The sequence below is a fragment of the Salmo salar genome, chromosome 11 (genome assembly GCF_965601325.2).
Source record: "Salmo salar chromosome 11, fSalSal1, whole genome shotgun sequence".
Classification (NCBI taxonomy): Eukaryota; Metazoa; Chordata; class Actinopteri; order Salmoniformes; family Salmonidae; genus Salmo; species Salmo salar.
In genome coordinates, this window is record NC_138301.1 from 101,839,079 (window position 1) to 102,415,240 (window position 576,162).

At 43.2% G+C, this 576,162-nt stretch overlaps 12 protein-coding genes, 1 long non-coding RNA gene and 2 pseudogenes across 24 annotated transcripts; 7 read left to right on the top strand and 8 right to left on the bottom strand.

Moving 5' to 3' along the window:
• Window positions 1–24,919: 24,919 nt before the first annotated feature.
• On the bottom strand, window positions 24,920–28,045 carry LOC106563359 (phospholipase A2, minor isoenzyme). Of its 2 annotated transcripts, none has more exons than XM_014128862.3 (4): window positions 27,891–28,045; window positions 26,508–26,661; window positions 26,126–26,259; window positions 24,920–25,990 (listed from the first exon to the last, which is right to left on the bottom strand). In XM_014128862.3, exons 1-4 carry the CDS (start codon window positions 27,937–27,939, stop codon window positions 25,872–25,874), a joined length of 456 nt encoding a protein of 151 aa, XP_013984337.2. In that variant the 5' UTR covers window positions 27,940–28,045; the 3' UTR covers window positions 24,920–25,871. The 2 variants fall into 2 exon arrangements, with proteins under 2 accessions (XP_013984337.2, XP_013984338.2); XM_014128863.3 differs by lacking the exon at window positions 27,891–28,045 and adding an exon at window positions 26,768–27,008.
• Window positions 28,046–93,575: 65,530 nt separating this feature from the next.
• On the top strand, window positions 93,576–111,728 carry LOC106563217 (PHD finger protein 24). Of its 2 annotated transcripts, XM_014128573.3 has the most exons (9): window positions 93,576–94,136; window positions 98,579–99,021; window positions 102,639–102,824; window positions 105,566–105,644; window positions 107,638–107,840; window positions 108,002–108,168; window positions 109,186–109,218; window positions 110,039–110,116; window positions 110,244–111,728. In XM_014128573.3, the coding sequence occupies exons 2-9, from the start codon at window positions 98,581–98,583 to the stop codon at window positions 110,338–110,340; spliced, it is 1,284 nt and encodes a 427-aa protein (XP_013984048.1). In that variant the 5' UTR covers window positions 93,576–94,136; window positions 98,579–98,580; the 3' UTR covers window positions 110,341–111,728. The 2 variants fall into 2 exon arrangements, with proteins under 2 accessions (XP_013984048.1, XP_013984049.1); XM_014128574.3 differs by lacking the exon at window positions 109,186–109,218 and having other exon boundaries at window positions 93,578–94,136.
• A 9,047-nt stretch (window positions 111,729–120,775) lies between these two features.
• LOC106563335 (GPI ethanolamine phosphate transferase 3, catalytic subunit-like) lies at window positions 120,776–128,652 on the bottom strand (annotated as a pseudogene).
• A 15,848-nt stretch (window positions 128,653–144,500) lies between these two features.
• LOC106563216 (stomatin-like protein 2, mitochondrial) lies at window positions 144,501–152,569 on the top strand. The gene is made up of 10 exons (XM_014128572.3): window positions 144,501–144,689; window positions 147,751–147,903; window positions 148,053–148,152; window positions 148,248–148,306; window positions 148,403–148,504; window positions 148,587–148,721; window positions 149,414–149,558; window positions 151,695–151,774; window positions 151,878–152,006; window positions 152,150–152,569. The coding sequence occupies exons 1-10, from the start codon at window positions 144,648–144,650 to the stop codon at window positions 152,267–152,269; spliced, it is 1,065 nt and encodes a 354-aa protein (XP_013984047.1). The 5' UTR covers window positions 144,501–144,647; the 3' UTR covers window positions 152,270–152,569.
• A 3,151-nt stretch (window positions 152,570–155,720) lies between these two features.
• LOC106563215 (protein unc-13 homolog B) lies at window positions 155,721–281,723 on the top strand. Of its 4 annotated transcripts, none has more exons than XM_045690006.2 (38): window positions 155,721–155,946; window positions 175,536–175,565; window positions 198,810–198,909; window positions 205,200–205,317; window positions 205,550–205,673; window positions 207,642–207,715; window positions 208,258–208,303; window positions 211,798–212,011; window positions 224,590–224,898; window positions 225,006–225,096; window positions 238,546–238,592; window positions 238,717–238,795; window positions 239,892–239,966; window positions 240,096–240,315; window positions 240,803–241,030; window positions 241,190–241,331; window positions 241,893–242,062; window positions 249,530–249,645; window positions 249,786–249,949; window positions 250,633–250,783; window positions 250,984–251,052; window positions 251,161–251,250; window positions 252,943–253,080; window positions 254,528–254,658; window positions 254,760–254,845; window positions 259,451–259,577; window positions 259,663–259,759; window positions 260,719–260,862; window positions 264,865–264,942; window positions 265,036–265,113; window positions 271,560–271,648; window positions 271,829–271,975; window positions 272,149–272,272; window positions 277,391–277,522; window positions 277,709–277,856; window positions 278,496–278,588; window positions 278,699–278,858; window positions 278,982–281,723. In XM_045690006.2, the coding sequence occupies exons 1-38, from the start codon at window positions 155,925–155,927 to the stop codon at window positions 279,265–279,267; spliced, it is 4,737 nt and encodes a 1,578-aa protein (XP_045545962.1). In that variant the 5' UTR covers window positions 155,721–155,924; the 3' UTR covers window positions 279,268–281,723. The 4 variants fall into 4 exon arrangements, with proteins under 4 accessions (XP_045545962.1, XP_082814323.1, XP_082814322.1 ...); XM_082958197.1 differs by lacking the exon at window positions 155,721–155,946 and adding an exon at window positions 166,160–166,191; XM_082958196.1 differs by lacking the exon at window positions 155,721–155,946 and adding an exon at window positions 175,280–175,452.
• Window positions 281,724–284,256: 2,533 nt separating this feature from the next.
• On the top strand, window positions 284,257–305,880 carry LOC106563214 (phospholipid-transporting ATPase ID). 2 transcript variants are annotated; one of them, XM_082958199.1, is made up of 28 exons: window positions 284,257–284,459; window positions 290,678–290,759; window positions 290,962–291,020; window positions 291,136–291,249; window positions 292,485–292,583; window positions 292,699–292,760; window positions 292,958–293,030; window positions 293,264–293,334; window positions 293,464–293,546; window positions 293,655–293,813; window positions 293,907–293,995; window positions 294,069–294,262; window positions 294,440–294,648; window positions 295,170–295,213; window positions 295,348–295,513; window positions 295,681–295,869; window positions 296,056–296,171; window positions 296,334–296,498; window positions 296,610–296,721; window positions 296,811–296,916; window positions 297,009–297,159; window positions 297,435–297,618; window positions 297,846–298,069; window positions 298,263–298,346; window positions 299,600–299,845; window positions 303,043–303,181; window positions 303,350–303,480; window positions 303,580–305,880. In XM_082958199.1, the coding sequence occupies exons 2-28, from the start codon at window positions 290,705–290,707 to the stop codon at window positions 303,841–303,843; spliced, it is 3,588 nt and encodes a 1,195-aa protein (XP_082814325.1). In that variant the 5' UTR covers window positions 284,257–284,459; window positions 290,678–290,704; the 3' UTR covers window positions 303,844–305,880. The 2 variants fall into 2 exon arrangements, with proteins under 2 accessions (XP_082814325.1, XP_013984039.1); XM_014128564.3 differs by having other exon boundaries at window positions 284,259–284,665.
• Window positions 305,881–306,034: 154 nt separating this feature from the next.
• LOC106563212 (AP-4 complex accessory subunit RUSC2) lies at window positions 306,035–315,589 on the top strand. Of its 2 annotated transcripts, none has more exons than XM_014128559.3 (10): window positions 306,035–306,178; window positions 308,212–309,552; window positions 309,693–309,993; window positions 310,120–311,127; window positions 312,550–312,626; window positions 312,799–312,973; window positions 313,109–313,214; window positions 313,335–313,381; window positions 313,494–314,211; window positions 314,298–315,589. In XM_014128559.3, exons 2-10 carry the CDS (start codon window positions 308,272–308,274, stop codon window positions 314,395–314,397), a joined length of 3,813 nt encoding a protein of 1,270 aa, XP_013984034.1. In that variant the 5' UTR covers window positions 306,035–306,178; window positions 308,212–308,271; the 3' UTR covers window positions 314,398–315,589. The 2 variants fall into 2 exon arrangements, with proteins under 2 accessions (XP_013984034.1, XP_013984037.1); XM_014128562.3 differs by having other exon boundaries at window positions 309,696–309,993.
• On the bottom strand, window positions 314,800–318,413 carry LOC106563213 (ciliary microtubule inner protein 2B). Its single transcript, XM_014128563.3, has 6 exons — window positions 318,091–318,413; window positions 317,286–317,509; window positions 317,040–317,188; window positions 316,355–316,487; window positions 316,012–316,224; window positions 314,800–315,859 (listed from the first exon to the last, which is right to left on the bottom strand). Exons 1-6 carry the CDS (start codon window positions 318,162–318,164, stop codon window positions 315,735–315,737), a joined length of 918 nt encoding a protein of 305 aa, XP_013984038.1. The 5' UTR covers window positions 318,165–318,413; the 3' UTR covers window positions 314,800–315,734.
• Window positions 318,414–324,960: 6,547 nt separating this feature from the next.
• Window positions 324,961–337,550, bottom strand: LOC106563211 (RING finger protein 208). Its single transcript, XM_014128557.3, has 2 exons — window positions 336,518–337,550; window positions 324,961–330,206 (listed from the first exon to the last, which is right to left on the bottom strand). The coding sequence occupies exon 2, from the start codon at window positions 329,083–329,085 to the stop codon at window positions 328,267–328,269; it is 819 nt and encodes a 272-aa protein (XP_013984032.1). The 5' UTR covers window positions 329,086–330,206; window positions 336,518–337,550; the 3' UTR covers window positions 324,961–328,266.
• A 14,641-nt stretch (window positions 337,551–352,191) lies between these two features.
• On the bottom strand, window positions 352,192–383,822 carry LOC106563210 (sodium/glucose cotransporter 1). Of its 2 annotated transcripts, XM_014128555.3 has the most exons (14): window positions 383,569–383,822; window positions 372,647–372,718; window positions 372,018–372,122; window positions 371,656–371,715; window positions 371,451–371,555; window positions 371,175–371,280; window positions 369,350–369,430; window positions 368,938–369,149; window positions 364,462–364,705; window positions 363,839–363,989; window positions 363,530–363,698; window positions 363,053–363,268; window positions 362,808–362,913; window positions 352,192–353,368 (listed from the first exon to the last, which is right to left on the bottom strand). In XM_014128555.3, the coding sequence occupies exons 1-14, from the start codon at window positions 383,698–383,700 to the stop codon at window positions 353,154–353,156; spliced, it is 1,974 nt and encodes a 657-aa protein (XP_013984030.1). In that variant the 5' UTR covers window positions 383,701–383,822; the 3' UTR covers window positions 352,192–353,153. The 2 variants fall into 2 exon arrangements, with proteins under 2 accessions (XP_013984030.1, XP_013984031.1); XM_014128556.3 differs by lacking the exon at window positions 372,647–372,718.
• Window positions 383,823–391,178: 7,356 nt separating this feature from the next.
• Window positions 391,179–394,427, bottom strand: LOC106563208 (14-3-3 protein eta). The gene is made up of 2 exons (XM_014128554.3): window positions 393,996–394,427; window positions 391,179–392,682 (listed from the first exon to the last, which is right to left on the bottom strand). The coding sequence occupies exons 1-2, from the start codon at window positions 394,080–394,082 to the stop codon at window positions 392,029–392,031; spliced, it is 741 nt and encodes a 246-aa protein (XP_013984029.1). The 5' UTR covers window positions 394,083–394,427; the 3' UTR covers window positions 391,179–392,028.
• A 20,190-nt stretch (window positions 394,428–414,617) lies between these two features.
• LOC145859218 (uncharacterized) lies at window positions 414,618–425,162 on the top strand. The gene is made up of 4 exons (XR_014379451.1): window positions 414,618–414,853; window positions 424,086–424,164; window positions 424,342–424,455; window positions 424,775–425,162. It is a non-coding gene; the product is annotated as an uncharacterized LOC145859218 (long non-coding RNA).
• LOC123725104 (ras-related protein Rab-36-like) lies at window positions 419,040–420,696 on the bottom strand (annotated as a pseudogene).
• Window positions 425,163–429,750: 4,588 nt separating the features above from the next.
• On the bottom strand, window positions 429,751–484,972 carry LOC106563207 (guanine nucleotide-binding protein G(z) subunit alpha). 3 transcript variants are annotated; one of them, XM_045690010.2, is made up of 4 exons: window positions 484,715–484,972; window positions 471,012–471,173; window positions 442,385–443,825; window positions 429,751–431,745 (listed from the first exon to the last, which is right to left on the bottom strand). In XM_045690010.2, the coding sequence occupies exons 3-4, from the start codon at window positions 443,105–443,107 to the stop codon at window positions 431,401–431,403; spliced, it is 1,068 nt and encodes a 355-aa protein (XP_045545966.1). In that variant the 5' UTR covers window positions 443,108–443,825; window positions 471,012–471,173; window positions 484,715–484,972; the 3' UTR covers window positions 429,751–431,400. The 3 variants fall into 3 exon arrangements, with proteins under 3 accessions (XP_045545966.1, XP_013984028.1, XP_013984027.1); XM_014128553.3 differs by lacking the exon at window positions 471,012–471,173 and having other exon boundaries at window positions 442,385–443,819; XM_014128552.3 differs by lacking the exon at window positions 471,012–471,173.
• Window positions 484,973–519,043: 34,071 nt separating this feature from the next.
• On the top strand, window positions 519,044–568,352 carry LOC106563206 (signal peptide peptidase-like 3). Of its 2 annotated transcripts, none has more exons than XM_014128551.3 (11): window positions 519,044–519,545; window positions 542,047–542,124; window positions 542,362–542,453; window positions 542,702–542,821; window positions 543,136–543,214; window positions 543,796–543,908; window positions 546,095–546,201; window positions 548,116–548,279; window positions 550,053–550,240; window positions 562,857–562,966; window positions 565,772–568,352. In XM_014128551.3, the coding sequence occupies exons 1-11, from the start codon at window positions 519,520–519,522 to the stop codon at window positions 565,841–565,843; spliced, it is 1,149 nt and encodes a 382-aa protein (XP_013984026.2). In that variant the 5' UTR covers window positions 519,044–519,519; the 3' UTR covers window positions 565,844–568,352. The 2 variants fall into 2 exon arrangements, with proteins under 2 accessions (XP_013984026.2, XP_013984025.2); XM_014128550.3 differs by having other exon boundaries at window positions 519,046–519,545; window positions 542,362–542,471.
• Window positions 568,353–576,162: the final 7,810 nt, after the last annotated feature.

Here is a 576,162-nt window from a genome sequence, read left to right on the forward strand (position 1 = left end):
AATGTAAAATGTAGATACCTCTGATGCAGAGGATAAGTTCATTAGAGTTAACTGCACCTCAAATTGCAGCCCCAAAAAATTATTCACAGAGTAACAGACACATCTCAACATCAACTGTTCAGAGGAGACTGTGTGAATCAGGCCTTCAAGGTCTAATTGCTGCAAAGAAACCACTACTGAAGGCCAGCATCAAGGAGTCGCCTCTTCACTGTTGATGTTGAGACTGGTGCTTTGCGGGTACTATTTAATGAAGTTGCCAGTTGAGGACTTGTGGGGCGACTGCTTCTCAATCTAGACACTCTAATATACTTGTCCTCTTGCTCAGTTGTGCACCGGGGCCTCCCACTCCTCTTTCTATTCTGGTTAGAGCCAGTTTGCACTGTTCTGTGAAGGGTGTAATACACAGCGCTGTACGAGATCTTCAGTTTGTTGGCAATTTCTCGCATGGAATAGTCTTCATTTCTCAGAACAAGAGTAGACTGATGAGTTTCAGAAGAAAGTTCTTTGTTTCTGGCTATTTTGAGCCTGTAATCGAACCCACAAATGCTGATGCTCCAGATACTCAACTTGTCTAAAGAAGGCCAGTTTTATTGCTTCTTTAATCAGAACAACAGTTTTCAGCTGTGCTTACATAATTGCGAAAGGGTTTTCTGATGATCAATTAGCCTTATAAAAAGATTTTAAAAAGTAAAAAATGTACAACAGACTTGCTTATAAGGAAGAGCACTCAACATGCTTGGCACTGACATAAATGACTGATGATTGAAATTGATAATAAGAAGATTATGAGAACTGTTTAGTTAGACTTCAGTGCAGCCTTTGATATCATTGATCAAAACAGTTTGCAGAAAAAAATGTAGGTGTTATGGCTTAACATCCTCTGCCTTATTGTCTAAGGGCCATACACACCACAAAAAAAAAAAACACAAAGACGCAGACCCACACATACACAATGACAAATTGAGATTATGTGTGCTACTGATTGAACTCAGCCAGCAGCTCCTGAAGAGGAAGATCACCATGGTTGGCACAGTTAGAAAGAACAAGCCGGAGCTCCTTCCTGCACTCCTCGCAACAAGGGGGAGAGAGGCCTTCTCATCAAAGTTTGCCTTCACCCCCACCACCACTCTAGTTTCTTACCTCCCAAAGAGGAACAAGAATGTGGTCCTCCTGAGCACACTGCACAAAACGGCTGAGATCAGTGATCGTGAGGACAAGAAGCCAGCCATCATCCTGGACTACAACCACAACAAAGGAGGTGTGGACAACCTGAACAAGGTGATTGGAACTTACAGCTGCAGGAGGATGACTGCCCGCTGCCCGCTGGACCCTGGTCATCTTTCATCACATCAATGATATGTCCTCATACAATGCCTTTGTGATATTGAACAAGATCAAGCCTACCTGGATGCCTGATAAGCGGAACAAGAGGAGGGTGTTCCTGGAGTAGCTGGGAAAGGCACTTGTAACCCCACACATTCAAAGCAGTGAGCGCCTCCCCCGCACAGCAGCCTCTGCAGTGCTTGTGAAAGCTGTTCAGGGGGCTGAATCTAGTCCTGATCCAACTGAAGCTGCAACTGAGGCAGGCAAGAGAAGGAGATGCCAAATATGCCCCCCAAAGAAGGACTGTAAAACAAATACTATGTGCTGCACATGTGAAAAATACATCTGCAATGTCCATGCACACACACTTGCATACTGTCCTATATGTTCTAATTAGAGTTGATTGATTTATGTTTTTCACGTTTTTGTGTTGTATCTATTATCTTATTTTATTCTTATTTATTGTTGTTGTTTATAGACCTTGTGGGTGGGGGCAATGGTTAAAAAATGGGAGAAGACTAGTATTTTGTAGTTGAATTCCTCATTGTACAGTATATAAGAATATATCACTATGTTGCCAAAATAGTTCAAGACTGTTATTGTTTCCCTTCAATAAAATGTATTTCTGCTACTTTCTTAGGCTATACAAGTGCTATTTCTTGCACAAAAAAAATGTATGTTTACATCTATGCAGTACCTTTAGCAATAATAATAATACAAAACCTCTACTTTAGTAAAGAAAACAATTAAGGCAGGTGTGTTGTAATAAAAATGAGTGTTGTCCACAATTTTTCTGCATTGTGAAGAGGGAAAACCCAGATATTCACAAAGTTTGTAATGAATGACAGGTTGTTTCTTCATGCAAAATAGATTTGGGGTTTATTTGAGGGGTTTAGTGAAGGCGGGTGAGTTTTTCAATGGGTAACTAGCAATAGGCTGGTGCTAAATATCTCAAAAACTAAAAGCATTATTTTTGGGCAAATCACTCGTTCAACCCTAAACCTCATCTGGATCTATTATTGACTAATGTGGCCATTGAGCAAGTTGAACAGACTAAACTGCTGGGTGGTACCCTAGATAGCAAACTATCATGGTCAAAACAAATGGTTGCTAATATGGGAAGAGGTTTGTCTCTGTTAAAGTGTTGCTCTGCTTTCTTGATTTCTCATTCAACCAGACAGCTCCTACAGGCTCTAGTTTTGTCATACCTGGACTACTGTCCAGTTTTGTGGTCAGGTGCGACAAAGAAGGACATAGGCAAATAGCAGTTGGTCCTAAACAGAGCAGCCCGTATTGCACTTAGATGTACATGGAGGGTGAATGTCTATGACATGCATGTCAATCTCTTCTGGCTCAAAGTTGATTGACTGCATGACTATTGGTTTTTGTGTTAGGTGTTGATGTGTTGAAGGTACCGAACTGTCTGTTCAAGCTGTTGGCACATGGTACAGACGCTCATCAGTATCACACAAGACATGCAAACAGAGGTCTCTTCACAGTCCCCAGGTCTAGAACAGAGGCTGGGAAACACATAGTATTAAATAGAGCCATGAGTACATGGAACTCTGCCACCCCAGATCACTAAAGCGAGCAATAAAAACAGATTAGAAAAACTTACAAAATAACAACTTATAGCACGACGGGGACTGTGAAGAGACACACAGACATTTTTATGCATTTTGTATTGTACACTACATGACCAAAAGTATGTGGACATCTGCTTGTCGAACATCTCATTCCAAAATCATGGGCATCAATATGGAGTTGATTCCCCCTTTGCTGCTATAATGGCCTCCAATCTTCTGCGAAGGCTTTCCACTAGATGTTGGAACATTGCTGCATGGACTTGCTTCCATTCAGCCACAAGAGCATTAGTGAGGTTGGGCACTGATGTTGGGCGATTAGCCCTGGTTCGCAGTCTGCGTTCCAATTCATCCCAAAGGTGTTCAATAGGGTTGAGGTCAGGGCTCTGTGCAGGCCAATCAATTTATTCCACTCCGATCTCGACAAGCCATTTTTGTATGGACCTCGCTTTGTGCACGGGAGCATTGACATGCTGAAACAGGAAAGGGCTTCACCAAACTGTTGCCATAAAGTTCGAAGCACAGAATCATCTATAATGTATGTTGTAACTTTAATGGGTTACAGAGTTAATGTTTAAGTTAATTAATTGAGCTGTATCTAAAGATATTTTCTTTACAGTTATTTACATATGTAATTGTATTAGAATTTGTGTGTTGGAGATTGAGAGAACCAAATACATATTTTGTTGTATTGGTTAGTATTGGAGTACGCTTTTGACTGCAAGTTCCAGAATGCCTTGCGACAGGTAGAAAGAGAGAACACGCCAGTTATGTACAAGTGACAAGTGATTATCCTGACTTTTGCTAGCAACTTTCTTTTATTGTTTCGTAGAATCTAAAGTTGTTAAATGTAACGTGAACAAGTAGTATTACTAAAAGAAGCTTTCATTTCAAACCCGACGTCCTGAGTCATTACTTTGAAGATAGTTATTCTATACTGTATGCTGTAGCGATAAGATTTCCCTTCACTGGAAGTAAGGGGCCTAGGTCGAACCATGAAAACAGCCCCAAACCATTATTCCTCCTCCACCAAACTTTACAGTTGGCACTATGCATTCGGGCAGGTGACGTTAACCGGACTGCCAGATGGTGAAGCATGATTCATCAGTCCAGAGAAAACATTTCCATTGCTCCAGAGTCCAATGGCGGCAAGCTTTCACCACTCCATCCGATGCTTGGCATTGTGCACGTTGTTCTTAGGCTTGTGTGTAGATGCTTGGCCATGGAAACCCATTTCATGAAGCTCCCGATGAACAGGTATTGTGCTAACGTTGCTTCCAGATGCAGTTTGGAACTCGGTTGTGAGTGTTGCAGAGGACAGACGTTTTTTACGCACTGTGCGCTTCAGCACTCTGTGGTCCTGTTCTGTGAGCTTGTGTGGCCTATCACTTTGAGGCAGAGCTCTAGTTGCTCCTGGACGTTTCCACTTCACAATAACAGCACTTACAGTTGACAGGGGCAGCTCTAGCAGGGCAGAAATTTGACAAACTGACTTGTTGGAAAGGTGGCATCCTGTGACAGTGCCACGTTGAAAGTCACTGAGCTCTTCGGTAAGGCCATTCTACTGCCAATGTTTCTCTATGGAGCTTTCATGGCTATGTACTCCATTTGATACACCTGTCAGCAGCAGGTGTGGCTGAAATAGCCAAATCAACTCATTTGAAGGGGTGTCCACGTACTTTTCTATATATAGTGTACTTTGCATTGTATTATGTATGTGATACGTGGTTGGGATATGACTGGCTATGCTAAGTTGAATGCCCTAGTTGTGGGTTGCTCTGGATGGGAGCTTCTGCTGAATAGCAAAATTTTAATGTCAGTGTAGTGCTATGTATGTACAGTATATTTATGTATATTATGTATTTTATTTGTTGTGTTATTTCCTGTTTGGACCCCAGGAAGTGTAACATATCATACTTTTTAACTGTACCGGATTAACATTTAGTATGTTACTTTTAGACTGATATCAAGCTGGATCAACATAAAGGCTACTATAGGCTACTACAGTAAGAGAAGTATAAGGCTGTTGTTTAAACTGGTGGATAGCCCTGCACCCGCAAGACTAGGGGTCACATTGCCCTTAATTAAAACAAGGTAAACAGAAATAAATGGATATTGTATGCAAAGATGAATCAAGGTAATACTTCACATTTGCTAGCTAACAAGCAAGCCTATCCATGGGTGTAAGCAACTAGCTGCGCTTTTATCATTTTTTCCTTATTTTTTGGTCATTTCGTTTTTGTCATTTTGTTTTTTTGGGCTCATTTTGTCATTGGCTGGCTAGTAATGCCACAAAATCCTTTTTAAAAACGGTTCATGTAATTTCGAATATTCAAAATCCTGAATTCACACTTGTTTAGTTTAGCTGTTCATCTAATAGTTGATAATGATATTATGTAAATTAATTCTAGCTAGCAAGCATAACACACAAACGCACAAGTAAGCAAACACAATTGGACACATCTAATCATCTTACCTATTTTGACATTGTGAATGTTCCCTTTTCATGTATTGCTTTTGGCACCCGTTCGTACATCTTTATTTGTCCTTCTCTGTGGCACATTTTGCAAGTTTCTAGATCATATAGTACCAACCATTACTTTGAAATGCAACTCCTGGCAAAATCCAATATCACCGCCAGCTGATATATAAGAGCTGTGTCCCAAATGGCAGCCTATTCCCTAGTGCACCCTATCCATTTTACACAGCAAAGGTTTTACGCTGAGATATTTTGTATTTCCTCATTTTATGGTAGCTGCTGCTTAAGTCAACGGTTCCCAGGTAAGGTCATTTGACATGGAGCCCAGTCTACTGTCTCTGCTCCAACATATTTTCATTGTATTTGTTATGCTGGGTTTTAACAGGATGAAGGTGCTGCTAACTGTGAGTCATTCCAGAATCTATATCATTCATGTATGAGACGGGAGGCAACCAATGAATCTTGGCGTTGAGATTCAGATGAGAGTGTAACGCAATGTGAAAAACATAATGGATATACATTTTTATGAAAAACAAACACACAGCAAAGAAACATCTTCCATTGACCTTGATTGGGATTATGAATGTTCCATTCAAAACTGTGAATAGCATCCTTCACCACATACACACATACATTCACACTTCATCGATACGTGATAATTTAGTATAGGGCTCACAGAAATCAATGATTTTCAATTGTAAAACCGCCTTGTAATCAATTGCCTTTGCCGGTTAAATTGAATCAATGGGGATTACTCGATTTGGCTCAAGAGATACATTCTGTTATGGGAGAATACTAATTTACTGGAAGGATCATGTGGGCTCATCAGGGCCAATGTCACATTCCCTTTATTCAGGCCCTCCTAATTTCTCTATTGATCGCTGACTCTGCCAGTACCTGCACTTCCATTTTTCTCATGAGTCATATTCATGCCGGGGTTAATATTGGTACCTTTCCGTTTTCACTTCTCTTTAATAACAAACCAAGTTTTTTTTATTGCTGTGGTGTTTATTAAAAGCAGCACACTTAACAGTGTGATCAATCAAATTAGAAAACATCTTTATCGTGTAAATAGTGAATTTGTTTGTATTCCTCAATAATCTTCCCCTTATCTCTGATTTACAGTACATCGCAAGTGCCCAGGTAATTGAAGGCTTAACATCAGTTCCAGACTTTCAGAGATCAAATCAAAACAAATGTTATTGGTCACATACACATGGTTAGACACATGTTGTCGTTTAAAGACTCACACCAGCTATTTGTTTTACTTTTCCTGTTGAAAAACAATATTCCACGTATAAATACAGTAATGTACACACACACTTAAGGGTAAAAACACATATACTGTATGTTTTGAGCAAAATAGTGGTTTTTAGACACAAGTGCAAACTTCATGGAGTACACAATTCAAGGAGTTGGTCTGATGGTGCCCTCTGATGTCATCAGCTTCCCCCTTGCTTGAGGAACAATAGAGTAATAGAAAAACAAAATGGAAGTCCACCCCTTCCACACATGTGCCATGTCAGAGGACACCTGGACCGCCTTTTGTTACCTAAATCAGGTGATAAATTAGCTGAAAGAAGAGACTGGAGTAGGACTTTATTAAGGACATGCTCTTTGATCAGCAGTTAACAACATGTATTTTCTTTGTTCTTACTGACATGAACTGTGTGATGAATCTTGCACCTCCGATATCATGTCTGGTATCACCTGCCACTGTCCATCTAGACACACTATATACAGTATCATACCACGACATGAGTGCATAAGTGCCCTTTGATATTTTAAGTAGAAATTGTGCACAAATATTAAATAAAAAAGAATGTTACATTAAATTAAGTGATCTTTTGTACAGACCAATTGAACATTTTTAAAATCTGCATTTTGACATGTCCTGCTGTGGTTTCTATGGAGATTTTAACCACAACATTTCTCACTTTCCACCATCATTGTAAGATCCTAGTTATGTCGTTACTTTGACAAAGAACACTATTTATTTCATGTTATTAGTGATTCATTTTAATAACCTCTTGAGATGGGAAGTTAAGCTGAACGTGTTTTTTATGACAGCATGTTAAAATTAAGTTTTTTACCAAGTTACGCTACTCGAAAGGTACCTAATTAGTGGAATGACCCATACCACTTCTCTATTGAAGGTTGATATCTCAGAGACCAAATACTGTTTCAGACATTAGTGAGATAATTCATGCCCCCAGTTCAACTTTGTGTGACTCGTTTCATGGAGGTTGAAGGTGAATGGTTCAGCTGTCTCCTCTAAAAGTGGGGTAGCCAATCTTTCAAGGCACTCTAGTTAATCTACTGTCTGTGTCTATTGAATATAATGAACCAGCAATGCTTTGTTCTGGGAAGAGTTTCTTTGATCGGGGTGAAATTTATAGTTAATCAGTGACAACATGGGTGTGGGCAACAGAAACAATGGAGCAGTTCCTCAACAAACACACTGAAAAATCATTGCTGTGGCAGATTACATTACATTTCCAGTCATTCCAAGTAAAAGGATTACAAATAATCCTTTGTTTTTATGTGTTCCCTGTGTGCAGTTTTAGTGTCTGACTGTAAGCACTGCAGTCCCTGCCACGGGCATAGGGCGGAACAAGGCGATCATGTTATTAGTGATTCATTAGTCCCTCAGTTTAATGTCAACCCTGTTACGTGAACTGAACTCTCATTTTAATATGGTGAAACTATTCCTTAAAAAAAAAATCAAAAGAGACTGAACATATAATAGTCAATCATAGTGTAAAAGCATGTGAGCTGGATCTAGTCTTTTTAGAAATTTTCTGGAACTTTGTGGTGGAAAACTGTGGGTTGAGCATAATACTTCAACCCTGTTACAAGACCTTTGAAAGTTTCTTCAAGTGCAGTCGCAAAAACCATCACGTACTATGATGAAATTGGCTCTCATGAGGACTGCCACAGGAAAGTTAGAGCCAGAGTTACCTCTGCTGCAGAGAGTAAGTTCATTAGAGTTAACTGCACCTCAGATTGCAGCCCAAATAAATGCTTCACAGAGTTCAAGTAACAGACACATCTCAACATCAACTGTTCAGAGGAGACCGCGAGATTCAGACCATGGTCAAATTGCTGCAAAGAAACCACTACTAAAGGACACCAATAAGAAGGAGAGACTTGCTTGGGCCAAAAAACATGAGCAATGGACAGTAGACTGGTGGAAATCTGTCCTTTGATCTGATTAATCCAAATTTGAGATTTTTGGTTCCAACCATCGTATCAAAAATATATCATTTTTGTATTTTTGGGGGGGAACTCAGTCAGGGTCTCAACTTAGTGTTGCGAGTTAGAGTAGTAGAATAGACAAGGTGCAATTTCGAAATGTGGTTGCCATGAACAGATTTTGTCTTTTTATGTCACTGATAGTCACTCATTTAGCCCATGTCAACAAAACATTTTTAGATTGGTAAGTTAGTCTCTCGGTCAGCTATCTAAACTTAGAAATCATGGTCGAATTACCATCTGGGGGACCCCCATTGATTTTGCTAGACAGTCTCAATCAGATATCATATTAAAAACAGCAAACATTTCACACCACCCTATGGTAGAATTTGTAGAATTTAATGGAATTAGCTGTAAAACAGCTCATTTTTCTCTCGGCCCCCTTGGCAAAGTGAGTAGAATTGCATGAAATGAGTTATAAAATTGCCAAATCTTCTGTCCACCCCACGGTAAAATGTGTAGAATTGCAGAAAAATTGCTTTTAAACTGCATAATTTTCTCTATGCCCCATGACAAAATGTGTAGATTTGCACTCAATGAACTCTAAAATGTACACATGTTCTCTCCGCTGTCAAGAGGGGGGCCGCTAAACTGTTTTGCTCGCAATGTGTGTGGGGTATCGATCTGAGTACGCAGATCCACAGCCGCTCATGATGAGTTGCAATTGTTTGTGTCCCCCACCCCTATTACATTTTAGCCAGTGAGCAGACGCTCTTATCCAGAACAACTTACAGTAGTGACTGCATAAATGTTGATACTTTTTTAATTCAATACTGGTCCCCAGTTGGAATCAAACCCACAACCCTGGCATTGCAAGCACCATGGTCTACCAACTGAGCCACACGGGACCCTATCAAAGTTGCCCATCTCTGGTCTAGCTGGTCAAGCTATTCTGACTAGCATGGTCTAACTGGAAAAACCAATGCACATCCTTATTATATTTCCCAGCATGCTCTATTGTTGTTTGATTTTTAAGAATTGTTTGTTTCAATATCTGTGTTTTTGCATCTACATTGATTGATTCATTAATCTTATGGTACACAATATAAATAACATACATTTTTCTAAACTGATCCAATCTGTTAGTTGGATTTATTGCATCTGTTAATGAAATGGTCCACTCACACAGACAATGTGGTTAAGAAGGCGCAACAGCACCTCTTCAACCTCAGAAGGTTAAAGACATTTAGCTTGTCACCCAAAACCCTGACAAACTTTTACAGATGCACAATCGAGAGCATCCTCTCGGGCTGTATCACAGCCTGGTACGGCAACTGCACCTCCCTCAATCGCAAGGCTCTACAGAGGGTTGTGCGGTCTGCATAACGCATCACCGGGGGCAAACTACCTGCCCTCCATGACACCTACAGTCATGGCCAAAACTTTTGAGAATGACACAAATATTAATTTCCACGAAGTTTGTTGCTTCAGTGTCTTTAGATATTTTTGTCAGATGTTACTATGGAATACTGAAGTATAATTACAAGCATTTCATAAGTGTCAAAGGCTTTTATTGACAGTTACATGAAGTTGATGCAAAGAGTCAATATTTGCAGTGTTGACCCTTCTTTTTCAAGACCTCTGCAATCCGTCATGGCATGCTGTCAATTAACTTCTGGGCCACATCCTGACTGATGGCAGCCCATTCTTGCATAATCAATGCTTGGAGTTTGTCAGAATTTGTGGGGTTTTGTTTGTCCACCTGCCTCTTGAGGATTGACCACAAGTTCCCAATGGGATTAAGGTCTGGGGAGTTTCCTGGCCATGGACCCAAAATATCGATGTTTTGTTCCCCGAGCCCTTTTGCCTTATGGCAAAGTGCTCCATCATTCTGGAAAATGCATCGTTCGTCACCAAACTGTTCCTGGATGGTTGGGAGAAGTTGGAGGATGTGTTGGTACCATTCTTTATTCATGGCTGAATACTTAGGCAAAATTGTGAGTGAGCCCACTCCCTTGGCTGAGAAGAAACCCCACACATGAATGGTCTCAGGATGCTTTACTGTTGGCATGACACAGGACTGATGGTAGTGCTCACCTTGTCTTCTCCGAACAAGCTTTTTTCCAGATGCCCCAAACAATCGGAAAGGGGATTTATCAGAGAAAATGACTTTACCCCAGTCCTCAGCAGTCCAATCCCTGTACCTTTTGCAGAATATCAGTCTGTCCCTGATGTTTTTCCTGGAGAGAAGTGGCTACTTTGCTGCCCTTCTTGACACCAGGCCATCCTCCAAAGGTCTAAATAACGGCACTTTAATAATGTTTACATATCTTACATTACTCATATCACATGTACTGTATATACTGTATTTTATACCATCTATTGCACCTTGCCTATGACGCTCAGCCATCGCTCATCCATATAATTCCATGTACACATTCTCATTCACCCCTTTAGATTTGTCTGTATTAGGTAGTTGTTGGGGAATTGTTAGATTACTTGTTAGTTATTACTGCACTGTCGGAACTAGTATCACAAGCATTTCGCTACACTGACATTAACATCTGCTAACCATGTGTATGTGACAAATAACATTTGATATGATTTGATTTGATTTGGTTGTTCCAGTTTAGATGTTTTAGGTGTCATTTATTTATCTTTCTAACCCTGGAAGTAATTCTGAAAGCAATGTGTAGGTGAATAAAAGTTCCAATTGTTGGATATCCCAACTCTGGCTGGATTCCAATAGGAATTAACATTAATTTGCAAGCCAGGCCAGCATAATATGAATTGCATTCACCAGCATACCAGTATCACCAGCAAACCAGCAAGTGTCCAAAGCACAATGAATGCTTGTCACCAGCAAAACCCACTCTGGTCACCAGCAGGGTGACTATTAAATGCAAATATTTCTAGGGCTTCTATCTGTCTGTCTGTTAACAGATGTAACATGTTACACACATGGGCATTGGTCCGGTGATTTAAGCTCTCCTTTTTTGAAAGGTAACGTTTGTGATGGGATTTGTCTCTTGTGTGTACACTACATGACAGTTTACAGATATCCCATATGCAGTCATGATATTCAACGCTGATGCTCCAGTGCCATCAAGTGAAGCTACATGAAATTACACTGAAATAAAACTTGTGTTAAGTCCTCTCATGTGTAGAGACTACTTTATGTACATAATATTCTCCATAATAGGACTTCATGAGACCCATAATGCAACATCACATAATAGTGTAACAGAAAGTGAAAAGCATAATGGATACCATAAAAAAAAAAAAAAAACAACAACAAAGAAGCACCTTGATTGGGATTAAGAATGTTCCATTCAAAACTGCAAACAACATCCCTCCCCAAATTCATGCTCACAAACTGTCACGTCCTGGCCAGTATAGGGTTAATTGTTTTGGTAGTTTGGTCAGGACGTGGCAGAGGGTATTTGTTTTATGTGGTTCGGGGTGGTGTGTTTGTGTAAAGGGTGTTTGATTTAGTATTTCCGGGTTTTTGGTTGATGGTCTGTGTTTGTATTCTATGGTTAGTCTAGTGTGTGTGTTTCTATGTTTGGTTAATTGGGGTTGGGACTCTCAGTTGAAGGCAGGTGTTGTCTATCTGCCTTTGATTGAGAGTCCCATATATTAGGGTGTGTTTGTGTGTGTGATTTGTGGGTGATTGTTCTGTGTTGAGCTTTGCCTTGCCAGACTGTTTGTTAGTTGTTCGTTTTTTCGGTTTTGTTATTTTGTATGTTCATTTTTGAAGATAATTAAAAATCAAGATGAGCATTCACGTACCTGCTGCGTTTTGGTCCATTTCTACCAACAACAACCGTGACACAAACACATTCACACTTCGTCGATAAGTGGTAATTTAGTATATGGGCTCACAGAAATCAATGCCTTGTAATCAATTGCATTTGCCGGTTAAAATGAATCAATGGGGATTACTTGACTAAAATGTGGAACATCGCTTTGGCTCAAGAGATACATTCTCTTATGGGAGAATACTAATGTACTGGAAGGATCATGTGTGCTCATCAGGGCCAATGTCACATTCCCTTTATTCAGGCCCTCCTAATTTCTCTATTGATCGCTGACTCTGCCAGTACCTGCACTCCCATTTTTCTCATGAGTCATATTCATGCCGGGGTTAATATTGGTACCTTTCCGTTTTCACTTCTCTAATAAAAAATACAAGTTTTTTTATTGCTGTGGTGTTTATTAAAAGCAGCACACTTAGAAATGGAATAAATCACATTAGCAAAGATTTGTATCCTGTAAACAGGGAATTTGTTTGCATTCCCCTTATCTCTGATTTACAGTAAATCGCAGGTGCCCAGATAAATGAAGCCTAAACATCAGTTCCAGACTTTCAGAGATGGTAGTTTAAAGATGCACTCCAGCTTTTTGTTTGACTTTTCCTATTGAAAAACAATACCCCACGTATAAATACATTAATGTATATACACACACTTAAGGGTAAAGAAACATGTTTTTTAGACACAAATGCAAACATCATATAGTAGGCCATTCAATGAGTTGGTCTGATGGTGCCTTTTGCTTGAGGAACAATAGAGGAGCATCTATCCACACTTGTGCCACGTCAGAGGACACCTGGACCACCTATTGAGCAGTGCCTTTTAAGTAAATCAGGTGATAAAAGAGCTGAAAAAAAAGGCTAGAGTAGGACTTTAATAAGGACATGTTCTTTGATCAGCAGTTATCAACATGTATTTTCTTTGTTCTTACTGACATAAAATGTGTGACGGATCTGGCACCTCTGGTATATATGGGGCGGCAGGTGGCCTAGTGGTTAGAGTGTTGGGCCAGTAACTGAAAGGTTGCTAGATCAAGCTGACAAGGTAAAAATATGTTTTTCTGCCCCTGAACAAGGCAGTTAACCCACTGTTCCTAGACCGTCATTGTAAATAAGAATTTGTTCTTAACTGACTTGCCTAATTAAATAAACGATACATTTAAAAAATTCTGGTGTCACCTGCCACTGTCTTTCTTAATGCACTGTATGTCACTTCTCTATTGAAGGTTGAGATATCAGAGAGCAAAAAGATACTTAAGTATCAAAAGTAAAAGTATAAATAATTTCAAATTGATTATATTAAGCTAACCAGATGGCACAATTTTTTATTTTTTATTTAAGGATAGCCTGGGGCACACTACAACAAGCAGACATCATTTCCAAATGAAGCATTTGTGTTTAGTGAGTCCGCCAGATCAGAGGCAGTAGGCATTTATGGAGATAAAAGTACATGATTTATTTAGGAATGTAGTGAAGTAAAAGTAAAAGTTGTCCAAAATATAAATAGTAAAGTAAAGTACAGATACACAAAACAATTACTTAAGTACTACTTTAAAGTATTTTTTACTTAAGTACTTTACACCACTGGTGTCATGCAGGATGGTATCACCTGCCACTGTCCTTCTTAATGCACTATATGTCACATCTCTTTTGAAGGTTGAGAAATCAGAGAACAGATACTGTATCAGCATTTAGTGAATATTGTGGGGGTTTTCTCTTTTCAATCTTTCAAGGCCCTATAGTTAATCTACTGTCTGTGTCTATTGAATATAATGATCCTGCATTGCTTTGTTCTGGGAAAAGTCTCTTTGATCAGGGTGAAATGTACAGTTAGTCGGTACATGGAAAAACAAAAAATCAATGACCACTTCTGATATTCAGAGACAGACTCAACTATCTTGGGAGATATTAGCTATCCATCTTCAGTGAATCACATTTGGGAGAGAGAAAATGTAATCTGAACGCAACCAATCAACTTCCTCAAATACCTTCCCCAGACACACCCAATAGCCCTGTAAGAAACCTTTAAGCTCTAAATTAGCATCATGTATTACATACAGGCATTACTAGTTTTTAACTGTCATAAATAACTCCATCTTTATCCTAGGAGACACCCTGGAAGTATATATATTAATAGGCATCATTCATGCAAACACTTGTTTTAAGTGTATCATGTTTGAATGGGAAGGCCATTTTAACACTGTGGGATTAGTTAAAAAATGTTTTATTAATAACCAGCTGCAAGCAAGCTGGTACATCCTTGTCTGAACCTGAATGCAGGGTTTGATCTCTGACAATGTATTCCTAATGACAATGTGCTGTTGAATAATATTGTGGTTTTGTATCTTTGCCAAATGTATAATCCTGTGTTGTGTAAAACAGCTCATCCTGACTCATTTATTTAGGGCTTACCCATGTAGCAGAGGAGGCTGGTGGGAGGAGCTATAGGAAGACGGGTTCATTGTAATGGCTGAAATGGAATAATGGAGCAGAGTCAAACATGTGGTTTCCATATGTTTGATGCATTTGGCAATGTTACACTTATTCCATTCTAGCATTACACATGCCTTTCCTCCTATAGTTCTTCCCACCAGCCTCCTCTGCTAAACGGGTAAGCCCTAAAACTATTTTATTTAACTAGGCAAGTCAGTTAAAGAACAAATTCTTATTTACTATGATGGCCTACCCCTGCCAAACCCTAACCCCACTGGGCCAATTTTGCACCACCCTATGGAACTCCCAATCAGCGACGGTTGTGATACAGCCTGGAATTGAACCAGGGTCTGTAGTGACGCCTACAGCACTGCAATACAGTGCCTTAGACCGCTGCGCCACTCAGGAGACATGTTGGAAACAAATCAAATCAAATCAAATGTATTTATATAGCCCTTCTTACATCAGCTGATATCTCAAAGTGCTGTACAGAAACCCAGCCTAAAATCCCAAACAGCAAGCAATGCAGGTGTAGAAGCACGGTGGATAGAAAGGCCAAAACCTAGGAAGAAACCTAGAGAGGAACCAGACTATGAGGGGTGGCTAGTCCTCTTCTGGCTGTGCCGGTTGGAGATTATAACAGAACATGTTCAAATGTTCATAAATGACCAGCATGGTCAAATAATAATAATCACAGTGGTTGTCGAGGGTGCAACAGGTCAGCACCTCAGAAGTACATGTCAGTTGGCTTTTCATAGCCGATCATTGAGAGTATCTCTCCCGCTCCGTTCACGTCCGGTGAACAGGTCAGGGTTTCATAGCCGCAGGCAGAACTGTTGAAACTGGAGCAGCAGCACAGCCAGGTGGACTGTGGACAGCAAGGAGTCATCAAGGTAGTCCTGAGGCATGGTCCTAGGGCTCAGGTCCCCCGAGAGAGAGAGAGAGAGAGAAAGAAAGAAAGAAAGAAAGAAAGAAAGAAAGAAAGAAAGAAAGAAAGAAAGAAAGAAAGAAAGAAAGAAAGAAAGAAAGAAAGAAAGAAAGAAAGAATTAGAGAGAGCATACTTCAATTAACACAGGACACTGGAGAAATACTACAGATATAACAGACTGACCCTAGCCCCCTAACACATAAACTACTGCAGCATAAATACTGGAGGCTGAGACAGGAGGGGTCAGGAGACACTGTGGCCCCATCCGATGATACCCCTGGACAGGGCCAAACAGGCAGGATATAACCCCACCCACTTTGCCAAAGCACAGCCCACACACCACTAGAGGGATATCTTCAACCACCAACTTACCATCCTGAGACAAGGCAGAGTATAGCCCACAAAGATCTCCGCCACGGCACAACCCAAGGGGGGGCGCCAACCCAGACAGGAAGACCACGTCAGTGACTTAACCCACTCAAGTGACGCACCCCTCCTAGGGACGGCATGGAAGAACACCAGTAAGCCAGTGACTCGGCCCCTGTAATAGGGTTAGACGCAGAGAATCCCAGTGGAGAGAGGGGAACCGGCTAGGCAGAGACAGCAAGGGCGGTTCGTTGCTCCAGTGCCTTTCTGTTCACCTTCACACTCCTGGGCCAGACTACACTCCATCATAGGACTTACTGAAGAGATGAGTCTTCAATAAAGACTTAAAGTTTGAGACCGAGTCTGCGTCTCTCACATGGGTAGGCAGACCATTCCATAAATATGGAGCTCTATAGGAGAAAGCCCTGCCTCCAGCTGTTTGCTTTGAAATTCTAGGGACAATTAGGAGGCCTGCATCTTGTGACCGTAGCGTACGTGTAGGTATGTACGGCAGGACCAAATCGGAAAGATAGGTAGGAGCAAGCCCATGTAATGCTTTGTAGGTTAGCAGTAAAACCTTGAAATCAGCCCTTGCCTTAAAAGGAAGCCAGTGTAGAGAGGCTAGAACTGGAGTAATATGATCAAATTTTTGGGTTATAGTCAGGATTCTAGCAGCCGTGTTTAGCACTAACTGAAGTTGGCGAGGTCGGGGTTGAGACCTGAGCCAACTCCCCGTGCTTACCGTGGGGAGCGAGTGACCGAGCAAGCACCGTATTATGCGGTGAGGCGCACTGTGTCGCCGGTGCGCACTAACAGCCCGGTGCGCTCGGTGCAAGCTCCTCACAGTTGCCGTGCTAGAGTTGGCCGTCAGCCAGGAAGAACTGCGCCGGCTCTGCGTGTCTGTAGCTATAAATAGTGATTGAATAGGCTGCATAGCTTTCATGACTAGAAGCTCAAAAGACGAAAACGTCGTTTTTGTTTTTGTAAATTGAAATTTGCTATCGTAAATGTTAGCAACACCTCCGCCTTTGCGGAATGCGTGGGGGATATGGTCACTAGAAACCCCTTAACCAGAGCCATGTAGTCTCATGAGCTGGACTGATCTCCTAGACTAGGTCAACAGGTGGGTCAGTCCCTCTACCTCTGTCTTGGTGATATGCTTGCAAGTGACAACATTGGTGTTGGCAACAGAAACAATGTAGTACAGTACTACCTAAACAAAAACACTGAATAAACATTGCTGTGGTAGATTTAATTAATTTACAGGCATTCCAAGTGAGAGGATTAGGAATAATCCTTAGTTTTTATGTGTTCCCTGTGTGCAGTTTTACTGTCTGATTGTAAGCACTGCAGTCCCTGCCACGGGCCTGGGCAGAACAAGACGATGGCTGCATCATCATTATATGGACTGCAGTTTTTGCTGGCTAGATAACATATAACAAAAGTTATATAGAAACAAAGGAAGGTGAAAACTAAACAAACATTTGCCTCACTTTATCTCTGTCAATGGGGCACCACACACTTACATTTCATGCATAACATATGTAACCTATATATGTCTTCATGTAGTAGCCCAGGGTCGGACTGGGACCAGAAACTGTTCCTGGCATTTCTTACACACTGTAATTTTTAACCCCTTTTCCTCCCCAATTTCATTCTTGTCTCATCACTGCAACTGCCCAATGGGCTCAGGAGAGGTGAAGGTCGAGTCATGTGTCCTCCGAAAAATGACCAACCAAACCACGGTTCTTAACACCCGCTCGCTTAATCCGGAAGCCAGCTGCACCTAATACTGTTCAACTGATGACCGAAGTCAGCCTGCAGGCGCACGGCCCACCACAAGGAGTTGCTAGAGCGTGATGAACCAAGTAGAGACACCCCCCCCCCCCGGCCAAACCCTTCCATAACCCAGACAACGCTGGGCCAACTGTGCGCCACTCTATGGGACTCCCGGTCACGGCCGGTAAAGACACAGCCTGGGATCAAACACACAGCCTGGGATCAAATCCCTGGCTGTAGTGACGCCGCAACACTGCAAGGCCGTAACTTAGACCACCTTACCACTCGGGAGGCCACACCTGTCTGTTTTTTTTTTCTTGAGGCCACCACACCGGCCCATTTTTCCCCTTGAGGCCCCATTATTAATCAGATAATGTTTATGTTGTGCTAAAAACCCAAGTTAGACAAGCCCACTGGGCTTAACCTGTTGGGGCTAGGGGGCAGTATTTGCACGGCCGGATAAAAAACGTACCCGATTTAATCTGGTTACTACTCCTGTCCAGTAACTAGAATATGCATATAATTATTGGCTTTGGATAGAAAACACCCTAAAGTTTCTAAAACTGTTTGAATGGTGTCTGTGAGTATAACAGAACTCATTTGGCAGGCCAAAACCTGAGAAGATTCTTTACAGGAAGTGGCCTGTCTGACCATTTCTTGCCCTCCTTGATCATCTCTAACAAATACAGGGGATCTCTGGCATGACGTGACACTTCCTACGGCTCCCATGGGCTCTCAGAAGGCGGGAAAAAGCTGAACGATGTAATTCCATCCCCAGGCTGAAACACATTAGCGCGTTTGGCAAGTGCTCTATCAGAGGGCCATTAGACTGAGGCTCGTGCATGAGGGGATAGCATGCTTTTACTTTCACTCTCTTTGTAATAAAAAACGATTTCCCGGTCGGAATATTATCGCTTTTTTACGAGAAAAATTGCATAAAAATTGATTTTAAACAGCGGTTGACATGCTTCGAAGTACGGTAATGGAATATTTACAATTTTTTTGTCACGAAATGCGCCGTGCTCGTAACCCTTATTTACCCTTTCGGATAGTGTCTTGAACGCACGAACAAAACGCCGCTATTTGGATATAACAATGGATTATTTGGGACCAAACCAACATTTGTTATTGAAGTAGAAGTCCTGGGAGTGCATTCTGACGAAGACAGCAAAGGTAATAACATTTTTCTTATAGTAAATCTGACTTTGGTGAATGCTAAACTTGCTGGGTGTCTAAATAGCTAGCCCTGTGATGCCGGGCTATCTACTTAGAATATTGCAAAATGTGCTTTCACCGAAAAGCTATTTTAAAATCGGACATATCAAGTGCATAGAGGAGTTCTGTATCTATAATTCTTAAAATAATTGTTATGTTTTTTGTGAACGTTTATCGTGAGTAATTTAGTAAATTCACCGGCAGTGTTCGGTGGGAATGCTAGTCACATGCTAGTCACATGCTAATGTAAAAAGCTGGTTTTTGATATAAATATGAACTTGATTGAACAAAACATGCATGTATTGTATAACATAATGTCCTAGGGTTGTCATCTGATGAAGATCATCAAAGGTTAGTGCTGCATTTAGCTGTGGTTTGGGTTTATGTGACATTATATGCTAGCTTGAAAAATGGGTGTCTGATTATTTCTGGCTGGGTACTCTGCTGACATAATCTAATGTTTTGCTTTCGTTGTAAAGCCTTTTTGAAATCGGACAGTGTGGTTAGAAAAAGGAGAGTCTTGTCTTTAAAATGGTGTAAAATAGTCATGTGTTTGAAAAATTGAAGTTTTTGCATTTTTGAGGTATTTGAATATAGCGCCACGGGATTACACTGGCTGTTGAGTAGCCCATAGAGGTTAAAATGGCAAGGCCAAAATGCCAGATGACCAGTCCGCCCCTGTAGCTTAAACATGCCATTAGCAGCAGTAGTTTCGACTACTATTATTATGCAAAATAACATTGGACCATCATCTAAGCCTATTTTTTTTGCCAGTCATGCAATAAATCCTTATCTATGCCTACTGATATAAAGTTATAAAGGTAAAACACACATCATATCTCTCTGTATTGTTATTAATAAAATGTAAACCTAGGCTATGTTGGAAGAAGGTGCATTGCGCTTAGCAGGCAACAATGTTGATGATAAATTTACAATAACAGTATTGAGTAGCCTAATGTCTGGAAATGTCTTGCCTGTTGATCACGTCTTGCCTATTGATCAGTCACAGTGACTGCTCTGATTGGCCAGGGTGGAGACAGGCGAAACAGTTCACGCGAAGAATCAAAAGCTGAGGGCAAGAGTAGTACCTTTATTAAATAGCGCGTCAATTTCTCGATAGAGAAATAATTAGTGTGGAGCGTCGAAAGGGGTGATACATTTAGAATGGAAACAAGTGGGCGTTGATTTTTCCGACACTTTCTCAGAGTGTTCCTCTTTTCTTATGTTTTGCAGATGGACTTCATCGAATTTGGAGTGAATTTTCCGCAAGTATTCTATTTGCCTGAAAACTTTATTTTCACAAATTACCTCCGCATGATTTTGCATTGGTTGTTCACTGCTAAAATGATCAGCTGATGCACGCTTTCAATTGCAACCTTGTTCGATGGCACTGGCCACATGTCACTCTGACCCTGGGTCATAAAGCTGAATTCCGTGGAAATTCACAGGCTTTTTGTGGTGCCTCACGGGTCATTTTGCACGACTGACCACACCTGTCTCGAAATGTTTTTGTCAGTCATTCCTCATGTTTCAACTTAACTCGTTTTATCTTTAGCTTCGTTGATTTTCCTTTATTTTGGTTGAGGTCTTCACAAAAAGTTACATTTTAGAATCAATTGTGTCTTGACGCGCAAGGGCAACTTGTATTTGTGGGTTTTTAATTATTTTGGGTCCATGCTAGAACATCCTGACCTTTCCACAACTTTCAGCTTGATAAATTATTTCATGGATTTATGAGACGTGGCTTAAGGGTATTCCATAGCATCTGCATTCGAGAACTTGTGGTCTTGCTAGAAGTTAGAATCGGTAGACTGCTCTGAATGTAGAACTGCTGTTTGCATTGTCTAACAGTGAACATGAAACTAGTCTTTAGATGCTATACCCCTTTTCCGCAAAATCTAATATGGATAGCAGTCTTGTTCTGTCTTAGCTGACACGTTTCCTTATTAATTACATAAATAATTTGGGCTCCCGAGTGACGCAGTGGTCTAAGGCATTCCATCTCAGTGCTAGAGGCATCACTACAGACCCTGGTTTGATTCCAGGCTGTTTCACAACCGGCTGTGTTTGGGAGTCCCATAGGGCGGCGCACAATTGGCCCTGTGTCGTTAGGGTCTGGGTAGGTCGTCATTGTAAATAAGAATTTGTTCTTAACTGACTTGCCTAGTTAAATATATATTTATTTTTTAAAAGAGTGGTTAAAAATGGTCCATCCCCTCAAGCATTTTAAATTCTCATCTAAGTCTAACCTTATCCTCGTCAACATTGTTCCCTTTAGAGCGCTTCAAGCATTTAGAGACCACTCCATACCACAGCAGTCAGCCATGCCAGTGGACCTTGCCATGCAACTGTGTCTGAGCTAGAGTCCTCCCCTCTGTCACCTACTGGGTGTGTCTCCTCTGAAGGCCCTGAGACCTGCCCTTCTGACAAGAGATTTCCAGACTCCCAGGGCAAGCCTCCGCACTGCACCGCCCTTCTCTTCATCCTTTTCCTCCTCACCAAAGTGGTCTCGGAGCTGTGTCCACAGGAACTGTGCCATCCCAAAGAAGAAACGTGTGGTGTTTGCTGATACTAAGGGTCTGTGTCAGCGTGAACGAGCGCTCCTTGAGTGGCACCGTGCGTGTGTGCAATGTTGGCTTTGAGAAGTCTGTGCACGTGCGGGTAACCTTTGACTCATGGCGGAGCCATCGTGACATCGCCTGCTCCTACCTGCACCGGCACTACAGCGATTTTAGGACTGATGTGTTTGCATTTGACGTCCCCCTCCCCCAGAATCTGGATCCCAGCGAGTGTCTTGAGTTCTGTGTGTCCTTCCGGCTAGGCAGCGGGGACACACCTTGTTGGGACAACAACAAGGGACAGAACTATAGGGTGTGTGTGACACCTGACGAGTCAGGCTACAGCCAAGCCCAGGCCCTGTTACGGAACCATATCACCCCCTTCCTCCTCCAGTGTCCCCCTAACGGCCAAGGAGCGGAGGAACCAGCCTGAAGAGCCCCATGTACCCTGATTTCTAACACCGCTCAGAGGCCTTTATCAGCCAGAGTGGGAGGCGACTGGAGAACTCTGTCCCTTTCTGGTAGAGGGAAATGGCCCTAATCTGGTCAGGAAATGAGACAACTTTGCCAATCTGATTCTGGCTGCCTGAACTTGGCAATGGAGCTGGACAAACTCTTGCCAAGAATACGTGCAATGTTTAAACCTGTTTTAAATTTTAATAGAGGAAGTGCATCACTAAATGTAATTGACTCAACTGAAATGGAATTGAACCCGTCTGATGGTAGAAGTTTGAAAGACAACCATGTTTGCCTTTGTCGCGGCCCTTAATTCTACTGCTCAACTGGGCCCCAACTAAAATGTGAAATAGATTTGCACTACTAGTGTACTTTTCATAGAATACAGCCCTGTGCTACCCTCAACATATTCCAGATCACTCGGGGGAGTTTCCTAAATACCAAGCACCAAGATCATAATTTTATCTTATTTATTGGTTCTTAGAACTAAGGCTGCGTTTAGAGGCAGCCCAATTGTGAAATTGTTTCACTAATTGGTCTTCGGAATGATCACGTCAGATATTTCACATCCAGAAATTTTAATTTGACCAATCAGATCAGGTCAGAAAAAGATTGGATGTGAAAAGTTCTGACGTGATTGGTCAAAAGACCAATTAGTAGAAAAAAGAGAATTGGGCTGCCTGTTTAAATGCAGCCTATGACGCTTCTTAAACTCTTCACAGAGTTAGTTTCCAGGTGTTTATTAGTACTGATTGCACACAAAGGCCCTCTCAAGAAGACTGCCATGCAGACTTCAACTTCAGCCACCATAACTCGCCTTTTAACAAATGAATGTGTGCCTTGAGTTATTAAACATTCAAAAATAATATTGTCTTCACTCTCATTATTCTGAAACTGCATGGCTAGCAACTGACAAATCATACCACCACCTACTGTATATAGTTATCACAAGCCCTCTAACGTGACTAGTTGGTATACAAAGGGGAAAACTAATTTAAGGCTAATTCATGTCAAATTTGTGTGGAATCATTAACCTTCTGACTGACTCTACCATTAATGGAATAGTCTTTTTTGTGGTAAGTAGTGAGAAAACTAAGCAAATGTTTTGTGCTATATGCACCAAGTCTTGAACCAACAGGACCCTGACCAGATTCTACCCACAAGCCATAAGACTGCTAAACAGTTAGTCTGGGTAGCTATTTGGTTAACCATTTAACTATTTGCATTGACTCTTTGTGCACAAACTTTTTTGACTCATCACATATGCTGCTGCTACTAATTACGATCTGCTACTTTATTCCTAGTTATATGCACATACAGTATCTACCTCAATTACCTCGTAGCCCTGCACATCAACTCGGCACTGACACTAAACATTGCAGGTGTACCCCTTGTATATAGTCATGTTATTGTTACTCACTGGGTATCTTTTATTAAGTTTTTTACTTTTCTATTATTTCTCTATTTTCTTTCTCTCTGCATTATTGGGAAGTGCCTGTAAGTAAGTACTTCACTGCTAGTCAAAATCAAATTGTATTGGTCACATACACATATTTAGCGGATGTTATTGCAGGTGTAGTGAAATGCTTGTGTTCCTAGCTCCAACTTATTGTTTATGAAGCATGTGACTTAAAATTTGATTTGACTGATTTGATTTTATAGATATGCCGTTTGTTAACGTTTCTGATTCTAAGGGCTTGTTCTTCTGCTCAAAATGGTACGCAGCATCATCTGGATGTGTGTGCAACAAAAGTTCAACATTCACCTTCTTCTACCATTTATGTCAAGTCGTCTACGCATACAATTTGATGCATACGTTCGATTAATCCAACGTATGAACCACACAGAATGCACAGCCTCTGCAATGCAATGCTGCAAGGAAAACACAGCGTTCCATTGTAAATTAATGTACTCGTGTACCAAAACGCAATGACGCTGTAGGTGTGATCGAGGCGTAAGGCTCAGATTTCCCTGGGTGTCTTCCTATCAGCTACATCATGCATTCCTAACAGCCTGTGTCAGTAGAGGATGTTCTGGGTGGAGGAGTGATACACACACACTGACATGCCTCCCTGACTGGCACGCCCACCTGTCTTCTTGACAGTACTGATGTAATGCTCTAGACTCTAGAGCCTCAAGCAACATGAACATCAACTCACTTGGGCGGTAGGCACAGCAATCGTTTGGTAACCATGGCAGCATCAGAGCCTGTGTTTACATGCAAGGTTGGAGGTCACCGTGTTGGGAATAAGGAGTGATGTGGTGACAAAGTGTCAGTCTGCCTTTCACTTGACCTCTCGCTCTAACTCACACCCTTTCACTCTATAGCTATAATGTCCTGGGACTGACGCTTTGGTGAATAGTTCCAGGTAGTTGAATGAAGTCAGCCTATTGTGTGTCTCTGTACACTGTTCTCACATTGTATGGTCATCTTGAAAGGTAATGCCATGTGTCATGACCCCTCCCCCCAAAATGTAATCATGAAAGTTCTCAGTTTCCTTTTATCTGGAAATATGACTCAAAAGCCAGCATGGCATGTGTTACTATTGTCAGTTCTGGCAGACATGTTCAGAAATGAGTTCCAATCCCACAATAAAACAGCATGTCCTGTTCAAAAGCACCGAAACACCATATATTACCCAAAAATTATGCCGACTTAAAATGTCTGTACTTGTGTAAAGCTCTTCCAGTGAAGTGCTAGTCGTGGGCTGTTAAGGGCAGGCAAGTGATTTGAAGCCAACTCAGTTGTGTCACGGCTGTCGAAAGGATCGGACGAAAGTGCAGCGTGGTTGTAGTTCCACATTTTATTACATCCGTGAAACTTTGCAAAACATAAATAACTGAATTTACAAAACAACAATCCGTGACGCAGAGAGAAACAAACACGACTCAAAAATATAATCACCCACAAAACCCAGGAAGAAAAGACCCTACTTAAATATGATCTCCAGAGGTAACTAGGACCAGCTGCCTCCAATTGGAGATCAACCCCCCCAAAAAAACATAGAAATAGAAAAACACAAAACACCCCGTCACGCCCTGACCTACTCTACCATAGAAAATCACATCTTACTATGGTCAGGACGTGTAGAGCAAGGTTTCCCAAACTCGGTCCTGGAGCCCCCTCTTGATGCACGTTTTAGTTGTTGCCCTAGCACTACACAGCGGATTCAAATAACCAACTTATCATCAAGCTTTGATTATTTGAATCAGGTGTGTAGTGCTAGGGCAAAAAACAAATTGTGCACCCAGGTTGGGCCCCAGGACCAAGTTTGGAAAACCCTGCTGTAGAGAACAATATTTGGGTCCTTTTTGAATTATAATCTCCTTGCCTCCCTCTTTCTTAACTTCTGAATCTCTCTCTATCTAAATAGAGAGAGATTCAGTGACACTGTTGTGAGTTTCTCAATCTGTTTATTCAGTTTCATCTGTTACTCAGTTTATCTTCCACACTGTCTAAAAGATAAATAAATCCCAGAGTAAAACTGGAGGTGATTCATAGAATGACTGGCATGTAGGTCACAACCAGATATAGGAAACGACAGACAGTGAACACCAACAGGTGACAACCAGATAGATTAAACTCAAAATGCATTGCATGAGTCACGACTTGAAAATATGTGGTGGTTTTAGCAGGGGAAAGCAATTCAACAAGTCATACATTGCACTGAAGGAGCTATCTGAACGATGTTGTGTGGTGATTCTGGGTCTATACAGAAAAAGCAGGTTCCTCTGTGGACCTTAATGGCAACTGCTACTGGGAAGGTGCTCGTGCTCAGGGTTCCAGGGGCTCCTGGCGAAACAGTCCGCAGCCTTCCTGTCACACTCGCAGATGAACATCTCACAGGCGTCATTGTTGCCTGAGGTTGTGAGAGAAAGAACAATAAGGAGGGTATAGTAAGAGAATAAAATGGAAAGAGCAAGGTAAAGTGTACTGTGGGCAGCACTGTATGTAACGTAGTATAAAGCTAATCATTGTGGTGTATGCTACTCACTCTTGCAAGTGACCTTTCTGAGGTTCTCGTCACAGTCGTAGGCATAGGATTCAGTGTAAGGGTTGTCAATGATGGGCCAACATTCATCATGCTGCATGGCATCAGAGTAGCACAGGTCATGGACCTCACAGCACCTGTAGGATGACACCATAGAACACACCAACTCTGAGACAAACTCATACTTACACATTCACACTGGCAAAACTTTGGCCAGAACTTTGGTGGCGGCAGCAATAAGCAACAAAGAACCCAAACTTTCAAGCAAAACATGAATTGATGTCAAGTCAACAGAGATTCATTAGTGGTCGGGATAGTGTGTAGACTGTAGTGGTTTCAGCCCTATTGACATATAACCCTTGTCCCTTGACCCTTAACCCCTGACCTTTCCAGTTCGTCCACAGGGGTACCAGAGCCTCCCTTGCCACAGTAGCAGCCGTAGTCCGCATAGTCAAAGATGGGCCAGCTATCAGGCACAGTGCAGAGGATCATGTTTCTGAACTGCCACAGGGCCCTGTAGTTAAGGTTAGTTGTCTGGGCTGTAAGAAAAGTTTGAGTTTATTGATTTCTTGCTCACATAAAACTGAAGAAATACAGAATTTACACAGGCTAATAAAAAAATTGCTAGAAAAAGACAACACTCACTTAAATACATAAATGGCATGCATAGAATACAACACACTTAAAACATTACTGGGAAAATAAGCAAAGATGGAAATGCTAAAATGTGATTGTTCAAGATTAATATAAAGACTGAGCCAGATCAGATGAGTACGCTAATCCTGCGTTTAGACGAGGGACACAAAAACGTTCAGTCAGCATTGCGGGATAAGAATGCAAGAAAGCAAGCCAGCACGACAGCACAGATAGAACAATGAGACAGATATTTCACCGGATGTACAAATGTGAAGCAACTACTTGGCGTTTCCACTCACTACCAAATATGGTAGTGAGAGGAAGCCCAGTGGCCGGCAGTGGGAGAAGCTGGATTTTGGCAGACATTCTGCAAATTTTCTTATTGATGAATAATTTGATCTCAATATAGTTTTCTGTTCCCAAAACTAAAATATTTTACGAACAGAGTGGACTAAGTTTTGTAGACTTTACCCTTGCCAAAGTTTTTTTTTGAAATTGCGTTGTTTAGAGGAATACCAAGGTGAATTTTAGTTATTGCACACGCGACTTCAGAGTAGGCGTTCTCTAACAGAAATATGCAAATGTATACTAGAACGCGCCAATAGGATCTTGCTAGCTCGTGCATGGCTCTGCCCACCTCCTTGCTTGTTCCGCCCACTATGACTATTTGTTCCCATTTGAAATGATAGGCTGTGGTTTGTCTTGGTTTGTTATAAAAAATCTTTGACGACAATATGCGTTGCTATGGTGATTTCAGTAAACAAACAGTGCAAATCAACATCTGATAGAATATATCTTTGCCGTATCGTTGTTTTCTAAGTCTGGCGGCAAATCCTGTATACCGTAGCGGCTGACAACATTCCCCTCCATTTTGTCATTTAAAACAATTACATCCTGTTTGCCGTTTACCTCGTTCCATGTAAACTCAGCATAATATTAGTCAAATCTGTGTATGTAAATATACGTACAAATCTGTTAACAATTGATCCCTTTTCAGTTTACGACATATTCACAAATATTGGATTATGCTAACGAGTATGATGATGGAGACCTATCATGACAAAATGCAATTGAAACTATTGCAGGTAAATTTGCCCGATTTATAATTAGACTGTATACAGCTGTGACTCACCAACAGAGAGGCGCAAAGCAACAATGAATACTGCTTGGAGGGAGTTCATGTTGCTAGCCAACGACAAGTGAATTCATAGACCTAAACCTCTGCATTGAGGTCTATTTATACTACCTGTAACTCAGTGACCTTGAGGCTCTTTCCCAGACAAACCTGGGGTCTCCCATATCTGCATGCTGCGCAGGTACAGAATAAATCGGAGCACTTAACATATGTGGCAACATATACAGGGGCACATGGAAAGTCCCACTTTCTGGTGCTCTGGTGTATTGGATTTCATGTACATTAAATAAAGTTGGTGTTCCATTACATGTAATTATCTTATGTCATTAATGTCTGTTATGACTACTCATAGTAAAATGTGCATTCTGAAATTGTGTTGACATTGAGACAGATTAGTGCACAAATATGACTTTCTTGGAGCACATTATACAGTACGCATTCCCAGAAAATGTGCAGTGTTTGATATTCCATATAGTTGTGTATACAGTATAGTGACAATAGCAAATATGTGCTTCCATGTGTGTGTGCACGATGCTCAGCATATGGAAAACCATACATTTTATTAAGGTCACAGAATTGTGTATATGCAAAATAATTGGCAAAAACACATGACCAAAAGTATGTAGACACCTGCTTGTCCAACATCTCATTCATAAATCATTAATATGGAGTTGGTCCCCCCTTTTCTGCTATAACAGCCTCCACTCTTGTGGGAAGACTTTCCACTAGAAGTTGGAACATTGCTGCAGGGACTTGCTTCCATTCAGCCACAAGAGCATTAGTGAGGTCGGGCACTGATGTTGGGCTATTAGACCTGGCTCACAGATCGCGCTTGTGCTCTGGGGCTTTGTCATGCTGAAACAGGAAAGGTCATTCCCTAAATTTTTGCCACAAAGTTGAAAACAGCCCCAGACCATTATTCCTCCTCCACCAAACTTTACAGTTGGGACTATGCATTGGGGCAGGTAGCGTTCTCCTGGTACCCGTCAAACCCAGATTCGTCCGTCCAACTGCCAGATGGTGAAGCAGGGCAGAAATTTCACAAACTGACTTGTAGGACAACATTTGTAAATAAGAATTTGTTCTCTATTTAACTAGGCAAGTCAGTTAAGGTTAAATAACCCAAAAAATAATTTCAATATTTGTTTTCTTCTCAAAAAGATAGAGGTCAAAATAGTTGGCACACCTGTTTTCAATACCTTTCAATAGTTATTGCGAGGATAACGGCACAGAGCCTTTTTGTAATATGTTTTATGAGATTGGAGAACACATTGGGAAAGGGAAAGGAGATACCTAGTCAGTTGTCCAACTGAATGTACTCTACCGTACAAAAGTTTGGGGTCACTTAGAAATGTCCTAGTTTTTGAAAGAAAATCGAATTTGTTGTCCATTAAAATGACATCAAATTGATCAGAAATACAGCGTAGACATTGTTAATGTTGTAAATGACTATTGTAGCTGGAAACGGCTGATTTTAAATGGAATATCTACAGTGAGGGAAAAAAGTATTTGATCCCCTGCTGATTTTGTACGTTTGCCCACTGACAAAGAAATTATCAGTCTATAATTTTAATGGTAGGTTTATTTGAACAGTGAGAGACAGAATAATAAAAAAATATTTAAAAAACGCATGTCAAAAATGTTATAAATTGATTTGCATTTTAATAAGGAAAATAAGTATTTGACCACCTCTCAATCAGAAAGATTTCTGGCTCCCAGGTGTCTTCTATACAGGTAACGAGCTGAGATTAGAAGCACACTCTTAAAAGGGAGTGCTCCTAATCTCAGCTTGTTACCTGTATAAAAGACACCTGTCCACAGAAGCAATCAATCAATCAGATTCCAAACTCTCCACCATGGCCAAGACCAAAGAGCTCTCCAAGGATGTCAGGGACAAGATTGTAGACCTAAACGGCTGGAATGGGCTACAAGACCATCGCCAAGCAGCTTGGTGAGAAGGCAACAACAGTTGGTGCGATTATTAGCAAATGGAAGAAACACAAAAGAACTGTCAATCTCCCTCGGCCTGGGGCTCCATGCAAGATCTCACCTCGTGGAGTTGCAATGATCATGAGAACAGTGAGGAATCAGCCCAGAACTACACGGGAGGATCTTGTCAATGATCTCAAGGCAGCTGGGACCATAGTCACCAAGAAAACAATTGGTAACACACAACGCCGTGAAGGACTGAAATCCTGCAGAGCCCACAAGGTCCCCCTGCTCAAGAAAGCACATATACATGCCTGTCTGAAGTTTGCCAATGAACATCTGAATGATTCAGAGGCCAACTGGGTGAAAGTGTTGTGGTCAGATGAGACCAAAATGGAGCTCTTTGGCATCAACTCAAAGTGTTTGGAGGAGGAGGAATGATGCGTATGACCCCAAGAACACCATCCCCATTGTCAAACATGGAGGTGGAAACATTATGCTTTGGGGGTGTTTTTCTGCTAAGGGGACAGGACAACTTAACCGCATCAAAGGGACGATGGACGGGGCCATGTACCGACAAATCTTGGGTGAGAACCTCCTTCCCTCAGCCAGGGCATTGAAAATGGGTCGTGGATGGGTATTCCAGCATGACAATGACCCAAAACACACGGCCAAGGCAACAAAGGAGTGGCTCAAAATGAAGGACATTAAGGTCCTGGAGTGGCCTAGCTATTCTCCAGACCTTAATCCCATAGAAAATCTGTGGAGGGAGCTGAAGGTTCGAGTTGCCAAATGTCAGCCTCGAAACCTTCATGACTTGGATAAGATCTGCAAAGAGGAGTGGGACAAAATCCCTCCCGAGATGTGTGCAAACCTGGTGGCCAACTACAAGAAACGTCTGACCTCTGATTGCCAACAAGGGTTTTGCCACAAAGTACTAAGTCATGTTTTGCAGAGGGGTCAAATACTTTTTTCCCTCATTAAAATGCAAATCACTTTATAACATTTTTGACGTGTTGTTCTGGATTTTTTGTTGTTGTTATTCTGTCTCTCACTGTTCAAATAAACTTACCATTAAAATTATAGACTGATCATTTCTTTGTCAGTGGGCATGTCTTCACTATTAATCTAAAATGTAGAATAGTAAAAATAAAGAAAACCCCTTGAATGAGTAGGTGTGTCCAAACTTTTGACTGGTACTGTATATACAGGTACAACGGTGTAGGCTGTGCTGTGTGAAGCAGTGGTGTCTGTGGTGGGAAGGCAGAGGCTGAGAAGCCACAGGCCTCTGGTCAGACAGGCTTATACAGCCACAGGCCTCTAGCCAGATAGGCTTATAGAGCATAGAGCCACACGCCTCTGGTCAGACAGGCTTATACAGCCACAGGCCTCTTATCAGATAGGCTTATACAGCCACAGGCCTCTGGCCAGATAGGCTTATACATCAGGGTGGTGACATACTTCTTCTTGTAGCGATGAGTCGCACTAAGCACCATCACACCATCCTGAGAGGAGAAAGAGAGAAAAACTCCATTAGCACATACTTGACATTTCCCTTTACCTCTCCAAAAGCAACTCTTCTGGGATTCATTCTGTTCCATCTTGCAGACTTTGAATCAATCTACTAATGCTTCATGGCTTTTATTTAATCTTTCTGATCTCTCTCTGGTCTTACCTTAATGGACAGGGAGTAGAGGTGATTGAGCATGACATGGTTGGGTTCTGGAAGCAATGCAGGATCACACTGATGAGGGAAAGCGAAAACATCTTACTCCAGTGCATGCACATTACTGTCAATGACATGAACAGCTCTGTCATGTCTTCATCATTGATATTCCTATGAGGGTTTGGATTCAGTTGTTGTCATCTTGTACTCAGAGATTCCTGTGTGCTTGTTTAGGATGACCTGTAGCAGGTGAGGTGGCAGAATGGGCAGAGACTTAAACTTATCTTCCTGCTTGGGAATGTAGGGTCCTGCTGGTACGGTCCGGGAGGGGAGCTGGACAGGTCTAACTCACAAACAGATGGTAAATACAATGCGAGATTGAACACCAAGATTTGTGTAGTTAATATTTTGCTATTACCAGTTACCATCTAACTTTCTAGCATCATGGAGACATTTTCCAATACAGTAGCATAACTTGGTTACACTCATTAGTGTTAAGCAGAGCCTGTATTTAGAGAGTTTTGGCCAACTCTTAGAATGTTGTTCTAATTCTAGACATTCAGTTACATAGCATGAAATATTAATGGGGTGCTAACATGGCTGCCATAGAATGTTAGATGCATCATTAACGCAGAAAGCAGTCGTGGGTGACCCAGGACCGACGTCATCACCAACCGGAATGCCAGTACTCCCCGATGCTTCATGTGTTGGCTGCTGCATTCTATCACGGGACGACGCTGGAGAGGCGAAGCAGGTACGGGGAGTCAAACATTTAATAGGGAACGGACATAGAACGAGACAGGAACAGCATCAGCAAACGGGTAACAAAGACATAACAATCAATGCAGCAGCGGGGAACAGAGCTGGGGAACTGGGGCATTATGGACATAGAAATGTGGGCACACATGACATCCAAAGACTACACATAACGTTAGCTAGCTAGCTACAGTGCCGTGAAAAAGTATTTGCCCCTTTCTGATTTTCTCTATATTTGCCTGTTTTTCACACTGAATGTTATCAGATATTCAACCAAAACCTAATATTAGATAAAGGAAACCTAAGTAAACAACACATGGATACGCATTTCATTTATTTAATTAGCAAAGTTATAAAATACCCAATACCCCAGTGTAAAAAAGTAATAACACTCAATAACTGGTTGTGCCACCTTTAGCTGCAATGACTGCAACTAAACGCTTTCTTGTAGTTGTTGATCATTCTCTCATATCGCTGTGAAGGAATTTTGGCCCACTCTTCCATGCAGAACTGCTTTACCTCAGAGACATTTGTGGGTCTTCGCACATGAACTGCTCGTTTCAGGTACTGCTACATCTCAATTGGGTTTAGGTCTGGACTTTGACTAGGCCATTCCAAAAAGTTTATATTTGCTGCTTTTCAGCCATTCTGATGTAAAATTTATTGTGTGTTTTGGATCACTCTCTTGCTGCATGGTTGCCTATAAATGGTCAGTGAAACGCCCCTAATTAATATTCATCCATACTGACTGCATGACGGCAAATCCCAACAGAAAGGCTAAAAAACGAAATTTCACCCAGTGTGAAATGGAAGTTCTTGTAGGGGAGGTTGATGCAAGAAAAAATATATTGTTTGGTGGACACAGTGTGGGCATTACAAATGCCAAAAAGGCGTTAGAGTGGCAGCATGTAGCGGACGCTGTGAATGCTGCTGGCTCAGAAGGTCAGACCCTCTCAGAAATAAAAAAGAAGTGGAGGCTTCTCCAGCCCCCGTGTCCTCACAGATGCAGTCCTGCAAACGCAGAGACACCATCAACGCTATTAACGAGGTTTCCAAGGAGTTGCAGTGGGAAAGGCACAGCTTGGTTTCTGCGGGTGCTTCTCTGTAAAGCTGGGCCCACTACAGCACAGAGATCCAAGAGAACAGCTCTTGGTAATCGGAACCGGCTCATAAGCCACTCATCATCGGACAGAAAATCTGTCTGTTCTCTGAAAATCCGCTCTCTCTGAATTCTTCCATTCGCCAAATCTTCCAACAGTGCCAAAGCAGCCATTGTGTGTCATTACTCATTGTAATTGCATGCCTTTTTATACCCACCCATTTGATTGTCAAAGCTACCCAATTGCGTAACACCTTCGGGTGTGGTAATTACCTTGATTGTAATTGACAATGACAGGGCCATTATCACATCGACAGTTCTGTGCAACGAACATATGATAACAATATATGAAACTGTGCACTCGTATTTGTACATGTCGGTAGGGGTGAAGTGACTATGCATAGATAATAAACAGCGAGTAGCAGCAGTGTACAAAACAAATTCAGGAGGTTGGGGGCATTAGCTATTCAATGTAATAGTCCGGTGGCCATTTGATGAATTGTTCAGCAGTCTTATGGCTTGGGGGTAGAAGCTGTTAGCCTCTATGGGCTAGGTGGGACGCTAGCGTCCCCCCCGTGGTGCACTCCATCAACAGCAGGTGCATTTCAAGAGTGGCAAATTTGAAACCAAATAAATGTCAAAATTCAAATTTTTCAAACATACAACTATCTTACACCCTTTTAAAGATAAACATCTCCTTAATCTAACCACGTTGTCCGATTTCAAAAAGGTTTTACGGCGAAAGCATAAAGTTAGATTATGTTAGGAGAGTACATTGACAATAGCTGTGTGTAATGTTTTGTCAATTCAAAGACAGGGTCACCAAAACCATAAAACCAGCTAAAATGATGCACTAACCTTTTACAATCTCCATCAGATGACACTCCTAGGACATTATGTTAGACAATGCATGCATTTTTAGTTCTATCAAGTTCATATTTATATCCAAAAACAGCGTTTTACTATGGCATTGATGTTGAGGAAATCGTTTCCCTCCAATAACCGGCAGTCAAGTCAGCACCACAAATTAAATAATTAAAATTAGAAAACATTGGTAAAATATTATATTGTCATTTAAAGAATTATAGATTTACATCTCTTGAACGCAATCAACTTGCCAGATTTAAAAATAACCTTACTGGGAAATCACACTTTGCAATAATCTGAGCACTGCGCCCAGAAAAATATGCTTTGCTATACAGACAAACGGCCATGTTGGAGAGATCTAAAATACTATGTAAATAATCCATTACCTTTGATTCTCTTCATCAGATGTCACTTCCCGAAATCCCAGGTCCATAACGAATGTAGTTTTGTTCAAAAAAGCTCATCATTTATATCCAAAAAGATCCGTGTTGTTAGCACATGATCTAAGCCAGCCGGACTTCTCGTCATGAACGAGGGGAAAAAATATATTTACGTTTGTTCAAACATGTCAAACGTTGTATAGCATAAATCATTAGTGCCTTTTTTAACCAGAACATGAATAATATTCAAGGTGGACGAATGCATTCTCTTTTATAACGTATTGGAACGAGGGTACCCAACATGAACTCGCGCGCCAGAGTCTAATCGGCCATCACCGTTCCATGGCTCTTGTTCGGTCAGATCTCACAGTAAAAGACTCAAAACACTTTGTAAAGGCTGGTGACATCTAGTGGAAGCAATAGGAAGTGCCAAAACATTAATCAACCCCTGTGTGTTTCAATGGCATAGGCTTAAAGGTAATTCAACACATCAGGTATCCACTTCCTGTCAGAAAATGTCTCAGGGTTTTGCCTGCCAAATGAGTTCTGTTATACTCACAGACACCATTCAAACAGTTTTAGAAACTTTAGGGTGTTTTCTATCCATATATAATAAGTATATGCATATTCTAGTTACTGGGTAGGATTAGTAACCAGATTAAATCGGGTACGTTTTTTTATCCAGCCGTGAAAATACTGCCCCCTAGCCCCAACAGGTTAAGGAGCCTTTTGGTCCTAGACTTGGTGCTCCAGTACCGCTTGCCGTGCGGTAGCAGAGAAAACAATCTATGACTTAGGTGACTGGACTCTCTGACAATTTTATGGGCTTTCCTCTTACACCGCCTATTATATAGGTCCTGGATTGCAGGAAGCTTGGCCCCAGTGATGTACTGGGCCATACGCACTACCCTCTGTTACGCCTTATGGTCAGATGCCGAGTAGTTGCCATACCAGGCGCTGATGCAACCGGTCAGGATGCTCTCAATGGTGCAGCTGTAGAACCTTTTTAAGGATCTGGGGACCCATACCAAATCTTTTCAGTCTCCTGAGGGGGAAAAGGTTTTGTTGTGCCCCCATCACGACTGTCTTGGTGTGTTTGAACCATGATAGATTGTTGGTGATGTGGACACCAAGGAACTCTCGACCCACTCCACTACAGCTCTGTTGATGTTAATGGACGACTGTTCAGCCCGCCTTTTCCTGTAGTTCACTATCAGCTCCTTTGTCTTGCTCACATTGAGGGAGAGGTTGTTGTCCTGGCACCACACTGCCAGTTCTATGACCTCCTCCCTATAGGCTGTCTCATCGTTGTCGGTGATCAGGCCTACCACTGTTGTGTCATCAGCAAACTTAATGGTATTGGAGTTGTGTTTGGCTAGGCAGTCGTGGGTGAACAGGGATTACAGGAGGGGACTAAGTACACACCCCCGAGGGGCCCCAGTGTTGAGGATCAGCGTGGCAGACGTGTTGTTGCCTACCCTTACCACCTGATGGCGACCCATCAGGAAGTCCAGGATCCAGTTGCAGAGGGAGGTGTTTAGTCCCAGGGTCCTTAGCTAAGTGATGAGCTTTGTCGGCACATGGTGTTTAACGCTGAGCTGTAGTCAATGAACAGCATTCTCACATAGGTGTTCCTTTTGACCAGGTGGGAAAGGGCATTGTGTAGTGCGATTGAGATTGCGTCGTCTGTGGATCTGTTGGGGCGGTATGCAAATTGGAGTGGGTCTAGGGTATCCGGGAGGATGCTGTTGTTGTGAGCCTTGACCAGCCTTTCACAGCACTTCATGGCTACCGACGTGAGTGCTACGGGGCGGTAATCATTTAGGCAGGTTACCTTCGCTTCCTTGGGCACAGGGACTATGATGGTTTACTTGAAACATGTAGGTATTAAAGACAGTCAGAGAGAGGTTGAAAATGTCAGTGAAGACACTTACTAGTTAGTCCGCGCATGCTTTGAGTACACGTCCTGATAATCCATCTGGCCCCGTGGCTTTGAGAATGTTGACCTGTTTAAAGGTCTTGCTCACATCAGCTTCCGAGAGCGTTATCACTCAGTCATCCAGAATAGCTGGTGCTCTCGTGCATGCTTCAGTGTTGCTTGCCTCGAAGCGAGCATAAAAGACATTTAGCTCGTCTGGTGGGGTCGCGTCACTGGTAAGCTTGCATCTGGGTTTCCCTTTGTAGTACGTAATAGTTTTCAAGCCCTGCAACATCCGGCAGTAGGATTCAATCTTAATCCTGTATTGACGCTTTGCTTGTTTGATGGTTCGTCTGAGGGCATAGCGGGATTTCTTATATTTGTCCAGACTTGTGTCTCGCTCCTTGAAAGCGGCAGCTTTAGCCTTTAGCTTGATTCGAATGTTGCCTGTAATCCACGGCTTCTGGTTGGGATATGTACGTACGGTCACTGTGGGGATGACGTCGTCGATGCACTAATTGATGAAGCCGATGACTGAGGTGGTATACTCCTCAATGCCATTGGATGAATCCCGGAATATATTACAGTCTGTTCTAGCAAAACAGTCCTGTAGCGCAGCATCCGCGCCATCTGACCACTTCCGTATTGAGCGAGTCACTGATACTTCCTGCTTTAGTTTTTGCTTGTAAGCAGGAAGCAGGAGGATATAATTATGGTCGGATTTGCCAAATGGATGGCGGTGTAGCGCTTTGTATGCATTTCTGCTTGGACATGCTGGTAAAAATGGGGTAAAACTGATTTAAGTTTTCCGCTTCTGGGTGAGCATTTTCTTGTTTGCTTATGGCCTTATAGAGTTGGTTGAGTGCGCTCTTAGTGCCAGCATCAGTCTGTAGTGGTAGATGGCTACTAATAATATAGATGAGAGCACTAAATAAACTTCAGTTAGTGCTAAATACGGCTGCTAGAATCCTGACTAGAACCAAAAAATGTGATCATATTACTCCAGTGCTAGCCTCCCTACACTGGCTTCCTGTTAAGGCAAGGGCTGATTTCAAGGTTTTACTGCTAACCTACAAAGCATTACATGGGCTTGCTCCTACCTATCTTTCCGATTTGGTCCTGCCGTACATACCTACACGTACGCTACGGTCACAAGACGCGGGCCTCCTAATTGTTCCTAGAATTTCTAAGCAAACAGCTGGAGGCAGGGCTTTCTCCTATAGAGCTCCATTTTTAAGGAATAGTCTGCCTACCCATGTGAGAGACGCAGACTCAGTCTCAACCTTTAAGTCTTTACTGAAGACACATCTCTTCAGTAGGTCCTATGATTAACCTGTTATGGATAGGGGGCAGTATTTTCACGGCCGGATAAAAAACGTACCCAATTTAATCTGTTTATTACTCCTGCCCAGAAACTAGAATATGCATATAATTGTTTGATTTGGATAGGAAACACCCTAAAGTTTCTAAAACTGTTTGAATGGTGTCTGTGAGTATAACAGAACTCATATGGCAGGCCAAAACCTGAGAAGATTCCAAACAGGAAGTGCCCTCTCTGACCATTTCTTGGCCTTCTTTAGCCTCTTTATTGAAAACAGAGGATCTCTGCTGTAACGTGACACTTTCTAAGGCTCCCATAGGCTCTCAGAGGGCGCCAGAACGTTGAATGATGACTTTGCAGTCCATGGCTGAAAAACAGTAGCGCATTTGGATAGTGGTCGATCTGAGAACAATGAGACGGGCGCGCGCGTGCACGTGAAGAGTCCATTTTACATTTTCAGTCTTTGAACGAAAACAACGACTCCCGGTCGGAATATTATCGCTATTTTACGCGAAAAATCGCATAAAAATTTATTTTAAACAGCGTTTGACATGCTTCGAAGTACGGTAATGGAATATTTTGAATTTTTTTGTCACGATACGCGCGGGCGCGTCACCCTTCGTTACCCTTCGTTACCCTTCGGATAGTGTCTTGAACACACGAACAAAACGCCGCTATTTGGATATAACTATGGATTATTTGGAACCAAACCAAAATTTGTTGTTGAAGTAGAAGTCCTGGGAGTGCATTCTGACGAAGAACAGCAAAGGTAATCCAATTTTCCTTATAGTTAATCTGAGTTTGGTGAGTACCAAACTTGGTGGGTGTCAAAATAGCTAGCCTGTGATGGCCGGGCTATCTACTCAGAATATTGCAAAATGTGCTTTCACCCAAAAGCTATTTTAAAATCGGACACCGCGATTGCATAAAGGAGTTCTGTATCTATAATTCTTAAAATAATTGTTATGTTTTTTGTGAACGTTTATCGTGAGTAATTTAGTAAATTCACCGGAAGTGTTCGGTGGGAATGCTAATGTAAAAAGCTGTTTTTTTATATAAATATGAACTTGATTGAACAAAACATGCATGTATTGTATAACATAATGTCCTAGGAGTGTCATCTGATGAAGATCATCAAAGGTTAGTGCTGCATTTAGCTGTGGTTTTGGTTTTTGTGACATTATATGCTAGCTTGAAAAATGGGTGTCTGATTATTTCTGGCTGGGTACTCTCCTGACATAATCTAATGTTTTGCTTTTTGAAATCGGACAGTGTGGTTAGATAAAGGAGAGTCTTGTCTTTAAAATGGTGTAAAATAGTCATATGTTTGAAAAATTGAAGTTTTCAGATTTTCGAGGAGTTTGTATTTCGCGCCACACCCTATCATTGGATATTGGAGCGGTGTTCCGCTAGCGGAATGTCTAGATGTAAGAAGTTAAGTGTAGTCTGGCCCAGGGGTGTGAAGGTGAACGGAAAGGCTGGAGCAACGAACCGCCCTTGCTGTCTCTGCCTGGCCGGTTTCCCCTCTCTCCACTGGGATTCTCTGCCTCAACCCCTATTACGGCTGGGTCACTGGCTGAGTCACTGGCTTACTGGTGTTCTTCCATGCCGTCCCTGGGAGGGGTGCGTCACTTGAGTGGGTTGAGTCACTGACGTGGTCTTCCTGTCTGGGTTGGCGCCCCCCCTTGGGCTGTGCCGTGGCGGAGATCTTTGTGGGCTATACTCGGCCTTGTCCCGGGATGGTATGTTGGTGGTTGGAGATATCCCTCCAGTGGTGTGGAGGCTGTGCTTTGGCAAAGTGGGTGGGGTTATATCCTACCTGTTTGGCCCTGTCCGGGGGTTTCATCGGATGGGGCCACAGTGTCTCCTGACCCCTCCTGTCGCAGCCTCCAGTATTTATGCTGCAGTAGTTTATGTGTCGGGGGGCTAGGGTCAGTCTGGAGTATTTCTCTTGTCTTTTCCGGTGTCCTGTGTGAATTTAAATATGCTCTCTCTAATTCTCTCTTTCTCTCTCTCTTTCTTTCTTCCTTTCTTTCTCTCTCTCGGAGGACCTGAGCCCTAGGACCATGCCTCAGGACTACCTGGCTTGATGAATGGTGTCTGTGAGTATAACAGAACTCATATGGCAGGCCAAAACCTGAGAAGATTCCAAACAGGAAGTGCCCTCTCTGACCATTTCTTGGCCTTCTTTAGCCTCTTTATTGAAAACAGAGGATCTCTGCTGTAACGTGACACTTTCTAAGGCTCCCATAGGCTCTCAGAGGGCGCCAGAACGTTGAATGATGACTTTGCAGTCCATGGCTGAAAAACAGTAGCGCATTTGGATAGTGGTCGATCTGAGAACAATGAGACGGGCGCGCGCGTGCACGTGAAGAGTCCATTTTACATTTTCAGTCTTTGAACGAAAACAACGACTCCCGGTCGGAATATTATCGCTATTTTACGCGAAAAATCGCATAAAAATTTATTTTAAACAGCGTTTGACATGCTTCGAAGTACGGTAATGGAATATTTTGAATTTTTTTGTCACGATACGCGCGGGCGCGTCACCCTTCGTTACCCTTCGTTACCCTTCGGATAGTGTCTTGAACACACGAACAAAACGCCGCTATTTGGATATAACTATGGATTATTTGGAACCAAACCAAAATTTGTTGTTGAAGTAGAAGTCCTGGGAGTGCATTCTGACGAAGAACAGCAAAGGTAATCCAATTTTCCTTATAGTTAATCTGAGTTTGGTGAGTACCAAACTTGGTGGGTGTCAAAATAGCTAGCCTGTGATGGCCGGGCTATCTACTCAGAATATTGCAAAATGTGCTTTCACCCAAAAGCTATTTTAAAATCGGACACCGCGATTGCATAAAGGAGTTCTGTATCTATAATTCTTAAAATAATTGTTATGTTTTTTGTGAACGTTTATCGTGAGTAATTTAGTAAATTCACCGGAAGTGTTCGGTGGGAATGCTAATGTAAAAAGCTGTTTTTTTATATAAATATGAACTTGATTGAACAAAACATGCATGTATTGTATAACATAATGTCCTAGGAGTGTCATCTGATGAAGATCATCAAAGGTTAGTGCTGCATTTAGCTGTGGTTTTGGTTTTTGTGACATTATATGCTAGCTTGAAAAATGGGTGTCTGATTATTTCTGGCTGGGTACTCTCCTGACATAATCTAATGTTTTGCTTTTTGAAATCGGACAGTGTGGTTAGATAAAGGAGAGTCTTGTCTTTAAAATGGTGTAAAATAGTCATATGTTTGAAAAATTGAAGTTTTCAGATTTTCGAGGAGTTTGTATTTCGCGCCACACCCTATCATTGGATATTGGAGCGGTATTCCGCTAGCGGAATGTCTAGATGTAAGAAGTTAAGTGTAGTCTGGCCCAGGGGTGTGAAGGTGAACGGAAAGGCTGGAGCAACGAACCGCCCTTGCTGTCTCTGCCTGGCCGGTTTCCCCTCTCTCCACTGGGATTCTCTGCCTCAACCCCTATTACGGCTGGGTCACTGGCTGAGTCACTGGCTTACTGGTGTTCTTCCATGCCGTCCCTGGGAGGGGTGCGTCACTTGAGTGGGTTGAGTCACTGACGTGGTCTTCCTGTCTGGGTTGGCGCCCCCCCTTGGGCTGTGCCGTGGCGGAGATCTTTGTGGGCTATACTCGGCCTTGTCCCGGGATGGTATGTTGGTGGTTGGAGATATCCCTCCAGTGGTGTGGAGGCTGTGCTTTGGCAAAGTGGGTGGGGTTATATCCTACCTGTTTGGCCCTGTCCGGGGGTTTCATCGGATGGGGCCACAGTGTCTCCTGACCCCTCCTGTCGCAGCCTCCAGTATTTATGCTGCAGTAGTTTATGTGTCGGGGGGCTAGGGTCAGTCTGGAGTATTTCTCTTGTCTTTTCCGGTGTCCTGTGTGAATTTAAATATGCTCTCTCTAATTCTCTCTTTCTCTCTCTCTTTCTTTCTTCCTTTCTTTCTCTCTCTCGGAGGACCTGAGCCCTAGGACCATGCCTCAGGACTACCTGGCTTGATGACTCCTTGCTGTCCCCAGTTCACCTGGCTGTGCTGCTGCTACAGTTCCAACTGTTCTGCCTGCAGCTATGGAACCCTGACCTGTTCACCGGACGTGCTACCTGTCCCAGACCTGCTGTCCCAGACCTGCTGGAACCCTGTCCTATTCACCGGACGTGCTACCTGTCCCAGACCTGCTGTTTTCAACTCTCTAGAGACAGCAGGAGCGGTAGAGATACTCTCAAAGATCGGCTATGAAAAAGCCAACTGACACTTACTCTTGTGTTACTGACTTGTTGCACCCTCGACAACTACTATGATTATTATTATTTGACCATGCTGGTCATTTATGAACATTTGAACATCTAGGCCATGTGCTGTTATAACCTCCACCCGGCACAGCCAGAAGAGGACTGGCCACCCCTCATAGCCTGGTTCCTCTCTAGGTTCTTCCTAGGTTTTGGCCTTTCTAGGGAGTTTTTCCTAGCCACCGTGCTTCTACACCTGCATTGCTATTTGGGGTTTTAGGCTGGATTTCTGTACAGCACTTTGAGATATCAGCTGATGTAAGAAGGGCTATATAAATAAATTTGATTTGATTTGATGAGAACTCTTGGTAGGTAGTGTGGTCTACAGCTTATCATAAGGTACTCTACCTCAGCAATACCTCGAGATTTCTTTAATATTAGACATCGCGCACCAGCTGTTATTCACAAAAAGACACACACCCCCACCCCTCGTCTTACCAGACGCAGCTTCTCTGTTCTGCGGGTGCATTGAAAATCCCTCCAGGTCTATATTGTCTGTGTCGTCGTTCAGCCACGACTCGGTGAAAAATAAGATATTACAGTTCTTAATGTCACTTTTGGTAGGCTAATCGTAAGTCATTCATTTTATTTTCCAATGATTGCATGTTAGCAAGTAGAATTGATGGCAATGGGAGTTTCAAAAGGCAGCCTGATCTGTGTCCTCTTTTCTTCACGCAACTGACATGGACCTGGGCCTGTTCCCGGGAGAGCAGTATCTCTTTCTTGTCGGACTCGTTAAAGGAAAAAGCTTCTTCCAGTCCGTGGTGAGTGATCACAGTTCTGATGTCCAGAAGTTATTTTCAGTCATAAGAGACAGCAGCAGCAACATTATGTACAAAATAAGTTTAAAAAAAAAAACAATTACAAACAAAGCAAAAGAAATGAACGGAAGGCCATCCTCTTTGGTGCCATTTTAATATTTGAGGGGGTTCTTTTGCAAAAACAAATATCTGTTTGTATTTATTATCCTAAATCATGTTTTGTGTGTTTTTTTGTGTGCCTTCCAGGGAACTCTTAATAATATATAATACGTGACAGGTAATATTTAGATTTATTTTACACAATGGTATCAATTTCAAAGCGTTTCTCGAGTTTCATCCTTCTGCCTTCAGAGTCGCAGTTCCTCATTTCTCCAGTTTATGCGCGTACGTATGGGTCAAAGTGTCCTTAGAGGACCGCACATTCTCCCGTCAAGTTACTTTTTTATAAATCCCAAAGTTTGTTTAGAAAGTGGCTTATGCCTTCTTTTGTGCTTACGCAACGTTTATAAATGAGGCCCCTGGTCTTCCAGGTCATTTCAATTAAAAATTAAAAAACGAAGTGACTACGGCACTAAAGGACCAAGGTTGCCTACCCCTGCAGTAGGTAGGGCTAGAGTGAGTGACGCTACCACCTCCCTCTACGGCTATACAATTATCTGGTTAACGTTGACAATAAGCACATCAACTAAGAAACACAGTTTGTATTGTAGCAACCCGCACAGACAGTTGTGTGTTATGAGTTATGCTGTTTGTTGTGTTGTACTTAGCAGTAACCAGTGTTCGCGGGGTCCGACACGCCAGTCAACCTGCTATCTGCCAACCACAGGAATGCCTGGAATGTTCCGGTGCCGAGCATCTTTGTGGTTGGTGGAGCGGCGTGGGGGGGTGGAGCACCGCATGCTTAGCCATTGTTGTCTCTCTTTACGTGTGGTCTTAACAAGAGATGGGTCATCGTTGTTTGATATGATTTTCCTTGGTTGGTTTATTTGGCGTGGGCTACGGCCAAACAGTAGCCTGTGTTGAGTTTGGTTAATAAACCGGGAATTCGTAAACGCAATCCTCTGTCTGGACATTTGTCCATTTATCATCTAGCCAGGCCATTACAGTATACTCCCACCAAAATCATACCTTTAGAATTGATGTTAGCTTACACCATTAAATTGCTTGTTTCTTTTATTTAACCATTTTCCAACATTCTGTTGTTCACAAAACAATCTTCGCGTAATTCCCGAGTGCCCCGACTTCTTTCTTCCTTGACTTTCAGGGTGTGCAGTGTCACTTTCTTACCAGAAGGTGGTAGTGTCGACCTGTAATGGGCCATCGGTCTCTGAAATATCTAGATTTCTAAGACGATAATTTAGTTAGACTATCCCAGCTAAATGCTGATATAGACATTATTTCAAACATAGTCACATAACAATGTCCCTATGCTTGTGTTTTTTATGCATGTCCTTTAAATCACCTTTAGAGTGAGGATGACAGGCAGTCAGACAAACAAGAATTGTCACTTATCATCCTGTTGCTTTTAAACTTCTGATATTGTTTTTCCAACATCCTACAGCTCTCAGCAGCTGTGAATTATCACACAGCCTCCGCACTCTCTCCGCTAGCCGTCCCACCCTGAGTGACTGGCTCTAGCTGCACTGTCTGGTGTCTCCCTGTCTTCAGTCTGTCTGGGTATCAGGAGAGCTGTAGGGGAGACTGCAGATCATTCTGTGCTTGTTTCATCCTCTCCTTCTCTACATATCCAGTGTCCCTCCATAATACACAAACGGATATACACACTCATCCACGCACAGACATAGACACTCTCGTATAGGTCAGGTTTAGTTGGAAACACTCATCCACACACAAAAAGATTCTCTCATATGCACATCGACATCCTCCCACACAGAAAGATGCACACCCTCCAGTATTACTTGCACAGGGAGTGTGTTTCCTTCCTGTGTCACATAATGAGCCCCTGGGATGCTGGGTTGTGATGCACCAGGGATGCTGTGTTGTGATGGACACTAGGAGGCTAATTTTCACCAAACTATCTAAAAACAGAGCAATTAAACAAGACACCTTCATATGGAATGTGGTGACATCCATGATAATAGGTTTACCCATATATACTGAACAAAAACATAAATGCAACATGTAATGTGTTGGTTTCATGTTTCATGAGCTGAAATAAAACATCCCAGAAATGTTCCATACGTACAAAAAGCTTCAAATTTTGTCCACAAATATGTTTATCCCTGTTAGTGAGCATTTCTTCTTCGCCAAGATAATCCATTCACCTGAAAGGTGTGGCATATCAGGAAGCTGATTAAATAGCATGATCATTATACAGGTGCACCTTGTGCTGGGGACAAAAGGCCACTCAAAAATGTATAATTTTGACACCAAACACAATGCCACAGATGTCTCAGGTTTTGAGGGAGTGTACAATTGACATGCTGACTGCAGGAATGTCCTCCAGAGCTGTTAACAGAGAATTGAATGTTCATTTCTCTACCATATGTCATTTTAGAGAATTTGCCAGCACATCCAACTGGCCTCAAAACCGCAGACCACTTGTAGCCACGCCAGCCCAGGACCCCTACATCTGGCATCTTCACCTACGGGATCGTCTGAGACTGCCACCTGGACAGCTGATGAAACTGAGGAGTCTTTCTGTCTGTAATAAAGCCCTTTTGTGGGAAAAAACTCCTTATGATTGGCTGAGCCTGGCGCCCAAGTGGGTGGGCCTGGTACCCAAGTGGGTGGGCCATGGCGGGCCATGGCTGCGCCAACTAATTAATTTATTTCAATTGACTGATTTCATTATACAGTTGAAGTTGGAAGTTTACATACACTTAGGTTGAAGTCATTAAAACTCGTTTTTCAACCACTCCACACATTTCTTGTTAAAAAACTATAGCTTAAGTCAGTTAGGACATATACTTTGTGCGTGACACAAGTAATTTTTCCAACAATTGTTTACAGACAGATTATTTCACTTATAATTCACTGTATCACAATTCCAGTGGGTCAGAAGTTTACATACACTAAGTTGACTGTGCCTTTAAACAGCTTGGAAAACTCCAGAAAATTATGTCATGGCTTTAGAAGCTTCTGATAGGCTAATTGACATCATTTGAGTCAATTGGAGGTGTACCTGTGGATGTATTTCAAGGCCAACCTTCAAACTCAGTGCCTCTTTGCTTGACATCATGCGAAAATCAAAAGAAATCAGCCAAGACCTCAGAAAAAAATGGTAGGCCTCCACAAGTCTGGTTCATCCTTGGGAGCAATTTCCAAACGCCTGAAGGTATCACGTTCATCTGTACAAACAATAGTAAGCAAGTATAAACACCAGGGGACCACGCAGCCGTCATACCGCTCAGGAAGGAGACGCGTTCTGTCTCCTAGAGATGAACGTACTTTGGTGCGAAAAGTGCAAATCAATCCCAGAACCACAGCAAAGGACCTTGTGAATATGCTGGAGGAAACCGGTACAAAATTATCTATATCCACAGTAAAACGAGTCCTATGTCAGCATAACCTGAAAGGCCGTTCAGCAAGGAAGAAGCCACTGCTCCAAAACCGCCATAAAAAAAGCCAGACTACAGTTTGCAACTGCATATGGGGACAAAGATCGTACTTTTTAGAGAAATGTCCTCTGGTCTGATGAAACAAAAATAAAACTGTTTGACCATAATGACCATTGTTATGTTTGGAGGAAAAAGGGGGAGGCTTGCAAGCCCGAAGAACATCATCCCAACCGTGAAGCACGGGGGTGGCAGCATCATGTTGTGGCGGTGCTTTGCTGCAGGAGGGACTGGTGCACTTCACAAAATAGATGGCATCATGAGGTAGTAAAATTATGTGGATATATTGAAGCAACATCTCAAGACATCAGTCAGGAAGTTAAAGCTTGGTCGCACATGGGTCTTCCAAATGAACAATGACCTCAAGCATACTTCCAAAGTTGTGGAAAAATGGCTTAAGGACAACAAAGTCAAGGTATTGGAGTGGCCATCACAAAGCCCTGACCTCAATCCTGTACAAAATGTGTGGGCAGAACTGAAAAGGTGTGTGCGAGCAAGGAGGCCTACAAACCTGACTCAGTTACACCAGCTCTGTCAGGAGGAATGGGCCAAAATTCACCCAACTTATAGTGGAAAGCTTGTGGAAGGCTACCTGAAATGTTTGACCCAAGTTAAACAATTTAAAGGCAATGCTACCAAATACTAATTGAGTGTATGTGAACTTCTGACCCACTGGGAATGTGATGAAAGAAATAAAAGCTGAAATAAATCATTCTCTCTACTATTATTCTGACATTTCACATTCTTAAAATAAAGTGGTGATCCTAACTGACCTAAGACAGGGAATTGTTACTAGGATTAAATGTCAGGAATTGTGAAAAATTGAGTTTAAATGCATTTGGCCAAGGTGTATGTAAACTTCCGACTTCAACTGTATCTCTCCATCGACAGTGAGAATGATTTACAGATATTTCCGCCAGGTGTAACTGCAGAGAAAGTACCCTTCAACTCCATGGAAAAGCACTGGCAGAGCCTACTTTATCTTTGTTTGTTTTAAAGGTGAGAGTTGAGGGGTGTGCTGAGCTGAAGCATGGTTTACGGGAAATGGGTGTGTGACTTGAGGGGAGTGAAAGTGAAAGGAGTTGTGCGGTGAGGATATAAAGCTGTGCCTGGACCACAGTAGCCCATTTATCTGCAGATCCTTGTTTAAAATATAAGACATAGACAGAGAACAACTAAGACAGGATGTCCTTACAGTTGGCTGCACTTCTTCTGTTGACATCAGTCCTCTGGAGCCATGCAGCAGGTGAGATCCTCTCTTCCACTGCAGAGCTACTGTTATTAACTACTTTTACTCCAAGTTGTTATCATAGTAACTACTATAATAACGTCTTGGTTACATGATGCTGTGTCTTGATCACTAGTTGTTATTATTATCTGTGGAACTGAATACGCTCTTCGTCTTCTTAAGAGAATGTTGAAATGTAATTTTAGTAGAATGCCATACACAGAGAGAATACACAAAGATACACAGAGGGGATAGTCTAACCTGTGTTTGTGTGTGTGTGTGTGTGTGTGTGTCTGCAGCAAACACAGATGAAGCAATGGACTGCTGCTTGACAACAACCGATGCCAAGCTTCCCCGCAGAGTGGTGAAGTCATTCAGTATCCAGACAGTCAGTGGAGGATGTCGGATACATGCCACTGTGTAAGCAACATTAATCATTCCACACACTTGTACAATAGGTTGCCAAATGTAACACATCACCCTAACCACAAGTTAATATTTTCTGGCTGTGTGTGACTGCATTGTTGGAACTATGTCTGATCTAAGTCACTTCTGCCAACAGGTTTGTCACGAGGAAGAATCTTAGACTGTGTGCTCCTCCTGCCAAAAATAACAACTGGGTGACCAAACTCATCAAGCAACTGAAGAGGAAATCGCAGAATGGAAAGGCCAGAAAAGGGAAAAATGGTGGGATTCTATCTTAAAGTGTGATGCAATCCACATTAAGCAATTCTATTAATTATAGAAGCATAAAAGGTTTCATGGTCCCCACCCATTTTCTTCCATCAACGGTGAAGTTCCACCCGTGTCTGTATTAAACTGTTTCTCCGTGTGCATTATTTCTCCTCAGGCAAGAACAGTAGACACTGAAAGACTGTGGGTGATCCCTGAACATGGAGCTCCAGAACACGTTGTGCAAGAAGATTTTCCAGGCTGATACCTGAAACAATAATCAGCAGTTGGACACATTTTGTCAATGGCATTTTAAAGTTAGTTCTCATTGTAGGGTGGATGCACTGTGATACTGTTGAATCGATTGAATTCTCCCAGTTGCCATTTTTCTTTTTGACCAACACTGTTTCATGTGTACTTCATGTACTGCAGAGAAAACACTGCATATTTTCTAACCTTTCTCACAGTCACTTTAAGTCACTATAAGCTGGATTTTGTATTGTATAGATACATTTTATGTAAATAAAGTGTTTTTTTAAAGAAATATTGTGTTTTTCATCTCAGTATTGATGATGTATAAATGTTGTCCAGTTAAAGACTTGTCCATGGTTTTTACATTGTACAACATTATTGGGAGTAGTTAGTAGTTAGTAGTTCAATTTCCAAGTTATTCACATCCATTCATAAAACACAATGAGGAACTCCAGCCAGTTGTCTCTGGTGTCAGTAGAGCAGGTTCTAACATCATCAAGGGATAGGTACAGGGAAACATCTGAGTTATAGTCTGTGTTAAACATTGTATGAACCTACATACCTACATACTTAGGGCTGAGCCGGTGCAAGAAATATTTTCTCTGCCATGAACAACTCTCTTGGCACTTTACAAATAAGGCATTAACACACTTAAAGACAGATTTACACGTTATTCCTTATTCTTATAAAAATGATTCAATAGTTATGCTCTATGGACCTTCTATGTTTAATTTCCTCAAACAAAGAAAGGGCGCAGTCACTTGGTCTGGTCCAAGGTGTGGCCTAGCATAACTCTCTCCAATGATAACAGAATGTCAGCTAGAAGAATGGAGCACTGGGACATCAGCTGCATGTCTCCCTGTAACTCCATCTAATAGCTCATGAGAGTGTGACCTCTATATTCACGGCAGCCCGATGTGGGTGTAGTTTCATCAGGCTACTCCTCTAAATCCCAGCTTCACACCCAGACCTGTCAGTCTAAAATACCTCTATACGTGGGGACAGACTGACTCCTCTGTTCAGCCAGGGAGGCGGCAGAACCTGGGCTGTATTCCTATTCCTGTGAAGTTGCAATCCACTATCCATATCATGTGTTTCCAAGAACGCTATTCTTTCTAACTCATGACTTATGATAAATAGCTCAAATGGGATGTACACTGAAAGTAATTTATACAGACATTAGATGAGGGCAGTTCACTTCAGTGGCAGATTGTCTCCATTACCTGATACAGGGTCAATTTGGTTGATTTGAGCAGAATCCTCAGTAATGAGAAGGTGAAAGTGAAAGTGCGTCATCTGCTGGTGATTTATGAAGCTGAGCTAATAATGAGCTTTATAATATTGAGCTTTTTCCCCCCTTTAGCTCCACAGGAAATTTGTACCTGCTGTGTGGATGGCAAAAGGGTAATGGAATACGATTACAAAGCCATTTTGCTGCTTAAAAACAACATTTAGTGCTGGAGATACTTTGAATATGACCTTAGAGATTCACATGTATCATTTTCTGTGGATTTAATTATTATCAGTAGACTTCTAATTGTAATGTTATATCACAGAAAAGAGCAGCACACATAGGCTCACACCATACAGACTCTGGAACAGTGGAAACGCGTTCTCTGGAGGGATGAATCACGCTTCACCATCTGGGAGTCTGGCGGACAAACCTGGGTTTGGCGGATGCCAGGAGAACGCTAGCTGCCCGAATACATAGTGCCAACTGTAAAGTTTGGTGGAGTAGGAATAATGGTCTGGAGCTGATATAAGACTCCAGCATCAGTGATTTTTGCAGTTCGTACCAGTCATTGGCAGCAGAGAACTGGAAAGAAACGCAGCCAAAGGAGGAGTTGGCTTTGGGGGTGACCAGTGAAATATACCTGCTGGAGCGCATGCTATGGTGTTACTGGGTGGGTGTTACTATGGTGACCAGTAAGCTGAGATAAGGCGGGGCTTTACCTAGCAAAGACTTATAGATGACCTGGAGCCAGTGGGTTTGGCGACGAATATGAAGCGAGGGCTTCAGAGCTGTCTATTCTTGGCAGCATGAGTGAAGGATGCCTTGTTGCGAAATAGGAAGCCGATTCTAGATTTAATTTTGGATTGGAGATGCTTAATGTGAGTCTGGAAGGAGAGTTTACAGTCTAACCAGACACCTAGGTATTTGTAGTTGTCCACATATTCTAAGTCAGAACCGTCCAGAGTAGTGATGCTAGACGGGCTGGCGGGTGCGGGCAGCGATCAGTTGAAGAGCATGCATTTAGTTTTGCTTGCATTTAAGAGCAGTTGGAGGCCACAGAAGGAGTGTTGTATGGCATTGAAGCTCATCTGGAGGTTTGTTAACACAGTGTCCAAAGAAGAGCCAGAAGTATACAGAATGACATGTTCGAGGAGGAGGTGTCCACATACTTTTGGTCATGTAGTGTATCTTTGAACAACAGTTATGTGAACAGTGATAAGGACTTAATGATTTTATTTCAATGAACTGATTTCCTTATATGAACTGTAACTCTTAGAATTGTAAAATCTTAGAATTGTTACATTGTGTGTTTATATTTCTATTCAGTGCAAATATATAAAGCATCCTAAGTATTTAATATTTTTTTGTGGTCCACATAAAGGATTGCTGTATATCGTGAGTTATTCTTTTTCTTTTTCCTATTGCCATCACTTTTTTCCACGTTAATTTTATATCCTGAGATGTTTGAGTATTCTGAAAATATTTGTAGCAAAGGGGGCATTGAGTTTTCATTATTGGTCAGGTATATCAGGAGTTTATCTGCAGATAAGTTTAGTTTATATTCATGTTTACCAACACGGATACCCATTACGTATGGGTCCCACTAATTCTTACTGCAAGTGGTTCAATTTCCAGCGCAAACAGGAGGGGAGAGACGGGACATCCCTGACTTGTGCCCGTTTCTAAAGCAATTTCATCAGATAATGTATTATTTGTGTATATTTTTTTCTGCAGGACATTTATACCATATTTTTATTAAATGTATTATTTCAGCTGGAAAGTTGAAGCTTTCAAAGTTTTGAAAAGAAAAGGAAAATCTATATCTTGTTTTTTTGCATATTGTATTAAACTAAACCATGTTCTTGTATTTGTTTGTGTCTATTTAAAACATTTTTTTTGGTGTTACAGCCTGAATTTAAAATGTATTAAAATTATTATTTTTTTGTCACTGGCCTTCGCACAATACCCCATAATGTCAAATTATTTTGACAAATTAATTAAAATGAAAGCTGAAATGTCTTGAGTCAATAAGTATTCAACCCCTTTGTTATGGTAAGCCTAAATTCAAATTCGCTTAACAAGTCACATAAGTTGCATGGACTAACTCTGTGTGCAATAATAGTGTTTAACATGATTTTTGATTGACTACCTCATCTCTGTACCCCACACATACAAATTATAACTGGTTTAGCATGTATTAGTCAAATCAAATCAAATGTTATTGGTCACATACACATGGTTGGTAGATGTTATTGTGAGTGTAGCAAAATGCTTGTGCTTCTAGTTCCGAAGGTGCAGCAATATCTAACATGTAATCGAACAATTCCACAACAACTACCTAATACACAAATCTAAGTAAAGGAATGGAGTAAGAATATATATATGTACGAGAAATGACAGAGTGACATAGGTATAATGCAATAGATGGTATAACATACAGTACATACATATGAGATCAGTAATGCCAGATAACTAAACATTAGTAAAGTTGCATTATTAAAGTGACTAGTGATCCATTGATTAATGTGGGCAATGATTTCAAGTCTGTATGTTGGCAGCAGCCTCTCTGTGTTAGTGATGGCTGTTTAACAGTCTGATGGCCTTGAGATAGAAGCTGTTTTTCAGTCTCTTGGTCCCAGCTTTGATGCACCTGTACTGACCTCGACTTCTGGATGGTAGCGGGGTGAACAGGCTCGGGTGGTTGTTGTCCTTGATGATCTTTTAGGCCTTCCTGTGACATCGGGTGCTGTAGGTGTCCTGGAGGGCAGGTAGTTTGCCCCCGGTGATGCATTGTGCAGACCGCCCTCTGGAGAGCCTTGCGGTTATAGGCGGTGCAGTTGCCGTACCAGGCGGTGATACAGCCTGACAGGATGCTCTCAGTTGTGCATCTGTAAAAGTCTGTGAGGGTTTTAGGTGACAAGCCAAAATTCTTCAGCCTCCTGAAGTTTATTGAGAGCTGTGAGATATTTGCCAGGTTTATTTACAATTAAGTAGTATGCTTTATTTTAGTTTAACTTGTAGTTGTTGGCTCTCTTCAAAGATAAAAATGGAAATTCCTGCTTAATGAGGACATTTTATTTTCTTCTTTAGCTTGCAAATATTTTTTATGGCCTATTTCTATGGGAGTGATATCTTTTTCTTAATTTAAATTTCTATTTCAGATTAAACTCAGAGTATGAGATTCTAGAGGGTTTGCCTATGCATTTGCAGGACAGAACGGCAGTGTCTGGTAACCTCAAGGGGGGTGGTGTGTGTCTCTGTAACAACAACTGGTGCGCAATCTTTATTATTAAGGAAGCTTCGAGGTTTCTGCTTGCCTGAGTTAGAATACCCAATGATAAGCTGTAGACCATACTATTTACCAAGAGAGTACACATCTATTTTTTTCAGAGCTGTCTATTTACCACCACAAACCGATGCTGGCACTAAGACCGCACTCAACAAGCTATCTAGGGCCATAAGCAAACAAGAAAATCCTCATCCAGAGGCAGCACTCCTAGTGGCCAATGATTTTAATGCAGGAAAACTGAAATCTGTTTTACCTCATTTCTACCAGCATGTCACCTGTGCAACTAGAGGCGAAAAAACTCTAGATTACCTTTACTCTACACAGAGACACACACCAAGCTCTCCTTCGCCCTCCATTTGGCAAATCTGACCATAATTATATCCTCTTGATTCCTGCTTACAAGCAAAAACTCAAACAAGAGGTACCAGTGGCGCGCTCAATAGGGAAGTGGTCCAATGAAGCAGATGCTAAGCTACAGGACTGTTTCGCTAGCACAGACTGGAATACGTTCCAGAGTTTATCACATCAATCACTGGCTTTATTAATAAGTGCATTGACGATGTCGTCCACGCAGTAACCGTAGTAACTGTATGTACACATGCCAACCAAATAGCATGGATTATAGGCAACATCCGCACTGAGCTAAAGGCTAGAACTGCCTTTACAAGGAGGGACACACACACACACATATCCCAGAATCCTTCACTGTCTGAAGACCACAATGCACTGATAAGAGACAAATCTGGTCTGGAACCAACTTCAGCCTTTCCTTCGCCAACATTGAGGATATCTCGGGATTGGGGAATGCTTTTCATTCATTATGAAATTTAAACAAAGTTTTCTCATCTATGTTTGGAAAGCACTTTTTGCTTTAGCCTGTATACATTTTTCAGGAGCAGAACAGGAAATGGTTGTCTCTTGCCGCTCTATTTTCTTTCCCTTCTGTTCAGTCCCTTTCATAGTCACTCAGTGTCACCATGTATTGCACCCTGTGCCCTGTGTCAGGTCCTCCCTGTTGTCCATCCCACTGGTAAATACCACACCCTGCAATCATACACCTATCAGCAGCCTCTTACTCTGCCTCTCACCCAGGAAACAATGTTCTCCACTCTGTTGATCTCTGTTTGTCTCTCATTCTCTCTCTCTGTCTCTTGGGGTTGGGTGCTTAGAATAGCAAATTGTTTTTCCACCAACCATTTTATTTGTTTGCCTTCTTTTTGAAGGCCTCACTCAGAGTGCACAGATGTCAGTCCAACAAATAGTTTTGATTTACATTTAGTTGAGTTGTCAACTAATGTGAATTCAACATGAAATCAACATAAAATATTGTTGGATTTAGGTTAAAAGTTCTTTGAAAAGAATACGAAATGCCTTTACGTTGATGACTTTTTGCAAATCCAATGAGTTTTACACATTGATTCAAAGTAATCACATACATTTTTGGGGTTGAAATGATGCGGAAACAACTTCAACCAGTTTTTGCCCAGTGGGCAATGTCAACTTGAGGGTTAAACTAATGCATTATAATGTTCACATACAGGTTTTGTCTTCCTTGATCATTAATTTTAAGAGTTTGTAATACTTTATATGCATGTACAGTACCAGTCAACAGTTTGGACACACCTACTCATTCCAGGGTTTTTCTTCATTTTCTTGGTATTTTATTTATAGATTTTCAGATATGAGAACAGAAAAACAGTACAACCCCAACCCCTCCCTCCCTCTACACCTCCCTCCCATCCCTCCACCCCTCCCTCCAATCCACCCACCCACCAAGGCATCATACAAGGATAACAATGAAAAACAAATTAAATGTGACAGAAATAGAAACAGTAATAGAAACAAAAACAATGGAAAAAGTTCAAGAAAATTAAAATTGGTATCATACCGTAATTTCCGGACTATAAGACTGAATTTAATTTTGTATTTTTATTTTGAACGTAAATAAGCCGCACATGTCTATAAGCCGCAGGTGCCTACCGGTACATTGAAACAAATGAACTTTACACAGGCTTTAACAAAACACGGCTTGTAACAAAAAAAAATAGGCTTTAACGAAACACGGCTTGTAACAAAAATAAATAGGCTTTAACGAAACACGGCTTGTAACAAAAATAAATAGAATTTAACGAAACACGGCTTGTAACAAAACATAAATAGGCTTTAACGAAACACAGCTTGTAACAAAAAATAAAAAATTAGCTGTAAGCTTTAGTTGTCTTTTTGCACTAAGTCAATTCCTCACGCTGCATTAATCCGTTCGGCAATTTCATTGGTCTAATGAAAGCTTCATGCCGCCAAAAAACTGAGCACGTCACAGAATGTGTTTTTTTGGGAGAAAAGAAAATTGAAAGCGGGAAAAATCCATATATTAGCCGCGTCATTGTTTAAGCCGCGAGGTTCAAATCCTGGGAAAAAAGTTGCGGCTTATAGTCTGGAATTTACGGTAATTATAGTTGAACTTATCAGCACAATGTATGGCCACTAGAACAGACATGACTGCTTACCAAAATATGCAAGTTACACTAAGACAGGCTCTCCACGTATTGTATTAATGGGGACCAGGTTAAGTCAAACTTTTGTCGGGAGCCATGCACAGCGTACCTAACCTTCTCCAGAGGCAGAGATGACATCACCTCCTTAACCCACTGCATAAAGGAGGGTGGCTTTGCAGACTTCCAGTGAAAGAGGACAAGGCGGCGAGCTAGCAGCGAGGCAAATGCTATCGCAGTTGCCTGATACATGGTAGCACTCTGGTCTAGGGAAAGTACCCCAAAAATGGCAGTCAACGGGTTGGGGCTAACAGTTATATTACGCATATGTGAGAATGCCTCAAAAATGGGGTCCCAGAAGCCACTCAAAGATTGGCATGACCAAAACATGTGTCCTACAGTCGCTGGACTCTGGTGGCATCTCAAACACTTGGGTTCAACATTTGGATATTTTTACTATTTTCTACATTGTAGAATAATAGTGAAGACATCAAAACTATGAAATAACACAAAACTATGAAATAATACAATCATGTAGTAACCAAAAAAAGTGCTAAACAAATCAAGGCAAAGGGTGGCTTCTTTGAAGAATCTCAAATATAAAATATATTTGGATTTGTTTAACAGTTTTTTTGCTTACTACATGATTCCATATGTGTTATTTCATAGTTTAGATGTTTTCACTATTATTCTACAATGTAGAAAATAGTAAAAATAAAGAAAAACCCTTGAATGAGTAGGTGTGTCCAAACTTTTGACTGGGATTGTATATATCGACATTTTTTATCTACAACATTTATATTTGTATAGAATACACCTAAAATAGAATAGAAGAGACATTTGAATTTCATTACATTTCACTGAATTAAATTGTATTTCCTTTGATTCAAATTCAATTTGCAATTCTGTATTCTGTTTACTACTTGAATTGGAAGAATTGAATTGGAATTATGAGGCATTCTCAATTCCATTCTGAAATGAGTCCAACCCTGCCTCTCTCTCTCTCTCTCTCTCTCTCTCTCTCTCTCTCTCTCTCTCTCTGTCTCTCTCTCTCTGGGCTCCCCCTTAGCAGTACACTCACGTGGGCCATTCACAGATTTGCTCCCGCCCTTCTCAACCCATTGCCACTTTGAGGCTGAGACAGTGGGAGTGAGTGAGGTGCTGTGATAATATCTCCTTTCTTTCTTTCAGTTTCCCAGAGAGCTCTGACAGTGCACTGAAAGAGGATGGGGGGGGGGGGGGGGGGGTGCATGTGTGTGTGCATGTGTGTGTGCATGTGTGTGTGTTGGAGAGAGTGAGGGACATTTAGGGGATGGGTTAGGGGTACTGAATGGGTTGAAGGAACAACACATTAGGCTGATGGAGGAACCAGTGGGCTAGTCTTTACACCCCCTCCCCTCCAACCTCTGCTCACTAATGCACTATCTACCCAGAGCATGCTGGGTAATCCCTGGGTCTGCCTGGGAGACACTATGGGAGGCTTTTATGAGTGTGTTACAATAGCAGACTTGTTTGAAGAAGCTACAGTGTACAGTGTAGTTCTTGATTTTAAACTTGAGAAATGGTGTTGGAAGAATATTTTAATCGAGTTCTGAACCCTGACCTAGTGCTTGTTTGATGTATAGAATAGTGTGAGGCATCACGTTTGATGTAGACAGCCAAAGACCTTTTCATCCTTTCAGGACCTGTCTGTCAGGACTGGAGGTATCAGGTAACCTGGGGTCAATGTTTTCACTAGTTTCAGTCCATCACATCTCTGACTGATCCAGCTATGGGCTTTCCAAGATGTTCTCAAAAGCCTTCAGTATAGTTCTATCGGGGATCAAATCAAATAACATTTTATTTGTCACATGCACCGAATACAACAGGTGTCGTCCTTACTGTGAAATGCTTACTTAAAAGCCCTTAACCAACAATGCAGTTCAAGAAATAGAGTTAAGAAAATATTAGCTAAATAAGCTAAAGTAAAAAATGAAATAAAAAGTAACACAATAAGATTACATAACAATAACGAGGTTATATACAGTGCGTACCGGTACAAATTAGCAGCAGTGTAAAAACAAGGGGGGGGTGGTTCAATGTAAATAGTCTGAGTGTCCAATTGATTAATTGTTCAGTGGTCTTATGGCTTGGGGGTAGAAGCTAACAGCTTTTTGGACCTAGACTTGGACCTAGACTTGGCGCTCCGGTACCGCTAGCAGAGAAAACAGTCTATGACTTGGGTGACTGGAGTCTTTGACCATTTTTTGGGCCTTCCTCTGACACCGCCTAGTATATATTGTAGGTCCTGGATGGCAGGAAGCTTGGCCCCAGTGATGTATTGAGCCGTACGCACTACCCTCAGTAGCGGCTTATGGTCAGATGCCGAGCAGTTGCCATACCAAGCGGTGATGCAACCGGTCAGGATGCTCTCGATGGTGCAGCTGTAGTACTTTTTGAGAATCTGGGGACCAGTGCCAAATCTTTTCAGTCTACTGAGGGGGAAAATGTGTTGCGTGCCCTCTTTACGACTGACTTGGTGTGTTTGGACCATGACAGTTTGTTGGTGATGTGGACTTCAAGGAACTTGAAACTCTCGACCCGCTACACTACAGCCCCTTTGATGTTAATGGGGGCCTGTTCAGCCCTCCTTTTCCTGTAGTCTATGATTATCTCCTTTGTCTTGCTCACATTGAGGGAGAGGTTGTTGTCCTGGCACCACCGCCAGGTCTCTGACCTCCTCCCTATAGGCTGTCTCATCGTTTTCAGTGATCAAGCTTACCATTGTTGTGTCGTCAGCAAACTTAATGATGGTGTTGGAGTCGTGCTTGGCCACACAGTCGTGGGTGAACAGGGAGTACAGGAGGGGACTAAGCACGCACCTCTGAGGGGCCCCGGTGTTGAGGATCAGCATGGCAGATGTGTTGTTGCCTACCCTTACAACCTGAGGGTGGCCAGTCAAGAAGCCCAGGATCCAGTTGCAGAGGGAGGTGTTTAGTCCCAGGGTCATTAGCTCAGTGATGAGCTTTGTGGGCACTATGATGTTGAACGCTGAGCTGTAGTCATTGACCAGCATTCTCACATAGGTGTTCCTTTTGTCCAGGTGGGAAAGGGCAGTGTGGAGTGTAATTGAGATTGCGTCATCTGTGGATCTGTTGGGGAGGTATGCAAATTGGAGTGGGTCTAGGGTTTCCGGGATGATGGTGTTGATGTGAGCCATGACCAGCCTTTCACAGCGCTTCATGGCTACTGACGTGAGTGCTACCGCGCGGTAGTCATTTAGGCAGGTTACCTTCACATTCTTGGGCACCAGGACTGTGGTGTTCTGCTTGAAACATGTAGATAAAGTGAGAACTAAACCTCTCAGACAGACAGCAGCAACCATTTCTGCTGATCTCTGATTCATTTATCAGAGGCAGGGTGAGACTGAGAGGACATTGAAGCCTTCCACTTAACAAAGGCACCAAGTCAGACAGAGAGCATCATGGGAATTCACATTCTGTATGAGAGCAGGGGTAACAGCTGTGGGGTTATGGGAGATGTAATCAGAGGAGAATTATTTATATGTTGCTGGCTGTAGCAATAGGCTATGGGCTAAACCCACACAGAGGCAGAATTACTTCAAGATCATTCTATCTCAAGGCCATCAGACTGTTAAACAGCCATCACTAACATTGAGTGGCTGCTGCCAACATACTGACTCAACTCCAGCCACTTTAATAATGGAAAAATTGATGTAATAAATGTATCACTAGCCACTTTAAACAATGCCACTTCATATAATGTTTACATACCCTACATCACTCATCTCATATGTATATACTGTACTCTATACCATCCACTGCATCTTACCTATGCCGTTCTATACCATCACTCATTCATATTTTTTTTTATGTATGTATTCTTATTAATTCCTTTACACTTGTGTGTATGAGGTAATTGTTGTGAAATTGTTAGGTTAGATTACTCGTTAGATATTACTGCATTGTCGGAACTAGAAGCACAAGCATTTCGCTACACTCGCATTAACATCTGCTAACCATGTGTATGTGATAAATAAAATTTGATTTGATTTGATTTGAAGGTGAACTGGTCATTCTTTTTTAGTTTGAAACATAACAAAAAGTTTTCTGCAGTTTGACATGATATCTTTGATATGATATCTCTATCTTTCAACAGGTTCAACATGATCTGAGGGTTCTTATCAGATGCAATGTTTTAGACCTACCCTGAAAGCCCAGTTTGATCTGGTTCTGGGAAGAAAACTGATATATTTGTCACAGCCTGAAAACTTACTCAGAGTGCAGCTGAGTCTCTCATCTCCACACTATCTCATTTCCCATCCTTCACCCCGTGTACAGTACATACATACATATGAGAATAGCTTTTTGTGGTAGAGGACATGGAAGCAAGCCTTCAAACCAATTCGGTATCCTGTTACATCTCCTATTTATATCTAAAATCATTGGACAGTGGGAGGGAAGTGGATAACATCGACATTGACAGAAGGAAACAGGATGAGGATGCTGAGTCAATAATTACCATAACTACCCATCACTATTGATGAGAGGAAAGGGTAGGCATTTTATACGGCTGTTTGAGAGAGGAAGGGGGAAAGCAAAGGAAGAGACAAACTAAATCACCAAAATAGGCCTCAATCCCAGATGTGGACCATTGTGGAGTTTTCCTTTATTTGCCTTCCAAATGCACTTCTCTTCACCAACTGGCATTCTAACAGTTATCTGCTTTTCAGCAGATGAGATTAAAGGCTCTATTGCAAATATACAGAGGTCCTTCTGTAATAAACTTTAAGTGCATCACACCACAGAGTCAAGGGTTGCGTGATCATGGATTGCAGAAATCTCTGTGTCTTATTGTTGCATACTAAATTAAATAAGCATGTCCAGGTCGGCGAGTGGCTACTCAGACAGTCCTTTATCCTCTAGTAAGTGCTCCTAAGAAGCCCTGTAAGTGGAATGTGCATGGCTGATCATAGCCCTGGAGGTCTTCAGGGGACCATAATCATAATAAATCCCATTCAGGATCATCACTCGTTACGGGATTGGGTCATGGAAGCCTGCCTGATTCCCAGAGGCTGTCTATCACGGCGATGTCGTTATGTTACTGCAGCTCCTGGCAATGCAGAGGGAGGATGTTCTTAAGGACAACAGGGTGAAAGCCTCTTCACCCTCTGCCACTCACTTCCTGACAACGAAATCTATTGTGTTGGAAAATGTATAACGGTGAGAAGAAAAAATGCTTTCCCCAATACTTAAAGAGGGACAGCGTTTTTGCTGTACAGCAGTGTGTTTTGGTCGATCTATTTTCCTTTGAAACATGTGCCCAGTCTGCTGTCTGAACTGCTTTTTGGTCCAGTGAGATGGCACATTAGAATTCTACATCTGACGTTACTTGGGGGGGTCCAGTAATAAAACCCTGAGGCAGAAACAAGAGGTGACTACCCCATGAAACTGGTTGAGAGAATGCCAAGAGTGTACAAAGCTGTCATCAAGGCAAAGGGTGGCTACTTTGAAGAATCTCAAATATAACATATATTTTGATTTGTTTAACACTTTTTTGGTTACTACATGATTCCAAATGTGTTATTTCATAGTTTTGATGTGATCACTATTATTCTACAATGTAGACAATAGTAAAAATAAAGAAGAATCCCTGAATGAGTAGGTGTGTCCAAACTTTTGACTGGTACTCTATCTATCTATCTATCTATCTATCTATCTATCTATCTATCTATCTATCTATCTATCTATCTATCTATCTATCTATCTATCTATATATATATATATATATATATATATATATATATATATATATATATATATATACACACACACACACACACACACACAGTAGTCGTAATAAATAATCAATTTTAATCTCAGATTGAAGGAATGTGTCACGTCCTGACCAGTATAAGGGGTTGTTGGTTATTGTAGTTTGGTCAGGATGTGGCAGGGGGTATTTGTTTTATGTGGTTCGGGGTTTATTAGGATATGTATTTATGTAAGAGAGGTGTTTGTTTTATGTGTTCCGGGGTTTTTGGGTAATGTTCTTGTTTTGTGTTTCTATGGTTTTCTATGTTGTGTATTTCTTTGTTGGCCTGGTATGGCTCTCAATCAGGAACAGCTGTACATCGTTGTTTCTGATTGGGAGTCATACTTAGGTAGCCCTTTTTTCACCTGTGGTTTGTGGGAAGTTGTTGTTGCATAGCTGTGTGTGTGTAGCCTGCAATACTGTTCATTCGATCGTTGTCTTGTCTTGTCTTGTCTTGTCTTGTTTTGTTTCGTTACGTGTTCAATAAAAGTTAAGATGAGCACTCAACCTGCTGCGCCTTGGTCCATTACGTACGACGACCGTTACAGAATGGGCCACAGGATTTTAATATTAAATACAAAAGCATACTGAATTTCAACTTTACATGCTTTATTGCTATTTTAGCCATTTGGATTTTAATTTATTAGGGATCCCCATTAGTTCCTGACAAGGCAGCAGCTACTGTTCCTGGGGTCCAAACACATTAAGACATTTATATTACACATAAAACAAAAATTGAAACACTACAGTACATCATATAACACAGTCACACGACCACATATCCATCCTTTCGAGAAGCCATCATAATTGTATGCAAAATACCCATCTCAGATAAATATAACCCAAATGAAAATGACAGTAATCAGTGTGTTACGAGTCAATTTCACATTAGATATAAGCATAGGAAATATACTATCAGAAGGGAATATCCGACATATCCACCCATATGTCCACATATCCAGCTTTCTTATTCAACAACACACAAACACCTAGAAGTTGTTCAACTCTTAGGCCTATCTTGTTGCTGTCATTTCAGTCTAGTTGCTCGAGCTGCAAAAAGCTGTCCTATCTGCTTCCAAACAACTGTCCTGTTCATCTTTTCAAACACATTTGAAAATCTGCAAGAAAAGAGCATGGACAAGGTTAAACGGTTCAGATTTGATAGTTGCTAATGCAGGCAGAAAAAAAGACCTGCAAAGTATGAGGCAAGAGCAGATGAAGCAGATGATCCAGCCATCTGTATATTGAAAAGTGTAAAATACTTTAAACATAAAAACATTAGAATCAAACAAAATCCATGGGATGTGGAGTCTTTTGTCTTGGATTAAAGTTTATACAGTAGGTATGGCTTTTCTTGTTGCTATGCTCTTCTTGTCCAATTAGGTGCACAGCCTCACCATGAGGCCATATAGCCAGCCAGGCAGCCTTATTCATATAGTCAGCCTCTTGACCTCTCTTCTCTCTTTGTCGCACCCTTTCTTTTTACACTGTATCCATGCCGACAACAGGATGAGTTCAACCAACAACAAACAAGGCATCCATAACAGTGCATCTTCGATAAGTGGCAGTCCATTTCCTTCCACATTAGGATGAAGCCAAAGGGAAACACTTTTCCGCCTCTCATCGCGAACAACAGCATGCCCATCTTTCATCTGGCCCAGCGACACAATCAATTATGCATTCAAGCTGATCCTGTCTTTCTGACTAAATTTCATTAGAGCATCATTGCTGGAGCGATGAGACGACGCCTGCATTTTGGGTGTGATGGACATATGACTTTATCTTGCGTCTCCCCCGCGTCCATTATCAATTCAGTTTCAAGTTTTAATGTCACATGCACAAATACAGTGAAATGCCTTTCTTGCTAGCTCTAACCCCAACAATGCAGTAATCAATAACAGTGTAATACCACAAATAAGGTAGAACAAAAACGCACAAGAAATAAAAAATTCAAATAAGAAGAACAGAGAAAGTAAGTAAGCATACTATATACAGGGTGAGTCAGTTCCAGTACCATATTTACAATGTGCAGGGATACTGGAGTGATAGAGGTAGATATGTATAGGGGTAAGGTGACTAGGCAATGGCATCAGGATATATAATAAACAGAGTAGCAGCAGCGTATATGATGATTGCATATGAGTGGGTGTGTGTGTGTGTGTGTGTGTGTGTGTGTGTGTAGAGTCAGTATAAATGTACTATATGTGTGTGAGAGCAAATTATAGAGTGAGTGTTTATGTGTTGGAGTGTCAGTGTGTGTGAACGTGCAGGGTCCTGTGAGTGTGCATAGAGACAGTGCCATTTTGTGTCAACTCAGATAATCCATGCAGTCAATTTGTTAGCTATTTAGTTAGCTATTTAGCAGTCTTATGGCTTGTGGATAGAAGCATTTCAGGAGCCTGTTGGTGTCAGACTTGATGCACCAATCTCAGGAACCACTGCTGGGTTCATTGGTGCTGAATCTGATGAAAACAAACTTGAGTGCAGTGAATCGATGAGATCATGTTGCCATTGCACATCTATCCTTTTCTGTGTTTTTGCGAGGTGTCATGGTGCCATGGAGAGAGTCACTTTTTACTTACTCATTCAGCTGGTGATTTGGGGAGACAGGCGTACAGTAATTTGTGAGGACGTGCGGAAGAGGGTAATTAGATCAGTGAGATAGTGGATATTCCCCTGCAGCTCTCTGTTTTCAAGCATTACCTCCAAATTACGTCACATATTGCCTTATGTAACAGTCATTTTTTGACCACTTATTAAAGTAGGCCTATCTTGTGTTATGTTGATTTTTAAACATTATAGTCATTACTTTTTCATGTTCATTTGGTAGGATATATATATATATATATATATATATATATATATATATATATATATATATATATATATATATATATATGGGCATATATATATATATATATATGGGCATATATATATATATATATATATATAGTTCTCATTTATTCTGGTTAATAGGGTACAGTGTCAGGTCTCTCTACGAGAGGTGGGTGTAGAAGTCAGGCGCAGGAGAGGAGTAAATACGAAGAAGGCGGATTTATTAACAGTTCATAAAAACTTACAGGCACAGACTAAATGGCAGTCCACAAAATCATCTAGAACATAGTCTAGGAAAAAACACCTGTAAAAATTAACAAAATAGGTAGGCGAGATTAAATACCCCAACTAATCAACCTAAACTAGACACAGGTGAACAATCAAAACAGACATGACCAAACGAAAAAGAAAAAGGATCGGTGGCAACTAGTAGACCGGCGACGACGACCGCCGAGCGCCGCCCGAACAGGGAGAGGTGACAGTACCCCCCCCCCCCCCACGCGCGGCTCCCGCAGCGTGTCCTGAAGCCGGCCTCGAGGACGACCCGGAGGGCGAGGCGCAGGGCAATCCGGATGGAGGTCGTGGAACTCACTCAGCAAGGATGGGTCAAAGATGTCCCCCCTCAGTACCCAGCACCTCTCCTCCGGACCATACCCCTCCCAATCCACGAGGTACTGCAGGCCCCCCACCCGACGCCTAGAGTCCAGGATGGACCGTACTGTGTACGCCGGGGCCCCCTCGATGTCCAGGGGGGACCTCCCGCACCTCAGCATCCTGCAGTGGACCAGCTACCACCGGCCTGAGGAGAGATGAAACGAGGGGTTAATACGATAGTAAGGGGGAGCCTTAACTTATAACATACCTCGTTTATTCTCCTCAGGACTTTAAATGGCCCTACAAACAGCGGTGGCAGTCAGCGCTCACCTTCTGCCGCCCACAAGTCCGTTTAAGGCATTCCTGGACAGCTCTCCAGGTCTCCTTTGAGCGCTGCACCCATTCTTCCACCGCAGGAGCCTCGGTCTGGCTCTGCTGCCATGGTACCAGGACCAGCTGATAACCCAACACACACTGAAACGGTGACATGTTCATGGAGGAGTGGCGGAGTGAATTCTGAGCCATCTCGGCCCATGGGACGAACCTCGCCCACTCTCCTGGCCGGTCCTGGCAATATGACCGCAAAAACCTGCCTACATCCTGATTAACTCTCTCCACCTGCCCATTACTCTCAGGGTGAAAACCCGAGGTCAGGCTGATCGAAACCCCAGACGCTCCATAAACGCCCTCCACACCCGGGACGTGAACTGGGGGCCCCGATCAGAAACTATGTCCTCAGGCACCCCGTAGTGCCGGAAGACGTGTGTAAACAGGGCCACTGCGGTCTGTAGGGCCGTAGGAAGACTGAGCAAAGGGAGGAGACGGCAGGACTTAGAAAACCGATCCACAACGACCAGGATTGTAGTGTTCCCCTGTGATGGAGGAAGATCGGTGAGAAAATCCACCGACAGGTGGGACCAAGGCCGCTGTGGAACGGGAAGGGGCTGTGACTTTCCTCTAGGCAGGTGTCTAGGAGCCTTACACTGGGCGCACACCGAACAGGAGGAGACATAAACCCTCATGTCCCTTGCCAACGTGGGCCACCAGTACTTCCCTCTAAGACCCCGCACCGTCCTATCAATAGCCGGATGACCATAGGAGGGTAGCGTGTGAGGCCACCTGATCAATCTATCACGAACACCAAGCGGGACGTACCTCCGACCAGCTGGACACTCTGGTGGAGGGGGATCTGACCGTGACGCCCGCTCAATGTCCGCGTCCACCTCCCATACCACCGGTGCCACCAGACAAGAAGCCGGAAGTATGGGGGCGGGATCAATGGACCCCTCCTCGGTATCATAGAGACGGGACAGTGCGTCAGCCTTAGCGTTTTGGGTGAAAAACATCGCCCACCTTGGCTGATGGGGATTCAGTCTACTCGCCGCCCGGATGTACTCCAGATTATGGTGGTCAGTCCAGATGAGAAAAGAGTGTTGCGCTCCCTCAAGCCAATGTCTCCACACCTTCAGGGCTTTTACCACAGCCAACAACTCACGGTCCCCCACATCATAGTTTCTCTGCGCCGGACTGAGCTTCCTTGAAAAGAAAGCGCAGGGGCGAAGTTTGGGGGCCGTGCCCGAGTGCTGTGAGAGCACGGCTCCAACCCCAGCCTCAGACGCGTCCACCTCCACTATGAATGGTAAAGAGGGGTCCGGAAGCGCCAAGACGGAAGCATCGGTAAAAAGAGCCTTCAGACGACCAAAAGCTCTGTCCTCCTCCGCCGACCACCTCAAACGCACCGGCCCCCCCTTCAGCAGTGAGGTAATGGGAGCAGCCACCTGCCCAAAACCTCGAATAAACCTCCGGTAGTAATTGGCAAACCTTAAAAACCGCTGCACCTCCTTTACCGTGGTCGGAGTCGGGCAATTACGCAGGGCCGCAATGAGGTCACACTCCACCACCACCCCAGATGTGGAAATGCGATACCCCAGAAAGGAGGCGGCTTGTTTGGAGAACACACATTTCTCGGCCTTGATGTATAGGTCATGCTCCACCAGTCGCCCAAGTACCTTGCGCACCAGAGACACATGCGCGCGTGTGTAGCGGAATCAATCAGAATGTCATCGATGTAGACCACCACACCCTGCCCGTGCAGGTCCCTGAGAATCTCGTCTACAAAGGATTGGAAAATGGCTGGAGCATTCTTCAACCCATACGGCATGACGAGGTACTCATAATGGCCAGATGTGGTACTAAACATGGTCTTCCACTCATCTCCCTCTCGAATACGCACCAAGTTATACAGCGCTCCTGAGATCCAGTTTTGTGAAGAAGCGTGCTCCGTGAAATGACTCCACCGCCGTGGCGAATCGCATCTCTGCATGTCTGGCAGACATATCAGTGTGGATGACGGATCACCACCTCAAGCTGAACCTCGGCAAGACGGAGCTGCTCTTCCTCCCGGGGAAGGACTGCTCGTTCCATGATCTTGCCATCACGGTTGACAACTCCATTGTGTCCTCCTCCCAGAGTGCTAAGAGCCTTGGCGTGACCCTGGACAACACCCTGTCGTTTCCCCGCTAACATCAAGGCGATCCTGTAGGTTCATGCTCTACAACAGTCGCAGAGTACGACCCTGCCTCACACAGGAAGCGGCGCAGGTCCTAATCCAGGCACTTGTCATCTACCGTCTGGATTACTGCAACTCGCTGTTGGCGGGGCTCCCTGCCTGTGCCATTAAACCCCTACAACTCATCCAGAACGCCGCAGCCCGTCTGGTGTTCAACCTTCCCAAGTTCTCTCACGTCACCTCGCTCCTCTGCACAATCCACTGGCTTCCAGTTGAAGCTCGCATCTGCTACAAGACCATGGTGCTTGCCTACGGAGCTGTGAGGGGAACGGCACCTCTGTACCTTCAGGCTCTGATCAGTCCCTACACCCAAAGAAGGGCACTGCGTTCATCCACCTCTGGCCTGCTCGCCTCCCTACCTCTGCGGAAGCACAGTTCCCGCTCAGCCCGGTCAAAACTGTTCGCTGCTCTGGCACCCCAATGGTGGAACAAGCTCCCTCACGACGCCAGGACAGCGGAGTCAATCACCACCTTTCGGAGACACCTGAAACCCCACCTCTTTAAGGAATACCTAGGATAGGATTAAGTAATCCTTCTAACCCCCCCCACCCCCCCCCCCCCCAAAAAAAAAGATATAGATGTACTATTGTAAAGTGGTTGCTTCACTGGATATCATAAGGTGAATGCACCAATTTGTAAGTCGCTCTGGATAAGAGCGTCTGCTAAATGACGTAAATGTAAATGTAAAAGGTAGGTAGCGGGTAACTGAATCCCACTGTGATGGAATTTAGACCTCGATAGTCAATGCACGGATGCAGACCTCCCTCCTTCTTCTTCACAAAAAAGAAACTCGAGGAGACGGGTGACGTGGATGGCTGAATGTATCCCTGTCTCAGAGATTCAGTGACATATGTCTCCATAGCCACTGTCTCCTCCTGTGACAAAGGATACACGTGACTCCTAGGAAGTGCAGCGTTAACCTGTTGGGTCTAGGGGGCAGCATTTGCACGTCTGGATAAAAAAAATGTACCCGATTTAATCTGGTTACTAATCCTACCCAGTAACTAGAATATGCATATACTTATTATATATGGATAGAAAACACTCTAAAGTTTCCAAAACTGTTTGAATGGTGTCTGTGAGTATAACAGAACTCATTTGGCAGGCAAAACCCTGAGACATTTTCTGACAGGAAGTGGATACCTGATGTGTTGTATTGAGTTTAAACCTATCCCATTGAAAAACACAGGGGTTTAGGAATATTTTGGCACTTCCTATTGCTTCCACTAGATGTCACCAGCCTTTACAAAGTGTTTTGAGTCTTCTGGAGGGAGATCTGACCGAACAAGAGCCATGGAACGGTGATGTCCCATTAGACACCTGGCGCGCTACTTCATGTTGGGTACCCTCGTTCCAATACGTTATAAAAGGCTATGCATTCGTCCACCTTGAATATTATTCATGTTCTGGTTAAAAAAGGCCCTAATGATTTATGCTATACAACGTTTGACATGTTTGAACGAACGGAAATATATTTTTTCCCCTCGTTCATGACGAGAAGTCCGGCTGGCTTACATCATGTGCTAACGAGACGGAGATTTTTGGACATAAATGATGAGCTTTTTTGAACAAAACTACATTCGTTATGGACCTGTGATACCTGGAAGTGACATCTGATGAAGAGAATCAAAGGTAATGGATTATTTACATAGTATTTTCGATTTTAGATCTCCCCAACATGACGTCTAGTCTGTATCGCAACGCGTATTTTTCTGGGCACAGTGCTCAGATTATTGCAAAGTGTGATTTCCCAGTAAGGTTATTTTTAAATCTGGCAAGTTGATTGCGTTCAAAAGATGTAAATCTATAATTCTTTAAATGACAATATAATATTTTACCAATGTTTTCTAATTTTAATTATTTAATTTGTGACGCTGACTTGACTGCCGGTTATTGGAGGGAAACGATTTCCTCAACATCAATGCCATAGTAAAACGCTGTTTTTGTATATAAATATGAACTTGATAGAACTAAAAATGCATGCATTGTCTAACATAATGTCCTAGGAGTGTCATCTGATGGAGATTGTAAAAGGTTAGTGTATCATTTTAGCTGGTTTTATGGTTTTGGTGACCCTGTCTTTGACTTGACAAAACATTACACACAACTCTTGTAAATGTACTGTCCTAACATACTCTAAATTTATGCTTTCGCCGTAAAACCTTTTTGAAATCGTAAAACGTGGTTAGATTAAGGAGATGTTTATCTTTCAAATGGTGTAACATAGTTGTATTTTTGAAAAATTTGAATTTTGACATTTATTTGGATTCAAATTTGCCGCTCTTGAAATGCACCTGCTGTTGATGGAGTGCACCACGGGTGGCACGCTAGCGTCCCACCTAGCCCCAAGAGGTTAACCTGGAGGTTTATCGCACAATCCCCTCATTGATGAGGTGGTAATTGGGTCGCCCTCCTTTTACAGAAAGCGATAGCCAAATCGGCATATTCGGGGGGAATGCGCACGGTGGAGACTTGGTCTGGACTCTCCACCGTCGTCGCACCGATGGAAACACCTAAACACCTACCTGAGCACTCCTCTGACCACCCCTCAAGAGCTCCCTGTCTCCACAAAATGTTGGGATTGTGATCAGCCAGCCAGGGAATCCCCAGCACCACCGGAAACGCAGGAGAGTCAATGAGGAAGAGACTAATCCGCTCCTCATGCCCCCCTCGCGTCACCATGTCCAGTGGAACCGTGGCCTCCCTGACCAGCCCTGACCCAAGTGGTTGACAATCTAGGGCGTGCACGGGGAAGGATTGGTCCAACTGAACCAAGGGAATCCCTAACCTACTAGCGAACCCGCGATCAATAAAGCTCCCGCTGCGCCTGAATCTACTAGCGCCTTATGCTGGGAGTGAGGGGAAAACTCAGGAAAAGAAACCAACACATACATATGGCCAACAGGGAACTCTGGGTGAGTCTGGTGCGGACTCACCTGAGGTGTACAAGCAGTGCTCTGCCTGCCCTCTCGACTCCCAGACGGGCTCCTCCAGCACCGGTCAGCAGTGTGTCCTCTCCGACCACAACTGGTGCAGGAGGAGGCTCCTACTCCAGTCAACCTAGCGGCAGCACTCCCCAACTCCATGGGTGTCGGAGCAGGTGGGCTGGGAGGGGGAATAAACAGGACCCGATCAGAACGCTCACGGGCAGCCAGCAAGTTGTCCAGTCTGATGGACATGTCTATTAGTTGATCCAAAGTGAGGGTGGTGTCCCGACAAGCTAGCTCCCTGCGGCCGTCCTCATGTAGGCTGCACCTATAATGGTCTATCAGGGCCCTGTCATTCCACCCCGCGCCGGCGGCCAGGGTCCGGAAATCCAGCGCAAAATCCTGTGCGCTCCTCGTCTCCTGCCTCAAATGAAACAGACGTTCACCCGCGTGAACTCTGGGTAATTGTCCCTCGCCGAGTCTGGGCCATCCCAGACTGCGTTGGCCCACTCCAGGGATTTCCCCGAAAGGCAGGAGACGATGGCGTTGACACTCTCCTCTCCCGAGGGAGTCGGTTGAACGGTCGCCAGGTAAAGCTCCAACTGGAGCAGGAACCCCTTGCACCCGGCAGCCGTCCCATCGTACTCCCTCGGGAGCGCGAGTCGAATCCCGCTGGGGCTGGACGCCGTTGGAGAGGGTGGTGATGCAGGCTGAAGAGTGGCTGAAGACGGGGTAGGGAGACTGCTCCTCTCCCATCTCTCTATTCTCGCCAACACTTGATCCATAGCCCTTCCCAGACGGTGGAGAACGGCTGTATGCTGAAGGACACGCTCCTCCATGGACGGGGAGGGCGCGTCCGCTCCTGCTGACTCCATATCTTTCGGTGCGGGTTTCTGTCAGGTCTCTCTACGAGAGGTGGGTGTAGAAGTCAGGCGCAGGTGAGGAGTAAATACAAAGAAGGCGGATTTATTAACAGTTCATAAAAACTTACAGGCACAGACTAAATGGCAGTCCACAAAATCATCTAGAACATAGTCTAGGAAAAAACACCTGTAAAAATGAACAAAATATACGCCACCCAAAACCAAAGACAGGAAAACACAATCAAACCCGCACGAAACAAAATGGGTGGGCGAGATTAAATACCCCAACTAATTAACCTAAACTAGACACAGGTGAACAATCAAAACAGACATGACCAAACGAAAAGGAAAAAGGATCGGTGGCAACTAGTAGACCGGCGACGACGACCGCCGAGCGCCGCCCGAACAGGGAGAGTAGCCAACTTCGGTGGAAGTCGTGACACACAGTAACAGGGCACAGTTGTTGTTTTATGGTTGCGATGGCAATTTAACAATACCAAGACTATGCCGACGTGTTCATCAGAGAGGAAGTCCTAAGAAGGTTCTAAGAAATCTGGTTGAGCGTTCTGTAGGTTTTACAAATCCTGGATGAGCTGGCAAATATGGAAATGAGCAGGGCCTGTTTTCCTAAAAGCCTCTTATGGCTAAGTTCCTCGTTAGAACCATAGAATATTGTTCTAACAATGAACTTAGCCTTAAGATGCTTTTGGGAAACCGGGCCCAGACTAAGTGTAAGGACCGATGCCAGAGACGAGAAGCAAGTACGGGGAGTCAACATTTAAGACAGGCACAGCGCCAGCACACAGGCAAAACAACGACATTTGACAATCACTGCAGCAGCGGGGAACAGAGATGGGGAACTGACAAATATATGGCAGGTAATAAGCAGGTGATTGAGTCCAGGTGAGTCCAGTAATATGCTGATGCGCGTGACGGGGAAAGGCAGGAATGTGCAATGCTGTGGAGCCTGGTTCCCTCGAGCGGCAGGGGGGAAGAGCGGGAGCAGGCGTGACACCAAGACCAGGTAAAAGGTCAGGCATTTAGTTTATTTTACATACAAGGTAGAGCTGGTGTTCACTCCATGGAGTTCCTTCCTCTGTGCGGCCACACCCAAATCCTTATCAGTGGAAGAGTGAGAATTGGAGTTGATTATCATGATTAGTAATGCCTGGCCCTTCCAATATGACAGTTGGAGTGTTCGGAGAGTGGAACAGCAGCTATATGAAAGATAAGACTTGGACACGGGCATACGTAGCTCAACAGGACGTGACTTTAGTCCAGGACATGCAATCAGGTCACGTGACAGACAGGAATTTATAGACACAGGCCAGGCATTACTAATCAATGATAATCAACTCCAATTCTCAATCCTACATCAGCAAATGAAAGGAGCCCAGTAATCAGACAGCCTTCAATTGGTTGCAAAAGCATGCAATGGAAAGCAGTCACGTGTTACATGACCTAACACCCAACACTGGCAAGTTTGAATGCTCTGTGCATCACAACATCAGGTTCTGGTTATACCTATTTCCTTTACAGGAAGTAGTGCTATAAAATATTAAACCACAGAAAAGCGGCTTATTGGATTTTTGCCACGGTAAGATGGGATCCCTCTCTCTCCTTACTCTATAGCTAATGCACTTTCAATTAATTACTGTCCAACTTTTAAAGCATCACCGCTTTTATGAAGGTAATCGTCAGTGAAGTGCCCACACAGTAAATCAAAGAGATATCAGTAAAATACAATTAACTTCCAACCGGAAAAAGAACAGACATGTTGAGCAGAATTGTATTTAGATATGCTCAAGAGGAATAAATGAGTTTCTGTAATGCATGCTGTCGTGTCTCTGACTGATTCAATTATATGACATGCTATTTTATCAAATCGATTACCTAACGTTTAATTGATTACATGATTGAACTAAACCATGCAACAATTAAACCATTAATGACCTGGGGCACCACGGAAGCATTCATTTATATAGAGCGGTTATCTCACGAATCCACTCTCTTAAAGATCTGAAGATCTTTTATATCAATAGCAGTCAATTATTAATCTCCACCTCGATCGCCATCTCATTTTGATTGTTGTAATTACTTGGTTATCTGCACGAACCCTAGCTAATAAGTTGAATCAGCAATACACAAATTGGCTTAATTATTTCTTTACTAAATACCTAAATCATCACACAGCATTACATATACACAGGATTGATCATACATCAATTACTAATCATGTCATGAAAAGCCCCTAGTGGGCTAACCCGATATGACGGCTGGTTACAAAAGGAAGGGGGTTGGGTTTGAATGAAAGAGCGAGAAGACTAAGGAACAAAGGTATTGAATCTCTATCGGACCTTGAGAAGCTATGCTACAGTAAATACAGAATCTCATGCATTCTAATAACCGCCCATTCGGAAGAGGAAAATGCAAGATATATATATATATACTCTGAGATGCACTTCGATAGATGTGTCGAAGATAGAAGACTGGTTTACCCAGCAGAGATCGCCATTCTTTGAATAATCTTTCTGGTTGTAGTGTTGTAGAGCAGATACATTAAAGTACCCTGTCATTATTAGGAGATTGTCTGTCCTTTCCTAGGCCACGTACGTTTACAGCTGCAGCTGATAACTCGACATCACTTCTTCTTTAGTGAATAATCGTTTGAAGTTCATACCAAGTTGCCATAATCAGCTTGCGCTGTATTCTGGCTGGTCTAGTCGAAATTCATTCTTCCAGTGTGGTGATGGTCACCTCCATGTTAAAATTCACCATTTTAAACATATGGACACCAGTCCTCACGTCGTTGGGAACTAAATGCTCATTTTGTTAGGTTGTAGTTGAAATTAACCCTTTTAAACATATGTACACCAGTCCTCACGTCTTTGGGAACTAAATGCTAATTTCGTTAGGTTGTAGTTGAAATTAGCCCTTTTAAACGTATGGACACCAGTCCTCACGTCGTTGGGAACTAAATGCTCATTTTGTTAGGTTGTAGTTGAAATTAACCCTTTTAAACATATGGACACCAGTCCTCACGTCGTTGGGAACTAAATGCTAATTTCGTTAGGTTGTAGTTGAAATTAGCCCTTTTAAACGTATGGACACCAGTCCTCACGTCGTTGGGAACTAAATGCTCATTTTGTTAGGTTGTAGTTGAAATTAACCCTTTTAAACATATGGACAGTCCTCACGTCGTTGGGAACTAAATGCTAATTTCGTTAGGTTGTAGTTGAAATTAGCCCTTTTAAACGTATGGACACCAGTCCTCACGTCGTCGGAAACTAAGGTTGACTTCCGTCAACGGGCTTTTGTACTGGAGGCGAGAAGGGCATGTTTCATAGTTCTCAACCAATGTCTGTTCACTTGGGCGTGGCCACTGAGTGGGCCTACGTTTTACTATGAAACAATTATCTTATTTAGGAGGCTAAAATTACATTTAATCTTTTCACAAATAGTTTCATATTTAAACATTTAAATTGCACAACAATTCCATGTGAATCTGATAACTAGAATGTGTAGACTTTCCAAGATTGAATTTATGTCGTCCTATCATCAGATATAATGTCCCAGACTCCAACTGATCTGACATCATATTCTTTAAGTACCAACAGACACTTTCAACTTGTTGAGAAAGGGAAATATTGTTCCATTCCCCAAACTTTTGATGTTACTATACTTTCTCTACGTTAACAAAGGGCTTTCCAAGAGTCCATTCTGTAGATTGGAGAGAAAAGAGGGAAAGGTATTTATGGGGGGTCATAAACCTCACCCAACAGGGCAACATCATGACAATGCTGTTCTTACCACTTACTCTTTTGAGGTAAAATGAGGCAGTCTTGCCCTCCCGAGTCCAGTCTCTCTCATGGAAGCAGGTCTCAGATGGTAACTTTTCAAATTAAATAGTTCATCAACTAAGAGGCCAGCAGCAGCAGTCAAATTAGGTTATCAAAGGTGGCCATTCTTGGCTCATCTCTTCATCTCCACTTCTATCAGTAGAGATCTTCTCATGTTGAGAGATAGACAAAGCCTTTGTCAGACTGCTGTCAGACACTGTTTTCAGCTGGGTGTATAAATAACATTTAAACGTATCTATTTTTGACAGTAACCCTGTTTTTATTATTACTGCTTGAGGCAACAATTTTCTTAATGTAACTGAATACTTAAAATAAATTCATTAGATCATGGTAGAAGAATCCATTCTAATTCAATTTGCACTATTTCATAGATGATTGGGTTGCATTTAATCCTTATCAAGACTATATTAAGATATGTGTTCCAGCTGTGCATTTCTTCTCAGCAATTACTGTAATTACTCTATGCTTAAAAAATACATCTATAGACCTACTTATGAAAGTAGAAAGTTTTCAGTCAACTTTTTGTCTTAAGTCTGTAAACTCAATGAACAAGACAGACTATTTTTCTGCGTTCAATCAAATCAAATCACACTTTATTTGTCACATGCGCTGAATATATGTGTAGACCTTACCGTGAAATGCTTACCTATAAGCCCTTAACCAACAATGCAGTTCAAGAAAGAGTTAAGAAAATATTTACCAAATAAAATAAAATAAAAATAATAAAAAGTAACACAATAAAATAACCATAACGAGGCTATATACAGGTTGTACCGGTACCGAGTCAATGTGCGGGGGTACAGGTTAGTCGAGGTCATTTGTACATGTGGGTATGGGTGAAGTGAATATGCATACTGTAGATAATAAGCCGGCGAGTAGCAGCAGTGTAAAAAACAAATGGAGGAGGGGGGGTGTCAATGTAAATAGTCCGGTGGCCATTTGATTAATTGTTCAGCAGTCTTATGGCTTGGGGGTAGAAGCCTTTAGGTCCTAGACTTGGCGCCCCAGTATAGCTTGCAGTGCGGAAGCAGAAAAAACAGTCTATGACTTGGGTAACTGGAGTCTTTGACAATTTGTTGGACTTTCCTCTGACACCGCCTAGTATATCAGTCCTGGATGGCAGGAAACTTGGCCCCAGTGATGTACTGAGTCGTATGCACTACCCTCTGTAGCACTTTACGGTCAGATGTCGAGCAGTTACCATACCAGGTGGTAACTTTTTGAGGATCTGGGGACCCATGCCAAATCTTTTCAGTCTCCTGAGGGGTAAAAGGCGTTGTCGTGCCCTCTTCATGACTTTCTTGGTGTGTTTGGACCATGATAGTTCGCTGAAACTCTCGACCCGCTCCACTACAGCCCTGTCGATGTTAATGGGGGCCTGTTCGGCCCACCTTTCCTGTAGTCCACGATCAGCTCCTTTGTCTTGCTCACATTGAGAGAGAGGTTATTGTCCTGGCACCACACTGCCAGGTCTCTGACCTCCTCCCTATAGGCTCTCATCATTGTCGGTGATCACTGTTGTGTCATCAGCAAACTTAATGATAGTGTTGGAGTCGTGTTTTGCCACACAGTCGTGGGTGAACAGGGACTACAGGAGGGGACTAAGCACACACCCCTGAGGAGGATCAGCGTGGGAGATGTGTTGTTGCCTACCATTACCACCTGGGACGGCCCGTTGGGAAGTCCACGATCCAGTTGCAGAGGGAGGTGCTTAGTCCCAGGGTCCTTAGCTTAGCGATGACCTTTGTGGGCACTATGGTGTTGAACGCTGAGCTGTAGTCAATGAACAGCATTCTCACATACCGTATGTCTTCCTTTTGTCCAGGTGGGAAAGGGCAGTGTGGAGTGCAATTGAGATTGCATCATCTGTGGATCTGTTGGTGTGGTATTCAAATTGGAGTGGGTCTAGGGTATCCGGGAGGATGCTGTTGTTGTGAGCCTTGACCAGCCTTTCACAGCACTTCATGGCTACCGACGTGAGTGCTACGGGGCGGTAATCATTTAGGCAGGTTACCTTCGCTTCCTTGGGCACAGGGACTACGGTGGTCTGCTTGAAACATGTAGGTATTACAGACTCGGTCAGGGAGAGTTTGAAAATGTCAGTGAAGACACTTGCCAGTTGGTCCGTGCATGCCTTGAGTACACGTCCTGGTAATCCGTCTGGCCCCACGGCTTTGTGAATGTTGACCTGTTTAAAGGTCTTACTCACATCGGCTACCGAGATCTTAATCACACAGTCATCCAGAACAGCTGGTGCTCTCATGCATGCTTCAATGTTGCTTGCCTCAAAGCAAGCATAAAAGTCATTTAGCTCGTCTGGTAGGCTTGCATCACTGGGCAGCTTGCGGCTGGTTTTCCCTTTGTAGTCAGTAATAGTTTTCAAGCCCTGCCACATCTAACGAGCGTTAGAGCTGGTCTAGTAGGATTCAATCTTAATCCTGTATTGACGCTATGCTTGTTTGATGGTTCATCTGAGGGCAAAGCAGGATTTGTTATAAGAGTCCGGATTAGTGTCCCACTCCTTGAAAGTGGCAGCTTTAGCCTTTAGCTCGATGTGGATGTTGCCTTTTGGGATATGGGATATTGGGATATGTATGTACGGTCACTGTGGGGATGACGTCGTCAATGCACTTATTGATGAAGCCGATGACTGAGGTGGTATACTCCTCAATGCCATTTGATGAATCCCGGAACAACTATAGTGATGATGCGTTTCTATCATTCTCTCATCATTCATACACAGAAATCAATATAAATTCTTCAAATCACTACTGGTGGTCTGTAGATTAAGGAGGCAGCATTTCCAGGATGAAGCATTACTGTACACAGTTTGATCATCTGTTAGATATTATTGTAAGCTGCTAATTGCATTTCTTCAGATGGTTCTTCATTTACATTGTGTCAGAGAGGAAGCATTAACTTGATTAACATTGTACAAACACCACCCACCCGCCCATCATCCCCTTGCTTCCTCTCTCTCTCCATTTTAGGTGGAGATGTGGCAGATACTCTGCCAAATGCCCCATTTCTGAAGACCGTATGGACCATTGGTGCTTCTGTACCACATTTATGCATATTTGATATCCATCAACAGAATGTAAAGTTATGACAGTGTTTAAATGGAAAATAACTAATTGATTGCTTCAATAAAATGTCTCCTAACATTAACCCCCCCAGCATTTAGGAAATTACACAGTTAATGAAACCAGGGGAATCATTACATTTCACTCTGTTCTCTTTTTCCACCCATATTCTTGGCATGTAGGTACAGTACATGCATTTTCTTTCCCACTTGGCAAGCTACACATCCTAGGGTCCAGGCTTCGAAATTATGCTTGGTCTATTTTCTTCTTCCAGAGATAAATGACATAAATCTCTTGCTGTGCTCACCAGAGTTATAGCCTGTCCTCTGCACTTCAGCCGTGCCATAAATAGGCAGAAACCTGTGACACATAATTAAATTCACTGCTCAAGCTGTCAGCGGTTCTGCCTGGCCCTCCTCTCCCTGGTACTAATGGATGTTTGTGTCCATAATGACTGTGTGGCAGGTCCACACTGTTGGCTCAGCTTACTATACTATGATGCACCATCACCGAGCCTTGTTAATGTATAAACTGTCAAATGCAACGGTCCAAACCTTAAGATTGAAATGGTCCTACCCAAGGAGACAAGCACCATTCCGCAGGGTTTCTTCCATCGTATGTGAACTATTGACTTGGTGATGGAGTCAAACAGATAAAGCTATGGAATCCTCATGTACTCCTCTCTTCCTTCAGAGGCCACAAAGCATTGTTATCAACTTCTTGGGCAGGAGTCACCATCGATAGATTCCTTCTAGCTAACTCAACCAGTCAATGTGTAATTTAACTAAGGCCACTGGCTCATTATTTGTTCAGTACATTAGTGTTGGTATCAATGATGTACATATATAAACTCTGGATTGCTGATGCTATGTATAGACCAATGAGAGGCTTTGAAGCCACTGTTTGGCCATATTGGCACTCCCCAGAAGAGGCAGTCCTCCATTGGAATGAATGGAATTCTACAGTATTTCAATTATATGTTTCAAGGATAAAATGACATGTTTTTAAGTATTTGTTATTGTATTGGGGACAATAAAATAAACTTTCAATACATTATACTTTAAGGAATATATTTTTTTCATGTTTATGTTTAGCTCACATAATATAATTTGACATTATGCATTAAGTTGTACAGTACACTGAGTATACAAAACATTAAGAAAACCTGCTCTTTCCATGACATAGACTGACCAGGTGAATCCAGGTGAAAGCTATGATCCCTTATTGATGTCACTTGTTAAATCCACTTCAAATCAGTGTATATGAAGGGGAGGAGACAGGTTAAAGTAGGATTTTTAATCCTTGAGACAATTGAGACATGGATTGTGTATGTGTGCCATTCAGAGGGTGAATGGGCAAGACAAATGATTCATGTGCCTTTGAATGGGGTATGATAGTAGGTGCCATGCGCACCGGTTTGTGTCAAGAACAGTTTCCCATGTGTATCAAGAATGGTCCACCACCCAAAGGACATCCAGACAACCATTTTTTAATATATCTTTTTTTTTATTCAAGTTTTACAAAATGTACATCAATGTAAGTATTAAGATTTGACCAAATCCCAACCACCCTCCCTCCATACAACACATCCACCCAACCCCCCCAGTCCCTTCCCTACCTCTCCGCCCTACCTCAGTCCACCCACCTCGATTCCCTCCCTCCAACCACCCACCCCAACCCCCTTCCAACCACCCACCCTGATCACCCCATATAGCCAACCCATCCCATACCCTCCCTCAATTTGGTCCTAGAAAAAAAAAATCTACAGAAATAAATACATGATCAGTAAACCTTAGACAAACTTGCTTGGACTGGATAGCATTATATTGATGACTGTATCTATTATATAATGACTACTGGTAATGTCTACTGGGAAACCTTAAAGCATATCATCAGAGGGGAGCCTCTGCAAGCCTTTAAAATATGATATAAATGTTTGCCATTTTCTAACAAATGTATCTTTGGAACCCCTAAGAGAATACTTAATTTTCTCATGCTTTAGGAAGAACATTACATCGTTGAGCCATTGAGAAGTAGAGGGGGGGCTGAGCAGACATCCACTTGAGAAGAATTCTACATCGAGCTAAGAACAATGTAAAAGCAACAATATCTGCATGTTTGGGGTTCAAGGAGAACAAGTCTTCTGGAATACCAAAAACAGCTATCAAGGGACAACACTGCAGGTTAATTTCAAGCACCTCAGATAAAGTTTTAAAAATAGAATTCCAGTAATTTTATAGTTTAGAGCATTGAATGAACATGTGACTAAGGTCACATGGTGAGACATAACAGCTATCACACTCATCATTTACATTTGGATATATGTCAGACAATCTGGATTTGGAAAAATGCACCCTCTGTAAAACCTTAAATTGTATGAGACCAAGACGAGCACAAGATGTAGTGGCGCGTACTCTATCAATCGCCTCATCCCACCACTCCTGTGTAAATTCAACACCTATTTCCATTTCCCAAACAGATTTAATTTTGTTGGTGAAGTATTTGTCCAATGACAAAATACATAGATCAGAGAAATTACTGCTTTTTGTTGAGGTAATAGAGTCAATATGCCATCCCAGGGTTGGCAAGGGGGTGGAGCAGGGAAGCCAAAAAATTGGGAGGAGACACAATGCCTAATTTGAAGGTAACAGAAAAAGTTAGATGGAGGCAAAGAGTATTTAGAGGCCAGGTTGGGAAAACCAGAAAAAATTATATTTACATATAAGTCTTGGAAGGACTTAATACCTTTCCTTGTCCAGTAAGAGAAAGCATTATCTATTAGAGAAGCAGAGAATAAGTGATTCTTATCAATAGGATCCATAGTAGATGCAGCGGAGAATTTAAAATGTTGTTGAAACTGGTACCAAATCTTAAGTGTTGAAAGCACTACAGGATTGCGAGTATAGCGAGAGGGGGGTGTTGGGAGAGAAGAGCAGAGTAAAGCAGGAAGAGAAGAAGAAATACAAGAATGTGCCTCTAGGTGGCACTATGGGGTATCTGGAGCACGTAACCACAATGGCAAGTTCTAAAGTTGGCTGCCCAGTAACAGTATAAAAACTTGGGTAGTGCCAGCCCTCGTCTAAACTTGCATCTCTGAAGTAAAGATCTACTGACTCTGGATACCTTTCCTCACCAGATAAATGTGGTAACAGCCTGATTGATTGTCTTTAAAAAAACACTTTGGTAAAAACAATGGGATAGATTGAAATAGATAAAAGAATTTGGGTAAACTGTTCATTTTACAGCATTAATCCTTCCTATAAGTGATAGTGGTAAGCTACCCCATTTCTGAAAATCAGTTTTAATTTGCGCAAGAAGGGGAGCAAAGTCTGCAGAAAAAAAGAGCATGTAATGAACGAGTTACGTTCATTCCAAGGTATTTGAAACCAGAGCGGCTAAGCTGAAAGGGCAAGTCTGTCTGCTGGAGCTGTAGCACTGCTGGACTGATTGGGAAGCACTCACTTTTCTGGAGATTCAGCTTGTAACCAGAGAAGGAGCCAACGTTCTCCAGAATAGAAAGGATAGAAGGTAAACAGGTTACAAGGTTATTTACATAGAGTAACCAATCATCTGCATATCATGATTACCTATGTTCAACTCCTTCCTGTGTTACACCTTGGAAAGAGGAGGATGCCCGTAAAGCTACTGAAAGGGGCTCAATGGCGATGGCAAATAATAAAGGGGACAGTGGGCAGCCTTGGTGTGTCCCACATTCCAGGGCAAAATAATCAGAACAGGTGACATTGGTACAGACACTGGCCTGGGGAGATGTATACAAGAGACAGATCCATGAGCTAAATTTGTCCCCAAACCACATTTTTTAAGAACAGCAAATAGGTACTCCCACTCAATTCTGTCAAATGCCTTCTCTGCGTCTAGGGAGATTACCATCTCAGGGGAGTTGGAGAATTGTTTAGAATAAATAATGTTAAACAGCATCCAAATGTTAAAAAATGAATATCTGTCCTTTATAAAGCCGGTTTGTTCCTGTGATATGAGTCTTGGTAAAACTACTTCCAGACGCCTCGCTATCACCTTTGACAGCACCTTTACATCCACATTAAGGAGGCTTAGGGGCTTAAATGAACAACAGGATTTGGGGTCTTTCCCCTGCTTAAGGAGAAGTGCTATTGAAGCCTGTGTTAGGGTAGGTGGCAATGGGTCATGACCAAATGATTCATTATACATAGATAAAACTTAAGGGGCTAACTTGGCATAGAATTTCTTAAAGAACTCATTTGGAAACCCATCAGGACCTGGAGCCTTGATGCTCTGCATTGACTAGATAGACTGAATAACTTCTTCAAGGCTGAGAGGAGAATCAAGGTCATCTTCAGTTTCAGCCTCAACTGTGGGAGTCTCCAGTTCACCCAAAAATGCAGTCCTATCAGCAGTATCTGATGGAAATTCAGATGTATACAGGGAGGAATAGGAACATTTGAAGGTGTCATTGATCCCAGTAGGGTCAGAAATTAAGCTATGAGAGGAATCTTTGTTTGGGGAATCAGACGGGCAGCAGCACTACATTTTAATTGCTGTGCGAGCAGACAACTTGCCCTGTCGCCATGTTCATAGTAGGTACCACGTGAATGCAATAGTAACCATCCTACATCTGTAGTGGACAAGAGATTGAATTCAGATTGTAAGTTCAAGTGTTGCATATATAGCTCTGGAGATGGCGTCAGGGCATACTGATGGTCTAAGTCAAGGATGGCTTTAGTGAGTTCTTCTAGTTTAGCTTTCCGAGTTTTGTTTAAATGAGAAGAATAAGAAATAATTTATCCTCTAAGATAGGCCTTAAATTATTCCCATAAGAGAGAATGAGAGGTTGAGCTTGTCTGATTTGAAAACATTAAATTATCAATAGAAGTGGAGATAACGTTACAGAAGTCTGCATCAGACAGGAGAAGAGAATTGAATCTCCAGAGAGGAGTACAAGTTTGTCCTGATAGGACAATATCGAGGGCTAAAGGTCCATGGTCAGAAATTACAATGGGTAAATATTCAGAAGAGGTGACATTTGGAAGTAACTTATGATCAATAAAGAAAGAGTCAATATGAGAAAAAGAAGGGTGTACATGTGAAAAGAAAGAATACTCTCTTGCCTGGGGATTCTGAAATCTCCAGGGATCTGTACACCTATTCTGAACCATAAAATCTGAGAAGGACTTTGACATAGCAGAAGGAGACATAATTATGGGGTTGGAGTGGTCTAAAGCCGGGCTAATAACATAAATCAGGTCCCTGCCAAATATCAAAAGATGGGTGTTCAGAGAAGGGATTAACCCCAGCAACCCATTGGCAAATTCAACATCATCAAAATTGGGAGCATATACATTGACCAATACTACAGGTGTGTGCCAAATGGTGCCAGTTATGATTAAATATTTCCCATTACTGTCTGAAATAACATTATTAGTAGAGAAAAGTATTATTTTACTAACCAAAACCCTCTGGCTTTGGAGTTAAAGTCTGAATGAAAAACCTGACTAAACCTGGAGTTTTGTAGCCTTTTATGTGTAAATGGGTCTCTTGTAAAAATACCACATCTGCTTTTAGCTTCTTCAAATGAGAGAAGACTCTAGTCCTCTTGACAGGATTGTTCATTGTCTTAGTGTTCCAAGATAACAACTTTATAGCATTAGGCCTACCTATGGTACTATTATTAGCGTTGTTAGCCATCTAAAATATTGAAACGAAAAAGGTGTGAAACAGACCAAGCATTTGCAAAGATAACAGAGAAAACTGCTGGAAAAAGCAAAGCAAATTAACAAAAAATAAAAACATAGGACCGAAAAAGGTCACTCACCCTCCCCTCCCCTCCCACGTAAAACCCAAAGTCTCCTTCCCCAGTGAATGGAGACAGCAGGTTGAAATGTGCGCAGATTCGTTGCATATAAACAGAAAATCTTCCTATCCTGCGGAGAGGCTCCACAGCACCAGTCGTGAAATACATTTGAAAAGGAATTCACAAAACGGTAAAGTAGGTCAACAGATAACCAAAACAAACATCCCATGACAGTGTAACGGAACTGTCCTGGCTCAGGGAGTCTTCAATCAGTGCAACACGTACAACGTGTCTTAAGGATGGCCAAATAAGTGTCCCACAGTATTTTACCCTGTTACAAAAAAGAATAGGGGCTGAGTGTCTGTACATGTACGAATGATCAATAGGGCGTAATAAAGTGGTGAAAAGTCCTTCAGTAAGTATCTAGATGAAAAGAAAGAAACAGAGGAAAGCTCTGCAAAAGCCTGGAATTGTAGCCATGCATTATTACCCTAGCCATCTAGCCAAATAAAAAGGACCTTCCAAATGTGTAGCTTAAATGACAACCTCACAAGACAGTATTAGTCATTTTTATCAGAGTTCAATAACGTTAGTGTTTCTGCCGAGTAGAAAAGGAATGGCAACAGGGAGAGAAAAAAATGCCCTGCCGTAAAAGTTAAACAAACCTTCGACTTAAAAGGCTAGGCCATGCATGCTACCTGGCAAAAGAGTAGGTCATAGATCCAAGATACGGCTCAGAAGTGACTGTCTGTCGCACCAAGGCTAGGCGTTCTCGTGGGAGTCGAATTGTAGCTTTCCCCCGGCATGTTCAATGTGCAGACGAGCAGGGAAGCGGAGTGAGAATTTCACTTTCTTCTCATGAAGTTTGTGTTTCACATCGAGGAATTTAGCTATTTTCTTGGCGACATTCGAGCTGAGGTCAGGAAAGTGTAGCTGGTCTCTGCCCTGCCTCTGGAGGATGCGCTCCTTGTCACGGTAGTAGTGAAAACGGACTATAAACACTCTAGGCTTGGAGTTGCTGTCTCCGCCCGCTGGGGAGGGGCCTATGTGGTGGGCTCTATCCAGCTTCGGGGGTGATGGAACGATGGCCGGACCCAGCACATCCGTAAATAATTCTGACATGAACTTAACTGAGTCCCGTCCTTCACGTTTCTCTGGTATACCAACAACACGAAGAATGCAATGGCGAGAACGGGATTCCAGGTCATCGGTCTTGTCAATCAACTTTTGGTTTTCGGCGCTCAGACGGGCGACCGTTTTCTCAAGTGCTACTATGCGGTCACTGTAGTCACACAGGTCGTGTTCAAAGCCGTCAATTCGGCAGCCTTGTTCATCCGCAGCGGCTCGGACACCATCCAGGACGGCGGAGAAGTGGGCTAGAGCAGCATCGATGGCAGTTTTTGAGCTGAGTGGCAATGGTGGCTGTAATTTCTGAGACCAGAACCGTACGGAGGTTCTGAAAATCTGTGGGGAGTGTGACCGCATGAGGCTCTGTAACAGTTGGACTGTATTCGGCGCCATTACCATTCACGCTTGCCATCACGGTTGAAACTTTAGTTACAGGTCTTCTGCTCCTCAGGTTGTGCGACATTTGAATCAATAAGGTAACTTACGAACTCATCAATCAAATATGATATGTGAGAAAGTGGAAGGCAAAGTATAAATTTGGCAAAATTAACTAATGCGTAGGAGCCTCGTCCATGAGCTTCTTCTCCATTCACATGCTAAACCGGAACTCTGACATCCAGCCAACTTAACATAACTGTGGGAAACACTGGCGTCAACATGGGCCAGCATCCCTGTGGAAGGTGTTCCTAATGTTTGGTATAATCAGTGTAAGTAATAGAATAAATGTGGCAAAACAAATGTAGACGTTAATAAACGCATTTATATAGCTCCCAAAATATTTTTACAATGGTGGGTGAGTGCCAAAATGGAGGTGCGGTGGCTTAAAAACAGCACCCCCTGTCAGTGATCTAGTGTATATGTATAAATTATTTATTGGTATCTATGCGTTGTGTATGATAACTGGTCTTAACCCTGACCCTATCAAATCTACAAGAAGCAACATCTCTCATCTTATCAGTCAAGTTACAGTATGTTGCATGACTTTGAATGTTAAGCCACAGACTAATTTACCAATACTAAGATTCCTAGGCTCTGACCAGTGGAGAATGCTTGTTTTAGTGGGTAACCTATACAGTGCATTCGGAAAATATTCAAACTTGTCACGTCCTGACCAGTATAAGGGGTTATTGGTTATTGTAGTTTGGTCAGGACATGGCAGGGGGTATTTGTTTTATGTGGTTCGGGGTTTAATGGGATATGTATTTATGTAAGAGGGGTGTTTGATTTATGTGTTCCGGGGTTTTTGGGTAATGTTCTTGTTTTGTATTTCTATGGTTTTCTATGTTGTGTATTTCTTTGTTTGGCCTGGTATGGCTCTCAATCAGGAACAGCTGTACATCGTTGTTGCTGATTGAGAGTCATACTTAGGTAGCCCTGTTTCACCTGTCCCTTTGTGGGAGGTTGTTGTTGTACTGCTGTGTGTTAGCCTGCAACACTGTTCGTTCGATCGTTTTCTTGTTTTGTTTGTTACGTGTTCTAATAAAGTTAAGATGAGCACTTAACCTGCTGTGCCTTGGTCCATGACGTACGACAACCGTTACAGAACCTCCCACCAAGGGACAGGTGAAACAGGGCTACCTAAGTATGACTCTCAATCAGCAACAACGATGTACAGCTGTTCCTGATTGAGAGCCATACCAGGCCAAACAAAGAAATACACAACATAGAAAACCATAGAAATACAAAACAAGAACATTACCCAAAAACCCCGGAACACATAAATCAAACAACCATTTTACATAAATACATATCCCATTAAACCCCGAACCACATAAAACAAATACCCCCTGCCACGTCCTGACCAAACTACAATAACCAATAACCCCTTATACTGGTCAGGATGTGGCAAAACTCTTTAACTTTTTCCACATTTTGTTACGTTACAGCCTTATTCTAAATGTATTAAATAAAACACTCCCTCATCAATCTACACACAATACCCCATAATAACAAAGCAAAAACAGGTTTTTAGAAATGTTTACAAATGAATACAAAATAAAAACTGAAATACCTTATTTACATACGTTTTCAGACCCTTTCTTATGAGACTCGAAATTGAGCTCAGGTGCATCCTGTTTCCATTGATCATCCTTGAGATGTTTCTACAACTTGATTGGAGTCCACCTGTGGTAAATTCAATTGATTGGATATGATTTGGTAAGGCATACACCTGTCTATACAAGGTCCCACAGTTGACAGTGCATGTCAAAGCAAAAACCAAGCCATGAGGTCGAAGGAATTGCCCGTAGAGCTCAGAGACAGGATTGTGTCGAGGCACAGATCTGGGGAAGGGTGCCAAAAAATGCCTGCAGCATTGAAGGTCCACAAGAACATAGTGGCCTCCATCATTCTTAAATGGAAGAAGTTTGGAACCACCAAGACTCTTCCTAGAGCTGGCCGCCTGGCCAAACTGAGCAATCGGGGGAGAAGGGCCTTGGTCAGAGAGGGGACCCAGAACCCGATGGTCACGCTGACAGAGCTCCAGAGTTCCTTCCAGAAGGACAACCATCTCTGCAGCACTCCACCAATCAGGCTTTTATGGTAGAGTGGCCAGACGAAAGCCACTCCTCAGTAAAAGGCACATGACAGCCCGCTTGGAGTTTGCCAAAAGGCACTTAAAGGACTCTCAGACCATGAGAAACAATATTCTCTAGTCTGATGAAACCAAGACTGAACTCTTTAGCCTGAATGCCAAGCGTCACATCTGGAGGAAACCTGGCACCGCTCAACACCTGGCCAATACCATCCCTACGGTGAAGCATGGCGGTGGCAGCATCATGCTGTTGGGATGTTTTTCAGCAGCAGGGACTAGGAGACTAGTCAGGATTGAGGGAAGATGAACGGAGCAAAGTACGGAGAGATACGGGCAGCAGGTAGCCTAGTGGTTAGAGTGCTGGACTTGTAACCAAATGGTTGCAAGATCGAATCCCTGAGCTGACAAGGTCAACATCTGTCGTTCTGACCCTGAACAAGGCAATTAACCCACTGTTCCTAGTTAAATAAAGGTAAAAAAAAAATGTTCAATACTTTATGAAAACCTGCTCCAGAGCACTCAGGACCTCCGACTGGGGCAAAGGTTCACCTTCCAACAAATAAAATAAAACGTTATTCGTCACATGCGCCAGTGAAATGCTTACTCACAAGCCCTTAGCCAACATTGCAATTTTAAGAAAAATAAGTGTTAAGTAAAAAAAATCCTAAGTAAAAAATAGAAAATAAAAGTTACAAATAATTAAACAGCAGCAATAAAATAACAATAGGACAGGACAATGACCCTAAGCACACAGCCAAGACAACGCAGGAGTGGCTTCAGGATAAGTCTCTGAATGTTCTTGAGTGTCCCAGCCAGAGCCCGGACTTGAATTCAATCTAACATCTCTGGAGAGACCTGAAAATAGCTGTGCAGCGACACTCCCCATCTAACCTGACAGAGGTTGAGAGGATCTGCAGAGAAAAAATGGATCAACTCCCAAAATACAGGTGTGCCAAGCTTGTAGCGTCAAAGCCAAGAAGACTCAAGGCTATAATCACTGCTAAAGGGGCTTCAACAAACTACTGAGTAAAGGGTCTGAATACTTATGTAAATGCGATATTTCTGGGGTTTTTATATTTATACATTTGCAACAATTTCTAATAACCTGTATTTGCTTTGTCATCATGGGGTATTTGTGTAGATTGATGAGAAGAAAAAAAACGATTTAATCCACTTTAGAATAAGGCTGTAACGTAACAAAATTTGGAAAAAGTGAAAGGGTCTGAATACTTTCCAGATGCACTGTATGTGTGCTTACAGCAATGTAGTGATGTTCTGTAATGGAGATTGACACCTGAATGAAGGAGACCATTGACTGCAGTAGTCTATCACGTTTCAGCATTAGGACCCTAGTCCAGTTACCATTACATTCTATTATGTCCGGTGTAAAAATAATGAGGATGTAATATGGGCTGCTTCCCAAGGCAGAGACCATGTTTGACACTTTTGAACAATTCACAAATTGTAGCAATTCTAAATCAGTAAGGGGAGCCTTTCAGTTGCTAGGCAACAGTCTTGGCATCATTGTCCCTCACAATATTTGTACAACCCACACCTATTCAAGATATGTTTAGGGGATGGATGTGCAGCCATATAATTGGGAATTGGAATACTAGAATGGACATGAACCTTCTTATGATGGTATAAAGGTCAGTCATTTTAGTCAGGGGGTTGGTGAACCATGGTTTGCCAGTGCTGTGTTAAAATACTGTGTAAAATAAATCTTTACTGTATGTTTGTTAGGTAGCTAGCAAGCCAGTGTAACAGTGTAGGTTCCGTCCCTCTCTTCACCCCAACCCGGGCTCGAACCAGGGACCCTTGCACACATTGACAACAGTCACCCACGAAGCATCGTTACCCATCGCGCCACAAAAGCCGCGGCCCTTGCAATGCAAGGGGAAACCCTACTTCAAGTCTCAGAGCGAGTGACGTCACTGATTGAAATGCTATTAGCGCGCACCACCGCTAACTAACTAGCCATTTCACATCGGTTACACCAGTTTTAGAGGAGTGACTCCATACATTTTTATAATTAACTGCCAACATGCCAATATTCCATTCAAACAATGTTGTCAATCCACAGCTATACACTGGCTGAAATCAGTTGATGATAGGACTAAAACAAGTTGTAAATGCAACAAGTATTGATATTGTATCATATAATAGCACTCTCAGCTTGTTTTACATTTATGGTATATTTTAGAGGTTATTTATACAGGAAATGTGTATAAAACCCTTATAAACTGTATTTATCATTATATGACAATATTTTAGGTTGACAATAATTCTACTACACAATTTCTGGTATATCACATACCTTACTTTAATTTTCCTGTATAATTAAAATGTGGATTATGCCTCTTACTGCCATTCATTCCAATTAGATGGGTTTGGATTTTTCCCTGACCAATATGGCTGTCATTTTCACCCCATTCTGGAACATTGAGGGTCTATAACATAGCCCGCAAGTAATTGAATAGGATCTCTATGTGCACACCTGTTTACTTAAAGGGAAAATCCACTCAAAAACTATATTTTTTTATTAGTCCACTGTTGATACAGTCCCAAAATGTTTTGCATGTCAGCAGTCAAGTTTTCAAGATATTGGACTTTTTGCATCATCATTTTGCATCATCACTTTGCTTCTTGAAAGTCCAATATCTTGAAAACTTGACTACTGACATGCAAAACATTTTGGGACTGTATCAACAGTGGACTAATAAAAAAATATCGTTTTTGAGTGGATTTTCCCTTTATGTTTATAAATGAAACCCCATCTAACAATGAGGGACAGTTTAACATTTAGCCTACTCCATTCTAAACTGGGTCATCTCATAGAGAATGAGAGACATTCCAGGGTCAATCATGCGTAGGTCAAGGATGCTACAAATTCTGGGTGAGATTATTTTTGGAGGGACGTTAACCCATAGAGTTCTATCTCTTTGTGTAAACCCCTGCTCTACCTGAATATTCTATTGTAGCTATTTAAAGATTTTTAAAAATTGAAGAGAGCTCCTCCTCAGCAGCACTAGGCTGTAAATCTCTCTGTACAGTGAAGCATTACACTTAAAGTCTTTATAAAGTATTACACTGTACATCATCATGTTACATGATTGAATCATGTAAGGCTAAATGAGATCATGCTGGGCTGTCAAACCTAAATAAATTCTACCCTCACTGTTCAGTCTATTAGTGAGTTTTGATAGGCCACTGATGGGAGCTGCATTGAATACCAATAAACTGTAAAGTAATTTTTTCCATATTCTCTGAAAAAACAACAGTTTTTATCAATATTTAAATAATCCGGCAGAGTAAACATTTGGCCTCTAAACATTCCAGAGAATTTTATGACAGGTACTGTGTTTGGCAGTGTGACCGGAATTGAATAAGAATACACTGTGTGAAACTTTTCTGAATGATGAAACAAAGAAAAAATACCTCGGCTCACCTGATAGATAACGTTCTCTCATCTGTCATGGGCGTGACTAAATAGAAAATACAGATACAGTAAGACTGCTCTTGGAATGAGGAGAGACTGTGGGCATATCAGTTACTGTAATTCAACAGCCTAGCTTGAACAAAAAAGGGGATACTAAATGATCAACTGAGGGACAGTGTAATTTGCCTGGCTACCCAGACTCCTTGCTCTGTTCAAACTCTATGCCACACCCACAGACGTTGTTTTTTTCTCCACAAGGTCTGTAACGGATGACAGAGCTACGGAAGAATTTAGTGTGAGGCGTCAGGCTACAGTGTAATATGTCCGACTGTCTTTGCGCTCTAGTTCTTTGCTATTTATTACATGGTATACTACAGAAGAAAAGCCTTGAATTACTTCATATCCTCAAGCAGCTCTCAACCTTTTTCTTCTCACATTTCCATTTGGTTAATCTGTAGACTAAGACAGCCTGTATTTATCCCCTAGACTATTTTCTGGTTGTTTGATATGAAAGATATTTTGGACTAGGCTTTATATATTGATGTGTTTTGAGAGAGAGAGAGAGAGAGAGAGAGAGAGAGAGAGAGAGAGAGAGAGAGAGAGAGAGAGAGAGAGAGAGAGAGAGAGAGAGAGAGAGAGAGAGAGAGAGAGAGAGAGAGAGAGAGAGAGAGAGAGAGAGAGAGAGAGAGAGAGAGAGAGAGAGAGAGAGAGAGAGAGAGAGAGAGAGAGAGAGAGAGAGAGAGAGAGAGAGAGAGAGAGAGAGAGAGAGAGAGAGAGAGAGAGAGAGAGAGAGAGAGAGAGAGAGAGAGAGAGAGAGAGAGAGAGAGAGAGAGAGAGAGAGAGAGAGAGAGAGAGAGAGAGAGAGAGAGAGAGAGAGAGAGAGAGAGAGAGAGAGAGAGAGAGAGAGAGAGAGAGAGAGAGTTTCATGTCAAAGCACAGAATGCCTGCTGATGTGCTTTTCATTCTGTTGGTTTGAATCCTGAGCAGTCAGTCATTCAGGAAATGTAATCTACAGTGGGACAATGACACGGTCACAAGGATCACAGAAGGCAAGGACACTGAAAAAATTAAAGGTCTTTTAAAGGTTCATACTTTAGTTGAGGGTCTGTATAAGATAAAAGGGAAGCACACACACACACACACACACACACACACACACACACACACACACACACACACACACACACACACACACACACACACACACACACACACACACACACACACACACACACAAACACAAAGAGAGAGAGAGAGAGATCTATCCTGGCTTGACCATAAGGCACTGCAACCATTACCATTCACATGGAGGGTATGGGTGCCAAGGGAAGCGGAGAGGATATTGTGACACGCCCTGCCTCTTGGTAGAAAAGTCAATGTAAAGTCACTGTAAAGGATTTTGATTTCTCACCCGTCCTCAAACCTAGCTCGACCTGTTCAGTTTATCTTCATTAAGACCACATTCATGTGAGACCAATAGAATAATTGATGAACTTTCAAACTCCTCCGCTGTCTCTCCTCTGCAAGATGATGAGTCATTTTATTTTGACCTCAAAGTGCACAGGCATGAATATTACAGATAGTCTAAGACAGTGAATTGAGCATCAATGCATAACGTTTACTGTGTAATAAGACCTAATCTGGAACTCGGATATGCAGAAAACAACATTGTTATTGTTATAAGCAGAACTTCAACATTGCACAATTTTTGTGTCCCACCTTCAAGAGAACTCTACCTTTTGATATTTTAGAAAGTGTGTTTACTATTTTACTGGTGGAGAGTCTGTAACAACAATGGAAACAGGTAAGGAATTCAAAATACAAGAAATATATATATCTTATTCATGACAAATCCTGAGATGGACGGAAGGGACAAAGAGACACTGGGGGGTTAGCTGAGGGGTCAAGTTTTGTGTGTTACACAAAGTGGAGTATTCCTCCCTTTTCCTGCCTCTGTCTGGAGAGGGCCAGCCCCCAGAGACCTATGGGTCACTATGCATTCACCTCTACATCAATAATGTATGGCTCTGCCTACATTTAACCCACCATGCACTGGAACAACACACCGGGAGGTGCTAGAGACTATATCCCCCTCTATAGTACAGAGTACAGATTAAACATATTGAAAAAGATAGAGAGGGCAATGTTTGTAAAGTCAATGTTTAAAAAGTCAATGTTTGTCAAGTTAAGCAGGAAAAATCAAATTAGATATGATGATATGGCATACTCCCATTTATTCTTCAATCGCCTCTCTCACCTCTCAGTTTAAATGTGCATGGCTGTAATTTAATATATCAAAGTATCATTTTCAATGCATTTGGAAGATGCCTGAACTTAAATTTTACTATAGGCTCCCATTAGATCTCTATATCGCATCATGATCATGAGATGATGATATTGATTCATGAGAGGTTTGAGTGGGGCTGTAAAAGCCTCAACACTCCCATATATGACGTTTCAACCTTTCTGGGAGGTTATTGGTTATTAGTGTATTCTGGCACAAGCGGATTTTTTTATCTGGTCCCCGGCCAATCAAGAAGGTAACATTTTAGATTGAGTAGCCTGCAAGTTATCTAGTTCCTCAATACTTTCAATTGACTGACTATCAAGGCTCGTTGTTAGTGTGGGTCCGAATAGTGAATAGCATTGCTTCATGGTTCAACTTCTGTCTCGCTGTAACGGTGCTGTGCATACGGCTGCATTTTCGAGAGTTGCCCTGTAGCTCTCCACACGCGCAAGTGACAAGAAAGAGATTTCAGCACTGGAGCTGTCCACGCAATCTTTTTGACGGACTCGTATCACTCTTATCACCTGTGCTATAGGTTATTTAGATCACATTTGCACTATAGATTTGTAAGTGAGGCTATTTGAGTGAGTGTCACGCATACATAAAATACCATTCAATGCATTGTGGTAAAGAAACACGAGTAAGCTAAACCCGCACATCGCCTACTTTTCATTCAATCGAAGCCTTGAAATGCTGTGTAGCCGTGCGTGAGGCACAAGAAAAAAGGAATTCTCAAGTCACGGTGGAGAGTTGTCCGATTTTATCTCAGGTAAATCCCGTTTATTTATATTTTCAATATGACAGATACTAACAGCAAAATTGTTCCATAACACAACGTTTCACAGTTGCATTTCCAATGACTTTTTGATTGATGCATCAAGGATGACAAGGCTCGAATCGAATCTGGGGTTATTGCAGCAGCTATAGAATTTTTCTTTATCAGACAATGATTGATGGCTGTGTTTTAAAATGAACATTCATAGGCGGGATTTAGTGATCTAGTGTCATGAAGTTCCTCGCATCTCTTTATGTGCTACCAGGGTGAAACACACATTTGCGGGTGTGTAATGTAGGCTTGGCATCAGACCGTTTTGCAGCGATCAAGGTCAGCTCTCAGACGGGTGCGGATCCTAGCCACACATGATTATGTCATGCATTATAACCTCTCGTTGGGTGGTTCAACCTACCTTTGGTTCAGTACTACTACAGCCTCTGTGTCCCATTCTGGGCTAATCCTTGGGTAAACACAGGCCCTGTGCCTGGGGAGTCCTAGTGCCCTGGACTGAGTCCAGCTCCACAGCCTGTGACAGATCACCTGCCTTTCGCACAGTGCTCATTGTCAGCTTCTCTCAGCCTCAGTGTATTGGCTTTCGCACAGTGCCCATTGTCAGCTTCTCTCAGCCTCAGTGTATTGGCTTTCGCACAGTGCCCATTGTCAGCTTCTCTCAGCCTCAGTGTATTGGCTGGCACTGGCACAGCCTCTCAGTTTGCCTGGCAGCCTTTGAATGCCAACATGGGGACTCCTCTCTAAGGATGCATTTAGAGTTAAATTCCTCCATTTCCAGGCGCTTCTGTGTTCTCGGTGTACCAGAGATATGGAATCCCAGCAGGTCAGGGAGATTTTGTCTCAAGCATTTTTGTGTATGTTTACCAGTGTGTGTGTGTGTGTGTGTGTGTGTGTGTGTGTGTGTGTGTGTGTGTGTGTGTGTGTGTGTGTGTGTGTGTGTGTTTGTGTGTGTGTGTGGTTATTTTGTGTGTGTGTGTGTGTGTGTGTGTGTGGTTGTTTTGTTTGTGTGTGGGTGGTTTTGTGTGTGTGTGTGTGGTTGTTTTGTGTGTGCTTGTATTTGTGTTTACAATTCTGCTCACTGGTGAAGGCCTGGCCTGGGTGAACTCGTTAGTGTAATTAGTTCCAGGTCTTTGCTCTGCGGGTCCATGGATGAGATCCTTGGCTAAATGGGATTCATTCCCATGAACAGGAATGCTATGTGGCGCCCCCATTCAATTAATCTCCCCCCACAATCTCGGCATGAAAAGGAGGACTGGTTGGGATTCTAATCTGCACATACCGAGAATGGACCTGTGAAAAAAAACATGTCACTACTGTCACATGGACAACCAACTCTGTAGTCAGACCCAGCACCTTAACCCCTACTGTCAAACTGGGTTCATTACAGAAACTACAGCTGTTCTTTATAATAATAAACTGTCTGTTGGGAAAAGCCTGTACAAATAGTCTAGATTAAACAGATTCTCTTAAATCCCCCCGTTTGCATAATGCAGGATAAAAGATTGCTATTGTAGGAGCTTAACGTGGATGACATTCTACAGTGACACCTGTGCAGACGAGGTGTCTGACGGAATACTAATGGACAACCAAGGTGTCCTAATCAGCCCCTAATACACTGTTTTACAAGGCTCACAGGAGCCAACCCATTCTAATTCCAACCCAAGATTAATGTCCTGTTTTGCATACGCTCTGCCTTTGCCAAAACGTCGTCTCTGCGGGACAAAAATAGATTCTCTATTACACCCAAGGACTTCAAGTATTTTGGGGGGTATTATGCATGAGACGTACAAAATAAATGTCAAATCAAATTGACTGGCTTTCATCAGTGCACAGTGTTGTGTTGGTGAATTATGGTACTGTTTATTGTATCACTTCCCTTCAGTGGGCTCTGAGCAGGGCTGGCAATGACAGACATGGTTTCGTTCTGATAAATCATGTTTGACCAGTGGAGTGTAGACAGCCTACAAAAGGGATTACTGGGAGCGAGAGCTAGATCAGAGGGATTTAAAGAGCACCATGGCGCCATCTTCCTCCAAAAGTATCAATATTTCATTACACCAAGACAGTGCTGTGAGCTCCAGCCATCCTGTTCACCATCATTGGGTGCTCTGCTTCATAGAGCAAACCCAGATGTCTTTGTTAAAGCTGACAAGCTAATAAAACTGATTCAAATGTTTCTATAGGCAACACAAATACATTCAGACTGTATCATTCTATGTTAAAGTGCTCTTCTTTAGCTTGTGCAAATTCTATTTGCTGTAGCTCTGCCAAAAACACTGCACCATCATTATTCCTGCTGTGTTACACTATGTACATAGTTCACCATAGGCTTTACGAGTCTTGTTATATGCAACAATATGAAAGATACAAGTGCTCATAAAAGTGCCTAGAATTCCGCCCATACAGTATCTTGAGACCTAGTGGGAGAATATCCAGACTGTTGCGGTGGAGCTTGTTCAGAATGGGATTGCGTCAAGTCCTGCCATGCATCAAGTCCTGTCCCAAGGAGTGGCCATGTTTTCCTCCCCATCTACTTCTTATTTTTATCCAGGGGCATTTAAATCATTCAGAGTGGTCCAACCTTCTGTGCAGAGCAGCACAGGCAGCTGCTCTTGTAGGAAGCTAGTGAACACACAGCCCGAGGGAACCACAGCACTCCTCCTCATTTCTATGGATTTAGCCTGCGTTGTAGTATGTGGGCCAAAAGATGGTTGTTTTCCACCCTCCAGACATTTTAAGTCTTTAGTCCCGTTTGTAAATAAATACAGTTTTCACATCTATGAATTCTCACATTCTGAGTGTCTCCTGAGGTAAGATTAGTGTAAGACACTCTTACGAAAACACCAGTCAAGTGTGAGGGGAAGTATAATGTTCAAATGTTTTGCATTTTTGACAGTTTCATGGCAAAAGCTTTGGGTTAGAAGACCTGCTAGATAACCAGTGGCAGATTTCTAAATTCCCTTTATTACATCAGTGTACAAAGCACTGACCCAGGTGTGTCAGCTTTGACAGAAGAACAATAAATAAGGCCCTCGTTTAAAATTCACAAGTTAACCTCAAAACGGTGAGGTCTCCTACACTGCTCAGTCTCTCTGTGAGCAGCGGGAGCTCCATCTTCATGGGAGGATGTTACGTAATGAAAGGTGGATAATGTCTTATGTCTATCAGGGGGTGCCAGGCCCTTTTAGTAAGGATGGGTGTGTGTTTGTGCCAGGTCTGGTCAGCCAGGGATGGCCTCTAGTGGAGCTTGACTGTGGCCTTCCTGTGGTACTCCTCGGATGCCTTGTTAGACAGTCTATCATCGAGCCTCATTACTGTGTCTGTCTGTCTGATGTGTCACCCGTCCCCTGTCACCTCAACACTCTGGAGGAGGATGGACACATCACTGGCTGAGATTAATTCCAGCAGCATAATCATCTCCTCCTGGCACTCAAAAGACTTTGATGAGCTTGTGTTCACACTATGTCCCCCTGCTCCCTGTCTGTCAGTCTGACTGTCCACCCGTCCATCTGTCTGCTGCTAGTTACAGGAGGTCCACAGAAATAGGCTGTACCAGTAAAGAGAGTAAAGGCCGATGGGTGTTTGGGAAGAGTGTCCTATCCTCCAAATCCTGTCATTGAGCAAGATTCAATAATATACCAAGAAGGCCACGCACAGAAGCCTCAAAACTGTAGTCATATTAGAGCTAACTGAGAAAGAGAGGAAAGGACAGAGGCAGGGAAGCACTCTGATGGTACTCTAGATGAATGGGATTGGATTTCACACAACCACTTATCTGGAGCGTGGCTGGATGAGATTGCATTTCAGATCGCGACACGTGTCCTCTAAGTACCGTGTAATCAACTTGAATCCCCAACAGCCCCCTTTTCAATAACGGAATTCATGGTCTCGAATGAGCCGAGTGGAATAAGCGAAAGTAGTTCTTTGTTTGTTACAGGAGCCACTGAAGATTACTGTGTTTTGTTTTACTCTTCCCATTCATTTTATTTGTTGATTTATGTTTAATGCTCCTATCTAAAGTAGTTTCATGTGATTGATGAGCATTAATGGCGGCAATCCAGGACCAGGAATGGCTGAGCTCAGTCTGGTGATAGATCATGATCCCACTAGGCACAGACGTCAATTCAACGTCTAGTACATGTTGAAATGACATGGAAACAACATTGGTTCAACCAGTGTGTGCCCAGTGGGATGTGTAACTGTACCTGAGAATGGAACCATTATGCACACGCACACACACAAAGTTGGTCAACATATCACTTTAATCTTAACTCTTGATAAAATGGCAAGTCCAAGTAGCCATATCTCTCAAACAAAATGTATGCCATACACACAGTAACGACTACCCATCTCTTTCTCTCTCTCTCTCTCTCTCTCTCTCTCTCTCTCTCCCTCTCTCCCTCTCTCCCTCCCTTTCTACGTAGTCATGGGAGTGCTCATGTCTAAGAAGCATCAGGTGGAGAAGGTGCAGAAATGCACCTCGGTCGTCTCTGCCTTTCAGCAAGGGGTAAAGGAACGCGCCCCATCCACAACAAACCAGGGGGAAGGATCTAAAGAGGAAAGAGAGGGGCCGACGGAAGCCTCGCCACCACCTAACCTGGAGGAGAAGGAGGAGGCAGAGCACAGAGAGGCAGACAGCAAAGCAGGGCCCTCAGGGACCTCCCAGCAGGCTGCAACTCCGGCCCCCACCAGGGACGAGTGTAAGGTCAACCAGGAGGCCTGGAATAGGTTACGGGACGGGAAGGGGGTGGAGCCTGAGGATCTGGACAAGACCGGCCATCAGCTCACCCCACCTGCCTTTGTACGTCCCAAGAGAGATGCCAACGTTGACCAGCCTATGGAGGTAGCACTGGGACAGAGAGAGCAGGTAGGATAGTGTGGGATACATTACAATAAAGGGTTTACTTTGTTCTTTAAACCCCTGAATTTTTAAGATATGTGTGAGAAGGAATTACCATGGCAACAGCAGACTTATCTCCGTGAAATCCAGTTGAGTTAGGATGTTTAGACTGAAAAGAGACCTAAATATCTGTTAAGTATGCTGAGTCTTTAGCATTTCCCCCCATAGGTGAGATAATGTGTGTTTGAAAAAAGATGTATGCTTTTGTCACACCAGCTATTTTCCCTCTACTCTACGGTAGAGCCTTTGTGTTGGCGTCTAAGTGCTCTTCATAGAGAGAATGCTGTTGTGTGGGCAGGTGCTCAGGCTGTCTCAGTGAGGAGGCCTTGGCCTCTGCCTCACATCCCAGGGTCACCATGACTAATAGGGGTCCTGAAGTGGTCAGAGACGGGGGAGCGGTTCAGGACTGAACCAGATGACCAATTAGCCGCTTGTGGCTATTAGGAAGAGCAGACTTTTATAATAGGACTCTCAAGAGAGGATTGGGATTGTTTTTATGCTTTAAATCACTCTAATGGTGCTCACCAGAAACAAAAAGTAGAACAGAGAGTGGACTATTTTCAGTAATGAGGAATAATATGTTACAGCTGCAGGGACAGACTAGAGAGGAGCAGACAAAACATTAAGATTAAGACGTTACTGAAACGGATAGCCATACTGTAGCAGCAACAGAATATTGTTATTTGTATTTGTATTTATCAAGGATCCCCATTTGCTGTTGCCAAGGCAGCAGCTACTCTTCCTGAGTTCCAAACACATTAAGGCCCTTACATTACATATTAAACAAAAAATAAAACAGTACATCATATAACATTATTACACCACTACATATCTACAATACAAAATGTATAATACCACCTTACAACAATATTACAATGTGCGTGTGTGTAGAGTGTGTGTGCTAGCGCTTGTGTGCGTATGCGTGTGTCTGTACCTTTGTGTGTCTCTTCACAGTCCATGCTGTTCCATAAGTTATATTTTTATCTACTGATTGCATCAGTTACCTGATGTGGAATAGAGTTCCATGTAGTCATGGCTCTATGTAGTACTGTGCGCCTCCCATAGTCTGTTCTGGACTTGGGGACTGTGAAGAGACCTCTGGTGGCATGTCTTGTGGGGTATGCATGGGTGTCCGATCTGTGTGTTAGTAGTTTAAACAGACACCTCGGTGCATTCAGCATGTCAACACTTCTTACAAAAACAAGTAGTGATGAAGTCAATCTCTCCTTGTAACGGCTGTCGTAGTAATGAAACCAAGGTGCAGCGGAGGATGTGTGTTCATCTTGAAATTTAATTGAAAAAGAGAACACTACAAAAATAAACAAAAGATGACAACAAAACAGTCCTGTCAGGAAATACTCTAAACAGAAAACAATCACCCACAAACCCCAAAGAAAAAACAGGCGGCCTATGTATGACTCCCAATCAGCAACAACGAACTACAGCTGTTCCTGATTGGGAGCCACACACGGCCAACCAAAGAAACAAACCAACATAGAAAAATAAACATAGAACGCCCACCCATGTAACACTCTGGCCTAACCAAAATAGATAACAAAAAAAACCTCTCTATGGCCAGGGCGTTACACTCCTCCACTTTGAGCCAATAGAGATTGACATGCATATCATTAATCTTGTCTCTCCTTGTACATTTAAGTGCCAGCCGTGCTGCCCTATTCTGAGCCAAATGCAATTTTCCTAAGTCCCTCTTTGTGGCACCTGACCACACAACTGAACAGTAGTCCAGGTGCAACAAAACTAGGACCTGTAGGACCTGCCTTGTTGATAATGGACTTCTCCCCATCTTAGTTACTCTTGTATCAATATGTTTTGACCAATATATATGCTTGACAGTTTACAATCCAGCGTTACTCCAAGCAGTTTAGTCACCTCAACATGCTCAATTTCCACATTGTTCATTACAAGATTTAGTTGAGGTTTAGGGTTTAGTGAACGATTTGTCCCAAATACAATGCTTTTAGTTTTTGAAATATTTAGGGCTATCTTAATCCTTGCCACACATCCTGAAACTAACTGCAGCTCTTTGTTAAGTGTTGCAGCCTTTCAGTCGCTGTAGTTATTAAGATTAACATAACACTTGTTACAAAAGATAATAGATAATAGATATCAGCCCTAAATTAAATTGTTCATGTTTGGAGCTGTAGGATACTTCACATAAGAGAGGAAAATTAGCAGTGCTGTGTTTTTCGTAGATTAGTCATCAAGGAAGTACTCAAAGTCTTAGTGGAACCAGATATAATGATGATATTGGCAGGCAATTTCAGCCTCCTTCATGATTGGGTAAAATCAATAGAGAAACTTCTCCTTTCCTATCAGGCTCTCTACAGATAACTGTAGTTATAATCCTCACACAGGATGACTCACACATAATGATACCAGACAAGATAGCTAGAAACTATTGTTGAGTTACATCTGTTTCATAATGTGATGAGAGTATAGACCTCTATGTCTCTAGGAATAGGTTTGAGTATTGAGTATGGGGGAGGTATGATTCCTTCTGGCTATAGTCACCTGTAAGCGACCAGGTTTGACAAGGTCAGTCCAGAAGACTGTGACGATAGTAACGTTTTTCATCCTGAGGTCAAAGCAGTATTAGAGGTAAGAGACTGACTGACTGCGCTATGGTATAAGTTCGCACTATAATAATTTTGACTGTGTAGACAGTCAAACGTCTTCTGCCTGTGAATGGAGTCCTGAGGGATGGCCCTGAAATCACCTGAAAGAGAGACACTAAACTGATGACTCTAAAATTATACTTAAGTTACTATGAAATAAAACAGTGCTCTCTAAGCTTTGATTCTAAACTTGAATCAAATGTGTTGGAGTGTATGGCGGAATTGACACAACATTCTTTGCATTCGCTGTTTGATCAATCCAATAATCTGTCTAGACTGTAACATTCAGGAGAGAACAGCTAGCCTTCAACATGGTGACGTGATTCAAAGCTGGTCTTTCTGACAGTCTTTGTGAGAGAGAGGTGTGTCACGGGATTATTTCTATATTTAAACCCTAATGGAGAAGCTTAATGGAGTAGGTATGAAAGTTTGATTATGAAAATATGTTAAATGGATGCTTTGGGATTTGGGCAATGAAACCCTTTATCTACTTTCCCAGAGTTAGATGAACTTGTGGATACCATTTGTATGTCTCTGTGTCCAATATGAAGGAAGTTAGAGGTAGTTTCGCGAGCCAATGCTAACTAGCTTTAGCGCAGTGACTGGAAGTCTATGGAAGTCTTATCTGCTAGCATGCTAGAGCTAGTTAGCAACTTTCTTCACACTGCACTCAGAGACATAAAAATGGTATTCACGAGTTCATCTTTCTCTGGTGAAGTAGATATTAATTTACCGTTATAGGGTCAAGATCCTCTTTTCAGCCCCTACTGCTTAGTCATTTGGATAAGTCAGTGACTTCATATGATTCTCAGACATATACAGTAGATGGATCTTTCAGCTAGTGGATTTGGAACACAACTGACAGGTCTCCTACGTAGGATTCAACCCCCACCTCATGCATTAGGAGTATGGTCTTTAACCCAATGACCTGATTTGCCTTTTCCCCAGCCGGTGAACGATGAGATGTGTGAGGTGTGTGAGGTGTGGACGGCCGACGACCTGTTTCCCTGCAGGACCTGCACACGGGTCTTCCATGATGGCTGTCTGAGTGAAATGGGCTACCTGCGCACCGAACTCCTGCAGGAGATGAGGGAGACAGCTCACACCGCGACAGGCTGGAGCTGCTACTACTGCGTCAGTCACTCAGTCAATAATCACCTCCTATTGGCTATTCACAAAGACCAACTACACTCCACAAAGACTGCTATTTCACCTTTGTATGATGCATACCCACTATTGTTACTATAACAGACACAACTATAAACAATACACACTTTATGAACCTGAACACACCTTGCACCCACACACACATCTATATATAAGTGTATTCTCTTATGATACTTCCAGCCAAATCCTCTTTCCCAAGTGTATGTTTATAAAAAGCCAGTAATACATCATTTGGAGGCAATGTTGAAAGTGTGCCAAGATTCTTAATCTCATAATAAATTAAATAGCTTGTCTTCAACATGAAGGACACTCCACTAATCTTTGGAGAAGCAATGTGCAATATGGTAAAATTAAAGTACAGACGGCATAAGAGTGCATTTCCTAAAGTGCTCTTCAGACTAAAGTAGAGGGCTTATCTTACAGATGTAGGATATTAATTTGATCCGTCTGTTGCAGGAGAATTTACTTGTAGTGTATTTGAGAATTAAAAAAGCCTTCTGAAGTTTGTAATTTCCACTTTGAAATTTCAGACTTGATTTTCCCTTATGCAAAATGTAATAAAATCCTACAAAAAAATGTCCAATAATTATAATCCACATAATAATGAACATTTCCTGTTGCTGACGGATTATTTTCCTGCTGTAGCGAACTGGCTCAAATTAGGATCCTACCTCTGTATTTTTGCGGACTGTGAGTGTTGAAGCTGATTGAGAGACTTTCATGAGTACAAAAGAGGCAATTTTTAGACAGTTTGAGAAGGGACATTGATAGGGCTTGTTCCTCGCTGGCCCAATTGACTTGTTCCTCGCTGGCCCACAATCAGTATGGGTGTGAGGGAGAAAGTGAAGAGAAGCGTGATAGTGGAAGAAGATGAAAGTGACAGTGAGAAAAATACACCTTTTCGTCTATGAAGAGTTGAGCTCTAAGAACTGTCATCGAAGCTTCAGAAACAAACACTATTTATTTTATCGCCTGGGAAAGTCATCCAAATGTCTAGCTATGTCCCCTTTGAAATGTAATTTCACAGCTTTGGTGTTGTGTCATTCTCACATCTCCTCTCATCCACAGTCATGGGGCTTGGGGATTTGCCTGGGGTGGTGAGAGCTGGTGCTGCCGTCACCACTGACTAGACTTTTCCACTATCGAGGGGACCAAAAAGTCACCCTCGTGTCCCTATTATTTTATTGTTGTTGCAACATAATAATTAACTGCTTTTAATCATTTATAATCATTTATAACTCCCCCTAGTGCTCAGGATAGAGTAACCTATTGTATTTCAACTTGTTTGGATTGTGGATGAACAAATACATTAAAAAAAACTTTAAGCATTACTCGGGAGATTAAAATATAAATCGGAAACATCTAGTGCGCGTCATCCAATTGATTTCTATTGTTGACACTTATGATTAGTTATGCTCTCTGAGGATTTCAAATGGGATTTTTTTTCACCATGAACTGATCTTGAGCAATAGTTTAATAACAAACCTGCCAGAGAATACACAAACACAAACCAAGAAAGTGGGTTGAGGTGTTTAACTAGACACCCAGTTCTACACATCCCACTACGTACATATACAGAAAAGCTTTCTCTCTTTTAAACATGAAGTCAGCAGTTTCCCCGTGCTGAGGAGATTGAGCACTGTGGATATCGAGTGAGAGAGAGTGACTACGGTACACAGCTGATCAATGCACTCACATTTATGGGATTATTTGTAGACCCGTATTGAACGCAATGTCTTTACGCAAATCCTGGAAAAGTACAAATGTCACCCAGCAGGCCATTTTCAGCAGCCCCCAGATTTGATTCACCACTCCTGCACCCCCTCCTCTTCTGGTGTGCTCCTGTTCTGACACCCCAGCACCACAGTTCCAAATCAGTGGCACGTAGGAAGAGTTTATTTTATGATATCTGGCAGGCAGAGTTTGGACTCTTTAGCATACATGTGATGAATAAACAATTTAAGGGATACACCTGTCTTTCCTGGAAATATTGTTTATTTGATTCCTTAAAGGGGTTAGCAAGAATGCAAAGAGCACACACAAAGCCCTAGTTTTGGACTCATATCCTGTTTTGAGCTCCATATTAGTGTATAAAATCTTTAATCAAAATACATTTTCGAAGGTGATGCTACTGGAAATCAAACGGTCTGATTTCCATAACCCTGGGCTATCCAGAGATTTCACATATCATGACCAATTATCCACCCCAATTATTACCGTCTGTCATTCTCATCCTCCAACTCCATCCTCTCAACCTGCTCATCAGAGATAGACAGCGTAGAGAGACTTAGCATCCCCCACACACCTGCTGCAGATAATTCACTTAATAGAAGGTTTAATGTGTGTTCGACCTGAACTGCACCCTCGCCAAGGAGGGTAGTAAAATGGCTGCTAGGCTTACATTTTCCTATTACCATGGTCGTTTATTCCAAACCATCTAGTACACGCTTGACACACTTGTCTATAAAAATAGCTTCTGAGAAACTGCATAATAAGCACACCAAGGCATTCTGGATCATTTCTGACGCACGCTGAACTGAATTTAGACACACAGCACATGAATCAATTAGGGTATGCTCCATTATTGCACATATGAGGGCAGCGGGGCACACTTTGTGCTGCCCCGCTTTGTACTTAATTAGCTTCAGACCTGAGTTTGTATCAGATCTCTCCCGATTAACAGTGACCTTCGCCCCTTTCTCCCATAGGACAACGTGAACCTGCTCCTGACTGAAGAGGAGATGTACAGCCTGATGGAAACCTTCAAGCAGTGCAAGATCATCCCTGGTCAGTCATAATGTCATGGTGCTTCTGCTGCACCTCTAGAAAACAATACACAGCCAACAGATCTACATTATCTGGTACAAGTAGGCTTTATTGGGTATAGCAATGTAGACAGTGGTTAATAGATCAATACCCCCAGTACATTGTGTATACAGGTTGTTCTCATTCACTTCAACCATCTCTGAGCCAACCCTCTAAGCACATAAGCAAAAGGTTGCTGAGAACAGAATGGTGCCAAAAGCTCTCTGTTTTTGTAATGCACAGTGTCGTGTCTCTGACTGATTAAATTATATGACAGGCTATTTTATCAAATCGATTACCAAATGTTTGATTGATTACGTAATTGAATTAAACTATGCAACAATTAACTCGTTAATAACCAGGGGCACCACGGAAGAGTGTTTATAGAGCAGCTGTCTTCCCGATAAACTCTTAAAGATCTGAAGATCTTTTATATCAATAGCAGTTAATTATTAATCATCACCTTATTCAGTCTCATCTGAACGTCGTAAAATTCTTGTTTATCGGCACGAACCCTGGCTAACAAGTTGAATCAGCAATACAAAAATTGGCTTCATTATTTATTTACTAAATACCTAAATAATCACATAGAATTACATATACACAGGATAGATCATACATCGATTGCTAATCATGTCATAAAAGAAAAAGTCCCTAGCGGACGAAACCGATATGACAACTGGTTACACAAAGAAAGGGGGTTGGGTTTGAATGAAAGAGCGGGAAGACTGAGGGACAAAGGGGATTGGGTCTCTATCAGACCTTGAGAAGCTATGCTACCATAAATACAGAATCTTATGCTTTCTAATTACCACCCTTTCGGAAAAGGAAAATGCATGATTATATTTACTCTGAGCTGCGCTTCGTTAGATGGGTTGAAGATGGAAGACTGGTTTGCCCAGCAGAGATCGCCATTGTCGCTTGAAGAATCTTTCTGGTCATAGTGTTGTAGAGAGGAGATTATCTGTCTTTTCCTAGGCCACGTACATTTACAGCTGCAGCTGATAACTCAATGTCTAGGATGTATCACTTCTTTAGTAAATAAGAGTTTAAAGTTCATACCAAATTACCATCATCAGCTTGCGCTGTATTCTGACTGGTCTAGTAGAAATTCATCCTTCCAGCGTGGTGATCATCACATCCACGTGATGTAAATTTTGTTATGTAGAGTGGATATTCAACCATTCGCAACCCCAGCTCACACTGGGGTTTTCTTAGTCTGACGTGAATTGTGTCACGGCGGCTTTTATACTGGAGAAGAGAAGGGTGTGTTTCATCCCTCTCCAACCAATGTCTGTTCACTTGGGCGTGGCCACTGAGTGAGCATAGTTTACTTATGAAAACAATTCTCTCATTTAGAAGGCTTAAATTTAATTTAATCTTTTCACAAATAGTTTAATATTTAAACATTTAAATTGCACAACAATTCCATGTGAATCTGATAACTAGAATGTGTAGACTTTCCAATATAGAATTTATGTTGTCCTGTCATCAGTAATAATGTCCCAGACAACAACTGATCTGACAGCATATTCTTTAAGTACCACTGGTTCGATTACAGAAATATTGTTCCATTCCCCAACTTGTTGATGTTACCATACTCTCTCTATGTTAACAAAGGCCTTTCCAAGAGTCCATTCTGTAGAGTGGAGAGAAAAGGGGGAAGGGTATTTATGGGGGGGGGGGTCATAAACCTCACCCAACAGGGCAACATCATGACAACAGGTTCATTGTAACTAATCAATATGTCTCTGTAACTACTCGTTACTGTAGGTATTTGTTAGCAATTGTCTGTTACAGGTTTCTGTAAAACTGCACACACTGTTTCAGCCTGGTTTCCATCTCAATGTGTGATATAAATGACAGGAGTTCTCGCCTTTGTGAAATTAATAATAATCATAAACTAATTGCATCTGGATCAATGCTTGTGGAGATTAATTTGTGGGTGTTGTGATGAACTGCTCTTGCTGTGTAGAGTCGTGCCTGGTGTCAGATGAGCTGCTGCAGTACCGCCACTTTGTGTCGAAGCAACTGTTTGAGAAGGACCTCTCTGATGAGCAGGAGGAGGAGGTGTTGGCCCAGTTCGCTGCCCTGGACCCGGAGAAGAGGGGCCAGATCGAGTGGTCTGACTTCCTATACCACGAGTCCCTGGGAGTGCTCAAGAAGTTCCGCACAGAGGTACCAGAACCCATCAGAACCCACTAAACCTGTGGCATTCAAGTGTGGTGTGTTACACATTGACACAGATGTGCATATAGACACATACAAACGCATACACACACTCCAACGCACACACACACACACACAAACTCTCATCCACTGGATGCCTTTGTTCCCAGAACTCCTTGGTGCGGCTGTTGAGTGCTAAGGAGCGGGACCATGTGCGGTCAGTGTTCATGGGTTTGGACCTGGATAAAGACGGTGTGGTGACGGGAGCAGAGACCCGCTGGGCCCAGCAGTCCTGGTTTCAGAAGCTCAGCAAGGAGTCCCAGTCCTGCAATGTGAGGTGAGCACAACGCTGTTGAGTCCATAACCATCCATCCACAGGATATGAGGTTGAGAAGTTAATTAAATATCTGTCACAGACTCACAGTCAGGTGCTTCTACTCAAGGGGAAAATAGAACTCAATCAGTACAAGGTAATGTGAAAAATTCCTCAAGCCTCTTTAATCCACTTCATACCCTAGAACTAATAACACTTAACAAAGAGATGTTTAATTTAACGTGGCGTGAGATGCAGAAACGTCATTGACTGTGCCTGAGAGGTGAGAACTAAAGCTTACTACTGGGGTTTCATCAGTTTCATTTCCCCTGTTGCAGCCGATGAATGAACATTTCTGCTTTGCATGCAGGTGCACGGTTAGAGAAAATAAATCATTGAAATAGAGTGTTTGATGACAATTCTGATGGAGAAAGTCATGCATACGCCGAACTGTCATGATTCTTGCCCTGGAGGCAGAACTGAGTGTTTGGTATTAGTTTAAGGTTAGGGTTAGGCATTAGGTTTAGCAGTGTGGTTAATGTTAGGGTTAAGGTTAAAATCAGATTTGTAAGACTTTGTGGCTGTGCTAGCTAGTGACCACTCTGCAGAGCTGCCTCCAGAACAAGATTCATGACAATAAATGCCAACCTGCACAAAGTTGATTCTAATTCATTAAACAGTGAGCCCTCCTTGAGTAGAATATATATGTTTATCATTGGTGTCAGACCCAGATCTTGGAGTCCCATTGACTCCATTAGTTATTGGCTGCTCTGAGCTGAATGGAACAATTGACTTTAGCTAGGTTTATTTCTATCACTCACCTCTCTTCATCTCACCGCTTCTCATCTGAGTGTGGATAATTGCACTGTCTGTGATTGGAGACTTTCTCTCGGGTACTGATTCATTCACAATCATTCACTAATTGAGTCAGTGTGTGTGTGTGCGTGTGACTGTGTGAATGGACTACCCTGTACTGACCTCCTTCATTGTTATATGTCATACCATTCCATCCGCCTTATCACCTTATGTCCCATCCTTCAGACTCATTGGATTGTGTTCTCCTGTGAATTGTGGGTAAGTGACAAAGCACTGCATGGGTTATCAGTATTTTTTCTTCTCTTTAGCGTCTCCAAGCCCTCAATCCACAAGTAATCTCACACGACCTATTCCTTTTTGACATTCCACCCATAATTTCACTCACCCTCTCACCAAGGCCAGGATAAAGTCCATCTGAGGAATACTGGAATCATAGAGCAAACACTACAGGTGGGATCTATAAAAGCCCAAGAACAATTGAGATGTCTATCTTATACACAAAGAGCCCTTCATATGATGATTCCCTGTTGGTTTGAGCTGTGGATAAGAAATATCCAGTCCTCTCATTAGAGGGATCAAAAGGCAAACTTTTGTTCTCCTGTGAGAAGCTCTAGCAGGCTTCCCTCGTCAGCTTTAAGAGGACACAGGGGGCCAAGTGGATGTGAAAGGGTCTGGTCCCTACGCCAAGGACCGAGCATGCATTCTAATTCCCCTCTTAGGTCAGACAAGACAACAACATGCTCTGTCTGCTGTGTTTTACAGCTTTTACATAGAGATTACTCACAGTGTATAATATATACATAATATTAAGCCAGAGAGTGCAACAAGACTGAGGATGTAGCAGAAAGTGTTCAAGTATTCATCTTTCATAGAAGAGGTTTACATGCAGAGCAAACCGTGAGCCTGTCTCTTCCTCTATCTTTAATAATTCATGAGTTGGGCTGTGGCCTGGAAGAAAGCCATTTGGTCTCAATAACCCACTGAGATATTTTCAATGTGCTTTTGCATTAGATATCTACCTGACCTCTTTACAGATGAAACAAATTGCTTGTGTGTGTGTGTGCTTTTCCTGCTGCAGTATTAGCCATGTTGGCCCCATTTCTGACAGCAGCCCAGCCAGCTCCAGCAGTGAGAGAAGCACTCAGAAAGATGACAGGTATGTAATAAATATAATTATGTGTTTGCAGGCCTGTATGCGTGCTTAAGTGTGTGTGTGTCTGTCCTTAGTTGACCTCAGTTTAGAGGATATGGCTCCCTAACCTCCTCTCTGTTCCCATCACCAGACCAGTGAGCTGGGATGACTTCCTGAGGGAGAGTGCCATCTACATCCTGGCTGCCCGGCCCAACAGCTCGGCAATGCATATCCGCCTGCCCCTATAGCCCCAGCGACCTCACCCTGTCTGGGCCGGGCCCCACCATAGAGAGAAGGCCACCCCTGGAAGTCCCAGTGGAGGACAGGTGGAGAGCCGATACCATGGCACTGTAGGGGAATACTGTACCACTCAGAGACTGGACAGGACAGAATAAACCATCAACAGATCTCCTGCTTCACACCATAGATCAATGACCAACTGACAGCACCAGTCAACGATCCACTGACAACAATCAATGACCTACAAGTACTTACTGAGGGTAAAATGATAAACAACCTGACAATACAAGCTGACAACCCACTGGTTATAGATACTCCTGAAACACAGGATAAAAAGCAACAGCCCATTTTCAACACAAGCCAACAATTCTCTGATGTTTTGAAGACTCAGGGTATCCTGGGAGGCACACTTTCCCCTAAACGATAACTACTATATACAGTCAATTTGTCTTGCTACAGTCTTACAAACCTCTGTATGATCAATTCAATTGGATTAGAATCACAATGATAGGCTGTCTTATGCTATCACATATCCTGCTATTGGGTAAAGCATCATATTTGGATCAGCTTCTGTATTGTATCACTGTTTTGTATCACTTGGCATCATACTTCTTGATCATAAAATAGTATCTGTCATTTAGGGAGATTTTGAAGCACCTTCAAATCTTGGTTAATGAGTGTATAGGACTGACCGTGCAACTGCTCCAGATCAGCACATGTACCAAACAGGAATAACAGCTATCCGCATACATAATATTATATATTAAGACATGCCATACATACAAGTATAATGACATATTATTATGTATTAAAAAGCTGTATTTATTCCTGTACCCTCTAAGCTATTTTCTGTTTTTCCACTCACTTGTTCAAGATCCATTTATTTTTGATGATTATGATATTGTAATGGACCCAGTATCTGGCCTGTACATTCAGCCATAAGTACATTTTCTCTTGTAATGTAGTAGTCCAACCACTGCATATGTATGCTATGACAAAGTAGAATTATCTGCTGCTGCTGCCATTCCAATCTTTTATTTGAACACTGTCATTTAGATTTGTACGGCTTTGAGGATTATTTATTGAAATTTAAATCATGCATTGGAAAGGAACATCTTCTTAGGATGAAGGATGAAGCCCACGCATTAGGCCTTCATGATACTTGCATAAGCATTGCTTCAGACCTGGCTTTATGAAGTGACATTACAGTTTGTGTTAATTAGGGGAACATGTTGATACATTTTCCAAGGTGCTGCAGTATGTCATGCTTATGTAATGAGGGTCCCCTTGTCTGGAATCCTGGCCTGAAGTAGGTCATTAGTTGAATCCTAAGAGGGTAAAGGCTTTGGAATATGTGACAGTGCTGAAATAAATGAATGGCATTAACCCTCCTAAATCACTCTCTGTACTACGTATTTCTATGCTAAGTGTCCAATTCCCAAGGAACAAAAATAATGGCTTTAGATAAATAATTCATTTTAACACACCATCAAAACCATTATCTGACCATTTCCCTAAAGCAGCAAAATATGAAAAAGTTGTTGAGAGTTTTTAGTGTCTTTACTAGGTGACATCTGCTCTATCAAGATAAATAAAACAGTTCAAAACAGTAAATAAATAAACGCTAATAGCGCTGTAGGTAGTAGTGACTAACCAACCCTAAGCAGCTAACTGGACAAATAAAGGAGCGTGCCCAGGGAGTGTTAAGGGCAGAGTAGAGTGGAGAGGCTCAATGAAAACCCTCCAAGTTTCTCCAATACACACAGACACAGTATTTAATAGCAGATTACATTAACCCTTAAATAACATTTGATTTGATTTGATGCTGGCTCCAGTGAGCGTAAAAGGCACAGAGTAAAGCACATTCTTCCGGGCTGGCTGGTTTTGAAAGGAGCCCTACCTTGTGGAGGGAGTAAAATATTAACAGCGTGTGGCTACTGCCACGAACACCACTGAGCACTATCCCTGAGGGTTTGTCAATATTGTTCTTCTTAGAAATAAAAGATTGGATACTGTAGCCATCTCTAAATTGAGATTCAAGCTTGGAGAAAGAGAGGGAGGGAGCATCCTTCTTAGATGATGATATTCTAGTCCCATGTTAACTGGCAACTCTGTAAACAGTAACAGGTAGGGCTACATCAACACAAAACGGAGCTCTGTAGCTCCTCAACCAATGTGTAATCAAAGTTGCATTTGATTTAACCTTATAACATTTTGCTCACAGCAATGCTATTATTTACCACAGCAATAATCCACTTAGAGTAACATCAGGTTCAGGGCCCATTAAAGCCAGAGTGTGTCTATGCAGAGCCCCTTGTGTGACTGAATGAAGCTCAGTGTAAAGGTTAGCCAGCGTCCCACTAAGCTCAGGGGGAGGATTGCTGACTGACCCAGCTTCTAGAGGTGTGCTGTGCTGTGTTATTGACAGACGGCACCACATGGATGCTGGACAATCACCACCATCCTGTTCCCAGTGGTAAACAGGAGCAGTGCAGTCATCACCAGAGCAGGAGGGGGGAGAGAACAGCCGGGCCTGGCCATCTGTCTGTCCGCCCTAATGGAGCCACGCCGAAAGGTCAAGGCATCAGTTACGTCACCATGTTCATCAGCAGACTTACCAAGAAGACCCACCCTGGGAGTTCTACCGAGACAACAAGAGGTGGTTTGTGTGTGTGTGATTGTTATTCAGTTCTATACTCTCCCATAAACCTGTAGTGACAGCATGCTCTGTACATTTACACAGTTCCCAAGCTAACCACTTTCCTACAAATCGCCCATAACTAAAACATCCCACACATACCGCCCATCTCCCCAAACCATCCATTTTAACACCCGCCCACACAAACACAACACTACACCTCCCACCTCACTCAGCTTCCTTCCAGTCAGTCTACTGAATTTGATGTGAGCCCAATAAAGTCGTCTGGCTCCAGGGCACCTGGTTACGTTTTTAAGAGCTCATTTTATGAAATATTGAAGTGCTCCTCTGAAAGCCATACATGTGGGTGGTGGGGTGTTAAAAAAACACCACCACCACCCACATTTCCCCAATACACACACACAGATGCAGTATATAATATCCTCTTATGGATCCCTTAAGCGTGAATCCCGCTCGAATCCCATTAGCGGGATTGATTTGACAACATCCAGCGAAATTGTAGCGTGCCAAATTCAAACTACAGAAATATCAATATTCAACCTTCACAAAAATATAAGTGTAATACATCAAAATAAAGCTTAACTTCTTGCTAATCCAGCCGCTGTGTCAGATTTCAAAAAGGCTTTACGGCAAAAGCAAACCATTAGATTATCTGAGGACAGCGCCCCGCATACAAACACATGAAAATCGTTTATTCAACCAGGCAGGTGTGACACAAAAGTCAGAAATAGCCATATAATAAATGCCTTACCTTTGAAGATCTTCTATTTGTAATCTCAAATGTCTCAGTGACACCATGAATGGTCGTTTTGTTCGATAAATTCCTTCTTTATATCCCCAAAATGTCAATTTATTTGGCGCGTTTGATTCAGAAATACACAGGTTACAACATGACTACAAAGTATCTAATAAGTTACCTGTAAACTTGGTCCAAACATTTCAAACAACGTTTAATCCAACCTCAGGTATGCTAAAATGTAAATAAACAATCAAATTTAAGACGGAATAAACTGTTTCTAATACCGGATAAAAACATCGTGAAGCGCGCTCCAGTTCACACGCAACAAAAGACTAAAGCCCTTCAGAGTGACACCTACAAAGAACAGCCCTACTTCTTCATTTCTCAAAAAAAACATTGAACAATTTCTAAAGACTGTTGACATCTAGTGGAAGCCATAGGAACTGCAATCTATCTGGGCCCTAATAAATCAGGTCTCCCATAGAAAACCATTGGAAAACACAGTGACCTCAAAACAAAAAAATTCCCTGGATGGATTGTGCTTGGGGTTTCGTCTGCCAAATCAGTTCCGTTATACTCACAGACATTATTCTAACAGTTGTAGAAACTTCAGAGTGTTTTCTATCCAAATCTACTAATTATATGCATATCCTAGCTTCTGGGCCTGAGTAGCAGGCTGTTTACTTTGGGCACGCTTTTCATCCAGACGTGAAAATACTGCCCCCTATCCCAGAGAGGTTTTAAGGACGGATTACATTAACCCTTAACAACAAAACAGGCACTCAAGCACATACAAACACACACACACACTTTAATGAAATCGTCAATGGCACCGACAGACATGGGCGCCTCGCTTCGAGTCCTTAGGAAACTATGCAATATTTTTTTTTTTTTATGTATTATTTCTTACATTGTTACCCCAGGAAATCTTAAGTCTTATTATATACAGCCGGGAAAAAGTATTGGATATAAGAGAGATGTCAACTTACCAACATTACGACCAGGAATACGACTTTCCCGAAGAGGATCCTCTGTTTGGACCACCACCCAGGACAATGGATCTAATCCCAGAAGCCGACTCAAAACAATGGCACCGCAGAAGGTGCAGACGAAGCGGCCTCATGGTCAGGCTCCGTAGACATGCACATTGCCCACCGCTCACGAGTATACTACTCCAGGCTCTTGACAACAAGGTAGATGAAATTCAAGTAAGGGTTGCCTTCCAGAGAGACATCAGAGATTGCAACATTCTCTGTTTCAGGGAAACATGGCTCTCTCGGGATACGTTGTTGGAATAGGTTCAGCCACCGGGCTTCTCCATGCATCGCGCCGACAGAGATAAACACCTCTCTAGGAAGAGGAAGGGTGGGGGTGTATGCCTCATGATTAACGACTCATGGTGTAATCAAAACAACATACAGGAAAACAAGTCCTTCTGGTCACCCAACCTCGAATTCTTACCAAATTAAATGCCGGCCATATTACCTCCCAAGAGAATTCTTGTCAGTTATCGTCATAGCTGTGTACAGTGCATTCCCTGAAGCAGACACCACAACAGACATCAAGGAACTTCACTGGATTCTATGTAAACTGGAAACCATATATCCTGAGGCTGCATTTATTGTAGCTGGGGATTTTAACAAAGCAAATTTGAGAACAAGGCTATCAGCATATTGATTACAGTACTCACGGGGGTAATACACTCGATCACTGCTACTCTAACTCCCGCGATGCATACAAAGCCCTACCTCACCCTCCCTTCGGGAAATCCGACCACGAAGCCATCTTGCTCCTACTGTTTTATAGGCAGAAAATCAAACAGGATGTACCAGTGACTAGAACCATTCAAAGCTGGGTTGATCAATCAGAATCCACGCTTCAAGATAGTTTTGATCACGCGGACTGGGATATGTTCCGGTCAGCCTCAGAGAACAACATCGATCTATAAGCTGACTCGGTGAGTGAGTTTATAAGGAAGTGCATTGGAGATGTTGTACCCACTGTGACTATTAAAACTTACCCTAATCAGAAACCGTGGATGGATGGCGGCATTCACGCAAAACTGAATGCGCAAACCACCGCATTTAACCACGGAAAGAGGTCTGGGAATATGGCTGAATTTAAACAGTGTATTCCCTCTGCAAGGCAATCAAACAAGCGAAATGCCAGTACAGGGACAAAGTGGAGTCACAATTCAACGGCTCAGACACGAGACATATGTGTCAGGGTCTACAGGAAATCACGGACTACAAAAAGAAAACCAGCCACGTCACGGACACCGACATCGCCTGCTTTGAGGATAATACAGTGCCACTGTCACGGCCCCCCGCTAACAAGGACTGTGCCCCACCCCCCCTTCTCCGTGGCCGACACGAGTGAAACATTTAAACGTGTTAACCCTCGCAAGGCTGCTGGCCCAGGCGGCATCCCTTGAAGGGTCCTAACAGCATGCACTGACCAGCTGGCTGGTGTGTTTACGGACATATTCAATTGCTCCCTATCCCAGTCTGCTGTCCCCACATGATTCAAGATGGCCACCATTGTTCCTGTACCCAAGAAAGAACGAAATGACTACCGCCTCGTAGCACTCCCTTCTGTCATCATGAAGTGCTTTGAGAGACTAGTCAAGGATCATATCACCTCCACCTTACCTGCCACCCTAGACCCACTTCAGTTTGAATACCGCCCCAACAGGTCCACAGACGATGCAATCACCATCACACTGCCCTATTCCATCTGGACAAGAGGAATACCTACAGTTGAAGTCAGAAGTTTACATACACCTTAGCCAAATATATTTAAACTCAGTTTCTCACAATTCCTGACATTTAATCAGAGTAAAAATTCCCTGTCTTAGGTCAGTTAGGATCACCACTTAATTTTAATAATGTGAAATGTCAGAATAATAGTAGAGAGAATGAATTATTTCAGCTTTTATTTCTATCATCACATTCCGTGTGGGTCAGAGTTTCAGATACACTCAATTAGTACTTGGTTGCATTGCCTTTAAATTGTTTAACTTGGGTCAAACTTTTCAGGTAGCCTTCCACAAGCTTCTCACAATAAGTTGGGTGAATTTTGGCCCATTCCTCCTGACAGAGCTGGTCTAACTGAGTCAGGTTTGTAGGCCTCCTTGCTCGCACATGCCTTTTCAGTTCTGCCCACAAATTTTCTATGGGATTGAGGTCAGGGCTTTGTGATGGCCACTCCAATACCTTGACTTTGTTGTCCTTAAGCCATTTTTCCACAACTTTGGAAGTATGCTTGAGGTCATTGCCCATTTGTGATCAAGCTTTAACTTCCTGACTGATGTCTTGAGATGTTGCTTCAATATATCCACATAATTTTCTTTCCTGATGATGCCATCTAGTTGTGAAGTGCACCAGTCCCTCCTGCAGCAAAACACCCCCACAACATGATGCTGCCACCCCCGTGCTTCACGGTTGGGATGGTGTTCTTCGGCTTGCAAGCCTCCCCCTTTTTCCTCCAAACATAACGATGGTCAATATGGCCAAACAGTTCTATTTTTGTTTCATCAGACCAGAGGACATTTCTACATGTGCAGTTGCAAACTGTAGTCTGGCTTTTTTATGGCGGTTTTGGAGCAGTGGCTTCTTCCTTGCTGAGCGGCCTTTCAGGTTATGTTGATAAAGGACTCGTTTTACTGTGTATATATATACTTTTGTACCTGTTTCCTCCAGCATCTTCACAAGGTCCTTTGCTGTTTTTCTGGGATTGATTTGCACTTTTCGCACCAAAGTACGTTCATCTCTAGGAGACAGAACGCGTCTCCTTCCTGAGCGGTATGATGGCAGCGTGTTCCCATGGTATTTACACTTGCGCTCTATTGTTTGTACAGATGAACGTGGTACCTTCAGGCATTTGGAAATTGCTCTAAAGGATGAACCAGACCTGTGGAGGTCTACAATTGTTTCTCTGAGGTCTTGGCTGATTTCTTTTGATTTTCCTATGATGTCAAGCAAAGAGGCACTGAGTTTGAAGGTAAGCCTTGAAATACATCCACAGGTACACCTCCAATTGACTCAAATGATGTCAATTAGCCTATCAGAAGCTTCTAAAGCCATGACATCATTTTCTGGAATTTTCCAAGCTGTTTAAAGGCACAGTCAACTTCGTGTATGTAAACTTCTGACCCACTGGAATTGTGATACAGTGAATTATAAGTGAAATAATCTGTCTGTAAACAATTGTTGGAAAAATGACTTGTGTCATGCACAAAGTAGATGTCCTAACTGACTTGCCAAAACTATAGTTTGTTAACAAGAAATTTGTGGAGTGGTTGAAAAATGAGTTTAAATGACTCCAACCTAAGTGTATGTAAACTTCCAACTTCAACTGTACCTCATCTATGATTACTGATATCCCAGAATTAGGATGGCCACATTCCTGTGTGTGTGTGTGTGTGTGTGTGTGTGTGTGTGTGTGTGTGTGTGTGTGTGTGTGTGTGTGTGTGTGTGTGTGTGTGTGTGTGTGTGTGTGTGTGTGTGTGTGTGTGTGTCTGTGTGCATCTGGATGTGTGTGTGTTTGTGTATATGGAAGAGGGGGGCTGTTACTGTCAGTCAGTGCTCTTTCTTTTATGTATGTGTTTATTACTGTGTGACAGACAGAACACACGTCTGAGGTACACTATACAGTATATACAAAAGAATATGGACACCCCTTCAAATGAGTGGATTTAGCTATTTGAGCACACCGCCATGCAATCTCCATAGACAAACATTGGCAGTAGAATGGCCTTACTGAAGAGCTCAGTGACTTTCAAAATAAGATGTCACCTTCCCAACAAGTCAGTTCGTCAAATTTCTGCCTTGCTAGAGCTGCCCCGATCAACTGTAAGTGCTGTTATTGTGAAGTGGATACGTGTAGGAGCAACAACGTCTCAGCCGCAAAATAGTAGGTCACACAAGTGCACAGAACAGGACCGGCGGGTGCTGAGTTCCAACCTGCCTTTGGAAGCAACGTCAGCACAAGAACTGTTCGTTGGAAGCTTTATGAAATGGGTTTCCATGTCCAAGTAGCTGCACACAAACCTAAGATCACCATGCACAATGCCAAGCGTCGGCTGGAGTGGTGAAAAGCTCGCCGCCATTGGACTCTGGAGCAGCGGAAACACGTTCTCTGGAGTGATGAATCACGCTTCACCATCTGCCAGTCCGATGGATGATCTTGGTTTGGTGGATGCCAGGAGAATGCTACCTGCTCCAATACATAGTGCCAACTGTAAAGTTTGGTGAAGGAGGAATAATGGTCGGCGGATGTTTTCATGTTTAGGGCCAGGCCCCTTAGTTCCATTGAAGGGAATTCTTAATGCTGCAGTATACAATGACATTCCTGACGATACTGTGCTTCCAACTTTGTGGCAACAGTTTGGGGAAGGCCCTTTCCTGTTTCAGCATGACAATGCCCCCGTGTACAAAGCGAGGGCCATACGGAAATGGTTCGTTGAGATCGGTGTGGAAGAACTTGACTGGCCTGGACAGAGCCCTAACCTCAACCCCATCGAGCAGCTTTGGGATGAATTGGAACGCCGACTGCAAGCCAGGCCTAATCCCCCAACATCATTGCCCAACCTCACTAATGCTCTTGTGGCTGAATGGAAACAAGTCCCCGCAGCAATGTTCCAACATCTAGTGGAAATCCTTCCTAGAAGTGTAGAGGCTGTTATAGCAGCAAAGGGGGGAACAACTCCATATTAATGCCCATGATTTTGGAATGAGATGTTGGACGAGCAGGTGTCCACATCATTTTGGTAACGTAGTGTACCTCTATGTTGTGTCTTTCACCCATACCCTGTAATCACATCATCATGAAAGAACATCTCAAATGCACTGTAGCATGAACTATACAGGTAACTGCCAAAATAAAGAAAACACCAACATAAAGTGTCTTAAAAGGGCGTTGGGCCACCACGAGCCAAAACAGCTTCAATGCACCTTGGCATAGATTCTACAGGTGTCTGGAACTCTATTGGACGGATTCTTCTGTGAGAAATTCCATAATTTGCTGTTTTGTTGATGGTGGTAGAATCTCCCATAAGTGTTCACTTGGGTTGAGATCTGTTAACTGAGGCGGTTATAGCATGGTTTACATTGTTTTCATGCTCATCAAACCATTTAGTGACCAATCAAGCTCTGTGGATGCGGGCATTGTCATCCTATGGAGGCATAGCCACAGTAGTCAAAATAATGGCCTACCCAGCATTTTTATACATGACTCTAAGCATGATGGGATGTTAGTTGCTGAATTAACTCAGGAACCACACCTGTGTGGAAGCACCTGCTTTCAATACACTTTGTATCCCTCATTTACTCAAGTGTTTCCATTATTTTGGCAGTTACCTGTCCATTCGAGTGGATGTTCAACTAACCTAACCCTGTGTCAGGTCTAGGCTGAAACTCAACAGTGGAATACAAACCTTTTCCTTCTGCAATGTGATCCAAGGTGGGTTTATGAAGCCTGATGAGGCATGAAGTGAGAGACGAAGGCTTAGTGTTTACTTTGGTCCTGCATCAAGACAAATCTGTCTCCCTTCCAGCTCATTTTGCTATTAATGGGGTCTCTATGATGGATCCTGTTACGAATCCCTTTTGGCCCTGCAGTCTAGGGGGGATGGATACGAGACCCGTAACATAAATCATACAAATTATAATAGTGACAAGTAACAGTGAGAACAAAAACCACAGACAACTGAAATCTACCGTCAAACACTCAGGGTTTATTTTAAACACACGATAAAGGGGTGTGAGAAAAGGGGCTGAGCTGGACCCAAGCAAAGAAACAATAATACAAAACACCCCTAAGCTAGACTAGCCTACTTCAAGAACAGCTAGCTAACTAACCAAAAATACAGTGGGTGGTCCGCCCAGTTCTAACTAGGGTACTTAGACAAAGTATTCCTACGGGTAATGTATGCCCATGGGCGACTTGTCTTGGTACCCCCTTTTCCCACCAAACAAACAAACAACAAAACAAAACTCACAGGATAACCGGACAAATGTGACATGTAGTTGCAAAACAAAAGAGATCAATACAGAGCGATAGAGCTGGGGACACAGAGATAGATTTAGAGAATGAACACAAAGATTGATCTGGGGAGAAAACAACGGACTGGGTTTTTAAACCAAGGGAAAGGGGATGTGATTGGTTGAGGGAAAAGGAACAGGTGTCTTCTGATTGGTGACTGACTGGGGAGTGATGATTGTCACCTGTGAGGAGGAGAAGGAGAGAAAAGAAATACACATACAGGATACACACTCAGGATACCTGTATCCGTAACAGATCCAAAACGCAGTGATTACAGCAGCTCCTTTAACAATGTGTTTTATCAAAGGGGTACACAATATGGCAGATAAATACAAAGTACTTGTTAATACATCTCCTCAGTTGGTTCGAAAATCTTTGCACTCAAAATAGTTGCATGGCTTATAACGACTGGCACAGCCATTTCCCCATTTTGTTATCTCAAACTTAACTAACCCCATCACATTTCTGATGAACTTGCCTGTTCAAACTTGTATCCTGTAATATTTGTTCAGATGGGTTACAAGGAATTATCTATCACTGTGACAGCTCTTTAAAAAGTGACATGGTACATAATCACCCCATTGTCTGTCAACTCTCACCCGTTTCTCATAACTCTATTCAACGCCTGCCAGGTCTCTGCTGGCATTGTTGTTGTGTAAATATATTCCGGGAAATAGAGCTCCTGCCACTGTATTGGCATGAGAGGTACAGGATATGCAGGTAAGTAAGGCTTTGCACAGTAGATGGCAGCCATCCAGTGGAGGTAAGGGGACTGTCAGTCAGTGCTTTGTTCTGTTGCAACAGTGACGTGCATAACCAACGGCTTTGGAGTTACCAAGACTGGATGACGATGCCAAATGGAGGATGACAGTGCCAATGTCTGATCTCATGTTCTCCTGTTTCACAGGACATGCATGTTTAATACCTTAACCAGTAACAAACCCATGTCAAACTCTAATAGACCTTGGTGGTTATCAGTAATAGGTGCTCACCCCATGTCAGACCTATGTTTAAGCAGGCCCGCTGATCAGGCCCTACACCCAAACAAGGGCACTCCGTTCATCCACCTCTGGCCTGCTCGCCTCCCTACCTCTGAGGAAGCACAGTTCCCGCTCAGCCCAGTCAAAACTGTTCGCTGCTCTGGCACCCCAATGGTGGAACAAGCTCCCTCACGACGCCAGGACAGCGGAGTCAATCACCACCTTCCGGAGACACCTGAAACCCCACCTCTTCAAGGAATACCTGGGATAGGATAAAGTAATCCTTCTAACCCCCCCCCCTTAAAAGATTTAGATGCACTATTGTAAAGTGGTTGTTCCACTGGATATTATAAGGTGAATGCACCAATTTGTAAGTCGCTCTGGATAAGAGCGTCTGCTAAATGACTTAAATGTAAATGTAAATGATGCTGTGCTCAGTGTATTGTCATACACACGTGTCACTGTCCTTACAGAGTAATGTAGTTGTCCAATCAATAAACAATTAGCCAGTACTAACAGGGCATGTTTTTGGCCAGCAGTTCAAGCAGAAAATTCCTGTAATAGTTTCAAGAATCCTTGGTTTTTGGGAAGTCATCTCGCCAGTATCCCTGCCAGATACCGTAAGAACAACAATGGCACGCTATGTACACCTCATTTCACAAGAAAGCAATGCCATACGAAAACAATCCTAGCTTCTGAAATGAGCTTTACAAAAAGCATTATTGTTTAACAATGTACTGTATATGGCACTTGTCTTGCACAACTATTCCTTTATACTCTGACAGTGTTAGTCATGTGATTTCTAGTTATTAGCTTTGTGTTCAAGGAAAGGCTGTGGTAGTAGCACCGTATATTTGTACATGATTATGAGGTTAATCTTCTACTGGGTGATAATGAAGAGTCAGGGAGTCGAGGAAAGCCCGAGTTCACTCTGCAACAATCAGAGATAAGGCTGTTTGATCGGAGGGGAGTGTCGCCCTGACTAGTGGTCAATAGCTACAATTCCCAGAATTCCCCAGGCAGATAGTGGAGGTTTCCCACTTTCTCAGAGCCATGGAAGCTGCTGATCTAACCTTGAATCAACAAAACATATCAATACCTGCCTCACAGCCTCAACCAAGCTGTGAAAATGGGCTGCACATGGACTCTTGTCTTTGGGTGGGGAGTGCAGGTGGCCCCTTCCATAGAATTGACACAGGAGACTGCCCAATTATTATAATTGTTTAATGTTAAGTGTAACTGTTATTTTTCAGCTTCACTTTGTTTAAAAAAATGATAACTGGACAGTGTTTCATGTGTTAGTCAGCAACACATTTCAAGCAGAGCTATTCTGTTCAGGAGTTGTGTGACTGCAGGGATAGTATAGTACCTTGACATGTTACATGCATCAGCCTGACTGACTTCGGGATTCTGGGAATTAGCCGCCTCTGTAGAACAGACAGAAAACCAACTAACACTTCATAAATGTACAAAATATTTTATTTTCACACTAAGATCAATTTACTTCATTGGTTATATTAAACAAAAGGTTATATAAAAAATGATTTTTGACAAACAAAATCTGTGCCAACTGAACCTATTTTCACTCATCAATACTAATAACAAGGCGAGCCAATATCACTCATATATATATATATATATATATATATATATATATATATATATATATATATATATATATATATATATATATACAGTTGAAGTCGGAAGTTTACATACACTTAAGTTGGAGTCATTAAAACTCATTTTTCAACGACTCCACAAATTTCTTGTTAACAAAATATAGTTTTGGCAAGTCGGTTAGGACATCTACTTTGTGCATGACACAAGTCATTTTTCCAACAATTGTTTACAGACAGATTATTTCACTTATAATTCACTGTATCACAATTCCAGTGGGTCAGAAGTTTACATACACAAAGTTGACTGTGCCTTTAAACAGTTTGAAAATTCCAGAAAATGATGTCATGGCTTTAGAAGTTTCTGATAGGCTAATTGACATCATTTGAGTCAATTGGTGGTGTACCTGTGGATGTATTTCAAGGCCTACCTTCAAACTCTGTGCCCCTTTGCTTGACATCATGGGGAAATCAAATGAAATCAGCCAAGACCTCAGAAAAATCATTTTAGACCTTCACAAGTCTGGTTCATTCTTGGGAGCAATTTACAAACGCCTGAAAGTACCACGTTCATCTGTACAAACAATAGAGCGCAAGTGTAAACACCACGGGACCAAGCAGTCGTCATACCGCTCAGGAAGGAGACGCGTTCTGTCTCCAAGAGATGAACGTACTTTGGTGCGAAAAGTGCAAATCAATCCCAGAACAGCAAAGATCCTTGTGAAGATGCTGGAGGAAACGGGTACAAAAGTATCTATATCTACAGTAAAACGAGTCCTATATCGACATAACCTGAAAGGCCACTCAGTAAGGAAGATGCCACTGCTCCAAAACCGCCATAAAAAAAGCTTGACTACGGTTTGCAACTGGACATGGGGACAAAGATTGTACTTTTTGGAGAAATGTCCTCTGGTCTGATGAAACAAATATAGAACTGTTTGGCCATAATGACCATCATTATGTTCAGAGGAAAAAGGGGGAGGCTTGCAAGCCGAAGAACACCATCCCAACCGTGAAGGACAGGGGTGGCAGCATCATGTTGTGGGGGTGTTTTGCTGCAGGAGGGACTGGTGCAATTCACAAACTAGATGGCATCATGAGGGAGGAAAATTATGTGGATATATTGAAGCAACATCTCAAGACATCAGTCAGGAAGTTAAAGATTGGTCACAAATGGGTCTTCCAAATGGACAATGACCCCAAGCATACTTCCAAAGTTGTGGCAAAATGGCTTAAGGAAAACAAAGTCAAGGTATTGGAGTGGCCATCACAAAGCCCTGACCTCAATCCTATAGAAAATATGTGGGCAGAACTGAAAAAGTGTGTGTGAGCCTGGAGGCCTACAAACCTGACTCAGTTACACCAGTTCTGTCTGGAGGAATGAGCCAAAATTCACCCAACTTATTGTGGGAAGCTTGTGGAAGGTTACCCGTAATGTTTGACCCAAGTTAAACAATTTAAAGGCAATGCTACCAAATACTAATTGAGTGTATGTAAACTTCTGACCCACTGGGAATGTGATGAAAGAAATAAAAGCTGAAATAAATCATTCTCTCTACTATTATTCTGACATTTCACATTTTTAAAATAAAGTGGTGATCCTAACTGACCTAAAACAGGTCATGTTTACTAGGATTAAATGTCAGGAATTGTGAAAAACTGAGTTTAAATGTATTTGGCTAAACTTCCGACTTCAACTGTATATAGTACCCACTACCTGCCACCATGAGAAGTCGACATAAATCATTCACTTGAGCAAGGCAGCTCTATTGCATAGGGGTAATTCAACCTTAGCTCAGCTTTCATTTTCATGCATTTTAGACTATAGCTGAGAAATGTAGCATGTCTTTGTCCGGTAACCTAGAGCACACTCTCTACCACAGAGAAATAAATAAACATTCAATGCTTATGTCCTGAATCATTATTATTTAAAATGTTTTCATCCAACACATCACACAAGGCATTCATTAAAGTTGGACACCTGTCCCAGGGAAAAGGTGTATTACTGGCCCATGTAAGACTACTGTATATCTGTGATTAGAAAACATTGTTATGAATTAAACTATTTATTAGAGATGAATTAAGAAAGTTACTGCTGTTGCAGTAAAACATTGCCGTATTATCGTTGGTGCTGCGCATCGATTGTTTAATAAAACTAAACATAATTATAGAAACAAGATAAGAATTGATAATTTCCTTCAGCAGACACTTGAGATGACAGATCATAACGTACGTTGCAGGGACAGATTCAATCATTGCTTTTGCACATTATCCACCCATTTCCTTTTGACACGTCTCACCTAACTGAGTATGTGCAAGAGAGTGCATTGTGGGTCTCATAGGTCCCTTTCCCATCCACTCTGCAAACATCCTCGACATCTGTTCTCCCGATAGGCACTACATTGGCGAGTAATGGTTGGACCTGTCAGATGTATTACAGATGTTGTTCAATAGTTTTAGAGTTCATCATTTTGAGGATGTAGTCACCCAAACATCTCATGTTCTCCAGATCCTTATGGCTGATCTTTATGGCTGTCCTTATGCACACTTCTCCAGATCACCTATGTCCATCCTCGTGTCCCCCCTTGCCTCACCCCTAGAACCAGATAGGAATGTACAGTGTAGGGAACCTTAGAGTGAGCCCTGGTTAGTTGCAACAGCGCAGGAGCATGAGCAGCGGCCCACTGTCCACTCTCATCACGAGGGTCACCCCCACCAGAACAAACACACTGCTCTGGGAACCCTTAGGCCTCGAACATCAACCTGCAAATGTAGACATTTTTAGAGAAGAAATAATGCTTAATAAAATGGCAGAGAAGACGTGATGATTAATAACATGGTATAGAATACACATGACTCATTTTGAGAGCATGATCTATCACAGAGAGCAGGAAGGAAGGAAGGACAATAAAAACATATACTGTTGTTCATGTGAAATGGCACTTGAGTGCAAAAATCTTCCACAACATTAGATGTCTCCTGAGGATACCAGTTGCACAGACTGATGCAAAGATCTGAGAAGAGGGGAGAGGAGGTCCTGAGTCAATCGCAGGGGTGTGTCTGTTTGTTTATCTGTGCCCCATTAATGAATAGGTAGCGTGTTGCAAGCTGTAGAAGGCCAGAGCTGAACTGCTGGGGACTCTCCCTCAGTCTCATCTCCATGATAGCATTGTCCTCGCCTTCCTCCCCACTGCCTTCTCTTCCTCCTCATCCCCCGCGCACCTCACACACCAGCGGCCAGAGGCGCAAACATACAGACGCGTCAGCAAAAACTGAGCTTCATATTCATGATCAATATCTGTCTGTGATTTATTTAGAATTCAATCTACACTTAACCAGCATGGCTACCACAGCATTCTGCAGCGATAAGCCATGCCATCTGGTTTGTGCTTAGTGCGACTATCATTTGTTTTTCAACAGGACAATGACCCAACACACCTCCTGGCTTTGTTAGGGGCTATTTGACCAAGAAGGAGGGTGATGGAGTGCTGCATCAGATGATGTGGCCTCCACAATCCCCCGACCTCAACCCAAATGAGATGGTGTGGGATGAGTCGGACCACAGAGTGAAGGAAAAGCAGCCAACAAGGGCTCAGCATATGTGGGAACTCCTTCGAGAATGCCAGGAGTGTGCAAACTGTCATCAAGGCAAAGGGTGGCTATTTGAAAAATCTCAAATATAAAATATATTTGGCCTGCCTCCACAGCAGGCCAGTCGTCCCCCCTAAGGAACCCTGTCTGGTTCCTCCAGAGAGCAGTGCATGCGCTGGTAGAGCGGGGAAGATGAGGTGGTGCAGCTCTGCCTGGGGGCTGATGCCCGTGCTGGCCCTGTAGCGGGGTGGGGGATCGATCCAGATCCTTGGACAGGGGCTGGTACCCTGGTCTTGATGAATACGGTGAGGGGGGTCCAGCCAGAGCAGGGCTAGCCCTAGGCCCAGCAGAGAGAAGGCAGCCCTGAGGAGGGCCCGCTGGCCCAGGCTGATCAGCTCAGCCAGGTTCCTAAAGCTGTCCTCCGGGGTTTCAGCCATAGCCCACTGAAGCCCAAAACAGACAGACAGCAGGGGCAGGATCCAGCGGGCCGTGAACACCGTACCACCAGGACTGTTCAGGTTGCTGTTGCGCCACAGCAGGTACTGTAGATCCAGGAGCCCAGAGACAGGATGTAGATCAGGTTCTTCAGACAGCTGTCCTGCACCCGTGACAGGCGGGAGAGGAACTGGAAGGGATGGCAGGAGCCCTACTCCTCATGACAGCCATGGAAGGAGTGGGAGAGAGAGCCTAAAAACATGTCCCCCAGGCAGGCCAGGGAAGTGCTGCTCTCCCTCCTCACAACTGAGGGGGACAGGACCGGGGAGGGCAGCAGCCCGGCAAGTATCAGGGTTCATGGACAGGGGGTAGTAAGAGGCCGTCCCAGGTGAGATGGAAGGGGACATAGAGGCTCAGGAAGAAAAGCAGAAAGGTGACCACACAGCCCTCTGCTATTACATAGCTGTCAGAGAGCAGGGAGGCACAGTACAGGAGGAGCACCAGGAGGGGAGGGGTTAATAAGAAGCGAGGCAGGGTCAGTCAGTCACTCCTTGGGGCCACCTCTCCACCCTCAGCCGCTGCAGTCTTGCTGGCCCAGTCAGGCTCTCCAAAGCACCAGTACCTCAGAGGAGAGGGCTACAGCCGCCAGGCACCAGGACCCCTCAGCATAGCCTTGTGTAAACAGCTGACCTGCAGCTATACACCCCCCTACCCCAGTGGCTACCACTCTCCCTCACCAGCACAGAGGACATCATACCACGCAGGTACATGCCAGGAAAGCTATGCCGGCGGCAATCTTGGCTGGGTTGAAGCATGCCCATTTGGCTCGGCAGGTGTCCCAAACAGAGGTCAGGTACAGCTGCAGGGAGGTCACTAGCTCTGAGGTGGGAGAGCGGCCATCATTGACAGTGGTGAGGTACTCAGAGGAGGCGGCGGGAGAAGTCTGCATGCAGCTGAGAGACAGACACTTTGGATGTCTTTGGCTATTCATGGTTCAAATATGTGCAGCGACGTGCAGTAAACTGTAATATTCAATATACAGCACATTAATGTATCTGACATGATTACAGCTCTGTGATTACCTGTTTGGCATTGATCCACAGCGCCTCCGCCTGGCTGAGACCTGCTGGTGCACCCCCTGTCTGGCTGTCTGCAGGGAACCGAGGCAGCAGGACCTGCCCACACTGCTGTAGGGGATGGGTATGCCCAGGAGCAGGGCAAGGGTAGGCACCAGATCTGTCTGGGGCACCACCTCAGGATCACTCTACAGGGAGATAGAGACAAGACAAAAGTCATTTAACGTGGAATAATCAATGCCAGACATTACATTTTGTCAGCTGGCTATTGTCATGCAAAAGACTGCTGGTCTCAAGGTAATTGACAGGTAGACTAATTAACAAACACATTTAGCATCTCCAGGCCTCCATGCATACAAGCCGCTGATGTGTGCCTTTGGAACATTTACATTTGGAAAAGTATAATACATCTATTTAATATACACCATCACAATAAATTCATTATTTATTTTAAGAAAATGTATTTCAGAAGAACAGAATATGAGTTAGCCAAATGTACTGTATGTTATCTGGCTATGCAACCTGCCATAAGGCTGTAGAGTTGGTTATTTATTAGACAAGATATGCTTAAGTCCCATGCAATTATTTTATATTATAATTGAACTTCGCTGAATAAAATACAAAGGATATTTTTCCCATTCCGGAGCAAGAGTGTGTGCATATGAAGTGGCTGTGTAAAAGTGATCATTTGAAACAGGTACTACAGTGGCAAGAAAAAGTATGTGAACCCTTTGGAATTACCTGGATTTCTGCATAAATTGGTCATAGATGAAGATCAGATCATATTTTAAGTCACAACAATAGATAGTCTGCTTAAACTAATAACACACAAACAATTATACGTTTTCATGTCTTTATTGAACATACCATGTAAACATTCACAGTGCAGGGTGGGAAAAGTATGTGAACCCTTGGATTTAATAACTGCTTGACTCGCCTTTGGCAGCAATAACCTCAACCAAACGTTTTCTGTAGTTGCGGATCAGACCTGCACAACGTTCAGGAGGAATTTTGGACCATTCCTCTTTACGAAACTGTTTCAGTTCAGCAATATTCTTGGGATGTCTGGTGTGTACTGCTCTCGAGGTCATGCCACAGCATCTCAAATCAGGTTGAGGTTGGTTTGCTGTTGAGCTTCAATTGGCGGACAGATAGCCTAACATTCTCCTGCAAAATGTCTTGATAAACTTGGGAATTCATGAGGCAGCCCCAAACTATGATGCTCCCTCCACCATACTTTACAGTTGGAACGAGGTTTTGATGTTGGTGTGCTGTGCCTTTTTTTCTCCACACAGTGTTGTGTTCCTTCCAAACAGCACAACTTTAGTTTCCTCTGTCCACAGAAAATTTTGCCAGTAGCGCTTTGGAACATCCAGGAGCACTTTTGCAAACTTCAGACGTGCAGCAATGGGTTTTTTTGGACAGCAGTGGCTCCTTCCATGGTGTCCTCCCATGAACACCATTCTTGATTAGTGTTTTACGTATTGTAGACTAGTCAACAGAGATGTTAGCATGTTCCAGAGATTTCAGTAAGTCTTTAGCTGACACTAGGATTCTTCTTAACCTCATTGAGCATTCTGCGCTGTGCTCTTGCAGTCATCTTTGCAGGACGGCCACTCCTAGGGAGAGTAGCAACAGTGCTGAACTTTCTCCATTTATAGACCATTTGTCTTACCGTGGAATGATGAAAATCAAGGCTTTTAGAGATACTTTTGTAACCCTTTCTAGCTTTATGCAAATCAACCGTTCTATACTTAGGTCTTCTGAGATCTCTTTTGTTCGAGGCGTGGTTCACATCAGGCAATGCTTCTCGTGAATAGCAAACTCATATTTAGTGAGATTTTTTATAGGGCAAGGCAGCTCTAACCAACATCTCTAATCTCATCTCATTGATTCGACTCCAGGTTAGCCAACTCCAATTAGCCTTCGGGTTCACATACTTTTTCCAACCTACACTGTGAATGTTTAAATGATGTATTCAATATAGACAGGAAAAATACAATAATATGTGTGTTATTAGTTTAAGCACCCTATGTTTGTCTATTGTTGTGACTTAGATGAAGATCATATCAAATTTGATGATCAATTTATGCAGAAATCCAGGTAATTCCAAAGGGTTCACAAACTTTTTAACAAGCTACCTCACGACGCCAGGACAGCGGAGTCAATCACCACCTTCCGGAGACACCTGAAACCCCACCTCTTTAAGGAATACCTAGGGTAGGATAAAGTAATCCTTGTAAAGTGGTTGTTCCACTGGATATCATAAGATGAATGCACCAATTTGTAAGTCGCTCTGGATAAGAGCGTCTGCTAAATGACTTAAATGTAAATGTTTTTCTTGCCACTGTATATGCTAGATTGAGTTATTTAACAACTTTAGTTGTGAAAGACACAAATTTTAGAAATTAAAATATAAATGGTCTGCATGATGTGACTATATGCTAATGATGATTTTAGAAAGTCATAAAAAAAAGAAAAGAGCTCTCTCTCTACCTTACCTCAGGCTGCACACACTGTTCTCTCATCAAGTGATCATATTTTCACCCATCAGACTATTCTCATTTTAATCCTGTCTTTACTAATTTCTAAAATTAGCAAAGGTGTAAAGTACTTAAGCCAAAAAACTTTAAAGTACTAGTTAAGTTGTTTTGGGGGTATCTGTACTTTACTATTTATATTTTGGACAACTTTTACTTCACTACATTCCTAAAGAAAATGTACTTTTTACTCCATACATTTTCCCTGACACCCAAAAGTACTCGTTACATTTTGACAGGAAAATGGTCCAATTCACACACTTATCAAGAGAACATCCCTGGTCATCCCTACTGCCTCTGATCTGGCGGACTCACTAAACACAAATGCTTAGTTTCTAAATTATGTCTGAGTGTTAGAGTGTGCCCCTGGATGTCCGTCAATAAAAAAAAAATACCAATTGTTCAGTCTGGTTTGCTTAATAAGGACTTTGAAATGGTTTATACTTTTACTTTTGATACTTAAGTATATTTAAAACTGTCACGTCCTGGCCAGTATAAGGTTAATTGTTTTTGTAGTTTGGTCAGGACGTGGCAGAGGGTATTTGTTTTATGTGGTTCGGGGTGGTGTGTTTGTGTAAAGGGTGTTTGATTTAGTATTTCCGGGTTTTTGGTTGATGGTCTATGTGTTTGTATTCTATGGTTAGTCTGGTGTGTGTGTTTCTATGTTTGGTTAATTGGGGCTGGGACTCTCAGTTGAAGGCAGGTGTTGTCTATCTGCCTTTGATTGAGAGTCCCATATATTAGGGTGTGTTTGTGTGTGTGATTTGTTGGTGATTGTTCTGTGTTGAGCTTGGCCTTGCCAGACTGTTTGTTAGTTGTTCGTTTTTCGGTTTTGTTATTTTGTATGTTCATTTTTTGAAGATAATTAAAAATCAAGATGAGCATTCACGTACCTGCTGCGTTTTGGTCCTCATTCACCGACGACAACCGTGACAGAATCACCCACCAACTATGGACCAAGCAGCAGAAGAAGGAGCAGAGGGACTTCGAGTTGGACTGGCGGGAGAAGTGGACCTGGGAGGAAGTTCTGGACGGGGCCGGACCTTGGCACCAGGCTGAGGATTATCGCCGCCCGCAGTGGGAAATTGAGGCAGCCAAGGCAGAGAGGCGGAGGTACGAGGCCAAGTACGCGCTGAGGGAGAAGCACGAGAGGCACCCCCAATAATTTTTTTGGGTGGGGGGCACACGGGTAGTTTGGCTAGGCGTAAGAAGAGCCGGAAGCCAGCTACCCGTGGTTATATGGAGGAGCGTATGGGGTGGAGAGCGCTATGTTGCGCTGAGGAGCGCACTATCTCACCCATACGCACGCACAGTCCGGTGCGCGTTATTCCAGCCCCTCGCAGGTGCCGTGCTAGAGCGGGCATCCAGCCTGGTAGGAGGATGCCTGCGCATCTGGTCGCCGGTACGCCTCCGAGGACCAGGCTACCCAACTCCCGCTCTACGCACGGCTACCATCAGGCCCCTGCACAGCCAAGTCTGCCCTGTACGAGCACCCCGCTCGTACAGGGCTACTAGTTCCATCCAGCCAAGGCGGGTTGTGCAGGAGGTAAGCTCTAGACCGACTGTGCGCCTCCATAGCCCTGGGTTTCCAGCTCCTGTCTCTCGTGCGGACCCGGAAGTGCGTCAACCCAGTCCGACTCGTCCTGTTCCCGCTCCCCGCACTAGCCTGGAGGTGCGTGTTCATAATCTGGTAAGTCCAGTACCAGCACCACGCACCAGGCTACAAGTGCGTCAACCCAGCCACGCCAGTCAACAGTCATCAGAGCTGCCCGCCAGTCAACAGTCGTCATCAGAGCTGCCCGCCAGTCAACAGTCGTCATCAGAGCTGCCCGCCAGTCAACAGTCGTCATCAGAGCTGCCCGCCAGTCAACAGTCGTCATCAGAGCTGCCCGCCAGTCAACAGTCGTCATCAGAGCTGCCCGCCAGTCAACAGTCGTCATCAGAGCTGCCCGCCAGTCAACAGTCGTCATCAGAGCTGCCCGCCAGTCAACAGTCGTCATCAGAGCTGCCCGCCAGTCAACAGTCGTCATCAGAGCTGCCCGCCAGTCAACAGTCGTCATCAGAGCTGCCCGCCAGTCAACAGTCGTCATCAGAGCTGCCCGCCAGTCAACAGTCGTCATCAGAGCTGCCCGCCAGTCAACAGTCGTCATCAGAGCTGCCCGCCAGTCAACAGTCGTCATCAGAGCTGCCCGCCAGTCAACAGTCGTCAGAGCTGCCAGACTGCGCTGAACTGCCGGAGTGGCCAGACTGCGCTGAACTGCCGCGAGTGGCCAGACTGCGCTGAACTGCCGCGAGTGGCCAGACTGCGCTGAACTGCCGCGAGTGGCCAGACTGCCCTGAACTGCCGCGAGTGGCCAGACTGCCCTGAACTGCCGCGAGTGGCCAGACTGCCCAGAACTGCCGCGAGTGGCCAGACTGCCCAGAACTGCCGCGAGTGGCCAGACTGCCCAGAACTGCCGCGAGTGGCCAGACTGCCCAGAACTGCCGCGAGTGGCCAGACTGCCCAGAACTGCCGCGAGTGGCCAGACTGCCCAGAACTGCCGCGAGTGGCCAGACTGCCCAGAACTGCCGCGAGTGGCCAGACTGCCCAGAACTGCCGCGAGTGGCCAGACTGCCCAGAACTGCCGCGAGTGGCCAGACTGCCCTGAACTGCCGCGAGTGGCCAGACTGCCCTGAACTGCCGCGAGTGGCCAGACTGCCCAGAACTGCCGCGAGTGGCCAGACTGCCCAGAACTGCCGCGAGTGGCCAGACTGCCCAGAACTGCCGCGAGTGGCCAGACTGCCCAGAACTGCCGCGAGTGGCCAGACTGCCCAGAACTGCCGCGAGTGGCCAGACTGCCCAGAACTGCCGCGAGTGGCCAGACTGCCCAGAACTGCTGCGAGTGGCCAGACTGCCCAGAACTGCCGCGAGTGGCCAGACTGCCCAGAACTGTCCCGAGTGGCCAGACTGGCCAGACTGTCCCGAGTGGCCAGACTGGCCAGACTGTCCCGAGTGGCCAGACTGTCCCGAGTGGCCAGACTGCCCCGAGTGGCCAGACTGTCCCGACAGCCTGGAACGGCCTGAGCCGGAGCCACCTCCAGAAATAGGTGGGTTGGGGAGGGGGGGTGTAGCACAGTGCCGTCGTTGACGGCAGCCACCCTCCCTTCCCTCCCTTTAGAAAAGGGGAATTTTTTTGGGTGTTGCTTGGGGTTATTTTTTGTTAAGGTGCTTCTGGGGTAGCACCTTTAAGGGGGGGGTTGGTACTGTCACGTCCTGGCCAGTATAAGGTTAATTGTTTTTGTAGTTTGGTCAGGACGTGGCAGAGGGTATTTGTTTTATGTGGTTCGGGGTGGTGTGTTTGTGTAAAGGGTGTTTGATTTAGTATTTCCGGGTTTTTGGTTGATGGTCTATGTGTTTGTATTCTATGGTTAGTCTGGTGTGTGTGTTTCTATGTTTGGTTAATTGGGGCTGGGACTCTCAGTTGAAGGCAGGTGTTGTCTATCTGCCTTTGATTGAGAGTCCCATATATTAGGGTGTGTTTGTGTGTGTGATTTGTTGGTGATTGTTCTGTGTTGAGCTTGGCCTTGCCAGACTGTTTGTTAGTTGTTCGTTTTTCGGTTTTGTTATTTTGTATGTTCATTTTTTGAAGATAATTAAAAATCAAGATGAGCATTCACGTACCTGCTGCGTTTTGGTCCTCATTCACCGACGACAACCGTGACAGAATCACCCACCAACTATGGACCAAGCAGCAGAAGAAGGAGCAGAGGGACTTCGAGTTGGACTGGCGGGAGAAGTGGACCTGGGAGGAAGTTCTGGACGGGGCCGGACCTTGGCACCAGGCTGAGGATTATCGCCGCCCGCAGTGGGAAATTGAGGCAGCCAAGGCAGAGAGGCGGAGGTACGAGGCCAAGTACGCGCTGAGGGAGAAGCACGAGAGGCACCCCCAATAATTTTTTTGGGTGGGGGGCACACGGGTAGTTTGGCTAGGCGTAAGAAGAGCCGGAAGCCAGCTACCCGTGGTTATATGGAGGAGCGTATGGGGTGGAGAGCGCTATGTTGCGCTGAGGAGCGCACTATCTCACCCATACGCACGCACAGTCCGGTGCGCGTTATTCCAGCCCCTCGCAGGTGCCGTGCTAGAGCGGGCATCCAGCCTGGTAGGAGGATGCCTGCGCATCTGGTCGCCGGTACGCCTCCGAGGACTAGTAGCCCTGTACGAGCACCCCGCTCGTACAGGGCTACTAGTTCCATCCAGCCAAGGCGGGTTGTGCAGGAGGTAAGCTCTAGACCGACTGTGCGCCTCCATAGCCCTGGGTTTCCAGCTCCTGTCTCTCGTGCGGACCCGGAAGTGCGTCAACCCAGTCCGACTCGTCCTGTTCCCGCTCCCCGCACTAGCCTGGAGGTGCGTGTTCATAATCTGGTAAGTCCAGTACCAGCACCACGCACCAGGCTACAAGTGCGTCAACCCAGCCACGCCAGTCAACAGTCATCAGAGCTGCCCGCCAGTCAACAGTCGTCATCAGAGCTGCCCGCCAGTCAACAGTCGTCATCAGAGCTGCCCGCCAGTCAACAGTCGTCATCAGAGCTGCCCGCCAGTCAACAGTCGTCATCAGAGCTGCCCGCCAGTCAACAGTCGTCATCAGAGCTGCCCGCCAGTCAACAGTCGTCATCAGAGCTGCCCGCCAGTCAACAGTCGTCATCAGAGCTGCCCGCCAGTCAACAGTCGTCATCAGAGCTGCCCGCCAGTCAACAGTCGTCATCAGAGCTGCCCGCCAGTCAACAGTCGTCATCAGAGCTGCCCGCCAGTCAACAGTCGTCAGAGCTGCCAGACTGCGCTGAACTGCCGGAGTGGCCAGACTGCGCTGAACTGCCGCGAGTGGCCAGACTGCGCTGAACTGCCGCGAGTGGCCAGACTGCGCTGAACTGCCGCGAGTGGCCAGACTGCCCTGAACTGCCACGAGTGGCCAGACTGCCCTGAACTGCCGCGAGTGGCCAGACTGCCCTGAACTGCCGCGAGTGGCCAGACTGCCCTGAACTGCCGCGAGTGGCCAGACTGCCCTGAACTGCCGCGAGTGGCCAGACTGCCCTGAACTGCCGCGAGTGGCCAGACTGCCCAGAACTGCCGCGAGTGGCCAGACTGCCCAGAACTGCCGCGAGTGGCCAGACTGCCCAGAACTGCCGCGAGTGGCCAGACTGCCCAGAACTGCCGCGAGTGGCCAGACTGCCCAGAACTGCCGCGAGTGGCCAGACTGCCCAGAACTGCCGCGAGTGGCCAGACTGCCCAGAACTGCCGCGAGTGGCCAGACTGCCCAGAACTGCCGCGAGTGGCCAGACTGCCCAGAACTGCCGCGAGTGGCCAGACTGCCCAGAACTGCCGCGAGTGGCCAGACTGCCCTGAACTGCCGCGAGTGGCCAGACTGCCCTGAACTGCCGCGAGTGGCCAGACTGCCCAGAACTGCCGCGAGTGGCCAGACTGCCCAGAACTGCCGCGAGTGGCCAGACTGCCCAGAACTGCCGCGAGTGGCCAGACTGCCCAGAACTGCCGCGAGTGGCCAGACTGCCCAGAACTGCCGCGAGTGGCCAGACTGCCCAGAACTGCCGCGAGTGGCCAGACTGCCCAGAACTGCCGCGAGTGGCCAGACTGCCCAGAACTGCCGCGAGTGGCCAGACTGCCCAGAACTGTCCCGAGTGGCCAGACTGGCCAGACTGTCCCGAGTGGCCAGACTGGCCAGACTGTCCCGAGTGGCCAGACTGTCCCGAGTGGCCAGACTGTCCCGAGTGGCCAGACTGCCCCGAGTGGCCAGACTGTCCCGACAGCCTGGAACGGCCTGAGCCGGAGCCACCTCCAGAAATAGGTGGGTTGGGGAGGGGGGGTGTAGCACAGTGCCGTCGTTGACGGCAGCCACCCTCCCTTCCCTCCCTTTAGAAAAGGGGAATTTTTTTGGGTGTTGCTTGGGGTTATTTTTTGTTAAGGTGCTTCTGGGGTAGCACCTTTAAGGGGGGGGGTGGTACTGTCACGTCCTGGCCAGTATAAGGTTAATTGTTTTTGTAGTTTGGTCAGGACGTGGCAGAGGGTATTTGTTTTATGTGGTTCGGGGTGGTGTGTTTGTGTAAAGGGTGTTTGATTTAGTATTTCCGGGTTTTTGGTTGATGGTCTATGTGTTTGTATTCTATGGTTAGTCTGGTGTGTGTGTTTCTATGTTTGGTTAATTGGGGCTGGGACTCTCAGTTGAAGGCAGGTGTTGTCTATCTGCCTTTGATTGAGAGTCCCATATATTAGGGTGTGTTTGTGTGTGTGATTTGTGGGTGATTGTTCTGTGTTGAGCTTTGCTTTGCCAGACTGTTTGTTAGTTGTTCGTTTTTCGGTTTTGTTATTTTGTATGTTAATTTTTTGAAGATAATTAAAAATCAAGATGAGCATTCACGTACCTGCTGCGTTTTGGTCCTCATTCACCGACGACAACCGTGACAAAAACCAAATACTTTTAGACTTTTACTCAAGTAGTATATTTAAAAGGTATATTTAAGGTATATTTACTTTTACTCAAGTATGACAATTTAGCACTTTTTCCACCACTTTATTTTTTTTTTGGGGGGGGGATCTAGAATGATCCATTATCAAATGGGCAAGTAAAGGGGCAAGACAAAAAATACATGTCATCCGTATGCACTGGAATAGCAAATGGAGGTCACTTTCCCGCCACTATACGTTGTTCACTCATGTTGTGTAAGGGTACTCAACGACAGGTGATATTCTGCCTAAACTCTGTATGCCATGGGCTCTCCAACACTGTTCCTGCAACTACCCAGTGCTTAATTTGGGAAGCGAAGTGAAATCTGTTCAAGAACATCGATAGTAATATGTTTTCACAAAGAAACATATTTAATTAAACTGCTGACAGACCCTTTCTCTGCACAGTGGAAAAAGGAATGAAGGTGATGGAAACTCACAGTGGGAGATATTCTGTAGCTAAAGGTAATGTGTGAGCCTATCATTTAAAATTCCCTATTACTCGACTGTTCAAAATCAATTACTAATGCACTATAAATGTAGGCTAAATTTGAATGTGTTAAATTCAGGTATTTTTTTATTTAGGGCTTGGGCTTATAAACTCAGCAAAAAAAGAAACGTCCTCTCACTGTCAACTGCGTTTATTTTCAGCAAAATTAACATGTGTAAATATTTGTATGAACAAAGCAAGATTCAACAACTGAGACATAAACTGAACAAGTTCCACAGACATGTGATTAACAGAAATGGAATAATGTGTCCCTGAACAAAGGGAGGTCAAAATCAAAAGTAACAGTCAGTATCTGGTGTGGCCACCAGCTGCATTAAGTACTGCAGTGCATCTCCTCCTCATGGACTGCATCAGATTTGCCAGTTCTTGCTGTGATATGTTACCCCACTCTTCCACCAAGGGACCTGCAAGTTCCCGGTTGTGACACCACCCCAGACCATGACGGACCCTCCACCTCTAAACCGATCCCACTCCATAGTACAGGCTCAGTGTAACACTCATTCCTTCGATGATAAACACGAATCCGACCATCACCCCTGGTGAGAAAACCGCTACTCGTCAGTGAAGAGCACTTTTTGCCAGTCCTGCCTGGTCCAGCGACGATGGGTTTGTGCCCATAGGCGACGTTGTTGCCGGTGATGTCTGGTGAGGACCTGCCTTACATCAGGCCTACAAGCCCTCAGTCCAGCCTCTCTCAGCCTATTGCGGACAGTCTGAGCACTGATGGAGGGATTGTGCGTTCCTGGTGTAACTCGGGCAGTTGTTGTTGCCATCCTGTACCTGTTCCGCAGGTGTGATGTTTGGATGTACCGATCCTGTGCAGGTGTTGTTACACGTGGTCTGTCACTGCGAGGACAATCAGCTGTCCATCCTGTCTCCCTGTAGCGCTGTCTTAGGCGTCTCACAGTACGGACATTGCAATTTATTGCCCTGGTCACATCTGCAGTCCTCATGCCTCCTTGTAGCATGCCTAAGGCACGTTCATGCAGATGAGCAGGGACCCGGAGCATCTATCTTTAGGTGTTTTTCAGAGTCAGTAGAAAGGCCTCTTTAGTGTCCTAAGTTTTCATAACTGTGACCTTAATTGCCTACCGTCTGTAAGCTGTTAAGTGTCTAAACGACCGTTCCACAGGTGCATGTTCATTAATTGTTTATGGTTCATTGAACAAGAATGGGAAACAGTGTTTAAACCCTTTACAATGAAGATCTGTGAAGTTATTTGGATTTTTAAAAATGATCATTGAAAGACAGGGTCCTGAAAAAGGGACGTTTCTTTTTTTGGTGAGTTTTATATTAGGCCTATGCATAAGCGCTAAACAAATCTAAATCAAATCAAATTTTATTTGTCACATACACATGGTTAGCAGATGTTAATGCATGTGTAGCGAAATGCTTGTGCTTCTAGTTCCGACAATGCAGTAATATCCAATGAGTAATCTAACCTAACAATTTCACAACAACTACCTTATACACACACAAGTGTAAAGGAATGAATAAGAATATGTACATAAAAATATATGAATGAGTGATGGTATAGAACGGCATAGGCAAGATGCAGTGGATGGTATAGAGTACAGTATATACATATGAGATGAGTAATGTAGGATATGTAAACATATAAAAGTGGCATTGTTTAAAGTGGCTAGTGATACATTACATCAAGATGGCAAGATGCAGTAGATGGTGTAGAGTACAGTATATACATGAGATGAGTAATGTAGGGTATGTAAACATTATATGGAGTGGCATTGTTTAAAGTGGCTAGTAACATTTATTACATCCAATTTGTCCATTATTAAAGTGGCTGGAGTTGAGTCAGTATGTTGGCAGCAGCCACTCAATGTTAGTGATGGCTGTTTAACAGTCTGATGGCCTTGAGATTGAAAAACAGCTTCTGTCTCTCGGTCCCTGCTTTGATGCACCTGTACTGACCTCGCCTTCTGGATGATAGCGGGGTGAACAGGCAGTGGCTCGGGTGGTTGTTGTCCTTGATGATCTTTTTGGCCTTCCTGTGACATTGGGTGCTGTAGATGTCCTGGAGGGCAGGTAGTTTGCCCCCGGTGATGCGTTGTGCAGACCTCACTACCCTCTGGATAGCCTTACGGTTATGGGCGGAGGAGTTGCCATACCAGGCGGTGATACAGCCCGACAGGATGTTCTCGATTGTGCATCTGTAAAAGTTTGTGAGTGTTGTTGGTGACAGGCCGAATTTCTTCAGCCTCCTGAGGTTGAAGAGGCGCTGCTGCGCCTTCTTCACCACGCTGTCTGTGTGGTTGGACCATTTCAGTTTGTCCGTGATGTGTACGCCGAAGAACTTACAACTTTCTACCCTCTCCACTACTGTCCCGTCGATGTGGATGGGGGGGTGCTCCCTCTGCTGTTTCCTGAAGTCCACGATCATCTCCTTTGTTTTGTTGACGTTGAGTGTGAGGTTATTTTCCTGACACCACACTCCGAGGGCCCTCACCTCCTCCCTGTAGGCCGTCTCGTCGTTGTTGTTGAAATGAAATGTATTCACTACTGTAATTCGCTCTGGATAAGAGCGTCTGCTAAATGACTAAAATGTAAAATGTAAATGTTTGATGTGATTTCCATTGCATTTGCATTGATGCCAGAGTGGTTCGAGGGACAATAGAGCCCTGAGTACCAGGCCATTAGGACCTGATGGTCATTAGCGGGTTGAGTACTACCAATGCATGTCCAGGGTGCATCAGATCTATCTAATTTTGTTTGTTACATGTGCCTAATACAACAGGTGTAGACCTTACTGTGAAATGCTTACTTATAAGCCCTTAACCAACAATGCAGTTCAAGAAATATAGTTGAGAAAATATTTACTAAATAAACTAAAGTAAAAAATGAAATAAAAATGAAACAAAATAACGAGGCTATATATAACGAGTCAATGTGCGGGGCTACAGGTTAGTCAAGGTAATTGTACATGTAGGTAGGGGTAAAGTGACAATGTATAGATAATAAACTGCGAGTAGCAGCAGCGTTCAAAATGAAGGGGGGGGGGTGTCAATGTAAATAGTCCGGGTGGCCATTTGACTAATTGTTCAGCAGTCTTATGGCCTGGGGGGGTAGCTGTTAAGGAGCCTCTTGGACCTAGACTTGGCACTTCGGTACCGCTTGCCGTCCGGTAGCTGAGAGAACAGTCTATGACTTGGGTGACTGTGGTCTTTGACAATTTTTTGAGCCTTCCACTGACACCGCCTAGTATATAGGTCCTGGATGGCAGGAAGCTTGGCCCCAGTGATGTATTGGGCCATACGCACTAACCTCTGTAGCACCTTACGGTCGGATGCCGAGCAGTTGCCATATCAGGCGTTGATGCAACCAGTCAGGATGCTCTCGATGTTGCAGCTGTAAAACTTTTTAAAGATCTAGGGACCCATGTTTTAACTTTAATGGGTTACAGAGTTAATGTTCATTCATTGAGCTGTATCTTTACAGATATTTAAATATGTAATTGTATTAGAATTTGTGTGATGGAGATTGAGAGAATACATACATATTTTTGTAGTATTGGCTAGTATTGGATTACACTATTGACTGCAAGTTCCAGAATGCCTTGCGACAGGTAGAAAGAGAGAACACGCCAGTTATGTACAAGTGACAAGTGATTATCATGACTTTCGCTAGCAACTTTCTTTTGTTGTTTTGTAGAATCTAAAGTTGTTAAATGTAACGTGAACAAGTGGTATTAGTAAAATAAGCTTTCATTTCAAACCCGACATCCTGAGTCATTACTTTGAAGATAGTTATTCTATAACCCATGCCAAATATTTTCAGTCTCCTGAGGGGGAAAAGGTTTTGTCATGCCCTCTTCACAACTGTCTTGGTGTGTTTGCACCATGATAGTTCATTGGTGATGTGGACACCAAGGAACTTGAAACTCTCAACCCGCTCCACTACAGCCCCATCACTGTTAATGGGCACTCTTTTTCCATATAGTCTACGATCAGGTCCTTTGTACACACTGCCAGGTCTCTGACCTCCTCCCTATAGGCTGTCTCATCGTTGTCAGTGATCAGGCTGTTGTGTCGTCAGCACACTTAATGATGGTGTTGGAGTCGTGCTTGGCCACGCAGTCGTGGGTGAACAGGGAGAACAGGAGGGGACTAAACACACACCCCTGAGGGGCCCCAGTGTTGAGGATCGACGTGGCAGATGTGTTGTTGCCTACCTTTACCCCCTGGAGGCAGTCCGTCAGAAAGTCCAGGATCCAGTAGCAGAGGGAGGTGTTTAGTCCCAGGGTCCTTAGCTTAGTGAAGAGCTTTATGGGCACTATGGTGTTGAACACTGAACTGTAGTCAATGACCAGCATTCTCACATAGGTGTTCCTTTTTCCCCCCTTTGTTTTTACACTGCTGCTACTCGCTGTTTATTATCTATGCATAGTCACTTTACAAACCAACTCAACTAACCTGTACCCCTGCACATTGACTCGGTACCGGTAGCCCCTGTATATAGCCTCATTATTGTTATGTAATTTTCTTGTGTTACTTTTTGATTTTATTTAAATTTACTTTTTCTCACCTTAGTTTATGTAGTAAATATTTTCTTAACTCTTTCTTGAACTTCATTGTTGGTTATTGGCTTGTAAGTAAGCATTTCACAGTAAGATTGTATTCGGCACATGTGACAAATAACATTTTTTAAATTGTATTATAATAATTTTTGTCCATCCATCACCCCCCATTCAGAAAATAGAACTTTCATAGTCATGGCACACTTTGTCTAAGAGCTATTGAAGATTGAACGATGGAAAATATATTAATTAGGGTGACCATATTTTAGTTTTCAAAAAAGAGGACATGTCCGAGAAAAAGAGGACGTATGGTCACCCTAGTATCAGCTGTCTCAGTTGGAGTGTTTTTAACTTCGACTAATTTACTTTGCACGCCACCATTCTTCCAATCAAAATACTGAATAAGCAGAGGGAATATTTTCACAGCACCGTGATTGCTCCCATCAGTAGAAACACCACAGTAAGGTATGTCTTCTAGTGCTTTCTGAGCTATGTCGACAGAATGTGGTGCTATCACAGCGTTAACAATTGCTTCGGTCTTAGTACGAGCGCTTGAAAATGTTCGCGCAGTCTCGGAATCAGGGAAAGCCTTTTTTAACAAGGCAGACGTGCAGTCCATTGATCTGTAGCTATTGTGATGCTTCTTGTTGTGGAATGCAAAAACTCACTCGCAGCAGTAACAGCATCTTCTGTTTTACCTGCTCTCACAAAATAGTCAGTTAATTTACCTGACGAACTCTCTCCTTTAGCTGCAATTTTGTGTTTTGCGGAGCTTATGTGGGCTTCTAGGTCGCTAGCACCTTTATTTGACACTGACACATACGTGCCAGCTTTGCAGGTCATGCATTCTGCTTCACACGGATCCCGACCAAGACAAAAACATGGGAATTTTCTCTGTAAATCATCTGTGAATTTACATTTGCGTTTGGGCAATTTTACAGCTGTTCTGGAGCCATGTGCCACTGTTGACAAGCAAGCTGCTGCTCTGTCTCTTGGCTGTTGCCATGGTGAGGGTAATGATTGAGATGCAGTTTGACCAATGTTTGTGTAGGCCTACATGACCCACCAATGGTGACGTGTGAGAATGTGGGACCTAAAGAGAAAGGTCAAAGCAATGCAAAACCCCAAAAACGCACACAATGAATGGCGACTGAAGAAAGCATAAACCTAATCCCGGACATTTTGGGCGATTTAGAAATCCCGGCCGGACGCATTTTTTTTGGTCCAAAAAGAGGACATGTCTGGGAAAAAGAGGACGTATGGTCACCCTATATTAATATTTTCAACAACAAAAGAAGCAGGTGATTTTCCTCTATCCACCCCTGATTCAGAATATAACATCTTCATAGTCATGACATGCTTGGTTCAATAGATGTTAAAGTGAGAAAACCGAATATCCAATATAAACACATTTTACCTCGGTCATCAGCTTTTGTTTCGATGTAACTTAGAGCACAGCACAATGTAAAAACTCTTGACTGCATCGGTGCTACCATAACTACTGCTCATCATTTGCAAGTGTTAGCGTTCCGTTTTTTCTTCTCTCTGCCAGGGCCAGCCAGCAACGAGACAGGTGCCTCCGGTACACACAATCCGATAATACTCCCCCTCTTATTTTCATTGGGACTCCAGCTATTGATTACATTGCCACGCGGAAGCGCATGTCGCCACACGGTCAGGTTTCGCTGTAACCCCCACATCCGATCCTTGTCGGCATGCGCACTGCAACCAATCTTTATATAAATCAATGACTACAACATATGGAAAGTGGGGGAAATTTGGACTCAGGTTGTTGTCAAGGCCTACACAACCATGCTTAAAGACATCAGAAAGTGTTGAACTTATTAAACATTCACAATGTATATGTTTTAAAGTTATAATAATGTATTTTTTTGCAGTAAATTACGCATCACCTGGACAGATAATCGCCAGAGTTCCGTTTCCCTTATCAACAAGGGACGTGTTTAACCAGTGCACCACTTCAATGGTGTAACTTTCGTTTCCTGGGTCGGCCGAGTGTCACACAAGAGAGGATATTCATTTTTATTTTAAACTAAACCACATACATATCAGCCAACAATTACATTAAGAAAATGCTCCAAACATTGTGCCGGACCGGTGGTGCCGTTTTAAAGGTAAAATGCAGGGTATTTCAATGCAGTTAGTTAGCATCTAGCCCGATATTAGACCAAAGGAGCCACTACATGTTCTGATTAAAGGACAAATTGGCTCTGGAATCCAAAACAGCCAAATACTCTATTTAAATACGAATCGATTCTCAATTGCAGTACGGTTCTAGAAACATCAATCCATCTACTTTCATATATCAAAATCATTTCAGAAATTCAAAATACACACTTGCTGTGCACCAGAGGAGGTAGCGGAGGACCATCCACATCAGTGAATTTCATACAAATATTTAAACGTTTAAAAATGTATCCTTTTTAGATACAACTATACAAAATCTATTCACATGTCACCAAATAATTGATTAATAGACAATGTTTTGCAATGAAGGTCTACAGTAGCCTTAACATAGTTGTAAATGAGAACTTGTTCTCAACTAGTTTACCTGGTTAAATGAAGGTCAAATGAAAAAAAAGTATAAAAAAAACAGCCCTCTGTAGGGTAGCACCATGGTGTAGCCGGAGGACAGCTAGCTTCCGTACGTTGACTTCAATACAAAACTGAGGCTCGTGGTTCTCACCCCCTTCGATTGACTTACACAGTAATTATGACAACTTCCAGAGGATGTCCTCCAGAGCTCTTGCAGCATGAACTGACATGTTGTCCACCCTATCAAAGGATCAGAGAATGAATATAGTACTGAAAGCATAAACTACACCTAGCTAGCACTGCCGTGCATAAAATGTGTTGAGCAGTTGACTCAGAGAGATAGACAACAATTTTGAACCAATTATTTTCTTCAAAAATGAAAGAGAGAAAGCTATATTTCATTTAAAAAAGCAAATGCAGCAATCGAGTTTAGCTTACTCAAACACCCAGCTCAAATAGAGGGATGCTATGTTAGCTAGCTGGCTATGACTATCCAACAGTGGATCACTTCTAAGTCAAGGTAAGCTTTTGGTTTTACTAATTTATTGCCACCAGGGCCAACTGGTGAAACTGCTAAACTGCTTACTGACTGTACTGCATGATTGTAGTGGGTTTACTAACACCTTAGTTCTAGTAGCTATGTTGACTATGACGTTACTTTATCTTATATGGTGACAAGGATGTAGCCTGTGTGTAGCGGTTATGATATGAAGGTTTGGCTTGGAAAGGTTTTTTCACCTGGTCACAGACAGCTGATGTGTTGTGCATTGAAGTCCACAAGGGAAGGGAAAAGGTTCAGAGGAGGAGAGTGTGTAGATGCAAGATGGAATGCAACGAGCTGTTTGTATATGGCTTGGAAAGTTAACTGTTTTTGTGTGATTAGGGGAGTATTTATTCAGCTGATTCTGTTGAATAACGTTTCTTAAACAGAAGCAAACGGAATGAAACAGGGATAAACATACCTGCATTTGTCCAATAGAAACTTGTTTACAACTGTTGTACTAATGATTACACCTTAGATCAGCTAGATGCAGGCAAGAGTGTGCAAGGCAGTATTGAATGTGTCACTGTCTGTCACCTCAAATCTTTCTCTCGACCTGTGTACACCTACATTGTGTCACTTCCGTTCATAGGCTAGGTTGTAGCAACCTCATCGTGGGTATAGGGAAAATGTGAGTATCATGTAGTAGCCTAAACCTATCTATGTTACATTGAACTGGGTGACTGGAATATGAATGACAGTCATGCTGTAATAGAAATAAGTCAATGCTCATGAAAAAGAAATTGCCTTCCCTCAACATAAACTAAAAAAATTGTCCTCAAAAGGCACCGACCGTCACTGCTGTACACTGTTTTAACTGGTTTTAACACAGTTGCAGCCAACAGTATTTTAGCAGCGACAACACGTTTGTGTCGTCCATCTTTAGTTTACACACAGGTGGTCAATCCGACGTCTGTATTGGCCTACAGCGTTTACGGTGACACAGCCTCTGCAGAAGTCTGGGCATTCATACTGCTTCACGGAGCAGTGCAGAGCTGTTGAGCAGAGCTGTTGTCAAGGATGTGAGTGTGTGTTTATATAGCACCTCCACCTACCGTCAACCAATCGGGTCACTGCGGAGCTATATGGAGCCCGCCACATTGTTACAAAATTTGGGAGGCGCTTCGCGATGGGGTAAGGAGCTCAATTTGGCCTCAGCATTATTCTGGAAGCTTCACAATTGCGTCACACCTTCCACACGGAACCTCCAACCACATTTTCGTATTAAGCATAAATTGGCTTTTAGTGGAAAAAGGATCAAAGCAGATAGTTAACCAATAGCTATCCGAACTACCTATATAGCAGTTTTATGGCTTGGTGGTAGAAACTGTTCAGGGTCCTGTTGGTTCCAGACTTGGTGCATCGGTACCATTTTCTGTGATATACTGGGCCATATGACCTACCCTCTGTAGCGCCTTGTGGTGGCTGTCAAGCATTTGCCATACCAAGCGGGGATGCAGCCAGTCAAAATGCTCTCAATGATGCAGCTCTCGTATTTTTTTTGAGGATCTGAGGGAACATGCAAAATCTTTTCAGCCTCCTGAGGGGGAAGAAGCATTGTCGTGGCCTCTTCATGACTGTGTTAGTGTGTGTGAACCATGATAATTCCTTAGTGATGTGGGCAACGATGAACTTGAAGCTCTCGACCTGCTGCACTACAGCCCAGTCGATGTGGATGGGGGCGTGCTCAGCCCTCCGTTTCATGAATTAATAGAGCTGACGTTATTCCTTATTCAACATGTCAGAGAGGCATGTTTGTTCTACATAGCATATTTGTATCTGAATGTTCCAAAACGTTGCGTCCTGAACGCGCCCTGGGTATTCAACTCATATCCATCATGTTTAGCTAGCATTGAAACCAGAAAGAGTACGAGTAGATACCATAGCCAGCTAGCTAGAAACTACCGGTGAATAACAAGCAAGGAATGAATAATTATTTAGATATCTAATTTCTATCATGTTTAGGGTCATAGCTAATCACTGAAGTTTCAAGCTCCATCATTATGTAGCTTTTCAAGTTCCAACTCTCATGGAGTAACCTTCTGATCATGATGCAACAATGTGTCACTCTGATGGTGTTTGTTATTGTTTCCCTCCAGCATTCCCAGAGGACAGTGCCAGTGTTGTGGGCGACACAAGCCCAGCAGCGATGGGTATCCAGTCTACCCATGAACACTGTGGTTCTGTTTGTACCACAACAAGAATCCTGGGTTGTGGAAAGGATGGGCCGCTTCCATCGCATCTTGGAGCCGGTAACTTATCCATTGATTTGCAATTAGCCAGTGATCTACACCCTTAATTATATTGTCACAGTATATCACAGTATAAATCCTGAATATATATATATATATATCAAATTGATCCTTTTTATGCATCTTGTCCTCTTTTGTATATTCTGTAGGGCTTGAATTTCCTTATCCCAATCCTGGACAAAATTCGTTATGTTCAAAGTCTTAAAGAGATTGTTATTGATGTCCCAGAGCAGTCTGCGGTCTCTTTAGGTGAGTGACATCACTGTTTGTCACTGTCATTTTCACTGCAAGGTGATCAGTTGGTCCTCAGCCCTGGATTAACTGATGTCTGATTACATCCACAGATAATGTGACACTACAGATAGATGGAGTCCTCTATCTTAGGATATTGGATCCTTTTAAGGTAGGTTGGTGAAAACCATGATGTCTTGATGTTATTGTTCATTGAAAGTTTTTTCTTTGTTTTTAGATGTTGATAACAAAATGTACTTCCTTCCAGGCCAGCTATGGAGTTGAGGACCCAGAGTATGCTGTCACCCAACTTGCTCAGACCACCATGCGCTCAGAGTTAGGAAAACTGACCCTGGACAAAGTATTCAGGGTGAGACTCAAAATTGTGTTTCAGAGTGAATTTGTATTTATTTACCTCATTACCTTATTGTTTTATATCTTTCTTTCTTCAGGAAAGAGAGACCCTAAATACCAACATAGTCCACTCCATAAACCAGGCATCAGATGATTGGGGAATCCGTTGCCTTCGTTATGAAATCAAGGATATACATGTTCCACCTCGGGTCAAAGAGTCCATGCAGATGCAGGTGAGAGGGGCTGGCCCTGCTGCCAACAAACTGGGAGACATCTTCAACCTTAAACTATCGCTGAACATGAGCTTATCTTAGCCTATCAGTTTTGTATGTGTACAGATGTACTCTCTTAATTTGATCACTCTGTTGCAGAAAATGCAAACTTGTAGTGTATTTTGAAGTCCTACTCGAGTCTCCTTTTCAGCTCATTTATCACATCTCAATAGGTGGTCCAGGTAAATCATGACACAGCACAATGGGGGCTTTTGTTTTTTAGACAACTGCAAACTTCAAGAAGTACGGCATACAAGGAGTTGGTCAGATAGGGATTCATGATGTCATCGGCCTCCCCGTTTCTTGAGTAACAATAGAGGAGCAATATAGAACACTATTTTGCTCAAAACCTATTTTATTACTATTTTAGTGTGTGTACTTTACTGTATTTATGCTTGGGATATCGCTTTTCATCAGCACATTTGTTTTTTTTTTTTTAATTGCTGAAGGACAACTTAATTTTAAACTTTCAAATTTCAGACTTGATTTGCCCTAACGAAAAAAGATCTACCCCCACAAAAATGTCCATTAATTATAATCCACATAATAATTCACATTTCCTGTTGCTACAGGATTATTTTCCTGCTGTGAGAAACTGGTCAAATTAAAATAGAACATCTGTACACTCTTTCTGACTGCCTTTCATTGTGTAGGTGGAGGCAGAGCGTAAGAAGAGAGCCACTGTGCTGGAGTCGGAAGGGCACAAGGAAGCAGCCATCAATGTTGCTGAGGGTCGCAAGCAAGCTCAGATCCTGGCCTCGGAAGGACAGAAAGCTGAACAGATCAACAATGCAGCTGGTAGGTCGATGTGCATTCAGAAAGTATTCAGACCACTTGACTTTTTCCACATTTTGATACGTTACAGCCTTATTATAAAATAGATTATATAAAAAAATGTCAATCTATACACTGTTAGGTTCCAAATAAACAGAGTAAAAAAACTCATGGACACTTAGTAAAGCTCAAACCAAGTTTATTCACCCACTGTGTCATACAGCTGCATATGACAAACATATTCACATTCACCAATACATCTCTGTTGCTATCCAGAACCTTAGGGATATCTGTTCTTCCTCTGACCTGACCTCGGCCCCAAATTCCTTACTCCTCCCCATAGGATCCCTGATGTCCAACAGTAACATATTCTGACAGAATGTAAGCGTTCTACATTCCCCTCTCTCTCTGTGATTTTATTTTTTTAATTTTTTTTTCAATTTTAGTAGTCAGAACCCATCAACACAATTTCCCATAATGACGAAGCGAAAACAGGTTTGTAGACATTTTTGAAAATGTATAACAAATAAAAAACAGAAACCTTATTTACTTAAGTATTCAGACCCTTTGCTATGAGACTCGATATTGAGCTCAGGGTCATCCTGTTTCCACTGATCATACTTGAGATGTTTCTACAACTTGATTGGAGTCCACCTGTGGTAAATTCAATTGATTGGACATGATTTGGAAAGGCACATACCTGTCTATATAAGGTCCCACAGTTGACAAAAAACCAAGCCATGAGGTTGAAGGAATTGTCTGTAGAGTTCCTAGACAGAATTGTGTCAAAGCACAGATCTGGGGAAGGGTACCAAAAACTATTTGCAGCATAGAAGGTCCCCAAGAACGCAGGGGCCTCCATTCTTAAATGGAAGAAGTTTTGAACCACCAACACTCTTCCTAGAGCCCGGCGGACTGGCCAAACTGAGCAATTGGGGGGGGAAAGGGCCTTGGTCAGGGAGGTGACCAAGAACCCAATGGTCACTCTGACAGAGCTCCAGAGTTCCTAGGTGGAGATGGGAGTACCTTCCAGAAGGACAACCATCTCAGCAGCACTCCACCAATCAGGCCTTTATGGTAGAGTGGCCACTCCTCGGTAAAAGGCACATGACAGCCCGCTTGGAGTTTTCAAAAAGGCACATAAAGGACTCTGACCATGAGAAACAAGATTCTCTGGTCTGATGAAACCAAGATTGAACTCTTTGGCCTGAATGCCAAGCGTCACATCTGGAGGAAACCTGGCATCATCCCTACGTTGAAGCATGGTAGTGGCAGCATCATGCTGTGGGGATGTTTTTCAGCGGCAGGGACTGGGAGACTAGTCAGGATCGAGGGAAAGCTGAACAGAGCAAAGTACAGAGAGAGCCTTGATGAAAAACTGCTCCAGAGTGCTCAAGACCTCAGACTGGGGCGAAGGTTCACCTTCCAATAGAACAACGACCCTAAGCACACAGCCAAGACAACACAGGAGTGGCTTCCTTGAGTGGCCCAGCCAGAGCCCGGACTTGAACCCGATCGAACATCTCTGGAGAGACCTGAAAAGAGCTGTGCAGTGACTCTCCCCTTCCAACCTGACAGAGCTTGAGAAGATCTGCAGAGAAGAATGGGAGAAACTCTCAAAATACAGGTGTGCCAAGCTTGTAGCGTCATACTCAAGAAGAGTCGAGTCTGTAATTGCTGCCAAAGGTGCTTCAACAAAGTACTGAGTTAAGGTTCTGAATACTTATGTAAATGTGATATTTCATAATTTTTTTTATACATTTGCAAAGATTTCTAAAAAACTTTTTTCTCTGTCATTATGGGGTATTTAATCAATTTTAGAATAAGGCTGTAATGTAACAAATGTGGAAAAAGTCAAGGGGTCTGAATTCTTTCCGAATGCACTGTATCTATGTGACTTAAGGCCTTTGTTAACTACTGATGATGGTGTGGAAGTTGGACCATTGTTCTGTTGTAAAGATGGACAACTAAGCCCTGTCTGAGAACGGCTTCTCTTTCGCTTCATCAAACTTAGTTGAATGCATTGACTAAGTCACTCTGGGTAAATGACAAATGTTTCTGTAATGTGAGGAAGCTTGATGTACAAGTACACCCCCTGGACAGGACTCTAGTCTCTGTCACCATTTCTGATGAAGGACTCTTATCTTTATCTTCACCTAGGTGAGGCCAATGCTGTCTTAGCCAAAGCAGAGGCCAAGGCTAAGGCTATCCGGCTGTTGTCAGATGCTCTAGCTGAGCAGGTAAAGTAGCTGTGATGGCTTCATCGTGTGCATGTAAGTGTGTACATGTTGATGTATTGTGTCTAAATGGCACTTGACCCAACTGTCATTGTGTTTTGGACAGAATGGAAACGCGGCAGCCTCCCTCAGTGTGGCTGAGCAGTACGTCTCAGCTTTCTCCAAGCTGGCCAAAGAGTCCAACACCATCCTGCTGCCCTCCAACTCTGGTGACATCAGTGGCATGGTCACACAGGTCTGTCTCCGTTTCTTAAGCTATTTCATTATATGTGATTGCACAGGCCATCTTCCCTGTCCCTCCCTTTCAACACACCCCTGTCTGTCGCTCTTCTTCCTATTTCAGAACAGTAACAGTCTCTATTTTTCCCTTCTCTTTAGGCTATGGCTATTTATGGCAGCCTGGCCAAGCAGAGCTCAAAAAAGATAGAACGTGTGACCCCAGTGACCCCAGAGTGGGTGATGGAGAAGAGTGAGGACGCTGCACCACCAGCCCAGTAGTGAATGATGTCAAGACCACTCAGAGTCAGGCACAGAACCAGAAGCCGTGCCAGACAACCACGAGTGCCTGTTACACACCTCTAATATCTGGCCCAAAGGACACGCTGCAGGACATAGAAACAGAAGGACAGGATAAGAATGTAAAAACTTTGGGAATGCTTAACAGCCTGCAAACATCAACCCATTTGAGACGATACATGTCACTTACACATTGTTTTATTTTGAATGAGTGGTATTGTACACAGTACGTACACACGTTCCAATTGCAAATCCACGAGCTGTCGTATTGATACTCTTCTCTTGCATCAACAGATCAAAGGACTGCAATGGTAGGTATGATAGTAAACTGCTAGACTGGTTTAGGGCGTTCTGAATTAGCTCCTTCATGCTCCCGGGTAATAGGATATGATCTATTTTAAGTGATGTACTGTTGCAATGATTATCTCCTGTCTTCTTCATGTCCAATTATTTGTCCTTCATATGTTTTCATTTCATAGTGTCATGAATGTTTTAGTTCATGTAAGTGAGAGCTTGTGCCCTGACATTAAGATCCTCCCTGGTTCAGAGCAAGCAGAGAAGGGATCAAAGGTCAGATTTGAATATATAGTACCAGTCAAAAGTTTTGACACACCTACTCATTCATGGGTTTTTCTTTATTTTCTACATTGTAGATTAGTAGTGAAGACATCAAAACTATGAAATAACACATATGGAATCATGTAATAACCAAAAAAGTTTCAAAAATTACCTCAGATCAAAATACATTATGGAAGTGCAATGTTTTATTTCACATCAATACCAGATCGAAAGGGTCATCTGTGAATGAGGAAGGTTTGACATAACATAGGAAATGTGTGTATATATATACAATGACAATACACTATCCTAACCAAAATACTTCCATGTACAATTTTATGATGATGCTGTCACTATTAAAGGATTTGTGACTGGCTTTAGGGAAGATTGTAACATCTCATTATAATAAATCTTGGGGAAATTATCGGTTTGAATGATTTGGAAGTGTACACAGCAGGGATTTCATATCTTTCTTTTTCCATATTGTTCATTATAGTAAATATGCATACAAAAGTCAGTCACTGAAAATTAAAATGATCTCAGTAAAAAAAAAAATCCTTTATCATGATTTCCACCACAGTATGCATGTTACACATAGAAGCCTCAGGGAGGAGCTGTTGAGTTAGGGATATTTTGTCGACTAGTACCAGCCAGGCCACTTACAGATTTTCTAAACCATTTCTGGTGCTAATAAATATATTAGGGACTAGTCCAGAATGCTGGGTATGGGTTCATGTCCTAGGCAGTGTTCGAGAGCATCGTGGGTAAATGGTGACTGACTGATCTACAAATGAGTAGTTATTTATGATGTAAGGTGATTTATAGATCAGTCAGGCGCCAGTTGCCTGCGATGTCAAACTAGCCCCCACTCTTGCTGTTCTGCCACAGCTGCTACAATATCACCAATTATATGAACCACCCCAACCAAAGCTGTAGGTGATCCTAATGGTTGCATTAGGTATAATGACATCATTCAGACTCAACAATGAAAAGGTGTTGGCCACCTAGGGATGTAAAGTATGTATTTTAATGTAAGGGTATAATATACTGAACAGAAATATAAATGCAACATGTAAAGTGTTGGTCCCATGTTTCATGAGCTGAAATGAAAGATCCCAGAAATGTTCCATACACAAAAAGCTTATTTGTCTCAAATGTTGTCTCAAATTACATTCCCATTAGTGAGCATTTCTCCTTTGCCATGATAATCCTTCCACCTGACAGGTATGGCATATCAAGTAGCTGATTAAACAGCATGATCATTATACAGGTGCACCTTGTGCTGGGGACAATAAAAGGCCACTCTAAAATGTGCGGTTTTGTCACACAACACAATGCCACATATCTCAAGTTTTGAGGGAGCGCGCAATTAGCATGCTGACTGCAGGAATGTCCACCAGAGCTGTTGCCAGATAATTTCATGTTCATTTCTCTAGCATAAACTGCCTCCAATGTCGTTTTATAGAATTTGGCAGTATGTCCAACTGGCCTCACAACCGCAGACCACGTATAAACACGCCAGCACAGAGCCTCCAAATCCGGCTTCTTCATCTGTGGGATCGTCAGACCAGCCACCCGGACAGCTGTCTGTAATAAAGCCCTTTTGTGGGGAAAAACTCATTCTGATTAACTGGGCCTGGCTCCCCAGTGAAATCCATAGATTAGGGCCTAATGAAATTATTTCAATTGACTGATTTCCTTATATTAATTGTAACTTAGTGAAATTGTTGCATTTCTATTTTTGTTCAGTATACAATAGTTCATAATTTCCATGTCAATGGACAATAAAGGTCTAACAGAATGTATCAGTGATATTGTAGAATTTACTCGTGACATAATCAAAATTACTCCAATCCTTAGTAGTTTATAGCTATTTCATTATTCTTTCAGCATGGGTTGTTGTCTATCATATGCTTGCTCGACACATTTCACTGAATAACAGAAATGGTGCTGATTCTATCCATTTATATCTATGTAGAAAATCAAATGTCTTGAAAAAATCAAGCATAAATTACTTTTTTCAACTACCAGTACTATTTCAAATCAAATGTTATTTATCACATGTGCCGAGTACACCAGATGTAGACCTTACAGTGAATTGCTTACTTACAAGCCCTTAACCAACAATGTAGTTTTAAGCAAAATACCAAAAATAAATAAATAAAAGTAACAAATAATTAAAGACCAGCAGTAAAATAACAATAACGAGAATATATACAGGGCGTACCAGTACAGAGTCAATGTGTGGAGGCATCAGTTAGACTCTAAGGCTGCATTTACACAGGCAGCCCAATTCTGAAAAATATCTGATGTGAAAGATCTGATGTGATTAATCAAAAGACCAACAAGTCAAAAAAAATATCAGAATTGTGCTGCTTGTGTAGACAAAAATAGTAATGCTATTGATTGAATTTGCAATGGAATTACATTTTTCTGTGATAGGTTATTCATATATGTTTTAATATAGGTCTACATGCAAAAGCTTTCTGTCATGGCAACATGTTGTAATTCCAAGGAAACAATTCTAAAACGTTTCAAGGGATCTGAATCTGATTGTAAATGCTGGTAACCAAAGAAGACCAACTGGCAATGTAGCGGACAAAAAAAACTCCAGGTTTTGAGCAAGGCACTTAATCCTAATTGCTCTCTAGATAAAAAAATTACAAACCAAAAAAACTACAGCGCAGGACACTATCTAGGAGTCTGCGTCACCACCTGTTCCCTAAACTGTGGTTTTCAGTCTCTCTTCATCGATTGGTCAGAACCTTCTGTATGGTCCGCCCTTTTCAGAGATTATGCTCCCTCAATGGATGGGCTAGATGTCATTACAGAGTATTTCGGCACCGCCCTCTTATCGTGGGGCTGTCAGGTTAGTCTAATGAATTTTTTCATGGCGTGCCTTTGGCAGGGGCTATTGCTCACTGCCGAACATTTTATGTTTCCATTTCCAGCATCTCAAGCCCACCTCTAACTCTGGAAATTCTGCGAAGAATTTAAAAAGTGATGTGAGGCGTTGTTTGTAATGTTACCGTGCCGAGCGCATTTTTGAACTAGAGGAATTGTCAAAGAAACTCTTGCCATGTCTCTACTTTGTGTAAGAGGTGAGTTATTACATTTTTCTTTAATACATTTTCATTGATGTTGACTTCATAGAGCAAAAGCAAGCAATTGTCTCACGTAAAGTAGAGTGTGATTCCCAGCAAACATTATATGTAACGGTTTTGACAGCAGGATGGACCAAACTGAACGAATTTAACTTTTGCGACCGTGATTGTTCACGTTTTTTTCCCTTGTTTGAAGCCGAATTATTTCCGTTTTTGTCTCCCTTATACAGATAGGGAGGAGAAACTCATGAAACTCAGATATTATAATAAAATAGAATATTTGGATTTGCAGACTGCATGACTACATTACGTAATTATTCACTAGCTGTTTCTCAGTGTTTTCTTCTGTCAGCTATGACTCAACATTTGTCAGTTTTACAAATTACTACATTGGAATATGTAGTAAAAAGCAGTTTAACTAGATAAGTATTTTTACCAGATGTAATAGTGTAATTTGATATCAAAGTATATTTCTAACTTGTTTGATTTTAATATCATGTAAACCAATGCCACCTAAATGAGATGTGTGATTCTAGATACTAGACAGCCTTTTATCTTTAGATTGTGGATGTCTTAGATCACCATGTCCATTTCCTATAAATATCTAATTTACTAGACACTAGACTTGTTTGGCAGTGTCTCTGTTTAACATCCTAAACTGTCTTAAAGTAACTGTCCATTGAAAATCTAACTTTTCTCATCATATTCTGTTAACTCATACCCAAATAATGTTGTTGACTCATCCTGTACCTGTATTTGTGTCCAAAGCATAAATTGGAGGAAAATAAACATCAAAATCCTCACCTCAAACTTGTATCTCAAAAAGATGTTTCAGAAATGCTTGCTATTGCCTCATAGAGGATGATGTCATCCTTTTGAGGAGGATGAGCTTGAATATTTTTAATGACCAGTATACGCCCACACAATTCTGTTATTGGGGTACGCCCACCCCATTTCAACATAGAAAAGCTGCTTTTTAACATAATACGTTTAGAAGGAAAACTATTTCACTCATATTGTAATTAATTATAGGTCATATTTCATAGAAATCTGGAAACACTGGACACTTTAACCTGTTGGGGACAGACGTTCCGCTAGCGGTGAAAGCACATTTTGCAATATTCTGAGTACATAGCCCGGCCATCACGGCTAGCTAATTTGACACCCACCAAGTTTGGCCCTCACCAAACTCAGATTTACTGTAAGAAAAATTGGATTACCTTTGCTGTTCTTCGTCAGAATGCACTCCCAGGACTTCTACTTCAACAACAAATGTTGTTTTGGTTCGAAATAATCCATAGTTATATCCAAATAGCTCCGTTTTGTTCATGCGTTCAAGTCACTATCCAAAGGGTGACGCGCCGGCGCATTTCGTGACAAAGAATTTCAAAATATTCCATTACCGTACTTTGAAGCATGTCAAACGCTGTTTAAAATACATTTTTATGCTATTTTTCTTGTAAAATAGCGATAATATTCCAACCGGGCGACGTTGTATTCGTTCAAACACTGAAAGAAAAAAATGGAGTCGTCTCGTGCACGCGCGCTCCAGTGTCATTGTTCTCAGCAGGACCACTCACAAAAACTCCTGCTGTTTTTCGCCCAGAGACTGGAGAGCTCTCATTCCACTTTCTGGCGCCTTCTGAGAGCCAATGAAAGCCTTAGAAAATGTCACGTTACAGCAGAGATGCTGTTTTTTGATAGATGCCCTAGAAGGAGAACAAATTGTCAGACAGGGATCTTCCTGTATAGAATCTTCTCAGGTTTTGGCCTGCCATATGAGTTCTGTTATACTCACAGACACCATTCAAACAGTTTTTGAAACTGTAGAGTGTTTTCCATCCAAATCTACTAATTATATGCATATTCTAGTTTCCGGGCAGGAGTAGTAACCAGATTAAATCGGGTACGTTTTTTATCCGGCCGTGAAAATACTGCCCCCTATCCCAAACAGGTTTTAAGATAGTATAGTCCTATTACATATCAGGTAAAACACGTTATAATTTTTTTAATAATGTCTGGAGTCAAATAAGTGTCAGCCTAGATAAAACCCAAAACATTTTCTTGTAGACGTGTAGTATTAAGTCATAATTCATTTAAGGTTGACTGGCGTTTTTGTCAGGGCTAAACTGGCTGCCCATTTATAAATTTCAAGTTTTAATGTCACGTGCACAAGTACAATAAAATGTATTTCTTGCAAGCTCTAAACCCAACAATGCAGTAATCAATATCAATGCTTACTAAAAACATAAGGTAGAACAAAAGCACATGAAGAAAACATTTTTTTGTTTTTAAAGAAGAAGAGAAGATTTTGTACAGTGTGTTGTTCGATTCCCTTTCTGGGGGTGCTTGATACTGGCCCTATTTATGCTTTCACAGTGACTCCTTGTTCAATTGATGATTTCAATTACAGGCACTGAAATGATGCACAAAATACCATCAAGGAATAGAGGCAAAAAATACTATGTTTTTATTTCACCTTTATTTAACCAGGTAAGCTAGTTGAGAACAAGTTCTCATTTACAACTGCGACCTGGCCAAGATGAAGCAAAGCAGTGTGATAAAAACAACAACACAGAGTTACACATGGAATAAACAAGTGTACAGTCAATAACACAATAGAAAACAAGTCTAAATACAGTGTGTGCAAATGGCGTGAGGAGGTAGGCAATAAATAGGCCATAGTAGAGAAGTAATTACAATTTAGCAGATTAACACTCGAGTGATAAATGAGCAGATGATGATGTGCAAGTAGAGATACTGGTGTGCAAAAGAGCAGAAAGGTAAATAAAAACAATACGGGGATGAGGTAGGTAGATTGGGTGGGCTATTTACAGATGGACTATGTACAGCTGCTGGGATCGGTTAGCTGCTCAGATAGCTGACGTTTAAAGTTAGTGAGGGAAATATAAGTCTCCAGCTTCAGCGATGTTTGCAATTCGTTCCAGTCACTGGCAGCATAGAACTGGAAGGAAAGGCGGCCAAAGGAGGTGTTGGCTTTGGGGATGACCAGTGAGATATACCTGCTGGAGCGCATGCTACGGGTAGGTGTTGTTATCGTAACCAGTGAGCTGAGATTAGGCGGAGCTTTACCTAGCATAGACTTATAGATGACCTGGAGCCAGAAGGTCTGGCGACGAATATGTAGCGAGGGACAGCCGACTAAAGCATACAGGTCGCAGTGGTGGGTGGTATAAGGGGCTTTGATAACAAAACGAATGGCACTGTGATAGACTGCATCCAGTAGAGTATTGGAAGCTATTTTGTCGAGGATCAGTAGGATAGTCAGTTTTACTTGGGTAAGTTTGGCGGCTTGAGTGAAGGAGGCTTTATTGTGAAATAGAAAGCCAATTCTAGATTTGATTTTGGATTGGAGATGTTTAATATGTGTCTGGAAGGAGAGTTTACAGTCTAACCAGACACCTAGGTATTTGTAGTTGTCCACATAATCGTCCAGGGTAGTGATGCTAGTCGGGCGGGCGGGTGCGGGCAGCGATCGGTTGAAAAGCATGCATTTGGTTTTACTAGTGTTTTAAGAGCAGTTGGAGGCCACGGAAGGAGTGTTGTATGGCATTGAAGCTCATTTGGAGGTTAGTTAACACAGTGTCCAAAGAAGGGCCAGATGTGTACAGAATGGTGTTGTCTGCGTAGAGGTGGATCGGGGAATCAACCGCAGCAAGAGCGACATCATTGATATATACAGAGAAAAGAGTCGGCCCAAAAATTGAACCCTGTGGTACCCCCATAGAGACTGCCAGAGGTCCGGACAACAGGCCCTCTGATTTGACACACTGAACTCTGTCTGCGAAGTAGTTGGTGAACCAGGCGAGGCATTCATTTGAGAAACCAAGGCTATTGAGTCTGCCGATAAGAACACGGGGATTGGCAGAGTCGAAAGCCTTGGCCAGGTCGATGAAGACGGCTGCACAGTACTGTCTTTTATCGATGGCGGTTATGATATCGTTTAGTACCTTGAGCGTGGCTGAGGTGCACCCGTGACCAGCTCGGAAACCGGATTGCACAGCGGAGTAGGTACAGTGGGATTCGAAATGGTCAGTGATCGGTTTATTAACTTGGCTTTCGAAGACTTTAGAGAGGCAGGGCAGGATGGATATAGGTCTATAACAGTTTGGGTCTAGAGTGTCACCCCCTTTGAAGAGGGGGATGACCGCGGTAGCTTTCCAATCTTTAGGGATCTCGGACGTTACGAAAGAGAGGTTGAACAGACTGGTAATAGGGGTTGCAACAACGGCGGCTGATAATTCTACAAAGAGAGGGTCCAGATTGTCTAGCCCAGCTGATTTGTAGGGGTCCAGGTTTTGCAGCTCTTTCAGAACATCTGCTATCTGGATTTGGGTGAAGCAGAAGCTGGGAAGGCTCGGGCAAGTAGCTGCGGGGGGTGCGGAGCTGTTGGCCGGGGTTGGGGTAGCCAGGAGGAAAGCATGGCCAGCCGTAGAGTTGCTTGACTGAGTTCTCTGAACTTCAATTATTTCTAATGTTTAGAAAAGCGTGACTTTTGAGCTTTTTCCTGTTATTCTCCCTGCTTTTCCGTTTGGGGGAAAATACAAACATTTAAAATAATACCTGTATGTATTTATTTATGAAATAGAAAAATAATTACTAGCATCTGATTAGTTTTATTTGCTCCCCCTGTCGTCAATACCTATGGCTCATATTCAACACCCACGGCTCTGTGGCTGGTACGGTCACTCTTTCTCACACTGAGAGAATATAAAACAGGCAGGTGTTGAGTGTCAAGTCTAGTCCTTCAGGCCTATCTCCATCAAGACTAATAATGTTCAGAACATTTTTTTGTCCATTTCATGCAAGTGTACATAGCAGACATGCCAGTGTCAACCACGCTCTGAGGTATTATTTTCATATCTCTTCAATCATTATATTTTGGCAGGTACATTATGGCACAGATGTGTGATTGTGACCAGTAGGCACAGCAGTTGGCAGAGGTACTTATTATAGGAGCTTGTGTGTCTTGTCACCTAGGTCTGTCTGTGATCACAGGTCTAACCAACTACAAATTCAGTTGTCAGGCTCATCACACCATGCAAGTGAGTTTTCAGTTTACCTAAATCAGTCAGCGGCTTTTGTCACATCCAGACTTGGTGAGGTAACAAAACAGTAGAAATGGCATCTGTCCATGGGCTAACCTTAATTCTCCTCGTCCAGAACAATCTTGTTTGACACCTCTTATAGCCAAGTCTCTATCTGGTCCTGTCACAGGCCAGAAGAGATGAGGGCGTGTGGCAGTGAATGGGTCATAAGGAGTCTGGATGGGTGGACACAGCATGTCCAGAGACAGGTAGCCTAAAGAACACTCAAAATTAGCATGTTTGTTCAATCTACTGTGGTTTCCTCAAACACATTCTTCCTTGAAAATTTATGACATCCATTTATTGATTAGTGTTGGGAAAATGAAAACCGGAGCTTCTGTAGTTTAGGCTAGCAACCATAATAGTGTAATGAAAGGGGAAACCTAGTCAGTTGCACAACTAAATGCATTCAACCGAAATGTGTGTTCCGCATTTAACCCAATCAGAGAGGTGCAGGGGGCTGCCTTAATAGACGTCCATGTCATCGGCACCCGGGGAGCAGGTGCTGAAGGGTAGAATGGCAGATTTTTAAACCTTGCCGGTTTACAGATTTTAAATGCTAGGCTACCTGCCACTCCATTGAGTCCCCACTAAACCGGCTGGTCGGCCTGTATGTGATTGGTTGCTGTGACTCACCCATTCCCCCGTACAGCAGCGCCATGGTTTTTGGTTTATTTATTTCCTTTAGAAAGGCCCCTCTCCATGGTGATGTCTACACAACAGATAAGTGGTCTCCCCTCCAAGTGCCCACATGTGACAGGGACAGTCATGAGACCCCTGCTGCGTGTGAAACAGGATTGGGTGGACAAGGCACAGTAACTGAGACCCCTGCTGCGTGTGGAGCGTGGCTAGGTGGACAGTACACATGGACCATTATAATAATATTCTCCAGAAAACCTAGGGATTGTAATGTGTGGATACTGGATAGACATCCTGATTTGGTAGATTATTTTTGCAGACAGTGTTTAGCAGTACCACCAAGCCTTTTCAAATGCTAAGTGTGCCATTGACGTGGACTGGGATTTAGTCTGGCTCCTTTGAAAAAACAGTGATGTGTGTCTCTTAGTGCTATAGAAAAACAGTGTTCATGACAGTCTTCATGAAATGAAAGCAAACAATGTCAAGAAATGGGCCATGTTGACTCTGGAACAGATTCAGCTGCGTCAATAATCTGATATATAGATAGCTTGAGGTGTATGGACTAGGCCTTTAAATCATGAAGATCGTGTGAGAGGGGAATGACATGGGAAAGATGTCATGTTGAGAGGGAGAAACAAGAACAAGTCCAATAGAACAGACAGAGATTGTGAGTAGAGTAGCAAAATAGTGAGAGCTGAGAGATTGCAAGAGTTATCCTATGGACATCTGTTTCTCTCTCTCGCCTGCTCGCCCACCCGCCCATAGCCTCCACTTCATCAGCTCAGTGCAATGTGTAAATACAGAACAATACCAGCCACAGCAGGAGCCTTTGACCTCACTTCCTGAATTTATCTTCCTGCTTCCTGTCTCCCTGGGCCCGCCTGACAACGCTCTCTAGCCACAGCACTCCAGGCATGCAGGGCCAGAGTCAGGAGTTTCTGTCCCATCCACCATGTGTGTTCACATGATGTGCCTCCTCTGACCCCAACTTAAAGATTTATTTTTTTACTTTTACTGTTTTACTTTTATCCCACTTATAAATACAGTAAAGAACACAGTACTAAAGGGTAAGAAAACTATACAACTGCAAACTTCAAGGAGATGGTCTGATGGGAATCTGGGATGTCATCGTCCTCCCCCTTGCTTGAGGGACAATAGATGAGCACACTTGTGCTATGTCATGACTTACCTGGACCACCTATTGAGATGTGCCTTTTGTTAAGTAAACCAGGTGTTATCAAATCAAATGTATTGGTCACATACGCGTGTTTAACAGATGTTATTGCGGGTGTAGTGAAATGCTTATGCTTCTAGCTCCGACAGTGCAGTAATATCTAACAATGAGGTGAAAAGGAGACTGGAGTGCCAATTTAAGGGTTACCAGTACTAATTCTCTGAGTTAAGTAACAGTCTCAAGCCAGTCAATATTAAAATGCGTCTCGTGCTGGGCTGCTGGCAGCTCCCAAACATAAGTTAAAGTTTGAGTGGATGTAATAAACAATATAGTTGGTATGTAGTATTGTTAGTGGAACTGCTGTTACCTTTTTTCTATCCCATAATTTATTTGCTCTGCTGTGTTTTTAATCTACTAAAACTAATACTCCCTGGCTTAAATTATTTTAACTTTTACTGCTTAGTGTTATTTTGTTGTTGCCAATATCAAATATTTCACTCTTGTCAGCTTATTTAGTAAAGAAACCGATATGGCTAGACATCAGCTGAGCACACCGTAGAGCAGATTAGAAAACAGTATGTTGATGGGGTAACTGCCCCTGGCCAAACACTGATGGCTTCACACAGCCGCTTCCACAAAGATGGAGGGCTGAGCAGATAAGCATCAGTTTCCATCATAATGGCCCCTCGCTTTATGGCTCTCTGCTCTGTTTTCCTCTGCTTACTAGGCATCAGCTTGATTGGGATATCATGCAATCGTGCCAACTCACAGGCTAGAGTCACAGTCTGGTGGCCTAGAAGAGCCTCTCTGGAAACACTTACAATACCAGTCAAAAGTTTGGACACACTTTCTCATTCAAGGGTTTTTCTTTATTTTTACTATTTTCTACATTGTAGAATAATAGTGAAGACATCCAAACTATGAAATAACACATATGGAATCATGTAGTAATCAAAATATACTTTAGATTCTTCAAAGTAGCCACGCTTTGCCTTGATGACAGCTTTGGACACTCTTGGCAGAAATGTTCCATACGCACACAAAGCTTATTTCTGGTGCTGAGAGTATTTCTCTCTGTAACACAGCCCTTTTGTGGGGAAAAACTAATTCTGATTGGCTGGGCCTTGCTCCCCAGTGGGTGGGCCTTGCTCCCCAGTGGGTGGGCCTTGCTGCCCACTGGGTGGACAACATGTCAGTTCATGCTGCAATAGCTCTGATAAGTTGGAGGATGTCCTCCGGAAGCCTTCATAATTACTGTGTAAATTTATTGAGGGGGTGAGCACCTAGGTTTTGTGTTGAAGTCAATGTACCAAGAGGAGGACGGAAGCCAGCTTTCCTCCGGCTACACCATGGTGCTACCTTACAGAGTGCTGTTGAGGTTACTGTAGACCTTCATTGGAAAACAGTGTGTTTTAATTAATTATTTGGTGACGTGAATATATTTAGTATAGTTTTATCTAAAAAGGATAACTTTTTCAATGTTTTACCATTTTTATTTTTATGAAATTCACTGAGGATGGTCCTTCCCTTCCTCCTCTGAGGAGCCTTGACTGCTACATACGTACGCACACAAACCTAACACACACCCATACCGACACAACACAAGCACACACCCATACCCTCGCACTCTGTTCTTTATTTTACGCTTATCTCTCCTGATACCTAGTCACTTTACCTTGCCTTCATGTACATATCTACCTCAAATACCTTATACCCCTTCACATTAATCTTGTACTGGTACCCCCTGTATATAGCAGTGTTTCATTGTATAAAACTACTTACCAAGTCCAATTTCTTTGACTCTTGGAACTTAGGTCATAGCTCAGCGTCTCCCAGGTTGGGAACCCCTTGTGTAGAGAATGGAAGATGGCAGGTGCATCTTGTATTTAGAAATAATTCCTCTCTCTCTCTCTCTCTCTCTCTCTCGCTCTCTTCTCTTTTGTCTCTTAGCCAATAGCAACTTAATCTCACCACCAGCAACGTGGCAAACTAAGATGGGTAAATAAATAGAGCCACACTCACTTGGGCTGCGTGTTATTCTAGCTGTGTACAGAGAGCGGGGGGGGGGGGGGGGGGGGGGGGGGGGGGGGGGGGGGGGGGGAGAGAGCTGCACGTGCTGATATTAAAATCATGTAATGTCAGCTTCTGTCACTCACCGCCACCCAATCCTGTTCATCTGCCATCCCGGCCCAGTCGTTTATTTGGCTGTACATAAGGCCGGAGCAGCATTCGCAATGAATCCCCTCTAATCCATCTTTCAATCCCATAACTCTTATTATATAGATAAAAGAAATGTCTGAAGTCTGCCATGTCTAAAAATACACGAGTGCACTAGAGGTTGTTTTTCTGCTCTTGTTTTCCACATTGTAGATAAAAGGAGAATGTATCGTTATAGAAAGCATTTATTTTTTTATTTTTATATCTGGTAGGCTAACCTTCATTTCATAGCCAATTGTTGTATGTTACAATCTGCTTTGTGATACCTTTGTTTAATCCTACCTTCAACTGATGACTACCTTTTCACCATTGACTTGTACTTCACATACTTTACACTGGAATGATGGGTAGCGGTTATGTACGAATGTGCTCCATATTACAGTCTATCAGTGTTTTGTCTTGGCAAAGAATGGAATCCATGGATCCAGTGCCAGAGAGCATATTATATGTATATATTTTTTTAACTAAGCCGGTTAAGAACAAATTCTTATTTACAATGACGGCCAAACCCTCCCCTAACCCGGACGACGCTGGGCCAATTGTGCGCCGCCCTATGGGTAAGCATATAGCTTATCTGGGTGGGCTGGGTCGGTATGGAAGTGGGTTGTGTATTAAGGGATTTGACTCTCAAAGGTTACAGCACATTGGTCAATATGAAAGTGTGGTCTGTCACAGACTAGTGTTGAATTGTTTTGAAACATCTGAACATTTCCATCAAAAACCTGATAACCACGTGAGATGTTTTTCAACTCCTTTTTATGATGTTTAATGGTGTATTGAAACATTGTTTCTTAAATTTAGACTAGAGGTCGACCGATTTAATCGGAATGGCCGATTTAATTAGGGCCGATTTCATTACCATAACAATTGGTAATCTGTATTTTTTTTTTTTTACACCTTTATTTAACTAGGCAAGTCAGATTAAGAACACATTCTTAGTTACAATGACGGCCTAGAAACGGGGGTTAACTGCCTTGTTCAGGGGGGGATTCGTTTTTGCAACCTTCGGTTACCAGTCCAACGCTCTAACCACCTGCCTTACATTGCACTCCACAAGGATTAACAGGCTGACTACCTGTTACGCGAGGGCAGCAAGAAGCAAAGGTAAGTTGCTAGCTAGCATTAGACTTATAAAAAGCTATCAATCTTAACATAATCACTAGTTAACTACACATGGTTGATGATATTACTAGTTTATCTAACGTGTCCTGCGCTGCATATAATCGATGCGGTGCCTGTTAATTTTCATTGAATCAAAGCCTACTTCAACAAAGGGGTGTTGACTTAACAAGCGCATCTGTAAAAAAAGTACTGTCGTTGCACCAATGTACCTAACCATAAATATCAATGCCTAACAGGAATATTTAGACTTAGCCACCCGTTAGTTAAAATACGGAACGTTTCCGTATTTCACTGAAAGGAAAAACGTTTTGTTTTCGAGATGATAGTTTCCAGATTCGACCATATTAATGACCCAAGGCTCATATTTCTGTGTGTTTATTATAATTAAGTCTATGATTTGATAGAGCAGTCTGACTGCGCGGTGGTAGGCAGCAGCAGGCTCATAAAAGCATTCATTCAAACAGCCCTTCGCTGTGCTTCAAGCATTGCGCTGTTTATGACTTCAACCTGGGTGGGTATAATTTGTGGAACGTTCCAACAGGAATCTATTCCAAAAACTTCGTAAATAACAAGGTTTCCAAAAAACAACGCATACAAAGTTGTATAGCAGCAGAATAAGATACCGGGTAGGGAGTGGTCTATTTCATTGCGTTTTTCACTCATCACGTTTATTCTGAAAAATATCTGTCCTCACATGTCTGTTTGCCTATGGACAAACATTAAGAATAAGCTACGTGGTGTGTTGATGCCTATTCGGCAGCTAGTTAGCTAGGTTTGTATGCGTTGCTACTTTGTATGCGTTGTTGGTTGGCAACCTTTTACTTTACGTTTTTTGGAACAGATTCCTGTTGGAACGTTCCACCCCTTCAAGCCTATCAACTCCCAAGATTAGGCTGGTGTAAACGATGTGAAATGGCTAGCTACTTAGCGGGTGCACGCTAATAGCGTTTCAAACGTCACTCGCTCTGAGACTAGTAGTTGTTTCCCTTCCTCTGCATGGGTAACGCTGCTTCGAGGGTGGCTGTTGTCGATGTGTTCCTGGTTTGAGCCCAGGTAGGAGCGAGGAGAGGGACGGAAGCTATACTGTTACACTGGCAATACTAAAGTGCCTATAAGAACATCCAATAGTCAAAGGTATATGAAATACAAATCGTATAGAGAAATATTCCTATAATAACTACAACCTAAAACGTCTTACCTGGGAATATTGAAGACTCATGTTAAAAGGAACCACTAGCTTTCATATGTTCTGAGCAAGGCACTTAAACGTTAGCTTTCTTACATGGCACATAATGCACTTTTACTTTCTTCTCCAACACTTTGTTTTGCATTATTTAAACCAAATTGAACATGTTTCATTCTTTATTTGAGGCTAAATTGATTTTATTGATGTATTATATTAAGTTAACAAGTGTTCATTCAGTATTGTTGTAATTGTCATTATTACAAAAAAATAATAATAATAATCGGCCGATTAATCTGTATTGGCTTTTTTGGGTCCTACAATTATCGGTATCGGCGTTGAAAAATCATAATCGGTTGACCTCTAGTTTTAGACACATTAATGTTTTTGGCCATGCCCTTCTCAATCAGAAGAACTAATAATACATTTTTATTTATGAGAAACCTGGATAAGATGCCTGGGCTATGCTGATCAGACGGGATACTGAGGCATGTAAATCTTTTATCCCCTTTACTGCTGTTTTTCGCGGTCTGGGCTGGCTTAGTTTTGCATATCATGGATGTTGTGTGAAGATTTAATCTGTTTGTCAAACAAATCACTTCAAAAAGTACCTATGCAGTTCGATCCACCGTAATTCCATAATTTATTTAGCTGATACTTTGTACTGGACTGTACAGTGAGGGGAAAAATGTATTTGATCCCCTGCTGACTTTGTACGTTTGCCCACTGACAAAGAAATGATAAGTCTAATTTTAATGGTAGCTTTATTTGAACAGTGAGAGACAGAATAACAACAACAAAAAATCATCCAGAAATACGCATGTCAAAAATGTTATAAAATGATCTGCATTTTAATGAGGGAAATAAGTATTTGACCACCCTCTCAATCAGAAAGATTTCTGGCTCCCAGGTGTCTTTTATACAGGTAACGAGCTGAGATTAGGAGCACACTCTTAAACGGAGTGCTCCTAATCTCAGTTTGTTACCTGTATAAAAGACACCTGTCCACAGAAGCAATCAATCAATCAGATTCTAAACTCTCCACCATGGCCAAGACCAAAGAGCTCTCCAAGGATGTCAGGGACAAGATTGTAGACATACACAAGGCTGGAATGGGCTACAAGACCATTGCCAAGCAGCTTGGTGAGAAGGTGACAACAGTTGGTGCGATTATTCGGAAATGGAAGAAACACAAAAGAACTGTCAATCTCCCTCGGCCTGGGGCTCCATGCAAGATCTCACCTCGTGGAGTTGCAATGATCATGAGAACGGTGAGGAATCAGCCCAGAACTACACGGGAGGATCTTGTCAATGATCTCAAGGCAGCTGGGACCATAGTCACCAAGAAAACAATTGGTAACACACTACGCCATGAAGAACTGAAATCCTGCAACGCCTGCAAGGTCCCCCTGCTCAAGAAAGCACATATACATGCACGTCTGAAGTTTGCCAATGAACATCTGAATGACTCAGAGAACAACTGGTGAAAGTGTTGTGGTCAGATGAGACCAAAATGGAGCTCTTTGGCATCAACTCAACTCGCCGTGTTTGGAGGAGGAGGAATGATGCCTATGACTCCAAGAACACCATCCTCACCGTCAAACATGGAGGTGGGAAAATTATGCTTTGGGGGTGTTTTTCTGCTAAGGGGACAGGACAACTTCACCGCATCAAAGGGACAATGGACGGGGCCATGTACCGTCAAATCTTGGGTGAGAACCTCCTTCCCTCAGCCAGGGCATTGAAAATGGGTCGTGGATGGGTATTCCAGCATGACAATGACCCAAAACACACGGCCAAGGCAATAAAGGAGTGGCTCAAGAAGAAGCACATTAAGGTCCTGGAGTGGCCTAGACCTTAATCCCATAGAAAATCTGTGGAGGGAGCTGAAGGTTCGAGTTGCCAAACGTCAGCCTCGAAACCTTCATGACTTGGGTAAGATCTGCAAAGAGGAGTGGGACAAAATCCCTCCTGAGATGTGTGCAATCCTGGTGGCCAACTACAAGAAACGTCTGACCTCTGTTATTGCCAACAAGGGTTTTGCCACCAAGTACTAAGTCATGTTTTGCAGAGGGGTCAAATACTTATTTCCCTCATTAAAATGCAAATCATTTTATAACATTTTTGACATGCGTTTTTCTGGATATTTTTGTTGTTATTCTGTCTCTCACTGTTGAAATATTCCTACCATTAAAATTATAGACTGATCATTTCTTTGTAAGTGGGCAAACGTACAAAATCAGCAGGGGATCAAATACTTTTTTCCCTCACTGTATAGTCTACTGGCTACTTTTACCCTGAATTTAAACAAGTTTCTGCTTATAATTTTGGACATTTGGTAGGCCATTTGTCAACTATAGTTAGATACAGTTCATTCGGAAAGTATTCGTACCCCTTGACTTTTTCCACATTTTGCTAAATTATAACTTATTCTAAAATGGATAAAGTAATTTTACCCCCTCATCAATCTACACACACTATCCCATAATGACAAAGCAAAAACAGGTTTTTGTAAATGTTTGCTAATTTTTTAAAAACCAAAAACTTAAATCAAATTTCATAGGCATTTGTATTCAAACCCTTTACTCAGTACTTTGTTGAAACCCCTTTGGCAGCGATTACATCCTCGAGTCTTCTTGGTTATGACGCTACAAACTCAACACACCTGTATTGGGGAGTTTCTCCCATTTCTTTTCTGCAGATCCTCTCAAGGTCTGTCAGGTTGGATGGGGAGCATCGCTGCACAGCTATTTTCAGGTCTCCAGAGATGTTCAATCGGGGTCAAGTCCGGGCTCTGGCTGGGCCAATCAAGGACATTGAGACTTGTCCCGAAACGCAGGAGTGGCTATCTTGGCTGTGTGCTTAGGGTCGTTGTCCTGTTGGAAGGTGAACAATGACCCAAGCCCAGCTCAGTTAATCCCTACCATTGTGTCGCTGAGTCATCGTAAGGATTTAGCAAATGTACATTATACAAGGGGCATTGGTAGACACAATATAAGTAACCTGATGTGTGTCGCTCTAACTGCCCTGAATGCCACTGCTGACCCTACAGCTATTGTATGCAGCTATCATGTGCCTATGAACCAGATTTATGCTGTTAGCACTGAGGCGGTGTGCCCGAGTAGGAAGTCCACTGTGTGCAGCTCACCCTGCACTAACAAAGAACATGAGAATATCTACTTCTGCTAAGCTTCCCAGGAAAGCAATGAAAACAAGCAAGCATCCCAGAAAAGTGCTCAAAATAGCCCACGTTAACATATGTAGCTTATTAAGAAACTAGGTTTATGAAAATGAATAACTTGCTGGTAACAGATTGTCAGAATATGAATATCTCTAAAACTCACTTACAGAGTACCTTTTGATTCAGTGGTAGCAATACAAGGTTATAACATTTACAGAAAAGACAGAAATACCAGTGGTGGAGGTGTTGCTGTTTTTATATTCAGAACCATAATCCTGTAAAGATTAGAGGATCTCATGTTAAATACTGTTGAAGTAATATGGCTACAGGTTCATCTGCCTCACCTAAAGCCCAATCTTGTGGGAAGCTGCTATAGACCACCAGGTGTTAACAGTCAGTATCTGGATAACGTGTGAAATGATCCCGTGTGGCTCAGTTGGTAGAGCATGTTTGCAACGCCAGGGTTGTGGGTTCGATTCCCATGGGGACCAGTACGGAGAAAAAAAAGAAAAATGTATGCATTCAGTACTGTAAGTCGCTCTGGATAAGAGCGTCTGCTAAATGACTAAAATGTAAATGCTTGATAATGTATGTGATATCAACAGGGATGTATATTTACTGGGTGATATAAATATTGACTGGTTTTCATCAAGCTTCCCACTCAAGAAAAAGCTTCAAATTGTAACCAGTGCCTGCAACCTGGTTCAGGTTATCAGTCAACCTACCAGGGTAGTTACAAACTGAACAGGAATGAAATCATCAACATGTATTGATCACATTTTTACTGATGCTGCAGAAATTGCTTGAAAGTAGTATCCAGATCCATCGGAGGTAGTGATCACAATATAGTAGACATATCTAGGAAAACCAAAGTTCCAAAGGCCAGGCCTAACACATAAAATAAGTTTTGGAGTGATTCCTATGTTGTTGATGTAAAGAATATTTGTTGGTCGGTGGTGTGTAATGAGGAGCAAACAAACATTGCACTTGACACTTTAATGAAATTGCTTATCCCAGTTACTAATAAGCATGCACCCATTTAAGAAAATGACTGTAAAAACTGTTGAATCCTGTGGGTTGACGAGGATTTGAAAAATTGTATGGTTGAGAGGGATGATGCAAAAGGAATGGCAAATAACTCTGGCTGCACAGCCAATTGGCAAACGTACTGCAAATTGAGGAATCATGTGACTAAACTGAATAAAAATAAGAAACTACACAAACAAAGATGAATGATAGTAAATAGCTTTGGAGCACCTTCAATGACATTATTGGAAAAAAGGTAAACTCAACCCATTTTTTTGAATCCGATGGCTCATTCATCACAAAACCGACTGATATTGCAAACTACTTTAATGATTTTTTAAAATTGGCAAGATTAGCAAACTTAGGCATGACATGCCAGCTACAAACACTGTCACTACACATCCAATTATTTCTGACCAAGTTATAAAAGACAATTGTCATTTTGAATTCCATAAAGTCAGTGTGGAAGAGGTTAGAAAATTGTCTATCAACAATGACAAGCCACCGGGGTCTAACAACTTGTATAGAAAATTACTGAGGATAATAGTGGACGTTATTGTCACTCTTATTTGCTATATCTTCAATTTAAACCTACTAGAAAGTGTGTTCCCTCAGGCCTGGAGGGAAAAGTCATTCCGCTACCTAAGAATAGTAAAGCCCCATTTACTGGCTCAAATAGCTGACCAATCAGCCTGTTACCAACCCTTAGAAATGTTTTGGAAAAAATTGTTTGCCCAGATACAATGCTATTTTACAGTAAACAAATTGACACAGACGTTCAGCACGCTTCTAGGGAAGGACATTCAACAAGCACAGCACTTACACAAATGACTGATTGGCTGAGAGAAATTGATGATAAAAAGATTGGGAGCTTTTTTGTTGGACTTCAGTGCGGCTTTTTACATTATCGATCATAGTCTGCTGCTGTAAAAACCTGTGTGATGGCTTTACACCTCCTGCTATATTGTAGGTAAAGCGTTAACTGTCTAACAGAACACAGAGGGTGTTCTTTAATGGAAGCCTCTCCAACATAATCCAGGTAGAATCAGGAATTCCCCAGGGCAGCTGTCTAGGCCCCTTACTTTTTTCAGTCTTTACTAATGATATTGAGTAAAGCCATTGTGTATGTATGCGGATGACTCAACACTATACACGTCATCTACTACATCAACTGAACTGACTGCAACACTTAACAAAGAGCTGCAGTACTTTTCAGAATGGGTGGCAAGGAATAAGTTAGTCCTAAATATTTCAAAAACTAAAAGCATTGTGTTTTGGACAAATCATTCACTAAACCCTAAACCTCAACTAAATATTGTAATAAATAATGTGGAAATTGAGCAAGTTGAGGTAACAAAACTGCTTGGTGTAACCCTTGATTTGTAAACTGTCATGGTCAAAATATGATACAACAGAAGCTAAGATGGGGAGAAGTCTGTCCATAATAAAGTGTTGATCTACCTTAACATCACTATCAACAAGACAGGTCCTACAGGCTCTAGTTTTGTCGCACCTGGGCTACTCTTCAGTTGTGTGGTCAGGTGCCACAGAGGGAAAATTGCAATTGGCTCAGAACAGGGAAACACGACTGGCCCTTGGATGTACACAGAGTGCAAACAGGTCCCTTCACAGTCCCCAAGTCCAGAACAGACTATGGGAGGCACACAGTGCTACATAGAGCCATGACTACATGGAACTCTATTCCACATCAGGAAACGGATGCAAGCAGTAGAATCAGATTTAAAAAACAGATAAAAATACACCTTATGGAACAGTGGGGACTGTGAAGCAATATCAACATAGATGGATTTTGTGTTGTAGATATGTGGAGAGGGGCCTGAGGGCACACACTTGGTGTGTTGTGAAATCTGTTATACAATAATTTTTTTAAACGTACAATATATTTGTAACTACCTTTGTCGGAACTTAGGAAGATCCCGATTTGGCAGCAGCTGATGGGGATCCATAGCAAATACAAACCTTCGCCCCAGTCTGAGATCCTGAGGTTTTCATCAAGGATCTCTCTGTACTTTGCTGTAGGTTTCCTCCAGATGTGATGCTTGGCATTCAGGCCAAAGAGTTCAATCTTGGTTTCATCAGACCAGAGAATCTTGTTTTTCATGGTCTAAGAGTCATTTAGGCACCTTTTGGCAAACTCCAAGCGGGCTGTCATGTACCTTTTACTGAGGAGTGGCTTCCGTCTGGCCACTCCACCAATAAAAGCCATACTTGCCTAGTTAAATAAATAAAAATAAAGAAAGACCTGATTGGTAGAGTGCTGCAGAGATTGTTGTCCTTCTGGAAGGTTCTCCCATTTCCACAGAGGAACTCTGGAGCTCTGTCAGAGTGACCATCGGGTTCTTGGTCACCTCCCTGACCAAGGCCCTTCTCCCCCTATTGCCCAGTTTAGCCGGGCGGCCGGCCAGTTCTAGGAAGAGTGTTGGTTACAAACTTTTTCCATTTAAGAATGATGGAGGCCACTGTGTTCTTGGCGACCTTCAATGCTGCAGACATGTTTTGGTACCCTTCCCCAGATCTGTGCCTCGACTCAATCCTGTCTCGTTGCTCTAAGGACAATTCCATCAACCTCATGGCTTGGTTTTTCCTCTGACATGCACTGTCAACTGTGGGACCTTTATATAGACAGGTGTGTGCCTTTCCAAAACATGTCCAATCAATTTAATTTATGACAGATGGACTTCTATCAAGTTGGAAACCGGATGCACCTGAGCTCAATTTCGAGTCTCATAGAAAAGGGAGTGAATACTTTATGTAAATAAGGGATTTTTGTTTTTTATTTTTAATAAATGTTCATACATTTCTTAACCTGTTTTTGCTTTTTCATTATGGGCCATTGTGTGTAGATTGATTAGGGAAATTATTTATTTAATCAATTTTAGAATGAGGCTGTAACGTAACAATGTGGATAAAATCAAGGGGTCTGAATACTTTCCGAATGCGCTGTACATGCAGCTTTTCTTCTGTCATAACTTCTGAATGAAAGTTTTAGAATGAATGTTTATGAATAGACTACAGTTTGTCTTGGGTGCATATTTTATGCAAGAAGACAGTATTACAACCACGTGTCAAAGATGACACATTACACGCACACTTGTATCATTTTACTGCAAGAAATGCGTAATTCCGCAGGAGTTAATATTATGCTACATATGAGAGGTTATAGGCCTACAGTCAGTGTACTGACTTCAGTTACTATTCCATTTAACCCATATGAACTTCAATTAGGAGTATTCGGTGTATTCATGGATACAGGGCTATTCGTGAGCGGGATTTAGAAGTTGCATGTGAACAGCTTATTCTGTATCAGACCTTATCTGGAATACTGTGTGCATGTAAACGTGGTGGATTCTATCCCCCATGCCACTTTTTTTTGTTAGTATTTGGTGCTTCTCAAAAATGTGAGAGGCTGGTGTTTTCTGCTGCTAGGTTGAGAGAATATTGTGATGCTGATGCTCACTCAGACACGTCTGGCCACGTCTAACACATTCCTACTCTATGCTTCATCAACATGTGCCCCATCTGTCGGTCTGCGTATCAATGAATCTGTTGGACCTCACCGACAAATGTCATGTGCCCTTGTTTTTCTGTCGTTGTGGTTGATAACACGTTGCTGATTGGTGTCCATGTGACTTCTTTCTGGTCCGTGATTCACTGATCCGGTTACACTCTCAGCATGACGGATATCCTGGGTCTGACTGTGACCTTTTAGGGGGACACCGAAGCGACATGAAGTGAACACCCGATCACATTAATTGTACACAATGTAGGGCTAGCCTACAGCAATCAGCCTTATCAGAGTCCGTGTGATATCCTTGAAGTAAATAATGAGCAGGTATAACGACTTGCTGTCTCGGTTTTATTAAAAACAGTTTTATGTCTTTTGTTTCTAACAGTTGTTTTCTCTTTCTATTTCAGTAAAGAAAGCCAAACTCCAAGGATCTCCAGGTAAGTCCTTAAACTACCTCTTTATTTAGGAGTTATGTCCTCGAATGCTGACCCAAACTAGGACTGTGTGTTAACCTTAAAAAGCCTTCATAGCAGCAAGTCACTTGCACATATTTCTCTTGTAGGTCAATCAGTCAGGGCAGGGGTTGGTTGATTTTGTATTAGCGTAATCCCATGGGGGTTTCTGTCCCTGCTTCCTGCCTAGCTCTAGCCCATGTGCTGCAGGTGAGCTGCTCAGCAGTAGTCATGCATGGGTAAAATCACTGGGGAAGCTAACAGCATATTACAACCTATGTGTTTTGATAATTGCATTGTTTGCTCTATAACCTGTTAGTTCATATGCCTTGACACTGGTATATAAGCCTAAGGCTGAGACAATAAGAAGTGGCAGAATAAATTCAACCACACCTTTCTTTCATCACAAAGCCGGAGAGCAACAAATGTCTGAAGTCCACAAAGCATATTGCATGTAACAAACAGTTACATAACCTACAGCATGGGCATGCAAGTTCATGTTTCTGACATTTTCAGGACCACTAAACAACTATTGATTTAGAACCACAGAGATTTACTGCAAGTCTCAAACAAACAGGAGCTGCCCCCACTATTCCAGCACCATTTCAACTTCATCAAATCACCTCTGCTTAATCTAATACAGTGACAACTAAAAGATACCAAAAACAATTTAGTCCTAAATATGATTTGGCTGTCCATGGTTAATATTTTCTCTCTCTCTCTCTCTCTCTGTGTGTGTGTGTGTGTGTGTGTGTGTGTGTGTGTGTGTGTGTGTGTGTAATCACATTTGGAAAAGAGGCCTAGGTCTCAATGTCTTCCCTGTCAAAATAAAAGTTAAATAAAAAAATAAAATGTAAATGCTAGTTAACTAGCTAGCCACCGGAGGACAACACAGGGAGATGCAATTTTTTTCTTCTTCTGTCAATGACATTTTGCACTTGATGATGTGATTGGTGTGATGCTTCTCTTGACACTTTTTTTTAGGGTGCACCTGAACCATTCATATATGAGCTCACTCAGTTTAGCTCAATGCTGATTTGAATATTATTTTAATACTTTTTTATCAGGGTAGGTCAAATGCCCGCTGGCTTCCCTTGCATTCAATGCTACGGGCGGCAAAAATGTCAAACTTTTTGACCAGACCGCATCAGATAGATCTGTCGATAGATAGATGGGCTACACACAGAGACAAAGGGGTGCTGTTTCGTTTGCTCGGATCCTTTCTCCAGTGAGGAGAAATTGCAAATTGAAATACAATTTGTAAACAGAGAGACAATACATTTTTTTCTTGGCCAATATTTTGTTGAAGCCTAGTTTCCCTTGGCATCCCTGAATACACGCCACTACTGCTCAGATCAGTGCTGGCAAAATCCAAATCCCCACGCCCTCCACTTAGGTAAATACCTATACTGTTTGCTCTCACTCCTATTGCATAAGCCCCATGACTGTGTTATTGTGATAGACATTGTGATACAAAATAAAACAGAGTAAATGTCTATTATATATTCCATGTACACTGCTATTGTTTGGGTGTTAATTCATTCGGGACTAATAAACCTATTAGTTGATTGAGTAAATGCATTCCTCACTTACAGAGTAACTCTTTGATTGACTTTACATTCATAATTTTGGATTGGTAAATTCTAATTTAAATTTGCACACATGCTTTTGTGTTCCACCTTTACATCCATGCTTTTACTTGACTCAATTAGTTAATACGAGAACGCTAGTTGTTTAGAATTAGCTCATTGTCTCTAGTCTCTTAATAGTTGCATGACAGTGCAAGATAGACACATGTACAATAGCCTTACCCTGGTGATGCAACGGTTAGTGACCTGGCAAGAGCCATCAGAGACGCACAGGCCGTATTGCATTTGGATACACAAGATTACGGAGTCCGATTTGATGAATTTTGATTATTATTCAACAATTTTAACCCAACTACAGCTAAATATTTTGACTTTGGATAGATTAATTTGCAGTGGAAAAACTGACTGGTCGGGCTTGACATGAATTGGCCCAGAATACAAATATACGCATACATTTGATTGTTAGTGCTACTTGCAAATACTTACCTACCACTTACATTATACACTTTTCTTAAAACACAACTACCCAGGTGTGTCCTGTGACAGAGGAATATGTCTTCTATGCCATACAACATTAATGAGAGGTCCAAATTGTAAATGTCAGCCTTCCAACCATCCGTGTTTTTCTGACTAATTTATTGGAAAACTGATGATGTGTCAATAATGAATGAAGACACTTGACTAAGGCATGTGTGATGAGTTGGAGCGACAGACCGAGGGGTTCCGTCGTTCGTATGACTCAGTAACCTGGACAGATCTTCTGTCTACTTTCAGAGTGTGGGTACCGATCAAAGTCTGCTATCATTTCATGATCAAAGTTGGACAGCTGCTGTTTGATGGTCGGTCCACACGACAATCCAAGCGTGCTCTCTGTGTGTGTGCATGTGTGCGTGTGTGTTATGACAGAGGCTGGTCGTTTCTTTCTGGTAAGATGCTATCAGTCCTTTGTGCAAGGTGGAAGAGCCCTTTCAGAGAGAGACCACAATCACTAAGTGGCTCTGATCTAATCCAGGCCTCCTCCTCCTCTTTGAACTTGTATTCATGAAAAGCAGCAAGTGTGGTCCAAGACGAGGCATGGGGCATCTAATTAGTAAGGGGGAGATGGGGAGTGTCTCCAGATCATGGTCGTAATGTCTGTATTGCTGACTGGCCTCCTGATACTCTAATTAGACCTGTTTCTTCTCAACCCAGAGCTCTAGGCCTGGCTGTTTACCTGATGTCCCCGCTGGAGACCTATACTGAGTGTACAAAACATTAAGAACACCTTCCTAATATTGCATGTCTCACCCTTGTGCCCTTGAGGCATGGACTCTTCAAGGTGTCAAAAGCATTGCACAGGGACACTGGCCCATGTTTACTCCAATGCTTCCCACAGTTGTGTCAAGTTGGCTGGATGTCCTTTGGGTGGTGGACCATTCTTGATACACACAACCCTGCAGCGTTACAGTTCTTGACACACTCAAACTGGTGCTCCTGGCACCTACTACCACGTTCAAAGATACTTAAATATTTTGTCTTGCCCATTCACCCTCTGAACGGCACACATACACAATCAATTTCACAATTGTCACAAGGCTTAAAAATCATTCATTGACCTGTCTCGTCCCCTTCGTCTACACTAATTGAAAGTGTAGATGAGTGACATAAATAAGGGATCATAGCTTTCACCTGGATTCACCTGGTCAGTCTGTCATGGAAAGAGCAGGTGTTCCTAATGTTTTGTAGACACGAAAGTGCTGTTTGAATGAATGCTTACGAGCCTGCTGGTGCCTGCCATCGCTCAGACTGCTCTATCAAATCATAGACTTAATTATAACACACAGAAATACGAGCCTTTGGTCATTAAAATGGTCGAATCCGGAAACTATCATTTCGAAAACAAAACATTTATTCTTTCAGTGAAATACGGAACCGTTCCGTATTTGATCTAATGGATGGCATCCCTAAGTCTAAATATTGCTGTTACATTGTACAACCTTCAATGTTATGTCATAATTAATTACGGCCTTTGTTAGGAATAAATGGACTTCACACAGTTCGCAATGAGCCAGGCGGCCCAAACTGCTACATATACCCTGACTGATTGCACGGAACGCAAGAGAAGTGACACAATTTCCCCAGTTATAAGAAATTCATGTTAGCAGGCAATATTAACTAAATATGCAGGTTTAAAAATATATACCTGTGTATTGATTTTAAAGAAAGGCATTGATGTTTATGGTTAGGTACATTGGTGTAACGACAGTGCTTTTTTCGCAAATGTGCTTGTTAAAACATCACCCGTTTGTCGAAGTAGGCTGTGATTCAATGAGAAATTAACAGGCACCGCATCGATTATATGCAATGCAGGACACGCTAGATAAACTAGTAATATCATCAACCATGTGTAGTTAACCAGTGATTATGTTAAGATTGATTGTTGTTATGAGAAGTTTAATGCTAGCTAGCAACTTACCTTGGCTTCTTGCTCCCCTCGCGTAACAGGAAGTCAGCCTGCCATGTAGGCTCCTTGTGGAGTGCAATGTAAGGCAGGTGGTTAGAGCGTTGGACTAGTAACCGGAAGGTTGCAAAAACGAATCCCCGAGCTGACAAGGTAAAAATCTGTCGTTCTGCCCCTGAACAAGGCAGTTAACCCACCGTTCCTAGGCCGTCATTGAAAATAAGAATGTGTTCTTACCTGACTTGCCTAGTTAAATAAAGGTGTATAAAAAAATCGGCAAATCGGTGTCTAAAAATACCGATTACCGATTTGTTAACTTGAAATCGGCCCTAATTAATCGGCCATTCTGATTAATTGGTCGACCTCTAATTGCCATACCAGGCAGTGATGCAACCAGTCAGGATGCTCTCGATATTGCAGCTGTAGAACCTTTTGAGGATCTCAGGACCCATGCCAAATCTTTTTAGTTTCCTGAGGGGAATAGGCTTTGTCGTGCCCTCTTCACGACTGTCTTGGTGTGTTTGGACCATTCTAGTTTGTTGGTGATGTGGACACCAAGGAACTTGAAGCTCTCAACCAGCTCCACTACAGCCTCGTCGATGAGAATGGGGGCGTGCTTGGTCCTCCTTTTCCTGTTGTCCACAATCATCTCCTTAGTCTTGGTTACGTTGAGGGACAGGTTGTTACTCTGGCACCACCCGGCCAGGTTTGACCTCCTCCCTATAGGCTGTCTCGTTGTTGTCGGTGATCAGGCCTACCACTGTTGTGTCATCAGCAAACTTAATGATGGTGTTGGAGTCTGGCCATGCAGTTGTAGGTGAACAGGGAGTACAGCAGGGGACTGAGCACGCACCCCTGGGGGGCTCCAGTGTTGAGGATCAGTGTGGCAGATGTGTTGCTACTTACCCTCACCACCTGGGGGCGGCCCGTCAGGAAGTCCAGGATCCTTAGCTTAGTGATAAGTTTTGAGGGTACAATGGTGTTGAACGCTGAGCTGTAGTCAATGAATAGCGTTCTCACATAATTGTTCCTTTTGTCCAGGTGGGAAAGGGCAGTGTGGAGTGCAATAGAGATTGCATCATTTGTGGATCTGTTTGGGTGGTATGCAAATTGGAGTGGGTCTAGGGTTTCTGGGATAATGGTGTTGATGTGAGCCATTAACAGCCTTTCAAAGCACTTCATGGCTATGGACGTGAGTGCTACGGGTCTGTAGTCATTTAGGTAGGTTGCCTTTGTATTCTTGGGCACAGGGACTATGGTGGTCTGCTTGAAACATGTCAGTATTACAGACTCAATCAGGGACATGTTGAAAATGTCAGTGAAGGCACCTGCCGTTGGTCAGCACATGCCCAGAGCGCACGTCCTGGTAATCTGTCTGGCCCCGCAGCCTTGTGTATGTTGACCTGTTTAAAGGTCTTACTCACGTCGGCTATGGAGAGCGTGATCACACAGTCGTCCCGAACAGCTGATGCTCTCATGCATGCCTCAGTGTTGCTTGCCTCGAAGCGAGCATAGAAGTGATTTAGCTCATCTGGTAGGCTCGTGTCACTGGGCACCTTGCGGCTGTGCTTCCCTTTGTAGTCTGTAATAGTTTGCAAGCCCTGCCACATAAGACGAGCGTCGGAGCCGGTGTCGTATGATTCAATCTTAGCCCTGTATTGACGCTTTGCCTGTTTTATGATTCGTCGCAGGGCATAGCAGGATTTCTTGTAAGCTTCCGGGTTAGAGTCCCGCACCTTGAAAGCGGCAGCTCTACCCTTTAGCTCAGTGCGAATGTTGCCTGTAATCCATGGCTTCTGGTTGGGGTATGTACGTACAGTCACTGTGGGGATGACGTCCTCGATGCACTTAATGATAAAGCCAGTGACTGATGTGGTGTACTCCTCAATGCCATCGGAAGAATCCCGGAACACGTTCCAGTCTGTCATAGCAATACAGTCCTGTAGTTTAGCACCTGCTTCATCTGACGACTTTTTTTATAGACTTAGTCACTGGTCTTTCCTGCTTTAATTTTTGCTTGTAAGCAGGAATCAGGAGGATAGAGTTGTGGTCGGATTTACCAAATGGAGGGCGAGGGAGAGCTTTGTACACGTCTGTGTGTTGAGTACAGGTGATCTGGATTTTTTTTTCCCTCTGGTTGCACATTTAACATGTTGATAGAAATTTGGTAGAACTGATTTAAGTTTCCCTGCATTAGTCTCCTCCCACTAGGAGCGGCGCCTCTGGGTGAGTGGTTTCCTGTTTGCTTATTTCCTTATACAGCTGACTGAGTGCGGTCTTAGTGCCAGCATCTGTCTGTGGTGGTTAATAAACAGCCACGAAAAGTATAGCTGAAAACTCTCTAGGCAAGTAGTGTGGCCTGCAATTTATCACAATATACTCTACTTCAGGCGAGCAAAATCTAGAGACTTCCTCAGATTTTGTGCATCAGCTTTTTTTTTTTTTTTTACAAATATGCACAGACCGCCCCCCACCTCATCTTACCGTAGTGTGCTGTTCTATCTTGCCGGTGCAGCGTATATCCCGCTAGCTGAATTTCCATGTCGTCATTCAGCCACGATTCCGTGAAACATAGGATATTAGTTTTTGATGTCCCGTTGGTAGGATATTCGTGATCGTACCTCGTCTAATTTATTGTCCAATGATTGCACGTCGGCGAGTAATATTGACGGTAACGGCAGCTTTCCCACTCATCTTCTGCGGGTCCTCACGAGGCATCCCGCTCTGTGTCCCCTGTACCTGTGTTTCTTCCTTTTGCAAATAACGGGGAAGTTGCCCCTTTCGAGTGTTTGGAGAATGTCCTGTGCCTCCTGCTTGTTGAAGAAAAAAATCTATTCCGAGGTGAGTGATCGCTGTCCTGATATCCAGAAGCTCTTTTTTTGCCGTATGATATGGTTGCAGAAACATTATGTACAAAATAAGTTACAAATAACGCAAAAAAAACCACACAATATAGCACAATTGGTTGGGCGCCCGTAAAACTGCTGCCATTTCTTCCGGCGCCATTTTAAAGATGGTTGCCATTTGTTGTTCACCTATTGAAATTGAACTTCAGTTCGTGAAAATAAATAGCTAGTCAGCAACTTAACCCTGTTGCCCAAAGCTAACATTAAAAGCAGCCAGCTAGCTTCATCTGGCTAGTGAGGCTCGACTGCACCGGGTTATGTGTTGTGAAGCTAGCCACAATAAGGATTAGGCACAATAGTGGAATTTGCGGTTTGTCTTCAAAATAAAAGTCTGTCATTGACAGTAATACAAATGGTAGAATTATGCCGTACTTCTATTTTGAAGGCTAACTTGCAAGTCTGCTATTGTGGCTAATCCTTATTGGGGCTAGCTTCACATCGATCGGTCCGACCACCATTAATCAAATAAGAACTGTCGTATAAATTAGGGTTGTTTTTGATGATGACACCTAGCAGTTTAGTTAGCTAACTATAGCTACTGAAACAGATGTCGTGTTATTTGACACGTCAAATATTGGTATTTGACGTGTAACTTTTTTTTGACACGCAAAGACCCAAATGGTGTTCCATGGAAATCCTGGTTGAGAATGAAACGACTGAACAAATGAACAACGAAACAGCACAGCAAGTAAGTGAAAGAATGTTTTGAATATATTTTACTGGTAATGGGGACATGCGTAAATGCCAACAAAATAACTTTTTGGTGTGTGACCTTTATTTAACTAGGCAAGTCGGGTAAGAACACATTTGTTATTTAACCTCTTACATCTAGACGTTCCGCTAGCGGAACACCTGCTCCAATATCCAATGATGGGCGTGGCGCGAAATACAAACTCCTCTAAAATCCGAAAACTTCAATTTTTCAAACATATGACTATTTTACAGCATTTTAAAGACAAGACTCTCGTTAATCTAACCACACTGTCCGATTTCAAAAAGGCTTCACAGCGAAAGCAAAACATTACATTATGTCAGCAGAGTACCCAGCCAGAAATAATCAGACACCCATTTTTCAAGCTAGCATATAATGTCACAAAAAACAAAACCACAGCTAAATGCAGCACTAACCTTTGATGATCTTCATCAGATGACAACCCTAGGAGATTATGTTATACAATGCATGCATGTTTTGTTCAATCAAGTTCATAATTATATCAAAAACCAGCTTTTTTACATTAGCATGTGACGTTCAGAACTAGCATACCCCCCGCAAACATCCGGTGAATTTACTAAATTACTCACGATAAACGTTCACAAAAAACATAATTATTTTAAGAATTATAGATACAGAACTCCTCTATGCACTCGATGTCCGATTTTAAAATAACTTTTCGGTGAAAGCACATTTTGCAATATTCTCAGTAGATAGCCCAGCCATCACGGCTAGCCATTTAGACACTGACCAAGTTTAGCCCTGACCAAACTCCGATTTACTATTACAAAAGTTTGATTACCTTTGTTGTCTTCGTCAGAATGCACTCCCAGGACTGCTACTTCAATAACAAATGTTGGTTTGGTCCAAAATAATCCATCGTTATATCCAAATAGCGGCGTTTTGTTCGTGCGTTCTAGACACTATCCGAAGTGTAAATGAGGGTCACGAGCATGGCGCAATTCGTGACAAAAGATTTCTAAATATTCCATTACCGTACTTCGAAGCATGTCAACCGCTGTTTAAAATCAATTTTTATGCCATTTTTCTCGTAAAAAAGCGATAATATTCCGACCGGGAATCTGCGTTTAGGTAAACGGAGGAAAGAAAACAAAGCATTCGGTCGACGCGGGCATGCGCCTGAGTCTCACAGTACTGTAACCAGCCACTACCCAAACGCGCTACTTTTTTTCAGCCAGAGCCTGCAAAGCCACGATTCAGCTTTTTGCCACCTTCTGAGAGCCCATGGGAGACGTAGGAAGTGTCACGTTACAGCAGAGATCCCGTGGCAAGAGATGGCAAAGAAGGCCAAGAAATGGTCAGACAGGGTACTTCCTGTACAGAATCTTCTCAGGTTTTGGCCTGCCAAATGAGTTCTGTTATACTCACAGACACCATTCAAACAGTTTTAGAAACTTTGGAGTGTTTTCTATCCAAAGCTAATAATTATATGCATATTCTAGTTTCTGGGCAGGAGTAATAATCAGATTAAATCGGGTACGTTTTTTATCCGGCTGTGAAAATACTGCCCCCTGTCCATAACAGGTTATAATGACGTCGTCACACTATGGGACTCCCAATCACGGCCGGATGTGATACAGCCTGGATTCAAACCAGGGACTGTAGTGACGCCTCTTGCACTGAGATGCAGTGCCTTAGACCGCTACGTCCATGGTGTGTGTTAACTATTTAACTGTACTAGAATGCTTAAAAGACCGCTAAAATTGTAAATATCGGTATTGTTTTCTTTAAAGTACATTCTCATTGTGTACCAGCTCTGATGACTGAACTGAAGTTTTGTTGAGTTTGTGTCCATGGCAAAATAAATGTTTGTTTGCCACTGTGGAGACAGGTGGAGAGGCATTGGGAAGTCAAGTGACCAACTGGTGACCATGTATCTTTTCCCAGGTAGATAGTCCTACTGCCCTATATAAAGTGTGTGTGTGTGTGCGCACGTATATAGAAAGCAGAGCACGCTTTCCACTTTCATCCAGTATTATTTTAGCTAACGGGAAAAGGACAAGCAAAAACTCTTTACAGAAATGTTGTAGCAGCCTACACCTGAACATTAGCGATCTGTCCAATTTGGTCAGGGGAAACGAAGCGGTAACGTTATATATTTATAGCCCAAGCCAATTTATTTGTGTTAAGAGAATGTGATCAAATTTGGTTTATATTCTAACTTCGATATGTAGGCTAACTAGGCCTTTTTTAATACAAAATGATTGACTGGAATTAATCAAATCAAAAAATAGTGATGACAAGACTAGACTGTGTTAATGCACCTGTAACTTTTTAATTACAGATGTAGCCTATATAGGCCTACATGATGCAACCACTGCTCAACCCTGTTAGTCCTATGTCTCATCACAGTTGTCTCTGTCTAAAACAGAATCCCCCTGTAAGTCAAAACATTAACATTCCTATTATTGGGTTGCACTGGGGCTGTAGCGGTTAAATTTCGTCAGCCGGTGATTGTCAAGCAAATAATTGTCAGTCTCACGGTAAATGACCATTAAATTAATATAAACACATTTAGTATCTCCTGGCTTCCACACATAATCTACAAGCCATTTTTTTAAAGTCTAATAAATCCATGTAATATAGCCTACCCCTTCACAATAAATCCATTATTTAGACCGGTCTAAAGAAGCATGATATTAAGAAAATGTAGTCTGTTTCAGGAAAAAAAGAATAGTATACTCTGAGTTGTCCTGACGTGGCTATGCCAAATGGCTGTGGGTTACACTAGTTAATTTAGCAGACAAGATTTGCTCATAATTGTGTGGCATTATTTTTTTAAATTATTTTGTATGAAGAATACAATTGAACAAAGCTGAAAAAAATTGAAATATTTTCTCCAAACGATTTGAGGGAATGCTCACATGCGGCGATTCAGTGTTAACCGGTTAACAAAGAAATATGTACTCCTATATGCTTAATTTATAGTTCTTAATGCAACTTTAGTTCTACAAACTTTAGCTACATGTTTTGATTTTTAATACACTGTAAGGCGGCATGATGATTTGAAAAAAGTTGCTTGAAAGGCATGAGCTCTGCTTTGTTTTTTGCACAGGCTGTACACACTACATCTGTCACTAATTCACAATTTGACAAGCACTTGATAATGCCTCAAATATCACGGCAGCATCCTCTTTGTGGCTGTAATGCACCCTAAAAAAAATTCAGGCCTTTTGCGGGCTGGAGTGCTGCATTGTTCCCTTCTCCCTGAGTGTGCTGCGCAATCCGAACCACCTCTCACTCACATGGCTCTCAGTCAGGTGATAGGGTCTTTCTAACAGGCTACAAGTGAAGACGGACACATCGGGGACGCCACTGTGTGCATATTGAAGAACTGTCCACATTTACTTTTCGTCAGCCAACAAGATGAGTAGGCCTAACGAACAGCAAAAGCTCTAGCCTATGTCAATCTATCCCTCATAGTACAACAGTCGACCTATTCTGTGCAAGAAATAAATATTCCAAACATAGTCTGGGACAGTTGTGGGATGCGATTGATCCCAAGTTAATACAACGACTAGCGTCAACTTTTTATGCAATGTGGCTGACGCAACAGATCAGAATGTTTTGCTTAAGATGTTAAACTATTAGGCTATTTCTTCACATAAGTGCAGCAATGCGCACGTGGTAGTAGGCTATAAGCGCAAATGTTCCTTTAGCGGAAGTGACCGCAAATGCAATTATGCATGTAATGCTTTTATTATAAAGGTGCATTTTTTATGGTGAAAATGATCTTGCCCAAACTGGAAACTCACACGATGCTAATGTATGCCAGATAGGCTCTACACCCCTTGTTAAGCGGATTAATGTGCTTAATTTTAATTAGTTATTTGGCCTTTTACGTTGTGATACGAACCTTATTAAAACATATAGGCCAATGGACTACGCTACATGAGGTGTGCAACTATGATTAGAAAAGTCACAAAAAAAGGCATTGTTATGCTGGGCATAATTCACATGTGATAGCCTATCATTTGTGAATTATATATTAATATTGTCACCCATCAGACTATTTCTTGATTTAATCTTGTCTTTACATATACTAAATACAGTGGGGGGGGGAAAGTATTTCATCCCCTGCTGATTTTGTACGTTTGCCCACTTAAAGAAATGATCAGTCTATAATTTTAATGGTAGGTTTATTTGAACAGTGAGAGACAGAATAACAACAAAAATATCCAGAAAAACGCATGTTAAAATGATTTGCATTTTAATGAGGGAAATAAGTATTTGACCCCTCTGCAAAACATGACTTAGTACTTGGTGGCAAAACCCTTGTTGGTAATCAGAGGTCAGACGTTTCTTGAAGTTGGCCACCAGGTTTGCACACATCTCAGGAGGGATTTTGTCCCACTCTTCTTTGCAGATCTTCTCCAAGTTATTATGGTTTCGAGGCTGACGTTTGGCAACTCGAACCTTCAGCTCCATCCACAGATTTTCTATGGGATGCCCATCCACGACCCATTTTTTTAATGCCCTGGCTGAGGGAAGGAGGTTCTCACCCAAGATTTGACGGTACATGGCCCCGTCCATCGTCCCTTTGATGCGGTGAAGTTGTCCTGTCCCCTTAGCAGAAAAACACCCCCAAAGCATAATGTTTCCACCTCCATGTTTGACGGTGGAGATGGTGTTCTTGGGGTCATAGGCAGCATTCCTCCTCCTCCAAACACGGCGAGTTGAGTTGATGCCAAAGAGCTCCATTTTGGTCTCATCTGACCACAACACTTCCACCAGTTCTCTGAGTCATTCAGATGTTCATTGGCAAACGTCAGACGAGCATGTATATGTATTCTTGAGAAGGGGGACCTTGCGGGCGCTGCAGGATTTCAGTCCTTCACGGCGTAGTGTGTTACCAATTGTTCTCTTGGTGACTATGGTCCCAGCTGCCTTGAGATCATTGACAAGATCCTCCCGTGTAGTTCTGGGCTGATTCCTCACCGTTCTCATGATCATTGCAACTCCACAAGGTGAGATCTTGCATGGAGCCCCAGGCCGAGGGATATTGACAGTTCTTTTGTGTTTCTTCCATCTGCGAATAATCGCACCAAATGTTGTCACCTTCTCACCAAGCTGCTTGGCGACGGTCTTGTAGCCCATTCCAGCCTTGTGTAGGTCTACAATCTTCTCCCTGACATCCTTGGAGAGCTCTTTGGTCTTGGCCATGGTGGAGAGTTTGGAATCTGATTGATTGATTGCTTCTGTGGACAGGTGTCTTTTTTTTACAGGTAACAAGCTGCGGTTAGGAGCACTCCCTTTAAGAGTGTGCTCCTAATCTCAGCTCGTTACCTGTATAAAAGACACCTGGGAGCCAGAAATCTTTCTGATTGAGAGGGGGTCAAATACTTATTTCCCTCATTAAAATGCAGATCAATTTATAACATTTTTTACATGCGTTCTTCTGGATTTTTTTTGTTGTTATTCTGTCTCTCGCTGTTCAAATAAACCTACCATTAAAATTATAGACTGATAATTTCTTTGTCAATGGGCAAATGTACAAAATCAGCAGGGGATCAAATACTTTTTTCCCCCGCTGTAATATACAGTACCAGTCAAAAGTTTGGACACACCTACTCATTCAAGGGTTTTTCTTCACTGTTCTACAATGTGGAAAAATAAAGATATCAAAACTATGAAATAACACACAGAATCCTGTGTTTACCAAAAATGTGTTAAACAATTCAAAATATATTTTAGATTCTTCAAAGAAGCCACCCTTTGCCTTGATGACAGCTTTGCACACTCTTGGCATTCTCTCAACCAACTTCACCTGGAATGATTTTCCAACAGTCTTGAAGGAGTTCCCACATATGCTGAGCACTTGTTGGCTTATTTTCCTTCACTCTGCAGTCCAACTCAACCCAAATCATCTCAATTGGGATGAGGTCGGGTGATTGTGGAGGCCAGGTCATCTGATGTAGCACTCCATCACTCTCCTTGGTCAAATAGCCCTTACAAAGACTGGAGGTGGGTTGGGTCATTGTCCTGTTGAAAAACAGATGATAGTCCCACTAAGTGCAAACCAGCTGGGATGGCGTATTGCTGCAGAATGCTGTGGTAGCCATGCTGGTTAAGTGTGCCTTGAATTCAGAATAAATCACTGACAGTGTCACAAGCAAAGCAAATACCTCCTCGATGCTTCACGTTGGGAACCACACATGCGGAGATCATCTGTTCACCTACTCAGCGTCTCACAAAGATACGGCGGTTGGAACCAAAATCTCAAATTTGGCCTCATTTCCACTGGTCTAATGTCCATTGCTCATGTTTCTTGGTGTCACGTAGAGTAGGCCAGAAGGCTAAACTGGAAAACCTAACCTCTATCAAAATAAAAATATGGCGGAGCCGCAAAAGTTCTTCTGTGCAAGGGTGTTTATTTACATAGTGATTCCAGAACAAAAACAACAAACGTGTACCTTATGGGACAGCTAAAAACAATGCTGCCCCATCCACAGCTCAATCCAAAATGCCTCTCCATGAACTGAAAGTGAGGGTCCTTTTGTAGGGGTTGCCCCTCTCAGAACAATTAACCTGTTAGGGCTAGGGGGCAGTATTGACACGGCCGGATAAAAAACGTACCTGATTTAATCTGGTTACTACTCCTGCCCAGTAACTAGAATATGCATATAATTATTGGCTTTGGATAGAAAACACCCTAACGTTTCTAAAACTGTTTGAATGGTGTCTGTGAGTATAACAGAACTCATTTGGCAGGCCAAAACCTGAGAAGATTCCATGCAGGAAGTGGCCTGTCTGACAAGTTGTGTTTCATCTTGGCTCTTTTTATTGAAGACTGAGGATCTTTGCTGTAACGTGACACTTCCTACGGCTCCCATAGGCTCTCAGAGCCCGGGAAAAAGCTGAACGATATCGAGGCAGCCTCTGGCTGAAACACTTTATCTCGTTTGGCAAGTGGCCGATCAGAGTACTATGGGCTTAGGCGCGTGCCCGAGTCGACCCCATGCTTTATTTTCTTTAGGCCTGTTTACCTAAATGCAGATTCCCGGTCGGAATATTATCGCTTTTTTATGAGAAAAATGGCATAAAAATTGATTTTAAACAGCGGTTGACATGCTTCGAAGTACGGTAATGGAATATTTAGAATTTTTTTGTCACTAATTGCGCCATGCTCGTCACCCTTATTTACCCTTTCGGATAGTGTCTTGAACGCACAAACAAAACGCCGCTATTTGGCTATAACGATGGATTATTTGGGACCAAACCAACATTTGTTATTGAAGTAGAAGTCCTGGGAGTGCATTCTGACGAAGACAGCAGAGGTAATAACATTTTTCTTATAGTAAATCTGACTTTGGTGAGTGCTAAACTTGCTGGGTGTCTAAATAGCTAGCCCTGTGATGCCGGGCTGTCTACTGAGAATATTGCAAAATGTGCTTTCACCGAAAAGCTATTTTAAAATCGGACATATCGAGTGCATAGAGGAGTTCTGTATCTATAATTCTTAAAATAATTTATGCTTTTTGTGAACGTTTATCGTGAGTAATTTAGTAAATTCACCGGCAGTGTTCAGTGGGAATGCTAGTCACATGCTAGTCACATGCTAATGTAAAAAGCTGGTTTTTGATATAAATAGGAACTTGATTGAACAAAACATGCATGTATTGTATAACATAATGTCCTAGGGTTGTCATCTGATGAAGATCATCAAAGGTTAGTGCTACATTTAGCTGTGGTTTGGGTTTATTGACATTATATGCTAGCTTGAAAAATTGTTGTCTATTTCTGGCTGGGTACTCTGCTGACATAATCTAATGTTTTGCTTTCGTTGTAAAGCCTTTTTGAAATCGGACAGTGTGGTTAGATTAACGAGAGTCTTGTCTTTAAAATGGTGTAAAATAGTCATATGTTTGAGAAATTGAAGTAATAGCATTTCTAAGGTATTTGAATAACGCGCCACAAGATTCCACTGGCTGTTACGTAGGTGGGACGATTTGGTGCCACCTACCCTAGAGAGGTTAACACTAATTAAATAAGCAATTACCTATTCAAACCTACATTTTCCATTCAACTAAACATACTAAAGTATATACATTGCAACATGTTTATGAAATAATATCCCAATATAACATTTACCAAATCATATCACTACTGACATGGTGTCTTTAAATATGCCCATTTACATTAACGAGCCATTCGGGATAGGCACTATAAAATCAGCCCGATGTCCTTATCAGCATACCCGGAAGCTCCAGAGATGGAGAGAGAGGAGCAGAACCAAACAAACAACGCGCTCATCCATAACATCGATAAGTATAATAAATATTGCTTATATTAAATATGAACACTTGTCTCTTTATTTCTTTATACTATAACCGGTTACTGACATAAGTCTGAAATGTATGTACTAAGAGAAGTTAACTTGTGTGTCGACCCACATTGATAAAGGAGGAGTGATGAATGTGTGCGTGCGTTAAAGTACCAAATGCTGCCCGCGGCCAGTGACTGACTTCTACATCACATTACCTTCATCCTCTCCTGAAGCGACCAGGTTCGGGAGCCTTGATAGGTAGTCCGCCGTGATGTTTTCTTTTCCTGCCTTGTGATGGACACAGAACCTGAAGGGCTGGAGCTCCAGATACCACCTGGTGACATGAGAATTCCAGTCCTTCATGGTCTGGATCCAGGTCAGTGCTCTGTGGTCTGTGTGCAGGTCAAATTCCCTCCCAAGAAGGTAGTAACGGAGGCTATCTATGGCCCACTTTATAGCCCGGCACTCCTTCTCGATTGTCGAATACCTGGTTTCCCTGGGCAACAGCTTCCGACTCGGGTACAGTACGGGAAGCTCTTCTCCTGGCTCCCCTTGGGCCAGTACAGCTTCAATTCCCACAGCCGAAGCGTCCACCTGCACGACAAACCTTTTCTGAAAATCAGGGGTCTGGAGAACAGGGAATGAGCACAGTTGTTTTTTCAGCATCATGAAGGCTTCCTCACACTCCTCAGTCCACTTCACATGGTTGCTGGCCACCTTTTTGAAGTGACGTTGGTCAGAGGGACAGCGATGGTCGAGAACTATGGAATGAATCTCCGGTACCACCCTGCCAGGCCTAGGAAGGACTTCACCTGTCTTGGTTCTGGGTTGAGGGCTGTTCCTGATGGACTCCACTTTGTCCACCTGAAGCCGAACTTCACCCTTACGCACCTGGTAACCCAGGTACTTTGTCTCCTGTTTCACCCACTCACACTTCAGGAGGTTAAGCGTGAGTCCTGCATCATGGATCTTCCCTAGGACTCTGCTAAGATGCTGTATGTGCACCTCCCAGGAGTGGCTGTGCAGTAATCGTCACAGTCCTGGAGGACCTTGTCCATCAGCCTCTGGAAAGTCTCAGGGGCCCCAATCGGCATGAACAGGCCCATCGGCATCTGGAAAGCAGTGTAGGCCTTGGATTCTTTGTCCAGGGACACTTGCCAGTACCCTTTGCAGAGATCCAATGTGGTGATGTAATGAGCTCTACCTATTCTCTCCAGTAAGTCGTCAATGCGGGGCATGGGGTAGGCATCAAACTGGGAGATGGCATTCACCTTATGGAAGTCCATGCTGACGCGCAAAGAGCCATCCTTCTTTGGGACAATGACAATAGGGCTGCTCCATTCACTTAATGATGGCTGGACAATATCCATCTCTATCATAGTGTGGACCTCTTCCTTGAGGGCTACCACCAGCCTCTCAGGCACACGGTAAGTATGCTGGCGGACAGGGTTCAGGCCAGGCTTCAAATGGATGACGTGTTCCAGGACTTTGGTTCTTCCTGGCCTCTGACCGAAGAGGGCCGTATACTTGCCAAACAGCTGCTTCAGCTCATCTCACTTGTCTTCTTCTAGGTGAGCCAGTATGACTTCTGCTCATTCTTTCCATGCCTCTGTGACCCCATCCGACTCGTCCTCTTCTTCTACTCTGCGGACCAGAAAGGACTTTCTCTTCCCAGGCCTTGAGGAGGTTCACATGGTAGGTTTGCTTCTTCTTACCCTTGTCCGGGTGCAGCACCTCATAGGTCACCGGGCCCATCTTCCTCCCGATTAGGTACGGCCACTGCGCAATAAGCTTGCTGGTAGACGAGGGAAGGAGGAACAGGACTTTCTGTCCTGACTCAAACTCTCTGTGGCGAGCGTGCTGGTCATACCCTCTCTTCTGGACCTTCTGGGCTTGCTGAAGGTTTGCCCTAGCTTCCTCTCGGTACCGCTCCAGCCTGTCTCGCATCTGGAAGACGTACTGGACAATCCCCTGTCTTGAGGTGGCTACTGGGGAACCTTCCCAGCCCTTCTTCAGCAGGTCCAGTGGTCCCTGCACTGGCCACCCATAGAGGAGCTTGAATGGCGAGAAACCTGTCGATGCCTGAGGCACCTCCCTGTAAGCAGAAAGGGTAACCACTTATCCCAGTATTTACCAGTGTTGGCCACAAACTTCCTCAGCATGTTCTTGAGTGTTTGATTGAACCTCTCTACGAGCCCATCTGTTTGGGGATGGTAGGGGGTGGTCCCCAAGCCTTTACTGCCCAGCTGTCGGTGGAGTTGAACCATCAGTCGCGAGGTGAAGTTTGTCCCTTGGTCCGTCAGGATTTCTTCTGGGATTCCTACACGAGAGAAGAGCTGAACAAGAGCACTGATTATTTTTGGAGTGGTTATGGAACGGTGTGGGAAGGCTTCTGGGAACCGGGTGGCATAGTCACAGATCACCAATATATACTTGTAACCTACGCTACTCTTCTCCAAGGGTCCAACAATGTCCATTGCAATTCTCTTGAATGGGGTAGATAACTGGCAGTGAACATAGAAGAGCCTGGTCAGACCTATGGACAGCGCTGGTTTTCTGGCACGTGGCGCATGTTTTGCAGTATGTTTGTACATCAGTATACATGGAGGGCCAAAAGAAATGGCAGCCTAGACTGAGATAGGTCTTATGTTGCCCTAGATGACCTGCCCATGGAACTGTATGTGCAAGGTTGAGAACAAGTGGTCTACAGGTAGCAGGAAGTTGGTGGTGCCATCTATCTGCCTCTGACCCAAGGTAGAGCATGTGGTTGTCTACCGTGTAAATCCCCCCACAGGAGGATTGACTGTCCCCAGCGAAGGCCTTGTCAAATAAACCTTTCAAGGTTGCGTCAGACTTCTGCAGTGTAGCAAAAGTTTGTGGAACATCCCATTGCACCTCTAACCCAGACACATCAGCAACAGGTATAGGGGCTCCCACATACTTCTGCAGACGCCGCTGGCGGCGTGACTTTCTGGGCCCTTTGGTTCCCCCCTCGCACAGACTATCACAGAAGTCAGGCAGAGGTTGTAAACCAGCTATGGCCTGGGCACGAGTGACAACTGAGCATGACACATTAATGCACGTAAAGGGGGCCCACCACGACCTGCAGCACCCGCTCCAAGGAGTCTCAGAGACAAGGGACATCAGAGACGCCAGAGATGGAGGTAACTCTGGGAGGTATGTGTCTCTGAGGAGGGAGGTAAGGGATCATGCAGTTTGCTCTGATGGGAGGGGTCTGACCTGTTTTTACTGCCGACAGCAGGGGCACAAAGCTTCCGCTACGTAAATCCAAGCTCTCAGGTTCCTGTTATGTGCCCAGAGAGGGGGATGGTGTTCAGAATAGACAGACTGGGGAAGGGTCAGGCTTGGTACCTGTAAAAGTGAATGGTAAAAGTCTTACTGCAATGATTGACACTGGCAGTTCCCTGTCGTTGATCAGAAAAGGTAATGTACCTGTTAATGACATTGATTACGGTCACCAGACACTGATCCAATGTGTCCATGGTGACCAGTCACAGCAGCCCACAGCTGAGCTCACAGTTGAGATTCAGGGTCAGAAATACCTCCTCAAAGTTGGGGTAATGGAGAAGCTACCTTTTGAGATGATTTTGGGGAGGGAAGTGCCTGTACTCTCTGATCTGTTGGGAAGTGTGGGGGGGGGTCAGCTAAATGAGCAGTCAGTTTGCCAGTCTGATGTTAAGGTACTACAGTGCAAGCTTGGCCGCCATAAGCCCGTCCTTGGGCTCATGCTCTCGGACCCGGTTTGAATGTCGCGTGGTAGAACTTGTAGAAGTTGCTCGAGGATGATGACCTCACCGATTTTTGTCCTGTGTCTTCTCTGGTCGAACCCATCGTCGGTAGAGACCCTTGAGGCGGTGGTACGTCTCTGTCGGCAACTCACCCGATGGCGTCGATGCAGCTCTGAAGCGTTGACGGTAGGTCTCCAGGGAGATGTCGAACTTCACCAGCAGCGCTTCCTTCAAGCCCTGTAGACATTGGACAGCCTCTCATCCATTGCTGTGTAAGCCTCTAAGGCCTTGCCCGTGAGCAATGGGACAAGCCTGCAGGCCCACTCTACCTCCGGCCACTGCCATGTCTTGGCCATGCGCTCAAGCCTCAGCAAGTAGTTTAATGTCCTCCCCCTGTTGGTATGAGGGCATCTTTGGCTCCTTCCTCAGGAATGCTGGAAGATGGACGTTAACACTGCTGGACTGGTCTCCTGGGGCTGGCCTTATCACTGCTTGGGGATCCTGCTGTGGAGTGGAAGTCCCTGCTGCGTTGAGCCTTTGTCGTCCTGGTGTTGGAAGACCCAATCTTGGGCTCTCACTGACGAGTTCCTCTTGGTGAGGAGCTGTGAGGATAGATTGGCGTAGGCCCCGGAACTCCTGCTTGAGGTCTTCGTCCCTCCTCTCAAGGCAGGTGAAAAGTTGCTGGAAAAGGGCTACCGTGGTTGGGTGTGGTTCTGGTCCCCCAATTGCTCCTTCAGTCAGCTGGTCTTTTATGGCTGTATCTGCTGGTTCAACCGGTAGCTCAAACGATTCTGGTTGTGTTTGACCCCTTGGTCAGGCTCCTAGTTTCTCATACTTAACCTGTAATGGCTAGGGGGCAGTATTTTCACGGCCGGATAAAAAACATACCCGATTTAATCTGATTATTACTCCTGCCTAGAAACTAGAATATGCATATAATTATTAGCTTTGGATAGAAAACACTCCAAAGTTTCTAAAACTGTTTGAATGGTGTCTGTGAGTATAACAGAACTCATATGGCAGGCCAAAACCTGAGAAGATTCCATGCAGGAAGTGCCCTGTCTGACAATTTCTTGCCCTTCTTGATTATCTCTATCCATTACAGGGGATCTCTGCTGTTACGTGACACTGCCTACGGCTCCCATGGGCTCTCAGAAGGCGGCAAAAAGCTGAATCGTGGCTTTGCAGGCTCTGGCTGAAAAAAAGTAGCGCGTTTGGATAGTGGCTGGTTACAGTACTGTGAGACTCAGGCTCGTGCCCGAGTCGACCCCGTGCTTTATTTTCTTTCGTCTGTTTACCTAAACGCAGATTCCCGGTTGGAATATTATCGCTTTTTTACGAGAAAAATGGCATAAAAACTGATTTTAAACAGCGGTTGACATGCTTCGAAGTACGGTAATGGAATATTTAGAAATCTTTTGTCACTAAATGCGCCATGCTCGTGACCCTTATTTACACTTCGGATAGTGTCTTGAACGCACGAACAAAACGCCGTTATTTGGATATAACAATGGAATATTTTGAACCAAACCAACATTTGTTATTGAAGTAGCAGTCCTGGGAGTGCATTCTGACGAAGAACACCAAAGGTAATCAAACTTTTCTAATAGTAAATCGGAGTTTGGTCAGGGCTAAACTTGGTGGGTGTCTAAATAGCTAGCCGTGATGGCTGGGCTATCTACTCAGAATATTGTAAAATGTGCTTTCACCGAAAAGCTATTTTAAAATCGGACACCTCGATTGCACAAAGGAGTTCTGTATCTATAATTCTTAAAATAATTGTTGTGTTTTTTGTGAACGTTTATCGTGAGTAATTTAGTAAATTCACCGGAGGTTTGCGGGGGTTATGCTAGTTCTGAACGTCACATGCTAATGTAAAAAGCTGGTTTTTGATATAAATATGAACTTGATTGAACAAAACATGCATGTATTGTATAACATAATGTCCTAGGTGTGTCATCTGATGAAGATCATCAAAGGTTAGTGCTGCATTTAGCTGTGGTTTTGTTTTTTGTGACATTATATGCTAGCTTGAAAAATGGGTGTTTAAAATCTGACACAGTGGTTGCATTAATCTCTCTGGGACATCTGGGACGGTAGCGTCCCACCCGCGGTACACACAATCAACAGCCAGTGAAATAGCAGGGCGGCAAATTAAAAACCACAAAAATCTCATAATTCAAATTTCTCAAACATACAAGTATTATACACCATTTTAAAGATAAGATTCTCCTTAATCCAACCACAGTGTCCGACTTCAAAAAGGCTTTACGGCGAAAGCATAGCTTTAGATGTTAGGACAGCGCCGGGACAAGAAAAACCACACAGCCATTTTCCAAGCAAGGAGAGGCGTCACAAAAACCAGAAATGCAGCTACAATTAATCACTAACCTTTGATGATCTTCATCAGATGACACTCCCAGGACTCAATGTTACAAAATACATGTATGTTTTGCTTGATAAAGTTCATATTTATATCCATAAACCCCATTTTACATTGGCGCGTGATGTTCAGAAAATGTATTCCCACCAAAATTTCCGGTGAAGGAGCACATCAATTTACAAAAATACTCATCATAAACATTGATAAAATTTACAACAGTTATTGAAAGAATTATAGATACACTTCTCCTTAAGGCCCCTCATACAACTAGGTTCCGGGGTTTTAACTGGTCATGATCAGGAGAAAGATGTTGGCCCCACCTCTTTGTGAACTGTGGTGCCACATCTGCCCCTACAATAAATATGAAATGATTTGCCACTACCTCCTTCACAGTGATGACTTTTAAATATGTTTATAAATCAAGGTCTTTTAACATTGGTCTTTAAATTGATGGTATGAGAGATGACGGAGACCTTTTCTGCTGTAGAAGCTGGTCTCTTCTGTCTCTGCATCACGTAGTCCTACTGTACTGGCCTATGTCTCAGTGTCAGAGGTGAAATTTTGATCATGCCCAGAGCTATATTAGGGTGGCTGCTCTGCAGTGAGTGAATCACATCAGCCAGGAGAGACGATGGATGGCTAGGCTATATCTGCTGCCTGCCTGGCTATGTGGCACTCCTCTGTGGTGAGATTACCAGGGTCAGTGAATTGGTCTGGGTGCAGGGCGGTGGGGGGAATGGATGGGGAAACTGACTTATCTGCTTTCACTCTCACCTACGTCGCCGACTGTCCTTCAGTCACACAAAGCCAAAGTGAAGCAGTTGGCCAATCTAGCATTACTGTTACTATCCCATCATTGCAACGTCTGCCACTACAATTGTCTGTCTTACCTGTACACAGAAGCTATCCATCTGGCAAATCATTTGATGTTGTGCAGATTACTGCTGATGTCCTATAAAGACAAAGTAATATGGAGACTTGGTCTCCTACGTGTACGCAGTAATCTACTCTTTTTTTGCTTTCAACATGACAATCTATCTTTGTAATGTGGTGAGCATAAGTACTGTTAGTACGAATATTATATATCAGTACCTCTTCCCACCATTACTTCATGTCATTATATGCAGGCTTTTCACCTCTTTTCCCTCCTTTCTGTGTTGCAGGTAAGTTCAATAGCTATGTGACGCTGAAGGTGCAGAATGTCAAGAGCACCTCCATTACCGTGCGAGGCGACCAGCCATGCTGGGAGCAGGACTTCATGTTGTAAGTGACCAGTAACCACACACTTCTTAGACCTCTCTATTCCTGTCCTATGCACTCAGTCTTTGTTTTATTTGGATCCCCAAATAATTTTGCAGCAGCTTCTCTTCCTGACGTCCACAAAACACGACAAGTAACGGAACACTGATACACTGACCGACAGTACAGTCACACACATTTTTAATACGAAGTGATAGGCCACACAAGCTCACAGAACAGGATTGCTGAAGTGTATAATGCATAAAATTTGTCTGTCCTCGGTTGCAACACTCACTACCGAGTTCCAAACTGCCGCTGGAAGCAACGTCAGCACAAGAACTGTTCGTCGGGAGCTTCCTGAAATGGGTTTCCATGGCCGAGCAGCCGCACACAAGCCTATGATCACCATGCGCAATGCCAAGTGTCAGCTGGAGTGGTGTAAAGCTTGCCAGCATTGGACTGGAGCAGTGGAAATGTGTACTCTGGAGTGATGAATCATGCTTAACCATCTGGCAGTCCGATGGATGAATCTGGGTTTGTCGGATGCCGGGAGAATGCTTCCTGCCCCAATGCATAGTGCCAGCTTTTTAAAGTTTAGTGGAGGAGGAATAATGGTCTGGGGCTGATTTTCATGGTTCGGGCCAGGCCCCTTAGTTCCAGTGAAGGGAAATCTTAACGCTACAGCATACAATGACATTCTAGACGATTCTGTGCTTCAAACTTTGTGGCGACAGTTTGGGGAAGGCCTTTTCCTGTTTCAGCATGACAAAGCCCTGGTGCATAAAGCCAAGTCCACACAGAAATGTTTTTTCAAGATCGGTGTGGAAGAACTTGACTGGGCTGTACAGAGCCCTGACCTCAATCCCATCGAACACCTTTGGGATGAATTGGAACGCCGACTGCGAACCAGGCCTAATCGCCCAACATCAGTGCCCGACCTCACTAATGCTCTTGTGGCTGAATGGAAGCAAGTCCCCGCAGCAATGTTCCAACATCTAGTGGAGAGCCTTCCCAGAAGAGTGGAGGCTGTTATAGCAGCAAAGCGGGGACCAACTCCATATTATTGCCCATATTTTTGGAATGAGATGTTCAACAAGCAGGTGTCCACATACTTTTGGTCATGTAGTGTATGTCGTATAAGCCACAACATACTTGCTGTGTGTGGCGGATAGAATACCAGTAGTCTGTCTGGAGGCTCTGTAAGTGTCAAGTGTCACATTTTCATACAGTGTCAACATAGAATCAGGTAACATCAGGTTTGTTTTGTTTCAATGATGATCAGAGAGGAACGATGAAGGGAGGGTCTATGGCTCTGAGCTCAACAGACTTATTGTAACAGTACAGTATATCCTCCATGCTCAGCCACTAACACCTTTATTTGATTAAGGCTGATTGTCTTTTGGAATTATGCAGCAGACGCAACCACCTGAGTACTCTTCCACTCAGACAGGTGAGAGCAGGGCAGCTAGTCTGCCTCTGATGCTAATGCTATGTAGCTACAGTTCAGGTTTATGATTTTCAGACAGTAATACGTGAGAGCAGGCCACAGTCGGGGATTTCCAGGAATGTTTTTTTCCCCCCGTTGTGGCCTGCCAGGTGGGTTGTTTCGGGAAAGTTAGCTTACCTGTTCTCACAGCTATTCACTTCCTCATGGTTACTCATCTAATTTCCTCTTTTCAGTGTTCCGTATGTAGGCTGTGCTGTTTTTAGCTCTAGGCTTACTCCTGTGTGTGCACGTCTGTGTATGCAATTCTTATATTTTTCCACATCTGTCTCAAGGATGTTTCTGAGTGTATATGCTTGGTTCTGTAGTACTGTTCATGAAACCCAATGTGTTAGCACCTGTTACTCCTGTATTTAAATCATGTTTATGTGAAATGTCAAACTAGAAGTCCTATACCAATGAACAGGACACTGTGTGATCCAGCTGAGGTAATCGGTTGAAGCGCTAGGACATGGCATTGGCATGGCAACATTTGTATCTATTGATGTTTACTGTTAACTTGAAACTGGCTCTGCTGGATTTCTTCTCCAATGACGTGTTTCCTTGCCAGAAAGCTGTAGCCTGTTGGTTCTGTGGGTCAACCTTTTAATGTAACAGATTCACATAATTGATATTGATTGCATACTATGTAATTGACTCACAGAGTACTTAAGTGGATGGATGTACCTTTCTCCTCTTAATGAGATAGCAGATTGCCAAATGGTATTTTGGTTTGTCAGGCCAGGCTTCTTTATATGCTAGCCAGAGGGCCTTGGAGACTAGAGTCCAGTCCAGACTACAATTTCCTTGTGAGATAATGGCCATCCCCACCAAGAGACCGGCTCAGGCCACCAGGGCTGACAGAAAACGGGAATGTAGCGAAAGCTATGGATCCATATATACACCGTACACCCCAGCTCACCTTATTTCTAGGGCTGTTTCCATAGCGCCTGTGCTATGCTGCTCAGTCATTATAGACAGGATATTGTTCTTTAGGGATACAAATACAACTCTGAGGGTGTTTTGTGTCCACTGCTAGAGCTTAGCCTATGTAATGTTTAAGAACCTACATGGGATTGTCTAATTGAACCGATGGCTTATGTTTACACTGACTGTGATGGTGTTGTCTTTGATTGTGTTGTCTCTCACTGTTTCCGCGACAGGGTGCTCCAGGAAGTGACATAGAGGAGAGCCTTAATGTTTCTGTGCTTTAATTTATTTATTGTTCACCTTTATTTATTAACCAGGTAGGCCAGTTGAGAACAAGTTCTCATTTACAACTGCGACATGGCCAAGATAAAGCAAAGCAGTGCGACACAAACAACACAGAGTTACACATGGAATAAACAAACGTACAGTCAATAACACAATAGAAAAATGTATATACAGTGTGTGCAAATGTAGTAAGATTAGGGAGGAAAGGCAATACATAGGCTATGGTGGCAAAATAATTACAATTTAGCAATTAACATGAGTGATAGATGTGCAGAAGATGAATGTGCAAGTAGAGATACTTGGGTACAAAAGAGCAAAAAAATAAATGACAACATGGTGATGAGGTAGTTGGGTGGGCTATTTACAGACGGGCTGTGTACAGGTGCAATGATCGGTAAGCTGCTCTGACAGCTGACGTTTAAAGTTAGTGAGGGAGATATGACTCCAGCTTCAGTGATTTTTGCGATTCGTTCCAATCATTGGCAGCAGAGAACTGGAAGGAAAGGCTGCCAAAGGAGGTGTTGGCTTTGGGGATGACAAGTGAAATATACCTGCTGGAGCGCGTGCTACGGGTGGCTGCTGCTATGGTGACCAGTGAGCTGAGATAAGGCGGAGCTTTACCTAGCATAGACTTATAGATGACCTGGAGCCAGTGGGTTTGGCAACGAATGTGAAGCGAGGGCCAGCCAACGAGAGCATTCAGGTCGCAGTGGTGGGTAGTACATGGGGTTTTGGTGTCAAAATGGATGGCACTGTGATAGACTACATCCAATTTGCTGAGTAGAGTGTTGGAGGCTATTTTGTAAATGACATGGCCGAAGTCAAGGATCGGTAGAATAGTCCGTTTTACGAGGGTATGTTAGGCAGCATGAGTGAAGGCTGCTTTGTTGCGAAATAGGAAGCCGAATCTATATTTCATTTTGTATTGGAGATGCTTAATGTGAGTCTGGAAGTAGAGTTTACAGTCTAACCAAACACCTATGTATTTGTAGTTGTCCACATATTCTAAGTCAGAACCGTCCAGACTAGTGATGCTAGATGGGCGGGCGGGTGCGGGCAGCGATCGGTTGAAGAGCATGCATTTAGTTTTACTTGCATTTAAGAGCAGCTGGAAGCCACTGAAGGAGTGTTGTATGGTATTGAAGCTCGTCTGGAGGGTTGTTAACACAGTGTTCAAAGAAGGGCCAGAAGAATACAGAATGGTGTCATCTGCATAGAGATGGATCAGAGAATCACCAGCAGCAAGAGCGACGTCATTGATGTATACAGAGAAGAGAGTCGGCCCAAGAATTGAACCCTGTGGCACCACCATAGAGACTGCCAGAGGTCCGGACAACCGGCCCTCCGATTTGACACACTTAACTCTTATCTGAGAAGTAGTTGGTGAACCAGGCGAGGCAGTCATTTGAGAAACCAAGGCTGTTGAGTCTGTCGATAAGAATGCGGTGATTGACAGAGTCGAAAGCCTTGGCCAGGTCGGTGAAGACGGCTGCACAGTATTGTCTTTTATCGATGGTGGTTATGATATCGTTTAGGACCTTGAGCGTGGCTGAGGTGCACCCATGACCCGCTCGGAAACCAGATTGCATAGCGGAGAAGGTACAGTTGGTTTCGAAATGGTCGGTGATCTGTTTGTTAACTTGCATTCGAAGACTTTAGAAAGGCAGGGTAGGATCGATATAGATCTGTAACAGTTTGGGTCTAGAGTTTCTCCCCCTTTTGAAGAGGGGGTGACCGTGGCAGTTTTCCAATCTTTAGGGATCTCAAACGATACGAGAGGTTGAATAGGCTAGTAATAGGGGTTGCAACAATTGCGGCGGATAATTTTAGGAAGAGAGGTTCCAGATTGTCTAACCCAGCTGATTTGTAGGGGTCCAGATTTTGCAGCTCTTTCAGAACATCAGCTATCGGTATTTGGGTGAAGGAGAAATGGAGGAGGCTTGGGCAAGATGCTTTGGGGGTGCAGTGCTGTTGACCGGGGTAAGGGTAGCCAGGTGGAAAGCGTGGCCAGCCGTAGAAAAATGGTTGAATGAAGCCTCAAAACAGTCATCTGGTTGCCATGGAGACAATCAGTTAGGCATTACTCCATCCTATCCCTGCTTTTGGAGTGTCTTTTAGAAGGTAATGGGAAAAATAATAAATGCAGTAGAATACATGGTGTCTTCTGTGTAGTGCTTATTTTCCAGCGTTGTTTTCCAAAGCCTGTTTGTGTCTCTGTGCTGCAGGAGCCTGTTAATTCCCATCTCACTCCACAAACAATGGGAAGCTCAAATGGAACATTAGTTAGTTAATCAATCAATCAAATGCATTTATAAAACCCTTTTTACATCAGCCAATGTCACAAAGTGCTGTACAGAAACCCAGCCTAAAACTCCTAACAGCAAGCAAAGCAGATGTAGAAGCACGGTGGCTAGGAAAACTCCCTAGAAAGGTCGGAACCTAGGAAGAAACCGAGGGAGGAACCAAGCTCTGGGGGGTGGCCAGTCCTCTTCTGGCTGTGCCGGATGGAGATTAGATGTTCAAACGTTCATAGATGACCAGCAGGGTCAGATAATAATAAGCACAGTGGTTGTAGAGGGTGCAACAGGTCAGCACCTCAGGAGAAAATGTCAGTTGGCTTTTCATAGCCGATCATTCAGAGTTAGAGACAGCAGGTGCGGTAGAGAGGGAGAGAGAGTCCAAAAAAGCAGGTCTGGGACAAGGTTGCTCAATACATAGTGAATGAAACCATTCTACATTTATTAGACAATCACTGTGTCGCTTTCTTTCTACTGATCTGTCTCTCTATTAATGGATTTCTGAATGCTGTTTTCACGGGGGAGTGGGTCTATGGGTTCTTTAATTTGTGTTTCTATGGTGCGGAACGATAGAGAGAGCTCAAAGTGAAGTCAGTGTGTGATTTATCAAAAAGAGTCTTGGTTTAATATTTTTAAATAAATGTTAAAAATTGTCTACTCATTCTTTTAATATTTTTTTTATAAAAGTACTATAAGCAGTTTATACAAGTACATGTTTGCAATCACTGTGGCCACGTAAGAGCCGAAGAGATGTGAAGGTGATTGGTCTGCTCATTACAGTAATAGTGTTGTCTTCATTTGGTACATTGCCTTTAGTGTTAGTGGTTTAGAATATTTTAGTTTGCACCTGGGCTCACTCTTACTGCCACCTTTACTGAGGGCAGTGCACTTTTGATAAGTATCTCTTCTCTCATCTTTCTTTTGAAGTGCCGCAAATGAGATGAAGAAATTATGAGCAATGGTCGCTTTCAAGTGAGATGCTCTTTTATTGTCAGCAAGCTGTATTTGCATCCTTTTCAATGGCAAATTAAGGATGGAAGCCGTCACGACATCTGACGTGATGCATAGGCCTAATCAAAGACCAAGGGATCAGTGAACAGCCAGACAGCGCTTAACCCTACTTTCTGTTGTCATAATTATTTCAATTTCATGGAGGTGACTCAATACATAGTGAATGAAACCATTATACATTTGTTAGACAATCACTGTGTCGCTGTCTTTTCTACTGATCTGTCGCTCTATTAAACTGTGAGTCTGTATTGAATGAGAGTGGATTATGACCCCCTCTCCTTTATTGCCTCTCTCTCCTGTTTCTCCAGTGAGATCAACTGTTTGGACCTGGGCCTCATTGTGGAGGTGTGGAACAAAGGCCTTATCTGGGACACCATGCTGGGGACTGCCTGGATCCCCCTCAAGAGCATCCGCCAGTCAGAGGAGGTGAGAGGGGCAGATGATACACTCATACAATGTTACACACCACCAACACAACTGGCCAAAACATTTAGAGTACACACATCCAGCTCCGATGTTGAAAACCAACGTTACAACACACAGTTCAAATTTGATATACAACATGTACAGAGTAGTTTGGGCACTGGTTCACTTCCCAGTTAGTTTCATCTGGTCTCTCTGTGTATGACCTCTGACCTAGCCCTTTCTCATCCCTCAGGAGGGCTCAGGGGACTGGACCTTCCTGGATGCTGAGGTTCTGATGAAGGCTGACGAGATCTACGGCACCAAGAACCAAACACACCACCAGGTTCTTCTGGACTCGCGCTTTGAGCTGCCCTTCGGTAATATTGATCACAATGTTTCTGTTGGGCACTTAGCTTCCCATAGGATATCTATTTTATATCATATGTTATCTCTTTAAATGTTTTTGTTCATTCTGTACTGTATACCAGGGTCCATTGTCCATCAAACTGTCTACAGTTACAGTAGCTACAGTTGGTATGATGTTGAAATGTTATAGGTCTGTTTTTGTAGATGGAACATGTATAGGGCACAGTACAGTAATCATTATACAGTAGTAGCCTTCTCCAGTGACCTGTGCTTTAACATATACGCCACCACACCTGATATTGATTGGTTGAAATCCCAGCAGGTTGCGTAGCAAGCCTTTTGGATGCAGCCGCTCTCATCTCTTCACTGAGAGAGAACAGTTATATAATTTACTTGATCACTTTCTACATCGCTGTCCCTTAACTTTGCCAGTATTGGTGTCGGTGTGCATCAAATCACATTTTAATTGTCACATGCGCTGAATACAACAGGTGTAGACCTTACTGTGAAATGCTTACTTGCATGCCCTTAACCGACAATGCAGTTTAAGAAAAGATTTACTAAATAAACTAAAGTAAAAAATAAAAGGCCGCCTGAGTGGTGCTGCGGTCTAAGGCACTGCATCGCAGTGCTAGCTGCGTTACTACAGATCCTGGTTCGATTCCAGCTGTGAGGTAGCCGGCCGCGACCGGGAGACCCATGAGGCGACGTACAATTTGGCCCAGTGTCGTCCGGGTTAGGGGAGGGTTTGGCCGGCTGGGATGTCCTTGTCCCATCATGCACTAGCGACTCCTGTGGCGGGCCGGGCGCGTGCACGCTGACACGGTCGCCAGGTGTACTGTGTTTTCTCTGACACACTGGCTTCCAGTTTAAGCGTGCATTTTTTTAAGAAGCAGTGTGGCTTGGTGGGGTTGTGTTTTGGAGGACGCACGGCTCTCGACCTTCGCCTCTCCCGAGTCAGTACGCGAGTTGTAGCGATGGGACAAGACTGTAACTACCAATTGGGGAGAAAAATGGTTACTTTTTATATAAAATAAATAAATCAAAAACTGTGCTTGGCCACACTGTCGTGGGTGAACAGGGAGTACAGGAGGGGACTAAACACACACACCCCTAAGATCAAAAGTTAAAAGTGTTTGTCTGTGAGAGGGACTTAGAGCAGCTTTCAGGTGTTTAAGGGCAGGCCTTTGAAGGTAGCGGTAGAGAAGAGAGGCTGTGTGTTTGGCAGGGTTCTGTGTACCACTGATCCCATTCATTCACCAGGACAGGGGTTTGGTTTCATCTGCCTTTGAACCTCTGGTGTTTGTGTTCAGCTCTCTTTAGTCCAGGGCTTTCCCCTAGAATTTTTTTTATTTGCTGTAAATGAATATAGAGGAATGATAAATGAATATAGGGTAAATGTTAAATGAATATAGGGGAAACACTTTAATGTCCAGTGTCTCTCTGTAAAGGATCATGGGACATCAGGTCACAGGGAGGGAGAAGGGGTCTGCTCTAACAGACCAGTGGTTTGGTAGGAGGCATCAATGTATAACTTACCTGTCTGCACATTATTGTCAGTTGTTATGCTGGTAATGTTGTCAAGTTAAGGTTTGCACAGTTTTGTAGTCTCTAGAAGTCTAGTGCTCTGCACTTATGTCACTGTGAAGTTCTGTCCCTGTCAGTACCAACGTCATTCTCTTGTGCTCTTCTGGGCATTCATTTGCATCTGTCATGACAAACATTACTACAGTGGAGCACTGTCATTCATGGGCCCTGTCCCCCAACAGTACAGTTTCAGGGCATAGCCAACTATTTTTAATGTCTCTTTCCTAAGTGGCTCATTATATATTTAAAAGGACCATGAATATATAATAGCAGCATGGTGTATGTTGGAGAGTGGATGGTTTAGGATGGGATGGTATGGGATGGTATTGGGTAGGGCAGGATGCAGCTCACCAGTCATCCCACTCTGTGCGTGTGCACTCCTCTCTTATCAGACATCCCAGATGATGAGGCGCAGTACTGGACCGGCAAGCTGGATTGCATCAACACTATGAGGATCTATGATGAGGTAAGGCCTACCCTACATGCTAAGGCGCTATTTCACCAGGAACATGCATGTCAAAAATGTAGTAACAAATTCTACCTATTTATATTTCAAGCAGTTAGAGGTAAAGTACTTTCGAAAATACCCCATCTATGTTTACATATTGTAAAGTTCCCAGTACAATGCGGTTGAATGTTCTGTAACCTTATCTCCAGATTACACTTGGCTCTCTGCATTCACTAACACACAGTAAAATACATGGAAATGGAAGATGGGACTAACCCTGTGGTCATTTTACATTTTCCTTACCTCGCTTTTGCATGTCACAGAAAACTCTGGTTAGGTACAGTATTGACATGAGTGTGTGTTTATCACTGTGTTCTGAAGTGATAACGTAGATAGTAGGTCTAACTATTGCATGCAGTGGCATTGAAGTCATGGTGGTGATGACAATATTATGACAAATGCACGAGTTTGGTGCTGGTGATGATTTGTTTTTGTGGATTATGAAGGTCAGAGGTCACAATTCTTGTTTTCTCATTTCCTCTCTCTGGTACCCTCTGCAGGATGAGGTCCAGAGACGCCTCATGCCTCCCACAGCCTCCCAATGCTGTGAGTGGGACTGACTTCCACTCCATAATATCCCACTAGATGGAGCTCTCTCATCAGCCTTGTCTCCCCTTGTCTTCCATTAGTTTGGGCTTTTTATTTCCTTGTCCTATTCCTGAGTTACGTGTAAATCTCCTAGCCCAGAGTTGACATCAAGTAAGCCTTTTATCCAATCTTAATTTTCTAGAACAGTCACTACTTATCCAAATTTATGAAGAATGTCAACTCAGGGATGCCACGTTCATGCATGTCTACTAGTGGTGTCTCTGTTTGTCCACTGTGTATGTTATGGTCATAATTCCCCCTCCCAAGTCAGGCACTGTTTTTGCATACTCTCCACTACCTCTCACTTTACTTCTCTGCCAACACCCTCACCAGGCAACTATTTCGGATGGACTGACACACTGAGTATGTAATAGTCTTTTTCTGATGAATTCTAAACCTTCCCAAAGCTTCACCTTGGCCAATCCTCAATGCTTTGTGCATGTTTTCCAGCACCAACAATAGTCGCTACAGCCAGGGGAAATATCCCCCAGCCCCACGTCATCGCACTACACCTCATGCCATCTGAGTTTCATCATCAATATACATTTCCCCACAGGACATGGAAACACAAATATGGTTATTATTACTACCTCCATGTAAACATAACTGGACAATAGCAGTTAGGCCTAGATTTATGTTTTTGTAGTCAGCTGGTGACCTTGCTAAAGCATAGTGGCAGTTGTTGACTTCCTGAACAATGTCTGTGAGATGCAACCGCATCATCACACGGACAGGGGGCACTGTTTGCCAGCCTGTGTACAGGTGTCACCTTGACAACTTGTTTTCCCCTCTGATTTTTAGAGATATCAATACATCAGTTTGTCCTGAGCTATCTATCTATCTATCTATCTATCTCACATATCAGTCTGGAGCGATAAGGCCTATGTCCCCTTAAGCAGGCCACTCAGCTCAGGGTCAGCACCTGTCTGATGCCAAAATTGAGTCTGGGTCATTAAGGAGAGAGAATTCCCTTATGTCAACATTGCAATTGAGTTACTTAACGCAGTCATTTTGGAATATCACTTTTTGACTGGAGTGTCCATTTTTGGCTGTATTTAAAGCAGGAATCCTTAATTAAAACAAAGCGGTCACCGGCCTGTGTTTTGGTAAATAAAAAAGCTGAGGAATGGGGCTAGAGAAATGTAACCACTCAAATGCATAGACAGAGTTATGTATTTCAAAAACATTTAAAAATAGAAAACGGTAACCTTTATTTAACTAGGCAAGTCAGTTAAGAACAAATTCTTATTTACAATGACGTATGCAAGGACTGACCGTCCATGATATCAAAATGATACTTTTAACCATGTTTTGAGGATATGCTTTGTTTGTTTACAAACATTTGAGTATAAGAAGCTTATATTTTGGGTTCTGATGTGGTATGACAGTTAATCTAAGCTCAGGAGGCATTTATAAGTTACAGTGCCTTCAGAAAGTATTCAGACCTCTTGACTTTTTCCACATTTTGTTACAGCCCTGTTTTAAAATGGAAAAAATATAAAATAATCCTCAGCAATCTACACACAATACCCCATAATGACAAAGCAGAAACAGGTTTTTAGAATTTTAGCAAATTGATCAACAACAAAAAAACATACTTTATTTACATTTCAGGCCCTTTGCTATGAGACCCTTTGCTATGAGACTCAAAATTGAGCTCAAGTGTATTCTGTTGCTATTGATCATCCTTGATGTTTCTACATCTTGATTAGAGTCCACCTGTGGTGAATTCAATTGATTGGACATGATTTGGAAAGGCACACACCTGTCTATATAATGTCCCACAGTTGACTGTGCATGTCAGAGCAAAAACAAGCCATGAAGTCGAAGGAATTGTCAGTAGAGCTCAGAGACGGGATTGTGTCGAGGCACAGATCTGGGGAAGGGTACCAAAAAATGTCTGCAGCATTTCATGTCCCCCCTGCCCAGTGGCCTCCGTCATTCTTAAATGGAATAAGTTTGGAACCACCAAGACTTCCTAGATCTGTCTGCCCAGCCAAACTGAGCAATCGGGGGAGAAGGGCCTTGATTAGGGAGGTGACCAAGAACCTGATGGTCACTCTGACAGAGCTCTAGAGTTCCTCTGTGGAGATTGTAGAACCTTCCAGAAGGAAAACCATCTCTGCAGCACTCTACCAATCATGTATTTATGGTAGAGTGGCCAGAAGGAAGCCACTCCTCAGTAAAAGGCACATGACAGCCTGCTTGGAGTTTGCTAAACGGCACCTACAGGACTCTCAGACCATGAGAAAAGAGATTCTCTGGTCTGATGAAACCAAAAATGAACTCTTTGGCCTGAATGCCAAGCGTCACATCTGGAGGAAACCTGGCACCATCCCTACGGTGAAGCGTGGTGGCAGCATCATGTTGTGGGGATGTTTTTCAGCGGCAGGGACTGGGAGTCTAGTCAGGATCAAGGCAAAAATGAACAGAGCAAAGTACAGAGAGATCCTTGATGAAAACTTGCTCTCAGGACCTCAGACTGGGGCGAAGGTTCACCTTCCAACAGAACAACGACCCTAAGCACAGTGCCAAGACACCGCAGGAGTGGCTTTGGGACAAGTCTGAATGTCCTTGAGTGGCCCAGTCAGAGCCTGTAGTTGAACCTGATCGAACATCTCTGAAGAGCAACGCTCCCCATCCAACCTGACAGAGCTTGAGAGGATTTGCAGAGAAGAATGGGAGAAACTCCCCAAATACAGGTGTGCCAAGCCTGTATCGTTATACCCAAGAAGATTCGAAGCTGTAATCGCTGTCGAAGGTGCTTCAACAAAGTACTAAGTAAAGGTCTGAATACTCATGTAAATGTAATATTTCAGTGTTTTATTTTTAATAAATGAGCAAACATTTTTTATTACATTTTACATTTTAGTCATTTAGCAGACGCTCTTATCCAGAGCGACTTACAGTAGTGAATGCAAACATTTCATACATTTTATTTATTTTTCTTCCGTACTGGTCCCCCGTGGGAATCGAACAACCCACAACCCTGGCGTTGCAAACACCATGCTCTACCAACTGAGCCACACGGGACCTGTTTTTACTTTGTCATTGTGTATAGATAGTCGTGTCCCCCCCCCCCCCCCCCACCATCAATGTAATACTTTTTAGAATAAGGATGTAACGTAACAAAATGTGGAAAAAGTCAAGGGTTCAGAATACTTTCCGAATGCACTAACTTATATCATTAAAAATGGATGTAGCAACTAAGGGTTCTATCTTTAATGGCCTATATATTCAGTTGCATCACTTTCCCCTTCTCACTGAAGTTTATTTTCAGGTTGGCTTGCATTCAAAAGTGCATGACCCTTGCCCTCCTTACCTCCCTCTTACCTGATCATTCCTGACCTCAGTGTATAGAATGGAGATTCTGTAGTCATTTTAGCAGTTTGAGGATGTAGATGTCTCTAGACGTTCCGTGTTGTGGAGCTTGTCCTGTTGTCCCTCTACAGCCCTGGATGACCATGACAGTGCAGTGGACGACCGGGACAGTGACTACCGCAGTGAGACCAGCAACAGCTTGCCCCCGCGCTACCATACTACGTCCCAGCCCAACTCCTCCATGCACCAGTACCCCATGGGCCCCCAGCTCCAGAACCACCTGGACTCCTGCACAGACTCCATGCACAGCTTTGACATGGACTACAGAGACCACCGCGGGAGCAGGTAGAGGTTCTGGATAACACACACAAACATACAGGACATGCCCCTACACAGAATACATAGACGCATGCACAATCCAAATTCAGCCATAAAAGATGGCACACCTATTCACGTATACTACAGTCATACATATTGACACACAGTGAAGACGAGTTAAGACATGAATAGAGTTTTTGAAGTGCAGTGTCAGTCATTTTCTGTTGGTTTGTTCTGATGGCTTGATTTTCATGTATTAAACTGTTTAATGATTATATTGCAAATAGACCCAGTTAACTGAGGGCCTGAGGCTTAGCTCTTTTGTTTATTGGAGGGCGTCCCTCTTTCAGATGATTTGGGGACATCCACCCTCCTGGTACAGAATGACAGAATCAAGCATCAGAATACAAGCACGTTTCTCAAGTAAAGTTGGTAGCTTTAATCTAGTCAGGTTGTTTATTTGTCACTGACACATCCTTTAACACAGCATAAGAAGGAGGTTAACAATGTCACCTGCTTGAATATATAAATAGTTCCCCCTAGGGAGTGATTCTTCAATCTAGTAATGTTGTGGGCAACAGTGCAAGTTAACCCAATAGATATTGAATCTTTGGTGTTTTGTATATAATTGGATCTAGTATAGAATTTGTATAGAATTTTATCTAGTTAATAGAATATATATTTGTAAACATGCAGTGCCTTCAGGAAGTATACCCCTTGACTTATTCCACAATGTGTTGCTTCAGCCTAAATTCAAAATGGATTACATAGATTTTTTTCCTCATCCATCTACACGCAATAATACATAATGACAAACTGAAAACAAGTTTTTTTTAAATGTTTGCAAATTTATTGAAAATGAAGTATAGAGGTATCTATCTCATTTACATAAGTATACACAACCCTGAGTTAATACATGTTAGAATCACCTATGGCAGCGATTATAGCTGTGAGCCTTTCTGGGTCTCTAAGTGCTTTGCACACCTGGATTGTACAATATTTCCACTTTATTCTTTTCAAAATTCTTCAAGCTCTGTCGAATTGGTTGTTGATCATTGCTAGACAACCATTTTCAAGTATTGCCATAGATTTTCAAGCATTTTTAAGTCCAAACTCTAACTTGGCCACTCAGGAACATTCACTGTCTTCTTGGTAAGCAACTGGTAAGCAACTCCAGTGTAGATTTGGCCTTGTGTTTTAGGTTGTCTTGCTGAAAGGTGAATTCATCTCCCAGTGTCTGTTGGACAGCAGACTGATCCAGGTTTTCCTCTAGGATTTTGACTATGCTTAGCTCCATTCCACTTCTTTTTTGTGCTAAAAAACTCCCCAGTCCTTAACAGTTACAAGCATGTCCATAACATGATGCAGCCACGACTATGCTTGAAAATATGGAGAGTGATACTCAGTAATGTGTTTTATTGGATTTGCCCCAAACATACAGTGCATTCAGAAAGTATTCAGACCCCTTGACTTTTTCCCCATTTGTTACGTTACAGCCTTATTCTACAATGGATTAAATATTTTTTTTTCCCCTCATCAATCTGCAGACAATACGCCATAATGACAAAGCAACAACAGATTTTTTGAAATTTTTGCAAATGTATTCAAAATATAGTATTCAGACCCTTTACTCAGTTCTTTGTTGAAGCACCTTTGGTAGCGATTACAGCCTCCATGTCTTCTTGGGTATGACGCTACAAGCTTGGCACACCTGTATTTGGGGAGTTCTCCCATCCTCTCAAGCTCTGTCAGGTTGGATGGGGAGCATCGCTGCACAGCTATTTTCACGTCTCCAGAGATGTTCGATTGCGTTCATGTCCGGGCTCTGGCTGGACCACTCAAGGACATTGAGACTTGTCCCGAAGCCACTCCTGCGTTATCTTGGCTGTGTACTTAAGGTTGTTGTGCTGTTGAAAGGTGAACCTTCGCCCCAGTCTGAGGTCCTGAGTGCTCTGGAGCAGTTTTCATCAAGGAGCTCTCTGTACTTTGCTCTGTTCATCTTTCCCTCAATCCTGACTAGTATCTCAGTCCCTACCGCTGAAAAACATCCCCACAGCATGATGCTGCCACCACCATGCTTCGCTGTAGGGATGGTGCCAGGTTCCTTCCAGACGTGACGCTTGGCATTCAGGCCAAAGAGTTCAATCTTGGTTTCGGCAGACTAGAGAATATTGTTTCTCATGGTCTGAGAGTGCTTTGGGTGCCTTTTGGCAAACCCCAAGCAGGCTGTCATGTGCCTTTTACTGAGGAGTGGATTCCGTCTGGCCACTCTACCATAAAGGCCTGATTTTGGTAGAGTGCTGCAGAAATGATTGTCCTTCTGGAAGGTACTCCCATCTCCACAGAGCTGGAGCTCTGTCAGAGTGACCATCGGGTTCTTGGTCACCTCCCTGACCAAGGCCCTTATTCCCTGATTGCTCAGTTTGGCTCAGCGGCCAGCTATAGGAAGAGTCTTGGTGGTTCCAAACTTCTTCCATTTAAGAGTGAAGGCAGCCCCTGTGTTCTTTGGGACCTTCAATGCTGCATAATGTTTTTGGTACCCTTCCCCAGATCTGTACCTCAACACAATCCTGTCTCGGAGCTCTACGGACAATTCCTTCAACCTCATAGCTTGGTTTTTGCCAAAGGTGGATTACCTTTCTAACCAAAGGTGGATTACAATCAAGTTGTAGAAACATCTCATGGATGATTGATGGAAACAGGATGCACCTGAGCTCAATTTTGAGTCCCATAGCAAAGGGGCTGAATACTTACGTAAATATATTAGTTTTTATATCAATTTGCATAAGCTATTAATTGTTTTAATACATTTTAGAAAATTTCTGTAACGTAACAAAATGTGGACAAAGAGAAGGGGTCTGAGTACTTTATGAATGCACTGTAACACTTTGTATTCAGGAAAAAGGTAAAAATCTGTCGTTCTGCCCCTGAGCAAGGTAGTTGACCCCCTGTTCCTCGGGCGCCAAAGACGTAGGTGTCGATTTAAGGCAGCCCCCCGCACCTCTCTGATTCAGACGGGTTGTGTTAAATGTGGAAGACATATTTCAGTTGAATACATTCAGTTGGACAACTGACTGACTGGGTATCCCTCTTTCCCTATGTTGTGTGTAGGCCAGTGACAAGAAATCTCAATTTCATCTATTATAAATTCAGGCTATAAAATAACAAAATGTGGATGAAGTTGTGGGGTTGGAATATTTTCTGACGGCACTGTAGTTGTTAAGAAGGAACAAATTTGGTCTTAAACCAAAATGGTCAAATGGTCAAAATTGTCCAACTGTTTGGAAGTTTTCCAGGATGAAACACAAATAATTTGCCAACTCCATTCATGTATCCAGTGTAGAATGGTTATTTGCGCTCTTACATGTGTGACTTGCTGTGGAAAACATGTGGCTCAGTGAGATTGTGGTAAATGTCAGTCTGTGTGGACAGATGGAAGGCTGATCCGGATAATTCATAACATCTGAAAAGAAAAGTGGGATTACAGCCAGGAAGTTATTTTCCTTCAGACGTATTGTTTTACGAAACTTCTTGGGTAGTTTAAATGAAATTGAGCTTAATTTAGCCTGCTGTTGTCACATATGGGTCTTTGGGACCCTGGTGTTGGTTTAGTAATAGAGATTGCCCTCCTCGACCATGTCTCTATGTGGTCTGTAAAAACTACTTTGGACAGAGATGATTTAGGTTGGATTTTGCGTTGTTGTTGATAATTCCCCAGAATGAAGAGGTGAATTTCGGTCCTCACACACACAACGCACTTATATCAAACAATCTTAATAACACTCTTACCAATATACTCACATACACTTAAACACAAATTCACCACATTTTTATCATATGTATGGATTTAATGCTTGTCTCTGTCACAGTCTTTATCTTACTTTTATTGTTCTGTTATAATATGCAATCTTTCTATTGTTTTCTTTTCTGCTATTGTTTCCTCTCACAACCCATTTTACCTCTACCTTAATAAATTAACCTAAACTAGAGCCATAAACCATAAAGGGAGGGTCAGGGGAGAAATCAGCTGAACGAGTTACTGGACAAGGAAGAGAATCGTTGGCCTGAGGACGATGTTATCCTTCGCATGGGGAGAGCTCTCACTGAGCCCTCAGGCAGCTCACTCTCCCAAAGCACACAACGCAGTGGCATCCTACCTGCCACCTACCCAGCGGGCTATGACACTATCGATCGGCAGTGGACGAAAAAGATTTGGGATCCAGGAGGACTGGCCGCCTTGGAGGCAGAGAAACTCACAGATGAGCCTTTCCCCCCTAACCTTGCACTCCTCCGCCAGAAGAGGGGAGCTGTTGCTGCGGCAGGTGTTAAAGATCGAGGGGGAGCAGATGACACCGTGCCTCAAGCTATACAAGAACAGACTTCTTTACAAGACTAGGATGTGCGCCAAAAACATGCTGAGGGACACCTTGGAGAACTACATGGTGTATCAGGAGGACGAAGCTGCCAGAATGAGGACAGGTTTAGGGTACGAATCAGAGGAGGAGCTGCACTACTCCAAGCGATCGGAGGAGGAGCTAGAGGAAATTGCCTCCATAGCAGAGGCCATTCATTCTGAGAATGGGAGGGGCCATGGCCAAGGCAGACATGCTTCATCCCATGGAAGTTACATAGACAAGCATCAGAGTTATCTGGTTAAGAAGAGGGGAAAGGTGAAAATGGGAGGATGGGCTCGTGAAGCAATGCTGTCTCCAGTGGAGGAACCAAGTGACGAGTATATAGATTCCATGGATGAGCTCCAGTGCCTAGTTGAAACAGTATTAGATTACCTGGCTGAAAAAGATTAGGAAATAAGTACGTTTGGGTCCCTTCCCAAGTCATCCAAGTCAAGGTTACCTTCCCAGGGCAGCGTAAGAACAGAATCTACTGGAGAGGACCCAAGGACCCCTAGAGATGTCAAGGAGGAGACCCAGACAGAGGCTCCACCTAAACCAGGAATATCTGGAGTGAAAAATGCTATGAGTTCATTACTCAGTTCCTTCACTGACAAGGTTAGCTCAGCCCCAAGTAGCCCAGATCAGGTTCTGCAGAAACTAAAGAAGTGTCACCTGCACCATCTTCTCAATCTGGTATATCCACACTGTTTTCTTTAATTCCAAAATCCACCAGCCCTGCTCCTGTATCTGTTGTATCTCCTACAGTTCACCCCAGCAGAACATTTCCTTCAATTTACCTTTCCAGTCTGATGCCAAGGCACAGGTCCACAATCAAGATACACCAGTCATTAGAACAGAGATTCTAAATAGTAGTGATAAAGTTCAGGACTCTGCAACATGCCACAAACACCAGCAGTCACTTTCGCTTTTGAGAAAATTAGTTTTGGTAAACTTTTTTTCAGGTGGAGAGGTAGTGAACTCCACAGAGGGAAAATGACCTCCAGGGAGAAGTGGCACGAGAGGACTCTCAAAATATTGCAAACTGGGATGAGAAATGTATCCAACTAGGTGAACAGTCAAGTGCTGTGATAGGAGACAGAAGCCTTGATAATTCAAGAAATACACCCCAGAATAAACAATTTTGTTAATGCACAAGGAAAAGTTGTGCATGGGAGACCTGACTCTGACTGCCTCTCAGCAATATGTGGCTACAGTGGGTGTGAAGCCCATTAGCCAACTAGAACCAGTGAGTTCAGGTTTCTTTAGCCCTTTCAATAAATATTTCAGCTCATTAATTGCACCAGTTAACCCTGTTCTCTCGCAGGGCCCTCCCTGTTGCAGTGTATCCTGTATTTGGGTCAGCACCAGATATTAGCTTAGATAACCCTATGGAGGAGCCATCTTTAGGCAGTAAGCTAAAATGTCAGTTTCTTTCCTCTGATGTCTCTTCCCAACAGCCTCCAAAACCAGAAAGAGGAATGTTCTTTGGTGTCAGGAAATTTGGTTCTGGTGAGGATATCCATACCTCCAAACCCCCAGAAAATCCTAGTCAACAACAGGCCCAGCATCACCAATTGACCCCAGTTCCACATCAGCAGCATATGCAGCAACATCAGAGACCACCTCCAATGCCTCTTGGGCATGCTCCTCCTCAACCTGAACCTCAAGGTTTTTTAACTGGACTTCTTAGATTTGCTCTGCGGGTGACCTATCTGGGCACCCACCACCATAGCAAGTTCCCCCAAACAGTCAACCCCCTGATCCAGTAATCCTCAACAGTTCCCTTGCCAACCTCCCACACAACAAAGTGCAAGTCCTCATTCTCAGCCGGGGTGTATTTTCTCAGGGTTTCTGAGGTTTTCATCTGCAGAAAGCCGATCACCTAAGTGTACAACCTCCCCAGGCCCAACAGCAAGGTGCTTTCCCAAGCAATCATCCTAGTCAGCAGCAAGCACCAAACCCATCTCAACAAGCACCCCCTCAACAAGGAGGCACTTTCTCTGGGTTGTTTCAATTGGGTTCCTCTGTTTTGAGCACCCAAACAACTCATAATCAGCAGAACTTCAACCAACAGAATATGCCAGGAACAAACCATGGTCCACTGAGGAACCATGCTTTTCTAGACAACATCAAGGCTTTTCTAGACAACATACAGTTCCAAAACCTGCTCAACAAGGTGGTCTCCTTTCTGGAATTTTTCAATTTGCTTCTGCAGGCAATGGATCTACAGTCGTGGCCAAAAGTTTTGAGAATGACACCAATATTAATTTTCACAAAGTCTGCTGCCTCAGTTTGTATGATGGCAATTTGCATATACTCCAGAATGTTATGAAGAGTGGTCAGATGAATTGAATCCCCAACAAAAAAACATTTCCAATGCATTTCAGCCCTGCCACAAAAGGACCAGCTGACATGTCAGTGATTCTCTCGTTAACACAAGTGTGAGTGTTGACAAGGCTGGAGATCACTCTGTCATGCTGATTGAGTTCGAGTAACAGACTGGAAGCTTCAAAAGGAGGGTGGTGCTTGGAATCATTGTTCTTCCTCTGTCAGCCATGGTTACCTGCAAGGAAACACGTGCCGTCATCATTGCTTTGCACAAAAAGGGCTTCACACGCAAGGATATTGCTGCCAGTAAGATTTCACCTAAATCAACCATTTATCGGATCATCAAGAACTTCAAGGAGAGTGGTTCAATTGTTGTGAAGAAGGCTTCAGGTCGCCCAAGAAAGTCCAGCAAGCGCCAGGACCGTCTCCTGATTCAGCTGCAGGATCGGGGCACCACCAGTACAGAGCTTGCTCAGGAATGGCAGCAGGCAGGTGTGAGTGCATCTGCATGCACAGTGAGACGAAGACTTTTGGATGATAGCCTGGTGTCAAGAAGGGCAGCAAAGAAGCCACTTCTCTCCAGGAAAAACATCAGGGACAGACTGATATTCTGCAAAAGGTACAGGGATTGGACTGCTGAGGACTGGGGTAAAGTCATTTTCTCTGATGAATCCCCTTTCCGATTGTTTGGGGCTTCCGGAAAAAAGCTGTCCGGAGGAGACAAGGTGAGCGCTACCATCAGTCCTGTGTCATGCCAACAGTAAAGCGCATCCTGAGACCATTCATGTGTGGGGTTGCTTCTCAGCCAAGGGAATGGGCTCACACACAATTTTGCCTAAGAACACAGCCATGAATAAAGAATGGTACCAACACATCCTCCGAGAGCAACTTCTCCCAACCATCCAGGAACAGTTTGGTGACGAACAATGTGTTTTCCAGCATGATGGAGCACCTTGCCATAAGGCAAAAGTGATAACTAAGTGGCTCGGGGAACAAAACATCAATATTTTGGGTCCATGGAAAGGAAACTCCCCAGACCTTAATCCCATTGTGAACTTGTGGTCAATCCTCGAGGCGGGTGGACAAACAAAAACCCACGAATTCTGACAAACTCCAAGCATTGATTATGCAAGAATGGGCTGCCATAAGTCAGGATGTGGCCCAGAAGTTAATTGACAGCATGCCAGGGCGGATTGCAGAGGTCTTGAAAAAGAAGGGTCAACACTGCAAATATTGAGACACTGCATCAACTTCATGTAATTGTCAATAAAAGCCTTTGACACTTATGAAATGCTTGTAATTATACTTCAGTATTCCATAGTAACATCTGACAAAAATATCTAAAGGCACTGAGGCAACAGACTTTTAAAATTAATATTTGTGTCATTCTCAAAACTTTTGGCCACGACTGAGCCGTACCAATCAGTCCCCAATCACTCAGACACTTTCTGCAGCTCCTCTCAATCAGCCTAGCCAGCAGTACCCAAACAACATGCAGGATGTGCAGTTGCAAAGACAAAATCAACTAACTCAACAGCCTAGTCAATCCAGAGTTCTGCTCTCTGGGCTATTAAACAAAATATTCCACAGACGATGTGCCTCAGCCAAGAAAGGCAGCAACATGTAACCTCACCACCATGTGTAACCTCACCACCACGTGTAACCTCACCACCACGTGTAACCTCACCACCACGTGTAACCTCACCACCACGTGTAACCTCACCACTTACCAGGCAGAAATCTGACTCCACCTCCACATCAAGATACTGCAAGCCAGCAAGGAGTTGTCTGGACTGTTTAACAAATTAACAAAATTCTCTGAAAATGTTGAGGCCTGCAGTCAGTCACCATCCTTGCAAATACATCTTACAATCACTCCATTTGGCTAGCCTTCACATCAAACTCAGGCATCTACACAATACCACATCAAGTCCCACATGAACCCCATGCGGAGCGTGACAAAAATCCATGCTTTCTGTCAGGACTATTCAATAGGAATCCAACAGAGGAATACGCCACTCATAAATCAAGTACTGAAATGATGTCATCCCAACACTGTCTTAATCAAAGTAATAATTCCTTATATTCAGTAACTGGACAGGATGGTTACCAAGATTCATTGGCATTATATGGAATCAATTCTAGTTATGGTGAAAATCAATGGATCCAATAATAAATTCTGTGGCAGCAGCTTCAAAATCAATCGCAGCCTTATCACCCAAGTGATGTGGGTTACGTACAGCCACCAGAAGGTGCAGTGTACCAAGACTCCTCTCTCTACTGTAGCTCCACAAATATAAATAATCAATATATTTCTCCTCAACCATGGCAGGGAATTGACTTTAACCAAGATTAGGCACAACCAACAAGAGGTGCTCAGAAATGTTGACAGCAATCCATATGCCAGGACGAAAAAATATGGAAAAAAATATGGAACAGCTATGATGACTTGGAAAATCTGCATTCTAATCAAATGATTGAACAGAAGCAGTACTGGACTGAAGAAGAGGGTGCATTGAACTTGACCACCAAAAGGAATAAAGCTAAGTTTGGCAAATGGAACTCCTTTGATAATAGTAGCTGTTATAGTCTGAATGGCATTTCATATCATGAGGGATACTATGAGGAGAATCCATCTAATCTATCTTATTCAGCTAATTGGCAATATATTGTTCAGACTGTTACTCAGATACCTAGACTTTCACGACAAGCCATCATGTCTCAGCAAGCTGCTCCACCAACACAGCCCATAGTCCCAACCAGTTCCATGAGCTCACTCAATAAACCTGCCTCTCCCCTACAGCCACAAGCACAGCACACCACAGATAGACCAGCTGAAAAACAAACTGCTGAAAAACCAGCTAAACCACCACAGGTGGGATTTATGAGCTTTTTCAAGTCTGCCTTACTTATTGAGGAGCTGATGCCAGAGCCCACTAAACCCTCAGAGCCATTGTCAAAACAAGATGGGACTGGTTCCACAGACCCAAATAAGCAGGAAGACTAGAAGCTCCTGTGTCCATTTGGGTCAATAGGCAGTTTCTTTAGTGCAGAGCCTCCATCACAGCAACTGCAACCAAAACCTGTAGTTAGAAATTAGCCAAACACTCACAACACAAGGTTCTCAGTTGACACCATGCATGCCTTCACTTCAGAAACAACAAACAATGTATGGTTCTGTGCAAAGTGGGGTCCAACAGCCAGCTCTTGGTCAGCAATCAGATAAAAGCATGTCACAAGTATTTCCTCCTAATACAATCACTGGCCCCACCCTGGGCCGATCACAGACTATGCCACCAACCGGACAAACCAAATAGGAACCATCCCCAAAACCATCAGGCAGACTGTTTGGCTTTATGGGAGAAATTGGAGACATGATCTCTGGAACACCACAACCACCAACAACTGTCACCACTATTAAAGAGGAAACTCCTGGTATTGGATTATTGTCCATGTTTGGTGGGTCTAGTCCACAGCAGGCCTCAACCCAAACTGGGTCCTCATCTCAGGCACCTCCCCCAGAACCACCTGGTAAAAGTTTATTCTCAATATTCAGTGGACCAAGTCTACCACCGGCACCATCTCAATCTGGGTCCACCTCTCAGGTCCCTCAACCACAACCAGAGGCTAACTCGATTTTTGGAAGACTCCTTTCTGGTTCAACAGCCAATGAAAGCCCAGCGAAATGATTGTTTTCCATGTTTGGAGGCCCCAGTGCCCCACAACCTTCAGCAGCAGCTCTGTCAGTTACAGGGTCCTCCATTCCAGGATCTACAGTGCCTAAAGAACCACACACGAAAAGTGTATTTTCCATGTTCAGTGGCCCTTTGTCACCCCCACAAGCTAGCTCTGATGAATCGGCAACCACAGTACCTACTCCTGAGTGTGCCACTACCCAAAAGGAATCCATCCCAGAGTGTGCACCTCAGGAACCTGCCACAACTAAAGAACCAGAAGCCCTTAAAGAGCCACCACCTACAGACGCTCCTCAAACTGCAGGTTCTATGTTGGGAGGGTTGTTTGGAGGATCTAGTCCCCAGCCCACTGCAACTACTCCTCAAACAGACCCAAGCTACAGGATTTCACTCCATGTTTGGAGGGTCTACTCCCCAGCCTGGCACAGCTGCCCCTCAAACTACATGTTCTAGGTTTGGGGGTTCGTTTGGAGAGTCTAGTCCTCAACCAGCTACAGCTGCCCTTCTAACTGCAGGTTCTATGTTTGGAGGGTCTAGTCCCCTACCAGCTACAACTACTCCTCAAACGGCACCAACAATAACCGCTGAGAATAAAATAGCAACAGCTACTCCTGACACCACCCCAGCAATTCACAATTGTCTGAGTCACCTGGACAACCTGACGCCAAAACTCAACCTCGAGTCAGTTTCCCTCAAACCTGATCCTAAGGCTGTTAAAGTAGCCAAGGCATTGAGAAACCTCCTGCTTCAGCTGTCGACTGTCAATCAAAAGAAGCTGATATCCCTACAGCATCAGGGCAACCTGCTAAAACAGAACAGCCCTCAAAAGCAGAACTACCTCTAACGAAGGATCAGTCCAGTTCTTCTGGAAAACAAAAGGCTGTGAAAGGAGCAGTAATACATGAGAAGCACAGGGTAATTTTGTGGGAGAGCCTGAAAGTAAGGAAATGGACAAATCAGGCCCACCAGTGGTAAGTGCCCAGACGATTACCCCAGCTGACCAGTTGCCTAAGACTAAAGAGCCAGCCCTCATGTCCCTGTTTGGTGGTTTTATTTCAGGAACTGATGATGCTGGAAAGTCTTTTGGATCCATGTTTTCATCTACACCAACAATTCCCCAAGACCTTCCCATAATTCCTCATGCAGAAACAGGTGGTGGTGTTCTCAGGATTCAAAACAATATCTGCAGACCTGTTTCAAGAGGACAAGCCAAGTGTAGCAAAGCAAGAACCATGCCTCTGGGGTGCTGCCTAACCTCCCAAACTACAAGCTCCCCCAGTTGTTACCACTCAGCCTAAAACTAATGATAAGCCAATCAAGGAGACAAGCGATCAAAGTTCGGTAGATCCCCTGGTGACTTAGCCAAACCCCAGATTTGCATCTCCACACCTGAGGTAGATCCTTCAGCATCCCTTTCCCAAAAGGAGAAGGAAAGCCTTGTAGAACCACCCCTCTCTGCAGATCCCACCTCTGGAGTGCATCTGGACGACCAGTTCAAGAAGGACCTATTGAGTGCTAAAAGGCCAGTAGAAGCATAATAAATGGTCTTCCCCAACACCCTTTATGATGCATTGATATTTTGGGGAGCGTAACCAGGGTCCAGCTTCGCAATCCACCTCACTGAGTACTGTGTTCTGTCTCTTTCCTTTCAACTGTGTTTGTTTTAAGCAGTTGTGCTACTGTGTTGGTGGTTGATTGGGAGGTGTATTATACCTGTTGTGATATATTGACAATAAGCTAAATCTTTATTTCTCTTAAACACCTAGCGTAAGATTAATTCAAGTTGTACATTCTTAGAATTATAATTGCCATGTATGTATTTAAAACAAATCTTAACCTTACAGAATTCCCTGTTGCCATTCAGTTTTGATCAAGTTAGAGATTTCAGTCACTCATGGTCTCCCAGAAATAGTAATTAAAGAAAACCAGTACATGCTTAACCAGTACAGACAAACATTCATTGGGAGAATCTGGTACATCAAAATTCATTTCAGGCAATTGGTGTATTCATTCTAATTTGCCAACAGGTAGTTATTTTCTCTGTAAGGTTGGATGTATTTTAAAATGTTGTACAATTCAGTAGAAACTAGAATGTCTATATCCAATTAATGAACCTAGTTTTTCTTCATCACAGCAATGATTATTCTAATACTAAGTCTCTACCCTCACCCCTCTTTCACCATTCCAGTCCGGTAGAAAGTAGTCGCTTTGGGTCCTCTGGGAACCTGAGCCAGACCAGCTCCCAGATTAGTGAGACAGGCCAGGAGAGTGCTCCAGGCTCAGGGCTGGAAGAGTCCTTCCACTCCTATCACAGTACCGGCTTCCGCCCCTCCATCAATGTCCAGCAACCTACCAATGGACACATCCCCAGCAATGGACACTCTGTTTTGGGGAAGAAGTTGGGTAGACCCTGCCTGGATGTGGGGAAAAACTTACATGGCTCATTGAAGAAATTAGACCACTCAGTAGAGAAAAGATCCAACAAACATTTGCGAAGGTGAGTCTTTTATTAGAGAAAGAGTTATGAATTTATAACCTCCACTGAATAGTACAAGTACATTCTTGGTGATCCTCTCACTTTATCTCTCAATCCACACATCTCAGTTTCCACGACAATGGGCCTCCTTTGCCCTTCTCTCCATCCAGAATACACTGGTTGAAGGCCATCAACAAAGTCAGGGATCAGCTTCAGGAGGTAGGTTTTTTTTCCCATGTTAATCTTATGTTCCATTTTCTCTCATATATTACCTTCTAATCATCTTGCCCACTCTACACATTCACAACCACACTTTTATTAACCTGCTCCCATTTGTATTTTTCCCAATCTGCTTGGTTGAGTTTCACCTCTGGTAGTTCGAAATTGGCAAACTAAATAGCTTATTCCAAGTATTTATCAAGATAGGTTTACTTGCGTGTATGTTTGTTGGTTGAGTTAGAATATCAAACAGCTGTTCACTGTTCTTGCTCTCTGAGTTAGATGTGACCCTAGTGGCTCTGCGCTTCAGAGGTGGAAAATTATCATTAATGGATTGTTAACTCAGGAATGAATCACTCTCTCATACACCACAAAGGACCTCTCAATTGCAGCCTCTCCTCTTCTCGTGCTACCTCAGATTTGAGTGTTGAGGATCAGCGTGGCAGATGTGTTGTTGCCTACCCTTACCACCTGGGGGTGGCCCGTCAGGACGTCCAGGATCCAGTTGCAGAGGGAGGTGTTTAGTCCCAGGGTCCTTAGCTTAGTGATGAGCTTTGTGGGCACTATGATGTTGAACGCTGAGCTGTAGTCAATGAACAGAATTCTCACATAGGTGTTCCTTTTGTCCAGGTGGGAAAGGGCAGTGTGTAGCGCGATTGATATTACGTCATCTGTTGGGGCGGTATGCGAATTGGAGTCGGTCTTGGGTTTCCGGCATGATGGTCTTGATGTGAGCCATGACCAGCCTTTCAAAGCACTTCATGGCTACCGACGTGAGTGCTATGTGGCAGTAATCATTTAGGCATTAACCTTTAGTTTTCTTTGTCACAGGGACTATGGTGGTCTGTTTGAAACATATCGGTATTACAGACTCGGTCAGGGAGAGGTGGAAAATGTCAGTGAAGACACTTGCCAGTTGTTCTGTGCATGCTTGAGTACATGTCCTGTTACTCCGTCTGGCCCGCGGCTTTGTGAATGTTGACCTGTTTAAAGGTCTTGCTTACATTGGCTATGGAGAGCGTGACCACACAGTTGTCAGGAACAGCTGGTGCTCTCATGCATGCTTCAGTGTTGCTTGCCTCGAAACGAGCATAACGGGCATTTAGCTCGTCTTGTAGGCTCACATCACTGGGCAGCTTGCGGCTGTGTTTCCCTTTGTAGTCTAATATTTTTCAAGCCCTGCCACATTAGACGAGCGTCAGAGCCGCTGTAGTAGGATTCAATCTTAGTCCTGTATTGATGCTTTGCCTGTTTGATTGATTGTCTGAGGGCATAGCGGGATTTCTTATAAGTGTCCGGCTTGGTGTCCAGCTCCTTTAGCTCGGTGTGGATGTTGCCTGTAATCCATGGTTTCCGGTTGGGAACTGTACGTATGGTCGCTGTGGGGACGACGTCGTCGATGCATTTATTGATAAAGCCAGTGACTGAGGTGCAATACTACTTGTTTATCTACCTTAGGTGAATGCACTGATTGTAAGTCGCTCTGGATAAGTGTCTGCTAAATGACCTACATGTAAAAATAAACAATTGCAAAGCACACAGGGTATTTTTATTGGCCATGTTTTGGGGGCGGAGCTCATTAGAATAATACCCATCGTGCTTTACAAGTTTTCATTTGATATTTTGATCATTTAGCAGACAGTCTTATCACACCATAGTGCCATTAGACTTCTGATACCAACGCAGGGTGAAAGTTGGCCACAAAATTGTGAACTGCTATAAAAATATTGTGTATACAATGATTTTGTATTTTGAAAATAAACATTTCAGGTTTCGAAAGTATCTTCTTACAAAATACATTGGATTGTAGAGCAGACCAGTGAAATACTAAAAGGTTATTGAAATACGTATTTTAAGATCAGAAATACTTCCCATCTCTGACTCATTCTCCCTCTGTAGCCACTGCACTAATGGAGTGGTGAATTGCGCCTAGGATAGAGACTGAACAACTAAACGAGAGAGTGAGGGAAAGATGCAGGAAAATAGGGAATAAGTGTGATGGGAATAAAGAAGTACAGCTTCAATGTTTATCACATTTTTATTTTGCGCATTTTGTCGAGCAAATGTGCTTTATCCTGTGACGCTCACTTTGGAGTATAAGGATAGTGAAAGAATTTTGCACATACAGATTTTTTTTCAAAATTGTACAAAATAATTGGATGGGCTGGGATATTTGCAGAAAGGTAGTGAGAAACCATGCTGATTTCACATTGTAGACTCGGCGCTTACTACACAAGTGCATTTGAATGAGTTAAGAGGGCGGAAAGACCTGAATCCAAACTGAATACATCAAAAAAGGAATGACATCTCTGTCAACCTCAATTTATCCTGATTCTCTGTGATGTAAGTGGCTGGGTGGAGCTGCCTTAAAGCTGCAATATGTAACTTTTTGGGTGACTTGACCAAATTCACATAGAAATGTGAGTTATAGTTCTGTCTTTCTTATTGAAAGCAAGTCTAAGAAGTGGAAGATCTGTTCTATGTGCACTATTTCTATGCTCCCTGGTCTTAAGTTGTGGTGTTGCGCCTTACTTTTGGTGTTGTAAACCAGCTTCAAATAGTTGAAAAATACTATTTTTGGTTATGGAAAAGATATTTCACAGCAGTTTAGATTGTTCAATGATTCTCAACACTACTTGCTTATTTTGTCACATGAACTGAAATTAGGCAAACTATTTTAATTTTAGCCACCAGGAAATGGCAGAGCGATTTCTTGCATAGTGGACCTTTTTTAACTAGTGATACCGGAGCGCCACGGCATGCGTCGAAATCGCTAAGCAGTTTACTTCGAAACAGTGTGCCGATGCCTGTATCACTTTATCAGAAGCGCGTGATCAATGACGTCCGAAGTTTAATTTTGTCGAACAATCACCTGATTGGTTTGGTATTGGTTTCGGTATAAGACAAAAAGGCTACTCGGCGCATGCGCTACACCGTGTGGGACATCATCTATAATAATTTGGCTGCTTTAAATTATTTTGACCAGCATGTGCCACTAGTGTACACTGTGTTGATCAAAGCCGTGAGTAATGAACCTATTTTTGACACAATTGACTGGAAAGCATCAATGCTTCTGGAAGCTTTGTTTCCCCGTCACTACCTTTTTAAGGTTTATATTGCAAAAGAATGGTCAGATATCGTCGGTCTATCTGTTGGTCAGAGACAGTTCATATCAGACCTGGGTTCAAATACTATTGCAGGTATTTCAATTACTTTTCAATACATTTCAAAACAAGTATTCAGAACCTTTATTTGAATAAAAAGATCAAAGATCGTTGGCTAGAACTGTAATTGCTAGGGGCCTGGCCCACAAGGAGGGAAATATAGGGAACATGGCGCAGCACAGCTTCCAGGAAAAACGGTTGCTTACAAACTAGGGATTTTGTAGCTAACTGAGGTAACACAGTAATTCTGTTCATAGATTTGCATGTATGAACTACACATTGACACATTCAGCCCACAGCAGGAGGTTTAAGAAAGATTTTGTAGTCGCCAAAGTTCTGGAGCATGTCTTTTAAATAAAAGTACTTGTTTTGGGCTGTGTATTTGGAAATACTCAAATACACATTATTATAATTTTTTAAAATACACATGTATTTGAACCCAGGTCTGGTTCATATACAGTATGAGGAATGTGTAGAAGACTAGAAGGACTGGTTTCAGCTGTAGCACAGATGATGTTGTTTCTATTCATGCACTCCATTAAACCAATTGATCCGCGGTTAGAAACCAGTGCTGGTCGTGATGAACAGGTTATAGTAGTGCGGTGTCTTGAGATGCATTCCATTTATTAAGCCATGCAGCCTGGTTATGAGGAAGGGCTTGTCATGGTGCTGTGTTCCATTATACTGATTGCTATAGGGCCGGTATAAGGGTCAAATGGAAAGCGAGTGAGGACAGCAGGATGGTACAGATAGAGGTGGAGAGAGAGGGAGACTGAGAGCTGGCATTTTCACAGCTTCAGATTATCTTTGTGCTGGAATACATCGCCAGAGGACAGAGAGAATGGGGACGGAATGAGAGAGGGAATGCACGAAGAGCGGGAGGGAGGGGTACTTAACTGGGACTGAACTGTCATGTGAGCCTAGACTCCTCGCGCTTGCCCTTCCTGGGTTTGTACATCTGGAATGAGAGAGTCAACACTTCTCCTGCGTCTGTCAATCTGGGTGAAGACGAGCAGTCCAATGTGCTTTGAATGTAGCTCATGGAATTAAAAGCACCTGGGGATATTTAAAGAAAGGGGAAAAAAATTACTTTTAAGATTTGGCGCTTGTCTTCTATTGAGCAGTTTTCCACATGGAGTCAACGGTTCCCACTAAGTGACTTCTCTCGGCTTCACAGATTCTTACAGTATACTATTACCTTTTTCTGCCTTCATGAGGTAAGGTTTATTGAATTTTATGCATCTTTAGAAATGGTATTATTGCATAAAGTTTGCATTTAATATTGTGCTACATAAACTTAAGAGAATGTTTTTTCATGAAATGTGTGGCTAACAGAAAAATGTTTCCATAACAAAGAGTAATATTGTGCAGACTTGGGTTCAAATTATGTGTATTTAATTATCTGGTATTTAAAATACTTTTTCTGTGTATTTGAGTATTTTCAAATACACAGTCCAAAACAAGTACTTTTATTTTAGTATAGAATGGTTATTTGTAAAAACCAAATAGTCTACCAAATTGCATTTGAGAGTACTTTCAAATACCGTAATTTCCGGACTATTAAGCGCACCTGAATATTAGCCTGAATAAACTGAATTTTTTTTTAAAAAAAGTATTATTTTGAACATAAATAAGCTGCACATGTCTATAAGCCGCAGGTGCCTACCGGTACATTGAAACAAATTAACTTTACACAGGCTTTAACAAAACACGGCTTGTAACAAAAATAAATAGGCTTTAACGAAACACGGCTTGTAACAAAAAATAAAAAATAATCAGTAAGCTTTAGTTGTCTTTTTGCACTGAGTCAATTCCTCACGCTGCTGTTTCCAACGTCTTATCATTGACTCATTAAGACCAAGCTCCCGTGCAGAAGCTCTATTTCCTTTTCCAACAGCCAGATCAATCGCCTTCAACTTGAAAGCTGCATCATATGCATTTCTCCGTGTCTTTGCCATAATGAGGGTGACAAAATGACTACCGTAATCAGAATGATGGGAAGTTTGAGAGCGCGTTCGATTTAATCTAAACACTAAACAAAAAAGTTGTTTGACCTTAACCCGTTCGGCAATTTCATTGGTCTAATGAAAGCTTCATGCCGCCAAAAAACTGAGCACGTCACAGAATGTGTTTTTTTGGAGAAAAAAAATGTGAAAGCGGGAAAAATCGATATATTAGCCGCGTCATTGTTTAAGCCGCGGGGTTCAAAGCGTGGGAAAAAAGTTGCGGCTTATAGTCCGGAATTTACGGTACTTATTTAAAATTGAATTTTCAAATACTTATTGAAAATTATATTTTCAAATAACTGGGTTAAATGCATGAGTGTATCTGAGTATTTTAAAATACTTTCCAAGTGTTTTTCCAAATTCATAAAAGTATTAAACTACTTGTCTTTTCAAATGAAATATATCTGAATACTTTCTTCGAATTTAGACTGAAATAAATATTCATGCAACAATTTCGTAGATTTTACTGAGTTACACTTCATAGAAGGAAATCAGTAAATTTAAATAAATGAATTAGGCCCTAATCTATGGATTTCCCATGACTGGGCAGGGGAGCAGCCATGGGTGGGCCTGGGAGGTCATAGGTCCACCCACTGGGGAGCCAGGCCCAGCCAATCAGAATGAGTTTTCCCCACAAAAGGGCTTTATTACAGAAATAAGAGAAATAAGCTTTTTGTGCTTATGGAAGATTTCTACATGTTGCATTTATATTTGTGTTCAGTATATATGAAAGTAATGTAGATATTTGAACAAGTAGTTGAACCCAGGTTTGATATTGTGATATAGTCCAATATCATTTTTTATAATTATGAAAATGACAACGTTGCTCCTGTTGCATGAATAGGAATAGAATGAGCGGCCAATTGATCAGTTGAAAACGAGCAAACCAAGCCAGACTTTTTTTCTAGGCCACAGAACATGAAGGAAAGAGAGAAAAGACATTGTTCTGGGGCACTCCAGTGACTCAGTCAGAATTACCCAGACATACTTCTACCAGCCGGCTCCCCCTCTCCGTGCTCTGGACAGCTTACTGCTGAGGCTGAGCCACTGGCCATTCAGATTATATGGGCAGCTGGCTGCATACGTTAAATGGGCCAGGAGTTGTCTTCAGGAGCCCAGCTAAGGACTGCTGTGAAAGTGATTGTTGTCTAAATCACATTTTAGATAAATAATGTGTATTTTACCTGGGAATGTTTGTTCATTTTGTCCCTGTTTATTTCCATATTGTCATAGTTAATGCATTATGATATGAAATGGCAAAAAAAAGCTATTTAAATGGAAAGTCAATGTCCACCATGAGGATATCTGATTCCTAACAGTCTTTTAAACCTCTCCTGTACTTATATTGCTAATAACCTCATTGGCGTGATATGTGATTCATAACAGTCCTGGGCAGCTTTTATAAATGTGCATCACTAATAACAGCACCGTTGGTCTGGCAGCTAGCTGTCTTAGTGCTATTCATGATTATGCCTTCCCGTCAACTGTGCTCTTATCATGCTAATGCACACCTCCAGTACTTGAGTGGTATTGGACAGAGGTTAAACCTCTAGTGGAGGAGAGGGTTAGGAATGTTTCCCACCAGGGAGTCCTGTGCGCAAGCTGGAGATGCACTTTAACACCTCTTATCCTTTTACATCTTCTTAGTTGTTCCGTCTTAACAGCCATAGAATTACTCCCCTATCAATTCAGATGGGCGCAAAGTCATTCTTGCAGTACTTTTATGTTGTAATGTGTTACATTTGAAACGTTTATGTCTATTATAGTACTAGGGCTATAGAATAAATACATTTGCTTCATAGGTTGGCAAGGAAACATTGGCCTTGTTTGCCCCAGCCCAGGTGAATTTGTCCAATCATTTGGGAAGGTTTCTACTCTGACTATACATTTCTATTAAGTTGGAAACATAACGTGATATAGAAATTCTATCCACATCCATCACTGTTCATTACAAACTTTAGGCCATCTGCCATAACAAATGCCAATGCTCTATCTATCCGCTGTTTCACAGTCACAGTGGAGCCAATGTCTCCCTGAATCCATTTGAGTGAGTAACAACAGACAGAGGCAGTTGTGGAATTTCAATGAATTCCAATGATGGTTGGCATCTCTTGTTGTAGAGTAATCAACATTAGCTGCGCTCAACACAAGCCCCTCTCTACATTACGAGTAAATATATTCCCCTTGGTACGGTCGATTACTTTTAACATGCTGCTGCTCCACAAGGGTGCTGTAACGCAAATGTCACGACTCACCACAGATCTCTTCAGCTAACAGAAAATAGACTGATAGAGACATAATCACTTTTGTTAGTGACTGAATGTATTAAAGCTCCAATGCAGCCATTATCTCAATATCAAATCATTTCTGGCTAACGATTCACTACCTAACTGTGATTGTTTTCAATTAAATGGCCAAAAAGAAACAAAAATAGCTTCTTAGCAAAGAGCAATTTGTCAATCAAGAATTTTGCTAGCACTGTCTGGGAGAGGTCTGAGTGGGGAGGGGAAAACTGAAAACTAGCTGTTATTGGCAGATAGGTTTGGAGCTCTTATCAGTCTAACTAATTTACTACATGGTAATGTTACCATGGAAAGGCCAAAGCTCCATCCCACCAAAACAGACAGAGATTTCAGGTAGTCCTTTCAAACAGCTCATACACTAAAAGGGCATTATCATAGTTTTTACAATTTCACAGCATTATTCCAACCTCAGTGTGGAAATATATATAAAACACAGAAAAATCATGTTTTAGACTGCACTTGCCCTTCAATGACTTATGGCAATATGTTTTATCTTATTGGTCATTTTCATGTTTGGTATGTATCTAGTTATATGCATCAGAAACGCCAGTCCAGTTAGACCTAGGTGAAAACTGCCTGAAAAGCTGATGGGGAAAAAGTTCAGCTAACCCTGTGCTCTGTCTGACACAGACTTCTCGGGCTGGGCAAATGGCCACAGAAGCACACAGAAAGATGGTGGTTAAACTGACCAGTCTGTCTGTCACTCTGTCTGACGCAGAGACAACAGCACAGGGAGGGAAATTGTGCAGCACTGATTCTCCTCAGCGGGTTGCTGCTTAACAGCATAATGCTACACAGCAAGTGCATAGGGTTGGGCTGTTACTGCCTGAGCTGTCTTCCAACACCCAGGATCAGTGGGGATTGAGAGGCAGATGAATAGGTTAAGCCCAGCAAATAATCCTTGAGTGTTAGTTGGCTGTTGCATAAGTGCATACTAACTTATTGTCTCACTACAGTGGAGATAAAATCATGGATTTCCATGTACAGGTATATGCCTTGATTTTAAATGACATGCATCTTTCTACAATAGCTTGCATATATTGAAGTACAAGTCACTCAAGTCAGATAGTATGGTCATGTGACCCAACAGATTCCCTAGTTATCCCTGTGTCACTCAACCAGCCCACACACTGTGTCTATCAGGGGGAGGGGTCACAGCTATCTACCTCTATTGCAGCTGGTGTGTGCACAATAATGACACTGACTCAGAGGATAGAATTGAGCCGTCAGTTAAGTACAAGGCTGTCTTCTGATCACGTCCTAATTATAGAGTTTAGGCCAGCTGTATGGTCCGATCATTTCCATGATCCTTCCTTCTCTGTGAGTGAAGAGAGTGGGTGAGTGGCCAACCCACTGATATACAGAGCGTTGGCCTGACTCACAATGACCCCCAATATCAATGTGTTTTTTTTTTTTATCACAATTCCACGCTCCACTTTGCCTCCATAGTCTATCTCTCTGGCGTTGCAGAGATTAAAGCCCTCTACTCCCACTCTCCCATGCCTGAGTGTCTGTCTGTGTGTTTTTATAGAATTCTGCCTGCAATGTACATAGGAATGCGTTGGCATGAGCTAGTAAGATGGTTATGTAGGTTGTTTGCAAACCAAATCGAAGCTAAAAATATATTTTCAGTCAACCATTGCAATTAAACTTATCTTGGCTATAGAGCCACTTATTTACTTTGTTTTTTCATCATGATCTCATGAGCCATTATAGCAGCAGGAATACATTCTTGTTTTTCTCTCTCTCTGCTTTCTGGTCTGTTGGACTGAAAAATTAGAATACTGGCAAGCTCTCAAAATGAAGATGTGGAATTATGCAAATTTGTATAAATTGTATTGATTCTCTGAGGGGTTTGTGTGCTGTATGCCAATGACTGAAATGTAAAGGATGAAATGGCTTAGAAGAATGCATAGGGGAAGGTTCGTGTTGATAGAAAACAAGCATTTCCCCCCCCCCAAAAAATGTTGCATATTATTTGTCTTGGTCTTCTCTTTCTCGCCAGTCATGGACAAGGCTCTGTAAGCAGATCAGCCTCTTCTATATCTTCAGGATGTTGTGTGGTCACACAGAGATTCAAGACCCAGGGTGCTGGTCGGCCCCTGAGGACGGAGACCAGTAAAGCCAGGCCCCCATACAGTCCTCAGGGATGTTCTCTAGGGGTCACGAGAGGGGCCTCAGTGGAGGAGATGAACCCAAAGGGACAGAGGCACCTCAGAGTCCACACAAGTGGTCCAAGAGGAGGGAGCTGGGGGGGGGGAAGAGGACTCAGAGCCCCAAGGTGAGTCGCAGCATGCGGAGGAAGCTCCAGAAGTACCTGCAGGGCCCGGCGGGGCCTGTGGAGCCCTCCATCCACCAGCCCCAGGACCAGCACACCCCTGTGGAGATGCAGCAGGACATATTCATCTGTGGCCTGAAGAGAAACCCCTCCAGTGGAGAATTGCCTGGACTCCACTCCTCCCTGCCCAACGGCCGCAGTCACACAGTGACTCTAAACCCACCTGTGGCTGGGGAGATGGAGCTGAACAGGGAGGGCTTCATCAACGCCCCCTGTACTGTACGCACCAACGGCCCCACCACTAGTCTCCCCACCTCTCCCTCTGGAGAGAACAGCAGCTCTGAATGTCAGGATGGGATCGGGGTTGTGGAGGACACACACAGGCCTTCTCCTATTGAAGGGAAAGAAGAAGAAGAGGAGGAGAAAGATGAGGAGGGAGAAAAAGGGTCCAGTGACATCGTCGAGCACATATTGAAAGAACTGCGAGGGATCAACAAGATCCAGGAGGACATATCAGACCTGCGGCATTACCTGACCTCTGTGAGGGGCTCTGTGGACGAGGTCTCCTGCTGTGTGGATGCAGTGCTGAATGAGATAGGGGAGCTCTGCTCCTATGGAGCCTCGGCACCAGGACCCCAGACCCAGCTCTATTCCCAGACACCTCAGAGGCTCAGCGTCAGACGCGGCAGCCTAGGCAGACAGAATGCTGTCACAGCCTTTCACAGGAGGGCCACCAGTCCTTTACTGGAGCACCGGCACGAGTCTTGGGACAAAGACCCAGTGATGATGATGATGCCACCCCAGGGGTCACCTAAGAGATGGAGAGAAAGGTTACCTCCTTTCCAACCTGAACTACCCGACCAGGAGAACTCAGATCACAGCTCAGACGTGCCCTGTTCAGGGCCAGGGTCCAGCCTCTCCAACCTGGAGCGGGGGTATGCCCATGATTGCCCCAGCACCAGCTCCCTGTCCTCTGGCCAAAGCTCCAACACTCTGGACCGGGACACCAGGTACCGCTCTGGTAAGGCTGGGGTGTGGCAGAGCGGTTGGGCATCGGCGGACATGCAGCGTAGTGTGAGTGGAGATGGGGGGTGGAGTGGGGAGAATGGCTGGAGTGAAGAGGACGTCTGCTCCTGTCTGAACAGTGGAGAGGAGGTGGAGGACCACTGTGGACGGCCAGGTGGCTGGGACAGGTACACCACAGGAGAGACCAGCTGCACCCCAGGCCAGTCCTCCCACAGCAGCTCAGAGCACCTGTCCCTGCTGTTCAGCTGCCACAAAAACTCCCCCTCCAGCTCGTCCAGTGTGGTGGACTGGCGGCCCCCCAGGCAGCAGGGCAGCAATGGACACTTGGAGTGTGACTGTTCAGCCAACTGCCCATACTCCCGGAGCTCTGGCTACCACACTGTAGACGCCTTCGCTGATGATGTGGGGAGCTGTGGGCCGTCCAGGAGCATGAGTCACTCCACTGTGCTGCTCACAGACTGTGATGATGGCTACCTGGAGCCGCACTCCTCCTGTGACCATCGTCCGTCCTCCTTTGATGCCCTGGACACGGGATCTGCTTGGAGCCTGGACAGGGAGTGGACTGAACAGTCTGTCCCAGGAGACGATGCAGGAGAGTGGGAGTCAGGGGACCTGCCTATCCCTGAACCTGAGAACACCCAGCCCCTCAATGTGGGATTTGATATGAAGAGCATTGGGGAGGCTGTGCTCAATTTCAGGTCAGCTCTGAAAGGGGCTCTGAGGAAGCTGGAGGGGTCCAGCCTAGAACATGGTAGAGATGACAGTGAGTCTGAAGCAGCTCCCTCTCCTGTCAGACCCTGCTCCCCTGATCCTCCTGAAGGAGAGATCACTCTGCCAACTGATCACGTCCGCTCTGGGTCTCCACTGGAAGAATACAGTGAGGCCTCAGTGTATGTGGACTGCAGCCCAGCCCAAGGGAACCTGCTGTGCTCCCTACAAGCATCCACAAAGGAAAGTACTCACTCCCCCTGCACCCCTACTGAATATCACTCCATGGAGCATTTAGAGAGCCGAGAAGAGTATCAGACTGATGGAGAACTGTCCAACCCAGAGCTGACATCAGACCACATTCCTCCTGGAGGGGCTGGGCATAGTCCAGGAGAGTCTAACCTCAGCCCAAGGGGGATAGGGTTAAGTCCAATAGGAGAGGACCATGATGGAGCTGATCAGGATGAGTGTAGTGAACAGGATGTTGTCAGCCCTAAGGAACGACTTGCTAATCTGCAGCGCATCCTAAAAGAAAAGAGACAGAGACGCAAACTGTCCAAATCTTCCCAAGGATCCCAGTCCACTTTCTCTGAGGAGGAGTTCAATCCAGGTAGCTGCGCACTACAGTATTTGCAAGCCCAGCTAAAAATAAGTAATCTAACACTCATATTCCTTATGTACCTAAACTGTGACAGATTTTCTCTGACTGCATTAGCCCATGATTTATACTAATGAATGTAGCATTACACGATTATGATTGATCCTGCCACCTTGGGTTGAAAATTGCCACTATTGATTGCTAGTGTAGTTGATCTGGTTATTTGATATTTTCTTAGCTATTTATATCCATGAACCCTAATGTTTTCTTTTTTCGGGGATTTTTCTTCCTTCCAGACGGCAGCAGGGAAGATGACCAGGTTACTCTCATGCATTTTAAATCAGCTCCCTTTTTAGTTATGTTTTGTTGTTTTCATTCACACAGATATATTTTGAGTTTTGATGTGATTGTTGCGTTTGCCGTTGGGTGTTTTCATATCCTATGCACGGTCCCAATGTTTTCCTTTTGTCATACCTTTAGCGGAGGTGTTTAACTGCTTGTAATTTATTATTTATTGTTGAGGTTTGCCCCTAATGAATGCATTTTCAAATGGCTTTTCGATTATGTTTTGATTGAATTAAAATTACCTATTATTTCTGTACTTCAAAATCTGAATAGGGTAAAATAATGATGTTCTTGGCAGCATCAAATCAGTAGAAACATGGTTGTGAAGTTTTTTTGTAGAAGCCATATTCTGAGCACCAGCTCCAGTGTTTACATACAGCAACCAATCCTGCCTGGTTTCCTCAGAACTGTTTCAAACGCTGTCAGAACCTCCTAGTACTAGGAGAGGCAGAGGGAGAGGAGCCCTAGAGAGCCCAGCTACCCAACTCTATCCCCATTCATCTGAGAGGAGGAGCTGCACAGGCACTGATGAAACACTTTACCTCAGAGGAAGAGAGATGAAATACGTCTGTCGCTTTTTCCCCACGTTATTGCACAACTCCAAAAGAGTTCTCTGAAGTACTCTTCCCCCCCCCCTTCTTTTATTTGCATCTGTACATTGTTAGTGATATCGAACAGAAAACTGGTCATTTAATGTGTTCATCTCTTTCCTGTCTCATTTTACAAGTACCTCCCTTTTGCTATTGATTTATATATTTTTCTTCTATTTTCGGCTTTTCAGTTTGCCAACAATCATTAGATGCCATGTATGGATCAACTGTGATCCTTGTCTTAAGACATTGCTTAAAATGATGTTCTGAATGTGATCTGTTCTGCATGTACCGTCCAAGAAGTGAAACTCAACCAGCTGTGTGTCTTTCCATTCTCTATCCTCTGTGTACCTTTTTAACCTATAAGATTAAGTCTTTTGCTGTGGTCTAATAGCTGAATCTGAAAACCTAATGTGTTTTAAATCTTGCAGGGACGAGATGATGAACCCAACTCCAGACAAGCTTGGATCAAGCCAGGGTATATGATGACACCCAAATAATTTGTTGATTTAGATTTGCCATGCTTTTTTTAATGTGTTAGAAGAACTCATGCATCTGTTTCTGTATGAGTACAAGCGTATCATTCTGTTCTGTGTCCACAGCGGTGGAAGTGGTTTGTTTGGGATTGACAGCATGCCAGACCTTCGTAAGAGGAAGCCTATACCCCTGGTTAGCGACGTGGTAAGTGTTGCCTCCCATCCTTGTCACAGCTTAAAATCTCAGTACATGTTTTTATATCTGTCAGTACATGTTTTTATATCTGTCAGTACATGTTTTTATATCTGTCAGTACATGTTTTTATATCTGTCAGTACATGTTTTTATATCCTGTAATACCATCACAAGAGAAGCATCTTGATAATTAAGGATTACATTTATAATTTCAGTGTTTGCTTAAGTCAATCTGTTTAAAAAAAAAAAAAGTGATCGCATGAGGAATCACCAAGATATCACCCAATGAGGCACATGTGAAACCAGTCTTGTAATCTCTCTCTCCCCCTCTCTTAAACCTTTAATTATCCCCCACAACTTGCTTGTATGCAATCATTTTCCTTGGTCAGGCTATGGTAAGTGGAAATAACCCAATTTCCCCTCCCATTTGTAGTCAGAAATGTAAAGGGAAAACGGTATATCAAGTAGGACAAATTGCACTGCTTGTGCAAAGAAATTGTACAGTATGCAGCTGTCCTGCAAAAAATGTGTACTAATGTGCAACAAGGGTTTTATGGTGCAAATAAGTAACCATATGTCACCGTGCAACTGCACTGTGGTATTCCTACTTGATATAATAACTTAAAACAATATTCCCTTCCTCTTATTCTACCTCTCCCCTTAATTGATTCATATGATTGATTTTGTTCTGTTGGGGTTTTATTCTCCACCCTTACATGCTGAACCATGAACATACCATCACTACCAGGGTTTTAACCCAAGCCACCTTTGGTAACACGCACCTGGGTTAAGTGTCTGTTTCTTCGACTGGTCAGTGATGGTTCAGTTCTGCCCATGTCACCTCTTATATGACCTGTGTTGTAACAATCCTTACATGAGTTTCTTCCTTCATCCGCTTTGGTTTGGTTGGGGTGTTTAAGCTCTATGGTCCTTGGATTACTCACCTAGGTAGTACACTCCCTGGGTAAAGGTCCTAACAACTCATTTAAAATGTATTCTAACACTTACAATACTACACCAATCTTTGTAATCACTGTTTGGGGTTAGTTGAAGGGTTGTAGGTGTGTTACCATGGCAACTAACACTATTTTCCCCTGTCATCCAAGTCACTGGTCCAGGCCAGGAAGGCTGGAATCACCTCTTCCATGGCCGCACGCTCCTCTGTCAAAGACGAGGAGCTGGTGAGTACATCATGGGATACATATTTCTCTACTGAGATAATTAAGACTCTTTTCAAAACTCACCAATGTCATAGGAAAAAGTCATATCTCAGTATCCTCACTCTCTGCTCTCTCCTCTCCCCTCTGTAGAAGAACCACGTTTATAAGAAGACCTTACAGGCTCTGATTTACCCTATCTCCTGCACCACGCCCCATAACTTTGAGGTGTGGACGGCCACGACGCCCACCTACTGCTATGAGTGTGAGGGGCTGCTGTGGGGCATCGCCCGTCAGGGCATGAGGTGCTCCGAGTGCGGGGTCAAGTGTCACGAGAAGTGCCAGGAGCTGCTGAATGCTGACTGCCTGCAGCGTAAGTACAGCACAGTAGAAGTTGGACTAAGAGGAAGTTTAAGATCCTTTCGCGATGACTGAGCTTAGTTGCCTAATGCAGGCAATCCCATGATTGACAGTGTATGAAACGTAAATGTCCATTTGTAATGGATTTGTACTTTATCATTTTTCTTCTGATTGACAAGGTTGACACTTTTTTCCAGAATTTGTCGACAGAGTTTCTGGCTCAAACTTTCCTGTTAAATTACTTTTGCTTCATCTCCATCCCAGAATACAGTTGTCAGTGATATGTAAAGTACTGTGTAATTATGGTGTACGTCATTGGTTATGATTTAATTTTTCAGTGAAGACATAATTATACATCCACCTGATTTCGGACCGGAAAATAAATGGCTTTAAACAACTGGATACATATAAACAGATTTGCCCATTTACATGACAATATTCACACACGGTGCCAGAAAGACAGTCCATTTACTTTAAGTGTGTGGTTTCTGATTTTCTAGGTGCTGCGGAGAAGAGTTCAAAGCATGGGGCTGAGGATCGTACCCAGAACATCATCATGGCCATGAAGGACCGCATGAAGATCAGGGAGAGGAACAAGCCGGAGATCTTTGACATGATCCGGGATGTGTTTGTCATCAGCAAGGCGATCCACGCTCAGCAGATGAAGACCATCAAACAGAGTGTACTGGACGGAACCTCCAAGTGGTCGGCCAAGATCACCATCACAGGTACACAGACACAGGGAGTAATGTCATGGCACTAGTGGCCATGTTCCACAAACTGTTCTGTTCTACTGTAAATAGTCTTTCTCTTCCCATCTGACTTTGTCCATGTCTCTCTATTGATATCAACCTGCCTCCTGTCCCACGTTATCTGCCTGTCTGCAGTACTGTGTGCCCAGGGACTGCAGGCCAAAGATAAGACAGGTTCCAGCGACCCCTATGTCACGGTCCAGGTGGGCAAGACCAAGAAGAGGACCAAGACCATCTACGGTAACCTCAACCCTGTCTGGGAGGAGAACTTCCACTTGTGAGTCTATTTAACCTGGCCCTGTTAATGTCTGGGATCTTGTTGTACTCTGTAGTATTCTCTTGTAAAACTGTGGGTCCCTATGCGTGGTAAAGTGGGTCCCTATGCGTGGTGAAGTGGGTCCCTATGCGTGGTGAAGTGGGTCCCTATGCGTGGTGAAGTGGGTCCCTATGCGTGGTGAAGTGGGTCCCTATGCGTGGTGAAGTGGGTTCCTAAGTGGGTTCCTATGTGTAAGCAGGCCATGGCATGACTAAGCCTCAGGCTGTCTAGGTTTCCTCACCCAAAGGCGTGTGTAGTCTTAAGAACCCACTTCCTAATTGTCACACGCTGTCTGGAGCCTTCTGACATTGTCAGACACTCATTTATTTAGGGGAGTGGTACACATGGGTAATTAACTCTATCCTCGTTTGCCTTAAATGGCATTAGGCCAAACCAAGTTCAGTTGAATTATCGAAGAATGAACTGCAATGTGTACATAAAAGCAATGTAAATACCATGCATATCTTTTCTTAATGTAAATGTGAAGATTTGATACCATCTCACCCTAACCCCCCCCCCCAGCGAGTGTCATAACTCGTCGGACCGTATCAAGGTGCGTGTGTGGGACGAGGATGATGACATCAAGTCCCGGGTGAAACAGCGTCTGAAGAGAGAGTCCGATGACTTCCTGGGTCAGAGCATCATCGAGGTCCGCACGCTCAGCGGAGAGATGGACGTCTGGTACAACCTGGGTACGTCACAAGTCCTCTCTATGCTACAGTATATTGTGTGCTGTATGTGAGAGGAAGGTTTCTGCCTGTGTTGGAGACCCATCATTATTATGTTCAGTAAAGGTAAAGATGAGTCGTTGGGGCACTACACCACATCACAGCCCTGAGACACAGTAGTCGGGACACAATGGACATGTTTTTATTTGGAACTGTTGATTCAAAGGAAACTTCCATTCTTTTCGAGCCCTGAATGCTGATTGGCTGACAGCCTTGGTATATCAGACCATATACCACGGGTATGACGAAATATTTATTTTTCCTGCTTTAATTATGTTGGTAACCAGTTTATATTAGCGATAAGGCACCTCTGGGGTTGTCGTATATGGCCAATATATCCAGGCACTCCGTTTTGCATCGTACATAAGAACAGCCCTTATATGTGGTATATTGGCCATATACCACACCTCCTCAGTCCTTATTGCTTAAATTATCCCTGCTTCATGTCATCTCTGAAGCCAATCAATCAAATGTATTTATAAAGCCCTTTTTACATCAGCAGATGTCACAAAGTGCTATACAGAAACCCAGCATAAAACCGCAAACAGCAAGCATTGCAGATGTAGAAGCACTGTAGCAAGGAGAACTCCCTGGAAAGGCAGGAACCTAGTGAGAAACCTAGAGAGGAACCAGGCTCTGAGGGGTGGCCAGTCCTCTTCTGGCTGTTCCGAGTAGAGATTATAAGAGTACATAGCCATTAAGGCCAGATTGTTCTTCATGTTCATAGATGACTAGCAGGGTCAAATAATAATCACAGTGGTTGTGAAAGCCATTCAAATGTTCCAGTAGAGTAGCAGGCCAACTTGAGGCTGTGGAACAGGGAAGTCTCTGTTCTTTATAGCCAGGGCAGTGCCGGTCTCTCCTCTACATAACCTGACATAGCATCCCTCTCCCTTTCACAGCCTCTCCTCAGTCCTCACATGCCTCCTCATTGTGTCCGAGAGGCTATTTTTTGTGTGTGTGGGTCTTTGTCGGGATCCACGTGTAAGTGCTTTGATTCAGCAGTCACTTTGAAGGAATATTCCCTTCTACTGATCTGATAGGGCTGGTGTGAGAGTCAAACGTTTGAGATTATCAAAAGGAGGCAGGTTATGTTTCTTTTTTGGTGCTTTTTTCATGCTGGAATCTTCAGTTCTCATAAATCCACTCTTCGAAGTTTCGCCGAATGCATATTCTGTTAGCTTCCTCCTTGCATCTGCCAACCCCCCTTAAATGTTTTAAAAAAAAAATCATACTCTATCATTAGTTTACTATATAGGAGGGCTGAAATCAACCCTTTAAACTAACAGATTGTTAGTTGCTGCACAGTGTTTTGTCTTAATGGACTATCTGTCAGAGGGCTAGTTAATGATGGGTAGAAAGTCTAGGAAGAAGACATCTTACAGTAACAAAGTGGGTTAGCTAGCATCATAGCGCATCTGCCTCTCTCATGTCACCAGCTCTGTTCTAAATCCCAGCCCTCTTCTGTAGTCCAGTCTGTGTTGTGCTTGTACCTCATTACCCACTTCTCCCTTGGCCAGCAGCACCATTTTTCTCGCCAAATTACCCAGGCGAGGACTGGCCCAAAGGCTCCTACTTGCACTGGATGAAAATATTGGCTGTCCCCACAATGGTCTTTACTTTCCCCTGGGCTTACTCTCACTTGTGCTTCCTCTGCATCTCTCTAGAATATGCCCTCTCTTTCTTCCTTTGTCCACATGGCTACTTTCTTCATCTGTTTTTTCTTGCTTTTCTATCCCTTTTGGAATGGGATGGTTAGTGACTCAGAAGGAGGGTGGCATGTTTAAAAAGCTCTTTAATACAGAAGACTCCAAGGTCTAGCTCCAAACACTTTCCAAAAGTTAATTGTTTCATTGCCCTTGGTGCATTTATTTTCTTCCTCCTCATAATGATAGTCAACCTTTTAGGGATGCATCACAGTCTGTCATGGACTTCATATCTCTGCAGATGAGATTCACCACACCAGTAACTCACGGTGTTTGTGTGTTTGCATGTGTGTGTGATTAACTGTGCCGTTCTGAAGCTGCAGGCCTCTTTTGCCTACTTGACTTAAAAAAATAAATAAAAAAAGACTCCACCATGATACTGAAACAAGCCTTCAAAGGTCTTGAATGTTAGTGGTTGTGAAGTGTGTTAGCCCCATGAAAAGGGAAAATGTATGCACACTTTCCCTAGATTATCTGAAACATACATTTTAGCTAAGGTTCTCATTGAATGTGTTCGATACCACACAGTAAAAGAAGAGATTGAAATCCCCACTGTCCCCCTCTCTCTCACCTCCCCTCCATCCTCTCAGGGGAGAGATCCTCCTTGATTATTATGTAGCACACTCCAGGAAGTCGACCGCTCCAACGACACGTACAAATTAGCCTAATAATGTGGCTGTCAGGGGAAATAGCCGGGTTGAGCTGCCGAACACAACACTTCCAGAATAAGACCAGCTGTGAAGCATTTATTTGGACATTAATATGGAGTTGGTCCCCCCTTTGCTGCTATAACAGCCTCCACTCTTCTGGGAAGGCTTTCCACTAGATGTTGGATCAGCCACAAGAGCATTAGTGAGGTCAGGCACTGATGTTGGGTGACTAGGCCTGGCTCACAGTTGGCATTCCAATTCATCCCAAAGACATTCGATGGGATCGAGGTCAGGGTTCTGTGCAGGCCAGTCAAGTTCTTCCACAATGATCTCGACAAACCATTTCTGTATGGACCTCGTGTGGGCATTGTCTTGCTGAAACAGAAAAGCGCCTTCCCCAAACTGTTGCCACAAGGTTGGACACACAGAATCGTCTAGAATGTCATTGTATGCTGTAGCGTTAAGATTTCCCTCCAATGGAACTGAGGGGCCTCGCCTGAACCATGAAAAACAGCCCCAGACCATTTTTCCTCCTCCACCTATCATTACAGTTGGCACGATGCATTGGGGCAGGTGGTAGCGTTCTCCTGGCATCCACCAAACCCAGATTTGTGCGTCGGACTGCCAGATGGTGAAACGTGATTCATCACTCCAGAGAACGCATTTCCACTGCTCCAGAGTCCAATGGCAGCAAGCTTTACACCACTCCAGCCGATGCTTGGCATTGCACATAGTGATCTTAGGCTTGTATGCGGCTGCTCGGCCATGGAAACCCATTTCATGAAGCTCCAGCTTCATGAAGCTCCTTGTACTGACGTTGCTTCCAGAAGCAGTTTGGAACTCGGTAGTGAGTGTTGCAACGGAGGACAGACAATTTTTACGCGCTTCAGCACTCGCCGGTCATGTTCTGTGAGCTTGTGTGGCCTACCACTTCGGCTGAGCCGTTGTTGCTCCTAGACGTTTCCACTTCACAATAACAGCACTTACAGTTGACCGGGCCAGCTCTAGCAGGGCAGAAATTTGACAAACTGACTTGTTGGAAAGGTGGCATCCTATGACCGTGCCAAGTTGAAAGTCACTGAGCTCTTCAGTAAGGCCATTTTAGTGCCAGTGTTTTTGTTTTTGGAGATTGCATGGCTGTGTGCCCGATTTTTCTATACCTATCAGCAACCGGTGTGACTGAAAGGGGTGTCCACATACTTTTATTTATTTATATATAAATAACACCTACTCATTCCAGGATTTTTCTTTATTTGTACAATTTTCTACATTGTAGAATAATAGTGATGACATAACACATGTGGAATCATGTAGTAACAAAAAGTGTTAAACAAATCAAAATATTTTATATTTGAGATTCTTCAAAGTAGCCACCCTTTGCCTTGATGACAGCTTTGCACACTCTTGGCATTCTCTCAACCAGCATCATGAGGTAGTCACCTGGAATGCATTTCGATTAACAGGTGTGCTTTAAGTTAAATGTGTGGAATTTGTTTCCTTCCTAATGCGTTTGAGCCAATCAGTGTTGTGACCAGGTGTTGTGACCAGGTACTGTAGGGGTGGTATACAGAAGATAGGCCTATTTGTTAAAAGACCAAATGCATATTATGGAAAGAACAGCTCACATTAGCTTAGGGAAATGACATCATTAATTTAAGACTTGAAGGTCAACCAATCCGGAAAACTTCAAGAACACTGAAGGTTTCTTCAAGTGCAGTCACAAAAACCCTCAAGTGCTGTGATGAAACTGGCTCTCATGAGGATCGCCACAGGAAAGGAAGACCCAGAGTTAACTCTGCTGCAAGTTCATTAGAGTTACCAGCCTCAAACTGCAGCACAAATAAATGCGTTCAGAGTCCAATTGAGATGGTTTGGGATGAGTTGAATGGCAGAGAGAAGGAAAAGAAGCCAATAAGTGCTTAGCATATGTGGGAACTCCTTCAAGACTGTTGGAAAAGCATTCCTCATGAAGCTGGTTGAGAGTGCCAAGCTGTCAAGGCAAAGGGTGGCTACTTTGAAGAATCTATAATATATTTTGATTTAACACTTTTTTTTTTTACTACATGATTCCATATGTATGATTTCATAGTTTTGATGTCTTCACTATTATTCTACAATGTAGAAAATAGTACAAATAAAGAAAAACTGTTGAATGAGTAGGTGTCCAAATTTTTTAGAGAGAGATGTAAAATGCATAAAAAAGATAAATCATGTCAGAACTTTTTCCACCTTTAATGTGACCTATAACGTGAACAATTCAATTGAAAAACAAACTGAAATCTTTGAGGGGAAAAAATAAAAAACTCACAATAACCTGGTTGCGTAAGTGTGCACACCCTTACACTAATACTTTGTTGAAGCACCTTTTGATTTTTATTTCAGCACTCAGTCTTTTTGGGTAGGAGTCTATTAGCATGGCACATCTTGATGTGGCAATATTTGCCCACTCTTCTTTGCAAAAGCGCTCCAAATCTGTCAGATTGCGAGGACATCTCCTGTGCACAGCCCTCTTCAGATCACCCCAGAGATGTTCAATTGGATTCAGGTCTGGGCTCTTGCTGGGCCATCCCAAAACGTTAATCTTCTTCTGGTGAAGCCATGCTTTCGTGGATTTGGATGTGTGCTTTGGGTCGTTGTCGTGCTGAAAGGTGAACTTCCTCTTCAGCTTTCTAACGGACGCCTGAAGGTTTTGTGCCAAAATTATCTGGTATTTGGAACTGTTCATAATTCCCTCCACCCTGACTAAGGCCCCGGTTCCAGCTGAAGAAAAACAGCCCCAAAGCATGATGCTGCCACCACCATGCTTCACTGTGGGTATGGTGTTATTTAGGTGATGTGCAGTGTTGTTTTTGCGACAAACATACCTTTTGGAATTATGGCCAAAAAGTTCAACCTTGGTTTCATCAGACCATAACACATTTTCCCACGTGCTTTTGGGGGACTTGATGTTTGTTTTTGCAAACTTCAGCCAGGCTTGGATGTTTTTCATTGTAAGAAAAGGCTTCCGTCTTGCCACCCTACGCCATAGCCCATTCATATGAAGAATACGGGAGATTGTTGTCACATGTAGCACACAGCCAGTACTTGCCAGAAATTCCTGCAGTTCCCCCTCAAAGATTTCAGTTTGTTTTTCAATTGAATTGTTCACATTATAGGTCACATTAACAGTAGAAAAAGTTCTGACATGATTTATCTTTGTCTCATTCTTTTACATCACAAAAACCTGGCATTTTAACAGGGGTGTGTAGACTTTTTATATCCTGTGTGTGTGTGTGTGTGTGTGTGTGTGTGTGTGTGTGTGTGTGTGTACACTGCTCAAGAAAATAAAGGGAACACTAAAATAACACATCCTAGATCTGAATGAATGAAATAATCTTATTAAATACTTTTTTCTTTACATAGTTGAATGTGCTGACAACAAAATCACACAAAAATAATCAATGGAAATCCAATTTATCAACCCATGGAGGTCTGGATTTGGAGTCACACTCAAAATTAAAGTGGAAATCCACACTACAGGCTGATCCAACTTTGATGTAATGTCCTTAAAAAAAGTCAAAATGAGGCTCAGTAGTGTGTGTGGCCTCCACGTGCCTGTATGACCTCCCTACAACGCCTGAGCATGCTCCTGATGAGGTGGCGGATGGTCTCCTGAGTGATCTCCTCCCATACCTGGACTAAAGCTTCCGCCAACCTGGACAGTCTGTGGTGCAACGTGGCGTTGGTGAATGGAGCGAGACATGACGTCCCAGATGTGCTCAATTGGATTCAGGTCTGGGGGACGGGCGGGCCAGTCCATAGCATCAATGCCTTCCTCTTGCTGACACACTCCAGCCACATGAGGTCTAGCATTGTCTTGCATTAGGAGGAACCCAGGGCCAACCGCACCAGCATATGCTCTCACAAGGGGTCTGAGGATCTCATCTCGGTACCTAATGGCAGTCAGGCTACCTCTGGCGAGCACATGGAGGGCTGTGCGGCCCCCCAAAGAAATGCCACCCCACACCATGACTGACCCACCGCCAAACCGGTCATGCTGGAGGATGTTGCAGGCAGCAGAACGTTCTCCACGGCGTCTCCAGACTCTGTCACGTGCTCAGTGTGAACCTGCTTTCATCTGTGAAGAGCACAGGGCGCCAGTGGCGAATTTGCCAATCTTGGTGTTCTCTGGCAAATGCCAAACGTCCTGCACGGTGTTGGGCTGTAAGCACAACCCCCACCTGTGGATGTCGGGCCCTCATACCACCCTCATGGAGTCTGTTTCTGACCGTTTGAGCAGACGCATGCACATTTGTGGCCTGCTGGAGGTCATTTTGCAGGGCTCTGGCAGTGCTCCTCCTTGCACAAAGGCGGAGGTAGCAGTCCTGCTGCTGGGTTGTTGCCCTCCTACGGCTTCCTCCACGTCTCCTGATGTACTGGCCTGTCTCCTGGTAGCGCCTCCATGCTCTGCACACTACGCTGACAGACACAGCAAACCTTCTTGCCACAGCTCGCATTGATGTGCCATCCTGGATGAGCTGCACTACCTGAGGCGCTTGTGTGGGTTGTAGACTCCGTCTCATGCTACCACTAGAGTGAAAGCATCGCCAGCATTCAAAAGTGACCAAAACATCAGCCAGGAAGCATAGGAACTGAGAAGTGTTCTGTGGTCACCACCTGCAGAAGCACTCCTTTATTGGGGGTGTCTTGCTAATTGCCTATAATTTCCACCTGTTGTCTATTCCATTTGCACAACAGCATGTGACATTTATTGTCAATCAGTGTTGCTTCCTAAGTGGACAGTTTGATTTCACAGAAGTGTGATTGACTTGGAGTTACATTGTGTTGTTTAAGTGTTCCCTTTATTTTTTTGAGCAGTGTGTATATGTGTGTGTGTGTGTGTGTGTGTGTGTGTGTGTGTGTGTGTGTGTGTGTGTGTGTGTGTGTGTGTGTGTGTGTGTGTGTATATATATATATATACACACACACGTGTGTGTGTGTGTCTGTAATTGGCGTTGGATTCGCAGACCTGGTTAGGGTGCCAGCTCTAGATTGAAGTAATTGATTCACTGACGTGTGTGTGGCTATTGTTACAGAGAAGAGGACAGACAAGTCAGCCGTGTCTGGGGCCATCCGTCTCCAGATTAGCGTGGAGATCAAGGGAGAGGAGAAAGTAGCTCCCTACCACGTCCAGTACACCTGTCTACACGAGGTACAACACTCAGTACATATCTCTGTTCATACAGTATGATTACTGCAGACATCACATTAAAACTAGTCCTAAACCAGCCCTAAAAGCACAGCTACATGTGTGTCTCTATATCACACTGACATTGTCTGTCTGCCTTCTAGAACCTGTTCCACCACTCAACAGACATTCTGGGCCAGGGGGTAGTGAGGATCCCCGACGCTAAAGGAGACGATGCCTGGAAGGTGTACTTTGACGAGGTGTCCCAGGAGATAGTGGATGAGTTTGCCATGCGCTACGGGATCGAGTCCATCTACCAGGCCATGACGTGAGTCAGAGGGAGCAGACCACTCTCTCGTGCAGTGTCTCTCTCGCACACTCTCCATATTGCTCTCTGTCCGTCTCCCCTTCTCCCCCCTCTCTCTAATATTAAATAACCGTTTGGTGCTGTTGTCATTCCCTGGCGGCCTGCAAATGAAGAAAAGTCAATTATAAATGGTGTTAGAATGGATCTGTCTCCATGATGTGCCATTCTTCAAACAGATGCCTGTTAACCGGGTATATCACTCACATAAAGCACACCCAGGTGGCCATCCCTCAGCTAGAATGGGGCAGGGGCTTGATGGGAGAAATGAAACAGCCGTCCCGCATAGGGAGGATTCATTCGGTGTAAGCTTGATCCCAGAGAGGGTGCTAGGTAGCTAAACATAGACCTACTCTTGTGCAGTGTTGTTATAACATGCATAACGTCCCATAATATTCTCTACTGTAGATTATTTTGTCCCACAATGAAAGAACATGTCCATCTTGTGTAAATTGGTTCAAATTACATAAACAAATTGATTGCATTATTAACATTTTGACCTGAACATTACATCAGTCATTATGATTTGTGTACAAGAGACATAATAAATACATGAATGAATAGAATCCATCAACAAACATAATTTCCCATTGAGCTGCTGTCTCCGAGTCCTCCCTGACAGTAGTGCCCTCTGCTGGTGTGTTTAGAAACTTTGCCTGCCTCTCCTCTAAGTACATGTGTCCTGGTGTTCCCGCTGTGATGAGCACCCTGCTCGCCAACATCAATGCCTTCTACGCCCACACTACCGCTTCCACCAACGTCTCAGCCTCTGACCGCTTTTCCGCCTCCAACTTTGGAGTGAGTATGGCCTGACTGACACCCCTCTCCACAATTACACCATCTTGGCTTCTACCCTGTTTTATAACACAGGATGCCTTTTTCTCAATGTATGTTTTTGTTTCCCCATCTCTCGATCATGTACAAATGTCTCTATCCTCTATAGGTCCAGATTACAGGCTCTGTTTTTACTTCTATTTTTCTTCTTTTCTCTCCAACAGAAAGAGCGCTTTGTCAAGCTCTTGGATCAACTCCACAACTCCTTACGCATTGACCTGTCCACATACAGGGTGAGTTACACAGATTTCACCTGAACCTCAAAATGCACTTTTTGGTTGAACTACATCTTCCCCTTTTTATCTCCGTGTTCCTAATGGTCCCCCTTTCTTCTCATCCAGAACAACTTTCCTGCCAGCAGTAAGGACCGTCTCCAAGACCTCAAGTCCACTGTAGACCTCCTGACTAGCATCACCTTCTTCAGGATGAAGGTAGGCTTACACCAGGGCTCAGAAGGAAATGAAACAGACTCAGGGTTCGGTTCTCTGTATAAAACAATCCAGATGTACTCCTATCTCTGATAGAACAGATAGCTCTGTTATCTTCCTTAACCTCTATGGGCTAGGTGGGACGCTAGCGTGCCACCCGTGGTGCACTCCATCAACAGCAGGTGCATTTCAAGAGCGGCAAATTTGAATCCAAATAAATGTCAAAATTCAAATTTTTCAAACATACAACTATTTTACACCCTTTGAAAGATAAACATCTCCTTAATCTAACCACGTTTTACGATTTCAAAAAGGTTTTACGGCGAAAGCATAAATTTAGAGTATGTTAGGACAGTACATTTACAAGAGTTGTGTGTAATGTTTTGTCAATTCAAAGACAGGGTCACCAAAACCATAAAACCAGCTAAAATGATGCACTAACCTTTTACAATCTCCATCAGATGACACTCCTAGGACATTATGTTAGACAATGCATGCATTTTTAGTTCTATCAAGTTCATATTTATATCCAAAAACAGCGTTTTACTATGGCATTGATGTTGAGGAAATCGTTTCCCTCCAATAACCCGGCAGTCAAGTCAGCGTCACAAATTAAATAATTAAAATTAGAAAACATTGGTAAAATATTATATTGTCATTTAAAGAATTATAGATTTACATCTCTTGAACGCAATCAACTTGCCAGATTTAAAAATAACCTTACTGGGAAATCACACTTTGCAATAATCTGAGCACTGCGCCCAGAAAAATACGCGTTGCGATACAGACTAGACGTCATGTTGGGGAGATCTAAAATCGAAAATACTATGTAAATAATCCATTACCTTTGATTCTCTTCATCAGATGTCACTTCCAGGTATCACAGGTCCATAACGAATGTAGTTTTGTTCAAAAAAGCTCATCATTTATGTCCAAAAATCTCCGTCTTGTTAGCACATGATCTAAGCCAGCCGGACTTCTCGTCATGAACGAGGGGAAAAAATATATTTACGTTCGTTCAAACATGTCAAACGTTGTATAGCATAAATCATTAGGGCCTTTTTTAACCAGAACATGAATAATATTCAAGGTGGACGAATGCATACTCTTTTATAACGTATTGGAACGAGGGTACCCAACATGAACTCGCGCGCCAGGTGTCTAATGGGACATCATCGTTCCATGGCTCTTGTTCGGTCAGATCTCCCTCCAGAAGACTCAAAACACTTTGTAAAGGCTGGTGACATCTAGTGGAAGCAATAGGAAGTGCCAAAATATTCCTCAGCCCCTGTGTTTTTCAATGGGATAGGTTTAAAGGTAATACAACACATCAGGTATCCACTTCCTGTCAGAAAATGTCTCAGGGTTTTGCCTGCCAAATGAGTTCTGTTATACTCACAGACACCATTCAAACAGTTTTAGAAACTTTAGAGTGTTTTCTATCCATATATAATAAGTATATGCATATTCTAGTTACTGGGTAGGATTAGTAACCAGATTAAATCGGGTACATTTTTTTTATCCAGACGTGCAAATGCTGCCCCCTAGCCCTAACAGGTTAACACACTGATTACAGATGTCTGTACTATGACAGTAACTCCCCACCTAAAATAATGACTGTTAATAGTGCTATGCAAGCCCTCTTTCTCGCTCTCGCTTTCCCTGAAATGCTCACCATCTCCCTCTGGTGTCCAGGTCCAGGAACTGCAGAGTCCCCCCAGAGCCAGTCAGGTGGTGAGGGACTGTGTCAAGGCCTGTCTCAACTCCACCTACGACTACATCTTCAACAACTGCCAGGAGCTGTACAGCCGCCAGTACCAGCTGCTGGACACAGTGAGTCACTCAGACCCACTCAGGTTCTACTCACTTTCTACTGCAGTGCCATGTATGTGATATCAACAGAGGTATATTTTCTTGGTGAGAACCACATTCATGTCATGCTTAGAGAGGATCTCTTGTTAAATAATGTTGAAGTAATATGGCTACAGGTTCATCTGCCTCACCTAAAGCCCATGCTGGTGGGAAGCTGCTATAGACCACCAAGTGCTAACAGTCAGTATCTTGATAATGTATGTGATATCAATAGACAGGTATAATTTCTGCGAGTTTTAAATATTGACTGGCTTTCATCAAGCTGCCCACTCAAGAAAAATCTTCAACCTGTAACCAGTGCCTGCAACCTGGTCCAGGTTAACAGTCGACCTACCAGGGTAGTTAGAAACGGCACAGGAATTGCTTTAAAGCAGTATCCAAATCCGTCGGATGTAGTGATCACAATAGTAGTCATATCTAGGAAAACCACAATTCCAAATGCTGGGACGAATATAGTGTATAAGAGGTCATACAATACGTTTTGTAGTGATTCCTATATTGTAATATTTGTTGATCTGTGGTGTGTAATGAGGAGTGGCCAGATGCTGCACTTGACACTTTTACAAAATTGCTTATTCCAGTTACTAATAAGCATGCACCCATTAAGAAAGTGACTGTAAACACTGTTAAATCCCTGTGGATTGTTGAGAAATTGAAGAACATTCAACAAGCACTTACACAAATTACTGATTGGCTGAGAGAGATTTATGCTAAAAGATGTTGTTTTGTTGGACTTCAGTGCAGCTTTTGACATTATCGATCATAGTCTGCTGATGGAAAAACATGTGTTATGGCTTTACACCCCCTGCTATATTGTGGATAAAGAGTTACCTGTCTAACAGAACACAGAGGGTGTTCTTTAATGGAAACCTCTCCAACATAATCCAGGAAGAATCAGGAATTCCCCAGGGCAGCTGTCTAGGCCCCTTACTTTTTTCATATTTTTAGAATTTTTATTTTTTAAATGATAGAAATACACCTTATGGAACAGCGGGGAACACACAGGCACATACACATGATAAGACACGCACTCTACACACACGTACACATGGATTTTGTATTGTAGATATGTGATAGTAGAGTAGTGGCTTGAGGACACACACTTAATATATTGTGAAAAGTGTTATGAAATGTAACATAATGTAATATTTTAAATTGTATATAACTGACTTAATGTTGCTGGACCCCAGGAAGAGTAGCTGCTGTCTTGGCAGCAGCTCATGGGGATCCTTAATAAATACAAATACACTAACGGACTTAATGCAGGTTATTCATATGACAAGGGATATTGCTTTAATCCAGCAGTGTTGTGTTTCATGCAGTGTTTTGTCTGGGAGTGTGGTTATGGTTGTGTTCTGGCCCAGAACAAGCTGTGTTAGTTTGACTGTGTGGTTGTGTTCTTGTCCAGCACAAAGAGGATCTTTCCCTGGAGGAGCAGGGCCCCAGCATCAAGAACCTGGACTTCTGGCCCAAACTGATCACCCTCATCGTCTCCATCGTAGAGGAGGACAGGAACTCCTACACACCCGTCCTCAGCCAGTTAGTATTAAATTAGTATTACTTAACTAATGTACTAATGATTTCTGTTTTAATGTTCTATTTCCAGTATCTAATGCTGCTCTGTGCCATTTCTCCTCCAGGTTCCCTCAGGAGCTGAATGTGGGTAAGGTGTGTGCTGAGGTCATGTGGATGCTGTTCTCCCAGGACATGAAGTATGCCATGGAGGGTGAGTCTCCACAGATTCCCTCTCAGGAACCCATGCAGACATGTCCCCTATCTGGGTCATTTTGGGGTCAAGGTCCTAAACCATGGCTACTATATCCTAGACTTACTTGGCCCTACCTGGGCCCTTTTTCTGGCTGTGTTTGCGTATGTTGTAGCTATATGGTGAAAGAATGAGCCCAAGAGGATACCTGTGGATTGTACTGTAGACCCTAAGCAACAGTAAAAGGAAAATACATCTCCCCAGTCTCTGCCGGCTCCACCCGCTGTCTGTGGCTCTTTCTCTGTCTCAGCCTTGTCTGTCTTTTCTCCTTTGTCTGTCTTTCAGTAATGGATAATGTTGATCATTACCAGTGGCTTCAGGGTAAGACTGACTAGTGAGACGATAGAGTACACCCTCTTATTATGCTATGTTACGCTACAGTAGGTGACAGTTTTCTCTTAGCCATTAGTAATCATGTATTTTAGTGTTGAATATAATTTCACTTCTACTACAGCACTACTGTGTGAATCTGACCAAAAATGTGCAGTTAGCAGTTGATGTTATTCTTTAAAAACACAGACTCCAAAGCAAATCAGGTGTGGAAAATGGGTTTATTCAAATAAGACAAATCATGCTTGGAAGTAGATGATCATTCTCCCCTGTCCAAAGTGATGCTCTCCTGTGGTTCTTTCCTGTGATTATCTTCCCAGAACAAAGGGACAGGATCTAGTTTTATAGCCCTAGCCTGTGGTGACCAATTAGAAGTCCTTGCAGTACAACTGGGCCAATGGCCAAATATTGAGTATCCTATTTCAGGCTCACCGTATAGACAAGTTCCTCCCATGTCTCTGACCCATTAATAAATAATTCCCTATTACAGAAAAAACACTATTTCCATTGATCGTTAATTCTATTGGCTTTATTCATTGTCTGGCAAGCCATTTGTATTCATCAGTTCTGTATGCCTCATCTCCATTCTATCCTCCATCTTTTCACTTCTATCTTGCTATATTTCTTCCCCCCCCCCCCATCACTCCCCTAGTCCTGTTCTCCTCCCAGAACCCCACAATAGCCGACAGTTAGATCTGTGTTTCCAGGGAAAACTGGCATTTCCAATGGAGATGCCAAGTTAATTCTCTAGGGAAGGCCATTGTTTGTTTCTTTCACTGTGGTAAAGAGAGGGGATCACTGCCGCTACCTCGCTTTCCAACCAAGGTGCGTGAATTGAGGAGCAAACTGAAGAGAATTTTAAAAACCTACCTAGGTTCTACTTTTAGCGATAAAGACACCTTTTTATTTAATTGAATTGTCCTCAGTGTTGCTGAATCTCCTCCACTTCTTTCACTGTGGTCAGAGTTCCTGACTATGTTTTACATATTCTGGCTGTTCTCTCATTTCATTGCTGAGGTTAGAGAATACTTTTTAATGCTTGGAGAAGAATAGGGAGCAAGCTACACTGAAGCTGAGAATGGAGAGAGGAATGAAGGCGTGAGGGATAAAGAGAGCTGTATCCCAGGGGAGGATGGAGGAGTTCTGGGGATGTGTGATACAGTAAAGCCCCGTGCAGAGCGAGAGAGCAGTATGTGCTGGGTGTGAAAGCTGCTTATGTCTTCCAGGACCTCTCTATAACTCCTCTCCCTACAGGTGGACTGTATATCTCTAAGTAGTATCTCCACTTCCCTCTGTCCACATGAAAATGTTCACACTCTCCCAATGACAGATCTCTCAGCGATTACAGCTGTGTCTTTCTGGGTAATTCTCTGAGCTTTGCTCACCTGGACTGCACAATATCTGCACATTATTCTTAAAAAAATTCTTCAAGCTCTGTCAAGTTGGTTGTTGATCATTGCTAGACATCCATTTTCAGGTCTTCCCATCGATTTTCAAGTCGATTTTATGTTAACCTCTATGGGCTAGGTGAGACGCTTGCGTCCCACCTACTCAACAGCCAGTGTAATCCCGTGGCGCGTTATTCAAATTCCTAAAAAATGCAAAAACTTCAATTTTTCAAACATATGACTATTTTACACCATTTTAAAGACAAGACTCTCGTTAATCTAACCACACTGTCCGATTTCAAAAAGGCTTTACAACGAAAGCAAAACATTAGATTATGTCAGCAGAGTACCCAGCCAGAAATAATCAGACACCCATTTTTCAAGCTAGCATATAATGTCACATAAACCCAAACCACAGCTAAATGTAGCACTAACCTTTGATGATCTTCATCAGATGACAACCCTAGGACATTATGTTATACAATACATGCATGTTTTGTTCAATCAAGTTCATATTTATATCAAAAAACAGCTTTTTACATTAGCATGTGACTAGCATGTGACTAGCATTCCCACCGAACACTGCCGGTGAATTTACTAAATTACTCACGATAAACGTTCACAAAAAGCATAAATTATTTTAAGAATTATAGATACAGAACTCCTCTATGCACTCGATATGTCTGATTTTAAAATATATTTTCGGTGAAAGCACATTTTGCAATATTCTCAGTAGATAGCCCGGCATCACAGGGCTAGCTATTTAGACACCCAGCAAGTTTAGCACTCACCAAAGTCAGATTTACTATAAGAAAAATGTTATTACCTTTGCTGTCTTCGTCAGAATGCACTCCCAGGACTTCTACTTCAATAACAAATGTTGGTTTGGTTCAAAATAATCCATTGTTATATCCAAATAGCGGCGTTTTGTTCGTGCGTTTAAGACACTATCTGAAAGGGTAAATAAGGGTGACGAGCATGGCGCAATTCGTGACAAAAAAAATCTAAATATTCCATTACCGTACTTCGAAGCATGTCAACCGCTGTTTAAAATCAATTTTTATGCCATTTTTCTCATAAAAAAGCGATAATATTCCGACCGGGAATCTGCATTTAGGTAAACAGACGAAAGAAAATAAAGCATGGGGTCGACTCGGGCACGCGCCTAAGCCCATAGTACTCTGATCGGCCACTTGCCAAACGCGATAAAGTGTTTCAGCCAGAGGCTGCCTCGATATCGTTCAGCTTTTTCCCGGGCTCTGAGAGCCTATGGGAGCCGTAGGAAGTGTCACGTTATAGCAAAGATCCTCAGTCTTCAATAAAAAGAGCCAAGATGAAACACAACTTGTCAGACAGGCCACTTCCTGCATGTAATCTTCTCAGGTTTTGGCCTGCCATATGAGTTCTGTTATACTCACAGACACCATTCAAACAGTTTTAGAAACTTTAGGGTGTTTTCTATCCAAAGCCAATAATTATATGCATATTCTAGTTACTGGGCAGGGGTAGTAACCAGATTAAATCGGGTACGTTTTTTATCCGGCCGTGTCAATACTGCCCCCTAGCCCTAACAGGTTAAGTGAAACTGTAACTAGGCCACTCAAGAACATTCAAGGTCGTCTTGGTAAGCAGCTCCTGTGTATATTAGACCTTGTGTTTTAGGTTATTGTCCTGCTGAAATGAGAATTTGTCTCCCAGTGTCTGTTGCGAAGAAGACTGAACCAGGTTTTCCTCTAGGATTTTGAATGTGCTTAGCTCTATTCTGTTTCTTCTTCTAAAAGACAACTCCCTAGTAATTGCAGATAACAAGCATACCCATAACATGATGCAGCCACCACCATGCTTGAAAATATGAAGTTGTACTCTGTAATGTATTGGATTTGCCCCAAACATAACACTTTGTAGTTGTATACATAAAGTACATTCCTTTGCCAATTGTTTTTCAGTTTTACTTTAGTGCCTGATTGCAAACAGGATGCATCCTTTTCACTCTGTCATTTAGGTTAGTGTTGTGGAGTAACTACAATGTTGTTGAGCCATCCTCAGTTTTCTCCTCTCACAGCCATTAAACTCTGTTACTGTTTAAAAGTCACCATTGGCCTCATGGTGAAATCCCTGAGCGATTTCCTTCCTCTCCAGCAGCGGAGTTAGGAAGGATACCTGTATCTTTGTAGTGACTGGGTGTATTGATACACCATCCAAAGTGTAATTAATAACTTCACCATGCTCAAAAGGATATTCAGTGTCTGCTTTTTTTTATTTTTTGTTATTTATTTTTTATAACCCATCTACCAATAGGTGCCCTTTGCGAGGCATTGGAAAACTTCCCAGGTCTTTGTGGTGGAATCTGTGTTTGGTTCCACAGTTTAGCAGTGAATTTCATACAGATAATTGTATGTGTGGGGTACAGAGATGGGGTAGTCATTCAAAAATCGTGTTAAACACTATTATTGCGCACAGAGTGAGTCCATGCAATTTTTTGTGATTTGTTAAGCACATTTTTACTCCTGAACTTATTTAGGCTTGCCATAACAAAGGGGTTGAGTACTTATTGACTCAAGACATTTCAGCCTTTCATTTTTTATTAATTTGTAAAAATGTGTAATAGCATAATTCCACATTGACATTATGGGATATTGTGTGTAGGCCAGTGAAACTAAATCTCAATTTCATCCATTTAAAATTGAGGGTATAACACAACATTTTGAAAAAGTCAAGGAGTGTGAAAACTTTCTGATGGCACTGTACATGGGTGCCTATTTATGCACACTTGTACACACTCAGACATGCGCACAAACACACACACACTTAGAGAGACAAACTCCCACTGGTGTGTTTGTCCCCACAGAGCATGAGAAGAACCGGCTGTGTAAGAGTGCTGACTACATGAACCTGCACTTCAAGGTCAAGTGGCTGTACAACGAGTATGTGAAGGACCTGCCAAACTTCAATAGGGTTGTCCCCGACTACCCATCGTGAGTTAACCATGACTTTTCTAAACTTAACAGAAATGTCTAAAAAGAGGTTCACCCTTTTTTACCCCTTACTTCATTCTTTCAGGTGGTTCTTACAGTTTGTGCTTCAGTGGCTGGATGAGAATGAGTATGTTTCCATGGAGTTCATGCATGGAGCTCTAGAGAGAGACAAGAAAGATGGAGTGAGTAACTGGTAGTAGTTATTTAAGCAATAAGGCACAAGGGGATGTGGTATATGGTCTATATACCATGACCCAGGGCTGTTCTTAGGCACAACGCAACACAAAGTGCCTGGAAACAACCCTTAGCCATATACCACAAACCCTGAGGTGCCTTATTGCTATTATAAACTAGTTACCAATGTAATTAGAACCGTAAAAATGAATGGTTTATCATACCCGTGGTATACGGTCTGATATACCACGACTTTCAGCCAATCAGCATTCAGGGCTCGAACCACCCAGTTTATAATTAAGCAATAAGGCACGAGGGGGTGTAGTATATGGCCAATATACCATGGCTAAGGGCTGTTCTTAGGCATGACGCATCGCAAAGTCTGATATATCACGGCTGTCAGCCAATCAGCATTCAGTGCTCGAACCACCCAGTTTATAATTCCCTATAGCGCATGGTATATCAGCATGGTAGAATTCAATGGCAATTAGTTCATTCTTACATGCTTTGTTTGAGCTGCTTTTGAAAGCAAAGTGGAATTAAAAACATTTATTGGCATTGTTGAATTCGATTTTCATGCTAGGACTGATGGTTTGGTTAGCTAAACAGTTTTAACTGTTTGGTTACCAATGCAACTACTGTAGCTATCTAGTAAACTTTCTAACTTCTTCAGTGGAGGTTGAACTAATTTCTACAGACAAGTGAACACATTTCTAGTGGCAAATGTGTTGAATTATAAAATGGATAATCAACTCGGGGCTCTATGCGTTCTCTGGAAAATAATGCAACTCCGTGCAAGGTCAGTTCCACTCCTTCCACTGTGGAAGGTGTCATGGAACACTGCTTCCACATTGTTCATTATTTTCGATAAAACGCGTAGCCCCTCGTTGATTATCCCTTACATCTTTGTCAGTTATTCACTATAAACTATATAGTTACCTTTGTGTCCGTCCCCTTCTCCTCCCAGTTCCAGCAGACATCTGAGCATGCTCTTTTCTCCTGCTCGGTGGTGGACGTCTTCACCCAGCTCAACCAGAGCTTTGAGATCATCAAAAAACTGGACTGTCCTGACCCCAAGGTCATGGCTCATTACAGCCGACGATTCGCCAAGGTAACCTTATCCTCTGCATTGTACCTACCTACCTGTCAGAACTGTGTGTACTGTAGACCAATGCCTGGAGGGATAGATTGCTCTCTATCTCCACCCTCTGTGAGATTCATGTTAGGGAGCCTCGTCCTGAGTCATGCTTGATTTGGAGTTTTTGCTTGAAATGTTTTTCAAACAATGGCAGGCAGAGTTTGGCATTTGCTCAAACTAGTGTTGTGTTTGAGACCACCAAAAGCGAGACTGATTCAAGACCGAGACCACCTAAAGCGAGACCGATTCAAGACCAAGACCGGAGCAAATCGAGACCGAGTCAAGACCAAGACCAGACCAGACCGAGTCAAGACCGAGACCGGGGGGGGGGGAGACCGAGTCGAGACCGGGGGGGGGGGTGCGCGAGACCGAGACCGGGGGGGGGGGGGCAAGACCGAGTCGAGACCGAGACGGGGGGGATGAGGTCGAGACCGAGACGGGGGGATGAGGTCGAGACCGAGACGGGGGGATGAGGTCGAGACCGAGACGGGGGGATGAGGTCGAGACCGAGACGGGGGGATGAGGTCGAGACCGAGACGGGGGGATGAGGTCGAGACCGAGACGGGGGGATGAGGTCGAGACCGAGACGGGGGGATGAGGTCGAGACCGAGACGGGGGGATGAGGTCGAGACCGAGACCGGGGGGGGGGGGGGCGAGTCCGAGTCGAGACCGGGGGGGGGGGGGCGAGTCCGAGTCGAGTCCGAGACCGGGCGGGGGGGCGAGACCGAGTCGAGACCGAGACCGGGCGGGGGGGCGAGACCGAGTCGAGACCGAGACCGGGCGGGGGGGCGAGACCGAGTCGAGACCGAGACCGGGCGGGGGGGCGAGACCGAGTCGAGACCAACAATGGCAGGCAGAGTTTGGCATTTGCTCAAACTAGTGTTGTGTTTGAGACCACCAAAAGCGAGACTGATTCAAGACCGAGACCACCTAAAGCGAGACCGATTCAAGACCAAGACCGGAGCAAATCGAGACCGAGTCAAGACCAAGACCGGACCGAGTCAAGACCGAGACCGGGGGGGGGCGAGACCGAGTCAAGACCGAGACGGGGGGGGATGAGACCGAGTCAAGACCGGGCGGGGGGGCGAGACCGAGACGAGACCGAGACCGGGCGGGGGGGGGCGAGACCGAGACGAGACCGAGACCGGGCGGGGGGGGGCGAGACCGAGACGAGACCGAGACCGGGCGGGGGGGCGAGACCGAGACGAGACCGAGACCGGGCGGGGGGTCGAGACCGAGACGAGACCGAGACCGGGCGGGGGGTCGAGACCGAGACCGAGACCGGGCGGGGGGGCGAGACCGAGTCGAGACCGGGCGGGGGGGCGAGACCGAGTCGAGACCGAGACCGGGCGGGGGGGCGAGACCGAGTCGAGACCGAGACCGGGCGGGGGGGCGAGACCGAGTCGAGACCGAGACCGGGCGGGGGGGCGAGACCGAGTCGAGACCGAGACCGGGCGGGGGGGGCGAGACCGAGTCGAGACCGAGACTGCAGTTCTGTCAAATCATCACCATAACAAAATGTTCAGTATTTCTGTGTTCATATTTCAGAACAACATATGGATTCTTTAGACATTCAGAATAAATGCATGATGAGGGAAAATAGAGCCACTCTCTACAAATTATTACTAACCCAAATATAGTGTGGCCTTCTACGCTTTCAGAGAAAGATTTACTAGATTTATAATATTAAAACAATAATTATTATATTATTATTTTCAATGATGTTCTGATTTAAGCTCTTCAGTTTTTGTTAGAAAGGAACGGGTTAAAACTAAAGAGAAAAAAAGTTCTAATCAGGATTTGTATTTTGTGGTCTCTGGGGAGATAAATCTAGCTAGCTAAGTCAGCCATTGGGACTTCTTGAAGGCCAACAGGTCACTGTGCAATAGGGAGCAGTAATTTTCCCACGGTCTAGCTAGCTATCTTTTGTTGTCGGCTAGTGTGCAGCGGCTACAGCAGGTGTTATCAAAGAGAATGTTGTTAATTTGTTAGCGTCTCCCTTTTCAAGAAGAACTTTCAACAATAACATAAGTTTCAAATGATCATCTGGTGAGTGGAACTGTGTTTTTTTTTTATTGCAGCTCGCGTGTTTACTCTTTCAAAATAACTTGCACTACATAACCATAAGTATGTGGACACCTGCTTGTCAAACATCTCATTCCAAAATCATGGGCATTAATATGAAGTTGGTTCCCCCTTTGCTGCTATAACAGCCTCCACTCTTTTGGGAAAGCTTTCCACTAGATGTTGGAATATTGCTGCGGGGACTTGCTTCCATTTAGCCACAAGAGCATTAGTGAGGTCGGGCACTGATGTTTGGCGATTTAGGCCTGGCTCTCAGTCAGCGTTCCAATTTATCCCAAAGGTGTTAGATGGGGTTGAGGTCAGGGCTTCCACACCGAACTCGAAAAACTCTTTCTGTGTGGACCTCACTTTATGCACAGGGTATTGTCATGCTGAAGCAGGAAAGGGCCTTCTCTAAACTGTGACCACAAAGTTGGAAGCACAGAATTGTCTAGAATGTCATTGTATGCTGTAGCATTAAGATTTATCTTGACTGGAACTGAGGGGCCTAGCCCGAACCACAATAAACAGCCCCAGACCATTATTCTTCCTCCACCAAACTTTACAGTTGGCACTATACATTGGGGCAGGTAGGGTTTTCCTGGCATCCACCAAACCAAGTTTCGTCCATTGGACTGTCAGATGGTGAAAGGTGATTCATCACTCCAGAGAACGCGTTTCCACTGCTTCAGAGTCCAATGGTGGCGAGCTTTACTCCACTCCAGCCGAAGCTTGGCTTTGCGCATGGTGATCTTAGGCTTGTGTGGGGCTGCTTGGCCATGGAAACCCATTTCATGAAGCTCCCAACAAACAATTATTGTGCTGACGTTGTTTCCAGAGGCAGTTTGGAACTTGGTAGGGAGTGTTGGTGCTTCAACAAAGTACTGAGTAAAGGGTCTGAATACTTACAGAAATAGGGTATTTCTGTTTTCATTTTTTTAAATAAATTTGCAAAAAATGTCTAAACCTGTTTTTGCTTTGTCATTATGGGGTGTTATGTGTAGATTGAAAAATATTTAATTTCTAATAATTTTAGAATGAGGCTGTAACATAATGTGGAAAAAGTAATGGGGTCTGAATACTTTCAAAATGCACTGTATGTTTCATGAAATTAGTGTATATATTTGGCCTGGCTGAATGGAAGCTGATAGTTGAGTTTTTTTACTCTGCTGGTCTCGGCTGGTCTCAGGAAGAAATGACGAGTCCTCACTGTCCGAGGCCAGACTGAATAAAAATGTGTTCCACACACAGACACTCAATATGTGGTCTTGGGACTGAGACCTGTCTCAAGTACTACAACACTGGTTCAAACCTTTGAAACATCCCCAAATCTTATTAAAGTGATTCATGACCACCCAGAGCATTTTCTTCGCCTGAAAACAGCCAACTCTGAACTTCAGAGAAATCCTTACCATTGTTTTTCTTATTTGAGAGTAGTATACGCTTATTACCGATATGAGCCCCAGTAAATCACATTTCAATAAAAGTAGCCAGAGCATTCTCTGGGGGACTTTCACATTTGTCTGAAAGGAATTGGATATGATATGTTCTCATTAAATCAAAATGACTAATGCGATAACATCCTTTAATGTACCCTCGCTCCTTCTCCCTGGGGCTGGGGCTAGCCTGACTTGGCACAGCTTATAGAGATACTGTGGTTCTGCATCGCGAAGAATACATCCAGGGAATACATTCATACTTTCAGAGGCCTTTTGGCAGTAACCTCACATACATACCCTTACTTTAACTTTTCAGAATAACCACACTAGCCTCTAGCCTGTGGAAAAAGACCACTTCGCATTCACAGAAAAGGATGACTTTAAATGGTTGGAATGAGATATATTTCCAAGGACACTGAAACGTCACCCATATTTAGTTGGACACTTTAATTACTTGTTTTCCTCCCCACAGACTATTGCCAAAGTTCTTCTGCAGTACAGTGCCATTCTGACCAAGAGCTTCCCCTCCTACTCTGACAAAGAGAAGATTGTAAGTCTTCATATCCGGCCTTACACAACATATCCTTGGTGTTTTTTTGTTAGTTTTAAACGGGTCTCTGTACCTCTCTCTCCCCCTGTGTAGACGTGTGTACTGATGAATAATGTGCAGCAGTTGCGTATCCAGCTGGAGAAGATGTTTGAGTCCATGGGTGCCAAACGGGTAAGCTGCAACACTATGTATAGGAAGAGATAATAACAAATGGCTTCTTCCACAGATGGGTAAGATAGAGCTGGGGTGGTGGGTGGGGGTGAACAGTGTTCTTCCTCACTGTGCTACGGACCACCAGGAACCTGTTGGAGAAGTCTACAGACGCAGTGTGTCTCTGGGCTCATGCAGCTAGTTGAGCAGACTTTGGTGTTAGCAGGTTTGGATTAAAAGGAGTGAATGATGTGCTACTCTGGCATCACACCTAGAGAAATGGAGAAACTCAATTATTTGTTAAGTGTGAAGTTGTGAATGAGGTTCAATGATGTTGAAACTGCTCTTCATAGACAAGATCATGAACATGGTATTTGTCTTTCTGTACCAGTTAGCAAACAAGGAAGCAATGGTATGGAGATGGTCCACATGATTTAGAGCAGTGGTTCTCAACCGATTTTGCCGCGACCCAATATTTGCAACGCAAATTTGATAGTAAATGTAGCAGTAATATGACAAGGGAACAACAGTCCCACCTTTTTCATTGTCAATAAGTCAATTTTTCCCATATTCTTGATGAAGAATGTTAAGCTCACTGATTTGAGACCACAAAATTAACCAAATCCGCTAAATAGCTCTATATTGAAAATATTGAAGATTGAAGATTTCTTTTTAGAGATCAAGTTATTTTAAAAATGTAAGTTCATAATTTCAACCAACTTTTCTCAACTGTGACTCAGCAGTTGAGAATTGCTGATTTAGAGTATCGTTGATGTGATCCTGTCATGAAGAATAGAGCATTAGATAAATAGCATACTGTACTGTATATAAGCAACTTCTTACTGTGTAGACTAGACTGTTACATTAACATATGCCCTTGGTGATTATATTATTTCCCTACATCAACTTCCTACAGGGCAAAAACCTATGTACGGTCTATAGGTTTTCATGACCTTCCCTATGTTTAGCATCCCTACTTAAGAGGGTAGTATAGACTACACCCACTGATATGTACAGTATCAGTCAAAAGTTTGGACACCTACTCATTCAAGGGTTTTAATTTATTTTTACGATTTTCTACATTGTTGAATAATAGTAAAGACATCAAAACTATGAAATAAACTATGGCATTCTCTCAACCAGCTTCACCTGGAATGCTTTTACAACAGTCTTGAAGGAGTTCCCACATATGCTGAGCACTTGTTGGCTGTTTTTCCTCCAACTCATCCCAAACCATGTCAATTGGGTTGAGATCGGGTGATTGTGGAGGCCAGGTCATCTGATGCAGCACTCCATCACTCTCCTTCTTGGTCAAATAGCCCTTACACAGCCTGGAGGTCTCCTGGGTCATTGTCCTGTTGAAAAACGAATGATAGTACCACAGAATGCTGTGGTAGCCATGCTGGTTAAGTGTGCCTTGAATTCTAAATAAATCACAGACTGTGTCACCAGCAAAGCACACCATCACCCCTCCTCCTCCATGCTTCATGGTGGGAACCACACATACGGAGATCATCAGTTTACCTACTCTGCGTCTCTCAAAGACACAGCGGTTGGAAGCAAAAATCTCAAATTTGGACTCATCAGACCAAAGGACAGATTTCCACTTGTCTAATGTCCATTGCTTGTGTTTTTTGGCCCAAGCAAGTCCCTTCTTCTTATTGGTGTCCTTTAGTAGTGGTGTCTTTGCAGCAAATCGACCATGAAGGCCTGATTCACGCAGTCTCCTCTGAACAGTTGATGTTGAGATGTGTCTGTTACTTGAACTCTGTGAAGCATTTATTTGGGCTGCAATTTTTGTGCCTGGTAACTCTAATGAACTTATCCTCTGCAGCAGAGTTAACTCCGGGTCTTCCTTTCCTGTGGTGGTCCTCATCATAGCACTTGATGGTTTTTGCGACTGCACTTGAAGAAACTTTCAAAGTTCTTGAAATTTCCCACATTGACTGACCTTCATGTCTTAAAGTAATGATGGACTGTTGTTTCTCTTTGCTTATTTGAGCTGTTCTTGCCATAATATGTACTTGGTCTTTTACCAAATAGGGCTATCTTCTGTATACCACCCCTTCCTTGTCACAACACAACTGATTGGGTCAAACGCATTAGGAAGGAAAGAAATTCCACAAATGTAACTTTTAACAAGGCACACCTGTTAATTGAAATTAATTCCAGGTGACTACCTCATGAAGCTGGTTGAGAGAATGCCAAGAATGTGCAAAGCTGTCATCAAGGCAAAGGGTGGTTACTTTGAAGAATCTCAAATATTAAAAATATTTTGATTTGTTTAACACTTTTTTTGGTTTCTACATGATTCCATATGTGTTATTTCATAGTTTTGATGTCTTCACTATTATTCTACAATGTAGAAAATATTGAAAGTAAAGAAAAGCCCTTGAATGAGTAGGTGTGTCCACATTTTTGACTGGTACTGTATGTTAAGTATGAAGAGGACCGGCTTCATTCTGAATTATTGTCCCATTCTTACTGAGTAGTAACTGAGTTATTGGATGTTGAGTAAAGTAGTTTGGCTTAGTAATCCCTTCGTTTTGGCTTACGCACCCATGATTGAATTGTAGCGCAAAAGTTGAGTGTAAGTAGGTGTTTCCTTCACAGCTAAATATTGACAAGCAGGAGGATAATGAGAACGAGAAGGTGGTTGTGCGTTCCCTTTTGATTGGGGGCAGTTTGATAGTTACCAAAGTGTTGTTGTAGATAGAGCATGTAACTCATCTCCCCCATGACCAGCAGGCCATAACTGATTGTGGATAGAAAGACTCTGGTTGGTTTATGTTATCATTAAAAGACAACATAGAGTCCGTGGAATAAAGTTAACCCCACAGAGATCCTATTAAATGACTCTAATTCCTAATTTTATGGTTCACCCTCTATAGAGCCTTTAGGAATCCCCATAGTGAAACCATAGACAACTCAATTAGCTTTCTCTGATGATGGCTCCCTGCGGCCTATTCGAGGTGAATATTTAGTCTTTTACAGTGTAATGGAAAGAACTTCTGCACACTGAGGACCAATTTCAGTGATTAGGGCTGTAAAAGTGTAACATGCATGTCGGGAACTAGTGTCCAGAATTGTTTGTGTATTCACTGCTGATGAATGGCATATGGCTTGTGGTTGGGTTTTTGTAACGTAAGTCAATCACTGTTACATTCTAATGAATGCAAAGAGTGGAATTTTAATCTGAGCTCTGTGTTTTTTCGAATAAGCACAGATATGGGGTTGTGTGATGCCGAGGTGTTTGTCAAAGCTCAGTTTCGTGCTGTGAGGAGTTGAACTTAAAAGGCGGTCTTGTCCGGGCTCCGGTAGGGGAGGAGAGAGATATGGGATGTTTGTGGGAGGGAATGATTAGGAAGTGAGTTATCACAGAAAAGAGGAAGAGTTCACATTACACGCTGCCACACACTCATCTGCCTGTCAAGACAAATTAAGCAAACAGACAAGACACACTGATGGAGTAAACTTTTTTGTAGTTTTTGTCAGAAATACTCAAATAAACTGCAGTATCATTACAACTGTGCCATATCAAGGTATCGTCGTAAATGGCTATTCTACTGTACAGATCTTTCTTTTAATCTGTATCCTGGAAAGCCTTCACACAGGTATTCATTATAGTCATTCTGACCTTCAAACTGTGGCGCTGACTTTCCTCACTTATTAGGAATAAAGTAAACTTGGGAATTTTTTTTCCCTCCCCCAAGGCAACATGGTTAAAATGATAGCATGGCGGTACGTGGGTGTAAGACCAGGACATTATATATGTGCATGTATGGACATTCTGTACATGGAGATATATAAATATCATTTTTGAACCTCAAGTAGAAAACTGATGATGATCCCTTTCCGTAAATACAGAAAATGATACTGTACCATCATTGTTGACCTAGTCTACTGCTGTAACTTGTAAACCAGTTCCCAGTGTATCAATCATTTCACTGAGGGTGAGATCAACCGTTCTGCCTCTGGCTAAGTTGGAGGTTGACAGAATGTTTTGTTTTCTGTCTCACTCCAACCCTTCAGGAAAGTGTGGAGGAGGAGGTGGTGGTTGAGGAGGAGCAAGTTGTTTGTTGTTGGTGTAGTAGAGGTTGTCAATAGTGACACTCAGTCACTGATATCATCATGCTCAAATGTCGTCATTCACCCACTCACTGCCCCTCTCTCTCTCCAGTCTCTACTCACGTTGTGGTGGTCACACGCGCATTCACCACGTCATTGTGCCATCTCCTGGTGATAGTTCTTGTTGGGTTTTTCACTTGTCATCTGTTTGATGAAGCTCTTCCCTTATATGACCGATGTGCTGTTATCCCTAACCTGTCCTCAAACTCTAAGTAGTCTTCTTGCTATCCATTACACAGACATCTCCTTCCCACAATGTCATTTTCTCCTACTCTTTCTCCTGCTTTCTTCTCCTCTCCTGCTACAGTGCAATCAATTTACTTTTTTTTTTTTAAATTTTGTTTTCAATAGACTGACAAAGAGAAGGTGGGTTCATTACAAATGTTCCATACATACAGTATGTACTTTCACAGTATGTATGCAAAGGTTTACTTTACCGCTTCTCCTTTACTTGACCCTTTTTATAAATGTGTTTTTTGGTTAAGTTAGTTTGCATTACAGGTAGAGAGATTTCTGTAGTGCTCGATCATCTCTACATGTTAGGACATATAGGTAACTGCCAAAATAAAGGAAACACGTGTGTAAAAGAGGGTTTTAGCACCTCTGTTATGGTGTGGGGTGCATTTCCTGGCATGGTTTAGGTCCACTCAACCTCTTATACGGCAAGGTATACACCATTCTGAGTGATCATCTTCAACCTATGATGAGTAATTTCTATCCTGATGGGAGTGGTCTCTTCCAGGATTACAATGCCGCCATCCACAGGGTGCAAGTGGTCACTGAAGAACCATGTAAACCATATGCCATGGCTGTCTCAGTCACCAGATCTCAACCCAATTGAACACTTATGGGAGTTTCTGTAGAGCCTCCTGAGACCGTGTTTTCAACCACCATCAACAAAACACCAAATCATGGAATTTCTCACGAAAGAATGGTGTCGCTTCCTTCCAATATACTTGTAGAATCTAAGCCAAGGCACATTAAAGCTGTTCTGGCTCGTGGTGGCCCAACGCCCTATTAAGACACTTTGTTGGCGTTTACTTTATTTTGGCAGTTACATGTAGGTTTGTTGCTATCCATAGTTATTGCAGCACCACAGACACATTTGACAGGCTTTTTTTCCTTCATTTTTCTTCCTCTTAAAGATCGATGCACCACAAGAGGAAAATGTGGGTTATAGTGTGGCTTTCTCCCTGCGTTGTGTAGTGGAGGGGTAGCTATACTGCTCACAAAAATGATACTGATTCATTGGTCAAAATATTTATTTGCTCTTCAGGCATTTGCCATATATTGCTAGCAGTGTGGGTGGTTTTTACTCAATACTATCTCATCATAAGAGATGGCAATACATGTTGCTGTATCTTTTCCTTCCACTCTCTGATAGCCTGAAAAGAAAGAGGAGGAAAAGGTGAGTGTAGTGAGGATGTGACATCCTCAGTGAGTGGCGATCCACACTAACACACTCGTGCATCACAGTCACTAACAGTCACTTACTCAGCAGTATACACACGTACAGGATGCTCATGAAAAACATACTCAGTCTCTCCCTATAGCCCCATGTAAGCCTTCCTTGTATCCACTGGTGCAGAACTCATTAAGTAGTCTCCCCCACAGCTGTCCTATACTGTACCCTGGTCTACACCCTAGACATGTAGTCTAGTCCCTGGCCATCCATGTATCAGCTGGTTTATTGGAGTATTAGCTTAATGGGCCACATCATGTTGTCATCTGTCTGGCTGGGGTTGCTTTAGGCCTCTGTGAGATGGTTTCTGTCAGACTGATGCTGTGGTTGTAGATCTGGGACATATGACCCCTGGTGGCTCCTCTAATAGTGTATACTTCTGAGTCAATATCAGGAATCTGCTGTCATAATAAGCCTTCATTTTCTTTAATCATATTTCTTTGAAGGTGGTGATTATTACATGCAAAAAGGTGGATTATTCTGCAGGAGTGTCTCTCTAATAAAACAGTGACTGTAATTAACTAGAAAAGAAGTAGCAGTGACATGTTGTGCATTGCAGTTCTAGGGAATCTCACTACTTCAGTCAAACATGTCCTATTTTCACTTTCTATGAAAATGTTTGATGCCTTTTCTTGCCATGCTTGTTAATTCACTGGCGAAAAGCAACACTTCTTCTCCATTGCTGATGGATTATCGTGTGCTCTACTTTGGCTTGCAATGTGCACACTTTACAGTGTGTGTTCTCATGTTACATGGTAAAGTAAAACATGTGCTGTACTCATACTTATCAGACTGTCTTCTCTGCGTCTGTCTGCCTTAAAGTCTATCTGTATCTGTGTGTCTGCCTTTCTCTTTCTGCCTGTCTATCCATCTGCAGCTGGACCCAGACGCTAGTGAACTCCTGAACGAGCTTCAGGTCAAGCTGAACAATGTGCTGGATGAGCTGAGTATCACATTTGGAAACAGGTACACACACCCACACACACAACGCAGTCCCAAGATTCACACATGTACACTCTCCCCATACTCTACAACTCACTCATTCCTAATGTTTATACTGTAGTCTCATGCACACAGCCTCTGTAGTATATGGAGTCCATTTCTGTCTCTGACCCATAACCTCTGTGGCTCCTTTCTCTCCTGTAGTTTCCAGGTCCATATTGATGACTGTATGAGACAGATGGCCTCTCTGCTGTATCAGATCAAGGGCCCAGTCAACGCCAACAGCCGCAACATGGTGGAGGCCGACTCCGACAACATGCTGCGGCCGCTCATGGACTTCCTGGATTCAAAGTGAGTGGATCCCTTGATTCTCTCCTCCTTTGCTATGGTCACTGATTTGGTGGCGTACATTTTAGGGCCTTCTCGATGAAGTCAAAGGTATTATTGTCAGTATGTTGTGCCATGTTGCATGATTGTGTATTTGTTGATGTGTGGTGTCTCATTGAGTGTGTGTATGTATGCAGGTTGACGCTGTTTGCCACGGCGTGTGAGAAGACGGTTCTGAAGCGGGTTCTGAAGGAGCTGTGGAGGATTGTGATGAGCAGCCTGGAGAAGACCATTGTCCTTCCGCAAGGAAATGGCACCTTTGTAAGACCTAACACCTTCAACATTCACCTTAAAAACTGGGCCTTTTTCTCATGGCTCTCTAATCCAAACACTCTCTCCTAATGCTATGCATGTTCTTTTCCTCCCCATTTGGAAAAAATATATACATTTCAAAATATTTAACCTCCATGTAAAATGTATTTCAAATACATGTAGATACATTTGCATCTTTGCTAAAATGCATGTAATGCCTTAAAATGTACTCCAGAGATGCATGTGCAGTACCAGTCAGACGTTTGGACACACCTACTCATTCAAGGGTTTTTCTTTATTTTTAGTGAATACTTCAAAACTATGACAGCTTTGCACACTCTTGGCATTCTCTCAACCAGCTTCACCTGGAATGCTTTTCCAACAGTCTTGAAGCAGTTCCCACATGCTGAGCACTTGTAGGCTTCTTTTCCTTCAATCTGCGTTCCAATTCATTCCAAACCATCTCAGTTGGGTTGAGGTCGGGTGATTGTGGAGGCCAGGTCATCTGATGTAGCACTCCATCACTCTCCTTCTTGGTCAAATAGCCCTTACACAGCCTGGAGGTGAGTTGGGTCATTGTCTCGTTAAAAAACAAATGATACTCCCACTAAGCACAAACAAGATGGGATGGCATATCGTTGTGGTAGCCATGCTGGTTAAGTGTGCCTTGAATTCTAAATAAATCACAGACCATGTCACCAGAAAAGCACCCCCACACCTCCTCCTTCATGCTTCACGGTGGGAATCACACATGCGGAGATCATCCATTCACCTACTCTGCGTCTCACAAAGACACGGCGGTTGGAACCAAAAATATCAAATTTGGACTCATCAGACCAAAGGACAGATTTCCACTGGTTTAATGTCCATTGCTTGTGTTTCTTGGCCCAAGCAAGTCTCTTCTTCTTATTGGTGTCCTTTAGTAGTTGTAGTGGTTTCTTTGCAGCAAATTGACCATGAAGACCTGATTCACGCAGTCTCCTCTGAACAGATGATGTTGATGTCTGTTACTTGAACTCTGTGAAGCATTTATTTGGGCTGCAATATCTGAGGCTGGTAACTCTAATGAACTTATCCTCTGCAGCAGAGTTAACGCTGGGTCTTCCTTTCCTGTGACGGTCCTCATGAGAGCTAGTTTCATCATAGCACTTGATGGTTTTTGCGACTGCACTTGAAGAAACTTTCAAAGTTCTTGACATTTTGTGGATTGATTGACCTTCATGTCTTAAAGTAGTGATGGACTGTCATTTCTCTTTGCTTATTTGAGCTGTAATATGTACTTGGTCTTTTACCAAATAGGGCTATCTTCTGTATACCACCCCTACCTTGTCACAACACAACTGATTGGCTCAAATACATTAAGAAGGAAAGAAATTCCACAAATTAACTTTTAAAAAGGCACACATGTTAATTGAAATGCATTCCAGGTGACTACCTCATGATGCTGGTTGAGAGTGTGCAAAGCTGTCATTAAGGCAAAAGGTGGCTACTTTGAAGAATCTCACATATAAAATATGATTCCATATGTGTTATTTCATAGTTTTGATGTCTATGCTATTATTCCACAATTTATAAAATAGTAAAAATTAAGAAAAACCCTGGAAAGGGTAGGTGTGTCCAAACTTTTGACTGCTACTGTACGTACATTTGCGTCTTTGCTCAAATTAATGTAATCCCTGACAATATTCTAGAAATGCTTGGGTATGACATCTAGTCTACAGGGTGGCCAAAGTTCTTCCGAATTCATCTTATATTACACTTTATGTATTGGTCAAATGGAGATACTTTTTCTGGCCACAAAGCCAAAACTGGCAGTGATATCATTTTGTTTCATTTTTCCCATTGATATTTCTGAAACACTTAAAGTAAGGGCTGTGTTTCAAGTAGACTTACCTTGGCATGACATTTTGATAACCATATAAGTCTCTCTCGGACAAGGTGACTTTTATCAATATATTCGTCTCTATTCACTCTCAGATTCAAAAATTCTTAATTCATTTATACCCCCAAGCCATAAGACTCCTGAACATGTAATCAAATGGCTACCAGGACTATTTGCATTGTGTACCCCCCCCCCCCCCCCCCAACCCCTCTTTTATGCTGCTGCTACTCTGTTTATCATATATGCATAGTCACTTTAACTATACATTCATGTACATACTACCTCAATTACCCTGACCAACCAGTGCCTCCGCACATTGGCTAACCGGGCTATCTGTATTGTGTCCCACCACCCGCCAACCCCTCTTTTACACTACTGCTGCTACTCTGTTCATCATATATGCATAGTCACTTTAACCATATCTACATGTACATACTACCTCAATCAGCCCGACGAACCGGTGCCTGTATATAGCCTCGCTACTTTTATAGCATCGCTACTGTATATAGCCTCACTACTGTTATTTTTTTCAGTCTTTTTACTGTTGATTTTATTTCTTTACTTACCTGTTGTTCACCTAATACCTTTGTTTATTTTTTTATTCCACTGTTTGTTAGAGCCTGTAAGTAAGCATTTCACTGTAAGGTCTACACCTGTCGTATTCGGCGCACGTGACAAATAAACTTTGATTTGATTTAATTAGCATCAAAGTAGACGTCATGCAAAACTACAAATCCCTGCAAGCTTCTGCATGTCCTCTCTGGCTGACACCTTTGCTAACAGGTATTGTCAATTTTAAACTTGCACAAGACAGTTCACAGAATTGGTCATTTAAATGTATTTTGTAATTTTGTAATTTATGAATTACTACATTTAGCTAACATTAGATAATTATTCCAGAGATTCTTTCCTTTGCCAGTCTCGTCCAGATCATCATGGCATTTGTAGTTATTTATGATAGCCACATTAGCAGCTAATTAGTATTTCATTTTTGGGGGGCTAAATACAGGCGAATATGTTGACAAAAGTCACCTTGTCCTAGAGCAGATATTCCCGAACTGGGGTTCTTCACATGTTCAAATAGTCAATTTCTATTTTCCAACTGGGCTATACTTTTGGGTGAGGTTTTTTTCTCGCCTGAGTAGCCTCGTCTCACTGCCAAGAATAAAAATCTTTCTTAGGTCAGGTAGGATCACCACTTTATTTTAAGAAGGTGAAATGTCAGAATAATAGTAGAGTGATTTATTTCAGCTTTTATTTCTTTCCTCACATTCCCAGTGGGTCAGAAGTTTGCATACACTCAATTAGTATTTGGTAGCATTGCCTTTAAATTGTTTAACTTGGGTCAAATGTTTTGGGTAGCCTTCCACAAGCTTCCCACAATAAGTTGGGTGAATTTTTGCCCATTCCTCCTGACAGAGCTGGGGTAACTGAGTCAGGTTTGTAGGCCTCCTTGCTCGCACACGCTTTTTCAGTTATGCCCACAAAACTTCAATAGGATTGAGGTCAGGGCTTTGTGATGGCCACTCCAACACCTTGACTTTGTTGTCCTTAAGCCATTTTGCCACAACTTTGGAAGTATGCTTGGGGTCATTGTCCATTTGGAAGACCCATTTACGACCAAGCTTTAACTTTCTGATTGATGTCTTGAGATGTTGCTTCAATATATCCACATCATTTTCCATCCTCATGTTGCCATCTAGTTTGTGAAGTGCACCAGTCCCTCCTGCAGCAAAGAACCCCCACAACATGATGCTGTCACCCCCGTGCTTCACGGTTGGGATGGTGTTCTTCAGCTTGCAAGCCTCCCCCTTTTTCTTCCAAAAATAACGATGGTCAATATGGCCAAACAGTTCTATTTTTGTTTCATCAGACCAGAGAACTTTTCATCAAAAAGTACAATATTTGTCCCCATGTGCAGTTGCAAACTGTAGTCTGGCTTGTTTATGGCGGTTTTGGAGCAGTGGCTTCTTCCTTGCTGTGCGGCCTTTCAGGTTATGACGATATAGGACTCGTTTTACTGTGGATATAGATACTTTTGTACCTGTTTCCTCCAGCATCTTCAAGGTCATTTGCTGTTGTTCCGGGATTGATTTGCACTTTTCGCACCAAAGTACGTTCATCTCTAGGAGACAGAACGCATCTCCTTCCTGAGCGGTATGACGGCTGTGTGGTCCCATGGTGTATAGTTGCGTACTATTGTTTGTACAGATGAATGTGGTACCTTCAGGCGTTTGGAAATTGCTCCCAAGGATGAACCAGACTTGTGGAGGTCTCCAATTTTTTTCATGAGGTCTTGGCTGATTTCTTTTGATTTTCCCATGTCTTCCCTGTGGCTCAGTTGGTAGAGCATGTTGTTTGCAACGCCAGGGTTGTGGGTTCGATTCCCACAGGGGGCCAGTAGGGAGAAGAAAAAAAAGTAACAAATGAAATGTATGCATTCACTACTGTAAGTCGCTCTGGATAAGAGCGTCTGCTAAATGACTAAAATGTAAATGTAAAAAAATGTCGTCAAGCAAAGAGGCACTATGTTTGAATGTAGACCTTGAAATACATCCACAGGTACACCTCCAATTGACTCAAATGATGTCAATTAGCCTATCAGAAGCTTCTAAAGCCATGACATCATTTTCAACTTCGTGTATGTAAACTTCTGACCAACTGGAATTGTGATACAGTGAAATAATCTGTCTGTAAACAATTGTTGGAAAAATTACTTGTCATGCACAAAGTAGATGTCCTAACGTACGCAGCTGGAGGTTGAATGTTTGAAGGGGTACGGGACTATAAAAAGTTTGGGAACCACTGTCCTAGAGATTTACACGGTTATCAAAACGTCACACCAGGGTAAGCCTACACGAAACACATCCCTTATTTTAAGTGTTTCTAAAATCACCTATGGGAAAAATGAATGGTGGAAAACTTATTGGAATCATTTCCCTGTTTGACCGCTAGGTTTTATGGGTATTATGACTCGTACTGTGGTACTCTTTTAGGGATTGTAGCTTTCACCTGGGTTCACCTGGTCAGTCTGTCATGGAAAGAGCAGTTGTTTATAATGTTTCCTGCACTCATTGTGATGATAGACATTTGAAATGCATTCCTTGATATATGTTGGAATGTATTTCAATTGCATTAAATATATATATTTTTTTATTTGGCCTTTTCTACCTATTTCACATGTATCCTAAAAAAAAATTCTACAAATACATTAAAAAATATATATATTTTTTGGTGTGGGTCAGGGTTCTCAGATCCTGTCTGCAGCCAAGGAACTGGGACAGCTCTCCAAGCTCAAGGATCATATGGCAGGAGAGGCCAAAAGCCTGACCCCTAAACAGTGTGCTGTCATCGATATAGCACTGGACACAATCAAGGTTTGTGTTATGTTTAAGTTCATAGTGACACATACACCTGTGATAAAGTTACAGTAGTTGCTGAAGGTGACTTGGTTGCTGTGCATTTAATTACTGTCCTCATTCATTGCATAGTAGGAAAACAAACCTTCCGTCTCCCTCTCTTTTCCCCTCTTTTCCCTTTCTCTCTCCCTCTCTCTTCTGCAGCAATACTTCCATGCTGGAGGAAACGGTCTGAAGAAGGCGTTCCTGGAGAAGAGTTCTGAGTTGACCTCACTACGCCACGCTCTGTCCCTCTACACACAGACCACAGACACACTCATCAAGACCTTTGTCACAACACAACACGCACAAGGTAAGGCGCACGCACACAATAGCATCAGTCTGCGTTCCAATGTTTCTAAATAAATACTGTACATAACAGTCCTAAAATAACTTTTGCTTCTCCCCTGCTTTGCCACCAGGGGCCACCAGGGGTCACCAGGGGTCTTGAGTACTGTTATATTCTAGTAATGGGCTTGAAGTTGATCTAGCAGCTAAATATTGTGTGTCTCTATTACTTACCTATTAACTAACTTTATCTGGCTGTGTGACTGTTCTGTGAGTTGAAGTCTAACATGACTCTGCTGCCATTTTATGTGTTTTTTGCTGTTTGTCTTCTCTCTTATCTCCTCTGCTGCCTCCTCACCAGTGCACAATGGGAAGGGTATTAGGTTAACTCCCAATGAAAAAATACAACCCTCCAGGGGTAGGTTGTGCCAACAACCCCTCCCTCTTTACTCTGTGACTGTACATAAACCCCTTCCCATCTGCCCCTGCCGCTGTGGGTGAGTTTTCCCCAAACATCAACCCTGACTGCTCCTCATCCTCCTGGTTGTATGACACTACACATGCCCTCTCCTCCTCCTCCCTAACGGCTACTACTCCTGGTATCTATAACCACTGACCACCACTGGAAGATCATGTCTTGTGTTTCTATCTGTGTGTACACTAGGCTCAGGAGTGGACAAGCCAGTTGGAGAGATATCCATACAGATTGACCTATTCACCCATCCTGGGACTGGGGAGCACAAAGTCACTGTCAAAGGTTCCTATAGGGATTTGTAAAGGTTTAAGGGAAAATAACTATAATGAGCCATTATCGCTGTCTCTCCCTGTCCCAACAAACTAACGATCTCCTTCCTCGTTGTGTATCAGTGGTGGGAGCCAATGATCTGAAGTGGCAGACGTCTGGGATGTTCCGGCCCTTCGTGGAGATCACCATGATCGGACCCCACCTCAGTGACAAGAAGCGCAAGTTCCAAACCAAGTCCAAGAACAACAGCTGGGCGCCCAAGTTCAACGAGACCTTCCACTTGTGAGTGCAGAGCTAAGCAATAGTACAGTAGCCTGTTACCTACAATAACCAATAGTAGCCCCTTGAAATAGCCAATGCTCATCATAAAAAATAAAACTCTCCCTCCCCTCAATGTCTCCTCAGTGTCCTGGGCAACGAGGATGGCTTTGAGTGCTACGAGCTTCAGATGTGTGTGAAGGACTACTGCTTTGGTCGTGCTGACCGGGTGCTGGGCATGGCTGTGATGCAGCTGAGGGACGTGGCAGAGAAAGGCAGCGTGGCGTGCTGGTGCCCTCTGGGCCAGAGTGTCACCATGGATGAGACAGGCCTCACCGCCATGCGCATCCTCTCCCAGCGTTCAAACGACGAGGTGGCCAAGGAGTTCGTCAAGCTCAAGTCTGAGATGCGTTCTGCGGAGGAGGGCAGATGAGTTCTCCCTAAAGGAGGGGAGGAGTGTGAAGGGCCTCTAGTAAAGACAAGTGGAGAGGGATGGGAGAACCTTCATGTCACAGAAGGAAAGCCGCTCGACTACTACTTTGGACTAATTAATGTTTCCTGGCTGCTACTGGCTGTTTGATGGATACTGGTTCACCAACATACGGTCACTATTTATCACACTCCCCTTATGAATCTCTCACTCACTCACTATATCATTCACACACACAGTTTCTCTTTCACTCAGTGGTTATTACTCACACGATACTGTACTTCCTGTGGGTCTGCCAGTCTTGCGCTATGGACATGCCATGGGCATTATATGCCAGTCACCTCCCTGCCAGCCTGTATGTACTTCAGTACAGGGTCTCCCCCTCATCCCACAAATGTTTGTCATGTGCAATACCCCCCCCCCCCCCCCCCCCCACCAACTGGCCGTACATTTGATGCCTTACACTTTGGAAGCTGTGAATGTGTGAAGTTTAGACTGTAACCTATAGTACAAAACGGTTTATTAATCTTCCTCAATCTCACTTTCGTGCTCTTCAGGATCCATGTTAAAGTCTCATCGATGCTACTTTAAGGGTCCAAACACGGGATGTCTTGTTAATGTTGGTGCATCGGTCAAGGTAGAGTCACCTGGTTTCTATCCTTTTGACTTCTACCACATGTCAAGTACCCTGCTCCTAAATATAGTGTACAAATCCACTGGTTTCTGCTGTAGAAAAGGGAAGTGGGGTTTTTTTGTATTGAAAGTGGTGCCTTGTGGTGTTTCTGAAGTGATTTTACATTTGAGTCATCCACCTATTTTCTGACTTGAGGTACTGTAATGCCAACAGCACTCCAATGCAAAGGGATTGTAAGTTATGTGTGCCCTGCCAGGAATTGGGCTCTTATTCCTGACCCATTAATCCCGTAAGTGTACAGTGTTGACTTTGAATGAGTATTTTCTATAATGCTTTTGAGTCTAAATTCAATCAAATTGATTTATAAAGCCCTTCTTATATCAGCATATGTCACAAAGTGCTGTACAGAAACCCGGCCTAAAACCCCAAACAGCAAGCATGCAGGTGTAGGAGCACGGTGGCTTGGAAAAACTCCCTAGAAAGGCCAGAACCTAGGAAGAAACCAAGAGGAACCAGGCTATGAGGGGTGGCCAGTCCTCTTCTAGCTGTGCTGGGTGGAGATTAATTGACATCAACATCCTCAACCCAAGGGCTGCCTTCAGTAGAGAGAGAAACTTCCATTAAGGATAGGTGTAGATGTGAGCACTTTTAATCGCTTATTACAGTACATCAAAGTGCAGTGGCATATGGAGGGCCCTGTCTTAAACGTTGTAATCACTAGGAAATAACCCTGGTGAAGACATTTAAAACATGTTTTACAAACATTTGGCTGTTGCCAACCCTCAATGACAGACATTTTATTTATCTTTTTTTTTCATGTATTTATTCCAGATGACGAATGGGGTCTACTATTGCAAACAAAGAGGGCTACTAGATAGCATTTGAGTATTGTTTGCAGTGGTTGTTTTGAATGTCTTTGTGCTGCAGTACTCTACAGATACTAACTGGACCTAGAGGATAGTTTGGGACCAGAGGAGTTTAAACAGTTTTTGTCTCCGTTGAGGAAAAAACAATTATTTTCCAGCTATGTTTCCTTGTATCTCTGAGTGGCCTTGCTACTGTGATGATAATAGAAGCTGTCTATATAATACCTGTTTTACCCCGTATTTGCCCAAAATCAACTGTATTTAATAATTTTGAAGGATTTATATTTGTTTAATATTTGTTGAGATGTAGTTATTCTCTAGTCTTTTTAACATTTTACATTGAAAATGTGTGTATCCCTCTTTTGGAAACATGGAATGATGGTGGAGCTGTTCAGTAAAGTGTGATGCATGCCAGTCAACTTCCTCATTGAAATGAGGGGAGAAAAAAATCACACTCGTACTGAAAATACTTTTGAATTTGTCAAGTAACACTGCCATTGTCCGTACAATTATAGTCAGTTTTTTTAATAGGAAACCACTGCAAAATTACACACTGCAGAAGTTATATCTACATTACATTACATTTACATTAAAATAAATGTAAGTTATATCTGGGCTTTATATACAGTATCTCCTGTACCAATGTGAAGTCCTACATCTTTTGGGCTGTTGATTTAGGGGAAAATGTCTACCTTTAAGGAAGGCGCTGCCACTCTAACATACATGTTCCTTGTGCCAAGCTGTCCCCAAGTGTTCACTTTTTATAATTTCATTCTGTTTTTAATACATTGGTTTTTTTTTTTTACTTGTGAACTTTTGCACTATTATTAAATCACTACAATAGTTAGCACGTATAGTATATCAGTCAAAGTACTACTGGAAAACATTTGGTATTGATCATTAAAATGTGTACATTCCAATTTATGAATTTTGTATAAAGTATTTAAGAAATATCTGTTGACGTGTCTGGCAAATTGTGTTTTTTCCTTTACAAAAAACATGATTCTCATCTCCAGATGTGATAGTATTCATGAATTTTTACATGACGTGTTTTTTTCCTGCTGTTTTTTGCCAGTAATATTTTGTTTGATAATCAGCATTATTTCATATTGAGTTATGCTATTTGTAAGTGGCAAAATACAAACCATTGCATACAGTGAGGGAAAAAAGTATTTGATCCCCTGCTGATTTTGTACGTTTGCCCACTGAAAAATAAATGGTCTATAATTTTAATGGTAGGTTTATTTGAACAGTGAGAGACAGAATAACAACCAAAAAATCCAGAAAAACGCATGTCAAAAATGTTATAAATTGATTTGCATTTTAATGAGGGAAATAAGTATTTGACCCCTCTGCAAAACATGACTTTGTGATTGCCAACAAGGGTTTTGCCACCAAGTACTGAGGTCAGACGTTTCTTGTAGTTGGCTACCAGGTTTGCACACATCTCAGGAAGGATTTTGTCCCACTCCTCTTGGCAGATCTTCTCCAAGTCATTAAGGTTTCGAGGCTGACGTTTGGCAACTCGAACCTTCAGCTCCCTCCACAGATTTTCTATGGGATTAAGGTCTGGAGACTGGCTAGGCTACTCCAGGACCTTAATGTGCTTCTTCTTGTTGCCTTGGCCGTGTGTTTTGGGTCATTGTCACGCTGGAATGCCCATCCACGACCCATTTTCAATGCCCTGGCTGAGGGAAGGAGGTTCTCACCCAAGATTTGACGGTACATGGCCCAGTCCATCGTCCCTTTGATACGGTGAAGTTGTCCTGTCCCCTTAGCAGAAAAACACCCCCAAAGCATAATGTTTCCACCTCCATGTTTGACGGTGGGGATGGTGTTCTTGGGGTGATAGGCAGCATTCCTCCTCCTCCAAACACGGCGAGTTGAGTTGGTGCCAAAGAGCTCCATTTTGGTCTCATCTGACCACAACACTTTCACCCAGTTGGCCTCTGAATCATTCAGATGTTCATTGGCAAACTTCAGACGTGCATGTATATGTGCTTTCTTGAGCAGGGGGACCTTGCGGGCGCTGCAGGATTTCAGTCCTTCATGGCGTAGTGTGTTACCAATTGTTTTCTTGGTGACTATGGTCCCAGCTGCCTTGAGATCATTGACAAGATCCTCCCGTGTAGTTCTGGGCTGATTCCTCACTGTTCTCATGATCATTGCAACTCCACGAGGTGAGATCTTGCATGGAGCCCCAGGCCGAGGGAGATTGACAGTTCTTTTGTGTTTCTTCAATTTCCGAATAATCGCACCAACTGTTGTCCCCTTCTCACCAAGCTGCTTGGCAATGGTCTTGTAGTTCATTCCAGCCTTGTGTAGGTCTACAATCTTGTCCATGACATCCTTGGAGAGCTCTTTGGTCTTGGCCATGGTGGAGAGTTTGGAATCTGATTGATTGCTTCTGTGGACAGGTGTCTTTTTTACAGGTAACAAGCTGCTGTTAGGAGCACTCCCGTTAAGAGTGTGCTCCTAATCTCAGCTCGTTACCTGTATAAAAGACACCTGGGAGCCAGAAATCTTTCTGATTGAGAGGGGGTCAAATACTTATTTCCCTCATTAAAATGCGAATCAATTTATAACATTTGACATGCGTTTTTCTGGATTTTTTTGTTGTTATTCTGTCTCTCACTGTTCAAATAAAGCTACCATTAAAATTATAGACTGATAATTTCTTTGTCAGTGGGCAAACGTACAAAATCAGCAGCGGATCAAATAATTTTTTCCCTCACTGTAAAACTAAAGAATGTTAGATGTTCTCAAATATCCTTTTCCATTTGGTATTTCGTAAATGTCTGGAGGATACCATGCCATTTCTCTCCAAACTGCCGGTGTTGAGCTTGGTAGAGCCTTTTTTTATAAAAGACACGTGCCCTGAAAAGACCACTGTGCCCTTGAAGAAGGGTCATGAAGATGTCTATCACCACAAGGTAAGACATGCACTCAGTAATAATGACAGTGTCTCTTCAACATTCCTTGGTATCATGTGCGTGTGTGTATTCGTGTGTGTGTCCATGCTTCTGTGGCTGTGCATCCGTTTGCCCATTGGCTCATAACGAAGTCCTGGGGACTACAGAGGACCCTTTTGTACTCGTGTCCAGGTTTTGGATTTCACCTGTGGCTCTGAGATTCTGTTCAAAATCCTCCCCCCACTTTCATAACAATCATCACAATTCCGATAGTATTAACACTTCTAGTCCACATACGAGCAATGTCATGTTCTAAAGGGTAACACTCAGACTTTAATCAAAATATAGAATATATTGTAAAGTGCAGTATGCCTGTTTTGATATGAATTCATATATAGGAAGTGGAAAATAGTGTGTCTGCGCATGCGTCCCCACCTCAGGGTGTGTGTGTGACATGCCTGGTATCCTCTGATCTTCCTGGTCATTGCCCCATTGTTTGTTCTGATTGGCCAGTGTCTGTCCCTCACCTCAGTTTTACTGCCGCTCAGCACCTGCCTCTGCTTTGTGTCTCAACATCCAGGTCCAAAGATCGCTGGCTGCAGTGTTTGCTCTAGCTCTTTGCCGTTGCCCTGAGGGGGATCCCGTTCTGTTTCCTGTAGCTGCCCATGACTTTGCTTCCCCCACCTCCTCACACCCCACCTCTGGGACTCCACCTGCTCTGCTCCACTCCTGCCTTCTACCTAGGAGTCTCAGGAGCCCCTCTGTCTGGGTCTGCGTCTTGGTGTAAGTGTGTTTGCCCAGACTGAAGCGCAGTTCCGTCTCCTGGATTTACTGTAGTTCAACTCAAAGGGAGGGCGTGTTGAGTGAGAGAAGCGGGTGTCGTTGGAGACATCCTTAGGCCTACTTCCTGCCCGTCTTTGTACCTGTCTGTGTTCTGTTGAAGGGCTTTGACTTTCCTGAGGGACTCCGATATCATTCTTCTCACTGAGGTATGTGACTGGACATTATTTGCTTTTCTCCAATGATACTGCTGCTAACAATTAAGTGAACCTGTGCCTGGGGTCTGTCTAGAACGGGTCTGTTGACAAGTTCAGAGACTTCAGAGATACAGTATTTGGCTATTAAGGAAAAGCTGATCAGTTAATCAAACTGACATACAGCATCCTAATGAATTTGAACATAATAAACCACTGGGCACAGACGTCAATTCAACATCTGATCAACGTTGGTTTAACATAATTTCATTTAAATGACTGTTGCAGTGACCGTAATACCGCCACACCGGCAGTCACAGGTCATGAAGACATTCAAATTCCACGTGACCGTTTAGTCACGGTAATTAGGCTTCTTCAAGCTCTGATGCTGCTGATGGTCATTACTAGCCTACCAAACTTGATAACTGCCTGGTACTCAGCACTCTATTGTCTCTCTAATCACTCTGACATCAATGCAAATGTATTACAAAATCTAATCAAACAGTTCATTAGAGCGGATGAGCTCATGTTGCGCAACATTTCAATAGGCGGCTATGCAATTGCGCGAGAAAACAGAGTGATGGCCTCTACTAAAAAGAAGAGTATCAGCTTTCTATAGGCTAGGCCTACTATATTTCTTTTTCAACTTTTCTAATGTTAAGCACATTGCTTATATTTAAAACAGGAGTATAGCCTACCTGGCTGGCATGAAAATGAACCATGGGTAAAATAGTTCTCCATTCGCTATTTAAGTACATAGATGACATGTATTTTTTTCCAGCCGCCCCTGTTTCGATACAGGTGCATGATAATGGTCCATTCTAAATCAAAACAAATTTCACACATATACTAAATAACATATGTAAAGACAAGATTAAGTCTGATGGGTGACAATATTAGCCTATCACTTGTGAATGATATATTATCATTTGTGAATGATGCCCAGCAAAAGAAACAATGCCTTTTGTGACTTTTTCTAATCATAGTCACACACTGGGGCGGCAGGTAGCCTAGTGGTTAGAGCATTGGACTAGTCACCAAAAGGTTGCAAGATCGAATTGTCGAGTTAACAAGGTAAAAATATGTCGTTCTGCCTCTGAACAAGGCAGTTAACCCACTGTTCCTAGGCTGTCATTGAAAATAAGAATTTGTTCTCAACTGACTTGCCTAGTTAAATGAAGGTAAATGTAAAATTAAAATAAACACCTCATGTAGCCTAACCATAGGCCTATGTGTTTTAATAAGGTTTGTATCACAACTGAAGTGGCCAAATAACTTCTTAAAATGAAGCACATTAATCCTCTTTACAAGGGGTGTAGAGCCTAACTGGCATACATAAGCAGCGTGTGAGTTTCAAGTTTAAAAATGCAAATTTTATATTAAAAGCATTACATGCATAATTGCATTTGCAGTCACTTTTGATAATGGTGTTTTACGCTAATGGAACAATCGCGCTTCTGGCTTACTACCATGTGCACATTTTTGTGCTTGTAATGTGAAGAAATAGCCTAATAGTTTAACATTTTAAGCTAAACATTCTGATGTGCTGCATCAGCCACATTGTGTAAAAAAGTTTTTTTTTAATGCTAGTAGTTGTATTCATTTTGGATCTATCGCATCCCACAACTGTCCCAGACTATGTTTGGAATATTTATTTCTCGCACAGAATAGAATAGGTTAACCTCTTACATCTAGACGTTCCGCTAGCGGAACACCTGCTCCAATATCCAATGATAGGCGTGGCGCGAATTACAAATTCCTCAAAAATCCAAAAACTTCCATTTTTCAAACATATGACTATTTTACACCATTTTAAAGACAACTCTCCTTTATCTAACCATACTGTCCGATTTCAAAAAGGCTTTACAGCGAAAGCAAAACATTAGATTATGTCAGCAGAGTACCCAGCCAGAAATAATCAGACACCCATTTTTCAAGCTAGCATATAATGTCACAAAAAACAAAACCACAGCTAAATGCAGCACTAACCTTTGATCTTCATCACAACCCTAGGACATTATGTTATACAATACATGCATGTTTTGTTCAATCAAGTTCATATTTATATAAAAAAAACAGCTTTTTACATTAGCATGTGACGTTCAGAACTAGCATTCCCACCGAACACTTCCGGTGAATTTACTAAATTACTCACGATAAACGTTCACAAAAAACATAACAATTATTTTAAGAATTATAGATGCAGAACTCCTTTATGCAATCGAGGTGTCCGATTTTAAAATAGCTTTTCGGTGAAAGCACATTTTGCAATATTCTGAGTAGATGGCTCGCCATCACAGGCTAGCTATTTTGACACCCACCAAGTTTGACCCTCACCAAACTCAGATTTAATATAAGAAAAATTGGATTACCTTTGTTGTTCTTCGTCAGAATGCACTCCCAGGACTTCTACTTCAATAACAAATGTTGGTTTGGTTCAAAATAATCCGTAGTTATATCCAAATAGCGGCGTTTTGTTCGTGCGTTCAAGACACTATCCAAGGGTGACGAAGGGTTACGCGCCTGACGCGTTTCGTGACAAAAAAAATCTAAATATTCCATTACCGTACTTCGAAGCATGTCAACCGCTGTTTAAAATACATTTTTATGCTATTTTTCTCGTAAAAAAGCGACAATATTCCGACCGGGAGTCGTTGTTTTCGTTCAAAGACGAAAGAATAAAAACATGGGGTCGGCTCGTGCACGCGCCTCAGTTTCATTGTACTCAGATCGACCACTATCAAAATGCGCTAATGTTTTTCAGCCAGGGGCTGCAAAGACATCATTCAGCTTTTTCCCGCCTTCTGAGAGCCTATGGGAGCCGTAGGAAGTGTCACGTTACAGCAGAGATCCTCAGTTTTCAATAAAGAGAGTCAAGAAGCCCAAGGAAGGGTCAGAGAGGGCACTTCCTGTACAGAATCTTCTCAGGTTTTGGCCTGCCAAATGAGTTCTGTTATACTCACAGACACCATTCAAACAGTTTTAGAAACTTTGGAGTGTTTTCTATCCAAAGCTAATAATTATATGCATATTCTAGTTTCTGGGCAGGAGTAATAATCAGATTAAATCGGGTACGTTTTTTATCCGGCCGTGAAAATACTGCCCCCTATCCATAACAGGTTAACCTTTGTACTATGGGAGACAGTAGATTGACAGAGGCTAGTGCTTTTGCTGTTCATAAGGCCTACTCATCTTGTTGGCTGATGAAAAGTAAATGTGGACAGTTCTTCCAATATCTTCAATATGCACCTTGGAATTGGATAAGGAACCACACAGTTGCATCCCTGATGTGACTGTCTTCACTTGTAGCCTGTAAGAAAAACCCGATCATGTGATGGAGTGCACAGCACCTAGGGAGGAGGGCACAACGGCCACTGGCCAAAAAAAAGGCATGGATTGTTTTAGGGTGCGCTACGGCCACACAAAGGGGATGCAGCTGTGAAATTCTAGGCATTATCAAGTGCTTGTCAAATTGTGAATGAGTGACTGATGTAGTGTGTACAGCCTGTGCAAAAAACAAAGCAGAGCTCATGCCTTTCAAGCAACTTTTTTCAAATCATCATTAGTCTCATCATGCAGCCTTACAATGTATTAAAAATCAAAACATATAGCCCAACGTGTGTAGAACAACTAAAGTTACATTAATAACTAAATAAAACATATAGGAATTCCTATTTCTTTGTTAACCTCTCAACACAGAATAGCTGCATGTGCGCACACAAATTGTTTGGAGATAATATTCTTTCTATTTTATTTAGCTTTGTTCAATTGTATTTTTCATACTATAAAATAATGCCACGGAATTCTAAGCAAGTCTTGTCTGCTAAAAGAACTAGTGTAACCCACAGCCATTTGGCATAACTAGATCGGGACCTAACATTAGGACAACTCAGAGTATGCTATTCTGTTCTTCTGAAATAGACTACATTTTCTTCATATCATAGACCTGTCTTTACAATAAGGGATTTATTGTAAAGGTGTAGGCTGTATTACATGGATTTATTCGACTTTTTAAAATGTAGATGTTCCAAAGGTCTGCATCAGTGGCTTGTAGGCTATGCGTGGAAGCCAGGAGATGCTAAATGTGTTTATGTTAATTAACGGTCAATTACCGTGAGACCGACAGTTATTTACTTGACAATCACCGGCTGATGAAATTTCGTGACCGCCACAGCCCTACGTGGAAACAACGTTGATTCAACCAGTGTGTGCCCAGTGGGTACTTTGTATCAAAGTGTGTGTGTTCTGGTACAATGCAGGGAGTAAATATTCCCAATGTGAAAGTTTAAACTAAAACAAAAAGGAAAGAAATATGGGTGTGGAAAAGCATGGAATTGGGGAGTAGTTTTGGTGTTGTGGTAGGTGTGAGAGGGTGAGATTACTTTTTGACCTGTGGTTTGGAGTGAATTCAGCTGTTTATTTGGGAGTTTCTGCCAAAACAGATGGACATTGAACTGTACAATTTCATGGGGAAAAACTTGTCAGAGGAAGATACTATAAATATATATATTTATATTATCTTCTTTCTAGTATCTTCCTCTGACAAGTTTATATATAATAGTTTCTGTAATTCTAAGGCTTTCTATTTACTTGAATGTAAGGTGTGTGGACTGTGTATGAGGTTTTTGAGCTGCTGGCGGCCATCACAGAGGACCTAGAAAACTGATAAGACTGATAAGGAGACTGATAAGAGAACTTTGTGACTTCAGGCAGGCGAACATAATGTAGGGAATACCAGGTCTAATGTTCAGGGTTATGAGCGATCTCAAGTGTAGTGACTAAGTATGGATTATCAAGTGTATTTTGCTCTGGTACAAATGGTTGATAAGGAGTGGCTCTAATACGTCTCAACATGGCATTTACTCTACCAGTGAGCATAGAGTGGAAACTTACGACATAGCAGGTTAATGTACATGAGCTTTTACAAGAGCTTCATCCTTAATATCAGAAACTATAAATTTGACTCCTCTTTATGAGGTATATTGGACTTAAAATAAAATAAAAAAATTATAATAATTAATCTTTACTTAACTAGGCAAGTCAGTTAAGAACAAATTCTTATTTACAATGACAGCCCACCGAGAAACAGTGGGTTAACTGCCTTGTTCAGAGGCAGAACAACAGATTTGTACCTTGTCAGCTCGGGGATTCGATCCAGCAACCTTTTTGTTACTGGCCCAACGCTCTAACCACTAGGCTACCTGCCACCCCAGACTTGCCCTGATCAGATCTGTATTTTTTTTATATAAAAAAAATAAAATTCAAAGCCTCCTCATGGAACAAATTACACTGTAATAAAGAGGATTCATAGTTTATCTTCATGGACATGGCCTAAAATATTCCCGGATTATGCTTGATCTTCATTTAAAAATAGTAATCAAGAATCATATAATTTTTTTAAAATCAGGCCTACTCCGTGACTAATTTAACCTGTCTGTGAAACCTGTTCATAGAAACCAGCGCCTTGTCCATAACTCAACAGATTATCCCTATAAAGCCAATTCGAGCATTTCTGTATAAAGCTCATTAGATCACATCAATGCCATTTTCACAAAATGTTCACTTGAAAGTTAATGATTCTTGGTGTTCATTTAGATATCAGGAAGCTCATTTGCGTAGGGAACAGGCTTGTGTGTCTGTGTGTGCATGCGAATATGTGTGGATGATGATTAAAGAATTCTCACTCAAGTGGTCGTTGCCAAGGATACTACACCTAGGCCTACATTAGTACAACCCTGCAAGGCTCACCATGAACTTGTCATAAAATAATTATAGCTGTTCCACACTTGCTGTTCCACACACTGGTTAGAGTGTATAGACCTGCTGTAAATGAGACCGTTCCGCTCCCTTCGCTCTGTCATAACACGGTTACAATATACTGTAGCTGTACCACAAGTATGGAGAAATCATTATGGTCAGGAAGTTTCCCAACCTTGCTTCTCATCATTTTATATAATGAGTTTCACTTTGTGATTCCATTATTATTCAAGCTATTATTCCACATCAGCCATCTGTTTTTTCTCCCAGGTGTGATATGGGAGTGATGAGCTGAACATGGGGTCGCTACTGTCACAATTGGGTCTGGAGTGTGGGAGGAAGGAAGAAAAAGGTGAGTTAACTGACCTGCTGTAGTCTAGTCCCAGCTCTGGTGTGGAGAGCATCCCCAGAGTTTATTATTTTACTGCCACGCCTGTGATCCGACTATCTGTGTCCCAGCCCTTAAGGGGCTAAAGCCAGCATTTACTTGTGGAAAAGTTGAGCGGTTTATTGCCACACCTGTGATATTTAATTGATTTTGTTTCCACCTACAGAGGAAGAAAGACACCTGCGAGCAAATGACAGAGAATTCAACTTGTCTTACGAGTATGCTGTAAGTACTGCGGTCGATTACTCATTCCAAGCCATTGTTTACATTGTGTGTCTGCATGTTATGTTTTCATGTGTATTTGTCACAGTAACACATTCCCCTCTTGCTCCCCATGCAGGACAATGCCATTAAAACCTCCAAATACAATTTCTTCACCTTTCTCCCGCTCAATCTGTTTGAGCAGTTCCAAAGACTGGCCAATGCATACTTCCTCTTCCTCCTCTGTCTCCAGGTAACGTTTACACAGCCTTAATGCAGCCACACTAAGCCTTATTCTGTCAATGCTGCACAGGGCTGAGGCCTGTAGATAGTGTATTCGGAAAGTATTCAGACCCCTTGACCTTTTCTACATTTTGTTACGTTACAGCCTTATTCTAAAATGTATTAAATAAATAAAAAATGTCCTCATCAATCTACACACAATACCCCATAATGACAAAGCGAAAACTGATTTTTAGAAATGTTTGCAAATGTATTAAAAATAAAAAACAGAACCGTATTTACGTAAGTATTCAGACCTTTTGCTATGAGACTCAAAATTGAGCTCAGGTGCATCCTGTTTCCATTGATCATCCTTGAGATGTTTCTACGACTTGATTGAAGTCCACCGGTGGTAAATTCAATTGATTGGACATGATTTAGAAAGGCACACACCTGTCTATATAAGGTCCCACAGTTGTCAGAGCAAAGACCAAGCCATGAGGTCGAAGGAATTGTCCGTAGAGTGAGACAGGCACATGACAGCCCATTTGGAGTTTGCCAAAAGGCATCTAAAGGAACAAGATTCTCTGGTCTGATGAAACTAAGATTGAACTCTTTGGCCTGAATGCCAAGTGTCATGTCTGGAAGAAACCTGGCACCCTCCCTACGATGAAGCATGGGGGTGGCAGCATCATGCTGTGGGGATGTTTTTCAGCGGCAGGGACTAGTCAGGATCAAGGGAAAGATGAACGGACCAAAGTAGAGATGGATCCTTGATGAAAACCTGCCCCAGAGTGCTCAGGACCTCAGACTGGGGTGAAGGTTAACCTTCCAACAGGAGAACTACCCTAAGCATACAGCCAAGACAACGCAGGAGTGGCGTCAGGACAAGTCTCTGAATGTCCTTGAGTGGCCCAGTCATAGGCCGGATTGAACAGATCAAACATCTCTGGAGCGACCTTAAAGTAGCTGTGCAACCTGACAGAGCTTGAGAGGATCTGCAGAGAAGAATGGGAGAAACTCACCTAATACTGGTGTACCAAGCTTGTAGCTTCATACTCAAGAAGACTTGAAGCTGTAAATACACCAAAACGTAGAATCTGAGTGCAAATGTATATTTCTTCATAGTATCTACATAAGCTCCCTCATGCCCTGGAGCTGGCTGTAGGCCTATAATGTACTATATAATAGGGAGTAGCAGTACTAAATTGCAGCAGAAAGGTGAGTCCCTGCTGGTGATGTTTTGTCTCTCCTGGCTACTCTCAGCTCATCCCAGAGATCTCATCCCTGTCCTGGTTCACCACCGTGGTCCCCCTGGTCCTGGTGCTCTCCATGACCATGGCCAAGGACGGCAGCGACGACATAGTGAGCTCAACGTCTACTAATTACAGAATTAAGACCAGATACATAATATGGTCTGCATAGACCAGTTTTTTTCTGGTCTCCAGATCCTAATATTCCATCTCCTTCGCCTGTGTAGAACAGACACAGATGTGACAGACAGGTGAACAACCGGAAGGTGGAGGTCCTCATCGCTGGAGAGTGAGTCTCTCTTCCCTTAGCTCATTTCTCAGTGCTTGGAAAGTGCTTGTATGTCACAGATTAGCTCTCAAGAGGTCTGTATATTTGTTGTGTACGCATTAGGTGGTGATTTGTTAGTCAGTGTTAGCGTTCTCAAACACCAGATGTCACTCTAGGCTTGCCTTAGCGCAGCATCATTATGATCTTGCCTTTTTCAGACTAAGGAGTGAAAAGTGGATGGATGTTCAAGTTGGGGACATCATCAAGCTGGAGAATAATCAGTTTGTCACGGTAAGGTTGGAGGTGTCTGCAGAGGGTCAAAGGGCAGATGTACCACAGAAATACAATCAGCCAGTGTAGGTCACCAGTCATTCTACAGAATAGAAAATCTGACTAATTTATATTTCAAGTAAGTCATCATTTATGGGGTTTCAAATTAACATTCTATAGCTCTCTCTCTCTCTCTCCTCTCTTCTCTCTCTTCTCTATCACTCTCTCTCATCTTTATCACTCTCCTTCTCCAGGCCGATCTCCTGTTGCTGTCCAGCAGTGAGCCTCTCAACCTCGTCTACATAGAAACAGCTGAACTAGATGGGTGTGTCTGTTGCGTTCATGCATGCGTTTGTGTTTACCTTTGACACCAAAGATATTTCACTGCCTTTCTTAATTGTATGAGCTCTTCCTCTTTCTCTGTTTCTCTCATCCTGCCCTCCTCCTCCTTTAGAGAAACTAACTTGAAGGTGAAGCAGGCCCTGACTGTGACAGGGGAACTGGAGAATAGCATAGAGAAACTGGCCAACTTCAACGGTAAAACTGGAAAAATGTTTAGATTATCATGGCTTAAAAGTCTAGATCTTATGAATCAGAATATTCTTAACTGTTGTACAGTCCCTGAACCTCTCTGTCCCTGTGTAGGCGAGGTGCGCTGTGAGCCACCCAACAACCGCCTAGATAAGTTCACTGGCACCCTGACTCTGAAGGGAGAGACGTACTCCCTGGACAACGAGAGGGTCCTGCTGAGAGGCTGTACTCTGAGGAACACCCAGTGGTGCTTCGGCCTGGTCGTCTTTGGAGGTGAGTCTCAACGGTCCACATAATGGCAGAGAAATGACCGAAGACTTTCATGAAAATATCCACAACTGATGATCAATCTATTCCCTCTTCCAGGTCCAGACACCAAGCTGATGCAGAACTGTGGAAAGACCACATTGAAACGGACCAGCATTGATCGCCTCATGAATGTTCTGGTGCTGAGTGTGAGTATGACTATACATACACACACAGTCATCACACACACACACTTCTTAACTGTCGTGTTTGGTCTTCCAGATCTTTGGTTTCCTGGCGGTTATGTGTTTAATCCTGGCCGTTGGGAATGGAATCTGGGAGTACCAGGAGGGCTCTAAGTTTGCTGCATTCCTACCCAAGCAAGAGGGGGTTAACGCTCCCTTTTCAGCCTTCCTCACCTTCTGGTCCTACGTCATCATCCTCAACACTGTGGTGCCTATATCCCTCTACGTCAGGTCAGTGCACTTCACATATTATCCAGTCATTCACTGCAGTTGCATCTCTGTGTCCCAATGTGTTACTTCTACTGTGCCTTTGATGACAGGACTACATCACCATGAATCATCAATGTGAATTGATTGCATTTCTCTCTCCCTCTCTCTCTTTCTTTTTCTCCTGTGTTTTGGGTGCAGTGTGGAGATCATTCGCCTGGGGAACAGTTTCTACATAGACTGGGACAGGAAGATGTACTATCCCAAGAGTGACACGCCTGCCGAGGCCAGGACCACCACGCTCAACGAGGAGCTGGGCCAGATCAAATACATCTTCTCTGACAAGACTGGAACACTCACACAGAACATCATGACCTTCAACAAGTGTTCCATCAACGGGAAGTCCTATGGTGAGGCCTGGCGCTGGAATACACACACTTAAATCAAATCGTATTTGTCACATGTGCCGAATAAAAGGGATGTAGACCTTAGTGAAATGCTTACTTACAAGCTCTTTCCCAACGATGCGGAGTTAAAAATACTGTACATATATTTTTATTTATTTATATATATATATATATATTCATAGTTTTGATGTCTTCACTATTATTCTACAATGTAAAAAATTGTTATAATAAAGAAAAACCCTTCAATGAGCAAGTATGTCCAAACTTTTGACTGGTACTGTATATATAAACACATGAGAAATAAAACACACAAGAATGAACCTATATACAAGGAGTACATTGCCATATCAATGTGCAGGGATGGATGGTAATAGAGGTCGATATGTACATGTAGAAAAAGGTCAAGTCGAACACTATAAGCACGTATCATGTGTTTACACACACGGTAAGGCATACATTAATACACATAGGTGGCAATCATTCACTGTACCATGTAAGTGACAAAATGTGTTTCTGTTCTCCAGGGGAGTTGTTGGACTTTTCTGGACAAAGAGTGGAGATTAATGAGGTGAGAGGAGGAAAAGGGTGTGTTGGGTTTATGGATTTAATGTATGAAAGAAAATCTCTAAGGCCCTTTCTTTGGCAATAAATCCTTACATTCCGTGGCACTAACATTCCTAACCCTCACTCACTCTCTGGTAGAAAACAGAGAAGGTGGACTTCTCTTGGAACAACCTGGCCGACCCAAAGTTCTGTTTCCATGACCACAGCCTAGTGGAGGTGGTGAGGGAGGGCAACCCCCAGGTGCAGGCCTTCTTCCGCCTGCTTGCGTTGTGCCACACCGTCATGCCCGAGGAGAAGAAGGAGGGTGAGAAAGCGACTCCTGCTGGATTCACATATTATTGCATTGGTGTGGGTGACTATGGATGGAGGCTTGAGGTAGAAGTTGCACAGTGGTTGGGAGGACAACTTCTACTAGCTCCATAAACTAGACAAGGCGACTAGTAAATATCTTCCGTCATTGTGATCTTCTAGGTGAATTGTACTACCAGGCCCAGTCACCAGACGAGGGAGCTCTGGTCACAGCAGCCAGGAACTTTGGCTTTGTGTTCCGCTCTCGTACACCAGAGAGCATCACTGTGGTGGAGATGGGACAGCTGGTCACCTACGAGCTACTGGCTGTACTGGACTTCAACAACGTCCGCAAGAGGATGTCGGTCATCGGTGAGTCCATCCAACATTAACCGTTACGCCTTTAGAATTATAGGGGAATATGTTCTGAAACTGTAGCTATTTAGAATTATCTGAATGATATGGGAAGTTTGTTCAAACTTTGATGGCTTTATTGTAACCGATTTGCCATTGAGATTTAAGTTAACAAAACCTGATTATGTGTTGCGTGGCCCCTAGTGCGCAGTCCGGAGGGCAAGCTGACTCTTTACTGTAAGGGAGCAGACACCATCATCTTTGAGAGACTGAACCCTTCTTGCAGCAAACTTAAGGAGGTCACCACCGAACACCTGAATGTGAGTAGCCAGCCTCTGTGTGTGTCCGTATTTAGAATTCTGTATTTTTTGTGGAGCGTGTGAATATATGTAAAATCTTACACAAGATGAACTATATCCTGTATGTCCAACTCTGTACCTGTGTGTTAGATCCTAAATCTAAAGTAACTGTTCCATTGACAGGAGTATGCTGGGGATGGTCTGCGTACACTGGCTCTGGCCTACAAGGACATAGACCCAAAGTATATGGAGGAGTGGAAACTGCGCCACCATGAGGCCAGCACTGCCATGGACGAGAGGGAGGAGAAGTTGGATGCGCTGTATGAGGAGATCGAGGAAGGCCTGCTGGTGGGTAATACAGACAAAAGTATCATTACAAAAGTATAATTGTCCTACAAGACAATCCACTAGCACAATATCAACTGAATCTTTCATGTTTGTACCGGTATGTGTGTGTAGCTGTTAGGATCCACTGCAGTAGAGGATAAGCTACAGGATGGAGTGCCTCAGACCATTGAGAAGCTCTCCAAAGCCGACATCAAGATCTGGGTGCTCACTGGAGACAAGCAGGGTGGGTTATCTTCCTTAGAATATACTATCAATAGGCTACAATAGTTTTCTCTGGCACACCTTGATTCTCTTTTCTCTCTGTCGGAACAGAAACGGCAGAGAACATTGGCTACTCCTGCAACATGTTGCGAGAGGAGATGACCGAAGTGTTCATCGTGTCGGCAAACACAGCAGAGGAAGTCAGAAAGGAGCTCCAGTGAGGCACAGACAGACTATTGACAATGACTTTCGTAGCTTGACGCACCACAGTAACGTGACATGTAAAAGTATCTCTCTCTCCCTGACCAGGACCGCAAGGAGGAAGATGAGACCTGATGGACCAGAGGAGCCTACTGTCACAAAGAGTAGAAGTGGCCTGTTTTGTCTTTTAAAGACGGAGACGGTGGCGGATGAGCCAGTGGATGGAGAGTACGCTATGGTGATTAACGGACACAGTCTGGTAAGGACAAGGACTCTGGTGGGTCACTGGAAACATAAAACTTATATTCTGATTGACATATGTTGTAATCACTTTTTATAATCTTTGTTCCAATATTTCGTGAACAATCCTTCATTCATTTATCTCTCTCTTTCCACTACTCCCTCACCCCTACCTCCCCCTCTCCTCTCCCCTCACCCATACCTTCCCCTCTCCTCCCTCTCTCTCCCCTCACCCCTACCTCCCCCTCTCCTCCCTCCCGCCCTCCATCTCCCCTTCCCCCCCTCTCCACCCAGGCCTTTGCCTTGGAGAAGGACATGGAGATGGAGCTGCTGCGGACAGCGTGTATGTGTCAGACGGTAATCTGCTGCAGGGTGACTCCACTGCAGAAAGCCCAGGTGGTGGAGCTGGTGAAGAAGTACAAGCAGGCTATCACTCTGGCCATCGGCGACGGCGCCAACGACGTCAGCATGATCAAGGGTAGGGCTGCTTGATCAAGGGTCAAGCAGCTCCAATTATGAGCTGCTTAAACACTGTGAAGGTGTTGAAGGATCCTGATCCCTGATGCTAAATATTTGACTGCTGTTATGATTCCTCTAATCAACTCATACACACACTCATCCTCTCTATCTCTCTCCCACCACCCCTCTCCCTCTCTCTCTCACCACCCCTCTCTCTTACCCTCCCTTCCTCTCTCCCCCCTCTAGCTGCTCATATAGGAGTAGGTATATCAGGTCAGGAGGGAATGCAGGCGGTGCTCTCCAGTGACTTCTCCTTCGCTCAGTTCCGCTACCTGCAGCGCCTCCTGCTGGTGCACGGCCGCTGGTCCTACCTGAGGATGTGCAAGTTCCTGCGCTACTTCTTCTACAAGAATTTCACCTTCACCTTCGTCCACTTCTGGTACGGCTTCTTCTGCGGTTTCTCAGCCCAGGTGAGACACAGAAACAGAGGTGCATGCACAGAGACTTGCAGAAAAGTCATGCTTTAGTTTGTTTAGAGTATGACATGTTAATTCCTTTATAACTAGTGGCAGAAGTAGTTCCTGACCAGGAAACATACTGGGCTCTAATGGACTAAAGACAGTCATGTATCTAATGTGTATGATTTTCTGTTCCCCCTAACAGACTGTGTATGACGAGTGGTTCATCACCCTGTATAACCTGGTTTACACAGCTCTACCTGTGCTGGCGTTGAGTCTCTTTGACCAGGTAATCATGTCTCTTAGGCTTATGTTAGTATGTCAGTAATGTACGTCAGCCAATTATGTATGCCGATGCAAGTAAGTAGTATGTATGTAATCACATACACTGAGTATACAAACATTAAGAATTATCTTGCCAATGACATAGACTGACCAGGTGAATCCAGGTGAAAGCTATGATCCCTTATTGATGTCACTTGTTAAATCCACTTCAATCAGTGTAGATGAAGGGGAGGAGACTGGTTAAAGAAGACACTTGAGACATGGATTGTGTATGTGTGCTATTCAGAGGGTGAATGGGCAAGACAAAATATAACATTTTTAAAGGGGGTATGGTAGTAGGTGCCAGGCGCACCAGTTTGTGTCAAGAACTGCAACACTTCTGGGTTGTTCATGCTGAACAGTTTCCTCTGTGTATCAAGAATGGTCAACCACCCAAAGGACATCCAGCCAACTTCACACAACTGTGGGAAGCATTGGAGTCAACATGGGCCAGCATCTCTGTGGAACGCTTTCGACACTTGTAGAGTCCATACCCTGACAAATTGAGGCTGTTCTGAGGGGAAAGGGAGTGGGGTGCAACTCAATATTAGGAAGATGTTCCTAATGTTTGGTATATTCAGTGTCAGTGGTGGAAAAAGTACTAACTTGTCATACTTGACAAGTAAAGATACCTTAATAGAAAATGACTCAAGTGAAAGTCACCTAGTAAAATTCGACTTTAGTAAAAGTCTAAAAGTATTTGGTTTTAAATATACAGTACTTAAGTATCAAAAGTAAATGGAACTGCTCAAATGTACTTAAGTATCAAAAGTAAATGGAACTGCTCAAATGTACTTAAGTATCAAAAGTAAAAGTATAAACCATTTCAAATTCCTTATATTAAACAAACCAGACGGCACAAATGTAATTTTTTTATTGACGGATATTCAGGGGCATATTCCAGACATAATTTACAAACAAAGCGTTTGTGTTTAGTGAGTCCGCCAGATCAGAGGCAGTAGGGATGACATGGGATGTTCTCTTGATAAGTGTGTGAATTTGACCATTTTCCTGTCAAAATGTAACAAGTACTTTTGGTATCAAGGAAAATGTATGGAGTAAAATTATATTATTTTCTTCAGGAATGTAGTGAAGTAAAAGTTGGCAAAAATATAAATAGTAAAGTACAGATACACCAACTACTTAAATAGTACTTTAAAGTATTTTTGCTTAAGTACTTTACACCACTGTTCAGTGTATGTCTCCCTGTATATCTAGGATGTAAATGATCGGTGGAGTTTCCAGTACCCCAAGCTCTACGCCCCAGGCCAGCTCAACCAGTACTTCAGTAAGAGGGCCTTTGTCTACACGGTGTTACACAGTGGCTACAGCTCCCTAGTCCTCTTCTTCATTCCCTGGGCAGCCATGTACGACACGGTCCGAGACGACGGTAAAGACATTGTGGACTATCAGTCCTTCGCCCTGCTGGCCCAGACCTGCCTGCTCATCGCCGTCAGTATACAGGTAAGGAGAAGGGAAATAATGTGTACTTATGTTATCAAATTTGGGCATTTGTGGTGGTATATGAATGTTTCAACTGAGGCTTAAACCATATTTGCATACATACAGTTGAAGTTGGAAGTTTACATACACTTAGGTTGGAGTCATTAAAACTCGTTTTTCAACCACTCCACAAATTTCTTGTTAACTTCTATGGGCTATGTGGGACCTGCGGGACACAACCAGTGAAATATCAGGGCGGCAAATTCAAAACAACAAAATGTCATAATTCAAATTTCTAAACATACAACTATTTTACACCATTTTAAAGATACACCTCTCCTTAATCCAACCACATTGTCCGATTTCAAGCATACAGTTAGATTATGTTAGGACAGTGCCAACACAAGAAAAACCACACAGCCATTTTCCAAGCAGGAGAGGGGTCACAAAAACAAGAGATGCATCTAAAATGAAGCACTAACCTTTGACGATCTTCATCAGATGACACTCCTAGGACTCAATGTTACACAATAAATGTATGTTTTGTTCGATAAAGTTAATATTTATATCCAAAAAACCCATTTTACATTGGCGCGTGATGTTCAGCAAATATTTTGCCTCCAAAACTGCCGGTGAATCAGCACAACAATTTACAAAAATACTCATCATAAACGTTGATAAAATATTAAACTGTTATTCGAAGAATTATAGATAAACATCTCCTTAATGCAACCACTGTGACAGATTTCAAAAAAGCTTCACGGGGAAAGCCCACTTTGCAATAATCTGAGTACGGCGCTCAGAAAAATACATCAGGCAATACAGATACCCGCCATTTTGGAGTCATCTAAAATCATAAATAGCATTATAAATATTCACTTACCTTTTAATGATCTTCATCAGAAGGCACATCCAGGAATCCCAGGTCCACAATAAATGTTGTTTTGTTCGATAAAGTCCCTAATTTATGTCCAAATACCTCCTTGTTATTTGCGCGTTCAGTAAGCTACTCCAAATGTAGGAAGCGTACCGAAAATTTCAGGACGAAAAGTTAAAAAAAAGTTATATTTACGTTCGTAGCAACATGTCAAACGTTGTATAGCATCAATCTTTAGGGCCTTTTTAACATAAAACTCCAATAATATTCCAACCGGACGATTCCAATGTCTTGAAAAACGTTATGGAACACAGCTACTTCATCATGTGAATGCGCGCCAATGAACTCATGTCATTTTCTGAGTCACCAACTTCCCGGCCTTCTTGTTCGCTCTCTGTTCACTGCAAAAGCCTGAAACAAGGTTCTAAAGACTGTTGACATCTAGTGGAAGCCTTAGGCAATGACTTGAAAAGACTACAAGCATCAGATTTCCCACTTCCTGGATTTTTCTCAGGTTTTTGCCTGCCATATGAGTTCTGTTATACTCACAGACATCATTCAAACAGTTTTAGAAACTTCAGAGCGTTTTCTATCCAAATCCACTAATAATATGCAAATATTTGACTCTGGGCCCAAGTATTAGGCAGTTTACTCTGGGCATGCTTTTCATCTGAAATCGAAAATATTGCCCCCTATACCTTAAAAAGTTAACAAACTATAGTTTTGGCAAGTCAGTTAGGACATCTACTTTGTGCATGACACAAGTAATTTTTCCAACAATTGCTTTTCAGACAGATTATTTCACTTATAATTCACTGTATCACAATTCCAGTGGGTCAGAAGTTTACATACACTAAGTTGACTGTGCCTTTAAACAGCTTGGAAAAATCCAGAAAATGTCATGGCTTTAGAAGCTTCTGATAGGCTAATTGACATCATTTGAGTCAATTGGAGGTGTACCTGTGGATGTATTTCAAGGCCGACCTTCAAACTCAGTGCCTCTTTGCATGACATCATGGCAAAATCAAAACAAATCAGCCAAGACCTCAGAAAAAAATGTAGACTTCCACAAGTCTGGTTCATCCTTGGGAGCAATTTCCAAATGCCTCAAGGTACCACGTTCATCTGTACAAACAATAGTAAGCAAGTATAAACACCATGGGACCACGCAGTCGTCATACCGCTCAGGAAGGAGATGCGTTCTGTCTCCTCGAGATGAACGTACTTTGGTGCGAGAAGTGCAAATCAATCCCGGAACAACAGCAAAGGACCTTGTGAAGATGCTGGAGGAAACCGGTACAAAAGTATCTATATCGACAGTAGAACGAGTCCTATATCGACATAACCTGAAAGGCTGCTCAGCAAAGAAGAAGCCACTGCTCCAAAACCGCCATAAAAAAAGCCAGACTACAGTTTGCAACTGCAAATGGGGACAAAGATCGTACTTTTTGGAGAATTGTCCTCTGGTCTGATGAAACAAAAATAGAACTGTTTGGCCATGATGACCATCATTATGTTTGGAGGAAAAAGGGGGAGGCTTGCAAGCCAAAGTACACCATCCCAACTGTGAAGCACGGGGGTGGCAGCATCATGTTGTGGGGGTGCTTTACTGCAGGAGGGACTGGTGCACTTCACATAATAGATGCCATCATGAGGATGGAAAATTATGTGGATATATTGAAGCAGCATCTCAAGACATCAGTCAGGAAGTTAAAGCTTGGTCGCAAATGGGTCTTCCAAATGGACAATGACCCCAAGCATACTTCCAAAGTTGTGGCAAAATGGCTTAAGGACAACAAAGTCAAGGTATTGGAGTGGCCATCACAAAGCCCTGACCTCAAATCCTATAGAAAATGTGTGGGCAGAACTGAAAAAGCGTGTGCGAGCAAGGAGGCCTACAAACCTGACTCAGTTAACCAGCTTTGTCAGGAGGAATGGGCCAAAATTCACCCAACTTATTGTGGGAAGCTTGTGGAAGGCTACCCGAAACATTTGACCCAAGTTAAACAATTTAAAGGCAATGCTACCAAATACTAATTGAGTGTATGTAAACTTCTGACCCACTGGGAATGTGATGAAAGAAATAAAAGCTGAAATAAATCATTCTGACTTCTATTATTCTGACATTTCACTTTCTTAAAATAAAGTGGTGATCCTAACTGACCTAATTTTTACTTGGATTAAATGTCAGCAATGTGAGAAACTGATTTTAAATGTATTTGGTTAAGGTGTATGTAAACTTCCGACTTGAACTGTACACACTCTGGACTAATGTAAAAGGCATCTCTCTAAACACACACACAGTAAGAGTCTGAGGTAGCTGCATGTGTCTTTGTTAAAGCTGGGTCTGGACACCCACTATTGGACGTCAGTGAACCAGTTCTTCCTGTGGGGCAGTCTGTGTGTGTACTTTGCTGTCATATTCACCATGTACAGCAATGGCATGTTTCTCATCTTCACCTCCTCCTTCCCCTTCATTGGTGAGTAGTACCACTCAGCACCTGTCCATCCACCTCCTCTCCCTTCATCATTCATGTCTTTCTATCTGAACGTTTGGTCAGTGACACTATCTGTAACCATGTAGGTGAGTATCTGTCACTACAATCATCATCTGAATACATGTTGCGATGCTATACTCTATGTAACAGGCACAGCCAGGAACTCCCTGAACCAGCCCAATGTGTGGCTGACTATGCTACTCACCTCCATCCTCTGTGTGCTTCCCGTGGTGGCATATCGCTTCCTCCGCATCCTGCTGTGGCCCACTATCAACGACAAGGTCAGATGTCGAGGGTCAACTCCTTTGTAATTGACATTGAAGAATCACAAATTATTACTTCTCCCTCACTGTCTCTCTCATTCCTCCTCCTCCCTCTAGGTGAGGTACAAGGTGAGACAGGACAAGGTGCTGCCCCCTGCCCCTCGCCGTGTCCAAGCCCGCCGCGCCAGTACCCGCCGGTCAGGCTATGCCTTCTCCCACGCCCAGGGCTACGGTGACCTGGTGACCTCAGGCAAGTTCCTGCGGTGGACCCCGAAGAGCCGGCCAGCCCTTTTCTCCCAGACAGACTCCCCATTGGCCCAGACCCAGCCTCAGTTCTACCGCACCATCATTGAGGGGGAGGAGCCACCACTGAGTCCCTAGGAGTGATGACCTAACAGAGCACACAGTGTTCAGGCCATTAAGTCTGAAAATCCTCAATGAATCTATTCCTAAAAGAAATATCAAATGTCAATCAGCCATGTTTCTGTGAAACACTTCCACTGATGCGAGGATGTGTAACATTCTTCATCTGGATAAAAAGTACAAGGACAACCCCAAGCCTAAATTCAGCATTTAGTGCCAGGCTTAGTTTCAAGATGTATGTATGTGGAAGTACTGTACTTGTAACTGTAAAAAAAATTTTTTTTTTAAAGTATTGGTGATACAGCAACAAAATCATGCTGGGCATAAGTCCAAAATGATCATTATGTGACAATGGTCATAGTGGCGGTTGGTGCCGTTTAAGATTGGGGAGGACGATTCGTTTTTTTATGGCCTTATTTCTATTACAGCATAATATTGGATGACTGTCATTCATATTCCATTCACACAGCTCAATGTAACATCTATAGGTTTAGGCTGCTACATGATACTCTAGTTTTCCCTATACCCATCATGAGGTTGCTACAACCTAGCCTAGGTGCACAGGTCAAAATACAAATTGGAGTAATCAAGGTGACAGACAGTGCTTGCATCTAGCTGATCTACGGTGTAATCATTAGTTCAAACTGTTGCAAATGAGAATTTCTATTGGACAAATTCAGGTAGGTTTATTCCCGTTTCGTTCCGTTTGCTTCTGTTTAAGATACGTTTTTCAACAGAATCGGCAGAATTAATACACCACTGATCACCTGCACACACAGCTCACTTTCATAGCAGCCACATACAAACAGCATCATCACTTTGCTCGTTGTATAAATCTTTCTCGCTTTTACGCGCTCTCCTCCTCTCACCTTTTCCCTTACACCCAGTTACACCGGTGGGCCCCGGTGGCAATAAAAAAAAGAAAAACGAAAGCTTACCTAGACTTGGAAGAGTTTCAGTGTTGGATAGCCTTAGCCAGCTAGCTAACATAAGTAGCATTCCTCTCTGTTTGAGCTAGGTGTTTGAGTAGGCTAAATTAGATGGCTGCATTAACTAGCTAAGAAAGTGAAAGTGTACAAATTACAACAAAATATAGCTCTCTGTTGCTTCTAATTTTTTTAAGAAATTAATTTTTTCAAAACTGTTCAACTATTGTCTTTCTGTTTGAGTCAACTACTCACCACGTTTTATACACTACAGGGCTAGCTATTTGTAGCTTATGTTTTTACTACTAGATTCATTCTCTGATCCTTTGATTGGGTGGGCAACATGTCAGTTCATGCTGCAAGAGCTCTGATTGGTAAGCCATCATAATTACTGTGTAAGTCTATGGTAGGGGGTGAGAACCATGAGCCTCCTAGGTTTTGTATTGAAGTCATTGTACACAGAGGAGGATGAAAAATAGCTGTACTCCGGTTACAACATGGTGCTACCCCAGAGTGTTGTTGAGGCTACTGTAGACCCTCATTGCAAAACAGTGCATTTTAATTTAGTGACGTAAATATATTTAATATAGTTTTATCTATAAAAGGATAACTTTTTAATGTTTCACAATTAAAAAAAAAAATGAAATTCACTGAGTAGGATGGTCCTCCCCTGTTTTATTATAGCTTTATCAATGAATTGTAGTTATTCTCGAGTTATTACTGTGTTATTATACAATTTAGTGAGACTTAAAGGGCCTTAAATAACATGATTTGAAACTTTTATACAAACTTTCTTTACATATTGTTCCACCTACATTGTAGTGAACTGTCTGTACTCAGGGTGTTGCATTGAGTTATGATATATTATTATTTGAGTGCATTATGTCAGGCATAGCCTGTTCTGACTTCTGTTCTGACTATGTTAGTATACCTTAGTAGACATATTTGTGTAATATTTGTTGGACCTACATGAGGATGTTGTATTTTTTTCTGGGAATAATATTGTATGAAAATATAAACATTTTCTCAATCGTTGAAACACAAATCATAGACTCTCTAATGTAATTTTAATTATGTAGCCTACTTTTTGAGCATTGTACTGCCATAATAAATGTTTGATATTTTTGTATTCCTTTTGTTGTTGTTTGTAATCGTTGGTCATTTTTTATAAGTAAATGGCCTACATTTCTATTCGCTGTTGTTGGAAACGGCTTGAGTGACAAGTCCTGCGCTCTGTGCATTGGCTAGAGACGTTGTGACGCAAATATACCGCTGACCTGGTCTGGCCTCTGTTTCACCGGCACTGGAAGCGCGACGCACGGACAGTTGGAAAGAAGGAACCGACCTGCAGCAGTTGGGACTATTGGCAGTCACAATTTACAACATAATAACCGATCGAAGGCTTCAAACTACCCGCAACGCCAACCGTATGTATGTTTAATGTTTGTTTTACGTAATTTAATACTTCAGCATTCGAGTGGCGCATGTCTTATTAATCATTCAACTGCATTATGTTGAAGATTTTGAAGGGAAAATATATCGTTAGGCCTGCTCTTCTCAATTATATAATATTAATATTATGCATCCATTGTAACTTTAAATTGTAAAATTGGGAGAGGATTACAGTGCACGTTTTGACCCTGTTAGAAAAAAAAATGTAGGTTAGGAGATGCCTGCTTATTTAGAATTTTGTTTAATGTAAACGTCTTCAGGACATCGTAGTGCTACTGTCAAATGTTGGTCGTGTGTGTTTTGGTAGCCTACTGGCATGATGCGCTGTTTAGAACCTGTGCTGAGACGCGTTATGGACTCTGCTGTCAGTTTCTTGCTTTGACACTCGCCCCATTTCACACGCCCTCCCCATCTTTCATGCAGACCCTATGTCACATTGTAACTCATGTGATGTCTTTCAGGTGTGCTGTGCGAGCTAGAATGACAACCTCAAAGACATTCTGGGACATTGTAACTGACTCACTATTCAGTCTAGTGCACTGGACATACATATACACAGTTTTCCTTCCACTGTTTGTTCACCCTTAACCTTTAAGCAGAGGAGGTGGTGACCAAGGAGACCAAGCTCTGTCTGATGTACTGTGTTGGGATAAATCTTCTGCTGAAATGACTGAATATAGTTTGTTTAAAATGACCTTGCCAATTCCGTATTGCCCGTGCTTACAGCAATAATTTCCACAGAATATAGGCCAAACTGTTCTAATCTGAGCACCATAATGATGTCTATTGTACAGCCCTTTAACGGTTCATTACAGGAAAACAAACATTACAGAAACAGAAAAAAACAACATCAAGTCTGTTGTCTTGATCTGTGTTCCACTCTACCACAGCCTATGATTAGTAGCCAGGCAGGCAGGGGTGCTGACTGGGACGCAGGGGGGCATATCAAATATGCAGTGCAGTGGTTAGTTATCTCCAACAACACCCTGTCAGCCTGCATGGCCCACTTTCCACATGAAATTCTCTCCTGGTATTTAACTTAATGATCTTATTTAAAGATGAGAGGCTCCAAGGAAATGTCAGTGCATGGATTCCAGTTCTCATGGATACGATGCCTACTGTATGGGATTAGAGAAACTTCAACTATTCTTCTATGCCAAATCAGGAACAGCTTGTTGACAAGTGATGTGTATTTCCCTAGTAAACAGATGAACTGAAACAGAGACACTTAGGCCTAGTTAAATGTGTATGTAATGGATATTAGTACAGTTATGGATAGGCTTTCATGGTGGAGATATTTGTTGACATGTTTGTTTGTTTCGAAAACCTTTTGAGGATAAAGAGGATTTTTTTTCAGCTTTCCCTGGTCCCTGGCACCAGATGTTGCTGAGATTTACAGATTACACCCAGATGGGGCACTGTAGGGGTGTGAACGGTAGGCTGTGAAGGATAACACCTCTCATAAACAATACTCTGTACCCCAAAAAATGTATCAAACAAACATTTTGCATTTAAAATCGCTTTAAAGTTATTTATAGTGACTTGACCTCAATACGAAAGTAAGCTTCAAAGCTCAAGATGAGACTATTTGGATGATTTAACAGAATTCAGAAAATGACAAGGGTTTTATATTCTCAAAAAGAGCCAGGAGTAGAGTAGAGCCCACCCTCTCCAAATCTCTTAAAATGACTCTGTGAGCCTGCTCACTGTAATCCATGACACTGTTGTCATAGAAGGCTGAGGCTCAGAACTGTCTTTACAGGGAGGAAGCACTAGCTAAGGGTTTAGGGGATGAGAGTTGGGCTCAGAAAACATGTTTGTGTGAGTGTGTGTGAACAGTATGCGATAGTCTGCTGTGTGCTTCCTACTCCACGGCTGACTGAGTGAATCATGGAGCTCTAGCCCAGAGGGAGAGGATGTAGTAGTAGTGAATGACTATAGGCTCCAGAATTATCACAAGGCTTCATAGTATCATAGCCCATTTAATACTGTCCTCCTCCTGTTTCAGGTGTTTTCTTCAGAGAATGGAGACTCTTGCAGTAATAACATCACCTCATGAGCTGAGAGAATGAACAGGACGGCCAGCCAATCAGGGGATACCCTGATCACGTGTCACTTCCCCCTGGTGCAGCTCCCCCCCTGGCAGCTTCCTGTGCAGGCAGCTCTGTGCAGTGGCCCTGCCAAGCAGCCTGGTCGGCTGTGCTCCAGCTCCGTAGGTCTGACCCGTGCCGCCTCCCTCCCCGAGCAGGACAACCTCCACAGAGAACCCTTCCACAGCAGCCTCAGACACATCTCCTCCAGCTACTGGAGCCTCAAGGAGGACCGGAGCGAGGAGGAGGGGGACAGGGAGGGGGGCAGCGACAGCAGCGGGAGGTGTGACTCTGGATCCTCACCAGAGGAGGCATCACAGATGACCATCTCCCAAAGACATAAAGAACACCCTGTAGTTAGAGGTTCTTTACAGTCACACAACTCCTTCCTCCCGAATGAAGGGGTGGAAGAAGATGATGAGGATAGTGATAACCTGCACAGATACCACGAGGACCCTTTTTTTGTGCTGCAGCTGCATGGGAACTCTAACTGGGCCCTGAGTAATGCTGGGAGGTGGTCCTCCAAACCTTCTAGCCAATCAGCCAGTCAGCAGAACAATGACAACAAGGGTAGTACTGTGTTGTTGGACTGTGGGGAGCAGGAGAGAGTAGTGGATATTGAAGATAATATGTTCAAATGTGGTGATGAGGGCTACTGCTTCAGCTATGGTCAACCAAAATGTTTCTCTGAGTCTTTCTCTGAGGGTCATCTAGAGTATGTCACAGACTCCTCCTGCAACAGCTCTGATGGGGTTCTTGTCAACTTCAGCGCCATCTACAACAAGAGTAACAACCCTGCCACCCCAAACGACCTCAGCTGCCCTGCAGTACAGTCCTCCCAGCCAGCAGAGGGCTCTGTCTTCCTAAACCTGCACCCTTTCTCCCAGGAGTCTCAGGGACCTCAGGCTGCTGTACCTAGTCAGGGGAGCCGAACAACCTCCTCTCCTCATGACGGGGGGCCTTCTGCCCCCTGCTGGTCACCGCAGGCGCTGGACTCCAACTGTAACATCTACCTTCCCGATACCCAGAGCCTCCTGTCCTCTCTGGAGGTCTCTGACCTCACTTCCTGTCTCCAGAGCCAGGCCAGGCTGCTGCCCACAGGGACCACCCAGAAGTACTACAAGCTGGTGACTTGTGACCTCTCATCTCAGTCAGCCTCGCCTAGCCCGGCCTGGTCCAGCACCACCAGTGTCACCTCAGAGGGCCACTACGTCCTCTTCAATAAGGCCCGGGGAGATCAGGGCCAGGGGAACAAACAGGTAGGCTTACCACAATAACGTACAGTATGTTTAAAAATGTCCTTCATGTTTTGACTAATTTGTAAGATGTATGATGAGCAGAATTACTTTCATAACGGTTGACTTTCCTAATCAAAGTTTCTCCGTTTCTCCATGGCCAGCAGGAAGAAGGCTCAGACAAAGAAGGGAGGAGAGCTACCCCATTGCACCGTCCTCGCTGTATGAGCTGGGACTCCCAACATGTCACCACCTTCGCTGAGATTGCACACTGTAAGAGACATACAGACAGCTGTCAGAGCTCCAGCCACTCCCACACCTCCCAGGACCTGTGTCCTATCCAGGAGGCAGTTTCCCTGGGCCAGAATAGCAGCCACTCCCCCCTACTCCTGAGTCCCAACCAAGGCAGTAGCACTGTGTCCAACCACCCTTCTGTGTCACCAGACCATGAGGCGGAGGAGGAGGGTATGAAAACAAGCCAGTCTGTATTTTTACATGAGTAATTGTGATTCAGCTGAAGCTAACCCTTGTTTTGTCCTATTTTTCAAACGTTCAATCCCCTGTCCTCCCTCTTTCCCCTCCTACTCTTAGGGGCGTGTTCATGGGCGACTCCTGTGGTGCGGTACAGTAAGGCTCAGAGGCCCAGCTCCCTGCCCATCCAGCCCTTCGTCCTGCTTCCCCCAGCAGGTAAACCTCAGAGCCAGCCCCTGGGCTCCCTGCTGGACCAGTACATCAGCCACAAGAACACCAAGCCCAGCTCCCAGCCAGGGTTCAAGTGCAAAGGCAACAGACTCCTGACCCACCTGCGTCCTTCACCGCTGGGCAGCTATGGAGCCATCCTCCTGGAGGGCCCCTCTAGCTCTGATACCTGCTCCACCTGCACCCCCAGTCCAGAACACTTCCAGTCCAGACGCAACTGGACACACTCCAGTCCTTACAGGCCCTACAGTAGCACTGGCTTTACTTTTACCAGTCCAAAACAAGCTCACATAAGCACAATACAATCTAAAAGCGAACTAACCCAGGTTCATTCATGCCATGACCAGCTCTTTGCAGACCTAGACCAAAGCTACCCCAGCCCAGGTCAGGCCCACAGTAGCCCAAACCAGTCTCAATGTAAAGATTCAAACAAACATAGCCAAGGCATGGCTCAGATCTGCCAAGATCTCATTTGCCGGTTTCCAGAGCAGAAGAGCCCCAGCCCAGTCCTCCTGACCCACAGCCCTGACTGCCCCATTGACTCCCATGTAGCAACCATGTCCCCATCTGTCATTCACACCCCTCATCCAGACCTGCTGGTGTCCTTCTCTCCAGACCCACCCTTACCGCCCCACAAGAGAACCCCACTAACCTCAATACCTAAGGCTGGGTCTGCAGGCTCTCACTATAGCCTGACAGCTGCTCTCTCCTCAGTGGCCCATATGTCCTCTCTGAGTGCCCTCCTGCAGCCCCTGGTGTCGGCAGGGCCCAGTGTGAAGCAGCATCAACAACAGCACTGTGACTCCTTCAGCCTGAGTGACAGTTGGCCACCTGTGGAGTTCTGCCTGTCACCTGAAGCCTCCTACGAGTCTCTGTCCATCAGCCATCTGCAGAGGAGAGGTGAGGGGGAGGAAGGGGCCTGATCTGTGTATAGGGGATAGAGCATGGAAGATCTCATATATACTGTAGATTGGTGAGGTAGTCTATATGTAAGTGAGCATGTATGGGGTTGAGGGGGTTTTGAGCTGAGAGTATCTCATGTGTGATGTGATGTCACCGTATAAAGAGGATGTAGTGTGGTAGGCAGACCAGTGTCAGTAATCTGAAGATGAAGAGTAATTCGACTCTTCTGAACAGTCATTATGGGAAACTGGAATCCTGCATTGTCTGTTACTCTGCAGAGCTTGCTGTAGCAGTGCCTTCAATACCCTGAAGGGGGTTTCTTTCAAACATGACCTATTTTTATCTTTCCCTGCACAGGATTGGCTGAGACATCTAGTGTGTGAGAGTGTGCAAGCTCCAGTGAGTGTGTTGCAGTGGGTGCAGTGTTGTTGATACCCTGGATATATGATTCACAGAATTATGTTGAATTTTTTGTGCCACAATAAAGACACATTGTTTGGTTATAAAAATGTAAATGTTAATCACATGCTTGTATGCACATTGTCTTGTGAAAGCAAAGCTTGCACGGTGATGCACTGTCCGCTTGGCAGGGGAGAGCACTGTAGGCAGATTTAATATGCATGAAGATTGTACCCTGACATTTTAGAGAGAGGCAGACAATATGGAGGAAGGGAGAGAAAAGGAGAGAGGAAAGGAGAGAAATGGAGAGAATGGGGGAGAGTAGCAATAGAGCATTCTATCGCTTACTCTTCCCTTCCTCCTTTTTCACCATGGTGGATGACTCATGTAGTCACACCCATCATCCAGACCTGCTGGTGTCCTTCTCTCCAGACCCACCTTTACTGCCCCACAATCATGAATCATGTCCAGTATCCCTGCACATTGTAAATGTACCATGTATACCAGTGTGTCCCAACCCTGGTCCTCCAGTACCCCCAACAGTACACATTGTATTGTAACCCTGGACAAGCACACCTGATTCAACTTGTCAACTAATCATCAAGCCCTCAATGAGCTGAATCAGGTGTGTTTGACCAGGGCTATAATGAAAATGTGTACTGGTGAGGGTACTGGAGGACCGGGGTTGGGACACACTCCTGTAGAGGCTTCCTCTCTTATTTCAGTTTTTTAAAATTAGTTGTACTTTTTTAATATTACTGTTGGGTAGGGCTTGCAAGTTAAGCATTAAACTGTACTTGTGCGTGTGACAAATAAAACTTCAACACATGGATATAGTTCCTCGTGGTTCACCATATAGCCACACACCTTTTTATCCAGTGTGATGTTTCTGGTTAATGAATCAACATGTGGTAGTCTTTTATGTCAGTCCCCTCAGGTATGTTGATAACCCCCTGCATGGTACAGAATAGGAAATGAGCCAACTCTTGATGGGCTTCTTCCCTCTTCATGTTTCTCCAGGTCTGCTGAAATCTGTGAGCTTGGCAGTGGATTTGATCATGGCTCATTTTGGCACCAGTCGAGATCCTGGGGAAAAGGTACAGTGCATCTGAGCTAAAAGCAATCTGAAAGGAACTAGAATAACCGGACAAATCACAAAAACTGACAGTAGTCCTGATGGGATGAATCAACCTCCAGAAAGATATGTTATTATTTTACAATGACGGTGTAAATATTGATCATGATGTGATAATGTACCACTCTCTCCAGATGTGGCTAGGGAACAGCTCTAGGAGTACCACCATTGGTGGTCTAGTTCTGGAGCATCTGTGTCCCACCATCCAGAACATTCTGCAGGATGGTCTCAGGGACCACAAACTGGACCTGATCATCGGTCAGCGACGCAACCACGCCTGGAACGTGGTAGAGGCCTTCACTCACACAGGTCAGAAATGCATGGTGGTGATGATGATCATGATTATGTGGGGTGTGGGAGGTTATGGTAGGTTTGATGCTGATGATGGTATGGCTATAGTTGCTCATGGGGGTTGTAGTTTGATGGTCTCTGTTCCTGTCTCAGGCCCTACCACCCGGGTGCTCCACAGCTTGCTGTCCAAGGTGAGGCAGTGCTCCCTGTTGACCAGCCACTGTATGAAACTACGAGCCTTCATCATGGGGCTGCTCAAGTGAGTCCCTGTCAAGTCTCCGATGGTCTTTTTTAGTATAATATCACATTGTGTACTAATGTTGTCTTGATTATGAAATGTTATGATTGTAAAATGAAGGACTTATATTCTCTCTTTTAGCCTGAGGACCTTGGAATTCTGGCTGAATCACCTCTACAACCAAAAAGGTGTTTAGATTAAAGAACAGGCTATTTTTTTCCATTTTCTCCAAATTGTTATTAGAAAAAATGTCCTTGAAACTTAACTCTCTCATACGCTTTCAAACTGTCCTCTCCCCAGAGGTGGTGAAAGCTCACTACCATCCATGGGGTTTCCTCGCCATGTCGCAGGGGCAGTGTCAGCCTCTGTTCCAGGAGCTTCTCCTCCTGCTGCAGCCTCTCTCCATGTTACCCTTTGATCTCAACTTGCTGCTGGAGCCCCGCCTGCTACACAACAGACGGCTCTGCTCTGAGGAACAAGCTCCACCATGCTCCACTTTTCTCATGACCAGTTGTCCCCTGTTGAAAGGAGACAGAGAAGACAGACAGGGGGCGTATAGCTCTATGGATGGACCCAGGGAGAACAGCAGGCCAACTGGTGACCCACACCAGCTGGTACAGCATCTTCAGGGGTCCTCCCAGGTTTCAAAGGCCATGTGTCAGGAGAAGAGGGTGAGGCCTGTAGGCGAGTCTAGCAGGAGCCTGTGGTCAGCCGCTATTCCAGGGTGTTGGCAGAGACAACCTTCCCACGCGGAGAGGGTGGAATGTGGACAGATTTACAAGCATGTCATCCACCCTGAGCCTCAGCAGGGGATGGAGGGGAGGAGAGAAGAAGAGAATTCACAGGGCAGGAGGGAGGGGAGGGTTCCGGAGACCCCCAGGATGACGGCAGACCCCCAGGATGATAGCCCTTCCCAGGGTGGGCTACGCTGGGCCAAGCTCTTTGGATCAGGAAGGGACCACCCAGCCAGGACACAGAGGGCACCCCAAAACCCCAATCGGACACAGACCCAGAAAAGGTCAACATTTATGACCGAACTATGGCTAACCTGTTCCTATGTTGTTATTACAGTTGCTCCTTAACTGTATTTCTCTTGTCTTACAGGAGACCTTCACAGTGGCTGCAGTTGGACAGCTCTCAGCTGGGCCTATTGGCCCATACAGTATGGTCAGGGAAACAGCCTGACTGGAAACACCAAACATAGACCTAGTGCCCCAGGACCACAATGGAGAGGGGTAGGGAGAAGAAAAGATACACTACCAAAAATGTGAACTGCATGATCCTGAGTCAGTCTTGTAGTGCAATGTGTTACACACAGACACCTCAGCTAGAACACACTCACACTGGTCAGAAAAGCCCAGTAGACCATTTGTTACTGTCTGAGCATGGGTGATACATTTACCCAAATGTCATTTTAAGGCAATAACAACTCTCCGATGTTTAGTTATATTTACAAGTGCTTCTGTTCATCTGTCATGAATTGGGATTCATGCAATAGATTCTCCCTGTGCACCTGTCAATCAAACTGTGGTCAATGAGAGGCTCCACCTATGCTACAGTCTTGCCTTAGGATCTGAAAGCCTTGTGGACCATTCCAGAATCTCCATAAGAAACCAATTAGTATTTAATGGAACTGCATGCATACCATACAGTAGCATCCTATTCTCCTAATAGTTTCAATCTGTCCTCTACCTTCCAAACCCCTATGCCCTGTCTATTCTATGTGTGAATGGAATGTCAACAAAAAAATGCAGAAATGCAATCTTTACTAGCCATGTTAACTAGTGCCAAATATTATGCCACTCAGCAGCCTTGTATAGTGGCTTATCTTCCAAAATGAGGTTGCCTTCATATTCAACTAGACAAAGTCAATACATGTTTGTGAGGTAATCCAGACTAGCATGGTAAGATTTCTGTGCATGTGTAAAAATAAAATAATGTATGTATGTTCAAGTCATTAAGCGCTAATTTAATCTTACTACTTTGTGTGGTTCTTCTACCTACATCAATGTCCTAATATATTGTTTTTTATGATAGAGAAGTAGAGTTTTGTAAATATTTAGGTAATCAAATTCTAGATTTGTGGAACCGTTAGTCTCCAAATTGAGTGTGTTTGCACAATATGAAGCTATCATGGTGTGTTTCAGGTGTACACTGTTTAGATAGGCCAGTACTACTAAGCTAAGGAGAAAAATAAAGTTTGAAATTGCGTGACAGGAATGACTTGGTCATTATAACCTCTGCAATAATGTGAAAGTGAGTTTATCAAACCCCTCTCATCTTTCCTCCCCAACCTAACTGTCCTTACCCTACAACCTTAGAAGAATGCACCCTCTCTGAGTGTAAGTTCCCTGTGACAATCAACCTTTGCAAATAAAGATAACTTATTGATTTAACTTGTGACTTGTACTTCACATTCACACATGCTCATACAAAGAAAATGGGCCATTATTATTTTTCACCCTGGGATGTACATAGTCCACGGACCAAAGTTTTGCTGTTTCACAGACGCTGTTATTTCAAAGTCCTTGGATTCATCACTCAGTTCTCTACCCTGGTCCTTGTGATTGTCTGGTGAATTGTTCCTCCATTACTCTGAGTGCCGCTCAGCCCCAGGGCATTGTGGGTAAGCTTCTCAAAGGTCTGGCCGTACCTGAACTTGTATCCTGTGGGCAGATTGAAGGTGACTTGATTAAGACTTGATCTTGATGTGATAATATAATATGATAAATTATAATAATCAAGATGGTAGATATGGAGATTTCAGAGCTGTGTCTGAGGCTTGGTACTGTAGTGTTTTGAAGAAGTTAAGGCCCACCTGGAACATGGCCGGTGTAGGAGGGCAGCAGGCCCCGGTGGGAGGGGTAGACAGTGGGGATGGGGGGCAGGGCTCCTGATTCCTCCCCAGGGAGTTGCAGGGAGGTGGGGTCCCTCCTCATCTCCTTCCCAAACTGAACCAGAGCCTTGTTGGTGGTGATGGGGTAGCCCGTCCCAATCAAGAAGCGAGATTTGGGCACATACCCTGTGAAACCTGAATACATGCCCAAATGGAAGATCTAGTCAATACAAAGGGACTCCTATACAGTTGATTGTGCTGCACACTAAAGCAAACAGTATCACATGAGGTATTTCAAATGGTACCTCTGGCATACTGTAGCTACCTGAGATGAAGTACTTGTGTGGACTGCTGTCTGCCATGAAGTACGGAGAGCCTTTGGGCTTCCAGGGGTCCATGGTCTTGTAGGGGGCTGGCTCTTTAGAGATGGCCGTCAGAGGGGTGCTCAGTCTCCGAGGCTGGAGGGGATAGATAGAATGACAGACAGACACTATGGTTGAGACAGAGAAGGTATTCAAGCTTCTGGCTCCTACCCAAGGCCCTATCCCAGACTATAGACGTTTGATTATAAAAGGAGATTTTCTCCCATGGTATTAATGTGACATTTTTATAATTCAATCAACTTCTAATGCGGGTGCATGGGATTTGTTGGATTATAGTCGGTGTAGTTTCATTGCATCCAATGGCAGTGTCTGCGATAAAGTAATGCAATGAGCCCCTTGTGGATTTGACAGCTCTAACGCAGTTCCACCTCTGACACCACCAAAACAGTGCTATATGAATGTCAATCTGATTGAATCTAGCCCGTGACTGATCTGAATCTGTGGGTGGTCTATGATTGGAGTGCTCTCCAGGTTGTGCACCTGGCCTCGTTTAGACAGACAGTGAGTTATACATGACACTGACACAGGATCTCAGCATGGATTATTAAACAGGGATGACCCTGTGTGTGTGGGTGGGGCGAGCATGCATGCGTAAGTGAGAGAGAGCGAGAGATTAGAGCTTGGTACTTTAAACTCTGAGATGGTGTTGTTGCTGACAAGCGGTATTGCTGATGCCAGGCGAACCCTCTGCTGGTCCCGGTCAAACTCAGACAGGGCCTCGCGACACGTCTCGGCATACGTATGGGAGAAGTAGTTCTGGCTTTTGGGAACAAAGCCTGTAAAAGACACCAGAGTCAACACAATGCAAAACATACTTTACAGAAGAGAAGGAGTTCTGCTTAATGTATGAAAGCTGAGCAACAGTGTGTTTACCAGTATATCCCGGTATCATCCTCTCCAGATTCCTGCGTTCTCCATGGTGGCTCCTCCAGATCTCGTCCCGTGGGCCCGTGTCTGTCTCTGTGGAGGGGAAGCAGCCCGTGTGGAGGACCAGGCGACGTGAGCGCGACACCTCCGGAGAGGACAGCAACTTGGCGGTCAGTTGGCCGTAGGTCTTCCCCAGGTGGTACTTCAGCTGGGGGCAGTAACCTGCATACCTGAGGACAGAGAGGTGGTGAGGATTCTGACTAGATTTTAAACAAGGCTTTTTGGATTTATTCTGTCATGTTGACAGTAGTATAAATAATTGAAACCTATTACCATGTCCCTATCAAAGTCTGGCTTTATTGAGGTGAAAGGTGACTATGGATCTCAGGTAGTTAGTTTGAGCTGTGTTGTGTTCCTTCATGTCAGCAAGTTCAGCCTCTGAGTTGAACCTTTCTGGGTACCGTTGCCATGGGTGATGGCCTAGAGCACTGACTTGCTCTTTCTTCCTCAAGGAAATTTCGTGTAGGTTTGTGAAAATGTGTATGTTAATTCCTTAGGCCTATAGTAGGCCTAATGTATGTTATGTGTAATGAGAGAAAGGGCGAAATGATCAAGTAAATCTATGGATTTACGCACGAATAGCCTACTCATTAATGCATCATTGAAAAGGCTAGAATGTAGTAATTTCCCTATACATAGCACACCATGTATGTAATACAAATAAAGCTTAATATTGCACACATATAATTACAGTATTTAATTAATTGATTTGCTAAAATACAAAAGCAAAGCAGTTGTGTGAATTACCTACCCCGGTATGTAGTGCGGATCAGGTGTCACCAGCACCTTACTGAATTTGGGGGGGAATTCCTCCATGTTGGCCATACTGTACCTCTGAACCGGACTCGAGATCTGGGGCCGGGGGGCTGACAGTCACGTACTTTCTAGTGTTTGCGGATGGTTGTCAGGATGTGGACTGCGCGAAGAGATATGTCGACAACGTCTAGACCAGGTCAAGGATCCATTATTCCGTCATTTCATTGTTGCCATTGTGAAGGTCATCTGCCCGCCTTTTGCCCCCAACATTTTAAAGCTTGTTGTGTACTGTACTGTAGGCTACAGCTTGTTGCTTCATTCTGCGGTGGCAAATACGCACCGCCCTCACACATTCCCATGCACCTTATGGTCAAACAGGTCTCAAGTGTCATTTGAATAAACAAACCAGTCTATCCTTCCTAATAGTTATTTCGCATATTCAATAGGCTTATTTTATTATTTTTCTCTTATTCGATACTATAGCCAGGTTTCTATATATTTTTTTTTTTTACACAAACCCTCCTGGTTTTGTTTTTTAGCCATCTCACATGTTTCACCCACGTTTTAATGATCAGATCTTACATTTGCCTATGAGAAAATAGATAAATACATGAAATGATTAATTAATTATTCATTTTGAAATAAAATTAGATATTTGAAAGGTTATCAAGTTTGTGGCATGAAAGTATCCTGGTCTATAGCGACACCTGGTGAATTACAGCAGCATTGCAGCATTGGCTGGGATATTTCCTTGTGTAGAATAAAATACTAATAGCGAAAAGGTCGAACTTCTCATTTGTACTCCTCTTTTTTAACATCATATTCCAAAGTGAAAATTGCATTTCACATCATTGTTTACAGGTACTGATTCTGTACACTGACACAAAACAAATAGTGAAAATCCTAATTTCAAATAAGTGATCGACAGCCTACTGTATGTGTAGGCTATGCTTAAACTGCTCAGATAGGTCACAGCCTCTGGAGTTGTAGACTATGTACAAACTTAATGTTAAAAGCACTGTGTGTTTAACTATCTCCACAGCCTTTTCTTAGGTAAGTTGCCCAAATAATAATTTCTAGTTGAATGAACATATGAGACAATTTGAGCAAAAACATTATTTTAAGTTGACTGAATTTGTCTACGTTTTCCCATGTTGGAGCAAAGTTTGGGCCAGTGGTAGCTTTGGAGGGCCAGTGGGAAGGGGGTGACTCTGGAGATTCCCTCACCCTTTCAGGGACAACTTCCATGTCTAAATCTGACGTGGGGACACTGGTGCAGTCTAATACTGAGGATTCTGGGGTGGAGATAACCAGCTCTGAGGCTTCTCTCCCTTCCTCCCCTCCGTCTGTGTCCAAGTGTAATATAGCTATTGATCCTGTCTCAACTTCATTCAGGGAGGAGGATGCTCTCCTGTCCTCTCTCTGCCATCCTTCTGCTCCTCTTCTTCCCTGTCCCTCTGCCTCAGGACCAGGGCTCAGGGGCACAGGGAGCTGGCTGTGGTCATGCACCGAAAGTCGAGCAGGCACTGCGGAGGACAGACAAGCGGCAGGTCCTGAGGCATGGCGAGAGAGACGCCGTGCCATGACGGCAGTGTCACATGGCTTCACTACCCTCAACGCACTCAGTGACCCATAACCAGAGGGCAGGTCACAGGTCAGGGAGTGCTGGTCTGAGGAGGACAGTCAGCCTGTCAGTTGTGGATGAACAGGCCTCAACAGAGCTGCTGCAGCACAGAGGAGGCCTCTCCCCACAGCACAATACTCTACCTCCTCGGCGCCGGGAGGCCCCCCCCAGCCACACCGCCCCAGCAGCCGAGGGGCCTCTCCCCACAGCACAACACTCTGCCCTCGCGCGGGGGGCCTCTCCCCCAGCCCACCGCCCCAGACGACGAGAGGAGGCCTCTCCCCACAGCACAACACTCTGCCTCTTCAGACAGACAGAGAGGAGGCCTCTCCCCACAGCACAACACTCTGCCTCCTCAGACAGACACAGAGGAGGGTGTATATTGAAAGGAGTTGTTTACTTCAATCTTATGATTCTCTGTTTTCCTTCAAAGAAATCTAGTTTGAGACAGAGTGATCCATTGTGCCGAGTTTTTCCCCAAAATCTCAACCAGCTGATTGTTTGGCAATTTTGTCCTCTTCATGTTTTGTACATGGGACATCTTCAGTAGTCATTTGAAATATTATTCCCACATGTATTGCACAAACATTCAAATCGGATTGTTCCGACATGTTATTATGCCAAAAAATATTACGCAATATGCCGGACGGAAGTCCATTGTCATTTTCAAGCAGTGTATCGTCCATAAATCGTTATGTTCCATGTCTGTTTTTACAGTGGACTGAAGGAAAGTCAGGAAGGTGTAAATGAGCCTTTACCCTTTATCACAGTTAACAGTTGCAACACACACACAAACAGACACAGAGCTAGACAGGATGACAAACACTTAACTACATTGTCTGAATCCCTTTGATGCCTGTGGGTTGTTATTGTTCATATTGTAGTGTGTCATACTGTGAACCAGTCTGTCCTGGTGAGCAGTCAGCCACTGGCATGAGTGGAATGGAGCCAACCTGGTGCGGTGCTGCATAGGCAGATGGATTATGAGGGTGTTGTGTTGAGCAGTCTGCTGTGTTGTCCGTCACAGTATTATCAACATGTCACAGTTCTGTGTCAGATGGTGAAGCGAGGGCAGTCCCATTGGGTGAAAATCCTTTATTTAAAGATTTTGTCAGAGATAATTTTGAATCCTTATACAAATTGTTAGACTTCCGCCCCAAGGATTCCTCTTTGTAATGTTATTATCCAAAGATCATGTAGTGTTGACAATGGTTGGTGAAATGAAGTAGGTAATACAGGAACATTACGTCTCAAATGGGGATATTAGTCAGTATACGTGGAGGTCTTTGCTCTCAGTAGGACTCAGACAGGTTGCTGTGTGTTCATCAGGCAGGCAAAAGCCAGTTAAAGGCCACCTCATTAGCTCAGCTCTCTTTGGGGAAGAAATATAGTATTTCATGCTCCTAATGACTGCACTTTATTTAGTCACTAATCAGCAATGAAAATATAAAGTATGCTGCCCCAGAAGTCATAACATTAGATTGCTATTCCATTCAGAGCAATACATGTTTTGTGAAGTAATACGCCAGAGTTAATTGACCGTACTTTCCCATGTGCACTGTTACTTTCCTTTACAGATCAGGGAGAATGATGTGTGTGAGGGAGCGTATGAGGGGCTCATCCCAGGGCTGGGGTACCTGGAGCATGTGTGCCGGATGCTGGAGGAGATTGCTAGGCTACAGATGCATAACCAGAGGTTACAGGTGGAGATGGAGGCTCTCCGGGAGCAGCAGGAGAGCAGGGTAAGGGGATATGTTGACATTTGACATCTCTGGGTCACGTCTAAATAGAGAATCATGTGGATGAAGCTTCTAATACGTCAGTATTTCAGTTCATTTGCTGTGAGAATTGACACAGTCAGCATAACAGGTAATTATTAATCAACATTTGACCTGCTGTTTCTATCCATATAGAATTCACAACACAGCCAGTGTGACTGCAAGGCTGCTGAGGAGTGTGGCCACTCTGCCAATGAAAGACGACTTAATGCTAAAGATTATGTTGAGGACTTACCCTGCCAATCATATAAAAATAATAGTAACGTGCATTTTCGACGGAGGTCAGCATCGGACACAAGACTCATGATGGGATATCTGAGTGAGTGATCCTCCAATTTTACTTCCCACAGTGTACACTGGGAAATTCTGAGACATCATTGGTTATTTGGGTTGAAACTGAGGGTTGTGAATTGTGTGTGTTTTAGGGAAGGTGAAGGAAGAGTCTGGACGGCGGTACCTGAGTATAGAGGACTTGCTTGAACAGCCCAAGGATGACAAAAAGCAGGTAAAATGATGTAAACTCGTGCATGTACGCACACACACGTATGCATGCGTGCATGCACACACATGCACACAAGCATGCAGGTATGCATGGACACACTTGCACACACACTTGCTCAAATTGTACACACACTCAAAGAGACACAAATAATTAAGCTGTATTTGTGTGTGTAGAGTATATCTGTGTGAAAGTATGCTTGTGCCTATGTGTAAACGTTTTTTGCATGAGTCTGCATATATGTCTCTATTGACAACTATCTATGCGTCTCTCCAGGAGAAAGAAGAAGTAGGAAAGAAAGAGCAGGGAAGTAGGATTAAGACCTGGAAGCTGAAGATTGGCTCTCTGAGGAGGGAGGAGACCACAGAGAAAACCCGGTGAGACGACAGCGACACCTGGAGGAAAGTGTGTGTGGTGTCATGCTATGTGATGCTCTTATGAAAAAATATCCGTGACTGCTCTAATGTGGCAGCCAAGTGGGAATGATTCACTGTTGCATAGATAATGCACAGTGTGCTCAGAGGAGCTGGGGAGTGCACATACTTAGCCTAGGCATCTGTTCATGAAAATTCACTTGGACCCATCCCATATGGCCTCTGTTTACAATCACTCATAGGCTCACTGTGCATTGAGGAATTATGTTTTAAGACTTACATATTCCATCCGTGCAATCTTTAATAGTTCTGGTGGATGATTTTTCTTCCACATAAAGCCAACAGATTCATTCATCCGTGAGGAAGGCTAGCGGGTGTCGGTTGGGACAGCTTTTCAGGAGAAGGAAAACTGTGCCAGAATGAGAAGAGCAGAATATTCCAACATTACAGTCATTGGTTCTAAGTAACATTCCTCTGTTAAGACTTGGAGAATGAGGACACATACTGTAACGCTTTTCCCACAAAGCTGTGGAATCACAGGACGCCAATCTATTTAGTCATCTCAATATATGGATATTGGTGTTTATTGTCTGCTGCTACATTTGTAGTTATTCATACTTAACTACCATATATATTTTTATATTGCAAGTTTATGCAGCCAGTAACCAATGTGTTTTTATGTTTCGTTGATGTCCAAGTACATTAGCTATAGGATATGATCATATAATGTTTTAAATGAAGTAAAGCCAGTGCAATGTATATATATTTCACCACTTGTCCATGTCTGTCTGTATCCCCACATCTGCAACAGGATGTTTATTTTTCACTTTTGGTTTATATAGTCTTTTCAGGAAACCAAAATAATACATGCTAGAGTAGTTAGAGTAAGAATAAATCAAATATAATAATATATGAATGCATGTACAGTACCAGTACCAATACCAGTCAAAAGTTTGGTCACACCTACTCACTTTTCTTTGTTTTTACTATTTTCTACATTGTAGAATAATAGTGAAGACATCAACACTATGAAATAACATATATGGAATCATGTAGTAACCAAAAAAGTGTTAAACGAATCAAAATATATTTTATATTTGAGATTCTTTAAAGTATCTACCCTTTGCCTTGATGACATCTTTGCACGCTCATGGCAGTCTCTCAGCCAGCTTCATGAGGTAGTCACCTCAAATGCATTTCAATTAACAGTTACCTCTGCAGCAGAGGATAAGTTCATTAGAGTAACCAGCCTCAGAAATTGCAGCCCAAATAAATGCTTCACAGAGTTCAAGTAACAGACACATCTCAACATCAACTGTTCAGAGGAGACTGCGTGAATCAGGCCTTCATGGTCAAATTGCTGCAAAGAAACCACTAGTAAAGGACACCAACTATAAGAAGAGACTTGCTTGGGCCAAGAAATGGAAATTAGACCAGAGGAAATCTGTCCCTTGCTCTGATGAGTCCAAATTTGAGATTTTGGGTTCCAACCGCTGTGTCTTCGTTAGACGCAGAGTAGGTGAACGGATGATCTCTGCATGTGTGGTTCCCACCATGAAGCATGGTGGAGGAGGTGTGATGGTTTGGGGGTGCTTTGCTGGTGACACTGTCAGTGATTTATTTAGAATTCAAGGCACAATTAAACAGCATGGCTACCACAGCCACTACATCTGGTTTGCGCTTAGTGGGACTATCATTTGTTTTTCAACAGGACAATGACACAACATTTACATTTTAGTCATTTAGCAAACGTTCTTATCCAGAGTGACTTACAGTAGTGAATGCATACATTTCATTTATTTTTTTTATTTTTTTTGTACTGGCCCCCCGTGGGAATCGAACCCACAACCCTGGCATTGCACACACCATGCTCTACCAACTGAGCCACAGGGTAGACTGAGCCACAGGGAAGACAACACACCTCCCGGCTGTGTAAGGGCTATTTGACCAAGAAGATGGAGTCCTGCATCAGATGACCTGGCCTCCACAATCACCTGACCTCAACCCAATTGAGATGGCTTGGGATGAGTTGGACCACAGAGTGAAGGAAAAGCAGTGTAAGTGCTCAGCATATGAGGGAACCCTTCAAGACTGTTGGAAAAGCATTCCAGGTGAAGCTGGTTGAGAGATTGTCAAGAGTGTGCAAAGCTGTCATCAAGCCGAAGGGTGGCTACTTTGAAGAATCTAAAATCTATTTTGATTTGTTTACACTTTTTTGGTTATTACATGATTCCATGTGTCATTTAATAGTTGTAATGTCTTCACTAATATTCTACAATGTAGAAAATAGTAAAAAAATAAAGTTAAACCCTTGAATGAGTGACTGTGTCCAAACTTTTGACTGGTACAGCATATAGCTTGAGAAATAAGGTTCATGAAGTTAATGACTTGCTAGTAACAGATGACGTTCATATTCTGATATTCTGACTATCTAAAACTCACTTAGACAGTACCTTTGATGATACAGTGGTAGCAATACAAGGTTATAACATTTACAGAAAAGACAACTGCCAGTGGTGAAGGTGTTGCTGTTTATATTCAGAACCACATTCCTGTAAAGATTAGAGAGGATATCATGTTAAATACTGCTTTTAGGAATATGGCTACAGGTTCATCTGCCTCACCTAAAGCCCATTCTTGTAGAAAGCTGCTATAGACAACCAAGTGTGAGCAGTCAGTTTCTGGATAACATGTGTGGAATACTTGATAATGTATGTGATATCAATAGAGACATGCATTTTCTGGGTGAAATAAATATTGACTGGCTTTAATCAAGCTGCCCACTCAAGAAAAAGCTTCAAACTGTAACCAGTGCATGCAACCTGGTTCAGGTTATCAGTCAACCTACCAGGGTAGTTACAAACAGCACAGGAATAAAATCATCAACATGTATTGATCACATCTTTAATGCTGCAGAAATGTGCTTGAAAGCAGTATCCAGATCCATCGGATATAGTGATATTGTAGCCATATCTAGGAAAACCAAAGTTCCCAAGGCTGGTCCTAATGAAGTGTATAAGAGGTCATACAATAAGTTTTGTAGTGATTCCTATGTTGTTGATGTAAAGAATATTTGTTGGTCGGTGGTGTGTAATGAGGAGCAAACGGACGTTGCACTTGACAAATTAATTCAATTGCTTATCCCAGTTACTAATAAGGATGCACCCATTAAGAAAATGACTGTAAAAACTGTTAAATCCCTGTGGATTGATGAGGAGTTGAAAATGGTATGTTTGAGAGTGATGAAGCCAAAGGAATGGTAAATAAGTCTGGCTGCACAACCGATTGGCAAACGTACTGAAAATTTAGAAATAATTTGACTAAACTGAATTAAAAGATGAAACTATACTATGAAACAAAGATTAATGACATAAATAATGATAGTAAAAAGCTTTGGTGCACCTTCAATGAAGTTGTGGTGAATAAGGCAAACTCAGCTCCATCATTCATTGAATCAGATGGCTCATTCATTACAAAACCCACTGATATTGCAAACTACTTAGATTTTTTTCATTGGCAAGATTAGCAAACTTAGGCATGACATGCCAGCAACAAACGCTGACACTACACATCCAAGTAGATCTGACCAAATTATGAAAGACAACAATTGTAATTTTGAAATCCGTAAAGTGTGTGGAAGAGTTGAAAAAAATATTGTTGTCTATCAACAATGACAAGCCACTGGGGTCTGACCACTTTGATGGAAAATTACTGAGGATAATAGCGGATGATATTGACACTCCTATTTGCCATGTCTTCAATTTAAGCCTACTAGAACGTGTGTGCCCTGGAGGGAAGCGAAAGTCATTCTGCTACCTAAGAATAGTAAAGCCCCTAATCAGCCTGTTACCAGCCCTTAGTAAAGTTTTGTAAAAAATGGTGTTTGACCAGATAAAATGCTTTTTTTTACAGTAAACAAAGTGACAATAGATGTTCAGCACTCTTATAGGAAAGAGCATTCAACATGCATTCAACACTTACAGTTCACAAATGACTGATGATTGGCTGAGAGAAATTGATGATAAAAAGATTGGGAGCTGTTTTGTTAGACTTCAGTGCGGCTTTTGACATTTTCGATCATATTCTGCTGCTGGAAAAATGCATGTGTTATGGCTTTACACCCCCTGCTATATTGTGAATAAAGAGTTACCTGTCTAACAGAACACAGAGGGTGTTCTTTAATGGAAGCCTCTCCAACATAATCCAGGTAGAATCAGGAGTTTTTTGTTGAAGGAATTCAGTTGTGCAACTGACTAGGTATCCCTCTTTCCCTTTCCCAGGGCAGCTGTCTAGGCCACTTACTTTTTTCAATCTTTACTAAAGACATGCCACTGGCTGCAGTTAGTTTCAGAATGGGTGGCAAGGAATAAGTTAGTCCTAAATATAAAACAAATAAAAGCATTGTATTTGGGACAAATCATTCACAAAACCCTAAACCTCAACTAAATATTGTAATAAATAATGTGGAAATTGAGCAAGTTGAGGTGACTAAACTGCTAGGAGTAACCCTGGATTATAAACTGTCATGGTCAAAACATATTGATTCAACAGTAGCTAAGAAGGGGAGAAGTCTGTCCATAATAAAGTGCTACTCTACCTTCTTAACAGCGTTATCAACAAGGCAGGTCCTACAGGCTCTAGTTGTGTTGCTCCTGTGGTCAAGTGCCACAAAGAGGGGCTTAGGAAAATTGCAATTGGCTCAGAACAGGAATGCACGGCTGGCCCTTGGATGTACACAGAGAGCAAGCATTAATAATATGCATGTCAATCTCAAAGTAGAGGAGAGATTGACTTTATGACTACTTGACATGTTGAAAGCACCGATGTGTCTGTTTAAACAACTAGCACACAGCTCAGACACCCAAGCATTCCCCACAAGACATGCCACCAGAGGTTTCTTCACAATCCCAAAGTCCAGAACAGACTATGGGAGATGCACAGTACTACATAGAGCCATGACTTCATGGAACTCTATTCCACATCAGGTAACTGATGCAGTCAGTAGAATCAGATTTAAAAAACAGATAAAAATACACCTTATGGAACAGCGGGGACTGTGAAGCAACACAAACATAGACACATGCATACACACACACGATAACATACGCACTAGACACACGAACACGTGTATTTTGTGTTGTAGATATGCGGTAGTGGAGTATGGGCTTGAGTGCACACTGTGTTGTGAATTCTGTAATGAATGTATTGTAATGTTTTTAAAATTGTATAACTGCCTTCATTTTGCTGGAACACAGGAAAAGTAGCTGCTGTCTTGGCAGCAGCTAATGGGGATCCATAATAAATACAAATAGAAATACAGATGATTAACAATGTGCCACTTATTGTTGACAGTAAACAGTACATTGTTAATCCCATGTAGAGGAGTTAGTCAGATGAACTGAGCAATAGGGATTTTACTCCCTGCACCACAAGGCAGAGAGATGGTGTGACTTTAGAGAAATGTAGAAACATATCAACCTATTGACTTTTTATCATCCTGTCTATAAATGACTGAACATCCATAGCCAGTTCAGACCAAACAGCAGTGTTTTTTTTTTAAAATAATTTGTTTATTCTTTATTTACCTAGGTTGAGGGGATAGGCCTCCCCTATAGCATTCCCATGTAAAGAGATGTCAAACACAAACACATCCGAACAAGAGAGGGGGAATAGGATTCACAGTTCATACATAAAATACATTTATTTGCCATTTCACTGCTTTCGTCTGCAAGCGGTGTCCTTCACGATCCATTTGACCCAGACAGCATCCATCTGTAATATTAAATCTAGAGATACATCTGTGTGGGGTTGTATGTATGTGAGATAGAGAGGAGGAGGGTAGGTGGAAGAGAAGAGGCAGGGTTAAGTCATGCCAGTTTGGCCCCTGCCTAGGTCTCTACATGATACCACAGGAGGACAGGGGGTTGGCGATCTGGCAGGTGCAGGCTGACTGGCAGTACTGGCGCACCGTCTGGTAGCAACTCCGGTCGGCCTCCCCGCCCCACTGCACCGGGCCGTTGGGGTCAGAGGGCAGCCGGCTCAGGATGCTGGTGTTGATGGCCAGGGCAGCCAGCCCATAGTCTGTGAACAGCACCGTCTCACGCCTGCACGTGGGGCACGAGATGAACTTGTACTTGGGGCAGGACTCGTAGAGGATCTGCAGGCACTCCTCACACACCGAGTGTAGGCAGGAGAGGATGCGAGGACGCTTGCCTGTAAAGTTGTAGGTGTGGCCGCAGGTGGGGCAGTCTAGGGGTTCACAGGGCATCACGGGACCCGAGGAGGAAGAGGAGGTGGAGGAGGAGGTTGAAGAAGAACGCAGCACGTACTGGTTGACTATGACGTCCTCCATCTTATAGTGGAACTGGTGGTAGCAGATCTCTGCGGTGCTGGCTTTGCGCTGGGCCAGGTAGCTCTCCCTGCGGCCCATGGGGGCTGGGGGAGATGAGACCATGGGTCTGGTGGGGGCCAGGTCAGTGCAGGTCACCTCCATTGCAAGATCCCTGCAGGTCATGTCCAGGGCTAGGTCACTGCACGCCTGATTGACTATGATCTCTCCCTCTCCCCCTCCGTCCCATGCCACCCGCGGGGGAGGGGCGAAGCGAGGTTGGGTGACAGGCACCGGGCATTCCCGGGGGAACTTCTCTGACTGGATGAACTTGACGGTATCCATGGGGATGGTCACAGGCTGTCGCCTGAGGCAGGACATGGACATGAAGCGTATTTGTGTGTCTGTGTCTTTTTTTAAGAGAGGGTGCTGTGGCTGGTTTAGCTGGCGATGCCCCTGGCTTGGGCTGGGAGTAGGTCGGGGCTCTGAAGTGACCTGGGGGTGTCAAAGTCAGCCATTAGAGGGGATGTGGGGACGTATGATTCTGTCCATTGTTCCCACGTCTGTGGTGCTGTTACCCTGTGTCTTTATGTGGGACAGAAGGACTGAGGACTAAAGCCAGAGCCCTCAAACCTGGAGCAGTGAAGAAGACGTCCCTATTACACTGTCCTCTAATAACACTACTGATAGACAGGGATAACAGTCCGAGCCTGGTAGTTAGTCCGCTTAAAACTACTTTGTGCAGTCTTAAATACACAATAAAGATATGTACTGGATATTCAACCACAATAGCAGCTGAACAACAGACAGGTCTCAGCACAAATTATATGTTTTCAGTGATAACTCCAATAAATAATCTTATATGTACATATATATAGATGCTCACATAACACTACAGGGTTGTGAAGAATTCTACTCTCTCAAAATGGAGAGCTCAAGCAGCAGGGGCTGTTCAGTAGTAGTTCAGTCTGTATTGTCTCACACAGCATCCTGTGGCTTGTCAGGGGAAACTGACGCAAACAGGGCTTGGGGCTGGCTTGTTTCTAGGTGGTTGCTGCTGAAACCAGCACTTTGTTCCTGTTTCTAGCTGAGGCTGTGGAACAGCCTAGTGTGTGAATGTGTGTGTGAACAACCTGTATACACTGACTGGAACCTCCTCTCCTCTCTCTGCTGTGTGCTTTTGGTGGAATATGGTTTTGTGACCTTTGGCCCCCTTGGTTGGGGTCTCATAAGGCAGAGTTATTTTTTGGGAGGTGTATCAGAGACAATGGAAGGCTCTTGAAATGACTCCCCTGCCCTTAAACGCACCCCTCCTGAATTTCTCTAAGAAGGGAGTGAAGGGGTGCTTGACTTTCAAATGGAGTCCTCCCACTAGTCGGCTGATAAAGGTCTCCAGGGAGGCCCTTTCTTCGTCACGGTCTGTGTGTCTGTCCCTCAGAGGTTCATAGTGACAGCAGTGACCTCAGACTGTCAGATGGTGTGACTGTTATCCTCTTTGGCTCAGTTACCTGAGGAAGGAGAGGAGAGTTTGATTAAACACCATCCATCAAAATAAATCACACATTAATCTGCTATTTGTATGTATTATGGATCCCCATTAGCTGCTGCCAAGGTAGCAGCTACTCTTCCTGGGGTCCAGCAAAATGAATGCAATTATACATTTTAAAAACATGACAAAACTTTGACTATGTATAATTGTTAACGTACGTTATTGCAATACTGTATGATAGATGTGGATACTCTCTCTATTTTAAGAAACATTAAGAATAGAACACCCTCCTTTCAAATCCTTAACTGTAGAGTGCTCTATTTGTCAAGGTATACTAGGGTTATAGAACACTAGTTTTCTGAAAGAATTATTAGTCTGTGTTTCTGGTCTCCTCATGCCTCTAGCATCCTGTCTACCCCTATTATCATCCTACTATATGACGCATGAAAAAGATTCATGTTTGGTCAGAGGCAAATGAGCAAAACAATTGGCAATCATCAGTGTGTGAGTAGGTTTCATTTCGAGTGGTAATGTGCATTATGTAGGTGGCGTAAATGTATGATTGTTTGTAGTACTATGTTTATTTCCAAGTCAACACAACAATGGAGGAAAATGACACATATTCTCTCTTCCACACAAGGCTCTCAGTAGACGTGATGCATGAAGAAGGAAGGAGAGCGAGGGAGTTGACCTACATGCCGCGAAAGAGCGAGAAGGAGTGAGAGAGAAAAAAAGGGAGTGCAACATTGGTCCAGGTTTGTATTTATGGTGTCTTTATCTTTCACTGTGGTTTCCTGCCCCCAACCGCCTCTGAAGGTTCACACAGAGTGAAAGAGCTGTACCTTTACAGCCGGAAATACCCTAGCGAATTAACCCTCAAACCCCAACACACAAACACTCTCTCTCTTTTCTCTCTCCCCATATTCACATTTCCATACAGACACTTAAAACAGGAGGGCGTGTGAGGGAGACAGCTGGACACTACCTCACTGTGTTCCAATAGAGCATCTATGCTGAGCAGGCATGTGTAAATTCACCTGTATCTCGCTGATGAAAACAGCCTATTGGACCATTCTGTTGTCTCTGATTATGCTCTTGTATCTGACCCCATTCAGTGACAGAGAAGGCCGTTAGCCAGTGTCACTCACAATTTCTCTCAATGCGTTCCACCGGCACTGCAGTGCCGCAATGCTTCTTCTTAAATAACAGCTTTCTCTCCCCTTCTCTCTCACACACATTCATTCACAAACCCACACACTGTACACAGCCATGCATGCTCTCACTTCATTTCACACTAGCATCTGCCAGGGCAAGACATTTTTACAACACATTTCCATACCACGTATTATCACTTTATGGTACGTGGCTAATTCAAGTCAATATGTGTTCAGGGCATATGTTTTATAATTGAGGTAGAATAGTATTCAATAATTCCCTTCAGTGTCCATTCATCCAGCCATACCCCCACACACCAGCCTGGTCTCATAAACGTAGCAGATCATACAAATTATAGTGTCCTGGATCTACATTTACTATGTTACGTCCAGGTTGCAGACACAAACAACACACCTGATGTATGTATGTATAATCATATGGTCCTTTGTAGCTCAGGTGGTAGAGCATGGTAATTGAAACACCATGGTAGTCGGTTCAATTCCTAAGACCATCCATATTTTTTATTTCATTTATTTATTTTTGCCAATTGTGCGCCGCCCTATGGGCTCCCAATCACGGCCGGTTGTGATACATCCTGGAATCAAACCAGGGTCTGTAGTGACGCCTCTAGCACTGAGATGCAGTGCCTTAGACCCCTGCGCCACTCCGGAGTCCATATGTAAAATGTATGCACGCATGACTGTAAGTCCCTTTTATATTATTTATAACATGTCAGTCAGAGGGAGGTGTCTTATGATTGAGGTGATGGACCAGAAACATTCAGGCCAGCTGCCCAAGGAGCCTCACAGCATCACAGCCTTGGAAATTAATCATCTAAAATTAACATCTCATTTGGCGACAGTGATATATAAATGGAAGCTGATGAGGAAGGAGGCCTCGTGCTGAGGTGCGACGTTAGTACCTTGGGATAGAATTATGTAAGAGGCTCATCTCAGAACCAGACTCCGTATTAGCACGCATAGAGGAGGGTTATAACTGTAACAGCCCTACATAAGTCAGTCAGGCCTATGTTGTTAAGATACCAAGGCCCTCTGGCTGGCTGTCTCAGGTCAGGCCAGCCCAGGCCAGTACAGTCAGCTAGTCAGTCCGCCCACCCAATAATTTAACTAATGAAATCATGTGCTGCACATTTGTTCCTGTCAGCAAAAACAAACAAGGGAAAAAAAGGAGAGAAGGAGATAGCAGAGCTCAAGATGGAGGAGAGATCTGAGAGGTCATCTCAGCAAACACACAGTGAATTCCTCCTTTCAACCAACACGCACAACACATACATTCCTACATAAGTACACATACCCTAACACACACACAGAACACCAATAACATTTTCACCTTTATTCTGTACACCCCCATCACAAACACCACCCATGACATTCCAAGATACACACATTGAATTGACAGACAAACATGCGTGCAAAAATGCTATTAAATGCTAATAAGCCAGACTACTTCTCGTCTCATCTTCCATGGAAGCATTAAAGATGCAGGACTATAAATCCACTGTGTTATTCACATCTAATACGCACGTTACCACAACAACAAAAAAACAGCCTGAACATTACTACCATCTTCCACTCCCCCGTTCCTCCTCCCTCCATTTGCCTCCACACACACACGCACTGCCCAGTCCAGCTGTCTCGCTCACACGCCCTCCTTGATGTATTCCACTTGTGTGGTGAAGAGAGCAGGAGAAGGTTACCATGTTCAGAATGAGTCAGACACTATCAGCTGGCTGTCCCTGCCTCTCTCCTCTACTGTACCTCTGCATCTCCATAACACACACCTCACCTTCAGCCAGGTGACCTGAACTGGACTGGGCAAAATAACTGGTTGAACGGTGCCTGTTCCCCTACAACACACACAGCACTACTACACAGATAATGCTGGCTATGTTCTGTTTCACGTCCACAGGTCTGTCTTGCTGATAAAGGCATCCGCATATCTCTGCTCTACCCTGTGGGGGTTATGATGTATTATGATTATGTAAATGGTATGATGACCTTAGAGCTTGCTGTAGACAAATCCCCAGATGTATCCCTGTTGACTGATGCACATCTGAGTAAAATGTTGCATTTAAAATGACTGTGAATTCCATAAAGCACTGCTTTATTGCATATGTCGTTGTTGATTAGTATAAGCCTATATCATGATGATGATAGGATTCTGCATGGTTGTTTTGGTCTTTATGTGTTGGTTGGTCTTTGGATGTTAGTCATTATCTATGCTACCAACGGTAATATTCAGATGTGTATATTCAACTCTGCCAATGTGTTAATCCATTTTATAAATCAGTTTCCTGAATTCTGACTGCAATATAATCATTACTACAGAATCTTATTGGGTTCTTGTTATGTTTACATTATACCATTATGTGGTGGTGGTTGTTGATGTGCATTCTGATCTGTTGTCTGTACATTATGAGTCATGATCCTGTAGGGATTGAATGAGGAAAGTGATATGAGGAGTGATTATGTGTGAGTGAATGTACAGTTTGTGTGAGGGGGAGTTGTTTTAATCATTTAATTTCTGTCATTCAAGGCAGACGTCAGCCATTTTCCCCGCAATTCATTACAGCCAAGTACTATTTGTTCGCTCTCTCTCGCTCCCTCTCTCTCTCTCTCTCTCTCTCTCTCGCTGTCTCTCTCTCGCTGTCTCTCTCTCTCTCGCTGTCTCTCTCGCTCTGTGCCTGTCAGAGCTCGACAGTGTCAACTCCAGCAGAACAATAACAATAATAGATCCTCCTGCATGGCCGTGGGAAAATGTTTTGAGTTGGGGGAGCTGTCGACGGAGGGGGGGTGGTCATTACTATTATTACATATACATTATTATTATTATTATTATATATACAGTACTACTCAAAAGATGGACATCTGTTCTTTCAAAGGTTTTTGTTTATTTTTACTATTTTCTACATTGTAGAATAATAGTGACGACATCAAAACTATGAAATAACACATATGGAATCATGTCGTAACCGAAAAATCTAAATATATTTTAGATTCTTCAAAGTAGCCACCCTTTGCCTTGATGACAGCTTTGCACACTCTTGGCATTCTCTCAACCAGCTTCGAGGTAGTCACCTGGAATGCATTTCAATTAACAGGTGTGCCTTGTTAATTTGTGGAATTTATTCCCTTCTTAACGTGTTTGAGCCAATCAGTTGTGTTGTGACAAGGTAGGGGTGGTATACAGAAGATACTCCTATTTGGTAAAAGACCAAGTCAGTATTATTGCAAGAACAGCTCAAATAAGCAAAGAGAAACAACATTCCATCATTACTTTAAGACATGAAGGTCAGTCAGTCTGGAACTTTGAAAGTTTCTTCAAGTGCAGTCACAAAAACCATCAAGTGCTATAATGTAACTGTCTCTCACCACAGGAAAGGAAGACCCAGAGTTACCTCTGCTGCAGAGGATAAGTTAATTTGAGTTGCCAGCCTCAGAAATTGCAGCCCAAAAAAATGCTTTACAACATCAACTTTTCAGAGGAGACTGCGTGAATCAGGTCTTCATGGTCGAATTGCTGAAAAGAAATCACTACTAAAGGACACCAATAAGAAGAAGAGACTTGCTTGGACCAAGAAACATGAGCAATGGCCATTAGACCGGTGGAAATCTTTCCTTTGGTCTGATGAGTCCAAATTTGAGATTTTTGGTTCCAACCGCTGTCTTTGTGAGATGCAGAGTAAATGAACAGATGATGTCCGCATGTGTGGTTCCCACCGTTAAGAATGGAGGAGTAGATATGATGGTGTGGGGGTGTTTTGCTGGTGACACTGTCAGTGATTTATTTAGAATTCAAGGCACACTTAACCAGCATCGCTACCACAGCATTCTGCAGCGATACGCCATCCCATCTGGAATAGCGCTGAGTGGGACTATCATTTGGTTTTCAACAGGACAATGACCCAAAACACACCTCCAGGCTGTGTAAGGGCTATTTGACCAAGAAGGAGAGTGATGGAGTGCTGCATCAGATGACCTGGCCTCCACAATCACCCGACCTCATCCCAATTGAGATGGTTTGGGATGAGTTGGACCATAGAGTGAAGGAAAAGCAGACTACAAGTGCTCAGCATATGTGGGAACTCCTTGAAGACTGTTGGAAAATCATTCCAGGTAAAGCTGGTTGAGAGAATGCCAAGTGTGCAAAGTTGTCATCAAGGCAAAGGGTGGCTACTTTGAAGAATCTCAAATATAAAATATATTTTGATTTGTTTAACACTTTTTTGGTTACTACATGATTCCATGTGTTGTTTCATTGTTTTGATGTCATTACCATTATTTTAAATGTAGACAATCGTAAAAAATTAAGAAAAGCCCTTGAATGAGTAGGTGTCCAAACTTTTGACTGGTACTGTATATATATTGATTTATCAGGTGCAGCATCCCTACTTCCTGCGGCTATGCCCTCCTGACACACAGCCTCATGAAGGATTTATGAGGGACGTGTAGAGCAACATACGGTCAATCAATATTCCAGTGGCCATATTGATTGAGCAAATAGAGTTTTGCGGCAGCTCTGTCTCAGCTCAGGGAGATGCAGACCGACACTGTTGCTGTGATGAGGATGGAGAGGCAGACAAGTAACAGAGATGAGTATGAGCTGAGTGATGGAGGCTGCGTTGTGTATCTGGGGAGCTTGGTTTGGTGGCTCAGTTAGTAGGTAAGGAAGGAGCAGGTTTGGCGCGGCAGCAGCGTGTGGGAGTGGTGCGCCAGCAGCAGTTATGCAATCGCAGCATGGCAGCAGTACGCAGCTCAGCACTCTGACTGCAGTCAGCAGCGCCAGCCCAGTGCATGGTCAACATGGAGATCCCTCAGTGCTGCTGACTGCTACACAACAGGAAGTTCCAGACAGGTCCCTTTACTCCCATCCCTCTCCAGAGAGATCTGAGATACCCCAAAGATACCCTTTCCCCTGCAGTCAACACACAATGGAATATCTGTAGACTGAATCTGACCCCCCCACCAGTTGTGTGCGTGTGTGTGCGTGCGCATAGCGGGTGCATACATGTGTGTATTTGTATGTCTAAGCCCGTGTATGTGTCCTTGTGATGCAACGACTCTCTCAACCAACCTGAAATGCACAAACCGCAATAAAGAACGCACATGCACAGACACAAACATCATACACAGACCTCCCTCAGTGTACACTCACACATTGATGGATTCTAGATCAATCCTTTTTCCTGTGTTGCTGGTCAGTCCTGTCATATGGTCCTCCCAGTTCTCCAACCACCTGCTTCTTGCTGTGTGTTGTTGCTTTTGTTGTTGGTTTTGGAGATTACTGTCCTAGATATACTGTCTGTCCTGTGTTGTGAAATGACAGGAGTCTTGTTACAGGGTAGAGCTTCACTGTGCGTGTAATGGCCCATGCATCTGAAAGCAGAACAGAGGATGTTTTCCCATAAGGGAGGAGGAGGAAGAAGAGGAGGAGAGGAGCAAAGGAGACAAGGTGCTCATTCCTGTCTGAGACCCTGAGAGGATAGATCATAGAGGTGGAGGGAGGAAGGTAAAGATGAAGGAAGGGAAGGTAAGATGGAGCCTGAGCTGTCAGAGGGTGGGTGCGTCACTCCTTCCTTCAGCCACAGTGATGGAGGACAGAGGCTGGTGGTGGAGCCCTCCTCCTCTTCTTCTCCTCCTCTCTGTTCCCTTCGTCCTTCACACTCCCTCCCTCTCTCCCTTTCCTCTGTGGTGTGGCCCAGCGGTTGCTAACGGCACTCTCTCCATCCCTCCTCCTTTCTCTCGGTCTGTCAGTCAGCCAAAGAGGTTGTGTAATTACTTGAGCTCCTGTGATATCTCTCTTGGTATCTTTCTCTCCTCCTCTCTTCTCTGTCTCTCTCTTTCTATCTTCCTATTTGGTCTCAATAGGAGCCTCAGGTCTTCAGGTATTTACTGCTGTCTTTTTCTTTCTTCCTTTTATTCTCCTCTGTTGTTGTCTTTCCCTCAGTGCCGTCTGTGCTCCCGTTCTCCTTCTCAGCTTCTGTCAATGTGCCTCTGTGCATACACTCACACACACGGGCTCACGGATACTCTGTTTACGTCTCTCTCACCGTATGTAACTTATGTCTCTCTCTCTCTCGACCTGAAAATGTCTTCATGCTTTCTCCTCCCCCTCTTGCTCTCTTGCTCCCGCTCTCTCTCCCTCCCTCCCTCTCTCACTCCCTCCCTTTCTCTCTGCAGTCTCCGCTGCAGTGCCTCTGCAAGCTGGATCACGTTTTCTAGTCGCCAGTGAAAATATTTTAGCCAATGTGGGCCCTGACAAAACCCACCCCCTTCTCCCCTGCACACCCACACACCCACACTCATTCACTCACTCACACAACCTACTGAAAGACGAAGGCTATGTGCAGAGAGCATTGAATCATACTCCATATTCAATATTAATCCATCAAACACATACACACACACACACATTCTCTGGCACAGGACAGGCACACAGGAAATACAGGAAGCTGCTAACAAATAGATTTAATCTGCAGAGTACAGCACATCTGAAATTGAAAAACAAATTTGTTCAAATGTAGAATATCTTATGTAAGCTATCGCACAAAACAAATCCCTCATATTTAACACAACACACATGAAGTATAAAGAATATCTGTGTGTTTTCATATAACGCACACATTGAGAGAACATGTCATTAAAGTTGCTTGATTCTTTATACTTTGGCTGTGAAAGAGGAATATCTGTGTCTTTCTACACAAACATTAAGATACCATCATTTTGTTGTTATGATGAAAAAAAACTAAAGAGTTATGACACAATATAAGCTGTAGAGAAATAGAGATAATGATGTAGTCACAACCAAAATGATAGGCAACCTTGATAAAGAGGAGCAAAAAAGGCTATATAAAATAAATAACACATACTGATCTATATTGTCTGCTCATTTTTTTTTATTATTATTTTATAATAATACAATTGCTTAACAAATAATATTTTGTTTAATAAGTAATATTTTTTTTTACTCAAAAAGATAGGAGTCAAAATTACTGGCACCCTTGTTTTTAGTTCTCCAGCATCCCCCTTGAAGTTGTGGCCAAATGTTTCTTTTTTATTTCACCTTTCTTTAACCAGGAAGGCCAGTTGAGAACAAGTTCTCATTTACAACTGCGGCCTGGTCAAGATAAAGCAAAGCAGTGCGACAAAAACAACAACACAGAGTTACACATGGGACAAACAAACGTACAGTCAATAACACAATAGAAAAATATATGTACAGTGTGTGCAAATGTAGTAAGATTAGGGACGTAAGGCAATAAATAGGCCATAGAGGCGAAACAATTACAATTTAGCATTAACACTGGAATGAAAGATGTGCAGAAGATGATGATGTGCAAGTAGAGATACTGACGTGCAAAAGAGAAAAAAAATTATAACAATATGGGGATGAGGTAGTTGGGTGGGCTATTTACAGATGGGCTGTGTACAGGTACAGTGATCGGTAAGCTGCTCTGACAGCTGATGCTTGAAGTTAGTGAGGGAGATATAAGACTCCAGCTTCAGTGATTTTTGCAATTCGTTCCAGTCATTGGCAGCAGAGAACTGGAAGGAAAGGCGGCCAAAGGATGTGTTGGCTTTGGGGATGACTAGTGAAATATACCTGCTGGAGTGCGTGCTACGGGTGGGTGTTGCTATGGTGACCAGTGAGCTAAGGCAGGGCTTTACCTAGCAAAGACTTATAGATGACCTGGAGCCAGTGGGTTTGGCGACGAATATGTAGCGAGGGCCAGCCAACGAGAGCATACAGGTCAATTAACAATTTCTTTGTGGATTTCGATGTGTGCTTGGGGTTAATGTCTTGCGGCCAAGTTTCAGCCTCCTAGCAGAGGCAATCAGGTTTTGGGTTAAAATGTCCTGGTACTTGGTAAAGTTTAGTATTTATGCTGACAAGGCAGCAGCTACTATTCCTGGGATCCAAACAGGAATGTTACAAACACATCATAGTAAAACAATAGCCTACATCATAAACAAAACGGTGCATCAATTAGACATAATGCAATATACATATGTACAGTATAAAATGTACAATATTAAAAAATACAACATTGTAATGTGTGTATAGAGTGTGTTTGTTATGTGTGTGTATGTCTCTTCACAGTCCACGTTGTGAGGTGTTGTTTTATCTATTTTTTGAAATCTGATTTTACTGCTCACTTGAGTTGCTTGATGTGATAGAGATCCATGTAGTCATGGCTCTATGAAGTACTATGTGTTTCCCACTGTGAAGAGACCCCTGGTGGCATGTCTTGTGGGGTATGTACAGTATGTATGTAATGTTGAGTCATCAGCGTATGTAGCGTGGTTCGTTCTGCGTTGTGTATTTTTATTTAGGACACTGCCACAACTGGAATTCTGTTGGTAGAATCATTTTTATTCGACCTGCACACGAAGAGACAACACACAATATGTTAGCCCTCGGTGCAGTCACAGCTCTCGGGCACCTTGCTAGCTGAAGGTCCGGCAAAAGAGCGGGAACTGCATACATACATTCAGTGCCCAACAGCACACTATACAATCAAAATGATATACAACATATTCAGAACAAAATAAAAGACATACCTGCACACGAAGAGACAACACACAATATGTTAGCCCTTGGTGCAGTCACAGCTCTCGGGCACCTGCGTGAGCACATAGCAACTCACTCAAACACGGTCCCAAATACTCCCAAGTTACAATGGGTACCCTAATTAGCGAGCTTGGTGAAAGTTGTTAACATAAATCTTTATAATTGTTCACATTGTAACAAAACCTATAGTTGCGTAACAGCACTTTATGTAACTTTACCACAGTTTTATATTGCCAAATTACGGCGCCAAGGACAACATACCTTGCTAGCTGAAGGTCCGGCAAAAGAGAACGATAAAAGGGTACGTAAGTACGGATAACCCGCGATGGACCAAACCAAAATATACAAACTTTTACAATTAGGTGTATTTACAATATAGATATCAAAAAATGTTTGTACACTGAAAAATAACATTAACTATGCTGCTGTAATTAAATAAAGAAAACACATTGAATTATTATTATTGTTATTAACTTATTAACATCCCCTCTTGACCTGGCCTACTTGAACTGTCCTTGTGCGCAACTTGGTGCATAATCTAGGGGAACAACATCACTCTACTACATTCACCCCCACTGTTTTACACTAGATTATAGGCACAAAACAAAACACATTACCTCGAAGGTAACAAAGCAAAGAAAGAAAAAAAATTCACACCCACAGAGCGACGGAGTAACCCAGTGTAGTCCCTTAAGTCTAGACCCACAAATGGTCGATCAGCTGGAAAGCTATCCCGCGAAGGATTAGGAAAAATAAGAGGTAGCTAATCCCTTATTCAACCGTATACAAAAAATGCCAAATACATTTTATGCTGATGAACTACACACAAAGTTACATGAATTGTCAAAAATATTAGACCAACCCACAAATCACTCTAAGACCCAGTTAGATTACCATATACACCCCAAAAAATTAAAAGGTAGGCAATATCCTACCGTCACTGAGAAACCAAGAACGGTTTAATTTCCTGTGTAGACATAGTTTGGATTAACCTATTCACTGGCTTAATAAATCTACCTAGTCTAGTCCGAACACCCTCACCCAAAAACCTAGCAGGAATGTCACGGACAGCACTAACCGTGCTCAGAGGTCTAACCTCAGGTTGGGGAATACTACAACTCGGCCTATCCGGAGCCAGCACACTTTCAGTTACAGACTCAACACTAGTAGTGTCAGACGACTGATCAGAATCCTGGTAGATTGCCACAGACCACACTGACAAAGCATCTTCAACCAAGTTAACAACATCTGTTAATGGAGTTTCGCCATCAGAACTCTTGTAGGCTTTGGGGATCTCTCTCTGGTCCACTTCTACTGAGCACACCTCACTCAAGGGGACGTCATATGGCCGTTCCACTTCACTTCCATCAACTGGGACTACACCATCCTCTTGGAATATCCTCCCAGAAGACTCAGGAAGGCTTGCTACCCAGTGGACAGTCCTTGCGTCACTCCCATCCATTTTGCTGGACGCTGCAGACATCTCAGAGAACACGTCACCACTCGATAGATATCCGTGACTCTCAGGTTCCTCCCAAGAAGGCAAAGGCAGAAAGTTGACTGGCATAATCAGGTTCCTATGCACCGTCTTGATGCGTCCAGTGGTAGGGTGCTGTATACGATATGTGTTCAGTGAGCTGTTCTTCGCAACAACTATGTACACCGCACTGTCCCAGCGATCAGCCAGTTTCTTCTTGCCCCTCTCTCCCTTGTTAGCAAGTAGAACTCTGTCTCCCTTCTCTACCGAATGACCCTTCGACCGTCTGTTGTAGACCTCGGCTTGTCTCTTTTGTTGCTTACTTGCATGCTGCTGAGCCAATGTCATGGCTTCTCTCAGATCCTCACCCAAAGACTGGACATACTTATCCACATCGACCGTGTCCCCATCCAACAGCACACTTTCAAACATAACATCTACTGGCAGCCTAGGGGTGCGTCCAAACAAGAAGAAGGGCGGAAACCCAGTAGTCTCGTGAACAGTGCAGTTATAGGAGACTGTCAATGTGTTCAACATCTGAGGCCATTTAGCCTTGGACCTAGCTGGCAGAGCTCTAATCATCCCACCCAGCGTGCGATTTAGACGTTCTGCTTGACCGTTCCCCATGGGATGATAAGGTGTGGTGTGGGACTTTCCAACACCAGATAACTGAAGTAATTCTGCAATAAGTGAACTTTCAAAGTTAGCACCCCTGTCAGAATGGATACAATCAGCGAACCCATAAACGCAGAAGAAATTATTCCAGAGAACACGAGGCACAGTCTTAGCAGACTGGTTTGGACACGGATACGCACATGCCAGCTTAGTAAAGTGATCAGTCACTACTAACACATCAATAGACTTGTTGTTTGAATCTTCTGCAGTCCAGAAATCAATACACACAAGTTCCAAAGGTGCCGTTGTCACAATGGAGACAAGTGGAGCTCTTGCTTCAGGCTCAGGTGCTTTACTCAACACGCATCTCTTACAGTGGGCCACGTATTCCTTGACATCCTTTTCCATAGAGTCCCAGTAAAACCGCTGTCTCGTAAGCCACAATGTGCGCTGCTGACCCTGATGACCAGCATCATCATGAACTCCCTTCAACACAAGGCCTCTCAAAGACACAGGTACAACATACTGGAATATTTTCTTCTTACTCACTGGGTGTTTTGAGACACGATACAGAATCCCTAACCGCGTGGTGAGTTTTCCCCACTGTCTTAGAGTATAAACTGTTTCATTAGCTTCAAGGACTCGCTCTCTCCTAGATGGGCGCCGGCCTCTATCTACAAAGAACATGACTCTGCTGATGACAGGATCCAGTGACTGGTTATCATACAGCTCCTTGTGTGTAAAGACAGGTAAAGGGCTCTGACCCATGGACATCAACTTCTCAAGGTGCTGCGCATGTGAAATGGCCCTCACCGTGGCACCATCATCCCATCGGCGGTGAGCATGGAGGACAGCAGACACCTCTTCACAGGAAACCAACCCACTGACATCGTCTCCAGCTCTACTTAACTCACTCCCAGGAGCCATAGACGTTCCACAGCCAGCCTCGGGCTGTTCACAGGAGAGGCGGAACATGTCTTGAACATCACCCACTCGAAGACCTCTGGCTTCCTCCAGCAGGACATCATATGGGATTCTTGTCAGTCGGTGCAAAACTGTGGAGCGAACAAATGGCTCTCTGCTCAAGGCATCAGCAACGACATTCTTGGGACCTGGTATGTACTGGATATCAAAGTCAAAGGGTGCCAGCTTTGCGACCCATCTCTGCTCGCATGCATCAAGTCTCGGCTTTGTAAGAATATATTTGAGTGGATTGTTGTCGGTCCACACAGTAAACTTATGCCCTCGCAGCCAATGGCTGAATTTATCATGAATGGCCCATTTCATGGCTAGAAATTCCAGCCGGTGAGCAGGATACTTGGATTGTGCATGATTAAGAGATTTACTAGCAAAAGCTATTGGCCTGGCTATTGCCGTCCCATCTTGCACTTGGGATAGTACAGCTCCCAAACCACTAGTAGATGCATCCACAGAAAGTAAAAATGGCTGAGAAAAATCTGGATGAGCCAGCAGTGCCTGGTCAACTAGTGCTGATTTCAAAGCTTCAAAAGCGAGTTGACATTCGGCAGTCCAGTCTGCAGCAGTGAGCCTGCGAGAGGGACCAGGCCTCCTCCTACCCTTGCCTCTCCTAGGCTTCTTCTGACCTGTAGTTAGCTGAAACAACGGCCTAGCAACCATGGAACAATTCTCAATGTAGTGTTGATAGTATACTACCATACCAAGAAAATAACGGATTTTGCTAGGAGACGGAGTGACACCATCAGCTTCCATCATCTCGCTCTCAGTCACGTTCAAAATAGTTTGAACTTTAGCAGGGTCAGTGGCTACACCCTCCTGAGAAATGATGTGACCCAAAAACTTAACAGACCTCCTCAAAAACTTGCACTTAGACGGAGACAGTTTAAGATTGTGCTCCTGCAACCGCTGAAAAACCATCTCAAGTCTCTGCAGACTCTCTTCCTCAGTCTTAGCAAAAACCATCAGATCATCCAAATAACAAAGGAGACTTAGAAAGTTTTGGTCACCAAAGATGGTCAGCATCATTCTCATAAACGTAGCCGGGCTGTTGCATAGGCCCTGAGGCAACCGATTGTACTCGTGCAGACCTAAAGGAGAGGAAAAGGCAGTGTATTTCTTATCCTCTTCATGCAGTGGCACGTTATAATACCCTGACGTCAAGTCCATTGTGCTGAAGAAGGCATTACCTCCCAGCGCGGCCAGTACATCAGCCTGATGAGGCAGGGGATGAGCGTCCTTTACAGTGCGTGCATTTAACCACCTAAAGTCAGTACATAGGCGCAAGTCCCCATTCTTTTTCCATACCAGCACCAAAGGTGAGGCATACTCACTGCTGGATTTTCTGACGATTTCCTTTTCCTCCATATCATCCAGTGTTTCCCTGAGTTTTTGGTAATGAGCTGGAGAAAGCCTACGATAAGGTAATCGAAATGGGCGGTCATCAGTCAGCCGTATGCGATGGCAGAACCCCTTTGCCTCACCACAATCTAGGCTATGTCTAGAGAACACTGTGTCATACTTCCCAATTAAATTGACAAGTTTATCCTTCCAGAACTGTGAAACTGGACACTCCTCAACAGACAGGCCTTGAAGTCCAAGATTGCTCAATGTACTGTTACCATGAACTACACTGCCACCAACTGAACTCTTAGCTGTCAGACTGCCGTGTGAGCTGTCACATTGAACTTTAGCCACGTTCTGGTAAGCTGCTTGCTGCTTGACATCATCAAAATCCTCTAATGCAATGCAAGGATACACATCCGCCACTTTAGCATTTCGTCTCAGGGTAACTGGTGATGTTGTTGGATTCACTATCTTCACAGGTAGCCATTCATCCCCCACAGAGGCGTAACTACTCTCCCCACTAGTATGTGTCGATTCACACACCGAGACGTGCTGGGCTCGACAACAACAGTACTGCCCACAGAGAGTTTTGTCTTTGGGGGTAGGCAGCCCCACACCAGATGCTCACTCATGGGTTGGAGCGTTACTGCTCTCTTCAACTTAATGGTGCCTACTTTATCTGGGATGGAGTCTCCTCTCTATCTCTCCAGATTTGACAGGAGATGCAGGAAGTGGCTGTCATCGCACTGGCTAGAGGAACCTGGTGTACCCACCACCCGCCAGTAGCTGTCATTCGATTTGAACTGTCTAATCAAAGACTTCAACACATTAGTGCCCACAATGAGTTCATCAACCTGCCCATCTATAATAAGCACTGGGACTACTTAGCTGAAGCAATAAAGCTGAATTTTTAAATCACACATGCCCACTGGGCTAGTTTGCTTCCCACCACAACCCACCAGGATGATATCTGAAGGAGCTAGAAAGTTCCCCTCTACCACTCCTGCCTCCCTCAACCGAGGTACAATATCTGCGCGCAGAGTAGTAGCCATGGACCCACTATCTAACATCCCCTTCAGCTCAACTTTATCCTGTACTAGCACAGAGGTGTAAAACAAACTGTCATTCTGAGTAATTCTCATTGTGTTCTGAAAAATGACTGTGTTGTTCTTGGGTACTGACTCACAAAAGTAAGAATAAACAGATTCGATATCATCATCAGTGGAGGAAAAACAAGACTGCCCCACATTGCCCTCCTCAGAATGGAGGCATTCTAGTTTTCCTGAGACCTGCCAGTCTGTCCACATCCAGGGCTCTGTCGCTGCCCAGCCTCACTACAGTCAAAGCTCATGTGGCCCGGAGAGAAGCACTTGAAGCACAGCTGGTGCATCTGACAGTGAGCTTTGGTCCAGTGATTAGTGCTTCCACAGACGGCGCACTCACGCTGACGTTTGTGGAACTGTTTACGGGGCCCTCTGTTCACAGACTGAGTATTGCTGACCAGAGCCTTCTCTAACAAAGTCAAAACCTTCTCTAATGTCTCACCCTCAGATATAGATGGTGCCTGGTCTGGTTCACGGCCATATTGAGAAAAGGATGACACCTTAGGTCTGTTCACAGGACCCAATCCCTCCTGGGGGGAGTCAAAGACGGCAGCCACCTGCTGTGAAAGTTGTGTTCTACATGCTTTACGTTCCCTTAACAGTTCATCCAACTGATTCTGTACCTCACTGGCTGTCCAGTCACGAAGGGGTTTGCTCTTGAACACTTGGGCCAACTCTTTATCAGGACAGTTGCGTACAAACATGACTGCCAACTCTGAGCACTCATTGGGTAGGGTCCTGCCCTCACTCACAAGGTACTGTTTGGCTGCCTCTGCAGCTTTGTTAAGCCTAATCCAGAAATCTATTGGACCCTCATTAGCATATGGTTTGATTGAATAGAAATCAGCTAATGGCATACCTGAGCAGACAGTATCCCCAAAGTGTTGCTTGAGAACACTGAACACCGCCTTAACATCTGTGACAACAGGGTTGTTACGCATCCAGACTTTGGTCACATCCCATGCCCTCCCCATGAGCCTAGACATCACCTCCCCAACATTCTCAGACCCAGTGTAACCCCTCTTCTCTAAGAAGACTCCCATTAACTCCTCCCACTCCAGGACAGAGTACTTATCTGAGCCATCACCCCTAAAGAAAGGTGGAGGACTAACATCGGACTTCACAACCAGATTCAGCTTGGACGCATCAATAAAGGTTGACCCACACTGCTCAGGCAGGGGAAACTGCTGGGGTTGGTGAGGGGGACAGGCAGGAGCAAGACTTGAAACCCCAGACTGCAGTAAACTCGCTCTGATAGATTCACCTATCTCTAAACCAATCTGCTTAATAATGTCACTAAGCTGACTCGGAGGCGTCCCATTATCACTGAGGACTGTGGATGACGGTACATCAAAAGACAGAGGTGGGATACCCTGGTCAGGTGGAACAAACAGCCTACCCCTCCCAGCGCTTGCAAACTCAGGACTAGCAAACGCTCTACTCCCAGGAGCTGACTGTACAAGTGGTGTAAATGCAAGGACACCCCTCCCTCTACCCACACTAAAATCCCCAGCATAACTAAATTTGTGGACTTGAGAGTCTTCCATGGCTCAACAGAGCACTAAAATACAATGTAATTTACTGCATTCCAATACAAAAAAAATTGCAATAAACAAATTCATCAAAAACATACAAATAAGCACGAATACCTGTATCTAATGAGTATGCTACACTCACATTCACTGTTCACAGTATATATTAGCTTACAGCAAACCATCAACAAATGCGCATGCGCAGGTCGTGCGCCTCAGCCACATGCACAGCTCCCGGGGGTCGGCTTGAGCTGACCAGTCGGCAGGTCACGTCACCAGTTTGTAGCGTGGTTCGTTCTGCGTTGTGTATTTTTATTTAGGACACTGCCACAACTGGAATTCTGTTGGTAGAATCATTTTTATTCGACCTGCACACGAAGAGACAACACACAATATGTTAGCCCTCGGTGCAGTCACAGCTCTCGGGCACCTTGCTAGCTGAAGGTCCGGCAAAAGAGCGGGAACTGCATACATACATTCAGTGCCCAACAGCACACTATACAATCAAAATGATATACAACATATTCAGAACAAAATAAAAGACATACCTGCACACGAAGAGACAACACACAATATGTTAGCCCTTGGTGCAGTCACAGCTCTCGGGCACCTGCGTGAGCACATAGCAACTCACTCAAACACGGTCCCAAATACTCCCAAGTTACAATGGGTACCCTAATTAGCGAGCTTGGTGAAAGTTGTTAACATAAATCTTTATAATTGTTCACATTGTAACAAAACCTATAGTTGCGTAACAGCACTTTATGTAACTTTACCACAGTTTTATATTGCCAAATTACGGCGCCAAGGACAACATACCTTGCTAGCTGAAGGTCCGGCAAAAGAGAACGATAAAAGGGTACGTAAGTACGGATAACCCGCGATGGACCAAACCAAAATATACAAACTTTTACAATTAGGTGTATTTACAATATAGATATCAAAAAATGTTTGTACACTGAAAAATAACATTAACTATGCTGCTGTAATTAAATAAAGAAAACACATTGAATTATTATTATTGTTATTAACTTATTAACATCCCCTCTTGACCTGGCCTACTTGAACTGTCCTTGTGCGCAACTTGGTGCATAATCTAGGGGAACAACATCACTCTACTACACGTACATAGACTGACAGGCTTTACTCAAGGCTTGGTCATTAGTAAAAAATAGAAAAAGCAAGGGCCAAGACAGCTACCTTGAGGTATGCCAAACTTTACCTGGTTTACGTTAGAGAGGCTTCCATTAAAGAACACCCTCTGTGTTGTCTTAGATAGGTAACTCCCAATCCAAGATATGGCAGAGGATGTAAAGCCATTACAGTAGCAGACCAATATCGAGAATGTCAAAAGCTACACTGAAGTGTTACACAACAGCTCCCACAATCTTATTATTCTTAATTTATTTCAGCCAATCATCAGTGATTTGTGTCAGTGCATGATGCCATTGACCTTATCAAGGGCCCCAGGTTCAGAGGAAGCAAAATAGACCCAAAACATCAAAGATCCACCATCATATTTTACAGTAGGTAAAGGGTTATTTTCTCTGCATATGCTTCCTTCTTTCAACACTAAACCCACCACTGGTGTCCTTAAGCCATTTTGCCACAACTTTGGAAGTATGCTTGGAGTCATTGACCATTTGGAAGACCCATTTGCGACCAAGCTTTAACTTCCTGACTGATGTCTTGTGATGTTGCTTCAATATATTCACATAATTTTCCTTCCTCATAATGCCATCTATTTTGTGAAGTGCACCAGTCTCTCATGTAGCAAAGCACCCCCACAACATGATGCTGCCACCCCCGTGCTTCATGGTTGGATGGTGTACTTTGGCTTGCAAGCCTCCCACTTTTCCTCCAAACATAACAATGGTCATTTGGCCAAACAATTCTATTTTTGTTTCATCAGACCAGAGGACATTTCTCCAAAAAGTATGATCTTTGTCCCCATGTGCAGTTGCAAACCATAGTCTGGCTTTTTTATGGCGGTTTTGGAGCAGTGGCTTCTTCCTTGCTGAGCAGCCTTTCAGGTCATGTCGATATAGGACTCGTTTTACTGTGGATATAGATACTTTTGTGCCTGTTTCCTCCAGCATCTTCACAGGGTCCTTTGCTGTTCTGGGATTGATTCGCACCAACAGAACGCGTCTCCTTCCTGAGCGGTATGACTGCTTCGTGGTCCCATTGTGTTTATACTTGCGTACTATTGTTTGTACAGATGAACGTGGTACCTTCAGGCGTTTGGAAATTGCTCCCAAGGATGAACCAGACTTGTGGAGGTCCACAATTTGTTTTTTTTAGGTCTTGGCTGATTGCTTTTGATGTTCCCATGATGTCAAGCAAAGAGGCACTGAGTTTGAAGGTAGGCCTTGAAATACATCCACAGGTACACCTCCAATTGACTCAAATGATATCAATTAGCCTATCAGAAGCTTCTAAAGTCATGACATCATTTTCTGGAATTTTCCAAGCTGTTTAAAGACACAGTCAACTTAGTGTATGTAAACTTCTGACCCACTGGAATTGTGATACAGTGAATTATAAGTGAAATAATCTGTCAACAACTGTTGTAAAAATGACTTGTCATGCACAAAGTAGATGGCCTCACTTGCCAAAACTATAGTTTGTTAACAAGAAATTTGTGGAGTGGTTGAAAATAGTTTTTATGACTCCAACCTAAATGTATGTAAACTTCCGTCTTCAACTGTATTAGCTTAGTAGAACCCCCCCCCCCCCCCCCCAAAGGCTTAGACTTTTAGAGGTTATGGGGCTATTTTGGATTCGCAAGGAGCCTCTTGTAGATTTGATCGTTCTATTGCAGTGCACCTCCGACTCCGCTTTGCTGATGTCGTTTAGTGCGGATCTGATAGAATCTAGCCCTAATTTCTCTGAACAGGGGAAAATAACCACTGTGAATACATTACATGGTATGAAGAAACAATACTCCAGGCTACAGCGTCATTCTACTTGTCTGACAGATAATACTGTATACTGGCCATTGGGGTGGGCTTGGTGTAGGGTTTGGGGGGTCTGTGGTTGGCTTTTGACCATTTATTTGGATTCTTCATGTCCGTATCATTCTATATGTCCGTCTCAAATAAAACTGTGAAGGACCTCGGCGTTACTCTGGACCCTGATCTCTCTTTTGAAGAACATATCAAGACTGTTTCAAGGACAGCTTTTTTCCATCTACGTAACATTGCAAAAATCAGAAACTTTCTGTCCAAAAATGACGCAGAAAAATTAATCCATTCTTTTGTTACTTCTAGGCTGGACTACTGCAATGCTCTACTTTCCGGCTACCCGGATAAAGCACTAAATAAACTTCAGTTAGTGCTAAATACGGCTGCTAGAATCCTGACTAGAACCAAAAAATTTGATCATATTACTCCAGTGCTAGCCTCCCTACACTGGCTTCCTGTTAAGGCAAGGGCTGATTTCAAGGTTTTACTGCTAACCTACAAAGCATTACATGGGCTTGCTCCTACCTATCTTTCCGATTTGGTCCTGCCGTACATACCTACACATACGCTACGGTCACAAGACGCAGGCCTCCTAATTGTCCCTAGAATTTCTAAGCAAACGGCTGGAGGTAGGGCTTTCTCCTATAGAACTCCATTATTATGGAATGGTCTGCCTACCAATGTGAGAGACGCAGACTCTTTACTGAAGACTTATCTCTTCAGTAGGTCCTATGATTAAGTATAGTCTGGCCCAGGAGTGTGAAGGTGAACGGAAAGGCTGGAGCAACGAACCGCCCTTGCTGTCTCTGCCTTGCCGGTTCCCCTCTATCCACTGGGATTCTCTGCCTCTAACCCTTTTACAGGGGCTGAGTCACTGGCTTACTGGTGTTCTTCCATGCCGTCCATGGGAGGAGTGCGTCACTTGAGTGGGTTGAGTCACTGACGTGGTCTTCCTGTCTGGGTTGGCGCCCCCCCTTGGGTTGTGCCATGGCGGAGATCGTTGTGGGCTATACTCGGCCTTGTCTTAGGACGGTAAGTTGGTGGTTGGAGACATCCCTCTAGTGGTGTGGGGGCTGTGCTTTGGCAAAGTGGGTGGGGTTATATCCTGCCTGTTTGGCCCTGTCCGGGGGTATCATCGGATGGGGCCACAGTGTCTTCTGATCCCTCCTGTCTCAGCCTCCAGTATTTATGCTGCAGTAGTTTATGTGTCGGGGGGCTAGGGTCAGTCTGTTACATCTGAAGTATTTCTCTTGTCTTATCCGGTGTCCTGTGTGAATTTAAATATGCTCTCTCTAATTCTCTCTTTCTCTCTTTCTGTCTTTCTCTTGGAGGACCTGAGCCCTAGGACCATGCCTCAGGACTACCTGGTATGATGACTCCTTGCTGTCCCCAGTCCACCTGGCCGTGCTGCTGCTCCAGTTTCAACTGTTCTGCCTGCGGCTATGGAACCCTGACCTGTTCACCGGACGTGCTTGTTGCACCCTCGACAACTACTATGATTATTATTATTTGACCATGCTGGTCATTTATGAACATTTTAACATTTTAACATCTTGACCATGTTCTGTTATAATATCCACCCTGCACAGCCAGAAGAGGACTGGCCACCCCTCATAGCCTGGTTCCTCTCTAGGTTTCTTCCTAGGTTTTTGGCCTTTCTAGGGAGTTTTTCCTAGGGAGTTTTTCCTAGCCACCGTGCTTCTTTCACATGCTTTGCTTGCTGTTTGGGGTTTTAGGCTGGGTTTCTGTACAGCACTTTGAGATATCAGCTGATGTACGAAGGGCTATATAAAAATACATTTGATTTGATTTAGGAAGATGTTTGTTCCAAATCAGATGTTGGGTACTGTATTTACTTAATATTATATGAATTCTATAACTTGAAATGGCCAATTTCTGTGCAATCAAGGCTTAATTTCAGAGTTCAAATAGTTTTTCAACAGAATAACGTTGCAGGAATGCTTATCATATCTGTTTCTAAATAAATTATTTATTTAGTTAGAAACAAAGATGGTGGGTGTCATTGTTTGCTGAAATTACATGGAACGACTCTAATACCATTCTAGGGTTAGGGTATACTTACACTAACAGAGTGTAAACCAATCTTGGCCGTGGCATTTGACATTGTTGGTCCTCCAGGTGCACTTAGTGTTGTGACAAGCAGGGGGGCATGGCTCAGATGTGTGTGTGTATTGAGTGGATTATTACTCCAGTATCATGACAAAATTCCCTGCTCCTTCCATCCTTGAGATGTCATTTATTAGCAAGTAGCAAAACAAAATGACAGCTAGAAAAAATATTAAATATGGCAAAAAATGTTGTTTTTGATAGAACGTCACAAAAACCAGGCTGGATTCACAGTAGGAGACTGAATGTGTGAGTTTGTGCGTCCCTCCCTCTCTGAAAAATATGTTAGTGTTCAACTTTTTTCTTACTAAGATGGAATACATTATTAATTAGATAACAGAAAGTTAGTACATGTCATGCATGCTCATGTATATGGTATTTGTCCTCTCATTACATTACATTTTGTAATGAAAATGTAGGTGCTTCTACACCTGCATTGCTTACTGTTTGGGGTTTTAGGCTGGGTTTCTGTACAGCACTTTAAGATATCCGCTGATGTAAGAAGGGCTATATGAATACATTTGTTTTGATTTTGTCTCAATGCCATTAAATCCACTGGCTGTACAGTGTTACCCTGGTAATGATACTTTTCAATCTTAAATGTATTCATACTGCAGCCCCACCTAGTGGTTGCAATATACCAAACTATAGTAACTTCATGAAGGGCAGAAACTTCAAAGTGAACATTGGATACCATTGGACACTGAGTCCTATTCAGATCCTTCATCAGCATCATCACATTCATTGTACATACACAAAATGTAAAAGTCCACAAAGCAAAGAACACCAAACAAAGGAGCATTGTGACTCCCAGATAGTGTCTAGGACAGTCATACAGGTATGGAGCAGGGTATCTTGAAGCCAAGGCAGTCGTAGCATTGACCACATTATGGGGGTGTGAATAAAACAGTTCAGGACCCCAGATGATGGATAGAGGGAGGGTAAGAGAGGTTGCCATGTACAGTGCATCGTGGGCCTGTGAGTCTGGGGGGGATTTCAGGGTTGAAAGACGAGACTACTCAAGTTTATGGATAGACAGTCCAGACTCTAGGGCAGCGGAGGTCCAGGATGAGATGTTTAACCGTAGAAACCGTGGAAGAAGACACAGACACATAGGAGGATAATGCCATTGGCATTGACCACATTCCTCCACAGGGGTTTCTCTGATGTGTCTGTGAGTTTCCTCTGCAGCTCAGCCTGCTCCTCAGCACTCAGGTTGGGAGCATTCGACTTTTCCAAACCACAGAAGCTCAACACTGCCTTCTTACAACAGCCTGGCTCCTCTGTGGGCTCTGCACAGACACACAAACACAGGGATGAGGACAGTGTGTGTGCGCGTGTGTAGATGTGATAAAAACATTTATGTATAGTGCCTTCAGTAAGTATTCAGACTCCTTGACTTATTCCACATTTTATGTTACAGCCTTATTCTGAAATTGATTAAATTGTCTACACACAATACCCCATAATGACAACGCAAAAACAGGTTATTAGACATTTTTGAAAATGTATTACAAATATAAAACTGAAATTACATTTACATAAGTATTCAGACCCTTTACTCAGTACTTTGAGTAAAGGGTTGAAGAACCTTTGGCAGCGATTACAGCAAGTCTTCTTGGGTATGAAGCGACAAGCTTGGCACACCTGTATTTGAGAAGTTTCTCCCATTCTCCTATGTCCTCTTAAGCTCTGTCAGGTTGGATGGAGAGCACCACTGCACAGCTATTTTCAGGTCTTCAGAGATGTTTGATCACTTTCAAGTCCCGGCTCTGGCTGGGCAACTCAAGGATATTCAGACTTGTCCTAAAGCCACTCCTGCGTTGTCTTGGCTGTGTGCTTAGGGTCGTTGTCTTGTTGGAAGGTGAACCTTCACACCAGTCTGAGGTCCTGAGTGCTCTGGAGCAGGTTTTCATCAAGGATCTCTCTGTACTTTGCTCTGTTCATCAGTGCCTCAATCTTGACTAGTCTCCCTGTCCCTGCCACTGAAAAACATGCTCACAGCATGACGCTGCCACCACCATGCTTCACCGTAGGGATGGTGCCAGGTTTCCCCCAGACATGACGCTTTGCATTCAGGCCAAAGAGTTCAATCTTGGTTTCATCAGACCAGATAATCTTGTTTCTCATGGTCTGAGAGTCTTTAGGCGCCTTTTGGCATTCAATGCTGCAGAAATTTCTTCGTACGCTTCCCCAGATCTGTGACTCGACACAATCCTGTCTGAGCTCTACGGACAATTCCTTTGACCTCATGTCTTGGTTTTCGCTCTGACATGCACTGTCAACTGTGGGATCTTATATAGCCAGGTGTGTGCCTTTCCAAATCATGTCCAATCAATTGAATTTACCACAGGTGGACTTCTTCAATCAAGTTGTAGAAACATCTCAAGAATGATCAATGGAAACAGGATGCACCTGAGCTCAATTTCGACTCTCATAGCAAACGGTTTGAATACTTATGGCAATAAGGTTGTTACGGATACAAGTGTGTATCCTGTATGTGTGTTTCTTTTCTCTCCTTCTCCTCCTCACAGGTGACAATCATCACTCCCCAATCAGTCATCAATCAGTCCCCAAACAGAAGTCACCTGCTCCTCTTCCCTCACCCAATCACAGTCCCTTTCCCTTGGTTTAAAACCCCAGTCAGTTGCAATCTCTCACTAGCTCATTATCACTCTGAGCTCATTCTCACTCTGATCAATCTTTGTGTTCATTCTCTCAATTTCTCTCTCTCTCTGTGTGTCCCTCAATTTCTCTCTCTCTCTCTCTCTCTCTGTGTGTCCCTCTCTCTATCTCTGTATTGATCTCTTTTGTTTTTGCAACTGCATGTCACATTTGTCCAGTAATCCTGTGAGTATTGTTTTGTTGTTTGACTTTTTGTTTGTTTGGTGGGAAAAGGGGGTACCAAGACAAGTCGCCCATGGGCATACATTACCCGTAGGAATACTTTGTCTAAGTACCCTAGTTAGACCTGGGCGGACCACCCACTGTATTTTTGGTTAGTTAGCTAGCTGTTATTGAGGTAGGCTAGTCTAGTTTAGGGGTGTTTTTGGATTATTGTTTCTTTGCTTGGGTCCAGCTCAGCCCCTTTTCTCACACCCCATTACCGTGTGTTTATAAATAAACCATTAGAGTTTGACGGTCGATTGTAGTTGTCTGTGGTTATTGGTTCTCACTGTTTCTTATCACTATTATAATTTGCATGATTTATGTTACGGTCTTGTTGCCATCCCCCCTAGACTGCAGGGCCAAAGGGATTCGTAACATAAGTGGGGGCTCATCCGGGATATGTCCTTACTGACGCCCATGCCGCTCATGCAGATTGTTATTGTGTGGTTAGTTCAGTGTTGAGCGTCATAGCATTAGTGTTTGCTATTTGTTGGCTCTTGTTTGGTAGTAGTTCAAGATGGCTACTTTTGATTTGAAATCCTTTTTGGATAACCCTTCGTGGGAGCTTTTTGACAAGTGTCGAAGAGTTGATTTAATGACCATGGCTGACCATTATTCGTTGTCTATTTCGCAGAGTTTAGTTAAAGCGGAGGTTAAACAACTGGTGTTAAATGTTTTGTTGGAAGAGCAGGTGCTTGTTACCGCTGCCTGAGCCTACTACCCCTGTAGGGGATGTTGCTGCTCCTGTAAGCCCGTCGGTGTCTGAGACCGAAGGCAAGGCTAAAGCTCCAGCCACATTGCCCCGTTTTGATCCGCTCTCCCCAATGTCAACTGGTGATGCCAGAAGGGATGTCCGTTCTATACAGTTTCAACTGGAAGCGGAAGAGAGAGCCCAAATTAGGCGAGAAAATCTCCAGTTAGAAATGTGTAAACTTGAGGCAGAAAAAGAAAGAGAACAGCGGCTGTTAGAGTTGGAAATGTGTAAAATAGAAGCTGAAAAAGAAAGAGAACAGCGGCAGTTGGAAATCTGTAAAATAGAGGCAGAAAGAGAACAGCGGCAGATGGATTTCAAAATGCGTCAAATGGAACTGGAAACAGAGACAGCGAGGCTAGCCTTCGTTCCTACTGTGCCTGTTAGTGAGTCGTCCTCACCAGCTGGAGCTTCCAACACATTTGACATTAGTAGGCAGATTGCCTTAGTACCTTTGTTTAGAAAGTCAGAGGTTGACTCATATTTTTGTGTGTTTGAACGTATAGCCGTAGCCTTGAAATGGCCTGAAGAAGTATGGTGCTTATTACTTCAGTGTAAATTAACTGGTAAAGCCCAAGAGGTTTTATCAGCGATACCTCTGGAAGATAGTTTGAACTATGAAGTGGTCAAAGCTACCGTTCTTCGCGCTTATGAGCTTGTGCCTGAGGCATACCGACAGAGATTTAGGTCTCATAGAAAGTCTCCTAGTAAGACTTATGTGGAGTTTGCTAGAGACAAGGGAAATCTGTTTGATAAATGGCATGCTGCTAGTAAGGTAACTGATTTCAACTCTGTCCGGGAGTTAATTTTGTTGGAAGAGTTTAAAAATAGTTTACCCGAACGCATTGTAGTATACCTAAATGAACAGAAAGTATCCTCCCTGTCAGAAGCGTCTGTGTTGGCAGACGAGTTTGTGTTGACGCACAAGAGTGTGTTTTCGGCTCATACTGAGAGTAGAGCTACTGAGTTGCCTACTTTTAGTCCTAGTCGGCCCACAGTATATCAAGCACGCCAGAAAAATGAGCGTCCCTGTTTCTATTGTCATAAAGTGGGACATGTGATTAATGATTGCTTCCTACTGAAACGCAAACAAGGGATGCCTATTCATGCCAAGCCGCCAACAGGTGTTGGGCTAATTCGTACTGTTGTGAGGTCTGAAATGAAACAAGTGCCTCAGGGTAAATGTAGTTTGAAAGTCTCAGTACCCGACCGCAGTTACGAACCGTTCATTTTCGAGGGGTTTGTGTCCATAGCGAATGACGAAGCATCTCAGCGTCCTGTTAAAATCCTTAGAGATACTGGTGCGGCGCAGTCATTTATATTGTCTGATGTGTTGCCCTTATCCGACAATACATACTGTGGTTCCAGTGTGTTAGTTCAGGGTATTGAAATGGGTTTTGTCCCAGTGCCATTGCACTTTGTGAATGTACACTCTGAGTTAATCAGTGGAATATTCAGAGTGGGGGTACGTCCTATGTTACCAGTAAAAGGTGTGACCTTTATAATGGGTAACGATATTGCCGGAGGAAAGGTAGTACCCGTATTGGAAGTGTTGGATAAAAGTGACCACTCTCTCTCCAATGAGTTGGCACAGAGTTATCCCCATGTGTTCCCCACTTGTGCTGTCACTCGTGCTCAGGCAAGACAAATGGGTGATGTGATAGATTTGTCGAACACTGTTCTGTTCAAAGAAGATGATCAAGAGGATGGGTTGTGTGCTACCTCTGAGAAGCTGATCACCTCTGACAAACAGCCCAGGGAAGATTCGAAGTATGTTGAACTTATTGCTGAGGCAATACAGTTACCAGTCACTCGTGAGCAGCTGATTGCTAACCAGAAGGTTGACAACAAGCTTGCTAAATGTTTTTCTAGCATTGTCTCATTGGAAGAGGTAAAGAAGAAGAACGTGGCTTACTTCCTTGATGGTAATCTCCTCATGCGTAAATGGACATCCCATGTTGACGCAGACAGAGATTGGAATGCTGTTTACCAAATAGTGATTCCTACAGCCTTTCGACACAATGTGTTATCCCTTGCTCATGATCACCAGTGGTCTGGTCATTTAGGAATCACAAAGACTTATGATCGGATCCTTCGACATTTCTTTTGGCCAGGTTTAAAACAAGATGTGGCTCAGTTCTGTCGGACATGCCACACATGTCAGGTTACAGGAAAACCAAATGAGGTTATTCCTCCCGCTCCTCTTCGTCCGATACCTGTCATAGGTAAACCATTTGAACATGTGGTGGTTGATTGTGTTGGACCGTTACCGAAGACAAAATCTGGTAACCAGTTTCTGTTAACGATAATGTGTATGGCAACAAGATACCCCGAAGCCATTCCTCTGAGAAGGATTACAGCTCCGGTGGTGAGTAAAGCCTTAACCTGTTAGGGCTAGGGGGCAGCATTTGCACGTCTGGATAAAAAAAATGTACCCGATTTAATCTGGTTACTAATCCTACCCAGTAACTAGAATATGCATATACTTATTATATATGGATAGAAAACACTCTAAAGTTTCTAAAACTGTTTGAATGGTGTCTGTGAGTATAACAGAACTCATTTGGCAGGCAAAACCCTGAGACATTTTCTGACAGGAAGTGGATACCTGATGTGTTGTATTACCTTTAAACCTATCCCATTGAAAAACACAGGGGCTGAGGAATATTTTGGCACTTCCTATTGCTTCCACTAGATGTCACCAGCCTTTACAAAGTGTTTTGAGTCTTCTGGAGGGAGATCTGACCGAACAAGAGCCATGGAACGATGATGTCCCATTAGACACCTGGCGAGCGAGTTCATGTTGGGTACCCTCGTTCCAATACGTTATAAAAGAGTATGCATTCGTCCACCTTGAATATTATTCATGTTCTGGTTAAAAAAGGCCCTAATGATTTATGCTATACAACGTTTGACATGTTTGAATGAACGTAAATATATTTTTTCCCCTCATTCATGACGAGAAGTCCAGCTGGCTTAGATCATGTGCTAACAAGACGGAGATTTTTGGACATAAATGATGAGCTTTTTTGAACAAAACTACATTCGTTATGGACCTGTGATACCTGGAAGTGACATCTGATGAAGAGAATCAAAGGTAATGGATTATTTACATAGTATTTTCGATTTTAGATCTCCCCAACATGACGTCTAGTCTGTATCGCATCGCGTATTTTTCTGGGCGCAGTGCTCAGATTATTGCAAAGTGTGATTTCCCAGTAAGGTTATTTTTAAATCTGGCAAGTTGATTGCGTTCAAGAGATGTAAATCTATAATTCTTTAAATGACAATATAATATTTTACCAATGTTTTCTAATTTTAATTATTTAATTTGTGACGCTGACTTGACTGCCGGTTATTGGAGGGAAACGATTTCCTCAACATCAATGCCATAGTAAAACGCTGTTTTTGGATATAAATATGAACTTGATAGAACTAAAAATGCATGCATTGTCTAACATAATGTCCTAGGAGTGTCATCTGATGGAGATTGTAAAAGGTTAGTGCATCATTTTAGCTGGTTTTATGGTTTTGGTGACCCTGTCTTTGACTTGACAAAACATTACACACAACTCTTGTAAATGTACTGTCCTAACATACTCTAAATTTATGCTTTCGCCGTAAAACCTTTTTGAAATCGTAAAACGTGGTTAGATTAAGGAGATGTTTATCTTTCAAAGGGTGTAAAATAGTTGTATGTTTGAAAAATTTGAATTTTGACATTTATTTGGATTCAAATTTGCCGCTCTTGAAATGCACCTGCTGTTGATGGAGTGCACCACGGGTGGCACGCTAGCGTCCCACCTAGCCCATAGAGGTTAATTAAGTTCTTCACGACATTCGGGTTACCTAAGGTGGTACAAACTGATCAAGGTACAAATTTCCTGTCAAAGCTCTTCAAGCAGGTGTTAAAATCATTGTCAGTTACGCACCGTGTGTCAAGCGCATATCACCCAGAGTCTCAGGGTGCGCTTGAACGATGGCATCAGACACTGAAGTCTATGCTACGTAAATATTGTTTGGAATCTGAGAAAGATTGGGATGAGGGAGTTCCTCTAGTTTTATTTGCTGCTCGTGAAACTGTACAGGAGTCCCTAGGGTTCAGCCCGGCTGAACTAGTGTTTGGTCACACAGTGAGAGGACCAATGAAAGTCCTTAAAGAACAGTTTTTGTCCCAAGAGTTGTGTACGGGAGAAGAGAATGTGTTGGACTACGTTAGTTGCTTTCGTGAGCGCCTACACCAAGCCTGTGCACTCGCTAAGGAAGCTCTGTCTTCCTCACAGACAAGTATGAAAAGACACTATGATAAACAGGCTGTTTCTCGTCCACTACAGCCATGTGACCAAGTGCTGGTGTTATTGCCTGTTCCAGGATCTTCACTGTCAGCTCGTTTCTCTGGTCCTTATTTGATTGAGAAGAAGTTAAGTGAAACTGATTATGTGCTTCAAACTCCTGATAGAAAACGCCAATCTCGTGTGTGCCACATTAACATGATGAAAGCATACCACACCCGACCCATCACCCAGGTAGATAGTTCAACCACAGCGGAAGTTACTGCTATTTCTGCTGCTTCTACTGCTATGGTAATGGACTGTCATATTGATGATGTTGATGGATTAGAGTTGCGCAATACTCAGCAGCAGTGCGTTAGATTGCCCAACTCAGAAATGCTGATGTCTCTCCAGTCAGGTCTGGTTCATTTAACGGAAGGACAGGCCGACGATATTGTGAGGCTACTCCACAGTTTTCCATGTATCTTCAATGACGTTCCTACTCGCACAAATGTGTTGGAACATGACATTAATGTTGGAAATGCTGCCCCTATCAAGCAACACCCATATCGTGTCAATGCTTCTAAAAGGAAGATAATGAGGGATGAAGTGAAATATTTGTTGGAAAATTACCTGGCTACGCCAAGTTCAAGCCCTTGGAGTTCTCCTTGCATTCTGGTTCCTAAACCTGATGGTACGTCCAGGTTATGTATGGATTATCGAAAGGTAAATTCTGTCACACTGCCAGATTCGTTCCCGTTACCCAGACTGGACGACTGTATCGACACTGTTGGTGCTGCTAATTATGTAACTAAGTTGGACCTCTTAAAAGGTTACTGGCAGGTTCCGTTAACCTCACGGGCTTCTGAGATTTGTGCCTTTGTTACCCCAGACAACTTCTTACAATACTCTGTCATGGCTTTTGGGATGCGAAATGCACCAGCCACTTTTCAACGACTGGTTAACACCGTATTAGCTGGCGTTCCCAATTGTAGTGCATATCTTGATGATCTAGTGATTTATTCATCTGAGTGGTCAGATCATGTTAACTCTCTAAGGGTAGTATGTGAACGTTTGGCAGCTGCTTCTCTAACCCTGAACTTAGCAAAGTGCGAGTTTGGGAAGGCCACTGTTACCTATCTCGGCAAAGAGGTAGGCCATGGACAGGTGCGCCCTGTTGATGATAAGGTCTTAGCTATCACTGCATTCCCTGCACCTACAACCAGACGAGAACTACGCCGCTTTTTAGGGATGGTTGGCTACTACCGTAGCTTCTGTAAAAACTTCTCTGCGGTAGTTGCTCCATTGACCGATTTGCTCAGTCCGGCTAGATCGTTTGTGTGGTCCCCGGATTGTAAGGTAGCTTTTGAAACTGCTAAAGTACTCTTATGTAATACCCCTGTACTTGCTGCTCCGGATTTTGAAAAACCATTTAAACTTGAGGTAGATGCTAGTGCCAGAGGTGCTGGTGCTGTTCTACTTCAGCAGGACAAGAGTGGACTGGATCATCCTGTATGTTATTTCTCCAGAAAGTTTAACAAATGTCAGTCAAACTATGCCACCATCGAGCAAGAAGCTCTAGCGTTGTTGTTAGCTCTGCAATATTTTGAGGTGTATATTGGGTCTAGTGCCCTACCTGTGACTGTATATACGGACCATAACCCCTTAGTGTTTCTCCACCGTATGTAGAACCAGCGCCTTATGCGTTGGGCTCTTATTGTGCAGAATTATAATTTGGAGATCTGCCACAAGAAGGGTTCTGATAATGTATTCGCAGATGCTTTGTCTCGTGTGTAAAATAATAATTTTTGTATATTTTTACTAAGGTTGACTGATTGTTGATCGTGTAGTATTCATTTGTAAATACTTTGTTCGCAATCCCCCCTGGGGTTGCTCTTTTAAGGGTGGGAGTGTTACGGATACAAGTGTGTATCCTGTATGTGTGTTTCTTTTCTCTCCTTCTCCTCCTCACAGGTGACAATCATCACTCCCCAATCAGTCATCAATCAGTCCCCAAACAGAAGTCACCTGCTCCTCTTCCCTCACCCAATCACAGTCCCTTTCCCTTGGTTTAAAACCCCAGTCAGTTGCAATCTCTCACTAGCTCATTATCACTCTGAGCTCATTCTCACTCTGATCAATCTTTGTGTTCATTCTCTCAATTTCTCTCTCTCTCTGTGTGTCCCTCTCTCTATCTCTGTATTGATCTCTTTTGTTTTTGCAACTGCATGTCACATTTGTCCAGTAATCCTGTGAGTATTGTTTTGTTGTTTGACTGTTTGTTTGTTTGGTGGGAAAAGGGGGTACCAAGACAAGTCGCCCATGGGCATACATTACCCGTAGGAATACTTTGTCTAAGTACCCTAGTTAGACCTGGGCGGACCACCCACTGTATTTTTGGTTAGTTAGCTAGCTGTTATTGAGGTAGGCTAGTCTAGTTTAGGGGTGTTTTTGGATTATTGTTTCTTTGTTTGGGTCCAGCTCAGCCCCTTTTCTCAAACCCCATTACCGTGTGTTTATAAATAAACCATTAGAGTTTGACGGTCGATTGTAGTTGTCTGTGGTTATTGGTTCTCACTGTTTCTTATCACTATTATAATTTGCATGATTTATGTTACGGTCTCGTTGCCATCCCCCCTAGACTGCAGGGCCAAAGGGATTCGTAACAAAGGTATTTCTGTTTTTTATTTTATTATTACCTTTAATCGCTTTGTCATTATGGAGTATTGTGTGTAGATTGCTGAGGATTTTTTTCAAATTCATTCAAGGCACTGTATGTCACGGAATAACAGATGGAGATGGGAGAGAGACCTCTCTTACCTTCAATATCCATATAGTCTGATTCTTGGTTTTCTGTCCAATCATCTATCTCCAGATCCAACCTCTCCTCTGTGTGGTTCCTCAGCTTCCAGCACAACCGGTACAACTGGAGTTGCAGGGAGGTAGAGGCATGGGACAAACAAATGTTTGTTTAGAAATAGCAGAGTGACTGAGTTTTTATACAATTAGCATTCACGGATGGAAGAATAACAATCATTTTGGTATTGGTGGAAGTTGTAACTTACATGTTTGTCTTCAATGGGTTTGGTCATGAGGGAGATGGTGAGTATCACCAAGCACGAAATGCAGAACAGAATGATGGAGAAGTAGAGGTAGTGGACCCCACAGATGATCTCAGGACAGTTAGTAGGGGCCACACAGCTGCCCGTCCCATAGGCAAACTCAGCGATCATCCTGGATAGGCCAATGGCCAGGCCTATCATAAGCCCATAGAACACACCCTGAAGGGGGGGAGAGGAGAGTGAAGAGAAGTCTGTTACTTAACACTTTTTCATGGTTCACTTCCTATTACACAAAAAAACTTTAACAGAAACAAGACAGTAAATGGTGAACGTGGTAACCAGGGACCTTTGAGCCAAACCGACAGAGTACAGATAAACTACATTACATTAGACCACAGGTTAAATTAACCAGTTCAAACAACAAGTAGCTAAAGTAAACTAGTTTATATCACAGGGAGTTTGGTTTAGATGGAGACTCACCGGCTCGTTGACGCGCTTACAGAAGATGGCGAGCATGAAGGTGGCTGCGATGGGCGGGGTCAGGTAGCTGGTGATGGACTGGATGTAGTCAAAGAGCTGGCCGCTCTGAGCAGACTGGACCACAGGGATCCACGCTATACTCACCCCGATCAGAACCAGGATAAATACCCTTCACAGACAAGGATAATACAATCAATCTTACCCATTTATCTAAAATACAAACATACACAAACACTAGCATAGTGACATATGCATTAAAGCAATTTAACTCCAAAGAAGTTGAGCATGCAGAGATGTGTGTTACTGTACCTCCCAGCGATCATGAGTTCCTTCTCGGAGGCGGAGCTGCGTATCTTGGTGTAGATGTCCATGGTGAACAGGGTGCTGGCGCTGTTGAAGATGGAGGTCAGGGAGCTCATCAGAGACGCCATCATCACCGACAGCATCAGGCCTCGCAGACCTGCAGGTGAGAGGGAGAGGACAAGAAGAGAGCAGGGAGGAGGTAATGAGAAGGATAACAGGATGGAAGGGAAGGTGGATTAGGATAGGTGTGGAAAAGAGAAAAGATGAGGAATAAGAGACAAACAAATGTGATGGTTGGTTGTAGTAGACAACAACTATTGTCCTGGTATAAGGACTAGTACTGTATTTAGTACAATAGTACACTATTTGTAGCAGTAGTGGTGCCAGGACTGTCATTGTTACTACAGATGTAGGATCTTATACATTTGTAGTGTATTTGCGGTTTAAAAAGGCTTTAGAAGTTTGTAATTTCGACTTCTGAAAAATGTATCAACCCATACAGAAATGTCCATTAATTATAACCTACATAATAATTCACATTTTCCTGTTGCTGCAGCATTTTTTTCCTGCTGTAGCAAACTGGCTCAAATCAAGATTCTACATCTGTACATGTGTCTTCTGTTATCCACCATTTGGCATGAGGTCTACCACCAGTTTGGGATAGGCGATGTTGGTGCAGCCCACGCTGGCACCACAGTACGTCTGGCACTCATCTGGGTCCACACACGCCACCTCGTCTGGGTAGAGGATTCGGCTGATCATGCCAGGGAAGACCATGACGAACATGGGCAACAGCTTCAGGTAGCCACACAGGATGCAGCCAGCCTTGACATGAGACAGACTTTTGGCAGATAGACAGCGCTGGACAATCACCTAGAGGACAGGGGAGTAAAAAGGCCTCCAGTGACTAGAGGTGATAGATTGAATCTTCAAGGCTCAGTTTTTATGGTCAAAGTATACAGAACTCTGTGTAAGTATGGTGCCGCTGTATTGCTTCAATATGCCAAGAATCCATATCAAGAGAGGGAAAAAACGGGTTTGAAGAAAAATGCACTCATTACTTCCATACAAACACAGATCTACTGACAGGCACAAATGTGTATGCACTATGCAGCTTTTTTATTGTACTTTTTACCCCTTTTTCTCCACAATTGGTAGTTAGTCTTGTCCCATCGAGGCAACTCCCATATGGACTCAGGAGAGGCAAAGGTCAAAAGCCATGCGTCCTCCAAAACACAGCCATGCCAAGCCGCACTGCTCACTTAACCCAGAAGCCAGCTGCACCAATGTGTCAGAGGAAACACCATACAACTGCCGACCAAAGTCAGAGTGCATGCGCCCAGCCTGCCACTGAAGTTGCTAGAGCCCGATGGGACAAGGACATCCCGCCTTGCCAAACCCTCCCTAGCCCAGACAACACTGGGTCAATTGTGCGCTGCCTCATGGGTCTCCCAGTCACGGCCGGCTGCGACACAACCTGGGATTGAACCCTGGTCTGTAATAACGCCTCTACTACTGCAATGAAGTGTCTTAGACCACTGCGCCACTCGAGAGGCCCACTATGCAGCTTTTCTAGTTGAAATATTCATCAAATTAAATGTTTTCCTTTCCAAACATGACCCAAATTGCTGAGCACAATAGAATGCATGTGAGCCTCAGCCAAGTGGGGTAATCAGATAGGAATTAGACAAACAGAAACTAAGATAAGCTTAGAAAGATAGGTGGGATGGGCTGAGGGATATGGGTTGGGATATGGAACTGGAGACAAGTGGGAGTGGAGTTGCTGGGCAGAGATAGAATGACGGTCAAAGATAAAAGTAAAAATAAACAAAACAAAAAAATATGTTCGAATGACACGGAGGGTCTCGGATGGTTGATGGGCAGCTCTCTGGAAACTGGAAGGATGTTGGTGGCCTGGCGGTTGGGAGATTGGGCCGGTGGCCGATATGTCGCTGGTTCGGGTCCCCATTTTGACTTGGGCAGGGCGATGACCCTGGTTGCTTCTGTGGGTCGCTATGGATGGGAGTCTGTTAGATCAGTGGTTCCCCAACTTTTATAGTCCCATACCCCTTCAATAATTCAACCTCCAGCTGTGTACCCCCTCTAGCACCAGGGTCAGCGCACTCTCAAATGTTGTTTTTTTGCCCTCATTGTAAGCCTGCCACACACACACTATACGATACATTTATTAAACATAAGAATGAGTGTGAGTTTTTGTCACCACCCGGCTCGTGGGAAGTGACAAAGAGCTCTTATAGGACCAGAGCACAAATAATAATATAATAATCAATCATTTTAGCCATCTTACATATAAAACCTTATTTGTTCATGAAAAATGGTGAATAACTCACCACAGGTTAATGAGAAGGGTGTGCTTGAAAGGATGAACATAACTCTGCAATGTTGGGTTGTATTGGAGAGAGTCTGTCTTAAATAATTTTCCCCACACAGTCTGTGCCTGTATTTAGTTTTCATGCTAGTGAGGGCCGAGAATCCACTCTTACATAGGTGCGTGGTTGCAAAGGGCATCAGTGTCTTAACAGCATGATTTGCCAAGGCAAGAAACTCTGAGCACAGCCCTATCCAGAAATCTGGCAGGGGCTTCTGATTTAAATTACATTTTCACAGAACCGCTTGTTGCAATTTCGATGAGGCTCTCTTGTTCAGATAGCAGAAAGTGGACTGGAGGCAGGACATTGAAAGGGATAACGAATCCAGTTGTTTGTGTCGTCCGTTTCGGGAAAGTACATGCGTAATTGCGCACCTAGCTCACTCAGGTGCTTCTCTATATCACATTTGACATTTGTCCGTAAGCTTGAGTTCATTTGCACACAAAAAAATCATACAATGATGGAATGATCTGTGTGTTGTCCTTGTTAATGCAGGTAGAAAAGAGCTCCAACTTCTTAATCATAGCCTCAATTTTGTCCCGCACATTGAATATAGTTGTGGAGAGTCTCTGTAATCCTAGATTCAGATCATTCAAGTGAGAAAAAAACATCACCCAGATAGGCCAGTCGCGTGAGAAACTCGTCATCATGCAAGCAGTCAGACAAGTGAAAATGATGGTCAGTAAAGAAAACTTTAAGTTCGTCTCTCAATTAAAAAAAAACATGTCAATACTTTGCCACTTGATATCCAGCGCACTTCTGTATGTTGTAAAAGCGTTACATGGTCGCTGCCCATATCATTATGTAATGCAGAAAATACACGAGAGTTCAGGGGCCTTGCTTTAACAAAGTTAACCATTTTCACTGTAGTGTCCAAAATGTCTTTCAAGCTGTCAGGCATCCCCTTGGCAGCAAGAGCCTCTCAGTGGATGCTGCAGTGTACCCAAGTGGAGTCAGGAGCAACTGCTAGCACGTGCATTACCACTCCACTATGTCTCCCTGTCATGGCTTTTGCACCATCAGTATAGATACCAACACATCTTGACCACCAAAGTCCATTTGATGTCACAAAGCTGTCCAGTACTTTAAAAATATCCTCTCATGTTGTCCTGGTTTCCACTGGTTTGCAGAAGAGGATGTCTTCCTTAATTCACCCCGCATCAACGTAATGAACATATACCAGGATCTGTGCCAGGCCCGCCACGTCTGTTGACTCATCCAGCTGTAACGCATAGAATTCACTGGCTTGTATGCGAAGCAGTAATTGTTTCATCTCCTGCCATGTCACTGATGCGTCGTGAAACAGTGTTGTTTGATGGAGACATTGTTAGTATATCTTTTGGGGCCTTTTCCCCCAGCATTGTCTCAGACATATTTGCGACAGCAGGAAGAACTAAGTCCTCCACAATAGTATGCCTGTCCTAGCCACTCGGTAGCTCACCATATAAAATGCTTCTAGCCCCTTCTTATTAATGGTGTCTTACTACTCAAGTCGTCTTTATTCTCGCTCAAAAAACTCCTGTGGCTTATTTTTCAAATGATCATGTTTCATTTGTATATGTCTGCGCAAAAGTGAAGGTTTCCCACGAGAGAGTAACGGTTAATGTGATTGGAGGTTAATTATTTGACTAGGCTACCTGTATTTGACATTGTGTTGTTATTTCGCTGAACACTAGATGGTTTCATTTTATTTTTGACAGTGAAACGAGGCTACTGTCACGGCTGTTTGAAGGATCAGACCAAAATGCAGCGTGTTTGTAGTTCCACATCTTTATTTATTTGTGAAACGTAATGCAATACACTAAATACTTGAATTAACAAAAACAACAAACCGTGACGCAGAGAGAAACAAACACTACTCAAAAGATAATAACCCACAAAACAGGAAGAGAAAAACCCCTACTTAAATATGATCTCCAATCAGAGGCAACGAGGATCAGCTGCCTCCAATTGGAGATCAACACAAACAACCCCAACATAGAAATAGAAAAACTAGAACTTAAACATAGAAATAGAAAACATAGAAAAACACAAATCACGCCCTGACCTACTCTACTATAGAAAATGACATCTTACTAGGGTCAGGACGTGACACCTACTCAGGCGAGAAAAAAACCTCACCCAAATGTATAGCCCCGTTGGAAAATATAAATGTTTAAAATGTGAAGATTTTTTGTTGTTGTTGTTTAAAATAATATATATATTTATTTGGCGTACTCCCTACGGCATTGCGCGTACCCCAGTTTGGGAATACCTGTGTTAGATGACTGAATGTAAATGTTGAGCAGCTTCACTGCAGGTAGATTGTATGTTTTAATAAAATTAAAAATTAAAAAGAGAAGCTTTGAGTTCTGCTGATGTAATAGTCTGTTTCAACTCGTGTATTTACCGTGTGTGAGTGGCGAGTGAATCAACATCCTGTTCTTTGTTCACAGTCACCTGTGTGCCTGGCTCTTAATCTTATCTTAGTCTGTGAGAACGCATTTGGGTCGAACTAAAAGTGTTCCTCTCTTCATAAGGTAGTCACTTAAGCTAAGACAAGCTTAGAGCTGTTTGGAAAAAGTGGCCATGATAATGATGCACAAATTAGTGTGGGGAGTGGTAGAGTGCATATGTACAAGTGTATATATATGACGTCAGTGCGTGCCTGTCCTGTGAATGAAGGAGGGAGAGAGGGTGTTAGACTTGTTAATTCCCTCCTGAGCAGTAGGCTACCTGATCAGTGCACCAATACCAGGTGGCCTGGATAGTGAGACCAAACACCAGGCCTGGCCAGGGCAGGTCCCCTGTCACCGCGTCCCTGAAGATGTGGAAGGAGTCAGGCCTAGGGGTGTAGCATCTCTTACTGATGTTGACCCCTGTCAGAGTAGGCATGGCCATCATGTAGTGCTCCTGGAAGTTCTCATAACCTCCCACCTTATTGAAGGCTGAGGAGACAGACAGGAGAGGGTTAGAAACTGGGATCACAGATGAACTAGCAGTAGCAATGAACTAAAAGTAGAAATAGGAATGACAGGGGCCAGATAATTAGCAGGAGGACGACAATGAGGAAGAGATATAGCGTTATTGGAACTGGAAAAGAGGGACCGGGCAGCATGAGGGACATAGATGCATAAAGAGACATTACCATAACCCATGAGGATGAAAGATCCCACGACCATGATGATGGTCTGCAAAGTGTCTGTGTAGATGACTGCAGCCAGTCCACCTGAGGTACAGTACACTTAGTGAGATACAGCACAATACAATACCAATCATTATTCATATAGGGTTGTACATGACTAAGCTGTGGAAAGCCCCTGTAGTACTCGTTTACACTATAAATGTGATGTTTTATTTTTTACTGTAATGATTGCCCATGGTCAAAAGGGATAGTATTTTAATGGTCCAGTTGCTCGTTTGATGTTTATCTATCATAAAAAAATCAATGAGTGGCAGGTAGCCTAGCAGTTAAGAGCGTTGGGCCAGTAACCAAAAGGTTGCTAGTTCAAATTTCTGAACTGACTAGATGAAAAATCGGTCGATGGGCCCTTGAGCAAAGGCACTTAACACTAACGCTCTTATCCAGAGCAATCTGCTAGATGACTAAAATGTAATAACTCCACCTCAGTAGTGCTGTACATGAATATACAGTAGGTCATTGATATTCATATGAGCACAATGATAACAGAGTAGACACGGTGGCATACATGTAGATACATTTGCGAGGGCTGCCTTGCAGACTGAAAATGAGGCCCTTAACAATTAATAATAGTACACACATCATTTGCTGTTGACTCTATCACAAAATAATTGATTTATCACATGTGCATCACAGTATTTGATGTTGTGAGTCACTCTATTTATAGGATTGGGTTTACTAAACCCAATCCTATACAGCAGGGTTTCCCAAACTTCCCAGACCCCCTCTCAGTTCTCGTTTTGGTTTTTGCCCGAGCACTTCACAGCTGATTCAAATAATCAAAGCTTGATGATGAGTTGGTTATTTATTTTTTAGTGATTTTTACCCCCCTTTTTCTCCCCAATTTCGTGACATCCAACTGCGATCTTTTCTCATCGCTGCAACTCCCCAACGGGCTCGGGAGAGGCAAAGGTCGAGTCATGCATCCTCCGAAAGAATGACCAGCCAAGCCGCACTTCTTAGCACCCACTCCAATGTGTCGGAGGAAACACCGTTCAACTGACAACCCAGTCAGCTTGCAGGCGCCCAATCCGCCACAAGGAGTCGCTAGAGCGCGATGAGCCAAGAAAGCACCCCCGGCCAAACCCTCCCCTAACCTGGACGACACTGGGCCAATTGTGCGCCGCCCTATAGGACTCCCGGTCATGGCTGATTGCGACACAGCCTGGAACGAACCCCAGGCTGTAGTGATGACGCAAGACCACGATGAAGTGCCTTAGACCGCTGCGCCACTCAGGAGGCGGTGAGTTGGTTATTCGAATCAGCTGTGTCGTGCTAGGGCAAAAACCAAAACATGCACCCATGGGAGGCCCCAGGACCGAGTTTGGGAAACCCTGCTATACAGAGACAGTCTGGGATGGCCTGCCAGTAAACTCCAGGCATTAATGCATCATTACAGTGTAGAACAAAAAAGTTATGTCAGGGAGTATGGCTAATTACCCATGATGCACAGGAGATAAACAGCCTTGGAGGAGGGCATATGTGTCATCAGACATGGCTTGTTATAAAGACTCAAATACAGTCAAAAAGGATGCCATGGTCAGTTAGCGTTACAGATAAGAGCTCCATATTGGTTTACAGGGACACAGTTGATCTAGGGCTCCTCTCAGTGAATTAGTTATATATCGCTGTTATATATGCAGTTATATAGTATATAAGTGACAGAGGAGGCTGGTGAGGGAGGACCACTCCAGCTACTATGAGCCCGTCCTCCCCATTTAAAGTGCCACTAGCCACCACTAAGTGGAGCATATACATAAGTACTGTATACCTGTGACTGTGTATAGAGCAGTGATACTTAGTAGGAGAACCACAGCTAGGTAGATATTCAGCCCCAGAGCCTGATTAATAAAGATGGCTCCAGAGAACATATCCGCCTGACAGAGAGGGAGAGAGAGAGAGAGAGAGAGAAAGAAAGAGGAGAGTTTTTATCAATGGGACAATGGAAGGGTTTATATGGACTAAATGGGGCTATTGTACATGCCTAGTCATTTTTTATGGACTGAACATCAGCGATATACAATGAACAGAGATATGAGTAACTTACTGAGATCTTAGTGAAGACATAGAGGAAGAGTGAGAGCACTGAGAGATAGATGCGGATGCGCTGCCCTCCGAACCTCTTCTTCAAGTACTCTGGCATGGTCACCACCTAAACACATCCAGTATACGTGATTACACGTTAGAATAGCACTTGAAATGGCTTGGTAAAATGCTAATTCAACTCTAATAACACAAAAAGTTGTCCTCACCCCAGCTTTGATGTAAATGGGTACAAAGAGCCATCCAAGAATGATCACCACCACAAGGGCCTGAAAAACACATATTCTAAGGGCTCAGATGGGGAATTCATAAAATGACAGATTCACCTTTTTACTAGACGTGTTACTGCTTTCATCCACTGCTGTGCTCAAGTATATCGATCATATGGTCACATTTACGCAATAACCTACAGGCGTATCAGCCCCAGAATGTATAGATCATTTATTTATCACCTTTTATACAATTAAAGTGCAATAGAGATGGAGATGAGTGATAATATCAGATGTCAGACTCTATGATGATGTTTGCATAAGAGGTTATCGTGGTATTTACTTTAGACGTTGCCACTCACATTCCATTCAAATCCGCCAATAGCAATTCCAGCTGCAGCCGCAGTCCCTGCAATGCCGACAAAATGCCCACTGCCGATGTTGCTGGCAAAGAGAGATGCCCCAATCTGGAAAGAGGAAGGAGGGAGGAATATTCATTAACAATTTATACAGAAAGTAGTTGTATTATTTCACAGTATTTGGATATGGAAAGTCATTGAGGAGCACTTCATTCATAAAGGAACATTTACAACAGCAAAGGGCATGCCATGTAGGATAATAGGGAAAGGGTTGCCAAGTCCATAGTTCCATAGAAGGAAATTAAGTTAGGCACTACGTGTCATGGTGAAATTATTCGGTGATTGGGAACCGATCAGTCTAAAATGAAAGGCATAGTATTTGTGGACCTCCAATGCAACAAGATAAAACATAATGACCTTATAACATAATTTCTCTGATTTAACTATGAGCTGGACATTTCCAATACAGGCAAGTATTGGGATAGTTCAGGAGAACAGGGTGTGTCTTTCCAAATAAGGGCCAGTGTCACAAACAGTGGCCAGCAAAGTAGAGAGAGATGGATGCATTCGAATGTCAATGTATTATTGAGATAATACGTAATAAACTGTCCTGAGAGAGAACTTTTACTCACAGGCCACCACACCATGCTTCTTCCTGCCAGGAAGAATCCACCTACTGTGGCTCGGTTTGTGCTCAGCATAGCCTGCAAAGGGAGATGGGATCATTGACTTGTTTTGAGATACTATATCCATGTGCCAGGAATCAATAACCTTGTGGTTACACGAATACAGTAGTTAGCACCTCTTTCAGTTATATATAACTGTAGAGGTACACCCCCCTCTGTATTTACTTGGACAATTAAGCTAAAATGCTTAATTTGGCTCAATACTACAGCATTTTGGATTTGAGATCAAATGTTTCATGTGAGGGGACAGTACAGAATATAACTTTTTATTTGAGGGTATTTTCATACATATCTGTTCTACCGTTTAAAAATGAAAGCACTGTATGTATCTAGTCCCCCCATTTGAAGGTCTCATGTATTTGGACAAATTAGTGTAATAAAGTAGTCAAACGTTTGGTATTTGGTCCCATTTTCCTAGCACGCAATGACTACATCACTTCTATTGTAAAAAATAATATAATATGTTTGTGACCACTTCTACATTAATGTGGATGCTACCATGATTACAGATTATTGTAACTTTCTCACTCATAATTATTTACGGAGGCACAAAGCATGCTAATGTCTCACCATTACCAATAACAGTGGAGGTTAGCATTCACACCCCTTGACTTTTCCCCCAAAAATTGTGTTACAGCCTGAATTTAAAATGGATTAAATTTAGATGTTTATGAATTATGTTTTTAGAAATGTTTACTAATTAATAGAAATTAAATGCTGAAATGTCTTCGGTCAATAAATATTCAACCCCTTCGTTATGGCAAGCCTAAATAAGTTCAGGAGTACAACATTTCTTAACAACTCACATAATAAGTTGCATGGACTCACTCTGTGTGCAATAATAGTGTTTAACATGATTTTGGAATGACTACTCTGTACCCCACAGATACAATCTCTGTACCCCACACATACATTTATCTGTAATGTCCCTTAGTCGAGGAGTGAATTACAAACACAGATTCAACCACAGAGACCAGGGAGGTTGTCCAATGCCTCGCAAAGAAGGGCTGCCATTGGTAGATGGGTAGAAAAAAAGCAGACATTGAATATCCCTTTGAGCATCCCCCCCGTTGTGGGGTCTGAGACGCCGAAGCCTCCCACCATTAGCTCTGACAAATTGAAAACCCTAGTCATTGGCGACTCCATTACCCGCAGTATTAGACTTAACGAATCATCCAGCGATCATACACTGTTTACCAGGGGGCAGGGCTACCGACGTTAAGGCTAATCTAAAGACGGTGCTGGCTAAAGCTAAAACTGGCGAGTGTATAGAGATATTGTTATCCACGTCGGCACCAACGATGTTAGGATGAAACAGTCAGAGGTCACCAAGCGCAACATAGCTTCAGCGTGTAAATCAGCTAGAAAGATGTGTCGGCATCGATTCATTGTCTCTGGCCCCCTCCCAGTTAGGGGGAGTGATGAGCTCTACAGCAGAGTCTCACAACTCAATCGCTGGTTGAAAACTGTGTTCTGCCCCTCCCAAAAGATAGAATTTGTAGATAATTGGCCCTCTTTCTGGGACTCACCCACAAACAGGACCAAGCGTGGCCTGTTGAGGAGTGACGGACTCCATCCTAGCTGGAGGGGTGCTCTCATCTTATCTACGAACATAGACAGGGCTCTAACTCCACTAGCTCCACAATGAAATAGGGTGCAGGCCAGGCAGCAGGCTGTTAGCCAGCCTGCTAGTTTAGTGGAGTCTGCCACTAGCACAGTCAGTGTATTCAGCTCAGCTTTCCCCATTGAGACCGTGTCTGTGCCTCAATCTAGGTTGGGCAAAATTAAAGATGGCGGTGTTCGCTTTAGCAATCTCACTAGTATAAAGACCTCCTCCATTCCTGCCATTATTGAAAGAGATTGTGATACCTCACATCTCAAAATTGGGTTACTTAATGTTAGATCCCTCACTTCCAAGGCAGTTATAGTCAATGAACTAATCACTGATCATAATCTTGATGTGATTGGCCTGACTGAAACATGGCTTAAGCCTGATGAATTTACTGTGTTAAATGAGGCCTCACCACCTGGTTACACTAGTGACCATACCCCCCGTGCATCCGGCAAAGGCGGAGGTGTTGCTAACATTTACGATAGCAAATTTCAAAAAAACAAAAAAAACAATGACGTTTTCGTCTTTTGAGCTTCTAGTCATGAAATCTATGCAGCCTACTCAATCACTTTTTATAGCTACTGTTTACAGGCCTCCTGGGCCATATGCAGTGTTCCTCACGGAGTTCCCTGAATTCCTATCGGATCTTGTAGTCATAGCAGATAATATTCTAAGTTTTGGTGGCTTTAACATTCACATGGAAAAGTCCACAGACCCACTCCAAAAGGCTTTCGGAGCCATCATCGACTCAGTGGGTTTTGTCCAACATATCTCTGGACCTACTCACTGCCACAGTCATACTCTGGACCTAGTTTTGTCCCATGGAATAAATGTTGTGGATCTTAATGTTTTTCCTCATAATCCTGGATTATCGGACTACCATTTTATTGCGTTTGCAATTGCAACAAATAATCTGCTCAGACCCCAACCAAGGAGCATTAAAAGTCGTGCTATAAACTCTCAGACAACCCAAAGATTCCTTGATGCCCTTCCAGACTCCCTCTGCCTACCCAAGGACGTCAGAGGACAAAAATCAGTTAACCACCTAACCGAGGAACTAAATTTAACCTTGCGCAATACCCTAGATGCAGTTGCACCCCTAAAAACTAAAAACATCTGTCATAAGAAACTAGCTCCCTGGTATACAGAAAATACACGAGCTCTGAAGCAAGCTTCCAGAAAATTGGAACGGAAATGGCGCCACACCAAACTGGAAGTCTTCCGACTAGCTTGGAAAGACAGTACCGTGCAGTATCGAAGAGCCCTCACTGCTGCTCGATCATCCTATTTTTCCAACTTAATTGAGGAAAATAAGAACAATCCGAAATTTATTTTTGATACTGTCGCAAAGCTAACTAAAAAGCAGCATTCGCAAATGGAGGATGGCTTTCACTTCAGCAGTAATACATTTATGAACTTCTTTGAGGAAAAGATCATGATCATTAGAAAGCAAATTACGGACTCCTCTTTAAATCTGCGTATTCCTCCAAAGCTCCATTGTCCTGAGTCTGCACAACTCTGCCAGGACCTAGGATCAAGGGAGATACTAAAGTGTTTTAGTACTATATCTCTTGACACAATGATGAAAATAATCATGGCCTCTAAACCCTCAAGCTGCATACTGGACCCTATTCCAACTAAACTACTGAAAGAGCTGCTTCCTGTGCTTGGCCCTCCTATGTTGAACATAATGAACGGCTCTCTATCCACCGGATGTGTACCAAGCTCACTAAAAGTGGCAGTAATAAAGCCTCTCTTGAAAAAGCCGAATCTTGACCCAGAAATTATAAAAAACTATCGGCCTATATCGAATCTTCCATTCCTCTCAAATATTTTAGAAAACGCTGTTGTGCAGCAACTCACTGCCTTCCTGAAGACAAACAATGTATACGAAACGCTTCAGTCTGGTTTTAGACCCCATCATAGCACTGAGACTGCACTTGTGAAGGTGGTAAATTACCTTTTAATGACGTCAGACCGAGGCTCTGCATCTGTCCTCGTGTTCCTAGATCTTAGTGCCGCTTTTGAAAGACTCATCTCTTCAGTGGGTCCTATGATTGAGTGTAGTCTGGCCCAGGAGTGTGAAGGTGAACGGAAAGGCTGGAGCAACGAACCGCCCTTGCTGTCTCTGCCTTGCCGGTTCCCCTCTCTCCACTGGGATTCTCTGCTGGTGGCTTACTGGTGTTCTTCCATGCCGTCCGTGGGAGGGGTGCGTCACTTGAGTGGGTTGAGTCACTGACGTGGTCTTCCTGTCTGGGTTGGCGCCCCCACCTTGGGTTGTGCCGTGGCGGAGATCTTTGTCGGCTATACTCGGCCTTGTCTTAGGACGGTAAGTTGGTGGTTGGAGACATCCCTCTAGTGGTGTGGGGGCTGTGCTTTGGCAAAGTGGGCGGGGTTATATCCTGCCTGTTTGGCCCTGTCCGGGGGTATCATCGGATGGGGCCACAGTGTCTTCTGATCCCTCCTGTCTCAGCCTCCAGTATTTATGCTGCAGTAGTTTGTTACATCTGTTACATCTGGAGTATTTCTCTTGTCTTATCCGGTGTCCTGTGTGAATTTAAATATGCTCTCTCTAATTCTCTCTTTCTCTCTCTCTTTCTTTCTCTCGGAGGACCTGAGCCCTAGGACCATGCCTCAGGACTACCTGGCATGATGACTCCTTGCTGTCCCCAGTCCACCTGGCCGTGCTGCTGCTCCAGTTTCAACTGTTCTGCCTGCGGCTATGGAACCCTGACCTGTTCACCGGACGTGCTTGTTGCACCCTCGACAACTACTATGATTATTATTATTTGACCATGCTGGTCATTTATGAACATTTTGACCATGTTCTGCTATAATATCCACCCGGCACAGCCAGAAGAGGACTGGCCACCCCTCATAGCCTGGTTCCTCTCTAGGTTTCTTCCTAGGTTTTGGCCTTTCTAGGGAGTTTTTCCTAGGGAGTTTTTCCTAGCCACCGTGCTTCTTTCACATGCATTGCTTGCTGTTTGGGGTTTTAGGCTGGGTTTCTGTACAGAACTTTGAGATATCAGCTGATGTACGAAGGGCTATATAAATACATTTGATTTGATTTGGTATTAATTACATTTTGAATGATGTTTTTTGAATGGTGTATCAATACAACCAGTCACTACAAAGGTACAGGCATCCTTCCTAACTCAGTTGCCAGAGACGAATTAAACCGCTCAGGGATTTCACCATGAGGCAAATGGTGACTTTAACATTTACATTTACATCATTTAGCAGACGCTCTTATCCAGAGCGACTTACAAATTGGTGCATTTAAAACAGTTACAGAGTTTAATGGCTGTGATAGGAGAAAACTGAGGATGGATCAACAACATTGTAGTTACTCCACAACACCAACCTAACTAATAGAGTGAAAAGAAGGAAGCTGGTACAAAATACAAATATTCCAAAACACGCATCCTGTTTGCAACAAGGCAAGTTTTCACTCTTAGGACTATCCTGCCGATCCTTGACTTTGGGGATGTAATTTACAAAATAGCCTCCAACACTCTACTCAGCAAATTGGATGTTGCCATCTGTTTTGTCACCAAAGCCCCATATACTACCCACCACTGCGACCTGTATGCTCTCGTTGGCTGGCCCTCACTTCATATTTGTCGCAAAACCCACTGGCTCCAGGTCATCTATAAGTCTTTGCTAGGTAAAGCCCCTCCTTATCTCAGCTCACTGGTCACCATAGCGGCACCCACCTGTAGCATGCGCTCCAGCAGGTATATTTCACTGGTCATCCCCAAAGCCAACTCCTCCTTTGTCCTCCTTTCCTTCCTGTTCTCTGCTGCCAATGACTGGAACAAATTGCAAAAATCACTGAAGCTGGAGACTTATATCTCACTCACTAACTTCAAGCATTAGCTGTCAGAGCAGCTTACCAATCATTGCACCTGTACATAGCCCATCTGTAAATAGCCCACCCAACTACCTCATTCCCATATCGTAATTTATTTTTTGCTCCTTTGCACCCCAGAATCTCTACTTGCACATTCATCTTCTGCACCTCTATCACTCCAGTGTTTAATTGCTAAATTGTAATTATTTCACCACTATGGCCTATTTATTGCCTTACCTCCCTAATCTTACTACATTTGCACACACTGTATATAGACTTTTCTATTGTGACTGTACGTTTGTTAATCCCATGTGTAACTCTGTGTTTGTGTCGCACTGCTTTGCTTATATTGTCCAGGTCGCAGTTGTAAACTGGAATATCTGGTTAAATAAAGGTGAAATAAAAAACTAAAGTAATATTGCAAAAAATATGGCAAATCAATTAACTTTTTGTCCTGAATACAAAGTGTTATGTTTGGGGAAAATACAATATGACACTACTGAATACCACTCTCCATATTTTCAAGCATAGTGGTGGCTGCATCATGTTATGGGTATGCTTGTATTGTTTAGGACTGGGGAGTTTTTCAGGATAAAAAAGAAATGGAATGGAGCTAAGCACAGGCAAAATCCTAAAGGAAAACCTTGTTCAGTCTGCTTTCCTCCAGACACTGTGAGATTAATTCACCTTTCAGCAGGACAATAACCTAAAACACAAGGCCAAATATACACTGGAGTTGCTTACCAAGAAGACAGTGATTTTCCTGAGTGGCTGAGTTACAATTTTGACTTAAATCTACTCGACAATCTACAGTATGGCAAAACCTGAAAATGGTTGCCAAGCAATCATTAACAACCAATTTGACAGAGCTTGAAAAATGTTGAAAAGAATAATGGGCAAATGTTGCACAATCCAGGTGTGGAAAGCTCTTAGAGACTTACCCAGAAAGATTCACTGCCAAAGGTGTTTCTACAAAGTATTGATCTGAATACTTAAATAAATCAGATATTTCTGTATTTCATCTTCAGTAAATGTCCTAAAATGTTCTAAAACATGATTTCCCTTTGTCATTGTGTGTAGATGGGTGAGAGAAAAAAATATACTTAATCCATTTTGAGTTCAGGCTGTAACACAACAAAATGTGGAATAAGTCAAGGGGGTATGAATATTTCTAAACGCTAACACATATGTATGAAAATACCCTAAAATGAAATGTACTGTTGCCTCATATGAAATATTTGATCTCAAATCCAAAATGCTGGAGTATAGAGCCAAATGAAACGTTTATCTTCACTGTTCAAATAAATATGAAGGGGAGTTTACATACTGTATACATTTTTGTGTGTATTATTTAATTGGACTTTGTTAGTTGTGTAAACATTGTTTCTGAGTCAGTCATCAATCAGCACTATATGTAGTTAGTACTGTATGTACAGTATGTGTACACATCGTATATAACACATTGTGCACATCTTGTATACATGAATGAAATTTACTCTATACATTTGTGTATGGTGTTTAATTGGACTCTGTTAGTCAATCATTGTGTCTGTGTCTATCATCAATCAGCACTGTATGTATTTAGTAGGACTGTAAGAATAAATCAGTTAACTCGAGTCTTAACTTTTTGTCATATTAGTGAAAAGAAATGTGGGCATTTTAATTAATTGCATTGTCTGAAAGTGTTCCAAATACACTGAAAACATCCAAAATACATAATACACTATCGTTAAAGTTTTGGGTCACTTAGAAATATCCTTGTTTTGAAAGAAAATAACATCAAATTGATCAGAAATACAGTGTAGACATTGTTAATGTTGTAAATGACTACTGTATCTGGAAACTGAAGATTGTTTATGGAATATCTACATAGGCGTACAGAGGCCCATTATCAGCAACCATCACTCCTGTGTTCCAATGGCACGTTGTATTAGCTAATCCAAGTTTATAATTTTAAAAGGCTAATTGATCATTAGAAAACTATTTTGCAATTATGTTAGCACAGCTGAAAACTCTCTAACCAGAATAGAAAGAGGAGTGGGAGGCCCCGGTGCACAACTGAGCAAGAGGACAAGTACATTAGAGTGTCTAGTTAAAGAAACAGATGTCTCACAAGTCCTCAACTAGCAGTTTCATTAAATAGTTCCCGCAAAACACCAGTCAACAGCGACGAGGCGACTCCGGGATGCTGGCCTTCTAGGCAGAGTTGCAAAGAAAAAGCCCTATCTCAGACTGGCCAATAAAAAGAAAAGATTAAGATGGGCAAAAGAACACAGACACTGGACAAAGGAACTCTTCCTAGAAGGCAGAGAGTTGCTTCTTCACCTTTGATGTTGAGACTGGTGTTTTGCGGGTACTATTTAATGAAGTTGCCAGTTGAGGACATGTGAGGCGTCTGTTTCTCAAACTAGACACACTAATGTACTTGTCCTCTTGCTCAGTTGTGCACCGGGGCCTCCCACTCCTCTTTCTATTCGGGTTAGAGACAGTTTGCACTGTTCTGTGAAGGGAGTAGTACACAGCGTTGTACGAGATCTTCAGTTTCTTGGCAATTTCTTGCATAGAATAGCCTTAATTTCTCAGAACAAGAATAGACTAACAAATTTCAGAAGACAGTTCTTTGTTTCTGGCCATTTTGAGACTGTAATCAAACCCACAAATGCTGATGCTCCAGATACTCAACTAGTCTAAAGAAGGACAGTTTTACTGCTTATTTAATGACCACAACAGTTTGCAGCTGTGCTAACATTTTTTATGATAAATTAGCCTTTTAAAATGATCAACTTGGATTAGCTAACACAACGTGCCATTGGAACACAGGAGTGACGGTTGCTGATAACGGGCCTCTGTACGCCTATGTAGATATTCCATAAACAATCTTCAGTTTCCAGCTACAATAGTCATTTAAAACATTCAAAATGTCTACACTGTATTTCTGATCAATTTGATGTTATTTTAATGACCCCAAACTTTTGAACGGTAGTGTATATAGTCCTACAGCTAAAAACAACAATGACATGTCAAAACAAGCTGCTATTGAAGTTAAAGAAAGTGTGTTTTATCAATTTACCAGATTTTGATAACTGTTACTTTGGACAAGATCAAGACATCAATATTCTTGCAATGTTTTTTGTTTAAAAGAATCTTAAATTACAGCTCAAATTGTGCAAATTCTGAATTTGTGATCAATCGTGATTAATCCCAGCAAATGCTGCGATTAACTCGATTAAATGTGTTTATCGTTTGACAGCCCTAGTAGTTAGTACTGTATGTATGTGTGCACATCTACTCTCCACACATAGCTGAAACAATATGACAAATGCAACTGTATTGCTCAGCAATTTCATTCTAACATTCTTGTCTCTAGGCTAGGTGGGACGGTAGCGTCCCACCTGACCAACATCCAGTGAAAGTGCAGGGTGCCAAATTCAAACTACAGGATTGTAAATATTTAACATTCTTGAAAATACACATGCAATATGTCAAAATAAAGCTTAACTTGTTGTTAATCCAGCCGCGGTGTCAGATTTCAAAAAGGCTTTACGGCAAAAGCAAACCATGCGATTATCTGAGGACAGCACCCCACCATACAAATGCATAACAATCATTTTCAACCAGGCAGGTGGCAACACAAAAGTCAGAAAAAACTAAATAATTCATGCCTTACCTTTGAAGATCTTCTTCTGTTGGCACTCCAATATGTCCCAGAAACATCACAAATGGTCCTTTTGTTCGATAAACTCCTTTTTATATCCCCAAAATGTCCATTTATTTGGCGCGTTTGATTCAGAAAAACACCGGTTCCAACTCGCCCAACAATACTACAAATGATTTAATAACTTACCTGTAAACTTTGTCCAAACATTTCAAACAACTTTCCTAATCCATCCTTAGGTATCCTAAAACGTAAATAATCAATAAAATTTAAGACGGAATATACTGTCATAGAAAACCAATTGAAAACACAGTGAACTCAACAACAACAACAAATCCTGGATGGTTTGTCCTCGGGGTTTCGCCTGCCAAATAAGTTCTGTTATACTCACAGACATAATTTAAACGGTTTTAGAAACTTTAGAGTGTTTTCCATTCAAATCTGCCAATTATATGCATATCCTAGCTTCTGGGCCTGAGTAGCACGCAGTTTACTTTGGGCACGCTTTTCATCCGGACGTCAAAATACCGCCCCCATCCCAAAGAAGTTTTAAACGTTTGTCAATATTATCCATTTGGCAGGAGGGCGTAAATTGAAACAGTCAAGGTACTTCACTGAAAGGTCAGTACACTTGTTACTCTTACAAAAAAAGGTTCCTAAAGGGTTCTTCGGCTGTCCCTATAGGGAGAACCCTTTTGGTTCCACGTAGAACCCTCTCTGGAAAGGGTTCTCCTATGAGGATGGCTGAAGAACCGTTTTAGGTTCTAGATAGCTCCTTTTTTGTAAGAGTGTAGATGAGTGTAGGCTTCTTGACATTCATACTTGACAACAGTCATGACCTTCCTTGCTTACACTTGAGGAGAACGTTGGCATAATGTTCCTGGCACAATAGCCCAATTGGGCCAATATCTGTAGAAACAAGTGTACTGCACCAGTCCAGCCAAGAACCTACTAGTGATTAAAAAAAATGTGGAAGCCATCTGACAACAGACGACCGTGAATGTTGTGTGTATGTATTATTTTTTGTATGTATATGTACAGTATGTGTAACTGATACACACACACACACACACACACACACACACACACACACACACACACACACACACACACACACACACACACACACACACACACACACACACACACACACACACACACACACACACACACACTACATGTGAAAACAAATAATTCAGTCGGTTATCCATACCGGTTATAGACTATAGCGATATTGTCTATATGAATGCAGCTACTGTACCACTGTATTGAATTATTGGACAGAGTTTATCACAGCACACTACGCTTTATTATGGGCGATAGTTTCAATAATGTATGTAAATTGTCAAGCATTTTGTCTGTGATGTCTTTCTCGGTATGTGTCAGACCCCGGTAAGACTAGCTGTTGCCATTGGTGTCGGCTAATGTGGATCGTTATAAAATAAAATTGAATGATTTTGTAACGAAAGTGTAGACTATCATAATACATATTTAACTTTTGTACATCTAAGGACTTTGTCATATTATCATTCAGAAGGAAACACTATCCAGATGCTTCCAGTGGTTTTTAATAAGGTTTCTTGGACTTTAACGCATTCAGAATAGACAAAACAACCAACTTTTCTTCAGATTAGACAACAACCATGCCATGCATCTCTTTATCATTGCTGAGGGGTTAACTATTTATACACACAGATTTGTTTAAGAGTTTGCAGACTGGTCAATGGAAAGACTAAGCAACTCACCCATACTCCGACTGCCAAGACAACCAAAAAGTAGATCACAATGACGGAGATATCCGCCGGGTTGTTAAGGGCCACCGTGCCATTGTTAAACACATTCCTAACTAAGGGGAACCCAGAATAATCCTGTGTCATTTTGTCTGCTCCGAGCTGCAGAGGTGACCAGAGAACAGGTGTGTTGATGAAGATTCTTTCCTTTACTGCTGCACTGTTGCTTCTGTACCACTGACCCCAAAGGTAGGTATAGGGGTGTGTGTGTGTACTGCTGGTTAATATTGTGTTTGAGACCATGAAAAGGTGTGTCAGCTTGCCTGCCAATGTGTGTGTGCATTGCAGTAAATTAATAAATGTTTGAATTGTTCACAAATGTGTCAGAAATCAAAGAATGTGTTTAATGGCAAACAAAGGGTAATTAATGATCAACTGAACAGGAAATACTTGGAGGAAAGAAACATATTCCTGTAAAAAATATCACTCCACTATCAGAATTACACCAACCCTAGTCATAATGGAAAGGGCTGATTGATCACACTCTAGGTAAATAAGTAAACTGTGACAGTGCTGTGGCAGCAGGTGAATTGAGGACTCCTGGGAGAAAGAGCATAGCAAAGAGTATACAGAAGAATAAAAAATATGGTGGGTTTCTGATAGAAAAACAATTGAAGGATTTATTGGCTTTAATAGGATATGTTTAATAGGAAACTATAGTAGTAGTAATAATAATATAGTGAACCAAAATAAAAATGCCACATGTAAAGTGTTGATCCCAATGTTTCATGGGCTGAAATAAAAGATCCCAGAAATGTTCCATAAGCACAAAGAGCCTATTTCGATGAAATTCTGTGCACAAATATGTGACATCCCTGTTAGTGAGTATTTCTCCTTTGCCAAGACAATCCATCCACGTGACAGGTGTGGCATATCAAGAAGCTGATTAAACAGCATCATTACTTCGACTGCCGGGGCGGCAGGGTAGCCTAGTGGTTAGAGCGTTGGACTAGTAACCGAAATGGTTGCAAGTTCACAACCCCAAGCTGACAAGGTACAAATCTGTCATTCTGCCCCTGAACAGGCAGTTAACCCACCGTTCCTAGGCCATCATTGAAAATAAGAATTTGTTCTTTAACTGACTTGCCTAGTTAAATAAAGGTAAAATAAAAATTACACAAGTGCACCTTGTGCTGGGGACAATAAAAGGCCACTCTAAAATGTGCAGTTTTGTCACAACACAATGCCACAGATTTCTCAAGTTTTGAGGGAGCGTACAATTGGCATGCTGACTGCAGGAATGTCCACCAGAACATTTGCCAGATATTTGAATGGCAGTACGTCTAAGTGGCCTCACAACCGCAGACCATGTGTAACCACGTCAGCCCAGGACATCCACATTGGCTTTTTTATCTGCGGGATCGTCTGAGACCAGCCCCCTGGACAGCTGATGAAACGGAGGAGTATTTCTGTGTGTAATAAAGCCCTTTCGTGGGGAAAAACTAATTCTGATTGGCTTGGCCTAGCTCCCCAGTTGGTGGGCCTATCATGTGAAATCCATAGATTAGGGCCTACTTTATTTATTTAAATTGACTGATTTCCTTACTAATTCAGCAAAAAAATGTACATCCCTTTTTCAGGACCCTGTCTTTCAAAGATAATTCATAAAAATCCAAATAACTTCATAGATCTTCATTGTACAGGGTTTAAACACTGTTTCCCATGCTTGTTCAATGAACCATAAACAATTAATGAACATGCACCAGTGGAACGGTCATTAAGACTCTAACAGCTTACAGACGGTAGGCAATTAAGGTCACAGTTATGAAAACTTAGGACACTAAAGAGGCCTTTCTACTGACTCTGAAAAACACCAAAAGAAAGATGTCCAGGGTCCCTGCTCATCTGCGTGAATGTGCCTTAGGCATGCCGCAAGGAGGCATGAGGACTGCAGATGTGGCCAGGGCAATATATTGCAATGTACGTACTGTGAGACGCCTAAGACAGTGCTACAGGGAGACAGGACGGACAGCTGATCGTCCTCACAGTGGCAGACCACGTGTAACAACACCTGCACAGGATCGGTACATCCGAACATCACACCTACGGGACAGGTACAGGATGGCAACAACAACTGCCCGAGTTAAATCAAATCAAAATGTATTTGTCACCTGCGCCGAATACAACAGGTGTAGACCTTACAGTGAAATGCTTACTTACAGGCTCTAACCAATAGTGCAAAAAAGGTATTAGGTGAACAATAGGTAGGTAAAGAAATAAAACAACTGTAAAAAGAAAGGCAATATACAGTAGCGAGGCTATAAAAGCAGCGAGGCTACATACAGATACTGATTAGTCAGGCTGATTGAGGTAGTATGTACATGTAGATATGGTTAAAGTGACTATGCATATATGATGAACAGAGAGTAGCAGTAGCGTAAAAGAGGGGTTGGCGGGTGGTGGGTGGGACAAAATGCAGATAGCCCGGTTAGCCAAAGTGCGGGAGCACTGGTTGGTCGGCCCAATTGAGTTGGTATGTACATGAATGTATAGTTAAAGTGACTATACATATATAATATACAGAGAGTAGCAGCAGCATAAAAAGAGGGGTTGGGGGGGTTGGGGAGGCACACAATGTAAATAGTCCAGGTAGCCATTTGATTACCTGTTCAGGAGTCTGATGACTTGGGGGTAAAAACTGTTGAGAAGCATTTTGTCCTGGCACTCCGGTACCACTTGCCATGCGGTAGTAGAGAGAACAGTCTATGACTGGGGGGGCTGGGGTCTTTGACCATTTTTAGGGCCTTCCTCTGACATCGCCTGGTGTAGAGGACCTGGATGGCAGGCAGCTTAGCCCCAGTGATGTACTGGGCCATACGAACTACCCTCTGTAGTGCCTTGCGGTCAGAGGCCGAGCAATTGCCGTACCAGGCAGTGATGCAACCAGTCAGGATGCTCTTGATGTTGCAGCTGTAGAACCTTTTGAGGATCTCAGGACCCATGCCAAATCTTTTTAGTTTCCTGAGGGGAAATAGGCTTTGTCGTGCCCTCTTCACGACTGTCTTGGTGTGTTTGGACCATTCTAGTTTGTTGTTGATGTGGACACCAAGGAACTTGAAGCTCTGAACCTGCTCCACTACAGCCCCGTTGATGAGAATGGGGGTGTGCTCGGTCCTCCTTTTCCTGTTGTCCACAATCATTTCCTTAGTCTTGGTTACGTTGAGGGATAGGTTGTTATTCTGGCACCACCCGGCCAGGTTTGACCTCCTCCCTGTAGGCTGTCTCGTTGTTGTCGGTGATCTCTGTGTGTGGAGTACAGGTGTTCTAGAATTTTTTTCCCCTCTGGTTGCACATTGAACATGTTGATGGAAATTTGGTAGAACTGATTTAAGTTTCCCTGCATTAAAGTCTACGGCCACTAGGAGTGCCACCTCTGGGTGAGTGGTTTCTTGTTTGCTTATTTCCTTATACAGCTGACTGAGTGCGGTCTTAGTGCCAGCATCTGTCTGTGGTGGTAAATACACAGCCACGAAAAGTATAGCTGAAAACTCTCTAGGCAAGTAGTGTGGCCTGCAATTTATCACTATATACTCTACCTCAGGCAAGCAAAATCTAGAGACTTCCTTAGATTTCGTTCACCAGCTGTTGTTTACAAAAATATGCACAGACCCCCCCTGAATATCCATGTTGTCATTCAGCAACGATTCCGTGAAACATAGGATATTACAGTTTTTGATGTCCCGTTGGTAGGATATTCGCGATCGTACCTCGTCTAGTTTATTGTCCAATGATTGCACATTGGCGAGTAGTATTGATGGTAATGGCAGCTTTCCCACTCGCCTTTTCCAGGTTCTGACAAGGCATCCGGCTCTTTATCCTCTGTACCTGCGTCGCTTCCTCTTGCAAATAACGGGGATGTTGGCACTGTCGGGCGTTTGGAGAATGTCCTGTGCGTCTTGCTTGTTGAAGAAAAAATCTTTGTCTAATCAGAGGTGAGTGATCGCTGTCCTGATATCCAGAAGCTCTTTTTTTGCCGTAAGATACGGTTGCAGTAACATTATGTACAAAATAAGTTACAAATAACGTGAAAAAAAAACACATAATAGCACAATTGGTTGAGCACCCGTAAAACTGCTGCCATTTCTTCCAGTGCTATTTTGACCAGGAATGCACAATCCCTCCATCAGTGCTCAGACTGTCCTCAATAGGCTGAGAGAGGCTGAACTGAGGGCTTGTAGGCCTGTTGTAAGGCAGTTCCTCACCAGACATCACCGACAACAACGTTGCCTATGGGCACAAACCCGTCGCTGGACCAGACAGGACTGGCAAAAGGTGCTCTTTACTGACGAGTCGCGGTTTTGTCTCACCAGGGGTGATGGTCTGATTCGCGTTTATCGTTGAAGGAATGAGCGTTACTCTGAGGCCTGTACTCTGGAGAGGGATCAATTTGGAGGTGGAGGGTCCGTCGTGGTCTGGGACAGTGTGTCACAGTATCATCGGACTGAGCTTGTTGTCATTGCAGGCAATCTCAACGCTGTGCGTTACAGGGACGACATCCTCCTCCCTCATGTGCTACCCTTCCTGTAGGCTCATCCTGACATGACCCTGCAGTACTTAATGCAGCTGGTGGCCACACCAGATACTGACTGTTACTTTTTGACCCCCCCCCTTGGTTCAGGGACACATTATTCAATTTCTGTTAGTCACATGTCTGTGGAACTTGTTCAGTTTATGTCTCAGTTGTTGAATCTTATGTTCAGACAAATATTTACACATGTTAAGTTTGCTGAAAATAAACGCAGTTGACAGTGAGAGGACGTTTCTTTTTTTGCTGAGTTTATGAACTGTAACTCAGTAGAATCGTTGCATGTTTCGTTTATATTTTGTTCAGTATAATAATAATAGCATTAGATGTATGTTAATGGACATCGCTATAGTATGTTGACTGCAAGCCTAGTCCATGACCTCTGTCAATATGATGGTTTATTTCAACAAGTTAACTAATTCTAAGGTCAGTCAACCAAAAAGGTACTTTCTCCACAACGCTACCTCACCCACAGAGTAAACACACACACAGATAGTGGGTTAATTATTACTCTGTCCCTCCGTCATTCCTCCTTGACTGTGTGTGATGAGGTGCTGTTATCCCTCTAGTGGTGTGGGGGCTGTGCTTTGGCAAAGTGGGTGGGGTTATATCCTGCCTGTTTGGCCCTGTCCGGGGGTATCATCGGATGGGGCCACAGTGTCTTCTGATCCCTCCTGTCTCAGCCTCCAGTATTTATGCTGCAGTAGTTTATGTGTCGGGGGGCTAGGGTCAGTCTGTTACATCTGGAGTATTTCTCTTGTCTTATCCGGTGTCCTGTGTGTATTTAAATATGCTCTCTCTAATTCTCTCTTTCTCTCTTTCTGTCTTTCTCTCGGAGGACCTGAGCCCTAGGACCATGCCTCAGGACTACCTGGTATGATGACTCCTTGCTGTCCCCAGTCCACCTGGCCGTGCTGCTGCTCCAGTTTCAACTGTTCTGCCTGCGGCTATGGAACCCTGACCTGTTCACCGGACGTGCTTGTTGCACCCTCGACAACTACTATGATTATTATTATTTGACCATGCTGGTCATTTATGAACATTTTAACATTTTAACATTTTGACCATGTTCTGTTATAATATCCACCCTGCACAGCCAGAAGAGGACTGGCCACCCCTCATAGCCTGGTTCCTCTCTAGGTTTCTTCCTAGGTTTTTGGCCTTTCTAGGGAGTTTTTCCTAGGGAGTTTTTCCTAGCCACCGTGCTTCTTTCACATGCTTTGCTTGCTGTTTGGGGTTTTAGGCTGGGTTTCTGTACAGCACTTTGAGAATATCAGCTGATGTACGAAGGGCTATATAAAAATAAATTTGATTTGATTTGATTTGATTATTTCCGTCATTCCTCGTCAGGTTTCTGGTGAAGACTTGAGTGTGTGTGAGGTGCTGTTATCCATAAAATATGTATTTCTCTTTCAAAAACAATTATCTGTCACATCTCAATCACAGCTACAAACAATCTTGTTCACATTAAGTTGCATCAGTGTCTACAAGTATATAACATTTGCAATATCACAGTATGATCTTACAATACCCTTGTATTGCTCCTATCTTGGTATCGCCTGATGCTTCAATCCCGACCCTGTGCTTTTATCTCAGCTATTTCAAAGCCTTAACTATCTCCTAGAAGGCCAGCTTCCCGGAGTCGCCTCTTCACTGTTGACTTGGAGACTTGTGTTTTGCGGGTACTATTTAATGAAGCTGCCAGTTGAGAACTTGTGAGGCGTCTGTTTCTCAAACTACACACTAATGTACTTGTCCTCTTGCTCAGTTGTGCACCGAGGCCTCCCACTCTTTCTATTCTGTTTAGAGCCAGTTTGCGCTGTTCTGTGAAGGGAGTAGTACACAGCGTTGTACGAGATCTTCAGTTTCTTGGCAATTTCTGGCATGGAATTGCATTGATTTCTCAGAACAAGAATAGACTGATGAGTTTCAGAAGAAAGTTAATTGTTTCTGGCCATTTTGAGCCTGTAATCGAACCCACAAATGCTGGTACTCCAGATACTCAACTAGTGTAAAGAAGGCCAGTTTTACTGCTTCTTTAATCAGGACAACAGTTTTCAGCTGTGCTAACATAATTGCAAAAGGGTTTTCTAATGATCAACTAACACAACGTGCCATTGGAACACAGGAGTGATGGTTGCTGATAATGGGCCTCTATACGCCTATGTAGATATTCCATTAAAAATCTGCCGTTTCCAGCTACAATTGTCATTTACAACATTAACAATGTCTACACTGTATTTCTGATCAATTTGATATTTTAAATGACAAATGCTTTTCTTTCAAAATCAAGGACATTTCTAAGTGACCCCAAATGTTTGAACGGTAGTGTATATTACTTTACTAGAGCTGTTATACTATAAACCCTGTAGTTAGGAGAGTAAAAGTACCAAAAAAACATCACTAGATGCTGCTATTGAGTCAAGCTGAAGATGGTTAAACAAAGAGGACAAAAAAAAGAGCCCACATGGCTCAAAAAAGGGTGGTGAAACCAGCCAGGGTTCTGTTCAGTTGGACACATGAAAGCAAAACATTTGCAACAGAAAACAAAAAAGGATAGTATTAGACTTATTACTAGCCTTTCTTTTTTTTTTTTTTTAAACAAAAGGTAAAGATAGTTAAATATAAAAGGTGTCGATAATTCATTGGAAATGTATACTGCACCAAGATACCCATTCTGACCTTGTCCATTAGGGAGAGGAATACCATGAGAGCAACATCCTCACCAAAAACACAAAATCCTACACAGTGAACAAAATCAGTGTGTGTGTCTGTGTGTAATACCTGAATGAGAAAAGAAACAATCATGACCAAATTGCACATGACTGCACAGCCAGATTCACTCACAGCGACTGATGCGCACAATCATGCTGTTCATCCAAGAATTCCCACAGAATAGGCTACACACGCATGTCTGCACACAAAGCATGTACACATGCCCACACAAACACACTATAAAACAGCACACCGAAGACAGAAATCAAGGCCATTTGTTGCAATTATAAATTACTCTGAAGCACAAGGCATGAACCCACACAAGTTCCCATGGTAGGTAATGTTTTAATGGCATTCTTTAATGACCACGCATGATTCATAATAATAAACAAATGTACTTGCACAACTGAAAACTCCAGACACTGTCCCATCAACATTCAAAGACGGACATTTCAAGACGGAAGATGGCTGGAATACGTTCACAGGGGCTAACAGTGCACACAGAGGTCAGAGGGCAAAGTGGAAAGGGCAAGAGGCAGGAAATAGAGAAGAACAACAGACAGACACCTTACAGTGACCGGGGGGGGGGGGGGGGGGGGGGGGGGGGGCATAGAAACGGTACAAGTCAGGGAGGAGAGCACAACAACATTCTGGTAAATAGTGACATTTGCACTATGCTGTGCAAAATAATGAAACAATTAGCATTACAGACATCCATCACGATGATAGATACTAGATTGTCCTCACGAGAACATCCTGTGGAAATGCCACTTGAATACCAACCATTCAGTTCATCATCAGCAACAATTGAAGAGAGGGGATGCAATGGCTATAATAAAAACAAAATAGCACTAGTGCACAGAAAGTGGGCCAGGGACAGAAAGCCTTGGAGGACAGAGAAGAGGGAGAGAGTTGAGGAGGACAGTATGAGAAGGTGAATGCAGCAGCAGGGGAAGAGGTGAGAATGTAGGACAAAACGACAGGCCACTAGAGAACAGATTCTTCCTGATGAGGCCTTAATTGAGCATTATAATGGCACAAAGAGAAGAGGTCAGCGATTAGGAAGAGAAGAAAATAGAGGGAATAGAGAAGAAAAGGTCCGAAAAGAGTAGAGAATAGGGGAAAGGGGAGTGGCTAACTCTAGCTAAAGACTATCTTGGGGGTAGGAGGAGGTCTCAGGGTTGGGCCTCTCCCCCCTCGCTGTCCTGCTGGTCACTGGTCCACAGGGTCAGGTTGTCCCGCAGCAGCTGCATGATGAGGGTGGAGTCCTTATAGGAGTCCTCGTTCAGATTGTCCAGGTGTCCAATGGCCTCGTCAAAGGCCTCCTTGGCCAGCTTGCAGGCCTCCTCGGGAGCATTCTGGATCTCGTAGTAGAACACAGAGAAGTTGAGGGCCAGGCCTAGCCGGATGGGGTGGGTGGCCGCCATGCTCTTGCTGATCTCGTAGGCCTCCTTGTAGGCTCCCTCGGAGGACTCCACGGCGGAGGTCTTCTTCTCGGCCGTGGCCACCTCGGCCAAATAGCGGTAGTAGTCGCCCTTCATCTTCAGGTAGAACACCTTGCTCTCCAGCTGGTCTTCTCCGCAGCTCTTGATGAGGAACTGGTCGAGCAGGTTGAGCACGTCCTGGCAGACCGTCTCCAGCTCCTTCTCGATGGTCTCCCGGTAGGCCTTCACCAGCTCCAGCTTCTTGTCGTTGCCGTCAGCCATGGCCCTCTGCTCAATGCTGGAGGTGACGCGCCAGGAGGACCGCCGGGCCCCCACCACGTTCTTGTAGGCCACAGAGAGCAGGTTGCGGTCATCGTTACTCAGAGGCTCGCTCAGCTCAGTCACCTGGTGAGGACATAGAAGTGTTAAATAGCTCAGCTGGTAGAGCATGGCTCTTGCAACACCAGGATAATGGGTTCAATTCCAGGGACCACCCATACTTAAAATGTATCCACGCATGAATGGAAGTCACTTTGGATAAAAGTGTTTGCTAAATGGCATATATTTTTATATTATTCATGTTGACAGGATGTGAAAATGCTACCATATCATATACTTTTTATAAATCTAAGAAACTGGCCTAACATTGGGAGGACCTACACATTCACCATGACAAAGGTGTGAAGTTGCAGGGTGCATGCATGTCTAGGTGGAGATGTACAGTATGCTGTGTTTGGGAATGAAGCTGTGCTTGATAGAACCAGACTTTGTTTTATTATATAAAGATACTTCTATGCCTTTTGAGCAACCGGATGCATTTAAGTCAATCGCTGAAAATGTATCCATCAGCATCAATAAAGCTGACCTTGCAGGGTTGTCATTAGTTACCACAGTCAAAATGTGCTATATCATACATTGATGAAAACAAAAATGTGCTTTTTGGTCTTAATTTAAGGTTGGGATTAGGCATAAGGTTAGCAGTGTACTTAAGGTTTAAAATCAGATTTTAAGATGATCAATTGTAGAACTAGATAGGGTTTAGCCATTTGTGGCTGTGGTAAGAAGTGACGACCCTCTTGCAGACAGGATGTGTGTGGGTGCATTCGCTAAGGCGCAAAATCTGGTCCTTAATAGATTTCCACCATCATATTTGCTAGTTATTTAAGAACATTTTTCTCTGTCTGGCATAAAGTTGACCATTACTATCTTAGTTAAGCTATTACTGGTCATGTAAAACCAGCTTTCAAGCTTGGACTATCTAGCTAGTTTTATTCACTAGCCCAAAGTGCTGTAACTAGCGATGTTTGCCTATGTTCATTTTGGCTGGTGCTACTGCATCGACCAGCCGTTGCTAGCCACGAATCCAGACCACCAGTTTCATTCTTAACTAGATATAGATAACTAGGTCGTTAGTTACTACATTCACTTCTCAAAACGATATAACAAAATAACAGAAGCAAAATAACCTTGATGTTGTGTGCACCAGGTTTCACATTGATTGATTATGCAGATAATTTTTGAAATTATTTCTAGAAGGTAAAGACGACAAACCCAGCTACTGTAGCTAGCTAGCTACTGTAGTTGGCAAGATACTACATGGTATGACCATTGAATGATGTCATCTGATGACCTTTGTTACAAACTGATATCAATGATTGTCACATTATGTAATTATTTCATGTGAGGAGCATTATGCAGAACGATGACGTCTCTAGTACCTGTTTCATCGCCGAGGCCATGTCATCGTACCGTTCCGCCTGCTCAGCCATACGGGCTCTCTGGATCAGTTGCTCTCTATCTGCCATCGTCGCCGTTGATGTGCCGAAGGTCGGGCAGTCAGTTCCACGATACAGGAAGCAGGCTATCGACAATTTCTTTCGAATACACGGATGTGTATTTTCCTGCTGATGTCCAACGCTACAAACAGCACATCAAACGTAACTGCTGATTTTCTCTGAAATACCCGCTTACATAAGACCTAGCTAAAACAATGGTGAAGCAATTCTGTTAATGCTAATGTCTGAGGCGCAAATTAGAAGGGAGACAATCAGTGACAGCTCCAAATCTCTAACTGATGGCTACTGCGGCCTGTGGTGCTGCTGCAAGCGTCCAGTCAATCCAGTCTATCCGGTGTTGGGGCCGAAGGCTGCCGCTGATATTTCATGATGACGTCACTTTCTAAAAATAGAAACGTACGCTGCAAGCGTGCATGCGCAGTGCGACGTACCGCATCCTCGAGCTGTTGCAGCAACTGAGGGCGCGTGCGTGTAGGGTTGGCGCCAATGATGTGTATACTGCATATCATTGGTGGTGCTAGCAAGAGTAACCTCTCCAGTCCTCACATATAGTATGGACATGGAAGGAAAGCTTACAAACATGGGATGGCAAGGAGAACATGGAGGACAAAAGCAGTGCCTTCACTCACATCTGCCCAGTCCCAAAGCCATGATAGGGGAATAATGGTAGCTATGTTGGCACTTATGCCAATCATTGTAAGGTATACACGTCATTGAAAGGTGCAGAAGCGTTGTTCAGAAGCGTTCCCTCCTTCATCCCTAAAAGGAAAACACTTCACATTCCATCCTCTCTTCCCTGTAACTTGGTTTAGTCTAGAAGGGCTACAGCTTTTGTCTAAATTGACGTAGCTGGATAGGATAATTTATGAAGCTAGGTTGAATTAGCTGTATCCCTGAAAACCAGATGCTTCCGGTTGCTACAATTAATGAATCAACTTTTGACTTCAATTTGACAAAAGCTGTATGTCAGAGACATGACGCTTTAACTGGGCACTATGGCAAGCAGATGAGTAGAAGGATACTGGACAAGAGGTGTATGACACACTTCTGTATATTATCAGGTCTGTTATATATATATATATTTTTAAATGTAGCAGAACATCTAGCTACCAGTCACAGAGAAGGGAAACTGGCATTACCTTATCCTCATGCAATTAGACATACTGAACAGACCACCTAATAATTGATTGATATTTATTATGTATTAATTTCTCCCACAAAAGAATACATGAATACTCCTCAAAGTCCAAGTTTTCAATGTCACACAGTTGCACTCCTGTAGACCTTACAAGGAAATGCTTACTTACAGGCTCTAACCAATAGTGCAAAAAAGGTATTAGGTGAACAATAGGTAAGTAAAGAAATAAAACAACAGTAAAAAGACAGTGAAAAACAGTAGCAAGGCTATAAAAGTAGCGAGGTTACATACAGCCACCGGTTAATCAGACAGATTGAGGTAGTATGTACATGTAGATATGGTTAAAGTGACTATGCATATATGATGAACAGAGAGTAGCAGTAGTGTAAAAGAGGGGTTGGCGGGTGGGACAAAATGCAGATAGCCAGGTTAGCCAAAGTGCGGGAGCACTGGTTGGTCGGCCCAATTGAGGTAGTATGTACATGAATGTATAGTTAAAGTGACTATGTATATATGATAAACAGAGAGAAGCAGCAGTGTAAAAAGAGAGGTTTGGGGGGCATTTACCAGGTTTAGATTAGTTCTTTATTATTCACTTGACTTGAAGAAAGAGTAGAAGCTCATTAGGGTTTCTGCTCTTCAGGCATGGGGAAGACATCAATTGCATACTACTCGCGTCTTCTCTCCTCATTTCCTTCTCAAAACTAATTGGATGAGAAAGCCAGAGGTTCTTCCCCTCTGACCTCCAATGTGTGTTGAGAAGGAGACGAGGAGAGAAGACACGAGGAGTATGCAATTTAAATCTTTCCATAGCCTTCATATCAACCGTCACAGCACTTGACCTTTCACCTTGACCTAGCCCTAGATCAGTTCCATTACATTAAACATAAGAGTTATTGGACGAAGGCGTCCTCTGTACGGGGGAGTTTTGTTAAGAGGCCCGACTCTTTGTCTGAACATTAACGCACATCGCTTGCAGTACGTTTACGGGAAGCATAAGGACATATCAGCGAGAAAATTATTTTCAAAAAACAAAAGGTTAAATTGATACACACCTATATAGGGTTAGGGTTCCCACACGGCCATATCCCCAAGTTACAGCATGTATTTCCGGAAGACAGACAGAAGACCTGTGCTAATTGGCTATCTAGCATGATCCGAAGAAGGCCGCCAGAAACGTCTTGTCACTGAAAAATACTGTCGGCTGTAACTTTGATAAAGCCGGTTAAAACAGTGTACAGTAAGTGTATATTTTGCATATATGAAATTATTTTGATGTGATATGAAAGTAATATGCTTTATGTTTCTAGAACTGGCCTTGGTCAGCATGGTGTTGTAGGCCCAGTAGTAGCCCACCAGCTCCTCCGAGCCAAACAGGCCCTGACAAACGCACAAATTCTGCATTCACTATATACAGTGTGTATCTGGCACATACTCTACCAAAGACAGATAAAGGAATGCCTACCAGCATGATGTCGACAGCCATTCCTTGTGTGGCCACGCCCTCTACATTGTTGATCAGCCAGTGGACTATCTCAGCACTGATGAAGCAGATAGGGGACAGGCCCTTCTGCTCAGGTAGAAGCTGCACTCCTGTCCTATATATATATATATATATATATATATATATATATATATATATATATATATATATATATATGCAAATATATATATCACGTAACAGGAAACAACAGTAGCTCAAACCTATCTGTCCTGTATATCACATAACAGAATACAACAGTAGCACAAACACACCCATCTAACTGCAGAGACAACAAACCACACCTAAAACACTTGAGGTATGTATTGTGGTGCACACCAACACTCTAGCACGCATAACGTGCGCATACACTCACACAGGGTCTTACGTGGGGTGTTTGATGTCCTCTAGTATCTCCATCAGGGTGGAGGATGAGGACACATATACGGCTCCAGTACCAGACTGTCCACTGTAAACAAGAACATAAAAAGCATGGTTAACTATGACATCATCATTAACATAACACTTTACAATTATAAACATTATTTTGAACATTTTAACCACAGAAAGCAGGTGGAAAGAAATACATTTTTTCCCCCTTCTGATTTGAATGTAAACTGTGTCCTGTGCCCTATGTTGCATGGGCTGCAGCCCCGCTGGTCCCCGCCCCAGCACCTGACCGACCTCCTTTGTCTGTGGCTCCTCCTTCAGGAGACTGTAGAAACTAGAGCTGTCCCTGACCAAAAAGAAATCATTGGTCGTCTGTTCTTTCGACCAATCGACTGGTGAAAATGTTAAAACATGTATTTTTCCATATACAGTATAGACACACCCTATGTGTTTTAATAACATCCATTATATGTAGGCTACTGAGCTTGTATGACGCTTTAAGCACACTGATCAAATAATTAAGACACACAAATGACTCCAGAGGGAGCCAGTGATCAAGATAGCCTAACCAGAAGAAAAAAAACCTGTTCCCGAAGCTCCTCCTCCCACTGCTGTTAGCCTTCACAGAGTCTGCCATTATACTCCCGGAGCTGCCGGTATTAGGCTACACCAGGAGTTGGCAACCTTTTCCATTTGGAGTGCCAATTTATCTTACCAATTCACCCGATCTGCGTGCCAGTTTATGATTGTCATATGCACATTTTTGTGGAACAGTTTATTTTTTAATAAAGTCTTCTCATCTCAAAATCATTGTCATGTGAGTCATCAAAATGATATCTAAATATAAATGAAAGTTATACAAATCTAAAAGTGACATATATTGCCAACTATGTAAAAAATGCTTGCATAAAGCCAACAAAGAAAAACATTGCAGCCTGCAGGTAGAAAATAAATCACATTGGCTACACAGAAAATTACCTCATGGCCTTAGAAGCTTCTGATAGTTGACATCATTTGAGTCAATTGGAGGTGTACCTGTGGATGTATTTCAAGGCCTACCTTCAAACTCAGTGCCTCTTTGCTTGACATCATGGGAAAATCAAAAGAAATCAGCCAAGACCTAAAAAAATAAATTGTGGACCTCCACAAGTCTGGTTCATCCTTGGGAGCAATTTCCAAACGCCTGAAGGTACCACGTTCATCTGTACAAACAATAGTACGCAAGTATAAACACCATGGGACCACGCAGCCGTCATACCGCTCAGGAAGGAGACGCGTTCTGTCTCCTAGAGATGAACGTACTTTGGTGCGAAAAGTGCAAATCAATCCCAGAACAGCAAAGGACCTTGTGAAGATGCTGGAGGAAAAGGGGGAGGCTTGCAAGCCAAAGTACACCATCCAACCGTGAAGCACGGGGGTGGCAGCATCATGTTGTTGGGGTGCTTTGCTACATGAGAGACTGGTGCACTTCACAAAATAGATGGCATTATGGGGAAGAAAAATTATGTGAATATATTGAAGCAACATCACAAGACATCAGTCAGGAACTTAAAGCTTGGTCGCAAATGGGTCTTCCAAATGGACAATGACTCCAAGCATACTTCCAAAGTTGTGGCAAAATGGCTTAAGGACAACAAAGTTAAGGTAATGGAGTGGCCATCACAAAGCCCTGACCTCAAGCCTATAGAAAAGTTGTTGGCAGAACTGAAAAAGTGTGTGCGATCAAGGAGGCCTACAAACCTGACTCAGTTAAACCAGCTCCGTCAGGAGGAATGGGCCAAAATTCACCCAACTTGTTGTGGGAAGTTCGTGGAAGGCTACCCGAAACGTTTGAATCAAGTTAAACAATTTAAAGGCAATGCTACCAAATACTAATTGAGTGTATGTAAACTTCTGACCCACTGGGAATGTGATGAAAGACATAAAAGCTGAAATAAATCAGTCTCTCTACTGTTATTCTGACATTTCACAGTCTTAAAATAAAGTGGTGATCCTAACTGACCTAAGACAGGGAATCTTTACTAGGATTAAATGTCAGGAATTGTGAAAAACAGTTTAAATGTATTTGGCTGAGGCGTATGTAAACTTCCGACTTCAACTGTATATAAAAACAGACTTTGTTTACTTGCAGTTTGAGGTGAAGAAAAAATTACTCTGAGAAGCTCCACAGCACATTAGTGGTGGTGAGTTAAGACTATTAGAAACCCCAAGTGGGCACATTTATAAGCCTACATTTGCGCGCAGGACAGGTAGCCTAGGCCTACTTCTATGTGTAATCAGCTGAGCATCCATACTCAAGATTGACATGAGCGCTCCAAACACAATGAATAAACAAAACTTGTTTCTCACAAGTGTAGCCTAGGTTGTGCACTCTGCAAACAACGTGTCCACTCCTACAATGAGAACTGTAAAATATTAACAATAATATTTAATTGATTAACAGAAATTATGGTAAATTAACAAACATTGTAGATTTGAAATTATGGGAATTAACGGCAAATGTACTTGGTCAGGTGCCTTGTTAGGATTCTTAAGCGAGTGAGTAAATCGCCATTACCATCGGTTCTATTGGCCAACGTACAATCACTGGAAAACAAACTCGATGAGCTACGGTCGAGACTATCCTACCGACGGGACATTAAAAACTGTAATATCTTATGTTTCACCGAATTGTGGCTAAACGACGACACAGATAATATAGAGCTGGCTGGGTTTCCCATGAATTGACAGGACAGAACAGCAACGTCTGGTAAGACGAGGGGTGGGGTTGTGTGCCTATTTGTCAATAACAGCTGGTGCGCTATGTCTAATATTAAAGAAGTCTCAAGGTATTGCGGAGGTAGAGTACCTCATGATAAGCTGTAGACCACACTATCTACCAAGAGTTCTCATCTATATTATTCGTAGCCGTCTATTTACCACCACAAACTGATGCTGGAACTAAGACCGCACTCAACTAGCTGTATAAGACCATAAGCAAACAAGAAAATGCTCATCCAGAAGTGGAGTTCCTAGTGGCCGGGGACTTTAATGCAGGCAAGCTTAAATCTGTTTGACCTAATTTCTACCAGCATGTCACATGTGCAACCAGGGGGGGGGGGGGGGGGGGACTCTAGACCACCTTTACTCCACACACAGAGATGCATACACAGCTCTACCTCAGATCAAATCAAATGTATTTATATAGCCCTTCTTACATCAGCTGATATCTCAAAGTGCTGTACAGAAACCCAGCCTAAAACCCCAAACTGCAAGCAATGCAGGTGTAGAAGCACGATGGCTAGGAAAAACTCCCTAGAAAGGCCAAAACCTAGGAAGAAACCTAGAGAGGAACCAGGCTATGAGGGGTGGCCAGTCCTCTTCTGGCTGTGCCGGGTGGAGATTATAACAGAACATGGCCAAGATGTTCAAATGTTCATAAATGAACAGCATGGTCAAATAATAATAATCACAGTAGTTGTCGAGGGTGCAACAAGTCAGCACCTCAAGAGTAAATGTGAGTTGGCTTTTCATAGCCGATCATTGAGAGTATCTCTACCGCTCCTGCTGTCTCTAGAGAGTTGAAAACAGCAGGTCTGGGACAGGTAGCACGTCCTGTGAACAGGTCAGGGTTCCATAGCCGCAGGCAGAACAGTTGAAACTGGAGCAGCAGCATGGCCATGTGGACTGGGGACAGCAAGGAGTCATCATGCCAGGTAGTCCTGAGGCATGGTCCTAGGGCTCAGGTCCTCCGAGAGTGAGAAAGTAGAGAGAATTAGAGAGAGCATACTTAAATTCACACAGGACACCGGATAAGACAGGAGAAATACTCCAGATATAACAGACTGACCCTAGCCCCCCAACACATAAACTACTGCAGCATAAATACTGGAGACTGAGACACGAGGGGTCAGGAGACACTGTGGCCCCATCCGATGATACCCCCGGACAGGGCCAAACAGGCAGGATATAACCCCACCCACTTTGCCAAAGCACAGCCCCCACACCACTAGAGGGATATCTTCAACCACCAACTTACCATCCTGAGACAAGGCCGAGTATAGCCCACAAAGATTTCCGCCACGGCACAACCCAAGAGGGGGCGCCAACCCAGACAGGAATACCTCGTCAGTGACTCAACCCACTCAAGTGACGCACCCCTCCTAGGGACGGCATGGAAGAGTACCTCTCCCTCCATTTGGCAAATTCTATCCTCCTGATTCCTGCTTACAAGCAAAAACTAAAGCAGGAAGTACCAGTAACTGGCTCAATACAGAAGTGGGCAGATGACGCGGATGCTACGCTACAGGACTGTTTTGCTAGCATAGACTGGAATATGTTCCGTGATTCATCCAATGGCATTGAGGAGTATTCCACCTCTGTCACCGGCTTAATCAATAAAGTGCATTGACGGTGTCGTCCCCACAGTGACCATATGTACATATCCCAACCAGAAGCCATGGATTACAGGCAACAACCGCATTGAGCTAAAGGCTAGAGCTGCTGATTTCAAGGAGTGGGACACTAATCCAGATGCTTATCAGAAATCCCTCTATGCCCCCAGACGAACCATCAAACAGACAAAGTGTCAATACAGGACTAAGATTGAATTCTGCTACACCGGCTCTGCCGCTCGTCGGATGTGGCAGGGCTTGCAAACTATTACAGACTACAAAGGGAAACCCAGCCGTGAGCTGCTCAGTTACGCGAGCCTACCAGACGAGCTAAATGCCTTTTATGTTCGCTTTGATGCAAACAACACTGAAGCATGCATGAGAGCACCAGCTGTTACGGACAACTGTGTGATCACGCTCTCCGCATTCGATGTGAGCAAGACCTTTAAACAGGCCAACATTCACAAGACCGCGGTGCCAGACGGATTACCAGGGCGTGTACTCAGAGTATACGCGGACCAACTGGCAAGTGTCTTTACTGACATTTTCCACCTCTCCCTGACCGCGTCTGTAATACCCATGTTTCAAGCAGACCACCATAGTCCCTGTGCCCTAGAATGCAAAGGTAACCTGACAAAATTACTACCGCCCGGTAGCACTCACATTGGTAGCCATGAAGTGATTTGAAAGGCTTGTCATGGCTCACATCATTCCAGAAACTGTTGACCCACTCCAATTTGCATACCGCCCAACAGATCCACAGATGATGCAATCTCAATCGCACTTCACACTTCCCTTTCCCACCTGAACAAAAGGAACACCTATTTGAGAATGCTGTTCATTGACTACAGCTCAGCGTTCAACACCATAGTGCCCACAAAGCTCATCACTAAGCTAAGGACCCTAGGACTGAACACCTCCCTCTGCAACTGGATCCTGGACTTCCTGACGGCCGCCCCCTGGTGGTAAGGGTAGGCAACAACACATCTGCCATGCTGGTCCTCAACACCGGGGCCCATCAGGGGTGCGTGCTTAGTCCCCTCCTGTACTACCCGTTCACCCACGACTGCGTGGCCAAGCACGACTCCAACACCATCATTAATGTAGCTGACCACACAACAATGGTAGGCCTGATCACCGACAACGATGAGACAGTCTATAGGGAGGAGGTCAGAGACCTGGCAGTGTGGGGCCAGAACAATAACCTCTTCCTCAATGTGAGCAAGACAAAAGGGCCACACAGGCAGTCGTGAACACCTTTTCCCCTTTAGGAGACTGAAAAGATTTGGCATGGGTCCCCAGATCCTCAAAAGGTTCTACAGCTGCACCATCGAGAGCATCCTGACCGGTTGCATCACCGCCTGGTATGGCAACTGCTAAGCATCCGACCATAAAGCGCTACAGAGGGTAGAGAGTACGGCCCAATACATCACTGGGGCCAAGCTTCCTGCCATCCAGGACCTATATACTAGGCAATGTCAGAGGAAGGCCCAAAAATTGTCAAAGACTCCAGTCTAGATTGTTCTCCAGGAGCGCCAAGTCTAGGTCCAAAAGGCTCCTTAACAGCTTCTACCCCTCTACCCCCAAGCTATAAGACTGCTGAACAATTAATCAATATGCCACCCGGACTATTTACATTGACCCCCCCCCCTTTGTATTTACACTGCTGCTACTCGCTGTTTATTATCTATGCATAGTCACTTTATCCCAAACTACATGTACAAACTACCTCGACTAAGTTGTACCCTGCACATTAACTCAGTGCCGGTACCCCCTGTATAGAGCCTTGTTGTTGTTATGTAATTTTATTGTGCTACTTTTTATTTTTGACTTTAGTTTATTTAGTAAATATTTTCTTAACTATTTCTTTAGCTGCATGTTTGTTTAAGAACTTGTAAGTAAGCATTTCATGGTAAGGTCTACCTGTTGTATTCGGAGTATATGACAAGTAACATTTGATTTGATTTTGTGATACTATCCCACTGTCACCGCAATGGATTAGTCCACTGAGACACGTATCAATTCAGATGTACCATTTTTGCAACTACTTGACCAAAGCATTATCAGTCGACCAACAGCCTATCGGTCAAACAATCGACCAGTCGACTAAATGGGGTCAGCCCTACTAGAAACCTAAAGGCCATTCAGAAAAGGTTAGAATGAAGTCAAACTCAGGCAGTTACTCTGCTGCCTTCTATTCATTTAATGTATCTTACATAATCACTCCTGGTCTCTTGCTAGTGAAATACAGAGGAGGATAACTCAGATCTTACCTTTGATTTGGCTCAAATCTGCGAAACACTAGTGTAATGTGTGGTCTCTTCACAAACCACACTAACAACAACGGCGTGTCTAAGGTAGACTCATGCAGACATGCCGATTGCACCCCAGAAGAACAGTGCAGGAAGCAGAGCAAGTGTAACAGGACAACACACACACGCACAGCAGTGTCCAGTTGCCCCTGGTTACGGACCTTTTGTAAAAATAAATATCTAACCTTTATTTAACTAGGCAAGTCAGTTAAGAACAAATTCTTATTTACAATGACAGCCTACCCCGGCCAAACCCTCCCTTAACCCGGTCGAAGCTGGGCCAATTGTGTGCCGCCCTATAGGACTCTCGATCACGGCCGGTTGTGATACAGCCCAGTATCGAACCAGGGTCTGTGGTGATGCCTCTAGCACTGCGATGCAGTGCCTTAGACCGCTGCGACACTCGGGAGCCCTTTGAATTCAGACCCTTTGCTATGAGACTCGAAATTGAGCACAGGTGCATCCTGTTTCCATTGATCATCCTTGAGATGTTTCTACAACTTGATTGGAGTCCACCTGTGGTAAATTCAATTGATTGGAGATGATTTGGAAAGGCACACACCTGTCTATATAAGCTCCCACAGTTGACAGTGCATGTTCGGAGCAAAAACCAAGGCATGAGGTAGAAGGAATTGTCCGTAGAGCTCCGAGACACCAGAATTGTGTCAAGGCACAGATCTTGGGAAGGCTACCAAAATATTTCTGCAGCGTTAAAGGTCCCCAAGAACACAGTGGCCTCCATCATTCTTAAATGGTAGAACTTTGGAACCACCAAGACTCTTCCTAGAGCTGGCTGCCCGGCAAACTGAGAAATTGGGGGAGAAGGGCCTTGGTCAGGAAGGTGACAAAAAACCCGATGGTCACTCTGACAGAGCTCCAGAGTTCCTCTGTGGAGATGGGAGAACCTTCCAGAAGGACAACCCATCAGGCCTTTATGGTAGAGTGGCCAGATGGAAGCCACTCCTCAGTAAAAGGCACATGACAGCCCGCTTGGAGTTTGCCAAAAGGCACTTAAAGGACTCTCAGACCATGAAAAACAAGATTCCCTGGTCTGATGAAACGAAGATTGAACTCCTTGGCCTGAATGCAAAGCGTCACATCCTACGGTGAAGCATGGTGGTGGCAGCATCATGCTGTGGGGATGTTTTTCAGTGGCAGGGACTGGGAGACTAGTCAGGATCGAGGGAAAGATGAACGGAGAAAAGTACAGAGATCCTTGATGAAAACCTGCCTCAGAGCGCTCAGGACCTCAGACTGGGGCAACGTTTCACCTTCCAACAGGACAACGACCCTAAGCACACAGCCAAGACAATGCAGGAGTGGCTTCGGGACAAGTCTCTGAATGTCCTTGTGGCCCAGCCAGAGCCCGGACTTGAACCCGATTGAACATCTCTGGAGAGACCTGAAAATAGCTGTGCAGCAACGCGCCCCATCCAACCTGACATAGCTTGAGAGGATCTGCAGAGAATAATGGGAGAAACTCCTTAAATCCAGCTGTGCCAGGCTTGTAGCGTCATACCGAAGAAGACTCAAGGCTGTAATCGCTGCCAAAGGTGCTTCAACAAACTACTGAGTAAAGGGTCTGAATACTTATGTAATGTGTTATTTCAGTTTTTTGTATTTTTATACATTTGCTAAAATGCCAAAAACCTGTTTTTGCGTTGTCATTATGGGGTATTGTGTGTAGATTGATAAGGAAATGCGAAGTCTGTAAAGCTGTCAAGGCAAAGGGTGGTTACGTTGAAGAATCTCAAATATAAAATATATTTTGATTTGTTTAACACTTTTTTGGTTACTACATGATTCCATATGTGTTATTTCATAGTTGTGATGTCTTCACTATTATACTACAATGTAGAAAATAAAGAAAAATCCTTGAATGAGTAGGTGTGCAAACTGAATATGAATATACACTTCACAATCTAATAGTAAGCAAACAGTGCAACACTTTACAAGACTATAAGTAGATTGGACAAGTGGAATGTAATTAATGTGACATTGATGTGTTCCAGGTCTGTCGGGAGAGGCCATCCAGATCCACCACCAGACCAGAGAGACCACGCCCACACCTCCGCCAAGCTTCTGGAACTGGCATATCACGAGGCCACTGACAGGTTAGACACGCCCAAGGGGGAAGCTCATGCCCCTTTCATGTAACTATATTTAAGTCAATATGGATTATTCTACCCTGGTAAACTGTATGTTCAGACGAACAGCACCAGAGAGTCTACAGGCAGTGCTGTACACCAGCGGAGTGACGGAGGAGTATACTCATGGTAGCCCAGCCAACGGCACTGGTGTACACACACACACACACACACACACACACACACACACACACACACACACACACACACACACACACACACACACACACACACACACACACACACACACACACACACACACACACACACACACACACACATACTGAATATGGGACCAAATACAAAACTTTTTACTACTTTAACACACTATAAGTGAATGTGATTACATACTTATGACACCTTAAAATGGGGGGACTAGATACAGTGCCTTCAGAAAGTAAGTATTCACACCCCTTGACTTACAACCTGAATTTAAAATGGATTAGATTTAGATGTTTTGTCACTGGCTTACACACAATAGCCCATATGTGTCAAAGTGGAATTATGTTTTTAGAAATGTTTACTAATTAAAATAAATGAAATGTTGAAATGTCTTAGGTCAATAAATATTAAACCCCTTCGTTATGGCAAGCCTAAATAAGTTCAGGAGTACAACATTTCTTAACAACCCACATAATAAGTTGCATGGACTCACTCTGTGTGCAATAATAGTGTCATGATTATTGAATGACCATCTCATCTCTGTACCCCACAGATACAACTATCTTTAAGGTCCCTCAATTGAGCAGTGAATTTCAAACCCAGATTCAACCAGAATGACTAGGGAGGTTTTCCAATGCCTAGTAAAGAAGGGCACCTATTGGTAGATGGATAGAAATATTGATCATTCCATTGGGTATAGTGAAATTATGAATTACACTTTGGATGGTGTACATATCAATACACCAGTCACTAATAAGATACAGGTGTCCTTCCTAACTCAATTGCCAGAGAGGAAAGAAACAGGTCAAGGACTTCACCATGAGGCCATTGGTGACTTTAAAGCAGTTACATAGTTTAATGGCTGTGATAGGTGAATACAATGTTGTTGATCAATCTTCAGTTGTTACCTCACAATACTAACCTAAATGACAGAGTGAAAAGAAGGAAGCCTGTACAAAATTTTAAAAATCCAAAACATGCATTCTGTTTGCAATAAGGCAAATAAAATGTGGCAAAGAAATTAACTTTATGTCCTGAATACAAAGCATTATGTTTGGTGAAAATCAAACTTAACACATCACTGAGTACCACTCTTCATATTTTCAAGCATGGTGCTGGCTGCATCATGTTATGGGTATGCTTGTCATCAGCAAGGACTATGGAGCTTTTTAGTATAAAAGAAACGGAATAGAGCTAAGCACAGGCAAAATCCTAGAGGAAAACCTTGTTCAGTCTGCTTTCTAACAGACACTGGGAGACAAATGTACTTTTCAGCAGGAGAATAACCTAAAACACAAGGACAAATATACACTGGAGTTGCTTACCAAGATGACATTGAATGTTCCTTAGTGGCCTAGTTACAGTTTTAACTTAAATCGGCTTAAAAATCAATGGCAAGACTTGACAATGGCTGTCGAGCTTGAAGAATTGTTCAAAGAATAATGTTCAAATATTGTACAATCCAAGTGTGCAAAGCTCTTAGACTTACCCAGAAAGACTCACAGCTGTAATTGCTGGCAAAGATGATTTTAACATTTATTGGCTCAGGGGTGTGAATACTTATGTAAATTATATATTTCTGTATTTTATTTTCAATAAAATAAAACAAAAAAATCTAAAAACATGTTTTCGCTTTGTCCTTATGGATTTTTGTGTGTAGATGAGTGAGGGAAAAAATCTATTTAATACACTTTGAATTCAGACTAACACAACAAAATGAGAAATAAGTCAAGGGGTAGGAATACTTTCTGAAGGCACTGTATATGTGTGTTTATCTGCTAAATACACTCACTGGACAGTTTATTAGGTACACCCACCTAGTACCAAGTCACACCCCCCTTTACATCCAGAACAGCCTGAATTATTCTGGTCATGGATTCTACAAACTGTCGTTCCACAGGGATGTTGGTCCATGCTGACGCGATGGCATCACACAGTTGCTGCAGATTGGACTGTGGTACATTCATGCTCAAACAGCCCATTCCATCTCATCCATGCGGTACATTAATGTTGCAAACAGCCCATTCCATCTCATCCCAAAGATGATCTATTGGGTTTGGTCAGAAACTATTTTCAGGTATGGAATCAAGGGAACTAACATGTGCCAGGAAAAAATTCCCCACACCAGTACACCACCTCCACCAGCCTGTACTTTTGACACCAGGCAGGATGGGTATGGACTCCTGCTGCTTACGCCAAGTCCTGACTCTGCCATAAGCAGGAACTGAGATTTGTCGGACCAGGCAATGTTATTCCACTCCTAGATTGTCCAGTGTTGGTGATTGCGTGCCCACTGGAGCCGCTTCTTCTTGTTTGTAGCTGATACCGGCGTGGTTGTCTGCTGTAATAGTCCACCTGTGACAGAGATCGACGAGTTGTGTGTTCCGAAATGCCGTTCTAAACACCACTGTTGAACTGCGCCATTATTTATCTATTTGTGGCCCGCCTGTTAGCTTGCATGATTCTTGCCATTCTCCTTCGACCTCTCTCATCCATTTCTGAGATACTGGAACAGGGGCGCCTGGCACTGACAATCATACCACGCTCAAAGTCGCTTAGGTCACTAATTTTGCCCATTCTAACGTTCAACAGTAACTGAATGTCTCGATACCTGTCTGCCCGCTTTATATAGCAAACCACGGCCACATGGCCCACTGACTGCAGGAGTGATCCATTTTTGAGAACAGGGTGGTGTACCTAATAAACTGGCCAGTCGGTGTATGTGTGTTTTGTTGTAATCATACTGCTCATCAGATCACACCTATTTCAGATGTACAGTATGTATGTATGTGTGTGTGTGTGGCGGGAGTTCCCCTGAAGCCCTGCTGCTGTCTGCCCCTCCGACAGTGCCCAGCTTCTGTTGCATGCTACGACATGCTGCCACACACTGACCTGGAGAGGATCGACACAATTTAACCCACAGAGGACACCAACACCTCACATAGTATACAAAATTACTACTGCAACACTGACTGCATGGTCTACTGCCTTACTGAGAAATATACTAACAAATAGAGCAGCAGCTACATAAACTCATTTCAGATGCCTCTCTCTCTCTCTCTGTCTGTCTGTCTGTCTGTCTGTCTGTCTGTCTGTTTGTTTGTTTGTTTCAGGCGGGATGATGAGGCCCCGGTGGTGAGTGCCCCTCAAGTGTTTGAGGAGTTCTTCTGTCAGCAGCTAATGCAGGGCTACCAGATCATTGTACAACCAAACAATAGGAAAAACAATAGGAAACCCCAGCCCGTTGTGGGCCCACCCCTCAACAATAGTCCACTCTACACCAGAGGTGTTCTATACCCTCTCTGTCTCTGTCCAGGCCTGTGGCTCAGCTCAGACACAGTTACCTAGTACCACCACAGTCACAGTTAGCTACTGGCTGACACTGTTCAGTTATCTCATACTATGCTAGAGAGGCTAATGAGTCTGTTATACAGCATATTCATGTTTCATAATTTCATAATTTGCTAAACCACATTGGCCGTGGCCAAAATCTGGCTTGCCTACTACCTACTTAAATTGCATACTGTGTACAACTGGTACTACATACTATTTAGAATGTAATGTTAATTAAAAACAAATGCAGTAAGCTACACATATCAGCATACTAGGCTCATCCTACTGAGAATGCATCATCTAATGTGCAATTGTGTTGATTCCCGCCATACATTCATTTTGGTACAGCGCATCCCCTCAGCTGATTATTAGCTGTTGTCAAACACATGCCGGTGTCACGCCCTGATCTGTTTCACTTGTTCCTGTGATTGTCTCCACCCCCTCCAGGTGTCGCTTATTTCCCCCAGTGTATTTATCCCTGTGTTTCCTGTCTCTCTGTGACAGTTTGTCTTGTATGTTTAGTCAAGTCAACCATCGTGGTTTTCCCGTACTCCTTTTTGCTATTCTCCTTTTTCTCCCGGTTTTGACCCTTGCCTGTTTCTGGACTCGGTACCTGCCTGCCTGACCATTCTGCCTGCCTTGACCATGAGCCTGTCTGCCACTCTGTACCTCCTGGACTCCGATCTGGTTTTGACATTTTTTCCTGTCCACGACCATTCTCTTGCCTACCCCTTTGGATTATTAAACATTGTAAGACTCCAACCATCTGCCTCCTGTGTCTGCATCTGGGTCTCGCCTTGTGCCCTATAGCCGGTCTCGAAAGCCGATTCTCTTTCTCAATAGTGTGCAGCAAATTTTACTTGATGAAAAGCCTAAATAAGTATGGAATCCTGGCATTTAAAGCATACTGAATTTTAGAAATCTCACATACTACAAAAAACAAATTCACATACCCAAAATGCCAGAAGAGTCTATACTGTCTATACTGTCTCAGTATGGGCCGTACCTATTATCACTGTTACCCGCTACCTCCCCACTTGAGTCTCCAGCCTTTCATTGGATCCATACTCCCAGCTAAATCATCAGACTACGTTTGCATGCCACGCCCTCTCCTGTAACTCGTGCCTGTGTATGTCAGGTACCCGTATGAGTCGGCACAGATCCAGTACAGCTGCAGTCTGTGCCCCCCTCACTCTGACGCCCATGTCCTGTCCTGCTGGGTGGAGTTTAGTCACGACAGACTGGAGGAGTACAAGTGGAACTACCTGGACCAGTACATCTGCTCTGCTGGCTCTGAGGACTTCAGGTACCTATGCTCTGCACACATACTTATGCACACACACAGTGACATAAAGAGCCATGTTTAGCTCCAGAGCTTTAACACTTTAACTTGGATCCCTTTCTGCTGTAAAAGAGTTCACCATAGCTAACATTGACTGTACAGCATGAATAACATACAGTAACACTGAGAAATAACTCTTATCTCTATCTTATCTTCCTGTCCTGTGTCATAGTTTGATAGACTCTCTGAGCATGGCATAGCACTGACAGAGATGCTCACTTCGCTTCGAGTTCTTAGGAACCTATGCAGTATTTAGCTGTTTTATGTATTATTTCTTACATTGTTACCCCAGGAAATCAACCAGGAATACGACTTTCCCGAAGCGGATCCTCTGTTCGGACCACCACCCAGTACAATGGAGCTAATTCCAGTAGGTGATCCAAAACAACGACACCGCAGACGAAGCGGCCACCTGGCCAGGCTCCGAAGACGTGCACATCACACAAAGCTCCTGAGTATACTACTAGCCAAAGTCCAGTCTCTTGACAACAAGGTAGACGACATTCGAGCAACGGTTGCCTTCCAGAGAGACATCAGAGATTGTAACATTCTCTGTTTCACGGAAACATGGCTCTCTCTGGATATGTTGTCAGAATCGGTTCAGCTACCGGGCTTCTCCATGCATCGCGCCGACAGCGATAAATATCTCTGTGGGAAAAGGAAGGGCGGGGGTGTATGCTTTATGATTAACGACGCATGGTGTAATCATAACAACATACAGGAACTCAAGTCCTTCTGCTCACCCGATCTATAATTCCATACAATCAAGTGCCGGCCATTTTTCCTACCAAGAGAATTCTCGTCAGTTATAGTCACAGCTGTGTACATTCCTCCTCAAGCAGACACCAAGACGGCCATCAAGGAGCTTCACTGGACTATATGCAAACTGGAAACCATACATCCTGAGGCTGCATTAATTGTAGCTGGGGATTTTAGCAAAGCAAATTTGAGAAGAAGTCTACCTAAATTCCTCCAGCATATTGATTGCGCTACACGTATGAGCAATAACCTCGACCACTGCTACTCTAACTTGCGCGAAACATACAACGCCCTCCCTTCAGCATATCCGTCCATGGCGCCATCTTGCTCCTTCCATCTTATAGGCCGAAAATCAAACAGGATGTACCAGTGACGAGAACCATTCAATGCTGATCCGACCAATCGGAAGCCACGCTTCAAGATTGTTTTGATCACGAGGACTGGAATATGTTATAGGTCAGCTTCAGAACAACATTGGCCTATACGCTGACTTGGTGAGTGCGTTTTATAAAGAAGTGCATTGGAGATGTTGAGCTATTAAAAAATACCTTAACCAAAAACCGTGGATGGATGGCGGCATTCGCGCAAAACTGAAAGCACGATCCACCGCATTTAACCATGGAAAGAGGTCTGGAAATATGTCTGAATATAAACAGTGTAGCTATTCCCTCCAAGGCAATCAAACAAGCGAAATGCCAGTACAGGGACAAGGTGGAGTCACAATTCAACGGCTCAGACACAAGGCGTATGTGGCAGGGTTTACAGGAAATCACGGACTACAAAAATAAATCCAGCTACATCACGGACACTGACGTCACGCTTCCAGACAAACTAAACACCTTCTTTGCCCGCCTTGAGGATAATACAGTGCCACTGTCGCGGTCCGCTAACAAGGACTGCACCCCCCCCCCCCCCCCTCCTTCTCCGTAGCTGATGTGAGTAAAACATTTAAATGTGTTAACCCGCGCAAGGCCGCTGGCCCAGACGGCATCCCTAGCCGCGTCCTCAAAGCATGCACAGACCATCTGGTTGGCATGTTACCAGACCTATTCAATCGCTCCCTATCCCAGTCTGTTGTCCCCACATGCTTCAAGATGGCTACCATTGTTCCTTTCCCAAGAAGGCAAAGGTAACTGAACTAAATAACTACCGCCCGTAGCACTCACTTCTGTCATCATGAAGTGCTTTGAGAGACTAGTCAAGGATCATATCACCTCCGCCTTACAGGCCACCCTAGACCCACTTCAGTTTGCATACCGCCCCAACAGGTCCACAGACGACGCAATCGCCATCACACTGCACACTGCCCTATCCCACCTGGACAAAAGGAATACCTATGTAAGAATGCTGTTCATTGACTACAGCTCAGCATTCAACACCATAGTACCCTCCAAGCTCATCATCAAGCTGGAGGCCCTGGGTCTCAACCCCACCCTGTGCAATTGGGTCCTGGACTTTCTGACGGGCCGCCCCAGGTGGTGAAGGTAGGAAATAACATCTCCACTTCGCTGACCCTCAACACTGGGGCCCCACAAGGGTGTGTGCTCAGCCCCCTCCTGTACTCCCTGTTCACCCACGACTGCGTGGCCATGCACGCCTCCAACTCAATCATCAAGTTTGCAGACGACACAACAATAGTGGGCTTGATTACCAACAACGACGAGACAGCCTACAGGGAGGAGGTGAGGGCACTCGGAGTGTGGTATCAGGAAAACAACCTCTCACTCAACATCAACAAAACAAAGGAGATGATCATGGACTTCAGGAAACAGCAGAGGGAGCACCACCCTATCCACAGTTCCTCGGCGTACACATCACAGACAAACTGAAGTGGTCCACTCACACAGGTAGTGTCGTGAAGGCGCAACAGCGCCTCTTCAACCTCAGGAGGCTGAAGAAATTTGGCTTGTCACCCAAAACCCTGACAAACTTGTACAGATGCAAAATCGAGAGCATCCTGTCGGGCTGTATCACATCCTGGTACGGCAACTGCACCGCCCTCAACCGCAAGACTCTCCAGAGGGTGGTGCGGTCTGCACAACGCATCACCGGGTGCAAACTACCTGCCCTCCATGACACCTACAGCACCCGATGTCACGGGAAGGCCAAAAAGATCATCAAAGACATCAACCAGGTGAGGTCAGTACAGGTGCATCAAAGCTGGGACCGAGAGACGGAAAAACAGCTTCTATCTCAAGACCATCAGACTGCTAAACAGCAATCACTAACTCAGAGAGGCTGCTGCCTACATTGAGACCCAATCACTGGCCACTTTAATAAATTGATCACTAGTCACTTTATACAATGCAATCTAAATAATGCCACTTTAATAATGTTTACATATCTTACATTACTCATATCACATGTACTGTATTTACAATGCCGCTCGGCCATCCTCATCTATATACTTACATGTACATATTCTCATTCACCCCTTTAGATTTGTGTTTATTAGGTAGTTGTTGGGTAATTGTTAGATTACTTGTTAGATATTACTGCACTGTCAGAACTAGAAGCACAAGCATTTCGCTACACTCGCATTAACATTTGCTAACCATGTGTATGTGACAAATAACATTTGATTTGAAGTTCTGGCGGACCCGCTTCCTGCTACTGCCGGCCGGCGGGGCGAGATGTGTGGTGGATGGGAAGGGGCACTGGGACATCTACAGGGAGGGAGCGGGCAGAGAGGGCACCAGGGAGTGGGCCCTGCTGGACAGCTTCATCTACTTCCTGGAGGGACTCAACCGCATCCACAGACGCCATCGCTCCGACAGGATCATCAGGGTAACACCCTAAAATGCTGTCTTACTCAGAATAAGTTTAGGAAGTAAAAAATACAAAAACTCAAAATATCAACTCAAATTATGTGATTGCAAACCCAGTCTCAGAGGAAAAACTGACTCTGCTATAAATAATAATTCTATGCCAATGTTGTTAAACTGTTTTAGTTTTTGAGCTTCCTGTCATATTGTCTTCCCCTCATTCTGTCTGTAGAAAGGAGCAGCAATGAAGGGTTTGCAGGTGACTGGTCCTCTCCCTAGCCATCGAGCCTGTAGTGCCCCCTCTGGCTAAGAAATGCAGTTCCGCTTTATCAGCTCTCCTCAAGTTCGAGCAGAACCAGAAGTGAGTAGAGTTGTCCTGTCTGTGTGCTTTGCGTGGAACCTTCTAAACTATTAGCAGCACAGGGTATCTGACATTGAAGGTACTGGTCTCACAATGATTATGCGTTTCCTGTCTGCAGGACTCTAGAGGAGCAGCAACAACAGGGGAAACCCTCAGCTGCCACCAATGAGTCTTCCACTGTCTCCACGACCACTACAAATGTGGACAGCTGTCGTAAGGTGGGTGCCTTTATGTGGGTTTGAAAAGAACACAATGATCAAGGGTTTATATCTGCTTCATTATTATGGGGTTTTGCTTTGATTTTGTTTCCCTTTCTCCTTCCCCACCTTTCTCTCCTTCCCTTATTTTCCTGTTGATGATCTCTGGGTTTTTCATCCTGTGGTTTAATCTGCCTCCTATGCTGACAGGATGCTGACTACATTTGGGATTTTATACATAGCCCCTCCTAGATCTATCACAGACAGGTGTGGGCTCCCTAGTTGCGCAGCGGTCTAAGGCACTGCAATGCAGTGCTAGAGGTGTCACTACAAACCCTGGTTCGATCCCGGGCTGTATCACAACCGGCCGTGACTGGGAGTCCCATAGAGCAGTGCACAATTGGCCCAGCGTCGTCCGGGTTAGGGGAGGGTTTAGCTGGGGTAGGCCGTCATTGTTAATAAGATTTTTTTATTAACTGACTTGCCTAGTTAAATAAAGGTTAAATAAAAGTACTTATGTAAATAAGGTATTTCTGTTTTTGTTTTTTATACATTTGCAAAAAGTTCTAAAAACCTATTTTCGTTTTGTGTGTAGTTTTAATCAATTTTAGAATATGGCTGTAACGTAACAAAATGTGGAAAAAGTTAAGGGGTCTAAATACTTTCTGAATGCACTGTATGTCTCGGAAAATGTATCTCAATCCAGGGATGAGAAATGTGTTGTACTCCGAATTGTCCCATTATCCCAACTGTTACACCGAGAAGATGGAAAGACTGCTAGTTTCTCCGGAAAATGGTCCTTTTCATCCTCATGCTAGCTAGCAGTCGCCACAGCAGCCATTATGGAATGGCACTTTGTGTTGACAACACAGGACCTGAATGGCTGACACTGCCAATCCAAAATGGCTGCGGTGGATTCTGCTACCTAGCAGGATAGTTCTGAATGAATCGTGAATATTGATGACTGAGATAGTTAGACACACAAATATCATACCCCCCAAAATGCTAACCTCCCTATTACTGTCACGGTGAGAGGTTAGTATGTCTTGGGGGTGTGATATTTGTGTGTCTAACTTTCTCACTCATCATTATTCACGATTCATTCAGAACTATCCATAATCATAGGAGCATCCACATTAATGTAGAAGTGTTAATAAATCTATTCTATTCTTTTTTTACAATAAATGTGACTCCAAAATGACACAATACATTATTTACCATTAATTTATATTGGGCACAAAATAATCTGAAACACAACCAAAACAAACAGCAAATTAATCCAACAAGTTTGTATAGTTTTATGTAATTGGGGCGGCAGGTAGCCTCATGGTTAGAGCGTTGGGCCAGTAACTGAAAGGTTGCTAGATCAACTGACAAGGTAAAAAGCTGTTCTTCTGCCCCTGAACAAGGCAGTTAACCCACTCTTCCTAGGCCATCATTGTAAATAAGAATTTGTTCTTAACTGACTTACCTAGTTAAATAAAGGTAAAAATCATTGCATGCTAGGTATATGGGACCAATACAAAACTTAGGACTACTTTAATATACATATACTTTAAGTGAATTCGTCCCAATACTTTTGGTCCCCTAAAATAGGGTGGACTATGTACAAAAGGTGCTGTATTTTCTAAACAGTTCACCTGATATCGATGAAAATACCCTTCAAATTAAAGCTGACAGTATGCATTTTAACCGCATAGTCATTGTATCATTTCAAATACAAAGTGCTAGAGTACCGAGCCAAAACAACTAAAAATGTGTCACTGTCCCAATACTTTTGGATCTCATTTTATATAGATCCTGTATTGCTGATGCTATGTATTGGCCAATCAGAGGCTTTGAAGCCACCGCTCGGCCACATTGGCACTCCCCAGAAGAGGCAGTCCTCCATAGGAATGAATGGAATTTTACAGTATTTAAATGTAATGTAATTTTAAGGATAAAATAACATGTATTTTTGTTGATGTAGTAGGGACAGTAACATTACTACCTTCAAAAAATAGAACTTTAATGATTTTTTTATAAAACATTTTATTTACATTTTTGTTTAGCTCACATAATATAACTTAAAAGTATGCATTGCAGTGTATGTTATAGAATAAACATGGTAAAAACAAATGTAGACATTAAGAAATGCATTTTTATAGCTTCCAAAATATTTTTTACAACGGTGCGGGAGTGCCAAGATGGAGGCACGGTGGCTTCAAAACAAATCATTGGTGTGTATTCTGTTTGAAGGCGACCATTTTGGGGACCATGCTGTCTTGAGCAATTGTTTTGGGTCAAATCTGCTCAGAAGTTATGCTTGTTTCTCTGTATCAGTATTTGTTCATTCAAATTTGACCGAATATTTATAGAAAGTTATGCCACTGCAGTAATATATTTTTTTGTTTGCAGTTTATTCTGTGTTTGGAGAGATGTGTATGCCTTCCAAGCAGTATATTGAACCCGTCCTCCGTTGAGGTGATTGTCTTTTGTAAAAAGCACTGTAGCATTTTATAAAGTAAGAGCCATCCAGTGAAAGGAACTGAGATATGTAGATGTTACACAATGGAGACCCATACAAAAATAGAGAACTTTATTTTGATAAGTAATCTCGCCCAGCAGCCGGCTCTATCTCTGAGCAGTAGCAATTCAGCATAGGGACGAGCTTAGGAGTAATAACACAAATACACAATACATTTCACATTTTCAGCTGCAGAATGTTAGGGCTACACATTACAATACATGATAATCTATTACATAAAACAACCATCAAACCACTTCAAATACAAAATAGTGTGAAATGCACCCTAATTTCCAAAATTAGACAAAATACTGTGAATTCATAAAATACAATGCATTAAATAAAGGTCATTGATGACCATATTAAAATCAAGCATGTTGATACATTACATCCCAAAATGGCAGAACTAAATTATGATTATAAAGGCTATAGACTCTTGTGTGTCCATTCTAGACAGTGAGGCACGTACGAATGATACCAGTTAAGACAGATATGGAGGCTCGTGTCAGTCACAGTTCTTTCCACTTTTGAAATCCACTTTCATCATTTTCTACCCATCTCCCTCTCCCCTTCCAATCTTCTCTGACATGGGTATCCCCTGTGTCCTCTAATTGGACATTATCTGTAATCATGGTAGGATCCACATTGATGTATAAGTGTTTAGAAACATATTCTATTCTTATTTACAATAAAAGTGACTCCAAAATTATACAATACATTATTTACCATTAATTTCTGTTGGGCACAAAATAATCTGAAACACAAACAAAACAAACCAGCAAATGCATCCAACAAGTTCGTAGAGTCACAAGTTTGATCATTGCGTGCTATGAATATGGGACCAAATACAAAACTTTAAAATACTTTAATACGTATACAGTGAAAAAGTATTTGCCCCTTTTCATATTTTCTCTTTTTTTGCATATTTTTTATACTAAATGTTATCAGATCTTCAACCAAAACCTAATATTAGAGGGAACCTGTTTTGTTTAATTAACAAAGTTATGCAACACCCAATTCCCGTGTGAAAAAGTAATTGCCCCCTTACACAATAACTGGTTGTGACACCTTTAGCTACAATGACTGCAACTACATGCTTCCTTTAGTTGTTGATCATTGTCTCACATCACAGTGGAGGAATGTTGGCCCACTCTTGAATGCAGAACTGCTTAACTCTGTGACATTTGTGGGTTTTCAACAATGAACTGCTCGTTTCAAGTCCTGCCACAACATCTCAATTGGGATTAGGTCTGGACTTTGACTAGGCCATTCCAGAACTTCAAATTTGTTGCTTTTTAACCATTTTCATGTAGTCTTGGTTGTGTGTTTTGGATCATTGTCTTGCCGCATGACCCAGCTGTGCTTCAGACTGAAGTTCTCCAGTAGAATTCTCTGATAGAGTGGAATTCATTGTCACTGTCCCAATTACTTTTGGAGCTCACTGTATGTACGAAAATATCCTCAAATAAAAGCTGATATTCTGAACTGTCACCTCATATAAAACAAATCCAAAATAAATCCAAAATGCTGGAGTATAGAGCTAAATTAAACGTTCTAGCTTCACTGTACAAATAAATACGTAGGGAAGTGCATGTGTGCCTTTCTACAATATCTATTTACAGTAGCCTATCTACCTAACAAGAACCATGTACAGGTATGTGCACTCACAAGTAGGTCACTCTTGGTTCCGACCAGGAAAACCTAATACAAGCCAGGTTCATTCTCTCTCATGGCCTCCTCTAGCCATTACCTGCGAGAGATAAATATACATTTAATTTGAGATACAATTTGACTTTGATCGTTCAGATTTATCTTTGTATTGTGCTCACTCTTGATTTTATAATCTATTAAATAAACTTACCGTGTGTGCTGCAGGGTCTTAATGTCTGCCATGTCAAACAGCAACAGTGAACCCCCCAGGGTTTCCATATTCTACTCTACAAAGGTATTTCACTGTCTGTCTCGGTTTTACCCTGAACTCCTCTGTAGTATGCTGAAGCGATGTATTTTACATTTTCCTGGCCATCTGTGTCCCAGCTATGTAGAGGAGGGGGAAAAAATTATTACCTGCATACAAGTAAATAAGTATAACGTCTCTAATCAAATAATAAGGCACAAAATCAAACCAGACCATGACCCTCTTTCACATCTGAAGGGAGAATGGAGCTCCTGAGAGCTCAAAGCTCTCAATCTCAAAGTCACCTCCAATGGTGGCCTTGTAGTCTCTGGTAAATACATCTTTGAGAACCTGAAAGTGCAGCACAGAATATACAAGCATGTTAGGAGGCTGTTTACCACCTAAAAGGAAGATGAAATGTTGCATCTTTATTTAACTAGGCAAGTCAGTTAAGAACAAATTACTATTTTCAATGACAGCCTAGTGGGTTAACTGCCTTGTTCGGGGGCAGAATAACAGATTTTTACCTTGTCAGCTCGGGGATTCCGGTTACTAGGCCAACGCTCTAACCACTAGGCTACCTGCCACCCCAAGTAGTCTGGTCAAAAGCTGAATACTTTACTGGTTGATTAGGCAGGTCTTGCCCACATTCAGATCACCAACAACCACTGCTTTGAAGGAAATATTTAACATCTGAAACCACTGTTGCTTTTCCAGATATATCCAATATTAATCAATCAGTGAATCAGTCAGACTTTAATCAAACAATTCACCTAATGAGGCAACTCACCCCTGATGCCTGTTGGCGCTGTCTTAACAGACAACCTTTGCCTGAGTATTCCAGTCCTCCATCTGCAGACAGGCCTGTAGAGTATAACACTGGAAACAACTGTAGCATCGACATTAACCCACATCGCTCTCAATGACATGCAATCACACAGAAGAGTTTATGCATTGTTTGGTATCTGTAATGAAAACAATAATGCAGCACTGACATTGATCTTGTTATGAGCGTCCATCTGACATGCTGATGGCATTTTTTATTGTGTTCCATGAAAATACCAGCTGTCTCTGAAGTCTCGGTGTTCCATTTATTCTTGTTGACATCACTGTAAAAGCCCTTCTCATATCCAGCATTATAAAATGGCACTTAAACTCCACTGAACTTTTAATTTAATTTATTTTTGAAAAGGCGCCAAGAGACTGTGGGGGAAAGTATTCCTATGTAGCTAAATCATTGCGTACTGGGAATATGTCTGTCTTGCCACATCCTCTGAAGCCTTTGCAGCCCTGAGGGGGGTGTACGCCAGTGCGGCTTTCCCGAGCCACTAAAACACTATGGTAGCTTTGAGTTGGTCCAGATGGCCAGTTGGCTGGTAGCAGGCTGATGGTGTGTTGTTTAGGTACCTTTGGGAATTTGGATATGACCCTGTCTCTGCTCACAGGTGATGTCTCCTGCATTATGGTAGGGCTGTGCGATGATCAACCTGTGAACGAGAATCCTGGCCATGACTACTGCAACGTACTGAATAGCTACACTATATATACAAAAGTATGTGGACACCCCTTCAAATTTGTGGATTTAGGTGAGGTGTATAAAATAGAGCACCCAGCCATGCAATCTCAAAAGATAAACAACAAAACATTGGCAGTAGAATGGCCTTACTGAAAAGCTCAGTGACTTTCAACGTGGCACTGTCATAGGATGCCACGTTGGAAAAAGTCAGTTTGTCAAATTTCTGCCCTGCTAGAGCTGCCCTGGTCAACTCTAAGTTCTGTTATTGAAGTGGAAACGGATCAACAATGGCTTTGGAGCTAAGTGGTAGGCCACACAAGCTCACAGAATGGGACCGCTAAGTCTGTCCTCGGTTGCAACACTCACTACCGAGTTCCAAACTGCCTCTGGAAGCAACGTCAGCACAAGAACTGATCGTCGGGAGCTTCATAAAATGGGTTTCCATGGCCGACAGCCGCACAAAAGCCTAAGAACACCGTGTGCAAGCGAAGCGTCGGCTGGAGTGTTGTGAACCTCGCCGCCATTGGACTCTGGAGGAGTGAAAATGCTTTCTCTGGAGTGATGAATCCCGCTTCACCATCTGGCAGTCGAATCTGGGTTTGGCAGATGCCAGGAGAACGCTGTCTGCCTGAATGCAAAGTGCCAACTGTAAAGTTTGGTGGAGGAGGAATAATTGTCTGGGGCTGTTTTTCATGGTTCAGGCTCCATAGTTCCAGTGAAGGGAAATCTTAAAGCTGCAGCAGCCTCAACACCCTTACTTCTGCGACTATGTCTAGTTGGTCAGAAAAGTATGGTAAGTTACAGAGTGAGTGTCTTTTATAACTGCATAGTTGGTTACCTGGCTAAGTGCTAGATAATGAACTGCAATTATCATAAACCATTATTATCTAGCTAGCTACAGTAGTTACATATCTGTCAGATGTAAAGTAAGCAGGACTGTGGCGTATCAGAAACAATGCAAGCTAGCTCACATTAGCTAGATCCCGCTAGCTAGCAAGCTATTGCCTACAGATGTAACTCGGAGGTGAAGCCTACTTTCTGAATTAAGCAATAGTCGATACTTTCATTTAGCTAGCTAGCTACCTAGGCTAATCACCCTATTTGAAGCAGTTTGGGTGCAAAATTATCCCAGCCTCACAGGCTGCATCTGGCTAAGCTAGCAGCTAACTATAGTCAAATCAAATGTTATTAGTCACATTCGCCAAATTCAACAGCTGTAGACCTTATAGTAAAATACTTACTGACGAGCCCCTAACCAACAATGCAGTTTTAAAAAAGGATAAGAACAAGAAATAAAAGTAACAAGTAATTAAAGAGCAGCAGTAAAATAACAATAGCGAGACTATATACAGGGGGGTACGGGTACAAAGTCAATGTGCGGAGGCACCGGTTAGTTGAGGTAATATGTACATGAAGGTAGAGTTATTAAAGTGACTATGCATAGATGATGACAATAGAGAGTAGCAGTGGTGTAAAATAATGGGGGGGGGGCAATGCAAATAGTCTGGGTAGCCATTTGATTAGGTGTTCAGGAGTCTTATTGCTTGGGGGTAGAAGCTGTTTAGAAGCCTCTTGGACCTAGACTTGGCGCTCCGGTACAGCTTGCCATGCGGTAGCAGAGAGAACAGTCTATGACTAGGGTGGCTGGAGTCTTTGACAATTTTTAGGGCCTTCCTCTGACACAGCCTGGTATAGAGGTCCTGGATGGCAGGAAGCTTGGCCCCAGTGATGTACTGGGCCGTTTGCACTACCCTCTGTAGTGCCTTGCAGTTGGAGGCCGAGCAGTTGCCATACCAGGCAGTGATGCAACCAGTCAGGATGCTCTCGATGGTGCAGGTGTAGAACCTTTTGAGGATCTGAGGACCCATGCCAAATCTTTTCAGTCTCCTGAGGGGAAATAGGTGTTGTCGTGCCCTCTTCACGACTGTCTTGGTGTGCTTGGACCATGTTAGTTTGTTGGTGATGTGGACACCAAGGAACTTCAAGCTCTCGACCTGCTCCACTGCAGCCCTGTCAATGACAATGGGGGCGTGCTCGGTCCTCTTTTTCCTGTAGTCCACAATCTTCTCCTTTGTCTTGATCACATTGAGGGGGATGATGTTGTCCTGGCACCACACGGCCAGGTCTCTGACCTCCTCCCTATAGGCTGTCTCGTTGTTGTTGGTGATTAGACCTACCGCTGTTGTGTCATCGACGAACTTGGTGTTGTGCCATTATGATGGTGTTGGAGTCGTGCCTGGCCGTGCAGTCATGAGTGAACAGGGAGTACATGAGGGGACTGAGCACACACCCCTGAGGGGCCCCTGTGTTGAGGATCAGCGTGGCAGATGTGTTGTTACCTACCCTTACCACCTGGGGGCGGCCTGTCAAGAAGTCCAGAATCCAGTTGCAGAGGGAGGTGTTTAGTCCCAGGGTCCTTAGCATATTGATGGGCTTCGAGGGCACTATAGTGTTGAACGCTGAGCTGTAGTCAATGAACAGCATTCTCACATAGATGTTCCTTTTGTCCAGGTGGGAAAGAGCAGTGTGGAGTGCAATAGAGATTGCATCATCTGTGGATCTGTTGGGGCGGTATGCAAATTGAGTGGGTCTAGGGTTTCTTGGATAATGGTGTTGATGCATAGGAGCATGTTGTCGTTGATGTCATTATGGAATAAGTCGAGGTTGTAATTGTTAGTGAAATGATACGTGGTGCCATAATATCAATAATAGCTTATCTATAAATTCACATGGATTCCATGTAATTTGTCATAACCATTATCACAAAATGCAGTGTATATTTTTTGGCCAAATCTTAAAAAATCATAAAAACAAACTGTTACTTTTTGGTCTTAATTTAAGGTTAGGTATACATTTATCAGTGTGCTTAGGTTAGGCTTAGGTTTAAAATCAAATTTTAAGAAGAGAAATTGGAGAAGTAGGCAGGATGTATGACGTTATGGCTGTGGTAACTAGTGATGACCGCTCATTTACAGGCATGAATCATTCATCCAGGTTGAGGCTTGCAATCAGCAGAAACATGGAGCACTCCATGCCATTAAGTCATGATATAATTTTTTCCTTTACATCGTATTATACCATTTCAAGAACTAATACAATGGTCTACTCCTGGAGTAACTCCCTGTCAAAGAGACTACGCTAAGAAGGCAAGGCAGGAGGCCCTAGACCAGTGGTAGGTCTTGGAGTGAGGGCACTCTCTTTCAAGTACACTCACTACATACCAATTGGATACCACGAAATTGGGGAGAAAAAAGGGCAACAAAAAAAATATATATATAAATGTATTTTTTTTTAAGAAAAAAAAAGTACTCACTAGATCTATCCATTTCTCTAGGTGCTACAGAGACAGCCTGTTCCAAGGACCTCCAGAGCATTCTGACCAACTTCCTGCCATCTCCCCAGAGCACAGAGAAGTAAGCACCACTCATAATGGTATACTATGGTAGTCTGCTTGTGTGATGCTAGCATATTATCCAGGGCCAATGGTTGGATTGGATTTACCGTACTCACTCCAACTCATGCTCTCTCCTCCCTGTAAGTCTCCCAACCTTTTATCAAAACTAACATGTGTCCATCCCCCTTTCCTCCAGGTGAGACTGCTGGACTCTGGAACTCTGGAGCAGCATCAAACCTGCCAGCCTGTTGTCAGCTATCCGCAGGCTTTCAACGGCCACATTTTGGGGATGACCAAATGCAATAGTTTTGTATGAACAACTCATTTACATTGTTTTATTTTAAGATAACAAAACACAAACTTTTTCATAGCATGTTTGTCATGTTGGTCTTCACATTTTTACTAACTTTTGTGATTACTTAAACATCCAGACAAATATACTTAGAGTTTATGATATAAAAGGTCTGTCTACAGTGAATACATTTGTATTAATATATATCATACAGGTTTCTCACCTATATCCCAGACAAGATTAAAGAATGGGACAAAGTGAATATAAGTCGGCACTTGCGTCCGCAGCAGTTTGTATGAATTTGAGTGGTTACATACAATATACTGTGTGTTGACAGAATGACTGCGAGACAGAGAGACTGTTGCTGTACTCCCAGGTAAGGGCCTTGCTTCCGGAACCACTGAAGACCCCAGAATTCAGTCAGGAAGCTTGAAGAAGATGTGTGTCACCATCCAAGCCCATGTCACAGCATGCAGTGGCCTGATAGGGAGATGACAAATATATGATGTACCTTTCATCATCAAAGCCATGTTCACTGCACATGTTGAACAATTCAACCCTTTTGTTAGTGTCAATGATATGGAAATTCACATAAACTTAAGTTCATAAGCATTGACTGTACTTTTTTTATTTATTTAATTAGGCAAGTCAGTTAAGAACAAATTCTTATTTACAATGATGGCCTACCCCAGCCAAACCCAGACAATGCTGGGCCAATTGGGAAAGGGGGGTACCTAATCAGTTGTGCAACTGAATGTATTCAACTGAAATGTGTCTTCTGTATTTAACCCATCCCTTCTGAATCAGAGAGGTGCAGGGGGCTTCCTTAATCAACATTAGCACCTGGGGAATAGGGGGTTAACTGCCTTGCTCAGGGGTAGAAGAACATATGTTTATCTTGTCAGCTCTGGGATTTGATCCAGCAACCTTTTGGTTACTGGCCCAATACTCTAACCACTAGGCTGCCTGCCACCCCCCATATGCACCGCCCAATGGGACTCCCAATCACGGCAGGATGTGATAGCGCCTGGATTCAAACCAGGGACTGTGGTGACGCCTCTGGCACTGAGATGCAGTGCCTTAGACTGCTGCATCACTCGGGAGCCTCTAGGGTCCTATGCCATGGCCATCTCAGTCACCTGATCTCAACCTTTTAGCAGAGGTGCATAAAGACGGCAGCCCCCATGCACTTATCACAAATTCCTCATTTTGCTAGTTTGCTTAATTGTACATTGTTCTCTGTGTCTTTTTTTGTATGGTCATTAGCAGAGTATATATGATCCCAATTTTTGCTTCAAGACACAAGCAATTTGATAAAAAACGTTTTTATAAAAGTCAGTGGATAGTGCTAAAACAATGATATCATATCTGAATTCTGCCATTTTTATGCACGTTCGCCATTGAACAGCATTTTCCACCACCATCAACAAAACACCAAATTATGTAATTTCTTGAGGAAGAATGGTGTCACATCCCTCCAATAGAGTTCCAGACACTTGTAAAATCTATGAAAGGTGCATTGAAGCTGTTCTGGCTTGTGGTGGCCCATAAGACACTTTATGTTCATATTTCCTTTATTTTGGCAGTTACCTGCATATCTAGCGCATATGGCCATTCCAACCAACAACATGTTTTGGGTGTTCCCATAGCTAGAATAATGAAGAATTCTAAATCGCAACGCAGCACTTTTTTTTATCTCAATATCAAATCCTTTCTGGGTAACAATTAAAGCTGCAATATGTAACTTTTTGGGCGAACTGACCAAATTCACATAGAAATGTGAGTTAGTGATCTTTCATTCTCATTGAAAGGAAGACTAAGAAGCGGTAGATCTGTTCTATGTACGCTATTCCTATGCTTCATCTATCTTAAGTTTTGTTTTTGCATCTTTTACTTTTGTTTTTTTACACCAGCTTCAAACAGCTGAATATACAATATTTTGAATTATGGAAAATATATTTCACAGCGGTTTAGATGGTACAATGATTCTCTACACTGTACTTGCTTGTTTTGTCACATAAACTGAAATTAGGCGAACTAGTAGAATTTTTGCAAACAGGAAATGGCGGAGCGATCACCTTACTGTGATTTTTGCTTGGACTGTCTGGGAGTGGTCTGAGTGGGGATGGGGAAACTGAAAGTTAGCTGTTATTGACAGAGAGGTTTGGAACTCTCTTTCTTATTGGTCTATAAACTAATTTACCACATGGTGGTGTCCCCATGGAAGGTCAAAACTTCGTACCACCAAAACAAGCTGTTTAAAACAGCTCTTACACTTAAAGGGCATTTATCATAATTTTCACAATTTAACAGTATTATCCCAACCTCATAGTGTGAAAATATATATGAAACACTTGAAAATTACGTTTTTGACTGCACTGGGCCTTTAAAGAGTGCAGGTGAGGCTACCGATGTTCTCTTCAGAGGTAGACTCGCTCTGGCAGCCAAAACAGCCAAATACTCCATCTTAACGTGAATCGATTCTCAATTGCTATACGGTTCTAGAAACAGCGTCGGGGCTCTTAACAAAAGGCCTCCGGGAAGAAGATACCTTCATCAACAGGTGGTAAAGGTAGTTCGCTTCTATGAATGGGCAACCGTGTTCACATTCATACCGAGCATAGTGGCTCTTAACAAAAGGCCCCCCGGAAGAAGATACCTTCATCAGTAGGCGCTAAAGGCAGCTAGCTTCTATGAAGGGGGTATAGGGCTATGTGCAACCAGCTGCAGTCTATTCCATCTATGCAATGATGAGAAATCCTGGAAAGTTACAGTAATGAAACTGAAGTATGTGTTTAGTTTGTATTCTTTAGTAAGAACAGTGGTCCCACTCTTTCTTCTCTAGTTAGTATGGTTGAACACACAAGCTCTCAAAAGTATACAGAGAAAAATGAAACTGATTGCCAAGGTCCTCCAAATTACTGCAGATGATACTGTCTGTGTGATGGAAGTGAATAAGACCAATCATTGAAATGATCGATAGCTCTAGAGGCTTAATTCCTCTTTCTCATTAAGAATTGATTGGCTACAGAGAGTCTCTCATCAGCTGGAAAAGTCTCAGGGGGAGACATGTAGAGGCCTCTCTGGTTAAGCACTGTTTGAAGTGGGCAATTATCTAGCTGGTGGGGAGTGGGCAATGTTAGATATATTTATGAAATAATATCCCACCTCTGTTTTCAGACAGGTGTCTTCTTTCTCAGTATGCTGTGAATCTGTCACTGCTGCTGCAAGTTCCACTCTCACCCACAGGGAGGCAGCATAGGTCCAGATACAGAGCCATCCATGCATACTGCTGTGTCATGCAAAACAGGTTTGATTTTTCCCCACATACTACCTACATAAAACATTATCCCCCTATCTTATAATTATAAAGGATTGTCCAACTGTCAAATAGGTCCCAGGCCTGGTGCCTGAGAGGGAAGTCTTAACAGGATCACTGTCTGCCACCGTGTGCCAACTAATGTCCTTTTAATGGCACTAACCCGAATGCATGTGAGTTAATAGCTCCTTCTCACCCTAGGTGTAATTCCATTTCATCCCTGATCAATAGTGATTGACTGTAAAACAGTGTATGAGGCTTAATTGCACCCCTCACCTCCCTGACATTCATCCGATCCTGTTGCGAAGCCATTTGAGCCTTTCAGTGACAGAGACAAAACAGACAAATATGACAGTTAAGCCCTTCAGCACAGGATCATATTACAGTTGTGCTGAATGATGACGTTTGAATAGACATTCACATGTCCTCTCTGACTTTCAGTGTGGAATTTGGGCCTGTCATTGTTTGTTTTATCAAAATATTGTGTATGTTCAACACCTCTGTTGGCAAAGGGCATCTTCAGTCACCGTCTATTACTAATACACTTGAGAAAATCGACTGGAGTCTTTTGAGGTGTCTGTCATATGCTGCAAATTGCACAAAAATCTATAAAAATTGAGTTGTGATCCCACTGAGTTACAGCAAGAAGATACAAAGCAAATAGAGATAAAGCCATTTGCTTTACAAGTGAGCACACAATGCATTTCAACACCAGTAGATGCCTTAAGAGCATTTCTGGTGGAAACACAAAGCATGCTCCAGAAACATTGCTCTGGCCCTCAATGTTATAATTCCTAACAATTTTGTGAGTGCAAAACTTGTTTCCATGTATGGCTGCTGCTTGCTTTGTTCCACATAGTTTCCACTTCACCCACCAACAACATTAAAAAACATACTGTGTCCACAGCACCTCAGTGGTTATTGCCTCTGCCATGTGATGTAAGATATATTTTGTACTGAAGCTTTGAAATTATATTTCCATGATGGATGAATGATTGAAAACATTGACGGTTTTAAGTCTGTTTGCTCTCCATATGTCTTTAAATTCACCTCCCTTCCAGTAATTCAAAAGTATTCTGTAGTCTCTTACTCAGTTGGTATCACTCCTCATGACAGCCACCAGGTATGATTTTAGCAGGCCTTTGCTTTCTTTTCACTGGAATTCATTTACATTTTACAACTCAAACAAATGCCCATTGTTACTGTTACTATTACACCATAACCATACTCACAAAATATGAGTCTTGGTGGATCTCTCACTCTCTCTCTCTCTCTCTGAGGCGTAGATGTCAACAAGGTTAAAACCAGGTCCAGCTACAGGGTCAGCAGGTCAGGGTTGAAATTGAGTAATCCGGCACGGCTCTGACAGACACTGTCCTTTGTTTTTACTCAGTCACGTCGATCATTCCATGCAAGCTAACTTAATGAAGCAATAATGCATAGATTCTGCTATACATTCTAAATAAGCAGGAGGCTCCGTGGCTGGCCAAACAGTGACCTGTGTAACCATTTGCAGTAGGAAAAGGTCATACAGGGTTTGTGCTCTAATTAGAGTGGAATGTGTGGTCATCCTAATCACCTCTGCCACCCCGTCACGTCTCTGCTGCAACACAATTCTCATTACATAAATCAATTTACCAGTAATTGAATTGCCTACTCTAATTGTGTGTTAATTATGTGTCCCTCCCTGGTAGTGCAGCATGGTGGCCCAGAAAAGAACAGGCTCTTTTTAGGGTTATTTAGGAGAGAAGAGAGAGAGATGATTTAGGAACTGCATGTCCAACTCACAAATTGGAAAATACTTTATGGAGGGAAATAGTGGGAGCGTGGTGTGAGATTAGAATTAGTGGCATAAGTGCTTCATCAGCCACAGTGTCTGGAATGATATTTGTGGAAACTTTTCTCATGCAGATCTGAAACATAGCTGCATGTATTTCCCTGTATACTCCCACCCTACCCATGACCACCACCCAAAAACACATTCTCTGCACAACCAGGATTTGCATAATTCATTTTATTTTGTATTATTTTTTATAGTTGTTGTAAATTGGCTGTTTTTTTGTTGAACTGGACATCCTGTAAAGTCAAGCCTGAAGCCCTTAGCTGAGTTTGCACATCATCCTCTTCGCTGAAAAGTTGAGGGTTGGAGAGTAGAGCGGGGCTTTCATCCCTCTCTCTCTCTCGCTTTAACGTTCTCTCTCTCTCACTGTATCCTAACTCAACCCTTTATTGATCCTTTTTTTATGGTGAACCTTACAGCATATTTACACATCAAACCCACTGTATAACAACGTCCACATAGACAACGCAAGGAGGATTAAACTGAAACGTTTGTTTTTTCTAATTCATATTTTTTGCAGTCTTAACTTTTCTCCTTTAATCCTCCCTCCACCCACTTTATGTTCTCATGCTGGGTTTGTAACGAGCTTGTCATTGGTGTCATCACCATCGTCATCATCATCATCATAATCTCAATTTATAGAACTCTTTTCAATAAATTCCTCTTAGACAACAGCTGTACAATCGTACACAGTGTTTGACTTTTATATATATTTTTGGGGAATATATTAGTTAAACCTAAAATAAAAAAAAATCATATCTGAAAGAAAAATGTATCAATATCCCAAAGTAACAAAATCATGCATGTTTTATTGTTTCTGTCAATAAAAACCCAAAAGATAATATTATTGATGGGATCTGTTTTTATTTACACTAAAATTGGCACTGTTTTTATTTACACTAAAATTGGCACTGTTTTTTAAGTCTTTGTTGCTGGAAACTGGAATGATCTTAGAGAACACTCGATGACTCTATGGCGTGAAACACTCTCCTGGTAAGTCAGAGACCTGCTCTAAAAGGCAGGTTTTGACAAATAAAGAAAGACCAACAGAATAACCTTGAAGAGCCATTCAGCCCTCAAAAAATGAGATCCAATGTGTGTAGATAAATACCCTTTACTTCAGCTTTAGACTGTGGAAGTTTTCTCCTACGGACGGAAACCCTGTGACATACAGTAAGTCATGTCCTCGTACGATTTTCTCAGGACATCTGTGACTCGTCATCTCCCTATACCTTGCCAGGTGAACCCACCTTTTCAGGGAGAAAAATCCAAAGGAAATTATTGATTTTCAAAATTCTTCTCGCAAAGCAGCATTCATTGACTCAGGTAAATCAAACAACCTAAAAAGACAAATGTAACTTTGAAACTGACAGTAAAGAACTCGGAGTGCTCAATCCCAAGTTTGGCAGGCAGAGGGTAGGGGACACGGTCTTCAGTTTCCAGTGTTTCCATGTCAAACAAATGCTTGACAGTTGATCCCAAGTCCTTGTGTGTGAGCAAAAATACGGATGTGTGTGTACATGTGTGTTTGTGTGTCTCTACATACTTATATATTCAGTGCAAACACATTTGCTGACCTTGGATGAATCCCATCTTGACCTTTGACCCTCAACTCTAACATTTCAAGCAGGTCGGTTGAACCTATAGCCTGTCCCTGACAATCCCAACCCCCTTGCAGGTTTTTTCTTTCTTCCACTTCCTCAAAGAGACGGACAGACAGGCAGACCTTGTGTGTACCGTGCCTGGTAGCGAGCGGGCCTACTGCTGCCAAGTAGCCCGCTATCCCCCCACCCTTTCCCCAGTCCTAGCACAGCCCAATGTACTTGAGATTGTTCTGGATGATCACATCTGTGACTGCATCGAACACAAACTGGATGTTGCTGGTGTCTGTGGCGCAGGTGAAGTGCGAGTAGATCTCCTTGGTCTCCTTGTTGCGGTTGAGGTCCTCAAACTGGCGCTGCACGTAGACCGCTGCTTCCTCGTAGGTGTTCTGACCTCTGTAGTCGGCGAAGCACACGGTCAAAGGGATGCGCTTGATCTTCTCGGCCAACAGGTCCTTCTTGTTGAGGAAGAGGATGAGTGAGGTGTTGGTGAACCAGTTGTTGTTGCAGATGGAGTCAAACAGACGCAGGCTCTCTGCCATACGACTCTGTAGAGAGGAGGGAGGGAGAGAGAGAGAAGAGTCAATGATGAGAATTTTTGTTTGCGTACTGACATGAGACACAGCCTATTGATATGTGGGAGAATGGCTGTTCAACAAACAATGAACCAGCTATCTCACAGGATCCTTTGAATGCTATTTTACATACAGGCTGTTTGTAGCCTTGATTGTGTTAAATTAATTCGTGTATTTAATCTATCATTTTTATTGATTGTGAATATGATTTGCTTCAACTGTTATATCTGCCCAAAAATGTAATACAATGTTGCCAATAACGCATTGAAAATGAGAAAAGGTTTTGAACCTATAGTGTAGATAAAATAATATTTGTGGCTATTGCTCTGCACGTCACAGATTTCCACTCAAGCAGCCAAAGGTGTGGCTTCTATGTTGTGTAAGCATGTACTGACGACTCGGTCAGACAAAGATCTGCACTTAAACTCTCATCCCGCAGGAAAACAGAGCACATGTCTCCTCTCTGTCAGTAACCTTAGCATGAGTAGAGAAATGTTACTGCCCACATAAACACTAACTGAGTTACTGGAACTATGCACAGTAAAATAACACATCAAAGACTTGTTTTTTAGGTCAGATGAGTATGAAATGTATCACAAATCAAAGGTATTATGTGTGTTACTCTGAACTTAACCATGTACCGGAACAATTGCCAGTGTGAACAGTTGGACTAAGCGACAGAATAGACTTGATAGGTTGAGTACATCTCTTAAGCCCAACATATACTCAGTGATGACATATTTACGCAACCCTTCAGCTTTAGTCATGGAAGCATAAGCATAGCCTGCCTGACGTAGGCTTTGCCCAAAACACAACTTCACGGTCTCTTCTCTTTCTATGATTGCTAGACTGTATTTTTGGGCTTATTTTAAATGACACATATGCATATCTTGTGGTTCTTTGTTTTTTTTACCACCAGACTAAGACCCATTTGTTTTGTGCTGCCTCAGAGATGTTAGCTGTGCGTTATCTAAACCCCTAGGATAAGTTGGATTTCTCTCCTAAAACTGTCTTCTCTTGGTGAATGTTTGTGTTTCAAACCTCTAAAACTCATTAAATGTAAAAACAAAGAGGACTTTAACAGCTCCCTAAAATACTGGCATACTGAAAAATATTTGCACATATTACTGGGTAGAGTAGTTGTTATAGAAGAATAACAAGGAAACAGTTGCTGATCATGCTGGGCAGTTGGTGAAGCCAAATGTGAAAAGATGAACAATCAGACTGACATTATCAGTACAGATGCAGCAAGTAGAGCACAGTAATGGATTATGCTTTTCCAAAGATGTACAATATCTATGTGACTAACAAAAACCTTAGGCCTGATAGATCTGATATTACATTAAAGCCCCCAAGTTTTAAAATGATTAACAGTAGACGTACTGCAAGAATGTGCCTGTGTGTGTGTGTGTGTGTGTGTGTGTGTGTGTGTGTGTGTGTGTGTGTGTGTGTGTGTGTGTGTGTGTGTGTGTGTGTGTGTGTGTGTGTGTGTGTGTGTGTGTGTGTGTGTGTGTGTGTGTGTGTGTGGTGTGAGAGAGAAATATGTATGAGGCTGCAGGCATGTGGTGTGTATCCAGTAGCTTGTGACTGAAGGAGGAGCTCATTTCGAAGACTGGGCTGCTGTTTCAAAGGTTACACAAAATATCATGGTGCTCTGAGCAAATCACAAGATCATGAAAGAGAGAAAGAGAAAGAGAGAGAGAGATGTGTGCAATGTTAAGGGACTAGGCAAATAAACTCAGATGCCTTTATACTATAAATTCTATGAACCAATCATCTGAATATACGGACTTGTTATGGATCTAAAGCAGCTCTTGGTGGAGCTTAGAGATTCTCCAAACAGGAACCAGTGCAGTGGCGTGAGACGCAGGCTCTTTTCTCTGGTATAAGTAGGCATCCTTGGTGTCCACATCACCAACAAACTATCTGGTCCAAACACACCAAGAAAGTTGTGAAGAGGGCACAACAACACCTTTTCCCCCTCAGAAGACTGAAAAGATTTGGCATGGGTCCCCAGATCCTCAAAAGGTTATACAGCTGCACCATCGAGAGCATCCTGGCCGGTTGCATCACCGCCTGGTATGGCAACTGCTCGGCATCCGACCGAAAGGCGCAACAGAGGGTAGTGCGTACGGCTCAGTACATCACTGGGGCCAAGCTTCCTGCCATCCAGGACCTCTATACCAGGCGGTGTCAGAGGAAGGGCCAAAAATTGGTCAAAGACTCCAGTCACCCGTCATAGATTGTTCTCTCTGCTACCGCACGGCAAGCGGTACTGGAGCGCCAAGTCTAGGTCCAAAAGGCTCCTTAATAGCTTCTACCCCCAAGCCATAAGACTGCTGAACAATTAATCAAATGGCCACCTGGACTATTTGCATTGAACCCCCCCCCCCCCCCCCCCCCACTCGCTGTTTATTATCTATGCATAGTCACTTTACCCCTACCTGTACAAATTACCTCAACTAACCTGTACCCCCGTACATTGACTCGGTACCCCCTGTATATAGCCTCATTATTGTTATTTTATTGTGTTATTTTTTTATTACATTTTTTACTTTAGTTTATAGTAAATATTTTCTTATCTCTATTTTCTTAAAACTGTTGGTTAAGGGCTTGTAAGTAAGCATTTCACGGTAAGGTCCACACCTGTTGTATTCGGCGCATGTGACAAATACAATTTGATTTGATAATAGGGACTGAGCTCAGGGCCCTAAGCAGTGTACACTAAATAAGGTCAGAGCCAGTGGCTCATGCCCTCCACGTGTTCTCAGAGGTTCTACGCCAGAGCCCTGCTGCGTGGAGAGGAAGGCAGCAGCCCACTCACTGTGCTTTGGGATCCTCTATACTCCATACCTGCCGACTCCATCATAGTAAGAGTTACAGCTTCTCTGAGGGAGAGGGGCAAGGAGGGAAAGGGGAGTGGGTACCAGGGTAGCAGCACACAGCATGAAGCTCCCCCTCCCATAGACACTACACACACCATCACCCTCCCTCTCCATGGCCTCCTGGCAGTGCCCCTTCTCCCTTAGCACTCTAGACACACAAGCCTACGCTTAAGTATTAATGAGGAGGTTCAACCCTGTGTTAATGCTTTGTTTCCAGTAAATATATATCCTGGAGTGAGTGAAGAGCCACCCCTCCATAATTCAATTCATTAAGGTTCGCTTCATATGGCACTACCATATAATTGGCAGAGCCTCAAAGAAAAGGGCTCTCTATACACATACACTCTCTCTCTTGTCTCAGTCCTCTCTCCTCTCGCTGGCTGTACACTGTGCTGCTGCTCTTTGCAACATCCAATCAAAATCTCTGGGTTCTGCAACATTCAACTAAATGTGCAGCCTATAAACAACATTTAATTCCAGGATGATTTGAATTCAAGAAGGTTCCACAAGTAATTTTTATGTTTCAATGTTTTACTGCCATTGATGTCCCCCATGCATTCTCCATACCATAATAATTATGATTTATAATGTATACATTCATCAAGGACTCTAAAGTCTAACTCACATGACTACTACTGCTTGCTAGACACCCCTATTATTTACAGGCAAAGGTGTTGGGTTACAACACAGTGCACTTTGCTGTGTGTTGCTTAACATCACAAGTCGAACTCATTCCACGCAGGGGCGAGTGTCTGCGGGTTTTCACTCCTCCCTTGTACTTGATTGATTAATTAAGGTCACTGATTAGTAAGATACTCCCCTCAACTAGTTGTCTAGGTCTTAATTGAAATGAAAAAACTACAACCCAGAGCCACTAGGCCATCCATGGAATGAGTTTGACACTCCTGGTATACATGCATGGTTGGGAGAAAACATGAAGGTGGCTTTGTAGAAATGCTCTATGTGGATTATGAGAGGCAAGGACTAACTGAGTTTGAGATCTTAAATTATGTTTAAATATTGACTACATTTTCTTGCATAGTCGGTGAGTGTTTCAAGAGCTAAGCCAAGAGTGGAATGCCTTGCAAAGGTATTCATCCCCCTTGGAGTTTTTCCTACTTTGTTGCATTACAACCTATAATATCAATGTATTTGTATTTGTATTTCATGTAATGGACATACACAAAATAGTCCAAATTGGTGAAGTGAAATGAAAAAAATTACTTGTTAAAAAATTATAAAATAAAATAAAAAAACGGAAAAGTGGTACGTGCATATGTATTCACCCTCTTGCTATGAAGCACCAAAATAAGATCTGGTGCAACCAATTACCTTCAGAAGTCACATAATTAATTAAATAAAGTCCACCTGTGTGCAATCTACTGCAAGTGTCACATGATCTCAGTATATATACACCTGTTCTGAAAGTCCCCAGAGTCTGCAACACCACTAAGCAAGGGGCACCACCAAGCATGCGGCACCATGAAGACCAAAGAGCCCTCCAAACAGGTCAGGGACAAAGTTGTGGAGAAGTACAGATCAGGGTTGGGTTAAAAAAATTGAACATCCCACGGAGCACCATTAAATCCATTATTAAAAAAATGGAAAGAATATGGCACCACAACAAACCTGCCAAGAGAGGACCGCCCACCAAAACTCATGGACCATGCATGGAGGGCATTAATCAGAGAGGCAACAAAGAGACCAAAGATAACCCTGAAGGAGCTGCAAAGCTCCACAGCGGAGATTGCAGTATCTGTCCATAGGACCACTTTAAGCCGTACACTCCACAGAGCTGGGCTTTATGGAAGAGTGGCCAGAAAAAAAAGCATTTGCTTTAAGAAAAAAATAAGCAAACACGTTTGGTGTTCGCCAAAAGGCATGTGGGAGACTCCCCAAACATATGGAAGAAGGTACTCTGGTCAGATGAGACAAAAATTGAGCTGTTTGGCCATCAAGGAAAATGCTATGTCTGGCGCAAACCCAACACCTCTCATCACCTCGAGAACACCATCCCCACAGTGAAGCATGATGGTGGGGACTGGGAGACTGGTCAGAATTGAAGGAATGATGGATGGCGCTAAATACAGGGAAATTCTTGAGGGAAACCTGTTTCAGTCTTCCAGAGATTTGAGACTAGGACGGAGGATCACCTTCCAGCAGGACAATGACCCTAAGCATACTGCTAAAGCAACACTCGAGTGGTTTAAGGGGAAACATTTAAATGTCTTAGAATGGCCTAGTCAAAGCCCAGACCTCAATCCAATTGAGAATCTGTGGTATGACTTAAGATTGCTGTACACCAGCGGAACCCATCCAACTTGAAGGAGCTGGAGCAGTTTTGCCTTGAAGAATGGGCAAAAATCCCAGTGGCTAGATGTGCCAAGCTTATAGAGACATACCCCAAGAGACTTGCTGCTGTCGTTGCTGCAAAAGGTGACTCTACAAAGTATTGACTTTGGGGGGTGAATAGTTATGCATGCTCAAGTTTTCTGTTTTTTTGTGTTATTTCTTGTTGTTTCACAATAAAACAATATTTTGCATCTTCAATGTGGTAGGCATGTTGTGTAAATCAAATGATACAAATCCCCCAAAAATCTATTTTAATTCCTGGTTGTAAGGCAACAAAATAGGAAAAATGCCAAGGGGGTGAATACTTTCGCAAGCCACTGTATGTCTCTCAAACTCAACTCTGGACCTTGAAGCCTATTCCACTTCATTGTTCCCCTCTATTCAGGGACTGATTTAGACCTAAGACACAAGGTGGGTGCAATATCAGGTAGAACTAAAAACCAGCAGGCTCCAGATCTCGTAGGGTAAGAGTTGAATACCCCTGCTCTATGTCATCCTATCTGCTGTGAAACCCAGTTTCCAATTAGACATAATTCCCTAATCATTAATATAAAATTGTATTACCTTAACTCGTTTAATTAGGACTTTCATATTAACTTGTTAAATTGAAGCGTGAGAAAGTATGCCTACGCTCCTTAGGAGATTTTAAACCTGTTGATAAGTGTGGTCCTATTCTGGATCCTCTCTGGAGTCACTGGACACTTTAATTTAACATCTCTACTATGTCTATGGGGCTTAGAGTGCAATCACAGATCACTGTAACAGCTCTTTGAAATGTATGTCCACTGTACACCACTCCAACCAACAAGCCCTTGTACTTCGTTCTCACCTCACATACACACAGTATGCAACCCAGTTGTTGAGTGCTCCCTACCGCATACAAACATTCATTTACTTACAGTACACGCACCCATGCAGGCAGAACACACACACGCACGTGCACACACACCTCATATCTATTCTCTCCAGTGCTGCTGTGTGTTGTACAGTCCTCCTCCCCCTCCCCTAGTCACAGCTCACTGTCAACAGCCCAGGATTAGGAGCGTTTGACTGGTCTGTTGCTAGGCAACTGAAGCCATGGCAACCAATTCATTATGAAGACAGAGATGGGACAGGGTAAATGCATCAGGGAATATGGGTTGGTGGGTCTAAAATCCCTGTGTAGCATGCCCTACCAGTGATTCAGCACTACACTACATGTGATGGAATAAGAGAGAGTCGAGATCTAATTCCTAATTCTATGGTTACAGTACTCATGATCCTGCCCATTCATGTCCTCTTTGCTGTCATTCAGCCCTCTATTACATGTTAGCATATCATAGTCAAAGGTCATCATGTGTTCCCCAGCCTCCTGTATCCAAACTCTTCCTTGAAATTACCTCTGGACCTGTCCTGTCCTTTCGCTGCAGATCAAATCTACAGGCAGACACACACCCTACCCACTCTCTCTTATCTTCTCTCCCTTTCTCACCTCTCCCCTAGATCAAGCGCTAGGCAAGCACTATAAGTCATTACAGCTCACAGAAACCAATATTCCAAAGCTAAACAATTAGCTATGTTATTGTTACATCAGTTTGTTCATCATTTGTTCTTGTCTGTCAATGGCTGAGAGACATCACATGGGCTATCTAATCCAATCAGGTGCCTTGGCAAAAAAATATATAATTTAATTGGACATTCAACATCAGCCGATTGTGCAAAGGATGTTGGCAGTTTAAGGTAACCATTGCAACTGGGTCCATTTTGTTAAAGGGCATGGCTGAATGATGACTGTGGTTAGTGAGTTGAGTAGGTTAGTTGAGTGGTCCTGTGTGGCTCAGTTGGTAGAGCATGGTGTTTGCATGGTGTTTACAACGCCAGGGTTGTGGGTTTGATTCCCACGGGGGACCAGTACGGAGAAAAAAATGTATGAAATGTATGCCTTCACTATTGTAAGTCGCTCTGGATAAGAGTGTCTGCTAAATGACTAAAATGTTATACTATAGTGCCATACCCACTCCATTACTCATGTAATTGTAGAGAAACCTCAGTCACTCTTCTCCCAGTTCTGCTATGGCTCTCTAGGAAGCTTTATCTTGATCATTTGTTTCCTGCTCTCTCCCTATCTCTAACCTAAAGACTCCTCTATCCTTAGCTGTCCCATTCCCCCACGTATGTCAACCCATCCACCACAGTCCATTTTGATTATTAACGGTCCCAAAAATAAGGTTGAACGTAGACCATCAAACATACACATACACTGACAAAAAAAACGGTGGCATCAGTAAACTGCCAAGAGATAATGCCAGGGGTTCCTTCTTGTCTCATAGTGAATCAAATAAGGATTTCTGCACCGATACACACACAAAAAAATAAATACCTCAAAATATATTCTTGTTTAAGACCGAGTCATTCTGTCCTTCGTGAGAGGGGGGAGAGAGAGATTGCTATTTGAGAATGAGCGGCGTCAACTCCCTCAGAGGAGGTATGGGGGATCTCAGGGAGGTAGCCACTGAGAATCTGGGCCAGCCCTAATGCTGTCTCTCTCCCCCTGACTCCCTCCCTGACTCTCTTCCTCCCTGACCTCCTAACTGTCTCAGAATCCCTCCATGTCTCCCTGCTTGCCTCCCTGCCAATCCCTGCCTCTTCAGACACATTCTAATCTGGCTCCAAAGGTTTATGAGACACATTGGGACATAATGTTACCTGGGGATTCTGTGTCCATTGTGTGTGAGGGTTTGAAGTTATGGTTTCAAGATACAATACATGACCAAAAGTATGTGGACACCTGCTCATCGAACATCTCATTAAAAAATCATGCCCATTAATATGGAGTTGGTACCCCCTTTGCTGCTATAACAACCTCCACTCTTCTGGGAAAGCTTTCCACTAGATGTTGGAATATTGCTGCGGGGACTTGCTTCCAATCAGCCACAAAAGCATTAGTGAGATGGGACACTGATGTTGGGAGATTAGGCCTGGCTCACAGTCAGCGTTCCAATTCATCCCAAAGGTGCTAGATGGGGTTGAGGTCAGGGCTCTGTGCAGGCCATTCAAGTTCTTCCACACCGATCTCGACAAACTATTTCTGTATGGACCTCACTTTGTGCATGGGGGCATTGTCATGCTGAAACAGGAAAGGGCCTTCCCCAAACTGTTGCCACAAAGATGGAAGCACAGAATTGTCTACAATAATAGCCATAATTCCTCCTCCACCAAACTTTACAGTTGGCACTATGGATTCGGGCAGGTAGCGTTCTCCTGGCATCCACCAAACCCAGATTAGTCCGTCGGACTGCCAGATGGTGAAGCGTGATTTATCACTCCAAAGAACACGTTTCCACTGCTCCAGAGTCCAATGGCCGCAAGCTTTACACCACTCCAGCCAACGCTTGGCATTGCACATGGTGATCTTAGGCTTGTGTGTGGCTGTCGGCCATGGAAATCCATTTCATTAAGCTCCCAAAGAACAGTTCTTGTGCTGACGTTGCTTCCAGAGGCAGTTTGGAACTTGGTAGTGAGTGTTGCAACCGAGGACAGCCGATTTTTACGCTCTATGCGCTTCAGCACTCGACAGTCCCGTTCTGTGAGTTTGTGTGGCCTACCACTTCGCAGCTGAGCCATTGTTGCTCCGTTTCCACTTCCCAACAACAGCACTTACAGTTGACTGGGCAGCTCTAGCAGGGCAGAAATTTGATGAACTGACTTGTTGGAAAAGTAGCATCCTATGATGGTGCCATGTTGAAAGTCACTGAGCTCTTCAGTAAGGCCATTCTACTGCCAATGTTTGTCTATGGAGATTGCTTTGCTGTGTGCTCGATTTTATACACCTGTCAGCAACAGGTGTGGCTGAAATTTCCAAATTCACTCATTTGAAGGGGTGTTCACCTACTTCTGGCCATGTAGTATATTAACAGAAAAACGTGTCAGAGTCAGACACCACTACTGCTGGAGCTGGAGCATCGTACATCATATGACGTGCTTGAAGGCTTGAAATACACCAGAACTTGGTTTGTACCAGAACAACATGTTTCTCTGAACACAACACGTCATATGATGTTGATTGGAATACTAACCACTGTGTAGGCCTATCAACATTCCATAGTATCTAATTAACAATTCAAATAGTATTCATATTATTCATGCTCATCTCTCAAACCTTCAAAACACATTGGGTTGAATAATCCTGTTGCAATAAAGGGGAAAGCTGTGTAAACTGTTCCAACAGACACTTTACTGATAAGGTCCCAAATCAGCTGTGGCTGCCAACCACACCCAGAGTTCATAAATAATGTCCACTGGCTGAGTTCTCAAAGACAGGGGAGGGGAGCAGTCGGGGCTCTGAATTCTTAACAATCCCTTTTTTCCTTCTCCATTCCTGACTTCCTCTCCTTCTTTCTCTTCATTTCCCCCCCGTTTCATCCAGGAAGTCAATTGTTCCTGCACCTGCGACATCCCACTGCTGAACAGTGCCCTCGCAAGCTGCTAATTCTCACAGGTACACCCTCACACCTTACACTGTGAACTCAATTAACACCTAACTGCATTTTCCTCTGAAGAATGTATTTATAACTCGCTAAAACTAATTGATTTCATGTACTAACTCAGCCAGGACCTAGTACATCTTGTCTTATTTATGTTACACGTGAATTATCAGGCCACAGTTGCCACAGGAAGGTAGAGTATAGCTAAAGGTTACAAACAAGAACACGATGCACGTTGCTTTATGTTACAGCAGCAACTTTCCCTCCCTTTCTCTAACAGTAAGATCCAAACCTCTCTGTAACTAACATGTTTTCTGGGAAATATATTGTGGATAAGGAGAATCTAGACTTCCTGTAGACCATGACAGAAGCATTCTATATTGTTTTATGAGAAGTAGCATTCAGGGGAATGCAGAAGGTTGTATAGAAGTAGTAATGAAGCAGCAGAAATAACATCAGACTCATGTGCTGTTGCATGTGTTATCTGCTCTCAATGCTTCTCGCAACAGTTAGCACTCTATCTATGAATAAAGTCTTCCTTTTTATGCTTTCACTGGGTATAGATATCATATCTACACAGAATATCAGATACATGTTCCTCTTTGAATTGTTAGATAGGGGTTGTTACTTGATCATTTACCTCCAACATTCTGAGGACACATGCTAGAGGTCAACTTGGGCCTCTGCCATTTTGAATCATATTATGATGTACAGTATATTCAATTCTGCAAAAATAAGTAGTGTGGTAAGAATTGACCTTAAATGTAATCCACCCTGAGAAGTGTGAAGAGGAGAACACCACAGTGTCATAGATAACAGCACACCCCAAGGGTGTGATGACAGAGTGTGGACAGGAACTGACTGGTTGTGTAATGGCTAATGTTGCGTGTGTTGCCCCATGGCTTCCCTTACCGTCTGGTTGTCTTCATAGAGCTTGAGGTCATAGCCGCTTAGCTCCACACAGAAAATGATGGCGGTCACGCCCTCGAAGCAGTGGATCCACTTCTTCCTCTCTGAGCGCTGCCCCCCCACGTCCACCATCTTGAAGGTGAGCTCCTTGAAGGTGAACTTGTTTTCCACGATGCCCGTGGTCATGTCGCGGGAGCGCAGGATGTCCTCCACGGTGGGGATGAACTCGTTGGAGGAGATGCGGTCCAGGTCGTTCAGGTAGTAAGCAGTGTTATCCTCCAGGTGGTACTCGTTGGAGCGGCAGAAGCACTCCTGCACCCCTGAGTCATCCCACAGGCGCTTCATTACCCCATGCAGCTCCGCTGTGATCTCCCCTTTGCTCTCGGCCGGCCCAGTCAGGGCGAAGAGCTGCACGGCGTCGTAGGCGCGGTCAGGGTTGTGGAAGTCGATCTTGAGCGTGGCGAGGGCGCGGATGATGCGTGTGAGCGAGTCAATGGCGTTGTAGAGGATGAGGGGCTTGTACTCCTTGCAGGCATCCAGATTGAAGCCTCCGCTGTGGATGATCTTCATCTGCTTGACGATGGTGCTCTTGCCAGAGTTGCTGGTGCCCAGCAGAAGGAGCTTGATCTCGCGCCGCTGCCGCTGGCTCTCCGAGCGCAGGTGACGGTCGATCCGCCGAGAGCGCCGGGCCGCCTCCTTCTCCTCTGAACTCTGCCGGCAACCCATGGTCGTCTGCCACGCGGTGAACACTGAGGAAAACGTGGTGATCGCAGAAGAGAACGTGCCGGGTGGCAAAAATGGCGTGTCTGGGATCAAACCGAAATAATCCGAAATATCAAAAAGAGCAGAGATGAGAGACTAGGCAAAAGAAAAAAGGAATGTATGTCAGAGCAGGGATAGGATTATGTTTGAATCCTTAATGCTGCAGGGGCTTGATGGGAAGAGAGAGAGAGAGACACTTTCCTTCAAACCTGCCACTCAGAGCACACAGAGAGAAATGAGAACCACAGAGCAGGAATGACTCAGGAATATTTAATTATCCTCGTGGTCTAGGGTCTGTCCGTTGGTCTTCTGTGGGTTTATCCCAGGCTTTGCAACTAGAGTTGCCGTAGAGCTCTACCAGGACATGTTGGGAGGCCCACACAGAGCCTGGAGCTGAGGCTGGACTACCTGATGCCACGGGGGCTGGGGGTCATATCAGGGGTTACCCACCTTAGGAATCTTGCGGAGCAGGAAGGGGGAGGGAGGTGTTAGTAGAGACAGTGTTCAGGGATGATGTGTAGCAAAACCCCCTCGCTCTCCTCCCTCATGGCTCTCACGTCGCCATTCCCTATCTTTGTGACTGCAGTCATCCACGTCAGTCCTTCCCGCGTTCTCTGCCTCCTTCTCTCTGGGCTATATTCTGCTCTGTTTCCTCGTCTCAGGCAACTGAAAGCCCCTGTTCCTGCCAACAAAAGAAGGAGAGGAGAGACATGAGCAATGAGCACAGAGTCATGATGAATTAGAGCATAGGAGCCCGAGAGGAACAAAGAGGTGAGCTGCTTCATAAACATCTCAACACAAACACACAAAATATAAATACTCAAATGCACACTCATAAACATGTAGACAGTGAAACACAAAAGATTGTACCCGCAAAGCTGCCAGTGTGTGTCTGCTACAAGGCATTTGAGGACACAGCACACGTTCTCTTGGTCAAAGCCCTGACCTGTATCTCAGCCCTCCAGCTGTGTAGCCATACTGTCCCTCTGTGCTCATTTCCTCTTTACTGTTTATTTCTAACAGGAGTTTCTCCCATCTATCTCATTTACATTTTACATTTAAGTCATTTAGCAGACGCTCTTATCCAGAGCGACTTACAGTAGTGAATGCATACATTTCATACATTTCATGCATTTTTTTTGTACTGGCCCACCGTGTGAATCAAACCCACAACCCTGGCGTTGCAAACCCCATGCTCTACCAACTGAGCCACAGCAGCCCTGTGTTACCATAGACCCATTCAGAGTCACACACAAGCAAACACACACATGCATACACATACATACATGCATACACACACGTGCATCCACACACACGCATTCACACACATAAAAGCAAACACAAAAGGTTTCCAGGGTGTGAAACGGAAACAGATGCAAGATTAATGTCTCTCCCCCTATCCACTCTCCTCTCACTCCCTTCTCCCCTGGCCTCTCACTCCCTTCTCCCCTGGCCTCTCTCCTACCTTCTCCCTTGGCCTCTCCCCTCCCCTCCCTTCTCCCCTGGCCTCTCCTTTCTACCTTGGTAAACTGATAAGGGGTACTGTTTATTTACTATCACAGTGGGAAATAACTGCCTCAAGTCGACAGGTGCCCCTCAGTATTTAATTCCACTGCGAAGCATGATCTGTGCCTAAACCTCCAGCTTGTGATCCTACAGGAGCACGGTTCATAAAAACAGTCAATTCTCTCAGCTTTGGATATCTAGCCTACAACAGAAAACAAACAGATTGCCTTCAAAAATACTGTCTACAAAATGCTGAAAACATTTGCACAATTTTAATGGATTATTAACATTTGCTTACATTATGAAATGATAGTGTGAATACACTGCATGTAATGTGTTGAAATACTATACATATATTACAGTGAAAGGGCTGCATTCAGTGCTCGGACAAGTTGAGAGTGAGCTAACGCCCATGGGACTCTGTGATAAATAGATGCACATTGTGACAGGACAGGCCGTATGGTATTGGCTGTGTAACAAATGTGAAATCCCGCTGTGGCCTAGTTTTGTTGGCCAGACTACACTCCTCTGACCTGTCACAGAGCGAGAGAGAGAGAGAGACCACATTTCCCAAAGCTGTAAGTCAGTGAGGTCCACTCTTGGAAAGACTGTCTGACACAGCAGAACAAAGACACAACAAAGCATCACACAACGCAAACAGAGAGAAGAGTATAGTTCTTCTGCTTCAGGCACCTGATTGCACCAGCTCTCAAAACGGCAGAGCCAGCCAAACCAGTTAGAAAGTTGCACATCACAGATTTTTCAGAGGCCATAAAAAGAGTTATTACAACAAACGGTGCAAGAGCTAATTTCGTTCTAGTTGCCGTACTGCCTCCACTGAGGTAATGTCTCTTTAGATAACTGGGCACTGGGCGGCAGGTAGCTTACAGGATAAGAGTGTTGGGCCAGTAACCGAAAGATTGCTGGTTCAAAATCTCAGAGCCAACTATTTAAAAAAGATGAGCAAGGCACTTAACCCTCGTCGCTCTGGATGAGAGCATCTGCTAAATTACTAAAACTTAAAAATGTAAAATAACTGCTGAGGAGGTGGTGTAATGTGTATTTTTTCATGATTATGCAACAATACCCCACATTTAATTCAGGCTCTTGTGAATGATATTACCCATGTCCCTCTGAATGTACAGACTGTCATACAGTTGAAAATCAAATCAAAAATCAAATCAAATTTGATTTCACATGCGCCGAATACAGGAGCAATTAGACCTTATGGTGAAATGCTTACTTACAAGCCCTTAACACTTATTTTTCTTAAAACTGTATTGTTGGTTAAGTAAAAATAGATAAGTAAAAACTTAACAAATAATTAAAGAGCAGCAGTAAAATAACAGTAGCTATATACAGGGGGTACCGGTACAGAGTCAATGTGCGGGGGCACAGGTTAGTCGAGGTAATTGAGGTAATATGTACATGTAGGTAGAGTTAAAGTGACTTGGCATTGATAATAAACAGAGAGTAGCAGCAGCGTAAAAGAACGGGTGGGGGGGCAATGCAAATAGTCTGGGTAGCCATTTGATTAGCTGTTCAGGAGTTTCATGGCTTGTGGGTAGAAGCTGTTAATTAAGGAGCCTTTTGGACCTAGACTTGGCACTCAGGTACCACTCAATTTTTAGGGCCTTCCTCTGACACCGCCTGGTATAGAGGTCCTGCATGGAAGCTTAGCTCCAGTGATGTACTGGGCCGTAGGCACTACCCTCTGTAGTGCCTTGCGGTCAGAGACCGAGCAGTTGCCATACCAGGCAGTGATGCAACCAGTCAGGATGCTCTCGATGGTGCAGCTGTAGAAATTTTTGAGGATCTAAGGACCCATGCCAAATCTCTTCAGTGAACTAAGGGGGAATAGGCTTTGTCGTGCCCTCTTCACGACTGTCTTGGTGTGTTTGGAGGGTGGTTGGGTTTATTTGTTCAGTTACATAAAGTGCATTCATTTCTAAATGGTAAAACAGGTATGTATGAAAATACCCTCAAATAAAAGGTGACATTGTTCAGTTGACCAGTTAATTGTACATGTAGGCCACTGACTTGACGGCATGACAAGGTATGCATTATGCTAATGTGAAAGCATAAACACCAGGGGAAGGATGAGGCACGAGGTCGGTCGGCAGGCCTTCCATTCCAAACATGCAGCTAGTCAGGTATAAAATAGGCACACTGCAGCGCCACCTCTGCTTACGGAACTACAGAACTCCTTTCTGATACACAGAAGTGCACCTTTGCTCGCAAGGCATGTGTTAAGTGTTAGTATCACTTCACAAACATGATATCAGTCAAGTACAATAAACCTACCCTTTCAAATCCATATGAAACTGTAGTATTTGAAACTGCATAACTGGATGCACTTCAAACCCTATTACCCAGAGCACACGTCACCAGTTCACTGAATCAAGGACAGTAGTTTTGATGTGGAAAATAATGGCGTTGTGTGCTGTAGTGAGGGTGTGTCCCTTTAAGAGTAAGAAAGAGGAGGGAGAGGGAGCGCTGAAGGGGCCATGGAGAGAGGCCAGGCCAGACTCATGTTTAATGGTGAGCACTGAGGTAATGTGATAGTCAGGGTGAGACCAACTCTGTCACTCTCTCGCCTCTCCTTCACCGCTCGTTACACACGGCACAATGGATTCCTCTCCCTGAGCTCACCCGGTATTTCTAATTCACTGTGTCGCAAATAATTACAATATCTAATCATTATTAGAAATTAGCACATGTACTGTACTGTAGTCAAGGTCTGTCACTATCGTAAAATGGGCTATTTCTCTCATGATAGTGGAAAGCACCAATTTGCCTTCTGATACAGGTCAATCATATTAGATTGGCAGGTGATGTTAATCCTCAAACAATTGGGTAATCTAAGATTCCTGGTTAACAGACATAATGCATGCACATGACTATATTATATCCTCGTAGGCATATCTTAATTTGACCAGTTTCTCACAGCAGAAAAATAATCCTGCAACAACATGAATTATTAAGTGATAATAATAAATATACATTGTTGTAGGGGTTAGTACATTTTTGGTGAGGATAAATGAAATTAAACTTTTTAAACCTCTAATATACTACAATTTGCATTTCCTGCTGCGCAGGAAAATTATCCCGGATGACAGAGTGATCAAATTAAAATAGTACATTTGTACAGTATGTGCATATTCTGTAAAACCCATACATGCATGACATTGCATCAACATGTGTACTTGTTCAGATCAACACTCGAGGCAGAATATATCACGTCCGATTGGTGTGTTGACGGTGTTTTTCAATTTGTTTGGCATGTGAATTTGTTGTCTGTTTTAAGCCTAATCTATGGCGCTTTTATTTTTTCATATCGTTTTGGGTTAGCGTTTGGATTAGCGTTTTCATTGTACCACACACCCTTAGTTACAAGCTAGCATCGTGGTTAGCCCCTGTGGCTGGGACCTCTCCAACCTGACCGGAGCTTGGATCCTACTAGCTAGCAGGCTAGCAGTGCTAGACTACCAGTGTTTTTATACATGACTAGGCCCAAATGCGATAGGTGCGAGATGATTTCCATGCGAGAGGAGAGAGAAAGGGTGAAACTTATCGATGGATGAGGGTTTGTCTGCCCTAAATGCATCACCATCAAGCAGCTACGAAAAGAGATTATCTGGTTGTTAGCTCAGCTGCGACAAAAGCAGAACCTGCTTTCAAACTTCACTGACCTAGCTGCATCCCAAGCAAATCGCATCTTGGACTTTAGTGCCTCCTACAGCCAGGGTGCCAATGAGTTGGGCAGCTTTGATCTGTTCCACTCCACCGGACAGATGGTAAGCTCAACTCTGCTGCCCAGGGGAGAGACTGGTCACTACCCAGGCGTCGGAAGTCGGGAGGGAGGCAGTCTGGCTGGCCTCCATCTATCCTGGAAAATCTGATCCGGCTATCAAACAGTTTTACCCCAGTGGAGGTGGACCTAACGGCTCTGATCCTGGAAATTTACCAACAGCCGGCAGCCGGCCAGTGGCTACAACCCCTGTCCATACCACCAGCCTACCGCGCCTCCCAATGCCATCCACTGCTGCAGGTGTGTGGAGTCAAGCTAGCCTAGCTCGAAGCCCCCACCCTCCATGCCTGAGGCAGTCCAATTCCGCCCCCCCCCCCCCCCCCCCCTTCTACTCCATCATGACCACCTTCATTGTCAGCACTCTGGCATCATTACTGAGAAAAATCTGAAGTGATTCTTCTAAATAGCATTTTATCTCGGCAGGCTTTATATTTGAAAGAAATTGTGGTTCAATTGACCCTGGTCAGTCAGTCGACTGACCCTCTCCCAGCCTCCATTTGGCTCGATAGAAGATCAGTCAATTTCGAGTGAATTTTTATTTTAATTTCAACAGCTTTCTACTTGTGATGTGCTAGACGCCTTGCTTAAGATTGATGTTAAATCTGACGATTATCTCGGGTGCTAACCCCAGCGCTTTCGGCGCCGGCAGGGTTTACATATACAAACACACAACACCAGTCCAAGTGAAGGGTTAAACCGGTTTATTACTAGCAGGCTTTGGCAGCATTCTTGATATACAAAACCCAAAACAAACAAAGTAAACACTTCGCCACCAGTGGAAGGTCCTCCAAGCTTTGTCTTTGGGGGTCCAATCCTTGTTGAAATCATAATTTCCTTCTTTAAAACCTCCTTCTCCACTGTACGCTCTCTCCAATAATTTCCTACTCCTTCACCTGCCGGGGTCAAAGAAAGAAAACTCAGGGCACAGTTAGGTAGAGGAACGGATTGGTTTCACCTGTCTGCAGTTTGGCTATTACAACTAGAGACAGGTGTGGCTGTTCTGCTGCAGTCTAGAAGTTTCCCCTGAGCTGTCTGTGGTCCTGCCTCTGGGGAATACTTCACATTGCTGTCCATGGTCCTGGCAGCCAAAAAACAAAGAAACCTTGCAGACACATAACGACCATCCACAACACAACCCCTGAAACCACTACATACCTTCCACCTCAGCATTGACCCTGTGGTCAGAGTGGTCGAAGAAAACATGACATGCATACGATAAATGTCATCAACATTACCATGTTTAGACCCCGAACGGTGGACGATCCGATAGTGGAAAGGATGGAGGCTGAGGAATCACCGGGTGATCCAGGCATTAATGTCTTTATTCTGCTTCATCCAGGTAAGGGGAGCGTGATCTGTCATCAATAAAAACTTGCGGCCCAGAACATAATATTTCAAGGACTCCAGAGCCCATTTGATTGCCAAACACTCTTTTTCCACTGTTGCATATTTGGTTTCACAGGGAATCAATTTACGGCTAATGTACAGTACAGGGTATTCCTCTTCATTAACTTCCTGCGAGAGTACAGCTCCAATTCCAGTGTCTGATGCATCTGTCTGTATAACCAGTGGCGTCGAAAAATCCAGCGAATACAGGCAGTTTTCAGTTTCTGAAATGCCTCTTCGGCTGCAGGGTTCCACTGTACCATGGCAGGTTGGGCCTTCCGGGTCAGGTCACACAGGGGTCCTGAAATTATTGCATAATCCTGGATGAAACGTCTAATAACCGGTTATTCCCAGGAAAACCCGTACCTGTTTCTTATTCACTGGTCAAGGTCAATTCTGGATCGCAGTGACCTTCTTCTCTTGTGGTTTGATCAACCCTTGCCCTGTGGAATAGCCCAGATACTTTGCTTCACTTACCCCCAGCATGCAATTCTTTGGGTTGGCTTTGAGTCCTGCTTCCCAAAGGGCATGTATGGCCGCTGTTAATCGGATTAGGTGCTCCTCCCATGTGTGGCTGTGGATTATCACATCATCCAGGTAGTCTGCAGCATACGATTGAGGTGGGCGCAGAATGCGGTCCATCAGCCTTTGAGACGTGGCGGGGGCTTCATGAAGTCCAAAGGGCAGTCGCACATATTGGAACGGGCCATCTGGAGTCAAGAATGCCGTCTTCTCACAATCTGCAGGGGTCAGAGGAACCTGCCAATGCCCCTTGGTTAGGTCAAGTGTACTAATGAACTGGGCATTTCCCCGTTTTTTTTATAATCTCATCTATTCTCGGCATGGGATTCCGAAATGACATTCAACTTACGGAAGTCATTACAGAATCGTTCTGTACCATCTGGTTTCAACACCAGGACTATTGGGCTGGACCACGCACTGTGTGACTCTTCAATGGCTTCCAGCTCCAAAAACTTCCCCACTTCTTTTATTGCAGCTCTCTTCGCTTCTGGCACCCGGTAAGGTTTTTGATGAACCCTTATCCCCGGAGGCGTGATGATGTCATGTTGGATGTGATGGGCATGTCCTGGTAAGGATGAAAACACATCTTTATTTTTCATAACCAACTCACGTAAGTCTGGGAAGGTGATACATCTCCGAGGGTAATATCTTCCAGCAGGTTCTCGGTAGAAGGAGAAGTGGCCGAAAGTACTGAAGTCTGTATGTTTGTTTCCCCACCCCCCCACCCCCACCATGCTTCTTGACTTACCCACTTTTTTCAACAGGTTAATATGATACACCTGTTCTGGCTTCCTTCTCCCTGGCTGACGGATGAGGTAGTTCATAGGCCCCATTTTCTGCAGCACCTTGTAGGGACCCCGCCATGTGGCCAGGAATTTACATTCTGTCCTGGGTACTGACACCATAACCCGATCCCCTGGGGTGAACTCTCGGGGTTGAGCTGGACGGTGGTTATACATTCGACTCTTGGGCTTGCTGTAAATGTTCCTTCACAATGTGCATTACACTGTTTATGCATTCTCTCATTTCTTTAATATATTCTATGACAGTGTTGTGGGGGCTGGGCTGTTCCCAGTTCTCTTTTGTCACATCTAGCAATCATCTGGGCCTGTGGGAAAACAATAGCTCAAATGGGAAAAGCCAGTGGATGCCTGGGGTACCTCTCTTATGACAAACATCAAAAACAGCAGCAGCTGATCTCAGTTTCGCCCATCCCGCTCCATGGTCCGTCTGAGCATAGATTTCAGGGTTCTATTAAATCTCTTGACTAGGCCGGCGGTCTGGGGGTGATATACAGAAGTGTGCAGTTGTTTGATTTGAAGCAATTTACACACATATTTCATCACCTTGGACATGAACACCCTACCTTGGTCCGTCAGGATTTCACGGTGAACATCTGTAGCAGCTTTCTGGTGATGCTCTTGGTGTTGGCACTATGCAGGGGAATAGCTTTGGGATACCTGGTGGCATAATTCACCACGACCAGTAGATGTTGAAAACCTTTCGCAGACCATGGTAAATGGTCCAATTAAAGCCATAACAATTATATCGAATGGTGTGTCCATCGCTGGCAACGGGATTAAGGGATTTCGTAAATCAGGAAGGGGTGAGGTTCTTTGACAGTTAGGACACCCCTGGCAATACCTTACCACATCCGCATACAACCACGTCAGAAGAAGTGTTGTAACACCCGTTCTTGTGTTTTGTCTCTCTGTAAATGTCCTCCCAACAAGTGGCTATGGGCCAGGCTCGGCATTGTCTGCCGAAACGGGGTTGGAACCAACAACTGCTCCACTGTGACGTAATTGGACTTCGTGACCTGGTATAAGAGATTGCTTCTCATGGAAAAATTAGGAAAAGTGAGTACAGGATTTATATACCATCTATGACCTTGACATTCTGTCTGGCGTTCTGTAGTGTGGGGTCTTCCAGCTGAGCAGGACGAAACTTTCCTCTATACTGTGTTAACTCGGAAGGAAAAATCTCATTGGTATAAGAATTTCCAGGCCCCTCACCATGCGCTTCTTCTTCCTCCTCTTCCACCATTTCTGGCCCATTTATCCCCACTCGGTTTCCAACGTCTTCGTCATTTCCTTCCCCTTCTTCTCCCAGGAGAAATCGAATTTCGGCTACGGGAGTCGGGCATAAGAACCAATTTGTTCATTTTCCTTTCATAGGTCAGGGAGTTCTTGTTCTTCTATTTTATTTTCACTGGAAAATGTAAATGGACCTGGTTATGCCCTATTACTGGCACAGCCATCTCCTTTGTCCTGTAGTCCTTTACACAATTCTTGAAAATATGGACAGTCGCCACCCAGTTGCATGGGATATGGTAGGTTTTCAATCAACTCTAGGTTACCTCTGAACCACCCACTGGTGGAGTTAATCTCTACATCTACGGTTGGGCACGTTTTGGTGTCAGCATGTACACAGGTGATGTCCATGGTTGGAGCGGCAGTCCTCTGCAACTGGGTTAGTAGTGAAGGCACGATAAGGAAGACAATGCTCCCGGAGTCTGGAAGAGCATCTACTTCTTTACCTTGGACCTGTATCCGACTGAGGTGCGGGGGATGGCAGTGGGCTTGGACATGGGCAGAAACGACATGGCAGTGGTGTAGATAAGAAATGTCGACCTGCATGGGTTCCTCCTTCTTGGGACAGTTCCATGTGATGTGTCCTATTTCTCCACAGCGGTAGCACTCCCGGGTGTCGGTATCAACCCCTCTATTCCTAGCCCTTGCTTCAGGTTGTAAAACAGGGTCCTTGCACCCACATTCTCCAGCCACTCTTTGGATTCTTTCTTTCCAAACCCGGGGACTCTGCAGTTGGGATATCTTGCTCCTTCTTTGAGGCCTCCCTTTTCCTGGGAGTGTTTCTATCCAGTCGGCTGGATTTGAGCAGTTTGTCAGTTGCTCGGCGTGGCTTTAAACAAGGTTCACCACTCCAGCCGCTGTGGTGGGATTGCCCTGGCTGACAACCTTCTTTAGCTCGTAAGGTAAGCCCCGGATGTAGTGGTCAATCACTATTCTTTCCACGATGACCCCAGTATAGAGGGTTGCGGGTTCTAGCCATTTTTTTGCTAGGTGGACCAGGGCAAACATCTGTGACCTGGGTGCCTTCTCGGGTTGATACGTGGAAGTATGGAACCGCTGTGCCCTCAAAGAGACAGTGACTCTCAACTGTACTAATATTTCCTTCTTAGTACGGTTGGGAAACTGCTACAGTATGCTATTGCCCCCACGGTTGACCAGGCTCTTTCGGAACTTCCATCTGCCTTAATTGCTTTGCAGAAAGCCTTTGTTGAACTGAAATTGGTACTTAATGCAGGTAAAGCCAAGTATATGTTATTCTCCATATCACGTAAAAATGTATCTGATGATTTATGCATACGTACATTGGATGATGCCCTCATTGATCTTGTCTTATAAATATCTGGAAATCTGGGTGATGAAAAGCTATCTTTCAAAAAGCATGTTGATGAGTTAGTTAAGAAATTAGGAATAAATATTAGCTTATTTTATAGGAATAGGTCATGCCTTTCATTAAATAGCAGAAAACAAATCATTCAATCAACATCCATACCGGTTATAGACTATAGCGATATTGTCTATATGAATGCAGCTACTGTACCACTGTATTTAAGCAATTGGACAGAGTTTATCACAGTGCACTACGCAATATTATGGGCGATAGTTTCAATAATGTATGCAAATGATCTCTTTTTCGTTATGTGTCGGACCCAAGTAAGACTGGCTGTCGCCATTGGCATCGGCTAATGGGGATCCTAATAAATAAAATACATTCTGTATCAGAAAGTAGGCTGGCCTTCTTTGAAGTCTCTTTGAAGCCCTCCTGCATAAACTTCCGTCAAACCTTACTCCATTAACTTACAGACGTACGAGATACCAGACCCGAGCTGTGTTCAAATACCCATACTAACTGTATACTGTATACTACATACTTAAATGTTCCGGAACTCCAATTTGAGCAGCAGCAGCTGAAAAATGAGCTCCTACAAATATAGAAATTTACATGGTTTTTAGAGTGAAGTACATCGGAAAAAGCAAAAGAAAACTGCAAGACTGAATAGGAGAAAAAACAAGCAACAAACAAAGAAGATAGGCTTTTGAAAAATAACTATTTTTCATAAAATTGTAGTTATCTTAGCTAGCTGAATTGTTTACCAGTTGCTAAGCAGTTGCTAGGGACTCTTTTGGAAGAAGCTAGCTAGCTAACGAAGAACAACAAAGAATATCTAGTTAACAGAAGAAAAGAAAGAGAAAATCAGGACAGAAGAAAAAGGATATCAAAGTGAAACAGTTCTCTAAAGACACAAGAGACAATAATACAAGAAACAACACTTCTGTAGCTTGTCAACTATGTGTCTGTCTATCCCTGTTCTCTCCTCTCTGCACAGGCCATACAAACGCTTCACACCGCGTGGCCGCTGCCACTCTAACCTGGTGGTCCCAGCGCGCACGACCCACGTGGAGTTCCAGGTCTCCGGCAGCCTCTGGAACTGCCGGTCTGCAGCCAACAAGGCTGAGTTCATCTCAGCCTATGCTACCCTCCAGTCCCTAGACTTCCTGGCGCTGACGGAAACATGGATTACCACAGATAACACTGCTACTCCTACTGCTCTCTCTTCGTCTGCCCACGTGTTCTCGCATACCCCTAGAGCATCGAGCCAGCAGGGTGGTGGCACTGGAATCCTCATCTCTCCCAAGTGGACATTCTCTCTTTCTCCCCTGACCCATCTGTCTATCTCCTCATTTGAATTCCATGCTGTCACAGTTACCAGCCCTTTCAAGCTTAACATCCTTATCATTTATCGCCCTCCAGGTTCCCTTGGAGAGTTCATCAATGAGCTTGACGCCTTGATAAGTTCCTTTCCGGAGGATGGCTCACCTCTCACAGTTCTGGGTGACTTTAACCTGTTAGGGCTAGGGGGCAGTATTGACACGGCTGGATAAAAAAACATACCCGATTTAATCTGGTTACCACTCCTACCCAGTAACTAGAATATGCATATACTTATTACATATGGATAGAAAACACCCTAAATTTTCTAAAACTGTTTGAATGGTGTCTGTGAGTATAACAGAACTCAAATGGCAGGTCAAAACCTGAGAGATTCCTTTACAGGAAGTGGCCTGTCTGACCATTTCTTGAACTTCTTTTCCATCTCTATCATTTACTAAGGATCTCTGCTCTAACGTGACACTTCCCACGTCGTCCATAGGCGCTCAGAGCCCGGGAAAAAACAGAATGTCGTCATTCCAGCCCCAGGCTGAAACACATTATCGCCTTTCTCAAGTGGCCGATCAAGGGACACTGGGCTTATGCGCATGACCCCGACCGCCCCCGCCTTTGGGATTTTTTCCTCTGTTTGCCGAAAAGGAGATTCCCTGTCGGAATATTATCGCTTTTCTACGAGAAAAATGTCGTAAAAATTGATTTTAAACAGCGGTTGACATGCTTCGAAGTACGGTAATGGAATATTTAGAATTTTATTGTCACGAATTGCGCCATGCGCGCGACACTTCTTTACTATTTCGGATAGTGTCTGGAACGCACGAACAAAACGCCGCTATTCGGATATAACAATGGATTATTTTGGACCAAACGAACATTTGTTATTGAAGTAGCAGTCCTGGGTGTGCATTCTGATGAAGACAACAAAAGGTAATCAAACTTTTATAATAGTAAATATGATTATGGTGAGTGCTAAACTTGCCGGGTGTCTAAATAGCGAGCCCGTGATGCCTGGGCTATGTACTTAGAATATTGCAAAATGTGCTTTCACCAAAAAGCTATTTTAAAATCGGACATATCGAGTGCATAGAGGAGGTCTGTATCTATAATTCTTAAAATAATTGTTATGCTTTTTGTGAACGTTTATCGTGAGTAATTTAGTAAAATGTTAGCGAATTCCCCGGAAGTTTGCGGGGGGTATGCTAGTTCTGAACGTCAGATGCTAATGTAAAAAGCTGGTTTTTGATATAAATATGAACTTGATTGAACAAAACATGCATGTATTGTATAACATAATGTCCTAGGGTTGTCATCTGATGAAGATCATCAAAGGTGAGTGCTGCATTTAGCTGTCTTCTGGGTTTTGGTGACATTATATGCTGGTTTGAAAAATGGGTGTCTGATTATTTCTGGCTTGGTACTCTGCTGACATAATCTAATGTTTTGCTTTTGTTGTAAAGCCTTTTTGAAATCGGACAGTGTGGTTAGATTAACGAGAGTCTTGTCTTTAAATGGCTGTAAAATAGTCATATGTTTGAGAAATTGAAGTAATAGGATTTTTAAGGTTTTGAAAATCGCGCCACAGGCTGGCAGTGGCTGTTACGTAGGTGGGACGAATTCGTCCCGCCTAGCCCAGAGAGGTTTTAACAACCCACAGCATACAATAAGAAAACCCCCTACCTAAATACAATCTCCAATCAGAGGCAACAAGAAACAGCTGCCTCCAACCCCAAACAAGCGTCCCACCTAGCCCATAGAGGTTAACCTCCCCACGTCTACCTTTGACTCATTCCACTCTGCCTCCTTCTTTCCACTCCTCTCATCTTTTGACCTCACCCTCTCACCTCCCCCCCCCTACTCACAAGGCAGGCAATACGCTTGACCTCATCTTTACTAGATGCTGTTCTTTCACTAATCTCATTGCAACTCCCCTCCAAATCTCCGACCACTACCTTGTATCCTTTTCCCTCTTGCTCTCATCCAACACTTCTCACTCTGCCCCTACTCGGATGGTATTGCGCCGTCCCAACCTTCGCTCTCTCTCTCCCGCTACTCTCTCCTCTTCCATCCTATCATCTCTTCCCTCTGCTCAAACCTTCTCCAACCTATCTCCTGATTCTGCCTCCTCAACCCTCCTCTCCTCCCTTTCTGCATCCTATGATTTTCTCTGTCCCCTATCCTCCAGGCCGGCTCGGTCCTCCCCTCCTGCTCCGTGGCTCGACGACTCACTACGAGCTCACAGAACAGGGCTCCGGGCAGCCGAGCGGAAATGGAGGAAAACTCACCTCCCTGCGGACCTGGCATCCTTTCACTCCCTCCTCTCTACATTCTCCTCTTCTGTCTCTGCTGCTAAAGCCACTTTCTACCACTCTAAATTCCAAGCATCTGCCTCTAACCCTAGGAAGCTCTTTGCTACCTTCTCCTCCCTCCTGAATCCTCCTCCCCCTCCCCCCTCCTCCCTCTCTGCGGATGACTTCGTCAACCATTTTGAAAAGAAGGCACCGCTGGTCCTGCTCACACTGCCCTACCCTGTGCTTTGACCTCTTTCTCCCCTCTCTCTCCAGATGAAATCTCGCGTCTTGTGACGGCCGGCCGCCCAACAACCTGCCCACTTGACCCTATCCCCTCCTCTCTTCTCCAGACCATTTCCGGAGACCTTCTCCCCTTCCTCACCTCGCTCATCAACTCATCCTTGACCGCTGGCTACGTCCCTTCCGTCTTCAAGAGAGCGAGAGTTGCACCCCTTCTGAAAAAACCTACACTCGATCCCTCCGATGTCAACAACTACAGACCAGTATCCCTTCTTTCTTTTCTCTCCAAAACTCTTGAACGTGCCGTCCTTGGCCAGCTCTCCTGCTATCTCTCTCAGAATTACCTTCTTGATCCTAATCAGTCAGGTTTCAAGACTGGGCATTCAACTGAGACTGCTCTTCTCTGTGTCACGGAGGCTCTCCGCACTGCTAAAGCTAACTCTCTCTCCTCTGCTCTCATCCTTCTAGACCTATCTGCTGCCTTTGATACTGTGAACCATCAGATCCTCCTCTCCACCCTCTCCGAGTTGGGCATCTCCGGCGCGGCCCACGCTTGGATTGCGTCCTGCCTGACAGGTCGCTCCTACCAGGTGGCGTGGCGAGAATCTGTCTCCGCACCATGCGCTCTCACCACTGGTGTCCCCCAGGGCTCTGTTCTAGGCACTCTCGTATTCTCGCTATACACCAAGTCACTTGGCTCTGTCATATCCTCACATGGTCTCTCCTATCATTGCTATGCAGACGACACACAATTAATCTTCTCCTTTCCCCCTACTGATAACCAGGCGGCGAATCGCATCTCTGCATGTCTGTCAGACATATCAGTGTGGATGACGGATCACCACCTCAAGCTGAACCTCGGCAAGACGGAGCTGCTCTTCCTCCCGGGGAAGGACTGCCCGTTCCATGATCTCGCCATCACGGTTGACAACTCCCTTGTGTCCTCCTCCCAGAGTGCTAAGAACCTTGGCGTGATCCTGGACAACACCCTGTCGTTCTCCACTAACATCAAGGCGGTGACCCGATCCTGTAGGTTCATGCTCTACAACATTCGCAGAGTACGACCCTGCCTCACACAGGAAGCGGCGCAGGTCCTAATCCAGGCACTTGTCATCTCCCGTCTGGATTACTGCAACTCGCTGTTGGCAGGGCTCCCTGCCTGTGCCATTAAACCCCTACAACTCATCCAGAACGCCGCAGCCCGTCTGGTGTTCAACCTTCCCAAGTTCTCTCACGTCACCCCGCTCCTCCGCTCTCTCCACTGGCTTCCAGTTGAAGCTCGCATCCGCTACAAGACCATGGTGATTGCCTACGGAGCTGTGAAGGGAACGGCACCTCCATACCTTCAGGCTCTGATCAGGCCCTACACCCAAACAAGGGCACTGCGTTCATCCACCTCTGGCCTGCTGGCCCCCCTACCTCTGAGGAAGCACAGTTCCCGCTCAGCCCAGTCAAAACTGTTCGCTGCTCTGGCACCCCAATGGTGGAACAAGCTCCCTCACGACGCCAGGACAGCGGAGTCAATCACCACCTTCCGGAGACACCTGAAACCCCACCTCTTTAAGGAATACCTAGGATAGGATAAAGTAATCCTTCTACCCCCCCCCCTTAAAAGATTTAGATGCACTATTGTAAAGTGGTTGTTCCACTGGATATCATAAGGTGAATGCACCAATTTGTAAGTCGCTCTGGATAAGAGCGTCTGCTAAATGACTTAAATGTAATGTAAATGTTAATGAGTATATACTACATACTTTATACTATTAGTTGATTTTAGTATACTGTAAACGAACGGTATCCTTTCAGTTGAGTGTACTAGCGCTATGCCTGTCTAACGGAAGTTGATGCTGTTGCTATGCAACCTCTTGCTAGCTTGTTAGCATAAGAAATTACTTGCTAGACATCTTACGAAGGGTGTACTGTTGACTAACCCCATTCTGTACAAATTTACGCAACCGTGGTATTCAAACGAGGCTGCAATGAAAACTAATGGGACTGTAGCAACTGTGTTGGTATCAATCTGGGGTGTGAACTACGTTTCTATTCAAGCGTTGATTGACATGGTAATGGCCCGATATTATTGGAGAAAAGTTGAAAAACTGACCCCTCCGACACTGTACGTTAAATTGTGACGTGTCATGAGGTACAGGGACAGGGTAAGGGGTGATACCTTGTCAATTGTATAACTGAATGCATTCATTCTCTGCATCATCACTGCAAGCCATTATGACTCTCAAAAGCCGTTACTTCTGAAGATGAATTTGAATTGGGTTTTTACAACGACGCTAAAATTGACACAACCCTTCAAATAGGTATGTAATGACACATTATATAAACTCTTTATCGGGTTCTATTTACATTTTCGAGGTGATAAGTTGGACAGATCGGGTGAAAAAAGCCGTTTCCCAAAACGGCTTATCTCGTCTTTCCCTATCACGCAGTAGGTTTTGCTTCCCCACCCGTCATTTTTAAATAGACCTGACGAAGCTCATTGCCTTCTTCAATCATGCAGAGATGGGCAGCATGAAGGTCTCGTCATTGATTTTGCTGGAAAGGGGAGAAATTGTGCTTTACAATTGTATTCATATTACAGTTGACCTGAAAGTATTATGTTTTTGGGGTGCTAAAATAAGGTCAAATGTACGCTACAGCGCGATGAACAGAAGTGTGTTAACTTACAGTATTCGTAAATTACATTTGGAGTGCCAGGATGCGCTCTGGGCGTTCGTAAATTCAGAGCATTGTCAGATTGTCCGTTAGTAAATTAAGAGAATTTTGCTCACGGAGCGTTCAGAGCACACACTGGAAGCTCTGGCCGAGGAGTAGGGTTGATCCGAGCGTTCTGACCTCACAACGGCAGTCCTAACAGGCTAACATTGGCTAGCTTGCTAGCTACTTCCAGACACAAATGAGATAACAACTCAATCTTACCATTTTACTTGCCCTAGCAGAGCTAGTTAGAATGTTTTCATGTTATCCAGAGCGTTGGTGACTGTAACTGTGCAGCTGGCAGCAATTTAATAATGCATTTTTACTGACACCGGCCATATTCAATGGGTGTTGAGCGTTCGTAAATTCATCAGTTATTCTGTGCTCTGGCACACTCAGACGAGAGTGCTCTGAAATCGGAATAGATATTTACGAACGCACCTAATTAACAATGTCCATTGAGAACGCACAACGACTATACCACTTAGCTAAGCTAAGAATTACATGAATAATCAAGTCAATAAACATTTGGTAGTTAGTTAGATAGCATATACTTAATATACTGGCAAGTTCGATGTATTAGTAGCCAACTAACATTAGGTAGCTAGCTAACATGCTGGTACATACTGCTGTTATGATATGCTATGCAGTTCGTAAGGATAGCGTACCCAACAAATTGTCAGCCAACGCAACGTAACTTATTTGAAAAGTCATTACTTTATTACATTGCTCAACATTTTCTTAACATTTATCATAATTAGTTAAAGCAATGAATTTGTATCCACTCTCGTCAGATTTGGGCTGCATATTTTCCGCTATTTTCTTCTAATCTGAAACCGTTGTGAAGCCATGCCCATTTTCAGAAGAATTGCATTATGGGCCCTAAAAGCACGGAAATAGTGCCCACTGCTTGTATACTTCGTATCTTGGAAAATGTATTACGACATCCGGCAACTTTTGGCATACTAACTATATCCATACTATGACCAATAAGCATACTACATACTCAATTTACGTCACAAATAGTACAGTTAGTGGGGCTAGTATGAGTATTCGAACACAGCTCCGGTCTCAGGGGATGCTAACTCTGGAGATTATTCTTGTTAATATTATTTGTGTTTAGCTTTTCGTGTATTGGTGTTAATATTGATGTGTATATTGAGGTGGATTGATGTTTATACAGGGCTTAGCAAGACTCTTTCTTTTTTTATGGAAATGGCAAATGTTGTGTACGATATTCTTGAAGCAATTGTATTATTTGTGGCCCATGTCCTAATGTACAGTCAATCTACACATGACAATTTCTGAATGAGCCATCTTTTTCTCTCTTTTTCACATGTAGTGTGGACATTGTCTTTTTTTATTATACAAATAACGAGAACTTAAAAAGAGGTTGCAAAGGGATCTGTCTGCTAGCTTACCTTTATCCAATTGGCTGGGCTGAATTAAAAAGAGGTTGAAGAGCAAGACAATGAAAACCAAGCCAGACTTGAAGCACAAGCAGGTGCTATTTTTGTGCTAGTGTCATGCTTAGTGATTGCTACACACAGGAGTAATGTTTTTGCTCAGGTTTTTATGTTTAAAAATGAAGGAGGCACAGTAGAGAGTGTGATGAGTATTGAAAAAGGTGGGTTTTTGTTTATTAAGTACCAATAGTTTATAAATGAGTTGTACAGCTGTGTGTTCATGTTTTTAGGGGGACGATTTTCTATTTCAAGAGAGATCATGTTAGGTGTTTAAGGTAGAGCAAACCTACTGTGCTGTCCATTTTCCAACCATTTCTGAGACAACAGCCAGAATCATATGTTTTGAAATATACTATACACTTTTTTCTTTTTTCTTTAACCTTTATTTTACTAGGCAAGTCAGTTAAGAACAAATTCTTATTTACAATGACAGCCTAGGAACAGTGGGTTAACTGCCTTGTTCAGGGGCAGAATGACAGACTTTTACCTCGTCAACTCGGGGATTTGATCTAGCAACCTTTCGGTTACTGGCCCAATGCTCTAAATAAGCAAAATACTGGTATACAGAAGTGCAGTTTTAAAATTCAGAAATACATCTATAGATGTGGTGTTTTAGATATGATAAACTGTAGACAGCAGTCCTGGGCAGTTTTATCTCTATGGTCCTGAGTGCATGCAGCATGCAGCCTCAGGCCCAGGGTTACTAGGCCTACCTAGTGTGCCACCACTTCATCTTTCCTGCCACTGAACAGGCCTGGCTTTGTGCAATAAATAGATTGTTATGTAAGTCCTGACAAAAAGCGCAATGGCATCTCTGTCTTATTAATGAATGCCGTTGTTACGTAAAGCAGCTCGCCAGCAGTTACATTCTGCAATATGCCCCATTCCCCCTTCACTCATGTCTACACATACGCATGCCCACCTCTCCCCCTCAGACACGCATATCCCCCTCTCCCCCTCAGACACACATACCCCCTCTCTCCCTCAGACATGCATATCCCCCTCTCCCCCTCAGACACACATACCCCCTCTCTCCCTCAGACATGCATGCCCACCTCTCCCCCTCAGACACGCATATCCCCCTCAGACACACATACCCCCCTCTCTCCCTCAGACATGCATACCTCCCTCACCCCAACACACGCATACGCCCCTCACACACGCATATCCCCCTCTCCCCCTCAGACACACATACCCCCCTCTCTCCCTCAGACATGCATACCCCCCTCACCCCCAACACATACATACCCCCCTCTCTCCCTCAGACATGCATACCCCCTCACCCCCAACACACGCATACGCCCCTCACACACGCATACCACCCTCTCCCCCTCAAAGATGCATACCCCCCTTTCCCCCTCACAACGCATACCCTCCTCTTCCACTCACAACACATACCCCCCTCTACCCTTTACACATGCATACCCCCCCACACATGCATACCCCCCCCCCCACACACACGCATACCACCCTCACACACGCATACACCCCGTCTCCCCCTCACAACGCATACCCCCCACCCCCTCACAATGTTTACCCCCCTCTCCCCCTCACACACGCATAACACATGCACACACACTCACACCCCAGGCCTCTTCCCAGCAATCAATCACTGGTTACTTTATATCACGGTGAGGTTACCTCCCCTCCTCTCTTCCCTCTCCCTCTCATTTCTCTCTCTCGCCCATTTCTCACTTTCTCTATCCCCCGTCTCTCTTTCTCTCTCACTTACTCTCTCGCTCTCCCGACATCTCCCCTCTTTCTCCCATCTCTCTCTCTTTCCTTACATCTCTCCCTCTTCCTTCCATCTCTCTCTCTCTCCCTACGTCTCCCCCTCCTTCTCCCATCTCCCCCTCTTTCTCCCATCTCGCTCTCCCGACATCTCCCCTCTTTCTCCCATCTCTCTCTCTTTCCTTACATCTCTCCCTCTTCCTCCCATCTCTCTCTCTCTCCCTACGTCTCCCCCTCCTTCTCCCATCTCCCCCTCTTTCTCCCATCTCGCTCTATCTCTCTCAGCCAACCCCACTCCACAAAGACTGTGAAATAGCACTCATATCATTTTGCACAATGCTTATGCTTTTAATGTTCCATTTAGTTTGGGAGAGATGGAGGGTAGAGGGTTTACTCCCTGCCGGAGCAGCCTGGCAGACTGGGGGTACTGAGGACACCAGACTCACTGGTCAGTCAGTTACAGTTAGTTACCCTCCCTGACCTGGCTCCCCTGGTAGACATGGAGACAATTGAGATGTGCGACACATTTGCCTATAGCGTATTCAACCATAATGAGAAATGCAGTGCAACCTAAATAGGTTGTGAGTAGGCTCACGTGCGGTGCCAAGCTTAGCTTGGTGAACGAGATTATGGTAAAGAAAGGTGGGAGTGAAAGAAGAGCTGACCTGATGGGACTCCTGATCACTTACACCGATCAATGGTGTGCATGAGGCTGTCCAAACTGCCTTTGCCATTCATACAGCTGCATGTGGAACTGTGTGCCAACGACCCTGGTGCAGTTATACTAAGAAATTAGATCCATGCCGCTTGACATGCAATTTTACCTCTTCATCTTTGTCGTCATCGCCAAACTTAAAGTAGGATGCCAATCAGATTGTTTTAATATTGAATTAAAGTGATTGAATTAGACCACCTTAAAAGCAATAAATGTTGAGAGTCAAAATCATAGCATCTTTTTTTCTCTTAGGCTACCAAGAAACCAGAGGAGGCTGGTGGGTGGAGCTAGGTGGAGGGCTCATTGTAATGGCTGGAATGGAATAAATAGAATGGAAGTCAAACATGAGGTTTCCATATGTTTGATGTGTTTGAGACTCTTCCATTTATTCCATTCCAGCCATTACAATGAGCCCATCCTTCTATAGCTCCTCCCACCAGCCTCCTCTGCAAGAAACTCAAGGATCTGTCTTAGAGTGAACTAAATCTGGACCTAATGTTCCTGTGAATTCTAGCTGGTTGGATGGGAGGGCTGCAGGTGAACGTGTCAATAGACAGACAAGGACACAGAGACAATGGCTTGCCAGCCTTGTGACCAACCAACTGATCAGTGAAACCATTGTCAACAAACTAGTAATGCAATAAAAATTGTAAATCAAAACATTTACCATGAGACGGTTCTGGGCCTAAATAATTTATTTAGCCAACACAGGCCTTTTGTTCCAATAAATCAGTTAGTGAACAATGGGATGAGGCCATGCAATAATACTGAGCCACATATGTGTTGTTAATTTACTTAGAAAAAGCAGGGCCCTGGAATTTCCTGTTCTGTAGAAAATTACTAATTTGTATTGAAGACACGAGTTTTAAATCTTTCTCGCACCAAGCTAGGGATTCTGAGGCGCACTGTGACGTCTGACTGGTGGATGGGGTACACATGACTTAAATCAGCCATTTAATTGTTCCTGAGAACTTAGCTCAAAGCAAAGCACTCTGGGACCGGGAGGCAGAGGAAGAGAAATATAAAGTTAAGAGAAGGACAGATGGCGAGAGAAAGAGAGGGAGTGGATGAGGAAGGGTAAAGTTAGTAGCACTTAGCACTTATTTTAATAGGAGTGTTTACTATAGTTGTTTAGTGACGCATGTACGACATAGAATGGCAAATATTTACAATAATTTAACAATCCTAAAACTCACTCCTCCCACATCTATCTAAAGTACAGTCTCTGTTCACTCAACTAGCTAACTTGCTTGCCAAATTACCCTTAAGAAGTTAACCTATTACTTACACAAATGCAATTGAAACTGAGAAAATCCCACTAACCTTGCCAGACAGTAAGCAGTGGTCTTATTCTAGAGCCTGGGTGGGGAAAAACACCTTCTCAGTGGACAAGTGGGTGGACAAGTGTGTTTAAAGGTCCAAAAGGTCTGGATTATTAACAGCATAATGCTGCTAAGAATCATATTTAACAGTTGAGGGATTAACCTACAGTTTAATACCAGATAGTAGCTGTAAATCAGTGTTTAATAGTAGAAGTGCTGGATCCCGGGAACTTAGAGTGAGCTAAACTGAAGTAGCTAGAAGAAAACAATACATAGTCACAAAACTGGCATTTTAAATAATGATTAACAAACTGATTGAGTAAAAAGTACTGATATTGACATTGTGGTGGAAACTTTCGATGATAAACTGAGGCAGCAAGAGTTACATGGCTGATACTGGAATACTGAGAAATCACTGTAATTATTAATGCATCGCCTGCATTGTGCTGCAAAATTCATTAACTGGAGATGATTGATTTACAGTATTTGGTTAAGAACTAGAGGAGGAATGACCCATGACCACCCTAGACGTTCCAAGGCGTGAATCAATTTTAGGGTTTCATTAGTGTTGGATTTTATTATAATTCAAAATGTATTGAATTTGATCCAATAGATCGAAATGCTCACCCAAGAATGTGTTAAAATAGAGTTTTAAACTGAAGCAAAACCAAGCATACAAAACCAGCAGGCTCCGCTACGGTCTAAAAACTCAGACCAGAACCAAAATGTCGATATAATATCCCGCAGGCAGCAGAGAAACAGATCATTGTAAATCCACTACAGCCCTCCATCACAAACAGACAGCACAATGTTTACCTGCCTCTGAAAATGATGACTGGCTTCATATGTTGAATAAATGTGGACATTTAGTGAGAATGCTTTGCATTCTGGAGACAATTGAAGTACACATTTTCCAACCTAGAAAATGGTCTGTCTCGCTGTAGTGAGTCACTGCCGGTGAGCTCGCTCGTACCGTCCTACGTCCGAACCATAGGAGATGTAAGTCGCAGACTGAGTGATCTTCAGTGTTGCTTTATGCAAGATTGGGACTTTGGCCCAAATAGAGTTGTTGCTTCAATATGCTGGTCCTCGTTTCCCCATAATGACCCAGACATGATTCCAGTTCATAATCCTACCTTCCTATGTAATTTGTCCTTGAGGAATGGAATGCTGCTAAAATAGATCAAACCTTGGAAACAGGCCTCTATATACAATGCATTATCAGACATTAGTGTGACTGTCAGATACCCAGTAGACTTGGAATTTGCACAGATAGTACACTGAATCAAACTATACTGTACATTTAGATCACAAATGCCAAATGAGTCTTCAAAAGCCCTAAAAATTAGTCCATCATCAGAACTCTGGGTCTGGGTTCTCTCTCCCACATGACAGTGAGAGGAAAGGGGAGAAGGGGAGAGAGAGGGGAGAGAGAGGGGAGAGAGAGGGGGGAGAGACGGGGTTAGCAGATAACACCTTAACTACTCCAATATGTGTCAGCTGACTTTCCCCCAGGATTACCCTGAACTCCTGTCATATGAGGTGAAGCTCAGGGCCTCTGACAGTCTCATTTTATTCTATATGGATAAATGGATCAGAGCTGCAACCAGATCTGGGCCCTTGTGTTCAATCAGCAAGTTCAAGTCATTTATTATAATCATTAATTTCCTAAGCCTCCTGGGGTGCATCAGAGGACACCCAGAAGTTTCTTCCTTCCGGACTCGTGCCAGAACTTTTAATTGGCCTCAGGAAATCCCAGGCATCTTCCCCTGTTCTGGGAGCTGGGTGTGGGATGTGTGGGATTGGGTCATAGTGAGAGCATTTACTCCCCTATTGGGGCTGCTGGGATAGGACTGCGGGCCAACTTCACAATTACTCTTTCCTGCCAGGGATAACGTCATCGAGAGAATATTACCATGAGAATTCTTCCTCTTAACTCTTTTATTTTTTCTTCTTCACTGTAACACTTAATCAAACATTTCTGTCATAACATGTTTACAGCACAGACTGTTGTCGTAAACTATTGTTACACTTAGAATTACAATATAATTCATGTTTATGATTATCTTATGTAGGGATTAAGAGGGAACATTCAAATAAAGTGTTACCAACCCCATGCCTTAAACTTGTCTCACCACACAAATATGGACGCACACAGAAAGCACACAGTATTAAGTAATGCTTCCTCCGCCAGCACAACGACTAAGCTTCTCTCAAAAACACACTGTATGCTGTGGTCTTATACACAACACACACGTTACCAAGTGCCCTAATAATAGCTATTTAACTGAATGATTTGATAAATGTTTTGGTTTTCAACACCGACAATCATTCAGTTGTTTGAGAACATTTGTGCATGGGCCACTTACAGTGTAGACTGAAGATCTGGCCTTGACCATTGTGTTTGTTCAACATTTGGTACACTCACTTACTCTTTTTCTGGGCCTGGGTGTTTAGCTAAGAGGTCTATGCTTGGATACCCCTCGGTACACTGCTTGTATGTCATGGTAAACACTGAAGGGCAGTGTTCATTTTTCATCTGTTCAAAACAGTGAGCTGTAGAGAAAGTTGGGAGCAGGGTGGGGGTGGTGGCTCAGTGTAGTAAATCCTATTGTGTAATAAGGGTCTGTGTTTGGTTTGCCTCGCCTCAGTGCCTGCCTGCGCCCCTCTGCCTCCCCGTCCCGCCGATGGAGTGGGTCACACTGAATCACAAGGCCAGCCAGTGCTGACAATGGCACGTTTGTGCACAGGCAGAGCCGTGAGCCAGCCTACTCAAGAGAAAGGATGGTACAAGGTGGAGAGTCCAGCAAGCTGTGTGTGTGTGTGTGTGTGTGTGTGTGTGGTGTGTGTGTGTGTGTGTGTGTGTGTGTGTGTGTCTGTGTGTGTGTGTGTGTGTGTGTGTGTGTGTGTGTGTGTGTGTGTGTGTGTGTGTGTGTGTGTGTATGTATATGTGTGTGTGTCAGTCTGTCTGATGAATGGAAAGGTACCTGACTCATGGAAGGGTGCTCTTATCCACAGAATACCCTAAAAAGACAATGTTCCAGATGATCCATCTACATGGAGAGGCATCTCCCTCTTGCCCTCGGTCTAGAAAGTGTTCATGAAATGCTTGCTCGCCTGCATACTACCATGGCTTGTAGCTATAGGCATTCTCTCTCCCTAACAAAAGGCATATATGGAAAAACAGGGCAAGAATGTGCTTGTTTTCTGCCTAAAAACAGGAATCGATGACTTCAAGCATGAATCCACCAAGTTTTACATTGTGTTTTTAGACCTTATAGATGCCTTTGGTACTTTATCACATAGTGTAATGATCAATGACCTTGAGGAAACACAATTGCCTCCACCTTATGTGGACATTATTTATGATGTGTACAAAGCCTATTTTCTCCAAGTGTTGTGTGTGTGTGTGTGTGTGTGTGTGTGTGTGTGTGTGTGTGAAGGCTTTGATTTATTGTCAAACAGATAGAAAAGGGGTCTTAGAAAACATCTACTAGAAAAAGTCAAAAAAATTATCAGAAATACATATAAACACAATGTTGAGGTAAAGACCCCTGCCAGCTAATAACACTTATATTTAGTTTTAAAAATGATCCTATTCAGATTTCAATGTCCACAGACGTATGGACTGGCCTTCATTTGTCCCAGACATCGACGTACATGACTTGGTCCAGACTGAAAGAAATCTGAACCAATCATAGATGTCTATGTTTAACAAGTTTGGACAGTACATTACAGTACAGTAGAGCACAGTAGAGTAGTACAGTAAAGAAAAGTAAAGTATACTTCAGTACACAGTTGAGTACACCACAGTTATTACATTCAACTAAAACTGAAACTAAAATGAAAACCAATCATGAAAAAACAATTCAGTAAACTGAAATAAAATAATTAACAAATCTGTTTAAAAAACTAACTATACTGAAACTATTATCCACCTAATTATTATTACTTTGATGTCCAGACTTGTTAAACATATGATTGGTTGATTGGTTCAGATTTGGTCCGGTCTGGACCAACCAAATTTGGTCTTGTTTGGTGTTGGGTCTCATTCAAATAATAGCCAGTGTGTAGAATAATACCTACATATCCAAAGGAGGATATTGGATATTTCTACCTTTGTGTACCTATTTAGGAGACATCACCATGAAGAAAATGCCATTCATATCCAGAATTATGCATTTTTTGTGTAGTACAGATCAGGGACCCATGATAAAATTTCATAACTGCAATTCTGTTACCGGGTGTAAATCCTCTTCACTTACTGTAGTTAAATAACCAAAATATATGTTTTCAAATTCAAGGTGTCATGTCATAAATTACACCCCATTCTTTTCTGCAGACATCTTTGAATCATAAGCAGCAGATACTTAACAGCTGTGGGAAAATGTGGTCACATAAAAAAAAGAGGGATATTTTACTGAAATTCTGTTACCAAACTTTCCATCTGCATAGTTCTTGCACTTGTTTTTGTAAAATGTTCAGTGTAAATTGTTAAAAGTAGTCATTGTGCATAGAGATGTACGGTTTGTTCAACTTTGAAATCAATGTTTTTTGTTTGGCATACATTTTAAGTGAAAAATCTAAGTCTCAGCGCAATTCTGTTACCGTGGAATTGCCTTCTACTAACACATGCACAAACACAGTTTCATATTGGTCATGTCAAAAATGTTGTTGTTGCAACAGACTGGAAACTGTGGGGGAACCGCCATTTTGTGTCTGCTGTAAGCCACCGTCAGTTACATCCTGCAGTTGGTGGTTTCATCATTGGGCCAGGATGAGGAAAATTCAGCTGAAATATAATGTTGTTTACGAAAGTTCAATCAGTCTGAATACTTGTTTAACTTCATCAAGCAGCATAATATAATTCACTCTGTTTCCTATTATACTGGCATAGTTGGAATGCATGAATACAAAGGTATCCTCATTAGCATACCCAGATAGCACATTTGGTTCTTTGGAAGTTGTGGGAACATACGTTTTTGGTTTCCCATTGGTTCTGGGAATGAAGCCATTTCTGGGAACGTACATTTTTAGGTTGCAAGGAGGTTCTGAGAATGTTTTTCTATGGTTCCCTGAAAGTTTTCCTGGGAAGTTTTATTGACATTCTGAAAATGGAAATTATAGGTTATTTGAAGGTAATTAAATAATGTTTCAATAACACTGCTAGCTTAGTTTGGGTTAACTGTTTTAAACTTCTAGCACAGACAGGACATATGGAAATTAATTTGCTTAGGCATTATTCATGGTTAATGCCGCCGGAGGGGATGGCTGACGTTTTACGGGCTCCTAACCAACCGTGCTATGTTGTTTGTTTTTTCGCATTGTTTGTAACTTATTTTGTACATAATGTTCCTGCTACCGTCTCTTATGACCGAAAAAAGCTTATGGACATCAGAACAGCGATTACTCACCTCGAACTGGCCGAAGATTTTTTTCACGAAGGATATACTGCTTTCTCAAGACCAGGACCAAATCCCCGTCATTCGTGTGAAGAAAAGATGGGGGCGGAGGTCGGGGTGCCTTGTGAGAATTCGGAGGCGAGTGTACCACTACCATCAGTACTATTGGCCAATCTGCAATCATATGAAAAAAAACTTGATGATCTACAATTAAGTCTATCTTACCAAAAGGGACATTAAAAACTGTAATATCTTATGTTTCACCGAGTCGTGGCTGAATGACGACATGGATAATATAGAGCTGGCTGGGTTTTCTGTGCATTGGCAGGGCAGAGCAGCTACGTCTGGTAAGACGATGGGCGGGGGTGTGTGTCTATTTGTCAATAACAGCTGGTGCACGATGTCGAATATTAAAGAAGTCTTGAAGTATTGCCCGCCTGACCACATTATCTACCAAGAGAGTTCTCATCTATATTATTCGGAGCCGTCCATTTACCACCACAAACCGATGCTGGCACTAAGGCCGCACTCAACAAGCTGTATAAGGCCACAAGCAAACAAGGACATGCTCATCCAGAATCGGCGCTCCTAGTGGTCAGGGACTTTAATGCAAGGAAACTTAAATCCGTTTACCTAATTTCTACCAGCATGTCACATGAGCAACCAGAGGGAAAAAAACTCTAGACCACCTTTACTCCACACACTGTCACGACTTCCGCCGAAGTCGGCCCCTCTCCTTGTTCAGGCGGCGTTCGGCGGTCGACGTCACCGGCTTACTAGTTACCACCGATCTATGTTTCCCTGTTCGTTTGGTTTTGTCTTAATTATACACACCTGTTTCATATTCCCTGATTATGTTCATTATTTAACCCTCTGGCTTTCCTGTTTGTCTTGTCCGTGATTGTTTCCTGTTTTGTAGTTGTTGGAGGTGTTTCTCCCAACTATGTTTTATTACTGTGGGAAAAGTTTGATTATAGTTTTGAGTAAACACGTTTTGTTTGCACTCATACCTGTGTCCTGCGCCTGACTCCGATACTTCTCCTAAAGAAAGCATTACACACACAGAGACGGATACAAAGCTCTAGCCGCCCTCCATTTGGCAAATCTGACTATAATTCTATTCTGCTGATTCCTGATTACAAGAAAAAACTATAGCAGGAAGTACCAGTGACTTGCTCAATACGGAAGTGGGCAGATGACGCGGATGCTACACTACAGGACTGTTTTGCTTGCACAGACTGGAATATGTTCCAGGATTCATCCAATTGCACTGAGGAGATACCACCTCAGTCACTGGCTTAATCAATAGTGGCATTGACGGCGTCGTCCCCACAGTGACCATACATACATATCCCAACCAGAAGCCATGGATTATAGGCAACATCTGCACCGAGCTAAAAGCTAGAGCTGCTGCTTTCAAGGAGCGGGACACTAATCCGGACGCTTATAACAAATCCCGCAATGCCCTCAGATAAACTATCAAACAGGCAAAGCGTCAATACAGGACTAAGATTGATTCCTACTACCCCAGCTCTGACGCTCGTCGGAGGTGGCAGGGCTTGCAAACTATTACGGACAACAAAGGGAAACCCAGCCGCGAGCTGCCCAGTGACGCGAGCCTACCAGAGGAGCTAAATGCCTTTTATGCTTGATTCGAAGCAAGCAACACTGAAGCATGCATGCAAACACCAGCTGTTATGGACGACAGTGTGATCACACTCTCCATAGCCAATGTGAGCAAGACCTTTAAACAGGTCAACATTCACAAAGCCGTGGGGCCAGAAGGATTACCAGGACTTGTACTCAAAGCATGCGCAGACCAACTGGCAAGTGTCTTCACTGACATTTTCAATCTCTCCCTGACCGAGTCTTTAATACCTACCTGTTTCAAGCAGGCCACCATAGTCCCTGTGCCCAAGAAAGCAAAGGTGGCCTGCCTAAATGATTACCGCCCTGTAGCACTCACGTCGGTGGCCATGAAGGGCATTGAAAGGCTGGTCATGGCTCACATCAACACCATCATCCCAGAAACCTTAGACCCACTCCAATTCGCATACCACACCAACAGATCCACAGGTTACGCAATCTCAATCGCACTCCACACTTTCCTTTCCCACCTGAACAAAAGGAACACCTATGTGAGAATGCTGTTCATTGACAACAGCTCAGCATTCAACACCATAGTGCCCACAAAGCTCATCACTAAGCTAAGGACCCTGGGACAAATGCCTCAATCAGCAACTGGATCCTGGACTTCATGACGGGCCACCCCCAGGTAGTAAGGGTAGGCAACAACAGATATGCCATGCTGATCCTCAACACTGGGGCCCCTCAGGTGTGCTTAGTCCCCTCCTGTACTCCCTGTTCACCCACGACTGCGTGGCCAAGCACGATGTAAGGACCGACGCTGGAGTAGAGAAGCAGGTATGGGTAGTCAAACATTTAATTGAAACAGACATGGAACAAGACAGGAACAGCGTCAGCACATGGGTATACAATGACATGTGACAATCAATGCTGAAGTGGGGAACAGAGCGAGGGAACAGACAGATATAGGGGAGGCAATGACAGAGGTGAGCGAGTCCAGGTGATTCCAATAATTGCTGATGCGCGTGACGGGGGTAGGCAGGTGTGCGTAATGATGGTGGCAGTAGTGCGTAATTCTGGGGAGCCTGACACCCTCGAGCACCAGGGGGGAAGAGAGGGAGCAGGCGTGACAGTACCCCCCAACACCCCCCCTAGGGGCGCCACCCGATGTCCCACCTGGGCGAGCCTGATGGGCAGCCCGAGGCACAGGTGCTGGTACGGCAACTACTCGGCATCTGACCATAAGGTGCAACAGAGGGTAGAGCATATGGCCCAGTACATCACTGGGGCCAAGCTTCCAGCCATCCAGGACCTATATATTAGGCGGTGTCAGAGGAAGACCCAAAAAATGGTCAAAGACTCCAGTCACCCAAGTCATAGACTGTTCTCTCTGCTACCACACAGCAAGTGGTACCGGAGTGCCAAGTCTAGGACCAAAATGCTCCTTAACAGCTTCTACCCCCCAAGCCATAAGACTGCTGAACAATTAATCGAGTGGCCACCCCGACTATTTACATTGATCTGTTCCCAGAATCAATGGGAAACCAAAAATGTATGTTCACACAACTTCCAAGGAACCAAATGCGCTAGCTGGGTAGGCTTCATTTATTTCCCTGGGACACTTTGGTCGTGCTGTCCAGGTTCCTGACCTACAGCCAGCAGCCGCTATGGTCACAGCACACACACACACACTCAAATACTGTCGCCCCTGAAACACTCTTCAACACCCCCGATGGTCCTCCAGTCCAGAGCATCCCCCCCTCTTCGCCACCACCCTTCCCTTCCTCCATCCCTCCTCGCCACCACCCTTCCCTTCTTCCATCCCTCCCCGCCACCACCCTTCCCCTCCTCCACCTCCTTGCTGTCTGTCATATGACTACAGTTATGTGTGAGGAATGAAACACAAAGATGCTCTGTTAGTCCCTCTGCTCTGCCCCCAGTAAGGAGTGCTGGGAGGAGGGCCCATTGTCCTCAGGCATACACACAGGGCCTGGTTCTGAGCGCCAACACAGATTAGAGAGAAAGAGAGGAAGGGACTGGAGAAAGATGTAAATCTACATCAATTAATTTATAAGACTCAATGATAATCGAATCCTTATTTACTGTAATGTTACTATGAACGGACAAAACCCCACCCCAATTCGGTTCAGTCCAACTAACAGTCATAAATCCTCTCTCTCTGATTTTATTGTATCCTCCACACGGGTGCCGGGGAGATGATACTTTGGCCCAGTATACCTGGACTGGATTACAAACCCAAAACAAAGACAAACACTGAGCCAATTTACAGTGGCTTGCGAAAGTATTCACCCCCCTTGGCATTTTTCCTATTTTGTTGCCTTACAACCTGGAATCAAAATAGATTTTTTGGGGGGAGTTTGTATCATTTGATTTACACAACATGCCTACCACTTTGAAGATGCAAAATATTTTTTCTCTCGTGAAACAAATAAGAAATAAGACAAAAAACAGAAAACTTGAGCGTGCATAACTATTCACCCCCCAAAGTCAATACTTTGTAGAGCCACCTTTTACAGCAATTACAGCTGCAAATCTCTTGGGGTATGTCTCTATAAGCTTGGCACATCTAGCAACTGGGATTTTTGCCCATTCTTCAAGGCAAAACTGCTCCAGCTCCTTCAAGTTGGATGGGTTCCGCTGGTGTACAGCAATCTTTAAGTCATCCCACAGATTCTCAATTGGATTGAGGTCTGGGCTTTGACTAGGCCATTCTAAGACATTTACATGTTTCCCCTTAAACCACTCGAGCATTGCTTTAGCAGTATGCTTAGGGTCATTGGCCTGTTGGAAGGTGAACCTCCGTCCCAGTCTCAAATCTCTGGAAGACTGAAACAGGTTTCCCTCAACAATTTCCCTGTATTTAGCGCTATCATCATTCCTTCAATTCTGACCCGTTTCCCAGTCCCTGCTGATCAACAACATCCCCTCAGCATGATGCTGCCACCACCATGCTTCACTGTGGGGATGGATGGTATTCCCGGGGTGATGAGAGGTGTTGGGTTTGCGCCAGACATTTTCCTTGATGGCCAAAAAGCTTAATTTTAGTCTCATCTGACCAGAGTACCTTCTTCCATATGTTTGGGGAGTCTTCCACATGCCCATACTCTTCCATAAAGCCCAGCTCTGTGGAGTGTACGGCTTAAACTGGTCCTATGGACAGATACTCAATCTCCGCTGTGGAGCTTTGCAGCTCCTTCAGGGTTATCTTTGGTCTCTTTGTTGACTCTCTGATTAATGCCCTCCATGCCTGGTCCGTGAGTTTTGGTGGGCGGCCCTCTCTTGGCAGGTTTGTTGTGGTGCCATATTCTTTCAATTTTTTTATAATGGTGCTCCGTGGGAGGTTCAAAGTTTCTGATATTTTTTTTAGAACCCAACCCTGATCTGTACTTCTCCACAACGTTGTCGCTGACCTGTTTGTAGAGCTCCTTGGTCTTCATGGTGCCACTTGCTTGGTGGTGCCCCTTGCTTAGCGGTGTTGCAGACTCTGGGGCCTTTCAGAACAGGTGTATATCTACTGAGATCATCTGACAGATCATGTGACACTTAGATTGCACACAGGTGGACTTTAACGAATTATGTGACTTATGAAAGTAATTGGTTGCACCAGATCTTATTTAGGGGCTTCATAGCAAAGGGGGTGAATCCATATGCACCCACCACTTTTCAGGTTTTTTTTTTTTTGAAAATGGAAGAAAAAAAAAAGAAATACACATTTTTGCATTTAAAAAAAAGAAAAATCATTTCACTTCTGCAATTTGGCCTATTTTGTGTATGTCCATTACATTAAATCCAAATAAAAATCAATTCAAGTTACAGGTTGTAATGCAACTAAATAGGAAAAATGCAAAGGGTGATGAATATTTTGGCAAAGCACTGTAACTGGAGCAACACCTATCCTGAGTCTGGGGAGAAAAGCAGAGAAACTGGTTGGTTCAGGTGCCAGCAGAGATAGAACCAGTTAGCACAATGGGTCACAAGACATGGCACAGTATTTGACCTAACAGAATAACAAAGAGAAAGGTGTATCTTGCTAAAAACAGTTAACAGTAAGCGTTATGTATGTGTTTACTGCATTCCAGAGTGGGTTATCAGAGTTATTCAATTGCTGAACGAATTAGCAGAACAACTTCATAGAAGCCAGTTTGATGGCTATTCCCACAGCCTGCAGGCCTAGAGTAATATAATATAACATGAATGTGTCCACATAAATCATTGTACTTAAGTGCAAGAGGAGAGGGGCATATTGTATAATTTCCCCTGTACTATATAACAATCGATTTAAGTGGTAAAGTCAGCCAGTTCTACTCCCTACAAGGGCATGACACTTTAAAGCTAGAGCTGTCCCTAGGACAGTCCCAAGCCATTATGTCACACAATGGAGTAGCTAAGGCAATGTTAGAGATTGGTTAGCAGGGGTGAAACTGAACTTAACTGTTGTTTTTCCTGTTTGATATGTTCTTTGGGGAACTTTACTGGCAGGTTATTAAAAGCCCCATTCAAAATTGCAGAAACATGCTGTGCTACACTAGTACTGCTGTGCCAGTATTTCAAGTACGTAATATACAGTGAGGGAAAAAAGTATTTGATCCCCTGCTGATTTTGTACGTTTGCCCATTGACAAAGAAATGCAAATCAATTTATAACATTTTTGACATACGTTTTTTTCTGGATTTTTCTGTTGTTATTCTGTCTCTCACTGTTCAAATTAACCTACCATTAAAATTATAGACTGATCATTTCTTTGTCAGTGGGCAAACGTACAAAATCAGCAGGGGATCAAATACTTTTTTCCCCTCACTGTAGACCCATATGGCAATTATATTACATTGTGTCATGTATGGCACCACATGGGCAATGGCATGGCATGATGTGAGTGTGTGAGTTTAACCAATTTGTGTGTCAGCAAAACCTTAGAGCGCTCAATGGAGACGTGTGATTTACTTTGGTATGACAAGCTGATCCCTGTCATCCATCATTACAGCCAAAGTTACCAGTGACCACTGACCAGAGTATGTGAGTGGAGCAAGGAGCAGCGCGTGCCCAATTGGGCTGGAGCGCAGGGCGAGATTCTGGAGCGTCGGCCTTCCAGCCCACTCCAATTTCGCTCCAATAGCGCTCACTTCACGAGCTCAGGGCATGCCCGGCCCAGCATGTATTTGTGTGCTGCTATAGCCCCTTGCTTTAGCTACTGTAATGGAGTTTGCTAAATATTTTCATAAAGAAACACAAAATCAAAATCAAGGTGACAAAATCAAGATGCGGAGGACCAGGAGATGGAGTGTGGTGATGTAGTGTGCACAACTAAAGAATCATTGCGGAATCTGAAAAGACACATATCCCGAAAGCATGATGGTGTACTTACTACTGCACATGCTAAAATAAAGGAACGAGGTGGGTGTCACAGGGGTCGTGGAATGGAGAACAAGACGCAGCGTGGATAGTGCTCATTCTTAATTCTTTAATGAAGACACTTTGACAAAAAAAACAATAAAACGACCAACAACAGTCCCGTCAGGTTCTTAGACTAAAACGGAAAACAACTACCCACCAGCCCAAAGGAAAAACAGGCTACCTAAGTATGGCTTCCAATCAGAGACAACGAAAGACACCTGCCTCTGATTGGAAACCATACCCGGCCGAACATGAAAACCAACACATAGAAAATGACAACTAGAACAAACCCACATAGAAACAGAAAACCCAAAATACATACAAAACAAACCCCCCTGCCACGCCCTGACCATACTACTATGGCAAATGACCTCTTTCACTGGTCAGGACGTGACAGTGGGCAGCTAATTACGTGTCATTGTAGCAAAGTATTTATTAACAAAAAAATCTGATCTCTGAAAAGTTTCCTTAATTGTTGTTATATTATCTATACAAGGTCATACATTTTTTTTTATATATATCTATACAGGTCATAATTGATTTTGGCCCATAGTCCTGGCATATTCCAACTTGCAAGGAGCTTTCTGTTTTGATTGGGTTATTTTGCCTAAAAGCCTTTAGGCCTACCTATAGTAGAAAAAAAATTCTGCATCCCTGCCCAACCTGGCAAAAGTGGCCAAAAGGGTGTTTCGCATCCACAGTGGCTCTGCAAATTCTGAGAGGATATTCTCTGCTGCTGGCCGTCTCTCCTGGGACCACCACATGAGCGTGAAGCCACATATTCTGGCCAAACTGGTGTTTCTAAAAATGTATTCAAAGGCACTGTAGAGTGAGCCTAATAAGGCATCGTTTAATTTATATATAATTCGAAGTAAATCACAGCCTATATGCGCAATGTATAGACTATAATGATTTAATCCCACGAAATGTTGCTTAAATGCTGAGCGCTTAATGTTCCTGACTACCAGCCTAGTGTGTCGCACTCGCAAATGCTTTACAATATATTTCTTTGTGGGCTATAGCCTTGAAATAATTTAAATAATATAGCCTAAATAATTCATTTTTACTCCTTCTTAGGCTCCCTGTCTGTCTCCTGACCTATTTAGAGTGTTTATATGCTGTTTAATATGACATGTAACCTATCTGAAATTTCATGTTTATTATAATACTTTTCATTTAAATCATATGGTTTCAATACTTCAAAACCAAATGGTAGGTTCAGGTAGTCACAACAATTGATAGGTGTTGGTTAAATTGTGATTTTAATGAATAGAGCTAATTTGGAGCAGCAGTTTTTTTCTTCTTCCTGTGAGTGAGGAGTGGTTTTTAGCAGAGCAAATGGAAAGAACGTGGAGCGTCAGCCAGAGCGCTCCATGAGCGGCATTTTCGACCGCTCAACTCCGTTCACACACTCTGCCCCTGACTGCTTTCGTTAAGCCACATTCCCTCTCCTCTCAGTCCAACTTCAGGCTTCAAACACACTCTCATTGCATGGGTGATCAAGCCACATCATAATAGAGTGTAATCTAGGCTGCGAATAGAAGTGGAGAAATGTTCTAAGTTAATATTTTTAAGATCCCTGACCTGTGGTTCAGTAGTTATTTCCTGAGAGCTACTTATTATTATGTAATAGAAAATACAGACACAGAATGATGGATCTTAGGCTACTGGATGTTTTTGTTTGAGGATATATTTAAGCAATAAGGCCCGAGGGGGTTTGGTATATGGCCAATATACCACAGCTAAGGGCTGGTCTTTACGCACAACGCAACGCGGAGTGCCTGGATACAGCCTTTAGCCGTGGTATATTGGCCATATACCACAAACCCCCAAGGTGCCTTATTGCTATTATAAACTTGTTACCAACGTAATTAGAGCAGTAAAAATAAATGTTCTATCATATCCATGGTATACGGTCTGATATACCAAGGCTGTCAGCCAATCAGCATTCAGGGCTTTAACCACCCAGTTTAAAAATTGTATTATACCATGGTCTCACCCCACAAGCACGTCGTGGAACACACCTTCCTCGTTGTTCATTATTTTCCAAAGAACGCATAGCTCCTCGTTGATTATCCCTTACTTGTAGGAGTGATGAGGCATATGTTGAAAGACTACTGGTTCTGTCTTTGGTGGACGTCTCCCATAGCACAGAAGGAGCTATTACTGACATGGCAGCTACTTGAGAAAGTGCCAAACATCACTATGGGTCAAGTTTCTTCTCTCTAGGGTTACCAGTATAAATCGTTGCCATACCCCAATAACGTAAAGCACACCAAGATGTGAAATGTCTGACCTACACTACATGACCAAAAGTATGTGGACACCTGCTCATCAAAAATCTCATTCCAAAATCATGGGCATTAATATGGAGTTGGTCCCCCCCCTGTGCTGCTATAACAGCCTCCACTCTTCTGCGAAGGCTTTCCACTAGATGTTAGAACATTGCTACAGGGACTTGATTCAATTCAGCTACAAGATAATTAGCGAGGTCGGGCACTGATGTTGGCCGATTAGTCCTGGCTTGCAGTCGGCGTTCCAATTCAGCCCAAAGGTGTTCGATGGGGTTGAGGTCAGTGCTCCATGCAGGCCAAACCATTTCTGTATGGACCTCGCTTTGTGCATTGTCATGCTGAAACAGGAAAGGGCCTTTCCCAAACTTTTGCCACAAAGTTGGAAGACCATAATCGTCTAGAATGTCATTGTATGCTGTAGCGTTAAGATTTCCTTTCACTGGAACTAATGGGCCTAGCCTGAACCATGAAAAACAGCCCCAGACCATTATTTATCCCCCACCAAACTCTACAGTTGGCACTATGCATTCGGGCTGTTAGCGTTCTCCTGGTATCTGCCAAACCCAGATTCGTCTACCGGACTGCCAGATGGTGAAGCGTGATTCATCACTCCAGAGAAAGCGTTTCCACTGCTCCAGAGTCCAATGCCGGCGAGCTTTACACCACTCCAACCAACGCTTGGCATCGCACATGTTGATCTTAGACTTGTGTGCAACTGATCAGCCATGGAAACCCATTTCATGAAGCTCCCAACGAACAGTTTTTGTGCTGATGTTGCTTCCAGAGGCAGTTTGGAACTCGGTAGTGAGTGTTGCATAATTTCTACGTACTACGTGCTTCAGCAGTCCCTTTCTGTGAGCTTGTGTGGCATACTACTTCGCGGCTGAGCCGTTGTTGCTTCTAGACGTATCCACTTCACAACAACAGCTGTTACAGTTGACCGGGTAGCTCTAGCAGGGCAGAAATTTGACGAACTGGCTTGTTGGAAAGGTGGCATCCTATGACGGTGACGCATTGAAAGTCACTGAGCTCTTCAGTAAGGCCATTCTACTGCAAATGTTTGTCTATGGAGATTGCATGGCTGTGTGCTCAATTTTATACACCTGTCAGCAACGGGTGTGGCTGAAATAGCCAAATCCACTCATTTGAAGGGGTGTCCACATACTTTTGTATATATAGTATATTTAGGCTTGGTTGTTGTTACGTTTGCTTGGTACACGTCACATTTTTACTCTACATGGTCCTTCTATGTGTTCTAGCACCTTCTATGTGTAAACCTAACCTTACGACACCTTACACCTTGAAGGTGAAATTGTTATAGATTTTAATTCATCACATTTATTATAATATCACATCAAAAATATGATAGGTATTTAGATTGAACAATGATTTTATTTGATTTATTGGGATCCCCATTACCAATGATGAATGATTGCAAGAGTGACAATAGACATGCTTTGCCTGTCTATCCGTTGTATGTAGAAGTTACACTGTAGTTACATAGACAGGAAAATTAGATATAAAATAACATTGCCATACAACTTGTAAAAAGGTGAGAAAAACACTGATCTGTTAGTAGTCTGTGTATGTAATCTTACATTTAAATAGTGACAAGCTAATTCATTTGTGAAAGCAGATCCTGTATTCCTTCAATGTTTGCTCAATAGGCACTTCATGACATGAATACAGTATAATCACATTAAAGCCAGCCTGTATCATCAAGTGCTATAATAAATGCTAGTCTTGATTTCAGTTTGCCGTCGTCAGTGCATTTATATTCTCTCCCCGTTTACATTAATATTGCAAAGAAATTCATGCAATGTGGTCTGCTTTTGTAGGTTGCGTGGAGCAGAGGAGAGGTTGCTATTCATCTCACATCCTCTGGTTCATTTCACTATCTGTGTTCCTCCAGAGGTTCCCAAGGCATTGTGGGATTTTATTGCACAATTTTTGCCTCCATTTTTAGATGTCCGAGGGCCTGGATGTTGGCTGTTTCACTTCATTCTTTGGGCCTATCGCACGCAGCCAGTTCTCAAGTCAACATCGTCCATCATCTCCAGCTGACACTCGGCTAAACAGCCCTGTCCCCTCAATGTTTATCATTCCATTCTCTCCATCTCTCCTCTCTCGTCCTGTTTTCCAATCTTTGCTTTCTTTCTTCATTTTGCTCGCTCTCCGCTGCATCAACCTCTGCCCCTCTGCCCAATCTGCCTCCCCACTGTTAAACCCCCTAGCCCCTCGACCCCTCCCTGCGCAGGTTCTCTTTCACACACACACACACACACACACACACACACACACACACACACACACACACACACACACACACACACACACACACACACACACACACACACACACACACACACACACACACACACACACACACACACACACACACACACACACACACACCACCCCTGCGTTGCCGAATAACCCCCGCTCCACGAGTCATGGCAATGCTCCATTAGCGATAGGAGAGATTGTAGAGACACAAAATGTCACAAATGACCCTCAGTGCTGTGGCCACTGGAGAGCAGGAAACACACACTCTGTCACTTTCTCAGAATCACACTCGCACACACCCATCCTGGGTCAACACGGTTTTCGATCGATGTGCTGATGTTATTGTTGATGTGGGATGGCAGGCAGAGCGCTGCAAGGGCAGATGCTAAAATGCCAGTGTGAAGCCACTGCTCATCTGTCCAGCCCAGTGCCTGCCTGCAGAGCAACACTCCATGGGGTGTGTGCACCTCCCACCGCACAGTCACATTCATTGTCTCGCTAAGCCAGTCATCAGCAGATCCTACGTGACAGTACTTTTATTGGCTCTCTTACCTCTCTCCCTCTCACCACTCTCCCAACTCTCTTATCTCTCTGCCTCTCCCACCTCTCTCCCACCGCTCTTACCTCTCTCCCACCTCTCTTACCTCTCTCCCTCTCACCACTCTCCCAACTCTCTTATCTCTCTGCCTCTCCCACCTCTCTCCCACCTCTCTTACCTCTCTCCCACCTCTCTTACCTCTCTCCCTCTCTTACTTCTCTCCCTCTCTTACCTCTCTCCCACCTTTCTCCCACCTCTCTCCCTTCTCTCTCTCTCTTACTTCTCTCCCTATCTTACCTCTCTCTTCATTCTCTCCCTCTCTTACCTCTCTCCCACCTTTCTCCCACCTCTCTTACCTCTCTCCCACCTCTCTTACCTCTCTTACTTCTCTCCCTCTCTTACCTCTCTCTTACCTCTCTCCCTCTCTTACTTCTCTCCCTCTCTTACCTCTCTCCCTCTCTCCCACCTCTCTACTTCTCTCCCACCTCTCTTCCTCTCTCCCACCTCTCCCACCTCTCTTACCTCTCTCCCTCTCTCCCACCTCTCTTTCTCTCTTACTTCTCTCTCTTACCTCTCTCCCACCTCTCTTAATTCTCTCCCTCTCTTACCTCTCTCACCTCTCTCCCCCCTCTACTTCTCTCCCACCTCTCTTACCTCTCTCCCTCTCTACTTCTCTCCCACCTCTCTTCCTCTCTCCCACCTCTCCCACCTCTCTTACCTCTCTCCCTCTCTCCCACCTCTCTTTCTCTCTTACTTCTCTCTCTTACCTCTCTCCCACCTCTCTTAATTCTCTCCCTCTCTTACCTCTCTCACCTCTCTCCCCCCTCTACTTCTCTCCCACCTCTCTTACCTCTCTCCCTCTCTACTTCTCTCCCACCTCTCTTCCTCTCTCCCACCTCTCCCACCTCTCTTACCTCTCTCCCTCTCTCCCACCTCTCTTTCTCTCTTACTTCTCTCTCTTACCTCTCTCCCACCTCTCTTAATTCTCTCCCTCTCTTACCTCTCTCACCTCTCTCCCCCCTCTACTTCTCTCCCACCTCTCTTACCTCTCTCCCTCTCTTACTTCTCTCTCTCTCTTACCTCTCTCCCTCTCTTACTTCTCTCCCACCTCTCTTAATTCTCTCCCTCTCTTACCTCTCCCACCTCTCTTACCTCTCCCACCTCTCTTACCTCTCCCACCTCTCTTACCTCTCTCCCTCTCTTACCTCTCTCCCTCTCTTACTTCTCTCCCTCTCTTACCTCTCTCCCTCTCTTACCTCTCTCCTTCTCGTTCGCTCATGATCGATGGGATGGACAGAGCACGCACACATCCCGATTTACCATTCCCCAACATAACCATATACTGTATCTATGAAGGCTGTATCAAGGAGGATATGTACTCAGACACTGGCTCTCCTAGTCCACCTACACAGAGAGGAGGGAACTGGAGAAACAGCCTAGCCTTGGTGCCATCTCAGAACATCACCTTCATGAAAGATCCTGTTCCTCCACTTGAATCCAATTACACAGCAATTCCTCACCCCAGCCAAACAAAGAGGGCCAACTTAGTGGTGATGACAAAACGAAAGAGTGTGAGAAAATAAAGCAGGCAGGCTTACCGTTTCACCGTCCAGGGTCCGTTCACCAGGGATACTGCAGACAAACACTCGCATGGGAGAGATAAGCAGTGTGCAATCCACCCTTAGTCCAACATTCTCCTATAACACACTCTCTCTTCCACGCATAGTCTCTCTCTTTCTATCCCCCTCTTTCTCGTCTCTCTTATTATTGTCTGTTCTATTTCCTCTCTTGTTTGCTCCAAGGCAGTTGAGACACTGCAGCGATGGGGGAGGAGGGCGTGTGTGCGTGTTTGAGTGTGTCAGAGAGCGGAGGGAGAGGGAAATGAAGGGAGGAGTCAGCAGAGATAAAGAGAAGGGAGGAGTCCGCAGAGATAAAGAGAAGGGGGAAACGGACAGGATTAAATCATGAGAGAAACAGAGGGGAAAAATGGCACCAAGCTAAACAGAACACAGAGTGGTGACAAAAACAGAATACAATAGAATCGGTTTGTTGCATTGCCATATGAAGGGAAAATGTAAAACATGGAAATAAAAACGGACAGAGCAGCAATAGAAAGGCCTGGTTATGTGTGTTATTCAATGTATAACAACCCTGCTTATTCTCTTTCTCTGGTCTATGACAAGTCAACAGTAGCCTTGGCTGAGGTTTCATTCATGGCTAGAATAGCATGCATGATAGAGAGAGCGAGAGTGTGGAGGGGAGATGAAGGGACGGGAGAGGAGGGATGACGCTAGGGGACTGGGAGGGGGATTGGATAATGGTGTAATGTGCTGTTTCCGTGCCAACAGTTTCTGTGACAGAAGGACCACTTCCTTTACTGCTATTGGCTCTAACCATGAACAGATAGATAGGCTGACAAATTAAAAATACTACTATGCGATGTGAAGGGGCAGTGCTTGCTGTTCTCATCACCTCATCTATCTTTGGTAAAAACAGACCTTCTGCTTATACCCATAACAAGGGAACACACACACACACACACACACACACACACACACACACACAGGTTATATTGCTGAAGCCACTGCATGACGTTGACTGCACATCCATCATTAAGGACAAGGGCTGTGTGTGTGTAAGGAGACTCCTCGGTTTGAGCCAATAGCAGTAAAGGAAGTCTTCTCACACCCCCTGGCTAGGAGAAAGAAACCCAGTATCAGATTGCTGGGGATGTGGTGAGGAAATGAGAACTGTAATTCTTAGAACTCCTAAAGTACACCATACTCTCAATAAATGCTATTAAATAAATGCTCAATGAATTCACTAGATCCAGTGAAGAGCAGCACATCTGGTGGGGGTAGGTACTAGTAGACATGTCTGCCTCCACTGACCTCTGACCCCTCAACCAGACCTGTTAATCCAGCCTGACAGGCAGATGCTGTGAGGGGGGGGGTTGGAAGCTTGTCATTGTCCCACCACAGCCTCTCTCTCCCTCCCTGTTGGCTGCTGGGTTATGGGTCATAAATGAGCTAGTGCTAGCTACTCAATCTTTCAGTCTCTCTCTAGTCTCTCACTTTTTGTCTGCCTCTCTCACTCTCACCCTGTAAGGAAGACTGGACATGAGGAATTGTTAATCCGTACAATTTAAGAACCAGTAATCTGTCAAAAGAGGTAGAGAGAGAGAGAGAACGAGAGAGCGAGCGAGAGAGATAGAAATCAAGGGGAGGAGAATGGCTCTATCTATTTGTCTCCCCTTAGAATTCCCTAGAGGTTATAACCTCCAATAACAAAATGTGATGTGCCAAACCATAGACATAAAGGATGGGATATGGTCCAATCCACAGTTTACCACCAAAATGATTCCTTTCATTCTCTCGAGGCATGAAAAAGCCTCCCTGAAGTTGCCTCATAAGAAAACAATGTCTTCTTGACCCAATTCATTGCCACTATCATATGCAACTTTAACTACAACACGTTCACCTACAAAAGAACCTGGTCATTGTGACCATCTTTATGCATGAATAGCATCTTGTTTTCTTATAACTAAAGGGATTTGAATATATAAGTGTCCTACATTTACATATACAGTTGATTTGACATACAGTCCTGATTTATGATGCATTGCCACTTGTGAAAAGCGTGGCGTACAGTAGGGCTGGGCGATATGGCAAATCAATTATCACGATATCTATATATTTTTTCATTCGATAATGATAATTATCACGATATTAATCAAATAATGTTTAAAAGGTGCATATCTGCTTCAGACTCAAGAATGCCTAATGCCTGAACAAACCACTAGGCAGGTAGCCTCGTGGTTAGAGTGTTGGGCCAGTAACCAGCAGGTAGCCTAGTGGTTAGAGCGTTGGGCCAGTAACCGAAAGGTTGCTAGATCGAATCCCCGAGCTGACAAGGTAAAAATCTGTCGTTCTGCCCCTGAACAAGGCAGTTAACCCACTGTTCCCTGATAGGCCATCATTGTAAATAAGAAGTTGTTCTTAACTAACTTGCCTAGTTGAATAAAGGTTCAATTTTTTTAGAATTACGTGAGCTACACATAAAATTATACTTTAAGGAAAATAGTTGCATGTTTGTGGCCAGGGAGCACGTACCTGGGGTCAATTAAATTGATAAGCCTCTTGAAACCTTCCTTTTCGACTGTGCTAATTGGTAGCATGTCCTTAGCAATGCAATGCATAATAGCATTTGTGATGTCATTGTCTTTTCGATGTTTGCTTGTAGGGCATAAACGCTGTCAGTGTTGACTGCTTCGGGCAAACATCCCTAGATTGGCTGGTGCTTGAGGGGCGTTTATCAAGGTTTGTCGTATTGCTCTGCTCTTTGTCGGACTTCAAAAATCCAAACCACTTCCAAATTACTGAAACAGATTAACCCTTTTTATCACTTATTTCTTCGTTGGAAGCTGCTCCTTCTCCATGGCTATCACTGCCACTGTTTTCGCCTATATCACTCATTTTTCGTGGTTAATAGTGGCTACTCCATCACTCGAGGTGCTAAATGCACATTGTCACACGTTCCTGCTGCGTCAGAGGTGAAATGGACTGCTGTACCTAATTATTCTATATCGACATTATCGAAAATGAATCTAAACGTTTTATATCATTATTGAGGGAAGTAATTACCTCTAATTATTGATATTGATTTATCGCCCAGCCCTAGCGTACAGTACCATTTATTTTCAGTGTAATAAAACACAAGGTAGACTAAAAGGTACATAAAGGTTACAAGAATGTCTAAGACAGTTTTCTGGTCTATCTTTGTTATTTTATTTCTAATCCCACCTGAAAATATCAGGTATACAATCTTTGCTCTGGTGCCCATACATACTCCCTATGTGAGTTAAAGTCACATGGTTTTCCTCAATCTGAAGAGACAAATCTCTGTTATGCTGATGATTCTGCTGAGACAAAATGACTGTCATTGAAAGATTTCCTGTGGATTTCCTGTAAACTGCATTTGGAACGTCTAGGTATTTGCCATTTTGATTACATAAGAATGTATGTGTGTGGGGAAAAAGACTGCGACATGCAAATTGCATCTTGAAAAAGAAGCATATCTGATCATATACAGGAAATGTATCTGAATAGAAACCTTCAGGTCATGCAACCAAATTCTAGAATATAGCAAGTTCTGCATCTTGTGTTCATCATCTCAACAGAGTTCTCACTTCCAACAAGACCAGTGATCGACAATGAACTGAAAGGGCAAATAATCACCAGCTATCGATGACATATCAATGACAGAAGCATTTTCCAGCACCACAAGCACACAGCATTAGGCTGATGACAATAATTCATTGCATTTTCCAACTTGCCCTCTTGTAGACTGTAAACACAGTTTTCACAAACTGTCATAAACATGAATTTGCTGGTACTGTTTAAAAGACAGAGATAAACCTTTTCATCATCATTGTTTTGACATTTTCCTGCTGTTTCCAGCCTGTTTGTCACTATGACTCCATCCTCAGTGGCCCTGCTGTGCACCCCTACTTTCATTTAGGAACAGATGCACGTGCCAGTCCAAATGGCTGCATAAAGCACCACTCATTCATAACAGTGATTGTCCATCATTACCCATCCCCCCTTCTCTCTCTAATACTATTGCTCTGTCTCGCTCTCTCTACATCCCTCTGACTTTGTCTCACCCTCCCTCTGTTTCTCCCCTTCTCTCTCAGATGGTCTCTGTGCCTCTCTCCCAGCTTCATGTCTCCCTAATCCTTAATCCTGTGGAAATCGGTCGGGCAGAACGGGGCAGCTTTGATCAAGCTTTCATATCAGACGAGGTAACAGTGTTGGCTCCCCCGGATCCCACAGAACCCTGGATCCCAGCAGTACGGAGTGGAGCTGAGGTGCTCCAAGCAGGAGTACACCCAGCCTGCCCTGGGAGACAGGGAGACAGACAGGTTCGCCGCCCGCCTGCACTGTCACCTCAGCTACAGCATCAAGTCACCAGCCTCTCCATTTCAAAACATTGCATCATCACAACGGAAGTAGCATCAGTGATAACTGAGTAACCATGCAGTATCATTTCGTTATGTGATATCTGCATTGTTGTTCCACTTAAGGCAAGCAGAGGCTTTGTTTTGGAACATGATCTTCCGTCAACAAACAATGGTGACTAATATTTTCATGGGTCTTGTAAAACGCCCATTGTTGTTGTCGATCCCGTCCCTGAGAATGTGTTTTGCATCTCGGCACTGGTGTCTGGCATTGTGTGGTACAGCCAAGGATAATACCTGCTACTCGCCACGTGGCAGGGATGTCACAACACCTGCTCGGTAAGGTGGCACAAATGGTTTTAAAGGACATCGACCAGAGAAAGGTCCAGACACGGCTTCCCCCGACACCCACATTGTCTCAGACTCCAGTCCTTATCATAACCACATACTATTACTATGGAAAAGAAAACTAATCTCCCAATCGCTGCAATTTTGTCCGACACCCAGACATAGAGTTTAGGCTATTGTAAATGGGTAAAGCATGTCTTGCGATGCGATGACGCAAAAGGTTAACAGTCTGGGATCTGGGATGTAAACAAGCAGATAGAGGAACATAGGGCCTAGCTGTGTTAAAGACATGCACTTTGGCGACTTGTAAGTATTTCTTAAACCTCCCCTTTGGGCTGGATGTGTCAATGTGTAGTTCATCCAAACATAATCTATGAACACGTTTACAAAATCCTGTTTTTCTGGAAGCTGTGATGAGCCATTTTCCTTACATTTCCCCCCATGCGGGCCAGCCCCTAGCAATTAAAGTTCTATCCAATGAGTTTTAGCCCCTTGCCATTTAAGTAACAGCTAGCAAGAGGCACACACAGCAGAGCGCAAGAGAGTTCAATGATGTGGTGCATCTGCATAGATGTAGTATGCAATTTTCAGGGACCACTTTTGGCTTTCAAAACTACTGGCTAAAAAGTATACAAAAGTACTGGAGAATCTCTTTAACAGGGATGACTCCAACACACACAATGTCTTTCCCCTTACTCCATGTGACTGGCGGGTGGGCTGGAGCGCTCTCCCTGCATCCACAACAATACTGACACTGTGCTCAGACCCCATTTGAATCATTTCAGATATGTAATGAAGCACTTTGAATCATCAACTGTGGCCCAGCTGTGTACAGGATGTGCAACACCTGATATAAAGATCTCTCTCGCTCTCTTTCTCTCTCCTTCAGAGAAGCATTGCAGAATTCGATCGGTATCTCATTTTCAAACCACTGAAATTAGCACAGTGCAGTTGGTGAGGTGATCACACATTTGACTAACACATTTGATCACCCGCCAATTCATCCCTGTTATCACGATCGTCGTTGGAAGCATACTCGGACCAAAGCGCAGCGTGATCTGGGTTCCACATGTTTATTAAATTAAACTCTCAAAAAAACAATAAAGAATAAACGAACACGTGAAGCTATGGAGTGCTCACAGGCAACTACACATAAACAAAACAAGATCCCACAAAACACAGTGGGGAAATGGCTGCCTAAATATGATCCCCAATCAGAGACAACGATAAACAGCTGCCTCTGATTGGGAACCATACAAGGCCAACATAGAAATAGAACAACCTAGATTACCCACCCTAGTCACACCCCGACCTAACCAACATAGAGAATAAAAGGCTCTCTATGGTCAGGGTGTGACAGTACCCCCCCCCCCCCCCCCCAAAGGTGCTGACTCCGGCCGCAAAACCTGACTCAATAGGGGAGGGTCCGGGTGGGCATCTAGCGTTGGTGGCAGCTCCGGTGCAGGTCGTAACCCCCACCCAGACCCCGGATACGGCTATGGCGCCGGGCTGAACGTCGTGCCTGGACTGGGCATCGGCGCAGAGGAAGGCTCCGGCCATGGAGCTGGGTTGAACGCCGCGCCCAGACTGGGCACTGGCGCAGAGGAAGGCTCCGGCCTTGGAGCTGGGCTGGTCGCCGTGCCTGGACTGGGCACCGGCGCAGAGGAAGGCTCCGGCCTGTGGACCGTCGCAGGAGGTTTCGGACTGTGGACCGTCGCAGGAGGTTCCGGACTGTGGACCGTCGCAGGAGGTTCCGGACTGTGGACCGTCGCAGGAGGTTCCGGACTGTGGACCGTCGTAGGAGGTTCCGGACTGTGAACCGTCGCCGGAAGCTCTGGACTCTGAACCGTCGCCGGAAGCTCTGGACTGGGGACCGTCGCCGGAAGCTCTGGACTGGGGACCGTCGCCGGAAGCTCTGGACTGGGGACCGTCGCCGGAAGCTCTGGACTGTTGATGCGCACTGGAGGCCTAGTGCGTGGAGCCGGTACAGGTGGCACCGGAGTTCAGGGCGAGTGCAGGGAGCAGGCATTGGACATGCCGGACTGGGGAGGCGCACTGGAGGCCTGATGCATGGGACGGCACAGGTTGCACCGGACTGGTGACACGCTCTTCAGGGCGAGTGCGAGGAGCAGGCACAGGACATGCCGGACTGGGAGGGTTCACTGGAGGCCTGATGCGTGGAGCCGGCACAGGTTGCACCGGACTGGTGACACGCTCTTCAGGGCGAGTGCGAGGAGCAGGTACAGGACATGCCGGACTGGGAGGGTGCACTGGAGGCCTGATGCGTGGGACTGGCACATGTTGCACCGGACTGGTGACATGCTCTTCAGGGCGAGTGCGAGGAGCTGGCACAGGACGTACTGGGCTGTGGAGGCGCACTGAAGACCTGGTGTGTAGGGCCGGCACAAATCGTACCGGAACGATGACACACTTCGCACGGCGAGTGCGGGGAGCTGGCACAGGACGTACTGGGCTGTGGAGGCGCACTGGAGACTTTGTGCGTAGAGCCGGCACAAGTTGTACTGGAAGGATGACACATTTCGCACGGCGAGTGCGGGGAGCTGGCACAGGACGTACTGGGCTGTGAAGGCGTACTGGAGACTTGGTGCATAGAGCCGGCACACATGGTACCGGACAAATTATATGCTCCTCAAGGCGAGTGCGGAGAGCTGGCACAGGACGTACAGGGCTGTGGTGGCGTACTGGAGACCTGGTGCGTGGAGCTGGCACAGTTTTTACCAGACTGCTAGCACGCTCCTCAGGACGAGTACGGAGAGCTGACTCAGGTGGCATCAAACCGATAACACGCTCCTTAGGGCGAATGTCGTGCATCATACACCAACACAACAACTCTCTCATTTCTCTCTCCTCCAATTTCTCCATCAACTCACTGACGGTCTCTGACTCTCTCCGTTCACTCTCCTCCAATTTCTCTCTCTTCTCCCAGATCGGCTCTGGTTCGCTCCTCGGCTCCGCCGACCACCCCGTGTGCCCCCCCAAAAAAAACGTTTTGGGCTGTCCTTTGGGCTTTCCTTGTGGCCGTGAACCCCGGTGCCGTCACTGTCCTCCCTTCTCTCCTTGCGTCTGCCGCCAAGGAAGGCGATCCTGTCCTGCAAGGATTTCCTCCCAAGTCCAGGATCCCTTCCCATCCAAAATCTCCTCCCAAGTCCAGGATACTCTCTCCTCCTGGGCACGTTGCTTGGTCCTGTTGTGGTGGGATCTTCTGTCACGATCGTTGTAGGAACATTCAGACCAAAGTGCAGCATGATCTGGGTTCCACATGTTTATTAAATGAAACTCTCAAAAAAACAATAAAGAATAAACGAACACGTGAAGCTATGGAGTGCTCACAGGCAACTACACATAAACAAAACAAGATCCCACAAAACACAGTGGGGAAATGGCTGCCTAAATATGATCCCCAATCAGAGACAACGATAAACAGCTGCCTCTGATTGGGAACCATACCAGGCCAAGATAGAAATAGAACAACCTAGATTACCCACACTAGTCACACCCCGACCTAACCAACATAGAGAATAAAAGGCTCTCTATGGTCAGGGCGTGACACTTGTGCCCTTGGCTTTCATTAAACACAGAGAGAGAATCAAGTAGTCTTCTACCTTCCCTACCAGAGCTCGGAGGCACTACATCATGGCAGCCAGGACAGATGTATGAGTATTTAATGAGCAGGGATGACACATGATAAAATGAGAGCAGAGGCTGTGGGTGACAGGCCTGAGTAACAGAAAATGTTCAATCACAGATATGGTACGCAGGCGTGCATCAAAGAATGAGCACTCCCCCTGTTGACCTAGATCAAATCTGACAGCAGGCATCGCTCTATCTCCATCTCTATCTCTTGTGCTCTCGATCTTCTCCATCCTATCTCTCTGTTTGTCCCTACATCTCACTCACTTCCTCACTGAAAAACATGTATTTATGCATAAAAAGGATAATAATATTCAGAGTCCTCTAATTAGTAGACAGACAAGCAGATGATACAGCAACACATGTGTGCCTCTCCCCCAAGTCCCTGAGATAGCATTGTGTTTGTGTAGATGAGGCTGATGAGATGATCAATGGCACCATTTCAAGTAACAATCATTCACTGGATGGATCTGGTTCTCTGTCATTGCTGTGCTATCCTCCTCTGTGTTAAGGCCTGTTCCACCATGGTTTGAATGTATAGCCCGACATCTAGTGGCCAAATATGAGAATAAGGTGAGTAAAGATAGAGGAATTTAGGTATGGGTCATTCCACCAATTCAGTGCCTTTTGAGAAGTGGAATTTAGTAAAAAAAACGAATGTTTTTGATTTCACCTAATTTTGACATTCTGTCATAAAGATCACATGTTCAACTTCAGAAAAAAAACATGTCTTCCCATCTCAAGAGGTAAAAAAAAGGTATAATACTACAGTAAGTGCATATTAAGTGCCAAATAAAGTAGGGTTGACTGTAACAGAGTTGACGATTTACTCTTAAATCAGCTAGAAATCCCCTTGTTATAGGGGAAAGGAAGATTGTTGTGTGTAAAACGTAGGGGCAATTGAATGCAAGATTCACACAACAAAAACAAATGTTAAAATTTTTTTAGCCTGTCTGTCTATGGGTAACAGGGTCATTAACATGTTATGCTCAACCAGCTCAGTTTTCCACCACAAAACACCAGGAAATGGCCAAAAAGAGTAGAAACAGCTCACCAGCTTTAACTCTATGATTTGACTATTAGATGTCCAATGCTTCTTTCAAAAAATATTATTCTACATGAATAGTTTCACCAATAAAATGAGAGTACAGATCACATAACAGGGTTGACCTTAAAATGAGGGACAGATGTAAATGATTCACTAATCACATGAAATAAATTATAATCTTTAGAAATGACTGGCAAAGCAACAAAATAACTAGGGCCTTACAACGATGGAGAAACTTTTTATTAAGTGGTTTAAAATATTCCTAGAAGTGAAACAGAGTTGACTGAGGGACATGTTAAAATGCTGAATTTTGGCACTTTAGCAAGCCTTTATTCGGAAATCTGATTTACTTAATTCTCCATGTGGTCTATATATAACAGCACCTCATTAGATATAACAGATTGTTTTAAAGCTATACTGCTGCACAATTTCAACTTAAAATATCAAAATGGATGCAACAGTATTACAGTTCTACAGTTAGGCAAAAAGATATCGTATATTTCAAATATTGCAACAATAAAAATAGGACAGTATTATACATCTACTATAAATTACAGCTTCCTTGCATTTGACTCTCTGCGCCAAATGCATGTGGTGCTTATATGTCTTACAAATGGCCAAACCCTTGTGCAAACAAACAGAGCTTTGAGCTCATCTCTTTCACACACACCTGCAGTGTAAAAACACACCTACAGTGCATTCGGAAAGTACTCAAACCCCTTGACTTATTCCACATTTTGTTACGTTACAGCCTTATTCTAAAATGGATTAAATTATTTTTTCCCCTCATCAATCTATACACAATACCCCATAATGACAAAGCAAAAACCTTTTTTTTTTACATTTTTGCAAATTTCTAAAGAATATAAAACTGATATCACATTTACATAAGTATTCAGACACTTTACTCAGTATTTGTTGAAACACCTTTGACAGCGATTACAGCCTTGAGTCTTCTTGGGTATGACGCTACAAGCGTGGCACACCTCTATTTTGGGAGTTTGTCCCATTCTTCTCTGCAGATCCTCTCAGGCTCTGTCAGGTTGGATGGGGAGAGTTGCTGCACAGCTATTTTCAGGTCTCTCCAAAGATGCTCGTTCAGGTTCAAGTCCGGGCTCTGGCTGGGCCACTCAAGGACATTCAGAGACTTGTCCCGAAGCCACACCTGCATTGTCTTGGCTGTGTGCTTAGGGTCATTGTCCTGCTGGAAGGGAAACTTAGCCCCAGTCTGAGGTTCTGAGCAGGTTTTCATCAAGGATCTCTCTGTATATTTCCCTCAACCCTGACTAGTCGCTCAGTCCCTGTCGCTGAAAAACATCGCCACAGCATGATGCTGCCACTACCATGCTTCACCGTAGGGATGGTGCCAGGTTTCCTCCAGATGTGACGCTTGGCATTCAGGCCAAAGAGTTCAATCTTGGTTTCATCAGACCAGAAAATGTTGTTTCTCATTGTCCGAGTCCTTTAGGGGCCTTTTGGAAAACTCCAAGCGGGCTGTCATGTGCCTTTTACTGAGGAGTGGCTTCCGTCTGGCCACTCTACCATAAAGACCTGATTGGTGGAGTGCTGCAGAGATGGTTGTCCTTCTGGAAGGTTCTCCCATCTCCACAGAAGAACTCTGGAGCTCTATCAGAGTGACCATTGGGTTCTTGGTCACCTTCCTGACCAAGGCTCTTCTCCCCCGATTGCTCAGTTTGACCGGGCATTGACTGGTACTGGTGTCCCCTGTATTTTTTACTTAAGTTTATTTAGTAAATATTTTCTATTCCAATTTGTTGTTGCTAATGTTAGCTAGGTGGCTAACGTTAGCTAGGCTAGGGGTTAGGGTTAGGAGTTAGGTGAAAGGTTGATGTTAGGGTTAGGGAAAGGGTTAGCTAACATGCTAAGTAGTTGCAAAGTAGCAAAAAAGTAGCAAATGGCTAAAATGCTAAAGTTGTCCTTTGGGCTGCTAGATGTTCGCGTTATACGCCAACTTAACCACCCAGAACAACCACACTCCTTTTCTTTTTGCCTATCATACTATATTGAACAAAAATATAAATGCAACATGTAAAGTGTTGGTCACATGTTTCATGAGCTGAAATAAAATATCCCAGAAATGTTCCATATGAACAAAAAGCTTATTGAACAAAAAGCACACCAGCTTGGTTACATCCCTGTTAGTGAGCATTTCTCCTTTGCCAAGAAAATCCATCCAGGTGTATCAAGAAGCGTGAGAGAGCGTGCAATTGGCATGCTGACTGCAGGCATGTCGACCAGAGCTGTTGCCAAATAATTTATTCTTAATTTCTCTACCATACCAACAAGAGGTCGACCGATTAATCGGAATGGCCGATTAATTAGGGCCGATTTCAAGTTTTCATAACAATCAGAAATCGGTATTTTTGGACGCCGATTTGGCCGATTTCTTCTTCTTCTTCTTTTTTGACCTTTATTTAACTAGGCAAGTCAGTTAAGAACACATTCTTATTTTCAATGACGGCCTAGGAATGGTGGGTTAACTGCCTTGTTCAGGGGCAGAACGACAGATTTTTACCTTGTCAGCTCGGGGATTCAATCTTGCAACCTTACGGTTAACTAGTCCAACGCTCTAACCACCTGCTTTACATTGCACTCCACGAGGAGCCTGCCTGTTACGCGAATGCAGTAAGAAGCCAAGGTAAGTTGCTAGCTAGCATTAAACTTATCTTATAAAAAACAATCAACCAATCATAATCACTAGTTAACTACACATGGTTGATGATATTACTAGTTTATCTAGCCTGTCCTGCGTTGCATATAATCACTTAGGTACATGTTGCTCCAACCATAAACATCAATGCCTTTCTTAAAATCAATACACAAGTATATATTTTTAAACCTGCATATTTAGTTAATATTGCCTGCTAACATGAATATCTTTTAACTAGGGAAAAAGTGTCACTTCTCTTGCAAACAGTGTCAGGGTATATGCTGCAGTTTGGGCCGCCTGGCTCGTTGCAAACTGTGAAGACTATTTCTTCCTAACAAAGACAGCCGACTTCGCCAAACGGGGGATGATTTAACAAAAGCGCATTTGCGAAAAAAGCACAATCGTTGCACGACTGTACCTAACCATAAACATCAATGCCTTTCTTAAAATCAATACACCGAAGTATATATTTTTAAACCTGCATATTTAGCTAAAAGAAATCCAGGTTAGCAGGCAATATTAACCAGGTGAAATTGTGTCATTTTGCGTTCATTGCACGCAGAGTCAGGGTATATGCAACAGTTTGGGCCACCTGGCTCGTTGCGAACTAATTTGCCAGATTTTTACGTAATTATGACATAACATTGAAGGTTGTGCAATGTAACAGGAATATTTAGACTTAGGGATGCCACCCGTTAGATAAAATACGGAACGGTTCCGTATTTCACTGACAGGAAAAACGTTTTGTTTTCGAGATGATTCGACCATATTAACGACCTAAGGCTCGTATTTCTGTGTGTTATTATGTTATAATTAAGTCTATGATTTGATAGAGCAGTCTGACTGAGCGACGGTAGGCAGCAGCAGGATCGTAAGCGTACCATTCAAACAGCACTTTCGTGCGTTTGCCAGCAGCCCTTCGCAATGCATTGTGCTGTTTATGACTTCAAGCCTGTCAACTCCCAAGATTAGGCTGGTATAACCGATGTGAAATGGCTAGCTAGTTAGCCGGGTGCGCGTTAATAGCGTTTCAAACGTCACTCGCTCTGAGACTGGGAGTAGTTTTTCCCCTTGCTCTACATGGGTAACACTGCTTCGAGGGTGGCTGTTGTCGATGTGTTCCTGGTTCGAGCCCAGGTAGGAGCGAGGAGAGGGACGGATGCTATACTGTTACACTGGCAATACTAAAGTGCCTATAAGAACATCCAATAGTCAAAGGTATATGAAATACAAATCGTATAGAGAGAAATAGTCCTATAATAACGACAACCTAAAACTTCTTACCTGGGAATATTGAAGACTCATGTTAAAAGGAACCACCAGCTTTCATATGTTCTCATGTTCTGAGCAAGGAACTTAAGCGTTAGCTTTTTTACATGGCACATATTGCACTTTTACTTTCTTCTCCAAAACTTTGTTTTTGCATTATTTAAACCAAATTGAACATGTTTCATTATTTATTTGAGGCTAAATTGATTTTATTGATGTATTATATTAAGTTAAAATAAGTGTTCATTCAGTATTGTTGTAATTGTCATTATTACAAATAAATACATTTTAAAAAATGGCCGATTAATCGGTATCGGCTTTTTTTGGTCCTCCAATAACCGGTATCGGTATCGGCGTTGAAAAATCATAATCGGTCGACTTCCAATACCAACGTTGTTTTAGAGAATTTGGCAGTACGTCAAACCGCAGACCACACGTAACCACGCCAGCCCAGGACCTCCACTTCCAGCGCCTACACCTAGCCACCCGGACAGCTGATGAAACTGTGGGTTTGCACAACTGAAGAATTTCTGTACAAACTGTCAGAGACCGTCTCAGGAAAGCTCATCTGCGTGCTCGTTGTCCTCACCAGGGTCTTGACCTAACTGCAGTTCGGAGTCGTAACTGACTTCAGTGTGCAAATGCTCACCTTCTATGGCCACTGGCACGCTGGAGAAGTGTGCTCTTCACAGATGAATCCCGGTTTCAACTGTAGCAGGCAGATGGCAGACAGTGTGTATCGCGTTGTGTGGGCGAGCGGTTTGCTGATGTCAATGTTGTGAACAGAGTGCCCCATGGTTATGGTTATGGTATGGGTAGGCATAAGCTCCGGAGAGCACAACGAACACAATTGCAATGTATTGATGGAAATTTGAATGCACAGAGATACCGTGATGAGATCCTGAGGCCCATTGTCGTGCCATTCATCCATCTCAATCACCATGTTTCAGCAAGATAATGCATAGCCCCATGTCGCAAGGATCTGTACACAATTCCTGGAAGCTGAAAATGTCCCAGTTCTTCCATTACATTTACATTTAAGTCATTTAGCAGACGCTCTTATCCAGAGCGACTTACAAATTGGTGCATTCACCTTATAATATCCAGTGGAACAACCACTTTACAATAGTGCATCTAAATCTTTTAAGGGGGGGGGTTAGAAGGATTACTTTATCCTATCCCAGGTATTCCTTGAAGAGGTGGGGTTTCAGGTGTCTCCGGAAGGTGGTGATTGACTCCGCTGTCCTGGCGTCGTGAGGGAGCTTGTTCCACCATTGGGATGCCAGAGCAGCGAACAGTTTTGACTGGGCTGAGCGGGAACTGTGCTTCCTCAGAGGTAGGGAGGCGAGCAGGCCAGAGGTGGATGAACGGAGTGCCCTTGTTTGGGTGTAGGGCCTGATTCCATAGCCTTCATATTCACCAGATATGTCAGCCATTGAGCATGTTTGGGAGGCTCTGGATCAATGTGTATGACAGCGTTTACCAGTACCCACCAATATCCAGAAACTTCGCACAGCCATTGAAGAGGAGTGCGACAACATTCAACAGGCCACAATCAACAGCCTGATCAACTCTATGCGAAGGAGATGTGTTGCGCTGACTGGTTTTCTGATCCACGCCCCTACCTTTTTGTTTAAGGTATCTGTGACCAACAGATGCATATCTGTATTCCCAGTAATGTGAAATCCATAGATTAGGGCCTGATTAATTAATTTCAATTGAATGATTTCCTTATATGAACTGTAACAAAGTAAAAACATTTTAAAATGTTGCATGTTGCGTTTTTGTTTTTGTTCAGTGTAATTTCAGTGTCCCGCATTAACGTTTACTATGTTTATACTTCTAGTCTATGAGACCAGGCTGAGGCCACAAATGACACAACGCAGGACATCAATAAAGTGTAATGTCAAACAAATGTAGCTAGGGCTCGGTTGTTCTTGTTCTACTAGTTTGGGGAAGGTGACTTGGGAGAAATATGTGCAATATGGAATCTTGTATCTCTTGTCCAGCTTGTTTAACATCTTGAAGCTGTCTTTGCTAACGGTGTAAAAAGAACTCATGGCTTTAGACAAATTATATGGACACCCCTTCAAATTACTGGATTTGGCTATTTCAGCCACACCTGTTGCTGACAGGTGTATAAAATCGAGCACACAGCCATACAATCTTCATAGACCCACATTGGCAGTAGAATGGCTCATACTGAAGAGCTCAGTGACTTTCAACCTAGCACTGTCATAGGATGCCACCTTTCCAACAAGTCAGTTTGTCAAATGTTTGTCCTGCTAGAGCTGCCCCGGTCAACTGCAGGTGCTTTTATTGTGAAGTGGAAACGTCTAGGAGCAACAACGGTTCAGCTACGAAGTGGTAGGCCACACAAGCTCACAGAGTGAGACCACCAAGTGCTGAAGCACGTAGTGCGTAAAAATCATCTGTCCTCAGTTGCAACACTCACTACCGTCCTCAGTTGCAACACTCACTCCCAACTGTTCGTTGGGAGCTTCATGAAATGGATTTCCATGGCCGAGCAGCTGCACACAAGCCTAAGATCACCATGTGCAATGTCAAGCGTCAGCTGGAGTGGTGTAAAGCTCGCTGCCATTGGACTCTGGAGCAGTGGAAACGCATTCTCTATAGTGATGAATCACGCTTCACCATCTGGCAGTTTGCCGGATGCCAGGAGACTAATCTGGGTTTGGCGGATGCCAGGAGAACACTACCTGCCCCAATGCATAGTGCCAACTGTAAAGTTTGGTGGTGGAGAAATAATAGTCTGGGGCTGTTTTTCATGGTTCAGGCTAGGCCCCTTAGTTCCAGTGAAGGGAAATCTTAACGCTACAGCATACAATGACATTCTAGACGATTCTGTGCTTCCAACTTTGTGGCAACAGTTTGGGGAAGGCCCTTTCCTGTTTCAGCATGACAATGTCCCCGTGCACAAAGTGAGGTCCATACAGAAATGGTTTGTCAAGATCGGTGTGGAAGAACTTCGCTGGCCTGCACAGAGCCCTGACCTCAACCCCATCGAAACCCTTTGGGATGAATTGGAACGCTGACTGGGAGCGAGACCTAATCGCCCAACATCAGTGCCTGACCTCACTAATGCTCTTGTGGCTGAATGGAAGCAAGTCCCCACAGGAATGTTCCAACATCTAGTGGAAAGCCTTCCCAGAAGAGTGGAGGCTGTTATAGCAGCAAAGGGGGATCAACTCCATGTTAATGCCCCTGATTTTGGAATGAGATGTTTGACGAGCAGGTGTCCACATAATTTGTGCCATGCAGTGTAGTCGATGGCCTCTGTGATTTCTGTCTGTCTGCGGGATGTGTTTTCCTTAGCACTAGCAGCACTCAAATCTCCGACAGACTGAGGTGAAGCCCTTTCTCCCCTCACCAGCATCTAACTGCGAGCTCTAAGCGGGGACGCTTGCGATTGGCCAGCATGTCCATGCCATGGAGAGTGCTAGAGCCCGCTTATGATTGGTCAGCATCCTCTGTGCATGTAGAGAGTGAATGAACAGAGTATAGTCAATCTAATTGGAGGAGGCACCTTAGTCTAGTTTTTGTTGTAGTGTCAAAGAATGGATATTGTGATATGGATATTGCACGTCAATATTGCAATTTCGATCTGAATTCGATTGATCGTGGGGAGGGGGAATCCATGACCCTTATGTATCGCATTTTCGTCCATCCCCAGCAAAGACACCATACCCAATATCCTGTCCCCATGTTCACTGTACATTCACAAGTGGCCCGTCACTGTGGTCACCTATGGCTATTGCATCCATTTCCTTAGAGTTGACTAGGGGTGAAACTAACAGGTTGTACCACAAGCTTCACTGTTACACTCTTCTGCTAAAAAAGACCATACTAGGCATTGGCTATGGCTAGCTCTCAAACTCTAGGCGGCATTCTGCCTTCTCCCTACAATTCTCAGCCATTAGCTTCGCCCTCATTTGACCTACAATCCAGATGCTGTGTTTTAACATTTAGAAACGTCAGCAATCATCACTTGCGATATGGCTTTCGAAACATATGGCCCTTATCTTTCATCAGCGAGAAATAATCGTTCAAATTAAAAAAATACACTTCATTCTGCTACAATTCCCGAGTTGCGCCTACACACAGGTGTTTCGGAGATAGCTAATTAGTACAGGCGGTCGCTTCTTGTCTTCCGTCTGTTTTCCATAAACAAGCGCTGTAACATGGAAATATGGCCATGTGGGAACACTAACCCAAACAAGGTGTGTATCAATTTAACCATTTGTTTTTAGAAAAGTCTTAATGTTTATATTGGTGAATCGCAACCAAATAACAGGTGCATACACCGCCACCTACTGTACTGGAGTGTGAGGCTGGGCACGACCTTTCTCTTAACTAACCCTGAATTTGTAATGTTTTTAAATTATTCTCTACGAACCTCACTACTCCCATCACCCCCACCCAAAATACCACCCACTCCCCATTCCCATCCAACCTCTCTGACCCTGTCAAACAACCTCTCCCTTTCTACATCATACATTTCACAAAATAATAATACCGTTTCCAAAATAATACAGTTTCCTCTACCATACAGCCATTACACAATCCAGTACCATGTTTTTCCTATCAACTTCAAAAAGGAATTCAATCCCATATGCCCTAATCTCATCCTACACAACATAACTTCCTCCATTCTGTTCCCATTATATGACACTATCTTCCACACAGATTTCCTTGTACTGTAAAAATGTCTACCCTTACTACTTTCCTCCCATTGTCTGCCAGCAATCTAACCCATTTTCAGAATCAATGTTTTAATTTCACCTCTACCCAGCTGCAGCTGTATATCCACAATAATATTTTTCACAGCTTTTTTTTGCTATTATAGCTACTATATAATTTCCATAAACTCCTGTATGAGGCGGAATCCAACAGAACTGAATTTCAATACCATTTCTTTGTAACCCCAACAACCATCATTTTTTCTTACCATAACGTGAGGATTTATGTATAAAACCACAGTGGCACATGTCCTATTGCCACACATGTCTAATTGCTCTGAGTCCATATTCATCAACCGTTATCTACAGTACTACCCTTCAGTCTTGATCCATATGCCAGGGCTAGCTTAACTCGTCTAAGGGATAGTGGCATTTCCCCAGTATCAACTTGTAAAGCCTCAACCGGTGTAGTTTTAAATGCACCATCGCACATCCTGAGTGCACTCGCTTGCGTCCTATCAAGGCGCAACAGTGATGTCATAGCTGGAAAACCATATACAAAGCACGCATAATCTATATACGATCTCTCATCAATGTAAAATAAATATTCAGTCAAAATTGCCTATCTGCCCCCCATCATGCCCAACTATTTTCCTCATAAGATGTAATACTTTCTTGCATTTAGTCTCAATACATGTAATATGTCTCCATGTAAGCTTTTCCTCAAACCATAGCCCCAAATACATACATTATTTTCCCCTATGATAAGGACCATTCCTCTACTGCTACAACATAAGGAATATTCCTTCCTCTTTTCCAAATGGCACCATCATCTGCATATAATGCCGCCCCTATACCCTGTCCGATAACCCCAAAGATATCATTAATGATCAACGTGAATAAGATAGGACTAATAGCACTACCCAGTGGAATTCCATTTTCCACCTCATATTCTCTTGATAACTCCGATCCCACCCTGACCTGGAAGGTTCGGTCAAACAAGAAATCCATAATCCAGTTGTACATTCTCCCATTCCATTGAAATGAATCAGTAGATCTTCCCACAACATTTTATCATGTGCCTTTTCAATGTCAAAATATACTATTGACATCACTTCCTTAATTGCCAAAGCTTTGGTCACCTCAGTACTAACTTTAACTAATGCATCATGGGTAGTCCTTCCTTTTCTGAATCCACTCTGAATCCACTCTAATCTAATCTAGATAATACATCAATCTGCCTACAATCAACGTTTCTATTCATTTACAGAGATTTGATGTAAATTCAATAGGTCTATAACTAGCAGGATGGATCTTTATCAGTCTACAGAAAAGGCAACACCATCCTGCTGGCAGCACTCCTGTCCTCAATATTTTGTTAAATAAACCCAAAATCTTTCCCAAAACTGCTGTAGGCAGATGTTTAAACATAATGTTGTATAATCGATCCTCACCTGGAGCTTTGCAACCACACCCCTCCAACGCCCTCTTTATTTCAAACATGGTGAATTCAGCATCCACTGATTCTCCAGAATCACAGTTCTTATGGTATATATCTTCATGCATTCTTAGCTTTTCTTCCTTACGTCTTTTACATTCATCACGTAGATTGTCAACTTTATGCAATGCTGCAAAAGCGTTCCTAGAGCGTCTGCTTTTTCTTTGTTTTAAACAGCCATAAAATCTTCCTCTTCTAACATACAGGTATCTATCTGTACTGTCTTCATCCTCCTCTTTAACATTTGCCACACATCCCAATTGTTTCCCTTCCTAAACAAGAACAGAATTCCCGCCATGCACCTGTGGTATATTGTATCGGAGCCCACGTTACCACTTAGGGTACGCGCAGCCCGCTATACTGGTATGGCTCAGGTTAACTTGAATAAAGAATAACTTATGTTTTAAAGACAATTATTTTCTTAGTCAAGAAAATACAACATGGTACCAGGAGTGACAGAACTCGCCTTTGACTCATCCATCATCGACTTTTTGTTAAAAAAAAAAAATGCTGAACTGCGCCAAGAGGCTTCACGTCAACTAGCTAATGTTAACTAGCCACTGCACTGGGCTAACGAGACTGAGGTAAAAATAACCACGTCGGAGCAAACGGAGCGTGCAGTGCTAGCTGGCTAAAGACATCGAGCAGCTAAAGCTTCCAACATAACTGCAACTTAATGGCAATGTTGAAGCGCAATGGAAGCGGTTCAAGCAGCGTTTCACCCTCTATCTGACAACGACAGGAACGGCTGAAAAAGACGACGCACAGAAGGTCGCACTGTTTCTCACAGTACTAGTTGGCTCGGGCGCCATTGATGTCTACAACATATTTCAGGTAACGGACGAGGACCAGGCAGATTATGAACTGTTGTTAGCCAAATTTCAGTATTTTTCTACTCCCAGAAGAAACAAGACATTTGAGAGGTATGTTTTCAACAGCAGATCTCAGAATGCAACAAGAGACTGTTGAGGAATTTATTATGGGCTTGAAACTGAAATGTCAATCGAAATTAGGGTCAAATTGAAGAGAGAATTGTCATGGGGGTGAGAGACAAGGGGCAGGGGGGAAAGTTACTTGGTAAGAATGAATTGACACTAGAAATAGCAATACAAATGTGTCAGTCACTATACGGTAAATGGACAGTGGTGGTATGCAAAGGAAGAGCTACAGCTAAACGGCTAACTTCAAAGGACAGCAGGCAGCAGACCCGCTACCATCCAGAAGGCGAGGTCTGTACAGGTGCATCAAAGCTGGGACCGAGAGAAGCTATTTTTCAGTCTATCTCAAGGCCATAAGACTGTTAAACAGCCATCACTAACACAGAGAGACTGCTGCGTACATGGACTTGAAATCATTGACCACTTTAATAAATGGATCACTAATCACTTTAATAATGCCACTTTAATAATGTTTACTTAACTTGCATTACTTATCCCATATGTATATACTGTATTTTATGCCATCTGTTGCATCTTGCCTATGCTGATCGGTCATTGCTCATCCATATATTCTTATTCCATCCCTTTACTTACATGTGTATTAGGTAGTTGTTGTGGATTTGTTAGATATTGTTGCACTGTCGGAACTAGAACCACAAGCATTTCGCTACACTCGCAATAACATCTGCTGACCATGTGTATGTGACCAATAAAATGTGACTTGATTTGAGCAGCACACTTCAGGGGACCAGTGTTCATACTGCTACTGCGGAGGAGAGCACAGACCTCTCCAGTGCCCAGCATATAGAAAAGAGTCAAAGCTGTGGCATAAAGAACCACTTTGCATTAAAATGCAGGCAGCAGAGACAACAAAAGACAGTACACTGTGTCAAGGAGTACCAGGACAGCAGCAGTGGTAACAAGTACAGTGAGGGGGCTTCGGGTGACCTCTTTGTAGGAACAGTCGCATGCACAGGACTAGCCGAGGACTGGACTCTTACTTACAAGACTAATGGAACTGATATTGGGTTCACAGGTCAACATCATTCCAGGGACTGAATTGTTACAGGTAAAACCATTGGTGACCACAAAGGATAAGATTGAAAGCTTACAGTGGTGAAGCGATTGCCACTTCAGGGACATGCACATTGGTGCTGGAGGTAGTGGATAAATCTCACAAGGTTCCTTTTGTCATAGTAAAGGTAGAAAAACCACCCATCAATGGGTTAAAGTCATGTAACTTACTGGGTCTAATGAAACGGGTTCATATGGTGAAATTACCAATGTTGAGGATACATGTGCTGATTTTTTTCAGGACAGGAAACTTCAAGGTGCAGCACAAAATGGAGTTAGAGTAGCCTGAGAGACCAGTGATCCATGCACCTAGAAAGGTCCCATTATCGCTAGAAGCAGAGCTACTATAGACCAGTGATCCATGCACCTAGAAAGGTCCCTAGGAGACAAGCTAAAAGCAGAGCTACGGAGGCTAGAGTCTTTAGATATCCTAGACAAAGTAGAAGTACCTACTGAATGGGTCCACTCACTAGTAATAGTTGAGAAGAAAGACTGCTCACTCAGACTGTGTATGGATCCAGAAGAGCTTAACAAGTATGTGAAAAGGGAACACTTTCAGCTGTCTACCAGGGGGGAGATATTTGGGGACATAGCAGGGGCTAAATACTTATCAAAGCTAGATACCTCAGGGTTTTGGCAGATACTTCTAGACAAGGCGAGTACAAGGCTTTGTACTTTCAATACTCTTGTTGATAGGTACTCATTTAAAAGGCTCCCGTTTGGTCTCACTTCAGCACCAGTAGTCTTTCAGGACAGCCCAACAGATATTTGAGTGTGCCAGGCAAAAAAGTACATTGATGGTGTGCTAATATGAGGTCAGACTCTTGAGCACAACACAGGGTTAAAAGCAGTGAAAAAGGTGAAAAACTAACATGTGAATGTGTTTAGATAGACCAGCGCAAAGTGACAGACATCAAAAACATGCCGCCACCTACCAACAAAGAGGGTGTACAAAGGTTCTATGTGGGCAAATTTGTACCTAATCTGGCAACTCTCACAAACCAGATGAGAAGTCTACTGTGTAAAACTACAGTGGGGTGTTGGAACCGTAATCACCAGATAGAGTTTGAGGAGCTCGAGGTATTAATCATGCATGCTCCAGTACTGAGGTTCTATGATGAAAAGCACAAAACCAAAATCTCAGCAGATGCCTCTAAAGCAGGATTAGGTGCAGTGTTGTTGCAGCAGTATGGCACTAGATGGCGCCCAGTCGCATATGCCTCCAGGGCTCTGACAACTTCTGAGTGTAGCTATGCTCACATTGAGAAAGAGGCATTGGCACTGTCACATGCATGTGAGACATTCCATGTGTTTATCTATGGTAAAACAGTGTGGGCTGAAACAGATCACAAACCTTTGGTTACTATTGCAAAGAAAGGTCTAGCATACACACCACCAAGGGTTCAGACTGTTTCTAAAACTTCTGAAATATGACTTGCAACTCGAGTACAGGCCAGGGAAAGAATTGTTAGTGGCAGGAACATTTTCCAAAGCTTTTGATGGCTCAGAACCAAACCAGATATACGAGCAGAATTATACCATACATGTAAACCTTACCAGAAAGAGTTGTCCAGTTTCAGATGAAATGTGGACAGTTATTTCACATGCTACTTCAGAAGATAAGTGTTTGCAAAAGGTAATTCAAGCCATAACATGCGGGTGGTCTGTACAAGCTATACCATACCCTTATGGTCAATACAGCGATGCGCCATCTGTACTTGATGGAATTCTGTTTTAAGGGTTCAAGAATTGTGATACCAAGTGTGTCACAGGAAAACATGCTGATCAAAATACACGAGGGCCATCTAGGAATGGGAAAAGTCAAAACGACGTGCAAAAGCAGTTATTCTGGCCCAAGATGAATGCTGATATAGAGCAGACAGCGCCTGTGAAACGGCAGAAATACAGGTCAAAACAGCAAAGAGACAATACGGGTTGAGGAAAATGAGGTGTTAAGACCATGGGGCAAAGTAGGAATAGATTTATTTGCTGTTTTGACCTGTATTAGGTCAAGAACTATGTTTTACTGATGGAATATTACTCTCATTATCCAGAGATGACTTTACTGAAGAACACTACTGCTAGTCAGGTGATAATTCACATTAAGTCATTCTTTGCTCGCCATGGGGTCGCAGAGGTAGTCCATAGGACAACGTCTCACAGTTCAGCTTTCAGGGATTTCGCTAAACTGTATGGGTTCAAGTATGTCACATCCAGCCCACTGTACTCACAGTCTAACTGGTTAGTCGAGAACGGTGTCAAAACAGTGAATCTACTGCTTAAGAAAGCTCTTGACTCAGACAGATCTATATCTAGCTTTGTTAAACTACAGGGCTACTCCACTAAAAGCTCATGCAGAGCTGTTCAACAGGAAACTCAACTAGGTTGCCAGTACTAGAAACAGAAGGATGACAAGGTCATTCTTAACAAACGGAGAGAAGACTGAACAGAAAATACTATGACAAAGGGTCCAAGGTGCTCAGTGCACTCAGTCCAAATGATAGAACAAAAATGCATGATGGTAAAACATGGAACATTGAGGTCATATGATGTAATGACACCTGAGGGAGTTAAATACAGGAGCAATAGGAGACATTTGTCACATGTACCTGAGCGTTAGCAGACAGGCAAGAGAGTGACAGAAGTCAGACAACATCAAGCCCAGACACTCCTGTGTCAGACCCACCAGGGCAGCCTGTTGAAATGAGACGGTCAGGTAGAAATGTAAAAGCACATCTGAGGCTGATTGAGGTAGTGTAAATGTGTTATTGAAATACAGTGTTCAAAGAATTGTAAGCAGGATTTATAGAGAATAGTTATTGCTTTATCTTATACTGGAAAAGGCATATATTGATAAGGGGGATGTGGCATAGTGTTGGAAAGTGGGAGATTCCAGCTCAACGCACTATACTGGTACGGCTCCAGTTAACTTGAATAAAGAATAACTTGTGTTTTAAAGAACAATGGTTTTCTTTAGTATTTCTTAGACAAGAAAATACAATAGCACCTTTCTTTGCATTCTTAATGACTTTCCTAGCCAATGCTCTCTTTCTCTGAAATACTATCATGCTATCGAATGTCAAATTATTCATCAAAGTTTTAAAAGCATTATCACGATCAATGATGGCCTTAGTTCCTTGGTGGACTGAAGCATGTACTATCTTTACTCTACCCCCCGCCCCTCCCTCTCATTGGAATAACTAATAAGGCCGCATCCAATATGACTGCATTCACAGATGCAGCACAGTCATTTTCACACAATGTGTAAAAAAGTCCCCAATTTGCTTTGTGAAAGCACCAATTTGAAACCAGTTCCCTTTTCTGAAAACATACTGTACGTCAAGATCTATGTTGCACATGACTGAGAAATTAGCACACCTTATTGTGGATTCTATCGTCACATCCCACTCACATAATAGTACCAGCAATGGAGAAGGACACCAATGTAAGATCTAAACATCATTTATACAAACTAGTCCCTTCCGCGCCATAAAATCTTCAACCACTAAACCATTGGTATCTGTGGTATTGCTGCCCCACAAACTGTTATGCGCATTGAGTTCTCCACACCATATCTCCTTATCGCCTAAACTGGATTTCGCAACTATGTCTAATTCAGGTAGAGAAATGGGTTTACAAGGATTATAGTACTTAGACAACGTGATGTTACCCCATTCTCTACAAATCTCCACCGCCACACATTCATGTTCTTTGAAACCAGTTATTGCTCTATGTGCTACACCTTCTTCGATAAATGTAGCACACCCACCACCCGAGCCCTCAGTTATATCACTTCTTACAGAGATAAACCCAGGTATAATATCATCCAATTGTGGTTTAAACCATGTTTCTTGTATACACGTCATGTCTGGTAAAACATCTAAATCATGTATTTAAAAAAATCTTGTCCATTGGCTATCAAACTCCTAGCGTTCCATTGTACAACAAGGGACAGCCTAATAGTAGGCTACCTATTATCCTGGTCATCCTTTGAATTTCGATTCAGAATCCGATGTAGGACCTATTATTTCTACCGTAACTTCAGAAATCCCCAGAATGTCTTTGGCTGCCTTCACTAATTATTTCATTTGTGTAGTCCTGCTCATGTGGAGCAGTCATATTGATTGCCCTACACATGAAGGCCAAGTTTACATGATCTACTACCATGGTTTTCTTTACAATTAAGCATTTATGCTAACATATCTATCACATTAACAATTTTCGGAGGTTCCACTGGCCTCCGCGGGAGAAACCACTATCTGCCGCTATGTTGTATCTGAAGCGTTTTGAACACTTGGTTTGTTATTCACTTTCCGAACAGCCTCAGCATAGGATACATTATTTGTAATGTTGTACCTCTGCGCTTCCATGGCTTTCTATTCACATCCTCCATATGCTGCATCTCATTCACAGCTTCAACCAATGTTCACTCAAATTTTGGGGGGCACTGAGCAAATTTTAGGTCTTGTGAGTGGACACTTGAGAATTTTGTCCAACTTCCGGCGCGTGTTTACAGTGAAGACTGAGGCTGTACCTACCCTTACCGTTTTAGACAGTAGCCAATAGGCTATTGTGGCTATTTGTTCACAATGTAGGCCAAGCAACAAAACCAATGGAGCACATCCCATAACATGTTCACATGGAAATAGCTTTTGATTTCTATGATATAGCCTACAGTAGCCTATATTTGGTGGTCAATGTAGGCCTACGTACAATTCATTATTTTTCTCCTTGGTCTGTAACACCATGGGCCAAATAGCTGCCTGTAAATTATATTATGTTGTATGATGCAAGAAACCACAAAATAATATTAATTATTGTTACCATACAGAGAATTAGACAATGTTGGCTACCCCTCTGCCTATTGGCTTATTTGCATATTCAAGTTTGTCATAAAATACAACACTGCCCCATAATTAAGACCAGGGGCGGAAATCCCGGGGGGGATGGGGGGGACACGACCCCCCCATCCTGGGAAAAATATGATTTGTCCCCCCCAATATATCACTGAAACATAACTATGTAATTTAAATAATATTAATAATACGCAATGAAAGCAATTGTGCTGATTATAGACACTTAATAGCGCGTTTTTAAGTTTCAAAAGATTGCAACCCCCCCACCCTTTGCCTCACAATGGTTTGATCCACTGCCAGTTCCTTAGTTTGCTAGGTAACAGAGAGGTCGTATCTACTGTCTGAAAGGCACTCAATGCACGTAACTGACGTGAGGTTAATCCAGTCAATCGCGCACACACACTAGTTGAATATGCAGAGCTAGCGCGCAAATATTAACTATTAAGCTAGCTAGTACCTATTCCATTTATGTGGCGTCGTCAAAGATGGAATCAGCATGCAGATGATGTAAGTTAGTGCTTCAAAGTCCCTGTGATAAGGTTAGCGATAAACTGAAATCCAAACTGAACAGAACTACACTCTCTTCTACCATTGTCTTAAATATATTTAATGGTCTCGTTGCAAAAGCTAAATTGTCGCAAGGGAACTTTTATTAATTTATTTTATTTCACCTTTATTTAACCCGGGTAGCAAAGATTATAGCAAACACCACTGAAACTGAATTGGTGCTCGCTAGCTTTGCAAATTCAGCTATTGTTGGAAGCCAGCCAATATGAAACAAACTATTAAAATTACAAGAGTTTGCAGCATATGTTGTGTAAATGGTGAACTCATACAGCTGTCAACTCTTGTCATTTTAATCCGTTTCACATTTGCTAGGTACCTTTTAGATCGAAGCCCAAATAGAATGATTGAAGATGATAGAAGCCCATCTCCTACTGTAAATAACCTACACACTGTGTGTGTGTGTAGCCAGCCAGCCAGCCAGGTAGAAAAATGGCAGAAAAATAAAAGACGAAAATCAGAGTATTTTTCAATACACCAAAACGCATAGTAAGAACCCTAGTAGCCTAATATCTCAGACTAGTTGATAAAATGTTCATAAGAAAGAAATGAAATTCTAATGGAAATGTTTCACAATGATGTCATTAGGCAGAGCAGGCAACAGATGGCACACAGACAGCAGAGTTGGGGACAGATATGCAGGGACAGACTGGCAGAGACAGGGAGTCTCAGGTAAGTTTGTTGAGTCTTTGTTTGGCAACATTATGAAAGGTTCTCAATTTTTTTGACTTGTAAAATAGGAACATAATTGGAAAATGCCATGGATACCCCCACTCTCAACTTAAACTGGTGACTGAACTAAGATTTGTTAAAGGCAATGGTATTGCTGTTGTGATTAGTTGTGTCGTTTTGGGTACCGGTAGTTAGGAGTACGGCAAACACCTTATTTCTTTGGTTCCTCAATATACATTTACCATATTACAATGTAGGCTATGTGTTACAGCACTACTTTTGGTGTCCCCCTCAGGAATTGCTCTTGAGAAAATTTCATGTAATTGTCCCCTCCAAAGTTGATATCAGATTTTCGCCAATGATTAAGACATACGTTTTTTACCTTACTGGCTTTTCAAAGACAGCTTGAAATGTAGCCTACACTCCTCATTGCTGACCTATACTTTTCTATAACTGGGCTAACAAATCGCAAACTAGCAAAGAATATAAACACATGTGCACACACGCGGCTCTGATCTGAACTGAAAGGCGCATTCACTCGCTGATGATTGAAAGACCGCTCTTGGGCTACCCATGTCAATAGAATTCTACTCCGATGCGCTCCAGCTCTGCCTACAACAAAATCACAGACTCAGTCTTGCAAAGGAAGATTTGTTTTGGTTTGTTGTGAAAAGGGGCTGATATCATTTGGATTCGATCATAGAAAAAAACGTTGATCTATGTAGTGCGAACTCAGTGAAATTCAGTCTCGTGTCTCTGCGCAGCATGGCATATATTCGGCACAACAGTCTTCGATGAAGTACGCGGCTGCGCGCGCACGCACACAGTTTATAGAGGGAACATTGGTTACAACGTTTAACATTGGCATCAGGCCATTATTTCCAGAGACGTTCACAAGTCTTTGAGGTAGAGTTCAAGTCAAGTCTCGAGTCCCTTTTGGCAATGGCTTTCTACCTGCTGTGGGTTACAGTAGGTCTATAAACCTTGTCAATTATTTGAAGAGACTCCCCTGTTCATTAGTCCATACTTGTATGAAAGAAAACACATCAGGCGCTATTTCAGTCAAAATACATTTCCTTTTAAAATGTAAACAGTTTACATTTAATAAAAGTAATTGTACAAGTCATTTTCTTAATCGCGACTCGAGTCCGAGTCTCCGACTCGAGTTTCCATCTCTGATCATTTCCCATACTCGTGATCCCCACCACACTTTGCACATCTCATTTTACCTTTGCACACATTAGCAACATGCCCCATCCGTTGGAATTTAAAGCACCAAAGTGGAGGCGTCACATACTCTCTAACTGAGTGATCCTAGCTACACCCTATTCGGCAGGTTCCCTTCCAATTGTAACAGTACAGTTATAGTGTCCACTCGACTGCCACTTTCTTTGCTTTTCATCCTTTTCACTTCAATAACTTTTCCTCCTTTCAGGGAAGCCTGAAAGTGGTACATTTCTTCCATGGTAATTTCCAATGGCATCCCAGCAAATTCCCTCAGTTTAGACATAGCACCAGGAATGTGACATTTCACCTCACCCCCATTTAATGAGTTCAATTTCAAAACTTTCTCCTACTGAATTTGACTATTTGCAATGATCAGGACCTTCCCATAACCCAGTGGTTTGGCATCCTTAATCACCCCAATTTCTTTCTTAATTGCTTTTGTCAAATGCAACGGATTGAAGTACTTACTTGCCGGTTCTGGGAACACTACCATAACTTTATAACCTACTCCAACCTCTTTGTCTAGAGGGGTCCTTTACAGGTCTACTCTCAATACTACTCATTGTTTCCCCAGCAGTATTCATCCCTCCATCACCCTCATTACGATTTCTGTTACTCCTGTTCTTCCTATTTACAACAGGTGTAAATAGCTGATCATTACTGGTTTTCAGCAGCGGTGCGTGGGTAAAATCACAGGGGAAGCCAGACAAAAAGCCATATTACAACCTATGTGTTGTGATAATTGCGTTGTTTGCCCTATAACCTGTTAGTTCATATGCCTTGTGACTGTGATATATAGGCCTAAAGGCCGAGACAATAAGAAGACACAGTGGCAGAATAAATTCAGCCACACCTTTGTTTCATCACAAAACCAAAGAGCAACCTCTGTCTACTGTGTAGTCCACAAAGCATATTGAATGCAACAAACAGTTTCATGACCTACAGCATGTTCAAGCAAGTTAATGTTTCTGACATTTTAGGATCACTAAACAACTCTTGATTTAGAACCACGAGAGTTACCACAAATCGCAAAGAAAACAGGAGCTGCCTCCAATATTCCAGCACCATTTCAACTTCAACATCATCAAATCACCTCTGCTTAGTCAAATAAATTGAATAAATAAATCAAATAAATTGATTTAGTCCAATCAATGTAAGCTAAATATGATGTGGCTGTCCATGGTTCTGATTTCTCTCTCTCTCTGTGTGTGTGTGTGTGTGTGTGTGTGTGTGTGTGTTCTGCAAGTTAAAAAACGTTGACTCACCCCACTTGTATAGAAACACCAATGCCATCCTCCTCTCTTTCATGTTGAGGAAATGGTCTATCACTCTGTCATACAGTACACAATTGTATTTTTTAATTGTCCTAGGCTACCTGGCTTAAATGTTTGTTCGCTAGCCTAACTTCCTTTCATGGGAAACGCTACATTTAGCTACATATTGCACTTTCATCCTCTCAGGCTAGGAGCACAATACATGAATTAATGGTTGGATCAGAATCGCCATTATAATCATTGGCCAGTATGGAGAATTAAGTAAAACCACAAGTCCATATCCCTATCTTCATCCATGGCTAATTTAGAAAGGGCCAATTTTAGCTAGCTAGCTAGCCACTGGAGGACAACAACACAATCACAATGAGATTAAACAATTCAAGTTGTTTCTGTCAATGACATAGGCTCTTGGTGAGATTTGATAGGCTTCTCTTTACACTTTTTTTTTATGGTGCGCTAGGACCATTCACAGTTGAGCTCTCACTCAGTTTAGCTCAAGGTTGATTGGCTATTATTTTATACATTTTTTATCAAGGGAGACCGAATGCTTGCTGGCTTCAATTGCATTCAATGGTACAGGCAACAATGTCATAAGCCTACTCTTTGGAACCAGACAGTATCAGATAGATGGCCTACACATACAGAGAAAGAAGGGCGCTGTTTCGCTTGCTTTCTCTGGTGAGATACATTCAACCTCTTGCAAATTTAAGAAAAATTCTGACACATACATTATTTTAAATATATATTTTTTGGGGGTGCATTTTTTGGGGCAAGCCTGACTTCCCTTGGCATCCATGAAAACAAGCCACATACATTGCCCTAGCGCTACCATCTGAACTAGCCACCATGCCAACCCAGTCACAGAACAGTTGTGCCAAATCCGATAAAAAAACAAAGATACAGTTTTGTAACCGATAGTGGTCCAACATCCTCATCAAAGGTTCCGCGGGTGTTCGCAAGCTACGGTTACTGTTGTCTCTCTTTGAAAATGATTTATTGCTGATATGAAAGATAAGGTTCTTAACTTATTATGCTTCCAAAACCATTGGCTACCGCAAGCCATGCATGTTAGGCCTCAATCCCACCGACAGTTTTTCGGCACAAAATGGTATGCAGCATCATCTGGACATTCAATATTCGCCTTCTGCTACCTTTTCTGTCAAGCCGTCTACACATACAGTTTGATGCATACGTTCGATACACTCAATGTATGCACCACACGGAATGCACTGCAACTGCCTCTACAATGCAATGCTGCAAGGCAAACGCAGCGTTCCATTGGAAATTAATGTACTTCTGGTGTACCAAAATGCAAGGACACTGTCGGTATGATCAAGGCGTAAATGTTCAGTACTGAGGGTCTAGGATCTTAACAAAACTCCCCCCACAGAAGACGCCTTCGTCCAATGGCTGACTTTCTTATGTGTAATGGCACTGTAAGCCATGATTAAGGGCTGCCTAGTTCAAGGCTACGTTTCCTCTTCAATAATTTGAACATCTATTGATCATTAATCATCATAGAAAATACTTTTTATTTATTAAGGATGAGCTAGGTCATAATATTCTATTCACATCATTGGTGTGCTCCCTACAGTCTCACTCTCACTCAATTGACTACACTGGAATGGTCAAATCAAATCAAATTTTATTGGTCACATACACATGGTTAGCAGATGTTAATGTGAGTGTAGCGAAATGCTTGTGCTTCTAGTTCCGACCGTGCAGTAATATCTAACAATTAATCTAACAATTTCACAGCAACTACCTTATACACACAAAAGTAAAGGAATGAATAAGAATATGTACATATAAATATATGGATGAGCGATGGCAGAACGGCATAGGCAAGATGCAGTAGATGGTATAGAGTACAGTATATACATATGAGATGAGTAATGTAAACATATAAAAGTGGCATTGTTTAAGTGACTAGTGATACATTTATTACATCAAATGTTTTATTATTAAAGTGGCTAGAGATTTGTGTCAGTATGTTGGCAGCAGCCACTCAATGTTAGTGATGGCTGTTTAACAGTCTGATGGCCTTGAGATAGAAGCTGTTTTTGTGTATGCCGAGGAACTTAAAACTTTCCACCTTCTCCACTACTGTCCCGTCGATGTGGATAGGGGGGTGCTCCCTCTGCTGTTTCCTGAAGTCCACGATCATCTCCTTTGTTTTGTTGACCTTGAATGTGAGGTTATTTTCCTGACACCACACTCCGAAGGCCCTCACCTACTCCCTGTAGGCCGTCTCATCATTGTTGGTAATCAAGCCTACCACTGTAGTGTTGTCTGCAAACTTGATGATTGCCCCGTATCACTCACATCATGAAGTGCTTTGAGAGACTAGTCAAGGATCATATCACCTCCACCCTACCTGACACCCTAGACCCACTCCAATTTGCTTACCGCCCCAATAGGTCCACAGACGACGCAATCACACTGCACACTGCCCTAACCCATCTGGACAAGAGGAATACCTATGTAAGAATGCTGTTCATCGATTACAGCTCAGCATTTAACACCATAGTACCCTCCAGACCCTGGGTCTCAACCCCGCCCTGTGCAACTGGGTCCTGGACTTTCTGACGGGCCGCCCCCAGGTGGTGAGGGTAGGAAACAACATCTCCACCCCACTGATCCTCAACACTGGGGCCCCACAAGGGTGCGTTCTCAGCCCTCTCCTGTACTCCCTGTTCACCCATGACTGCGTGGCCATGCACGCCTCCAACTGCACTTACTTTGAAGAGAAAGATGACTGTCTCATTTGGAGGTACCACCACCAAAAAAATACTAGGTCCATAGTTGTGTGCATTTATTAAAATGATATTTGTTAATGCAATTGACTAACAAAGAGTGCTTCTACATCTGCATTGCTTGCTGTTTGGGGTTTTAGGCTGGGTTTCTGTACAGCACTTTGTGACATCAGCTGATGTAAGAAGGGCTTTATAAATACATTTGATTGATTGATTGATTGATTGATTGATTGATTGATTGATTGATTGAATAAAATGTCTCATAAAATGGTTCAAGCATTATTGAGGCGCTTTCCATCACGTGGTCATCTCTGCTGCTGCAACAGTGACCACGTTTACATGCGCATAGTACTCCGGATAGTAGTTTATATCCCGATTTCACAAGTATCCCTGTATCCGTGAATAAACAGAGTATTCCTAATTTAAGTCCATATGTGTCAACTGAAAAACAGAATACCCTACTTGAGTATCCCAAATAATAACGTGATATTCAAGGACATCAACCACCCGAGCCACTGCCTGTTCACCCCGTTATCATCCAGAAGGCGAGGTCAGTACAGGAGACTGAAAAACAGCTTCTATCTCAAGGCCTTCAGACTGTTAAACAGCCATCACTAGCACATTACAGGCATAGACTAGGAATCCCTGGCCACATTACGGAATGGAACACTAGTCACTTTAATAATGTTACTCACCTCATATGTATATACTCTATTCTATACTATTCTACGGAATCTTAGTCACTTGATAATGTTTACATATCTGGCATTATTCATCCCATATGTATATCCTGTTTTCTATACTATTCTACTGTATCTTAGTCCATTCCGCTCTGACATTGCTCGTCCATATGTATATAGTCTAAATTCATTCCTACTTAGATTTGTGTGTATTGGGTATATGTTGTGTAATTTGTTAGATATTACTGCACTGTTGGAGCTAGAAGCACAAGCATTTCACTACACTCGCAATAACATCTGCTAATCACGTCTATGTGACCAATAACATTTGATTTGATTTGATATTGTTGTGCATGTAAACGTGGTCACTGCCAACTAACAAGTGGGTTTTGACTTACATGGGATGCAGCTCTCAGAAGTGACTTTTCGTAGCAGAAGGTTTAGAATAGCAGGAAATTAGCTTTAAAAAAATCTATATTTTCTCATTGTAAAATGTGTAGAATTAGTTATGAAACTGCAACAATTGTTTTGTGTACCATGGCAAAATGTGTCGAATAAGCTGTTTTGCCAAGAAAACATTTTAAATTTAAAAAGACAAGAATTTCTATTGGAAAAATTCAGGAATGTCCCTCCCCGTTTCGTTCCGTATAAGAAACTTTCGCAACAGAATCGGTGGAATGAATACACCCCAATTCACGTGTTTCCATTGCACTTCAGTGCACACAAATTACTCGTAAAACCTTTCTAGCAAGGGCGATATTGCGCGTGCACGTGACTGGCTTGCCATAGAAAACAAAGCTGTCTGCGCGGCATCCATTACAGCGGAGGGTGCAGACTTCGGGAATATATGAATATAGACGCCAGAAAACACTCCTAAATATGGATTTACAGCGAGTATAGGATCATTTGAGACTCGGGCCTGTAAGGGCAGTGAGACTGCAGGACACTCGCGAAATTGACGAAATATACAGTTTTTCTCGGGGTGCTTTGTCTTGGCCAGCGAGCAAACCATCATTGTCATTCGATTGGAAGCTTTTCGACTAGTGTTTGCTAGATGGGGGCTGGGGTACATCGCCATGTTGTTATCAAATAGTAACTGTTAAAAAAGACATCTTGAAGTAAAGGCGGAAATTTTGTCCACCAGGTCCTTCGTTTTGGCCACAGGGAACCGAATCTCAACAGTCGCGGAACCCACCACTGACTGTTGTCGTCGGTGACATGGCGGAGCAAGGCTACTCTTCTTGGTGAGTGCGCATAGGTATAGCCATTGCACGAGCTGGCTAATAGCCTGACTTGATTGCTGTATGTACTTTTCTTTCTTTTTTACATAGATATAGTTGACAACCTGCTTCGTTCCTAAGTAAATCAGCCGCTATTTTGCTTAACTAGAATTAGATGGCCCTGTTTTCAAATTGTGTTCGTGAGCTAACTAACTACTGTCCAAGTAAAGGGCTAGCTCGCTATCTGCCAGTTAGCTAACTTAGCCGCTCGTCTTAATGTTGGCATTTCATTGGTCATACGGAAATGGTTATGCAAGGTAGACGAATCTGTAAGGTTGTATATAACTAACGTTAGTTCGCCAACTCCTACCAAAATAATATTATTAGGTTAGCTATCTAGCTTGTAAGCCCCTCGTCAACATCAGTTTTTTTTTGTATGCATAAATATCTTATTGCTACATCTCGTTAGGCAGTTGCACACAAAGGGAGCCTATGAGCGTAGCTAGCCTACCGAACCAGTTTACGCTTGCTAGCCAGACTACGTTACCCGAAAAGCTCACCGGCTTTATTCATGGAATGTCTAATTTTTCACACAATAATTATGTTGCCATTGTGATATATTTATGACACGCCCGGTGTGTTATAAAGTCGGAGAGAAATAGCTATGTTATTGAGTCATCCATTTTTATTTTGTTAATGACGTGCGCAGCTGGCTTGCTAGCAAGTCAACACCTCTAGCTTGTTTAGCTAACGTTAGCTAACTTGTTAGGTTATCTTGATTGTCCATCATAATAACCTGCTTCCTAAGAGTAGCTAGCTGGCTAAATAAGGCATTGATCTGTAAATCGGGGTTTATCTTCCCGCATTGCAAACAACTACCTCTTCCCCTACTGTATTTATTTATTTTGCTCCTTTACACCCCAGTATTTCTACTTTGCACACGTATCTACTGTCAAATCTACCATTCCAGTGTTTTATTTGCTATATTGTATTTACTTCGCCACCATGGCCTATTTATTGCCTTTACCTCCCTTATCTCACCTCATTTGCTCACATTGTATATAGGCTTATTTTTCTACTGTATTATTGACTGTATGTTTGTTTTACTCCATGTGTAACTCAGTTGTTATGTGTCGAACTGCTTTGCTTTATCTTGGCCAGGTCGCCTACCTGGTTAAATGAAGGTGAAATAAAAAATAATAATTGTTAGCTATAACTAACTGATTGCAATCCCTACTGTTATGTGCCAGAATAATTTCTAATTTTATTTTTTATGTGTGATAGCAAGTGGTGCCATGCAGACCAATATTAGGTAGACTGATAAATAACATGTCCATCCGTGCCATTTATCGATTTCTCGCAATTGGAAATGGGGTCATTTTGTCCACTTTAGCTGTACATTTGATGTTTTTAATTGCAGGCCTATGCTGCAGATCATGGCATTATTAAAGTCAAATTATGTGCCATCTAAATGGCTAGTATTGTTTTTAAGTATTGATGTGGAGGCAACCATTTATAGCTCAGACACATCGGTAGGATTGTCAAACGTTTTCCTGTGTCAGCAGTTGATCTCTTTTGTGTTAACACAGCAAAGACCTTGAAGTCGTCAGCCATTCAGCCTTGTTAAAATATTCCAAACCAGAAGGCGGCAGTAGCATTGTTTGGCAATGCATGTCTGTGTATGTTGCTTAGGTTTGGTCTAGATTCCAACGTTAGTTAGCTAGCTGCACTAATGTTGCTATTTTGCGGAAAGCCCTTGTTTGTTTGTTTATTTATTTATTTATTTGAACCTTTATTTTACTAGGCAAGTCAGTTAAGAACAAAGTCTTATTTACAATGACTGCCTACACAGGCCAAACACGGACGACGCTGGGCCAATTGTGCACCGCTCTATGGGACTCCCAATCACGGCTGGTTGTGATACAGCCTGGATTCAAACCAGGGTGTCTGTAGTGACACCTCTACCACTGAGATGCAGTGCCTTAGACTGCTGTGCCACTCGGGAGCCCATCTGGCTTGATAATACTAGCCAGATGGCCACAGCTAGATAACTACCTAGCAAGATGACAAAGAAACTATTTCATTCACTCTCCATAATCATGGGGAGTGGAGGGTGAGATTTTTTTTGTGTGTGGGGGGGATTTTGGATGGTTGAGGGGCAGTCCTCGGGGGAACTGTGTTGGAGGTGTTAGATGGTTGGTGACCTTGCGGTTGGGATCTTGGGCCGGTGTCCGAGAGGTCGCTGGTTTGGGTCCCCGATTTGGCTTGGTGGGAGATCTGTCGATGTGCCCTTTGGTGGGGCGCTTGACCCTGGATGCTCTGTATGGCTGCATCATGTTATGGGTATGCTTGTAATCATTAAGGACTGGAGGTTTTCATGATTTAAAAAAAAATGTAATTGAGCTAAGTGCAGGCAAAATTCTAAAGGAACCTTGTTTAGTCTGCTTTCCACCAGACACTGGGAGATGAATAGACCTTTTTTCCCCTCTTTTTTTATACCTTTTATTTAACTAGGCAAGTCAGTTAAGAACACATTCTTATTTTCAATGACGGTCTAGGAACAGTGGGTTAACTGCCTTGTTCAGGGGCAGAATGACAGATTCGATCTTGCTACCTTTCGGTTACTAGTCCAACGCTCTAACCACTAGGCTACCTGCTGCCCCTTTCAGCAAGACAATAACCTAAAACACAAGGTCAAATCTGCATTTTACAGTTTTGACTGAAATCTACTTGAAAATCTATGTCAAAACCTGAAAATATTTGTCCTGCAATGATCAACAACCAATTTGACAGAGCTTGAAGAATTTTGAAAAGAATAATGTGCAAATGTGACCAAACGGCTCAAATCGGTCTTATGTAGCAAAATTTGAAAATGTAATTTTTTTAAATGTTTTACATTGGATAAAAGTAGACTCTCAGAGCTACAAAATGGTACTTCATACACTATAGTTGAGGAACAATGGGAAAGTATTTTTGCTTTGAAAGTTGATCAACTTGTAAACTCACTTTTGAGAAAAAGTTTTTTGAATGTTTTGGTACTGCTATTGGAGAGCCCTTCTTTGTCTATACCCATTCAGCATTGTTCACACCCTCTTAAGCTTTAGCCCCACCCATCACTTTAAGGGTTGATCTATATGTAACGTTACTAACACCAGTCAAGCACCCAAGCCAACTTGCTAGCTATTTCCAGACATCTAAGTGAGAGAGAACAGCTCACTGAACATTACTCACCCTAGCAGAGCTGGTTAGGCTGTTATGTTATCCAGAGCGTTGGTAATTGTCTGTTCGTTCAAAGCGTTTCGCGTTCAGAGCACACACTGGACGCTCTGGCCGATGAGTTGATCCAAACGTTCTGACCTTACAGCTTGGGTGCTTGACTGCCATTGACTGGCTAACATTGGCTAGCTACTTCCAGACACATAATGAGAGAACACCCCACTCTGACCATTTTACTCACCCTAGCAGAGCTGGTTAGGCTGTTTTCATGTTATCCAGAGCATTGGTGACTAACTGTGCTGCTGGCAACAATTTAGGTACGCATTTATGCAGACACTGGTGGCCATATTCAACACGTAACGTTAGCTAGCGAGCCAGCCAGCTAACGTTAGCTAGCTAACTAGGTAAACAATGAAGCATAATCACAACTCATGACGTTACTACCCTGCATGAATCTGCAGGTAGCTAACCAACCAGGTTCAATGTTAGCTAGGTAACATTTGGCTATAGCTAGCTAAGCAAATGGCTCTTTCTGTCAATTTGAAACGTGTAATATCTGAAAATGTAGCTAGCTAGACTATCTTACCCGTATACGTCATTCATGGTTAGACACGTCTCCTGTGGGATGCCATGGTTGCCCTTAGTTTGATGCTGTAATGCGGAGACGGGTGTTTTCTCTATCTCCTTAGCTATCATACTCTAATTCCACTGATTTCAAAACTCAGTCCTCCAGAAAGTGGAGAGCAATGTGTATGCCGTTTTAATACATAGCATCAATTTTATTTAAAAAATCCGCATTAGACAGGATTACCTAGACATACTGACCAGCTCAAATAGACAGAAGTGTGCTATATGGCAGACCAATCCAAACTCATCTCTCGTCATTTCCACCCCATTCATTATCTCAGCCAATCAGGGCTAGCGGGAAGTTTGCCTCACTTTTTCTTTGACTAAACCAACTAGGCTCGTAATTTAACAATTTTATTTGTATTTACAGATGGCATACAAGTTTTTTTTTTTTATTAAGGCACATGAAAGTTCACATGTTCGAGAAGTCATTTCTGCCAACAACAAAAAACGCAATTTGTTTAAAAAACAAAAGTTTCCGTTCAAACTGCTCTCCTGTGAATTAGTGACATAGCCCTAGTTTTCTGAAACGGGTCACAAATGTTGAACAATCCAGGCATAGAATGCTGTTAGACTTATCCAGAAAGACTCTCAGCTGTAATTTCTGCCAAAGGTGACGCTAATATATATTGACTCGGGGGGGGGGGGGGGGGGGGTGAATTATTTGAGAGGTCAGACGTTTCTTGTAGTTGGCCACCAGGTTTGCACACATCTCAGGAGGGATTTTGTCCCACTCCTCTTTGCAGATCTTCTCCAAGTCATGAAGGTTTCGAGGCTGACGTTTGGCAACTCGAACCTTCAGCTCCCTCCACAGATTTTCTATGGGATTAAGGTCTGGAGACTGGCTAGGCTACTCCAGGACCTTAATGTGCTTCTTCTTGAGCCACTCCTTTGTTGCCTTGGCCGTGTGTGTTTTGGTCATTGTCATGCTGGAATACCCATCCACGACCCATTTTCAATGCCCTGGCTGAGGGAAGGAGGTTCTCACCCAAGATTTGACGGTACATGGCCCTGTCCATCGTCTCTTTGATGCGGTGAAGTTGTCCTGTCCCCTTAGCAGAAAAACAGCCACAAAGCATAATGTTTCCACCTCCATGTTTGACGGTGGGGATGGTGTTCTTGGGGTCATAGGCAGCATTCCTCCTCCTCCAAATACGGCGAGTTGAGTTGATGCCAAAGAGCTCCATTTTGGTCTCATCTGACCACAACACTTTCACCCAGTTGTCCTCTGAATCATTCAGATGTTCATTGGCAAATTTCAGACGGGCATGTATATGTGCTTTCTTGAGCAGGGGGACCTTGCGGGCGCTGCAGGATTTCAGTCCTTCACGGCATAGTGTGTTACCAATTGTTTTCTTGGTGACTATGGTCCCAACTGCCTTGAGATCATTGACAAGATCCTCCCGTGTAGTTCTGGGCTGATTCCTCACCGTTCTCATGATCATTGCAACTCCATGAGGAGAGATCTTGCATGGAGCCCCAGGCCGAGGGAGATTGACAGTTCTTTTGTGTTTCTTCCATTTGCGAATAATCGCACCAACTGTTGTCACCTTCTCACTAAGCTGCTTGGCGATGGTCTTGTAGCCCATTCCAGCCTTGTGTAGGTCTACAATCTTATTCCTGACGTCCTTGGAGAGCTCTTTGGTCTTGGCCATGGTGGAGAGTTTGGAATCTGATTGATTGCTTCTGTGGACAGGTGTCTTTTATACAGGTAACAAGCTGAGATTAGGAGCACTCCCTTTAAGAGTGTGCTCCTAATCTCAGCTCGTTACCTCTAAAAGACACCTGGGAACCAGAAATCTTTCTGAATGAGAGGGGTCAAATACTTATTTCCCTCATTAAAATGCAAATCAATTTCTAACATTTTGACATGTGTTTTTCTGTTGTTTTTTTTTGTTCCCTCTCACTGTTCAAATAAACCTACCATTTAAAATTATAGACTGATCATTTCTTTGTCAGTGGGCAAACGTACAAAATCAGCAGGGGATCAAATACTTTTTTCCCTCACTGTAGATCACTGACAAAAAATTACAAACCCATTTGAATCCCACGCTGTAACACTATAAAATGTTGAAAGTCAAGTGGTGTGATTTATGTTCTGAAGGCACTGTACATGTCATGATTAAGTTTATAAATAAAAACATATCTATCACTTAATTGAATCGCAACTGTTCTGAGTAAACTAAGTACAAGTCATTTTTAAATTGTTGGGGGACTTTCTGGGAATTACTGTTTCCTAGGCTTCGGTGTCCAACTACAACTACCCTTGGGTGACCAGGGTATTTGGAAAAAGCCACAGGATGGTTTTTCCAATACTGTCAAAACTCATTCTTTGAAGTTTTCAATACATTTTGAATATTTGTAGCTACTTAAGTCAATACCTGCAGTCAACTTGTGCAATACCTTAAGAGAAAGCCGATTGTGTTCTTCATTTCACCTGTCACATTATTTAACATTATGAATCTTACCGCAGTTCTTCAGAACAGTTGAACCAGTCACGTGTTTGTAAATAGCACAACGGGAGAACACGGGAACTTGTGAGCCCATAGTCCTATCGATGAGTCTCTGTTGTGTGGCGCACAGGTGATGAAATCACTTGTATGCAATTCACTACTAAATGTTTTCCATCAGATAGCTTATAATGGCTATCTGCCAGAACTCATCCACAGCACTAACTTATCTGTACAGTTGCCACTTTTTACTTGTGCTTCCTACTAGTGTTTTTTTTGCCCCTTTCTTCCTCAGTTCTTCTCCCTTCTGCTCCATCTACGCATGCTGTCTTCCTTCAGAAAAGCATGCATTACAACTTTGTTCATTTGCACAATTTTGTAGTTCACTTTTGCTCAAATCTTCATACTCACTGAAAATGTATTTATTTATTTCACCTTTATTTAACCAGGTAGGCCATTTGAGAACAAGTTCTCATTTACTGCGACCTGGCCAAGATAAAGTAAAGCGGTGCGACACAAACAACTGAGTTACACATGGGATAAACAAACAGACAGTCACAATAGAAAAGTCTATATGCAGTGTGTGCAAATGTAGTAAGATTCGGGAGGTAAGGCAATAAATAGGCCATAGTGGCGAAATAAGTACAATTTAGCAATTAAACACTGGAGTGATAGATGTGCAGAAGATGAATGTGGAAGTAGAGATACTGGGGTGCAAAGGAGCAAAACAATGAATAATATGGGGATGAGGTAGTTGGGTGGGCTATGTACAGGTGCAATGATCGGTAAGCTAATAATAATTTACTGGGGCTGTTCATGGCTCGGGCAAGGCCCCTTAGTTCCAGTGAAGGGAAATCTTAAAGCTACAGCATACAATGACATTCTAGACGATTCTGTGCTGCCAACTTTGTGGCAATAGTTTTGGGAAGGCCCTTATAGCATGACAATGCACCCATGCCCAAAGTGAGGTCCATGCAGAAATGGTTGAGATCCGTGTGGAAGAACTTAACTGGCCTGCACAGAGCCCTGACCTCAACCCCATCGGACACCTTTGGGATGAATTGGAACGGCGACAGCAAGCCAGGCCCAACATCAGTGCCTGACCTCACTAATGGTGTTGCGGCTGAATGGAGTGTCCGCAACAATGTTCCAACATCTAGTGGAAAGCCTTCCCATAAGAGAAGGCTGTTATAGCGGCAAAGGGGGGACCACCTCCATATTAATGCCCATGATTTTGGAATGAGATGTTCATCAAGCAGGTGTCCACATACTTTTGGCCGTGTAATGTGTGTGTACTGTGCATTTGGAAAGTATTCAGACCCCTTCACAGTTTGTTACGTTACAGCCTTATTCTAAAATTGATTAAATATTTTTTTCCCTCCTCAATCTACGCACTACCCCATAATGACAGCTTTTTGTTGTTGACATCACCTTTTGCTATGAGACTCGACATTGAGCTCAGGTGCATCCTGTTCCCATTGATCATTCTTGATGTTTCTAGAACTTGGAGTCCACCTGTGGTAAATTCAATTGATTGGACATGATTTGGAAAGGCACATACCTGTCTATATAAGATCCCACAGTTGACAGTGCATATCAGAGCAGAAACCAAGCCATGAGGTCAAAGGAATTGTCCGCACAGCTCAGAGACAGGATTGTGTCAAGGCACAGTTCTGGGGAAGGGTACCAAAAACAAATGTCTGCAGCATTGAAGGTCCCCAAGAACACCGGGGCCGCCATCATTCTTCTTTGGGAAAGTGGGGCAGTATTGAGTAGCTTGGATGAATGACGTGCCCAGAGTAAACTGCCTGCTACTCGGGCCCAAAAGCTAGAATATGCATAGAATTAGTAGATCTGGATTGAAAACACTGAAGTTTCTAAAACTGTTTGAATGATGTCTGTGAGTATAACAGAACTCATATGGCAGGCAAAAACCTGAGAGAAAATCCAACCAGGAAGTGGGAAATCTGAGCTTTGTAGTTTCTCAAGTGATTGCCTATCCAATATACAGTGTCTGTCGGGTCATATTGCACTTCCTAAGGCTTCCACTAGATGTCATAATCGCAAAGTATGCTTTCTCCGTAAAGCCTTTTTGAAATCGGACACTGGTTGGATTAACCTGTTAGGGCTAGGGGGCAGTATTGACACGGCTGGATAAAAAACATACCCGATTTAATCTGGTTACCACTCCTACCCAGTAACTAGAATATGCATATACTTATTACATATGGATAGAAAACACCCTAAAGTTTCTAAAACTGTTTGAATGGTGTCTGTGAGTATAACAGAACTCAAATGGCAGGTCAAAACCTGAGAGATTCCTTTACAGGAAGTGGCCTGTCTGACCATTTCTTGAACTTCTTTTCCATCTCTATCTTTTACTAAGGATCTCTGCTCTAACGTGACACTTCCCACGTCGTCCATAGGCGCTCAGAGCCCGGGAAAAAACAGAATGTCGTCATTCCAGCCCCAGGCTGAAACACATTATCGCCTTTCTCAAGTGGCCGATCAAGGGACTCTGGGCTTATGCGCGTGACCCGACCGCCCCCGCCTTTGTGATTTTTTTTCCTCTGTTTGCCGAAAAAGAGATTCCCTGTCGGAATATTATCGCTTTTCTACGAGAAAAATGGCGTAAAAATTGATTTTAAACAGCGGTTGACATGCCTCGAAGTTCGGTAATGGAATATTTAGAATTTTATTGTCACGAATTGCGCCATGCGCGTGACACTTCTTTACCATTTCGGATAGTGTCTGGAACGCACGAACAAAACGCCGCTATTCGGATATAACAATGGATTATTTTGGACCAAACCAACATTTGTTATTTAAGTAGCAGTCCTGGGTGTGCATTCTGCAAAATGCACTTTCGTGCATTTTGCCTGCAGCTTTCGCAATGCATTGCGCTGTTTTGCTTCAAGCCTATCAACTCCCAAGATTAGGCTAGTGTAACCGATGTGAAATGGCTAGCTAGTTAGCGGGTGCGCGTTAATAGCGTTTCAAACGTCACTTGCTCTGAGACTTGGGAGTGGTTGTTCCCCTTGCTCTGCATGGGTAACGCTGCTTCGAGGGTGACTGTTGTCGATGTGTTCCTGGTTCGAGCCCAGGTAGGAGCGAGGAGAGGGATGGAAGCTATACTGTTACACTGGCAATACTAAAGTGCCTATAAGAACATCCAATAGTCAAAGGTATATGAAATACAAATCGTATAGAGAGAAATAGTCCTATAATAACTACAACCTAAAACTTCTTACCTGGGAAAATTGAAGACTCATGTTAAAAGGAACCACCAGCTTTCATATGTTCTGAGCAAGGCACTTAAACGTTAGCTTTCTTACATGGCACATATTGCACTTTTACTTTCTTCTCCAACACTTTGTTTTTGCATTATTTAAACCAAATTGAACATGTTTCATTATTTGAGGCTAAATTGATTTTATTGATGTATTAAGTTAAAATAATTGTTCATTCAGTATTGTTGTAATTGTAATTATTATAAATAAAGCAAAAAAAATCGGCCGATTTTAAATCGGTATAGGCTTTTTTTTGGGCCTCCAATAATCGGTATCGGCGTCGAAAAAATCATAATCGGTCGACCTCTAGTTCCTACCACTTAAAAATGACTCCAAACCCCCTGCCACTGTCACTTAAGGGCCCAGGCTGTGTGGTACAAGGGTGGGACTTGGGGCAGACACACTCCATGGAAACGTAGGCTTCCCTCTCGGGTGTGCTCTCCCTCTTCCCCTCCCTCTGCTCTGTCCTCTCACTCTGCTTCCTCTCCCTCCACTCTCCATCTCTATCCCTCCAATCATCTCTAACTCCTCTTCCTCCATGCCTTTTTGCTGCTGAGCCCTGACTCTCCATATCATGTCCTTTGCTTTCACTGACCTAGAGGAACAGAGTAACAGGGAGAGGAGCAACACACAGGATACAAATGCAGTCAGGAACATCTCTCTCACAATGTCCCTTCCTTCCTCTTTCTTTTTCTCAACCATACACATACTGGCTTCCTAATAAAGGGTTTCCATAATACATTGTGTGATAGTTACCCGCCTCCCTTTCCACACTCTCTCCCTCTGTCTCCTCCAATAAACTCTTGCATTCGTGCTTGACTAACTACAGAGTTAGCTGATTAGTTAAATCAAATCAAATTCATTTGTCACATACACATGGTTAGCAGGTGTTAATGCAAGTGCAGCAAAATGCTTGTGCTTCTAGTTCCGACCATGCACTAATATCTAACAAGTAATCTAACAATTTCAAAACAACTACCTTATACACACAAGTATAAAGGCCGAATGGCATAGGCAAGATGCAGTAGATGGTATAGAGTACATTATATATACATATAAGATGAGCAATGCAGGGTATGACAACATTATATGAAGTGACATTGTTTAAAGTGGCTAGTGATACATTTAATTACATCAGATGGCAAGATGCAGTAGATGGTATAGCGTACAGTATATACATATGAGATGAGCAATGCAGGGTATGAAAACATATGAAGTGACATTGTTTAAAGTGGTTAGTGATACATTTAATTACATCAGATGGCAAGATGCAGTAGACAGTATAGCATACAGTATATACATAAGAGATGAGTAATGTAGGTTAAGTAAACATTATGTAATATAAAGTGGCTAGTGATAAATTGATTATATCAATTTTACCATTAACCTCTCTGGGCTAGGCGGGACGAATTCGTCCCACCTACGCAACAGCCAGTTGAATCCCGTGGCGCGATTTTCAAATACCTTAGAAATGCTATTACTTCAATTTCTCAAACATATGACTATTTTACAGCATTTTTAAAGACAAGACTCTCGTTAATCTAACCACACTGTCCGATTTCAAAAAGGCTTTACAACGAAAGCAAAACATTACATTATGTCAGCAGAGTACCCAGCCAGAAATAATCAGACACCCATTTTTCAAGCTAGCATATGTCACAAAAACCCAGAAGACAGCTAAATGCAGCACTAACCTTTGATGATCTTCATCAGATGACACACCTAGGACATTATGTTATACAATACATGCATGTTTTGTTCAATCAAGTTCATATTTATATCAAAAACCTGCTTTTTACATTAGCATGTGACGTTCAGAACTAGCATACCCCCCGCAAACCTCCGGTGAATTTACTAAATTTAGTTTAGCCCTGACCAAAGTCATAATCCATCGTTATATCCAAATAGCGGCGTTTTGTTCGTGCGTTCCAGACACTATCCGAAATGGTAAATCAGGGTTACGAGCTTGGCGCAATTCGTGACAAAACATTTGTAAATATTCCATTACCGTACTTCGAAGCATGTCAACCGCTGTTTAAAATCCATTTTTATGCCATTTTTCTCGTAAAAAAGCGATAATATTCCGACCGGGAATCTCCGTTTAGGTAAACAGAGGAAAGAAAACAAAGCATTCGGTCGACGCGGGCACGCGCGTGAGTCTCACAGTACTGTAACCAGCCACTACCCAAACACGCTACTTTTTTTCAGCCAGAGCCTGCAAAGCCACGATTCAGCTTTTTGCCGCCTTCTGAGAGCCCATGTGAGACGTAGGAAGTGTCACGTAACAGCAGAGATCCTTTGTAATGGATAGAGATGGCAAAGAAGGCCAAGAAATGGTCAGACAGGGTACTTCCTGTACAGAATCTTCTCAGGTTTTGACCTGCCATTTGTGTTCTGTTATACTCACAGACACCATTCAAACAGTTTTAGAAACTTTGGAGTGTTTTCTATCCAAAGCCAATAATTATATGCATATTCTAGTTACTGGGCAGGAGTAGTAACCAGATTAAATCGGGTCCGTTTTTTTATCCAGCCGTGTCAATACTGCCCCCTAGCCCTAACAGGTTAACCTGTTTGGGCTAGGGGGCAGTATTGAGAATTTTGGAAAAAATATGTGCCCATTTTTAACTGCCTCCTACACCAACTCAGAAGCTAGAATATGCATATTATTGTTCAGGTTTGGATAGAAAACACCTTAAAGTTTCTAAAACTGTTTGAATGGTGTCTGTGAGTATAACAGAACTCCTATGGCAGGCAAAAACCTGACAAGGTTTCATGCAGGAAGTGGCCTGTTTGACAAGGAGTCGTGCGTCTTGCATCTATTTATTGAAGAGTAAGGATCTTAGCTGTAACGTGACAATTCCCAGGGCTCCAATAGGCTCTCAGGACAATCATGAAGGTTGACGAGGCAGCCTCAGGCTGAAACAGATTATCACCTTATCCAAGTGTCCCATTAGGTGACAATGGAATGAGGCGCGTGCGCGATTAGCCCCCGTGGAGTATTTTAATTCGGCTGTTTAGTTTATTGCAGATTCCCGGTCGGAATATTATCGCTTTTCTACGAGATAAATGGCATAAAAATTGGTTTTAAACAGCGGTTGACATGCTTCGAAGTACGGTAATGGAATATTTAGACATTTTTTGTCACGCCATGCGCCATGCGCACGACCGTGGATTACCATTCGTATAGTGTCTAGAACGCACGAACAAAACGACGCTATTTGGATATAACTATGGATTATTTGGGACCAAACCTACATTTGTTATTGAAGTAGAAGTCCTGGGCGTGCATTCTGACGAAGAACAGGAAAGGTAAGAACATTTTTCTTATAGGAAATGTTATTATGGTGAAGGCTAATCTTGCCGGGTGTCTAAAGAGCTAGCCGTGATGGCTGGGCTATGTACTTAGAATATTGCAAAATGTGCTTCATCCGAAAAGCTATTTTAAAATTGGATATATCGAGTGCATAGAGGAGTAATGTATCTATAATTCTTAAAATAATTGTCATGCTTTTTGTGAACGTTTATCGTGAGTAATTTAGCAAACTGTTAGTAAATTCCCCGGAAGTTTGCGGGGGGTATGCTTTTTCTGAACGTCACATGCTAATGTAAAAAGCTGTTTTTTGATATAAATATGAACTTGATTGAACAGACATGCATGTATTGTATAACATAATGTCCTAGGTGTGTCATCTGATGAAGATCATAAAAGGTTAGTGCTGCATTTAGCTGTGGTTTGGGTTTTGGTGACATTATATGCTAGCTTGAAAAATGGGTGTCTGATTATTTCTGGCTGGGCACTCTCCTGACATCATCTAATGTTTTGCTTTCGTTGTAAAGCCTTTTTGAAATCAGACAGTGTGGTTAGATAAACGAGAGTCTTGTCTTTAAATAGCTGTAAAATAGTCATATGTTTGAGAAATTGAAGTAATAGTATTTCAAACGATTCAAAAATCGCGCCACTGGATTAGACTGGCTGTTACGTAGGTGGGACGAATTCGTCCCGCCTAGCCCATAGATGTTAATAAAGTGGTTGGAGTTGAGTCAGTATGTTGGCAGCAGCCACTCAATGTTAGTGATGGCTGTTTAACAGTCTGATGGCCCTGAGATGGAAGCTGTTTTTCAGTCTCTCGGTCCCCGCTTTGATGCACCTGTACTGACCTCGCCTTCTGGATGATAGCGGGGTGAACAGGCAGTGGCTCCGGTGGTTGTTGTCCTTGATGATCTTTTTGGCCTTCCTGTGACATCGGGTGGTGTTGGTGTCCTGGAGGGCAGATAGTTTGCACCCGGTGATGCGTTGTGCAGACCTCACTACGCTCTGGAGAGCCTTCCGGTTATGGCCGGAGCTCTCGATTGTGCATCTGTAAAAGTTTGTGTGTTTTTGGTGACAAGCCAAATTTCTTCAGCCTCCTGAGGTTGAAGAGTCACTGTTGCGCCTTCTTCACCACGCTGTCTGTGTGGGTGGACCATTTCAGTTTGTCCATGATGTGTACGCCGAGGAACTTAAAACTCTCCACTACTGTCCCGTCAATATAGATAGGGGGCTGCTCCCTCCGCTGTTTCCTGAAGTCCACGATCATCTCCTATGTTTTGTTGACATTGAGTGTGAGGATATTTTCCTGACACCACACTCCGAGGGCCCTCACCTCCTCCCTGTAGGCCGTCTCGTTGGTAATCAAGCCTACCACTGTAGTGTCGTCTGCAAACTTGATGATTGCGTTGGAGGCATGCATGGCCACGCAGTCATGGGTGAACAGGTAATACAGTAGAAGGCTGAGAACGCACCCATGTGGGGACCCAGTGTTGAGGATCAGTGGGGTGGAGATGTTGTTACCTACCCTCACCACCTGGGGCGGCCCATCAGGATGTCCAGGACCCAGTTGCACAGGGCGGGGTTGAGACTCAGGGTCTCAAGCTTAATGATGAGTTTGGAGGGTACTATGGTGTTAAATGCTGAGGTGTAATCGATGAACAGCCTTCTTACATAGGTATTCCTCTTATCCAGATGGGTTAGGGCAGTGTGATGGCGATAGCGTCGTCTGTGGACCTATTGTGGCGATAAGAAAATTGGAGTGGGTCTAGGGTGTCAGGTAGGGTGGAGGTGATATGGTCCTTGACTAGTCTCTCAAAGCACTTCATGATGACGGAAGTGAGTGCTACAGGGCGGTAGTCATTTAGCTCAGTTACCTTAGCTTTCTTGGTTACTACTCCTGCCCAGTAACTAGAATATGCATATAATTATTGGCTTTGGATAGAAAATACCCTAAAGTTTCTAAAACGGTTTGAATGGTGTCTGTGAGTATAACAGAACTCATATGGCAGGCCAAAACCTGAGAAGATTCCATGCAGGAAGTGGCCTGTCTGACAATTTCTTGCCCTTCTTGATTATCTCTATCCATTACAGAGGATCTCTGCTGTTACGTGACACTTCCTACGGCTCCCATGGGCTCTCAGAAGGCGGCAAAAAGCTGAATCGTGGCTTTGCAGGCTCTGGTTGAAAAAAAGTAGCGCGTTTGGGTAGTGGCTGGTTACAGTACTGTGAGACTCAGGAGCGTGCCCGCGTCGACAGAATGCTTTGTTTTCTTTCCTCTGTTTACCTAAACGCAGATTCCCGGTCGGAATATTATCGCTTTTTTACGAGAAAAATGGCATAAAAATTGATTTTAAACAGCGGTTGACATGCTTCGAAGTACGGTAATGGAATATTTAGAATTTTTTTTGTCACGAATTGCGCCATGCTCGTCACCCTTATTTACCCTTTCGGATAGTGTCTTGAACGCACGAACAAAACGCCGCTATTTGGATATAACGATGGATTATTTTGGACCAAACCAACATTTGTTATTGAAGTAGCAGTCCTGGGAGTGCATTCTGACGAAGACAACAAAAGGTAATCAAACTTTTATAATAGTAAATATGATTATGGTGAGTGCTAAACTTGCCGGGTGTCTAAATAGTGAGCCCGTGATGCCTGGGCTATGTACTCAGAATATTGCAAAATGTGCTTTCACCGAAAAGCTATTTTAAAATCGGACACCTCAATTGCACAAAGGAGTTCTGTATCTATAATTCTTAAAATAATTGTTATGTTTTTGTGAACGTTTATCGTGAGTAATTTAGTAAAATTTAATGTCCTAGGTGTGTCATCTGATGAAGATCATCAAAGGTTAGTGCTGCATTTAGCTGTCTTCTGGGTTTTTGTGACATTATATGCTAGCTTGAAAAATGGGTGTCTGATTATTTCTGGCTGGGTACTCTGCTGACATAATCTAATGTTTTGCTTTCGTTGTAAAGCCTTTTTGAAATCGGACAGTGTGGTTAGATTAACGAGAGTCTTGTCTTTAAAATGGTGTAAAATAGTCATATGTTTGAGAAATTGAAGTAATAGCATTTTTAAGGTATTTGAAAATCGTGCCATGGGATTACACTGGCTGTTGCGTAGGTGGGACGATTTCGTCCCGCCTAGCCCAGAGAGGTTAAAAGCAGTGGTTCGCGCGTTCAGTTTTGTGCGAATGCTGCCATGAATCCACGGTTTCTGGTTGGGGAATGTTTTAACCTCTATGGGCTAGGTGGGACGCTAGCGTGCCACCCGTGGTGCACTCCATCAACAGCAGGTGCATTTCAAGAGCGGCAAATTTGAATCCAAATAAATGTCAAAATTCAAATTTTTCAAACATACAACTATTTTACACCCTTTGAAAGATAAACATCTCCTTAATCTAACCACGTTTTACGATTTCAAAAAGGTTTTACGGCGAAAGCATAAATTTAGAGTATGTTAGGACAGTACATTTACAAGAGTTGTGTGTAATGTTTTGTCAATTCAAAGACAGGGTCACCAAAACCATAAAACCAGCTAAAATGATGCACTAACCTTTTACAATCTCCATCAGATGACACTCCTAGGACATTATGTTAGACAATGCATGCATTTTTAGTTCTATCAAGTTCATATTTATATCCAAAAACAGCGTTTTACTATGGCATTGATGTTGAGGAAATCGTTTCCCACCAATAACCGGCAGTCAAGTCAGCGTCACAAATTAAATAATTAAAATTAGAAAACATTGGTAAAATATTATATTGTCATTTAAAGAATTATAGATTTACATCTCTTGAACGCAATCAACTTGCCAGATTTAAAAATAACCTTACTGGGAAATCACACTTTCCAATAATCTGAGCACTGCGCCCAGAAAAATACGCGTTGCGATACAGACTAGACGTCATGTTGGGGAGATCTAAAATCGAAAATACTATGTAAATAATCCATTACCTTTGATTCTCTTCATCAGATGTCACTTCCAGGTATCACAGGTCCATAACGAATGTAGTTTTGTTCAAAAAAAGCTCATCATTTATGTCCAAAAATCTCCGTCTTGTTAGCACATGATCTAAGCCAGCCGGACTTCTCGTCATGAACGAGGGGAAAAAATATATTTACGTTCGTTCAAACATGTCAAACGTTGTATAGCATAAATCATTAGGGCCTTTTTTAACCAGAACATGAATAATATTCAAGGTGGACGAATGCATACTCTTTTATAACGTATTGGAACGAGGGTACCCAACATGAACTCGCGCGCCAGGTGTCTAATGGGCCATCATCATTCCATGGCTCTTGTTCGGTCAGATCTCCCTCCAGAAGACTCAAAACACTTTGTAAAGGATGGTGACATCTAGTGGAAGCAATAGGAAGTGCCAAAATATTCCTCAGCCCCTGTGTTTTTCAATGGCATAGGTTTAAAGGTAATACAACACATCAGGTATCCACTTCCTGTCAGAAAATGTCTCAGGGTTTTGCCTGCCAAATGAGTTCTGTTATACTCACAGACACCATTCAAACAGTTTTAGAAAATTTAGGGTGTTTTCTATCCATATGTAATAAGTATATGCATATTCTAGTTACTGGGTAGGAGTGGTAACCAGATTAAATCGGTATGTTTTTTTATCCAGCCGTGTCAATACTGCCCCCTAGCCCTAACAGGTTAATAGACGCTGTGGGTACAACATCACCGATGCACTTCTTAATGAACTCGCACACCGAATCAGCGTATTCGTCAATGTTGTTGTTCGACGCAATGCGGAACATATCCCAGTCCACGTGATCGAAGCAATCTTGAAGCATGGAATCAGATTGGTCGGACCAGCGTTGAACAGACCTGAGGGCGGGAGCTTCCTGTTTTAGTTTCTGTCTATAGGCTTGGAGCAACAAAATGGCGTCGTGGTCAGTTTTTCCGAAAGGAGGGCGGGGGAGCGTCTTATATGCGTCGCAGAAGTTAGAATAACAATGATCCAGGGTTTTGCTACCCCTGCTAGTACAATTGATATGCTGATAGAATTTGGGGAGCCCTTTTTTCAGATTAGTCTTGTTAAAATCCCCGGCTTCAATAAATGCAGCCTCAGGATATGTGGTTTCCAGTTTACATAGTCCAATGAAGTTCTTTCAGGGCCGTCAATGTGTCTGCTTGGGGGTGGGGGATATACACGGCTGTGATTATGATCGAAGAGAATTCTCTTGGTAGATAATGCGGTCGGCATTTGATAGTGAGGAATTCTAAGTCAGGTGAACAAAAGGACTTGAGTTCCTGTATATTGTTATGATCACACCACGTCTCGTTAATCATAAGGCATACACCCCCGCCCTTCTTCTTACCAGAGAGATGCTTGTTTCTGTCGGCGCGATGCGTGAAGAAACCAGGTGGCTGTACCGACTCAGATAGCGTGTCTCGAGTGAGCCATGTTTACGTGAAACAAAGAACGTTACAGTCTCGGATGTCTCTCTGGAATGCTACCCTTGCTCGGATTTCGTCTACCTTGTTGTCAAGAGACTGGACATTGGCGAGTAGTATGCTCGGGAGCGGTGCGCGATGTGCCCGTCTACGGAGCCTGACCAGAAGACCGCTCCGTCTGCCCCTTCTACGGCGTCGTTGTTTTGGGTCGCTGGCTGGGATCCAGACCATTGTCCTGGGTTGTAGGCCAAACAGAGGATCCGCTTCGGGAAAGTCGTATTCCTGGTCATAATGTTGGTGAGTTGACGTTGCTCTTATATCCAATAGTTCCTCCCGACTGTATGTAATAAAACCTAAGATTACCTGGGGTAACAATGTAAAAAATAATACATAAAAAAACAAAATACTGCATAGTTTCCTAGGAACGCGAAGCGAGGCGGCCATCTCTTTTGGCGCCGGAAGTAGGAAGCTGGGACAGTTTCCAAATGAATTGCATCGGTAGAAATAGGCAACTATTTTGTTAGCTGGCTTTGTAAACAAATATCCTTCTCATATGAGCTCCACTGCGCAGGCATCTACTACCTTAACACGACAGCTAAGCTGTCAAATAATAGGAAGACAAGCCAATGAGTATCTGTACCTTGCAAACGTGACAAACCATAACCTAAGCCCAACAGATGAACACAAATTACTCTATCCTTCATTTCAGTGGCTAGTTAGCTGCCCCTTATGGCTGACTAGTGAAAATGATAGCTGAGGTTGATGCTTTGAGTGCAGGCCAAATTTACCGCTACACACCTTTTTTTCTTGCCTGACCAACTAGCTAGCTAGCTATGGCAAGCAACTTGGGCTGTTTCCATAGGAATTACATTGGTAGAAACAAGACAAAGCAACCAACTAGTTAGCTGACTATATACAGCTAAACACAAACTATTTCGATGTGACAGAGAGCAATCATTCGAGCTCCTCCGCTGATGTGCCCGCCTGTCCCAACCAAGCTATCATACATGACAGTACTTGCTATTCCCCAAGTTTCAGAGCATCAAACATCAACAACACCAAACGTACAGTATCAGTCAAAAGTTTGGACACCTACTCATTCAAGGGTTTTTATTTTTACTATTTTCTACATTGTAGAATAATAGTGTAGACATCAAGACTATGAAATTACACACATGGAATCAAGTAGTAACCAAAAAAGTGTTTTGTTTGAGAATCTTCAAGGTAGACACCTTTTGCCTTGATGACAGCTTTGCACACTCTTGGCATTCTCTCAACCAGCTTCACCTGGAATGCTCTTCCAACAGTCTTGAAGGAGTTCCCCCATGCTGGGCAATTGTTGGCTGCGTTTCCTTCACTCTGCGGTCCAACTCATCCCAAACCATTTCAACTGGGTTGAGGTCATCTGATTGTGGAGGCCAGGTCATCACTGTCCTTGGTCAATTATCCCTTCCACAGCCTGGAGGTGTGTTGGGTCATTGTCCTGTTGAAAAACAAATGATAGTCCCACTAAGCGCAAACCAGTTGGGATGGTGTAGCGCTGCAGAATGCTGTGGTAGCTATGCAGGTTAAGTGTGCCTTGAATTGTAAATAAATCACAGACCGTGTCACCAGCAAAGCACCATCACACCACCTCCATGCTTCACCGTGGAAACCATACATGCGTCTCACAAAGACACTCCGGTTGGAACTAAAATTTGCACATTTGGACTCGTCAGACCAAAGGACAGATTTCCACCGGTCTAATGTTCATTGCTCGTGTTTCTTGGCCCAATCAAGTCTCTTCTTCTTATTGGTGTCCTTTAGTAGTGCTTTCTTCGCAGCAATTCAACCATGAAGGCTTAATTCATGCACTCTCTGAACAGTTGTTTGTTTGTTACTTATTTATTTGGGCAGCAATTTCTGAGTCTGGTAAATGTAATGAACTTATCCTCTGTAGCAGAAGTAACTTTGGATCTTTTCCTGTGGCGGTCCTCATGAGAGCCAGTTTCATCAGTGCTTGATGGTTTTTGCGACTGCAATTGAAGAAAGTTTTGAAGTTTTTCGGGTTGACTGACCTTCATGTCTTAAAATAATGGACTGTCGTTTCTCTTTGCTTATTTGAGCTGCTCTTGCCATAATATGGACTTGGTCTTTTACCAAATAGGGCCATCTTCTGTATACCACCACTAACTAGTCACAACACAACTGATTGGCTCAAACGCATTAAGAAGGAAAGAAATTCCACAAATGTACTTTAATAAAGCACACCTGTTAATTGAAATACACTCCAGGTGACTACCTCATGAAGCTGGTTGAGAGAATGCCAAGAGTGTGCAAAGCTGTCATCAAGGCAAAGGGTGGCAATTTGAAGAATCTCCCATTTCAAAATATATTTTGAATCAACTTATTTTTGTTATAACATGATTCCATATGTTATTTCATAGTTTTGATGTCTTCTCTATTATGCTACAATGTTAAAACTAGTAAAGAAAATCGACCCACTTATAACTTGTTTACTCAAAATGTAGCTAAGTTAGCCATGTTATTAATACAACTTTGTTGACATATGCAACACTGAAGTATACTATGGGCTACTCTATAATATACTGCTCAAAAAAATAAAGGGAACACTTAAACAACACAATGTAACTCCAAGTCAATCACACTTCTGTGAAATCAAACTGTCCACTTAGGAAGCAACACTGATTGACAATAAATTTCACATGCTGTTGTGCAAATGGAATAGACAACAGGTGGAAATTATAGGCAATTAGCAAGACACCCCCAATAAAGGAGTGGTTCTGCAGGTGGTAACCACAGACCACTTCTCAGTTCCTATGCTTCCTGGCTGATGTTTTGGTCACTTAGGAATGCTGGCGGTGCTTTCACTCTAGTGGTAGCATGAGACGGAGTCTACAACCCACACAAGTGGCTCAGGTAGTGCAGCTCATCCAGGATGGCACATCAATGCGAGCTGTGGCAAGAAGGTTTGCTGTGTCTGTCAGCGTAGTGTCCAGAGCATGGAGGCGCTACCAGGAGACGTGGAGGAGGCCGTAGGAGGGCAACAACCCAGCAGCAGGACCGCTACCTCCGCCTTTGTGCAAGGAGGAGCAGGAGGAGCACTGCAAGAGCCCTGCAAAATGACCTCCAGCAGGCTACAAATGTGCATGTGTCTGCTCAAACGGTCAGAAACAGACTCCATGAGGGTGGTATGAGGGCCCGACGTCCACAGGTGGGGGTTGTGCTTACAGCCCAACACCGTGCTGGACGTTTGGCATTTGCCAGAGAACACCAAGATTGGCAAATTCGCCACTGGCGCCCTGTGCTCTTCACAGATGAAAGCAGGTTCACACTGAGCACATGTGACAGACGTGACAGTCTGGAGACGCCGTGGAGAACTTTCTGCTGCCTGCAATATCCTCCAGCATGACCGGTTTGGCAGTGGGTCAGTCATGGTGTGGGGTGGCATTTCTTTGGGGGGGCCGCACAGCCCTCCATGTGCTCGCCAGAGGTAGCCTGACTGCCATTAGGTACCGAGATGAGATCCTCAGACCCCTTGTGAGACCATATGCTGGTGCGGTTGGCCCTGGGTTCCTCCTAATGCAAGACAATGAATGCTAGACCTCATGTGGCTGGAGTGTGTCAGCAGTTCCTGCAAGAGGAAGGCATTGATGCTATGGACTGGCCTGCCCGTTCCCCAGACCTGAATCCAATTGAGCACATCTGGGACATCATGTCTTGCTCCATCCACCAACGCCACGTTGCACCACAGACTGTTCAGGAGTTGGCGGATGCTTTAGTCCAGGTCTGGGAGGAGATCCCTCAGGAGACCATCCGCCACCTCATCAGGAGCATGCCCAGGCGTTGTAGGGAGGTCATACAGGCACGTGGAGGCCACACACACTACTGAGCCTCATTTTGACTTGTTTTAAGGACATTACATCAAAGTTGGATCAGCCTGTAGTGTGGTTTTCCACTTTAATTTTGAGTGTGACTCCAAATCCAGACCTCCATGGGTTGATAAATTGGATTTCCATTGATTCTTTTTTGTGTGATTTTGTTGTCAGCACATTCAACTATGTAAAGATAATCTTATTAAATACTTTTATTTCATTTATTCAGATCTAGGGTGTGTTATTTTAGTGTTCCCTTTATTTTTTTTGAGCAGTGTATATTTTGTGGAGGAAATTGATGATCATCTGAAATCTCTCTTGCTCTCTGTCTATAGGGCGTACTCACTCGTCGACTCCAGCCAGGTGTCCACTTTCCTCATCTCCATCCTCCTCATCGTCTATGGCAGCTTCAGGTGAGTCTACACTGTCCATGCTGCTTACATCCCAGATAGGCCAACACTCGTCACTATGGGGCTCATCGTCTTTATGCTATTTACATTATAGTAAGCATTGAACACCTATGTTGAGCTATCCACTCTTTTTTTTTTATTTTTGCTATTAAGTCTTTGCTATTATCTCCGTGAGAGAAGCTTGATTTATTTCAGTTAGTCAACCTTTCTTTCCGCCTTTCCCCCTCTCTCCCCATGCAGATCGTTGAACATGGACTGTGAGAACCAGGAGAAGGATAAGGATGGTAACCCTGTCCCGAATGGGACCTTCAACAATGGCAACACAAACAACAGTGAGTCTCACATATTTGGTGAGACATAAGACATACAGAGCGTGTGTTTTTCTTTTCTGTTTACAAGTTGGAAGTCGTCATACCATGGATTCCGTATATTTAGTGGTTGGTTTGTTTGCTGTTACCCAGGCTATAGATGCAGCACATACAGAAATGTGTATGCCTGTGTGTGTGTGATAGTGATTGTCTGTGTCTAGCTCTGTGTGTTTGAGCATTCTCACTTGTGCATGTATTGTGTTGTCTTGCAGGTATTCAAACCATAGACTCCACGCAGGCTCTGTTCCTGCCCATAGGAGCCTCGGTGTCTCTGCTCGTCATGTTCTTTTTCTTCGACTCTGTCCAGGTGGTTTTCACCATTTGCACCGCAGGTACCTGACCCGTCACACCACACACACAAACAAATGTGCCATAATGTTACAGAGCAATTTCTTGTCTAAAGGCAAGGAGACATTCATTTAGTAGTTTCCTTAGAGCATGATATATTAGTCGTGCAGTTAGGCAAAATGCAGATCATCATGCGTTGATTTAACAAAAACATTTCTCTGCATAATGCATATGGGTGAGATGACAATGATTATCACTCTGTTAAACTGAGTGGAAACCAATGGACTGAAACAAACTGTCTGGTTACGATTACTCTCTCCTTCACTTATCTATCTCCCTCTTTGTTGTTCCTCATCAGTTCTTGCGACAATTGCGTTTGCATTCCTCCTGTTGCCAATGTGCCAGTACTTGACCAGACCCTGCTCCCCACAAAACAAGTAAGTAAGTTTCTTAGTCCATTGTCTCTCTCTCTCCATCTCTCTCCCAGGACCCTGCTGGATTCCTCTCCCCCCTCTGGCTCTCACTCTTTATCTCTATTGTTCTCTCTTATCTCTCACAAATCTGCATAATGCCATTTGAATCGGTGTGTGCCTGTTGGCCTGTGATCACTTTGGCACCAAAAATAGCAAAACACCAATTGTTCCGCAGCATATGCTAATGAGTCTCTATTCACTCCAGAGGCACAACTGATTCGACGCCATCCGTCCTCAGGCTCATCAATAGGATGTTAGAGATGCATGGTATCATGTTGGTCCACATGTCAAACTGAGAGGCTACCATAGCCAAGTCTCCAATGTCACAACTCTTTAATTCCCCTTTTTTGTTTGACAATGTAAAGCATCTGGCCTTTATTTCAACTCTTAACCTGGACAAGGCGGTCCAGGTTTTGAGTAAACTTTGCTATATCTACATATTTAACCCCATATCGACTTGCGTTTAGAGATCATGTATTTTCCAGTGAAGAGATTGTGTTTTATCTAGTGTGTATAAACCATCTCTCTCCCTCCTCCCCCTGTAGGATCTCGTTTGGCTGCTGTGGGCGCTTCACTCTGGCCGAGCTCCTCGCCTTCTCCCTGTCTGTCATGCTGGTGCTGATCTGGGTGCTGACGGGACACTGGCTGCTCATGGACGGTATGTCATTGTGTCATGACTGCCTTGTGTTTTTGAATGTGTGTGGGGGTGTAAACGGCGTGTTTCAGATTGTTTGCCATTGCCTTTCTGTAGTTTGTCTATCTCAGTTTGTGTGTCTTACTCTCCGAGCCCCGTTACATGTGTTCATATTAGAGGTCTTCATGGGTCCAAACGGAACCGGAATTTTTGAGATCGGGACTGGAACGGGCGCGGGTCCTAAATTCAGACTTTTGTCTCAGATCAGGGTTGGGACTGAAATAATTGCCACGGGTCTTGGGTATGTGCAATTAAAATTAATTTACCGACTCGACCTTATTGGACCGGTCCTCTGTTCATTTTGTGTTTGTGTGATGAGAACTGCGCACGCTTGTTATCTGAGTCGGCTAATTGCAACTCAATAAAACGTATAGCTTATGTCCAGCTGAAACTGGTTCCGGCTGCTCATCTCACGTGCGCCTGCTGCTAAGGTGAGACGAGTGAGTAAAATTAGCCTTAGCCTAGGCTACTGTTTTTTGCGAAGATGGAGTAAAACAAAAGTTAAAGGATGAAGAGTATAGTGAAAAGAAGCCGACAAGGGAAATGTCCTCGGACAACTTTTAATATTCTAGTGGACAAAGATGAGAAGCACGTTGGTGTGGCCTAATGGACTGTGCTATTTAGGTTTGATGCAATTTTCTACCTTTCATTTATTTATTTTCATATTCAATCAATTGTAAATCTATTATTATAGACCTATTATTAATCTAAACCAGTAAATAACTTATGCAAAAAGTGGTATGTTTTACTTTTTGTTGGCTAACTTTGTGCTCCGTATTTAGTTTAAGGCTAAATGTCAAAAATATCAATGTTAAAAGTAGGCCTGTTGTAAAATAAATAGCATTAATCTATTGCTGTCATTTGTTGGGTAGGACTACGGTAGGCAATCTCCTTTGTTGCTAAGAGCTTCTATAGGCCTGTTTTTGTGTTTTTATTATAAATGGCTTGACTGACTTTTGTTATTACCCTAATAAAGTTAAGCAACTTTTGTGTAGGTGTGGTATGGTTATTATTAGACTTAGCTAATGCAGGCCTATGAAGGCAGTGCACACAGGCACTCAAACTGACTCTTGACGGTTGAACTTCGGGTGAGGAAGACTGTTTTAGGCTTACCAGAGTTGCTCCTTTAGCCTAACAATTATCATGCTTATCTTTCAAAAAAATATTCTGATAGAAATTTTACGAATTAGCCTCCGTCTGTACACGTATAGCAGTAGTAGCCTGTACAGATATCTGACAAATCTAAATCCATGGTGCCGGCATCTCTCTCTTTCTCTCGTTCTCTCTAGGCTGGTCTCCCGATTATATTATATATATCATACAGTGGATGCGTAGGCCTATATGTGTAACCGATGTGAAATGGCTAGTTAGTTAGCGGTGGTGCGCGCTAATAGCGTTTCAATCGGGTGACATCACTCGCTCTGAGACCTGAAGTAGTTGTTCCCCTTGCTCTGCAAGGGCCGCGGCTTTTGTGGCGCGATGGGTAATGATGCTTCGTGGGTGTCAGTTGTTGATGTGTGCAGAGGGTCTCTGGTTCAAGCCCACGTTGGGGCGAGGAGAGGGACAGAAGCTATGCTGTTACATATGCATGCAATGCCCTGATGCATTTAGCGCTGTAATCTCCAACAGCTGAACCTGAGGTAGGCTATTTGTTGTAGAAAAGTAAAAACCATTAAAACAAGACTACGTTTTGAATATGCTACACAACGAATAGTCGTTTTTGTAATTTGTTATAGGTAGTTAAGGGCACGTAACTGTAGATCATTTGGCCAATATCGCTTGTTTATTGATGGCGCTAGCAGCGCCCAGTTGGGAGTTTTCATTCGTTCTACTTTCGGATCTGAACAGGTCTCTGAGCCGACCCAGCACGGGTCTCTTTACCACGGCCCTTTTCAGAATGGGTCTGACTGTCCTTGGGTCCATTGGGAACAGTCTGTTTTTAAAATGTAATTTCTGCATATTTGGTTGGGTGGTTTTTGGACATGTGAAGACCTCTAGTTCATGTCTGATTCCTCTCTCTCTCGCGTGCTCTCTGAGCTTCATGTGTGTTCATAAAGGTTTGATTCCTCTATCTAAGATCTGTGTGTGTGCATTTCTTTCCCTCTCTCCCCCTCCCTCCATGTGTGATTTTCCTCTATCTCTCTCCTCAGCTCTAGCCATGGGGCTGTGTGTGGCCATGATAGCGTTTGTGCGGCTGCCCAGTCTGAAGGTGTCTTGCCTGCTGCTGTCAGGGCTGCTCATCTATGATGTGTTCTGGGTAAGAGAGCCGTTCCCCTCCCTTCACCCCATTGCCACCCAGTTGACCCAAATACGACTGCTAAAACTCAGGCAGGGCCATGAGTCATCTGGCCCGCTGGGGGGTCCAATCTGGCCCACGGGTGGTTTGAGTAAAAAAAAAAAGTTACAAATATCTTGAATGTGTTCAACGTGCTAATAATCACCAACATTTAAGCTAGACAGTTTGCGAACATGGAAAATTCCAAAACACTATGATGAAAAATGAAGTGGGGGGCTGTCAATATTTTGATCCGTAGTTGCACCACACGTTCCCAAGCCATCTTGGTGTTCAATGTGTACATTTATATGTTTTAAACTGTAGTGCTTTGTGTTTGTTGTAAATGTTTCTGCAACTATGTGTGCTATTTTGGCCAGGGCTCTCTTGTAAAAGAGGTGGTTTATTTCAATGAGACTAACCTGGTAAAATGTAATCCAAGTAAAACTATGGATAGAGGACTATTTTTAGCACATTTTCACGGTGGGGAAATGCGTAAAAAAATTAAGGTGTATGTGTGAATCCCAAAAGAGGCCCGGGGCTTGCCCCGGGGCCGCTGTAAAATCAAATCAAATTTTATTGGTCACATACACATGGTTAGCAGATGTTAATGCAAGTGTAGCGAAATGCTTGTGCTTCTAGTTCTGACCGTGCAGTAATATCTAACAAGTAATCTAACAATTTCACAAGTGTAAAGGAATGAATAAGAATATGTACATATAAATATATGGATGAGCGATGGCCGAACGGCATAGGCAAGATGCAGTAGATGGTATAGAGTACAGTATATACATATGAGATGAGTAATGTAGGGTATGTAAACATTATATAACGTGGCATTGTTTGTGACTAGTGATACATTTATTACATCCAAATGTTAATTATAAAAGTGGCTAGAGTTGAGTCAGTATGTTGGCAGCAGCCACTCAATGTTAGTGATGGCTGTTTAACAGTCTGATGGCCTTGAGATAGAAGCTGTTGTTCAGTCTCTCGGTCCCAGCTTTGATGCACCTGTAATGACCTCGCCTTCTGGATGGTAGCGGGGTGAACAGGCAGTGGCTCGGGTGGTTCTTGATAATCTTTTTGGCCTTCCTGTGACATCAGGTGGTATAGGTGTCCTGGAGGGCAGGTAGTTTGCCCCCGGTGATGCTTTGTGCAGACCTCAGTACCCTCTGCAGAGCTTTACGGTTGTGGGCGGAGCAGTTGCCGTACCAGGCGGTGATACAGCCCGACAGGATGCGCTCGATTGTGCATATTTAAAAGTTTGAGTGTTTTTGGTGACGAGCCAAATTTCTTCAGCCTCCTGAGGTTGAAGAGGCACTGTTGCGCCTTCACCATGCTGTCTGTGTGGGTGGACCATTTCAGTTTGTCCATGATGTGTACGCCGAGGAACTTAAAACTTTCGACCTTCTCCACTACTGTCCCGTCGATGGGGGTGCTCCCTCTGCTGTTTCCTGAAGTCCACGATCATCTCCTTTGTTTTGTTGACATTGAGTGTGAGGCTATTTTCCTGACACCACACACCGAGGGCCCTCACCACCTCCCTGTAGGCCGTCTTGTCGCTCTAAACGATGTCAAAGTGGCTTACTGTATGTGCGAAGACATCAGGTACAGCGTTCCACTGTTCCAGGTCTCTTAGGTTAATTAAGGTGGACAGAGCAGAACAGGGAATAGAGCAGAATGGTATAGACTGACATTTCCATGCTAACAGGACAGTGAACATTTATGGTTATTCCCGCTGTACACCATGGTAGAGCCTTAAAGGCCAACTATGTTCTTCAATCACATTTGTCGTGGTTAGACAACATGTGTAAGACAGAACTACAAACAGTGGCAATTTCTTAGGATTGCTTAGGATTTCTCCAGTAGATGACTCTTCCCTATGTGTCTGTCCTGCAGGTGTTCTTCTCGGCCTACATCTTCAACAGCAACGTGATGGTGAAGGTGGCCACCCAGCCAGCTGACAACCCCTTAGACGTGCTCTCCAGGAAGCTCCACCTGGGCCCTGGGATGGGCCGTGACGTCCCACGCTTGTCTCTGCCCGGCAAGCTGGTTTTCCCCAGGTACCATAGCCTGACCGTGGGGGGTGGGTCGCTGGACTTGTGTGTGTGAACCTCCATCTCCATTCACTAGAGCTGTATTGATTAACCTCTATGGGCTAGGTGGGACGCTAGCGTCCCCCCCGTGGTGCACTCCATCAACAGCAGGTGCATTTCAAGAGCGGCAAATTTGAATCCAAATAAATGTCAAAATTCAAATTTTTCAAACATACAACTATTTTACACCCTTTGAAAGATAAACATCTCCTTAATCTAACCACGTTTTACGATTTCAAAAAGGTTTTACGGCGAAAGCATAAATTTAGAGTATGTTAGGACAGTACATTTACAAGAGTTGTGTGTAATGTTTTGTCAATTCAAAGACAGGGTCACCAAAACCATAAAACCAGCTAAAATGATGCACTAACCTTTTACAATCTCCATCAGATGACACTCCTAGGACATTATGTTAGACAATGCATGCATTTTTAGTTCTATCAAGTTCATATTTATATCCAAAAACAGCGTTTTACTATGGCATTGATGTTGAGGAAATCGTTTCCCTCCAATAACCGGCAGTCAAGTCAACACCACAAATTAAATAATTAAAATTAGAAAACATTGGTAAAATATTATATTGTCATTTAAAGAATTATAGATTTACATCTCTTGAACGCAATCAACTTGCCAGATTTAAAAATAACCTTACTGGGAAATCACACTTTGCAATAATCTGAGCACTGCGCACAGAAAAATACGCGTTGCGATACAGACTAGACGTCATGTTGGGGAGATCTAAAATCGAAAATACTATGTAAATAATCCATTACCTTTGATTCTCTTCATCAGATGTCACTTCCAGGTATCACAGGTCCATAACGAATGTAGTTTTGTTCAAAAAAGCTCATCATTTATGTCCAAAAATCTCCGTCTTGTTAGCACATGATCTAAGCCAGCCGGACTTCTCGTCATGAACGAGGGGAAAAAATATATTTACGTTCGTTCAAACATGTCAAACGTTGTATAGCATAAATCATTAGGGCCTTTTTTAACCAGAACATTAATAATATTCAAGGTGGACGAATGCATACTCTTTTATAACGTATTGGAACGAGGGTACCCAAGATGAACTCGCGCGCAAGGTGTCTAATGGGCCATCATCGTTCCATGGCTCTTGTTCGGTCAGATCTCCCTCCAGAAGACTCAAAACACTTTGTAAAGGCTGGTGACATCTAGTGGAAGCAATAGGAAGTGCCAAAATATTCCTCAGCCCCTGTGTTTTTCAATGGCATAGGTTTAAAGGTAATACAACACATCAGGTATCCACTTCCTGTCAGAAAATGTCTCAGGGTTTTGCCTGCCAAATGAGTTCTGTTATACTCACAGACACCATTCAAACAGTTTTAGAAACTTTAGAGTGTTTTCTATCCATATATAATAAGTATATGCATATTCTAGTTACTGGGTAGGATTAGTAACCAGATTAAATCGGGTACATTTTTTTTATCCAGCCGTGCAAATACTGCCCCCTAGCCCTAACAGGTTAACCTCTGCCGTTGTTATGAGCGCTGAAACTCACGCTTGTATTTCCTCTATTCTTGCCCTTTTCCACCCTCCCTCACTCCTGCTTTTACCTTCCTGCGATGATGCAACCCACGACTGTCATCTCCTTATTATTCCCGCTCCTCCTCTTTGCATCCTGCCCTTCACCTTGTCTTGGTTCCCTCCCCTCCTTCTTATTTTCTCCCTATATTTCATCTATCCCTCCCCCTCTATCTCAACCCTCTCTCCCTCCAGTTCCACAGGCAGTCACTTCTCCATGCTAGGGATCGGGGACATAGTGATGCCGGGGCTACTGCTGTGCTTTGTGCTGCGCTACGACAACTACAAGAAGCAGGCCAACGGGGAGGCAGGGGGGCCAGGCACACCCGGACGCATGGGGCGCGTCTCCTACTTCCACTGCACTCTCATCGGATACTTTGTGGGTAAGAACAGAGTGGAGAAGCGAGAGCGGTGGGATGGCCCATCATGTAACACAGGGCTGCCCAATCCTGTTCCTGTCAGAGCTACCCTCCTGTCAGAGCTACCCTCGAGTAGTGACTAGGGCTTGGCAAAGAGTCAAACTTTCCGGTAAATTTCTGGAATTTTCCCGAACGTTTTTCATGTGAAGTTAAGCCCGGGAATTTAGCTTAAATTCATCAAAAAATGTTGCTTATAACAGTGAACATTTTTGGGGGGATACTACACATAAGGCAATTCTAGGTCTTGTGGCATATTTTGGTTAAACTATCCCCAATTCAATGGAATTGCAACCCTCTGCATGCACAGTGCATTCTTCCATCACATGTGCTGTGCACTCTTCCATCACATGTACAGCTGATTCTCAAGATATTACACACTAATGAGATGCTATTGAGCCCACACTACTACACTGTCTGAGCCAAGGACTACATACTTTTTGGTAAGTTTTGATTACAATACTGGGTGGGGTGAATATATTTTGACACATTATTTTTTTAACTAGTAAATTGCAGCCTACAGCAAAGTGTGTTTTAAATCATTTCTAACTTGTTAATAATTTCTGCTAGTTAGTTTCTGCTACCATGTGGGTTTTAGCTTGCTTGAGCCTGCTAATTGAGGAGTGTTAATTCACCTGTTTCCATACATGTTTCATTTGAAAACATCTATCTTACAAAGGAGTTGTTTAATCTAACTGCTTAACTATTTATCTGTACATGGAATTGTATTTGTTTTTTGTTTTTACAAATTTTTCCTAATCTTTACAGGAAAATGCCATGGGCACTATCTGATGTGTGAAGACATTTCACTGCAGTTAGTGTAGAAGGAAAAGCTGTGTACATTTGCAAATACAGTGCCAAATCATTTGAAGAATGCAACAAAGATGCAGAATCATCTGGCCAAGTGCATAAAGATCCCTCAGTGCTCACAACAAGCAGCAAATGACAAATGTCCCTCTACCTCTATTTGAGGTGAAAATGATGAATCGGACACCTTATCGATAGCAACAGCTCATGGTCCTCCTGGAATCAACATTTTGACTCAATGGAGGAACGTAGTCAGAGGTGCTGATGAATGTCTTGCTCGAGCTGTGTATGCAACTGGTTCACCTCTGATGCTCCCAGGCAATGTGCATTGGAAGAGATTTCTGAATGTTCATCGCCCAGCATACAGCCCTCCAACCAGACATGCTTCATCTACTCATTTGCTGGATGCAGAGTTCAAGTGAAGGTCAAGCAAGTCATAGAGAAATAAGACTGTATTGCAATCATCTCTGATGGGTGGTCGAATGTTCGTGGCCAAGGAATAATTAACTACATCTCCACCCCTCACAGACACCAGGGACAACAGACACACCAGTCTCTACATTGCAGATGAGCTGAAGGCAGTCATCAATGACCTTGGACCACAAAGTATTTGCATTGGTGACAGACAATGCTGCGAACATAAAGGCTGCCTGGTCTGAAGTGGAGTCGTATTCTCACATCATACCCATTGGCTGTGCTGCTCATGCATTGAATCTGCTCCTCAATGACATCATGGCACTGAAAACAATGGATACACTCTACAAGAGAGCCAAGGAAATGGTTAGGTATGTGAAGGGTCATCAAGTTATAGCAGCAATCTACCTCACCAAGCAAAGTGAGAAGAATAAGAGCACCACATTGAAGCTGCCCAGCAACACCCATTGGGGTGGTGTTGTCATTATGTTTAACAGTCTCCTGGAGGGAAAGGAGTCTCTCCAAGAAATGGCTAATCACAGTCTGCTGATATGGACAGCCCCATCAAGAGGATCCTCCTGGGGAGAGAGTGGTAAGCAGCCTGGAACTCCTGAAACCTATAGCAGTAGCATTGCACGGATTGAGAGAGACAATGCCATCCTGTCTGATATTCAGACTCTGCTTGCAGATGTAAGAGAAGAAATCTGTACTGCCCTGCCCACTTCACTGTTGCTCCAAGCAGAGAACTGCAGTTCTGGAAAACATCAAAAAGCGTGAAGACTTCTGCCTGAAGCCCATACATGCCGCAGCGTACATGTTGGACCCCATGTATGCTGGCAAAAGCATCCTGTCTGGTGCAGAGATCCACAAGGCCTATGGTGTCATCACTGCCATGTCTCGCCACCTTGGCCTGGATGAGGGCAAGGTTCTTAGCAGTCTGGCGAAGTACACTTCCCAAGCAAGGGCTTTGGGATGCAGCTACAATATGACTGTCGTGCCAATATATCTGTTAGATTGTGAAGTTGAAGTTAGATTGTGTTATACCGTTAAATCAGAATAGAGAGAGCCCCATTGAAATCACTTATCAGTTTAGTTGCCACCCTAGGGTGCTGGATTACTTATATTTAGAACTTTTTATTATTCAAAACGTCAAATACCGTCATACAGTCAAATGTGAAAAATATTATGAGATTTAGGCCATATCCCCCAGCCCTAGTAGTAACTAACCTGATTCAGCTCATCAACCAGGTAATTATTAGAATCAGGTGTGCTAGAACCTATGGTCCCGTGTGGCTCAGTTGGTAGAGCATGGTGTTTGCAACGCCAGGGTTGTGGGTTCGTTTCCGACGGGGGACCAGTACGGAGAAAAAAATAAATAAATGATATGTATGAAATGTATGCATTCACTACTGTAAGTCGCTCTGAATAAGAGCGTCTGCTAAATGACTAAAATGTAAACCTACAGGACAGGAGCTCTCCAGCAACATGGTTGGGCTGCCCTGATGTAACACAACCACTGGTTTAGAGATGACAGCTTAATACAGAAGCATGTCTGTTCTATGAAATACACTGAGTGTACAAAACACTAGGAACACACGCTCTTTCCATGACATAGACCGACCAGGTGAATCCAGGTGACCGCTATGATCACTTATTGATGTCACCTTCAATCCACTTCAATCAGTGTAGATGAAAGGGAGGAGACTGGTTAAAGAAGGATTTTTAAGCTTTGAGATATGGACTGTGTATGTGACTTTCAGAGGGTGAATGGGCAAGACAAAATTATTAAGTGCCTTTTGAATGGGGTATGGTGGTACATGCCAGGCGCACTGGTTTGAGTGTGTCAAGAACTGTAACGCTGCTGGGTTTTTCACGCTCAACTGTCTCACGTGTGTATCAAGAATGGTCAACCACCCAACGGACATCCAGCCAGTTGTCAAATTGTGCAGAGCAACAGATGGGCTGGAATTAGTCAAATGACAGTTCATTACGTCATTGGTGACCAAATGCCTTGTTATCCTCTACCAGCCAACTTGACACAACTGTGGGAAGCATTGGAGTCAACATGGGCCAGCATCCCTGTGGAACGCCTGACAATTTTGAGGCTGTTCCCGAAGTCAAAAGTGGTGCAACTCAATATTAGGAAAGTGTTCCTAATGTTTTGTACTTGCAGTGTATATTTAAGCAATAAGGCCCAAGGGGGTGTGGTATATGGCCAATATACCACAGCTAAGGATACAGCCCATAGAAATATACCACAAACACCTGATGTGCTATTATAAACTGGTTGCCAACATAATTAGAGCAGTAAAAATAAATGTTTTCAGCCAATCAGCATTCAGGGCTCGAACCACCCAGTTTATAATGGCAAATAAATGTATTCTCAAATTGTGTGTGTGCACTGAATTAACATGCATGATTGTTGCTGACACGTCGATGTTTAGATGAAGAGAATTAAAAAGTCTTATGAGCACAATCGCGGAGCTCAACTCAAACAGTGGTGTGTAGCTGTTGTCAGTCATTCAAAGCTTATACTTTACCATTCAGGTATGGCTGCAACTTTCCAGTGCTCATATTTTTGCCATGTAATGTTATTAGAACAAAATCAGGCAACCCCATAGAATAGTTTAACTATTTACCTAGTTGCCTTGTGTGTTCTATGCCAGATAAATATTCCTCTTGAATGCACCTCAAGTTGCAAGAGTCATAGAGAGGGTAACATGTATTCTGACAAGCAGTCAATGCACAACAATTCTTAATACAAAAATACTTTTGAACGCTGTTTTAGCTTTTAGCAAAAAAGAGGGGGGGTTTTCCATTGCTACCACTTTCTTAATTAGTCCTTCAATTGCACGAGTGGCATTATTTTACAAATTCAGTTACAACCGGTGTTTCAAGCATGGTTTAGGTGCAGCTGCGCAACAGTACAGTTGTGGCCAAAAGTTTTGAGAATGACACACACATTAATTTTAACAAAGTCTGCTGCCTCAGTTTATGATGGCAATTTGCATATACTCCAGAATGTTATGAAGAGTGATCAGATGAATTACAATGTCCCTCTTTGCCATGCAAATGACCTGAATCCCCCAAAAACATTTCCACTGCATTTCAGCACTGCCACAAAAGGACCAGCTGACATCATGTCAGTGATTCTTTCGTTAACACAGGTGTGAGTGTTGACGAGGACAAGGCTGGAGATCACTCTGTCATGGTGATTGAGTTCGAATAACAGACTGGAAGCTTCAAAAGGAGGGTGGTGCTGGGAATCATTGTTCTTCTGTCAACCATGGTTACCTGCAAGGAAACACGTGCCGTCGTCATTGCTTTGCACAAAAAAGGCTTCACAGGCAAGGATATTTCTGCCAGTAAGATTGCACCTAAATCAACAATTTATCGGGTTATCAAGAACATCAAGGAGAGCGGTTCAATTGTTGTGAAGAAGGCTTCAGGGCGCCCAAGAAAGTCCTGCAAGCGCCAGGAACTTCTCCTAAAGTTGATTCGGCTGTGGGATCGGGGCACCACCAGTACGGTGCTTGTTCAGGAATGGCAGCAGGCAGGTGTGAGTGCATCTGCACGCACAGTGAGGCGAAGACTTTTGGAGGATGGCCTGGTGTCAAGAAGGGCAGCAAAGAAGCCACTTATCTCTAGGAAAAACATCAGGGACAGACTGATATTCTGCGACAGGTACAGGGATTGGACAGCTGAGGACTGGGGTAAAGTAATTTTCTCTGAATCCCCTTTCTGATTGTTTGGGGAATCTAGAAAAAAGCCTGTCCGGAGAAGACAAGGTGAGCACTACCATCAGTCCTGTGTCATGCCAACAGTAAAACATCCTGAGACCATTCATGTGTGGGGTTGCTATTCAGCCAAGGGAGTGGGCTCACTCACAATTTTTCCCAAGAACACTGCCATGAATAAAGAATGGTACCAACACATATTCCGAGAGCAACTTCTCCCAACCATCCAGGAACAGTTTGGTGACGAACAATGCCTTTTCCAGCATGATGGAGCACCTTGCCATAAGGCAAAAGTGATAACTAAGTGACTCGGGGAACAAAACATCAATATTATGGGTCCATGGCCAGGAAACTCCCCAGACCTTAATCTCATTGAGAATTTGTGGTCAATCCTCAAGAGGTGGGTGGCCAAACAAAACCCCACAAATTCCAAGCATTGATTATGCAAGAATGGGCTGCCGTCAGTCAGGATGTGGCCCAGAAGTTAATTGACAGCATGCCAGGGTGGATTGCAGAGGTCTTGAGAAAGAAGGGTCAACACTGCAAATATTGACTCTTTGCATCAACTTCATGTAATTGTCAGTAAAAGCCTTTGACACTTATGAAATGCTTGTAATTATACTTCAGTATTCCATAGTAACATCTGACAAAAATATCTAAAGACACTGAAGCAGCAAACTTTGTGGAAATTAATATTTGCATCATTCTCAACTTTTGGCCACGACTGTAATAGCTCTTTTTGGTGAAAGTTGGGAACCGAATCGCATATGTGAAAGGGCTCCTTGATTTGCATGCTGTTTCTATTGCTTTTTGGTCTCCAGCTGTTTACTTATCTGCAGATAAATTATAAAAGTGTTCTCTGAAGATGGTAATTCCTCAGTGCAGGAGCAATTTTAGTGAGGAGAGAGCCTCATTCTAGTCCACACACTTTTCTTCAGTGCATACATTATTTTTGTATTTTTTTTTGCAGGCCATCTAATAATTTGGTCAGGTAACAATGTATTTCAACTCGTATTTCATAATCTGACATGTGGTAGGAAATATTTTAGGCTTTAAATTAATGTACCATTTTTTTCTTAATGGTTTTAGGTCAAATTTCTATGCATTACTGAACAAAGAGCCGTTTGGGAGCCATGTGTACGGCTCTTTTTAGATGAATGGAGCCAAATGGTCCTTCTCACAGAAAAGACTCAGAATGCCCATCGCTACATAATACTGCTCAAAGGGGACAATGGAGTCTTAAAAGGGCAATGCCATGCTTTGTAATAAAAACATAACAATAATGAGTTATGTATATTTATAATAGAATAATTATTAAAAATAATAACATTCAGGATTGACAAACCCCATGCTTCAGCCTATGTAACATTTTGTAGCCACTATGCTTCATCGGTTGGGCTGCAGGTGAGGATGCTTATTGCTAATAGCACATCTGACAATAGACTACGCCTCATTCAGCTTATTGAGGGCTTGATAATTGGTTGACAAGTTTAGGCGTGCTTGTCCATTGTTACATTACAAAGGTGTAATGTTGGGGGTACTCGAGGACCCGGGTTGGGAAACACTGGGCTTTATGCATGGTCCAATATGTTAAAATATACATCTGAAAATGTATATTTTTTTAAAAAGTAACAAAAACAGTACAACCCCTCATTCTCCCATCCATCCCCTCCCTCCAAACCACCCACCCACCAAGGCATCTATAAAAGTAAGTTAAATAGGAAAGAAAACCTCAAACAAACAATGGGGGGGAGTTCAACTAAAATTATTAGCAGCACAAATGGCCAATAGAACAGACATGACTGCTTACCAAACTATGCATGTTACACTAAGTAAAAGACATGCTCTCCACGAGTTGTATTAATGGGGACCCAGTTTAAGTCTAACTTTTGTTGGGACCCATGCGCAATGTACCTAACCTTCTGCAGAGGCAGAGCTCACATCACCTCCTTAACCCAATGCATGAAGGAGTGCGGCTTTGCAGACTTCCAGTGAAAGAGGACAAGGTGGCGAGCTAGCATTCTGGTCTAGGGGAGGACCCCAAAAATGGCAGTGACCAGGTTGGGGCTAACAGTTGTATTACACATGTGAGAGTGCCTCAAATGGGGTCCCAGAGGCCACTCAAAGATTAGATTGGCATGACCAAAACTTGTCCCACAGTTGCTGGACTCAGGTGGCATCTCAAACACTTGGTCAACATTTGGGTATATTTTTGCCAATCTGTCATTTGAGTAATGGAGACGGTGCAAAACCTTAAACTGAATGCCTTATGCAAAATGATGCGTGGATAAGCCTAATACTTTTTTTTTCCATATATCATCGGCTAGCTCGTCACCTATGTCTTGCTCCCATGCAGATGTTGTATTTGCAAAGGAAGGCAGATTAATGTTCTGTATTATGTTGTATAATCTGGAGATTGGGCCCTTCAGATAAGGGTTAAGATCTAAGCACCTCTCGACTGGACACTTAGTAGGCTCGAGTGGAAATGAAGGGAAATGTTTTTGGGCAAAGCTGAGTTTGCAGGTATCTAAAAAAGTGGGTATTGGGAATATTATGGTCAACCCTCAGAGTATGGAATGAGATTAATGTGTTATCAATAAATAGGTCACAAAAAAAAACACTACACCGTTCCTATGCCGGAACGGAATTCCGTGTCAATCTGTGACGCTGGGATTAGATGTTAATGGGGAGAAGCCGCTCGCTTGTTTAAGGCTAAAGTGACTTCGGAATTGGTACCAGATTTTAAGGGAGTTCTTAAGTGGGGTTCAAAACATGGGTGCCAAGGTTCATGGGCATTGGGGAGCACTGGAGCGAGACAGGAGAAGTTGGAAGGCTTGACTGTAACTCCTTGATGGCCCAAGTTGGGTCATCCTTGTTCTCAAATGTAGAAACCCAATAAACGCATTTAGATGTATTTGCTGACTGGTAGTATTGTAAAAAATTGGGAAGGCCCAGCCCGCCTACTGGCTTAGGTCTCTAGATATACCTTTCTCATTTGTGGATTTGACTTATTCCAAATGAAGTTGGAAATGTAGCTGTCCAATTGTTTGCGCATCAACTTTGGCAGAAAAATATGAATAATTTGGAATAAGTACAAAAACCAAGGTAGTACAGTCATCTTAACAGAATTAATGCGACATGTTAATACAATGGAAGAGACTACCACCTTATGAAATCCTGCTTAGTGCGCTCCAGGAGTGTTTTCAAGTTATGTTTAAACAGAGCCTTAAATGAGCGCGTGACCTTTATCCCCAAATAAGTAAAGACCTGATGCTCCACCTTAAATGGGGAAATTTGGCATACCCAATTCTTCTGCTAACTGATTAATGGGGAGGATCACACTTTTTGTTAGGTTTAACTTATAACCAGAGAATGTCCCAAAACCTTGTAGCATGTCCAAGAGAGAGGGTATATACTCCACAGTTTTAGAGCTGTATTAAAGAAGATCATCTGCATATAAGGACACCTTGTGAGTTGTTGTCCCTTAATATTCCCTTAATCCTCTGCTCCGCCCACAGGGCGATAGCAAGAGGCCAATAGCCATATCAAATAGGAAAGGGGATAAACAGTCCTCCTGTGGAGAGGGAAGTAGCTGGAGGTGACATTGTTGGTACGGACAGAAGCCACTGGGGATGAGTACAAAATCTTAATCCAGGAAAGGAATGACGGGCCAAACCCAAATCTCTCTAGTACTGTAAATAGATATTCCCACTCAACCCGGTCGAAAACCTTTTCAGCATCAAGAGAGATGACATCCTCTGGCTGTAGAGTTGAGTGGGCAGAATAAAGAACATTAAATAGCCAGTGCATATTATAGAAAGATTACCTACCTGGGAAATCCGGTTTGGTCAGAGTTAATTATATTAGGCATTAGTCTCTAAACAGCGCGAGAGGACCTTTAGTGAGAATTTTATAATCGCAGCACAAAAGGCTTATAGGGCGGTATGAGCCATAGTCTAGGGGATTGTTGTCTTTTTTAATAAGCAAAACCCGAAATAGTCGCCTGGCTAAGTGTCTGTGGCAGTTTCTGACTAGAAAGGATTTCATTGTACATTGCGCTAAGGATAGGGGATCATTTAGATGAGAATGCTTTATAAAATGCAATAGGGAAGCCATCAGGCCCAGGGGTTTTACCGCTCTGAATGGACTGGATTGCCAGAGTAGCTTCATCACTTATTGAGGCATCCATGTTGGTTTGTTCATCTGAATTGCGATAGGGGATGTCCAGATTGTCTAGAAATGCATGCATACGAGACCTCATGAAGAGCCTCTGACGAGTAAAGGGCAGAATAGAATTGCTTCAATTGATTGTTGATTTCTTTGGGATTGGTAGAAGTTAAATCAGCTGCAACACAGATTTCAGTTATGGTGCTGCTAGCAGCGGATTGTTGAAGCTGGTGAGAACAACTCGCCACCTTTCTCTCCGTGTTCATCAAATTTTTGTCTCGACTTTAACAGAAGCTGCTCCGTTTGTTTGGTGGAAAGATTGTCAAATTCAGATTGGTGTAGCAGTCTCTCTTTGTAGAGTTCTGGAGTCGGAGAAGAGGCATATCTGTTGTCCACATCTAGAATGAGTTGAGATGGCTCCGATAAGCGTTTGGTGCCATACGCTGTGTATGGAATAATTTGGCCCCTTAGATAGGCTTTTAATGACTCCCACACAGTAGATTGAGACACGTCAGGGGTGCAGTTGATCTGTAAAAAGACAATGTGAGTTGATATGTCTTTTTTTTAAAGGCACTACAGGATAGTAGTAGTGAGTCAAGTCCCCACGTGCATTGACATAGTACTGTCTGGAAAGTGGATATCTAGCTGGACAGGGCTATGGTCTGAGATAACAATGCTGTGATATTGACTATTAGTTACAAAAGGAAGAATTCTATTGTCCAGCAGGAAAAGTCAATCCTAGAGTATGAGCGGTGGACTGGAGAGGAAAAAACGAGTACTGTTTAGCAGTGCGATTGCTCCTCCATGGATCAGACAAATTATAATAGGATTCTAGAAATGAGTTGATTACTGCGCCTGATTTTGAAATTACACTGTTGGGCTTTGGTCTGGATCTGTCTAGACTTGGATGCAATACACAATTGAAATCTCCGCCCAATTTCAAATGATGAGAGTTAAGGTTGGGAAGTGTTGCGATGAGGTCAGAGAAATTGAGCGTCATCCCAGTTAGGACCATAGAGGTTAGCCAGAATAACGTGTGCTGAACAATTTCCCCATCAGTATAATATATATGCCATTAGTATCTGAAATTACTTTGGAGGAGACAAACTGGGTGCCTTTTCTGATAAGGACGGCTGCCCTCTGGCCTTAGCACCAAAGTTGGAGTGAAATATTTGGTGTACCCATCCTCTCTTTAGTTTATCATGGTCGCTGGACCGGAGATAAACTATGTCCGGATTTAAGGACTTAAGATGAGCATACACTCGGCTACGCTTGACCACCTGGTTAATTTTTTTCACGTTCCAGCTGATAAAGCATGTGGAGCCTAGAATATGTGAATTAGACATAGTCATAGTAATCAGAAATGAATGTTAGTACGATCATATGGCGAATGTGCTGAAAGGTCAGAGTAATAAAATATAAAGAAAATGAAAAACGGCTTAAAACAACAAAATACCCAGAAAACCTTGGCCTGGCCTTCACCCTGTTGGAAGGCTGCATCTACCTCTCCTAGACTAGAGCAAAATGCTACAATGTTAAAGTGAACCTCAGTAGAGATCTATCCAGGGCCAACATTATCAAGTTTACACCTAGGGAAAGGGATTCTGGAGGCAACCACCTCAGCCATCTAAGGTGTCTTATGCAATATGCATATTTGAAGGATAGTAAAACAATATATAAAAAAGGGAGTTGTATGTATTAAACATGCTCACGGTATGTTAGTAGGGTACCCTATTAAGGCATGGAAAGAGAGCTCAGTGGCTAGCCTTAGGTAGCGACTAGGCTAATTATTACCGCTCCACCTAGCACCGTGGCTGTACAGCCGCAACTAGTTGGTAAAAGCTAATTGTGCCATGTACTGTAAATAAAATACTATTCAAACTATATTGTCCTTGTGAGAACATGTCACCCTATACATACCATCATTGTTCATAACGTTATGTTACTGGATTAATAATTGTCATTTTTGGCAGCAGGGTGGAGGCACGTTTCAATCAAGATATAAATTCACTAGTTGGTCCTTGGTCGCGTTAGCACGGCTAGTGCATGGTCACAGTATGAGCCCACAATGGCTAGTTAGTATTATGTCGCTTGTCCTCCTGTGGATGTAGGTGCGTAACAATGTATTCTTTGGCCTTGGTTGGGTCTAAGAATGTCTTCTGCTCGCCGGAGGGAGTAGTGATGTTCAGTACAGCTGGTAAAGAATGCCGAACTTGGTGTCCAGACAGCGGTGTAGGAGCCCCCTCACCTCGTTGAAGGCTGACCTCTTCTTTGTGACTGCCGCCGCGTAGTCTAGGTAAATGCGAACATTCTGTCCGTTGTGGGTGATGGGAGCTGCTCGCGCTGCCTTACGGAAAACGTCCTTCTCCTGAAGGTAGTGGAATTGAACTACTATGGGTCTGGGCGGTTCCCCATTCTTCGGTGAGGACTGTATGCTTCTGTGCACACGGTCAAGGGTGAGGGCATAATCGAGGCCTAGAATTTCCTGTAACAGTTTAGCTATGGACAGGGTAGGCCGCATTCCGCCTATGGTCTCGAGGCCCTCTCCCACGGCGAAATGTGACCGTTCCCCTGGCGCTCAGTTCTCGAGGTCCTCAATCTTGGAAGTGAGTTTGACGACATCTGATGATAGCTGGATGACTTGCTCTTCCAGTGTCACCACTATGTCGGAGTAAGTATTTGTGCCATCTTCCAGGCTATTCAGACGGGTGTCATGTCTCACCGAGTCTTCGTTAACGGAATCGATCTTTATGTTGACCTCGTGGCAAGAATAGCTATTTGGGCGGATAGGTCAGTGGATAATGACTCCACCTTAGCCAGCACAGTCTGTTCAGATTTAATGATAGCCGCCATTACCATGGCTAGGTCGGGGGGATCAAAGTCTGTGTCAGGTGAGCCGAGGCTTCAGCAGAGGCCTGCTCCTTTGTGGCCTTTGTTGTCTCGACATTTTACGATTAAAAGGCCAACATTTTCAGGGGGAAAAAATGATTTAAATTGGGTTAAATTCCAAATTAAATGTTACAAAATGAACACGGTAGGGGAGGTGTTGGTGAAGTATTAATAGTAAATTGTTCGCCCTGGATCGAAGCACCGAGAAAACACGTCTTCACATGTTGCTGCTCACCAGAGCCCCCGTTCAAAACATTTTTAGGTAAATTTTTTTCCCCCAATATGTTTTGGGGCTTTTAAGAGGTCACCAGGACTGAGCTTCTCAGTCTTTCAATATAAAAATTGTCCTGGGGAGGACCCCGGGCCCCCTAAGCAAGGTGACTGGAATTGGCCAAACTCGCAGTTTTAATACATGTACAAATTATCCTCTTTCTCTAAAAGCATAATGGTCATAACTTTCTTACATTAAAGGGGAGGTTAACTTTTTTATATATATTTTATTTTATTTTTGCACTTTAACCCCTGGAAGTTTGACTGGAGTGTTTCTGACCTGTCTCTGTTCCCTCCAGGCCTGCTGACTGCCACTGTGGCCTCCAGGATCCACCGTGCGGCTCAGCCTGCCCTGCTCTACCTGGTGCCCTTCACCCTGCTGCCTCTACTCACCATGGCCTACCTGAAGGTACATATTGGGAGGCTTGATAAGGGGGAGAGGGGTGTGATGGGCTGGGAGATATGGAGTCAGTCATAAGTAGGTTAAGAGATCAGTCAAAACGGCAGGACTGCAGGGGAATCATTTTATATGACTCAAGTGTTTTGTGTAAATGTGTTTTGACTGAATGCTGACCCAGAGGGAGGGAGACGGGACTGAGATGAACCGATAGAAGCACTGTTAAGTGGTAGAGGAGGCCTAGAGGAGTAATCCAGGATCTGGGCAGATGGGATACCAGGCCAGGGACCCAGAGGTAATGGATGAGGACATGAGTGGATGTAGAGGATATTATTAGGGACGCCACAGACACTATGGATGATCTCGTCTTGAGTGCCCGGTTATGCGGACAGAGCATTTTTTAAATCTAAATGGTTGAATGAGTGGGATGCCATTGTTGCAGTATTTTGTGAGTGGGCAACATCTACTATCGTAAATTGACATCTAGAATTATTTTTCCATATTTTATATTGCGCAAATTTCCCTAATGTGGACAGTTTGTGTTACTACCTTACACAAGCTTGCATTTTCACCCCATAGAATTTAGTGGAATTTCACATCCTTTTTACCTCAGATTGGTGATGTTAGTATAAAGGTTTACAGTCATCACAATGACAAGATTGATTGCTTAAAACAGATTTGGTTTTGAACTATAGATTATTTTCACACGTGCCAGACTTGTGCTGAAACGGAGTAAATGCAATGGCACGGAAAATTTGGGGAGGTGTCTATAAAAGTCGCTGATCACACACCAATACATGGATTTGACAGTCAAACTTAAATAGAAGCCAACCATTGTGACTGTTGTCTTATGCTGTGTCGTGATTCGTTTAAGTTAACTAACAGAAAAAGTGGTCCGCTCCCTTTTTCGGGATGGCAGCCTACCAAAATCAACAATCCACCATTCCAAAATATAGAAATGACCCTTCTACAAGTTCTCATCTAACCAACCATGTATAGGTTATTCCAAGTTTCCATGTGGCCTTTGAATAGTGTTATTTTAAACTGAGCTACACCCCAAGCGTTTGCTCCTGGTTCTATTGATTTCACCCTGATATCCATGGAAGTCATTAACAAAAAAAGTGTTGCGTTAGTTAGCGGGTTGGTGTTCCTCTTCAATCAAAATGCAGCACTTGTGGTTTTGGTAATCAGTGTCTGCTGCGATCTCATCGTCAACTAAGACCTTCGCCGAAACAAAGACTGTTCTGCCGAGTTATTTGAGGAAAGAAAAAAGAGGAAGGTTCCACACCACTTTCTCTGTTGGGTATCTTACCTAGTTATTTCCAGATCTCATTTAGCTTTTTTGTAGCTTTGGCAACTGTGTTTTATTTTCCAGTTCGCTCCAAGGCTTCCCCCTTTGGCTGCAACCCTTCTAATTTAGTGTACCCTGTGCGCACAACCCATGTGGAATTCCTGGTCTCTGGCAGAGTTTGGAACTGCCAATCGGCGGTCAATAACGTAGAGTTCATCTCAGCCTTTGCTGCCCTTCAGTCCCATGGATCACCCCTGAGAAAACTGCTGCTCTCTTGATCTGACAACGTTTTCTCTCATAGTTGGAGAGCATCGGGTCGTCGCAGTGGTGGCACTGGGCTACTTAAGTGGAGATTCTCTTTTCACCCTCAGTCACCTGTAGCTCCTCATTTTAATTATATGCCGTCACTGTCACTTGTCCACTCAAGCTTAACATTGTTGTCATCTATAGCCAACCAGGTGCCCGTGGCGAGTTCCTCAATGAGCTTGATAAGCTAATTTCCTGACGATGGCTCATTGCTCTTCGTACTAGGTGACTTCAACCTCCCGAAATCGGCCTTCAATTAATTTCTTTACAACTCTTTCTTTCCCCTTGCCTCTTTTGACCTCACCCTTTCCCAGTCCCCTCCCACTCACAAGGCAGGCAATCTGCTTGCATCTTTACTAGAGGCTGTTCGCCTACTAATCTTCCTGCAAACCCCCCTCCAGGTCTCTGATCACAACTTTGTTTTCCTTAGTTTTAACAGGACGTGCAACCTTATCTCCCCCTCTCTCGCAATTGATTTCAACGTGATGTCAATATGAGGGATCAACAAAATAAGTGTTGCGTTTCTCTTTCCGCTTTGGCGACCCCCAAATCAAAATGCATCACTCCAAATGTAGCTGGCTGTCTTCTGCAGGTTGCTCACTAACCATATAACTTTATTTCCTTTGGTCTCCCCTAATCGATATCAGTGATTTTATTACCACGACAGGGTTTTTGATGCGTCTGCCGTTTACAAGGTGCTCATTTAAATAAATAAAAAGTAATATAATAACTATTATTGCACATGAATGTATTGTGTACATAGTACATTTTATGTTTTCAATATTTTCCAGACTGTAACTGCATATTGGTTATTGATTTGGACACGTTGAAACTTTGTTTTGACATTGGGCTATTTATCAAAATGTCTTGTCAACAGGAAACAGTGACAGCATCATTTTACACAAGTTTTAGGAATATAATTTTAACTTTCAACATTCATTTCCAATGGTATTGTACTTAATCAGGTAAAAACTGCTTAATGAGTCCAAAAATGTGCTGCGATTTGATATACTAGAAATCACTAGAATTGGTTTGCCCTGCCTAATATGATGGTGGTAAGGAATCCTCTATGCCAGTGGGTAAAGACAGTTTAGCACGTATGTCGTACCACTGTTAGTGGGCCTCGAGGGGTAATATCTGTGGGTGAGGATAGGAGTGGTGTGATACTAAATGAGAGACCAGTACTAACAGGGAAGCTAACCCTGTGGTGTGTCCTACAGGGAGACCTGCGGCGTATGTGGTCAGAGCCTTTCCACACGAAGGCCAGCAGCTCCCGCTTCCTGGAGGTATGATGCACCCTGGGAACACACAGCCAGCGTGGGCAGGACCAGGGACCCCTACCCCCTGCCCTGAGAGAAAGGGAGTGAGAGGGAGAGCGCACACTGAAGAGAGGCCTCGTCCTCATCACTAGTTCATTCTTTCCACCCATCCTCTGAGGAGCAGACCTCACATATGGACACCAGTGTGTGGACCTCATTGCCAGACACAACTCCTCATTGCTTCCTGTTTTCCTCTCTCTCTTCCCTACTTTTCCTTCCCTCACCCACCTCCCTTACCATGGCTCATTTCATTTTGTCAGGCCTCTCCCTCTCTCCTTTTGCTCTTCTGTTTTACTACCGCCCCTCTCATCTGTGTATCTCCCCAACTCTGCTGGACTCCAAGGCCAGGCATCCCCCTATATGGACTACTGGGTGTGGGATGTGACTGAGGCTTTTTTTTAGCATCTTCATTACAATTATTGTTATTATTCTGGAATGCTTTGGAATGAACTGCGGAGGAGGATAGGAGAGTAGGCAGAACTGCTGCTGCCACTAGGCAGGAAAATGACATCAGTGCACAGGACCAGCAGCCTATGGGAGAGAGAAGGAACAGCAACGGTTCATCAGTCGCTCCCTCCATCTACCCCCTCTGTCCCCTGAACACCTCTCCTCTTTATCCTCAACACCCTCCCCCTCTAACAAACTCCCACCTTCCGTCATTCGCTGCCCCATCACAGATACAGGTATTTTATTTAGAAAAGATTTTATTCTTGGCATATACAGAAATGATGCATTATAAATTGTGAATGTGTCCCTACTATTGCGGGGGAAGCATCTCTCTTTGTATATATATGTGTACACAAGTATTTGGGTATCATGTGTGACTGTGTGTGAGCGAGAGCGCATAGTATGCGAGACTGTGTTATTTCATTATTATGAACAATTTAATTATGTTTTGGATTTTAGATCCAGGACAGGTATAAAAGACCTTGACAATGAGAACTTGTGGAGTGACATTTAGGGGTTGGGGGTTGATGGGACATGTAGTTTTTTGGGCAGGTCTGACTTGGACCACAGCTTGGTTCTGTAAGGCTAGGGGTGGTTTACTTGTGAACAAATTTCCTCCAACGAGTGACAGAATGGACATTGGGAGAAACAAAGTTAACCCTCGACATGCCGTTGGCTGTACCTGGAGGTGTGTGTCTGTTTCTGTGTGTGTGTGCCTGGTCGTATAGAATAACCTCTATAAAGTCTGTAGTGGACCTTGAGGGAGGAAATCTCTATGCCCTTCTAAGGGATTTATCTTAATAAAGGATTGTAATCAATGGACCCTGAGGTTAAAACTAACCCATAGCTATGTTTTTACTGTCAAAGGTTGGGTATCCCAACGGTTTTTGGATTGTCATTCCTCCCACAGTTTTGTGGTGCTTGTCAGTTAGATCAGGGTCCCGCCCCCCCACCACCAAAACCCCACAGGTGCATGTTTAGATTTTTTTCCCCTAGCACAACACAGCTGATTTGAAATAATCAAAGCTTGATGATGAGTTGGTTATTTGAATCAGCTCTGTAGTGCTAGTGCAAAAAAACAAAACGTGCACCCAGAGGGGCCCCAGGACCGACTTTGGGAAACCCTGAGTTAAATCATAGCTTAAACAATACTGGAATTAAAGTGTGTGTGTGTGAAAGTGTTTGTGAGAGCGAGACAGTCGGACGAAGAGAGAGACTTGAATGGAAAATGCAGTTTACTGGCTTCCTGTCTTGAGTTTTATTTTTTACCTGTTTTTTTATGTTTGTTCTCTGGCCTTGCATGTCAAGTGTACAGTGTGTGTCATTCCTCAGACTGCAACAACAGACTGCTGGCCCAAACCAATGCACTAAGCTTTGCCAGCAAGGCTGCAGAGAGGAAAGTTACATGGACAAAGGCCAGGGAGTCGGGAGGACTGAACAGTTCTGCCTAAACAGGCTGCCTGGCTGAAACACATTTTTTTTTTTTTACACTTGTTTAGCCCCGATTTCACTCTAGCTGATCATTACCTGGACATTGTCTGGCTATGGGACAGACCACTGTCGGACAGCCTGAACATAATGGACATGTAACCACAACCCCATCCCGGTCCCCTCTGCCTCTTTATGGACTTGGCAAAGAAAACTGATGATGATCATAGTGATGAATAATTGAAGAAGCAAAAGAAATACAGATGTTTTCATTTTTTATGGAAGATGGCTTTCTATTTATCCCTTGTTTGTATGTTTGAGTTTTTTTTCTTAGTGCTGTAGCTTTAGGTTTTCCATCTTCTACTTTTCTTTCCTACCTTGCAGCAGAGGGCTTTAGCTCTTTTGTTGAAGTGACATTACAGCTGAAATGGATTCTATCATTTTTTTAAAAAAGTTGAATAAATTAAGAGCTGTTTAGTGAAACATGAATCCTAATGAGCTGAATCTAAAACATTTTGTCTCCTTTAACCCCATCTGCTCCCTGTTCCTCTCCCCCCTTTCCCTCCATTCAGTCAGGATTCTGCTGTAAATAAAATAATTAACTATACGGCTCCTGTGTCCATCTCTTATTGCTTTATCTGCTAACTTGGGGGGAGAAAGTTAGAGACCTTTTGATAGATTACTGTCTTCCACACTAGCTCCTGTATTGGGCAGTGTATCATGTTTGATTAATTCACTCTGTGATGTTACTGGTGGTTTATATTAATGTTTTTGTATGAGGAATAGATGTTGAAATGTGTTCTCATGTGAAAATATGAGCAAATGCCCTCATGTTACCCCTATGCAAAGATATGCTGTAGTTCCAAGATGTACCACTGGATAGCGACACAGTCCAAGTCAGATACCTGTGGCATGGTGAGAAATGAACATCTAGACATGCGCAAGCCTGATATGAATAGCTCCCTCACACACAGCATGTGAATTACAACAAATGATGTATATGCTTCACAAAGAATTTGCTTGAGCTCCCACAAGCGCATTAGTTTGAGATGCAGTGGCCCTTTTATTTCTAAACCCCACCCCCAAAAAAAACATTTATTCTGATATTTTCACTTTGAACACTGCAGAACATGTCTGCAAAGCACTGTATGGTGAAATGTGTGTTCTGGGTTGTACCAGGTGTTTTGGGTTGTACCAGGTGTTCTGTCCCATGATCTAAAAGGCTTTCCCTTTTAAGAAGCTGTAAGGTACAGTATGTTTTCTATTTTATTTATTTTTTTACCCCTGTGGATCATCTGACAGAATTGGTGAGTATCATTTTATTTTCTGAAGATGCTTTTCTGCTCTTTCATTCTCTAGTCTAGGTCCACCAGAGAATCCGCTGCACGTCAAATGATTGATGGAAGCTCTAGCATGGAGGCGCCTTTTAAGCTTCTGTGGGAAAATGGCTGCCTAGTCGCACCAAAGATGCTGAGTAAAGGATTTATAGAGCACGGTGTGAAAGGCCACTGGACCAGAGTTCCAATGGGTGGCAAAACCGCTGAGTCACCGCTGTTCCGGTTACACTTGTCTACCTAAATGGGAAAGTGGGCATTAAGATGTTGCAATTTGTCTATAGAAAATCTGTTTGTAAATGAATTTGGCCAAGTTCTGAATATGATGGTGGTGGGCAGTGTGCACATTGAGGTTTAATTAACCGAAGACAAGTCTATCATTAGTCCCCTGGCTGAAATGTAAAGCTTCATATTTGCTACTGAAACCACAGCCAATCTGCCCACTTCTGACATTTATCAGAGTTACTACAAAAGGCTATCACACCTAGTGAATATGGTGAAGAATTCTGTACCATTTGACAGAGGTAGAGGGAGTAGGCTACTGGTGGGAGAGGGAGAGAGACCATATTGAAAGAGTGAGAGGTGGTGGTAGGGAGGGAGAGGGCTTCCAGGACATTGGGGGTGGGGAAGGGTCAGTGAGGTCAAGGCAGAAAGAGAGACAGACGGGCTGTTGAATTTCCAGGGCCCGCCCCTCGTCAAGTATTGGCCAGAGCATCCAATGGTTTCTCCCCAGTTATAGGGCCCTGAGGTGGCAGGATTTCACCGGGGCCATGGGGATTGTAGCAGGGCATCTGGAACACAGTTCGCCAAGCTGGATGTCCTAAAATAAATCAACCCACCATTGGAATGTAGGGTTCTGTGTGAAGAGGTCCCTTTCACATTCATTTTCACATAAGACCGGTACAAGGGCAGCCCAAGAACTAACCAACCACTGAGTAGATTGAGAACTGATTTACTCTTGAATAAGGTTCTCAGCCAAATCCTTATTTTCAATCTACCAAGAAGACATGTTTTGACAATGACATCACTCATGTTAACTTATTATGGTCAAAAACAGAATGATGAACATCATACTCAATGAAAGCATGTTTATTGTTCAGTATTAACATTTTACAGTCTTGTCTGCCTTTACCATAACTTTTGCAAACTCCGGTACAAGAGTAAACCTGCAACAATGGTTGTTAGTACGCAACTCGGGTATAGCCTACTATAAAAGTGTGCATGCATGTGCTGGTTGTGACCCATGCAAATGGCAGAGGTTTCTTCACGTCCCCTCCAATCCTGTCCTGCAGCCTGGCATTCCAGGCTTGTTTAAATCAGGTTAGCCTGCCTGGATTCCCTTCTGGCCCTTTGCCCTCTGACCCTAAGTGCATTCCGCATGTAAAGTGAGGAATTCCTCTGAAGTTCAGTTAATGGGGTTGAGTTTTCATCCTTTGGACTTTGCTCCAAACGGTTACCCAGCGGAAGGAAAACAATCCTGGTGTACGCCAAAGAGCGGAAGGAAAACAATCCTGGTGTACACCAAAGAGCGGAAGGAAAACAATCTTGGTGTACACCAAAGAGCGGAAGGAAAACAATCCTGGTGTACGCCAAAGAGCGGAAGGAAAACAATCTTGGTGTACACCAAAGAGCGGAAGGAAAACAATCCTGGTGTACGCCAAAGAGCGGAAGGAAAACAATCCTGGTGTACACCAAAGAGCGGAAGGAAAACAATCTTGGTGTACACCAAAGAGCGGAAGGAAAACAATCCTGGTGTACACCAAAGAGCGGAAGGAAAACAATCCTGGTGTACACCAAAGAGCGGAAGGAAAACAATCCTGGTGTACACCAAAGAGCGGAAGGAAAACAATCCTGGTGTACACCAAAGAGCCATCGGTTGTGTTGGCTGTTTTTTACTTATTTGTAAAATACCATTCTTACAAGACGTCAACAATCCATTGGTGATTGTGGGGGTTTTTTGGCAACGGGGTAGAGGGATTTTAAACTAGGAGCGGTTAGAGCGTTGGGCCAGTAACCAAAAGGTCGCTGGTTTGCATACCCGAGCAAAATGATGTGCACTAGAGCAAGGCGTGCCATACTACTATGGCTGACCCTGTAAAACACATTTCACTGCACCTATCTGGTGTATGTTACAAACATGTCTTTATTGTTCAAACCATTTATTTTACGGCAATGAAATTAACAATCTATTGATTAAATTAAAATGACTTGTATAATATCCATCTTCTGCTTTGATACAAATGCAATGGGATTGACTAAACAATAAGTAATCACTCGCATTGCCAGTTACTCCTGTCGACAAATTAACTACTATCCTTTGGTCAATTAGTCAGTTTTATGAACTTTTGAACATTTTAACACTGCCCAAACGCTTCCCGCCCAACTTCACCGTTCAACACTCCCAAGCGCCTGGTGAAGCAGAGGTAGGTGTTTTCTGTGGCGCTGAGCGTCAGAACCTCTCCATATGGTGGTTGGAGACGCTGTAAAAGGCAGTGCCACCCACACAGCTGGAATGTCTACTCGAAGTACTAGAGGTGGGGTCTACGCTCTGTGTGAGAAAAGATGGGGAACACCCCACCCCCACACCTCCCATACACACACGAATCCATTAACCTTTTTTGGTGGGAAATTATCAATGACTATCCATCACAGTTGTTTGCCTTTCTCCTGATGAGAGGGAATCTGAAGAGAGACGGTAGATGGGGGTTGGGAGAGGTTAAAGGGCAGAGGGAGAAGGGAGGTACATTTTCTGAGGAAGGGAGTTTGGGGGAAAAAAAATAGGGAACAATAACTCGTGTTTAAAAGGATCCTCTCAGCCCCCATGAGACCTCACAGTTGAGAGTTTAGAATCAAAGCATGGAAACGGGACTGGCTGATTATTGCACAACATGTTTAAGGATTCGCACTCTCCATACATGCTATTGGATTAGGCTGTTAATTATTGGCTTGGATGTCTCTTTTCTTACAAATAAAACCATTACCATAATAGATCAAGTTCATCAAGATATAATTTCAATGTATCGAACTGTACATATATAAGAGAGAACTAAAACTGGGTAGGTGATTTTATTCCCAATTCCTTCTATTTGTAATGCACAAATAGCAGGGAATTTCTATCCATGATGTCACCAACCATTTAAGACAGCCACTTGGCAAATATTTGCCATACAGTCTACATTAAACCGTGAATATGTTTTTCAATATCTGCTGGAACAGTAAATTGTCCAAATATTGAAAATAGAAATAATCAATTAACAGTTTTATTCTAGATCTGCCTTTTGAAAATTAAAACATTTGGGTAATTATTTAGTTTAGTTGTAAGGAAATACACCTCAGAAACCCTGTGACATGTTGGAAAACACTTATTTCGTTATCTTAAAATATTTAATATCTATTATTTTGGGAAGGATATTCCTTTTCAATCAAATACAATTGCCCTTCCAAAAAAACAAAGTAAGTTTGTTTTGAGTTAAACATTACATCTAAATGTTCATTTAATCACAACAGGCATATTGTTGTTTTCAATGAAAGTACTCAAAGCATCTTACTAAAGATGTTCTCATCACATCAAGGAGTTTAAATTAAAGGTTTCATTAATGTTCATTCTGGATCCTTGATCACATGAACGAAATCAGTATACATTTATAACAAATGCAGTTATGTTGAAGAGCTAAAGATGTACAGACAATGAATGAAACGGTCTAACAAAATTATTTTAAAGTTACCACTTTGCACAGGAAGAACAGAACATATCTTGCTTGAAAACCTGTACAAGACTATACAAATGCATTATTATATTAGTGGTATTCTGCCACAAATAAGTTAATTTAATTATAAGTCAGTTAATTATAGAAATATATTATTTGATTCCTTAAGTATTTTGAATGTAATGATAAGGACAATAACACTGATAAGCATAGTTGAAATAATAATCAAAATGAACAAGACCCTGGCCGTGACCCCACTCTCCAAGGGTGTTTCAGGGGGAGTTGGGATAATAATCAAAATGAACAAGACCCTGACCGTGACCCCACTCTCCAAGGGTGTTTCAGGGGGAGTTGGGATATGCAAAAACAACAAAAAAAAATCCATTTCACACATGCATATAATACGCAGTTGTACATGTGTGAAATAGGACAAATATAAGCACCCACCTAATTATTATGAATTGGTTTTATTATAATACATGAGTATATACATTAGCGCTCTAATCTTGTTTTGTTAGTGCCACAAACTCAAGCTTCAGCCATTTTGATAAACAATGTTGATATCACATGGTAATTATTATATTTAAACAATATCCTTTCATATTTAGGCTAACATAAATGACATAGTAAATCAACTTTTTGAATGTTTAAAAAAAATTGGTTTACATTGAGATTTGATTACAAGAAACACTCAAACGTGTGTTTTCAATGCTTAAAAGTTTATATTGAAGTCATTAAACCAATTTCAATGCAAGTAATATATTCTATGTACAAGGCTTCTGTTGAAGCTGAGACACTTGAGCCTGAGTTGATAGTTAAAGTGTAGGGGTTAGATACTGCCAGACCCTCATTGGACAAACCTTGTTGCCTAAAGAGATGGTTGTCAACTGGTCTAACTCCTTGGTACGAACAATTTAATAGAGGATAGAACAGATGCTTATTCTGTATTGTATAAATCCTTCTTAGAAAGTATGCAGTGGACATTCTGGATACTATTAGGATGATACATGAAAATTTCTCTATTCTAAAACTGGGATACATTTTACTCTCAATACTAATCTCATACTCTGTCCTGCTCTTCTCTCTCCCAAAGAAGGGTTTATGGTTCCCCTTAGGAATCCATAAATGAAATTCCACAAATGTTTTCCCATCAATACCTCTTATTTGCCGACCGTGGCATGTCTCTCTCGGACCAGCTATAAAGTTTATCAGTGAGGCTAATAAACAGTTACTTAAAATTGGTCAGTATCTTGTCAAATACTTCAACACCTTTCAATTCCTTTAGCTTCACCTCTATTCTCTTCCATAGACTGATGTATCAATGTAGAATTGCTTCAACTATCAGTATATGTTCATAAAAATGAAGATGTTTTTCTATTCAGGTTCTGTGTCAGTTTTCAACCTTGAACCAAACTGATGGTAGTGATAATTTGTAATGAGCTCTTTGGTCTACATTACTGATACTGACACTAGCTACATCCCTTACCAAGCCACCCACCGGGCACAGACTTCAGATCAACCTCCTTTTTCTAATGTTACCATGTCATTGGATTTAGGTTAAAAGTTGGGTGAAGTTACGTCAACCAGCAGTGCTTTTAGGACAGGGTCAAAGTGGGGGAATGAGTTCTGGGGGGCAACAGAGACTTGCTATCAATAAATGTTTTTGAGTGGCATCTTTTACAAAGTCTATATTGGGAGCATTGATCAATGTTCATGACTGTTTTATGTTTTCCTCTTTGCATATAGAAAACAGTTTGATCTGACTATTTCTGTTGAACTAAGGAGTGGTGGAGGAGACTTTCAGTAGCATGCTGCTTTATAGAGCGAGATGAGGGAGAGAGACATTGAGACAAATAACTCCTCTTCTGTGGTGTTTAATGGCAGCGTGTAAACCAACAGATGGAGAGCATCCCTGGCCTCCTCGAAATCTCTGTACCCCTCTGAATTCATCATGCACCGCCTTCATTTATTTTGTTTTAATTGCTGATTGGCTGCACAATCAGATCCCTTCAGAGTTGGGTGGGGTGGAGGGGTGAAAAGTGTGCCCTCTCCCACTGGACAATACCATTATTTCAGCTCCCCTGGTCAGGAATGCCCGATTTCACAGCCCGCTACCCTCCTCCAGGCGTCAATCAAATCTTTGCAAGGGTTCCAGTGCCCAGTGGGACCGCCCCCACTGGTCCACTCCACAGTTATAAATCAACCCCAGAGCCCCCGAAAACCTATAGCCTATGTTCAACCCGTGAAACAATTCAGTCATCACTATTGGAGAAAACAGTCACAATTTTGAGTTCAAATTAGCCACTCTCTTTTGGGTGTTTTTAAGAATTGCCAAATGTATTATGCGCTTATTTGAGTGGCATGGCTGGGTGTGCAAAAGTGTGTAGGAGTCAAGTATCATTAGCTAAATCTAGGCAATTAGATGGGCATAACATGTAGTTTATATCCACATATCGACAGCTAGCTAGATCTCTGACAAAAATAATCATAACATTTATATATGAGGTTATGTATTTAATCACAAATAACGGTTTATTATTGGCTAGGCTAGTTTATTCACATCTTGAGTGTGGTTGAGGTTAATGTATGTCCTAAAGCTAGTCTTAGAGGTGAAGTTCAAATTATAGTAATAACCTCCACAAGCATAATTATAATCATTAGGCGATGCCATTGTTTATTCCTGTTATAATCCCTTTTAAAAGCGTGTGCGACTTTTACGCTCGAAAAGGTGGATAGAGTAACCGCATAGTGAAAAGTAATGGTGATGAGAAATTTGTGAATGGAAGATACTTAATCATGCCTTCGGTACAGGCTGTGGCGCTCCTTGTATGTGACCAATCCAGGAACCGATAAAAACGTTGAACACCCCGAAACTAAACCAATGGCTTATCATATGGCAAAGACTAGCGCAAGAAGAAGCCAATCAGTAGAAGGCATGCAAACGAGGAATTTGCTCCGGCAGGCTCTGAATGTCAAGTAGTCAAAAATGGAGTCTGGATCTGGGAGGTCGTGCGGTTGTGCATGAAAGATTTGCTATTTTATCTACAAGCGCGAGAGAAATTAGTTTATACTAACGCGTTTGGGAATTACGGGGAGAATTCCAAATGTAGCGGACATATAGGTGTGGCTCATAGTGGGGTTTGTCCCTATATTTTTTGGTCAACTTTTCCTTCTTTTCCTTTTTTGCCTAACGGATTGATTGTCCCTCCCTTGGCTAGGTAGCCTACCATTCATGAATTTGGGGGGTCCTCTGTGTGAGTAGCATTGGGTGGAAATGGCGGGAGCTCAGGGCGAAACTGGGAAGTTGGGAAGGGTGAGATGGGAGTGATCTAAATGTTTTTTTAAATATATATATATATATATATATATATATATA

Coding starts and splice junctions, on each gene's coding strand:
- LOC106563210 (XM_014128555.3), bottom strand. CDS start 383,700: ATGACACAGGATTATTCTGGGTTCCCCTTAGTTAGGAATGTGTTTAAC. Junction 371,556..371,655: donor CCATTTACATCAAAGCTGGG/GTGAGGACAACT, acceptor GGATGTGTTTAG/GTGGTGACCATGCCAGAGTA. Junction 363,699..363,838: donor GAACTCATGATCGCTGGGAG/GTACAGTAACAC, acceptor TTGTCTGTGAAG/GGTATTTATCCTGGTTCTGA.
- LOC106563212 (XM_014128559.3), top strand. CDS start 308,272: ATGAACAGGACGGCCAGCCAATCAGGGGATACCCTGATCACGTGTCAC. Junction 312,627..312,798: donor GTCGAGATCCTGGGGAAAAG/GTACAGTGCATC, acceptor CACTCTCTCCAG/ATGTGGCTAGGGAACAGCTC. Junction 313,215..313,334: donor TTCATCATGGGGCTGCTCAA/GTGAGTCCCTGT, acceptor TCTCTCTTTTAG/CCTGAGGACCTTGGAATTCT.
- LOC106563213 (XM_014128563.3), bottom strand. CDS start 318,164: ATGGCCAACATGGAGGAATTCCCCCCCAAATTCAGTAAGGTGCTGGTG. Junction 317,510..318,090: donor GATCCGCACTACATACCGGG/GTAGGTAATTCA, acceptor CTCTGTCCTCAG/GTATGCAGGTTACTGCCCCC. Junction 316,488..317,039: donor ACACCATCTCAGAGTTTAAA/GTACCAAGCTCT, acceptor TATCCCCTCCAG/CCTCGGAGACTGAGCACCCC.
- LOC106563216 (XM_014128572.3), top strand. CDS start 144,648: ATGCTCCAAACATTGTGCCGGACCGGTGGTGCCGTTTTAAAG. Junction 148,153..148,247: donor GCAGTCTGCGGTCTCTTTAG/GTGAGTGACATC, acceptor TTACATCCACAG/ATAATGTGACACTACAGATA. Junction 148,307..148,402: donor GGATATTGGATCCTTTTAAG/GTAGGTTGGTGA, acceptor ACTTCCTTCCAG/GCCAGCTATGGAGTTGAGGA.
- LOC106563359 (XM_014128862.3), bottom strand. CDS start 27,939: ATGAACTCCCTCCAAGCAGTATTCATTGTTGCTTTGCGCCTCTCTGTT. Junction 26,662..27,890: donor TGCTTTGCGCCTCTCTGTTG/GTGAGTCACAGC, acceptor CTTTTCTTACAG/CCCAGACAACTAACCTTAAC. Junction 25,991..26,125: donor CAGAAAGGTCACTTGCAAGA/GTGAGTAGCATA, acceptor TCACAACCTCAG/GCAACAATGACGCCTGTGAG.
- LOC106563207 (XM_014128553.3), bottom strand. CDS start 443,107: ATGGGTTGCCGGCAGAGTTCAGAGGAGAAGGAGGCGGCCCGGCGCTCT. Junction 431,746..442,384: donor TCTATGAAGACAACCAGACG/GTAAGGGAAGCC, acceptor TCCTCTCTACAG/AGTCGTATGGCAGAGAGCCT.
- LOC106563214 (XM_082958199.1), top strand. CDS start 290,705: ATGGGGTCGCTACTGTCACAATTGGGTCTGGAGTGTGGGAGGAAGGAA. Junction 291,021..291,135: donor ACTTGTCTTACGAGTATGCT/GTAAGTACTGCG, acceptor CTCCCCATGCAG/GACAATGCCATTAAAACCTC. Junction 291,250..292,484: donor TCTTCCTCCTCTGTCTCCAG/GTAACGTTTACA, acceptor GGCTACTCTCAG/CTCATCCCAGAGATCTCATC.
- LOC106563217 (XM_014128573.3), top strand. CDS start 98,581: ATGGGAGTGCTCATGTCTAAGAAGCATCAGGTGGAGAAGGTGCAGAAA. Junction 107,841..108,001: donor TCAAGAAGTTCCGCACAGAG/GTACCAGAACCC, acceptor CTTTGTTCCCAG/AACTCCTTGGTGCGGCTGTT. Junction 109,219..110,038: donor TGTTCTCCTGTGAATTGTGG/GTAAGTGACAAA, acceptor TTCCTGCTGCAG/TATTAGCCATGTTGGCCCCA.
- LOC106563206 (XM_014128550.3), top strand. CDS start 519,520: ATGGCGGAGCAAGGCTACTCTTCTTG. Junction 542,822..543,135: donor TTTCACCATTTGCACCGCAG/GTACCTGACCCG, acceptor GTTCCTCATCAG/TTCTTGCGACAATTGCGTTT. Junction 543,215..543,795: donor CCCTGCTCCCCACAAAACAA/GTAAGTAAGTTT, acceptor CTCCCCCTGTAG/GATCTCGTTTGGCTGCTGTG.
- LOC106563208 (XM_014128554.3), bottom strand. CDS start 394,082: ATGGCAGATAGAGAGCAACTGATCCAGAGAGCCCGTATGGCTGAGCAG. Junction 392,683..393,995: donor TGGCCTCGGCGATGAAACAG/GTACTAGAGACG, acceptor TGTCCTCACCAG/GTGACTGAGCTGAGCGAGCC.
- LOC106563211 (XM_014128557.3), bottom strand. CDS start 329,085: ATGTCCATGTCCTGCCTCAGGCGACAGCCTGTGACCATCCCCATGGAT.
- LOC106563215 (XM_045690006.2), top strand. CDS start 155,925: ATGTCTCTACTTTGTGTAAGAG. Junction 212,012..224,589: donor AGAGACCACCGCGGGAGCAG/GTAGAGGTTCTG, acceptor TCACCATTCCAG/TCCGGTAGAAAGTAGTCGCT. Junction 253,081..254,527: donor AGTACCAGCTGCTGGACACA/GTGAGTCACTCA, acceptor GTTCTTGTCCAG/CACAAAGAGGATCTTTCCCT.